The sequence below is a fragment of the Tyto alba genome, unplaced genomic scaffold (genome assembly GCF_018691265.1).
Source record: "Tyto alba isolate M040663 unplaced genomic scaffold, T.alba_DEE_v4.0 Super-Scaffold_1, whole genome shotgun sequence".
Taxonomy (NCBI): domain Eukaryota; kingdom Metazoa; phylum Chordata; class Aves; order Strigiformes; family Tytonidae; genus Tyto; species Tyto alba.
Window position 1 is genome coordinate 3,009,816 of NW_024881261.1, and position 473,029 is coordinate 3,482,844.

Here is a 473,029-nt window from a genome sequence, read left to right on the forward strand (position 1 = left end):
CTTGAGTGCATGAATAAATGTCGCACACAATTCATCGGCTAAGCTACCAGCGGAGATGAGGAGCAAAACCCAAATGGTTCATATCAAACAACAGAATGTTAAAGGCACTCAGGAGGACACTGGTATAATTAAGAAAAACCTCACTAAACACCCAAGGCGCACTGGCCATAACTCCCAGAGGAACTGAATGCCTCTGAGTATCATCCATGTACTTTTAGGGGGATAAAGGGGCTCTTGCATTGACCCCAAGAGCAACAGTCTACCTCGAGTAGCTCTTCAGAGAGAAAACTCATTTTAGGACAGTATAATGAAGCAGTGTCACCTGGGTCAATGCCCTTGTATGTTGAAGGCTTCAAAACAGCTGTGACTAAGTTTTGTAAAGAATAAAGAATTTACCAATGGGCATGTGATTCAGGTAAACGTTAAAGAAGTCTGAAACAAGGGGGTTTAAAGCACTGTGCTTCTTCCAGTGCCTACGGGAACCTCTGATGAACACAACAGTGTGAAACGAAGAATAAAGAAATAGCAAAGGTCATCGAGGTCTAGGGAAGGGGTGAAAGAGCACAGGAAATTATGAAAGGGAATAGAAGCATGGAGGAATGCCGTAAGGTCAAGACTTGAGGATCACTGCGGTAAGCACTGCCCAGCAGAGCATTGCTTGCAAATGGTAGATTAAGTATTTTAACTATGCACTGCCAGAGGCTGTCACAAGGATTTGAAGTGTTGTTAACCCACAGGCTATATTTTTCTTCATAAGTCTTTCTTGCTACACTACCCAAAACTCTCCAATCAGTCTTAAAACAAAGAAGCCTACAATGAAACCAGGGTCTGATGGGAAACCAGAGCTTCTCTCCAAGAAATGCAAAACTGTATTTTGTGCAAGCAGATGCAACCTTGTTGTTCCCTTAGTTATCAGGAGCCTGCATGCTGCACACACCTCCGCAGTCCACCCAGGGAAGGTCGGCTCCCACAAATGAGAAGATGCATTTGACATCTGCAGTCAGCATTTTCCAGTCGCAAAGGCCAACACAGTGCTTATATCTAGAAAACAACTCGCTTTTTCCACTGCCCCAGGATACAGCCTCCCTTTTCGTAATGCTCCACCATGCCTCAAGCTGCTTTGTATAAGGGTGAGACAAAAACACCCATTAGTGTGAAATAGATCAAATAATGTTATTGAAGACTCAGTCTCTCCCTAGGATCTTTCCATTTAAAGGGACTCCATAATTGCTCTCAGAGAGCACTCCTGGCTTGCAATGGGGTATTCTTTGAGTTGCAGTTCTCCAGTCAACTGCATCATTCAACTTCTAAAAGCATTCAGGCCTTGCAGCTTTGAGTTTGGTGTGGCCTTTCTTTAATTTCTCCACCGTAAAACAACTAAAATGCACACCATTTCAGTGACGTGCCCCAGGCTTTGGAATTGTCACTGGTGGAAAAAGGCAAATCAAACTTCAAGTCTTAAACCAGACCCATGTTAGAAAACCAAGTCCAGGCTGCAGAGCTGTGGTCTGCTAATGGCTTCTTTTTATAGTTCAAAAATCCTCTCAACCCACAATCAGGTAGAAACACCATGACTTGGACACGCATGTGTATATTTACTACTGTATAAGTACATAGTTTGAATTATCTATTATTCAGCCTTGGGCTTAGACCTTTGTTTTGTTTGTGCAGTTAACAAACTGATTTTTAATTATTGTACTGAATACCCTTGCTTGGAGTTGGAGCCAAATCTCCACAAACACAAACTTCATCAATGAAAACAGCTCAAAAAACCTACGCATTGCTAAAAAGGTCTGCTTAGTTCAGAGATACTTTCCCCAACAAGCAGATTCAAATGACTTAATTTAGGTACACGAATGAGTCATTTCAAATCCAGAGATTTATGCTGTGTAAACCATGCAATGTGCCTACAGTCCATAAATAAAACTCGATGCAGAAATTTTATGCCCTTATTTTGCTATTTTGTCCAGGCAGGAGGGGAACTCGAGTCAAGACTTTTACCTTTTGTTAATGTCCAGGACTGATGTGACTACTGATACCTTTAATTCCTACAGGCAGAGTGTGGTTGGAACATACAAGACTGTAGAGAAGTCTCTGGCAGATCTCTGCTGATGTTGTTCCCTAGGGCAGGCAGGAATTTTGCTCTGCCCTCGGAGAAGAGGGATGAGCACACCGACATGCACGGGCAGCATGGGGTAGCATCCATAGGCAGGGACCTCTGCGGGCTGCACAATATCATTATCTGAAGCAATTTTGTATTTTACATTGTTCTATCTTCATTTGGGCACACGCAGCATGGCCTCTTGAGGTGCTTTTGTCTTGACTGTTAGGTATCCAGTACCGCCGATTAAAATTTACCATTTGATCAATCAAGAATAGATGATTAGAGAACTTCCAAAAGCTGTAAGTGAATTTCAGTCACTTCAAGTTTAACATCAGGATCATTGTAACTAGGATGTTACTAAAGGGTTTGGGTTTTTAATAGAAAAAATGACCCTCCTGCGAACCCCTTTAGAAAGCAAGCAAACCACAGTTCTGTGTGCTAAATCTCTCCAACTGCATTGATTTAAAGTACAACTACAAGTATCTGGTAGATATGGGAAGTAGCAACAGCAAATGCACATTATATACAAAGTGGGGGTGAGGGGATTGCTTTATGGGTGGTGTGGTTTTTTTTTATTATTTTTTTTTTTTTTTTTTTTTTTTTTTTTTGTCCAGGAGAGCTTCAGAAAAGATTTGAAGTATTTATTTCAAGGACTTGGAAATATGTGGTGCTAGCTGTATGAAGATAATACAGCAAAAACCTTCTGAGATTGCACACAAGTGATTAAGTGAAGAACAACCTGGCCCACATTGCTCCAGCTTTGGGGATCTCAAGCCAAGTGAGGCAGCACAAGTTTGTACCATTCAGGAACTGCTGAACATCTTATTTCTCCATAAAAAACGAGATACAACAGGACTCACTGGCATTTGGTTAATAGTGTCTCAATGAAAAGAAAGACTGGGCACATTAGGAGAGGATGAGTCTCGTTTATGATCAGTTTAATAAGACCGAACTAATAAAACACAACTGTTGCAGGGAAAACTAATACTTTCTAGCCTGTCATTCCATCATTGCTGATAATATTAGAAAATGGAAGCAAATAAAAAAAAAATAGTTGTGAACAAGTAAGACATGGAGAGCACATAAGCTCAACTGAATGAAGGAATAGTGTTAAAAATAGTAGATTTCTAAACAGATAAGGTTGTTCCTCTGACCTCTAGTGACCCTAGGCAGGTACTAATTACTGGGATGCTAATACCCTTAAACCAAAAAGGTATTAGTTTAGCCTGGCAAAGGATTACTTAGTCAGGAAAAGGACTGGAGGGGGAAATATGCCACTACCCTCCAATTTACAATATTGATTCATTCGCAAACTGACTTTTTAAATATTAAGTTATAAAACCAAGTGTCATGTAACTTTTCTTTGTAAGATTCACAACAAACTGCAACCCAGAACTAAACCACACTGACTGAGTTACTGCCCTGGAAGAAAACAGTACTGTAAAGGCCATTTGATCCCAGGCTCTAATGTGAAGCTTCCTATCATACGACAGACAGTCCTTCCAGATAAGGATTTCCGAGCGCAACGGCAGGCCCAAACAAATTGCTTTTCGGTCAGATACAAGACAGCAAGCCAAGACATTTGTACCACAAAACTGAAAAGATCATAAAAGACTTTATAAAGCAACAGTACAGTATGTAGCTTCTCTCCTGCGTGTGCTGGAAGGCCAGAGAGAATGAAGTCTTAGATATTCATGCTGTTCACACTATTATTTTCTCCACTAGTAAGTTATTAAGTGAAATGCTTTGCAGGAGAATCATAGATCTGCAAAAATTGGAATGAAAGAGATGCAATTCTTTAGGCAACTATGAAGAAAAATCCAGTTTTTAGGTTTAGGGTCCAGCACGGAGGAAGATGCTAATACAAGGCTGGAGACAGCTGTTTCTTGGTCAGCATTTGGCCAGGCAGGTCGCAGCCAGGAGAAGCAAAGCCCAACAGAGACATGCCGAGATGCCTGTGAGGGCCCTAGGGAGAGGCAGAGCTGTTGCCGTGATGGGGGAAAGTAGAAAAGTCTTTGATTTTGCCCTGGGACCCCAACCTGCAAATGGGGAAGGAAGGGGTGGTGAGGCTTCAGCATGGCCAACGCCAACAAGCATGCCATTAACCAAGCCAGGTGGTTCCTACTGCCGGTCTGATGGCCTGTTTGCACCCAGAGAGACAAGAGCATACCAAAGCATGACACTTCAAGAACCTGCAAATAGTTGTTTTTGGAAATTTTGAGCGTAGATGTTTAAGCTGGGTGGGAAAATTTAGTCTTTTTTTTTGTGTGAAGCAGGAAAGAAGTCAGGCCCACAATAAAAATGTCCACGTGAAGTGTTACCACAGCTTATAGTTTTAGAAATTATCAGGCAAAGATATTCTTCCAGGCATTACTCCACCAACACGACCTCCAGATATTCACTGCAAGGACCGGGAAGATTTCAGGTCCCCAGCAAAAAGGAGGGGACAGCAGCACAAATACACTTTCCTTAGAGAAAACAATTTATCCATAGCATCTTCTTAGACTTATTCTTCTTGCTTTTGTGGGTGGGCATTGTGCCTCTCCTTGGATGATCTCCAAATGACAGTGGAAAAAAATAAAAATAAAATTAAAAAAAGAGTTTTGTTGTAGTAGCAGTTTGTCTGAAAACCTTTCCTCCATTTTTCTGAGATGGGCATGTCTGTTTCGATGTTACCGTAGCGACAAAGAAATAACGTTGGAAGCTGAAATAGATATAACAGTACTTCAAAAAAGCCAAGGTAAAGAGGCAAACAAATAAGTAAAGGTTCTTAAAATAGCACTCACTGGAGCATAAAGTCAGAAGAATTTCTAAGCTAAAACATCAGGATTTATAGAGCCCCTGATTCCAAGGTTAGCTTCCCTCCTCCTGCCCATTTCTGAAATGTGTTTTACCCTCTGGTGCCAGGTATGAAATTATACTGTCTGTAGACAAACTAGTATTTCAGCCCCTGTGGGAAACATTTGGACAAGTGTACTTTCTGAAAGCAAAGAAAACATTTTAAGACCCACAAGTATTTTGCCTCAGGAAATTTCCTCTTAATCTTCACACTGACACCTCTCTCAAGACACTTCGCAGCACTTTAAACCATACAGGAGGCCAGCAGCAACTATTCCCAAGGTATTTAGTTTCTCCCACAGATTTTTGCAATGATTATGTGGCTTCAGATCTGAAAGGCTGCTCTTCTCCTTAAATGACAGGTAATTGAACGGGTGTGCAGTAAAGGGCTGAACAAAGATGTTTTCTCCAGACCATCTCCTTTCCCCCCCAGCCCTGGCCAAAGACAACAACAAATGCTTCTTAACTGAAAACGGGGTACGATTCTCAGCTAATATTCTCATACAAGAATACATCTCGTAACAAAGTATAATTGCAGATTTGGATTATACTTAAGAAATACAGCAAAGGTCATTTTGGGCATCTCATGACAAAGTGTGGTAACAAAACTGAGCAGCATGTAGACAAATAGCAGCTTTTGGGGGTGACTCTGCCTGCAGCCCTGGCGTGGGGTGATACCCAGATGCAAAGGGGGTGTCTTTGTAGGAACATGGGGAGTGGTACATCTCGGGGACATGGTCTGCTGTTGCTGTTCAGTCCCTCCTGCCAGATAAACACTTTCAGGTGTGTTGCAGATGCTGGCATGGAAATGCTCGGGGACAAGGCAGTAATTTTACTCAGAGTGCTAAAAAGCAGCTTGTATTGTCCCTGGTCCTTATTTTAGCCGTACTTTAAGTGTGCAACACTTGTATTTTCTCATAGATACCTCTCCGTTTGTGTAGGTTTGAGTCTTGGGGAAGGAAGGTGGGTTTTGGCATCCCAGGGCTGTGAAATGCTCGCTGGGCTGCCTGCCCACGCTGCCGGGGTTTCTGGATGGGTAGGGGAGAGTACAGGAGCTGGAAATGCCAGGCTGAAAGCATACCCGTTAGCACTGGGCTTTTTATGAAGAGCGTTATTATAGCTGACAACACAAGACAAATTACAGCACTTCTGAGAAATCAGCATATAAAGTTAGTGCACTTATATAAGGTGGCAGATCTTTTATAACAGAATGGGAATATATTGTGAATTTCAATTAATGTGTTTGAAACGGAGCTATTTAAACTCTTTTCAAATTCTCATTCACTCTGGCTTTAGCTAATTCTGCCATGCAGCACTTTATGTCAAGATTATCTACTTTCACTATTGTATCGGGTGAGACATGGGAAAGACACTGCTGTCACAGCTCAGACATGTGCAGATTGCTACCCGCTCTCAGCTTTCCACCTATGAGATAAAACAAATTCTGGGGACATGAAAAAAATCTGAATTCAGTAAGGAAAGAATTACCCTAGAGTGGAAGCTTTCTAGAAGTAACCGTAGAAATATTTCCAAAATGGAAATTAAAAAAAAAAAAAAATCTTATTTTATCACCATCTGTAAGAGGGAACTGTTTTAAACATGACTTTCCAGCCCTCTAAAACAGATATCCTTCTTTACCAGTCTAGGAATTATCTTCACCTATTCAGAAACTCACTTTAGCAGTTGAATTAAAAGATCAGACAAATGATTTTTGAGCATTGTAATATTTTTTGCTAGAATGAAGCAAGGTCCTGAACTCAATATCGATGTGTTACATTCAGTGGGCAGACAGAGAAATACTATAATTTTTTTTCTAATCAGTACTGAAATTCCCCAAGTCTTCTAGTTTCTAAGGAAACTGGAAAACCAGAAGGTAGAAGTCGTCTCTGGGTAGGAGTAAATTAAGTAACTGGTTTATGACAGTCATTTATCACCACTTTCCAGCTCTTTCACCTTGGCTCTACCCATGTTATCAATAGTTTTAAGCATCAAGCGACTCCTGTCTCAGGGAAGAAATAAGGCAGGGAGCTGCAATGAGTGATCACACGTGAGCTCAGCTGTGGGAGCAAGAGAAGGCAAAGGCACTTGCCTGTTTGCTACGGTGGCCTGAGATTAGTACCCACTGCCCAGCATCAGCACCCCTGTCCTTGCAGCTAAGGATCATGGGTGTACAACCAGTTTGGCCTCTGATAACTGCAAGATGTGAACCTAGACGTGGGAGAAGAAGAAAACACTCAGAACACCTACTGTTGGAGAAAGGATGTAGTGGGGAGATGGGGCTGCAAGCGGGGCACGAAGCAGTGCACTAGTACTCTTGCTCTGGGGTAGCCAGGTCTCCGATTATTTTTCGTATCTCTCATTTTCCTTCTTCAGTGCCTTATTAGAGGCACTTCAAAGGCTTTTCAGAGCATCTTCCTATCCTATCTCAGGAGAGCAGCTATAGTCACAGGCAGTGAACAGCAACAGGCCAACCTCAATCCAAGACGACCACAGCTGATAGTTGTATTGAAGCATTCCAGGACCTACACAAGGATTTCATACAATTTCTACTATTTCCATGCCCCCCAAGTTACAAGGCTATGTTTTGCTTGAAAACAGAATGTTTTGACATTGCGCCAGGGGAAGGTGAGCCAGTTCAGAAAAGGAGTTAGGAAAAGGCTTTCCTCCATCTCCTGGTGAGCTCCATACCTAACTGCAGAGGATGGTCCCCGGGGCAGTCGGTACCCAAGACCTTCTCTTCCCACTCCTTGTCTCCAGGAGCAGTAGCTTGTGGGCACGCTGCTCCCTTCTCTAAACAACCCCACAGACAGGCAAAAATCTGCACAGCACTGGGCAGCAACTGGTCCTCAGCAGGAATCCCCTCCAGCATCTCATCCCTGCCTCAGGATCTGAGCCATTCCAGTCCTTTCTGGGGTTATTAACTCCCCACTGAGGAACACCGTGGCCTCCCACACACAAGCTGCCTGGGGACATCAGTGTTCACAGAGACAATCCAGCAGCTTATTTGCCAGATTTAATTTTTTTTTTTTTTTCTTTTTTTTGTCAAGAGCAATTCACATGACATCAGGTAGGCTGAAGAGAGCCAGAAGCTTCAACTCCAAATCAACGCTCAGCACTGTAAAAAGCAGGTTTTCATTTTAGGACTTTGCTACCTGTTAAAGCTTCATTAAGGTCAGTTCTGTTGGCCAAACATAGCTGTCTGATGCCATCTGATTTACCCTGGGTATCGGGCATCCTCCCAGGGATAGAGGTCATGATATAGGACAAAGTAAACCCGCAGGTTTGGTACATGCTGGAGGCCATCAGGGTGAAATGCCACTGGGCATCCGTGCTCAGTCAAGTAAGCTGAACCCTGGGAGCCCAAAAGCAGATTTACAACACACCTGGGCTAAAGCAAAGCAAGCCAAACTCTCCCTCTCAAGTGCTTACCCTCAGCCAATGAGGTGTTTTCCATCGGAAATCAAGACCCCAGAAGCAGAAAAAGGAAAGTAACTTTTCAGTGGAAGGCACAGCACAGTGAATTCCTTTACAATTTGTAATGTTTCTGCATTTTGATGCCTGTGCCAGAGGTGAAAGGCAGCACAGCATTATTACTTTGGATTATATTGACAGTAAACATTCTGAAGCCTTTTCAGCTATCACCTAGGGAGGGAAAACAGGCATCTTGATGGCTTTTACAACTGTGGAGAAAACCCAAACAAGAATTTTATGTCTAAATATTTACAGCAAGTGATACCTTCAGAGCATGTGAAACGGTAAAATGTATGTTTGCTCGGGGATGGCAGGAGTACAACATAGACAGGAGTTACAGCTCCTCACACCACCTTTCTGCTACCACCAGCCAGTCACAATAGGTGGTAACAGAACGTGTCCAAAATAGCAAAAAAATCTCCTCTGGAATAGGCAAGAGAAAAAGTGGTAAAACTTTAGTTTGGGAGTTACAATGAACACGATCAGTTCAAGTATAAGAATAGTATTGGAAAGAGACAGGAATGAATCCCCCTTCCACCTCCCAGAGCAAACCAACACTTGCTGGTGACTTTGAAGGAGACTTCAGATAGGTCTGCTCTACCCTCCTCCTCCTCGCCACCCGAGGTGGGATGATGTCTGGCTGTTGCGGTCCAGCATCTCTCCACAAAGGCACCACAAAGCTAATTTTAGTTAGCCAAGCTCCGAGCTGATTTACAGAGTCCAGAAGCTAAAGGACAAGAGATATAAATCAATACAAGCAAAATTGAGATGAGAGGGAGAACGTGAACCAACGCCAAAGATGCACCATGCCATTTGGCTAAAGACATGCTGTATGGACATGGCAGTCTCTGGTTGGATGCTGTAAAACAAAAATAATGGGGTTAAAATAACACCTCTCGTGCCAAATTTGCCCTTCAAGGGTCTTTCAGAAATTATACGGACTACCTGAAGGGTACTTTATAACCCTTTTTTTGTTTTAAGCTATGGGGTACAAGTGTCAGTATTTTGTTATGCTGGCACAAGTAGGTTTAAGCATGGCATCTTATTTTGACAAGAAGAAAAAACAAAGAACTGTTTACATTGCACTATCAATAAAAGCCACGAAATAGTGCTGCAGGACATTTTTAATCAAATACTGGTATACATCAGGCATGACAGATTTCAAGCTTTAAATCATTGCTGAGAACCATGCAGTAAGACAAGCTGTCATGATTTTGTCTGAAGTTTTCCAGCTATACGATATTTTTAAGGGAACCTGGACCTTGCTAGAGGCTCTGCAATGGGTGGCACACTGTCTCTTAATAAGTCTTTCTTTTATTCTGTGCAATTTGTGGCAATGTATACCTTGACATTGTTTTCATGGTGACAGTAAATTGGCATTTGTTCAGTTTACAGTTTAAATGACCGAGGCGTAGATTCAGTCTAAGATGACTCACAAATATCTTCTTTTAAAATCTGAAATATGTGATGCTATCAACTGTCTCACTGAATGGTTTTTAAAAGGTTGCTCAAGTTTAAAGAGGAATCCAAGAATGAGATGAACCACTGGGAAAGCAAGGTTTTATTTTTTGTGTGGTTTTTTTTTTTTGTTTGTTTAGTTGGTTGGTTGGTTTTGGGTTTGTTTTATTTTTTTGTAATTAACCTGGTCCTTACACATGACTAGAGGACTAAAGGCAAATCTCCAAAGTTGGGGTTTTTTGGATTGCAATCAAAGGAGCATCCTTTCTGTGCAGGGAAGGAAGAGCAAGAGCTTCTGCTCCAGCCCTCGTAAAAAGACTCCTCCACCCAATATAATTCAGTGGTTTGGGTAAAAAGTAGTATTGTCCAGTCGTGACTGACCAATGGAAAGAATTTAGGTGGAAAACACATACAGATCTTGAATTAGAAATTTTTCATCTCCCTTGCAACATCAGCTTTTAGCACTGCCTTTCAAACCAGAAGAGCAATCTTTTCACATCACTGCACCCCCGCAAGCTGTCGAGTGATAGATTGGCTTCCCTTGCAGTCGGTGGAAATTAAAGGAGTTCAACATTTTATAGCCAGTCTCTGACAGCCCAATGGGTGCTATATTATATATTATTTGGCTATTCCATACACACACTACTCAGATCCTTCCTCCTAAAAGTACTTTTTCTGAGAAAGACCACAATCCTGATTTATTCCTAGGACAGTGGAAAACCGCCCAACAGGATTACTCATGAGTAAGCTGCAGTATTACTAGAATTCCTTAAAATCCCCAACAAATTAAGTCACTCCTCTCCAGCGGTGCAAGCTCAGAGCCTGAAATCAAGTCCCGTGCTGATGGTCTGGGTGCATCGCTGGGAGATGTGCAGGGGGCTTCCTACAACCTCCCATCGCAGATCCCTAGCTGTGAGCTCCTGAGCCAACAAGTGGAAAAGAATATATTTCAGCTTCCTTCTGGACACAGTTACAGGTGGTCTGGAAAAGGGTTTTATGGTAATAAATAAAACAGTAAATTAATTTTTATGGCCCTGAGCTACCATAGCATACTAGCCATTTCATAAGCAAAATTAGAACGTACAGCAAAAAAGCAGAGGAAACATTAAATATTTAACATTTTATCACCATGTCCTGCCAAAAATGTGTTTAAGCATTACAAAGATGTCTTTGCACTCAGGCATGTCATCACCTCGCAAAAAAAAAAAAGACAGGTATGTGAGGTGGAGAAGCTGTACCACACGTGTACCTGCTTTTTCTTCAGACAAAATCCACACAGTCATTTTCTCATCTCAAAGAAGATGCTCAGGAGGATGCTGGGGTGAAGGCATAACCCTCTGTGACCTTTACGTCTTATATACAAACATTATATGTTACATGCAGGGCGCTATTCAGTTCCCCTCCAGTTCCCCATACGAAATAAGGCTTTCTGAGCGGCACGCAAAACTTTACTTAGACACTAAGGCTGTGGGCTCTGGGTTAGAGCTAAAATGTGTCAATAAATACCAGGTTGTGCAGCAGAAGATCAAAAAGGCAGAAGCCAACATGCCTTGGTGTGTTGGGGGGTCCACGTGCTGGTGAGCCCCGAACCCTTCCCCTGCAATGGGACAGAGCTGCAGAGGAATCAGAGATCTTCACACTTTAGCAGAACCCAGATCTGGATCCAGACCGTGTATCTTAAAACCTTTTACGAAGCAGAAACCAGGTTCAAATCTCAATTCTCTATAACATCCCTTACAGCTATTGAAGCCAAGTCAACAGAAACGTCAGGCTAAATATCCACATAAACCCCCAATACACACTATCTCATTCCATTTAGATTTCGAGAATATTCAAGTGCTGCATAAGAAAAACACATTTTCTTTATGCTCTTTGAAGTTGGCAATATTTTCTACTCCTGACTTCAAATTATTTAGAAAATAAAGCTGGAAAATTCTACAATTACTGTTAAAACAATCATCTTTTAAAGCCTTTTGAAATATTCACAGCAAGTAAACTTCTTATGTTCACAGGGACAATATAAATTAAGCCTCTGTAAAAAGAGTTGAGCACTGAAGAAGTCAAGTATCATTGGTGGGTTTTCACCTCAGGAGTACAGATCAAAGTAAAACTAGATGGAAAAAACAGAGGGAGAGGCGGGAATCAGAGGAATACATTTCTAAACCAGCCTCTACAGGGTTTCTAATCCAAAAGGCATCATAAATTCCAAGGTTATTTTATAGACAATGAGAGGTTTTAATAAGATGCTCATGGCATTTTTTTTTCCTATCCTTCATAGCAGCTTTGATTGATAACTCTAACATTTCTGCAAAATAAAAATGAGTTGGAGAGCAACTTGTCCAATCACATGATTCCCAAAGTCAAGGTTTGATAGAAATAAATAATTCACAATAAAACAGTGTGCTAGCAAAACCTACCCCTGACACCACTGAGTATTTTAGATTCTTGGTCCTGGCTGAAGGATTGAAATCAGCATAACTATTTGCTTATTCTGTACCAAGAGTTAAGCATCAAATTCTCAGAAAAGTGAACTGATTGTTTTGCTCATCAGTCACTGATAAAAAACTTTTCAAATAGGGGAAAAAGGACAATACATATACAACAAGACACATATCCTTATCTTTCCTTTGCCAAAGACTTCCAATTCTGGCTCCTGCAGTGAAGCTCTCCACCCCAGAATAAGCTGCTTTCATGACAAAACTCCTTCCCAGGGACCTTGAGAGCTGAAAACCAAACGTGAGCCACGGCTGGCACTGCTCTGAGTGAGGAGCTAATGGAAAAGCAGGAAGCACAAGCTTACTATTTAGCACCTCTTATTGCTGGATTGACAAAGTCAGATTTGGGGGGAGAAAATGGGAATTAGAGCTGTTCTCCTGGCAGGTGGTTACAGGCTCATATAACTATTGCCTCAATGAGCACAAGTTGTGAAGGAAACCATGTGAGAATGAATCCCAGCTGGCCCTATGGTTAGGGCATACCTTTATACTTAATTAGGTGAATCCTGTGGGCTCTACCAGTTAATTAAAAATAAAATAATTTCAAAACCAGCCACTGTTGGTCTTTCCAAATAAAGAAACACAAACCAAAAACTTTATGCCCCAGGCTACCAGTGGATGGATGGATTCACTGCTAGCAGATTTTTGAGAGGATTTTCTCAGCTGAAGTCTGACCTCAGGGACACTCTTTTTAGGGCTTTTGGGTTTTGAACACTCACTCCAGAATTCTGATAGTGCTGGAAACCTAAAAAATAAATGAAATGTTTCAGAAAGGCAAGTGAGATACACTAGTCCAGATCTGAGGAGATTTTAATATACATCTATATTGGACTACTCTGGATCTGTCAGGTCCTCTTTAAACTTGTGGTACGTTGTGTGTGTGGCAGAAAGATGTGGATGCAGTGTAAATATATTTGAATCTGGATTTCAATTGCTTTAAGGAGAAGTCTTTGCCTGGGTGGTTGTTGCATAACAATTTGTGCAGGCTCCTGCTCTAGAAGGACTGGGAATAACTTTTGTTTCTATAAATACTGCATAACACTTTGCTTCAATTTGCTTAGAATTTGGATTATTACTGATGCCTGCCAATTTACACTCATTTTTATTGGCCTGCTTTTTTCTTTTCTAATCAACTGCTCTTACTACCTTCTGGTTTTACAGTGCTGAAAGCAGCTTTGTAAATGGGGTTGGCTTTGCTGTATATAGCAAAGCATTTATTTAAGAGAAAACTTCCAGCTGTCATGAAGGCAAAGCTGAGAATAACTGTCTGGTGTGTGAGTCACTGCTGGCAGGTGCTGCTGGCGAGGACCGAGGTGGTGATGGAGGACAGCTGGAGCACAGCGACACAGGGCCTTGTCTCATTGCTTAGAAGGTTACAAGGCCAAGATTTTGTTAAGAGCGTGAAGTTATTAAAAGAAAAAAAAAGAAAAAAGCTTTACTATTTAAGTGCTTTAGATCGTTTAAGGCTAGGGGGCAAGGCTTTCACTGAGCAAAGATGAAGTAATGAGGTGTGATATTTGTAATAGAAAATTTTACTCCAAGGTATATATTTTCACCTGTGATCTGTAAAGTCCACGTCCTCCTATCCTTTTTTTTTTCTTTTTTTTTTTTTTTTTAATTTTTTGGAAGCCCAGTTTTTTTTATCCCACTGCTTATTTGCATGGAAATGGACACAACTGTATGCCTGGGCTGTGGCTCGGCTTTCTTTACCCAAGGGATGACAGGCCCTTCTTCCCCACCCTCCTCCATCTGAACACCCCTACGTGCTCCTTCGGTGAGATGAGCTCTGCAGGACGGAGCCGGGGATGCCCTGTGTGCACGAGGTGCTTCCCGCAGCTCAGGTTGTGTGCACGGGGCTTGCTCCTCCTGCCTCTGGGCTGGAGCATGCCAGATCCAACCCAAAATTGTCCAAATGAGCCCCTCGAAGAGAACTCCCTTCCTAGAGCCTAAATAAAGGCAAACGGACTGGGCCATTGGGGTGTAAGACTGGTGAGACACCTTCAAGAGTGTAAAATGTCACACAGGCAGCTATGCATGCTGAGACTGGACAAACAAACAAACCCTGGAATATACTATTCTGTGAGAAACTTGTGTAATTAATGCCTGTTTTCCAATACCCAGATAGTGAGCCGTACTGAGCTTTAATTTATCTAATATCTCAGTGTTTACTTAAGATATGTGCAACTTCAGATCTCTCCTAGCACACGTAAATGCAAACTAAATCATGTTGCTATACCCAGCATATCAAAACTGAACCTGAGCAGACGGGCAGTAATTTATACTTTGTAGACAGCATAGGCTATTAGGGAAAGCAGCATATGCGGAAGGGTGGTGTTGGGCTTAATTAACGATGTAAATGCAGGAAGCTAATTTCACTCAAATATGGTCATTAGAAGGCTTTGATGTATGTAATTTATCCACAGCAATTGCTGACATGTGCTTATGGAGACAACTCAATGAAGCATCATTGTATCAGTGGCAAAAGAATGCTTTCAAGGACAATATTTGTTTTAAAATGAGAAGCTGCCGCCTTGATAGGAAATAATGATCCTGAAAGGCGAGAGCCAACAAGCGATCTCTGAAAATGAGGTGAAAGCATGGTTGTCCTCTGGAAAGCCACGTGAATTTATCCTTTAGTAGTCTGTCATCCTCAGCCAGGTACCAGGAAAGTCGGAGATTTCAGCCTCTCTGACACTGCCCATCATGAAGATATATTAAACAGCAGGAACAAGACATTTAAAGGGCAGAGGAAATCCCAAGCATCTTGTCTCAGTCTCAACAATGAGCATAATTCAGGTGTTGAGATGAGCCCTACCCAAAACATGGACGGAGCAGGACTGTTTCTTAAAAATCCACGTCAAATATGTCATTTTTGGTGACTTACTTAAAAAAAAAAAAAAACAAACCAAACCCATTTCCAACAGAAAAGGAAATGTGAAACTGTGAATCCCCATAACCACAATGGCTCAGCCTTAAGCACTCATCTCACAAAGTTGTATTCCCAAAAGTTTGTTCCCCAAACAAGCCCTTAACATCAGTTAAAAAACCCCAGAGTATTAGATCTGAGGAAAAGAAAAAGATAACATTAAGAAGAATATAAGTCTTTTGTGTTACTAGGCTTTTGTCTGAATGACTGCAGAATAGCACAAACTCTTTAGGGGATGTTTCCCACCCCTGTGTCTGTACCATGAACAGTTCAGCTGCATTGTGCAGCTGGGACACCCAGTATGAAACGCTTGCAAAATAATCCTTTACTCCGCATTAAAACACTTCCTAAAGGTGCAATATATTTTCCCAGGTATTGCAAGGCATGCAGTTAAAAAAAAAAAAAAAAAAAAAAAAAAAAAAAAAAAGTAGGTAAAGCTAATTTCTTAGTTTTTATTCCCAGAAATTCCTCAACAACCTACTCATGCTCCCAAACCTGGAGACAAATCCTGGGTCTCTCCCTCACCTCAACACTCCCATACATGAAATTTTAACTCAGGAAGGAGAAATAAATCCAATTCTCTAGGTACATCTGAAAACAGCTGGATGCTAAGATCCTCTGGGGAAAGGGAAAGTTAATTAAGAGTGTATTATCTTGAGAGTGTCTTTCTGAAGCCCTGGAGGTGCCAGCCAAAGCCATTACTGACTCATTTAAATAACAGTCCTCTGGACTCTGATGTCACCCCCCTCCATTTTCAGGGCAGGAGGAGTCAGCTCCTCATTACATATTTGTATTTCTTCAGAGCTTTTTTCACTGTGTTGTTTTCCATTCTGTTTCATTAAAAGGACTTAGTGAAATGCTTATTGCATTAAGAATTCCATCTTTGTTGCTGGATAATTTTTCTTACATAAAAATATATCAAGATCAAAACAACATTACATCCCTAATGGGATCACTCTGGTACTGCAGCAACTAATCAGCCTTTGGCTGACTTGATTTTTTTTTTTTTTTTTTCCACAGCCAGAAGCACGAGGGATTTTTTTTTATTATTTTTTTCAGTTTCAAGACACTTATTTTACTCTTAGCTTCTAGGTTCCTGAATTTTGGTTTCACTAATATCTACCAGAAATATCTTCTGGGCAAGACATAGTCATTCAGGTCTCTCAAAAGAACTGCTTTGCATTAAGAGATGTAGAGATGTGACACAGAAGACCTAAATCTCAATGGTAGTGGCTTGGCACTGCTGTGGGCATAGCAGCAAGGGAAATTCATTTAAGCAACTTCAGTTGTGTCACTAAAATATAAATGCAATGAAATGTATCTTGGATTTGAAGAGTCATTTCCGTCTCCCACATCACATCACCTTGCTGAGCAGAAGGGAGGAGGGGTGAATATAATTTTCACCTGTATTCTTTATAAGAAGAATTAATGAGTTTCTGCTGTCATTTGCAGTGAGAAATATGGAGAGTGCGTATTATTTTCAGGATCTCAAGAGTGTGAGAAAATTTTAGAAGCAGGAAATATTTCACCCCTTTAGCAAACCCTTTTGTTCGGTTATTTTATAGCCAGCAGGAGAAAACTGTTGGAACTTACTCTGAAAATTGATGACTACTGGTAAAAGGTATCATAACGATTCGGGTCACTTTGAATTATAAAAGTCATCATTGTACTCTTGGCTATTAACTGTTTCCAGCATGAGTGTCAAACCTGAATGATATGTGATGCATTTAGCTAACCTCTGACTCAAAAAGTATCTGTCTGTAAGGTCATATCCCGGTGGCGAGCGGCGCAGATGCCCGGGGGGATTGTCCTGGGCAGATACGGCACCAGGAGGAGGGGTGGCGTGGGGCTCCTGATGCCCACCGATGGGGTTGAGGTCAAGGCTCTGCAACCTGCCCACACCTTTCTGAGACTACAAATTCAGTTTGACCTTTCCGAAATAGATAGGCGCGTCAAAAGCCAATGCGGAGTTGGAAAACCTCGTACTCATGAAAATCTCTTCCCCTGCATGAAGGAGACCTCCAGCCTCCCGAGCTGTGCTCTGTCTGGCCTCTGAGAGGTCAAGGGATTGCTGAGCCTGCTACTGCCCTCAACCCTTCATAGCTTCCTAGCTTGGCAATAACCCTCCCAGTCCAGGCAGGCTTGAAATGCCTGGTGTCTAGGGTCTTTCTTAACACAATTTTCCCCCTCTCAGATGGACCACCACAAAACCCTCAAGAGGTGCTTAGTTCGTTCTCTATTTCAAGCACCAGTCCACGATTACAACCTGCACTCCTTCAGTCATGCTGTTGCTACTAAGCCCTTACACCACCCTACCCTCCACCTTGTGTTTTTCTGGAGTTACACATCCTTCCGTCTCACTCATCAGTTTAATCTGGAGCACAGAGACTTCTGAAATGACTGCTCTGCTCAGAGATCATCGACGATGGGTGGGACTTACAACCACAGTGCCCATCCATCCTTCTCTGCTCTCCCAGGAGTTGGAAGAAGTCCACCCTGGCTGGCGTGGGAATCCACGCAGGTCGGCGCAGAGCACCCCAAATCTCAGTTTCTCCGTATTGTCGAGACGATGTGTCGCTGATGAAGACAATACTGCTTTTAACACAAATTACAGTGGGTACAGTTTACTCCTGCCAGCGTGGGAAATCCTGCTATCTCTAGAGAAGCAACCAATTTGAAGTGGAGCAATGTTAGAAATGATCTAATGCCTAATTAACTCGATTTGCTGCAGTTTCTGGCACTCGGGCTACGACACCAATTAGTTTCACCATGATGAGCCCAAATTGTTAGCTGCACATAAAATAAAACCCAGGTAAGCTGTAGGTGGCTGTGTCTGGACTCCAAATCCCAGTAGTATCCTGCCAACTGGAACGGCCTGATGCAACTGCCTGAAGGTGCACCAAGGACAGCCCTACCAAAGTACCAGTATAGGCCAGTATAGTTCCCGTGTCTCTGGCTATGCACTGGCACTATCTAACTTTGTCGACATAGTCAATATGTGCTCCATGTTTTATCTGCTTCATTTCTTAACTTAGCTGGGTAGCACAAGCATTATTTAAAAGGCAAAAGTTATTACATGAAAGACGATGAGTTGGAAGGCCAGTGAGGATGGGAATATAACCAGTGCTCCAGTAAATATATAAGGTTAAGTGGAAAATAGGATATAACACTAGACTAATTTATCTTTCTTTGATAAGTTATTTCCTTAAAGAAAAATGCAATAGATCTATCTACGCTTTATCAAAGTGTATCATCTGTTGTAACATGAAATATGACTCCAGAAAACGGGAATAGCGTACAAGAATTAGAAGATGTTTCAAGAACAGGACTGAAAGGGACAGAAAGCGTACATCGCGCTGAAGAAGAGGAGAAGGGACCCCAGAACCTCCCCCCCCCCCAGGATTGCACTGCGTAGGGGTGAGTTATTTGCATTTGCTATTCACACATCATCTAGAGGGAGAAGGGCCAAATATCAACCACAAAAAGGGTGAAATGTGACTTTCCAAAGTCAGTGTTTTCATATTCAGCACAGCGAAATTATTTTGGTAACCAAAGCTCAAGGGAGGTGAGCGTGAACTTGTACAAAAAATGCCAACTGCAGCATTTAGGAAAACAGCCAGCTTGTTTTAGTTGGAAAGACCGTGAAGTTCTGATGAAAGCTGAAATGCAGGAGAACTATGTAAGTGAAAGGAAAATTTTGTCCTATCAGAAATAAAAAATGTTCCAATACATTTTTTTGTTACGACCAAATTTACATCAGAAAATGGAGGCGTGCTTCTAATTATCAAGAGGACTGAAATAATGAAACAGGGCGCAGGAAAGGAAGGATCAGATTTTAAGGTGGATGTTAATGTGTTGATGTCCAGGATTAGCCATCTGCATGTCCCTGGGCAAAAGGTGCTGTACCAGAAGAGCACTACAATGCTAAAATAAAGGGATTTAATTGATTTCAATTTCTTGCAGTGTTTCACAGGGAAGAGGGAGTGAGGGAGGGGTGAAGTGGATTTGCTTTGACCAGGACTGGCTTTGCTGTGTGCCCAATGGCTTTGTACCTCTTCCTTCATCATGTACATCAGAATATTGTAACTTTGTTGTGACTTTATGACAGAGATAAATAATAAGCCTAAAGATCTTTGCGGGATTAGTCAAAGCAGGATCTGGCAGGAATCAAGACGGGATATAGGAATTATCTGCAGAAAACAGAAAAGTCTGCCAAGTCGCTTTGCATACTAGTACTGAAACTCAACCATCATGGAAAAAAGCAGGAAAGATCAACTGCAAACGCATCTAGAGTGACCTGGCCAGTCTGGCCCAAGGTGTCCAGGTCTACCCCCCAAAAGAGCCAGCAACCTCCTACAGGCAGAGTTGGTGAAATTATGTCAGGGATACCGTTTACGGTTGTCAAGAGCCATTTAGACTCAGGTATCAGGTAGTGCATTTCATCTTTTCTAGCAGGGTGAGGAACAGCCATCTCGTTTTCCTCCCCACCCTGGTGCCCAGCACGCTGCCGGGGGCTGTGCAAACAAAAAGGGGCTTCCACATAACCCTGCTCAGCATTTCGTTGGCTCCTCGAGGTTCCCAGACAAATTTTAAGTAAAAGTTGTCTAAATAATACTCCCATTTAAAGAGCTAAGGGTTGCTCCTCTGTAGACCCCTCTCAAGGACCGAACGGCAAAGGCAAAAGTATTTTTTCAGCTCTGTGATTGTTGTCACAGGCTCGCGGCTGGGAGATGGGAGGGAGAAGGAATTTACTATGTGGGAAGCTAATTGTAGTAATTAGTTGTTGAAGAAGGGAATAGTGTATTAAAGTATCAAAATTTGCCACTTATGTATCGTGATGAAAAAAAGCTTTATACCAGACAATTGGAAACTTGACTTGAAATTTTAATGAGTCATACCTTAGCACTAGATAAAAAACTACTAGTTTATTCTGTATCCTTAATATTGGGGTTTTTGAGTGCTAAAAAGAAATGTTAGCATCACTTTGTCACTAAATGACTGTTATACCTTTCTGTTTAAATTTACATCGATAAAAACCACAACTGATGTAGTATTTAAAGACGTGTCATTATTAAAAGTGAGCTACGTTATGAAAACAGATTTGTGCGCTTAAAGCAAAGATTAAGGTTGCATCCTACTGTTTAAATGAACCTATTGTTTAAAATTGCGCTTTGTGTCCCAGCAGTCTGACCACTTTTCTTCTGTATTCATGGCTCAGACTCAGTGTCGCAAGGAAACCCTTTGCCCAGCTAAGAACGAGGCGATATTTTCATGTAATAGGTGCAATCCCCACGAGGTGCCATTTTTCTGGCTATTTGGTCACTCTGTACGTAAAGGAGCGTGGGGATATAGCAAAAGTAAGCGTGTGCTTGTCCTGTGCTCAGAGACAGGGGCTGCAATCTGCTGACTCAGCAGGACTGGAACGGGCGCTCCACCACGCCGGGTTAAACTCAGAGCAAGCTGTCCCGGAGCAGGAAGCTGTTCTGTTTCAAACCTATTTATTAACGCAATATTAGTGCAACAAGGGAGATTATCAGATAGGCCTTTGATTATACTGTGGAGGGTAGATTTGCAAATTGCAGCTGACTCATCCCCCTGTATTAGCAAACCCAGGAACACTCTGCATGAGGACAGATGTAGATACAGACTCCAGGTAAAACTGTTCTCAGCAAAAATGAAAGCTGCTTTACAGTAGTATGAAGTTGGCTTTCTTTTCTTTTTCTTGTTTACGCTTCTTCATTTACAGCCATAAGAAATATGCCGGACTGTACCTACGTAGATTAAAAAAAAAAAATCTACTGTGAATTTATCCCCGCCGCAGCACAATTTGCAAAGACAGAAGAAGCCTGAGGCACAAGCCATCGATTTATCCTTGCCTCCAAGTACTGTCACTCAGTTAAACTCCATCCTTCAAAATACAACTGCAGAGTGGGAGATGGAAGTTGTAAGAGCACCCGCAGCTTACACTACACCCAGGGATATTTGAATTTTTTTCTGTTTCAGATGAGCCTGGCAGCTCTCTCAGCAAAGGGCTTTCCCATGCCCCTGCCTTTTCCTGAGCACGCAGAAACCCCCCAACCTCGGGGACAACCGGGATGGCCCCCAGCCCCGCTGCAGCCATGGGGGTAGCTCCCTGGGCTCTAAACTCAGCATTTTCCACTTGCTGCTGGGTAATTTTCCCATTTAAGAGCTTGACGATTTAATGTTGTCTTCTCATTTGAGAGATTGCTCACGTGCGGAAGAGAGGGGGGGATACATCACATCATCAAAGAAAATCACCCAGTGCCCATAAATGATGCAATATGAGCAACTGGGAGCTCAGAAATCTAAATTTGGGGTGATATTGGCACATTCCCAGGTGTCGCGAATTAAGGTATCTCACACAGTTACGATTTAACAGCAATTTAAGTTGCATTAATAGTGTGAGGTAAATCAAAGGTTAAATTTTATCAGAACTTAATGGTTGATTGATTTAAAGATTAACAAAGTGATTTGGTAAAATATGTTATGATTAAAATAGCAACTTGATTGCAGATTTGAGAATGGCAAGATTTACGCTAACTTACACAAGGTATTCTGAATCGAAGTGTATATATATATGTATATATGTAAAACACAAGACATACACACACACACACAAACGATGTGGAAATATTTGGATATCCAGTGAAATATATAAATATCCACACTTGCGAAAGTAAACGTGCATAGTTAAGCATGTAGATAGGTAAAGAGGGGGGTGGAAGAGGTTATCCCATAGTTAAAATTTCCCTTTTTTCAAGTTTGGAGCAAATACTCACAGTGCATCAGTATTTCTCAGCAGGAGCTAACTGAGAGTCGAGAGGAAGTCTGACTTCACCCTGGCCTTCTGTTGGCTTTGGGGGGCAGACCGTCTTCAAACTTCGAGGAGTCTGAGCCCAAGAGATGTCCCAGCTCAGGGGAAGTGCTGGTCACGGCTCGTGGCCGTCCAGGAGAGCTCAAAGGGTCTGGCTTAGGGTCGGTATTTATAGGATCTGGGATAGCTGACTTCCATCAGATAACTTTCAGCTCAACTCGGCTGAGGAAATACTCTGGTACTTTCCACCGGTTGCGTAGGCCCAGACTAACTTGCTCGATCTTGAAGCTGAGGCGTCACCCGCTCTGGGCCATGGCCCAGGTGCAGGTGTACGGGGCTGCCAGGAGGTGACCGACTGTCATCACCTTTCCCAAGAAATAGGGGAAGCCTTAATGCTCTGTTCCGCTGCCTTTCGCAATCCACCTTGGGTTGGCGTGTGGCCTGGGGATGGGGGGAAAATCGCACCGAGCAGCCCGAGGAGGGGGAGCTGCACCACCACATCAGGGCGGTTTAGGGGCGTAAGTCAGCGCAGTGCTCAGTTACCGTGGGGGGGATATACGTTCGTAACGCTTCAGGACGGGTCCAGGGCACAACCTCGTTACTACTCTCATAACAACACTGCCTCGCGAAGCAGCTGCCGAGTGGTGAGCGGCGAGGTGAGGGGCAGGAGGGAGGCCCTTCCTTCTGAGGAAGGGGTGGCCGGCACACGTGGAGGGCTCCTGAAGGGAAGGTGTGAGAGGGACCCGAGGTCCGGGGTCACCCGGATGGTGACTGCGGGCCAGGAGGAAAGGAGGCCTCCAAATCTGTTTGTACGTCCAGCGGACGTAGTACTGGCACCAGTTCTCATCTGGGATGTCCTTGACGGTTCAGACATGGAGAACTTTGACTGGACCATGCAGCTGGGAGTGAACAGAGGTCACCAGAGGAGTTTAGGCTATTAGCCCTCATGGAAAAGAATTTCTGCTGTCTTGCACGTGCCTTTCAGTTAATGAATTTTAACATACGGAGGTCAAGTTCTCTTCACTCTGGTATAATTTAAGGAGACCTGGGCAAGCGTTTTGATAGAGGCCCCACTCATACTGGCCTTTTACTGTCAGCAGACTTCTGCACATACAGATTTTTCTCTAAGAGGGGGGATTATCTGGTGACCTCTTCTCTTTTGCCATGGTCTTGCCAATGGTTAGTACTTGATAGCTGAAATAGAAAGGAAACACTCATTGAGGAACAGCCATTACCTGCAACGAAAGCGCTGAGTACTCTAGCAAGCCAGCAGAAACGGAGGTGGCTGGTACTTGGGTAGTGTCTTGCTATCCTGCTTGCATTGAAGCGGGTTTTGAGCTTTCTTCTGTGAGTATTTTCATGGGTTCCAGTTTTTGTGACAAGTCTGAGGCACCTACTCACAATATAAACTCAGTCAGGGAAACACTTAAAGCAACTCCTAGACTTTAAATATTGAAAGCTAACTGCTTCGGTGGGAATTAAATTAAGCACATGCTATTCTTAATAGGCGTGATTTTCTGAACAATTTCTTCCTCTGAACAAGGACAAAATCTCTCCCATAAGGTTGTATATAACACGTAGTAAGAAACTGTGATTACCTGGCTTCCCATCCTGAATCAACAGCTTTAAAACCCCTTTTTCATGTATTGTATCTTAACAAACCATGAGATGCTTAATTATCTCATTATAGAAACCAAAGTGGGAAAAGGAAACATAAGGGAAGGACATGAGTCCCATCAGGATAACAAGGGGATCCTGAAAGGCCGGGTCATGTAATTAAAAAAAAAAAAAAAAAAAAAAAAAAAAAGCCTACAGTTTACAATTGCTCATATGAATCTGAAACCTTTAATTAAAGTATTAAAACTCTTCCTTCTTAAGGCTGTTTCTCTCTTGATCACAAGGCCAACCCATCTGCCCCAAGGCTTATCAGAGCAAAAGGGTTTCCAGCCAGCAGACCGGGGTAAGTCCGGGGGGCCGGGGCGGCTCTGGGGAGGGTGGGGAGTTAATGGGCACCTTGGGCAGCCCTGGCCGCTCGAGCAGAGAGCAGGCAGAAGTCAAGCACGATGTGATAAACGGCCCTGTACAAAAACTGAGTTCAAGGCAAAACCTATAGGGTCCAAGAAAAAAAAATAAGCATGGGCTGAGCTGAAGGATCAATTTGTTGAGAAGTCGCCCTGAATGTAAGCCTCCTCATCAGTAACAGCCTGTGAATCCCAGAATGGATACAAACGTTTTTGTACAAACACAGCAATTATTTTTCCAGAAGAGACACACAGAGGAAAGAATATTTTTTTCTCCAAACAACTTCCTTGTGTGATTTTTTGTTTGCTTGTTTGATGGTGCTTTTCTTTCAGACACTATACAGAGGAAAAAGTGACTGAAGCTGAGCTGTCAGTTCTTGCTCCTGTTTTACAAGACAGCCTCTGAGCAAATCCCTTTTGTAGAATGCTCACCCACATGCTTGGGCACTGTAAAGAACTTTTAAATAGACATTGATTACATTCAGACCTTAGGAAAATTGTCTTAATGTAAATGAGAAGTTCCCCAGTAGATTTATAAGACATTTCATAAAATTCCTGATAAAATTTATTATCTTTCACAAAACATTTTAAGGAAAATAAAACAGCTAGAAATGGATAGCAAAGAAATAAGTTTATTTTAAAAACTCATCTATGCTAATCATCTGCTGTGAAGTGATCAGCTAGCCATGCTAGTGACTAACCGTCCAGCAGCCAAAACTTGTTTTGCGTTGGCTTTTCTTAGTCTGAATCAAAATTAATGAGTTTGCCTGAACAAAATGATGGAAAACTCACAAGCCTAAAGTGTCTTTGGACTCAAGATGAGCAGTGACACCTTGCAAGTTAAGCCCATAATGAAAATAAAATAAAATGTATCAGTTGTGTCAGAACTTGACAGTCACAAATGAATTTAGATGTTAACAGATAGCGGTATGAAATCTTTCAGCAAGCATAGCAGTAATTATCCTAAACTAAAAAAAAAAAAATCTTCCCTCCTTCTATATGGTTATACAGGTGATAAACAAGTGTCCTCCTTGAAAAAAAAAAAAATATATATAGCTATGTCATGTGTTGTCATTTTGAAAGAACAAAAAGTCAGTCTGATCTTGTGAAAAGAACAGATTAATTCTTTTTGGTAGATATAAGCTGGGCATTGTAAATGCTACTGATGCAGGCAGGATTAGAGTTTGTAGACCTGATTACGGCCATATGATCTTAAAGCCAACACCAGATAGAGTTCTTATTACAGTTAAGTTTTTCCACTACTTCATGCTGCCATTTCCCCTCTACCACCCCCACTTTTGCAGTACTCCGTTCAGCGCTTACTGGAACTGCCCCCCTCCACAGCCACCATCTCGCCCTTTGAGTCAGCTCACGATATTATTCAGAGCAGCCGAGCATCTCCAAAGTGTCCCCTGCATAACGGGGGGACGGCCAGCCGGTGCTGGCAAGTTTGGGTGCCCACATGAAATCCCAGACCCGAGGGATCGTGCGAATCCCCACGTGCAGGAGCAGCGTTTGGCCCCTGGGTGCTCCAGGGAGTTGGCACAAGCCCGAGGAAGCGGACACGGCGGGTGGAGATGGATTCCTGCAGGTCACAAGACGAGTCATTCACATCTAACCTGCTTCCATGGATTTTGCTCTGATGCTCCCAGAACTAGAAATGCCATCTCCTGCAGCATGAATTTCTATACAACCTACTGAAAAGGATGAGTTGTCTGTTATTTTTATGTAACAAATACATAAGCCTTGCTTGCTTTCAGCCCTTGCCCTATTGACTCCAAGGCAGTGACTAGAATGTGAAAACTTGGCTTAGGTATTGGCTTTACCCATACAGTGCAGCTATATAAAATCTGATAGTGCCTGCTCTGTTTTGCCAATAAAAAAATCCTGGGAAGCAACGTCATAATACAGTAAAGCATGAGGAAATCATAATGCTTAGCAGGGATGAATTGAATCAGACCTGATAGAAAACTGAATAAAAATAAAAATAAATTTATTGCATCCTGTTTGCATTTATTACGGACTCCTCCTAAGCGATAATCACTCTAAAATTAGAGAATTATTACTTTTGCTGTTCGAATAAAATATACCTAAGACTAGAGTCTAAGGAGCTAGACCCAGTAAAGTAATTCACAGATTAATTTCTTAAGAAATGAAAACTCCACCTCTCCTTCTCCACCACTGCCTTTCCCTGCTTAGCCAGCAAGAATTGCAGGGACAGACCCCATGTGTTTTTGGGAACTTGCCATCAGACTGCTCCATCCCTCCCAGTTAATTCAGCAGACACCCCATGGGCACTGTTTGCACCCGACTACAATCCCTTGCACCCTTATGAGCCAGAGGTCATTTGTCCAACCCGTTTCGTGAGATAAAACTGCCAGGGATGATAAGCAAGCGATGCACGGCTGTTCTTTGTGGAGACAGCTATTGCCTGTTAGGAGCAGAGGCGAGCCCTCCAAACCCGCTTGGCTTCAGCCTTGAAGCTGGGCTCAAACCACAGTCCAGGAATTAAATGTTCAGCACATTAGCTGCTAACCCACCAGCCACGGCTTAGCCTTACAAGCAGTACATCACTGCCTAGTCCCCAAAAAGATCATTTATGATTATATGACAGTCCCTTCTCTTTCTTTGATAGGGCAACGCATTGCTCTGAAGAAATCATGGCTTTTTTTATCATGTTGACCTCTATCTGGATAAAGAAACAGTCCACTTCTTTATTTCCAAAGGTTTATCCTTGAATAATGAACCTAGGCTGTTGTTATTTGTTGTCAGTACTATAGCATCCCCAGTAAAAAGCAGAGCGTAGAAAGCGGAGCTACCGTAACTATGTTATTTCCTGATCTTTTCCATAACATATTAATACAAGTCCAACTCTCCCGTGCATCCTGGCTGAAATGAACAATGAACACAATTTCTTGGGTACTCCCTCAACTAGCGAGACCTCTTCAACCCCACTTCCAGCTTATTGTGGGGGAAATGCTGAACAGATGCTGAGCTGTTTCCCTGATGCTACACCCATCTCTGAAGAGTTAACACCACAGTAGGCTCTAAACTTCAGCAAGGGGGTGGATTTCTAACGTTTCAGGCGATACCAGAAATGACATCTAACGGCAAGAGCATCCTGTATTTTTACTCATGTTCGACTTCTTGCCACCCGTGCACAAACTCTTATGCCATGCCGTGCTTTGAAGATGCTCATCACGTAGCTGAGGCTATTGGCCAAGGTGCACGTGGGGCTCCGAGGCTCCTTAACCTTTCTCTCTGCAGTGACGGGTCCCTGGGCACGCATGGGTCTCTGCTGGCATTTAGCTCACCCTCTCATCCCCCCGTCCCTCACTCTGCACTGACACGGGCTCTCATAGCCAGGTCCAGACTCACGGTGCCTGCACTTGTGTTCATCTTCTCGCACAGACCCCCGAGGAACTCCTGCAGTGGGTTTTCAGACCAAGTCTGGTCGTTTGGCTACTGCATAGTATCACTTTGATTCTGTTGTGTGCTTGGGAATATGGGGAGAATAAGAAAAAGGTGTCGGAAGCTTTAGCCCGCGCACACACATAAAACCAGTGTGCATCACAGGCTGCTGTGGCATGGCACACCCAAGAGCACTCCAGTTTTGTCATCTGTGTTAACTCTCCGAGTGAAAAAGCTCAGCTCCTCACCCCTTCTGCCCTCCCAATGTGAACAGGTTCCTTTGGAGCCTCATCTGAGCTCCCGAGTTGGCTCCTATCTTCTCAGGCACCCTCCGGAGGAGCCCACCTCACCCCACAGCTTAAGGAGGGAGCTTACTGGTCTCAGCTTAAGTGCCCCGAAACGCCTGCCACACTCAAACCTGAATCCTGCTGCAGTAACAGTGTGGCTGCAAGGAGTAATCCAGCGAGGGGCACACAGCTACCTGCCATAGTCAGAGGCGTTTCGTACAAAGCCAGCTGAGGAGCCACCAATCTACCGCCGTTCGGTTTCTGGAAAGCCGCTGAAGCTCGAGGAGCCCTGGGATACCCTTCAGGATGCCCTGCAGCCAGTCCCTCTTGGCGGAAGGCAGGACAGGGGGAGGGTTGCAAAGCAGTAGGCAGGCCGTTTGCTCAGAGGTCTCTTAATTCCCTACCTCAGGACTCACCTTACATCTCCAGCAAGAAGCCATCTCGCCCTCCCGCCGCCGTGCGCGGCGGGGGCCAGCGTGGAGCTCGGGGCTGGGGGTGTCACGGCTCAGCAAAGGTCTCGAGAATTTGTTCTCTGAGAACTAGATGAGACTATTTCCAGGCTTCCGCAGGAGCCCGGCCGGAGCAAGGACAGACCACAGCATCCCATTACCCTTTTTCACTAACTCCTGCAGCTGCCCCATTAGCCCAGAGACTCGTTACCTGATGCAGTTTTTTCCTTCAAGCAGTGATTTTGCTTAGAGGGATTGCAACTCCTCTGCTCCAATTAAGACTGATTTATTTAAATTTTTTCTCCTTTTCTTTCCAACACACAAAAATAGAATTAGAGTACAACAGAAGCACAACGAAATACAAATGATGGCCTCCATGCACACATTGAATCATCATCTTAGAGGATCCCTGAAGAAAAGTTCTGGCAAGGCAGCGTGGTCCTTTCACTGAGCTCTCCATGCACTTCCCCAACACAGGATCCAGCTGAGCTGCTAACGATGACCCGAAGCACCTGCAGCCTCCTGGGATTCTCCTTGGTGTGTTTTTTTCTGCATTTTCAGGGTCCTGCAATGGTGTACTGTCCCAGGGCAAACAGTCTCAAAGTGAAAATATGGAGTTTTGGATCCAGAACTTTGTATCCTGAAGCAGAAGAAAATGTGGGTTCAATTAAATCAATCCCAGCTCTGAGGTCAGTGCATTCGCTGTGTCTTGGGAAGGGTCCTCCTGCTCTGCCACGGCAGGAATTTCTCCGTCCTTCCTATTTAAAAGCGTGTGCCCACTCCTCAGCGAATTAATATCACAATCCAAAGGCAGCTGTTTAAAATCTGATTGCCAGCTGAAACACATAGCTATTTTTACCAAGAAATTAATCAACAAGCCCTCCCCTCCACACCCCCCGACTTTTTTTTAATTTTTTTTTTTTTGCTAACAGTACAAGGTTATTTCCCTTCTTCACTCTCTACATGACCTGCTCAACACAACCTCAGCCACTTGGAAAAAAAAAAAAGCAGCTTAAAGTGCAACTAACTTTCCCTGCACCTTTTAATGTGGTAGCTAAAGGTTACCCTCCTGGAAGAAGAGCTTGAAACCTTCAACAGGATTCTATTCACTTTGAAAAGGAAACTGGGGTTATAATTTAAATGTCTTTTTACTGGATAGCCCTGGAAAATAATAACAGGAACAAAAATATTATGCCTGAAATGTTTTAAAAGACATTTCAGAATAGTGATTTATCTTGTATGAAGCTTTTTTCAAATAGGAAATTAATAAAAAATACATCTGACTACATAAACTGACACAGGATATTAGCGGACAAATTCAGTTTGCTCTTCCCTTCTTCTCTCCAGGTCTAAAGTTGGGTATTTGTAAACCAGACACTTTGTTGCACTATTTATTACATTTTTGGCCAGGAAAATACACTTGTACAGCTGATCCTTCCCTTCCATCAGGGACTTGCATCTCCAACATGTTTTAGGTTATTAGACAGTTTGATTTGTTTATGTTTTTTTTTTTTTGGTCAAACTTATAGTTCCATTATAATGCCTCAAAAGTTTGTATTATAGCTGTTTCTGTTTGGGGTTGTTTTCTTGTAAAAAACAACAATTATGATTTTAGCTTTTTATTTAAGAAAACTGTATTTTCGTCCTAAGTGAGGAAGAGTGGGCTGGAGGAGAGGCAGCGCCAGAAAGGAAAGGCAACAGATTATATGGTTAACAATTTTTTTTCTTTGAACTCAAGGACCTTCAAAGAACAAACAAAAAGCCAAAGCAGGGAGAAGACACCGGGTATTAATAAGCAAGTAGGGGTGGCCCAAACCCTCACTTTGGAAATATTTCATAAAATGCTCAAACATAACCGCCGTGGCTGCAGTCCATCGGTGCCACTTTTCCAAAGCTTCATAAAAAAAAAAAAAAATAAAAATAAAAAAAAAATGCAGGAACCACCTGTAGGTGTGGATGCTGCGGGTAAATCAGAGATGTTTTTACCAAGGTAGCCCCATGCAGCAGGAGCCCCGGGAAGCCAGCGGGTGCACAGGGGACACCACGGCCCGCCAGCTCCCCACCAGCGATGGTGCAGCTGGTTAGCAGGAAAACCAGCAATTAAAGAGCACCTCAGCGGGGATCCGGCTCCAGTTTGGACGCGTGATTAAACCTGAAATTCTTCGTAGACGTGACCGTCAGCTCTGCAGGCTGACGCAAAGACGATCTTGCGCGTTTGGGGGGAAAAAAAAAAAACTGAAGGGGGTTCATTGAGAAACGTTGCGGATGGATGGTGGGGCTGGGGGCAGCGGGAGCTGGGGGTGAGGGTGCATCCCTCCATCCTTCCCTGAACCCCCCGGGCTCTCTCCCGGCATCTCTGGAACATCCAGGCTGCAAACCCGGCACCCACCTCCCCTACCCCACCCCGGCGGGCAGCACCCTTGCATCGAGCTGCACCCCCGGTGGGCTGTGCTTCGCTCTCGGCCACGCCGAGCTGGGAAAGCCACCCCCCCCGGACACCCCCATGGCGGGAGGTTAAAGCTTTTTGAAGCTTTTTTTTTTTTTTTTTTTTGGTGGGACGGGGAAGGAGGGAAAGCGGCACCCACGGCCAGCCCCGACGGCTTCGCTCCGCTCCCTGCGCACCCTCATCCGCGCTCCATTCCTCCTGCGCCTCTCTGTGTTTATAGATGGTTATATACATACGTATATATATATATATATCTATATATATATGTGTACACTTACGCTTTACAAAAATATGCCTCTCTCGGGCGTTCGCGCAGCCCGGCAGCTCCGCTCACGCCCGGCCGCCGGGACAGGCCGCCCGCGGGCCCCCGCCGCTCCCCGCGGCCCCCTCAGCCTCGGCCCGCCTCTTCCTCCTCCTCCGAAAATTCCCGTTATCGAACATTTTCTCGCAGTTGGGGTCGAGGGTCCAGTAGCTGCCTTTGCCTGCGGAGAGACGAGAAGTCCCCGCGCCTTGCCGGCCGCCCCCCACGCCGAGTCCCCGTCCCCCCCGTCCCCCCCCCCCCCCCCCCCTTTACCTGGGTCCCCCTCGTCCCGCGGGACCTTCTTGAAGCAGTCGTTGAGGGAGAGGTTGTGGCGGATGGAGTTCTGCCAGCCCGCCTTGCTCTTCTTGTAGAAGGGGAAGTTTTCGGCCACGAACTGGTAGATCTGGCTGAGGGTGCGCCGCCGGCCCGGCGCGCTGTGGATGGCCATGGCGATCAGCGCCGAGTAGGAGTAAGGCGGCCTGGCCGGGCGCAGGCACTCCTGCGGAGCCGGCCAGCCCCGCTCCGCGCCCGCGTAACCCGGCGGCGGCTTTTCCGCGGGGGCGCAGCCCGGCGGCGGGAGGAGGAAGGGGGCGGAGGGCCCGCCGAGCCACAGGGGAGGGTGGGCGGCGGGGCCGGGGGGGGAGATGGCGGGGCGCGACGCCACGTCCAGCAGCCCGAAGGCCTCCATCATCCTCCCCGCCACCGCGCCCCGACGCTTAAATACCGCCCCACGCGTGTCCGCGCCCGCGGGGAAACGCCTCCCCTCCGCCCTCCCCAAAGGCCCCCGCTCCCATCTTTCAGGAGCGGGGGTGTGTGTGTGTGTGAAGGCATCGCCGCCCACTCCTCTTCCCCCCCCCCCCCTTCATACTCCAGCAAAAGTTTTCAAGGGCAAAAAGTGAGAATTTTGGGGAAAACCTCACGGTGGGGAGAGCTGCCGGGTTTGTTTAGGATCTATAGTGTTACGGTGAAGCAGGCCGACAGGCCCAGCTGCCCCCTCCAGCGAGCTTGCTTCTCCAGCAAATAAAACCCATCCGCGAGAACCCGTCAACAGGCTCTCCCGCGTTTCCAGGTACAAAATAAAAATGATTAGCAGCTGGAAATCAAAATTGCCCATCTGCTAACCCCCCTGCCCCCTGCCCCGAGGCGTGCGTGGTCCTACGTGCACCTACGAACTCCTAATACCACACTCCTTAACTCCAATTCCTTCTCTCTACATTTACAGAAAACCGAGGGGCTCACCCGCACACCCCCGGTGCTCACAGCCTTGCTGCCCCCCCTGCAGAGCCCTAACACACCAGTTACACCAGTGAATGAGCTGGGCTTCCCCTTTAGCCCAGTGCCCACACACCAGGCTGCAAGGGAAGGAAAGGATTTTCTTCTTTTAGTACTGCTGACATTGACTTTAAGGTAAAATTCGCACTAGGCTCTGTTCCATGGCAAGCCATGCACCTGTAAGTTTTGCTGGAATATTGCAGCCACAAAAAAAAAAAAACAAAAAAAACCAAAAAAAACAACAACCAAAAACAAACAGGTGCATAGCTTGATTTTCACATTTTTGATATATGTGACATCCTACAAAAACTTTTCTTCCACATTTCTTAAGCTCCTGTAAAACCAGAGTTTTGGGTTATGTTTTCTCCCACTGATGTTGAAATCGAAGAAAATAATCTAACATTGTTCATCTTCGGTAGAAGAGATACCATAATTTGATGAGAAAATTATTTTAAATCGCATTTCTATATATTCTTTTCTATAGAGTATGTCTGTCTTTTTGAATTTCAGACCATTCCTCAGAAATACAGATAAAAGACATGGCTTTATTGGTAGCTACAGCTATATATAGCTAACTGTAAATGGGATACTGATCTGTGGTAGAGAATGAAAATACTTTAGGTGGCATCTCATACAAATAAAATCATCTCCAATTCTTAATCCATCAATCTGCATTTTGCGTCTGCGAATACAGGTGTGAAATACACCTGTATCACTAAATCTTTGCATTTGCAGTATAATTCTTAAGCCTGACCACTTGCTTTCCAAACCCCACGTTCCTAGGGTGTGTTGGCATTGGCAGCGCCATGGCATGTCTGCCTGTTATAACCCATTATGCACATATTTATAAATACATATATACACAAACATATAGGCTTATGCCAAGGTGAGGATTTTGTTGTTTTAACACCCTCTTGGAGCCATCCCAGAACCCACTCCTGGGCTGTAGCTGTCACCGGGGCAGCAAGGTATGTCAATTTGTCTGAGCTTTTGGGAAATGCTTAAGAAAAAGAAGCCAATTGTCAGTAATCCCAGCCATTCGCACCTTCAAAATGTGAAAGAAAAAAAAAAAAAAAAAAAGGTGGGAAAAAGTACAAAAATGTTGAAAACCATTGTCCTACGAATGTAAAGTTGGCACTTGGTGTTCCTGTATGCACGCTGCAAAATTAGAAATGGCTCGTTCGTACCACTGACAGGGTATTCTTTTGAACACCACTTACTTTAGGCATATTTTTAGAAGATCTGTCTTCAAATCTCCGAAGTACAAGGGGCGACAGTCTTTCCACTTCAGTGAAATTAGTTCAGGAAACAACTCGACCCCAAACATTAAACTGGAAGTTCTTTAACTTCCCTGCACTTAGTGACTACCCGGAGACACCCAGCCCCAAATCTGCCTCCGGGTATCACCAGCGCGGCTGCCCGTGGGTGCTCCTCTTCCTCAGGATGGCTGGTTTGTTTTCTGTGACATTGTTTGTCTCCTGTCTGTGTGACAACTACAGCCACAGCCACCACAGAAGGTGTAGTGTGTGCTTGTACCCGTCAGGTTACAGCAGACGGGCACAGCGATATTATTTGTGTTAGTTGAGTGTCCTGTGGCCAATTTCGCTGTGGGTCGGCTGAATTTTTGTGTAAATTTTAGACGTTGACCATGTAAACAAGAGAATTTGTTTCATACATTTCCTAAATGTACAAATTTAAATGTCTACAGAGAGCTCATTAAATTCTCCCTTTCTCAGCTGAGCTGACACCTGAGGATGTAAAAATACGCATGATGTATTTATTAATGCTGACTTTTTTTTTTTTTTTGCTTCTCAGAAACCCGTTTTACGAGGAAGCAGCAACCCCTGGTGAACACCCGAACGGGACTTAACTCCTTTAGGACATTCCAACAAACAGGAAAAATATTTCTTGTTACGGAAGGCGGAGCTTTTTACAGCTTTCTTTCCTTTCTCGGGCGCTTCACCGGAGTTGACAAGGTGAGGAAGGCGTGCTGATGGCAGGGGCAGGGGCAGCAATCCCTGCGCAGCTCCCCGATACGCGTTTAAAAGGCTGCGGGGCCCGTTTCCAGCAGCTTCTCTCCCCACCACGCGTGGCGGGACACGCGTGTTCCCCGACCCCCCCCCCCCCCACCCCCCACCCCGTGACAAATACCGCAGGTTCCCCGCAAGAGCTGGGGGACCTGGAGCTCCGCACCCCCAGCCCACTGACCCCCAACCCCGCTGCCCTATCGCGTCACTCCCACGTCAGACCCCGCGGGTTTGGTTAATCGTGGGCGGGCGATGCCATCTAGCGGCCACGGGCCCGGCTCCGTGGAGCCGCGCGTTTCCCGGCGCGGGTGGAAAGGGACCCCCCTCCCCGCATCCCCCCTCCCCGCATCACGCTCCCTCCGGGATGTCCCTTCAAGCCTGAGAAACGAGGCGCGTTAACGAGCAAGCGTGAAAGACTGGAGTATTTATTCCTTTCCCTCCCGAGGAGGGGAAGGGGAGCAGGAGGTGCTGGTCTCCCTGGGATTTGGGGGTAGGACGCGTGGGAATGGTTCAAAGCTGGGCCAGGGGGGCGGTTAGGCTGGACACTGGGAAACGTTTCTTTACCCGGAGGGTTCTCAAACACACTGGAACAGGCTTCCTCGAGAGGCGGTTGATGCCCCGGGCCTCTTGGGGTTTAAGAGGCACCTGGACAATGCCCTTAATAATGTGCTTTAACTTTTGGTCAGCCTTGAAATGGTCACGCAGTTGGACTAGGGGGATCGTTGTAGAGCGCTTCCAACTGAAAATATTCTATTCTATTCTATTCTAGTCTAGTCTAGTCTAGTCTAGTCTACTCTAGTCTAGTCCATTCTGTTCTAGTCTATTCTGTTCTAGTCTAGTCTAGTCTATTTCTATTCTATTCTAGTCTAGTCTATTTATATTTCTATTCTATTCTATTCTATTCTATTCTAGTCTAGTCTAGTCTGGTCTAGTCTAGTCTAGTCTACTCTAGTCTACTCTAGTCTAGTCCATTCTGTTCTAGTCTAGTCTATTTCTATTCTAGTCTAGTCTAGTCTATTTCTATTTCTATTCTATTCTATTCTATTCTATTCTATTCTATTCTATTCTATTCTATTCTAGTCTAGTCTAGTCTAGTCTAGTCTAGTCTAGTCTAGTCTAGTCTAGTCTAGTCTAGTCTAGTCTAGTCTAGTCTAGTCTAGTCTATTCTTTCTAGTCTAGTCTAGACTAGTCTAGTCTACTCTAGTCTAGTCTACTCTAGTCTAGTCTATTTCTATTTCTATTCTATTCTATTCTATTCTATTCTATTCTATTCTATTCTATTCTATTCTATTCTATTCTTTCTATTCTATTCTAGTCTAGTCTAGTCTACTCTAGTCTACTCTAGTCTAGTCTACTCTAGTCTAGTCTATTCTGTTCTAGTCTATTCTGTTCTAGTCTAGTCTAGTCTATTTCTATTCTAGTCTAGTCTATTTCTATTCTGTTTCTATTCTATTCTATTCTATTCTATTCTATTCTATTCTATTCTATTCTATTCTATTCTATTCTATTCTATTCTATTCTATTCTATTCTATTCTATTCTATTCTATTCTATTCTATTCTATTCTGTTCCATTCTGTTCCGTTCCATTCCATTCCATTCCATTCCATTCCATTCCATTCCATAGCCAGTAATGTTTGCAACTTGTATACTGAATGCCCATCAAGTTACAGAGCTTAACCAGCTTGCTAAAGGCAATGAGCACCAACAGCATGAGCATTGCCAGGCCTGCTCTGCTGGCAGGTGTGGAGGTGGAGGACGGTGAGGTGGGTGAAAAACTGTTCTAGTCCAGCCTGGCCATCCTGTCCCTTATAACCACACCGATTCGCTGCATCGCTTTCAAGCTGATGATCACCTGGGCTTTTCTTCTGTTCCTACTTCTTGCCATCTGTGCTTTGCTGTAACTTCTTAAAATGGCTAGTGCAAAGTGATTTGCAACTATTACTTTCCATTTCTTTAAAAAAATGTCACGGCATGCCTGTAGGTCTGTGTGGCAATATGTGGGACTTGTTCTTGGGGAAGTTCAAGCAGAAACCCGAGTTGGGTCATTGTGATACTACCTAAGGTGTATCTACTGTCCCTTGGCATCATTTGGTTCAGTGTTTTTTGTATTTAAATTGTGACAGTAGCCACAGCAGTAGGCTGTGGTTGTCTTCTAGCTGCAGTGGGTATGGTGCAGGTTTAACATTTATTTATGGTCAGTATTTTAGCGCCTCGTTTATGAATAAGGTGAATTAAAAGATCACAGTAGGCGCAATGGGTCAAAGGCAGAGCCAGAAATCAACACCTCAAGACCAGCCCGTTGGAGCATCCATTTCAAAGAAACAGGGCAAAAAGCAGAAGGGGAGCAGTGCTCTTCCTGAAATCAGGATCAGTGAAAAACAAACCGCTCGAAAACTCAGAACGGACTGTGCCAGTGCCACGAGTTTTCCAAGGTTCTTTCCCACACCTTAGAATTAGTATCTTAGAAACCACCCCACGCTCTAAAACAGCAGCAGAAAAGAAGGCAACTCCTGAAATACCTTAGGTCCTGGATTGTTTTTCACCACCAGTCAATCCAGAGCCCCTGGGCTTTCAGAAAATCTCACAGCAAAGGCCCGGCGTTTCCAGCTGCAGAGCTCGCTGCTGGGTGTCGGGAATTTGGGGCGACAAATCTGGCTGTTACCCCACGGCTTTGGGTGACAGCAGTGGGATTCGCTCCTCTGCATCAAGGGGGAATAAATTCCCATTTATTCCTCCACTCAAAATAGTTTAAACCCGAAGGAGGTCTGTGTGCAGAGGCTAGTTGGGAGATTTAAATACAGCAGTTCACTTGAACAAAGCATGCGATATTTTTCTGGCAAAGCTGATTGAAATGTGGGTGGTTTGCACCAAAAACATCAGTCTGTGATTTCTCCTGAATCACCAGATGTTACACTAAACGCCCCTCATTTAAAATAAAAAGAAGAGGTGGAAAGTGAAATATAAACACATGGTGAGAAATAACAAACAAGTAATGTAACATGATGTATCTGGATCTCATGCGTTTATATAAGATCTGGAGCTTATCAGAACAGAAAGAAAGACAGAAAATATCATGAATAATAATCCAAATATTATTTTGAATTCAACACAACTATGCTCACTTGGCATGACAATTATTAGATAACAAATGTGCATTTTTCAGATCAATCAAGCTTAAGCCAATTAGTCTGTGGCAACTAACTAAATTAACTTTAAAATTAGGATTCAAATAATCTCAGCGATTATGGTTTAATCCTGAAATGCGTCTCTTCGAAAGAAGCCAATAAGACACACAAATCCACGGGAGTTTGCCAGATTTAAATTACACTCCACATTTTAATTTATTTTAATATCTAACTTGCAACAGATCGAGCAATCCTTTTTTGTGACTGTGTGTTAAGAATGGCTTTGTACAAGAGAAACATCATATGCATTTTTCAATCTTTTGTGCCTCAAAATAATAGACTTTGCATACACCAAAGGTTTTGGCATTGAATCCAGCTCCTTAGGTTTCGTATCCTGGTTATTTGAATTTATATTTTTTACATGGCTGAAACATTTAATTGATAGGCACTTCTGATTGTTTATGAAGTTATGGTTCAGATTTCATCCGTAATTTTTTTCTACTTTTATCAGAGTTTGCTTTTCAATATTTAATTCAATCAGTTAATTTTCTTCCTGCCCATCTGTCAGCAAAAGTTGTAAGAGCAATTCTCATTTAATTAAAAAGTTTTAAAGTCTGGAATGTTCTTTTAGAGACTTCTGCACTTTAAAAAAAAATGTATTAAAACTAAGCTTTTCTCTTTCATTTTTTGAAATAACTACAAGTAATTTGAAATTCATATGTGCCTGCATATTTCAGATGGAGAAGAGACACTGTGGCGTGCAAAATGAGTTCTCTAAAAGGGGGCTCAGCATCTCCAGCACCCCGTGGATGCTGGCGGGGAGTTTTATTTGTATTTAACTCTTCAGACTTTATTAAAATAAGACCAAAACTGCCGAGCCCGCTGGCAGAGAGCTGAAGGGAGGATGTGGGGTGTCAGCCGGGGGTGTGTGAGCGGGTCCCACACGTGGGGCACAGGGATGATGGCACCAGTGGACAAAATACTTTCTAGTGACAGGGCCACTCCGTAGCGCTGCTCCGTGCTCTGCAATTAATGTGAATTAATGTGAGCAAGGCAATAGGCTTCTCCCTTGGCCTCTCACAGCCTTTCTCACCCGAGGCTTCTCAAATACAGAAGGTTTTTGTGTCAGCAGCCAGCAAATGCTAAACCTCAGCACACCAGCTCGGTTATTTAACGCATGTAAGCGATTCGAGCCTCATCGTGAGCCTGCCTGCCCGGTGCCTCTGGGGTTTGAGCGCTTTGCCCGGTTCAGGCACAGAGCTGGGCTGTGCTCCTGGTACCTCCTGGCAGGACACGGATTTGGGCCACCTCCGGAGATGCCAGGCACCACTTCCCTGCTGTTAATCACGGATGGAGAAGCAAAATCCAGAGGCGCCATGAAGCCAGAGGTGAGACGGACCAAGTCAGCCCACTGCTCATTACCTGTCTGCAGGGCATTTCTCATATTTAAGTTCATATTTAATACCTGTAAAACTTGTCAATTTTTTATCTTAAGCCAGCAGGTGTAGAAATTAGTTTTGGAAACAATGAAGTAGCTGCAACTACAGAAAATTAACTTTTGGTCGTGTGGTGAGTACAGTAGAGAGAAGACATGGCTTGCAGCAACAAACACTGCACCTAACATACATCTGTCTTCTTAAACGAATGGTTTTAATTCCTCAGTAATCAGCTCCTTCTTTTCTAAGATGAGAAAGGATTAATCTTTGCTTAAGAAAACCAGAGCATAATGAAAAAAGAAATGAGGAGGTACTAGTAATATTTTGGTTTAGCATTTCTGAAGTTTACCAGAGACATATATAAATTTTTCCTTATAAATTTATATATCGCATATATAAATTGTTGCTTTAGAGAGAGAGAGAGACTGCAGTTTTGCTCCTAAGCTTGACAAGCATAAACACAAAGTAGTATTAATATCCTCACAGCATGATAAGAGCATACATTTCTTCATTGTCTTCCTTCAGTCTCACTACTCAGACTTTTCATATTTTTTTTTCATTTTTTCTTTCCCTCTCATTAAAATGACCTGAGATTAAGACCTGAAATTCAGAAGAGGCTTTCTTGAAAAATGGATTCCCCGCAGCGTCATTAAGGGGCAAACGTGATCAAACTCACTCAGCAGTGATTTGAAGGTGAGAAAGGCTCCGGTAGCAGCTCGACAGCCGCTCCAGCCAAGCCCTCTTTGCCTTCCCCTATCACTGGTGCATGGAGTCCCTGCCAGGGATATCTATATAAAAAAAAAGGAAATGGAAAATACATTGATTTATTTGTCTTCTTTTTCCCATTAAATACTTTTTCTTACATTCTAATGAGTTGCTTTTTTTAGTAAAATCTTTTGTGGTTATATATTCTGTATGTTCAGTATGCTTTTCAGACCACCCATTCTAGACTGCTTTAACATGTTACCGGTACTATGTTTCACCTATTTCCACCTGTAACTCCAGCCACCTTGATACTGTGACCTCAAAAAAAAAAGAACCAAATTGTAACTAATGCGTTTCAGAAGTATCTAAATTGACCTAAAGTAACTTTTTCAGACACAACAGGATACTGTTTTTCAACGCTTGTATTTCTGGATCTACCAGACTGGGGAAAAGTGGTGTAAAAATAAAGGTTATATTAAAAATGACATAAAAATATTTTAAAGTTCTTTATATTGTATTTCTACTTCATATTTTATTTCCTATTTTACTTCAGTTCACCAGGGATCTGGCATGAGAAAGGCCCTTTCAATTTGCTGGCGTTCATACCTATTGGTACGAAGTATCTTTGGTTTGTTGAATTCTGGGGGAGTAACATCTGCTCTCTATTGAGGAAAAATGTAAAGAAATAATATTTTATGAATTTCATGGAAATAAATCCATTAATTATATGTAAAGAAGCTGCTTGCTTATGAATATGTGGCCCAAACAATAGTACACATCTTTCACACATTAGCACCTAAATGCAAAACTCCTTTCAGTGTTAGGTTTTATGTGGCAACAGGACACTTTTTGTGTTTGTGAGTGAAAAAACGGAGAAGCTGAAGGATTTCTTCTCCATATTTAGTAAAAAAGCCCACACTTGTCACAAAATTCCCAGCCACCTCTCCTGAAGAGCTGGTGTCACCATCCCCCAAGCTTGGTGGCTTTGCCACCAAATACTGCACACAACACAGGACAGCAGAGCATCGTGCTTATGATGCTTATATATGTGGATGCTTATATATAACTACGTATCCATGTCTATGCATATGCTTATATAGAAACTTAATTTAACACACTAAAGCGAAATGATTATGGGCATTTTGTCAAGAAGTGCTGTACAAAAATCACCCAGTTACCTACTCCTTCTCCCGAGGAGCATCTCCTTTTCCGCTACTCACCCAGACTAAACAGAGCAGTGTCACACGTTGGGTGTCCTGCAGCAGTTTCACCTCAGAAGTTTCACCCGAGGAGCACCGTGTGCTGCTGCAGTGGATCACAGAGGAAACCCTTATTGATAATTGAGGGCTGGGGGTTTGCATCTGTTATTAAGCAGGCTATTCATTACTGCAAAACCCACGATTAACGGAAAGACTGCAGAGAATGTCTCCTCGAGGACCTGCTTTGTTTTTGAAAGCCTTTATGAGTGTTTACATCATGCTGTGATTTATTTCCAGATTGGCTGAGGCTTGCTACGCTGGACCATGGACAAAACCCATTTGTTTCCCCGGGTGCATCTATCAAAGAGCGGAAGAAGGAGGCGGGATGAGCAGCGTGGAGAGCTGGACGTCTGCTCATCCAGGCACGCTGGCTTGTCCACCTTTCTGATTTCCACTCAGATGTCAGCAAAATAATGGGAAAATTCTTTTTGGTGGTGTTACATACACAATACCAACCTCATTCCCGCAGCTGGTGCTCAGGGAGTACCTGGAGGAAAAGGGTACGGTTACCAAAGCCTCGCTAAATAATGCTCGAGCATCCTTGGCTCTCCATCCTTTTCCTGCTGATCTGCTCACCATCCGGGGGCAGGATCTCTCCAGAAGTTTGCATAATCTGCTGAAGATTCTGCAAACAATCAGGAGAGCTCACCCCTTGCCACCACTCCTTGGGCTGCTAGCCAGCATTTGGGAACAACTCTCTGGTCGCTTGGAGGAAGAGGAGTTAACAGCTGAGCCTTGGGGGGTCTTGGATTCCTTTTCGGGCAGCTCGAGCTACAAGATGGGAGAGACAGTTTAATTTTCTGCTGGTGGTTTGTGGTTCTTTGAAGTCCGCTTTTGTAAGTACAGCACAATTGCGTTTGAATTGACTACCTCTGGCGGGTGTTTCAAGCCCAAACTAACCTATTTTCCCCAGACTGGGTCAAAATTCACGATGATTTTGCGGATCACCTGAGATCTTACAAAAACAACTGCCTCCCAGTGTTTGTACTTTCAACCGCTCACCTTTAACTCTTCAATTTTCAACAGGCATAAAAACAAATTAACAGCTGAAAGAAAATCCAACCTCATTTCATTGACACGGGGTATTGCTAATATTGATAAGTTCACGACCTTCTACTAGTGACTGCCTTGTATTTAATACAGTATAAGTGGGATTTGTTTTCTTGCAAAACTGGCTTTGCTACTCTGCAAAGGTATTTGACCCTGAACAAAGCCTAAATTAAAGGAAAATTTTGACATACCATGTTGCACTTGCTTTGCACATTGTAAACAGTATAACTGCCTAATCAATGAGCAGGGCGAGAATCTGGAAGTAGAAAAACTATAACAAGCAACTGATATAACTGATAATCCAGTAGTACTTGCAGTACAGAGATGTATCATATTTACAGGAGAGTGATCTAGCAAAGAGAAGGTTTGCAGCCAACATTGGAGCTTCCTGTACTGTCATCGTGTTTCTCATATATTAGCATTATAAATCATGCCCATATAGTAACATTATAAACCATAAATTAGGTTCACCACCTTAACTGTGATGACCAGACTGACAGTCTTTTAACTGTTCGTTACCTTATATTCTAACTCTGAATTTGTTAATAATGCCAAAACCCCCAGTCTTTTCTCTTTCCAGATTTCTTTTGGTTTTGACACCTCGTTACACACTGCAGTGCAAAAATACAAATAAAAAAAATACAGTAAATAACAAATAATCCCAGAAGGCAGAGCACGTTGGTTTGATGCATGTTGTAATATGCAACTCCTGCAAAGGATCCAGTGATAGAGAATCAAGTTGAAATCATATTCATGGTTCAACAAGTCTGTGATTTCATTTTGAAAAGGAAGATTGTATCTGTGCTTTATGGCATATCAGGTGTATTTATTTTAAATCCTGTTTTGCTGTATGTAGTGTAACTGGTAGGAAACTACAAGATGAATTGTTCACTGAAGCATTTTTCACAGAAAAGGAGTCAAGGACGTTACCTCTGAGAAAAACATTTGTGCATCAGGTGCAATATGTTCCTGCTGTCACACAAAGCCCAAGTTCTCGCTCCCAGGCTCCCCAAAGGCTATTTTTTTTTTCCGTCAGAGCACCACAGTGACAAATTTATGCTCTTCCCACCCATTTTGGTAGCAGGAATTTGTTGTGCTGCTCCAGAGCCCAGCAGAAGGGTGGGCTGGGGGAGGGCTGGGCCCACCCGAGTGGGGCATCGGGGCCGGTGGGGCGGGTGGCCCGTGGCTCGCTGGGCAGCTTTTGCCACCTAAATCCCGTTCAAAGTCACAGATCCCACATCCCATTTACTTTCATGGATTTGGTTCAGCCAATTAGGCCCTTTTGCCTTCGGATCTCATCTGTGTAAAGGATGGCGTTAATACTTCCAGCCTCGTGGGATTAATTGCCTGTAAAGTCACTTTGAGTCCTTGGATTGAAGCGCTAGTGATATTAATTGTTGTTATAGGTATCATAACGTTAAACATAAGTTCATACATTTATTTGGAAAAAAACTTTCAGAATCGAAGGAAGTAAAACCACCCCCAGGCCATGTAATTATTTCATTGCCCCTCAGTGGAAAGTGTTGCCTCAGCTCTATTTTTCTCCTCACGCTGCAGAATGTCAACCCCTATAAGCCCATGTCCATGCCAGAAATGTGGTTCACTGACTCACAGAAGTCAGGGACAAAAAGTAGTTCTGTTCAATTGATAATTTCTATTTCTAAATTTTCAACAACCTACATTTTTCCTTTGTTTGACTGCTTTAGTTTTGTTCTCATGAGATACAATTAATTTGCCACTGTAAAAAGTCAAGATGAGTAGGGATTTGGAAAGTTGGGATTTAGCAGGGCAAATTGTACTATGCAAAAGTATAGTGCTCGTTATTAATGTGAAATACTCGGCAAGCAGTTTTCTCCCTATAATGAGAAGACCTCTAACCAATGGAAAATTCAGAGAAGAAAATTACTCTCTGCCCATATTTACTAACTCAGATGACATTGCACCAGGAAGGTACCAAAGTGCCACAACACAGCATGAAAGTAAAACAAATGAAGGTTGCTTCTGAGGATGGGTTACAAGTAATATTCATCATTTTTGTAATGCGAATTAGAAAACTGAAGAACTACTTGTAGAAAAGAGCAGAAATAGAAACACGGCCCTAAAAAGAAATTGCTTTGAGGTACCATTGGCAATCCCTAGAGGAACAGATATCTAGATTTTTCCACCAAATGACCAAGGCAAATTAAAACCCCACCACTGCAACTAAGGAATAGTGAACATTTACCGCTATACTAACAGAAATTCTATTTCAGTACTGGTGTTTCCAACTCAAGCTAGAAAAGCGGCTCCCATTATAAGCTGGGTACATTGGCTGACTTTCTTGCCAGTAAAAGTCAGCCAGCAGCCTGTAATTATATTGAATATCTTCCTGGAACCTTGCTTCCATAAATGGTGCCATCTTTTGAGTAATATATCTTTGGTCTGCCTTGCTCAGATTATTACACTAATATATCATTAGAGCAACAGCTTGCTTCGGTGATGGATTGGTGTAATGCGGTGTGAGAGCTGCAGCTCACTCGGGTAATGTATGATGCTCTCGTGCTGATATATGGGGTGGTGGATCACAGAGAGGAGCCTCTCAGGTGATGCATTTCCCCGGAGACAGTGCAGCCCTGCCACGAACAACCCTGGGACGATGCTTATTTGCTTTGAAAGCTTATGGGCTGCTTCACGCTCCCAATGGGGGGAGGCATGCGGGGTGCCTGGCCAGCCCCCAGCACCGCTGAGCTTTGGCTGGTGCCGTGTCCCCCGAGACCTGCCTGGTCTGCCAGGGAGGGCAGACGTGGGGCTGGTACCCGCAGAAAATTGAATGAAAACTTCCCGGCTTTGGTTACCTTCGCTGTCACACTGTCTTAAGCACCCAGAAGCTGCTATGCACACGTATAACCTATGCAAATACATAAGATCACTAGTCAGAGCTAAAAAAATAATCAATCACTCATTTTATGGGAGATACGTAACTAAAGCAAAATCTTCAAATGCTTATTTTACCATCTCTTACTGTACGTATTTGGGATGCTCAAACCGTGGTGCAAATCCGCTCACTCCAAGGATTAGTCAAATGTTTTGCTGAATATTATCAATGCAAAACTTTTACATTACTTACCATTAGCTAGTTTACTTTTTTTGTTAAAAGGTCTGTGATAGTATTCACTAGTCTTCCATTTTCCTAGTTGTGTCAGAATACCTCAGTGTGAGAAATATGACAGCTGACTTTTGAACTGTGAAAAGTATGTCTTTGTAGCTAAAAAACTAAAAATGCCTTAATCGTTTTTTTCTTCCTAAATTGTGCAAAACAAAAAAAAAAAAAAATTCCTAAAAGAAACCCCACAAACCAAGCCATCCTGGATCCTCTTAAGCTTTCCTTCTCACACACACAAAACCAAACCATCAGCACCCATATCAAAAACTTACAAACCAGATTTCTGGCAGAGCCCAAACTCAGTCTAGCTCAAGCCCAAAAAGGAAAATATTTGCATGATATGACCTAGTGCAAATGATTCACCCGCAGTTCTTTTCCCAGTTTTAATTACTCTGCTTGTCACCAATAAAACACTGAAATTCTGCAAGGACACAGAGGGGTTATGATTGTCTTCTATGATGATACCAGGTCTGTTACTCCAAAAATTTGAAAACATTTAAAATCATTGACAATCACTTCAAAAGTTATTCCTTCTATAAACAAGACGATAAAAACTGTGATGAAGCAATCAGCATTGTCTGTAAATTGTTTTGGTTTTCAGACATTCACCTGACCTTTACCGGGTCTTTCTGCTAGCCTCCAGCAGGACGATGCTGCATTCCAGTCATTATATGCATGGGAATTAAATTAAGTAGCGGGTGGAAAAGTGAATTAGATTTAGTAAGTTAAACAATGCATGGAAATTGAACTATACATATTATGCACAACCTTTCCTACACTGATCTATTCAGTTGCTACTAAATGCATTTCAGGGCATCAGCATTAAGTGACATGACTAGCATCTGCCACATACTTTTCTTTTAATAAACTGAATAATATGATCATTTTATAATCTTTGCCAACCCTCCTTAGCTATCCTTAAATCCAGGCTGATTTGTCAGCCAACGCAAACCAGCCAGCGCCTTCACTCCCCAGCACCAAAGGCTACGGAATATTCCCGGTGTGCATGCAAACCCAAGCCTTTGCTAACAAGGGAATGATTTTTTCCTGCCAAGGCTTTGCACAGTTAACAGAAAATCATATTGTTTCTCCTTCCCCCTGCCTCCAGCGAAGGTGCCCAGTGGCTCTGGCCCCGAGCCCGATGGTCCCAGCCTCGCCTCGGTGCGCGGTTGTGTTGGCGCTGCGGCTCGCCGCCTGCCCTTTGGGGCTTTGGCTCCTGCTCCTCGTCCTTCTCCTCCTGCCAGTCCTGCAGCCTGGGCTGGGTTTGCTGCAGCACGGGCATCCCTGCTGCCAGCCTGCACCGCCCCTCGCCTCCTGCTTCCCCGGCGCCGGGGGCTGAGGCTGCCAGGGGAAAGCCAAATCAACCCCACGACCGGTGCCGAGCAGATTGCTCCAGCCCGGAGGCTGATGGCTGCTTCACTCCTCAGCCAGCGCTACCTGGGGGGAGAAGGAGCTCTGCCTGGGGCAAAACCAGCCCCAAACTCCTTGACTTAAGGGGGGGGAAGAGGGAAGGAGCTGGTGCCTTTCGGTGCCAGGGGCAGCAGAGCTGTTAGGGTGTCACGTCCCACTCAGACGAGGGAAACGAGTGACTTTGATTTGTAAAACCCCAACGGAGCGGACAGCAGTGAGACAAGGCCATGCACAAACGTTTATTCATTTCCTACAATGTACTGATTGGATACACGATAATTGGCTAAGTATATAATGAGTTATGGCAAGAGATCTAGTACGCCTTGCATTACTTAAGGGTCATAAGTGAAAAGGGGAAAAGAAAAGAAGAGAGGTAGAGAAAGAGAAAAGAGAAATAGAGATCACCAGTCCGGTGTCCTGCATTGGTCCTGTCCGAGCTTTTCAGGGATGCATCCATCTTGTTTGATTGGGTTTTTTTCTATCTATTCCTTTCTCACTTTCTTTCCAGCTCACCTGCTTGCTTCACTCCTCACCCCCCCCCCCTCAATTTATACACCTTTTCCTTGGGTCCCTCCCCCAGGCCGACCCACACACCGACGTAGCACACGTATGGGGAGGGCTAAGGTGCTTCGTGGGATGGTGTAGCGTATTCAGGGGTGTCAACTTTAATATGCATTTGGTGACTAATGAAGCAAAGGTCATTTCTCTGGATGGATGGCCCTTGAAACTTTACAGGCTGCACCAGAGCAGAGCCATCCTGTTTTCACAGGACTCCCTCCCCCAGCCGCATCTTGTGCTTATCAAGCCGCCTTAGCAGCTCCAAACTCCACATTATTCACCCCAGGACTGGAGTTCTGGTACTTGCGAGTGTTTGAGGCATTCCCCGGCTTGGAGGGGCTCCGCTCCCCCCATCCCTTACCTCTTTCTCAGGCTGTTTTTCTCAGCCCCTGTTTCAGGTTGGCTCCCATGGAGGGTTTTGGCTCCTGCCTCCGTGCCACAGCTCTCGCAGCCGCCAGGCACGGGGAGGTGTTTGCTGCACCCCACACCTCAGCTATAGCCTGAGGGAGAGAAAGAGGGGTGTTAAGAAATGTAGATGCTGTGTAAAATGAGAGAAAATTGCCAGATATTCCTCAATTAACTAATAACTTAACCCACTGTACCTTAAGGTGATAATTGGGAGTTAATAAGCTGTACAAAACATAAAGGAACAAAGAGAAAAAGCGCAGTTTGGTGAGGTATAACCCAGCTCTCCAGCTTTTGACTGTCTTCTGCCTGCCCAGTATTTTAGGTCTGTTTAAGTTAAACATGCAGTTCCCACGCACCTTGTACCATACGTGCTGAAGGCGCACAGACAGGTAAATGTTGGTCAGTGCCTCTTGCAGACACGTCCAAAAGCACCTACAGAATTTACAGTTGGTTGTTGTGGGTGTCTTTGTGTTGCAATTTGACACTTCATATTTCCTAAATCCCCCTGCTTTATCCTCCCCTATCTAGCATGTGAAATGGGAGTTTTCTAAGAGAATTATTATTAGTAGTAGCAGTAGTAGTATAATTTGTCTTGCAGCTGGATGAAGATGAGGGGTCTAACCATACACATGAGTGACTGCTAGCTTCTTCAAAATACGCAATCTAAGAACAATAGAAGTGAAAACAGAGGCACCAAGGAAAGAAAGAAATTATATTGGTCAGCATGGAAAAGCAGGAATTTTTTATTGGCATCCCAGAAGAATAAATAGTAAGGGGAAAGCTAGAGGACAGCAAGGTGACTGTGCAGCAGAGAACAAAGCTTCTTTAAGTATATTAAGCATCAGCAGCCACGGTCAGCACCGTTCACTGGGTGAGTGCAGATGCTGTGGCTCTGTACTGTGAAAGGGATGATAGGTAGATGGATGGGTTAGGCCAGAAAGGCCTTAAAATTAAGATGTATCATTCAAGTTTGCTATGTACACAAGGCAAAACCAGTTCACATATTCAGAGTGGTGAGACACAGGCTATCCAACAAAATAAGAAAAGGCAGCAGGAGTTTAAATGGTTGAAATGAAGACTAGATTGGACTGGAAAAGCCAAAGGCAACATGCAAAATTCTCCCTGACATGTGTTTGCATCCCATTGCTTTCCTCTTTAATATTAGCTCTGAAAAGAAGCACACTGACAATTGCCAGAGAAAGATTCTAAGATCAGCCGAGAGACCTAAGATGTAGGAGTGAAGAGAAACAGTAGGGTTGTAAGCAGCTCACTGCTCACGTAAATAATGTGATACTATTTGCTAATTGTTTTTTATAAAGTTAAGAATTCACATTTGTTAAGAACTGCAAAAACAGTCAGTAGCAGCACCAGGTTACAGATATTTCAAATATGAAAATGCAAAGATATTTCAAATACAAGTATTTCAACTACAAAGTTTCAGAATTAACTATAGAATGGCTGTTCTATGACTGTGGATACTATCTGCTATCCCAAAATACTGTCCAAGTGTACCAAATCAGCTGAAACAAGCTGAGACAAAATCCTAGTATTAGTCCAGCTGATTGAGGGTACAAATAAGACTGTTAGACACCTACCCCAAGAAAGTTATCCATACAATTTGGTTGTGATTCAAAAGCTGTCAATGTTTGATTTTTTTTATTTTGTTGCAGTTTAGTTTCATTTGCCTGAAGACAGAAAAGAAGAGCCTGGGACTACCTGAAAATTTTGCCTCATAAAATAAAAAGGATTGAAAACATAAAGAGTTATGGAGTTTAGCTGTAATTAGGTTCCATGTAATTATCCTAGAAATCCGAGTAAGGTAATGAAGTCCAACCTATGTTGGGATTCTCTAAGTAATCCTATGGAAGATTATGGAAAAGGTTTAGTTCTCTCTGAAATTCTGTGAGTACTTAAATCATGTTCTGAATTTACAGGCCGAGCTGGGAATATTATACATTGCCTTCTGAGTCCCATTTTAGAGTTGTATTTAGGAACTGCACTGTATCTCTTTTTTCTCTAAAATTCTTCTGGGCTTTCAAAACAAATTTGTGGTTAATATAACTTGCAGAGGATAATATTTGAACTATCGGTGCTTAGAGCCTTCTATTTCTTTGACATCTGTTCCAAGACAGAGTGACCTCTACTTGATAGCAATATCTTTGACACTGGAAGCCTGAAGGTGAAAACACATTGTCTGAAGGTTGTACTCTGTCTGATTTTGTCCCTTTCAGTTACTCATAAAAAAATTCCTAGAAGTGATTAGGTCTTTAGTTATGCAGGGTAATTATGTTGCAAAAAGCGTCTTCCTATTATGTAGCTAATAAAAACAGCAGCAACGTATATCTTGGCCCAAAGAGGTTGGGAGTTTATTAAAGTTGTAAATTATGGATTCTGCTAATGCAAGGTAATAAGATCAAACAGCACAGTATGAGCAGTGATCATTCTCCTATTTTTGTCTAATATTGTGTAGTTATTAGACATTCTGTCCCTTATTAATCTTCTTTGACCTTCTTCCACAAATTCTCCTTCCTATAAAAATGAATAACTGCTGAGAATCATAATGTGCCCATGAATGCCCATAAGAATAATAGGGCACAGTGTGTTACAAACTGCAACTGATAAAGCAAATGCCCTGGTGAGACCACACCGACCCCCTCTGCTCCCCTGACCTGGGATGTGACCTGTGGGGCTGACAGGTAAGGAGGTGGCTGGGAGTAATGCAGGCATCTAGAATTTACCTCAGCAGAATATCGAAATGCAGTTTCTTAATGTCAAGTAAAGGATTTGAATGTCAATGATTTGAATAATAACACCTGGCTATTTTCTGAACACTGTGGGAGAAGAATAGATAAGAACCTTTCAGTGGAAGGGACAACCCAGGCAGGACGTGACAAAGCAAATGGAAAATCTTTCCAAAGTCTTGTGAATTCAGTGCAAAAATTTCCCATACAGGAAGACAGCCAGGATGAATCCATACTGTTCCCTTTTCCTTTATGAAAGTCTCAAGGAACAAGCATATGGCCACCTGAAGCAAAGACATGACATGGAAGAGTGCTCAGCGCTTTGCTCACTCCTTGTCAGTGCAAACTACAGTCCCAGACCCTGTTTCACTGGAGATCCGTCTGGTAGCAGCATACAGTAATATAACTAAACTGTTCCTTTTGCTTATCACATGACTGTGTTATATACAGATTTAAATATTGGGGACTTTATAGCTTACTTGTGTCAATCACAACACTGCAATTAGAGTGAGATAGTGTGGAGAGGTGGGCTCAGGCAAACCTCACGAAGTTCAGCAAGGCCAAGTGCGAGGTCCTGCCCGGGGGTCAGGGCAATCCCCAGCACAAACCCAGGCTGGGCGAGGGGTGGCTGGAGAGCAGCCCCAAGGAGAGGGACTGGGGGGGCTGGTGGGGGGAAAACTGCCTGTGAGGCAGCCCCGTGCGCTGGCAGCCCAGAACCCACCCGTGCCCTGGGCTGCAGCCAGAGCAGGGGGGGCAGCAGGGCCAGGGGGGGGATTCTCCCCCTCTGCTCCGCTCTGGGGAGACCCCCCTGCAGTGCTGGGGCCAGCTCGGGGGCCCCCAACAGCAGAAGGACCCGGAGCTGCTCGAGCGGGGCCAGAGGAGGCCACGGAGATGCTGGGGGGGCTGGAGCAGCTCCCCTGGGGGGCCGGGCTGAGAGAGTTGGGGGGTTCAGCCTGGAGAAGAGAAGGCTCCGGGGAGCCCTTCGAGCGGCCTCCCAGGGCTTAAAGGGGGGACAGGAGAGGTGGGGGGGGACTCTGGGTCAGGGGGTGTGGGGATAGGATGAGGGGGGACGGTTTTAAACTGCCAGAGGGCAGATTTAGGTGAGCTCTAAGGCAGAAATTGTTCCCTGTGCGGGGGGTGAGGCGCTGGCCCAGGGTGCCCAGAGCAGCTGTGGGTGCCCCCTCCCTGGAAGGGTTCAAGGCCAGGTTGGACGGGGCTGGGAGCCCCCTGGGCTGGGGGAAGGGGGCCCTGCCCGGGGCAGGGGGGGGCACTGGATGATCTTTAAGGTCCCTTCCAACCCAAACCAGCCTGTGATTCTGTGATCCTATGAAGTCCCTGCTGAGAAGTTATTTTCCCAAAAAGTTTAATTCTTATCTCTCGTTTTTTTGTTTCCCTTATGTACAGGATAACGAAGGGAAAAACCTGTAATTTTGAAGTGGATCTTTCTATTCTGCTTGTCTGAAGAAACATTAAATAACATCTTACAAGGCATTGACAGAGTTTTAAATCAAGTGTATAGGGCATATGAATAAATAAATAAATGGCTAAGATATTAAAATTTAAAAATCAACAGCTCTGCATACAAAGTAAATTTGTTTGCAAATGTGTTTCCTTGCTCAGTCCTCCCTCTGTGAAGTCTGCGATAATAAACCAGCCCTTATGTGCCACAGCAGAGATCATTGTACTTACAGTCTCTCAGGAAACATTGATCTTCATGCCACCTGGGTGACCAGGATCTGAACTCAGAGCAGGTTGAAACCTGCCCACTCCAAAATCACGCTGCTGTGGTCGAATATCCTAATGGCTTTAAGTTTTAGCCCCTGTTAGGCGGGGGACTCAAGACCAGGTGACACAGCAAATGCAGATGTGTGGCCACAGATCCCCACATCTGGCTGGAACAGCTCCTAGTAACCACAGCAGTAGAAGTGTCATATACTCAGTGGAGGTACAGCAGGGATAAATAAAACCAGGGCCAATGCTCTCTTTGTACTCACCCAGGTGTGATGCAGGGTCAGGGGTGCAGCCCCAGCATCTCCCCCAGCCTTGTCCTGTGCCCAAAGCAGTTCCAGGTGGAAAACTCAGCGCTCAGAGCCTGCGGGAGCTGGAGGATTTCCAGCTGCAAGGAGGAGCGCGGCCGGCCGAGGGCAGGTACCGACGGAGGGTTAGCAGGAGCACCAGTGCAGCACTCCAGCTGCACAGCCACAACCTACCGAGCCACCAGGGTTGCTAATCTTAAAGAAAATGCTGTGTTTGAAACATGCTCTTTACAGCAGGTGGCTAAAGAGTGTTTTCCCGGCATGGGGAATAATAGCTTTTAAGGACTATTGCAATTATTTTATGTGTAAGCAAGAAGAAAACGAAAAAAAAAAATAAATCAAAACAAAACAAAACCCAAACAACAAACCCCAAACCACCAAAATCCTAAATCCCCTGTTTTCTTCATTTAATGGGCTATGTGTGAATGCTAAACAGAAGGAAGTCACAGAAAGTAAAGCATATAAAATGGATGCACTTTAAGCAGCAGTGAACCATTAGCTCTCCGTGGTGTATGGCACAATTCAGTGGGCAGCACGTGGACGATTACAGGCCATGAGTTTTCATGTTTTATATTTAATGTGGGTGTCTCTGTACATCTCAGGTGGTCACAGGAGGCTGTCAGCTTCAGGCAGGTGTCCACCCACAGCTACTTGAACCATCACTGCTCGTGCTGCTAGCCTGCAACACAGAACAGGAGCTTCCACTGCTTCATGCTCTGCTAAAGGGCTTCTATCTCATGTGTTTGTTTTTAATTTAACACCCTCCATGAGGTTTTATTGGGTTTGGACATGTCCTGCGATGCTTCTGTGTTTATATTCAGCGCATTTTAAAACGCACTGTTTTGTGCAGGAAGAGGCTGCAAAGGCAAGTGGCAACGAAGGTAGCCGTGCCACTGAGCACACCTTGCTCCACTCGCAACATCACTTTTGCGTAATTTTCTTTTTTCTGTTTGCTCATTTGAGGCCTCTTTGCCTTTTCCTTGCTTTCAGTGTATAATACTTTAATTCACTGAACAAAAAGTCCTACTCACAGATAAGGGACAATTTAGGAAACCCAACCAAGGCCATTTCCCTGGCTCTAAAACCACCCTAAAGGTTTGGTTACCAAACCGGAGGATTCTTGAAAGAGCAGCCATTCCCCAGACCACAGTGGAGCCGCCCAGGAATGGTGCCCATGGGATGCGCAGGTGACACCACCACAGTGGCATGAGGTGCTGGTGCAGAGGAGTGGAGACAGCCTTGTGATCTCCTCACCATCTCCTCACCCAGGAGGAACAGGCTGGAGCAGAGAAGCCTCTTTTGAACAACTACATTCTTCATTTTAATGCTTGAGAAAGAAGGGCTGGCTTTTCTCATGAGCAAACAGGAATATGCCAGTGCTGCAGACGTTGTTTTTAATTAATCAGAGTGATGGAAATCTTTCAAAATTTTGTTTTGGCACTCAGGATCTGATAGAGGCAGCTTGGCACCACCGGAAAAAGAGAAACAGCAAGGTGACTGATCTAAGGAAGGAGCTACCTTGGGTGCTGGTGTGGGCTTGCGCCTTGGCGTCCTGCTCCTCAGATGACCTCTGCAAGAGGGTGGAGGGGGACAAACCACTGCCAGCACGGGATGCCATCCCCCTCGGTCAGATGTCAGTCATGGGATATGGTGCAATGCAGAGTTAGAGTTCAGAGATGCTGAAAACAAGCAATAAACAGTTTTTACACAGTTTTAATGCACTGGGAAAAATTCACTGTGCTGCTCTGCTGACTTAACCCATGTGAAGGACACAGTCTGCTCCCTTCCCATCAATACATCTCTTCACCAAAACAGGGAGGCTCATGGCCAAGAAGTGAACGGTCAACACAACTGGCATCAGGTTTTCATCAGTTTGCTTTATGTGCCCTTGACAGACAGCAAAACCAAGAGGTTCATTAGCATCTCTCCCCTGCCCCATGCCATCGCGACATCTGGGGAAGCCTGGGCGGGCGTTTCAGCCAGGGCACAGGAGGAATGAAGAGCGATGGTTGAGGAGGACGTGTCCATGCTATATGGCAACCTCTGGGCAAGAGCTTTCAGCAGGAACGGGGAAGCCTGGGAGCCAGAAGGACGCAGTGGCATGGATCAAGAGCTACATTTAGACTCAGCATAAGCCAGCTCTCTCCTGTTTCCCTCTTGCATTCCAAAATGCACACAGAAACTATTAAAACCTTGTCTCGGATTACCCTGTGAAGCTTATTTACTCTCATATAGTCAAATACTTATTTACTTTACTTATTAGCAGTGTTTACTCATCAGCTCTACTTTCTGAGCAACCTCATTTTTTTTCTGTCTCTACAGAAGAAACATCTGTCACAAGTTGCTTCCTCGGTCTGACCTTTTTATAGTCCTCAGCTTGCATTTTCTCTCATGCAAATTAATTTTTATTTGTACGAAAGTAGAACAATGAAAATGAGCTTTCCTTTTCCTGTTTGTGCAAAACCTGCCCTCTACAGATGACCAAAACAAGAAAAGCAGAAAATATATATTGAAAAAAAAAGCCCAGCCGCTGCCTTCACTCCAAGAGTATCCATGGGGTGAACTGAAATACTAATGTCCATGCAACCAAGATAAAATTAGCCTTGGCATCTTCAACCACAATGCCAAGGTCTCTGCTGCTGTTTTTAAAGAGGTACCGGTGGCAGGTTGTGAAGCAAACACAAGAGGATATGATCCAGCAAGCCAACCTGTTTATCTCCGAGGCGCTGCTTTGGCCAACATCAGTGAAATCTGAAGAAAAAAAAAAAAAAAAAAAAAGAAGTTTTTTCACTAATCTTGCTGATGTCTTTGTGACCTTCCACCCAGACTACTGCAAAGTGTTTAGTGTGTGTAGAAAGTGTAAGAGAGGAGTAGTCTGATGCTGCGACGCGCTGCTGCTTGATGCACGTTGTGAAATGCCTGAGATTCCCAGGTTCTGCTCAGCAGCGTTGTTGTGGTTCAGACAGGGACAACATCCCTGTTCAAACACCCCTTCTGCTGACAGAGCAGGGTGTTGCAGTATGACGTGTTCCGAAAACATCCTGTCATCCCTGCTAATCAATTCCTCTGCTTTATCTATAAGGACCACTGTTTTGGTTTTAAGTCAAAATGTAAATTAAGTGCTTCAAAGTATGGAAGAAGTTAATTTTTATACATCTGTAATTATTCCATAGGAGAATGCCTAAGGACAACAGCTATGAATGCTAACATAAAGATTTGCTCTTAATATAAGACTAACTAAAAACCTTCAACTAATACAAACTAATTAGAAATAAACAAGTTTCCTTTAAGCTGGTCCAATACCCATAAAGTTTCTCACGGGCTTGAATAATGTTTTCTGCAGGACAACAGTATATTCATAATCATATCTAATTAAACGGCTTTAAAGGCATTCTTATCATAATTTTCCATATGTTGCATATGATTGCTATTGAGTATTGTTTTCACAGTGACAAAGCTCCAATACAGAGCAGGTCCCCCCATGCTGGATGCTCTCCAAATACATATCCCTGCTCCAAAGAGTTTATGATAATCTCAGGCCAGCAAAGCCTGTAACAAAAAAGGGGATAAGAAGACAATGATGGCAGGATAAGCGGTTTATGTTCATGAATGATGCTCAGAAAACATAACCCATGCTATGAAATTAATGAGATAAATATATGAACTGAATTTGCAGCACATCCTCGTCGACTGAATGTTTACCAGCCCATTTACATAATTGTAAAAGCTTGTTAGTCTATTAACAATCAGCACAAACAACTTTTTGGTGTTGACCTTTCCCAGCCTGACTTGCAAGTTTCATGCAGGCCAAGACCCACGGGTGTTAGGAGGCGTCTTAACGGGCACGGTCCTGTCCTGCGTGCCGCGAGCCGTTCCCAGCTGGCAGAGCGATGCGTGCTGTGATTTCTGCAGCGCTGCCTTGAACAGCTTTCAAATGTCCTCGTTCCGATGCCCAAATGAGGAAAAAGGACAGGAAAAGGTTTATGTTTGTCCCCGAGTCGTGCAACAGGCAAAAGTGGCGGTAATAAAAATTGGAGCTGCTCTGGACAAGGCGCGATGCTCTGTGCTGGCATGGCCCTGTCCTGTTGCATGCACGCAGGCACCCACGGACGTGCACCACTTTGGTTCAGACCAACCTTTCTACCTGAACGTTACTCATGATATCGTATATGCAGTAGAATCTTTTCACTCTAAACTTCCATATTTTATAAGCCTTTCTCATGTCATTAGTACTTGCTGTAGATTTTAGACAACCAGTGCAAAATTTAAGCTACTTTTGATTTTATCCCCTCCAGAAAAAAAAAAAAGGACAGAAAAAAATAGCGTTCCCACCCTTCCCTAAATATTTTTTTATTCAATTCCGAGTTTATCACCAGAGTCACCTGTCAGATTTCAGATCGCAGAGGGGAAATCTCAGCTTTCATTCTGTTTATGAAAACTCCCAGTGAACACTGACTTTTTAGTGATATTTATGTTAGAGCAAGGTTCTCTTGTTCAAAGTCAGCAGAAAATGAAGAGCCTTTTGAGGTAAGATCAAGCATAGAAAGATTCAACACTGAAGAAGATTGCTCTGGAAAGTTATCCAAGTATATCAGAGTAATTCTGTGACTTGAATGATACTGGTCATTACCAGTTGTGACAATAAGTAGACACACATTTTGGATAGGAACACAGAATAGAAATTGATGCAGGGTTTTGTTAAAATGTTAGTGCCTTTCAGTTTTATCTCTTGTTTACAGGTTTCTGGGCTTGTTTTTTTAAATTTATTTTTCTTTTATTTTTACATATTACTCAGATGGTAAATGGAAATGTACGTGCAGAGTTACCAGCAGCAAATGCACTAGCCAAAATATCTTTAAACAAAAGTTCTTTTATTTCAGTTTCAATAAATAGGATGATGTGACTTTATTAAAAAAGAAGATTGAAAACTTTGTGATGTGAGACACTTTTAAATGGAAACACGTTAAATTATTTACTGTGGTAAAATAAGTATTTAATGGAGAAGCATTTAAAATTTAATTGACTGCTGACATTATCAGTTGAATTATGTGAGGCACTCACATGATGTACAGATTTCTCTTGTAATTGAAAACACTAAGAAAAACATTTTAATAAATCTATTTTGAAACACACACACAAAAAAAAAAAAAGATAATGGAAGATCTGTTGTAAAATGTAGTGCCATGTTATTACTCAAGTCACTGGAGAAAACTAAAACTGCATCATTTGGGAGGAGTGGAGGATGAATCGGGCAGTGCTTATATTTAGAGGACTATGACTGAAAGTTCTGTCTAGAATTTTGGATGGATAATTAAATAACTTAATTAAGTTATTTAATCTGGTATGTAGTCTAAGTTTAACTGACTTACAGAAAACTCTTAATAAAACTACAGTCACTCTTCTGATCTTGCATGCACTATCTCTTCCCCCCCTCAATCACCAGCCACGGCATTTGGGAACGGCACTTAGTCCCCAGGGCCGCTGAGGCACGGCACACCGCGCTCCCCGGGGTGACGGCGGGTCCCCGCAGACACCCGAACCCCAAGTGGGAAATCAGCTCTGGTCTCACCTGCTTCGGGCTGCCCTGGAGCTTCCACGTGCGCTCTGCCTTTACTCTGTGCTTCCTCCTCGTGGGACCTGCTGGGAAGATTTTGACAGACGCAGGAGGTTCTGTAAGTTCAACGGTTGGGTTTGAAGGACGTGCCCCGAGTCCTACAACCAAACACAGTCAACCAAGGGCAACATCAGGTCTTCTACCTCCCGGACCACACTTTCACCCAATATCCTGCACGTTGGCTCCCCGAGAGAAGGATTGCTCCTGAGCTGTACAGCTCCCCATACATTATGTATTTTATAATATCGATCTCTAATGGGAGACGTCATTGACTCGGAGCATTTCCCACGCACCTGAATTCTGCATGAGTTACTTCACATTGTCGTTCCTCCTCATGGGAAATGACTCCCACCCCGTCGACATAGCAGTGCTATAGAAGTGCCAGTCCTCCACTTTACAGGGATTAATTCCTTTGCAAGGAATTTACAACAAGTTTTCAAGTTTTTTAAAAATTATTATGTTGTCATGTACTGGTGAAAAATTCTCTGGGAAGCACCAGCTGAGTCAGCCATTAAATGATCCTTCCAGCCTATTTCTAGATTATTTATAACACTCGACAAAATATTACTAATATTAGACATTGACAACCAATGTGTCAAATTGCCATTCTAATTACTTTACCATCAACACAAATCATTTTGCAGCCAATCACATTTGGATATGTTTGTAAAAACTCAATAACTTATTTGTGTTATTTTTAAATTGTTGTAATTTTATTTTAGATTTGCTGGTAGCTGTAAAGCTAACATAGGGCAATAACCATTCTTTTCATCACAGCACACGTTTAACTGAAATTTCCATCTATCTAGGCACTTTTAAAAATTTTAAATTTTTTTAAACCACAATGCTTAATACATTCACATTATAAGAAAAGTAATTTTGGCTCACAGTTTAACTTGTGATCTGTGTTTAGGATGCACAGCGTGAAAATAACATTTTATTCTAGAAGTTGCCTTTTCTTTCTTTTTTACCTTTGTGGGAGACAGCAAAAATAAACCTCATTCTGAGCAATTAAAGGATTTTTTTTTTTTTGAAATTGCTATCACTCTGCAAAATCCAGCAACATGTACCACAAACGAAATAGATTCCAAGGACCCGAAGAAGCATTCTGTTATTACCCTCTAAATGATAAAAATACAATGAGTGTATATTGGAGCCATCTGTCAGCATTAGTGGGAACTTAAGATTTGTGGCAATTTGTTAATTCTCGCTGCACAGCACGGCGGCAGTGAAGCTGGACTGTCTGAACTAACATCTGGGCTACAGCAGCCGCTGCAGGTTTTGCATCGTCTCCGTCGGGTACCAAAACTCTCCATCCCTCTGTCATGTCCGATGGTGATTCGTACACCAACCCGAGCGTGACTTACTTTGGGTGAGAACAGAGGGCTGCCCCTGCCCACGGCTCCTCGGGGACCTCCACCATCCCTGGTCCCCACCACCCAGAAACGGGCTACAGACACATCCCTTGCTCAATTTGCTGGAAACCAAACTCCCTTGCAACCCTCGCCTGAGCCGCGCCTGCCTATGCTCAGGCATATCCACAAAGCTAGACTACTATCTGCACCTCAGGCTTTAAAACCTTTCCTTTAAAAGTCTTCTCCTCTATGCAAAAAGGAAAGGTACTAGAAAACGTTGCCTCCCTTAATGTTAACCCCACACACACTCCAGTGGTATAATCAGACCACACTGATCTTTTCTTTTAAATTTAGTAATTAAGTTTAGTCTCAGCTGAGACTCAGTATGCCAGATTTCAGCCTGAAGTGGAAATAAATGGTTGAGTTATAAATCCCTAAAAATAGAAATTCAGAACGCAATCACTGACACAACCTTCATTTGGGCCCCTGTAGTATTATAAAAGACATTTAGTAAACAACAAGGTAGCTAATGATGCAGTAAGCATTTTCATACAGCACTTAGAGACAACTCACTACACATAATTAGAGCATTACTAGAGTCATCAACTGTCTAGTACATCTGATAAAGAAATGTCACCTGCATCAAAATATGGTAGCAATTCCAGCTGCCTTATGTGCAAAGCTTTAAAAATCAGACAGAGAAGAAAGACAAAAACAAAGCTAATGACATAGTTCACATCTTGCTGTTTTGAAGCAGCACAAAAATTTGGAAATGAAAATGTTCTCCTTGGTGTCATTTGCTGAACTTTGTAACTTTGAACTTTGAACTCTTGTGGGAATCAGTAAACCAACCAACCAAAAATGTTGTGTCCATCCGCAAGCAAACATGTTGGATTTTTTAATGTTGAGGCTAAGAGCCTGTCCTGCCAGGTCTGCATGGGATTGAAGAGTGAACAAGGAAGGTTGGGGTCATCTCACCCCAAGATGACTATCCACACACTGAGCATATTTGTCACCTTGAGCTTTTCTTACATGATACGTTGATAGATGTGACTCAGGAGGATGATTCATCCTCCTGAGGTGTTAATTTAGATGGGGCTGAACTGCCTTTGGGCACATCAGCCTCTCTCAGCCAGAGAGGGATCGAGATTATTTGTTTAATTGGACATCCAGCTCTTAAATGACTGGAGTTAAATGGGATGCATTCCACCCTAAATTCACAGCTCATGCATGTACTGTTTCATCCTTTTCTGAATGGAACGACAGAGCAATTCAAGTGATTGCTACCATGGCAAATGCCACTTGTGCATGAGTCAGAAAGCCTGGAGCTTCCACTACCAATCGATTATAATACAGCTGGGAAAATCTGCATTAGCCTCTTCTCTTGGGCGGCACTCAGGCTGCTAACTGAAAAGTGGCATTTATGGAATTCTCTACAAATACAGATGTGTCCGAGGGCTAAGATCACTAAGAGCACTATTTCCATGTATTTTCAAACATTTACGACGGTGACAGGAACTCAACAAGTAGATTAGCATCAGTGATGTGGAACCACAATGTACACATAAATAACACATTGGGTGAATAGTGAATAACTCCAGCCCTACAGGATCTTTGGCAGTAATGTCAGGATTTCAATTCTTTGGATGTTTGTTGGAAAAAAAAAAAAAACATGTTTTCTACCCTCAGAAAGTAATTCATCAGTTGCTTTTACACTTGGGAATAATTCAATGTGCATCCACAGGAATCTCCTCTTGGTCTAATTCTATTCAGTATTTTCATATATGGCTTGGATACAGCAATGAAGAGTAGTCTATAAAAGTTAAAATGCCACAAAAAACAAACAAAAAAACCCCAAACAAACAAACAAACAAACAAAAACAAAACAACCAGAACTCAAGATTCCTGTAGTAAAGTGAGGAAAAGGTGCACAGTCAGAAAGGTGAAATTCAGGTGGAGAGTAGCTTTCCATGCAGTGATACTTCAAGACATATCGGGAGGACGAGGATGATATATCAAATATGAGCCAGTATTGTGACTGCTGCAGAAGAGCTGCCATCATTTAAGAAAGGTCAGAGATGAACTGTAGAGGCTGGAGGACAGCAGGGAGACTTAACAGACTTACAAAAAAACATTACTTTTCTGAAAAAGTTGAAAGATTTGATTTTGTTTAATATAAGAAAGAGAAGACTAAGGGAGGCTGTTTCAGGGCGGGAAGCTAGCAGCCAGTGTTGTTCTTGTCCATTGAAAATGAAGCAAAATGAGACCAACTCAGTGGTAACAGACATTTTAAGAATTCCTAATTGAACTTCCAGGAGCAGTCTAGACAGACAAGGCCTCCTCGTTTCCAGTGGCTCAAGTGTTGCTTTTTGCTGTTGTCACAGCGGGTCAGTAGCCTAACTTGGCATTTAGAAGAATGCATTTTTGCTTGGAGGTGACACAAGATCTGGGGCTAAGCCTTCTCTTGAGTCTTCTTCAGCTTTTCATTTAGAGGATGATTTTTTTCTGACTCACATCAAAACCGCCATTTTTGTTCATTTATTACTGTTGTATGTCAGGCAAGAGCCACTTGGGAGAAGAAGAAACCTCTTTTGAAGCACAACATCTGTGATGATACGTGGAAGACTGCAGCCATCCCCTTGCCAACAGCGGCCTGGATTAGGAAGATGTAATGAAAATACACTCTCTGTTTAGTCATTAGGAAACAAGTGATTTCATAAGCCTGTATTTTCCATTATTCTTGTTATTTTCCCCCTTTGGGGTAGTCCTTTCCCTCTTTTCTAAAGCCTCATGTTACCATGGGAAACATGACAGAAACCAGCGGACATTGTTAGCCTGGGAGATCTTGAATAATTTCTTATGTGAAAACATTTTAATTCTTAAGGTATAATTTTAAGGTGCTGATCCAAAGCCCACTGTAGTCTACGAAAGGCTTTTCATCAGAGTTAAATGCATAAGAGTTAACTGATTACTGCAATGAGAACACAAAGGATGCACTGAAGAACACAGAAATAGCTCTTTTGAAGACTGAAAGAGCTGAGTTTATTAACAATGTAGAAAACCTTTGACTGAGTCAACACAAAACATTTTTCAAAGTGTTTGGCTCACACAATTCAGAAGTCGATTCCCTGTCAGAATATTTGTTCTGGACTTGTCAGGAATCTATTGTAGAAGCAACAGCTCTGTTTGCAGAAGTCTCTGCAACACTCACTACCACCATTTCTACTGACTGATCAGATCTGCTTCTAGCCTGCCATTTCTTCTAAATATGGAGATATTTTATTGTTCCACTTTTAAAATTGACAGGGTATCTGTAAGGTGGACTTGGGAAAAGTAGTCAATAACCTGATGCTTAGCTGGTAACCTGCTAAAATACAACACAATACTTCAGTGAACATTACTTTCATTTTTGCATGATTAACCTTCAGAAAGCTTCACCACTGTGCAATGTATGCAGACATTTTTTTTAAGAGAGCCTGTTTCATCTTTTATTCTATTAATTCATTTGTCAAAGGGGGATAGGAGCCTATGGGTTTATTTACACCTTATCAGCAAGCAAAACATTGCAATCTAAAATAATCCTGAGCATAAATCTGCCAAGAACATTGGGAAAACAGCTTTTCTTGCAGGTGTTAATGTGCTGAATCAGAAGTGAAGCCTCAGAAACAGACAGAGAGAAAATAAAGATATTTGTAATGCCTGACACATTACAATTTTAATTTTTTGAGGATGAGCTTTCTAAATCTTACCCTAACGTATCTGTTTGAATTTGACTGAAGGTCAACATATTCTCTTTGTAAAATGAAAAGTATCCAATTACCCTCTACATTGGGGAGTTAATGCAAGGACAGTTAATGAGAACTGTACAGAAACATGACTATTAAACAGTCAATATTGCATAACACGTGTTGCTGTCCTGGGATTTGATCCAGAGTCCACTGGGTGGGATCAGCTGAAGGATCAGCACACTAAACCTAAAGGGGTTTGGTTCAGCCCCATATATGTATGTACTTTCTGGTCAGACCCATGATTAAAGTGAAGGGTTGGAGATGGCTGCACCAGCCCCGAGCACCAGTCCCAGCCCACCTGAGCCTGCTCCAGCCAGCACAATCTCCTAGGACACGTCAGCTCTGCTGTAACACAAAATCTGGCCCTTCCCATCAGTTACCTGTGTTTGCTGAACAGTTGCAATCCATCCCTTAAATGCTTTATTTCTTCTGTCAGCCTTTATGGTAATTATAAGTGCAATTAGTATTACTGTATAGCTCATAATAAACTATCGTATAACAGAATTCTCAAATGTGATAGGTAATCTGTAGTTTAGAAGATATATATACACAGAGACACACACAAGCATGAACTGAAAAGTGTAATTACCCTGAGACACTTCACGAGCTACCAGGTAACTCAGACCAACCTGACCATCAGAGTTCAGCAAAATAAAGCACTCAGAATAGCAAAATGCACATAGTTGCTCCAAAATAGCAGCTACATACGTGCATATTTTCAGTTTAGTTTCGGCCATTTCATATTCTGAGTTAGATTTCAGCTGATTAACTGACTTCAAATGTTCAATTATATTTACTGATAAGAAACCCTCTAATTGAGAAGTAATGTCAGAATCTAAAATGACCTCTATGGATGCTGAAAAGAGGCAGGTGTCTAAATATCATAGAATCACAGAATCATAGAATGGTTGGGGTTGGAAGAGACCTTAAAGATCATCCAGTGCCCCCCCCTGCCCCGGGCAGGGCCCCCTTCCCCCAGCCCAGGGGACTCCCAGCCCTGTCCAACCTGGCCTTGAACCCTTCCAGGGAGGGGGCAGCCACAGCTGCTCTGGGCACCCTGGGCCAGCGCCTCACCCCCCGCACAGGGAACAATTTCTGCCTTAGAGCTCATCTAAATCTGCCCTCTGGCAGTTTAAACCCATCACCCCTCGTCCCGTCCCCACCCCCTGACCCAGAGTCCCTCCCCACCTCTCCTGTCCCCCCTTTAAGCACTGGGAGTACCTCAGCCTTCTCCATGTCCCGGGTGACCGACACTCACATTTCCTCCCAGAGAGGGCCCACGTTTTCACTAGTCTTCCTTTTATCACCAATACACCTACAGAAGCTCTCCTTGCTGCCCTTGATGTCCCTGGCCAGATTTAATTCTGCCAGGCCTTTGGCTTTCCCAACCCGAGCCCTGGCTGCTCAGACAGTTCCTCTGTACCCCTCCCAGGCTACCCGCCCTTGCTCCCACCTTCTGAGGGCTTCCTTTCCGTGTGTGCGTTTGCCCAGCAGCTCCTCCTTCACCCGCGCGGGCTCCCTGCTGGCTTTGCCCGACCCCCTCCCTGTCGGGATGCATCGCTCCCCGGCTTGGAGGAGCTGATCCTTGAACACCAACCAGCTTTCCTGGGCCCCTCTTCCCTCCAGGGCTTTCTCCCATCTCACCCTGCCAAGCAGACCCCAGAAGGGGCCAAAGGCTGCTCTCCTGCAGCCCAGGGCGGTGAGCTTGCTGAGCGCCCTCCTCGCTGCCCTCAGGATCTTGACCTCCACCATTTCACGGCCACTGCAGCCGAGGCTGCCCCTGAGCTTCACACTCCCCACCAGCCCCTCCTTGTTGCTGAAGAGCAGGGCCCAGCGCAGCACCTCTCCTCTTCGGCTCCTCTATTACTAGGAGAAGGAAGTTCTCATCGATGCACTCCAGGAACCCCCCGGATTGCTCCTGCCCTGCTGTGTTGTCCCTCCAACAGATATCGGGGTGGTTGAAGTCCCCCGTGAGGACCAGGGCTTGTGAACATGAGGCTGTTCCTATCTGTCTGTAGAGGGCCTCATCTGCTCGGTCTTCCTGGTCGGGTGGTCTCCAGCAGACCCCCACTATAACGTCTCCTGCCCCTGTGCCCTACGTTGATCCTGACCCACGAGCTCTCGGTCGGCTCCTCACCCATCCCCAGGCAGAGCTCCCTGCACTCCAGCTGGTCACAGACACAGAGGGTGACCCCCCTCCTCACCTCCCCTGCCTGTCCTTCCTAAAGAGCCTGTACACTTCCACTGCAACATTCCAGACGTAGAAGCCATCCCACCATGTATCCATGGTGCCAGTAAGATTGGAGCTCTGCAGGCGTGTGCACATCTCCAGCTCCTCTTGCTTATCCCCTGTGCTACGCGTGTTTTCATAGAGGCATTTAAATTGGGCTCCCAATGAAACTGACTTACTGGCTCCCTGTAAGGAATGTTACATTGAAAATACTCGACTTTTTTGCTTAATTATGGAATAACTTTTCATTTCATTTAGCCAGGAGAGATGCTACCTGTCCCGTGGCCATCCCAACTCCTCTGCCCTTAGAGATCAGAAAGTTTAAAGATAGTCCACCCACAACTGTATATCTGAAACTCCCAGGTCATATTTATGCAGGCGGGCTCGGCAAGATGGGGTAAACCACACAGCTGTGTGAAGTCAATGGGTATTTTTCAAATTATACTAAATCTCCGTGTGAAGTCTGTCATTCGGGAATAGAGTGACCTTGGTTCACTGTAGCTTAATCCTCCTCTAATCCTCCTCTCTGACAGGATTACAGTATAGTGAACTAAGAAATTTCTCCTCTTGGATGAGAGCTTCTATACAGGAGTTTAACTTGGTGTAACTCTCCTGCACTGACCCTGTGCCACCCAGCACTGCTGCCTGTGCCGACAGCATCCCCGGCAAGGCACAGGGCTGGCTCCCCTCCTCTGTCCACTGGCACCACCTTATTTTTCAAGAGGTCTACTGAAATTAGTGGGACTACTGGGACAACATGGCATAATCTGGACCAGAGTTGTGAAATGTTGTCTGTCCTGAATTTCATCCCAGAGGAAAATTTTTGCAGCCAATTATACCAACGGACTTGAATGGGTTTATTTTGTTGTTATTGCTGAACAGCAAAATTCTACTTCGGCATTTTAATAGAGATGAAAAATAGGATACATTTAGCATGTGGAAGGTGCATAGACAAAATAGTTCCAGTTTTCTGATGTTTTGAGGTACTGTGCTTGCTGTCAGATCACGACAAATCAGGTGCCAAGGAGGTCCTCCCTGGGCAAACCATTCTTTAGCAAAAACAGTATTTTAGTGTTGCCTAATGAGATATTGGATCATTAGAGAAGTGCTGGTTTCCAAGGAACAACAGGAGCAATTAATTTGGTCTCACATCATGGAAGGTTGCAGCACATGCTTGTTTGGGGAGAATAATACATTACAAGGAGCCCCAAGCAGGACTTCTGGGTGGCTGGTTTGAAACCGTAGTGCTTGTAGAAGACTTGGAGTCATTTAAAATTTTATCGTTACCTCTTGTTAAATCAAATGACATGAATTATTTTAAGTCTTGGTAGTATTAAGGTAAGAGGAAAAACTTGGCAGAAACTTGTAGTCTATGCAGAAAAAAATGCAGTATGTTGATTTTCCCCCAATAGTGGCTCATGTATACAATTCATTTAAAATATTTCGAGATATTAATTTGTTTATTTTCTTGGTTCTTACCTTTACTATGGAAAGTGTTACCTAGAAAAGAAAATACATACAAGTAGAAGATAAAGATCCCAGTCTATGAGTACTAGCAGTAAAAATTTTTAATGCAAAATTGCAATTACCTTCAAATTAATATCTGGAATGACTTCAGTGAAGGTATTTACATGGTGTGAAGACCTGAACCAATCCTTAGCTAATTCTACTTTCTGCTGACTACAAGTTGTATTAGATTAGGCCTAATGAGCTCTCAAGACAATCATGCACATCACTTATATTAAGAACAAACCTGAACTCTGGTATAAACCAACATGCTTATCGCTAGCTTGTTTTTAGGCATCGTAGTCAGAGACCTACTCCTCATTAAGGCTACTGTTGTGGGGTAACAATTAATCACATTTCAATGGCTGATAAACTGACTATGAGAGATTTTAAGATATTATCTTAAAGGCGCATAGCAATACCTGAACCCCAGGTGTTTTGGATCTTTGACTCTTTGCTGCAAATGTTAGACAGACTTCATCTATGGGTGAGCTTTCATCTGTGGATGGAAAGATTTACTTTATCTACAGGAGTATTTGCAGATTTGGATCACCTTTCTGTGTTGAATACAAACTGCTGAAAATTATATTTCTAAACAGGATGTTTGAGGTTTATATTTTAAATTTTTCTATGCTTGTATGCATGTTAAGAAAAAAAAAAAAAGTTGTTTCTGTTGCAGTGTTTCTACTGTAGTATTGACATTCAGAAGAAATCAATAAAAGACTCCTCCACCGTTGGCTGTACAAAAGAAATGGATGCTGCTATTTTCTGTAATTGAATTTTTGGTTTGTTTGTCAAGGTAACACAGCCGCTTCAAGAGCCTCCCCACAGCGTGCAAGGTACACGCCACCTCCTTGGTCTGCTGATATATATGGGAAAGGGGTGTCCACCCAGCAGAAGGGACCAGTACCATCACTGGGCACCCTGGCGACCCCAGTGCCAGCCCTGATGGTTATCCCACTCAGGGATGGAGGGGAGTGCTCCCACCCCAAGCACCAAGCCCCAAACGGGACCATGTCCAAACACCTACACTGAGCCAAGTAGTAATCTTTTCTCTGAAGATTTACAAAGAAAATTCAACTGCCCTTTAAATACTCCCTGTGCTAAAGTTGGGAGCAGAAGCCACTGTTGAAATATGAGGTGCGGGGACTTCAGGCAGGCTTTGGTGGGAATAATAAATAGTTCAGCCTTAATTGTGGATAAGGCTGTGGTGTGTGACAGTGCTGAAACACATAGGAGGAAATTAAAGGGTCAATTTAATTTAAGCTGGGAAGTAATTAGCTTAGGGAAACTGTTCTGTGCCATGGAAAAAACAGCTTTTACATAGGAGTGATGCAAGCACTTGTATGTCCGGTGGGTTTGCCGCTGTTTTCCCACTGTATTTTTGAAAGCCCTGAAAGTAGTGGGGAGAACCCTGCTGAGATGGAGGGTTTGCCCTCAGCGGCAGGAAGGTGCCTGCCTGGCACATCCTCTCGCAGGAGGACGTGCCAGCCGTGGTTCCCCCTTCCCAGCTAAAGCATCTGGTAGGAGGAGGAGGATTGACAGCAGTAATATTTTGTAACCTGCAGATCCCATGCAACCTATACAGCTTTCAGTGGCGCTCCTATTGCAAATCACAAATCACAGATGGAAATATTTTATAGCTCCATCAAAACGCTCTGATATATAGAAAGTGCCATTTTTCTTCTTAATTTTAAAATGAAAAATTGATTCCTCCTATTACAAATTAAAACAATCATTGGGATTTAGTGCTAATTAAGTGAAAATGCTTGAAATGTAAGAAAACTAACTGGACGCAGCTAGCCATTTGGAAATTTGGAGGCCTGGAGAAAGGACAAGCCAGAGATGGGATGGCTGCTGCTGTTGTTCTTGAGGAAGGACTCACACATTGCACAGTTGATGGCAGGAACTCCCTTGCAGCTTTAAGCTCTTCAGCTGCAGGTAATGATGACATCCAAATCACCCGCTTGTCAGCCCTCCTTTGAGGTTTAGATTTGCCCGGCACTGAGGGTTGTGGCAAAAGCTTGGGAGCATCCTTTGCTCGTGGTGCAGGAGAGAAGCTGTGCATAGCCATAACACAGGCACGGGTTTTGCAGGTATCCAATATTCTCTCCAGGTCAAAGATCAGTGGAGGGTTTGGGGCCCTGAAATTTCTCATGGCTTCAACTTGCTGAAAGAGCTTAAAAAAAAAAAAAACAAAACCAAAACAAACCCCCAGAAGTCACTGCCTGAGTCTGGGGCCAAAGGATATTGTAAGGAAAATGGTGTGCTGCAATATGAAACACATCTACTATTGGACCGGCAACTTCCACGACTGCAATATATCCCCTTTCTCTCAGACACAAGATCAACTGCGAATCCCTCCTGAGCACAGAATTATGCCTCCGAGCCTCAACCTCCATTTACAAGACTTCTTTTCTCTGTGATTGTTATGGCAAGTTTAAAAAGCTGAACTGCATTTTTCTTGGGTCTGCAGAGAACCTGAAATGATCACTTCAAGCACATGAATTGTCTCAAGCACAGGAGTAAAAACCAACATGGCAGTTGAAATGTCAACGCTGCCGAAGTGCCTTAGCCACTACTGATGTTTTAACAAAATCACAAGGAAAAAGCTGATGACATTTATGACACCTTCCAAAAGTCTCGGCACCAAGACCCATAACTGCACTGCATGTAGCTGTCATAACATCGAGCTGTCAGTTTTTATTCCAGCCCCTATGAGCTGTGACTCAACAAAACATGGGACATCATTAAAAAACTGTGAATCCAAAAAGGCAAATTAATTTCAATATATTTCAAATGCCTCGATTCAAATAATTTAACTATTAATTTAAAAATAATCAGTTACAAAACCAACAGGTATCTGAACCGTGGTGGAGTCTGAGATGGTCACGCCACTTCATGGAGGTGGAAGATAGTCAAAGGACCTCATGCCGTGGCTGCCTTCCTCTGCTGAGCTGAGTTTTGTCCTGAAGGTTTGTTTAACAACATGTTTAAGGTAAAAAGCATTAATTGCGTTATCATCATGTACCTATATTTGAAAAGGTAATGGAGGGTACAGATAATCAGTGCTCTCTATTCTGAAAACATATTAGCCTAGAATATCACTTCCAGCTTAGCTCTGGGTTTTTTAAAACAGTGTAATTCCTTCCGTGTAATACCCTAGTCAAAACCATTTATTAACCAGCTGGTGGCAGTGTTTTCATTAGGAAAAGATAAAAGGTATTACACTCATTTTCCATAAAATCCACTATTTCAGCTATTAAAGTGGAAGAATCTTACTTGTAACTTGGTTTTCCCCATTAAAATTCTAAGAAAAAGAAATAAAGAACCCTCAGTCACTGCCACAGCATACTCTGCTTTTAACAGGTTACATAGTGTCAGGAGAGCACAGATATGCTTTATTTCCCTTTTGAGCTTGGTTGTTGTTTCTGCAGCCAGAATGCTGTTTTGTTAGAGGGATCCTTGCTTTTCTCTGCAAGTTAGTTTAGATTTCAAACAGAGATGTTAAGAACAAAATAAAAACATGACAGATTTAATATTGGTTTCTACCCACTACTGGGCATCGTGTTTTGAAAGAGAGTGTTAGCAATTGTTTCTGGAAAACGAGAGCATTGCAATATTTCCTTGCTCTCCCCACACATTCAGCAATGGCGTGTTCCCATCACTCTCCTGAATCTTAATTTAAACCAGACCATAGCTGTGTGGAGGAGAGCTTCATCCCTCCTTATGGTATTTATTAAAAAGAAATAACAATTAATCAGCATTTATCAGAAATAACTTACAGACTGCCTTATCTGGAAATACCTCTCGCACGCCCGTCCCTCCCAAGCTTCCTGCGATGAGCCTTGACATGCGATATTTACAGATTTTTCCATCCTGAAATAAAAGGCACCAAGAATACTGTGATAAGTGAAAGCTTTTCTGACCTCTCTGATTGAGAATAACATCGCACTCCTACTCTGAGGAATCAAGCACTCCTCCCCATATGTGATAGCCATGCCATCTGCACTACCTCCATCTGCTAACAGGCATCTTAAGCCTACACATATGTACCCCAAACTGATGCCAATACGTGTCGGAACACCTCCTTTATGTCTGGGAATCACATCACGCCATAGCTAAGATGTAAAAAAAGAAATGCTCATTATAATGCATAAACACCTTCAGCAGCTTGGGTGCAGAGCCAGCAGGGCCATTAACTGCGGATCCCAACCGTTGTACCCCTGCGCTCGTGCTCTCCCTCTACATCCCCCCCCATTGCACCTAAATTAGTGCAGGTGCAGTAGCTGTAGGGTTGATACCTCCATGGAGGATATAATGAGGTTTAGGAAAGACTCATGACCCACCATAAATACCTGCACTGCAGTTTGGGAATGGCCAATTTAAGTGGCAGCTCTCCAAGTCTGGGCACTTCTCTCTCTTTTTAGCACCGTGAGTGCTCATCTTGCTTTGGATAATCTGAGAATCACTGAAAAACGAAGAATAAACACTTATTAACTTCAATAAATGTGCTAGTCTTTTAGAGCCAGGCACTTAGGTGCATTGTTAAACTGGGAGGTCTTTTCTATAGGTTGAGGTCATTAGCTTTAATCTTGGGCTTGCTTCTCCTTTCTTTTACAGTAGACCAGAAACTGCAGCGCAAGGAATCCTGAGATTTAAAAAATACGTTACTAACGGGGAAAAACCAAACCCACGTGCATATGTCACTTCAGAAGAGGAAATCCGTCATTCAGTTTAAGAGAAAGGTCAAAGTGACCCTTTGGGCAGCTCAGGAGGGCGAGAGCCATCCCTCTGACGCCCAAAGGAGAGCGGACCGGGGAGCTTGGCAGGCAAGCTGGCAGGAAATCTTCCTTGCTGTGACTTTGTCAGGATTGATTGATTTTTCTCAGATCGCTTCATTTTTCATGATCTGGCATTTTCCAATGGAAAACTGTTTGGAGGAGATTTCTGGCCAGCCCAATTTCAATCCCTTTGGGGTTTTATTTCATTCCTGGCCTTTTCCAATACTTGATGAGTGAACAATTTCTGCATAGATTGCAAATCTTTGGAAGAAAATTTGCCCATAAAACCCTCCAGGATGCACGTTTCATTGTTCCTTTCTCAAGTTAGAAAATACTGTAAATATTCTTCAGTGAATAAGTGATTGATGTTTCAATCATGTTTGAATTTGCATCCACCTTGGTGTTCTTTCCCTGTGCATATTGCTATGAGCTGGCTGAATGATCAGAAAATTAAGCACTGCAGCCAGGAGTGTTTGTGGAAACACATTTCATGTTTATTCCCCAAATACTTCTCCATGGTTAAGTAGCCATGATCCCAGGGCGAGAGAGAAGCCAGCGTGTGAACTGGTAGTCACACCATAAACAACCCAGCATGAAAGCCACAGAAATCTGCTGTCAGTCAACAATGGAAAACAAACTCCAAAAATACGGTCACATACAAACCACAAAAAGGCAGAAATGATGATGTGTATGTAGCTCACACAGGGATTCATGCTTTGTGTTCATTAATCTTTGTTATTTATTCATTAGTATATATTTATGCAAACAATAATTTTTCCTTTCTTTCCTTTTTTTTTTTTTTTTGTGTCTTTGTATCTTTAATATTTTTATAGTACACTTGTTGCAATAGGAAGTTGTAACAGATCCAATACATGTTTACTTTACTTAATCTGTGCGTTTTGACAATTGGCATCGCAACATAAAATATTTTATGTTTTGAGTCTACCTTTTCGTGGAGAACAGCTTTTCAGACAACCACAAATTAACATTTTCAGTTTTCTCTTGTTGCTAGTGGTACTGCTTTGTTTGGCCTCCTAAAGCATCTTCCGTAAGAAAACAAACTGCTAGAGGAGCTGACAGCAGTGGGGTGACAGAACTTCACGGGGCTGCTGCAAATGTCAGAAACCTTCTGGAAATTCCTTGCTGGAGCCCAGTTAGCTTGAGTGACAATTCCCATCCCGTAAATGTGAGGTTATGATGTTGCTGAGATACCTGCACCATCACATTCCTCAAGGACCTGCGTCATCTCATAGGTTTCCTCATGTGTTCAACACCAGAAAGCCCTCAGACCTCTTTTCTAAACCACCCACTACAGGGATGATGACACAGAGCTGTTCAGTTGTTGCTCCATGCCATTCACTGTCCATTGACTTTTGCTGCTAAAATAAACCCGAAGACCTACTTGCCCACAAGCCCTCCGCTTGTTCAGACTCCATCACTACTAAAGGTGCACACCAGTAAAAGGCAGTGAGGAAACAGCTGAATCCTTATCTGGGGGGAGGATTTTCAAAACAAGAAGAACGTGAGGCGCAGATTTGGCTTTTGCTGGGTCCTGGCATCTCAACTCCATTAGATGCTTCTGAAATCCCCAGATTTTCAAATGCTCCTCTGTCTGCTTTTCTACTCAAAATGCTGTTCATCCAGAGAAGTTACGGCCAATTTTTGTTACCTTCCACAGCCTTTCGCTGCCTTTTCAGTCCCCTTTGGTTGGCTTTGTTGACGTTAGAGGGCAGTCTTCCATTTTACTGCTTTTTTTCAAACGTATTTTAAATAGCGCTTATTGCAATGTGCAGAACCGCCAGCACTTTGGCAGGCTAGGGGTGAGGGGAGAAACATGTTCAAAACAAAATGATGCTATTTTCATTTTAAAAACTACTACAATTCTGTGAATATATTCTCTCAAATATCACATTTGCATGATCTTTGTATAGCTAGAAGGGTATACAATTTAGAAAATGTAACAGACATTAACTATTTCACATTGCAACAGCTATCTATGAAGGCTCGGTGATTTCCCAGCAGGAATTGGAGTGAATAAATGCAATGCAGCCGTTCCTTGACATTGCAGGGTATTAAACTAGAGGTGGCTAAGGTGACTACTTTGCACCTAAGTTTTGTGATGAATATCTCTAAAACCCTATGATCTCTTAAATTCACTTCAAGAAGCGTTTTGAAATCAGAAGAGCCAAAAAAAAAAAAAATGTCAAAGACCAAAAGTTGCTTTAAAATGTGTAGGAAATGTATTTCTGAATCAGAGACTAAGAAATGTCTCATAGTCATAAAACCATAAACCATCTATAATGCCATTCCAACATTCAAAGTGGTAATATTCATATATCAAAGCTGAGGTGCTGTTAGCTTCCAACTTTTTTAGGATGGCATTCATCTTTATGACAAAAATAATTATGGAATGCTAACCTGCAGCAACTTCAAGCTCGTGGAGAAAAAAGTATCACGTCTCTCATCTCCAGCCCCACCAAATTTAAAAAGCTAAGCTTGGGATCATGAAAACGAAGAAAGAGCAAAATGTACATACGTCATAGGCTTTTATCTCTCTGGCATTTTTTTTTTTTTTCTTGTGCAAGTACGCAGGACAAAAAAACCACCCCTAAAATATGGAAATTGCGCAGAGATCCAATTTTAGCCTGTCCTTTCTCCTCTTCAAATCTCCTCCTTTATGCCATCATGTGCTGGTTATCCATCGTTCCCACAATTAGTTATCGTTTGCACTACAGTAGTGCTGACATGCCAAATTAATTTGCACCGGCTAGACACTGTGCAAATTCCAAATAGAGAACGTGTACCAGCCCTGGCAGCAGAAAATCACATCAGTGTAACAGAGGAAGAAAAAAAGGACGAGTTCATTATTTTGGATGTAAGACCCAAGTGCAGAAATAGTAAGTAACCTACCCAAGGTGACATAGGGAGTGTGGAAAAGCTTTCTATAGGAAAAGGAGACATTACCCTATTTTTTAAGTGATTTTTTTTTTTGCAAGGCTCAGTGTCAGGTGTCCTGGGCTCAGCAGTCCTGGGTTTGTGCCTCTGCAACTCCAGAGCATTAAAAAAATTAACAGAATGAGAAGAATCTTTTCACTGTCTCCCACTGGCATGTGAAAGTCACTGTTTATTTATGGTAAAATTGAACCATATCCTGAAGGTCAAGAATTTTAAACGTAACTCTCAGAAATAAGAGTTTTCATACAACGTGAGACAGGATCCCCTGGAGAGTGGTTGTGTTTGCTTTTTCTTCCCAGTTTTGTTCAGTTAGTCATGAACAAGTACATACCTTGCTGCTGTTACTGGCCATTACTGTATTTAACAAGGCATTGAGAAAAATATACAACTCTATTGGGTTCAATAAAAAAAATAGAATGCAAAACTACTGAAATATCATTTGCTATGACCAACGGTAAATGCTAGCATTTTAATGGTAACTACTATGAGTTCTTATGGAGGAGACCTAATGAGGAAGACTATTTCCTTTCATGATTTCAGCAAAATAAAATGTCTGCATGTGTTGGAAACACATTTTTAAAAAGCTTGCCATCAATTAAAAAGCTACCAGCATCTGAAAAGGCAGATTTTGATACGGTGACAGACGTATCAGCATCAAGCTGGTTCACATGGAGAAGAACGTGCATTTGTGAAGTCAAATGCAGAGCACGATTCTGTCCCGCAGCGGCACAAGGGAGGTGTCGGAGGCCGGGACCTTGTCCCTACCCTCTTCATACTGCAGGGGAGGATCTGTAACGAGCCAATGCAAATGCTGTGATGGCAATGAATAACCATATCATATATTCCCTCACTAACTCTGCAAGCACTGAAACAAACACTTTCCAATTAACGTGTCAAATGAAGCTGCCTTCAGCCATGAGACCCTTAAAAAAGCTGGTTTTGTTTTTTTGTTTTGTTTTGTTTCAATGTGGTATGACTATATCCATCTAAAATGCAAGGTATTTTGCATAAATAAAAAGTGAAATAATCACATATGACTTAGCAAAATACCCACATTAGGCTAGTGACCAAAACATCTAGTTTTCATTTTAAGGCTGTAGCGTCTATGGCATTGTTAATTAAGCAGTGTTGTAGGCTCAAAGGTACAGACAGGGTGACAGGCGAACAGCACGAGCAAGGCAGCGAGAGCCTGCACCGTGCCAAGACACCTGACTTCAGTCTGAGAAGGTAGTGAAGATAAATGTAACTCATCTCCTTACCACAAGCACCTAAATGACACCTTATTTGTTGATAATAAGGAGTGATTTGTAAAGTTCAGATAGCCAAAAATGCAAACTGACACAATCCTTTACATGCAAAAGAGGGAACTACCTAAACTAACTGCCACGGAGCAGACCTAAACCTGCTGTGTATCTCATTCTCACTCACACGCTTTTCCTACGCCGGAATAAAGCACTGTGCATCACAAAGAACTTGGGCATCAAAAGCAACAGTTTGGTGGCAGAAATTTAGAAAAATAACAGCTTGATACAAAAAATAGTGAACCCGGTTGGTCTTTTCAAAGTGCTTAACGTCCTGGTGCTTGAGCTGCATCAATTAGAAATGGAGATTGTGCTCTGACACTGGCTTTCCCAGCTGCTGGCCGTTACAAGCGTCCATGAGAAAGCCGGTTACATTATTGTACACATTTGCAGATAGGCAAAGAAAAAAATAAATAGCAACCCACATTTGCAAGTGAGAAAAGAACAATTTTGGGGGGTTTATAAGTGTCTTTTCATAGACCAATTACATCAATTCCACCCACATGGGTCATTTGTCTTCTTTCATTTAAGGTTGTTTAAAGTAATCAACAGGATCTCCATGCATCAGTTAGCATACTTCATTATGTTCAGCAATCAGGGTTTGGCCTTAAATTGCTCCGTAAAGCTCCTCCAGTCAATTTTCCTACATTGCCTCAAGTGACGGTAAGGAACCTTCTTAATAAATGGGCATGATCACATAATCAAAAGTAACTAAAGATAAGATAGAATATAAAGAGTGTATTAAGCGAAGCTTGTTTTCTTGCAATTGTGCTATTTTATTAAAAGATATAGAAATATAGCACTGGTAATTCTCTTGCACATCTCGAGGGCAGACAGCCCAACAGCAGCCAGAGCCCAGCACTCGGGGCTAGCCCGCACTCAGCGTGACTTCTGATGCCAAATCACGACACTGAGTCAATAACGAGCAGTCAAATATCTTGTCCCGTTAACTTACACATTGCTGCTTCACATTATGGTGCACTCCACCCAGCACCAATTGCCGTCTAATTAAGTGAATGACTTTGCATTCTTCCTGACGTGCCACGGCGTCTTGCGGAACAATAATTTTGCCATATTTTGAATGTGAAAATGAATTTAAAACTGAGAAACATGAAATGAAGTGGCATTTCACGGGATGCACTTTGCCAGGCATCACTGAGCAGCAAAAAATGCTATGCTCGTGACTGGGCTGCTCCCATCATCCAGGAAGCTAACAAGATTCACGTTGCCAGCAGGAAGAAATAATTTGCAGACCTGGCTAAAACTGAGAAGCAGGAAGACCAGCAGAGTCAAACGCATCCCTTGTCATAACATGGGGAAAACAAAAGGCATGCCTGCCCAGGAAGACAGGTTCTTTCATCCAAAATATGTAGAAGTGTGGCAAAAGCCCTTATGACTTCAAACCGAGAACATGGGATACCTCTGACACATTTCCAGATAGCGGGGAATGTTACCACAACTGCCATTCAGTGGCTTGAGGAAAACCGTTAACAGAAATGGTAGGGCTCAGTTCAAAATTAAGGCAGCTAAATTGATAGCCCGAACGGAGACGTCTGTATGGGAATTGTATGTCTAACCTCCCACCGCAGCCAGCCGAGCTCTGTCTGGTACGTCGGACGTATCGATGGGTTTTCCAAACCCGTGCAGAGATGCGCCCTTCAGAGACGCCCCGTGGCTGCACGTCGCAGACCCTGCTGAGAAAGGCCCGTCAGACACCGCCGATGGGCACGAGCGTGAAGACCCTGGCATGGAAAAGGAGCTCCGTCAAGCAGGCTCCTGCCAAAATATTTCATGTTTCCGGGTCTGTTTACTGTAAAAATATTCTAAACCAGCACTGCAGAGGAATATCAATTAAATCATCAGTGAAGAAGGGCAAATATCACTAAAGCATAATGATTTTTTCCCCCAATGGTCATTTTTACTTATACATATCCTCCCTTTCCCCCTGTATTTTGAATCAAGTTGAGATCCATTAGTTCTTTTAATTTACTTTATGATTTTTACTTGTAAACTAAACAAACCTCCACAACACGTATAACCACCATCTACGTGCTAGTGTAGTCTTCATTAAAAAAAAATTTAAAAAGTGGTGCAGAGGCTGAAATCACTCTAGAATAATGCTTACTCCCGTATTTCCATCCTTGTGCTTAACAGTGAATCTACACATGCATCCTTGTAGACCTTCAGTTCATCCAAGTGTCATGCTACTAATTACGATGCAGTGGCTGCTAATGAAGACACAGAGCCGACCGCCGTGGCCTGGGCTCCTCCCGGAGCTCCCAGCTCCAGCATTTGGCTGCGGTTTTGCAATGCCAGCGATGCTACGCTCCCCAGATTGGGATACGGGGGGGGGGTGTGGGGGGCTAAAAGAGACAGGAGGCTCAAACCACAAAAATCCACGAGGAGGCTTTCTGGGAAGAAAGCTCTATTAGTGCACATTGCTGCTGTGAGGTGCTCAAGGGTTGCCATAGAGATTCACTGGATTCATTCGACCGACTGTAAGAAGCGAACACAAAATACTCTTACCGTTAATACGCTGAACGCCTGATCCAAAGCCTGCTGAAGATGCTCAGTGTCTTTCTATTGACTTCAGTGAGTTGTGGCTGATGTCTCGAGAGCAGCACTTGATAGCTCATTTCTTATCACGCTGAGCCCTTTTATGTCCTCTGAAAGGTTCACACTGAAGACTTTGAGAAGATAGGTCTCAGTTGATCAAGCTTCTAAGATATGCTTAATTTTAAGCGTAGTCAACCCAATGACTTCAAACCCAGTAGAGTATTAGACAAAAAAAGTCTTTCTATCACCACAAAGGCAGAAAAATTCCCCCAGGCTCTAACACCAGCTACCGGAGTGAAGTCTGATGTGCAGCTGTATGATTTTTTCAGTCAACAAGCTACATTCTTGGTTTGGTTATGCTCACTAACCATCACATGTTAGGGTAGGACAATGAGCTCAGCTTTTTTTCTTTAAAATGTGTAATGCCATACTGTTTCACTATTAAAAATAAATTTCAATATAGTCAAACATTGTGTCAGACTAATAAAAAGCATATCTTTGCCTTTTTTTTCTCTTTTTCCAAACTCTTTAAGCATTTAAGCAGACAGTTCATCAATGACATATTGCATAAACGCTTCACTGTTCGAAGTAATTTTTCATGATGAATCTTTAAAGTGCCAGAATATCTGATAAGTTAAATTTTGATTTTCTTTATATGACAAATGTTTAATAGTTGTCTTAGAGTCTTTCTGCACTATGATTTTTATCTGTATTTTATTATGGTAATAATAACATCTAATATACTCTTTCATATCTGTCTTGTTCCTTCTTAAGGTCAGAATTATATCCGGAGCTAAAAGCAGCAAGAGACTTATTTCTTTTTTTCCTCTCAGTATTTTAAGGCAATGAATTACCATCTACAGGCAAATAATAGCAAATTAGGAAATCTAAATGTGACATATATATATATACACACATATGCACCTTAATACATGTTTGGTAATCAGAAAACCAAGTATTGGTATGTCATTATAACCGCTAATTTTTAGTCTTGCAAGTAAATTAGATACTATTACATCAGGCTATTTAATTGCCTTTCTTGCCAATAATCTGTGAAGAATTAAAAATGTTAATTCCTCTTCTTGTCTTCAGGCAGATTTCACTTGGTCATATTTTATTGGATTTGTTCTTTTCATCTTCACCTAGTGGTAACCTTAGCTGCCTCCTTCAAAGGCACAGATCATTTTGGGGGAGCAGAGGAGTAGCAGGCAATGTGCAAGAACGTGCAGGACCCTTTGCAAGGTGCCCTTCCAGGGGTGGGGATGGGGATGGGGATGGGGATGCAGCACAGGCTCCTGCAGCTGCAGGGCAGCGGCAGCCCGGCCCCCAGGCTCAGAACAGGCTGGCTGCTAAAAACAGTGACTGCTATGCTCAGAGATGGCTCTCACAGCCCAAAGACAGGGATTCATCAGTGGAAACTTATGTCCAAAGCCTCCAAAGGTAGATGCAAGTTAGAGCAAAGTAGGGTAAAAAAATCCCTATGGATTCAGGGATTCTGCGCATCTTTTAAATGCATGTTAATGTGTTTTACCAAATGATGCATGATCAAAAAAATAAGAAAATACATCATATCACTAGCTCAAGATTGAATAAAAGATAGCAGCTACGCTTTGAAAGTGCAGGAATAGAGGATGCCTCCCACTCAGCCTCATTGGGGAATGAGCATCTCACCCATTTCTTTGGCAGCAGCTGAAAACAGGTCATAAAGCTGGGAACTGGCTCGGCTATGGAATCCACAGGGCTCCCCGGGGGGGTGGAACACGAACACAGGCGTTGGGATGCTCGGTCCCCTGCTGAAGTGACACTGACCGGGCAGCGAGCTCCCGCCTTTCTCCCAGACCCAGGACGCTGCACCAGCTGCAGGAACCACCCTTCTCTGCCCCAACACCTCCAAAACACTTCCCAGACCCCCCAGTCATGACACTGCTTAGGAGAGGTGGCTTGCCCTAAGAAGATAGCTTCTTATTTTTCAGATGGAGAAATTGAGTAGAAACGAAGTGACTTATCTAAGGTCACAGACTGAATTACTATCAAAGGCCAGGACTGGTCAAGGCATTCCCAGCTTCCCAACTTGTTCCTCAGTCCCCACACAAAGCATTACTCTTCCCATGCCCTAAACTTGTTTATCCTTTCTCTTTCTCTTAGGTTAAGCCAAGAAAAATAGTAAAGAAAATCAACAAAATATCTTTTCACAGAGTGATGAATGCCTGTTCTCCAGAAAGGAATATAATTCATTGCAGCACATTAATTATGCTGTAGGCTAGCATTCTTACAGTCATTCCTATTGTCCTCTTTGCACTGAAAAGACATCTTATGTCACGTTTCCCATTTCTGTCAGCATAAAAATTAATGTGCTCAACAATGGCACCCTTAGATCCTTATTTTCTGACAGAGATCACGAAGGTTACTCTCTGTTCTTTCCAAAATAAAGCCACCTTTAAAGTTCAGAAAAGAGTTTAGCATTTCATGTCGAAGGCAGCATAAGTGCCGTGAGTTTTCAGTGGGTGGTGATGGCGAGATCAGACCGCCGGTGACAGAACTGCTTCTGCAAGTCAGCTGAATAATCTACATTTTCCATGCTTGCTCAGTGTGATTTAGGTGAGTGCAAGACTTATGGCTCTTGGTGGCCTCCTTGTACCATCTTTTTTTGTATATGCAGATCCCTCAGGGTGGAGTGGCTTGTCAGGGAATGACTAAATCATAAATAATGGACTTTTTCCTGTAGCCAAGAAGCTATTTTTCTTGCAGCCCATACTTTCAAAAAAAGGGGATGAAGGTCTGTGCGAGCACGATACCGGCTCTCCATCCCTCCTGAACATACCTGGCTCAAAGGCAATCGCCAAAGCACTAAACGAGTGAGTCATATACCTGTACAATAAATGAAAAGGAAGAAGCTGATTTTCAAAGCTACACGTATAGCTCAGTTGGCTTACAACCTTGTTTAGCATAGGTTATCAAAGCAGAAATGTATTTGATTATGTAGAAAAGGTAACTAAAATGGATGTGAAAGCCCAAAACAAAGATAAATCTGGACTTGTTTCAGTTTTTTCTTTCCTGAGAAATAAGTTGGGTGGTGAAATGAGCTGCAAGGAGCAGGACAGAGCCACTTCAGGTAGCTGCACTGCCACAAAACACCTCCACCTCACTGAATACAGACGTGCACAGATGCAGGACACACACATTATGCCCGCACAAGGGCATCATCAAGCCCACGTTACTTTTTTTCCCTTAAGTTACTGAAAAGGAAGAAGTGCCACAGCCAGGACCCTGCGCTCAGGACCCGCGGTTTGGTTTGGTACCTCCCACCAGCACCTGCCTCTCGCTCCGCAGGCACCGGCCCAGAGTCACTCCCAGCCCTTTGGTTCGGCGTGGCCAGAGGCACTAAAACACCATTTCTTGGGCAGTTCTGGATGGAGCTGGATAGTGCTCAAGCTGGAAAATTGCACGTGTGGGACATCTGCCGTGGCTGAAATCGCAGCAGGCAAGAATGAAACAGGGCGAACGCCCCGCTGCAGCGAAACTCCTGCGTGCCACCGCGTCCACTGCCCTGGGCTTCCTCCCATCCAGACGTTACACAAGACAGAGTGCATGACAATAATAATTATCTAACGTTTTCCTTATACATTTTTAAAGGTCTCTAGGCATCACTTGACTAAGAGCTGCAAGAGCTAGGCAACCTGGACACCAATAGTACCCAAAAGGAGTTTAAGTGTTTAAGCAGCTTTAAAAAATACGATGCTTTAAACATTTCAGTGTGGACAAACGCAGACAGGGGTGTGTTTGATCTCCTTGAATCAGCCAGAAATTAGCCAGATGCAGTCCAGAAACATCGTATCACACTAGCACAGCTCCGTGCTTGAGTCACTTTTCTGCACGGGCTCAGGGGTACAAGGCACAGGAATGGACATCATGGAGGGGATGGTGATGACTGGCCTTATTCTAGGCTTAATGATGATCTCCTGGGTTATGATATTTAATAGGGAAATATTAGAAAGCATCCATATACTGATTTATTATTATCTTAGCTTTGAATTCAAAATGCATTGCATGGACACTTTGCAACATTTTCAAGCCAACATCACAGCTTGTTACACTGCATTTAGGGGAAACAGCCACAAGGTAAAATTCACACATATGTAACTCAGTAGATGACCTTTCCTACACACCACATTTACATATTTTCAGACCAAATGACTTTTCTTTTTTTTTTTTTTACAGGAAATTAAAAAAAAAAAAAAAAGTTGTTAATTACTGCGCCACAACTGTAGCAGATGAGCAGAAACTGCATTTGGCACATTTCATCAGATGTGTGTTGCCTATGTAAGTCAATTAATTGAGGCAAAGGGAACTGCACTGATACCCTGCCTTAGAGTGATTTCCCAGGACTCTTCTGGAAATGAGATGACACGTCTCAAGAGATTATTTCCTGCTGAAGTCATTTTAAATAACTATATTAAAAAGAAACTAGAAGTTACGAGTGGGGCCTGATTCTGTCTTTCACCAGTAGCTCTTCATATCTTTGGAAATCTGAAATGAAATATACTTTAAATCTGCATTAAAATTGCCAGAGCAGTTGTCTTCAAATAAATGTGATTTGGGAGAGAAAAGTACAGGCATGCCTTGCCTTGCCGGTGGGTTTGCCTCTATGGCAGAGAGGAGGGATGTCAGGAATAATACCGTCAGTCCTCCCGACACGCTGCATGCACACATCTATTCAAAGCCCAGGACTATTTTTGTATTAATCAAGAGCAAGATGATTAAATCTGTGGCTTTACAAAGAAGGGGAATTAACCAAATGAAAACATTCATTTCAATACAAAACTTTATGATACTGTAACTTTGGAAACAAAGCCCTTTCTGAGCAATCCCATCTGCTCCACTTGGCTTGTGCTCTTTGAAATAAACATCTGTTTACATGCTGAAGACACGGGTACATTTGTCTCTGTTGGTTTTATCATAGAAAAGCATTAAAATGATTTTAAGCGCAAAGTTAAACATCAGATGCTAAAATCGGGGCTGTGGTTTTGAACATTTGTTTATGACTTTGCTCTTCGAAAGGAAGTTTTTTTAATTCCTGATCCAACACCGTTGCGAAAGGACCTTTTATTGAAAGGCATCTCCAGGTAAGGCTTTAAAAAAGCCAGTTCTTCATTCCTGCCCACCTTGGCTAAGCAGTTATTCAGCAGGACGAGACAGTAATCAGATTTTCCATACAGTTGGCAATTCAAATAAAAAGGATTGCTGCTCTGAAAATTAAAAAAAAAAAAAAAAAAAAAAAAAAGAAAGAAAGAAAACCAAACAAACAAAAACCAAAACAAAAGAAAAAAAAAAGAGAGAGAGAAGAAAAGGTAAAATTATGTATTCGTCTATTTGCCAGGACTCGTTCAGTATAAAAAGCCATGTAGAAACACAAACCCAATTTATGCTTACAATGACAAGAATGAACTGTTATTTGCTAAGGATTCATCATACTTAAAATCAGACTTTTTAATAGTTTTCTAGAAAACGTAAACTGTGGTATTTCTGGTATAAAATACTGATACTGTTACAATTCTGTTTATGGTATGAAATGGATTGTTTTCCATGACGTTGACCAGCTGTGACATGTAACACAGTTTCCCTAGAGTAGCATGCATATTTATTGCTGCAAAATGAGATTTTTTTTCAGTTAACAATGAAACAGCATCTTGTTATCACTTGTGTGAAGTTGTATAGTTTAAACGACAGATAAGAGAAAATGAAAATGCCTGTAAAGCAGAAATTTGGGGGAGGAAGCTTTCTAGTAGTTATGAATAGTTATGGTAGTAGTTATGACTAAGTTTAATGGGAATTTTAAAAAGTCTAGATTCAAATCCATATACGTTTATGTACATGTTCCTTTCACTTGCGCTTTACAGTATAAAAATGTAAACTACATAAAAATTTTTCAAATGTAAATTACATCTAATTTAACATTGAATTTAAACCAAAGCATTTCCTGGCATGTCTATAGTTGTTCTGTGCATCTTTCATCACATCATGATTTACCAGCTTGTTGATTATCTATCTAAAAGAGATACTCTGCCATCGTTTCTGAAGCTGTCTGTACTGCATTCTTGCTTGGGAAATGGTTGCGTGCAAAGCCACGGGGTTAATACCTGCCTTCACTGGAATTGATGGCAAAATTGCCATTAGCTTCACTAAGATTAGGTTTAATTCAGCATGCTATTACTTTTACTAATACTGTTTAGTACTTAACATTTTTTTCTGTTCTGTGCATATAAAAGGTAGATTAATGATGCTTTCTGCAAGCAAGAGCATGCACTGAGTCTAAAGCAACCGAGCAGGCTCGCAGCTCACTAGCCACACAGCCTTCTGGTGCCACTAATGGGGGTTTTTCCCCAGACTGAAGTTTCCCCCTAACAAGATGAAATACTTTTTGCAAGAAACACAGGCATAGAGAAATTCCCCTTTGAATTTTTAGCTGCTATCTCACAACCTATACAGGGACACATGCGACCGAATAAATGACTGTTATTTTAACATGCAAGATATTAATTTATGTGAAATATTTAAACTTGCTTTACCTATTATATCATTGTCACAAAGAGATTCATTAAGAAATGTGGCTAGCCAGATCGAGCTCTGTCTAAACTATTCGTGACCAGAAATGAAAGATGATTCAGCATTTACAGAAGTAAAACACACAGAGGAACCAGGTGATGGATAGATGAAGGCTAATGGGAACTTCACATCAATAAAATAAACAGCTGCACGAGTAGCCACCATTTCTGCTAGTGACAGAGTACCTTAATGAAAAGATAATGATACAAAACACACCAGAGAAAACAAAGAAATCTCAACCGTGTCTCCTAGAGCTCGTTTTACAGCAATAAAGAAACAGGGAGTCTAAAGAAGACTTTATCCAAAGCAGGGAAATCAAACATCATTAGAAATAAAATATCTCATTCCACACTGGCAAAGTCTTTAAAGGCGTATGCATAGTTTGACCAGCAATATGTCATGGTAACCTGGTTGAGATCAGAAATTGAAAAGACATTAGTATTATTTAACTCGTTCACTTTGGGTTTATAGGCTGCTCTATTTTCTTTCATAGCTCAATCAAATTTGTATTACTGATTCCATGCACTAATTTTCCATAACTTTATATAAGAATTTCTCCTTTACCTACATACTAACAGTGACGAATAAAGCTACTGGTGTATCAACTAGCTAGCAATAAGTGAAATTCAGACATACGTCTTCTTGTACCTGTTTGATAGAGACAAGGAATTTAGATGAAATGGAGAGGAGAGTGATGTTTTTCTCTTCTCCATACAATATTTCAGCTCCCCACACTGCATTAAATATGCAATGGATTTCTCACATGATTATTTTAGAGGCTTGCATATTTTATTAGTAACTAAAGCAAAAATTGAGCCATACTCCAGGAAAATCAGGTAATAATATTTAACCAATATCTCTAATACAAGAAACTTCTTTCATTTAAAAAACAACAATAACCACAAAGAAACAAGCAAACAATAATAAATAAAATAACTATATAAAAGAAATGAAGCATCTCATCTTCAATTAGGTAGGGAACATGACTTACCATGGACGGGACAACTGGGTAACCCGAGCATACGAATATCATTGAGATCCAAAGAATGAAAACGAAGTTTAACCTGCATAGACTTCAAATTAAAACTGAGATCAGTTAAAATTCAAACCAAAATCAAGCAAAACTACATGCATACACATAAACACACAAACAGTATATTTTCTCCGTATATAAAGTAACCCGCAGTGTCTTTACCTGATCATTTTTTACCCAGGAGTGTATGTGCACGTACATGCAGTTATACTACCAAATTCCTCACATATCCTTTCAGTTCTTTCTTAGATGACCATTTTATACCAGAGTTCAGGAGTGAAAATGTCATCAAATCTGATTTTATTATGACTAATTGGTCCTTGTTTGGCCTTTTCTTCTTGTTAAATGGGAAAATGGCAAGAACACACATTCAGCTGCCATTATAAAACTACCGATTGATTTTATTTAAAGTGTTCCATTAAAATGTCTCTCAAGTGGGTTTACTGTTAAGTCTGTATCATCATAGCAAATATGGTCAAAGGTCTAAAGATTTAAAAAATACTTTTCAAGAATTTTTTACCACTTCCAGTATATCATATTAAAACCTTGTAAAGCCTGGCTGCAAGTGAAAAACAGTAAAAGTGTACTTTAAGTAGAAAGTTCCTCAAATAACCTTATCAGACTCTAGAGCAGCTACCCTACATAAAACAATACGTAAAAATATAAATAGCTTTTTCTTCCCCCCTTTTTTTAAACATTTTTAGTTTTTAATGCACCCAATTTTTAAGTGTTTTTCTTAGAACTAAAGTTCCTTGGATGTTTTTTCTCTGGTATGCAGACGCATGCAAGCCTATGTTAAGTTTATTCCATCAAATCTTCGGTAGGACTAATAAATTCTGTTAATCTCCATTAATGTAGCAAATGTTTAATGTCTAAGAGCTTCATTTGTTACTGCAACAAATTTAATTGCACAACATTTAATTTAATTGCGCAATATTTTAGGGGATCGGCAGTTTATTTATACAGAGTACTGTAAAAGCAGTAAGAGTCCCACAAAGTCTGCGAATGTTAGACTGCATAGGTGAGGGAATGCTGAAAAACATTAAATTCTTTTTTTCTTTTTCTTAGAACAAAAAGGATAAGGATCTTTTTTGACAATCACCCAGTGTTCGACATGCACAACAGTGACTCAGCAGCCTCAAACATTGTATTTCCTTCAGTGTTTACACTGAAAAATCAACGTACAAAAGCTCCAGAAGGGAACTCTGTGTGAGTCTTTGGGGAGACCTGAGCTGTTATAAATTATGACAACTTTAACTGGAACATTCAGTCTCCTGATGTAGATGCATTTAATTCCAGGAGATGGAAAGCAGTGAGGCCTTTAGGTAAGGCTGAAAGAGACACAGTGGCATGCAAAAGCCCTTAACACTTTTTATAGAAAAATTCATAATTTGATCTCAGATTGTGGTTGAATATTTTTTCATCATCGCTGTACATGGTGATGCTGATCGTGCCAGCGGTTGATATAATCCAATGACTCTTAAATTACTTTTAAAAAGTATCTGTTTGTAGTTGCTAGTAAAGTACTTCAGGATTCTTCAGGACCAACAGGGCTATAGAAATATAAAATGAAATTAGCCTCATTTAAACACCGCAGTAAGCAATCCATTTATAAAAAAACATCAAGAGAACATTTGACTATTTGCATATTCAGTATGTGTCCTCTTATTCAGAGAGAAAATCCCTTCGTTTGAATTGAACATCCCGTTCTGACTCGTACAGGACCTCCAACTCCAACCGATAAGCGGATTAGCCCGTGTTTCTGCAGCAATGAAAAGCACTTTGGGTTGGATTCTGCTTGAGCATAGTTTAGTGTCAGCTTCCATTGTATCTGTATTTAGTTTAACCCCGTTTTAATACAAAATTAACCTTCACACAACATTATTTGTGGAAGATGAGGGACAAGAATAGGCTCGTGATTAAGGTTCGGGATTTCTAGGTTCAGCGTTGGAGCTTGTGCCTTAGACTCTGGGTAACCTTCGGTGCATTGTTGACTTAGCTTTCTTTTAAATCATGAATTGTTTGAGTCCCTGGTGACCTCCCATTGTGCCTGGTCAGTACCTCCTATGCTTACCTTTGTCACATCCCTCTAAAAGAGTGGATTTAGCCACATTTCTAGCTCACAAGCTTTGGATGTGAGAGGTGCTCAGATACTCTCTGTAGGCACCTTCAGTGTGAGAAGATGGTGAGAGGACAACCAAGTGAGGCCACCAAGCTGCTCCCAGGGGACCCCAAGGAGATGGCCACGCAGGTCCGGACAGGATGATGTTTTGTGGAGCCTGGAGCAAAGCGGCAGGTTACAGAAACTTTGAACAACATGGGAAAACAGCTCTTCTTTGACTTTCTAAGGGAAGACGAAATGATGATCAAATGTGTTCATTAAGGATGGTTCACACAGCAGGTGGGAAACGGAAAGAGGCTCATATGGCAGCAGATCTCCCAATCACTTTGAAAAACCAGTCGCATCTGGTCTGAACACTGGGAAGAAGATAACGGTTAACCTGGGGGGTTGCATGTATTTCATTCAATCTCATATTATAAATGCTCGCAGTAAAATCCTAGCAAAATTCTTTAGCCTGCTTTCTGTTTCCAATTCTGCCTAAAAGTCACCTATGACAGACTCTGGTCCTCAGGACCTGATTCTAAGAGGGGAGAGGCAAGTAATGTCTGGGATTTTCCCCCACAAAATCTGAGAGCAGATTCCCCCTTTCTAAAGGCTTTGATCAGCTGAGAAACCACAAACTGCTTTCAGACAAGGCAGATGCAGATGAGTGTGAGTTATTGAGACACGGCCAACCCACAATAGGGCTCAAGGAGTTTGTCCACTTCTGAGACACACAGAAGTGGTATTATCTGAACAGAACGAAGATTCAAGATCTTACATTTGCTTCTCACTTCTTTGAGTTTATTTTTTCTAGCTGTTCAGGATGCAATTTAACACACCACAACTGTGATTTGCATGCATAAAGTGTATATGGAGATTCAGATACATTCAAGATATTCCCACTTCAGGTTTGGATGAATCAGGTTTAACAGAACAAGTGGCAATTGACATTTCTGTCTTCTACTCTGTCTGCAGAGCACCCAGTCTGAGGCTTTGCTCCCAGGTAAGGTTCATTGCCAGGTATCACAGGTCATATAATCATTAAGAACCATAATAAAAATTCCCAGCATCCATAAAATTTGCATTTTATGAGAATAAATTAGCAGCAATATGTTCCACTTCCCTGCAAAGCCAACAATATCACCTCTTCCCTCCTGCTTGCTTTGTTAAAGGAACAGCGTATTGCACCTTAGTGCTCCTCTCATTTGGTTTCCCCATGAAAAACATATGAAACACAAAACTCACTGACAAGCCTATTGAGCCTTGCAACTTAATAAAGTTAATAGGCCTATAAGCTTTAGAACATTATATTTCCCTCCCCCATCACAGCAGTAAATCTAAAGTGCTTAAACTGGCATTGTGTGCCTTTGCTAAGGGATCAAAACAATAAAAATGAAAGATTGCACCAAAAACCTGTCTGCGTGGTCCATAGGTATAACCCCAAACATTGTCAAACCATAGCAGGTTAGTGGTCTGGATAAAGGGAAGGTGCTAAATCTTGTTGTTCCTCTTTAGGACGCCACAGTGAAACCTCAGCATCTTTTTTTTCGGGGAGAAAGCTGCCTGGATATTTTGCTGTGAGCTCATTTTTTTTTTCTTGCTCTCCAAAACATCAAGAAACCAAAGAGCCAGGATGGTTTACTTTGAGATCATAGCAAGGTGCAAAATGGAAATTAATCATACTCACAGCCTATAAATCTGTTTCTGACTCAGTGATAATAGAAAATCCCAGCAAGACACAAAGACAGAAATAAAACAGAAGTCAGAAAGCAGGTTTATTCCGTCAGTTCTTATTGCTGTATTCTCACTACCAGCAAGGGGACACAACCAAACCCTTCGCTGGCACCAACCACTGAGATCTCACCTACAGAGGCAGGAAGGAGCTAAGAAGTCGCTGCAGATGCCCACTTGAATATTTCTGTGCCTTTCTCCGCCATGATTGTTTCTAATCCCCTTAAACTTGGCGATGATCCAGAAAGAACATGTCCCTGGCTGATGGGCAGGGGGTTATAAGGCCAAATGGTGCAGCTGGGGGGGGGAAGCGCAGCTCCTGCCTCCCCTCCTGACCTCGGATATTTGATGGGGCAGTCTCTGCCCGTCTCCGACTGCTCCGCGAGCACGGGGCGCTCCTGCCTGCAGGCTGGAGCCTGCCCTCCCTGTTATTTCCTTGGCTGCCGTGCCGCCAAGGTGTTTGCACAAAGTTCTCTCTGTGGAGGATGCAATGCTCTCATCAAAGGTCAGGCGGGTGTTTTCCGAGCCCGTCGAGGCCCGCGTCGCCTGCCGTGGATAAACAGCTCTGCGTTCCTGTTTCAACTTCAGGAGTGTTCCGGAAGGAGAGACACATTTATTGAATTCCATTTCGCTTGGTAGCGCTGCCGCCCGCAGAGCAAAGTCCTGCGGGTGATACACTGCTTGAGCTCCTGCCCTGCGCCGCGGCACGCCAGCCCTCGCTCTAGAAGACGCACGGCTCCTTTATAAAACACAACTTTCAATGAGATTCCACTCAGACATCGTTCCCCTCTAAGCCTGCCTCAGCAATGGTTAAGGCTCCAGCAATGCACAGGTTTGATCTCCGAGGAGAAAAAGAAAATCAAAAGGGCATTAAAGCAAGAAGCAGCATTGCCACTCCTGCCTCCCACTCTTTAACGGAGTTTTGGTCGCCTTGCTTTGCCCGGACAGATACTCAGCAGCAAGGAGGTGTGCAGAAAGGCAATGGTGTTGGACTGCGTGAGGAACAGGGTGCAAGATTTGTGGGTATGCAGATAATGTGAACCTCGGGGTCCAGGTTGCCCCCCGCTTTCGACGCGCTTCTGCATCATCGGAGCCGTGCACGTCACTGTCACAGCAAAGGGGACGAAGCTGCAGTCTGATCCTCCCATGCCAGAAGCAGAAATTAGCTTTAAAGTCACGTTTTCGATCCTACCTCAGACAGGAATTGTCAGTTGTGTCATAGTCACCATCCTCAGGATTTTAAAGCCTAAATCATCATCTATAATTATATATATTCTATTTCCTGGTTACAGTCAACATACGCAGAGATGGTGTGGGCAGAGACAGCGTGAATTTCCTTACCCCCCTCCCCGGCGTGGGGCAGAGGTGATGATTGCGTCGAATTGTGCAGCGATGATGTCAAATGACATCATCTCCTACAGACCGCAGCGCATGGCACCTTGCAGGCCCTCTGCCAAGTGCACCAACGTCCACACGACTTCTGCTGATGCCACCGCGTTCGTGGTGTATTCTATGGGAAAAGACAAGAATAATGCTTTTGGCAAAAACACATTAAACAGGGCAGAAAATATTTCTGATTTATAGATGCTCTTGCCTTTTTGTCAGATTCCTTAGCATGCCTTCAGAAAAACAATCTGCATGAAGTACAACAACATGAAAAACAAGCTCTCATTATTCTCTGTGCACCAGCACCAAATGTTGAAGTCATTTGATAATTTATCTGGAAAAAAAAAAAAAAAAAAAAAAAAAAAAAAAGCAGAGCAGACAAAACTTGCTCAACCCATTAAGGGGAGACTCAGCAACTGAAAAGTGGCAGTAATTAACATTTTTGCTATGCTTATTTGTGCATGCCAACATAATTTATGCATTCAGAAATTTCTCAAATAGATCCTACAGGAAGTTGCTGCCTAAGAAAAGATTGTCAGCGCTGAGCTAAAAAGACACCTGTCAAAGCTGAAACCCAATTTCTGTTTGGATGCAACAAAGATCTCGATGATCTGAGAAAGTCTGAATAGTAGTTGAAGTAGAAGTAAGAAAGAGAAAAGAGCCTAGATAGACAAGAAAAGGCAAAGTATTTTGAGGAGAGAGAGGAGAAAAGGATGTAGGAAAGTCTGATGTGACTTAAGAAGAAGAGATCCAACTTTAAAGGGATCAAACTTTAAAGCAGTCAAGGAAAGCTAACATAAATAGTATAAATAGTACGGAATAGGGAGAAAGAGTTGGGTGTCTTTGAAGCACATAATTTTTTATATACGTTATTGCACTCCATCTCAGGGTTCTCCAGTGGATAAGGCTAAGACAGACAAGGAAAATGTATCCAATATTTTTTATTTTGCTCGGATGCCAACAGAATATTCTGGCTTAAGAAAGTTTGCACCTTTTCATCTACAGAATCTCAGTACAAAACCATTTTTTCTGCTCTCTATGTCCTTGAGATGTCATACCACCAAGCACTATGTCGTTTGGGAATGGAAAAAAAGGGAGTGATGTAGGGGAAAAGTTACTTGTGGCAGCACAGATAACCCAATGAAACAATTACGGTTGGGAGGCAAAAAGTGGGACACAATCCTGCAGCCCTATAGTAACTGCAAGGTCAGTGTGGGACACAGAGGATGCCAAATGCTCATCAGGACACTCACCACCTACAGACTGGACAGAAAGGGGTGAATTGCTCACACCTGAGCAGGTTTTTATGCAATCTGGAGTGATCCTCAGGATGGAAAACAGGTCAGCTGCATGCAGAACATCTGTTAATGGTCTCATTTCCTCTACAAACAGTCCTGGTCTGATCAGATGGGAGAGAAGCAAAGTTACCTCTTGTTTGGCACAGGATTATGAGAAAATATCCAAATCACAACTCAGGGGTGGTCCCTTTCCTTCGGAACAGGCAACATTTGCAAGGGAGAAATCTCAGCTGTTCCACAGAGTAGCTCTTGGCATTTCTGGAGAAGAGTGGGATGCCAGTTTGAATTTGTGACACGAGACTGAAAGTACCTTTAGGAAGTAAGTGGCTACATCTGGAACAGCAGTCATCATTTCTAGGAGGTGAGAGGACACACCTTTTTTCTCCAAAATGCAGAGCATTTTCCATCTGTTCTTCATGCTCTTTTAACTCACTGTTATTTTTTTCCTACTTGTCTGCGCCACTTAAATAAACAAGGATATTGCAGCCTCTTTAAAGGAACCATCCTTTTCTGCCAAAGCCTTTTGATAGGAAGGGTCTTCTCCATAGCGACCCACTAAACAGAAAACAAATAAGCACTGAAACCTTGAGTAAGCCTCACATTGTGGATATACTCATGCTTTCAAGTTTGCTGGTAGGAAGATAAAATCAAACTAGGAGTTCGCCTTGCTCTACAGGCAGTCTAGACACAGAGGTGGTACCCAGTCAAGGAGCTCCACTCCCTTGCAAATGCCAGCTCTGGATCATTACTTGGCAACTATCATTGCTTATAAAGGTCCTCAAGTAGGAGAGAGGTAATGGTGCTGTCATATAATTCAGTGCCCAAGCTGACAAGCCTTTTGTCTGAACACAAGCTGCTGAGGAGCCTGATTTCCCCTTGTGTTCTCTCCCTCTCATAAAAGGCTTCATCCAAAAATATCACATGCCAAAAGACAGAAGAAGTTTCAGCTGTCTCACTGACAACCTGTTGCAGCTGACTGGATTTTTCTTGCTCTGTGCAAGCATTTCTTCATATCCACTTATGTTTTGGCACGAGATATAACTCCTCAGGAAGTTATATCTGCCTCCTTTATTCTTCTATTACCTGCATTAATAGCTAATCTGCAAAACTCATCTCTCACCCTGTCTCCCCTTTGTGAGTTCCCCTTTCAGCATTAGGGTCTTCAGGGTTTTTTCCAGTCTGTACCCCTCCTCACAGCTGCTAACTCTGGAGGTAATCAACTGCTACTTCTTAATCAAGAGTACAGATTAGTATGAATTAACACAAATTCCAATATTCGAAAAGCTAATATAACCTCACTCTCTGGGGAATAGGAAAGGCCACAAATGCTCTGTGGACAGGATGGTGGATATTCTCTAGCTACTTACTCCAGAATTTCATTGCTCCAGTCTCACAGAAAAACTGTTGAAGGCAAAGTACATGAAAAGGTCCAGCTTTCCATTCAGCTTGGCACTATATTGACTGCCAGAAGCAAACATGTAGTCCACAAAAACCCCGTGACTCTTTCTTTCCTTCCAAAAAGCCTGCCTGCTGATAGCTAGTTCTTTCATTTGAGCAGTAAAGGTTCGTGCTTCTAAACCCAATTCCCATCACACAAGTACACTGAAAAAAAATTACATGATGTACTCCAATATTGCACTTCTCAGTAGACTGAGCGCGTCCCAGCTGTGAAGAGTGACAAAAGACAGGGTACAGCTTTCAAAGGGGCTGAGGGCCTCTTTTTAAAAGCAAGAAGCACTGGGAGCTGAAGGACTGGACTGTGCGGCAGCAAGGAGCAGACCTTAATTAACACTCCGTGGAAGCAGCACATGCACCACTCGCCTGATCCTCAGTGCTGAATAACCACGTGAGTGTGGTGGGACCCAACCCACCTCAGCTGGGTTTATGGGTGCAGGGACCAAGCCCTGGGGGCAAGGTGATGCTTCTCCTGGTGCTGCAGGGAGCACTGTCTCCACTAGCCCAGGGATCTCTGCACAGGGCTCCAGCGCCCGGCGTGGGCCTGCCCTGCGTCATCACTCCAAGAGATCTGAGATGCTCCGGACTAGTACAACAAATTATGAATGAGCAACTAAGCAAGCAACACTCACGCAGTTCCCAGTCTCTTTGCCTCAGCAGCGACAGGAGCACATTACGTATAAGAGATCCCTTGAAACTCAAATAACCCTACAGTTGTCTTGCCAAATTTCATAATATCGGCGTCATCTAAGCCAACAGGACAGGAGCTAAAAATACTCTGACTCAACTCATTGCAGGCTTCTGAGATAAGGGCAGAATGTTAAGACTTGTGCTCTTTGAAAGTGCTGAACTTGTGGCCTGAGGGCATGTCTATACCGCGGGCATACCAAGCTAGCTCGGATACTGATGACTGCTCATCAAAGACGTGACCAAGAGGCACAACCCAAAGATTTCCCCTTTCCCTGAACGATTCGCAGCTCAGCCCTACTGCGGTTTCTTGGTGTGCAGCTCAGAGTCAACGTGTGAGTTTTCAGTGCCAAGTTACACCCCATGTTCTTAAGCCACATCAAACTGCTTCACAATCCCTGTAGCTCACAAGCTGTAAACAGGCTATTTCTGTTCCAAATGTCAGAGGCGGGCAACACAGAGCCTGATAACTTTGAATTTCCCAGGGCTATTTTCTAACCTACAACCTCTCCCAAATCCTTGCTGATACATTTGGGGTGGCGTCGCATAAACAGGGGCTGGAGTTGGAGGAAGAGCACACCATGTTCATGCAGACTTCATGTTCTCCGTTATCCTTCTGAGGCCAGTCCCATCCCATTTTCCACAAGAATGAATGCAGTACAAGAACAAAATGTATTCACTTTTTTTTTTTTTTTTTTTTCCCCTCCCCTTGTCTCTTGTATCACTAATATTTCTCTTTGGAAAGGGGTAACCCCTGGTTCACCTGCCCATCTCTGGACCTCAAGCAGTGTGTTTCACTGTGTTCACAGAAGCCATCACCCATCCAATCCTAGCTGGCAGGTTGTGGCCAGGCTACGTATCTTTCCAACCTGAGCAGTCAAATACTCTTTATTCTGGACAATAGCAGCCCCATGAATGACCTTAACTTCAAGAGGAAATATCCAAAACTCATCCATATTTGCTTCTTTAACCTCCACAAAGCATGGCAAGGCACATTTGCTGATTGCAGGCTCTCTAGCATGAAGAGAAGCTGGCCAGGCAAGCCCTGCACCCTGCTGTGGATGAAGATGTTACAGTTGCCTGGGAAACCGCTCCATGGGATCACTAAAATGTATTCTATATGTTTGCCTTCAGATACAAGATTATCACCTTGTCTATGAACAGTGTCAGGAGAAAATTCTGACACAGGATAAACTTAGACAGTAACCTGCAGAAATCAATTAACTCTTTTATGCTATCAACCGAAATCCCACAAAGCTAAACCCAATATAAAATACTTCGTTGTTCCATATCAACCAAATCTCCCCTGAAAAAGTAAAGGTGGGTTACAGTTAGAGCATCTCATTCCTCAGCAAAGGACACAAGGTTTACATCCACTGATATATTATTAGCAGATGAGAGAACTGGCTGAGGAGAAAGGATCTATAATCAAAGGAGACGGGCTTATTCAAGGACTGAGAGAATTTATTTAGATTCAATACTTGCAAATTTGGATTTTTTTATTTTTTATTTTTTTTTAAAGAAAGAATATATTCAATACTTACAGAAGGAGCACTGGTAGCCATCAGGTAGCCACAATCCAGCCACCGATGGACAGTGGGGTACAGTCCCTGTTTGCACTTTCTCATAGCAATGAGCAAATCAGGACTCGTGCTTAACCAAGAAGTTAGAGCTCTGCCACATTCCTTTCCCAAGGTTTACTCTGGTATCACAATCACGACACTGCACACAAATCCTCATAGACTTTATGGTGAAGGAATTCCAGTAAGAGCTGGTAAATGCTAGTCTGGGGGGAAACAGGTTTAATGGCAAGCAGGAAGGAGTAAGGAATTAAGGTTAATTAACATTTTATCACAAAATAGCAAGCCAACATGCCAAAACAGGACTGTGCTGTGTCTAAATATGGTGGGAGTAGGAGATAGGTAGGTTTTAGAGGAGAAAGAGCAATAAAGAGGAACAGGATATTACTCAAAAATTCCTATTTCTGGGAGCAGTTTAAACAAAGAATCCAGTATAATTTCACTGCTTGCTTACCTTCAATCAAAAAGCAACACTGTGCTTTAATTTCTCCTGTGGGTGTAGTCAGCTCTTAAGTTAAAATCCAGGCTTAATATCTTCTACTCATAATTTAGGTCACGGGCTGGGAAGCGACATAGGAAATAGAGAGAAATTTCAAGCTTTGCAATAGATGCTAAAATGTCATCCTGTGCTTGAGGCTCCCAGGCCACCAACTGCAGAGCCCTCTTTGCTGAGAGAGCCAAGTCTGGCAGCCAAAAAAGAGACGCGGAAATCCCTGCAGGATTTAAAACCCGACTTCCCTGGCCTTTGTGAGGGTCTGTCTTCGATCTCTGAGGCTGCTCGACTGGTTAAAGGGAGCAGAGACCCTGTTCTGCTCGTACCTCGGAATGCCTCGTGCCCAGCGGGCGGCTCAAAAACCGCCGCCGAGATCGGGGTGCGGAGCTGGGAGCTGGACGGCAGCGCTCTGGATCTGCTTCCCTCTGGCATGGGGGGCAAAATCTGGGGAACGGGGATGTTAATGGAGTCATTGGGATCGTGCAGTTCACGTGCATGCAAGAAAGGAATTAATAAAAGGTCTGTGAACAGCAGATTGCAATAGTACCGGTCTGGGAGCTTCTTGTTTTCCAGCCTTTGGCGAGGGCACCAGCCCTTCGCTTAAACAATACCCACAAAACAAAACACCCTCCCACTCTTGTCTCTGTTACACAAATCGTGGGGTTATGTTCAGTATTTCAGCTGTGGTACTGTATATCATTAGAATTACATACACTGTTGTCATTCATTGCTGTGTGACTTGCTACAGTTTATTATGCTTATACTCGTATAAACATAATTACATTGCACAAGGCTATAAACTCCACATACTGGAAGATGTTAGTATCTTGATTCTTACATTTATTAAATTGTGTTTATACACATTCTTACTAATTTATATTGCATCTTTCTTGTTAAATATAACAGCAAAATATAATTGAGTCTTCCATTCCTAATGCCGATTTTTTTAATTGCTAAAATATACATACATAAATTGCTGTGCATCAGAAAATCATCTGGAGTCTTGTGCGAATACAGCAGTGTTTGTGAGGCAGACCTGGGTTTTTTGCTAGGTCACCATCAGGCCTGTGCAGGGATTGCTCCAGCCAGCTGACAGAACATGTTGCTAAAAACATAGTCAGGACCTTCACAACTGCACAAACAGAATTAAACTTCCGAGAAATTTCATGCACTTAATTCCTAACATATATTTTAAGTGTTACTGCTTCTACTTTTTTTTTTTTTTTTTTTTTTTTTTAGTATTTCAGCTCTGGCTTGATTTGACTGAGGTTTCACGAAGCAATGTTTCAGGAGAAAATGTTACAAATAATTAAACATATTGGAGGTAAAGATGCCATGCTCTTTTAGTTTACATTTGATGACACCAGGAAGAACACGGGATTTTATGTGCCTCATTACCAACCAGCCTCTCTGTATGGTGAAAAAGGAAAATAAAATTCTATTTTGCACATTTTCTTCTGGTTTCAGCATTAATTTTTAGTAAGTTTAGTAAGTGCAGTGCCAGTCTGCCAGCGTGCTCCATGGTGAAATGAGGGGAGGAGTGCCAGGGGTTGGGATGGCAATCCTGACACCCGCGCTCCGAAAACCCCTTGGCCTCGCAGCCAGGGCTGCCAATAAGGCTGTCAAATTAGCGCACAGTGAGACGGTGTCTGGTGAACGTGGACTTTTTCTGTAGGTGAGAAAAACCCGTTTCAGGCTGGGCATCAAAGAGCCACTATTGACAAGGGCTGGAGAGATGTATTAGCCACCCGGAGGGAGGGAATCGATACCCAGCCGCCAGCGCCTGCACATCGCCCATCTGCCCTGACGCCTCTTGAAAACAAACACAGCTTCAACATTTTATCATGGTGCAGGAACGCCAGCGATGCCACCCGACCGACTCTCATACCGTGGGGGGGTTTATTTTTTTTTTTGTCATCCGCATAGGCGTTCCCAAACAAACCACCTAGCAGCACAGCAGCTGCAAGGAGAACCTGCACTGCTTCTGGTCGCCCTGCAAAGCCATTGCGCCAGGAGCACAGTCACAGCCCGGCCCAGCAATTCACTTTTACCTTTTTTTCTCCTGAAGGCAAAAGCTGAAATACCCTGAGAGAGCCCTGTGCCACCAGCAGAGAAGTTGTCACCAGAAAGCTCTGTGAGAGCAGTTTTCCAATGTAGAGGAGAACATGACTGTTTCCCCAGGGGTACCATATCCCATGTCAAAGAGTAAAAAACAAAACAAAACCAAAAAAAATCTGTGAAGTGGGACAGAAATGCTTTAGTTTCTCTATATTTTGTGATGAATCTCAGCAAGTAAACAAACTGAATGTCAAGTAACCAGATAAAGGACTTTCACATATTGTTGGACAAGCCATAGGCTTTTTTTTTTTTTTTTATAACCAGATTTTCTTCTCAGCCTTTCCGCACATCAACTTCCCTACACATTTGTTAGGGAGTGTGATGCAGTGAAATATCAAGAAATAATGAAGCAGCAATCTGTGCCGATTTGCAGGCGGCCAGGGTTAGCAGGTCAAAGACATCAGGAGTTTCTGGAGAGAATTCTGGATGCTGGTTAAAAAGCCCTAAAAAAGTCACAGGTTTCCTTTACATCACATCAGCTGCTCCCCTCTCCTGTGCTACTCCATACAGAGCAGAAAAAAGCCTGGACTGAAATGTCCTTGGAAACAAAATAGTGATGCTACTGCCCTGGGGAATGCTGATGGAAAACTGTGCATTCCTTTGTCTGCTTTAGACCATGGAAAAATCCATCAGCAATTAAGACTTTAGAACTTTATACAATTACTTTATTTTGTGTCAAGTGGAAAAAAGGAATTGATACTTATTGGGCACATCACTGTCCTGTGTTTAGCCCTAAAAAGGATTTAAGTTTGATAGCCAGAGAGACCTTAAGTCAACTAAAATATGGGTTACGTATGTTACAGACACATTATGAAGCAGATTATTTTGTGAACTAGCAGAGAACTTCAAAATTTTGGGGAAGGTCTGAAGACAGTATGCAACTGCAAATGAAGGGCCTACTTTATTTGACATTATAATTTCGAACAGGTTTTCTATATTAGGGAGTCCTTTGTACTTGCTTCTAAGACTGTGTGATTTATCTTGGACTCTATCATTTATTTTGCAATAATACATACCTCTTAGCAGAGCCTACACTTTCACAACTAGGATCACTGCAGTGTTTTGATTTTGTTTATAACCTCTGCATCTGCTTACTTGAAATTTCTTCAAGCCAGTACTACTGCATTTTATACAACCCTGTCCGGCAGTGGCAAAGAACTGGAAAAACACTCTCTCAATGACTTTAGCTCAGCTGTTTTAATAGTAAGATGTTCTCAGAGAACCAATTTAAACTTACTCCTAGAATAGGTCCCATGAAGGACTCCAATTGTCTGCAGCAAGCAGGTATTGACCATTCCCATCCATTCCTAATGCATTGCCTCTGACCACAGAAATGGGGATGGACATGTTTCCTGACTGAGATTTCATCCAGAGAAGTACATATTGAAGTGATTACCTTGAAAAATAGAGTTTTTCAGTCTTTTTCCAGCTTCCTTCTAGAACAGACAGTAGACAGCTTCTGGGACAGGAGTACAGGGTGGGAGCTCATGACTTCCGAGGTGAGGTTTAGTTGGCTTCAGGTTCAATGATGGTGGAAAATTCTAGGATTTCAGTAGTGGTGGCATCTGGACTTTCACTGCCTATCAAATAAATTAAGAGAAATCATTACAATGTGAAAGGCAATTAGGAAAAGCACTGACCTAGAAAAATGTCCTCAGATGAGAAGTAAAGGGTACTTTTTCCTAAACTTGGGTAATGCATGTGGCAGTGACATCCTTTTAAATATTTGTATCAGCTTGGTTTACATTTCTTTGTGCAGCTTACCACAATCAACAGCCTGAGCATGGGACTGTGCTGAATTACTAATTCCAACAAAAAAGAACACACAAAAATGCAAAAAAAAAAAAAAAAATAATGGTGCAAAAGAATATCCATAAAAACAGATTTAAAAATATGTCAGTAATAATAACATCAATTCTTTTAGGAAGTGCTCGAAAATGGAGGCATTTCACACAGCGACTGAATAAAATAGTCAAATACTGCAACACACTACCTGCAATGACAGTCGTAAAGTGTTCACAACTTTTAATTATTTTACCAAATGTCTGCTTTCACAACATGGTCGCAACAAAGCCGGCTGTACAAAAGCCTGCGGATATTCAAAAGTCTGAGGCCATTTGCAGACACGAAAATGAGACTTCAGACAGCTTTCCGTGAGCTGAGAACTATTGCCAGCTCTTTGCTGTAGTAACAGGAATTTGTCTAGAAGTGTCAAAAGGTCTTTATTGCTGTCTGTAGACATCTCCCAAGTCAATTCACATGGCAAACGAGGAAGAAGTGGAGAAACAACAAGGCAGAGACCGCAACGCAATATTTCAGCCCTTCCAGTATTAAATTGTGAGACGTGAAGAACGAGGACAGAAACGATGGATGAAATAAGTGGGTTTATGTCAGAGGTGCTACCAGGAAAAGCTAATACCTGTTAATGACCAAGAGAGTATTAGCCTGTGCGAGTGAGTTAAGGGGCAAATGCCCTAAACCCGCTTTGTGATGATGTGGTAGAGTGACGGCACCAGGGCTGGAGCGGGAGTGTTGGTCCATCACGGCATCCCGCAAAGGGCAGCGACCCCAGGGGGACTCTTGTTTTGTCTGGTCCCCGTACCCTTGTGATTCATTACCTCAAAGTAGTGTGCCTGGGAACCCCAATCAGGTATGGGGACTGAGCGGCACGTCGCATTCTAAGAAATAAGAAAAAAGTGTCCCTAGTTGTACCTGATATTTTTGGAGGATAGCTTAAAGCTGTTCTTGTCAGCGCACACTCCTGAGAAGGGAACCTGTCAAAAACAGGTGGCCCCAGAAATGAAGCACTGCACGAACATTGATCATAATGATAATTATTTTGCAGTTTGAAGAGGAACGTTTTTAACATCAGACAACTGCGGATAATGGTCCTTTTCCTGCCAGCTTTCACCAAAGGTCACAACAAACCCAACGTAGCTCATGTCTGAGTGACAGGATCTCCCTTCCTCAGAGACATTTCGTAGCAGCGATGAGTGAAATGCCATGGGACATTGTGAATGAAGACAGAAAAAGAACTAAACCTCACTGAAGAGATAAATCTTCTTCATGTCACACAACCAGAAAGAAGCCCAGCCAGTCAGAATTGCATGGCTGTTTTTATAAATGGGTTTGTGCACCCAGCAAATCTTCATCTCCTGACGCTTCCATGATGGACCCACCACCCCTCCTTCCCTCTCTTGAATATTGCTGCCCCGCTCCAGGCCAGCTCACCCTTCTGTGCCAAAGAATCTGTGCTTTACAACTCTCCAGTAATTTTTTTTTTTTTCCCCAATGGAAAATGTTTTCCCATAGCTCCCCATTTTTTTTTCTAGGGTAGCACTTAGGTCCAAAACCATTAGAAATGACTATTTTGCTGCCTTGTCTACAGCCTGCTAAGCCCGGGTGGTGCCTGCATGCTCAGACCCTGGGCCACTCCGGGACCACTGAAGCTGCTTTAATACATACCATTAGTTTCAAGGTGGTGGAAAAGAGCGAGGATTTTAGGTGACATCAGCAATTTTTGTGAAATGTAACAGCTAAAATGACATTTCCCTGCTCTACCAGAGCAGTTACAGCCACTGTTTTTCAAAAGTAATGTCCAAAAGTGGTATTTTTGCAGCACTGGGGCAGGTGGATCCGTGACGTGCAAAAGCAGTTAATGCATCCGAGTGTGTGTGTGCAAGAGCACTCTGAGCCAGGTTCTTCTCCCACTGCGGTTAACGTGAAAACCTCTTCTCATTTCAGTCATGTAGAGTTGAAGCACGCAGGTGGTATTTACCCAGTGTATAAATGAGAGATTGCACAAGCGTGTCTTCTAACTGAGTTCAAAATTGCAGTGGCAAACTATGTCAGGGCCATCAGCTTCCAGGGCTGTGACATTAAAAACAATGCGAACGATGCCAAAAGCAAAATGAAAATAGTTCGTATGTACTAACAGCCTGGGAGAGCAAAACTGGTATGAAAACCTTGGATTTCTATGGGTTTAAAATCTGGTAGCAACGATGTATATATAACCATTTATTTTGATTTCCAGAAAGACACACTTGTTCCTCCTAACCGGGTGTTGAGTAAGAAACACTCTTCGGGGACGCAGCCTGAAATGTGACAATTGGTCAGAGCTGCTTCATTACTTAATTCAGATGATATTTGTTTATATAAAGGTCAAAATGAAATTTTGTCTCTGCAAGCTGAGTCAAGTGCTACTCAACAGGTTCCTGATCTCTTGGGTAAGTGGAGCAAGCAGTCCACGGGATACAGACAAATGTGAAGTGCAGTGCAGGCAGAGTATAAAACTGATCAAATGGAGTGCAAAATGAAGAAAACAGAACTAAAATAAATCTCAAGGCTACTATCTGGGCTAAACGTCTCTAAAGTGGAAAGCTTCAAAAGTGCTGGGATGCAGTACATACCTCAGGATGGGACTATTCTGGGTATGATCACTGCATGATGTTGCCATTAATATCAAAGGAAGCACATGCAATAGCAACGTGCAGGCACGGGCATAAATATTTTTGGGGGAATTATTTTTAAATTTTGCTGCAGAGGATGAAGGTTTCTAAAACATTCACTGAGGAAACCAGTGTGGTTTCACTTTCAGCACCAGACTAATTCCTTACAGTAAATAACTCACTCCTCTCTGAATCCTTCCTAATAAATAAATAAGTACCCTTGGAAAAAAGGATTATTTTCATGTTGCTAGAGAAATGCATTTTGATTGCTTATGGCTTTTTTTGCAGTGCTTTAGTGCTTCCTTTAAATTTGGTCCTTATATCCCAGAAACAAAGATCATTGTGAGGTTTGATGCTGCCTTACAGGAGAAGGCCATAGAGAAAGCATTTTCAATTTTTTTGTATGCAATTGAAGAGCCAATTTGAAGATTCAGGATTACTTTGTTACTCCTAACTAATCAAGGCGTAGTACTTATAGTTTAAAATTACAATAGACCTATACCTCCTAGGAAAGCATGTATCGATGCATATCCTAAAAAAGAAGATACTGAAAAGAAAAAAAAGAAAGGAAAGGATATGAAAAATAACAACTACACCCCCTCTCCCAGAACCTGAAAATCAGAAATTCAGATAAATTATGAGATAACTAATTTCTGTAAGATGAGTTGATCCATTAAAACCATAGATAGGAAACAACAAATCCTAACGAAATGCAGAAGGTTGAGATTATCGACACTCTACTCTCACATCTCTTTCTATTAATTACTTTTCTGGTAATGTTACAGGAGGTCTACTTTTTTATATGAGCTGTTTCAGCGTACGAGGATCACCGACAGTCATTGGCAGCAATGGGACTTACAGAGGGGCTGCAGCAGCTCTGCCTGCATTGGTGATGCTCCCCAAATAGGAGTTCTAGTAAATGAAAGCAACAATGTGATTTCTGTGAAAATAACAAATAGTTATTGATGCAAATATAATATTTCACGATTCAGCCTCTGCTTATTAAAGGACATTTTTTATATTTCCCCCAAACTTACTGCAAATCACTAACAGATTATTATTTAAAAAAAAAAAAAATGCATTTAATCCAAGCACCGAGAAAAGATGAGAAAATGCTGTGCTGGTCACGGGCATGTGAAGGTCTTATTTTATTCAAGGCAATAGAAAATAGAAATGTTGAGACATAAAAGTCTCTCTTCGATGACAGAAGCGTGCGGTAATAGCCAGGTGAAACGATTCAGGGCACACCACTCATTCATAACCTCTGTCCAAGGCTGTCACGGCGCTGAGAGCCCGGGGCACGGCGGAGACACACAACAGTCTATTGGCAAATGTCAGATCTATCATCCAGAAAAGAGAGGAGGAAGAGTCAGAGAGGCTCCGTGGAGGGTCTGGCCAGGACAAGGAGAAAAAGGTCTTGCTGGGACATTATCTCACCGTGTCGCTTCGTACCGTCCCTGCTTCAGAGAGATGTCAGATACGATCTCGGCAGCAAATGCAGTGGGACTCTTTGTTTCCTCTGGAACGGTGTTCCTAATTGTCAGCAAAGTCCGCTTCGCTCTTCATCAGCTCCGCACACGGCAGCAGGGTTCAGAGGAACTCAACTGCAGTCAAAATTCCACCGAAATCAAGGTGAAGGGCGGTTTGATTTCAGAGGAAGCGAGCGCAGAAAGTGCTCCTGGACGATCCAAGTGCAGTTCTCGGGGAGACAAGAGTCAAAGAAAGAACATCTCCTTTTTACTCAGCCACCGAGTTGTTTTACTGAGCTGTTTAATACGATCAAAAAATATGCCATTGAAAGCACCTTGCAGGATAAAGACTACATTTTTAGTTGTCTGCCCTTCAGTGACCGCTGGTCAAAACACTGGTTTTCAGACCTTGAAAATACGACTTTAATGGAAAAACAGAGCAATATATGTCTATTTTATTTGCACACACATGCAAATAGGAATATGTAGATATAGTCTATACTGTATCTATACTGTCAGCCCCCATCAGCTCGATACTGCAGCACCCAAGATGCTCCGTGCAGGACCTGATTCAAGACCCTGCAGCCCCTCACACCTCTCCTGGTGCCACCAGTAACTTTTGCAAATGGTGACCCTGTGGGTCAGATATCCAGAGGTTTTCTTGGCAAATATTACAACAGAGTAAGCTACGATGGTGCTATCCAGGGCTAATGCTTATGAAAGACAGAAAACCAGTATCATCAGTGAAGAATTTTGGTGGAAAGGTTGTTAATTTTCAAAGCATATTTACATTCAAATTTAAAATAAAAGCAATTCTAGCCATTATACAATTTGAGATGGGTTTTTTTTCCTTTGCATCTAAAGAATTACAAAGTGCTCTTACATGCAGTAGAAATAAAAACACATTTAGTACAGATGCTAAAAGAAAGCATATCAGTGAACTGCAAAGTGATTATGTTGTACCCTTGGGCAATAAGGCTGTCATAAAATTTCAAAACAAGATGTGAGAATCTAGGACAGTTCTGTTGTTGGGTCACAATATTTCATTTGCAGTCACATTCTCTATTTTCTGGTTATAAAGTAAATTGCAACATTTCTACTAACAATTCACCCAGTGTCACTGAAAATATGCACAAAAGCCTGACTAGATTTGGGAAGGAGAGGGGAGGCTGTACTAGCAGAATGTGTTAGACACAGGTCAAATACAGTTGTGGAATAAGTGAAATGAGGGAACATGAAAACTTCTGGCTTTTGCTCAAACCCAGACCTCTTCAACTAATTCCTCGTTATAAACGAAATCTGAAGTTTTGTCTCAGTTATCTACCTAGACCTCAGAAGAAGCACAGGGATATTGCTTAAAGAAGCCATTTTAGGCACAAGAGATGCAATAGGAGTGTCCTCCAGAAGGATATTTTAAACATCTAATGCTGAACCGTTCCTGTAGAAGCCCATTGGACTCACCTCCTGCTCTCCCCTATTTTATCTTTTTTTAGGAAAAAAAAAAAAAAAAAAAAAAGCCAAACAACAAGCAAACCCAACCAAACAAAAATACTTGCAAGGGCCTTGGTCACATTCCAATAGGGAAGAGAAAATTCTGAAGTCACCTCTGTGACTGGAAAGTGTTTTTCTGCACAGCACACAACAAAACTGCCTAGAGTTATACAGTGGCAACAGTCTTTGGGACTGATTCAATTTCTGCATGTTTCATAGAAAAAACACAATGTCAAAAGTCCGTATTTACAGGCTGTACACATTGCAAAAGGAGGGAAATGGCACCAGTAAACCCCCACAAACCATTTTTTCTTAATAACTAGAATGGCTGCCTAGTGTGTGGTCATGAAGGACTAAGACGTGGTTGCCACCAAGTGCCACAGCCATTGCCCAGGCAGTCAGCCCAGTGCAATAAAATGGCTATATGCAGCGTTTGGAGGCACCCCCCTGCCCCCAGGTCTCTATTGTGCACAACAAACTACCAAGTCAGCAGAAATAGAGCTAATCCTACAGCGGAGAGGGTAATTTCAAAAGGTAATTGATGTCTTTTTAACCTAGAACTGTCAAACTGTATTGAGAATAATAGAGCCTGACAAGTCTAAAGTTAAAAGAGAAATTGTAAGATTGATCTCCTTCGGGTTCAGAATGTTAACGCTAAGTTGGCATTGCACTTTTATCAGGATAGTATCAAACAAATATTTCCCTGTAAACAAAGGAGTGAAGGAAAAATAATCCAATGCTTAAAACAAACCGCAAAATATTAAAAATCCAGAGTTTTCCCCTTAACTTTGTCAGAATGGTTGAATCCCATTGCTCTTAACAGCTACAGTGTGCCCGATAAGAGCAATGAGTTGGGAAGTGGAGGTCACCTAGAATGATAAAATCAAATCCATTTAAGTGAAAACACTTTTAAATCTGCCTTATACGTATGTTACCGCATTGTCAACTTCTCTGTGCTGCAGAGAGGCAGATGTAGAGCTCTGCACTGAGAATTTAAGGGCTGATGTGACTAAAGGCCTTGATTCAGTTGAAAAGAGACAGGAAAAGTCACATTTCTGCAGAAACTAGAGACCATATCAAGAGAAAAGAGCAGGATGTGAAGCTAAAGAGAATGAAAGTGTTGTCTTGACTTATGTCCCCAGTAATTCAGCTCTCGGGTCAGGGGGATGTTTGCCCTCCTTGGGTGGCTCAGCTTGAGAAGGAAAGAAGGGGGAGACGTCCAAAGCTGGGAAGTTTTGGGGGTATGTGGGATGAACTAGGGAGAGGACCTGGTTTTCAAAGGGCTGAATGTCTTACAGCTCCTCGTGTGCCAGTGTTCTGACTGCCAAATGCACAGACTTCCCTTTCTCTAAATCCTTCCCATTTGTGAACTAGGCACTAAAGATTTAAAAAACCTTATAAACATTAAAAAAAAAAAAAAAAAAAAAAAAAAAAAAAGGAACAACAAACCAAACCTGAGCTAAAATGCAGCTTTAGGAATAACAAAGTAATGAGAAACTCTCATCCACTTCAGGAGCCCAAGATCGTAACATGCACATCATGCAGGCAATACTTTGTTGCATCCAGCTCATTTTAGTGATGTTTGAGGACCAGAGTTGTGTAAGACATAGAACAGCATGATGTAAAATGTAGAAAGTTTAAGCGTGAAGACAAACAACATGTACCCCACAGAACTGAAATGGCACCATTTACATACACTTATGCTTTTTTTGCAATATAAGAAATATGTATACCTATGTCATTATCGAAATCTAAATACCACAGTTGGAGTTGTTTATTTTGTTGGGCTAGTTTAGACAACGTAAAAGAAATACACAAGCTTACATGCCCATTGTTGGCTATCAATTCACAGGCAAATAATGCAAGACTCAGTTGCCAATACCGATTTCAGAATAACTTTAAAAGTTTAGCTCCCATTTACTCAGGCACATTTTAGATTTGAGACTGAGCAGAAAGACGAAATAAAAGGAGTAGTTTTTAGGAGAATATTATCTAGAAAACTCAGGGGGTAGTTTCTATAATACAAGTAAAACCCAAACCTCGTTAGTTGTGTTTTCTAATGAAAATGTCCATAATCCTGAAGCCTCCCTTCCCCCCCCTCCCCCATTTGAATGTACTACTTGATATTCAAAACACAATTATTTATATTAGAGCTGCAATTTCAGTATTTCTAATGGTTAAGTAAAAAGAAACACCTTGACAGCACATTCCTACTGTAGCCCTCAGTTTATGTGTTGAGGTTTTAAACACTGACCACCCTATGATGGTGGGAACTTAAGGCGGGTAATACGACGAGGTCTGCACCAACCAGACCGGCAACAACTTGATCCTCTTTCCTCTTCAAAAGAGGCACTTCAAAGGAGGCAATGTGTCTCTCTCAAACAGATTCAGAGAAAAATAGCTGGATAATAATCTCTAGGAAGGAACGGAAGCCAGTGAACGCTGTTTTCTCTGACAGCGCATGTCATACCAGCTACGGTTTGTTCACCTTCTCTAGCCGTGTGCGGGAAGACTCTGCAAGCAGCTTACAATTTAAATGATACAGCAATTATTTATTGGCCGGCACACACAGAACACAGCTCACATTTGAAGAGTCCCTTAGCTAAGCACAGGTACAGCCATCATCCCTGACAGAACGACCAGATCCTCGACGTTGCTGAGTTGCCGTCATCCCTCAGCACCAACACCTGGATGGCATCGATGTCCCGAGTGACTGACACCTTGACCAAGGACTCAATGATCCACTGTCTCCCAACTCCCTTCCCCGTTATTTCTTATTTTTCTTTTCCCCTTTAATTCTAATCTTGAATTCTTGAAGGCAGTCTCCGAAACCCTACCCTACCCCAGAGCTTGGCTCCCCAGGCCACCAGCAACTGACCCCAAGGAGGGACAGGAGGCCGTGGCTGGGACACACACACAAATGGGGTTACCCAGCAGAAGAAAAAGTGGGCAAAAATGTAACAGAATGTATTTAAAATACTTAATAGCACATATAATCCACTGAATTGCCGAAGCTCCTCTTTATGTGCAGTGGATGATGCATTATTTTATAGATAATTTCTGACCCATCATCATAATGATACAGCAGAATGCTTGAAAGACCATGATGAGCAGTGGTGATTAAGTGCTTTGGATGGTGCACTCACACCTTTTCCAGTTCATTATAAACGAGAGAAACAGCACTCTGGCAGAAATCCTCCAAAACAAGTGAAATTTTAACCTAAAGTACCTTACAGTTTTGATTCTCCTATCTGAAAGTAAATCCAGAGGTTAGGAAACAGAGATGAATTTGCCAGCCACTTTTTGTTACCCACTCTCAATTAACGGCCTCTCCTTCCCACTCCCCCTTTGCCCATCCTTCCCCACGCCCCTACGCAATGCGCCAAACACTCACATCATTTCTCAGCAAACACAAGAGGAGCATGTGCTCCACTTTGTTTTTCCACTAGCTCTGCTCTTGCCTGAAGGTGCCTTCCTCTGCTCCATCATTTTGTTTTAAGAGAAAAGAGAAATGCAAGTGACATTCATTTTATAGCTTGACTACAGGTAAATTATCTGGTAAAATAGGTAAGCACTTGGCTTTCTTCCCTTTCATTTTTCTTATCATGAAAATAAAATGCAATGGGTATACTGATTTATTATTATCAGCACGGTGTAACACAAGTATCATTTGATACTCTATATGCCTGCATAAATCCTCCTCTGAACGACAAACCCCCCTTCCGTGCTGTTGGAGGTTCCCCCTGAACCACTTCCCCCCAACTACGTCAACATTTTTCCAGGAAAAACAATTTCCCACAGCCCCCCATCTCCACTGGGAGAGTCCCCGTGGCTTCTGGGCCGTGCCCAAGCTGGGGGGTGCCATTCCCAAATCTGACGAAGGCTCCAGCATGGGGCCACGCTGTGGGTTCAGCCCTTCCTTCGGGGCAAGAGGGGCCCGCGGAGATGATGTATGGCATGGCATGTCGTGGCATGGCATGGCATGTCGTGGCATGGCACGACACGGCATGACGTGCCATGGCACGGCAGCCACCAAGAGCAGACCCCCACACAGAGATCTCATCCCTTGGGAACCCAAAGGACCCCACACTCCTGCCCATGGGGGAACAGGGGAGGGTGAAACCGCGCCAAAACCGCACCCCCCTCTTTTTTACGAAACGCACCTTCCAGTTGCTCCCTTTTGAAAATTTTCCCACGGTAAACAACAGAAATCAAGGAAGGACAGGAAGGAGAAAGAGGAGGAAAAAACCAACATCTCGAATGCAAACGTCAGTATTTTAAAACAAATGGAAGCCAGGCTCTGGCTCCCACACGGGGCTTTGCGGTCACCGGTCACTTCCAATTAGCTCGTCCCTCTGGTTAATGCTTGCTGTCAGCCAGAAACAAGGAGCACCGGAGAAAAGTAAGTTCCACGCAGAGACTTTGGGTTTTTTAGTGGTATTACAATGGCCTGCAGGAAGAAGAAACATCCCTGCTGAACTTGGGTAACTCTGCGTTAAATAACGCTGCCGGAGCTCGGCACAGCGCTGGTCCCGGGAAAAATCAGCCGGCTCCTGGCTGGGGTGTGCCAAGGTGAGGTCCTCACCTTGGGATCAGCTTTCCCCCGCCAGCACGGAGCCGGCACTTGTCCCGCCGATGCTCCGGGAGAGCCTTGTAGGCACCAGGAACGCGGGGGGGAGAAAATCGGGAGCGAAACGCAGCTCTGTGTGCTGCAGGGATGGGGAGGGGGGGCTGGCGTGGAAGTCAGCGCTGCTGTTGCAAGCAAAGTACCAAGAAAAAAAAAAAAAAAACAACTGAAATCCAGGGGCAAACAACACACGAGGTGAAGAATGAAGGGAATCAAAGCACTGAAGATTTGAATGGAGTGACGATGTGTCATGAAATGCATCGGGAGGTGCGCCTGCTGAAAAGCACGGTCGTGGTCGGCGGGGTGGGCTTTGCCACGGACCTCAACCTCCCCACTGCAACCTCCGGTTCCCCAAAGTCCCTTCAGAGGGCTTCCATTTTTCCTCACAGCCTGACAGGCGTAATTTTATTGATTTTTATCCCGTTCGCATTTGGCTTTCCCCTGTCTGGGCTGGTGTCGGGCTCGCGCTTGCGAAGGACGTGACTGACCCTGCCGTCGCTCACCCTCCGCCTTCCCGCGGCGGCGTTTCCCGCCGTGCTCGTCCGGGCTTTGGCTGCGCTCCCCCGAGAAAAAGGACAGACTCACGGCGACGTCGGACGCACGGACAGAGCCGGCGTTTCTGCCCCGCTCCCCGCGGGCACCTCGCAGGGTGTAAATAAACCCCTTTGCCACAGCGATGCTCACCCTCCCCGCGGCCCCCCACTTCCACACCCACCCGTGGGGACACACGCGCACCCCTCACCCCCCGGCCCACAGAGGGCCAAAGCGCCCAGGCAGGTGCTTTCACTGCAAATTCCATTAACTAATTGGCTTTGTTAGACAAGAGCAAAACCAGAGCCAGGCACTGCTGTATTTCGGTGAGCTTTTCCCTTCTCCAAGGCCAGGGGTTTTCAGCTCCCCCCTGCTCGTGTCTTTCAGCTTTTCCACACACAATCACCATTTTGCTTCCAATTACCTCAATAACTCTCCGCAGCCAAGTTGAAATCAGCCTGGCTCTCCATCATGCCCCAGGTATTTTTTTTTTCTTTAGAGTAAAGCACTTTCTAATATAAAATGGTTTCCAATAATGGCAATTTGCAGTTAAATCAAAGCCTTATCAATAACAGGATAAAAAGCATCAAGAATTGAGACTGATCATCATCAAGAACTGACTCATCATCACTCAAAGCTGACTTTTAAAACTAAAGAAAAAGTTATTATTGTTTACACTTACTTGTAACTTTGGCATTGGATTACTTTCTTGGACAAGTAGTCCTTTATAGTAAATAAAATCAAAATTCAGTTCACTTTGTATAGCCCGCTGATACCAACAGTAATTCTGTCTGAATAACTCTTGAATGAAAATCAGTTATTGAGGCAAATTGGACACGTGATAAATAATGACTTATTTAAAAAAAAAAATACTATAATGTTAGCATGTACGGGAGGAATAAACTAAGTTTTTATGTCAAGACTTGTCCTTAACGTTACCAACACTTCAGAAATGCAACCTCCCCACCTTCAGCAGAAGTATTACATCTGTACCAGGAAAAACAATAAATGCAATACCGAAATGATGAGCCTAAGTGCTACAGACATAAACTCACTCCCTATCAGCCTTGCAGCTTTGTTATCCTGAGGATGCTTAATCGCTACCTTTGCGCTGATTAAGTATTAGGGAAAGGATTCTAGGTTTTGCCTGCAGTGACACCTGCAAAGGGGAGACTTCAGGGGGCTCGGCAGAGTTGTAACTTAGGAGAGGATTTAGCCCTTGGTGACTCCTCTTTGTTTTTAAAGAATAGAGGTGCAAATGCTGCGAGGGCAATCCCGTGCTGGCCACCCAACAAAACAGAACTGCGCATTTGCCAGGTCTTTAAGCGACCTGCCCTACCTCACGACATGATTTCTGCTACTGACCTTACACGGACACCATCTCCCCCGGAAAACCCCACACCAGAGAAAATAAATTCATTTTCCCAGCGCCACTTTTCTGCCACCATGGCGAGAGCCCCACGGAGCAGCGGCGGCAAGAGGGGGACGCCGATTTCTCTCCTGATGCTCCTGAGGCAGGTTTTGGAAAGGCGCTGCCTCTCCCCGGGGGGGACTGTGTGAGCACCCACTCATCCTCCCCCGCGCCTGCCCAGGCGCCGCGCGGCGCACGGGAGGATGGTCCAGCACAAAAGCCTGGTGTAACCTTCCACAGACCTCTACTCGCCTCCACACGCACCATCACGTCAGTAAGTAAAGACGGAAACTGACCTTTTTTATAGAAAATCCTTCTATTCCAATTGTTTTTTTCTCTTCCTTCCCTCTGAGGAGCAAGTTAACGATAATGCGCTGCACAGACGAACGACAACAAATATATTTGCCAACTGTACACGGTAATAAACTCAGGGAAGGAAGTTTATAACCGGCAGATTGAAATATTATTGACAGCCAGATCTCAACACGATTTTAAAAATATCTCAGGACAGGTCTCCTGTAACACTAGTAGGTAGTAGATAACTACCTCATCTTTTGAAAGAAGGCGTTTTTCTTCTGAAATTTTTGAACTTGTGGTTGATTTATTTGGACTTTTTCCTCCGAGAGCTTTTGAGCACATGCAATCAAAATGCAGGAAAATACATGTAATTTTCGGAGAAGCAATAATTACAGCTTAAGTGAACTTCCTGCACTCTGCAATGACTTCTTCTCGTTAGAACGCACCTCCCAAACCAACGTTCACAATGTTAAATTAAATGTTAATAAGCATTTTAAACTGAATAATTTATGCTAATCTAAGAAGTGTTTTGCCTAGACCGAAGGGTTGTTTTACCTCTCAAACTGTTACATTTCTACATCAGTCATCTGCAATTCAACAGAGCACGTGTGTCAGACTGCTCTAAAATGGTGCCTGGGTACCTATTTTTTTTTTTTTTTTTTTTTTTTTTTTTTCAGTAGAGATGGCTTTTGTAGTTAATTTTCTGGGTTCTCCACTGTCGGTGCAGTGATCCAGCATTGCTCGTAGGAATGATGGAGAAAGAAAACTCAATTTAAATCGGGATTACAGTGCTGAGGAAATGTAAGCACAGCCATAGGAAAATAAGGCCGGAGAATAAATATAAAACTTGGAAGAACAGCCAACAGCAGGAACGCACACCAAAAATGCCTTATCTATAAGAAAACAGTGTCACATTTGGTTTTGTCTACGCTTCCTCTTTGCGAAGGACTCCCTCAAATGTTGATGACACCATATATTCCCCTCTGATGCAGACTGGCAGAAGGCCACAGCTTTCAGGAACAGCAGAACCAGCAGCTTTTCAAGCATCTGGTAGGCAGCTAGACCTCCTGGTCTGGAAATGTGTGAGACCAACAAGGCTTATTCTTGGTTATCGTGAGGATGATTTGAGGCTCCAAGCTTTTTTACAAGGTGAGTCACCCAAAGAACACGGGGGCGAGCACCGGGGCATTGCTCATAGTGAGGACACCTCTGTCGTGACAGACAAAGCACAAGGCAGCACACACCACCTTTAGGGACCAAGCAGATATTGCCCCAAAAGCCTTTCCAGAGGCTTTTTTTTTAGGAATCATTCGGTTAACAAGAAGGTTCAAACACCGTTTGGGGTTTCTTGCACTTTAAGGGAGAAAAAGCTTCTGAAAAATGGAAATGGGAGTGTCTACCAAGGAGGCTAAATACCAGGAGAGTGTGCTCATATGGGTGGCTTACGGAAATCTGCCTTGAGCTCCAGCTCAGAGGAAGCTTCATAGTAATAACAATTTGCAAATGTTTGCAAATAAAGCAAATTAAACATAAGCTGTCAGTGAAGAACATGAATTTTCATCACTGAATCTGTAGCATTAATGTGCTATGGCCAACGTTCCTCTGTTTAGTTCTCCAGCTCTGCAAGAGTTTGGGCTGCAAACACAGAAGTTCAGCAGCATCAGAGCCAAACTGTGCAATGAAAAGCCGAGCGAATGGCCAAAACAATATGGATTCAACCCAAAACAGCAACATTTCACCACCCATAAAATCCCTGCAAGTTTGGGATGGCAGACAGGGAGTTTGGGTAGCAACGAATCTGAGATGGTCAACTTGGATTCTGAAAACCATACATCACCCTGTAGCTGCAACAAGACGGCGTTAGGGAATGGAAACCGCTCGACTAAACAGGAGATTGAATGGAGTCGCCACCCCAAAGCAGCCTCACAAGGGGCTCAGTACGTGTCCTTAACACACCCGTCCAGAGTCAGCCCGGTTAGATGTGAAATGAGTTATTTAATTCAGCAACTTCGCATTAAAGTGCTAGAATACAACACCGCACGCACTGGAAATTAAAAAAAAATTAAGTCTCTCATTTGATAGAGAAACCTAATTTACAGTAATTATTCATGTCTGCAGAATACATATGACAAAACCGAGGGAAATTAAAAATCCTATAAATAGCCTCACTAGAGAACAGCTGGTTAGATCCCATACAATAACCAAGTATTTATACTGATCCACACGTTTCTGCATCACCAAGAAGATGGCAATTGCAACCCTGAAATTCAGTTTAGATCCATGAAAAGTACAAAAGGAGAATGAGAAGAAATTGAAACGTCGGAGCAGCTGGACCTCATGCTTCCCATTACTGCGTCAGCGCCGAAAGCTGAGGATGAAGGAAAACCCTGAATTTCAGTGTTCACCATCACTCAAGTGTTTGGTCTTTTTTTCACGGGCATATTCTACATGTGCTACGATTTATTGCTTCATCACAAGGTGTAGATGCAAACTGAAAAACGCCTTTTTCTACTTCTATGTCGGGGCCCCCAGCCGGGTGGAAGCATGGTGCTGATTGGGCACGAAGCTCGGCCACCTTCACCACCATCCTGGTTTGGGCTGAAATAGAGTTAATCCTCCTGGGAGACCCCCAGCTGGCCCCGAGCCCCAGCCCGTGCGTGCACCCGGAGCCACCTGCGCTGAATTTAAATACCTTGAGCAAAGCGCAGGCACCTGTCAACGCAGCATCTCAAAGGATGCATTAGCTGTAAGCAAACAGCCAGGAAGGCATCCTGCATTTACTTAAAAATAAACTTTTTTTTTTTTTTTTTTTTTTTTATTGAAAGAGAACGCAAAGAACTTACGAGGCTCGTGATGGGGAGGCGGAGAGAAGCCAGGCAAGGCACCACGTGTGTTTCCAGCGATGGCCGAGAGGCAGCGTGTGCTTCTGGCAGTTACAGGCAGCGAACAGCAACTTCTCTGTGAAACACAGCACATGCACACGTAATGCAACAGGCCCAGCAAAAAACAATTTCTGCCTTACCTTCCTCTACCTTCAGCTTGGGGATAAAATACCTTGCTTTCAGAATCATAGAATCGTTTAGGTTGGAAAAAGACCTTTAAGATCATTAAATCCAACCGTTAACCCAGCCCTGCCAAGGCCACCACTAAACCATGTCCTTAAGCACCGCACCTACACGTCTTTTAAATACCCCCAGGGGTGGTGACTCCACCGCTTCCCTGGGCAGCCTGTTCCAATGCTTGCCATTTCGTTCAAAACAGCACACAAAAAATATTCCAGAGCCCAGCGCAGGATGGTAATTGATGGATCAGAAGAAGAGGACAACTCCTGTTACACCATGTACTGTCTAAGTCTTGTCGACATATATTTAAACATCAAACCAGCTGCAACCTTTGTAAGAATTTTTTCTGCTTGCTGCACCTGATTGTGTCAAATATGTACACAAGAAACGTCTAGTTTATCCAGAGAACCTTTACTAAAAATAGACAGTTGTGAAAAACCATCACGGGGCAACTGGCATCAACACTACATCAAGCTTCTGGCATAGAATAGTCCCCAAAAAGGTCACAAGAATCGAGAGGGAAGCTGCCTGAGGTGAAGCAAGAAGTTGGACATCTCAACTACTCAACGAAATGATGTATTTTACATTAAAAAACATGTGTTTAGATGTGTGTGCATGTATACACATATGTATGTACATTCACGTAAATCTCTTATTCACATATCATAAATGTATATATATATGCACTGCAAACTTCCTAACATTTTTCTCTGTAAAGTTACATATCACAGACATTCATGGTAAAGAAAAATACCAAAGTTAAGACAAAACTGAATTTAAAAACATTTTTACACTCAGAATTTGTGGTATCATCAGAGACATTTCAGTAATCATAAATGTCAATTATGGAAACCAGCTTAGGAACTGACCTTTGCATTGAGCTTCCCATTGAAAATAAATTTGATTAAAAAACAAACAACCGCTGCCCAGAAAACCTTTTGTGGTTTTGCATGGGACTGATGGGAACTGATGTGTACACCTCTAAAAATTACCCTCTCAGTCCCAAGCTAAGACTCAGAGAAATGGTATTAAGGCCTTCTCCTTTTTATAGTGGCACTGTAAGTTAGCTTCCAGTAAGTAAATTCAAGCTAACTTTCAAGAAGTAAAAATTAATGGCCACTGAAAATCTGGTTTTCTCATACTGTCTAGAAACTCGGCACCACCGGATTTCTTCTTTGAGGAAAATTTGTGTTGCAAAGCCTTGTGGTATCGCTCCCAAGGCCGAGTGAAGGGATGGCATCTGGGGGGAGGTTGATCCCCGGACAGTAGCACCTAAACGACCCCCACGGATCCCGCTAGTGCCCTGGACAAGGTCTACTACAGAAGATGTGGAGGGGGTCACCTTTCCTAGCAGCTTTCTCTTGGCACCCTCCAGTGACGGAAATATTGATTTGAATGAAGTCTGACCGGGGGCCTTTGGGCCTGGAGGCACCAGGAAAGCTGGCGGGAGGATAAAGCAGCAGCAGCTCAACCCGGTCATCCCAATCCCACCATGCCCACACGCCTCAAGGCGTCGAGGTGGGGAAAGCGAACGACTCAACCGCGGCCGTTAAGGGACGGTGGTGGGGAGATGAAGAGCGGAACGGCATCCTCACCAGGTGGGGAGACATCGAAAACGCTGAGTGCTGCCTAGCGAATTCCCGCGGAAATGGGACAGACTAAAGAGACGGGTGGCAGCCGCCGCCAGCTCCCACCAGCCAGCAGAGGTTCACCGGCCTCGGGGCAGCGCAGGAGGAGGGATGCGGACTTCACAGCGGGCACCTCTCGCCCTCCGCGTGGCCGCAAGGCAACCCCCGGCCCAACACTCCCTCGACCCTTGTGAAGGCACCAGCACCACACGGCAGGCGTAGGCGGCACCACTTTGGTTACGATCAAGTAACCTGGTTTTGCAGCACCGTCTCGCATCGAGCTCTTCCGCACTAGCTCAGCTCTGGTGCGAACGACGTCACAAGGAATTCCTCTTGCCTAGGGATGCTCCGATACCACACCACTGGGGTACAAAGGGAGAGCGCACCATAGGAAAAGTTAAGTCTTCCCAGGATTGTTCACTGCTTGGAGACTGTAACTGAATTAATTAGTTTCTGGATTTGCTGAAGTCTGTTTTTACAACACCTTGAGGAGGGTAATGGTTCGTGCTGGCTGGGTTTTATACAAGTCACAGCCTAGAAGCTGTTAGACTGTACAAATGGTGACAATTTGGGTCTGAAAGTGAATTTGAGAGGCTGATTTTCAACTCCCAGTCTCACTTTGCATATTTGTAAAACACAGACATGGAGGAGATTTAGAGTTTGTACTGCAAGGCCAATTTGTAAGTGCAGCTCTCGTTTGAGGAGTCTTGCAGGGCCAAATTGTAACACTTGCATGAGCACAGGAATCTGCTAAGGACGTGTGAAAACAAACACATTATCAGAAACACAATTTATAAGCATCCAGTTGCAGACCCATGTGAAAGCCTCTCCCCCCGCTTTAGAAAGTAAATGAAAGAGAGAAAGGGAAAACTCACCAGCGTCCCAGCGCAATCTCCTGCACAGTAACAAAAGCAGTCTCTAAAGCAATTTTCAATTAAATGAAAGACTTATAGAATTAAAGTTGTAATACATTATTGATCGTCTGCAGAAAGAATATCTGATCGACTGTACCTAAAAATCCTTCCCACCTCGTTCCTCTTGATTGGAGATTACTCCAATAACAAAACAAATAGGGAATTGTAGGACAATGTCTAACAGTAAATTCTGAGACACTCTGGTAGCTGATGTTATCTTGCATTGCAAGAAAAAAGTGTGTTCACTTGATCCAAAGCGACACAATGGCTTAAGGCAAAATTATGAGAATATATAATTGGCCATTTGAGCCACTCTTCATGAGGAGGGGAATCTTTCTGCCTTTGTAACAACATCACTGTTTTACCACTGTGTAAGTCATGCTTCTGCCTGCTACTCGCATCGTGTAGCAGCTACTTGAGGTAGAAAATATTACTTAAAACTCACCTGTTTTCTGAAGTGTTCAGCAACAGATAACTTATAACTTAAAGATAAGTAAGCTATCATTATGAATATTGACAGCATACAGAGATGGATGTTTCTAGTGCTGATGTGTGTTTTATCTCAGCACTACAAACATGCAGGAACAAGCATACCAGTACGACGAAAGACTTCAGCTTTATCATGCGCTCCCTCAAAATCGTTCAGAAAAAAAGAAAGTAAGGGTACAGGTAGCCCTCTCTAGAGTGAAACAGTTCCTGAAATTCTGCAATGAGGATCAAAAGTACCAAGGAAATGTATTCATTTTCTTAGACAAGTTTTTAAAATAATATTTTATTTTTTGAGTCAGTGGTATATTTAAAAACAATCTACTGTAAGAGTAAAAAGATTGTAGATAGTAAAAAACAAGAGTGATGACAATAAAAAAATGCTAAAGTTAGTTTCCTTCCTCCCTCCCAGCACCCTGCCCCGTCATTGTCCAATATTTCTCACAGTCTAATTTCTCCAAAACAAATTGCTGCTTTTTTTTTTTTTTTTTTTTACACTTTCAGCAATTAGGAAATTAAAAATATGTAAGGCATTCTTTGCAGGTACATTAATTCATTATTACATGAAAAGCAGGCAACACAAATTAAAACATTCTAAAAACCATCATATATACAAACGCTGTACAGAATGATGGCACAAGGACAAAGTGATTCCATTCAGTCCATCCTAATCCACATGAAATATTACACATTAAAGAAGAAAAGAAAAAGCTCTTCCCATTCCTGTACTCAGCTGCTAGGTTCAGAACGACCAGGAGTCTCCTATCTGCCTACTCTCTTGCTTTTCCTCTACGTTCGTGCCCGGCCGTGGCCCAAAGGCTTCCTCGCCTTACCCACCCATCAACGCCCAGAACGGCCAACGGAACGGCCATAGGCATGACCGATCACCAACGACTAATTTTACAAAGCCCATTAGCAATCAGTTTATTTGTAACACAGAACAATTAGAAGGCACATTTCACAAATAAGCTGTGTCTGATTTTCTTTCACCCCTGGGCGGAACCGTTATTTGGGGAATTCCTACGGCAGCTTCTCCTTACTGTGAAGCCTACTCCAACGTGCACTGAATTCAGTGTGAATATCGTCATCGATTTCTATATACACTGAGATTAGGTACAAAATACTCAGCTCATTTTCAACTCCGCAGCTACCTAAATGCTTTAGGTACAAAATACTCTCATTTCAATCTCCACAGCTACCTATGTGCCTGAAGTTATTCAGAAGAAGCAGGGAGAAGGTTTAGGAAGAGGGTACTGTCAGTTGATGAACACCTCCCAGTCTCAAGTAGAAATCCAGATTTCTTTCAAGTTATGGGAGGGAAAACCCCAGAAAGAGGGGTGATGTAGTGTTGTTTCCAACACGCGGCTAGAAATGGAGTTAGAGTCATTGCACTAAATGTTAGATACTGCACGCCTGAATGAGGTAAACATTATATACCATAAAATACTTAGGGAAATGAATTGTTACAGCTTTATCTTTGGAAAAAAATGCTTCCTTCTTCACTGGACAATCCCAGAGTCAACAGATGTTTGCTTCCGAGTTGTCTTTGGAGGCGGAGGCGGGGGAGTCTTGCTGGGGAGCGGAGGTGGCAGGTGCTGGAAGAAACCAATTTTGATAGACCGTGTTAGCAATGAATGGATTTTTAAAACATGTAGTGTTTCATATATGAGTGTGAGAGACAGCAGGTAAGTCTGTAGCCATCTGCCTCCTGAAAGCTTCTCCGCAGAATTTGCTACTATGAATACCGAATGCTCTTGGCCATTACCTTAAAATATAACTTTTACTTTTGAGAATGAAAAAAATCTCTCAAGGGTTCACGATTAATTAGCTCAGTATTTCAGGAAAAATCTTTTGAGAGCACTGGAGAAGTTTATAATTCCACACTTTATATCATGATAGGGTATTGATTTCTTGGTCTGTATCGATTGCCCTCAGCCTCTATGCACTACAGAGCTCAAAAGCCAAGTTGAAGCAACAGCTTCATTGCTTTTCTATTATTTTTGTATCTTGCACATTTAGAACACAAATCATTAAAAAAAAGGAAACCATTTAAAGAGATAAGTAACTTGCAATTTAGTTATCATTACAATATTCAAACCAGAAATCCAGACTGTTCAAATATACATGTTTTAAATCACTTCATATATCATACAACAGAACAAGAGCACCCTCAGATTCACTGGCTAATTGGACAAATTTAAAAAGTCATTATGGAAATTAAGACTTCTTTTCCTAATGTTCACTCATATATATGATAAAATCTGTTCCAGAAAGAGCTTGAGAACACTGCAATTTGCTCATACACTTTCCAGTCAGGTTTTCTATGGCGTTTTGGCTATGTGGCCATTGTTTCCCTATCACTGCACTGCGGCTGTACTTCAGTGTCACAGTTCATAAATGCTGCTTCGTTTTTGATTTTTCTTACAATTCCTCCCCCACTCGGCCTTTTGTTTTCCTCCAAGCATAATGACGCTTTTTCACTTCCACTTGTTTGTGGCTCAGTGTCCCCATCCCACCTCACCCAGCCCACACTGAGCCCCAGGCTCTAACACTTCAAACCCGATGATGCACACCGACTCTGCCAAATTTCCTGAATCACCGCTACAAGAACAGTTCAAACATCTGAAATGCCTCAGAGTCACGCTGCAGGTACTGCACTTGCAACCTTGACACTCGTATTCCAACCTTCATGAATGTCTTGGACGATATAACCATTGATTTCTCAACCACGCTAGGAAACTGCTATACAAGCAACTGGTAAACCATGATAAAGTGTGTACGAAACCAGCCCATTCCTTTCAAAGATATCCAGAGCTGCTATCCGAAAAGAAGAGCGGTTCAGGGCAGACAGTTCGGTCATTCCTCTGCCGCGAGGCAGGAGCAGCCCGAAGAGCCTCCCAGCGCTCCTGCAATCTAGTGACTGGGAGTTTTCAGAGATGTGGAAGAGCAGAAGGAAAAAAAAAAAAAAAAAAAAAAAAAAACAAACCATAAAACCCAAGTAACTGAATGATGTCCTCTTTAAAGCAGTTTGAAGTTATAAATCTAGAGCTTTTAGCGGATAGTTTTACAAATCGTAGACTAAACAGAAAGGTAAGACTGCATTCTGGCAGAGCTAGGAAGGCTGGCTTTTTGCTGGAATATTTTTCCTGTACCCCACCTGGAAAGAAATACTTTCCAGTCCGTTTTACAGCTTTCCTCACTCCTGTGGTCGGGTCGGCCGTGCCCTGAGCCCGTCTCTCCATCTTGCCACGGCAAAGTCCGCCCGCTCCCCGTTTCCCCACCAACGCGGCGACGTGCGTGCTCAAACCTTCCCCTTTGGCTACAAAACGCCGTCGGAGTTCGCGACTCAGAAATCAGTTGGGTTTAATCTGCTACTGAATGAGAAACACCCCGGAGCCGGGGTGCCTCCTGCTCACCGCGGACAGGACATCCTTGGCAATGAAGGCTTTCGTGTTCACGCTCCGGCTCAAGCTCATCCTAGCTCTTTTGAAGAAACAACCAGGTTATTAAAAGGTTGGAGCCTCGAAAGGGCACTGCTGCTTGAAATGCACACTCCAAGAAAACCCTGCTGAGTAAGCAGCATTCATTTTCCAGAGCAGGCTCAAAAGCATGCCCTATTTACTGCTGACTTACAGTGGGGCAGAGTGACCTCTGAGGCATAAAACCAAGTCAACAGATAGTACGAAAAGCAGATAAAATAAGATTTTTATTTCACTAAATGCCAAACTGAAGTTTTTTGTTTGTTTGTTTGTTTTTTAATGAAAATGCCACTGCTGATCTGTCTCTTAAGTATTACAGTCAGAACTATTAAATATTATTTCCTTTACCTGACCAAATACTTTTCTTAACCTGGTATATATTAAGTTCCCTCGTGAATGCCTACTGAGGCACCTGAGTAAGAGCTGGACTGTCAATGTTACTTAGCTTCACACATTCAACTGTGATCTGCAGATTTCAAAATCTCTGAGAAACTGCTTAGCTACAGCCACGTCCCCAGGCAGGGGCTCTGGGCAACCCGGGAAGTGCTGGTGGACTGCAGAACATTGGCGTACAACATGCAAGAACTCCTCACAGAAATGACATGAATTTCATAACTAAATAAACCACGTGCCCCTCTAAAATATATTACAAACCATAAAAATTTTCTCGGAGCTTTGCTCTCAGATGGTAACTTTAACTTCGTATTTATCACTAGAAAAAACTAACTCTGCTGATAGCATCATTTGTGAAAATCCATTTGGAATTTAAGTAACAGTATATTGGCAATAATTCTCAATTCAATTAGATCAAAGGCATTTCTCAGACAAATGAGCCCTTCATATTGATCAGAGAACAATCAAATTATCCCTGAAAACCTGATTCTGAAGAACATACACAATGCAAATACAATGAGAATAAGCTAAATATATATGCCATGAATAACAAGCACAAAACCTACCAGAGCTTAGATTCTGCAAGCAAATTAGGCAGAAAGGAATAACAGAGATAGGTAGATAATTATTATAATTGAATTTACAATTTCCATTAGAAAGTCGGATAAATTTAGTACATGTTCATTTATATAATAAGCTACCAATGAATATATTAAGTAGGATGTGTAATGCTTGCCGGGGCAACATTCTTGAGAAATTAGCACGACAAAACGTGCCAATATGGAACTGGTGCAGCTCCAAATCTACCCATGACTCCAGGGCTGATGCACACACCCTTTTATTCCAGTACAGGAAGAAATTCAAGCACATTTTCTCTCTCCCTTTAATATCATACTCAGAAAATCATTATTAGGCTTATGAAGTTCATTTTTGCTACGCTTCCCCTTCGAAACTTTGAAACACAAAATAGTTTCCCTTGATTTTACATTTAATTAAGACTTGCTTTGCAGAGATCATGTTTGCGTTGCAGCAGTTAATTGTGAACCCACCAAATCTTGAAGCATGCTTTTACTTTCGATAGAGACTGCTGGTTCACATTCAAACCTGTTCTGGGCAGAATCCTTGACTCACAGGTACCTCAGGGGAAGCAGAAACCTTATGTAAAAGACACATCTGCAACACAGAAGCAATCTGTTCCTTCTGCTTCAAACATGAAATTGCTTCCATTTCTTTCTGATACAGAAAAGAATCAGGTTTAAAAACATTTGTCTCCATTCTCTTACAGATATAAACTACACCACACTATATGTGTTCAGGATGCAGTAAAATTCAATTAAGGAAGATGAAAAAAAAATGCATTTATTTCCTACTCTGTGAAAAAGCAAAATAAGATATGAGAATGTGTTAGCTTTTTTCTTTTTTTTTTTTTTTTTTTTAAACCAGAAAATACTATTAAAGGAAACAACAACAAAAACAAAGCAAAATTTGATTCCCCCAAACGGTCCTTGTGACACTGTAAGAGATTTCTTCCTGTGTAACTATGTTTCTTTGAAATTAAATGGTCATCAATATGACAAGCTATGGAGGTCCAATCAAAAGCACTTCAGTTTGAAGGATTAACAGATCTAATTAGGTCAGAAGCAGGAGAAACGAGATGAAAACAGGCTATCAGCTACACGGGACTGTGTAAATGCTTTCAAATACTGAGCTCAGAATTGCTCCTTCTTGCTTACACCGCTGCTTTTAGCTGGAGCCGAGTCACCTCCCAAGCAGCGACTTGCTTATTTAATATCTGCAATGAAAAATAACGCATAACGTGAGGTCTTGGTGGAATAACACTCCCATTCTGAGAGAGTGATAATACGCCAGCGGAGGGAATCAACACAACTCCATTAATTTGAACCAAATTACAGACAGTTTAAGCTAATTGGCCGTTCGACGCAGGGAGCAAAGTTTGACCCAGGGAGCAAAGTTACGCGGAGAATACCGCAGGTAACCGATGTAAAATTACTGTTTAAACTCTGTTGCCATACTTCATTAGAGATTCATTTGACTGTGTATCACAGCTATTAGCTGCCCTTGCTGGAGTGTGCCTTGATAAGAGAAAGTAATTTTAAGAGTTCTTCTGCAGAGGTGCACTTTGTGTGCTCCCGCCCGCCGCGTGCTCAGCATCCCCTCCCTGGGCAACGTGAAGGATCCCTTACAACAGGCAACGTCAAATTGCTTCAAATCAGTATCCCAAATTTTTATGAAATTAATGAAGTTCAGCAAGGCCAAGTGCGAGGTCCTGCCCGGGGGTCGGGGCAATCCCCAGCACAAACCCAGGCTGGGCGAGGGGTGGCTGGAGAGCAGCCCCAAGGAGAGGGGCTGGGGGGGTTGGTGGGGGGAAAACTGCCCGTGAGGCAGCCCCGTGCGCTCGCAGCCCAGAACCCACCCGTGCCCTGGGCTGCAGCCAGAGCAGGGGGGGCAGCAGGGCCAGGGGGGGGATTCTCCCCCTCTGCTCCGCTCTGGGGAGACCCCCCTGCAGTGCTGGGGCCAGCTCGGGGGCCCCCAACAGCAGAAGGACCCGGAGCTGCTCGAGCGGGGCCAGAGGAGGCCACGGAGATGCTGGGGGGGCTGGAGCAGCTCCCCTGGGGGGCCGGGCTGAGAGAGTTGGGGGGGGTCAGCCTGGAGAAGAGAAGGCTCCAGGGAGCCCTTCGAGCGGCCTCCCAGGGCTTAAAGGGGGGACAGGAGAGGGGGGGAGGGACTCTGGGTCAGGGGGTGTAGGGATGGGACAAGGGGGGACGGTTTTAAGCTGCCAGAGGGCAGATTTAGATGAGCTCTAAGGCAGAAATTGTTCCCTGTTTGGGGGGTGAGGCGCTGGCCCAGGGTGCCCAGAGCAGCTGTGGCTGCCCCCTCCCTGGAAGGGTTCAAGGCCAGGTTGGACGGGGCTGGGAGCCCCCTGGGCTGGGGGAAGGGGGCCCTGCCCGGGGCAGGGGGGGGCACTGGATGATCTTTAAGGTCCCTTCCAACCCAAACCATTCTATGGTTCTCTGATTCTGTTTTCCACAAGGTGTTTTTTGGCCGGGGCCCTGCTGGGGCAGCAGTGGGGTGTTCCCTGGAGGGATGCTCCCGCAGGGGTGACGGCAGCAGACGAGGGGGAGAGCTGGCCCTAGCAGAGGTCCGCACCCCTCATGCAGGGAGGACTTTGCCCCTGGTGCATGTCAGCTGTGTCAAAGCACGGCTAATGCAATTTTCCTTCTGTTGAACCACATTTCTGCATGTGGAGGCTATTAGTATTTCAGACCGTGCTGGCTAACTCGATTTTCAAAAGCACTGTTTTTCTGCTCTGGTCTGTATATAAACAGACCACAAGAGTTATGAGCAATACCCTCAGAATTAGGTTTAGACTCCAGACTGAAACTCTATTTCTTACTGAAGGCCTGGGCCCTGCGAGAGCAATAAACAAATGCATTACCAATTGGCCAGAGCAAAACCCGCAGCCTGATCCTGCGTAGCGCTGAGGGCAGCGACACGGCCCTTTCCGAAACAAAATCCAGGGTGCTGCTCAGGGACACATCATGGGCTGTATATCTCCAGGCAGACAGCAGAAGAACACATTTTTCATTCAAAATCCTGTAATAAGCAGTGGCAGTCCATTGATTTTGAGACTTATTAAAAAGTGACTGTGAGCTTTTTAGAAACTCTTTGCTCGGCAAGAGCTTAACCCACCAAACCCCAGCCCAGCTGAGGAGACTGGAGGAAGCTTACAATGCTTCCCATCTCCAGCAGGCAAAAATAATGATCAGATGGTAAATAAAATTTTTATTTTTTTTTTTCTTCTGGGCATATTATATACTCCTATGGAAAGCCTTTGGTCAGAGAGCCTGTTTTTAAAAAAATCTGGAGTATGAGACAGAAGAGGAGACATTTATTTCCATTTGTGAGCAAATGCAGCCCATAAAGCCAACTTTCTAATGTAATGTAAGGGATTAATAATGCACTTCTCCCAATTTCACTTTTTCCACGGGATAACATTCCCAAAGGCTGCCCTCCCACTGCTGTGGTGAGCAAGCCGGTGGCGAGCCTCGGGCCACCAAACCAGTGCCGGGGGCCCGGGCGAGTGGCACCCCGAGGCTTCCCCCCCACCCCCTGCTCCGGGGACACGGAGCCAGGGGCTGCGAGAGGCACTTGGGGAAGGAAGGGGATTTCTCCTGAGAAATAACGTCAGGGGAGGAACAATTGCAAGCCCTGAAGTAGCGCTCCCTAATTACCCGTTGCCTCCGTAGTTTCAGCGGGGTTTCCAGCCCCAACTTTTTCTCCGTCCGCGTGAGGACAGTCCATTTGCTGAAGCGCGAAGGTCATTTTTTCCTTGCTGCAGCTAATGCAAGAGATAATGATACTGCAGTATATGCATCCCAAGGCGTGAAGAATCCCCCCGGATTTTTCCTTCTGCGTAAACACTTCCATTATATCCAAGTAACCAGCCTGACTGCTCCTCGTGCAACAGGATCCGAGTCACAATAAGCCCATCGCCATCAGCCACCGCTTCGGCCTTTGCTCTCCCTCCTTGCCAAGTTCTCTATCTATGCTGGATTGATCGAGCTGTTCTCATCCAAACCATTATCTGATGCTTAGTAAGTGTTATAGCCGATATTACAAATGTAAGTGCTCCTTTGTCTATTTTCTTGGAGTCTCCCTTCTCGCTGTGAATACTAAGCAGGCAGTTGATTTGTATGCAAGGGTACGGATGAACCCATAAAGAATGAGAAGTGCCTAAAGGAATCCCTTGATGTAATAATAATCCTTGCAGGAGTCGTAGACTTCTTTTTTTATGTTCCCATATATTATTAAGAACATTTTGAGCAGAACAAATCATACAGTGCAAGAAAATATATATAAGGGTCTCACAGTTAACAATGAATAAGAGGACAATCAGAAAATTATAATTAGATGATCACTTGGATAAAAGACTTAAGGTAGACTGATTATGATCTCAGACACCAAATGACACTATTGCCCGCAGTTTGATTTGAAGTATTTGATGCATTTAGCACTGCATGCTTTTCAGCTCACTACAGCACTTTTTTTGGTTTTCATAACTGACTGCAAGGCAACCAGAGTGAATGATGTAATAATTTCTCATATAAGGAGATATTTCCAGTTTAAAAGCCAGTAAGATAATCTTATCTAGAATATTTTTTACTGATTTTTCTTTACTGATACAAAGAAAGACTGTGTAATTTACATGATGATCAGTTTACTAGGCAGAGAATTATAAAGTTATGAAGTATGTAGCTATTTGACCCATGAAACACAAGGCATTAAAAACTGTGGAGTGGGATTTAATCACAGCAGCAATAAGAATTTACCCATTTGATCTTTCATGCCCAGCACTACTCATTTTCTTTATGTTCTGTAACAGCTTCCTTCCTACAAGCCTGATGCACAGAGTGATTGTTGTAAGACTAGAAGCCTTTCCTAAAATTAATTCTAAGACTAATACATGTGGCTCTGTGACAAATCTGCTTTAGATCCATTTTCCAGACTTTGAAACTACATTTTCTCATCTTGGAAAGTTTATAAAAATACAGACGCTGAAGAAAATTTTGGACAGTTAGTTAAGGAGATAGAGCCTATATTTGATTGCATTTCTAAGGTATGCTTAAACCCTGAGGCCCTTCAACACTGCATGTTAAACAATGGGGTCCATTTCTACAATTACGAAATGTATTTTAAAAAAATTAAAGGAGCCTGAGCAGTGAAGATATAAAGACCTGAACAAAACTTAGCAAAAACCCAAGAGAGCATAGTGCTACTAATTTTATGAACTCCCATTTAATGATGCAGACTCGTGACAGGTACAGGAGCTGCACAAGGTCACATCTTCAACAGCAACAAGACCGAGGCTGGAACCTGAGTCGTCTCCAGGTCTGGGCCCCGACCATCACAGCGTGATGGCATTTGCAAGGAGTACAGTAAATATCTAGCAGTTATCCACTGACAGAAAACCCCTTCCAACTGCCTTTCAAGGAAGGGAGAAGGAACCCAGCTATTGGAATTTTATTTCTCACCATGTGTTTTATCATCTCATTGTTTAACGCTTTTTAGCTAGAAGTTGAACTCACATTAGCAATCCTGAGCTACCACCGTGACCTAAAACTTATATCATACAAAATGAATTAACTACTCTGGAGCTCATACAGGAAGGAGTTCAAGAAACTTGAAACCTAATTTGAATTTCTCAGGTTTCTTTATGAAGATGAGACAAAACTCCTGGCAGCCCTCCTGTGCGTTCTGTAATTTTCCACTTAGAGGTCTGTATTTGGGTCAAGCGAGAGCTGGCCCCTGAGAGACAAGCTAGGGAAATGGCTAAGAGCTTAGTACACTTCAATGGAAATTAGAGGAAAAGGGTTTGCAAAAAAATTTAGTGAAAAGATTCACTAAAACCATCCAGCCATGGGGAAGAACTGTGGAAGAGAGGATGGGAATAGAGAATTTTTCAATATATACATATAATGAATAAAAGGTGGTGTTTTGAATAACACTACTCACATTCCTGAAGTTACTTCTATATCTGTCTTTTTTTTTCCCTGTTTAGCCTGAAAATATCAAATTCCTGCAACAACACAGTTACGGTTTCAACCATGGAAAAAGCCGGACTGTTCACTGTTTTGCACTGTGATAGTCCGTGTTAAACAAAACTATTCCAAGAGTTAAAACTAAATTCCTGCCTGACTCCTTCACTGCTGAGATTATAAATGTTCTTTTTATAACCACGAAATTTACTGAAAAGCGAATTACTCAACAGAATTTCATTTGAATGACGAACTTCAGAGAAATCCTGGAAGATACCTCTGTAAACAAAAAAGAATCATTACCGCTGAGAATTCTCCCACAAAATAACAGCTTGGCCAGAGGTATACACTTCAAAGTCGGAGAAAAGAAAACCTCTTGTCTTGGGTTTGCATGGCAAGGTTGTGGTAGTGGGGGAGGGCTGCAAGGGTGGCTTCTGTGAGAAGCTGCTGGAAGCCTCCCCCATGTCCGATGGGGCCAATGCCACCGGCCAAGGTGGCAGTGCCTCTGGGATAACGTATTTAAGAAGGGGGAAGAAAACCCTGTGCAACAGCAGCCGGAATGAGGAGTGAGAATATGGGAGAGGAACAACCCCGCAGCCGCCCAGGCCAGTGAGGAGGGAGGGGGAGCAGAGATTCCCCTGCAGCCCGTGATGAAGACCGTGGTGAGGCAGGCTGTGCCCTGCACCCAGGGAGGGCCGTGGGGGGAGCAGATGCCCCCCTGCAGCCCGGGGAGGACCCCACGCCGGAGCAGGGGCAGAGTGTGAGGAGTCCCTTCCCCCGAGGAGGAAGGAGCCGCAGAGACCAGGGGTGATGGACTGACCACAACCCCCCATCCCCTGCCCCCCTGCGCCCTTGGGGGGAGGAGGGAGAGAAATCGGGGGTGAAGTTGAGCCTGGGAGGAAGGGAAGGGTGGGGGGAAGGTGTTTTAAGATTTGTGTTTTATTTCTCATTACCCTACTCCGATTTGATTGGTAATAAATGGAATTTTTCCCCAAGTCAAGTCTGTTTTGCCCATGACAGTAATTGCTGAGTGATCTCTCACTTTCCTTCTCTTGATCCACAAGCCTTTTATTATATTTTCTCTCCCCTGTCCAGCTGAGGAAGGGAGTGACAGAGCAGCTTTGGTGGGCTCCCAGTGTCCAGCCAGGGTCAACCCACCACACCTCTTTAAAGATACTTTTTTCTTCAAAAAAGAAAATAAATGGCCCTTCTCAAAAGTGATGCTTTAAAGAAAAGGACCAAATTATTTTTAAAAGCTTCCAAGATACAGGAAACAAAGTTGAAAAAGTGCATTTTCTTCAGAAAGCTGAAAACCCTGTTGATGATGAAGAGTGTTTCTGAGCTCCTTGCCTCAAAGGGGGCATGTGTGTTTGCCTCTAGCAAAGAAGTGGCAATTGAATGTCGACAGAAGAGAGCTCCAGAAAGGAAAGATGTCAGGTACATGTTTTATTTCCTTTCCTGAGACAGGATTGAAAGGCTATTAAATCTAATTTGCGGCTGAGACTATATCCTGTCGGTTAAAGCTCCCTTATCAACACAGCTAACAACATTTTACTTAGTCTTCTCCACCAGAATGAATCCAACCTCCCTTCAGGTCAGTCCCCATGAGCGATGCTGTTCCCTCGCGCTCCAGACACTTGTTTGCAACTGCAGAAATTGTGGCACCACCACGAGCAGGATCGCGCCTCGCTGTGGATTGTTCAAGGTACAAAAGCAAAGAAAATTGCAGCAAATGATCATCCTCTGTGGGACTCACCCTTTGATGGGCAGGGGGGGAGGTCGTCGGGCTGATCAAGTCTTGACTTTCCATGAGGTTCCCATAATCGGCCATGCTTCCCTTGAGAGGCAGAGGAGGAGGAATGTCGGGGATGTCGGAGCTGGACATACCATTCAGCTCCAGATCTGCAAAAATCAACACCGAGTTAACTCTTTGGATAACGGGATCGAATCCAAAGATGCAGACTGCACCAATTCTTACGGCACCGATACTGCGATAATGCTGCATGTGCGGTATCTTAGCTGTTCACTGCCTCTATAATTAACTGCAGCTCATCTAATGAGGGATTTTAAAGGAAAGTAGAACAAATGAACCAACCCCCGCATTGACAGGAAGTGTGCACTGTGGAGTGACATTGGGTGAATTTTTAGGATACGCTCAAAATACTTGAATGATCCCCTCTTTTTAACAGAAGAGAATTTTTACTTCAAATTTCATGCCAAAATATTCATAGCTTAGCAAATATAATTTTCGCAGCTGTAAGCTCTGCATTTTCACCTTGTACCTGAATACAGAATAGAAGTTTTGGTAAATGCACTAACAAAATATAATTGAGCTAAGCTTTATTTACTTCTCTCCAGTAAAATAAGAGCTTCTTGTTAATAAAATGCACAAATGAAAGCCTATAATTAACTACATCTCTCTCAAAAACTTTCAAACTCCAGCTAACTATAATAAACGAGCAGTCATTAGTTGTTGAGTAAATAAAATCACGCAAGAGAAAGTCCAAAACATTTATTATTACTGTTTGTTGGGTAGAAGGTTCCCTTTTTTTGGCAGATAAATCCTAGCAGGTACGTGTTGTAAAGGTGAGTAGCCTGAGGGACAATAAAGTTTATTGAGGCCTGAGTGATCCATAGGCTTTTGTGTAGAAATCCACCCACGGTGTATTTCAGGGTAATTCAGTCGTTTTAACACAGGCAAAACCCACTGTGAGCTCTACGAGATAAGAAACTTAATTTATTTTTGATAAATTAGGGAAGTGTTTTCATTTAGGAAATTAAAAAAGGTTACTTTTATTTTACTGGGGTGATTTGTGAAACAAGTGTAGGACTTGTTTATGCAGATATTTTTATTGCAAGGTTCCTATTTTACAAAAAGTGTCCTTTTATTGTTCTCTAAAATGGCCTCTCACTAACACAATTTAACTGTAAGGTGGCTGTATTGATTTGTCACTGAAAACTGCAATTTTACTCCCCATCCTTTCAGTTGAATTTTCAACTACAGCAGGAAGAAGAATATTTCCTATCCTGGGACTTCAAACTTTCAGTGGCTTCGTCTGTATCAGACTGGAAAGTGTTGTTGTCCTCCAAGACCCAAATTTATCATCACTTTTTCACTTGCTCCTGTTTTTCATCCTTCCTTTTCTACACGACTTCTTAATTCTCCAAACATTCGTCACACTTCCCTTTAACTATCTCTATCAGAATCTACTTCCGCTAAGCTCATGTCATTAAACATGTAACTGGAAAACAACACTACACATTTGTAACTAAATATTAATGCTGCGAATGAAGTTTCCCTGTTCATTTTGTATGAATTTCCCACCCATACTGTACATCTAAAGATCACAGGCACTTGACACCCCAAATCTCACAAGCAGCTCCTTGACATATATCCTGCATGTCTTCATCCACAACTACGTATCTACCTACATCTCTCTATATATATGCATTTGTTTGGTTTTTCCATGCAGTTTAGAATGGAGATTTTTGAAAAATGGCATCTTCTTTAGAGTTGTAGCTTTTGCTAGAACTTTAGCAGAACCTTGAATCTTGCTTCAGAAAGAGAAACCTTCTTTAGGTATTTACTGTAAACAAGCCATGGTTCTAGGTCTCACTATACACATTCATTGGGTGGAAACTGAAAATTATTATAACAACACACAACTACCCAAAGATAAAGCAAATTTAACTGCTCTGAACACTCCATCTTTGCATCTCACATGATATTACAGTATCTACTAACTTCATCTAAGCCATTACATGTAGGCTAATAGGTGCTACCAAGAAGATGGTAAGAAATTCTATTAGGAGTTACACAAACCCTTTGTTTCTTTAAAGTCCACAATTGGAAGATCCATGGAAAGGCAGGTGTTTTCAATATTAATGTTTTCATTAGAGCTGCAGAGGAAACCAGGTGTGGAGGCAACTCTACTTTAACATCTGCAATACTGTGAACAACCTGGATGGCCACCAACTGCCCATGCAACTCTGTCCTTCTCTGCTTCTATCCCTCTCCCCACATCCCCCAGCTCCTGATACAGCTCTAATTTCCTGGAGCACCCACTGTGTTCCTACAGCCTGTCCGTGGCACCTTCACAACCTCATCCTCTCACAAGACAGCAACAAACCCCCGTAAATGTGGAGAGAGTGCTTCCATCCATGTGAATAGTTCATAACATACATTGACAACATATTTGCATTCAGTCTGGCAAATTGTTTAGCAGAACAACATTTTAGAAAGAAAAAAATTATTTGCCTTGACTAGCTAATCTCTCAGAGTTTAATGAAATCCAGGAGTCATCTACCCTACTGCAGAAACAGGTATTGAACACAAACTTCAGTAATTTTCAGTCATGCTTCAAGAAGATCTATTTTCTACAGAGCTATTAATTTTCTCCTGCTCAATTCAGCTGAACTATACCTCACTAAGTCAGTCACTATACAAATAATTACTCATCATTTCTGGTTTGCTGTCACTATTCAAGGTGTTTCATCAGACTAGTATGGTCTAAATATTTATTCCTTACTGGACATGTGCCACTCAGAGTATCTCTGAGCTGGCAAGAGATCAGTTAGATGACTTTTTTTTTCATCTTAACCTAATGACCAAATTTTACACTCCATTTTCCTAAACTGCCAGCTAACAAGCAAGCAGTATTGCTTAGCAACCCGTTAACTGCTTTCAGTCAATTTGTGCACTGAAGTAACTTCTTTACCCTTGGAATTCCTAAAATTTTTTATCACTACAATTCCTCAAATGATTACGGGCAAGTCTCGTGGATTTTGCAACAAGCTGAACCTATTTTACATTACACCCATAAATTGCCAGCACATAGTTGCCAGCAAATATTCTCAGAAATATATGATAGCTTCAGATACTTTTTAAAAAAAGAGATCAAGTTAGCTTTAATAAAATGTACACAGGAAGAAATAAGCCAGTTCAAAGAGTACTTTTTGCAGGAGTATATATACCCTGCTTCTGTGTATTTCCAGCTTTTAGCATACTGGTAGTTTTTGATTATCAAAACTGTAAAGAGAGAGTTCACAGTTATCAAAATACTCGATTCGGGTGTCTGACTAAGCAAAGGAAACGCCACACTGATTTGCACTTGCTTATCCCTCTTCCACATGTTTGCAACCAAAAATTTCAAATCATTACAACAAAGCCACATGCTTTTTAGGAGACAAATCTGTTGCTGTAGGTTTGTAGAATAAACACATTCCTGCTCACAGGATGTATATCTGCAACTGGCAACAAGAACTTTCTAAAACGCTGTTTCAGGGAAAAGTTTTTGAGTATCAAAAAAAGTAAATGAAATAAAGTGACCTTGATCAAACAAGATTTTTTTCTTAAAATTGATCTTCTCCTCTTTACTAACATTTAACTCTTGACTATTGTACTAGTATTTTGCTACATGTATCAAAAAGATCTTTTTTTTTTATTTTTTGTTGGTCACATGCTAGGAACTGAAAACTCTGAATGACAGTTTTTGGAAAACAGCACTGTGAAATAAATAGGTGTCATATTACACCCAGTTTTGCAATAAGGTTTCCTGAAGGATGAAGCAAACGTAATTTACAGAAAAACTGAGTGATAGATGTCAATGTCAAACAAAAAATACATCAAAAAGACTGACTTTTTTTCCCCCTCTGGCTTGTACTCACTATGTAGCAAACAAAAGTGCTTTTAAGGTACAATTACATTAAAAGATTATTATTTTTCAGAATTTATGCTCCAAAACACCCTAAATGCAATACAGAACCAAGTACAACACTGATTTTTTACAGTTACTCCATACCTAAGTAATTGCTCATGATTACCTGAAAAGGAGAAGAAATTTTTTCAATGCAACAACTTTGTTTGCTTTTGTAAAATTCTGACATAATTTTTGTTGGCAAATGCAAGGAGCATACTATTAAGAGGTAAATTCTTGTTCCTGCAAGCAATTCTATGGTGATGGCAAAATGACTAACTCAAAGGACTCAAACCAAGGTGTAACGCAGTGCTCGGGAAACACATTTCCCCACTGTAGGTTATTTTGCATAAAATTTGCTAGGAAAAGAAAATGTAGTTAAAATTAAAGACTTACTGGACTGTATGCTGAAAGAGAGTTTTGTCCGTGGAGTTATTGGGGGTGGCGTCACCTGGGAGCTGGGAGGTGATGGAGAGACGGAGAAACGTCTTTCACTTGAAATGACATTTATGACTTGGCTTTTCGGTCTCTGTGGTCTTAGTGGGCTGATCTGCACGGGGACAAAACCAGTGAGACAGTAAAGGAATATATCTTGTTACTGAGCAGCAGGCCTTGGGGTTGCTGCATTTTCCTCACTACGTCCTAAACAGTAATAGGGCAATAATAACAAACAACACTTCTAATTTAATGCAGTATTTCACAGCTCCAAATGTTGTTTCCTTCTCCTCAGGAACCACAACGAGACTTAATGCACAAACCTTCCCGTAACCTGGTGTATTTTTCTGTAAAGCAATGAGCCAATTTTGTTGTTTAATAACAGCTAAGGAAATCTATACCCTTACAAGAGATGATACAGCATTCAAAATCTTTTCTTCTCATGCAGCTCTACTTCCCTTTTACAATTTATATCTTTAATTGTTTGCGTGGTCAAACTCGCTTCTGAAGAAGACATCATCTGTCCAGAAACACTTTCCTGTTGGTGCGTGTTTGTGCTTGTATTTAAATCACTGAAATATCCTTATTGTTTATTTCTGGCTGCTTCATAGCCCATTTAAATTTTCCATCAGAAACCCTGAAATGATACTTGTAATCGGAAAGGCAACTGATGCTTTCGTTAAGGTGATTCCTTTTACTGAGTTTAATTCTGAGCTCTACTGTTTGTTACCCATCCACCGGCCCCCATATTTCTAGTAATTGCAGTGAAGAAAGTAATTTTTTATTTCCTAGAGATCACAGAAAATGGAGCAGCAGCCTGAAGTTAAGAGGGGAATTGCATCCAAAGTTCTGCATTAGGACAAAACAAAAAACAACAAAAACAATTAATGCTTTTTCGAAGAATTCTGTCATTTCACAGTTTTTTTTTTGGTTTTTTTTTTTTTTTTTTTTTAAAGTATTTTATGAAGGAGAAATCTAAAATGAGGTATGAGTGCTTCCTTTTATTTTCAGAGAACAAACCCTAAAAAGGTTTGCATAAAAGGCAGCATCTCTGAGACCCTTCTATGAGAAACGAATGACCACAAAGTATGTAACTTTCTTTTGAAAGTTCATCAAGACCTCAGGGTAACCTTTCAGAAATTTGCCTGATACTAAAATTCAAGTCTTAAAGGCTCCAAAGGTTTCTTCTTTCAAGATCTTTTAAAGCATACTTTTAGTAGAGTGGGTAAGCAAAGTAATCACTTTCTCAGAGACATGTAATTATAAAAAAAAAACTACTAAGGAAAACACACTAATCGATTCAGAAAGCTGCAATACCAGAATCAAGAGAAAATCCAACAAGTAGAATCAAGTTCCCCAGTTAACCTGGTCTGTAGCTATTTATCCCAGATACATTTTAACTTCTCCTGTGACTGACAAGCTCGATCCTCTTAAGGCTTCCCAAAAATCACAGTTTTGCTACGGAATACGAACTCTTTGGAGACCACTAATCCATAATGAACCCAATGCTAAATTTTTTTGGTCTAATCAAAGCAAGATCAATAGTGACTGATGTTAGACGCCACTAAGTCAATAAAATGTACAGCCTGTTATTCTGATTTCTAACACAAGCTTTCGAGTGGTCTGTTAAATACCTAGCTTCAGTGTTAGGTTTGCTATCAGCTCATGGAATCAAAGAACTAACAATGAGAATTTACATTAAAGAAGTTTGTGTGATACTTAAAAGAAGGTATCTCTAGAAAACTATAAAGACATTACTGATCATCTTAACACACCAAAGTGCTTAATTTATCTTCTGATAAGATCACAGCAGTACAAGATCTCTTCAATTAGGGCTTGGGTTTTGATCAGTCAATAAATTCATTACGAGTACAGTGAAACAAAACAGGCTCTGAATCCTCCTTTTTAAAGAAAACGTAAAAGCTCTGTGAAATAATTCTGCAGTTTTATAATCTTTACACATTTTCCCATGACAACTATGGCGATTCATTTGATTGGAAAAAAAAGAAGTTCCTGCATAAGAAAGTCCATTGCAGTGACAGAAACGCTAATTTCATTAGACAACATCATCTTTGAAAAAAGTAGCAGCAGCTCTGCAGAGATGGGAATGATCGCTATCTGACATGCCCGCTGTGCCTCCCACTTGACAGTCTCTGTAAATTTGGTACCATGCTTGCAATCACGTCGCACAAACCAATTAGTAGTGAATAACACAGGACCCAGAACGGATTTGTACATAAGGTTATTGATGCATCCTTCCCTCCTGAAAGCAAACCCCTGACAACCACCTCTTTGTGGTGGGTGAAGAGTAATTTTGATGAATTATGAGTGTTGTCAAGCAACAGGTAACTGCGTGGGGGGTGAATATCTGAAACTGGACTTCTGACCTGTGAGCAGAAGCCTACCTGCCAGCTACAACTGGCACGGGCTGGTCACAAACTGCGATGACACCTGGATGACAAATCCAAGCTGGCTGTTACTCTTTCATTCCTTTTCTTGAAGGTACTTACAAATCGTCATCGTACTAAAGAAAAGCATGTCTTCTGTTGTAAAACACCCAGATATTTTAAAAGATTGCCAAGTAACTGAAATCTTGGAATTGAATTAGCGATGCTACAAGTGATTTCTAAAATTGTCAACAGAAGGAATCCAGTAACTGTAATACAAAATCTAGTCACTAATAGCAGTTTATTACTAAAATCTCACTTTAAAAGCTCTTTAAATCTTTATTTTAATTTCCATTTCTATTCAAATCTGGATTCCAGCTCTTTTGGAAAAAAAACAATCCTTAATTTTCCCCCCCTCCATTTCATCATCATCTTTTTGTTAAGCCTGTAAACTTTCTGCTTGAAAGCTCTTAGCACGATAAATCAAAACGCCTATTTCTTCATAAAACACAGCAGTAACTGTGCTTTGGCAGCAATTCCAACTTAAAAAGGGAACTTGCACACAGTACAGCCCACAAAAGTAGAAGAATGGAAAAGCTGAATTCTTACCCACAGAAGTTAACAATTTCCCTTTTATATCATTAATAGGGGACATATGTCTCCAGAGTGCAAAATTTCTAAGACATGAAAAATTTTATCTTTAAACTACTTGACATTATCTGTACAAAATTCCTGAAGACAGGAGTGGGAATCGTACAAACGCTCTTGTCAATTAATCTCAAAAGAGTGTTTCCTCTACTTCACCTACAAGAGAAAATGAACCACATGAACACCAAGCATTAAAAATTGACTTGGTCAACAGGTCATTTTGGAGCTTATCAAGTAGTTTGCAGGTACTGAAAAGGGAGTGTTTTTCTCTCACCAGTAAACTCCTTTTCATATTATTGATCTGTGGATTTCAAGAAGCTCAAAGTAACTGTAAGTAACTAATTCTGACATTTAATTTCCCTCCCTCCATAACCAGGGGAATATTAGTCATACCAGTCATGCACTGAAAGCTCTTGACTGGTAAGAGTGGAATACTTGAGTCAAACTATGTTGGGTCTTGCTCATTTTTGTTCCTCAAGTGACAAACAGGAATATGCCTTGAAGGGTTAGCACATCCTCCTTTTCAGCCAGCATTTGCATTTTTCCAGTCATAAGCAATCTTCTCCAATATCCAAGACTTCTCAAAGATGACAGTGACCTTGCAGTGACAGCAACCAGCTCTCCAGCATCCTTGGGCACCTCCCATCTGATCTCAGGGATTTGTACCAGTACTGTACTGGCTGAGCTGCCCTGAAACACTTCTGTTGCTCTTCTGCCACAAGCTCTGCTAGTCCGTCTGGGGACCTGGGAGATGTGAGTGCAAGTCTTGCCATTGCAACGTTCAGGCTTAGTCCAAATACGGCTGCTGCAATGTGCAGAGTGGAATGCATTGCCTCAAAAAGGTAAGACATATGGAAATCAATGCAAAACGTATTTTCTGTCTGAAAACACTCTAACAGTGCTGACCTGTCTGGCTTTGGCAGGAGGAATTCCTACTTAAACAGACCAGGACTGATCCAAAATTCGCTGAAGGCAATGGAAAAATTCACTGGTTTCAAAGGAGTTTGGGTGAAAACCCTGACATGCACAAAAGGGATTTTATCTGAGTTTTTTGCTGAGCTAGTACTGGGCCTGAGGCCCCATCAGAGAAAACAACTCTGATCTTCCAAGATGTCAGAAGACACATCTGCAAGATCAGCTCATCTCTGGATGGAAAAGGAGGAGCAAATCCAGAAAACAGGAACTATGGCTGAACATCTAAGTAATATTCCACTACAAATACCAAACAGAAAGACTCAAAGGATCTAGTCATCACAGGCCAGAGAGAAATGGTTTTAAGAGTCTAATGTAAATGACACAGCCACCAACAAAACACTTTGCTGAGTTAAAAGTTGGCTCTACAAGTACTTGTGCAAATCTTTAAAAGAACATTACATTTATTTCTGGAGGGTGAGTTTTAAACTACTGGCCTCAAAACAGGTGTCCAGGCAGAGATCTGGAGGTTACAGTTAGTTCGCGCATTCCGTGATCCAGCTTAAAATGGCCTTGCTTTCGATTTCAGAGCCAAAACTTCTCAAGTTACCTAAGCCTTTAGGACAGTTTCCGTGAATTAAATATACACCAAGAAGCAAGGGCTTAAGAGAGATATGCCCTGTAGTTAATATTCTTACACAGACCCACCAGTGGAACTGCTTACAATTTTCTGCTCAAAACAGCCTTTCAAGAATACATAATTGCCATGCAAGAAATGACCTTGTAACATTTCCACCAAAAAGTGTACTGCAGTAGTCAGCTGAAATATGAGAAAACCCACCACGATCTATTGGGAGCCATAAATTCAAAAGGCGGCTAAAATAGTAGCATTTATTTTACTTAAGATATACCATCTGTTTCTTTTATCAAATAGTCATATATAGCTTTTGGTAAGATTTTCATACGAGATACAATGATGATTTTTTTTACACCATAAATGAAATTGGTATTTTTGATTCATTATCATGCATTAACATCATAGCGTGCTCCCTTAGAGCTATTTTTGGTCTAAAAATAACCCAAATCGTACAAATCAACATTTTTATTTCAAAAGAGAAAGAACACTGCTCAAAATTAGATAAGGCATTACTTGCTAATAAAGTTACCGTTTCTGAAAGGATCACTGCTTCAGACTGCTGCAGAGAAATATCAGTAGATTTAAATTCTTTATCAAATATCTCTTGATGCTTGCTGTTCCTTTTCTCTTTCTTCTTTTCCTTCTTATCTTTATCTAGGTCATCCTTGTCCAATTTATCTTGAGACCTAGAATGCATCTTTTTTGGCAGGAGGGGCTCCAGCACAAACCTAAAAAAAAAAATGTTGCTGCTTAGATCAATAACATAATATTTCCAAAACACCTAATTTTCATTTACATATTTCCCAAACTCTCACTCGAGTTAACGATGCTTTGCTAATCCAGGAAAACTCATTAGAGAGAAAAGGAAGGGGCAGAAGGTTGTTACAATCATAGTTGTCTTACAATAAAATTTACTGCAGAACTGCTGAAGAACCAGTACTGCACATTTCCCTCCTCTGTAGTAAATTTACTGGTTTGCAGCTACGCAAACTCCTGAGTTTCACTGTATGTGGTTTACATAAACCCGAGTTTCTCCCACTCTATATGAGAGCAGGTCACTGTACAACACATTAAAGAAAAGTCACCCCTACTTCCCCTGCACCTTGGAGGCAGTCTGTATGTCTACCAATGGCTTTAAGGATTTCTTTAAAAAATAGCCAAATTCCCAAATTCTTCTTGTTTTTTTTTTTTTTTTTTTGTTTGTTTGTTTGTTTGTTTGTTTGTTTTTTGTTTGTTTGTTTTTTTTGTTTGTTTGTTTTTTGTTTTTTTTGGTGGAGAAAGAGGATGGATTTATTCCCCAGAGAAGGAATAACAGTTGAGAAATTGTTTTGCAGAGGTGTACTGATTTTCTGTTGAACGTGCACAACATAAACCGCTTTCTAATCCTCGTAGCTCATCAAAATCACAGGACCTGCTCACAGAAAAGCAAACAACATCACCCCTTAACGCAAAGGAAACACCTATGCATTGCACAAAAGCATGAGGTGTAGAGGTTTAACCACAGACACAAGCCCCACTCCTGACTGTAATTGCACTGAGTGTACGTTTGGTTCTGCATGCATGCATGAGGGTACATATCCATGCGAGCGTGCACACGGATGCTCACAGATCCACACCTCTGCTCACCTACAGCCTGCCCTGGCGAGGGGGAGCCAGGAGGGCTGAGCTTAGCTGTCCTGGCATTACAGATAAACTCAAGAATGAAAAATTGCTCAGATAATAACAAAGGGCAAGGTTAGTTTCCAAAAAAACAGATGTATTTTCCCACCTGGAATACTTCAAGTGTGTGAATATAGGCAAGGCTGATATACTACTACCATCAGCTCTGCAATTTTTACAGTCCATGACTATTTTTCTTCTGACTACAAAGGAAAAAATCTGTAGGGGTTCAATGAACTTTTAAAGGAAAACTTCATTTTTTAAAGAGTTCTTATTTTGTAGGGAAAGCACTATTCTAAGTAATAGTGGAATTCTTTTTAGTGAATTTTTGCTCAGTAATTTAAAGGAATCTTTCTTGTTTCACATTTTCTTTAAACATTAGTTTAAATAAAAGGTAAAGAAATATTTTGCTCTTAACAAGCTAAAATATTCTTAGCTGGGCAAAGTATTTTAGATTCTATCTTATGTTGTAAAGTAAACAAACTACTAAATCATACCCTAGTCAAAATTACACTGACAGATTTTAAGAAGATGTCTCAATCAGATTACAGAGCTGAAACCAAACCAAAAATCCCCAAAGAAACCAGCTCACTTTATAACATTGGAAAAGTGTTTACACTGGGGTGTGTGCACGTACAGGCCACAGTCTTTGCTGCGAAACACTGGAGGATTCACATTTCAGACAATTTGCAGTGAAGTTATCCTAATCATCTCCATTAGCAGCAATATCCAGCAGCAATATCCATAATTATGATTTTTTTTGTTGTTGTTGTTGCTCGAAGCAATAAAGGCCCTTCAGTTTTCAGCCTAAGTTAGCTCGTTTGATGGAAAGATGCTCAAACCAGTGCTCGGGGCAACGGCCCCTGAGCCATTCCCCTTGTAACCGAAGCCAAAATCACACGGGCTGGGAGACAAACCTGCAAGCTTTTTTTCATCCCGTTTTACAGGCAGGGAAAAGAGAGGGCAGTGACTTGCCTGGGGCTACAAAACGCATCGGTGACAAAGCCCAGATCAGAAGACAGCTCTCCCAACACCGCGTTTCAGCCACCTGAATTGCACATTTTAGCCGCTTCCGCTGGGCTGGAGGGCAGCGACAGCCGCCTCGCAGGCTGACTGCAAGGTTACAAGAGGAACTGCCGTTCTTCAGACAATGATTAATTGCTTCCCTGCCCGGCATTACTATTATTAGTACTATTAATTATTTGTACGCAATGTATCGGGGATAAAAATGAGCTTGCATGCCATGCTCCTACTTGAAGTACATGAGGACTTTCAACAGACACGCAGGCGCACTGGGACTTCCCCGCTTCAACCACTGCTTGGAAATGCTCAGATTTGTACTTCTAAGTCCCATTTTAAGCAGTGAATAAACCCAAGGTCCTTTTTTAAAGTCAGAGTTTTATTCATACGTAGAATCGGGAGCTGTAAACCACATACTATGTCAATGTCTGCTTTGAGTTTTTATTGTTTAAAAGCTCCAAAGCAGGAGAAACTGGAGATGGCATAAAATATAAATTGGGTAATCTGGGCGAGACAGTGTGTCGGCTCCATTTGTCATTGTTTTTCTTTGCTTCACCTCTAATCTCAGAATTAGCATATGAAGAGTGGGGGAAATGGAAAGCAGGAGAGGACAACTGACCACAAACCCAATCAACTACGGTAGGTACATGGGAGAACTTCCTCCAAGTTAGTAGTGACAAACCACCCACGTGATTTTTGCAATCATTTGAATCTTTGAGGTCTTTCATTACGTTATTTACATCTGATAATTTTTCTTCTCCTGCTCCACTGACCAAGCAAATGAGCATTTTTTTTCAGGTCTTCTCAGTGATGACAGTTGCTAATTATATTTTCTTCACATGTATTCCAGCTGTATTGCCCTAGGCTCGGAGCTGGAGCTGAGCTGCACTGTGATCTTTGTGATTTTTTTTTTTAATATACATACTGAGCAGACTCATGAAATCCTCCAAAACTGCTAAGTGACACCTGCCACAAGGAAACCTGGGATGGAGATGCAGAAATTAAGAAAACAGCATCCAATGGAGAAAAAGAAAAATACATGTAACAATTTTGAAGGGAAGAAGAGAAAGAGGTAGAGACAGGCAGGGAAATAATCAGTATTTTCCTTCTGACATAAAATAAAGTTGCCCACTAACCTGGGATGGTAGTTATCCCCAAGTTCCAGCAAGACACCTTTCATGGATGAATTAGTCAAAATGCATTATCGTCTCTGCTGTCCTACATTTTTATCAACATGACTCACTGTGTATACGTTACAGAGGGCAATGTAATGAGAGCTGAATTGCGCTCTGTTTGCTGTTCTTCCTAATGGGTAAATAAACTGTTTGTAATCAAGGTAAGCATCATGTTGGTCCTTAGGTGCTGTATTTAATTTTACTTGATGCTTTTACTCTCTAATTGGGTAATAACTACCTCTGAAGGTGTACAAGGGACACTAACTTTTCTAGCACATCTCTGTTAAGTTGGCAGCCCTTCAGGAGGCTTTTAAAAAACTGCTGCCTCAGTTAAATATTGAGTTTCTGGATTACAAGAATGCCTGGGGAGAAGAAGAGGGAGAAGGGACTTCTGAGGCTGCATGGAAATCCCAGAAAAAAATCAGATTATTTTGTTCTTTTGTGGGACATGACTATGAGACAAGGCTTATCAACAGAATTCCCAGTTCTCATGTGAAATATCTTGGTAAGTCTTGAAGTACAATCTTGCCATAAGCAGCTTTTCCTCTGGCAGCAGAAGTGAGAAGAAATGATTGAGCAGATCGATAATCCCTTCCTTCTCCCAAGGTCCACCTCTTTACAAGACCAGCTGAACGCACATCTCATCACCAATTTTGCAAAAAATCACTTCTGAACTATTACACTTGCAATATTTTACAAGGGGAAAATTTATCTCCTGTTTGTTGGAGGGGGTTTTGTTTACCTTTGTTTTAAAAGAGGACCAAGAAGATATTTGTATTTATCTTGGCTAAAAAAATAGGACAAGGAATAGATCTTGAGATAAATGTCTATATAGGTTGTTTTAATTTGGCCAATATTAGGCTGTCGCACCATCTCCACCCCACACTAGTTATTCACACTGCTGTGTCACATCAACGTTCATGGAGTATCGTGACGAACCAAATCTGGAATAAAACACACTGGGAAAAGACCCAACCAAAAAAAGGCCACAGTTCCTCATGGGAGCAAACAAACGCTCACGCTGCCACCCAGGAGGAGTCAGTAGGATCAGGAGTAACACCGTGATAGCACCGAGATCTGCAGAAGGTGGTGACAATCCTCCTCAAAACCTACAGATGTGCACACCAAATCACGCCTGAGAGAGATAAAACCCAAGTGAAGTACTTCTTACACACCCATCCGAGCCGGGTCGAGAAGGCGTGCTGTCGGAGGAGATGGAAGACACCGACGCAACGGAGAGGGGTCTTGAAGATGACGGCATCGTGAAGGATCTCACCATGGACCGTGGCCGACTGCCTCGTCTGTCATCCAGACTTGAAAGCTGCTATAAAGAAATGTAAGATCTTCTTAAACCACAGTAGAGCTTACATCTGGCTACTGAAGGTAATGTGGAACGGTTCAGTGGTTCTTCTCCCATGTAGAGTTTTATATTAAGTAATTATACATTGTGTTTAACAACAAAGAAACAAATTCTAAAGAAAACCCATTTAAAGTACTAGGAAGAAATATTCAGGTCCTCGTAGGCACACGTACAATTTTAAACATGTTCCAATAATTTGTTTTAATGGTATTTACATGCTTTTTTATATCTGGGATTTAAAGAAGGAGCTTTCTACAAAAAACTTTTGGTTTTTTAAGCCATCTCTGCAATTGAAGTGACGGCCCTGTCAGTATATTTAAATTAAATGAAGTTTTGTTTGGTTTTTTTTTTTTTTTTTTTTTTTGTTTTTTGTTTTTTGTTTTTTTTTTTTAAAGAAAAAACAGAAGAAAAAACCCATTAAGATGAAGTTTATGTCAAGAGAGTCAATTTACAGAGTGACATCTAGGTTAAGAAGAAAATATATGAAAGATTTTTGTTTTGTTTCAGACAATTTCAGAGTTCTGAATATTTATACAAGCTTTGTTAGTCATTAATAACTGATGTATGCATAAAATAATTGAACTCTTTCAGTCAACAAATAAGAATCTCATGCTGTTTAATTACAGGTATATTTTCCACCCTGACAACTACTGGTAAATTGGCCTTGTACAAGGAAGACAGAAGCGATAAAACTCCATCAACTCTGACAATTCTTACTGGTGGGTAGAGTGAAATTAGAAAGATAACACCACCTGCGTATGACTTTCCAGTCATCTCCCTGATGATGTAAATGTATATTATTGAAGTGACTGACATGCAAGTATCATTAATGTCAATTATTCCTGTTCTCCTTGGGAATAAATTGCTATTTGAACTTTTCCTAAATATATTAGCAAGATGGGATTTGAAGGACTACAAACGGAACACCACTTAGAAGGATACCATAAAGGCTGGCATATTCCCCGTAAGATCTCAGTGTTCCCATTAAAAAAAAAAAAATGTCACTGCTACAGACAAAAGTGAAAATTAATTTCTGAAGGAAGGCTTGTCATAAAATACAACAGGATACCTCACTGGCATGTACTATTCTCCCAACGTTTTGGGCACTCAGAGAATGTCACTTGGCACATTTTTGCTGCCCCATCTGCTGCAGCATCGTTCTTGCCACCTCCGTGGCCCAGGATGCTCTGCACCTCACTGAGCAGAAAGCCAAAGCCCTCTCCCTCACCACAGCCCGCATCATCCACTCTTCAGAATAAATCTCTGTGGGATTTTCCAGAGATAATTTGGAACCAAATTCGCACCCTGTTTATATGGATGTGATTGGGATAACATCGATACACTCGGTGGCACCCATTAGTGACCATAATCAGAACTGGATGAAGAGGGTGCTGATTTAAGGCTGTTCAGGAATATTTTGGCTGAGTCATTCTTTTTCAAATCAGTTTAGTGATTGCTGCTCATTTAGAGGCAGAAGTAAAATTAGAGAACTTGTAACTGTTATCAATTTAATTTCTTCTATTTCTCAATCTTTTATTTCTTAATTTATTAAGGACTAGATTGTGATGGAACTCCCATCTGATATTCTTGCCTTGGAGGATTTAAGAATGGGAAGGCAGGAGGGGCATGAAGAAAGCACTATTTTCTTGGTGATCCCTCTGTGCCATTGTGCTTTGGACACTGAGTTTTCAGGCACAAGGTGAAAACCACAACTGCAGATGTTTTTAGCCTCATGGTTGCAGAGAGAACCTTCAAAATCTGAGCCCATGAAGTAGTATCTGCTTCAATACATATGTGAATTGATGCAGCACCTCCGCAGATGATGACCCAACCCCAAGTGGGGCAACGATGCAATTTGGTGTTTTCTTAAGGAAGCCACCACTTCGCTTGCAGGGAAGCACCTGATGCCACGTCCTTCACCTGCTGGGACCTGCTACTTGGCTTTCTTATTAAAAGGCAGTTAATGAGATTACATTAACTCCTTATCTGCTTCCAGGGTGCCAGGGAAAGCCAGGGATGGAGATGAGACGGCAGTCCAAAGACTAGGCTGGCAAGCTGGCTTTCCTGCACCACGGCCCAGTAATTAATGGTCTGCTGGTGATTCCCTTTGTTTTCAGATGGCTTTTGTTGATGGTGGATCTATGCAATCTTAAAAATAAATCAATGCTTTTCTAGATGGTTTGGTTTTAGTACCAGTCCTTTCCGTGGGAAATGGTTTCTGGCATAGCATATTCTGGAGTTCAATTTGGGGAAAATGCGTATGATCCTAAATGATACCACACTATTTGCTCATTTGCAGATAAATCGTATGTTGTTACAGGCCACATGTAAATTTTTCTATAAACCTTGGATAAGTGCTACAGCTTGAAATCTAATTACATACGTTGAACCAAAACAAACAAGTCAACCCAACAGCGAGTAGATCTCACAATTCCAAGCTCAGTTAAAGCCTTTGCAGCAGAAGGGGGGACCCCAGAATTTCCTGGCACTTCCAACATGCCAAGGACAGGCCACTTCCACCACAGCACCCTGTGATGCCATCCTCCTCCCCAGGGGAACCCGGTGTGTGGGGTGCATATGGGTCTTTTCTGGTAAATACATGTGTGTTATTTTCTGGAGTAGTGAGATGTACTGCATATACAAGTTTCACGTACTACTGTCATTTCCCAAATAAACCTAAAAATTATAGCATGTTTACAGTACCACTGTCAGGAGTACCAGTAGACAGAGATAAAGCTCACCCCGGCAGCCTTCAATATATTATTAGGACATCAGCTCCACATAGTCAGTCTTAGAGCAACCCTAATCACTTGCATCTCGGGTTTTTAAATCTTTTTTAGAACCGATTCATATAATAGCACCAATCCACGTAGCTTTTGATTGAATTATCCATTATATTCTCGATTACGAAGCTGTACGCTGGCTTTTGGCCTTCCTCCCCAATGGGCAACACTCAAATTAAAAGCAGGACAAAACCCCACTGTAAATATCACCAAATTCTTGGCTGTGCCTTAAAGATGAAGCTTGTTGGAATGACAAAAGCAAGAACTCCAGCACTAGTAAAATCTCATTAAGTAGCAGCTACCCATTTACTGCCTGCCTACACTTAGGTTGGTGCCAGAGTACGTAAAACTGCATACTACTACTATAGAGCAGCACAGCCCTCCCATCTCAAAAGGAATTACATCTATTGAAAGGTGACATTCAGCTCTAGAAGAATCATCCTATAGTGGCAAGTTTTTTTTTCCTTTTTCTTAAACCCAATTCCTTAAAAATGGGATATTGAAGAATTATCTTGACTTTCAAGGAACAGACTCAGGCAATTCAGAAATTGTTCCCATGCTAGAAAATGAAAGCACCAAGGCTTTCTGAACATCTCATACAGCATCTGCTCAGTATTCAGTGGTTCGATGACCACTGAGAACAACCAGGCGATGCTGCATCAACACTGCTTTTTCAATCAGTGGTAATTATAATACAGAAATACACAGTTGCCCGTAATTTAAAGAAATTCCACTTATTCAGGAAACATGAAGTTAGCAGGTAACTTACGGCAGCGCGCACCCCGTACTGTTTTTCCACTTTGTCTTTAAGCTGCCTGAAGCAAGCCTCCATCCGCTCGTGGAACGGCCGCAGCGCCTCCGTCACCTTCTCCCCGTGAATCCGGATGCCTTCCGCCAGGAACGGGATCTGGAAAGCAGGGGTATGCTGCTTCGACCTGCCCAGCCCTCCCTAAGCAAAGGCTCAGGGCAAGACTCCCACCGGTGTTGCAAGAGGAGTGAAAGATCTCATGGACTACTACTACCACCACCACCAGCCATGATAATAACAACAACAATAATCATCATCATCATCATCATCATCACTCATTGTATATGAAGCACAACAGAGTAAAAAAGGATCTAAAAATCTATTTACCCATGGATTTCCTTTTTGATCTGTTAACCAAGGTCCTTCAAAATTAATACACCCATAGTTCTGCCCAGTAATCAGACACTGGAGGCACAGCTGAATTTATCAGATAGCACAAATATTCCTGTGATGTTCTATTCACAGGCCCCCATACAGGCTGTACTTTAAAATGGCAAACTGATGAATGACAACTCTCACGCCGGGTTATTAACATCAGTCCTTTCTCAGTTTCATGAGAATAGAACCTTGAAGGAGAAAGTACTTGTATGTTTTCTTTAATAATTGCTATTTCTAAAACTGCAAACGATCTACATCCCTGGACACGTATATATTGCATAACAGTATTTACTAGTAAAGCATATAGTTTTATATATTATACATTTTTCCTTAGAAAAATTATTTTCTTTGGGAAGAAAAGAGAAGAGGAAAAAAAAAATTAATTATCTTTTGTAACTGAAAATAATCATTTATCTTCAAGGCTTCTGTCACAAAATATCCATGCCAACACAGGATTATATAATTAGTTCATAGTGTGGAGGTGTAGCTGACCTTTTAAAATGTTTTCAGAGAGACATTTTCATTCCCACAGCTATCCAGACATACCATTAAAGTTTTCTATCTCCAGCTTAGGAAAAATATTTCCTCTTCCAGGTCCGTTCCAGCCCACACAGTGCTCTGATTCTAACTTAGATATTCTCTGCAGCAATCAACTTAAGAGGCTTCTTCTTAATAATTCATAATTAAATCATAATACTGATTAAAAACAGATCTTTCTAATAAGACTGAGCAGCAATCAGAAGGAGTAACTTTATTAGTAAGGAGAATAACAAATACACAGATGAATTACAGATGAACAAACTCAAGAAATCTTATCAAGATGATTCTCTGTGATTTGGCACTATTTAAATGGACACAGTTTCCTCTCCTAAAAGGCTACAAAGTGAAGTAACAATAATGACAAAAGGTTTTGCTGTAGCCACTTCTATTTAGAGCGTATGGATTTGCACTCCACAAAAATTAAGCAACGGATTCAGAGAATTTCCCTGCTCCGAACAAGCAAATTAATTTCCAAATTGTCGTAATTATCAGGACACACAGTGAGCCTCCGATTTTGCAGGGATAAGTGGTCACTTGGCCCATTTATTTAAAAGAAGCTGCTGACTTTTTAAATGGACTCTTTTTAAAAAATCAAATTACCAAGACGAAGTACACGTGGGGTCTGAAGCTTCAGCTCTGAGATAATTTTTACAAGCAGAAAATGCACTAATGAGCCTGTCCTAGGGATCAGCCATCTCCAGTTTGGAAAACCAAGCAATATGAACTGAATGACATCTTTTGTAGGGAAATGTCCCAGTCAGGAAAAAAAAAAAAAAAAAAAGTAGGTGCTTCCTTCTGTACACCAAATGGAAGGTGCTAAGGAGGGTTTCACTGTTGGTATACACCAGGGGTACACAACCATCCACGGAGACCTTCTGGCACTTGGAGAAGCAAAATAGTAGGAGGGTTGATGGCCACGTCTGCTGGAGTGGGTGTGGGTTGGGCTGGGAGAACGTGAGCACCTAAAGGCTGGTGGCCTCCTGGTACAGCAACTGTTGGGTCAAGAGACTGAGGGCCAGGCAAGAGGAGGCACCGGCTGTAAGGGAATGGAAGACGACCAGAAACCACAGAAGAAGAAAAGGCTTGTTATTCCTTATCAGAAGCAGAATTTAATAAACTTTCCATGGCTTTGCTACAGAACTTCTGTGAGATTTCTGAGTCATGATATTTGGTGTCCCTGCCCAAGAGCACCTAATTCTTCAAACATTTATCAAGTACAGAAAGAAAGTACCTTCGGACTGTTTGACCATTTCTGCTTCACCACCTTCTACTAACTTCAAATTTCTTCCCACGTCTCCTTTCTAGACAGTGACACAGGGAAATCCGGTGGTGAGTTACACTGAATTTTAAATCTATATGAATCGTTGTCGGATGTGGAGAGAGAGGCAGAATTTTGCCACATTCACAATAGTGCCAATTCATTTGGCTGTGGAGCAACGGGTGGGTTTGTTTACGGCTCCATTTCAGAAGGCCCGACAGGGCATCCTCACCTTTGGAGAGGAGACTGAAAAAGTAGAGGTAATGTAAGTAGCTGAACTAGAAATAAAGGAGCTGAATGAGAAAGGAAACCAGCCCAAGATCGCACTTATGCCATAACTCTAACCTTTGCTGGTTTTAAAACCATATAAAGTTCCATTGCAACTTAAAATTATTCCCTGATTATCCTTCTCTTTTTTTAAAGATCTTGATCTTCTTAGCTGGGAAGAATGAAAAAGCTACAGACATTGAGTTATTAAAATTAATATAAAATCTTAAATCTTAAATGAAAATCTTTCATAATAATGGTATCATAAAATATGATTGTAGAAATTTAGTTCTGTATGCTACAATTCTTTCAGCTATGTAGAAGTAGCACAAGATTTTTATGTGACATACCAGTTTTGGTATGCTGTAAATACATTAGCTAAACACAGACTGACTAATGTCATCAATCATTCATTTCATTACCATCATTTCAATCAATCATTTAATTATCTTCATGTTAAAATAAAAGTTCAGCTATGTAGTTTCATGGAAACATTTTTTTCTAAGTCAGAAAAGCACTAAGATGGACATTGCTTTACTAATGGTTTTTATCTGAAAATAACAGACAGAAAAAAAGGTACACTTAAAGTTCACAGGAATTACAAAAGGACAATATACTGAAGAGAATGAATTCCATAGCACAATGGAGAAAAAGTTAAGGTAAGGGGATAGATATAAAATTAAATTTAACTAGTCAGCTGATAATATGACTGTCAGGATACTATTTCACATATCCAGATTGATTTATACAGCATAAAGAAAATCTCCATGTGATTACAAAACTCCAAGCCCCACATTATTGAAAAATGAAAACTCATTTTTCCTTTCAATCACTGTCAAGCCCATGATGAATTCAGACCACTGCCTCACTTCGGAAAGTTTCCATAACAACTCCCTCGCCTGACACCAGCCGATATTTGGCAGCCGGCTCCCCACCCCACTATCTACTTATGCTGCCTGCGTTCTGAAAACAGAAATAATTTGAGAGGAAGATTAAGTCTTAGGATACACTAAATGTATACAGAGCGTCTAAGGTAATTTAAAAGCACTGATTTCCACCGTGAAATGTCTAGACCTTTTAGTGAAAAGAATTTTCAGTTCTAAAAATAGTTTTTGATCCCTTTTCTCTATTTTTCTGGCTCCTGTTGTTTTGAAGATACAAGACTGATGGGAAATTATGTCTTTAAAGCCACTGAATAATTAAAATACAGTGTGATTAGCTGCCATATGTATTTTCAAATAGCATTATTTCAATACACAAGTGTCACCAAAGTGAATCTTTGCTAAGGAAAAGTGTGTTTGTAATTCATTTGAAGTACCGCTATCAGAGGCAAAGACAGAGAGCTGACATGAAGTTGGTCTTCTGGGACCAAATTATTTTCCTCTATAAAATCTAAAGCTCCTAAAATCTAATCTTCTGTAAAAGCTCACAAGAAAATGATAAATAGATAGATAGGTAGATAGATAGACAGATAGACAGACAGATAGACAGACAGATAGATAGATAGATAGATAGATAGATAGATAGATAGATAGATAGGTAGGTAGGTAGGTAGGTAGGTAGGTAGGTAGGTAGGTAGGTAGATAGGCAGATATTTTTTTGAAGACCAAAGTAGTTTTTATTCAGTGATAATTTTATGGTCTTCAGAGGATTTTTTTGTTTTTGTTTTTGAAATTCTGTATCTTTGGTTCTACTGCTTCTAAGATTGAAGCCTATAGAAACGGAGATTATACCCTTTATTAAAAAGAAAAAATTTAATATAAAAAGACAATCATGCACTTTATTCTTCTGTGGCAAAAACACTTCCAACCATATTGGTATTCCTCTAGTTATCATAAAATTACCTTGAGACCACTGGAAAATGTCCACTATGTGACTGTGGAACAGAATTGGAATTGTTTCTTGTTTGTCCTGAAAAATATCCTTTGGTACATGCAAAAGCAGTTCTTCACGCAAGAGGGTGCCTGCTTTGTCTCAGGCACGGGGCTGGAAACCTGGGTTCCATTCTCTGTTCGGGAAATATTGCCCGTGTGATCCTACCTTTAAATGATTTCTTCTCTAACGTGTCATCATAAAAATACCAAGTAATTTCACATGCTTTACGAATCATTAATGTTTTTGTACCATGGTAAGTTATATAGCAAATGAAGCAAGGGTTTCACAACGTCTAGACGAAGGTACTAAATATTTTGCATGCAAGTTAATTTTTGCAACTCTCACATTTAATATTATGTGCTAAAAGGTACTGTAAGTATATATAGAAAGTTTAATAAATAGAAAATATGTTGTTTGAAGAAAGAAGTGAATATGTGAAGAAACACTGTCCCAGTGTGTGCAAGCAGATTCAAGGTTAGGCATTTCATCTTACTGTCCGAGAAGAATTTCTGAAATCAGCCTTAAAAAATTAAAATGCAAAACTAGATTGACATGAGTACCAACCAACATTATTACAAAATATTTTCTCATTTGATATAGATGGGATATTTTCACCAAATTATGGTTAAAAAAAAAAACAACCAAACAAAAAAAACAAAAAAGAAAGAAATAAAAGAGGTTGATCATATTTGTTCGTTGTGGGTTTCTCAAATGACAAATGATGTCAGATTTGAAAAGATGAACTTGAGCTAAAGTTCCAAAACAGTTTTAAATTGCAAAGTAGTGTACACTGGGTGAACAGTTTAATGTCTGAATTTTCTCAAAAGTGACACTAAACTGTACAGCAGTTGGCCCCGACTAACTTGACTTAAATTTTTTTACCTGCCAAGCGATCAGATCCTTCAGTTTTTCAATCTTGTCATGATCTTCTGGATGCTCGTGCATATATTTTTCAGTAAAAAAAGCCTAGTCAAGAGAGAGGAATGAGCAGTTATTTCAGAAAACGAATCAACACCTACTATCATGGAAGAATTATCTACAGCAAAGATAAATTAATCCAATCATGAGTTCTGCAAAATACCAGTAATAGCTACAAATACAAAGTGAAAATCTAGGAAAGAGAAACAGAATTTAACAATGTTTTAAGATTAAGACATTAATCTTTTGCAACCAGTAAAGTAGGCAGATGAGCATGCGGTGATCAAGACCAAATCTCATGGGCAGCCCTGCAGTGCACTTGGCCCATGTCTGAAATATCTTTCTAGCAGTTCCCAGGGTATAAAGAAATTTTACTAGGTGAAGTGGGTGAGAATTACAGCAGGACATAAATGGATGGACACAGCAACATGTCCATCAGCATGTGCCTTCTCCATTTATGTTACGAAATACATGTTGTTTGTGTATGCTAGCTTAACATGATTAATATTCACTACTTATATAATAGATACAGTGTTTATAGCTTCTCAGTGTTAATATCTCATCCCACATAACTTTAAAAGCTAATGTTGTAGACATGCAGTTAAGATTACTTAGACATATTTGCAACTGACTGGTATCTCAGAAGTCTCTACCATTTGATTAATCCTTTAAAAACTCACGCATTTGCGAGCAAAGGAGAGAATTGCAATCGGTTACTTTGGTCACTGAATTTCACCCAAAAATTCCTGCTTCAGCTCTGATGTCCAGGCACACACCGGGAACATCAGACTCAGTGTCTAACTCGAGTACAGAATTGCCCACCCTGTCCCTACGTAAGCACTCTTGCTGCAAAACATACCAACTCTTTCTTCAAATATCGAAAGGCAAAAACATACCCAGAAATATCAGAAAGACATTAAAAATGTTTAGTTCTAGGCAACGTTCTACAAAGCACCCAGAAGGGGAGACTCACATATTGTTTATATACAAAACCACACACACGTGCCCGGCAGCATTCCAGTTGAGCCCAAGCTCAAAGATAATTCTGACGTTACCTTCTCGTAGTTTGTGAACCCTCCCATGACTGCAGGATCCACAATGCCGTTAAGTAGCATCGAGAGGGGGTTAATGGGTAGATTTGGATCATTTAAATGCTGTTGAACCATATTATTGATCTTATCATTTGTTAGCTGCATGGTTTCTATTGCATTTTCCAGGGGACTAATTTCAACCTAAAACAAAAACAAAAGGAGGCTTTAATCAAGGGGCAGAGTTTTTAACCCGCCACAGAACTGGCTGTCCACCAAAACATCACAATTAGAAACATTCCAAGAATTTCAGAACAAAAGGTATTTTAACCAATAGTTAACAGAAAGGGTGGTTTCAGCCATTTAGTTATTTGGTACCTATACACTGCAGTAACTGATAGGATAATCAATATCAGTGGAGAACACTGAATGCATTTAGCTGAGGTAGGATGGATTACATCACAGCATAACATTTAGAAAGGCTCTGACAGGAATCACGTGAGGTTTTTGGAGGATTATGGAGAACACCAGAGATTACAAATCAGTGAGCTTAAGCACTACAAAGAAGATCCAGCTAAATGTAGTAGTACGAAAGAAATGATAACTTAACGTGGATTTTCTGATGGAAAATGTAATCCTAAGAAGCTCAAAAATCAATAAGATATTTTTGCAGTGATTATTTTGGTGTATTTCCAAGGAAATCAAGTATCTGCTGTGCTTTTTCCCATGAGGTCACATTTTCTGCATCTGAACGTTGATGTCTGAAGGAAGACATTTTCTTTCTCACATAGCATGGACTCCGAAGAACAGAGCTCCTCAGATGTCTTCATGGGCTGAATTAGCTCTTATACTGTGTAAAACTTGCTTTATTTTAATTGACTGGTCTCCAGCTATTGTTTATGACCAGACGCTTTGTGTTTCAGAATGACAGTTGCTCATGTTGAAAAGTATTTAAAATCTTGCTAAAATATGTACATTTAGGGAATGGGCTAAAAATTACTAACTTGCAGCAACCCAGAGTGTAGACAGTACTCACATTAGACATAGCCTACTTACATTAAATAAATGATGTGGTAGGAATAGAAAAGGAAGGTTAATTGAGGCCTGTGAGGAAAATGCAAGTGTATATTTGATTACACCCTAATTTACATAAATGCTACATAAACAAAGCAGCACTTCTACCTGGCTATCAGTTGCTTACCATGTTTCTGAGAACCACTTATAATCAAATCTCTTTAGCTGTTACTCTTACACCTGCCATCTGATTACATCAAGGATGTTTTAATTAGCATTTTAAAAAGTACGCCTGGTGAATGATTCCGGAAGGCAGGTAGCGAGCCCGGTGTTCCTGCCGTGGCTGCGGAGCAGAGCGGGCTCGGGCGGGCAGACGACGACTGCCCCGCAGAGCCGAACGTGCTGCGGGTGAAATCTGGGAAAGTGAGGCCACGTTCCACATCTGATTCGGCGAGAACGGTTGCAAACATCATATGCTAAATTTAGGATTCTGTCATTTGTATTAATGGGCTTGCAATAATTTGTTGATGAACCATTGCTTTTAAAGCTCTTGAATGTCTACAGAAATTAGCACTCATTGAGCTGACAGACATCTTTTTTGACTTTTCTGTATCGGCAATCATGGCTTTCTTTCTCATTCTTTCTCTTACTACTTTTATAATCCTCCCTCTAATTTTTTAAAAGCAGATGGAGAATTGCAGTTCCCATCCTACTACTATAAACCGTGCTTTGGAACGTACTGAAAGCTGTTTATTAAAAATATCTATACTTGTAAATTATGAGCCTTGTTTCAAAGTAGCTTGCTAACTCTGGACACTACACAATCTATTCAGGGCAAACAGAAATTATATAGTCGTGATACATTTGCAACACTAAAAAATTAAATATCAAAACAAAATAGATATTAGTATTTGTACTGTTTAAAACCAAGCGCAATTCAAAATCCAGTTTCTAATTAGTGGCTGGCCTCAGCAAATTCTTCCCCTACAACTACTTGTGTCCAGCTAAAACAAATCTGATACAGAATAATGAATGTGCACAACAAATTCCTTGCAGATAATGAACAGATTGAAAAGGTTTAGGTAAAAGTACTCAGAATTTTAAAAGCAAATAGATTTAAGGAAATTATTCATGTTCCTATGGGTTATGTAACACAGCACACTGCATTTATTAGATTACTCGGTTCTCTCTCAGCACTGATTCGATATGATCCCACCTATTCCTTTAAAGATATTCCAGTTCCATCAATAAAATATGAAACGTGCAAAGCCACTTTAATTCATCATGTTTAGTAAAACATCAGTAATATCTGTATCCATAATCAAAATTTAGCGTCACAGGGATGTGAACCTTGTGATCGTGCTTCCAGCACTTCAGCTGACAGGAATCCTGAAGAAAGTCAATACCAATTTTGTAGTAACTACGCCAGAGCTAGGTCAAAAGTTATCCGATGCCGTCTTCACACATATTATTAAGTTCCATTCTGGTATCATTTTTCAGCTATGTGACTAATATAATCCTTACTTACAAAAAGCTTACAGAAAGCTCTCTCCCAGGATTTATGCACATTTCGACGACAAGCATAGCACTAAAGGTGCGTGTATACAAATTGCCTGCACAAAGCAGCCTGTCAGGCTGTGCTCTAAACTTGCAAGGAAAAGAGACTTTCATCTGATTTGCCAGCCTTTATAAACAACACTTTTTGCAATCATGAAGATAAATACAATCTTCTCTATCAGCATTATATTGAAAATACAAAATTCATTAAAAATTCCAATGTGTTTTATTCAGCTGCCTATTACTGTCAAACATCACATTCATATTCTGTTACTATAGATACCATAGTAATTTTCTGCATTTCTTCTGTTCATCTAAATACAACTGTCCAACATAACCTCAATGGAGCAATGAAAAAGGTTTTAATTAATCATATGCAAATTGTTCTTTTCCTTTAAAAATAAGCCTCACAAGAGAGATTAAAAAACTGCAGTAACAATGTTTTTATTGCTACTTAAAAATTACAGCTGTCTAAATGGTAGAACAGAGAAATGCGTAATTTGGAGTTACTCTGTGAGGTTGCTAGGGTATATTTTAGCTAACTATGGAGAAGAAACAAAAACAACCTTTAATCACAAATGACAAGTAGAGAAGAAACGCAGACACATACAATAGATTCTACTTATGGTATATTTTGAATAAATTCCAATCAAAATGCCCAAATCCTCTTTTCCAAAATTCAGACTAGTTTCATTTGGATGTAGTCGGGTTCCCCTACACCACCTCAGGTCCCTCTTCATTTTAGGCACGCGGCTTACGCCACAGGTTGTAATGGCTCACGGGCTGAAAGCCAGAAATAAAAGTACTTCAAGCACTTATTCGGACCTTGCCCTCAAGGCCTGGAAGATTCAGCCCGTGTTTCCTTCTCTCAGGAGTGGAGAAGCATGACTTGAGCACCCTCAGTCAATAATCAGCATCCTCAGCAAGTTCCCCTCGTCTTAGGATGCCAGATATAGCCACATTGATTGCTTGTTCACAGAAATGAAGCAACTGTCGTGGTTTAGGCCTGGTTGGCAGCCAACCACCATGCAGCAGCTCTCTCTCCCTTCCCCTCCGGCAATAAGAAGGGACAGAGAGCCAGGCTTGGGGTTCAAGGTAGGACTGGGAGAGGGAAAAATCCCCCTTTTATGATCACGAGCAAAAGGCAGACTCGTTAGGGGAAGAAAAAAAAGAACATACATTTATTACAGACACTAACAACACCTAAGAGTAGGACAGTGAGAAGCATTGCCACATCTTGACAACACCTTCCCCCCACCCCTCCCTTCTTCCCGGGCTCAGCTCTGCTCCCGATATCTCTACCTCCTCCCCCAGTGGCGCAGGGGCAGGGAATGGGGGGTGCAGTCAGCGCTGCCACTTCCCTTATCTTCGGTGAGGGGAGTGTCCAAAACTTGTTACCCCCTGCTCCATCGTGGTCCCCCTCTCACAGGAGACAGTCCTCCACAAACTTTCTCTGACTTGAATTCCTCCCATGGGCCGCAGCGTTCCCCACACTGCTCCGTCTTGGGTCATTAACTTCCTCCGACTGATTCCCTCCCACGGCTGCAGCCCTTCCCGAGCTGCTCCGGCGTGGGACTCCCCCGCATGCTGCAATCCTCCCAGCACTGAATTACAGCAGTGGGGCTGCCTTTTCCCATGAGACCCCGTCCTTCTTCGGGCACAGCACCTTGATCATCCGAGCAGGAGCAACAGGCCACAAATCAATGTCTGCTCCACCGTAGATCTTCATGGATGGCAGGGGGGGGCCGCCCTGCCGTCTCACCACAGGATACAGGGGGGTCTCTGCTCCGGCACACCTCCCCCCTCCTTTCTTCCTCCGTTCCTCCACTGACCTTGGTGTTCATGCAGCTGCAGCAACTCCTCCTCCCAAGTCCGACTGCCCGTCACCACGTCCCTTCTTAAATACGTTATTGCAGAGGCGCAGCTGATGGGCTCAATTTCCCAAACAGAAGTGGAGCTGACGTGGAGCTGGGGGAGCTTCGAGAAGGTTCTCACAGGGGGCCGCCCCGATAGCCCCTTCCCCTGCCACCAAAAAACTCCACCACTCACTCAACCCAGGACACAGTCATACAGAAATATAAATGCTCCTGGGCTGTATAAGAACCCCATTCTTTTATGCGATCTCAAGAAAACCAAATTGATCTTACCATGAAAACTGATTTGACTTCAAACCACCTCAGAATCCCTGGTAATTTATACGCTGTCACATAGATGGTTCTCTCAATCCACATATTCTGCAAGTAGAACATCAACATCATGTTATCAGATAGATAGCTGTTATCTTAAGCAAAGCCTTAAAACATTATCGTCAGGAAAAGGAACCGCAGGATGACAGACATTACGAAGCCAGAGGGAAATTTCAAACGGTATCTGCTTGGGGAGATGATGGAGTGGCACTGATTTAAATCTGATGATACGTGATTTAGCAGAGGACAACTGCTCTCCCACCAAAGGAGAACACTACGTAAAAGAGCCACCGGTTTTACTGGCCTGTCATTTTTCCCGCGAGAGCTTTTCAGAACCGTCCTCCACAAAACCACAACATCTTGATGTAGGGGAAGTTTCTTCCCCGGGAGGGCGGAGGAGCGGAGGGACGGGCTCCCTGGAGGGGCTGTGCTGTCCCTGACCCTGCAGGTTTGAAGACGGCTGGGGAAAAGCCCTGACCCCGGAGCCGGCCCTGCCTGGGGCACGGGTAGACCTGAGCTCCCCCGAGGCCCCAACCTGGATTTGTGACTCTGTGATTTCATCTGAGTTGTAAACTGCAACGGCTCCGTTGTAGCACCTCCTCACTGGTTTGAATTTAAGGATATGGGATTTAACATCTCTTCCTTCACATTTGTGTATTTGGTTCATAGCCAATGTCAAAGGCATCTCTTGATCCGATTTTGTTAGAACTGGTATATGTAGGTAGTTCATCTTATTTATTGGGAGGTTTTTTAAAAAGAGAATTGGCTATTCCGTCCTCCATTAACAGAAGAACAGCTTTCAAAGTGATTCAGATATACCTATTTTTTTTATTTATACTCAAAACATATTGTAAACTGTAGCACGCTCTAGCATTACAGCTTTAGAAAAAGAGGGCTTCCTGCCTCCTCAGCTAAACACGCACAGATTAGCAAATTAGCAATTTTTGCTATAACACCACAAAAAACACTGGAGGATTCTCTGAATGAATACCCAGTTTTAGCTGTAGGAAACCAAATACTCAGCATTTATTGGCATATTGATTAGATCGGAGCCTGCTACTACACAGAAAGCCAAGATCTTCACTCAAGAAATGATGCATTGATTTATTACTTTAATTACTACTACTACTTTACTACTAACTGCGCCCACTAGAACCCCTGTGAATAAAATGGTGTCTATAAAAAAAAAAAAGCAATCAACCTGATGTAACCTGTTGTAAACATTTTGATGAATACAAGCTGTGCTCAAAGGGAGTTTTATTGACCATTAAATGAAACAAATGGTTTAGTGAAAAAAAAAAAAAAACAAAAAAACAAGAACCAAAACCAGAAAAGGATAAAAAAAGGCATTGCTGCAAAAAGATTTTCAGAAGATGTTTGATTGGAATCTTCATGGCAAGACAAGTATTGACAAGAGACATCTCTTCTTTCAGGTATAACCATCTTAAACTTCTTTCTCAAGATAGATGTTTTTTAACAAAATAAACACATCTTTGTCCATTTTTCCTACTGGTATAAACCACAACACGATAAATTAATTTAATTGAATTTCTATGAAAATTAATCACATTTAAACTTAGAATTTATTTTTCAACAACCAAACATAATGAATGGTTCAGATTCTCAAAATGAAGGGCAATAAACAAGCAAACCCCCAAAGTATTTTTTTTTTTTTTTTTTTTTACCGCAAACTCATTGTCTGGGTTTTTCTCTCCTTTTCGAACAGGGCGTGAATACTCAAACCGCTGGACTTCATTCACCCTATAGAAACTGAAAAAAGGGAACAGCACAATGAAAATTAAATGCTATCTGTTTAGGAATTGCTGCTATTATTAGGAAAAAAGTTTCTGCTTAAATAGAAGATGTTCATGGGATCACTCTTTTCCAGTGGGTTGGATGGAATCTCTGCTTACATTAAAACTCATGGAGTGTCCTGGTAATTACTACCCTCCTTGGCCGTGCATGGATTTGTTATACAGCAAGAAGAACTAGTTTAAGTGTTAAAAAGGAGACTGATAAAATTGCAAAACCAACCCGAACTCACCTCACGATTTGTTCTGACACAGGCCTGTGGAATTTAGAGGGCAAATCCAGCTTTGGCTTTACAGTAAAGCACTGAATATCTGAATTCAGGGGTTAAGAACCGCAAAGCAAATTTCAATCACGCAGAACAGGCAGCTCAATGGGAACGCAAAGAAAGGACAGAACAACAAAATGAATGAGTTACACCCATAAAGGCAGAAGTCCAAGTCTCCTGCTTGTGTTGGCCATAAATCCTCGATGTGTGCGGCCGCGGGAGCCGCTGTACAAGCTAAGGATACACTGGCCGGAGGAGTTTTTAATGTCATCGCCCGGTGGAGACGTCGTTTTCATTTTTTCTGCATTTGGAAACTGAGTCAAGAGCCTTGCTTCAAAATCTTCGCGGCGTTCGTACTCCTTTCCCCGGTAAATGAAGACTTTGTTCTGGGAACAAATCGAGAGGTGAAATCCCAATCCTCAGTAATGAACTGGGATCTCAGGAGCGTTGACTCCAATGCTGCTAAGTGAGAAGTTTTACGCTCCTCACACTATGATATAATCAATAGTTTACAAATACTTTATGCCAATTCAATAAAGCACAAATGGATTTCCTTACCTGCAATTCACTACTGAGATCATCCAGCACTTGCTTACTTTTAGGCATACGTATAAACCACACTAAATTCAATGGGGTACAAATACATGGTTTCAAGGATCTATAAAATAGGTGCCCACTGAAAATGTATTAAGACAAATTATGTCCTCTCCCAAATCCAGATCTCCCTCTGTAATTCCTCTCACCCACCTTCCACAGCAAATGGAACGGATGTAAATAAGCAGAATTAGGCTTTTCATTCACAAATATTTATTAAAAGGCATTGAGGTGAGCAAACAAGAGTAGCAGAGAAAATTATAAACAGAAAACGATGCCAATTTTAAGAGGAAGGTCCAAAGATACTGACTCTTTTAGAAAGACTGATACACCCTAGACTTCACATTAGTCTATTAGATTTTTGCCATTGTACAGCTGTCTGCACACAGCGTAACTTTTAAATTACATATATTGTATTTGTAAGTATTGGTTCCTTCTTTTAACAATAAAGAAAATTAAGATATATTTTATACAGTCCATTTATATACTGAATAAGCACGTTAAATTCTAAAGAAAAATGGAAGTAATAGCTTGCATGTTTTTAACAGATCAAACATATTAAAGTAAGTTTTGATATGAATGTAACACTTGAAGCTGAATATGCTTAACCTCATTACTCATCCCCAAATGAACGCTTGGTGAAAAAATTATACAGCACTTCTTAGAAAAAGACTGTTATGACTACGAGTAGAAAACTGGAATAGTTTACATTTGCTCAGTTGGGTTTAGTTCTGCAATGGTGCCTTTTGAAATGCACAGCAGATGAAAGAATACTCTCTCTTTGGGGGAAAAAAAAAAAAAAGAGAAAAAAGGACAGATGCTTAAGAAGTGTATACATACCTGTAATTCATCTGTAATGCATAGGAAAATATTGTAGTGGAAGAAAAAGCTTGTACTGAGGATTTTCTCAATCAGCCAGGCACTTAACAGCCTATTTTTCAGAGTTTTTATTGCTCATTTACTACAAACTGACTGATCCACGAGGCTCCCGTAAAGCACGGTGTTTTGCCGCACTTACAAAAAAAAAAACCCCGTTCAGTTGTGAAGAGAAAAAGCAGCCCAGCATGCGCGTATCAGATTAACACCGTCCCGCGTGTCGTCCCTCCGACCACGCCGCTTGAGGCGGAAGCTGCCTTGTGCTCTCTGTGATTTGGCCTTTGGCACGGCCGAGGAAGAGGCTGAGCGGGGCTGACCCCCGGCCAGGACAGCTCGCCGTGCCCGCGGGCATCCCGGCGCCACCCCGCGCCACCCAGCACCTCCGCACCACCTCGCACTCGCAGTGTTTCGAGAGGAAAACGTTGCGCTCTCTTGAGGGCGACTGTAAAATCTGACGGCGACACGTAGCCACCGTCCCCTCTGCAAAATTACCAGTGATCTTATGGTACATTCATCGACTTTATTGGACATTCACTGTCTTGAAGATTCCTGATAATGCAAGTCTTCCCTACAGGAACATCATAAAATACTAATTCAATCCTTTTCTAGAGAAATGGGTTGGTCAAGCTTAACAGTGAATCCTTCTTACTGGATATTCAATATTTTTTGCACGGTCAACCTAAGAATTAATAATAAACAATCTATAAAAGATTTTTTTCCTTAATGTACCACAATAATTTATTGCTGTTTGACGCCTGATAAAAGCTATTGCATGTATATTACCCTACATGTATTTCAAACAGCACAATTCTTAGTTTTTATGTACTGGACCTCTTTAGAGTTGGTCTTTTGACACACACGGCAGCTTGCACATCATCGTGCCATTGCTTCTGTTACTAACATATGGCTTTAGCATTTTGCAGAACTGCATTTCATCAGCTCGAGGGCAGCTCTGGGTACCGATGATCCTGTCACCTTCCTGCACACTCAGAGTCTCTTGACATGAGCTGCTCAGCTATAACGTGGGGACCAAGATACAAGAGCTCATCTCCCAGTATTTGTGTGAGGGTCTGCACACAATGGATACTGCAAAATACACTCTTGGCCTGGCAGGAACTGCCTGGGGTCAGCTTTATTCCTTTCAGCCGTAAAGAATTTCTTCTCAGGAGGCATAAATGGTACAAGTATGCCTGTAGTACAGCACCTCAGGGTATGTGAAAAGCCACACGCATTTGCTGCTTTTTGAGACAATTCAAGAATTTCAGTTTCTTTACGCGGGCTTTAGCTAGTTTGCAGAAAAGAAGGCTTCTTCCAAATGAAAACCTCATTACTGGTGGATGGAAAACTGCCCGTGAGGCAGCCCCGTGCGCTGGCAGCCCAGAACCCACCCGTGCCCTGGGCTGCAGCCAGAGCAGGGGGGGCAGCAGGGCCAGGGAGGGGATTCTCCCCCTCTGCTCCTCTCTGGGGAGACCCCCCTGCAGTGCTGGGGCCAGCTCGGGGGCCCCCAACAGCAGAAGGACCCGGAGCTGCTCGAGCGGGGCCAGAGGAGGCCACGGAGATGCTGGGGGGGCTGGAGCAGCTCCCCTGGGGGGCCGGGCTGAGAGAGTTGGGGGGGTTCAGCCTGGAGAAGAGAAGGCTCCGGGGAGCCCTTCGAGCAGCCTCCCAGGGCTTAAAGGGGGGACAGGAGAGGTGGGGAGGGACTCTGGGTCAGGGGATGTAGGGATAGGATGAGGGGGGACGGTTTTAAACTGCCAGAGGGCAGATTTAGGTGAGCTCTAAGGCAGAAATTGTTCCCTGTTTTGGGGGTGAGGCGCTGGCCCAGGGTGCCCAGAGCAGCTGTGGCTGCCCCCTCCCTGGAAGGGTTCAAGGCCAGGTTGGACGGGGCTGGGAGCCCCCTGGGCTGGGGGAAGGGGGCCCTGCCTGGGGCAGGGGGGGGCACTGGGGGGGCTTTGAGGTCCCTTCCAACCCCAACCATACTGTGATTTTGTGACTAAACAAAGTTTTATTTCTTGGGATTTTTTAAAGCCTCTCCCTACTTCACTTTAATACACCATAAAGGACCAGTTGACCACAAGTAATGTGACAAAACCAGCTTTATCAGCAGTCACTGGATTTATCCAGTTAGCCAGGCTTCAGGGTATGCTTCAGCTTGCTCCTGGTATTTATTATGGCATAATCTGAGAGAGTTAAAATGGAATTACTCAGTTACAAACAGAAACTCATCTCCTAAATGAGTATTTCCAGGAGGAAACCTACCACCAGCACCTGGCCTGAGACTAAATCTCTCCAAGTCTCCTAGACTCAGAGAATAATAGTAATAATCTTTTTCTTCTCTCTATTGAACTGCCTTAATCTACTGTAACTCCTTCACAGGGAGAGAGTCTCTTTCCAAATTGAAAATCCTCAGCTCTTAAGACAGATACGACCAGCAAAGCAGCTAAATAGCAACTGTGTTATTTCCGTGTCACTGACTGCCAAGTGCAGAGTCCTGATACAGATGGAATTCAGATGTGTTAAATCCCGACCTTTCTTTAGCCAGTAACTCAACTCCATAACGATCCCAGTAACAGTGGCAAAAATCTAAAATGTTACTAGAGTTATGTTACTGGCATCAACCATGTGACATGTTTTAAACTGACACATGACTCAGGAAAATCAATGATAAAGATTGCTTTTAAAGGTATCACACACATCTTTGATAGTCAACTTCATTTTAGTGACTGCACTGGAATGGATACTCAAATGAAAATAGTCACATACAAAAAGCTTCTCTATTATCCTCAGTCACATATATATATCTATAGACACCTGCCAGGCAAAAATGTCACCATTTCAGATGGTGCTGGCTATTGCCCTGATTTATGGATAGGGCTGTATATCTTAATTTCTTGTGATACCCTGAAGAAGTATAAAGTATTGGGTATGTTTGAAGAAAAAGCTTCTTTACTAAAATTCAACTATTCCATATTAGAAACAGGAAAGAAAAAAACATTTGCTTTATACACCTAAAAAAACAACCATAGATGTTATGTAGATTGTAAATAACACACTGACACACAATAATGTACTTTCTCCACAACTGAGGGAAATTCCCAAAGCAAGAAACCTGGCTATCATCTGTGGAAAAAGGTGGACACTTACCCTTATGAATGTCGGAAATCCTTGGCCGTAGTATCCAACAGCAAAATAGTCTGGTTTTGGTCTTATTACTTTTACAATGTTTTCATAGAACTGGGCTTGCTTTCTCTGCAAAATAAATAGGAGGAATTTTAATGACCTAAATTTTAAAGAGATTCCTTATTCTTAAGATCTAGATCTCTTTTATGTGTATCTCTAACTTAAAGATATACATGTTTCATTTGCCCCGTTTTCTTCACCTCTCTATGAAATATATGCTAATATTTTGAAATACTAGACTCTGTAGCCACTATTTTTATGCTCATCTTGGTGAACCTCACTGGTCCATATCCAATATCTTAATTTTGATGAAGGCCAAGAATTTTCAAGGCAGCCTGAGCTCCCGATGCCGAAACTCTGGAATGATGAAGCACATACTGCTAAAAGCCAGCTCATCTCGACAGTGCTGACTTCTCAGTTTTCAGCTGTTAGATTTCATTATATTTTTCTACTACTTCTTTTCATATTTACAACTATTTATTTGCATATGGAAAGCAGGCAGTTGAGAATGCAGAAAAATTTAACTTCTGGAATAAATACACGCATGTCAGTCACCATCTGTTTTCAAAGCGGAATCCTTCTTTATCTCAAATGATGAAATAACAACAAATGTGCAGCTTCAGATGATTTGTTCATTAACTTATTTTTAGTCTATTACTTTCCGTAAGAGAATGAATTCTGATTTGGGGGGAGGTTTACTACTGCTCCCCTGCAAGAGGTAACAGAAAATGGCAAGAAGACTACAAAGACCTAAATCTGCCACATATTTCTCAGTTCACCTGTAGCAAAATTAGTTTGTCATTTGTGAATTGTATTAGCGTCTAATATTGAATACTGCTTGAATAAAAGAGGCAACAGGGAGAACAGAAAGAAATAAAAATCTTTAAAATTTTGTTGTGCGGCAGAAAAAAGAGAGCCAGCGTGCCAGTGCTATTCAGCAGCAGCAGTGGGGTATGTGAGACCTGACTTATACAGGAACGTGAATTTTGATCTTTGCCTTATTAGGGATGAATGCCCAAAGTGCACTGCTACTGCTTTTTGTGACATCTCTCTCAATTTCTCCTGTCTGATAAATAAAGAGCAGAAAAGCTTAGTTGTTTGATGTGAGAACTGGAAGTTCTGGGTCTCCTCTATTAGAAGAGGGAGGAACTCCATTTCCATACACAGATGAACTATACCTGGTTAACACCACTGCCTGGAATTATGTAACCTAATGGAAATAATGACATATTTACTATGAAGAAGAAATGGTGAACAATACATAATTTGGTATTATTTGCCATCAGCTACAATATATAAAGTGTGAATTCAGACTTCTCCGCCAAAATGGATTCAGTATGATAAGTAAAGGGTGGTTGCCTCTGCGACAAAGCTGTTCGTGTTCCCGTGTGCAAGCATAAAGGAGATGGAAAATTAAAAATGAGGGACTTGGAGAGTAGCTACCCACTGGTGAATCATTATATCTGACACATGAGAATCATTTCTAGATGAGGAACAATCTCTACCAGATTCCTTTTATATTGAAATGAAGAATATTCTCTGTTGAACGCGGCCCTACCGACAGCGGTGCAGGCAGCAAGCCAAGGAAGACCCTTCTGGCACACCACAGCACCCAAGAAATGCTCTACATAAACATCCCTTACCTCCTGCAGTGCAGAGCAATGTGAAACCAGGCTCCAGATTTGTTAGGCAAATCAATACAATCAGTCTGTCAGTAAAACCAGTTAAAACGCCACAAAAGGAGGGCCATCAAAAAGGGATATAAATTCAGCTGTAGGGAGCTGGAGGACAGAACCATGCAGAAAACAAAGAAGGCGTAAAGGAGAAAATAAACCCTGAAACTGAGAGGAGTGGTATTTACATTTATTCTTTCCTCCTCAAGAAAGGAGATTCTGGGGAGAAGGGGATGGAGATGCTTCTGGGGAGATGGCTCCTAGCCATCCTCAAAGTGAGCATTGGTGTCAGTGGAGAAGGAGGGTGCCGTGACACCGTATTAATGCCCAGCTCGGACAGGCTGGGATAAAGCAGATAAACAATTTAAAGAAATTAAGGACTCTGGTGAGTGCAAAGGTAAAACGTATCAAACACCTGAAAGTCGAGAATTTTCAGAACCAAACTGGCATCATGTCCCAACTCCTGTGAAAATGGTTGAGAAGTTAGGAGGGCCAGTGACAGATGCCATTTATCATTTTGGAGAACAGCAGGAGAGAAAAATATGGTGCTGGCATAATGAATGGGTAACATCAGGGCAAAAATAACTGACTCTAGACATGAATGCCTGGGGATTATTCATACCTAAAAAAAGAAACGTGAATATGGAAAGACACTTGAGAGAGAATGGGGATTTTTTCATGTTCCCATTTATATTTAAATTCCAAATTTCCTTTTATACCCCAAATAAATCAGCTTTACATTACCGAAATATTTTTCTTTCAGCTAAAAAAAAAAAAATAAAATTCAATCTTTTTCAGGCACTCCAGTGGTAGCCAGTTAATCAACATTCATCCAACAAAGCCAAAGCAGGCATCTATTTCTGCATTTTACTGTCATAAGAGAGATTTCCAGTAGAATTTTAAAAGCTGCGAAATTAAATACTGAAAAAATTTTTGCAGTGTCTATGTCATTAAAAAAACCTACCAGCAGTTCACTGAGTTGTTCATAATCAAACATTTCATTTTCATACTGTTCTGCAAGTTCTTTACCCAAGGCAATGGCCTCTTCCCACATCTGTGGAAAAAAAAATCACAAAGCAACAAAAAACCTGAATTACATACCTTGGTTAAACAATAACATTGGAATAAAATAACTCTTCATAAAACACAACAAAACGCATTGTGTCACATGCCTGAAAACACTGTGCATCTGATGTGCCAAATAGCTGTGGCAGCATTACCCACATGTCTCTATTTGATGCAAATCAAGTAAAATGATCAAATTGCTTCAGAAATAAAATTATTCCTGCTAGCCCAACTAGATATCCAATAATGTGTAAACACGACCTGCCCACAAAGAAACCCAGAACCTAGGACTTTGGATAAATGCTGTTGATTGATTATAGTTCATAATCACCTCTCTCTCCATCTAATATCTATAATCTATATTAGACAGGACAGGCAATTTGCAGATATTGCTTTGAACAAATATTCATTATATTTCCATTGGTTCTTTTTCCTCTCTTGCTTTTCAACCATGAAATTCAGCAGCCGTCTCAACTGACCCAAAGAAATTTAACAATATCCTTCAGCTCTTCAGAAGCCAACAATCTTAATGAGGAGCAGCAAAAATGTTTTTAAATGTGTATTTCTCATATTTTTCTATTCTAAATATTAAGAACCACTCAACCCCCCCCAAAATGCTTAAATTAGCACACCAGGCTATGTGAGATCTAACCTGATGCCTCTGCTACTGAAATTTGGCTGGCACTGCTGACCTCGCTGTATTAAAAAAAAATCAGATTTGGAATGAGTTATAAATCTATTTGGTCTGTATTACCCTTCATCTTATATTTAAATCCCTTGTCCACACCTCCTAATTCTCCTCTCAGCATCAGGCCACATGTTCCTTGGCCCGGTGAAATACTGGGATGGCTGCAGCTGCAAAGAGTGGTCGGATGAAGGAGGGTTGAACACGTGTTTCCCCATCGCTCCCCAAAGACATCCACCTTTGGGAGCGAAGAGTTTGAGGTGAAGCACCACAACTTCCGAAGGTGGTGGGAGCTGGACGATGCTGGGAAGCGAGAAGGGGAACGGCGCTCCTGGGGAAACCTTCACGCACACAACCGACTCCTGCCTCCACCTCACCCAGACCCCCCAACCCCATCTGCTTTAAAGCACTGTGTACCCCTCGAGACACCCTGAAAACCAAAATCCCCCCCAAAACACACAGATGAAATTCCATCACTCAAAGACCAAAATCAACGTTGGGTGAATTTTATTTGTCTTTTGGTCTGAAAGTTGAAATCATATTCCTTAGTGTATCAGGAAAACTTGGAAAAAAAATAAGACTTTTAGGAAAATTCTTAGTTCTAGATGCTGATTTAAAAATACAAGTAAAACATTAAGGTTTCATACAACTGCCAGTATGACCGAGACCGCTGCCAGCACTGGCTGAGGAGTCAGGCAGGGCACAGCTACCTGTGATTTAGTGGCACAAACACCAGACTGGGACGTAGAATATCTTATTTTTTTCCCTCAGAATTGGCAATCTGGAGCCCAGCCAGGCTAAATATTCAGTAAACCTTCCCCCATATGTAACATGCCAATGTCACAAAAACAAGATGTGGCTCGGTTCCCACTGGTTTGTTCTCTAACCCTTCTCCTCCCTGGAAACGAGGAGCCAATTTTCAAGTGGAGGGCACCCGTCCTGCAAACCGAAAGATGGACTGAAAAATTGTGCTGGCAGACTGAGGGGGAAGGGGTGGAAAGCAGCAGCCTGAAGAGGCAGGGAGCTGCTGCTGGTGGAGGAGATGAGGAGTTGCAAAAGGAAAAATAGTTACAGGAGATTGCAGAGAGAAAGGATGGAGATTTATGCTCTTGAAGTAAGGGAGTGAAGTAAAAAGAAAATATGGGCCAGACACTACACTGGTATGGCTGAGTGAAGGAAAATGAGATTTTGAGTCCCAAAGGAAAAAAAAGGGCAGATGCTTGGGCAAACAGAGACTGAGCTGTGACCTAATTTAAAACAGAAAGTTGATGGACGCTCATGAGGGGTAGATCCTGGTACTTACGTTAACCTTTGCTTATGGCTACTCGTGATGCTCGACCCCTTCTCTTGGTTTTTCTCATTTCTACAACAAGGTTGATAATATTATTTATCTAGGGAAGAGGACTGGAATGAGCATGAGTTACCTCATGTTTGTAAAATGCCTTGAATTTGAAAAAAGAATCAGAACGACTAATTACAATCATCGTAATGAGGGATCACGTCTGCAGGAAATCACAAGGCAGATTGTACGCTCTGCAACGCAATTTTTGCAAATGGAAGGGCCTGAATGTTTTTATCCATATTATGTATCTAATCTAGAATGATGATACAGAGCATATTTTTATTTCTAAACAAAAATTAAAATAAGTTTAACAGTAAAAGCATATTTGCAGAAAATGGAGTACATTTTCACATACTAGGCTGAGTTAATTTTGACTCAGAAGAGCAAAATTCCATCGATTTATAGAAACTAAAGTAATAGCTGTTTGGTAAGTCAGCAAGTGAAACCTTTCAAAATCACTTAACCTTTCTTCATTTTGACTGCCATTTTCTTTTTAACTTCAGTCATCCATAACTACTTCTGCACATTGTCATTTCAAAGAATATGGCATTACCATAATTTTCCTTGTCCAAGTTCTCTGCTTGTGTATTCCAGATTTAACCAGTCCCTTTCCAAAACCGAAGCACTTCTACTCTCTCTTCTGTTGCGAAAATATTTATAGATGATCTCAGGCAAACAGCTTTAGAGCTGAATGAGATTGCAAATAAATGGAAGTCTAAATAATTTTAGATTTGCATCGACACCGTAAACAAACTCATTCAGTTCTTCCACTGAATCCCAGATAAGCACAGACACTGCGATGTGTTTCCAAAGAACGTCTGGCAACTCACAGCACCGGCTCGGTGCTAAGGCTGTATGCCATTAAACGCTAACTAATTGTACCTGATCATCAAGGGATTCTGGATTAGTGGGGAAGAGAGGAGGGGAGGAGAGCTGCTGAGGGGGCTGAAACACCGTGTTGGTGTTGCTCAGCGTGAGTGAGCCGTCGTGCCACTGTGGCTTTGCAGCCCGTGGGACACACCACAGCAAGCCCGTCCCGGAACATCACCTACACTGCTGCAATGCTCTGGAGCCCATCAAAACTTCAAAAAGGACCCGGAGCTGCTCGAGCGGGGCCAGAGGAGGCCACGGAGATGCTGGGGGGGCTGGAGCAGCTCCCCTGGGGGGCCGGGCTGAGAGAGTTGGGGGGGTTCAGCCTGGAGAAGAGAAGGCTCCGGGGAGCCCTTCGAGCGGCCTCCCAGGGCTTAAAGGGGGGACAGGAGAGGAGGGGGGGACTCTGGGTCAGGGGGTGTAGGGATAGGACAAGGGGGGATGGTTTTAAACTGCCAGAGGGCAGATTTAGGTGAGCTCTAAGGCAGAAATTGTTCCCTGTGCGGGGGGTGAGGCGCTGGCCCAGGGTGCCCAGAGCAGCTGTGGCTGCCCCCTCCCTGGAAGGGTTCAAGGCCGGGTTGGACGGGGCTGGGAGCCCCCTGGGCTGGGGGAAGGGGGCCCTGCCCGGGGCAGGGGGGTTGGGACTGGGGGGGCTTTGAGGTCCCTTCCGACCCAAACCAGCCTGTGATTCTATGATTCTAAAACCAGACCTGTGCTGTCGAAAGCACTGCATACACATCAATGCCTATAGTTAGGACAGCACTGCCACCGATTAAATGACGACTTTAGAAGAATTAAATCTTGGTTTTGATTTGTTTTCATCTTCCACCTTTGTCAGTTGAGGCTGTAAAAATGCTGGAGCATAGTCTGCATTTCCATTGCTCTTCTCCCAGCCTGAACAAACCCGTTAGATGTAACTGAATATTAATATTAATAATGAAATTTATAAATGTTTCAGAGCCTAAAAAATGAATCCTCAAATTAAACACGCTATAGATTTAGTTTACCTACAATATACACGCAATAATCACACAATTCTAGCATTCTTCCTAGTAACCATTCCGCTACCTATCAGTGGAGAAGAACAGGAGAAAAACAGATATGAACCACATTTGTTTCTGGCTTAAGTTACTGGATTTTCTTTAAAAATTCTTTAAATGTTAGTTTACAAGTTATAGTGCTCATATTTTGTCACATTCTTTTTAATGGAACACTTTCTGGTATAGATAAGAGATAAAACTACTCTTTTTCTATCATTACTGCAAATACACGATAGAAGTGCCTCAGCATGAGAAAAGATTCTTTCCATTTTTGTCAGCCAGTAAGCTGGCCCCTCTCCAACCAAGGGGCCTGTCTTAGAGAAAAGCACCTACTTTTTGTTGCTACTACCTCTTAAAAATCCCACTCTGCTCTAACGTCTCTATTTTGAAATCCAACTGTCCAGTTCAATCCTCTGAAGGGACAACAAGAAGTTGTATTATAAAACTCAATTTACAAAATGTCAAGTGCCCTGAATTCCAGAGGTCCACGAGTCCATTAACCACCTGGTTTTCACTTGGTCGCTTGTGCAGCTGGACCACAACACCTGCAACATCACCGAAAAGAAACCCAAAGCCAGTAGTTTTTCCAACATCGTAACAGAAGCAGCAACTGTGTGTTTAAAATCCCCTGCACAACCCTCCTAAAAATTTCTCTGTTTACTACAGAGCAAATTTATTCAGGTGAGGACAGCACGGCTGTGGCAAAGGATCCTGATAAATGAAATCTATATTCTTGAAGGTCAATAACTCCCAATCTGCTGCCTCACAGATTTCCTGCCTTGGAAGGTTTCCCAGGTTTGCCCAAGACATGGCAGGTCTTCTGGAGGAATGAGCCGTACGGGGAGCTACTACACAGGATTTGTACGATGAACAACTCATTAATGCAAGAAGCAATTTATCTGGAGTGTACCAGAGAGGGAGGTTGGTGATAGTGGAAGGAAAATGCTTCTTTTATACTGAAGGCGTAAGGAAAATATGTACAGCCTAAATTTAGTTGTGTAGACACGAGCTGGAAAATTGTTAGGGGAAAGACTTTGAGGATGCAGAAGGAGATCTTTTTAGGGAAAACCTAGCAATTTAATTTAGTTTGGAAGCTGGATTGCTTGTTGCCCAGAAAGAACCGCAGCATCCAATTTAGTTTTTGAGGTTCTTTAATAGCAGCAAAGGAGGATCTTAGGATATTTCTTAGTTCCTGCTGAGTTAACGGTCAGTAAAAATGAAATAGTCTAGGGTAAGAATATTATTGTGCAGTATTCTGATGTATGAAGGACATTCCAAGCTGTTTAAATTTCAGATAGTGTTAATTAACCACCATGTAAGCTTAATATTTTAAATAAAATGTCAAAACACAGTATTTCTCTATTGCTAGTACTGCATTCAAGATGCGTAAGATATAGCCATCGCTGGAAACCCTTTAAAAGAACTTGCTGTATTCATTTGGAACACGGTCAAACACCGTATCTTTCTTCTCTGAAGACTGTCTCTGTCCTTCACAGCTCTCAGGATGGGCTCACGATCTGACATGGGGTACGAGCTGGACGCGAGCCTTGCACTGATTTTTGGCAGACAGGTGCATTTCACCACTGTCTCCTTAGAGGGAAGAAAAAGCCATTTGATGCCATCCCACGAGCCGAAAAAAAGAAGACATTTTAAGCCAACGCATGGTATTTACTGCGTGGTTTCAAATATTTTGTGTTTTGTAGCTCCAGTAAAACAGTAAAAGGTATTTTTTTTTTTTGGACAGGGGGGTGCGGGGAGGGGGAAGGAATGAGGAGCAGAAATAAATGAACAGTGTGCATTTCTTTACTTTTTTCTCCCTAGGACCAACACTTTCAATTTATGGAGGAGCAGTGGAAAACATGTACTGATTTATAGACTGCGGCATCCACTGGCAAACTTGAAACACGTTGCTGTTTGTACATTTTACCGTGCAGGAGTAAGAATGCTGCTGCTTCCTTTACGGCTCCAGAGACCACATAAGCCTATTTAAAAATAGTATCTTAACTTTGCCAATGACACAGAGTATTTCTTGGCTTCAATAGTTCATTAGCATTGACTAACATCGACTGCTCCGCACAGGCAAAGTTCTACCTCCTTCTCTACCACCATTATTTTTCCTTCTTGTTCTGAGATACTCTAACCTACCAGTTTTCAGTAAAGTCTGTGGATTAAGGGCTTTGTTGAAAATTACAAAGCTTCAGCAAAACAGAGGAAGAGCAAACACTTCAGAGCAGTTCAAAGGATAGGTTAGACTGCCGTGATAAGCGTGAAGATAAGGCTTTTAAGGGCAAAAGCCAAGAGACATTGAGATGAGGCTGGAAAGTGCAATGCAGTGAAGAATAATAATAATCTAGGAGAGAAAACTGTATATACTAGGGAAATTTGGGCATAACATTTAATTTTGGAAACAAGGAGCTTAGAGGAGTAATGAAAAGTATTAATAATAAGGCATCAAATGCATGAAGCAGAATAGCAAAATGCAGAAGCTGTATCTGCATATGCTATTTTACTAAAGGTGAAAGGTGCACTTCAGCTTTAAAGAAGATCTGTTTAAGGACCAAAAGTCAAATAAAAGTAAAAAAGCAAGCTTCCCAAGAACAATGTATTAAAAAATAGAAAACAAAATGAGGAATCCTAAACATATCTCAAACTACAAATAACAGGGATATTCATGGTGAAGGTCAGTATTTTGTTCTCGGCCAAAATGAGATGCCCACACTCCTGCTTTCACTGCAAGCCCACACTCCGTATTCTTAAATTACAAATTTCTTGGGGACTTCTGGTCTAGAAGTGAGAGGTCCACTCCATTCCAGTCTGTGTATGGAGGATTATACCTTCCTCTAAATTCATCTCACCATGAATGCTGATATTTAGGGAATAAGCCTCAAGGTTGGTCTTCACTTGAAAAGTGCACCGTGCATTTCCCCCCGGGGAAATTACTCTGCTAAAAGAAAGCGATCATGATTTTTGAGAGGCTGAACTACACCACCCTTTTTTAAAAAAAAAGAAAAGCCAATGTTTTAGAGTCACCTTTTAGGAAATCCATCTCCTCCATTTCTTCTACATAACCTTTCTAACCACATCTACCTTGCCTCTCAGGTCCACCATTTCCCACCGGGTTGAAGAGGCAGTCTCACAACAACTTTAAAACAAAACCCTGAGCTTCCGTAAAAGCCTGGAAGTAGCTCTGCAGATGGCCAGGGTAAAAGGACCTTCTTTTGACGTCTCTGGTTAACTTTATGGGAAGAGAAAGCAAAGCAATGGGATCAACCCAGAGTGAATTTCTGTGCAGTGAAGCAGCCGGGTGATTACGGTACAAAAAGAAGAGGAACTGGTTAGTGTATCGGTACAGCCTTCTACAAATGCACAGCAAATACTATTTCAGATGTGTTACTGATTATGGAATGGCACAGTTAAAGTAGCGGCTGGACTACGTTTGCCAACTGCATAGGTAAATGTAAGAAGTTGATTTAACCTAAGGACAGAACATCCCAAATGAGAGGATTACCTTAATTCTACTGTGGAAACATCAAGTTTGAGGTTCCTGACATTTGCAAATTCATCTAAGATGCTCATATTCTCAGTGTACGGTGCTTTTATTTTTTTTCCTTCTCACTGAACAATACAGAAAGTTATCACCAACTTGAGTGACCAGAGAAAGAGAGAAGAAATATCTGTAACTATGAAAAAGTACTTTGAAAATGAATCATCTCCTCACACACACACACAAAAATCATGCAGGAGTCCTATGTCTTGAGTTATGCTAAGGAACAGGAGGAAGCAATCACAGTGGTCCCTTCGATATTGTTCACCACAAATCTTTAGAATAACGAAGATTCAGTTGTTTAGTCAAACTACGAGGGAAAGGAAAACCACAGCATTTTCAGTGCTATTTGTTTTGAAAGCAGGCAGAGCTTTCTCTCATTTTTCACTGTAAAATCTGAAAAAATTAAGAATGGTTATTCAGTCAAACAACAGTCTCTCAAGCGTGGATGCCGTGCTGTGTAATGTGGTGCAGGCTGAAAAGTAAGCAGCAGGTATTTTGCCTGCTGTTTATATAAACAGCTCATTAGCGCTATCAGCAGAAACGGGTGGGTACAACTTTAAGACAGGCTGTTTTCAATATAGATATAAAGGACACTGCAGCTTTTAATTTACAGCTAAAATGCATTGGCCTGGTGCTCAGAAGAACAATTCCCACCGCCTGTATACTAGCATCATAAAAGACTAACTGTGAAGCCATAAAGATGTAAAACAACAAAATAAAAACATGCGACTTCTGGCTTTTCATTTTGAGAGAGGAATGTAATATTAAAATACACTTTTAAATCAGCTATGACTCTAATTCTAACGAGGTTCTCCTTACCCGCTGTTAAAGGGTTAGTAAAAGCTTTCTGGGCAGCAGAAGCACGCTGTGCAAACCAGTGGTATCCACGGTGTAAGCACCAGCGCACCTACACAAGCCCCAGCCCCACGCAGCCTGTTTGTGCAGCCTGGATCTATCCCAGTCTAGAATTAGAATTATTTTTTTTAGCATAATTTATCAACATCTAAATATTGCATTAAGATAAGGTATAAAATTTGACCTTTTAAGCAAAGTTTAGATCAAAATACTGATGTGATTCTGCTAAAAACTTACATGGAAAACATGAGGTGGTTGGATAATATTCTAGTTCTACCAGAAAATGACATTTCTGTTTGCACTACAAATATCGCTTTAAAAAACCCAACTGTATGTTCCTGAAATATTCTGACAAAGAGATCTTTACTTCTAGATTTAAATATTTTGTGCATGAAATATCCAAACACTGATACATCCCTACATCTCCCTGCCTACCAAGTTAAGCCCCTTCATCTCTGTGGACAGGCAACACCAGCACTCTCCCCTTCCCACCATGCAATGCCAAATGCAAATTCGTCTTGCAATAAAAGATGCAATTGCCGTGAAATATCCTCATCTCAGAATCTTCCTGCCTTCTTACGATATGAACCACAGACACCCATTCTCTGACGGAAATATTTTGTGTGCACGAGAAAAAAAACAAGGGTAGCTGAAGGATTGCAAATAGCTATTGTAATTGCCAGAAAAAGTAAGTCCCCCAAATTACATGCATCACTTTTTTATTTTCTCCATGGCATCATATGCACATATATTTACCCTTAACACAGCAGTTATAAAAATACCATTGATTTATTTTTACTTTTTTGGGGGTATCATTATCTTTAAGTGCTAGCTGGTAGACCATTTACATAAAGCACTCCAAATAACTTATAACAAGTTGAAAGCTCCCTGAAGGTCACTGGATGCAAGCTATGTTTACTATTCAACTTATAAGTTAGAGAGAAAAGCAATGAAACATATTTGGACTTTTTTCTTCCCTTTTTACCTTGCCCTTGTCAAAGTAATGGATAATTTCTTGATACAGCTGATCTTTCAACTGTCCTTGAGTAGCAGCCTGGTATCCATCCCGCTGGGTGAGATGAGCTGCACATGCTTCTTCTGACCACTAAATCATACAAGAAAGAGAGGAAAAGTGAAAGCAAATCAAAAGTTATGAAATGTGTCAGTAAAATTAGGCTACATAAAATGCGCATTCTTTATTTAAAGAAGTGGTAGCACAGCTAATTCTTTTGAACAAAGATTTTTTTTTTTTTTTTTTGCAGTTGTGTTCTTTGATTCCTTGGGCACAAGGACCATTTATTTGAATGCTGTAATTGGAGGCTAATTACATGTATCAGCTGGAAGGAAGCTTCTGGAGGAGGCTTCATCTCCTCGGTGAGTTTGATGAGACTGACCTTGGCCTGCTGCTGGGTACAACCTGCCGAAAGCATAGCGAACACTTGCAGGCTTACGTTGAGAGAAGCCCCGAAGCCAAGATACACCAATACGAACGGAAAGGATTGCAGGCACAGAAATGAAACAGCTCAAGTTCATCGAGAACATTTGGAGGCACGGAAAAGCGCCACTAACTTTACACAGCCTGTCTGCAATTAGTAGCTCTTGCTCTTCCAGCAAATGCCTAACGGCTGAGGAAGAAGGCACGGGCATTAAATGGATTTCCTCCTAAGCCTGAGAGAACCAAGCAGTTCCCTGCCTCCTCCTCCCTTGCACCTGCACATTCTGGTGTCCAGTGGGGGACAGATGCACCTGAAACCTCTGGACTCCCCCATTCCTATCACCTCTTCCTCACCTCCCTTCATCCTCCTGCTAATATTCCCTACGACCTACCCGGGGGTGAGGCAATACTGCAGCCTCTTCCCTAGCCAGGATACTAATGGGATGGCCTACCTTTCCATAGCTGTTTATTTTCATGAGGCTAGCTGGAAATTAATACTTCAGAGACTCACAAACCTCTACCAAACCAAATCACAAACCTCCATGAAATCAAACGCAACTTCTCATAGATTGAAGAAGAGGCAGGGACAGGTGCTCCAATGTCCTATTGTTGCCTTAAGAAACCGAATTCAAAAAAATTTAATTAAAGAACTGTTCACTTTCTTCTCTGAAAATCAAAGTTACTAAAGTAGGAGAACTGCCCACTGAAAGAAATTCTGTAACTTTAGGAAAAGAAGAAGAGATCACGCAGAGATCAGCAACTTACAGATTTAGTTACAGAATTACTGTTACATCATCCAGTTCTACCTCCTGTATCTTATTAAATTTCACCCAACTGCTTCTTAATATGGCTAAAATGTTGGTGTTTTGCTAAAACAGACAACTTTGATTACTTCGTGGTACAGAGTTGTGTTTCTGAGCAACACCAACTTCATGAAGTCTGCAATGTAATGGTATTTTTTATCATACTAAGAGCCCCTATCTTCTGTTAGTTTTGACTAAATGGGTTAAAAATACAACTAAAGCTTCTTTTCTTAAGTGCACTTCATCAGCTTGAAATAATCTGGAGAAAACAATGGTGGCTCTCTCTCGCAGAGACAGCCCTCTTGCAAATTTACAGGTGAAATTCTTGAAAGCTCTCAGACTTGACCTAAAGGTGATCCCATTAAAATAAGCGTGATGAAATATATGCCAGTGACGACCGCCATTGAAAATCCTGTCCTTAAGGTTTGACAGAAAAACTCAATTGCTTAAAGTTACACACACCACAGTATGGCTGCTTCCCAAGCAATATGGAACTCCTCCATCCACTGCTAACTACTGGTAGTAACAGGGTGTTGTATTAGATGAATAAACACAATTTTATAATAAAATAATTCCAAAATACAGTGTAATTATATTTATAAACATTCACTTAGTGATGTAAACCTGCAACAAATACTACACTTATATTTGCCATCTTCTATCGATTTGCATTGTAAGAAAAGAAAACTGGGTACTTCTTTCCAGTAAATTAAAGGAGTATATTAAGATACTCATCTGGTCTCCGAAGACATTCTGTAAGAAAAAACAAAGTTGGCTAAACGCCAATTTAAGGTGACCTAAAGCACAGTGACTAACAATTTCAAGCCACAACAGGTAAAAGTTTGACTGACATTTTACGGCACGGTTCATTCCCTCATTTTTCCAGAAAATGCAGCACCTGTGGACGGGAATAAATGATTTATCTTGTCTAGAAGGTTCATGCGTGTGAAGTGTGCCGAGCAAGGATCACACAACTCGGCAGTCCTGTGTGACGTCCCCCGTGGGAACGAGAGAGATCTCTGTAGCCCCAGGCTCGGCGAGTTACGCGCTCCAACTTCCACCCGCGGGCCCCAGCCTGTGTGACGGGAGGTGGCAGAGCCATCTCCTCACACCTTCACCTCTCTGACACAGGTCTCAGCCCAGAAAATGGCATTACCAAAGAAGTGACTGCATCCAGCAGGTGTGTCCAACAACTGCCCCTGCTTTTAGCCATGTAGAAAGCTATTGCTGCAGTACTTTGGCACTCCAGATGAATCTCACTGATGTTTTCTCGTGCAGTAACCCTCTATTTATTTTAAAATACAGTAAATGCATTTCAAAGTATCTTAATTTAAATTGCACATGTACGCTCTGCATTATGTTTAGTCTTATTATAGCTTTGAGTCAGTTTACTCGGTTTGGAGGTACGAGTAATTCTCAGCGCATCCATTAGAAGCATTTAATTTAACACCTTCCACTTTTCAACTTTTCAAAATAGATATTTTACACATGCATTTCGCTTGGGATTGCTTAGATTAAATCAAAGATTGCTAAGAACAAATCACCGCTTAGAATGAGATAAATTTTCTTCACGAAATGAGGTGCCATTAGCATAGATTCTGTAATAACATCAAATGCTTGCAATAATACAAAAGGTTGCAATATGCTGGCCGTTGCCATGAGAAATAGATGAAGGGGAAAATGCAGTTCTCCATTATTCTGTCCCTGAGTCTGCCCCACACGGCCACGGGTGCTACCATGCTCGAGGGGAACAGAGAGAGACCCGGGTCTCTCCGGACAAAGATTTCACTGTGGGCGCTGAGACGTGAGGAAGAAGAATTGGACTAAAGCAAATGCTTCAGAAAACACTAATTCTTATCAAATTTAGATTTTTACTTTTTCTGCTGACCGCTTTTAAAAATCAAAACATCAAACACCTTGCCAGTAATTTAGTGATGGCTAGGCTAGGTTAAACATGTGAATTCCTGACACCAGTGTCTGCTGTTGAGCGCGGCATCCGTCTATACGATAACGCCGGGAACACAGGTGGCACATGCTGCCACGTTTGTGACACAATCCTGTAAACAAGCTGCAGGGTAGAGACAACACCATCTATCCAGAAAGTTTTCAGTGAGATTAATGCTTAATGAAGTACGGCTTCAATACATTGCTGACTGACCCTATATAGTGTTAAAAACTCAAATGCTTTATTTACATGCACTTTGTATACATAACATTTTATTTATATATATTGCAGGTTACGCCAAAACATTTCTTGAAGAACAGGAATATTGTTATGGCTCTTTAAATGTGCTATAAGCTGTGTAACACTGCATTAAAATCATAGGCACCTTTTAAAGGCATGAACTTGGAAAGATGACCATTTGAATCTCTCTCTAATTTTTCCAAATCAAAACTGAATCTACAGGTGCCCAAGAGCACTTGATAACAGTCTCTAGAAGTCTCTTGTATTGCCTCGGCAGAAACAATGTTGTGGAGAGCTGATTTACTAAAATATGTGTTCAGATGCTTCCACACATTACATAATTTTGATATTTAAAAGAAATTTAAATTACAGCTTTGCAATTTATAACTTGAGGTCTTGACTTGACCGCACTTCCATTCATTTCAGATCAAGATGAATAAAGCATGCTCTGACATACACTAATGGCAGAGGGCTGTTTTCCTGCACTTATTAATTACATGTGCAAAAGATAAAACTGACATCAGCAGCAGTTGTTAATCAGTTTGAAGTGCTGGCCTTCTAAGAGTGATAAAGAATACTAAGATTGGTTAGTGCTAACATGATTTTCAAAACTTGCAATGCATTTTGGTGTTTACCTTAAGAAGCTTTGCATGCAGAAGTAACGTGTAGGCAGCCTCCGTGTAGTTATCACATTCTTTGTGCAGGTCACACAGCTTGTACAAATACCTGCAAGTAATAAGAACAATGGCTCTTAAAAAAGGCTGGTTCTTAAATGTTACAAAATAATTTATTTTGAAGACCACAGTGGTTCAATTCTGTCTTCAAACAACTACATATATGTAGGATTATTTGAAGCTCAGGCTTCTGTGTGCAGACAAGCTTTAGGACCATTTGCATTTCAACTGTGTTCTTTTTCCAATGCATATAAATGACTTGTGATGGGTAATGAATCCAGTACAGACTTTGTGCAAGAGATATTGCTCTAATTGTTCAGCTATGGAGACAGTTCTAAGTCATCTTCCTTAACTTCAATATCATCACACCTCTGGAAGGGAATTATCTTCATTTGTTTGTTTATTTGTTTTTTGTTTTTTGTTTTTTTTTTTTTTTTTTAATATGACAAACTATTAATACTGTATTTTGACAAAGCCAGTGAAAATACAGAACTCTGATGCTCATTCTGACACATTATAAGTTTATTAACAGAAATATAAGAGAATTGGGGTGGGGATTTGACAGTGAGAGACAACTTATCTTTACAGAGATGCTGAATTGGGCAGACCTATGACTCATAACTTTACATGCTTGTCCACAGTTATCAATCCTGACTTTTGCTAGATTTTATTTTATTTTTGCAAAATAATAAAGCACTAATTAAAACCATTTAAACAACAGGAAGTGAGTTCACAAGTGAAAATTCTTCCAAAAAAGTAACAAGCACCTGAGAATGAATTAATGAATAATATTTGGATACCTAAAATAGCATTAAAAAAACAAGCCTCATCATTTTAGCACAACGGTCTAGCCAATTTTAAGCCAAAGTACAAACAGAGGACTAGGAACCCTGAAGTTTACAAAAAGCACAACATATTACCATTTTTACTTTGTGTGAAAATAGATTTTGAAAGGTTCCTAAAAGCTTTACATTTAAAATAAATATCAGCCATGGTGTTATTTAATAGTCCTTTTTACCCCAAGTCACAGATTCTGTGCCTCACCAGGAGGCAAAATCATTTCTTTGCTCAGCTTTCTTTTGACTTATTTATTTTCTTCATGTGTATTTCAGTGTTCATCGTAATATAACTGGTGGAGTTGGAGGGGGTGGACAAAAAAAAAAATCTCATTACTCTGATTTCTAAATCTCATTGTCCTCAGTGAAGATAAGCTTTCGAATGTACTTAAGGTTCAGTCAAAGTATGTGTTTTCATTACTTCTTTTCCTCCAGCCCCCAAGTGACTGCTTAATATGAGCTTAATTTTCTCCAATTACACTACAGTAAGTCATGCAGAGTTTGTCAATGGTCATGTTTACAAACCTTATGTACATTTCTTCTCTCTCAATCTCCTTGTAGAAATTCTGAAAAACATAATTTTGTTACAAAGTCTTTGATTTCACAGTGTGGAATGTATACAGAACATGTTCTAAATTAAAAATTAATAATTGCATAGCATCAACCTCAAACCTGCAAAATGAAATTTGCCTCTAGTGATAAAACACAAGTTATTTAACCTATAAAGTCTGATGCTGTGATGTTTCATGATGTAGTGTATTAAGGCTTACGTCTCATTGCAAAGGTTAAGAATTTGCAACAACAGTACTGCTAGAAATTTGCTTCTGGCATTTGCAAGTCACACATCATTAACCATTTTCAGTTGAAATTTTGTAATATATAAAACAATAATTTTTAAGCAACAGTTGTTCTATGGATTTAGAACTCTAAACCTTAGTTGAGCAATACATCATCTGCTCTTGAATTCTGATAGTTCCTTTGGAAATAGAAAGTTAGATTAGTGTTATTTATCTGGTTTCATATGCCACACGTTATCATCACTCTTTTCAGAAATGTCTGAATGCCTGTGGTCTTGAGATAAACTAGTTAACACTATAAATATTGTAAATGCAAGATATGATAAATTGGGTGAGATATTAAAGGCATTTCTGAATCTAATTTAAAGTTTGCCCTCAAAAGTTAAAATATACCTAAGAAAACAAAATACCAAATAATTTCTCCTTCACTGAATTAAAATGTATTTCAATGCTCAATTATACCAGTCTGAGTAGCCACTAATAGATGCACAAACCCAGTATTAATAGATGCATAAGCCCAATACAAAACTGTTCCTTTCAAAGAGAACCGAAATACAGGGTAGACTCTACGTACCGCCGTTGGAAATGACGGATTATCTGGTGGATATACCATTTTAGTTGACAAAACTGCTCACTGGCTTTAAGTTCAACTCAAAAAGACAAACTGAACCACACAAAAAATGTCTGCTGTTTTTCCTTACTTGTGTTTTGTTTGCCTTTTTAAAGCAGAAGAGATTTCCGAGTTGGGTGGATCAATAGCGTAAAAACCGTTTAATCCTAATATTGCTGCCAGCTGCTCTGCCCTTCTGATGCAGCTCGAAAAGCTACAGCAAATCCGCCAAACCGGGCCGAGGCTTGGGCGGCAGGCTGACCAGACGCACCTCACATTCACTGGAGTTCCCTCTCCCCCCAAAAAAGCCACCCCTGCTCCTGCCCCCTCTTCGGGTGGGGGTTCCCCCCCCCGAGGCTGGGCTGGCCCACACGCGTGCGGCTCCACGGCCGAGGAACCCGTGGGGATGGGAAACAACCCGAGGGGAAGAGCGTGAGCTTTCGGCAAGATCCCTCCTCGGATCTGCTCTGCTACCTTGGCGGCACGCGTGCTTGCACCAGGATTGGCAGGGGTAGGAACAAGCAGCTGAGGGAGCAGACAGGGCTTCTATGATTTTCTTTTTTAACATCGGCACTGGCTTAAATGCATATCAAAACCTCTGACTTAAACTACAGTCAATACAGACAAACTTAATCCTGTGAAAGCCTCTGCATTATTAAAGTCCCAATTAAGAAGTCTTTGAGACCTCGGGTGGGAATTGTGCCGAGTATCAGCCCTGGGCTGGATTTTAGCAAAGGCAGGTGCCTGGAGAATGATGAAAAGACTGAGCGAGCCCTGGAGGGCAAATGGGACTTTAAAATCAAGCTGAAGTTCGAAATCACCAAAACCGAAGGAAAGTTCCGCCCTGCGATGCTGTCCTGCATTTCCTGCAGACTTCAGTGGCAGGGTGGTGTGTGGATATCTCATGGTGATTTAACCTGACAGCAGCAAATTGCTCACACAATTTATCAACTGCAAATACCCGAAGAATTCAGATAACAAAAATCATCATCAGAAGATGCTGTTAGAGACACTTAGAGAAAACAAAACTAACACGCCATCGGTCCCCCCTGCGGTCAGTGTGGCAAGAATTACTAGGAGAGACTCGGAGTATTATGATGAAGGGAAGGAGAAATAAATTCACCTTCCTAAGGAATTTTTCCCAGTTTCATAAATTGTTGTCATGTTTTAGAGCGCATGGTGTATGTGATATTTTATTTCCTATCTTGCCTGGTGCGAACTGGCAGGCTTTCCTCACTCCAATTCTTCTCAGGAGGATGCTGTGACTTTTCTGTGGGTGAACTAATGGCACTCGCTAGATTAACAGCCAGTGAGCACTCTCCGAGTTCTTCCTCTTTTCCCATTTCCTAAACATTCCGATGCTTCTTGGTGTGTGCAGAGAGGAAAAACAAACTAAAAATAAAATCCCGATTTCTGATCTGGTATCTCTGTCTCCTCTCCCGTTCTAATGGGCACTGTTTCATTTGTAGCTGATGGGACAGTGCGGCATAAAGGCTGCACTGCACAAGGGGAGGACGTTTGCATTGCTTGGAAGTGCTAAAGGCACAAACTATTTACTCAGACCTTTTCAAACCAGCCTGCACGACATCTATCAGCCGTATCACATAAATGGTAAACACTGTTTGTGTCCCACATCCTTAAACGAAATGAAAGCTTTGACCATGATATAGGGATGAAAGCTATGAATCCTTAGTGACTAACAGTTTAATACTGAATCCTACTGGAAAAATCAAATTTAGCTAGTATTATGTTTGGGGGTCTCCAAAATTTATTTTGATGTAATTTTTCAATATGAGCTGATTTTGAGCTAGTAAATTCTCACACTCTAATGCCTTGGCCAAAAAGCACTCTGTGCGTGCTATGGGGACAACTGCTCCTTCTCCCAACTCTAGCCTAAATGGACAAAGGTTTGTAATATATAGTAGATATTCCAGAACTTGTAAATCTAAGAGGAGGAATTTTCACATTCGGCTTTGAATGAAATAGTAACACTCATATTTCTTCAAAAATTTTGAATATGGCAGCTTAGCAGCAAGCAGAACACAAATGGGATTGCAAATGCATGAAAATTTCAGTAGTAAACTGCATATTACTCCAATGTTCTGTATGTCAAAGTGTTTTCCTTCATAAAGTTGCTCAATATATCAATTGTAAATGTCAATGAACAGCCCTCAGAGATCAGGCCCTAAGACACTTCTTAAATCCTTCCTTAGAATCAATTAAAGAAGTAATAACCCATGTTTTTATAGATTCATCTTCATTAAAAAAAGGAAAAAAACCCCACAAGTATTTTGAACTTTCGTGAGAATCCCAACACGCATTCTGTTTGATACAAATCTTTTGTAAAGGGTGTAAAATTAAGCATGCAGTAGTCATTTCAGGCTGGTGACTTCTCTTTGCTTACCAGCACGTTGACAGTACAGCTCATGCGGTTCTCCTTGTTCTCGTCATGCATTATGGTCCTGTAGTCCAACAACCTCTCCATTAAGCGGACAACAAGTTTCACAAAAGTTTCTCCACTCTTAGCAAGGTATTTGTGTTTTCTGCAGTGCTCCAAGAGACTGAAAAACCAATTACATTTGCCTTGTTAATGACATGCTGAAAAAACCTTGACTCAGGTGCAATTTTAAATATTATGCATCATTAACAGATTTTAATTATTTCTGGGCTACAAAGTTCATTGTAGTCTAATTGCTCTCTCTCCTGACTTTACTGTGACATAAATCTCGCCGCTGATCAACACTTACATTTTGTCAAATAACACTTTGTACTGTTCATCTCCTCTGCCTCCTTCCACTTCATGATCCAGTTTCGTGATGATCTCATTTTCAAACTATAATTAAACAAAGCAAGCGTAAATAATCAGATGGCAAATATTTCACTTTATTACTGTAGCCTCAATGGTTCACAGATTGGTTGGGTATCTCAGTGAGATGTTTAGCCACTATTTTAAAGCTTGATCAACTTCAAGAGTTTGCAGTCTCTGATATTAGACTACCCACAATGATCTCGTGCCCTACAAGGACTTCTTTGTTGAAGAAATCATTGGTCATGTTGTTAAATGAAGTGTAAATATTTGCATTATGAAAAACTAAATAAGGAGATTAATGACAAGAATGAGGGCAGGGAAAAAGAAGACACAAAGCCAGGCACAGAATGTCCTCTGCAATAACGATAATAGCAACAAAAGTCAAATACAAAAATGTTGAAAGCTCTATGAGAGAGGATATATAACATCTAAGGCTGGATAACTCAGCCAGATGTACACTCTAGCATCACTAACATCCCTGTTTAGCATACAGATACTGACTCACAGTGGGGCACAATTCAATTAACAAATCTATTAATAAGTCACTGCAGAGGGGAAGGAAGTTGTTTCAAGCAACTTAAGAGTAACATTTTTATTTGAGCAATAATAAAAGAATGCAAACTTAAGTGGCCATTAGAATATATTTTAAATGCAAACGGGATAATTCACTGGATTTTCAATGGGTTTTTTCAGTGGGTTTTCCCTGTTGCTGCTACATTCCCTAGGGCCCAAGTTAGGAATGAATTCAACCTGTTAGCTCAGGAGGGATCACTCTAGGCCTGCTGCTATGTAACGAGTCCATCTAGCCATCGGATTCCTAATTCTTTGTTAAATAAGCACAGACATCCACACCATTAGTGACACAAGCGATTGTAAAAAGGGACCTCAGCAGAAGAGCCCGGGTGAGAAGGAAGCCTGTGGCAGGGCAATGGGAGCTCATTAGTCAGAGAGGGAGTTTATTGACAGAACAATTGTCTTCCAAGTTTTTTCAGTGTCACTGGCTTAAGCAGTCCCTAACTATTTGGAAGAGAAGCAAAGAGCCACCTACACAAGAACAAAGTGTACTAACATTTTGTAAATGTCAAGAGATGTACTTTGCATCTGCAGTTAATATTAACGGCATATAATGTACACTTGATAAAAGAATGGACTGTCTGTAGCTTGATATACTTCCAGACCAAGGAGGCACTTCCACAACGGCCGGGCTCAGCAGCAGACCATGCGAGTGGTGCCCAGGACCCACTCTTGCACCTCCGTTCAAGCCATGAGCTTTCCTTCCCAGTGCTACACTTCCCCACCTCTTAAGTCGTACCAGTAACATACCAGCATTTCTTGTCCTTTATAAATTATTTCCAATGATCAAATTATCTACTTTAGTGACCACAGAGGGGCTCGATGTAACTGGAAAAGGCAGGCTTTTGCTGAAAGCCTGTAAGCAAAATCAGACTTTTCTTTCAGTGGGAACAACCACAAGGAGGCAAGAAGGACAATCTCAAAGAGCGTTGCAGTAGAGGTCACCTGTAGCTGATATCTATGCTGAAAGGTAAAAATCAAAATCTGTGCACTAGGAAGAAAAAAGTCTCCACAGAGCGCCCTGCCAGCCCCGCAGCCTCAGTCAAGGGTTGGTAACGGGCACCCAGGCAAGTGGGGCCACCGTCCCCGAGCACCCCAGGTGCCTGCTCAGAGGGGGTGAGCTCAGCTGCGCTCCCACCTGCGGTGTGGCAAGCAGGCTGAACCCCAAGCAGGGACCACCTGTGGCCACCCCACTGGTGCTGCTGCCCCGGCCGTGGCACCACCGCCCAGCACAGCAACCTCGAGGCAGGGGGGGCAAGAGGGGACGGGGCTTTTCTATATGGTCAGCCCCACGGGGGAGCTGGGGAAGACAGGTTGTTATCTCCAGCCAGCAGCCAGGCTCAGATCGGTTTACCCAGGAAGAGAAACTGGATTTTTTTTAGTCCACGCTGTGAAATTCTGCTGGCATAATTATTTCAGCGAGGAGTGTCAGATCACCCTCGCCAACGGACTTACGTCATGATGGAACTCTGATGATCAGAGAGTGCTTTTCACTACCTTAACTTATATCACTTTGAGGAGGTGTAGTAGCTGTGTCCACCGATCTCTTCCTGCCAACGTACGCTGCATTTTAAGCTCGGCCCACGCAGTCCCACCTTGGCCAACAGAGGTTATCATAACGCCTCTACCAAGTCCTAAACAGACACGCCCTTAGCTCTGCCACAACCCCTTTCTCCTGAAATAACTGCTGCATGCGTGGGCCAAGGTAAACCCGGGCAGAACAAGAGACAAGCCCGCAGCAGGAAGGGTGAGGAGAAGCATCTCGGCCACCCCCACAGCTGGAGGAGCCTTCCTGCTCCCCTGGAAGGTCCTTTTCTGCTGAAGACCACGGCAGTTGTGAACACACACATGATGGCCAAGTTGCACCTGCGTACAAAATGTGGCCGTGGACTGCAGAGAAGTTCCTGCTTCGCTAAGAAAAATCCTTTTGAGGGAGAAACACACACTGGTATGAAAGATTTGCTTGACAAATTGTGACATTGCCAAAATATTCCCCTTTGTTAGGACAACTTGATCTCTCAACAACTTGAGACTCAAGAGCAGTAATGTAAAAATCCAGTCAGACCCAGGACACTGTTTTTGTCTCCCTTTCCAAGACTCCATGCTCTTCTCAGCATTAACTGCAGTGGTGTCTGCATCACTTCCTACCTTCATGTGTAACTCCAGATTTTTTTTTCCTCTACATTTGAGTTCGGAAATTTATTTTCACATGCTACCTGGCAGCCCACCAGAACTGTGTTACAAACAGAGAAAAAAAAAATCCCAGCTCTGAGAACAGTGACTACAAGCTATCATGACGAATAATGGCAGAAGAAGTCCTGCTCACTTACTGCTCGGAGCAAATTCAGGATACAGGCTAACAACACACACTAGTCAAATGAACTGTGAGCTGTCAGGAAACCTGAACTACAGATTGTATCATGCATGCAGCAATAAAGTCAACCAGGGACCCAATCAACAGATATTCCATCTTAAACCAATTTTTATTATTATGTGGGACCATTTTAAAGATGAAACCTGAAGCGTCAGATTAAAATATTTCAAAGGTGCTCTTCTGTTCCCCAAATGATCCACAGAATCATAGAAGCACTGACTGGAAGAGACCTTGAAGGTCATTTTGTCCAACCTTCCAGGTGATGCAGGATTATTGCCAACACTACATCAGGCCAACTGTGACTTGCTTAGCCAAGGACTGAACGTCTCCATGGATGGATGATTATACAGCCTCTCTGGGTAACCTGTTCCACTCCCTCACTTCTTTCCTTGTGAAGGAATGAATGAAAAGTGAAGCAAAATAAGGTTTTTAATACAGTGAATCCATTATGCAAAAAATGACAGGAAAATGAGAAAAGGGAGAATAATGCAATCCACCCCCTCTAAGAAGCAAACATCAGCTGAAACACGTTTCCATAGTACAAGGACGTGTCAAGTAAAACACTGAAGCAACACAATGATGAAACAGAGAAGTCACAAAATTCATGTTCTCTAATGAGATCAGAAAGAAATTGACTTTCTATACCAATGTGAAAAATGACACTTGCTGCCAGTGTGAGCCCTTTAGGTGATATATTTTTTAGCAAGAGATTACTCAGACAAAGAAGAGCAATTACATTTGTCATACAGGATCTTGAGTATCTTCCTGACATCAATTTTACTTACATTTCTGTAAACCTAGTCTTTGTTGGGTCGTCGCCCTAATGGCTCTCTTGGGTTGAACAGACCCAGACTTGCAGCATTTCTGGGGTTTTAAGGACTATTAATGATATCTTTGCTCTTCAATCATTCTTGATACTTCTCAAGGAATCGATGTGATACAGCTCATGCAAGCCAGATGACTAAACGTTATTTAACATAGTTAAAATTCCTTCTGCGGTCTTTCCACAGAAGAACGTTTCATCAACACAAGATGAGGTTTATAGAGCTCTTGTCTTCCACAATGGGAGTAAGAACGTGGCCCTGGAGTCACACAAACTAATGGCTCTGGGACACTGCATCTGGTGCCTGTTGATAAAGTCTCAATTTTTCCTTTTTTTTTTTTTTTTTTAATTTAAATGCGTAACATAGCACCAAGTAGGCCTGCAATTATTGTGATGGAATTTACTCTCAAGTGAAGAAGTGCCAAATTTTTAATGTTTATGTTACAGCCAGTGACACTTGCTGAGGGTCTTTCTGGAGGCTTAGGGGGTATACCTGGGACCATCAATGAGTTAGATTCACATCCTTCTGCTAACAGTGAAAGCTTGAGGGGCGATGGTAGGAAGATTACAGGAAATTATCATCAACTTTTCCTTGCAGTTGATCAAGATCTCAGCTTCTCTTCAGGACGTGTGTTTGAACTTGAGCAAAGAGTATATCCACTGCTTCTGTTACAATCTCCCGTCTGGAGAAAATAAATCAATGTAAGCTATCTAGTGTCTTCAAGTGTCAGCTCAACTAATCACTTTTGGTTTTAGGTTTACCTAAAGTGTGATCAGGCTATATTTGTAGCACTGACTGACAATTTAATCTAGCTGTAGATGAGGAGGACTTTCAACCCTCCAAGCTGCTATAAATTTGTGTTGATATGAGATAATAACGAATTTGCCATATAAAATTCAAGTGACAGATAACACCACTAGAAATCAGTCCTAATGAAGAAACAGCATGCAAGTACTGTAAAATTTTGTTCCAAGGCTGCTATGAAAGTTTGTGGTAATTCCCAACAGTTTCATCTGTTTCCTTTCCTATTTTCCCCCAGCATTCTGCTCCACAAACAGACCTGGCAGCCATTTCATAGGTGATTTTGGAGGTCTCTAGACTTACTGCATTACCTTTCTCCCTTGCTCTTCAGGTAGAGATGAGGGAGGAATACAGATATTCTCCGCAAGACCAGAAAACAAGAAAAACTTACACATTTAAGTTTCAACTGTAGAAAACTAAAACTGTTACTTATTGAAATTAATTCTTTGTGGGGGATGCCTTCTTTGAATTCGCACATTCAGTGGGATTGCAGAGGAGAACCTGCAGCATCACAGAAACTTGGACAAGTCATTAACTTCTGTTTTCTCTGCACATCTACGGCACAGGGAAAGGGAGGTTAAACACAGGCCTCAGAAGTGGTAAAAGACTTCATAAGGAATCACAGGTTCTAAAAGTCAAGAGAGATTCAGATAAACTAGGTACTTCTCATTAAGGAGAACTATATAAATTTTAAATTCATTGATAAGCGACAAGAAACTACACTGCAAATAAAAATGCTAGTATGGCTGTCTTGATGATACTGAGATTTATTGTTAAATGTTAGAAATGAATTAAAAATTTTTTTTCTTTGTTTCTTCTGCTCTTTACTCATTTAATTCTCTTCACAACAGAATGCTAGGTAGAGATATGTTAGCTGCACCCATGGTTTTATTTAAGTAATTATATAGATAATGCGTTCATTTATTATTCATTTCTATATGATTTTGCACCACGCTTTCATATATTATGCATTTCTATATGATACTGCATTATGCATTCATTACTTATGCATTTCTGTATCATCTTACTACCTTTTCGGCTATGGTGCCATTATGCTAATTGTCATTCCTACTTGCAGAAAACAAGACAGATGCATTGTTGCTTTTTTGGGGCTCTTTCCTCAGATCATTACTTTTACACAACTCCTTACTCTAGCAGGGTAAGAACACATGCTGGAGCTTGTATGCTTACATCGCTGATGCCAACACCACCAGACCCTGATGATACTCCTCAGTAATGCGGTTCAGTCTGAAAACTAGACATATGGGAGTTCTAATTTCTTCTTGCTCGGTACTGCAGTGTCAAGGGGTACACCTCTCAGATTTTACTTTGAAGGATGAGAGTCTTCCCTTCCTTCCTACTTGATGAGAAATGTTATTATGTTGGGGAAAACAGGCTGGGGTAGCACTTCTGACTCAATCCCTTACCTTATTTTGTTAATAGTTTTTTTTTGGCTCCTAAAGTAAGCTACTTCTACTAATTAAATTGTACCAGATCAGTTAAAAGAAACTGTACTATGACGCAGTGCCCTGAGATAGGGAGAAGGTGCCCAACACCTCCCTCTGCCTCCTCCCACTTCTTCCACGCACTGTTTTGTACCAGTTCCTGCACTGGCACCTCTCCGTGAGTGGGTTCAACTCACAACAAGAACATTACATCAGCGATGACACAAGTCCAGAAAAGGTAAGTTAAAAGTTTTGGGTAGGCAAACAGGAGTGCTCACAGGAAATGGAGCTAGAGCAAGTGACAACTGGGAGGAACATGCAGCAAAATCAGGACGTCGGGGCTTTTTATGCTCTGAATTCCACATTTCAGCTGAATGATTGTTTCATGATGAACTTTCTCTCCTGCTGTCACCACAGGATCCATCATGTTCACCTGACCGGGCCTTGAACAATCAAACCAATTCTCTTTCATCGCTCCTGTGGCTCTGACATATTCCCTTTGATCTAGAGGGTTCGCTAGTAAAACAGGCAAAGCAAAAAAAGCAAAGCGGAGAAGGAGGCATTTTCTTCTGTAGAGAAGTTTGAGTCCCACACTGACTTCAGAATCGAATTCATGCTTTGAGGTACAGGCTACTTTGAAGCCTTATACAGGCTTCAAAGCACTTTAAGAGGGAGAGGACAAAAATGAGCAACTCCAGCTTTTAATTCAGTCGGCCTTTAATTTAGTTCTGTAAAAACAAAAGGAATTTATCTTCTGTTTTTTCTCAGGGCTATATATACTGGAAGAACAAAAAAATCCATTCTGTCTGTTACTGGTTTACCAGGCAAACCAATTCATACTGAAATTAAAACTGCCATGGGGAAAACTGTCTGTTTATAACACAAGCCATCACAGCATTAAGTTCTGAAAAAAATGTAAATTCCTCCCCCACAAATCATGAGGTTTATACATCTGCTGAAGAAGCGGAGCCAATCTAAACCCTTGTTGATGTGACTAATAAGGTTAGATAATGGGATTTCCGGCAGATTAGTTTAACAGCAGCCAACCATTCAATTTTTAAGTTCTCATTGAAAGCACTGCTGGACAATGACAATTGGTAGTTGCATATAGATGACACAATGCAGTACATTACACCGACACATTAAGTATGAAAGCTTGCCCAGGTACTGGTTATACTTAAATTAATCTATTTCTATCACTTAAGCCAGGCAGGTCCACTTCAGTTCCTGAAGAAGCCATGGAGCAAGCATTCACGGGAGCTATTTCCAGGTACAAGAAGGGTGAGAAGGTGACTGGGAAAAGCCAATATGGATTTACCGAGGGTAAATCATGTCTGACCAACCAGACTGCCTTCTGTGATGAAACTATCTGCTCAGAGGATGAAGAGCTGTGGTTGTCTCCATCTTAGCAATGTGTTTTATACAGTCTCCCAAAGCATATGTGTTGACATCTTGGTAAGGTATGGACTGGATAGACAGACTAAGAGATGGGTGGAAAAAGTGGCTAAATTGCTGATCTCAAAGGGTGGTGGTTTAATGACTTTGACAGTCTGAAAGACGGCCAACAAGAAATTGCACAATATTTAAGAAAGAGAAACTTAAAAAGTCCTTAATCTGGGATGGCATAGTTGTAAGCAGCAGTACAAGGTGCTCTGCTGGAAAGGACCTGGTGGACAGCCAGCTGAACATGAAGAAGCAGTGTGCCCCTCCAACGGAGGCAAGATGTGTCCTTGATTGCACCAAGAATACAGCTACAGGATCAACAGGATTATTCCACTTGTTGGGCTATGGCTGGAATATTGCGTCCAGCTTTGGTTCCCCCAGCTCAAGAAAGACTGACAAATTGGAGATAGTCTAATGGAGGGCCACCAAGATGAGCAGAGAGTTGGAGAACCTGGCCTGTAGAATGGTTGAGGGAATTAGTTTTGTTCAGCCTAGAGAAAAGCAGACTCAAGCCTTCTAGCACCTAACAGAAGAGATGGAATTACTCTATCTACAAGGCGCACAGTGACAACGCAAGCAGCAACAGGCACAAGCCGAATCAGGGAAACTCCATCTGGATATATGAAGAAAAGTCTTAAACATTGGAATAGGTCACCCAGAGACACGGTGAAACCTCTCTCACCAGAAATACTCAATCCTGAGCTTGAGATGGCCATGGGTAACCCAATCTAAGGGTCCAGTTTGGACCAGATTACTTCCATAGGTCCTATCCAACCTAGACTTTTCTATAATTCTCTGCTTTTTACAAGATGTGATCTTCATTCCCCAAAGACCAATCTGAGATACTCAGCAAACTATATAACTACATTATCTGCAAAACTATAAATGGACAGATTGATTATGCCCCGTTAGACATAACTGTTCACTCCAAAGGCACTGAAAAAAGGTTTACTACCTCTGCACCTGTCATATTAATGCTATGTCCATAAAGAAAGAAGTTATACCGACATAAGAAATATATGTTGAGTACCTACAACCCAAGACATCTCTGACTTAAGCATGAGGCATTTTTCTTCTCAAAAGGCAAAAAAGAATTTCTGTGAAATATTTAAGACATTCATTTATTAAAATCACCCAACTATTCCACACAAAGCTGGTTTCCTTCTGTCAAGAAAATATAGGGCCATAAATTTAGCTATAAAGTTACCCTTGGATTTTTCATGATCCATATAATTGTACAAATAAAAAATGACAAGCAACAAAAGAGAGCATCTGACAGGAAACTGTTTAAATGGCATCCCAGTGAGCATTTCAATCTTTACAGTATCATCAGATTCAAACATAAGAAAGAATGATTATGCAGTAATTGGATGGATCCAAAACACAGTTCACAACCTTTCCACACACCATTCAGCACAAAACAAATCAAAATAATAAAGCTGATGCCATTTCCTTTGCTTAAGTCTCTCCACGCAGATATTCATTTACTCTGGCTACAGATTTATTAAGAGCTGGTTATGAATAATAGTTCACAAAGAAGTACGGAAAAGGATAAGATTTTTTTATCCAAGAAAGAAAACTGCCAATATAAAGGGAAAAAAGTAAACAACACACATCAAACTTTATTGTAAAATTCACAAGGTCATATTCTGAACTGACAGAAATTTCACAGTGTAAAGGAGCTACACTGCTTTATACCATAACAACACCTGGCCTAACTAGTCTTAAACTCAATCCGTAAGGCAAAGTTTCAAGGGAAAGAAGGTCAAACGAATGATGTTAGGAAACTTTCTTTCACTCCACTTGCCTCTCAAAAGTTGATGCAATCAGGCTAAGATTGTGTGTGCTTATTCAAAGGACTTCCCTCAGCACGGGAGAAGTTAAAATAAAATAGAATAAAAATGCTACATTAGTATTTAGATTTTGCAGTGCCTGTATAGCATGAAGAAACATTGACACTGGCTGGATATCTTTTTTTTCCCTCTTCAAAATCCATAAAATGGTAAAAAGTCTCAAAATTATAAGATACTAGAGATGATAAATTTGTACAGGTTACAGTTTCTTTTGCCACATTATCAGGCTTCCTTTATGTCCATTTTAACTCAGAAGCAGACTCCTCTCCTGAGTCACAGTCAAAATTTAAGACATCTGTCTTTGCTCTTCTTTTGGATCATAACGGAAGGTTTCATTTGCTTCATGCAAATTTTTCCTTCAATAACAATTTAAAACCGACAGATGAAAACTCTATATCCACGCAAGAGTTACAGAAAGTAAGCAAATCCATAATCATATTTTTCTTTAAAAAATAAGAAATAACAACAAATTTTTACGTTTTGTCAAAGAGCAATTAAATCTTTCTTACAGCCTTTAGTATCTGTAGCTTACTGCTTACCATCTGGAAGCTTCTAGTAGAATGAAATTCACACTGCATCATATCAAAGAAGATTGGGATCGTAGCCTTCCGAAGTTCGGTTTCAGGGATAAGCGTCATTTCTAAAATAGGTCCCACCATTTCGGGGATGAACTTGATTTTATGCTGACCTTTAAGAGAAAAGATGCATTTCAGAGTTAACGAGCAGCTAGCAATTTTGGTAGAAGATAACTGCTATAAAAGCTGTATCAAGCTATATCTCATATAGCGTAAGAAAGAATTTTCCAAGATCTGACTCTACTGAAACACGTATTATTACTTACGCCACAGGAGGGGAAGTATGTGGTATGTATAAACCCAAATTACCAAAAGTTGTTGAATCAACAGTCAAACTGGAGCTTGCCACATTTTCCACGAAGAACCCGTATTTTGCAAAGTCATATTAAGTTTCAAGGGTTTTTTTAAAATGCAATTTCTGGTTGGCAGAGAAGAAGGCTAAAAGGCCAATAGTTTGTATTAACTTATTTAGACTTCTGTATCTTCCGCAGCGTACAAAATGTTCTCTGTGTCAGTCTATCAAAGTGTCACCACGAGTGCATACTTACACAGCCCCGAGACACAAAACTACATCTTACCAAGCCGACAATATGTCTTCTTTCTTCGAGAGCTGGTCTGACTGGCAAACTTTATTTCGCATTTATCTTCCCAAGAGAAAACTGCACCTCCCCCAACCCTCCCTGCTACGCGCTCCGCAGACGGAACAGAAGTTAAACCTTAACAGGAGCGTGGCACCTAATAAATACTGAACTAGTTAAAAACATCTAGTTACTGTTCATATTAATAGCTAAAGTGTAGAGAATGCAGATTATATGTTCTGCAGATTATCTGTTCACCAACTCCACGGAAAGAGGCTGGTGCAGAGCAGTGTAGCAACGCACTAGAGAGCTCCAGGTTGAGGACTTGATGGCAGAAGTTTTGAAAATACAAATGTATTCCCCTCCCAGCAACAGGCTGGGATTCATCTGAACCTCACTACGCAATTGGTGACATTTCTCACAAAGGCAGTGGTACTGGATGTATACAGTCGGGCTCGTACGCTGTTTATGCATCCACTGCTGTGGTTCAGACCAGACTTCTTCAATGTTGAGCTAATTCAAGGAGCCCTCAGCTTCCTCCGTTTTGAGACATTGCAGTTACCAGTGGCATATGACAGAAACAGATTTTAACTCATTTATATTCTACTGCACTACACCGGTACGGCAGTAACTGTGGAAGTCTTTAATTAGTAGTTTCACTTTTGACCAGAACTAACATAAATCTCAACAAACGTAATCAAGAAGAAATCCTTTACTAACAAAACATGCTACTTTTTTTTTAGCAGACATAATTTAAGTTACTTGATTTGGCAAACTTCAGAATCCTATTAGCATTAGCAATCCTATTAGGGCAAATTAATACTCAACTACAACTACTTTGTATGATGCTGCAGTGCCGGTGGTTGGTGAGGAATATCAAGTGAGAAGCGTAAAGCTTTCCTCTCTTATAAGTATTATTACATTTGGCCCCTCAGGTGACAGTTTTCTTGGATTATTCCTGAAAAGTGTCAGAGTCAGTATTTCAGAAAACAATTAATAGTGACAAAAGTTATTTGTCAGGCACGAATTCAATATCATGAAGGTCTCCTTGTGCCACGGTGGGCTCTTCCACTGCTTCAAGCACGAGGATTCCCTCAGAAAAGTAACTTAACATCTTTGGAACTTCAGACATAAAAAAACGGTGAATTCACAATAGAAGATTTTTCAGAAATCGTTGATCCCCCTTCCTCTTCTCCGGGGGCACACAAACGCCGTGCTCAAAAAGGGAGTCACTGAAGAGCTGGTCTGATGGCAAAGGGACAGAGACCTCCCCTCCCACGGCGCCCACCAGCACCTCCACCGAGGTGAAGGGGAGCCGAGGGTGGACACAGGATTTGTCCCCGACCTGGCCGGGTCTGGCTGGCAGCTGCCAGCCCCAGCACCCAGGGAGCTGTGCCGCACACACTCGGCCTTCTTGATGCTCACCGACTGTATTTATCCGCGGTGCTGCCTCGCAGGTAATCAGCAACGGAGTTTTTACATCACGGAGGACAGAGGGCTTCTCTAAATATGCAATTCAGAAGGACTTGGTGGGGGTAGAAGCGTGCGAGTTATTAGCAGGAGGTATCAAAATCACTTGTACTGCGAAAAAATCCCTCGTCTGCTGTTGGGAACCCACTTGGCTCTTCACGCCGTCTGGAGGGTCCGTGGGTGGCTCCCACTGGAGTTTAGGCAGCTCGGCTGAAGCGCAAACCAGGGGGAAGGACGTGTTGGGGCAGCGTGGCCAGCACTGGCCCCGTGCACGGCCACCCAGAGCCGCGGCAGGCAGGGAACCGCTAATTAAGACGTTGAGCCATCTGGATTGGTTTCCTTCATCCAGCGCGCGCGAGGAGGGACACGGGGGAAGGGTTTGCCCACCGACGGGGCGATGCTGCGGCACGCGCCGGTGATGCCAGGACGCCCGCGCCGACGCGGTGGTCCAGTGCTGTGTTGTGACACAAAGGCAAGCAAGAGAGCAGAACACGAAAGGAAACGATCTTCCTCTGGCACTCCAGAGCATCCAGCCCAGCTGCCTGTCACAGGCAGCGCTTGCTGATAAACAACCCAACAATGAATTCGCCTCTTTTTTTTTTTTTTCTTTTTTTTTTTTTTTTTTCTTTTTTTCCCCGGGAGTATGGGAACTCCCACGCAGAGACTCAAAATGTGACAAGTCTGGAAGAAAACTGAGGATTCTCTTCTGAAAACCAAATTGTGCAGCTGCTTTAAAAACCACATGCAAAAAACCCTATCCTTTTGAACGTGCAAAAACTTCCCCTTGCAGTGGCTTCTGCCTTGCCATGAGATGTGCTGGTACAGCCTGCTCTCACAACAGGAACAGACCTCATTACACTTCCAAACCCAAGGTGCTTTCTTTACTGGATAGCATGTGATTTATAATTCCCAGGTTCTTCTAATTTAGATTTGGGCCACAAAAAACACTGAATAATTTGCCAGCAGCCTCACCTCTCACTCAGGTCAGCTCTGAACACGCGTGATTAATTCAGAGAGTGTTATCTGTAATGACTTCTATTTATATAACGCTCAAAAGTTCAGGTCTATTTTTAACCCTGGCTTTTCCTCCGACGACTTTAACGTCTCTGTCAAGACACCTTTTCAGATGTCAAGCACCTGGAGGGAAGGGCCAGGCCAGTGGGTACCGCACTGGAGGACAGCAGCAGCAACCATCTCACTTCATCTTCACGAATTTTACTTTTCCATCTCCCTCCAGTTGGTTCAGGTGTCAACAATAAAATCAATGTTTTCTGAGCTGGCTCTCCTTGACCAAATTTACCACAAGGATATTATTTTAAATGTCATTACAGTTTCTTTAACATATAACTGTTGAAACCATTAACTACTGAAAAACAGTACACATGCCCTAGTGTCAAACTGTGTTTTTTATATGCCAAATTGCATCACATAACGCTTTTCAGCGTGGGTTTTTGGAGTCCCTACATTTTCAAGACAAAGGCCACAGCTTCTTTTATGCTTCTCTGATACTTACTGTGTCACCAAGGTCTAAGGAGCCCCAGATCCAACAAAACAGTGTCTTAAAATAACACGTTATTTTAAAGTTCAGGTTGTGATATGGAAGGAAAAAAAGCCTACAAAGACTGATATACGCTGGGTTTAGTGCAGGCAAGCAAATAAAAGCCTTGCAGTGCTCTCAAGAAGGCAACGCAGCGGGGGCTCGGGACCAGCTCCCCGAAGCCATCCTCGTTGCTCCTGCATCAGAGCACTCGGATCTAAAGCCTTCATGATCAAATCTAGCAGGGTATCAAACAGGACAGCTACGACTAGGATTTAAATAGAAAACCTGTCAGGCTGGATCTCTCATACGTGGTTCCCTGGTTAAAGCAAAAATCTTATTCCTAAATTACAGGCATTTAAAGTGTGTGCTCACAGGTAGTGTTGCTCTCCACTATACATGCTCTTCTTTTCTTTTCTTTTTTACTTATAGAGGTAAGAAGGTAGCAATATTGCAGTCACCACTGCATCAGAAACACACAGGGAAAAACTTCTAGAATGTGTATTTTACTATTTAATTTCAGAAAATAAATTATACTCTTAAATGTGTATTATAGCTAGAGGACTGTCTTGTTCCCGACTGGGGAGTTTTGACTCAGCAGGCATTATATGTTAATCATGGTATTTATGAATAAAAAGTGCTGAGACAAAATATTAATTTTTGAGCCCTATCCATACCGTTTAATACATGAATCAAAAGTCAGGGTTGTTTGGCTTCATCATACCTTACGCACAATGGCATAGTCATAAAAATTATATGCTCAAGCATATGCAAGAATTGTAGCTTTTCACTTCTGATTTCTTTCTGAAGATATACATTAATAATTTGACTGATGTAGTGCAACTTCAAAGGTAAAAGTGTCAAGCGCCCCCCCAATCAATTCCCCCGCAGCGGTAAGTCAGAATTTGTTCTTAATTGATGCTGTGACATACATGGGATTGGTGAAGAGCCAGAAGTTAAACATGATCCGCATGGACTATCTGTATTACAAAGAAGATGAGACAAAGCAAGCTGCTCATTATGAGAAGTACAAAGGCCGCCTTGGATTGGGGTCCTGCCTCTGATTTACCTTTCCCTTGCAGCTTTTGTTGGGAAGAGCAGCAATTTACTGCCTCCCTCAAAATGTGAGATTTGGGCATTAATGATCCCAGGCACTTACGGAATCGCAGACATTAGAGCCAGAGGAGGTCATGCAGTCATCTACCTGGATCATCTCGGTTTATAAAAACCATATTAAAAATAAAAGGCTTTCAAGACAGTGCAGAAAGAAATGTGGGAAGAAAACACCACCCCCCTCCTGCCAATCGATTCGCAAAACTCCAGGGGAAATTATTATAATCTCCCTGTTAATTTTTCAGTGAAAAACTGAACCCTAGAGCAACTAAATAACTTGTCCAAGAGCAGCCAGTGTCAGCAGCAGTAGTAAAAAGCACAGTGCACTCCACAGGCCCCAGCCTGAATAAAATAACCTTGTGTAAGAACAGCCAGATGTATAACTACATATGCAAACTTTCCTACTTTCAGTCGAGTAAATTCTGGGAAAAGTTTAAGAATCCAAAGACGCTAGAGAAATCGTTAAGGATAACAGATGAATACAGGACTGTAAGCCTGGAACAGGGAAGGACTTGGCTAATTACTACTGAAGAGGCTGCCAGCATCCTGAGCTGGATGACCCAGCATCAGGCACGACACTGATTTTATTAGCTGTCTGTCAAGCCACATATCAGGTGTGTACTATGCTTTAATCTGCTCTCCAGACTTAATTCACAAAAGATGCTTCTAATAAAAAGTGAACTCAGCTGCTCTTGGAAACCTTTTCTCATCACTCCAGCAAGGAGATGCAAACTCTGTGATATCAAATACTTATGAACCCTTGCACTCCCTTCTCTTATATATGCTGATTTTTTTTTTCAAGTTTCAGTAACAACAGTTCAGCTAGAGATAGAAGTGAAGTGGCAAATGCATTTATTTCTGATAATTTAAGGAACTTTTGATAAAACTTGGAACAGCCTGAAGTGTTTCTGCTGTTAAGCTCAGGAAAATAAAATCTGGCAGATGAGTACACTCAGGTCACAGTAAATACTTAGTTTCTCATGAAATTCAATCCCTATATAGCTAAATTATACACACAGAATAGCAAAGACTTGAGATAGTCAGATATGCCTAATTTACCTATGAACTCCAGGGATGTCTGAGTTCCTATTCTTTGCAGATTTTCCTGAGTGTCACTCTGATACAGACAAACAAGACTGAAAATCAGACTTTAAGCAGTATTTCCACAATAAGTTACTGATAATCCTTGGACACATTTATTCTGCTACAGTCTCAGTTACTGCATCCACATGTATGTGTGTGTCTATATCTAGGTGTGTACATATACGTGTGTGTGTGTGTGTATGTAGTTTTAAGGAGAAAAAAAAAAAATTCAACAGGTATCACCATAACTGTTTCTTTTTAGTGTGAGGTTGAATAGCATGAAGAAACAGAAAATATGTAAACACTGACTACAGTTATGTATCTTCCCAGACTGCGAAATAAGAATGCAGGGGAGGCTTTATTTCTTAAATCACCTGCTTTTTCTATGCCTTCTGGAAGCCTACCATTGTGTTACAAAAGAAAGCAAGTTCATTTCACCTCCAACTTGATTTATACAATACAAACACTGAGTGAAAGCATTAAGCAACAGATGCTCAGGCTACTTACCCAGATTGTACCACATATCCCTGATTTCAAAACCAATCTGCCTTCTCATATCACCGTACCTTAAAATGAAAAACAAAACCAGCATTAAAAAAAAAAAAAAAATAGGAATTAATACCAATAAGCAGAAAGATCTCATTTCAAAATCCGATCAGCATTCAAAACCACTTGAAATCAGAGGTGCTCCAAAGGGGACCCCTACAAGGACGTTGCGTGGCCTCCCTCACCAGCTCTGCGACGTGCCCGTCAGCGCCGCCCGTTGCCGAACGTCCCTTTTACAAGGCAGGGAGTCACACGGGCTGCCCGACACCCCCAGGCTACCCCCAAACCCGCAGCCACCTCGCGTTACTCCCTCTCCCTCAAAAGACCCCAATTTTCAATTTCTGCAGCAGTACTTACCAGCGGGAGAACACGCACCAAACGTTCAGCGGTGCAAAACCTCCCTCTGCCGCCTTTTCAGACTACCTAACCATCCCTCAGGACACACGGGTGGTTAGAGATTCATTGTGAGCATTTTCTATTTTTCAAATGATAATGGCTGGAGGAATAACAGAGAGTTTCACAGCATAAAGCTGTATTTTATTTTTATAAAAGTGGTGGCACCAAGGCCTCGCACCTCCCATCGCTGTTACTGGTATATTCCACTCCCTCTCCACATTAATACCAGGAAAGCTTAATGAATGAAAAACATCCCACTGTCTTCATTAATGATGGGATCAGAAGAATAGTGAGCTCTGAGGATGTATTTGCTACACGGAATGTTAAAGATCATTACTTAAATAACAATATGAGCAAAATGGTAATATCTGGCAACTTGCGGGATTTCTGTGGGATAACAGTGAGATACCCTGTCATTAATACAGATTAAAGAGATTCTTCTGCATCACTAAGAATCTGTTATTATCTAATGCTTAAATGCAATATTTAGCAAAAACAAATTACAATAATTAAATTTTAATTATTAAATATTTGTCATATTAATTGAAATATATACTTAAAAAGATGGGTGAGTGTGATATTGAATTAACTGATTAATTACATCCCTTTGGCACAGAACTGGTAGTGGTTTCACACAGCAGTAAAAGTTAGTGCTTCCAGATCATACATTTATTGCATCTTGAAGAATTTATGGTCTTGACTTCTGCCTCCAAAACATGATTAAACCGAAAATAACAACTTATAAAATCATTACAGAGATTTACAATTTAACAAACTTCATTAGGTAACCACTTCAAATGACTTAACCTATTTACTTACATGAGCAGTGAGAAATGTCTGTTGATTTCTTCAATTTCTTCAGCAAGATATACTGCTCAGTTTAATAGAAAAACCACTTGAAATTTTCTGTCTAAGGTTCCTGTCCTCACAAAGAGGGAATATCAGTCCACAAATGTATTTGACAGTAATTTTCAGTCCAGTTACAGCTCAGCTGTTGTATTTTTGTCCAGGCCAGGAGTCTGATCTGAACTCAAATGCTCACGTAGGTGCACACCAACACCGGACAGAGAGAGCACTTTACCTTTCGCCAAAGTATCCTTTACACTCTTAATTACAAAAAGAGAATTTGCATCAGTGGTCCCGTCTTGTACAAAACCGTTTTGTTCCATAAATTCTAAATCTAGTGAAAGAAAATTTACCTGGCTTTACAAAACCATCTTGATTTCCTTCTGCAAACGTATAATGTTATTTAGGATATTTATAGCACAAGTGCAAAAGCCTGAGCTCTGCTTGACATCACTTTTCCACTGAACTTCTAAATATTCCTGTTTCATCAAGGAAGCCCCAAGAGTCACATGTACGTAGATTAGATCATACGGTGCTTAAAAATTCTGTTTCAACACTCAGGTAAAGCACAGCTTCCAAAGGAAGCTCCTCAAAACTCACGATGGAGTGGATGAGTTTGAAGGGCAAAAGTTTGGTGCCCCATAAAAAAAAAAAAAAAGGATGGGACATTGAGCCCTGTCTTTTCTGGTCAACACCTGCATCTCACCCAGTAAAAGCATTTTAAAATCACATCTTGCTGCAGCAGTGATAAACTCTTCCCATTCTCACTCTGATCTCTCTCAGCATTACACAAAAAGGCTTCAATTTAGAAGGTGAAGTGGTACAAAACCCATCTTCTTTCTCTCTACAGATATATAATATGTATTATACATACAAGGAGCCTGAGCTATACTTGTTCAGGGAATCATAGCTTTGGAACTCCCCATTTCTGTGCATTAACTGCGGTAACCCGACTGACCACGGGAACAAAATGCTTTTGCAGGCGCTCTTTACAAATACCACGACAAAAAGAGAATGTGCACACTGCGTTTGGAAACACGTAACTGGCTTTTTTCAGTGCTCAGTTTAGCTAATTAATGATGAGGTCCACTACACTGGAACCCTAATGAAATTTAGGAGGAAGACACACATTAAAGAAAATATTCATGCTCCAGTCTTATTTCTAGTCTTTTTTTTCTTTTGACAGGTTTCATTTGCCGTGGGACTCTGAATAGCAATCGGGTAGTTCAAGCTCCCTGTTCAGAGGTAGGCAATGTAATCCCTTTTAACCAGGAAAGCATACAAGGCTGCGGTTATACAAACCCATTCTTCAGGGATATCGCAGTGAAACTGGCTGTAGTTACAAAAATTCACTCTAAAAGGCCGTTAGGGATTAAGCAATAAAGAGCGCATGTAAAATGAGATTAGAATAAGCACAAAGCTAAAGTGATTTAAAAATTCAGTTTTATAATATGTTAATACTTCTGAAAAGTCTTGACTTTATGAACATCCTGCAGTATAAAATACTGTCTTCATCAGTAATGAATCATGTAATTTAGATCTTGATTCAAGGGTAGAAACACATGCAATACTTGATTCATGTTTTTAAAACCAACCTTTCATTATACCATGATTGCATCTCAATTTGAATGGATTTAGCTAAGAAATTAAACTAAAATTATGTTAATCGACCTCAAGTTCTTGTCCATGATTTAGATGACGAATAAGACTTACTTGTTAAGTATTTTTGCTCTTTTAGCACTTGAAAAATTCTCCAGTTGTAAAGACTCTTGTGTGAGAAAAGCAACAGCCAGGTGGAAGTAGTTGTTCCAAAGCTGAAAGCCCCCAAAATGACAAGAATAGATATCATTAATTCTCTGAAATGTTTTTTCTGCACACCTACAAAACAACTTAGAAGTATCTAAATTATGCACATAAATATTTAAAGGAGAAAATAACAGACACCACGGAGATGGTGTTTCTTGATATATTCTTAGTACATCTCCTCATTGTGTTTATGTTTCCGTGAAACATTTCCCATCTACAAACCCTAATCGATTGTGTTTTGATGACTCAAGTGAAATTAAATGTGAACACATAAATATGAAAAAAGCCCACGAGGATCCTGAACGAGTGACCTAAACTGGGGCGTTTCTCATCAGCAGGCCACTCAGACGCTGCTCCACATTTGAAGCAATAATTCTGCTAAAGCCTCTGCTGCAAAAAGGGGGGAGGACACCCCTGTTTGCTGTTCCTGAAGGAAAGGAGGAGTTTGCTATGCTGCTCTGGGTAAGACTTGGTGCTCTCCTACGACGAGACCCACAGGACACCAGTGGATCGTACATACCTGCTGAGCCTGAAATGACTTAAATGGGCTAACTGGTCACCCGGGGTTCACGACGACATGTGCATAGCCCAGAATTAATGTGTTTAAGGCAGAAACTTATTACAACATTAACATTAGTCCCCAAGACACTGGTGGTTTCTTCATACCTGCAACTCGAAGTTGGCTTGATCAAGAAATTTTTTGTTTAGCATATCTGCATACTGATTAATTGCTCGCAGGAAGACTCTGAAAGATCAAGAGAAAATTACATAATTACACACTCTTCTGTGGTACCTTTGTACATTTGGCATCCCAATTAGACAAAAATCTGATTCTGTCTGGAAAGTGAAATTTGTAGCTGTTACTTGAAAAGCAGTGTGATCTCACCACTGTTAAGTATACAGAATTATATGCAGATGTTCTCAAAATCAATCAAGGAAATTAGCATATGCAGAAACACAAGGAATGTTTGGGATAAAATCACTTCTCTTTAAAATACCTCATGATAATCGAGAGATCTTTAAAAAATTCAGTTTATTAGGAGAAAGTATATATATTTTTAAAGTTACAGCATCGCAGTGCTGTATCTAACCTAGACCTGCAATTGGCTGTATTTTAACTTGCAGATGAAGCAAAACATGTTTTTAAACACTCGGCAAACACTATTTTACTGATGGTACGATAACACATAAAAATGCTGTTGAAGGACAATCTACAAAACATTGTTCACTGCTCTACTTCTAAAACGCTAATTTAGTACCCAGTGTAGTTTATTGCTTTTCTAAAAAGGATGCTTCTTAAATTGCAACAGGAGTTGGCTTGACAAGCTTTAAAAATAAAACCAAACGGTATAGTATAAGTAGGTCACTACATATTCATGGTGCTGAAAAGTAAACATATTATTCTTTGGTACCCTAATCTCCATTTTCAAAATAAACATTATATTCCTCCTGAAAACTTTATATTTATGCTATGAAACTGTCAGGTAATGCTCAGACAAATGAGCTTGTCTTTAGACTGTGGTAGAGATTTATGTCTGCTGCAAGTACCAGCAACAATAAAGACCACTCATGACACGTAACTACTCTTCCCCCTCCTCCCAATAGCAATCTTTAAAAAGAGAGTTCACTATTGAATGCAAATAACAAAGTTAATCTGTCTACGGGCTGACAAGCAAGTATCAGAATTATTTAAAACAGACCAGTAGAGGCAGTTAGAAAGATCGTTTGCTGAACTTAAGGTACCTCCTGATGTCACCTGAAAAAAATTATTACCTAGCTAAACGTTTGGGAATTCAAGAGAAAAGAAGCCTCCAGATAATACACGGGCATCAGGATGCTAAGAGAGATTATTTACATACACTAAATTAATAAAGTAAGGCAAAAATTTTGATGCCACTGGGATGTATCTATACTCTAAAGCCAGATCATCCCCCCAGTAGTGTAACGAAGAAGGAAAGTATCCAACCATGAAAATAAAAGTTAAATTTATAAAAGAAAACACAAAAGAAAATTTAAAAGATGAAAGTGTATATAAAATACAAATAAATATATAAAAATAAATGCATACATCTACGTATGCATACACACATCCATACATTTTACAATATTAATCTTTATGGCTAAGATGTCATAGGCATCGATGCACTCGCATCCAGCATACGCAGAGGTGCATTTCAGGAACAGCATTTCTGTGCATTATTCACCAGTATCTTTGGCAGTGTATATATTTGGAAACAACTTCATTAAGAGATTTTATAAATGAGGTGAATTCAGCATACACAGTAATACACTGCAGATATGTATTTTAGATCTATGATTCAATTACTGAGCTGCAGCATATACTAAGATTGAAACTGAAGTTATCCTTGTAATCAGACTAACAACAGTTTGATATGCAGACTTATACCTTGTTTTGTTTTGTGGTTTTAAAGTCTGGTAATAATATGAGATTCGTAAGCCTTCCTAGAAGAATTAGTGATTTAACATAGTAGGAAGGGCTCCTTGCCTTATGAAGATAAAATCGGTTCCAATACAGGGAGGATTATGCTTACAATTTAATTACGTTGCCTTAAGACATTACCGTAATGTATTCAATCTGCTCCATCTAATTAAGCTTTGGAACAATCTCATTACTTTATATACCATTATTTTTCTTTAAATTGTAACTCTCATTTTTCCCCTGTATCAATTCTAGTGAATAGCAATAAAGAGCAAATAATGCAGAATCTACTGTACATTGCAACTGCGAAACGACCGACCACAGCACAGCACGTGTGTTAAACTGTAATTGTAATTAAACACCACCATCCTCCCGTAGCCCGTGTGCTACCTCTGTAGTCAGGCTGCTTTAGGAAGGTAGGTATTCCTCCCAGTTTCCTACAGAAGAACATCAGAAGAAAGGCAGAGATTTAACTGTTGGTTTTTGAATTATTCAAACCCCATTTTAATTTTGATTTCATTCAGTGATGCACTCAATCCTTCCATTACTGGATAAAACACTTCCTAATGCACTTCAGTGAAAAAAGCCTAGTTCTTGTCCCAGTGAAAGTCAACAGAACAATATTTTTATTACAGCAGTATATCTTTAGTTGCAAATCAAATGAAAGTCAATGAGGATTTTGTGCCTGTTCTGACCAGTACTGAAAGGATTGCGGGAAATATTGACAGTCCCTTTACTACAACATCACAGTACTGCTTCACCTTGGTGTAAAGCTTTATTTTTACAGGCCCAACAAGGAAAGGCTGGATTTAGATAAACGTAGCTTTCTATCGGGCAGAGACCACTGACTACCACTCCTGACCACCGTGTAATCTCTTACATACCCACGCAAGAGTGAGGAGAGGTGTCAGCTGAGAAAAAAGATAAGTATTTCTACCTGGAGTATTTAACCACCATCCTATGAACGAGCTGCAATTTGGTGAAAAAGAATCAGAAGAAGTAATAATGGACACAGGGCTACAGGGTAAAAGTAAGATGGTTAGGCTGGCATCGCTTCATCATTGTGGTACGACACTCAGTCGAATGGTACGTCAGACAGGAAGATTAGTGCCCTGAAGAGATTGTTCGGATAGAAAAAAATTTTGCTTGATGAGTTCTTGTCTATAATCTACAAAACGGTATGTTATCCCCTGTGAAGTTTGCTGCAACTCATGAATGTATAAATGGTTCAGGTTTATGCCCAAATAAAATTCGAAAGAGGAAGCAGAAAAATTTTATTAATCATTCCAAGTGTTAGTTTAATCCTCCTTCCTCTCCAAAGCAGGTACTGACAATTTTCAGTAACTTCACTGTCAAAGTTAGAGAAACGGAGGAAAAATTGAGGGAAATGTGGCTCTTCAGAATAGGCAGAATTAAAACAGATGCATCGGCTCTGTACCAAAGAATAAGCTGGCTGCTGCTAACACATGTAAGGATGGAAGGTGTACTTGGACATCACTGGGCCACCAGACAAGCAATCAAAAACTATCTCCCGTGCTCAGATGGAGAACATCAATCCGCAGTGGCACACCTTATCTTGCTATAATTAATAACGAAGATTAGCTTCCAGTTGCATGTGCATAAAAAGAAGTGCTTTTCTTCAAGTTCAGCTTCTATTAACAAAAGAATACATTATCTGTGTCAGGAAGAGCCACAAAAGTTAAACCTTGAAAAAGAGAGAAGTTCAGAGACTGGAACCGATCACAATGTTCCCTGCTGCAATACTGAGAATGTCTCACACAGCAACAAAATCTAGTCCTAACATATTGGAAAAGATTTGTTAGACAAAAGACTTTATCAACCCAATTAAAAAAAGGAAATTAACATTTCCTATGATGTGACTGGAATAGAAGGACTATGATTACAGATGGAAGTCACTTCAGGATATGTGGAAGGAAGAATGACCGTTGCTAAAGGGCATGGATATCTACCAAAAAACAAAATTAACATGCCAGACAGATGAGGTTTATGTGTGCTGAGCCCCTGGGGGTGGGATGAGTGGGGCTGGGGCTGGCTCCCAAAGGCATCAGCAGCTTTCTGTTGTCTCTTCTGTTGTAGTTAGGTCCTCTGAGGCAGGGGACTGTCCTCTTAATCTGTGCTTAGATAGCTTCCCTCACAGTGAGGTCTCACACCATCCCCAGGATTTCCTGGCATTTCATTCCTGTTTATGTATTTCCTGCTAAGACACCTTTATCAGTTCTCCGTAAGCCAGAAGGAATAACGGATTACACAAACACACAGTGGAAAGCTGCAGAAGTGTGTTAGGCAGATGGTGGGCAGTAAAGCAGCCGAGCCCCAAAGTGCCCTCAGGCTCCAAAATGTCCATCCGGGTTGTACTGGGGTAAGGGTCCACTGTGAGACATGAAATATTTTTTCTTATCTACTTGGCAAGGCCTCAACTTCAGCTGAAGTCACCCTGCTCCGAGTGACACAAAAATATGGCTGAGAGCTCAGCTGAGGGAAGCAAGAGGACAGGAGATACAGAAAACCACGGCACAGGTTAGACGCTAGGAAATACTCCGTGATGTTAAGCAAAGGCTATCAAGAGCAGAAATTCTCAAAAAAAGCACCCCAAAAAAAAAAAAAAAAAGAAACAGGTTAAGCAAACACCTGTGATCTGGTCAGGTGTCATTCACCTTGTCCTGCGCCTTGAGCAAAAGGACAGATCAGTACTAATTTCTTCAGTAATTTCTCCCCACTTCTGTCTCAGTCCAGAGTCAATAAATCAATTAATAGGCTGCTGATTCAAGCCAGGATCTAACTTCAGTTGCAGCTACCGAGTTCTGGGTATTTTTACTGTTATTGATTACTAATCGCTCCCAGTAGGTGCACAGGTGGCTAACTGGTTTGTGGATGCACGCTCAGAGACTGCTCCACCGAGTACTGCAAAAAAATAATGGTTCAATCCTGTAATTTTACCCTTGTAGAGAGGCTCTTTTTTCCTACAAACCACCTCACTGAAGTCAGGAGGCTGTTCATATATATCAAATCCAGTCTTCAACTGGCACTAATAAATGAAGAAGGGACAAAGGGATTCAATTTATAAGTGTAACAGTAGTCACTGTGCCAAACAACTCTTTTTTTTTTTTTCCTCTTTCTCAGGTACAGTCAGTTTTTCTTCCTCCATTCTCTCTTATAATTAGTCAAGTGTCCTGATTTGCTTGTTCACTCATGTTTAAAAATATTCTATGCCCTATTTTCTCTCATTCAGCTTCTCACGTCGTTGGAAAGTATTTGCAAAAGCTAAAGGAGCCGAGCGAGCTGGAAGCCGCACGACGCTGAACACACCTCTCATCAGGTAATGCACACACACAAATCAAACTGCCTCTGCAAAAAGATTTTTCTGGAGAAATAATCTAGAGAGAGAGATTCCAAAAGTAGAAACATTCTCAGAATATATACCATCTTGTACATTATTTTGTTAGCTCAAGACCCCAAGGATTTGGATTTACACTATGAGCACTTATGCAAAATACTTATAACAGGAAAATATGAAAGAATACAAGCTACAAAGGTACTCCCCAGTATTTTTTCTTAAGTGAACTTCAAAACAGAAGAACGAAAGAATAACTTCCCTAATGACAGAATAATTATCTAAACAAGAATATACAGATACAGCTTAAAATAATTTAGGTTTAGCTGATAATTCAATAAAAGAGAGGGAATTTGGAGTGAGGTTATAAAAGGCACTATTATGATGTCATTTCAGTTAATTTAGATGGAAGGATAATGAATGCTTTATTACAGCTGATCAGCCTTCCTGCACATCATCATGCTTTCCATGCTTGAGCTTTTGCTTCTCTGGGAGACAAATTTACTGTGCATATATGAGACAGACTACTCTTATCCTGTCAGACTGCGTATGAAACAACAGACCTAGACCTTGAAATCCCAATGCAAAACCCAGACCTGAACAAATGCTCACTAAAGCATGAATAGCAAAGCCTTCTTTTAAACAGCAATCACTTCCAATAGCTTCAAATGTTTTTTTCTTTTTTTTCAGTGTCTCAAGTGTTGCAAAACATGGTTAAGTTTTAAACACCTTTTTACGTGTGAATTAAAACTTGGATTTTAATACACTCCTGTAGCCACTTCTCTATTGGCACTGCATGCAGTATGGTGATTGTCCAATTATTTTAAGCCTGGAACACAGAGAACACATAGTGACCTCATACACGTGTTTTGTACAAGTCAAATGAAAGTCAAAATCATTAAAATGACTGAGCATGGAGGTATCTGCCCTTCTTCCATCTCCCCTCAATTTTCTCCCTTCCCAAATCTCCTCTCTCTTTTCTTTTCTGGTGATGTTATTACTGTTCACACATCTTCACACTGCCAGACCTGACAAGTGCCCAGCTCAAATGAACGTTTCCAAAATAATTTTAATTTTACACTTCAGTAGATGATACTTCTCTGCCAGTTTATCTCTCTTTTTTTTTTCCTTTTACCAAAAAAAAGTTTAAAAGATTGCTTGTAATATCCTCTAGTTCATCAGGCTAAATAGCAGTCAAAACATAAAAAAAAAAAAAAAACCAAAACAAAACAACAAAACCCCTGATCATTTGCTTTCTTTTGAATTACAATTCCTAGGCCGACTATGATAATAGCATATAGTAATCCCAATGAAGGCTTGCTACTAAATACTTACATTAGTATAATCTTCTCATAATGGCTACTGCACACCAGCACAGGTGCACCACGGCGCTTTATTAACCTACTTTCTAATAAATATTTCAGAAACGGTTTTAGCATATTGTCTATAATCACTGACACCTCTTTCCTGGTTTATATTCTGTGCTGTGTGTCCTCTAAAACAACGGGGGAAGATGCGTGAAAAATAACCACAACTGATGAAATTCTGAAGGACAAACTTATGGCCTGACTAGGTCCGGTATAACAGGCACTGCGTATTATTTTACAAACCGCCCTTGCAGTACAGCTATCTCGTACCTTAAGATCAAACTGACAGAACAACCCTGTTGGAATAGGCAAGCAGGAGTGTTGCACCACCGGCCATTCAAATGCTAAATGTTTACAGAAATAAACAGTCTAAAGAAAGATGTGGATTTACATCCCACTCAGACGCCCTTGCAGAACTACTCTGCCCACCCGGCAGCCGGATGGGACCCACGCTGGTACACAGCCCACCTCAGAACCCTGCTCACATCAGCGGGCCTGCCCAGCAAGAGAGGCATCCTTGGCACGAGCAGAGCACCAGCGCGACCCCCAACCCGAAGCCCGCTTGTCTGTTTAACGGAGGCGGTGGCGAGTCAGAGGAGCACGGAGATGTTGAGGTTGGAAGGTGCCTCTGGATCTCCCTCTTGCTCAGGGCTGTGGCCGGTTGGGTTTTTGAGTGTCTCCAAGGATGGAGACTCCCTTGGGCAGCCTCCTTGGACAACCCGGGCCAGGATCTGAGGGCTCTCACCCTCCTCCTTTCTCGAGCACCTGTCTGAAGTCTAGGCTGTGGCTTCTCGATGACTTTCAGGGTGCAGGAAAGAAGGAGCTTTAGACTTCTATTCTCTTTTTCAAAAGCACTAGTAAACCCTGTCTCCTGAAATTTTACCTAAGATGTAACTCCAGTCATGGATATAACCTTATGTACTAAATTTCACCACCTAGAGATTTTATGACAGAGTAATAAAAGCTTGGAAATGGTGTTTTCTAATGGAAATGCTAGAAGACAATTTAATTTAGGAGTTTTTAGCTATGGCTACAATACTGGGAAAGCAGCATCTATTGCAAGTGGACAGCATTATTGCTCCTCTAATCCAAAAGTTAATATTCTAAAGGAAGAAGACTTACTGAATTCAAAGAGACTGTTTCCATTACGGTAGTTGGCAAAAACTTGCAATAGATCTTGTAATTTAAACCAAATGTAATTTGTCGTAGTGCTGCTGGAAGAAATCTCTGCAATCAGGTTAGCTATTAAACAAGCAGTTTTCATTATAAAGCGCTGCTCAATAAAATGCAAAAAGTCTTTGCTACGGTACAGATATCATCACCTTATCCTTGGTGAGTTTACTGGCTAAAAACCATCCCTCCCAAGCAAGCGTGCAGCCACAGAGGACAGGTCCCCGGGCTCTCAGATGCTTGCCCAGCCCGCTGGCCAGGGCTAGTGGATCTCTACCCCCAGCTGCTGCTTTCACAGGCCAACAGCCACGGCGGGTGCAAACAGGCGCTGAACTGAGCTCTGCCTTCCCAAATGGAGAAGGAAGAAGTCTCTCCCCGTACCCCCTCCACGCAAGGTGCCTGCAGGCCATTAACAATGCAAGAGTGGAAGCTCCTGGAAGATGTCATCTTAGTCCTTATTTTGACTTGATGTTACATGGGGATTCAGCTACTTTTTGCAACGGTAAAATTCAATAAAGCAGAAGGTGGGTTTTTTTTTTTCCTATTGTATTGCTTTTTAAAGAAGCATTCGGTCTGGAAAAAAAACAATTTAAAAAAGAGAAGCAACTCATGGGGTGTGTGGGAAAGGACAGCGCAGGTAAATTTTTCTGCAAAGCGTGAACGTTCTGACTGAATTTGACCCAAAGTTTTCAAATACTTATCAGTGGCTCAGTTTGCAAGCACAGGAACCTCCCTCATTTTCTGCTGACAGCACTGTCCTCTGTAACTTACCCATTTCCATGGATACCTAGATGTGAATACAGATTAAGGCTACTTTAGGTAATTATGGATAAATCAATACAATCGATTCGCTCCATTTCAAATTCTTTGGCATTTTCATCAATCTTACAATCAATTGTTGAGACAATTGCAGCTGGCTAAAGAAATGTCATAATGTTGCTTGAAAAATAATCTCAATTTTTCCTGTGGGTATTCAATTACTTTGATAAAGTCCATCACAGAATACTAATGAGGAAAAAGAAAGTAATCTGCAGACAAAGAAGGTGCCCAAAGGTCAGTTTAACACCTCTTCAGTGCTTCTGGGGTGACAAATCAGGTGTGCTTAGCAACCTGGTTTGCTGGAGAGGTCTCTTCTCTTTGTCCACCACCCAAAATGTAAAGTTCACCCTGATGCCTGATGGCAGAAAGTTTCCACGGGAGATGAAAAGAATTTGGCTTTTAGTCCTATGCCTTACTATTACTTTTATTGTCTAACTACCAAGAATCACGAACACGGAGACGCTGTCCAGAAGAGCTGAACTTTCACAAAAATTGGGATCCACCTCCCCAACAAACACACACAAGAAGTGACTCCCTGGGAAGAGGTTAAAATGCCATTTCTTGTAATAGATGGGAACGATAAACTGCAGCAGCTGCTCTGCTTTGCTGTTCCACGGACGCTTATGTGGCTGACAGCTTTGTGAAAGGATCTCTAATGCTGGTAAAGCAAAAAAAAAAAAAAAACCTTACTGGAGCTTTAGGTAAGCCTGCATTTGATCCAAAGTGTGGCTCTCAGATATTAAAGTGACACAAAATGTTTTAAGAAGGCAGTGGGGTATGTGAGGGAGGGAGCCAAGCGAGACGAGAACGGCGCTTGTCTCCTGTACAGGCTACTGCTCGCCTAACCCAGCTATTAACCTTTGGACAAGATCAGTGGTTTGCTATTCTTTTAATTTCTCTTTCAGGCTCCTGTCTGATACTGTTTGTAGCAATGAGACAGGACTGGAATAAATGCTTCAATACGACGCTTCAGTAGCGGCCAGGAACAGAAATCCTCCAGCACAATGCCCATCAGGAGCCTGCCCCTTTTGCAGTTATTAGCAAGTTTTTTGGCTCTTGTGGAAAGAGTTAATGTACCCTGCATACAAGGGATCGCACATGGAAATGGTCGCAGATGATACAGCACAAAAATCAGGCTTGCAGGGCAGATAATAACAGTATAACATTTATAATTTTTTTGTTTTGGTTTGTTTTTTTTCCCCTTTTCTAGTATATCCCTTATTTTAGGGAAGCCCAGAAACACCAATTACCTCCAACTGCCTTTAGCATTCATTTCTTCCTTACCACACGTCTGTTTTCTCCGATACAGAAGAGCTAAATAACGCTGCAGATAAAAAACAAACTGTCTCATAAGAAATCGCAATGGAACTTAAGCAATCAAACCCATTTTGGTTCACTCTTTTAACAAGCCCAGCACACGCCAGCAGAACTGCAGGGCAGCAGAGGGACGTTTCTACCAGCACAAACAGATCAATTTGCAGCCCTGAAGCAGGTATCTCCTGCGCTGAGGCAACGTGCTCCTGTGGCAAGGTGGCTGCAGTGCAGATTCTGGACGGGTTCAAGGCCAGGGAGGATCCGGTGCTTGCTCTGACATGCCAATTCTCCCTGGAATTTTACAGCTGGTAATTAAGTTTCTGCCTGGTAACATCAAAGCCTCAGAGGCAAACGCAATCAGGGTCGCCAAAAAAATGGCCAAGTATGTCAATGGGACAAAGTTCTTGCAAAAAAATATTTTTGTGTTAAGTTGTGAAATAAAACTGCAGATGTATCTATCTGCCACTGATACGAGCACACCATTGTTTATGAGGACAGTCAAACACGTCTTTAATTTTAAGAAACTTAACCAATTTTTCCAGACGTTTAGACCAGAAGATGTTAAGCTCTGTGTCCTGACAGCCAAATGCAGGAACACGCAGGAGGCAGGATCCCCTCCACCCCCGGGGGACGCAGGCAATACAATCCACAGCCTGGCCCAGCCTCCCGTGGAAGCATCACGAAAACATCACTAAAGCACACCCGTTCTCTAGGGAGGGTCATACGACAAGCACCGGCTTCAGGAGCCTTGCAATTGGGTCCTCCAGAATGAAATCGGGTTCTCTGCAATTTATTTTATGCAATACTTTAATTTCGCTCTCTCTAATACCAAGGTACTAAAATACGCTACACGGATATATAAAACTACAGGAATCTACCTGGCTTTTGAAATACAAATAGCAGCTTGGAAATCCTTTTCTTGGGATACCATAAGACTAAAATTTTATTTCTGACAGCTGAGTCCGTATAACAGCGAAATAACCTAAAGGCCCTGCCATGCATTGAATCCTCACCTCTGCTAAGGCAAAGCCGTATGAAAGTTCGCCTTAATGTGGACACAACAATATGTGCGTCCCCAGTACTAAGGCAGGTCTATCTACTTTGTCCAAAAAGCAGCACTTTGAATTTGGAAATTACCCTAATTTGGAAAAGGTCCTGACTCCAGCAGCATTGCTGGACACCAGCGAACTGGAGCGTCGTAAATCCCCCAGCGCCGACGGAGCGCGGCGCGGCGCTGCCGGCGCAGTTAATCCAGACACCGGGGCTGCGCTGCGAACGCGTTTCTGAGCCTCGCAAGGACAAGACAGAGAGCCAGCCACTTCACAAAAACCGATGCCACTGGACCGATTTTCCTGGACTGGGTCAAAGTATAGCTGGGCAAAAGGCCTGCACAACATTTATGCACCATTTACGCTCCTTTTACGTTCTCCTCTGGCCTGAATTACTCATTTTGGCTATCTCTAGACAGATAATTTATGATGCCAACGGCACTGAAAGCCAGCAGCTTCTCTATGAGTAGGCTGTAATTATTTTATGGGCTCATACAGGCCATAGAAACTAAGTGGGGAAAAATAATCCAGACTAGCCCCAACGCTAGCAGGTTTTCCCACCTGGAAACAACCAACCAAATTGTGTTGATTTTTTTTTTTTTTTTTAAACTAACAGTTGCGTGTATAGAAACATCAAAAGCTGTTCTAATCTTATACAACATAATATTTCGTACGAAAAAATTGATAACTTTGCCATTGAAATGTTACTGGATTGAAAAGAGCTGAATTTCGAGCCAAGTGACCCATCTTGGCCCCAGCTCGTCACGCGTGCTCATGCGACAGGGTCTTTTTTATTCACGGGAAACCCTAAAAGCTTTTAAGGACTTTATGGCTTTTAAGTTTCCTTGTTCCTGTGGGAATACAAGTTTCTCATTCAGAAAGTTTTCAACTACTCTGAGCTTCAAGCTTTTCATTTTTTTTTTTTTTTTTTTTCCATTATTTTACTTCAATCGCATTTTCCAAAATTTTCATATAAAATTCTGTCTTTAACCAAACAACGAATTTGGGAGGCTCTGATAACGGAAGCGTTAATGGAAACCATTAACGCAATCGCTGGAAGGAAAAAGTTGAGCAGAAGCTGAACACAGTTGGAAGGTACGGCGACATCATATTCAAGTCTTAATATCTACAAACGAGCGGTTTATTTGCCTGATGTCGAGGCCCGAATACCAAGGAGCAAAAAGACTTTCTTTACCGCGCTGAAAAACGCCAACTCCCGCGACACCTCTCTCCAGTGACCTGTCGTCTGGAAAAGCTCCTGGAGGAACACAATTCTTTTAAGCCTCAGCGCGGCGGGACGCCTGTGCCACAGGTTCAGGCTGAGCCGCTGCACAATTTGCTTCACCCTTCGACCTCACTGAGGTTTAAGCCACAGCGTCTGCGTGAGGTTGCGCAGCCCTGATGTGGGGCCCGTGACACGGTCACCGAGCATTCAAGACTCGCAGCGACTCTGGTTACCAAGCGTAGGATGGGCTGAGGCCATCAAGACGCGGGCAGGTCCCGCGGGGACGAAGGCTTGTTTGAAGGAATGGGATTTTCCTGGCTCCCAGTAATGAAGCTGCTGCTACACCATCACGTAAGCGCCAGCACCAGTACGCCGGGAGTGATGCGAGCGGGATGCAGGGACTAACAATAGGAGCCTTTCGATGGACGGAGGGATGCTGGCATTGCAGGGATGCACGAAGGGCAGGGAAAACGCTGCTTTTCGAATGGGTATCGGTGCTTACACAGATTAAGACTTGCCAACATTTTCAAGTCCATCTGCAGCAGAAATTATGGGAAGTCTGGCAACAGCAAGAAGCTATATAGGCCAGCAGTGAACAACCAGAGGACTCGTCAAAGGTTTACATAAGGGAAAAAGCACCATTTTCTGGATTTTTTTTTCCGTATACTAGCAGACAAATTAAAAGCAGAATGGCACGCACAGGTTGTTCGGATTTTACGTAATTTCAGCTTTCACGTCAGCAATACTCAAACCACGATTGCTGAAAACTGATAGCCAAAAGATACTAAAAGTGGCTGCAAGCGGCAAACAAGACTATGATATAATTTATAGCAGTTTCAATCCAAAGCTTTAGCGTTACAGCGTCAGCATGGAAGCTTGCAAAAAGGGTTTAGTTTTGATCACACAGATAGGCCAAAGAGATTTGAGAATGACTGTTGAAGAATTAGGGGATGTTAAAATCGAACGTGTGTGCTATTTTAGCTTTCCTCAGTTCTTCCGGACTTTCAGAAGAAAACAGTATTTTTAAAGAAAACACATGACAAGGTTTTATAAATTATAGGAAAAATAAATTAAGTATTTTTTTCTAAAAACGCCAGCTGAGATAAACATTTTTTCCACATAATTTAAGAGTCTTTTCCTTTTCCTCTAGCTTTATTGGAAACAATAGCCTCCCCCCCTTGCTATTTAGATTGGGTAATTTAAGTTTTACTGGGGGAAACAGTGAAAGGGGTTTTTATTATCCTTTTCTTCTAGCTCGCTCTATCTTAATATTTAATCTGCTATATTGCAATTGTGGAATTCTCATTTTACGCGTACTTAAAAGTTAGACACTTCCCATGCCCCACACATAGCGGCCAAGGTGCAAATGAGCGTTGCAAACTGTGATTTAGTTCAATACATAAGAGAGCATTAGATGATGACAGCGCTCAAATGCTGTTCCTACAATGGGGAATATATTAATTTACGTTACATTCACTCAAATTTGTAATTCATGACAAATTTGTAATATTTTTATTCCCAAGGCATCATGAAATGTTTAAGAGCCAAATGCACTAAAAAGGGAGAAATACAGACTTCTGCCGGGACCTCCCATGATTCTAACTCTTCAAGCGTTGACATATTAATCAGAAATTACCTGATTTGCTTTACCAAAAAGTTGCTCATTCACAACTGGGGCCAGAAACGCTGTTCAGAGCCCCTCACTTCTCATGGAGCGAGCAAACATAACTAATCTCCTGTTAGGCAACAAGCCATGCTACAAGCCCTCGTTACGCAGTCTCATTAAAAAAATACCACGTTACAGACCAGATACAAATAAATCTTATTTTCTCTGTGCCACAGTAGGATAATTTAATTGTACAGAATCACAAAGACATAAGAAAAAAAAAAAAAAAAAACAACTTTGTGGTCCAAATTAACCCTACATGTATTATTTCTGCAAGAGACTATCTTAATTGCAAACATGCATTGAGAGACCAACGCAACACTTTGGTCTTAAATTGTATGTAGTATAATGAATGGATTTTAAATTAGTCACAAAAGTAAATATTAGTCTGTGACAAATCATAATTATTGGATGATCACAGCCGTCTAAATTAAGTTCTGCTAAGAAGTTTTCAGTTATGGTAAAGAGATTTGTTTTGTTTTGTTTTAAATTTCTTCGTCCATCACAGTAAGTTGAGGTGTCACTTTGTTTCTTTCAAAGTTACTTAAAAACACATTTACAGGAACAGGTCCAGACAGAACAGGCTCTGAAAATTATAAGAACATTTTAGCATGCTGCTTTGCCTAAATTAATGTGAACTGCAGTGGGAACAGCACTGGGCCAACTATATATAATTTCTGACTTACACCATCCCACATCACTGTGTGTGGTGTGGTAAGGATGGAGGGCAGTGCAAATCAATAGGGACGGGTGACTCCAGAATAGGGAATAAAATACCACTGGTAATTTCACTGGACATCCTGAAGCTGCAGGGAAGGGTAACTCACCACGCAAGGGCAGATTAATGAGCACAGACAGCCAATACATCAAGACGTTGAGCAAAACCAGAAAAAAAGTTTGCATGTGAAGAAATGACGGTTATTTGAAGAGAACCCACTTCTTTTTTTTTTTTTTTTTTTTTAATATGAATTAGCAAAGACTGAGCAGAACGGAGACTTTTGCTTCCCAAGACAGCTGTAGAAGCCAACAATTCCCGCGACAGCCAAACTCACGGCGAGTCCCACAGCGTGCGCTCCACCACGGGGCTTCAGCCCGGCGAGGGGAACACGTAGCAAAAATCAGAATAGCAGGGAGGCCCAGGCGAGAGAGGGAAAACAGTTGGCTGATCTGGAGCTAAGAGGGTGTTGAATTTCTTTGAAATAGCAAACCTTTTGTACCGATCCCATTAGGTACATCAGAAGCAAACGGCTTTCCGTCTTAAAAGACCTGACCTGCACGCCGTGCAAGCCCAATTTTTGACTTTCCTACTCAATAAATGTAATCTGCCCTCAGGTGAAACCTGTGAATCACAAAACCAAGCACAGACGGTGTTAATCTTGGAATAGGAAAATGCTGGTATGGTGATGTACAAATGAAAGAGAAGGTATTAGTATTTTATCTTTTGTTTGGTGTTAGAGAATAAATAAAACATTAATTCATCTGGAACCGAAAAGGTAATCTTCACCGCTGTCTCTGACAATAACAGAAACCCCATCTTCTCATTCTTTAAGAAGTCTCACCACCCAAAAGAGTATGATTGATCGGGGTGAGAAGCAATCCTGTGCTTTCCTACCTCCTCACCAGCTGAATTCAGTATTTTCCCCCTTTTATATGAAGAGCAGTCAATAGGCACGTCACTGCCCGTGTACTGAGACGTGATTATCTGGCGTGGCAGTAGGAGGGCAGGGACATACACGCGTGGAACTCCTCATTGAGGGGAAATACGGCCGAGAACCTGGTGCACCTGGGCTGAGAAGTTGGTGGGTGCTGGCAGGCGAGGGCAAGGACTCTGCTGATGGCCTCGTTATTTCCGCGGGACGCCCAGGGAAGGCCCCACAGCAGTTGGTTTGGCAAATTTTCAAAGCCAGGCGACTATTCGTCCGTCTATACCCAGCTCCTCGAGCGGGACAACAAAGAATAACGTCTTCCCAACGGCATTTGGGGTGCCCTTTAGGAAGGCAAACACGAGGTGAAAGCCCTGCACCACCACCGGTGGTTTGCAATTATATTTTTTGACTTGAGGGACAGCTCTTGCGTGGCATTTAAAGGAGTCTTTATCTACACTAAAAATAACAGCAATAAAAGGCAAAGCTGAAAGAAAAGTGGGGTGAGAAGAAGAAAAGATCATCTCTCCCCCACATTGCTGCTCTCAGCCTCTGCAGTTAAAGCTGCTCACTCCAGACAATCTGCTCTGCTGCTATCAATGTGTGTTGTTATCAAACCATGTTTCTAAGCACAGTTCTAAAAACAGTAAGGAAACGGAGATCAAGACCACTGCTCTTATTAGCTGAAGCGAACTCAGCAGGATATAATTTGTAAAAACTACCAAGTGCCTTGTCTGGTTCTGTGCCCCACGTTTAGCTAGCGTGTAGCAGGCATCCGCCCATACAAGCAACTCCGGTTTTAAATCACAGGTTTAAAGTCATAAAATTCTGAAACTGTAGGAAAATGTCTACAGTGGCTCCCCGTGACATCTCCTGGGGAAGAAGTGCTATCGGAAGAAATAAACCCCTGTACTTAAGCCCCCTCCCTGGACGATGTGATACCCCAACCAACGCTGCAGCTTGAGAGCTGCCGTTCTACCAGCCCGCTCCTCCCCTGTGCCGCTGCGTGCACCGAAGGAGATGTGTGAGGGGGGCATGTTATAGCACAGGAAATGTTTAGTTTTTTTTTTTTTTTTTTAAATCTAATTTATAAACGTGTAAAGTAATCACATCAGAGCTCCACCTGGCTCGGACAGTTCTACCTCATCCTTGTATTCCCATGTGCATGCACAGTATGCCTCTCTGCAAGAAACCATATCAAACCTGGAAAACCAGCTTTCCAGCCACAGAGATTGACTTGGATAGAAGAACTGAAGAAGCCTGACTATATAACATTTATTTCAAATTAATTTTCTGCCATTCAGCTACAGCAGTTCATTTTTCCCTCTGAATGGGATCTAATAAGACCTAATAGGTGATAAATCAGTTTCCTGGTTTAGAAACTGCAGTGAAATGTTCTCCTAGACCAGTAAGGTCTACAGCACTCTATTCCACAACAAGCGGGGCATTAAATACTCTTAAATCATCAGGTTGTCCCTTTCTCAGCTATATGACCACTCCTGCGGCTTTAAAATTTCAGAATGAGAAATCATTCTTTATGGCAAACTCTGTAGCTGCAAGCAAAGCAATTTAAAAAACACTTTAGGAGAGCAGTTCCTACATACTGCTTCTGTTACAAATTACTTTGCTTCAGCATTTACAAAATACGCAGTTTAAATAATACAAATGGGTTATCAAATTATCATGATGTAAACAGATAGAAAAGGTGTTTCCTATCAACAAATCCATTATAAACTACCAACGAAACAGAATTATTTACTCAGCATCTATTCATTCCTGCTAATTTGGCACAGGATTATTAGAACTGAAGCTTTACACGCAACACACTCCAATTCTCGGGATAATTCAATAATGCAATACATGTTGCCTGATCCATCTTTTTATACGAGAAAGGTGAAATAAACATATGTGCTAACATTGCAATCATTATTCAGCTCTCATATGTCAAAGTCTATCTATCTCAATTATGAGTAATAACAGTTTTACAGACAGTTTTGATGAGTCTGACGTTTATTATCCTTAGCTCCATAAGCCGTATGCCAAAACCTTTACTTTCTAAGTTTAGAGCTGAACAAGGCTGTAAAGAAGGTGCCTTTTTCCAGATTCACGTATGCAAAAAGTGGCCCCTGCCCTTGACCTTCTCACCACCCCTGCTGCTGGAGCTCACTGCCCTTGCAGCTCCTACAGCAAAGTGGTTCACCAAAGCACTTGCTCAGCCACGTGTCAAAATCACCCTGGCACACTCAGTTTATTTAAGCCATACGAACCCATCCTAGCTCTTTTTGCCTGATTCCAGCAGGGAAATGGTTACACAAGGTTTTGTTTTGCAGCAATATTCTGGAAGTGATAACCTCCAGCAGAAAGATGGGAATCTGGAAGGATCACTAGGTCCAACTTTACAAAAGTACATACTTCTATGGGCTGTTCAGGGAGAATGTTTGTCTGCAGATGTGTTGACCTTAAAAATTAAGTACCACATTGACCTTCCTTATTTTTGTATAAAATTCTGAATATTTTTTTCCACTTTCGCACCCGAGATGTGATCTGTGCTACCTCAACAAGAGTTATGGGTTAATATTCATATGAAAAATGTGTTAGTTATCAAAGTGGAGCAGAACATTCCATATGAAAATAATACATGATCTAAGTTCTGTTCTTCACTGCTGGTTGTTCACTGCATGAGCACAGGCAAATTACTTAATTTCTCTATGAATCAACTTGAACATCTGTAAGGTCAACATAACGCAGATGATCATTCCCAGATGCTCTGAGATTCTTACAAAAATAATTCAAATTAATATTATTGTTGCTACATAAAACCATCACCATAAATCCTACTTTATGGCTAACAGAGCCTCTTTGACAACGGCACCCCTTCAGCGAAGAGCAGCTAAACAAGTTGTTAAAGTTTAATTTCCCCACAATGCCCAAAATACCATTTCTCAAATTAAAACATAACAACGACAGTATGTGTATATACTTACACACGAGATTAAATTGGCCCTGTTTGCCAATGATATTTGTGCTGTAATTATCTCAAAACATATTTTAAGTTAATGGTATTCAAGCCAAAAGAACCTTTAAATTGTATTCAAGCCAAAAGTAGCTTTAAATCAAATACTCAGTTAAGTAAATGGATTGTGAATGGAAGATCGAAGGTCTATGTACCTTATAGTATCAAACAAAAAATAATAAATGCCTTACTATGATAAACTAGATACGATAATAAAATGCTATCGTAAAAAGATCATTAGTACATTTTAGACTAATATTTATAAAAAATGGAAAGCAACACACTGTATTCTTGACAAATCATTGATTTTCTTGAACCTTAGACTGGCACAAGATTCAGGTAAACAACGGGTTTGATTTGACACCACAGCTAACTCCCAGCCCTCTGCCATGGCTCGGGAAGCAGTTCAATGCCTAAAAGAAAGTAAAATTTTAAGGTAAATTGACATAACCAAAACTGTATCCTTACTAATATCAGGAAATCTTGTACTGGTGTTTATTTTTCCATCATTGACTAAGACTACACAGTGCAGCAAAGGCCTAAAGCAGCCTGAAAGAGATGCTTTGGTACGTTACAACGTTCCCCGCTGCTCTCCTGCGTGCTCGAGGAAGGGAAGCGATTATAAACCTGGTGAGAAAACACCCCAGATGCTCCGGGGCGAGACCTCAAAGCGGGCTGCAGACCAGCACCCCTCCTCCAACGCGTGGTGCATCCCCTTGCAGCAGCACCTGCGCCCAAAGGCCGGCATCTCTCTGTGCAACTGATGCGTGTCCTTCTGAAGCCCGTGCCTCTCAGAGCCTGCCGCGCGTTCAGAAATTCTGCACTGTATTTCAAAGGTGGGCTGCTTTCTTGACGCAGCCACGACTTTACTGCTGGCATCCCTCTTTACCCCTGGATTATAAATTCTCTGCGTCGCTGCCTTGAAATACCCGAATTTCGACATTAAACCTGTCGTTTCCTTGCATTTGCTGTAATTCAGACTCCGAAGTGGACTGAGGGACTCCAAAATAGGGGCTAAAATTCAAAACCTTCACAACTCTTATGTCGCTCTTAACCCACTGAATTTCCACAGCCAAACACATTTCCTTTAGCACTTTCTCTGCATTCCTACCAGCCTCCTTGCCCATCCTCGAGCAAGACCCCTGAAAATGGGCTTAGTTACATACATGCATAAATCTTTGCAGAGCTAAGCAGGTTTTGCTACTTGGTTGCTTCTTGGCTTTTTTTTTTCCTTTTTTTAAACTTCTTCACTGGAACTTAGTACTGTTTCTTAAACCTCTTACTTTCACAACAGTATAACCCACCAAAATGTTGGCAAAAAAATCTGTACACTAAGTTAATGACATAAAAGAGAAAAAAATAGAAATTATTCATTTGCACCATCTTATTATGCATTTGCTAAATTAGTTTAAAATAAGGTAATATGGAAATACGTTTACAGCTTTTTTAAAAAACAAAGCTAGAATTAATATAGGTCAACCAATTTGATTAGGCACCGTATTTTACCTCACTGAACTTGACAGAGATTTACTTTCTGTTCAATCACGTTCAGGGACACGCGAGGGTCGGTGCCAAAGAATCAGCATCCGAGAACTACTGCGGCAAGGCAGCCCACAGAGCTCTCCCATCCCCTTGGACATGTTTTGCTGGGACATCTACCAGAGAGCAAGAGAAAAATATGTTGTTTTTTTTTTTTTTTTTCCCCGTCTCTAATGATACATGGAATCATACGTTGTGTACAAATTGCCCGTGCTTTTTTGAAAACCTGGACTTTAATTTCCTCTTTCTTTTTAATATATGAACTGTCTTGAATAAGATATAAATAACCAAAATACCCGTGCCAGGTATTTCTCCCTCAGATCGATGAGAATGAGTTGCACTTTTTGTGACTCCCTACACAGTTTAACCATGCTCTGCTTGGAGGCAAAGCAGCAGCCTCGGCATTTCCCCCTACCCGATAGCACTCCTGGAGACAGGGAATTTATGACTCAGGGAAAGAAGGAAATGTTTAAGGGAACTGTTTTGTAAGTAGGCAGTGGTCAAAGCAATTGTTTACTGCAGTCAAGGAGAGCTGAAGGATACTACATTGCACCTGCAACCCAAGAACCCATTTCTGTTAATTAAATTGCACAATATACTAACCAGAAAAAAAGTAATTTTCATACACACAAATTTAAAATTATCCTATTATTTGCAGATCAGGAGACTTACATGATGGGATAGAACACCTTATAAATTTATGTTTGAAATTTAAGTATGTGTAACTATCAACAAATACAGATTAGTCTAATAAAAGTTTAGCATGAAAGGATAAAAAAGGCTGACAAAGAAACTGTGTTGTGAAAGTTAAAGTGATGAGAAAAGTTTAGGATCACGCTATCATGAGCAGCTTGTTCATGCAGTCAACAGTTAAAACGTAGCGCTCTAGGAGTAAACAAATAAATAAATCAATTAAACCACAAACAGCTTTTTTTTTTTGTTCCTAACAAAGAAGTACTATTACACCCAAACAGTACTCCACTCAGATCAGTCACCCATTTATAGGTTCAGTTAGACATGGGGATAGAGCAGCTGCACCTCTGGCTCGCGTACCGAGCATGTGCTGCACAGATCACGTCCTGCACGCTTCAGGCAAATTTTTTTTTTTTTTTCCTTTTCTTTTTCCGGTGCAATTTGAAGGTGAATTGTGAATTTGTGTAGGGAAATTTAGATCTGTATAAGAATCGAATCAATAATCTATTTAAATGGGTATTACATTGTTTCAATGGACAAACTTCATGAAGAAAAGAGTTTGCAAAAGGAAGATGAAATCCTTGTGTTCAGCTCTTACAAGACCAACATGATGGTGTCCAGCACTAGAAAACCCCTTCTGCTGTCGGCGCATCTTCAGCCCAAAGATCCTTCACACCGAACTTTCTAATTAAAGTATCAAATTTAGCGATACAACACTAGAGAGTAACACAAAGCCTTCAGGTGCTGATTTTCTCCCCAAGCCTAAGAAATCCAAAAGATGTAAATCTCCCCTTTTTTTTTTTTTTTTTTTTAATTTTTTGGGATTGCTCCTTCTCAGCCTAAAGCTTCTAGTGGATTCTGCAGCATTCCCAAATCCAGCACTGGCTCTGTAAGATGTCTTACGGCACTCACCATCCCAAACAGGGTCATTCACTGCGTGGAGAGAATTCAATTATTAGTAAATAGCACTGGAGAACAGGAAAAAAAAAAAAAAACAAACAAACCAAAAAAAACAAACAAACAACAACAACAACAAAAAAAACCAAACAAACAAACAAACAAACAAACAAAAAAAAAAAAGAAAAAAATAAACCTGTACCAAGGTGGTTCAATATCTCTGCAATTTCATTTAATAACACCACTGGGAAAGATTTGGTGGCAACTCTTTCAGTACAGGGCCCTCCTCACCCTTTCTGACCGTGCCACCCGATGAGCGACTGCTGCCTGCTCAGCCACACGAGCCTCTCCCGCGGTTCGGACGGAGCGAAGAGCACTGCCCGCTCTCCCCTGACCCACTGAATCCCTCCTACTGCACCACAACCCGCCGCTGCCACCCGCCAAGTTTTAACAGCGTCGATTTGCTACCTCATATATCCATCCATAAACCACACTTCGGCCCGTCCGGATTTCCAGCTGAATTATCTGAAAAACTTGGAAAGCGGCGCGTACCAGTAAATCTTGTCTCACCGCAAGGCGGCTGTCTCGGGTTAATTGCGGGGCGTCACCAACGCGTGCCACGCGCTTTCGGGGAGACATCCCTCACCCCTCTGTTCGACGGACTGGAAAGACAGTTTTTATAGATCTACAGATCGATTCTCGCGATCGCCCAGTCCTGCAGCCGTACGGTTCGCCCCGCGCCTACACCTCTGCCCAGAACCCGCTCCCGTGCGTCTTAATACAAAACCTATTTAGCAGCTATAACAAAACGATCACAGTCCCCACGTTAAATCGAGGCAACTGCTGTATTTCATCTATCACGCCTGTGCAGGTAGCGTTTCCATGTCAGAACAAGAGAACAGGTTTAACTGAAAACATGTACGTAAAAGGGATTGGATATTTTACGGGACAGAGAACAGCATGCTCTGATACAAAACCCTGCACGGGGAAAGTTTACAAATTTAAAGAAAACCCAGGTTAAGCACAAAATGGAGGAGTCTGTGCTGTCAGGGGAAGCATGGAAAAAAACGTTGAATGCAACAGCGTTTTTGCTCACTGGCTTCAGTGGGGTAAGTTTTTTTCCCCTTAACTTTCAGAACAAACAAATCAGCAATTCGTATTGCAGATGTCACAAGTTATAAAGGAAATTAATGCAACAGTCTAACTGAAATGAGGCTGAGTGAAATGCTATTATTGTCCCTGTGGACTCTTATGTCCACACACCCAAGTTCTGCTTTATGAAGATAATAAACTGCTCAGCAAAGATTAAAAAAAAAAAAAATCTAAAATAAATATGCTTTTTTTCTGAGATGCACTTGAGTGTTGAGGTTTTGTTGATTTTGTTTGTTTGTTTGTTTTTTAATTATGTAATATGGAAGGATTTGGTGTAAGTTTGTCATTGGCAGTATTCTAGTTTTCTCCTAAGAGCTTTTATTCCGCATGTTTTTTCTAAGACAAATAATTAGTTTGGAATCCTGACTAACTGTGAAGCAAACTCTTGTAAGTTAGAAGTGCTGAATGTCTAAAACCTACATTGACTTCATTGTGAGTCAAATACAAAGCACGGTAAGGGATGGAAGTCTAGTGTGCAGTCTGCATATTCACACAAAATTATCAACAGTTTTGGTCTATTTTCAAATTTCATATTAGCAGATCTGATGTTGGAATTTAAAATACATTTTGTATGCTGGATGAATAAATCACATAGGCCAGCATAAAGTTTTCATAATTTCTTCATAAACTCCTCATCTCTTGTTGCCAGTTGTCTTGGCAGAAACCAAAATATATGAAGCTGTAAAAATGTCAGTCTAATTTAATTAAGACAACTGCCTGCTTTCAGTAGTCTTTGACAAGCACTGGGTGATGCTACATATCACCCCGTATGCACATCAAAGAACACAGTGGCCTTTTAGAAATAGAGAATGTCAGAAACCCTTCCTCACCCTTGACTAGTTGGTGACCATCTTGCAAGTCCCTCAGGTTTTACATTCAGTACTTGTTTGTAGATTCATATTCATGATATACTGTGCTTTCTTTCACTTCAGCATCAAATGAGAGTGAGATTTTCACCTTTTTCAATCAAGAAGCAGGAGTTTACTAGAGTGGTGGATTTTTTGCTTTTGGAGACCATTAGGCTAAATTAGAAAAGAGTAAATTAAGAGAGGAGCAATGAAGAAATGGATGCAGAAAGCAAGTCCCCAGCCTTCAAGAGACATTACAGTCGAGCCAAGAACACGCTCTTCAAGGAGAACCAAGCCCCTTTCTCGCCGGTCTGCCTGTATCAAAACACAGTTAGGGGGAAAAATGAGCTTTGAAGGTTTGGTCTGCATATGTAGAAGTGTCATTTGAAGGAAAGCCGAGCTCAGCACGCGTTTGTATAATTTCATTGCTACACTGAAATACTCCAGCACTGAATTTGGCAAGGAGTGAAAATGCAACGATCCGTCCACACCCCTTGATCAGTATTCACCTGAAAAAGCACATTTGCTTCCTGGCACTCCCGCAGTAGAAACATTTGGGCAAACTAGAAAAGATGAGGGATAATTCTTAAAAAAAAAAAAAGTAATAAAATGCTTCAATGTTGTCAAAAGCACTGAAAATCACAGGTTTATGTAGACCAGGAAAACTCTATGGCAAAGAGGCAATATTTTCTGGGCTACAATAGAGTGTCAGGCGCTGAATGCGAATGTGGTAAGCCTAAAAAGTGCTTGATGCTGTACCAAGAAAAGAAGATACATCTCAATATGAATGTATTAGTCAGGTAATAACTATGGGATGTATCTCAAATAGCAAAGTATTTTCCTTAGGAAAACTTTTCCTGTAGAAAACATGACTGAAGTGGTTGTGGAAGCATCGTGTTGTAAAAAACAGTTTGACAAAAGAAAAAATATGCAGTGTTCAAGAAGAACTTTTACGTATATCATGTTTGGATTTGAAAGTTGGAAATTCTATTTTGATTTTTAAAAATTAAACACGGTTGCTGGATGAAAAGACGCAAAACAGTCCAGCAAGAACATGATACAACAATGTGGGAGGGACAGTGAATATTCACAAATACATCGTAGCATTTCACCTCCCTTTTAAATCTCACTGACAAAAACGTGCAACTAAATTTCACTCCAGAATTGTTTCCGTTTGGATATCTTTATAAGTGAACTGTCAGAAAACCATCAACTATCTTCTTCTACACCTTGCTTACTTTTTGTGAGTACTCGTTACACCTTGCTTACTGCAGAAATGACAGGGCCAGCAAAAGGTAAACCACAGAAAGTAATACATTTTACCAGAGCCAAACACAGAAAGGAATAAAACCAGTGATTACTGAATACCTGAATTCTCAGAAGGAAAAACTCAGCATTAATAAATAAGTAATGTCATAAAGGTAGCTTTTTACATTTTCTGTTAATATAGGGTCATCTGTTCCTCCCACAAAGCTATGGCAGTTTGACCTGCAACCAAAATTTATTTTCACATGTAACATGAGAAAAAAAAAAAAATAAAAGAGAAATTAAGACCAGGGAGGGTGAATACAACTGTTACAGCCTTCCCCGTTTCCTGTGCACTTCACCCACCTAACCCACAGGCAACGCATCCTTGCGAAGGAGGAGTGTGATGAGCTGCCTCCCAGAGAACAGAGCAGCTGCCGGTCAAAAAATTCCTCTGCGACCTCTGGGAGGATCTGGCAAGAGCCCAGGAAAACCAGCAGCGAGGGCGGGCAAGCATCGGGGCTGATGCTCTAACAGCACAGGGGAACTCCGTGGTAGTGCCCCGTGTTTGACGCCACGGCGTGTAACCTGCACATATTGCAAGTTACTCCAAAGGGAAAGTTTGTGTTTTACTCTGCCTCTTCCTATTAACGCTTACGGTTTTTACACTGCCTGGCCACAGCACCCGCGAGCACCTAGGCTGCAGGGTAATTACTCTCAACAATTTTAATAGCCTGCCAGCTGTAGCTCTTTAAAGCAATACTGATCATCCCCTCCATCCAGAAGGCCACATAATGTGTGCTATTAACAGGGTAGAGTTGGTACCACGGCCCCCTGCCCCTCCACAACCAATGGCATCTATGAGTATATATGACTGTACAATGGCCAACAGGCTTCCCCACGGACGGTGGGAGAGGCATCACCCTTTGCAAACTGCTCGCTACCCAGAGGTTACGTGTGGTTTAGAGAAACCAGATCAAGGTTGAGACACGGGGAGCAAGGCTCCTCCCTGGCAGCATCCCACCTGAGACCATCACCTGCGCAGCACAAGCCATGGGTACCCTCTCGGTCCCCCAAGCTGGCACACGAGATGCAGCCCTTGCACCAGTCCAGTGCTTTTAACGCCGGCGCCACGCCAGCTGCAGGGGGACAGATGACACCTGAGCCAACAGAAAGGCTGCCAAAACAAATTAAGCCGTCAAAAAAAAAAAAGAACAAATTTAATCGGGGGGGGGAGGGCGATGGCGTACCAAACGAGTGCTTTGTGTTACGGAGAGGTGGTGTTCTGCACCAGTAGTGGTAGCTCCAAAATGAACTTTCGCAAGGTGTCACAACGCAGCTGGAGGTAGCGGGTTCAGCGACCAGATGCTCCAGATTCAGCTGTCTCTCTGAAGCTACTTGCAGGTATCCTTTTCATTCTACTGATAATCACACCGACCTTAAAAATTACAGTTTTCACACCTTCTGGAGCAACCATATATTTATTTAAATTTTTGTATTTTACTGAAGTTGCTGGCGATCAGCAAACAACTCCCACAAAGGCAAAGCTGTAACACTCTTCCTGAGTCTGAAGGTGAGGGCTTAGCTTAACAGTCAAGTCGGGGTGGGAAAGGTCAGAGGAGGAACAGCAAAGGCATTTCCAGAGCTCAGTCCTTCCAGCAGATACATGCTGGAGGGCTCTGGATGCAGGCTGGCTTCCGAGGGAGACAGGAAGGTATTAGGTGCTGGCTTTTCCATATGTGGCAGGACAAAAATCTGAAAAGCTGGAAGATCAAAGCTACAGTCTCTGGCAGAGGAAATGCAAGCCTACCCTTGAATACACTGAACAGTAAATACCCTTAGCAGCTCAAGAGGCATTTGATGAATATACATATACAATGACTTTAAAGAAGGAAAACATTTGCTTTTAATATCTTTCATATTATTAAGACCCCAAATGAAAAACATCTTGGAGGTTTGAAGTTCGCCCATTCAAAGGACAGCAATTGCATAGAAGTATGTGACAGTATGTGGCCCAGTATTAATATTTTCTCACAGAAATGATTACATGTATCCACTTCCCGTATATGAAGGATGATCTCATTCTGGTAAATGTTAGAAAAATAATCAATTTACCTTATCATTTCAATCTGTTCATCCCAAGATCTATCAATATGTCTGTTTTACTAGCTGCAACGGTGTCTGCTTAACTGTAACACAAATCCTTCTGATGAAAAAAGAGAAATGCCTGTCAAGAATGGCCTAGCTAAATCTATGCCTCCTATGCCATTAAGAAACAGAGAAGATGACTTTTCAGTCCTCATATTCAGTGAGACAAACCTTCAGTCTGGTGATAGCCAATGATCTGGTATCTCTCTTCTCTCTAAATATACTTCACACTCTTATTGTCCCATATCACACATGATCGTACAGTCTGTTATCTCGGAGCATGAATAACTTTCTTCTTTTTTAAAAAATTCTAGTTATTACTACGCTGGCTGTACTTTCTCATTCTTGAACTGTAAAAGCACGTTTTCTAGAATCTGTTCATGAAATACTTCTGATCCTAAGATTTAATAACCCCAGAAAAGGTCTCACCGGCTTTTTGTGCATCGAGGCTACTGCTCTCAGAAGCCAAAGTGCTACATAATTGTTAGTCATTTAAAAAGACGAAAACCCAGAAAAGGAATGTGTTGGCAAGTTAAAATCAAACAGGGCTTTAGGCATATTTTACCAATGTTATATTATAGTCATAACTGTGCCGGTCAGTATTCTTGTGAATTATTAAAAAACATCATATGAAACCAGCAAAGTACTATTTTATAATACATACGATACCTCTGTTTAATCAAGCTACTCCTCCTACCACGTTCATTTGATATGCCACATATGCATCACAGAAGAATCTTGCAGTAGAAGAAACAGCACTTGAAATGATGCAGTAAAATTATCATCAGTGTTCGGATAATATTGTTGTTCTTGTACAACTCCTTTCTCATTAAAATGGACTAATACTGGCAGGAGAAGGAAATACAACCGAGATGGTGATAAATGTGTTGGAGGCTGGAGCCATCTCAGTGCCAGCACAGCGTGGACTCAGGCTGGATACCAAGAGGTACTTCTGGGCACCTTTCACCTACAAAGCAACTCTTTTGGCTCTACAAGACGAATAAATAGGAAATTAAGATTTTGGCATGAAACTTGGAGTCACAAGGGCTGGTCTGTTCTGACAAGCTGTCTTCTGAAACACAACAGCCTGCAAGCAATAAGAGATATGGCATGGTTTGGCTAAACACAGTGAAGACTTTCTCAGTGCACAGCAATCCAAGAAGGAGCCCAAAATCACAGTTTCGCCCTTCCTTGTCCATGGGCTTGTCTGGGCCAAAGGAAAGTGGCTCAAAACACTGTTCCTTCCACTTCAGGGAAAGCTTCTTCAGCTCGCCACACTTAAATGGGAACTGGTATTTCCAAAAGAAAAAACAACTTGGCCCAGAAGGCTGTGGAAGATTTCTTTACGTGTTATCCAGTTGCCATTTTTCACCAAATTCTGGCAAAATAAATCAGATGAGATTTTTGAAAGGACAGAGAGTAAAAGGATACAGCTCTGTAAGCTGCGTCAGTCCTAGAAGTTACATCCCAGGCAAGGAAAAAATCATGAACAACCTTTAATAATTCTTGAAGTCTGATGACCTGACATATTCTTTACATCTAGACCTACAGAGTCAGCCTCTTTGCCTCAGCACATGAGGTATAAACTTCTCCACAAGCCCGCTGAATTTTTGTTTCTCCTCCCTCAGGTTTGAAGCCTCCTGACTTCTCGTCACCACCAGCAAAATTTCTTCTTGCATTTCTTGAGCGATTGCTATTGAGATTGGTAATGCACAGGGGACAATGCTGGAGCTTTTACTATTTCCCAGTATTTTTTATTCCCGTATCACAACAAGGTGCGTGATGGAAGGCAGTCAGATGGAATAACCTAGGAGTGTTACGGATCTGGATTTCTCTGTGGAAAGTAAATCAACAAGAATCAACACACTACAGTATTCCCTGCCATGCGTGTCGATACCTAAGGAGAGGACCACGCACTCAACCCTGTTTTCCCTTGCAATATTATAACCTTCTCCCAGAAGAAATTCCTACCTCAGCAGGAAGAAAGGGCAAAGGGTTTCCTCTGACACTGCTGCTGGTGGCTTTGCTCCCTGCAGTGGCCACTGCACCCTGCGGGTCAGCCACCCCTGGCCCCCACGGGAATCCCTCGGGAAAGCGAAACCTCCTCCCCCCTCCCTGAAAGCCAACAGGCTTGGGTTTTCCCTTGTTTGTCTGGAAGAAGAAAAGGGGCATGAATTTCTGTTATTCTGATACTTTCCGTCATTATTATTGAAAGGAAATAGGAGAATTATAGAGCAAAGCAATTGTTTTTACTGGAAAAGTAAATAAAACACTTTCTAAAATACAGCTGATCAGTCAAAAGGCCATTTTCTCTCCCACCTCTAAGTGCTGAAAATGGCAAAGTCACTAATTAATGGTCAAAACCACAGAATTTACAAGCCAGTTTCACCGCTAACTACAAAAATCTTCATTACAGAGTAATAGCGAGGAGAAGCTTTTAAGCCCGAACTTCCATTTATAATATACAAATAAATATTTTTTTGTTACTTCTAAAGACTGATTTTTTTTTTTTTTTTTAATACTGGAAAAGATTAATAAAACTCAAGTGTGAAAAAAAAGCACACACTTCACTGACTACATATTTTTAAATGTGCAATAGTGTTAATTTAAATGAAGCTGACATGGAAAAATAATGATTTTAAGTGAAAATTGTTACACCTTCCATGGTAAAAATAGACATCACATGACATTAGCTTTTACTGTTAGTAAAAATGGAGTCCTGCTATCTAACATGCTTTTTGATTTAACGCCTTCAGCTTCATTTTATTACCTACTTCATGCTGCTGCTTTTGTAAGAAAGAAGTATTAACACATTTTTGTTCATGCCATACATTTTGTGCCAAAAAAAAAAAAAAAAAAGCAATTCCATATTTGGGTACGTGATGCAGACGGCACTTCATGCTCTTCTTTAAATATGCTGAATGAATCAATCCAGGCAGCTGTCCTGAGCACAGGCTGCCTGTCAGGGCCCCAGAATTACAATTAATAACTTTCAATCGAATAGTCAGTTTTTTTGAATTCAAGTCAATCAAAAAAATTTCAATCAATAAAAACGGAAGAGCACATTGAGGTGGCTTTAGGTGTCCTCATGTATACGCTGCACACATCCCAAGGCCACCTGCAGTATGAGAAGGTAGAATCTTTTTCCCTACTCCCATAAGTGACAATTTGCAGCTGCGTTTAAAGACGGGACTGTGAGGAGTCTCGCCCAGAGGCGCAGCACAGGGAGTGCTTCAGCCCCATGGCAGGAGGGAGAGCCGGGATGCTCTCAGATGTCCTTTACCTCCCACCACCAAAGGACACCATCATAATCATTTTCCCAGTCTTGGTTTTTGTCACATTTACGACTGATACTTAATTTTTCCTGTGGGAACCTACAGAGTAATCCAGGCAGTCCCACAAAATTTGGTGCTGCAGGGAGAGGGACTGATCTGGCACCAAAAGTAAATGTGAGGAGCCAGGCAAAGTGGCATGAAGCTGTAAGGATCATGGTCCCAAAGGCTTCATGAAATAAAAAAGCAAATAGGAATATGCAGCTTCATCCCAAACACCCACACTGGTACAATAATGTGAATTCAAATGTCCGTGATCTGACCTCCCTTGAGCTTATATACAGTTAAACTTTGAGCATCTACACACCAGGGTCTTTTGAGTAAGTTCAGACAGCAAAAAAGAACGTTAGAATTATAAAATGCAATTTAAAATTACAGTTAGGGTATTTTCAGTTATAATTAGAAAATTTAGAATCAGAAATTTTTAAATTATAGGGACTCTTCCACTAAAAGATGTATCCGACTAAATTTAATCTGCTAAGGGTTTCTGCTGCTCCTGAAATAATTAAAGCACAAACCAGACAAACAAAAATACATAACAACATATCATTATCTACTATCCAGTGCAGAGTATACTGAATTCTTCTTGAAATGCACCATTTGATAATCAAAAAATGTCACAAAAATCAAACTGATAAATATATATATATTGCTTGGTATAATATACTTATGTGTACAATCGTCACAAAATATTTTCATGCCAATCCAGGTTTAGATTCTAGAAAGAGAAATAATATCCAATTCATTCTTTTCCATTTGAAATTAATCCTTTTTCAGATGCCAATTAGGCTCTTAGAGAATATTATCATGAAACATCATCTAATTACCTCCTATAGCTGTCTTTCAAAACAATGTATTAAATAAACCTAGGAGTTCTTAACACTGTATATATTCAAGTTGGGGGAAAAAAGTGCAAATATCCAAAATAATAAGTTGGCTTTATTAGTATCTTGTTAAAAACAAAAGGAACCAGATATCCACAGTATACTGTGGATGATAATTCCAGAAACTGCGGATGAAAAAGCTATTTGCACTGGCATCTTGCTTCTGCTTTTTGTAACCACTGAGCCTAGCTGCTGCTTTGGCTCGGTTGCAGAGCGCTCGTACGCCCTATTTTTCTTTTCAAGTACAACATTTCTGAGCTGCTTCTGAAAATGACACTGTGAGGTGCCTCTCAATTGCTCATTACCTGTTTGAAGAACAAATGTTTAAGAGCTGGTAAAAGATTTCAAGGAAGATGAGCAGCAGGTCAAACTCTTGCTTTAGTAGCTACCCCCACCAGTGAAGCCCCGTGAAATACCCTGTGTGTAAAAACCACAGCAGTAACAGGGGAAGTCTGCTGGATGAAGTATTATTCTAAATTCACGCATGTCTTTACAGTTCTCAGGCTTCATAAAATACATGCAGCATTTAAAATGTCTTGAACGGATTAAATCTGCCACCACTCCAAGGAGGATAATGAGTTAATGAACGGGAATATTGCCAGGTCTGAACCTTAAGGCTGCCTTGCTACTTAAAACTTTGCAAGGAGACAAAAATAGCAAGCCCTTTTAACAGAAGAAGATAAAAAACAGCTAAAAAACCTTAATTTGCTTCTTTTACCCTTCACATATAAAACTTGAACGCAAGAATGCCAGCAGTTGGGATCGGTTTATCCCTATGTGTTCCTTTCTAGTTTCTAGTCTATTCTCCATGAGCCCCAGCAGTGTTTCCAGGAGGACCCGCTCCATGATCTTATTAGATCTTCTTTCTCCTACAGCGGGTGGTTCCTGGTTCTCCCAGGTCCCGCCTTCGCCTTCTGTGTCCTGGGTGGTGTGGCTGGAGCCCCTGCTGATGAAAACTGAGGCAAAAAAGTCACTGAGTACCTCAGCCTTCTCCATGTCCCGGGTGACCAACACTCACGTTTCCTCCCAGAGAGGGCCCACGTTTTCACTAGTCTTCCTTTTATCACCAATACACCTACAGAAGCTCTCCTTGCTGCCCTTGATGTCCCTGGCCAGATTTAATTCTGCCAGGCCTTTGGCTTTCCCAACCCGAGCCCTGGCTGCTCAGACAGTTCCTCTGTACCCCTCCCAGGCTACCCGCCCTTGCTCCCACCTTCTGAGGGCTTCCTTTCCGTGTGTGCGTTTGCCCAGCAGCTCCTCCTTCGCCCGCGCGGGCTCCCTGCTGGCTTTGCCCGACCCCCTCCCTGTCGGGATGCATCGCTCCCCGGCTTGGAGGAGCTGATCCTTGAACACCAACCAGCTTTCCTGGGCCCCTCTTCCCTCCAGGGCTTTCTCCCATCTCACCCTGCCAAGCAGACCCCAGAAGGGGCCAAAGGCTGCTCTCCTGCAGCCCAGGGCAGTGAGCTTGCTGAGCGCCCTCCTCGCTGCCCTCAGGATCTTGACCTCCACCATTTCACGGCCACTGCAGCCAAGGCTGCCCCTGAGCTTCACACTCCCCACCAGCCCCTCCTTGTTGCTGAGAGCAGGGCCCAGCACAGCACCTCTCCTCTTCGGCTCTTCTATTACTAGGAGAAGGAAGTTCTCATCGATGCACTCCAGGAACCCCCCGGATTGCTCCTGCCCTGCTGTGTTGTCCCTCCAACAGATATCGGGGTGGTTGAAGTCCCCCGTGAGGACCAGGGCTTGTGAACATGAGGCTGCTCCTATCTGTCTGTAGAGGGCCTCATCTGCTCAGTCTTCCTGGTCGGGTGGTCTCCAGCAGACCCCCACTATAACGTCTCCTGCGCCTGCTCCCTCTTTAATCCTGATCTATAAGCTTTCAGTCAGCTCCTCATCCATTTATCCAGTTCAGGAAGATACGTTTCCCAACACACAATTCTTTTCTTTAACGTCACCGTAATGTTCTTGTGGCAAATAAAAGGTTGAAGTGTCACAGAATATATCAGAAATATTTTCAGAAGATGTTAAGTAGTGCTGAACAATGAAGATGTGCATATTAGTCTAATGCTTCACAGTGGTATTTTCGAAGTGAGTACTGAATAAGGATCTTTTTTTTTTTTTTTTTCCCCCAGCAAAATTAAACACGTCATCTCCCTTGTGCTTTAGGATGAAATACACCTGCAACAGCCTTCACCTAATTTTATAGAGATGCCATAGCACAGAGAGCTCCATTCCCAGGAGGAAAGCAAATCCCATCGATGTTTTAGGGAGAGAAAAATAGGTTTGTCAAGGGAAGCATAACAATAAAAGACAGAACAAGCAGAGTCACAGCAGATGCTTGACACAGTCACCCTGCCCATGCCCACCTTCCTCACTGCAGGGCTTCTTCACCAAAAACAAAATACATGTCTCCAAACACAGGAATCCCATAATTTAGACTATATAATAATGATCAAAAAGGTAACTATTTTAGTACTGGTAGTCATTATTCCACCTCTAGACCCCAGAAGATATTATGATATAAATAGATGGGGGAGTACTCAGAGAAGCAGCAGATGATTTGGGGGGGGGGCTGACATCTCACCCATCCATCCCCAACGTTGGCAGCTTCACCAGCGCAAAAGCTGCTACTCAACTTCTGTAGCGTAAGCGATCACAGATTACCGAAATAAAGGAGGAAAACAGATCCATTAAATCAAGTGGACTGCCAAAACCCCAACCGTTCATCAACTCTCACGACAGTACAGTTATCAATATACCACCTATGTCAAGCACAACATTTTTAACTCCTAATGGCTGGGATAAAAGAACGGCTACAGGGGTGCTGCCTTGCCTCCCTCTATGGACACCATCAAGGGAGAATAGCACCCACTGAAGCATAGTCCTTCAAGGAATCCCAGCTTTTTGAGTAAGAAAAAAGCCATGTGTTATTTTAAATAGAGTCAAGTACACTCATTGTACTCCCAGGTCCAGTTAATTTGACAGATACAGTACTAAACCAAAAATCCTGCAAGGTCTTTACTGAAAAGGTCAGTACATTATGCAACCAGGTTTTATGGACAGCAAAGAAATACCCTCCATTTACAAAAACTGTATCTTTATATAATTTATCATCATGCATCCATCCCTTTTATTTACAGAGGAAGAACACACTTTTGGGCACATGAGTTAATATTGAAAACTGGCTTCTAAGAAAGTTGCATGCCTTGAAAATTTTTATCCTCAATCTGTACATGGTAAATCGTGGGAGGTTTTTATATACAGAGAAATATCTGGCACTAAAGAAAAAGAAAATTGCTCCCATTTGAAGTCTGATTTCATTCCCTCCCTGAATAAAATTATTTTGTTGCTCAAGTTGCATGCCTGGACTCTTCAACTTTCTAAATAAGTAAGCACTGAGTCCTATAGGAAATGTATTACTAGTCAGGAAAAGTAGCACCAATTCCTTCTAATCAAAGCTCTTCCTACTGTTCAGCCTCTTCTTGAAACAACGCATCCCTTCTGCTCCTAAATTATAATTGCATTTCAAACACTTGCTTCATCACAATATCCTATTTGGAAATGTAAAACAGTTACCATATTCCATAACAGCACATATTGAGTAAATATTTAAATGATCAGTGCCCCAGTTCTAAGTGCCAGCTTTCAAGTCACGTCTACTAATAATCTCTTTGAACATAGTATTAATGCAGGCTTGAACACCGTACCTATGCAGGGGTTTTGGAAAATGAAGCAACGATTTCACAGTTTTTTTACGCTTCCTCCTCCCACCTCGTATGTCTGATATTACTTGGTAGTCTGTAAAACTGTGTTGTCTCCCTGCATTTTCCTGTAGTTTTCTATCCAGAATCCTTGCGATCCTTCCAGACCATTTTCCTCTGTTGTGAAAACCACACCTCCATCCATCCGTAGCTCGGGATGGATTTTAAATAAGAGCTTTTGCACTTGTACCTAATTTGACAGATGTGACATGACTGGTCAATTATGTGAGTGCAAAGAGCCTATTTTCATACATTTATTAAAAACATTAATGTTTTTGTTTCTGTATGCCTGTATAAAGCCTAGCAGAATACTGCAATTAAGCAAAATTTCAATAATTTAAAAACCAGTTTTACTTTGGTTTTGGGTTACTTGTCAGTAGGAATAACTCTCAGGCAACTGAAGCCTGTACTACATTTTAAGGTTCACAGTTACACAAAACTTGCTTCAGTTCATAACCACTTCAGTGTTTGCATACTATTGACGGATAGCCACATACAGAGCTGAAGTTAATTCTGAAAGCGCAGTATAGATCTGACAGGTACTGCTATGACAACCATGGAGCAGAAGAACCTACATTTCCCTGGAAGTTCCAAAAATAAACACCTACAAGCCACTCCGGCAACACTAAAAAGGTACATGTTTACCAGACGTAATGCCCTGATTTTTCTTCTCCTTCGCAAGATTTTTTTTTGGTTTTCACACAGGAAAACCATTACGGTTCTGGACTGGGTATTCAGGAGGAAACGCATCTCCACCCATCTGCAAAGCCAATGCAGCACTCGTGGGGAGCAGGTAACACCTTCCAGATTCCCTCTGCAAGGCAAGATATATTTCCTCTGGAAAAAAATACGTAAGCACAAGAAACCTCATTCTCACAGAGAAGCAGCTCGTCCCTTTTCCTCCAACTTCAAAAGGCAACACAAGTAGGTATTTTATGTAAATGTGGACATTAGACACAAAAAATAGAACAGAAAACATCAAATTCATTTTTCATAGGCAGCTCAACTTCCACTGGAACAGCTGCAGATGAAAGTAGTAGCTACAAATTAATATATCATAAGGTCTACCAAAGGAACTGATTGTTTCAAATGCCAAAACTAAGACCAAAGACTAAATTATTTTCATTTAAAAAAACATAGAGAGGAACTGTTTTCATGTCCTGAGTTATGTGTTTAAGAGGAACGTAAGTTTAGCTTGCCAGCTTACGACAAAAGTTAAAAACAATTTCTAAAACATTTCTGAATCATTTCTAAACATGATTTAGGAGGGAAAAATGTAAACAATACAAAATCCCTGCCTTTTTTTAAACTGCTTTTACAGTTAAAACTCCTCGAGTGTATTTTCCTGCAGGAGACGCCTGGAATGAAGAACCTGCTTCCAAAGCGCTCATCCTGAAACACAGGGAAATCTCCTGACTCCTTGCAACTATTAAATACAGCCACTGGAGTTTATCAGAGACACCCGCGTGACAGAAATACCACAGTGGCTGAAGATCAGGCCTAAATTTCATTATCAAGCATCTGGTGGATTGCTACAAAGGGGCTGTCACAGTAGCTGTCAACACAGTTGATAAAAACACTTCCTTTTAATCCAGTAATCTCATGCCTTTACCTTAATAGGAATAACTCTTCCTGAAAATGTGAACGCATAGAAACCTTACAACGGATGTAACTTAAAGGTGCCCAAGTATCTTAAACAGAATTACTAGCAACTTCCAACAGCAATATTTAAAACGACAAGTAGCATTTTCTTTTCAAGTTGTCTTAGCTCATCCTTATTTTTAGGCGCCGTGATCACGAATACATTTAGTAACCACTTGCCAGGAGTTTACCAGGCTTAAAAATTCCTGTGGAAAAAAGAAAGCCCGACAGATGAACAGCTCCATAAATTGAAACTCGACATAATCCCAACGTAGCCCAGCACGGAGGAACGGCACTGACTGGCACTGGCACCCGCCGAAGCGCCGGGCAGGCCGGGGTGAAGCCGCTGAAGGTCGGAGTTACCGAGCCGGTGCCGCAGACACGCCGCTACCTCCTGCCACCGCGAAGCTCACCTCCCAGTCCCAGCCCAGCAACCACCACCCAGTGCAGAGAGACGGGGCCCAAAACCACTCTGGAGATCTTCAGCCTAGTCCCCCTTTCCCTAGATTATAACCGCCAGCTCAGCAGATGCTCATCAAACCGTTTTTAAATACCTCTGCTGCTGGCGACTTCACAACACCCCGAGCAGTCCACCACAGTGCTCACTGCTGGAGTATTTCCCCCAGCCTGGAACTTGAATGTTTCTTGCTACAGTTTGTGACTAATATTTCTTATGCAATTCAATGTGGCTATGCAAAGGATACTCCCATCTGCTCTGCTGCAAAATTTTATGTATCCGAAGACCGTATCTTCCATTTCTGCCTGTCTCCTTTGGATTTACCCAAAAGCAATGGCCGTTTCAAGACAATACATGGACGGACTTAATTATTAAATACTATTTCGACATTCTTTTAAATCAACCATCCGTAAAAGTACTGTGCAGGCAGGTATTGGCCTTTCAGATATTCTGCTTTTTGGTTCAAGCACAGTCTCTTACTGTTCTCCTATAAGTAGCTGTTTCAAACATATGTGCTACGGCCTATTATTCATCTCTGTCACGCTGTCATCAATGGTTTCTTTCCATCTCTGTCGCTTGGATTTTGTTGTTTACTGTAAAACAGCAGCTGATTTGGACCAAAATTTGACAGTGAAAGGAAAAGTCATGGCATCAGTTTGAATTTTCGTTTTTTTTTACCCCCTCCGACAACTTAAGCTGCACAGCATCTGATGAACCTACGCTGCGACTACCGGGTCTTGCCACGCCTGATGAGCAGTCAGCAAAGCAATGCTGCCTTGAACAGGCTGGTGGCAAACCCAAGGATTGCATGCAATCAGTGACATTCAAAACCCTGGACTCTCAATTGACCCAAGTGCTTTGCTAAAACAACAGACTCTGGTTTTAATTAAATTAGAGAAGTCAGTAAACAGAGTATGAAGTGGCACATCTAAGAACAAAAAAGTAGCAATCATCTCATTAGATATGAAGATTTTTGTGTTCGTTTCAGCACGACAGGTGGTAACACAGCGTGGCTATCTGTGTTACTGAAACAAAGGCGTGCTGAGCATGGGAAGCAATCCTGTGCATGGCACAGCGCACTGCGGGGATAGGAAAGAGATAGTACGCTGAAGTTTTGATGCACTGTACCAAAAACTTGAGTGCAAAGTATACAGAACAAGCTTAATTCCTGTGTCTATTAACGAATGTGCATGTATTTATGCATACAGGAATCCTACTAGTAAAATAAAGTTCAAAGAAGTGCAGTAGTAAATTTTAACTAAACACTTATTTGCAAATATTCCTTGTAATATGCTCGTACACACACCTTTCTCTGTTTCCCCTCTTCCCCCGTAGCTACAACTCTATCTCAGCCAGAATATTTTAATCCACTGTTAACTACCTACCTGGAAGCAAATCATCACATGGAGAGGAGCTGCCTGGGCTGTCTCTGCCATGAAGGTGAAGAGGTACCTTCGAAGGGACTGGCCCCTCTGCTGCACGCAGAGGGGGCTTAGAGGTCTAACTGCCAGCTCGGTGGGTTTCTTTCCCCTTTGTTTCACACTACCAGATGTATTTCATGTAGAGAAACGAACTCACAAACATTCCAGATACAGTTAAAAATTAGCTCACTTAATTTGGCTTATGGCACAGAAATACTCAATCTGTAGAAAGATGTGCTTTGCCAGAGTGACACAAAATGGAATGCTCCCAGTTATTTCTACTGAGAGGATGCGGTAGCTTTAAAAGACAGAAATTGTTATTAAATTTTTCCTGGTTTTCTTCAATAAAAGTTTATAGCGGTGAAAATAAATGGACCAGATGGACAAAAAGGTATTTTACAATGCAGCTCCCTGTTTTTGGAAACCACATTAACTTCAACGGGAAAAATGAAAAGCACTCAAATCAATTCAGAAGCATTCACAAATGAGCTGGAGTAATGAAAATGAACTTGTAAATTAGAGATGAACAATCCCCTTTAGCACTTCTGCAGATATTTATCAACACCAGAAAGACATGAAAACTGGTTTTGTTTTTAACTTTAAATACTATTCAGATATTCTATCGGTACTGACGTTATTCAGTAAGAATCAAAGATCTTATCAACACATCCTGTTTCTGTTTCTTCAGGACGTAAATGTTCAGTGTGGGAAAAAGGCAAGACTATTTTTAAGGATCAGAAAATCAAAGCCTCTACCTGCGGATCTCTGCATTACACTTTGTATTACTCTACATTTTCAGAGTGAAGGAGGATCCTTTGGTGCTTTAAAGAAAAAATGGTGGTGAGGGAAAGACTCTTTCTATACTTCTGCCCTTTCATTTTTAGGGCCATAATTCCTCAGTTTAAAAAAAAAGAACGAGGCCAAATCCCCACACAAATGCACACTGAGAGGTCATTTGGGAGTATTGTGAAGGTAACATAAGGAATACTCATCATCTTTACATCAGGGAGAAGAGTCATCGCAATATTGTTCACACCACAGTAATTGCTGTGTGACTGTTTAACTGACATTAATATTGTCCACACACAGCCCTTCCCAATCACGTCTCAAACTCTTGAATGATTCTGCAAAGCACAGAGGTGCTCCCCTGTTTGAAAGGATGCCAGGTAATGTACGCTGTGGGGTTTTCCAAAGCACCTGCAACATGACTCTCGAGACAGTTGGAGTTCTTGAACCAAAACCACTTTCAAAAGTAAAAAAAAAAATTAAAAAAAAAAAAAAAAAAAAAAAAAAAAAAGGAACCTGAGGGGCTAGGGGCTTCTGATGTTCCTCATCAGCTAATCTCAAATGGCTCTTCATTTAAAACAGCAGGTGCTTTGCAAGCTGCAGCCACACAGAAGTGTGCATCCACAGCCAAGGGGTATAACTCAAAAGATGGCCGAATCTCCTAACTCGTATTTATTAAGAAAGGATTTTATTTGGCAGTTAAGGAGACTTCAGAAGCCAAGATTAAAGTTACGGTGTATTTTTATAACGAGAGTAAGAACTATGGTTCAGGATTTTATATAAGTAAACACTGACAACTTTATAGCAAGGCAGCTACCAGTAAACACAGAAGAGATTTCTCCAGGCAAATAGTAAATAAACTGTTTTTTCCTTATACTTTCATCACCGTACAGATAAAAGCATTTAACACACTTAATAAATGTCACAAACATAAAATATTGCACAAAAGAATGCTAAATAATGACAAAGCTGTAATTATGAGCAAAAACCATGAGGATTAGAAACATTTGCAGCCCGTCTCTTCATTACCAGGCTGATGGAATCTCAGATTAAAATTCCCTTTTATTTCTTCCTTGGTAATACCACTGAAAATATTCCAGAACATACAACTCCATGTCAACATATGATAACCACTAGTTTTTGAGGTCATATGCAAAACATAATTTATCCACACAGGAATAAATTTTATGTATAGACCCCTACTCCAAAAATTCAGTTCTCAGAGTGACGCCACCCTTAATCTGTGGTGGACTCCAAGAGCCCCAAAACAGGCCACTAAAACACTGCCCTGCAATCTCCAAAGACAATTTTTAAATAATTACTTGCATCACAGAAGGAAAAAAAAAAAAAAAAAAAAAAAAGAAAAAAACACCCTAGCTGCCGCATTGTGTTTTACTGTTTCCAAGCAACACTGTTGTTTCAGATCAAACATGAAACAGCCATCTCAGAAAGCTACAGTGCTTTTCCCTCTATACTCACTTATTCTGCATCATGTTCATTATAACCCAGTCGAAGGGATAGACGTTCTTCCCAATGAGATTCTTGAACATGATGAATGTTTCCATCAGAAAATCCTAAAAGATGAGAAAATATTTGGAAAAGATCACCCTTCTAGACCAAAAAAATACAAGTGATAGTGTCAGTTATTAATGATTAGATTCAAAAGGTGCATTACTGTTCTGCTTCATAAAAAAGCCATTACTCATATATAGCATACATAAATTCTACTAAGGCATGTTTATATATTATGTACATAAATCCTACAATAATTCTATTTAAACTTTTCAGAAACGATAGCAATAGTAATCCTACATCGCAAACAACCCACGGTGTGATTACTCAGGTGCAAGCACTGGTTTGCCAGTTATCCAAAGGCAGTTTCTGCTGAAAAAAATTAATTTCTTTTCTATATCACAAAGTCGTACAGTCCCCCTCTTGTGCAGCTGGTATTGCAGCATACACATTGCGACACATGCCTGGTGTGCACTGAAAAGTTGTTAAAGCATACTGGTACACAGAAAGAGAAAAAACCTAAGACATTAATTTTAATCTTAAAATTATGCTAAAAATACTCCCTGGATTCAGTTGATGAGTTTTCTCTCCCCTTGCGAATACCCTCCTGAAATTTTCTCTTGCCTGAAATCAAGATTATCTGTTTATTAAAAAAAAAAATAAATATATGCTCTAGCTCCAAACTGCATTCAGGTAAGCGTGGTGGTGCACATTATCCCGACCTGGGGTAGACGACAGCAACTCTTTGGCCATCCTGAAAATAGGAGAGACTCTCTCCCCCAGAGGGAGTAGCAGTAATTGCTTCTGCAAGTGAAAACCTGACCCAGAACAAAGTTAATTTAGTAGCATAAACCAATTTATTTCTACACAGATATAAACACACATCTCTTTGGAACAGAAACCTCGTGCACTTTACAATGTAAATCATCTTCTACAATTTGGGAATCTATAATCGCTATCTAACAATTTGAGTAATATCAAATGCTTGGAGAAAGATAAAGGGGGGGAAAAAGAACTTAATGCAAAAAGTCCTTGATCCACTTCATGCAGAGATAAAAATGAACTTTTATTCCAAGGTTAGAATATTTTCCCTTTGCTACAGCTTCTCAGTAATGGTATTTATCTCGTCTATCTTTAAAATGTCAAATGCCTACAAAAAAACCCCCAGAATGTTACATTCACTGGACTTCTAACTAAGACTGGTTTTTATGTAACCTTTTCAGTGAGAAACAAATATGAAGTTACTGCTCTCATAAGTATTTCTTCATGTATGGGAGCCAGCCTCTTTATTGCATTTTATCTTTGGATTCGTTGTTCTGTTAAGATGTTTTTCCTGCCTCAGAAATTCACAGTCAGTGGGGAAGCAGGGAGCCGCAGAGATCCTGAGGACACAACATCGAGATCAGGAAGCAACGTGAATTTCCAGGCTCCTCAGCTCCGCCGTGTGCACGGCACAAGGGATGCTCTGGGACACTCTGCATCCCAGCAACTGGTACCCAAGGAGATGCCCAGGCCAAAGAGGGCCAACGAGCATCAGCAGCCGCAAAAGATTCATTTAAACCAAATAAATGCATAATACTAGTAAAAGAACTCCTGTTATTTCACCAAAATCACTCCCAGCAACACAACATCAGTAAAGATGTTTTGACATTAACAGGATTGAGATAAAATTTGGAACTGCTCGTGGTTAATGAGATGTTGCTGTTGCGTAAGGCAAAATTCATCCCAGACACACACTCCACTAGCTCAGTAAAATGTGTCTTCATTTAAGAAATCAAGCTGCATACTTTACTGCTCATTTTTCATGTATTTTGGTGAAAGAGTTACATAATTCCTAATAATCATGCTGCTTATTTTCCTGCCCAAGCACTGCGCAGTGCTTCATTTGAGCGCGTGGTTTTTTTCAGCTGCAGGTATCGGGTGATTTTCTTACTGACGCTGCTCCACAGCTAACTGAAACGTTTAGTGGAATTAGTGTTTCGATAACTGAAATGGTAGTGGAAGCAGCACCATGGGAAGGGTCATCACCCACCCAAGAGGGTAGATTTGAGCTCACTGTGCTTTTTGTCCCCTTAATATTTTATGAATACAGATGCATACTTTCCTGATTTCTTGTAGCAAACTCTACCTTACAGTTTATTTGTCACCGGTCTCAGCTGTTGAGCCTCTGCACTCTGCTGATCAAGCTGCACATGATGGTGGATGAATGTTCATACACTTTGTGGATGATTCGCGTTCGTTACTGACCCTGGAGGCTGTGCCGTGTATGATTTGACCTGCCTTGCCAATTCAGCTCTGCATTTTAATCTACTGATATTTACATTTTAATAAACCTCCTTTCACACAGGTACTTTAAATAATGCTCTATAAGAACTAAGCTAATTATTGATCAAATAAAAAGCTTATGATGCTTACCTGTATTTCATGTATTCATAATTTTGCTCTCTCTTGTCCATTTTATCTTTCTTACAGAAAAGCAAATGGGTTATATGAATTAACCTCATATTATGAGCAAAACCCAGAGTTTTTTTGGGGGTTTGGGGGTGGAGAGGGAAGCTATCAGTTCACAATGTGCTGCTGTAGATACAAGACTGGTCTTATTTCAGCATATCTAGAAGCAGAACAAATTGTTCTGAACATTAAGGAATGATAAAAAACTGTACTAAAGGAGCAAGGGCTACAACTCCTGATCCCTCTCCAACTACAAATACAAATCCTATTTAATATCCCAATGAAACAAAATTCACAATAGATAGGACCCCTTCAAAATTCCCATCCAATTACAGAAAGAAAGTAGAGTAAGCTCAGCCCCATAACTGGCTAGACAGTGGCTGAGGAGGGTCAGACAATTCCATCTGCCCCAGGCTGCCGAGTATCACATCCCGATACACCTGCATCACTATTCCTATTTTTCATGACCTGGATTTCAAAGAGGTTTTCCAATAAATTCTCAAGCTTAATAAAAATAACTAGCTAAAAGGTGTAGGAACTTGATATGAAAAAACTTTAGGCCAAGTTGATGAAAACTTCGGCTTTGCTGAGTCCTGTCTTATAGACACTTCAAATACACTCAGCTACAGCTTTTCAGGACAACAGTTTAACCTCCACTGAGCTCCACCGATGAAGCTGTCTGTGGAAAGTCCACTCTCCACCACTGTGGATGGCCCTGGGTGGGCTGCCTCGGTGGGGTTCCACCACCACGGGGCATCCCCTGTGACTCTCCACGCCACATCCCGCACAGAAGAGTCTGCTAAGCCATACGATCACCCGCTCACATCAATGGTTGGGCAAAGTGTGTTGTAAAAGGATGCACAACACTCACCAACGCACATACTCACATAAAAACCAAAGTCTAGGAGTGCAAAATATCAAAGAGGAAGAAGAAAATGGGGGTGCAGAAACTCTCACCTAAAACAGCCTCTGGAGTTTGTCTTTCTACATACCTCATTGACTCCGGGATGTTGTCTTGAATGTCGTTAGGGAGGAATGCTTCTGAGATACTCCACATGGCAAAACATTAACTTACATCTTTATGTCAAATAATACCACATATGTCTCTGCTGAATATAGATTGTACCAAGTAAAAAGGAGAGAGAGAGATCAGTTAGTCCCAGAAATAACTTCACTGATCTCAGATGATGTTTCATCTCAGGATGATAGTAGGATGACAGTAAGAAATTCCTCTTTGAACAGAAATAACTTAATGAACCTAAACAATATATTCTGCAGAGAGACTGGTTTTATTGCATTCCACCTCATTTTTTCTAAGATTTTTGAGGCCAAAGAAGACCATTATAATAACCTAAAACTGACACCTACATAACACAGGTCATAAAGTTTCCTCTAGCAGTTCCAACACAGGGCTTATAACTTCTGATTGAGCAAGAGCACATGCTGAAGAAAGATTTAAGGGTCTCCAATGGTGAAGAAGCAACCACAGCTTCACTTAAGTTCTCCCTTTTTCTTCTAAGTTTTTTTCAAGAAAAACCTATTCACGTCTGTTTGAATTAGCCTAGTTTCAGTTCTAAATCACTGCTTCTTTATGCCTTTGCGATTAAACTGAAAACGCTGTAATAGGAGATGCAGTTATCACCTCCATATGTAGAGAAACCAGGTTTAAATGAAAACACTTCTGGATTTAAGCTCTAATGGGTGAGCCTGCGGCACTGGCACTGGCTCAAGAAATCATCTGACTAAAAAGAAATGGAAGAAACATAAAAAGTTAAACAAAGAAGGAGAGAATTATTTTTTTTTTTTCCATCCAAACCATACAGTACCAAGGACTATACCCATACAGTACACATCAGTAGCATCCCACCACTGAAGACATAAGAAAACAAAGGCTCTGAGAGAGGAAGATGGGCAAACTTCAACCATAGCACCCATAAAGGTAAAGGAGGCAATGCTCCTGGGAGAGCTTCATGGGGCTTCAATTCTGATGGTGAAACACAAAATCGTGAACAAGATGTGGGTTTTAAATTAACAATGACATCTCATCTATGAACAAGTACTTATGAGAACAGTAACTCCTCGCTTTGGTTCTCACTGAAAAGGTTACGTAAGCTTTGCTCTTAAACGGAGAAACTGGGTTGTATCTTCATCCTTTTATCCTAAATGATGGCTCAATCAGTTTTGTTTATGTTAAAAAAAAAAAAAAAAAATTAGTCTACTAACTGTAGTTGCCTTTTATCACGGGATTAACTATATTCTGCCATTGTACCTCCACACCTTCATTTATATTATTTATACTTTAAAGTCAGTTTCAAGTTGCATCTTCTACCATTAACATATGACCCCTTCAATGTTTTGTTGCCATCAACATACATTATCATTTAATCAACAACAATATCAAAACATTTCAAAGGTACATTTTAATTAAAGATATAAAAGGTATTACAGCAACTGACCAGGTTTGGATTAGCAAATCTGCTAACACCAACAACTGTCAAGTGGCATAACAGTGGACAACAAGTGGTCAAATAGTACATGTGCTGATGGAAAATACGATTTTAACAGTACTGAACAATTTCTGCTACACAACCCAAAAACACGCAGAAAGGGACAAACATACAGCGTCAAGACAAAAGAAATAAGTGATTCTTCATATATCCCAGTGCCCTGCATGCACATAAATCAAACCCTTAAAACAAGCGATTATAAATAGACTGCTTGCCAAATTTCAAATATATAATTACTCCCTTGTTTTCACCAAGGAAGATCTGACCTGTGGAAGCACCTTTCAGAAAATTTAAACCAAAAAAAGCGAGACTTTAAAATAAACACTTTTATTACCATTAGAGTAATCACAGATTTCCTAACCTGCATTTTCCTCAACATTTTTTCATTGCATATTTTAAGAGCAAATCGCTTTTACCTTTTTCCATGCAAAACCCTGTAACCAGTTTGCCTGTTTTCAGAGCCAAATGGTTTGAACCACTTCAAAAATTACAGAAATATTTGGCTTGATTCACCATAACATTCATGTCTTTTCTGTATGATAAAACCAATCTTTTCACTCCACTAGCTGCATTTAGCTTGAGAATGTTTTGTCATTAGTGGAAAACCAAGTGCCTATCCATGTAAGTGCTCAGAGATCCTGAAGCAGACCAACTGGGAAGCAACCCCTCCTTTCAATATAGTGATGCCCATGTGCAGCTCTTTGCAGTTGGACTTTGTCTTCACCCCCTTGAGTCATCACTTTTGTAATGCCAGATCAGGTACAAATTGAGCACCACAGGATCTAGCACCTTATCTGAAAACTGGCAAGGGTCAAAGAGTTCAAATCTTGCAGAACGCAAGCAGTAATAAGAAGAACAAAAATTAAAGCCATAAAGGCAAACTGAAAAATCCAACCAAAATGAAATTACACAGAGGAAAGACTCTGGATGTTGTTACGTTGGGTTTGGAAGGAAGAAGGGAACCGAAACGAAGGTCACCCTGAAGATCAAAACACAGGCAAAAGCTGCCTAAAGCACCCAACAGAATCCCCAGCACCAGAGTGGGGAACGTGAGAGAGCTGATCAGGCTTCAGGTCATCCACTAATTGATGGATCTCAGCCAACAAGTTTGGTAGCTACTTTGCAGCATGCACTTGCCATATGGCAATGATAGTTTCAGGTCATTAAAGAGTTATCGCCTTAGCTATAAACTCTCTTCTATTATGCTCTAATTAAGTTGTGTTGTTGGCTTATTTAGGCTACCAAACGACTCTGAGAAGACAAATTTCAATTATTATTGCTTATTTAACAACTAAGGGCATCTTTAAGGTTAAAATGTTTTGTATAAAATTTAAAGTGAGCAGATCTGTAAGTAAAAGCTATTTAAACAAAGAAATCAGGACATCTGGAAGATTTAACGCTGAAAGTTCCCCTCCTCGAGAAAGTGTTTCTTTTATTCCTTCCCTCTTTAACGAAACAGATTTTTAGTAATGGCTCAGCACTACTATTTCCTAATGCCTTCTTTTAATTGCCTTAAAGCCACTGTCTCAGTGCTTGCTTTTTAAAATATTCAACAGCTCCAGAGACGAGCTGTTCCCATGTGTGGCAGGAAGGTTATTTTTTTTTCCTTTGCAAGTTCAGAAAGCTTAAGTCATAGCTCTTTATTCCTTATTTTTATATTAAATCTGTAACGTCAAACACATTTTGTTTACATTTCACAAGTGTGTTTAACAAATAGGAACAGAAAAAAAAACCAAAACGAATACAAGCTCAACTGTCTTATGAACAGATAAAACATGTCAAACTTACCACAACATCTGACCGCATCTTTCCAAAAGTCTTGATTAAATGAGCATAGTGATAGTCCTCCATTTGCCTCAAAATGGCAGTCATGCATGCAACAAAACTCCCCTATCAAAACCAAAAGTACAAATAAATCAATTATTTAAGATAGGTCAATGTAATACTTGCTGTCAAAGCATAATATTGCTAAGGAGCACCGTGTAATACAGTGGATATAATGCTATCTTTTAAATTCATTAACAGGCGTGCAAAATTCTGTCAAGAAAACAAAAAACACCTTGAAAAGTTTCTATTTACAATTTCATGGTTCTATCACCATCTTCACTGAAGATTCTGCAACATATTCTTCATATAAAAATCACTCAGGTATTAAAGGCTTTGGAAGGTAATAAACACCACTCCTAAAAATATCACACAATATCAGGATTTGCATTTGGGAGGTCGATCCTCTGCTCAAGGAAGAAATCTCTTAAAAATCATTATATTGAGCACCACAGTTAAACCTCAAGTTTTAATTTCATTGACTGGTATTTTCAGGTCTTGTGATGCTTAAAAGAAACAAAACAAAACAAAATCCAGTAGCATCCATATCTCTCTCAAACCATGGAAAAAGTAAAAAGTGCCAAGAAAAAGTTTAATCTTTCCTTCTGGCATGGGAAATTATCATAGTAACAACTGAAACCCACTTCCATGGCTACTAGATGTTCTGATCCCATCAAGGACTTCTCTGCTTGTCCATCCTCTTTCTCTGATTATCTGCTAAAAACCCTTCGACCTATTACCGTAATTGTGTCCACACCTTTTCTGCTCTTAAATGAAGAAAAAAATGCTGGAAGAAACCAGCAGAACTACTCATAAAATAAATGACTCTATATGCGGTTTGATAAAATTGTAAATTCCCCTTTCTGAGCCGTTTTCAAGGTTATTCTATACCAGGCACAGCCTGACAGAGCACTCGGGAATTTTCTCTTCTTCCTAAGCATAGTGCAGTGCTGTTATTGTTACCTTTAAGATCTGCATTACTTTCAATTTAAAATATTTATTTCTACATCAGTCCAAGTAATTGAGATCAAACACAAAATGACACCAGGTTCTCTGTTTGTGCTATGTGCCCTCTTATTTACAGTCTAATCTCCCAATCTCCACCAGATAAGCACTCCTTGAATTTGCTTTTCTCCTATGTAATAGAGTTTAGATCTAAACTCCCACACAACTGATTTTGTCCATGAGAGAGCATTATTTTTTCTACATGATGCAAAGGTACCTGATGGGAGTTCTCAGGCATATGCAAATGGCATAAATATGAACAGGAAAGGCCATCGAGCTGCTGCTCCATGACATCAAAAGAACTTTATAACAAACTGTGACAAGAATAGAAGCTGTGGCTGTACAAAGATAATGTTTACTACTGTGAAATGTAAATAAGATGGGATCATCTCAAAAATCTCAAAATGTTAATTGTCAAAACACAGTATAACAAGCACTCTACATAACAGACACTGTAAAAGGGCTTATGCCTGCAAGAAAATATTCAGTAGCTCATATTCAGTCCTAGTTCTCCTAATGATGTCATCAATCAAAGTGATGTTTCACTGCTAGTCAGAATTATAAATTTTTTAAATTGGCTGCTTAAGACTAGGCTGCAGATGTAATTCAGTCCATCACTTCATGTAAGGTTCTGTAGATGGTACATAAATGCTCAGGAGAGCTGCAGACAAACTTTGTTTTGCTTATGGTACCTTTTTATAGACGCTTACACACTTAAATAATCTTTGCAAACACATAAACATATCTTTACCTTCCTTGACACAAACACATCAACCCCACATTTGCAAACCCAGCCTTCTCCAGGTAATCCAGCAGCCAACATACAGCCTCTGATTCCTTCTAACAAAGTAGTTTTTATAACTGACTAATAGCTTTGGTCGTATTTCTGTGTTTATCTACCCGTTTGGTGAGTAATTTAAGTTAATATACACGGCGGCAACAGTCAAAAGATTAATTTCACACCTGAGGAAATTATCACGGCAGCGCCGTATGTGAAAAAATGAATGTGGAGCAACTGGTATACTTCCAAATGCATCCTTATATTCATTTTTAGATCTAGGAGCAGCTAGAGGTGGGGATGAACTTGATTGCCATCTCCTGTGAGTCTACTGGTGACCCTTCTCCTCTCCTCTGGCTGCTGGCCGGGGTGGCTGCTTGTCCCCGAGCCCGCTCTTCCCCCTCCAACACCCCCCAGCTCCTGCCAAGGCAGCCCAGCCCTCCCCTGGAGCAGCACCCTAATTCTGGGGGGAGCCGCCGTGACTGTCCCCCTAAACCACGGAAAATGATGAGTCCCTGAGGAGAGAGATAATTAGAGAAGAGTATCTTCTTAATTAGCATGGTGAGAATCGGAAGGGCCCCATGAAAGTTTAACGAGTGGTGGTTAAACGCTCTGCTTCCACCCGGAAGGGTAAAAAGGAAAATAGGGAGGTTTGTTCAAAACCTGGAACGGTTGCTGGAGAAAAAAAGTAAATACAGAAAAATAAACCAGCTTAGCAAATACAAATGGAACGTGAACATGAGGGGATTCTGTAGCGCATTCAAGTTTTAGTTAAAGAAAATCACAGAAACTTGCTAAATGTTCTCACGTCAGCTTATGGTGAGCCGCACAAGTGGTGCTGAGCAGAATGGGGCAGGGCCCTTGACTAGTTAATCAACATTTTTTCCTGTTTCCCTGCATAAAAAAAAAAAAAAAAAATGATTCATCTCATCTTAGTATAACCTTGGTAACAAAAAACCTTTCCTTCTTTGATATCATATTGCTCCTTTAAGCCTCTGTTGCATTACACACACAGACATCCCTGCTACAACATTCGTCTTCAGATCCCCACCTGCTAAACAGTGTTCAAAACCCTGCTGGTTAGGAAAATCTAGTTAATATTAGAAAAAAGTACACTACCAGCCATCTGCATACTTTTCATAATTTTCTTTGCACTTAGTGAGGTAACATTTGTAGCCAGCATACTCTTAATTACAATGTTAATAAAATTTTGTAATTATTTATGGGTAATATTTGTACTGTAGGTGTTTTTAATATAGTCTATTAACTGTTTAGCAATCGCTAACAACATGATTAAATTTTAATCTTAAGTTGATTTTTAATCTTTACTTGGATTCTGAGACCATTGTCATCTTTTGCAACATACCACTCCAAGCAATACATTGAAAAAAGGTATCTAATTCTCTCAAAAATCAATTTCAATTTTAACTGTAGGAGTAATTGCAAACCTACGTTTATATAGCAAGTACTGCAAGGGCAACACAGGGGGTTTGCCATTGCCCAGGGCAATTATTAGCTATTTATTCACTGAAATAGTGTCAAGGTCTATACCAAACGCATTTCACATCCTTCCTTACTTGCAAAGCTCAGAAATGAAGTAGTCACAGAGTGACTGAGATAATTACTCCACATCATACTAAAGAAGCGCATTTAATGCACATTGTAAGCAGTGTAATACAATTAATTTCTCTCCTGCCCAAAAGCAGAGGTGATGGATTCATTCTTTCTTTTCAAACCAGGTACCTTGAGGCACGTGGGAATTTAGCATTCCCAAAGTGAAATGATGGGACCTGAAAGCCTGTTGTAAGGGAAGCCAGATCCAGCTCCCATCCTGGAGGACTAATAATTCAGCTCCATTAAAAGAAAAGAAAAAAAACAAACAAACCAACCAACCAACCAAACCACCAAAGCAGCTGATTCTGCTTTGGAAACAATGCATCATTATTCAGAAAATAGGTTTTGTATTAAAAGCAAGTGACCACGCAACTCCAAACTTTAAAGTTCCTTCTAATTCCTGTAGAATACAGTTCTGAAGGAAAAGTTGAAGAGGCACATGAATGCTTGGAATGTACTTATTTTCTTAAATTATCTTTACAATAAAATAATAAATGTTCAAATGGCCCTTTAACAGATCCGGGAAGGGAAATTTTAATATCAAATAGTCCCCACAAGTAATACTAACACTGAAAAATTTCAGAATAAGAAGAGAATTCCCTGCAGGAGAGACAACGCAAGCCATTTCTTTTCTCCCTCAAGGGTAAAACATCATATTTTAAACAGTCCTGTCCATTTTCTTCCAGGGAAATCTCTGCACTGGAAATATTAAGCTCCTTATGTCTACCGAGAAAAACTAAGAGAAATCAAAACTACACTAAGTTAAGGGATATTTCAGTATAATGTCCCTATTACCACGATCAGGAACAGATGATAAAGCATAAGTTGCATTTATTTTTCATTAACATTTTCCTTACGTGGCCTTGAAAGACTACACAGCTAAACAAATAAATGGATAAATAATGAAAAAAAAAAAAAAAAAAACAAAAAACAAAACAACCCAGCAACAAAACCACTCAAAAGCATTAGAATGAACTTCTCACTACATTTTGGCTTTCACAACATTTTCATAGGATTTACTTTGTCAAAAAGGGTTTAAGTCCCTCACAATCACCAGACAATTTGCAAGGATATAAAACCGAAGTTTTCTGTTTGCTTACAACATGTATTCTCTATGTATTAGCAACAAATAAAGAAATAAAAATCAGTTCTTACAATTTCTAGAAGCCACGAATGAAATTATCACCACTTTTGGTCTCACAAGATAAAAATCCACCTTTAAAACGCCCCAAATTTCTAATTTTTGGTAACTGCTGTCAAGAGTACTGGCTGCCACTGAGGTCGCAGCAGGAGGAGCTACCTCGTTACTAAATGTGAAACACGACATGTCTGCGAAGAAGTTTGCTCGCTTCAGCAAAATATTATGAAGGATATTATGACGACGCAACATGGACACGGCAGAGGATCCCCCGGCATTTCTTGTTCTGAGGAATATTTCTGTTGTATGACACACAATGACCCCGCAGCGCGGAGCTCGCCGCTGGGCACCGGTCAGCGCGCACCAGCGCAGGTTCCCGGTCGCGTCACCGCGCAGGTCGGAGCTCAAGACCCAACGTCAAATACGCCAGAACCCGGCGCGGGGCTCGCTTCTGCCTGGAGGGACTTGGCTCCCCGGGGGGGCAGAACACCCCGTTTCTGCTGAGGGGCTTTTCCGGGTGCTGCGGAGAGCCCCGTGCCCGACCAGCCCTGCACCCCAGCAGCCCACGCCGCGCTTAAAACCGGGCAGACACAGATGCCTTAAGCTTCCAGCAGCAGCGTCTACCCCTGCTGTCATACGAGTGAGGAGAGGAAGGAAAAAACAAAGCAAAACACCCCTAAAGATACGCACCCATATATATATATGTATATAAATTTTTACATCTATTTCTCACAGTATTAAACCAAACGTTTCTTGTCCTGTAATAGAAAATCTGACAGTAAATTCACCAGCGCCTTTAGAGAGAAAGTTATTTCACAGGTACAGCAGCAGAATGTAAACAAGTGCAAAATGTTAACATTTATCACTTTTTTTCTTACTGAATATATGCTACTTTTGATTTCCTTAGGCCAAATCCTGCCTTCTTGAACACGAGTAAAATGGAAGGAATAAAACACAGGAGTCTTTTTCCTTTGCCAAACAGAGGTTAACATTTGCAATAATGTGAGTGATAAATGTTTGGGTTTTTCTCCTGCTGCCACAAACATTATTACTAAGTCATCTTTTTGCAAATCAAGACCCATTAAGGCATTTTCAGCAAACAAACTTTGCTGTCAGAGCTCTTGGACAAGACCTGCCATCTCCTTTACCCAACCTGATTTAAGCAGCTCTGCCTAGGCAGCAAAAACCTCATTTAGTTCCACCCGATCCAGTGCAGGTCCATTCAGAATGCAGAAGACTGATACAGAAGTTAGTAGTTTTTCTTCAAAGCATATTTTACAAGTTCAGATTTGATCTCCGACAGTTCAATCTCTATCAATCAATAGAAAACTTGTTTTAAAAGGAAATCTTTTACAGGACTTCAATGCTGATTACTACATCTTGACCGGCTGAACGCACTGGCCCCAAAATAGAAAATAATGTAAAAAGAGCTAATTTTCCTGAAAAGATCGTAAGGTGTAAGCAAATTTTCCACTTTCATAGGTGAGGTGTGGAAGAAGAGCATCTAGGTGTGAATAGCATTTAGGTGTAGGCTGTCTCAGGAACCGCTGGAGGCTTCTCCCCCAGCCTGCTGAAAGCTCCAGGGCTGGAACCAGTCTGGCTCAGGGCTTCACCCCACTGGGTCTTGAAACCTCCAAGAATGGAGGTCAACTGCAATGAAGAATCCAGCTCTGGTGTCTCGACAGCCTGGGGGGCTGCTGTTAGGTTCCCCCAGAGCCCCCCCGAAGGCAGAGCAGAACCATCAGAAGTCACAGGCTTCCAACTTTCTCCGTCTTGGTGACCTTCTCCTGCATCTTCGGGACACCAGGATCTGCCAACCCCTCTGTCACCACCTCACATGCTCACCCCTTCCCACGGCAGAGCAGTCCCCAACCTGTCTGCAGTTTCCCTTCGGTGCAAACTGCTGAATCCATAAGCTCTTACAAGCAACACAAACTAGGCATTTTAAATAAAAGAGAACATTTGAGAGAGGTCAGTTCCATGCTGAGCCCCGGCAGGAACTGCTTACCACGACTCCTGCATGGCAAACCAAAAAGCAAAAATTTCCTGAGATATATTTTAAGCTGACAAAAGGACTTGCAATTAAAAGAATCACTTTGTGGATGCAAAATAAATGCAACGAAGGTATGGTTTTCAGAATCCTTCTCCATGTTTTACTGAAAAGACTAGTTTGAGGACTACAAAGAAAAAAAAGCCATACTGAAGTGCCGCGATTACACATTTATTCGGGGAGGTGTTTTATTTAGAAGGGCTGGCTCTTAGCAGGAAGCCCCTGCCCGGAGATTTCCAGGCTTCTTTCTACTGTCAACTGCTACAAGACCATCAAACCTACAGTCACCTCCCTGTTTCGGAGGCAGCTCTCCATCGCTCTGCCCGGATGGACGCGCAGGCTCCCACTCCTTCCCAATCTTGGTGAGCCCCAGCAAGGTAAAAATATCCAACCAGGTCCCCTTTGACACCTTTCCATGCTGTGACGCTGCCACAGGCTCTGATCTGCTGCTTCAGAACGAACTCTGAATAAGAAAAATGCTGATTATTGTTTCATGTGAAGGAAAATCCTATATTCCCAGAGAGCAGAGAAAAAAAATCTGTGAATACAGGGAAACCTCTCTGGCTAGAACTGTAAAAAGGATCTTCACACAGATCAAAACCGGAACACAAGATCACCATAGCTCAGCTGAAATTAATTTTGTAAAATGCTTATTTATTAGAAACTTGATGATACGCACAATGAGAATATACATAAAGCGTACCCCGGTCTGAATGTGCTTTGCACTAACTTTCGTAAAAGGCAAGCAAAAAATTAATGAGACATTTTAACAACACCATTTATCATTTTTCTAAGGCTCTTCTTCAAAGAAGTCCATTTTCACCAAAAATGCTTCACTTTAAAAAGCTCTACGCAGTCTCAGTATTAAACAGTATGCCCTTCAATTGAAATCACAGTGCTTAAGATTTCTGAAGGTCAGTCCATTTATTTTTGGTTTTCTAAATGCAATTGCTTTTCCCCCCACACCTTTTTTCTCCCTCTGCTATACTAAAAATTATTTCACTGAAAATCTAAGAGAAATGTCCCCAATAAATCTGTTTTGCGTACCTTGGTTTATACTTCTATTAATGCTAATAATAAAATTATAAACATGAATAATAAAATACAGAAAAGAACGGTATTTGTGAGTATGGCCAGTATTCAAACAGTAAAAAAAGGATAAAAAAAATAAGTAAAAGCCACATAAAACATGTTTTTAAAGAATTTTGCACATGTGCAGCACTGAATACTTGAGTAGAACCATTGTGGGACTTAGAATTACTTACTTCTATTGCAATTATCACTGGCTGGCAGTGAAAGCCTTTCATACCACCCGCGTGGTATCGGGACACATCAGGAAGGACAAGGAAGGAGATGCAGAACAAACAAGAGCCGGGGTACCCCTGCATCAGTCCCTGCTTGAGGAATGGTTTCCACAGAGCCCCACGCAGAGGAGCAACCTCTGAGCAAGGCTTCAAAGCTGCAAACCCACAGCAGAGCAGAGAGATGCGCGCTGACATTTTTACACCATCTAAAAAGACACAGGAATTTGGACCGGTACCCCTGGCTTTAAGATTGGCCCTCTGTCCCCAGGTGTGTTTAACGATGCGTTCTCAGCTTTGCTGTTGCCTCTCAGGCTGCTCACCCAGGGTCGCTGAAACGCCGGTGACAGTCCCACCCGAGCCATGAACAACCTTCCTGCCCAGTGCACGGCCACGGAGTTTTTCATCCCACTACAGCACGCACCTCTCGGCGTCCTTACTGCACGTACCAGCGCTTTGGGGGGGGGCTCAGAGACCCCCGGTGAGCACCTCTGGGTGCCCCTTCCCACAGGAGTTTCCAAGCCCTCTCCTTCCCGTGGGCTTCTCCACTCGTCTTCTGTTTCAGTGAGCAACATTGCTCCGACCCTCTTCCTTGACAGTTCAACCCACCCTGCCATTTAATGAGCTCTCTCTGCCGAAACGTCTTGTTTGCCCCTTTCAATCTCTCTTGTAAACTGGAATTTTCTTCCACATGATGAAACCTGACCGGAGACCACCTGTCTCCAAAGTTCACGTGCATATGGGAAATCTCTGCTCTCCGATTTATGTACCAATGCCACTACCTGCTACTGATTCGGGGCTTGGAGTCAAGCTAAGCGAGCAGATGTATTCATAAACATGCACGTTCATTTGCTCTTCACTTTTATATAATCCTCATCCACCGTTTTCAGCATTTGGGGTATTGCTCCTACTAAGGCACCTCGCTAAGGCCTCCACCTCTCCCCGTCCCCAGCATCGAAGAGGCGCGACAGATCCACGAACCAACAGCCCACACGGATGGGTGCTCACCCACGCACACGCGGGCAGACAGTGTGATCATCTCGGTACAGGCTTACCGTGGCAATAACAAAGTTCCTGACACTAACACAAACCTCAAACTAACTGCCTTCCTCACCCTAGGGAAAGCCTTTCATCCTGTTTGTTACAGATTTCCCAACACAAAATTATGTCGTACTTTCTTCACATTATTGTTAGGAAGCTAATTTAACTATAATTATTATTATCATCCTCTGAAGCACTCTCAAAATGAAAGACATATCTGTTCTAGCACTCAGTGTTAGATAAATGACAAGGAAAAACAAAAGCTGAACTTTCTCTGGAGCAAACACGAGTCACCAACGAGCTAACATAAAATTGAAGTTAGAGGATAACGAGGCTGAGACGGAGACTCTGGCGCAGAAGCAGCGCTGGAGCTGGTTGTGTCCTCTCCTTGCAGCACCCTCACCAACCAGGGGACTGGGAGGTTTGGCTCTACCCGCATGGCCCACGGTGCTGCCCTGGCACCAGCTCCAGGGGCAGCGCAGGGGCTCGGCCCCGACCCGCGGCCGGGCTTCCACCAGCGAGATGCTCGCAAAAGCAACTGCCGCCTTTGCACGGTGTCTTGGTTTGGGCTGAAATAGAGTTCATATTCCTTTTTCAGGGACTAGAGGAGTGCTGTGTTTTGGATTTAGCTTTAGGTTTGGTATGGGAAGGATGCTGATAGCACACATGTTCTCAGCTGCTACCGAGACTTCAAGGACTCTCCATGTCCTGCCCGTGCGCAAGGGCACAGGGAGCAGGGAGGGAGCACGGCCAAAGCACCTGACCCAAACTGGCCAGTGAAATATTCCATATCATGGCATGTCATGCTCACTATATAAAGGAGGGGTGGTTGGGAAGGAGCTCTCTCGCTTCCAGGATTGTGATTGTGGGATCTTGGTATCTCGGGGTTGCTGGCCAAGAACGGGCTGGGTATTGGTCAGCGGGTGGGGAGCAATTACGCTGTACATTGCCTGGTTATATATTGCTTTTTGTTTTCCCCCCATCATCGTTATTGTTTTTGTTTTATTGCCATTATTAAACGGTTCTTATCTCAGCCTGGAAGTCTGCCTTCACCCCTCTAATTCCCTCCCCCATTCCCAGGTGGGGAGGGGGAAGGGAGGGTGATTAGCTGAGGGGGTTGGTTGCTGACCAGGTCCAAACCACGACACACGGGTACCGCGAGGAGCCCTGAGCAAAATACAGTTCGCAGATCCTACACCACAAAACTTTCCTCACAGCCGAACACCTCTATAAATGACAATGTTGGCTAATGCCATCAAAAACACTGTTTTATTTACCAAACACAACGCTGAAAACCATGGAAATAAACTATGAACATGTGGATGCAGACCAGCTAAAGAATTTAAGTTTTGCAAATATAAGGAAAAGATAATTTAAGACAACTGGCACCCTATGTTAAGAATGACTGCACTGAAGTAATTTCAGTAATTGTGATAGCCTACAGGTATGATGGATATTGGCTCTGCAGCAGGCAAATCATGCTGCAGTAAGGAATCACTATGACAAATCATGGGAATACTAAAGGAAGATATATTATCTTTTAAATGAACCTCCTTTTCATACAAGACAGGTGACCCTGCCAGATGAATACACATCTAAAAGCAACAGCCATTTTTAAGACAAATACTTTTGGTGCTTCTCATTCGACTGTTGTGACATAAAATATTTAGCATCTGGTTTACTGAGGGCCTCGGCAAGCTTGAAAGGAAGATGAGAAACATGTGCAATCAAAATTTAATTAATAGAAACACCCCATTTAGATATCCTTGGATTAAAAAAGCTACTTACAAGAAGAGGTCTCTCTGGGGAAGCTTTTACATTTTTCAACTAATTTCTACCTTTGGTTCATAATCACATCAACCACCACATCACTGCGGCTCTTCTGTTACGAAGTTTTTGGGACAGAACAGGCAGTGACTATGGGAAGGAGGTTTATGGAGAAGGCAGTCTCTGATGCTGTGCTGTGCTTCTCAGCTTTCAGTGCTGTAGAAGGTTACATAGTCCTTGCAGACAGGAATTTCTACAAGGCTCTCATCGGTGTTAAAAATAAAGACGGGGCTCTTTTCACATTTGCATGTTATCAAAATGAAAACTCCATTGTAGGCAATGTTTTCATTCCCTCCTCCCTAAAGAGCAGGAAAACTGATTAAATAGAGAAAGACAGCACTGCTGATAACAGTCTGGTCCTTTACTATGACTCTTCTAAACTTAAGTTCAATTTTTTGTGATATTTCATAGTATGGTAGTAAAATTAATAGCATTTACAGAAATCCACGTACCAATATGGTAAATAAGAGGAATGTAACTCCCAGACAGGTTACATTTTAAGTTAGACTTTCCGTACCTATATTGATAGATAAAAGGAGATGAAAAAATGAATACCTAGTAGTAGCAAACAGGGGATATCAGGAAGTGAAATTGCACTTCTCTGCCTACAGGAATATCTTCACCTTACCTGCCTCTTCCCTTGGAATTGGGCTCCCAAATCACACCCGCACTCCTCCAGGAAAAAACGTAAGGATGGAGTCTGGAGGAGCACAGCTCCGGCTAATGCACATGTTGCGATTTCCATTCAAAGTTATCACACGACTGACTAGAGGCACGAGAGAACCCATTATTTCCATTACAGAGCGAAAAAACCAGCAGCACAGTGAGCAGATGGAATTTGCAGGGGGTCCCATGCGAGACCGTCGCAGAGCTGTGAGCAGACATCCACCTCTGCCGCGGGGACAGACGGAAACATCGCCACCATTATCCTACGGGAATTGCCTACTGGAAAGTTTTCTTGTTGTCCTATGTATATGTAGGTTCCCTCTAGCACGGGCAATCTTACTTTGTCCGTAACGTCTTCAGGTTTTTAGATTTTGTAAAATGTGTGCAAGGTTCGCCAGGAGCAGATGGAAAACTCTGTAGTGTTTCCTTCGTACAACAAATAAGCAAGAAGTTCAGATTTAAATATTTTCCAACAGGCAGTATGGGAGGCTATCTACAGATATTTTGAGAAGTAGCCACATCTATATTGCATAAGGAGACACTATCAAGGAACATAGATCTATTTAGCACTTTGCATTTAATTACAGGAAACAGGGAAGGACCCATCTGCAGAACCTGAAAACACTAATATGTGGGTTGTGTCTCCAAGAACGACGCAATTCTTCTCCGTACCATCATTAAATTTGAATTTTATTTCTTATTAAACTAGCAGTAACTCAGAATACTTTGGGGGATTCTTTCAGGCAACCTATTGCTAAACAATGTACAGCATCGAGTAGAGCTTCAAAGCTCGAAGATACTTCATGAAAAGAATATGAAATCAATCTATAATATGCAATCTAAGCAAAAAGAGCCGAACATTTCTATTGTGGAAAACTAAATTAATTAAAACTCTTTTTTATGACTATTTGGAACAATAACTAAAAAGTTCAGCATAATATGCTCCAACAGGACGCTACTGATAAATGGCTCTTCTATCATTTTCCTGCTGCAGAAATCAGCACACCTAAACTCAGCAGAAATCCAACACCAGCAGGACAAAAGGAGACTATCAGCTAGGTTAAGGATGAACTCAGCAATTTTTTTTTTTTTTTTTTTTTTTTTTTTTTTCTCTGATTTGGGGCCAACCACAACATTCAACAGCACAAAAGGAAAGGTGAAACTCCTGGTAGGAGCACCACAGAGCTGGCGCTACGCAATCCTCTTTCAGACTTGCTTGGTTTTCGGGTACGTTCAGGGACACCTCTGCCTCGCCGTCAGGCCAAAGGAGCCACAATTCCTCTCAGGAGCAAGGAAAAATAAGGCAGCAGACGTCATGAAGACAACAGCACTTACTGAGCGATGGGCACAGAGGGCAACTGGAGGCGATTTCTGCTTTCAACCCTTCCTGACAGTTCTCAGGGTAAGAATAAACAGTAGATGGGAGCAGCGCTAGCTCGTGTGAAGAAAAAAGGATGAATTCAAAAAGCATTAAATTGAAATCCACTTCTTTAAAAAGTATTTAGAATACATGAAAAGTGTGATGACTTAAAGAACTAATCGGTTGGAATAATTAAAATTTGAAAAGCCTATTTTAAAGAATCCAAACCACAGAACTGAAGCAAGCAACCGGCCAGCACCTGTGCATACAGCTTTTTGGAGTAATTAAACCAGGTTGTGAACACAGGAGTTTCTTCTGCACGCACACATTTTTTTTTTTATTTTTATTTTTATTTTAAAATTCAGTTTATTCTGTTTCTTTCAGATCAAGACCATATACTTGGAAGTTAAGAAACAAACTAAACGTTTTAAACCCAGGACATCTCATTGCCCTTTTCCATGCCATGGAAAAAAACAAGATGTGGGACTTGGTTTCCCAGCTCATCTGCATCCAGTGACCATCTGGTGACAGCCAGGTATCCCGAGACCTGCACCGTGCTCCCCCCAGGCTAGTTAGCCTGGCACAGCAGCAATAAGCACAAGGCCAAGAGGGAATATTTGCTTACAGAGCTCCACTGGTTCCAGATGAAGCTAATTCAGGTTTCTCTGTGCTTGCAGGCCTACCAAAAACCACCGAAAGCATTTTAAGGGAATACCTTCTGTATTGAATAACTCACTATGACTAAAGTGCAAAACATGTTTTGATAATTTTCCTTATGATATCCAACACACTCAATATATTCAAGAAATAACAAAGCATTTTTAAGTGCTGGTTTTCCACCAGTGAAATGAATTTTGATTTATAATTGAATTTCATTTTCCTTCCAACATCGTCTTGGCAGAAATCATAAGAGAAAAAAAGTAAATCCCCTCACAAATAAGAAGTCGTTTATCATTTTCTAACACAATAACACTTAAACATGAAAAACAGGATTAGATGTATATTCAACTATGTAATTGCTTTCACATACGTACGGCCTATGCATGCAGTTAACAAAAGCAACTTAAGTCGAGAGATCGTTTTTAATTACATATCCACACCTAAAGGAGAATTAATCTCCCTTTGAAAAAAGCAATTAAAATTAAACCCAAAACAAGATTAAAATCAGTGACTTAAAGCGTTCCGAGAGCAGGCGCCGGGGCCTGGGGAAGGGGCTGGTTTGCTGCACCCAGCTCAGCCCTCCCCGCACCCCTCCAGGCACACCAAAACCCCGGGGTGCACACTCCTCCTTTTTGCCTCCCAGACTGGCAGCTGAGCAGGCACAACGGGACTAAGCAGAACCTCTTTTCCGTTTGCTGAGGTTCAACACCTTGCCCGGAATCACCCGGGATTTCCCAGTGCAGTCTTGGAGGCCTCGGACTTCTCTGGCAAGGTGCAGTACGTTCAAACCAGGCAAAGCAGCAGCTTTGATAGAGATTCAAAATACATAAAGAATATTCAGAAAGAATACGTAAAACTAGTTCACAGGCTACAGCAAAAGCTATATGGAATGAATTTAATTTAGCAACACTGCCTCCCCTGCCATCTTTAGTTATTATTCAGTCATTTAATTAAAATTTTCACGATAATCCACATATTTATGCACATAACACTTCTTCATATGGCTATAATGGAGCAACAAAGCTGAGGGCAGGAAAAAAAAAATGTGTATTTTTTTTTAATACAGCAGACTGCAAATTGTCACAGCTCAATAAAGCCAGGAGCGTTGCAACCTGTGCCATCTGAGCACCCCACTCACTTCTGCTTGGGACAAAGGAGATGGTAACTAGCTTAAAGATGGGCTGCAGCTTCCTATTTTTAGACTTGTGTTTGAGTCCAGTTCCATTTTTCTTCTCATATAGACTCATGAGATGTTACTGAAAACTGTGGGCCTGCTACTCTTCCCTTCTTTGCTGCTTTGCACCCTCCCCACTCCCAGCACATCCAGCTCTGTGGACTTCATATAAATACTGCCGATGTGTTTGCCGTTATGCCCGTGAAAGAAAACCTGGAAGTTGGAATTGATGCACCTGGATCAAGGTTAAGACAGTTCTGACGTTCAAACAGTTGGGGAAAAAAAAAAAACAAACAAACAAACAACAACAACAAAAAAAAAAAAACCAAACAAACAAAAACCAAACAAACAAACAAACAAACAAAAAATTTCTGTGGATAAAAGCACTGGGCTTGTAAATGTTGAAGAGGAAAGTTTGAGGACTACCTCCTTATGAAAGCTAGCAAAATGGAGACCAGGCAAAGCACCATTGAAAGTAAACAAGATTCTCAGTGGAAGGGTTTCACTACCGAGATGGAAAACATATTAAAAGCCTGAAGACGCATTCAACTCATGCACACGTATACAGCTGTCCAGTCCCCAAGTCCATTCAAAGACAAAAATTAGCTTTCATTTGGAACATTTTTCTCTACACTGAATGCTAAAAAGTCACTTTATGTTGCCACAGAAATCTCAAGGGATGCAGAGAAAGACTTAGACACAAATCATACTTTTCCTGCCTTTGCATGCTCAGATCTGTGCAAAATACTGCATAAAGTGCATGCTTATTTTTTCTTCAGATCTTTTAAAAATAATTCTCAAAAAGTAAATTGCAAACAGGACCAGAAAATTATCCCACTCAAGTGTGTATACATAAAAAAAGGCTTATCTATTGAAAACCCTCCATTCTCAAATCACAAACATGCCCAATTCAGTCCTACTAAACCCTGGATTATTTTGGAAAGATTGAATCATGTTACTGTTTGGATGTTAATAATATTTTTGAAGCAGATCAGCTTCTTTCTTTGCAAGAAACGATCCTGAAAGCAGAGATGGACACTAAAGCTGCGGGAGTGGACGGAGGGCTGCACAGGGGCAGTGCTGCAAGATTTTCACTCCCGCGTTTGACTCCCACAGTTTACCCAAATTAACCAGGAATCGTTATAGGAACCTAGGCTAATTTTGTTATTTTCCTGAGAAAAGTTACTGGGTTTTATGTTCTGCTAAAAACACTGCTCAATCTGGTGTATCAACATAACAAATTTCTTCATGATACTGATATGAGCATGTTTACCACCCACTGTCTTTTCCAATACTTAAAAATAATAGAACTATCACATCATTAAAATATCATAGAACACAAATATGGCACTATATTTCTATATGATACAATACCATTTACGTATACTAAAAATATGAAAAACAGGAGAAGAGAAAATACCTGAGAGATCTCAAATATCCCAGTTAATCCCAGGGCCTGTCTTTAGGTCTCAAAACATGAGCGCAATGTTTTATTCCTACCTGAATGCAACAGACACATCATTTTGAAAGTATTTTTCCTGACATAATGTCCATGGATTTAATACCATCAAAACTACTTCCTTTTGGGGCATAACATTTTAAACCACAGCAGAAAAATAAACCAACCCTGAGTTATGGCAGAGCCTACAACACTCAGCCCACTCTTGACATTTGGCAAAAATAAGTCTTGAAAACAATAAGTACCTTCTGTTGGTATGGCTGAAAATACTCATTATCTGTTGAAGAGGTAAATTTAAGGTTTTAAGGAAAAAAAAAAAAAAAAAAAGAATGCTTTAAAAATACCTTAGAAAAACTGCTCAGAGTAAGACAAAATGTCTTTCAGGGCTAAGGAAGCAGAGCTAAGGAAGCAGAGCTGATTAAGTCTATTTCTGTAAGTAACTGTGAAGTATACGGACAATTTCTGCATGAAGAGAATATAAACATTACCCAAAGTCATTAACTGGTAGGCAGGAATTAACATGTTTACAATTCAAGCCAAGTGATAAATATGCATAAAAGGAAAATACTCATTGCATTTCTGTGAATTATTAAAACTTTTGGATTTGCTTTTGTTCCTTATTAAATGGAAAAATTAACATGTACGAGTATTCTGCTTTGTCCAGTTATGGGGTTTTTTCTATCCAGAAATCATCACCTTGTAATTTTGCTGGCAACACCGAAAATTAACAGGTTTTCATAAAACAAGAACAAAAAAAAACAAAACAAAAAAAAAAAAAAAACCAAACCAAACCACCCACCCAAACAAAAAAAAACCACAAAACCAAATACAAACAAATAAACAAGATATTTTCAAGTTCAACTCTGTTTAACTGAAATATTATGAAAACCACATTACAAGTTCTCTACTAAATGAGCTCCCATGCAATATAGTGACAAGACCAAGGGGCACGATCCTTCACTAATTGTTTTGTTAGAGGACATGACAAACACCTGCCAAAACCACAGAGATCTGTGAAAACAAAAGCTGCCCCAAGAGAAACCTGAACTCTCCACGGATGGGGGGATGCTGCAGCTCTCGCACGGCGGCTCCGCAGCCTGCACCCCCGTTCCTCCAAGGAACTCTCCAAGCATGTGGGACTAACTCGCCCTTTTTTTCCCCTCCAGTTAAGAACCGGTGTCCCTCGTGCCCGTCAACAAAAATGTCAGTGACATGATGTGTCAGCCTACAGGAGGGCACTATCTGTCCATTTAGCATCACCTTCAGTCTCCAGCAGCTTTCCCACAGGATATCAAGGCCCTTATTTAGATAATCAATTGCTGCAGAGCCTATCTGTCATCTGGTAATTGATGTGAAATAACAAAATTATACATCAAACCAAACCTCATTAGCTCATCATCCCAGCTCATCATCCTGAGGAAAAACTTAGCTCACAAATAAAGTTCCAGTGATATTTACTGCTATCCTTCAATTAAGTCTTTGATTTATATCATCTCACAGAGAAGTAAAACTGAATTCAATAAATAAATACGGCCTCCATAGCTCGAGGTGGGCGTAACAGATTGGAGAAGATACGGGGAAGGGCAACCAAAATGACAGCCTGGAGAAGAGAAGGCTCCGGGGAGCCCTTCGAGCGGCCTCCCAGGGCTTAAAGGGGGGACAGGAGAGGTGGGGGGGACTCTGGATCAGGGGGTGGGGACGGGACGAGGGGGGACGTGTTTAAACTGCCAGAGGGCAGATTTAGGTGAGCTCTAAGGCAGAAATTGTTCCCTGTGCGGGGGGTGAGGCGCTGGCCCAGGGTGCCCAGAGCAGCTGTGGGTGCCCCCTCCCTGGAAGGGTTCAAGGCCAGGTTGGACGGGGCTGGGAGCCCCCTGGGCTGGGGGAAGGGGGCCCTGCCCGGGGCAGGGGGGGGCACTGGGGGGGCTTTGAGGTCCCTTCCAACCCAAACCATTCTCTCATTCTATGACAAAGGGATGGAGAAGCTGCCTCCTGAGAAGGGCCTATAAAAGTCCCAGATCCTTCCAAGAAGGCAGAGGAGGGATTTACACGACTGAGGTTTCCAAATTCACAGAGGTGGCAGATGAAATGAGGGCACAGCTGTTATTCACAAATTTCACAGTATTAGAACCAGGAGGCAGCTGCTGAAGCTAATAGGAGATGAATTTCAAGTAAATATGAGACAGTACTTTTAATTTAGGCATCTATTTTTTAAACACAGTGAGTGATGGAAGTCGTGGAGGCAGGCAGCATAACCAGGTCCAGCAAAGGACTGCACAAATTCTGTGACGGGATGGTCTGATGAATGAGTAACGTTTGGAGACAAGAAGCAATCACTGGAGCTCCCTGTCCAACAAAGTTCCCCATCAAGGTTTGGGCAGATGCGGCCACAGAGAAGGGAAGGATGTGGAGACACTCAAATATTAGGGTATTGCTTTGCTGCTTCCTCGATTTGCTTCTAGAAAGTCACAGTATTAGAAAAATATACAGATTTATTCCTGGGTTTTCTGAGTTATAAGCACACAGGACTTCCAGGAAAAGTTAGTCAATAATCACATCACCATCTCTTCCCCAAGCCCACCTTCCGTGACCAGGAAACCTGCACGTCCACTGCCGGTCTCCATCCCCCAGCGCAGGCAAAGGTACTAAACCCAACACAAAACTCTGCTGAGCCCATTAGCCACCTCGGACTACAAACCCTGCCCGAGGGCCAGGGCTGCACCCATCTCCCCATCGCCATGGGTGCTGGGCTTCTGCCTTCACCCCCCCCCCAGCAACCTTAGGTATCGGGCTTTACCACAATATTGACTGACGCCCCTCCGATTCAAAGCCTGTGCTAATTATGCTCCTCGACTGCTGCTAAGTATTAATATTTAAAGTGCTGAACTCGTTTAAAAATTCAAGGAAATCAAAATGTGGTGCTACTTTTAATACAGTATCCCACAGATCATGTTTTATAAAGGACAGAGCCATTTTTATCATACTGTATTTTGGAGGGCCACAGACCTAGGATTAAGAAGGCCTTCACTTAGCCTCTGCTATCAATCATAAACCCATTTAATGTCATTATCAGGCTTCCCATATTTATCATCAGACTGCTGCATAACACAACAGATTTAAATATTTTGTGTTTCTAAGATTTTTGGACTTTAAACATAACTTCTTATCTTCCTTTCTTAAGGTAAAACTTAGTCACATACATTTTATTACATAAAAGAATTACGTCTTTGCACAGTCAATCATAAATTTAGCATACCCTTATTTGCAATTTCTTGAGTTCCTAGGCTATTTTATTAAAAAAAAAATACATAGATATATTAGCTGGAGCACTGGCATTACTCAAAGCTTCACATATTATTTTTCTATATAAATATTTGACATTAGCACTAGCAACAATATAGATATGAGTATTTTGCTCTGCCTAAGTTCTTACAAGTCTTCTCATGTGATGTGCTACTATCAGATACCGTATTAACAAAGTGAGGTTTCTAGTGGCTACCAACCCTTTTTGGGTTTTTAAAAAAGTTACTGTTTTGGTTTAATTTTTTTAAAAAACGTTGCACTATGGAAGTGTGTTACTATGCTGGTTTGCAAGCCACATTACGACGTGAACATTTATTGTTATTAAGAAATACACGGTGGATACAAAAATATGTTTAAAGAAACACCAAAGGAGACCCTGTTGTTTAATTACTCATTCTGCAGTAAGAAATTGTGTGAGAAAGGCCATACTGACCAAGACCATACAGAATTTTTGCCCTCCCAGACCAGCAAACAGTCTGTGAAATTCTTTTTAAATTTGTACAACACACTTTAAAATTTGTGGTGGCCATCACATTCATACCACTAGACCTTTTCAACGTGCCCCTCAATAAACAAGGGAGTAGAAGCTCTTAATTGCGAGCTTAGGGCTAAAGCTTTGGGGTACTCATGATGTTGCAACCTGCCTCTTTATTTTCATTCACTGCCATCAATTCTCTGCCATGTATCAGAACTACTAAGGGCAATTTTATTTTGGTGCCTGGATGCAGATTTTGGAAACTACATTAAAGAGTTAATTTCTGAACATTATGGCCAAAATACTTAATTTTGGTTTAGACTCAGAAAATTGATACAAGTGGTGCATTGAATTTAATTCTGATTATTTACACTGCTCACTTTTCTCTTCATCACCTAATCTGCCATGATTTTTATTGGTCACTTTTCATATATTTTATTTTCGCTAAGAAAATGAATTATCACTGAACTGCTGTCCGGGCTTCTAACTTTAAGGCAACATGTAAAAGCACACAAAATCCTGTATTTTTATGCTAAATTCAAACTTTAAATAGTTCAAAATTTCAACTGAGAAAAGCTTACTGAGGGCTTGGGAGTTTACATCACCTTCTAACATTTAACGGTTCTTCAGTTTGACAGGAAAGTTGCATTGAACCCTCCTTCTAATGAAATCAATGTTGTATAAATAATATATTATTCCACCACAGTGCAGAGATGAAGCAGATGAAAGTATCCCCATTATTTGTTACATTTGACTTTCTTTTGTCCATAACTTAAATTTTAAGATGGAATTTATGCTCATTCCAGATTTCATTAGGTGCTTAAATCCAAAACTGTTTGTTTGAAGACAATCAAAAGTATGATCAGATTTCTTATTTTTTAAACAGGGCAGTATTTCTCCCTTAGCCATAAAGCAGTTGAAGATATATCCCTGGGATTTGAAAAGGTAATAAAATAAACAAGACAAACCAAAATATTAACAAAGTTGGCATAATATTCCTTTAAAAAATTTCACCCACACTTACAGTTTCTTGAGACATCTTATTAAGAATGTAATTTCACATTTGCTCGTACTGAACAAATCAAACATGGTGATTTATTATTCAGATGGGCACAAAGGATTTCTGAAATGCAAAAAGAAGGGCTATAAAAGCACAAATCATCAGTAATGACGACAAGCTAAACTGCCTTTCAAATATGAACAAAATGCAGCCATTTAGGGTATCATACATCATGGTCTCCCAGACCCTCATTTATTTCCTAACTGTACAGGCTGCATGATAATTTAACCAGAGCAGAATTCTGCATCTATGGAGAACATCTTTATTAGGCAAGTGATTCCACCACTCGTACACACCACAAGGGACTAGTTTTCATAATCCCCATCCACAGAATAAGAAACAAGCCAATCATCAGTTTAGTTCCAATCATCAGTTTAGTTCCCTTCCCAAAAACATCTGTATGCAGAAAGTTAACTTTTCTGAACCATAAACACAGTGAAAATATGAAAAAAAACCCTCCTGTTCCAACAAAATTAGGACTTCTTTCCGGGTATGAATGATAAAGTCACATCCACAGCAATTTGGATTCCTAATGACACAGCATTCAACTGGAACTCAAAATCTCAGCTTTAGCTGGTAAGACCTGCTGTCATATTTCTCCTCCAATAATCCGTACAAAGGGAAATTAAGAGAGAGAGGTCTAAATCCTGCTCATACTTGTACCAATGAAATACAGAAACAACTATCATAGCTAATGAGGTTACTCAGCATTTTCCTTCTTAGTGCAGAAAACCCATAAATAGCAGTTCACTTAATCAGCTATTTAATATTTTAGCTGCACGCAGGTATTATGGGTATTATACACATAATCTTAAATCCACTTTATCTTTAAAATGTTCCTCCAAGTTAACAGATGTGCAATTACTTGCACTTTACAGATAAAGAACAGACATAAGCATAGTCTCAAATGAATTGTCCAAGCCCGTGGAAAAACTTCTCATGGAGCAAGACACGAAATTAAATCTCTCAAATTTCTGCCTCGCATGGCTCCGAGAAACCTTATTTCTTTGTCATCACAGCCATGCTGATTCTATCCTTCCTCAAAGCAAGGAGCACCTCTAAGGATCTGATTGCATGAGGACCTGTTTGAAATTCAAGCCAAGTTTGCATCCACCTCATCTGCAAGACAGGAGCATATTTAACATTCCTCCATTTTTCTTCCAATGCCAGGTTCAAGTAAATAAATAAATAACAGATTTAGCGTAGAAAGCCAGGCAGCTATCATATAAAGGCATGAAAATAAAGACCTACCTAATGTGAATGAGGATTCAGCAGTGTGAAAATATTTGCTTTTAGCAAAGATATAACGACAGCACCGGTCCCAAATGACTACAGAGAGAAAAGGCACAACATCATCCACGCCTCCGTGTTTCAAATCAAGCAAACTTCACTCTTCTTTCACCTCAAAAGGAGACGGTAAAGTTCTGCGAGAAATTAGGCTAGCCCTAAATAATTACATATATCCCTAGTAACCCAGCTCCTGCATTTAGCGTCAGCACTTAAATTACCCCTCCTAATAAAAGTTATTTAATCTATACCCGATAGCAGGCCCTGCAGAAAAGGCAGCTCCTGAGATGGAGCCCGTGTCGGCGGCTCGGCGCAGGGACCCAAACCCTCCGGCCGGGCTCGGCTCCCGGCAGGCGCCATCGCCAGCCCAGCACCCACTCGCAGCCCGTGGCACCAGCACGTTCCTTGGCTCTCCCCTCCCGAGAGCCCCCTGAGCTCATTCCTGAACCTGCGCCTCAGCGTACGGCACGGGCTTCAGACTGGGGTAAGTGTAACTACCGGCTTTCACGCTGATTTTGCAAATGGCTTTGGTGCTGGTTATCATCTTTCCCACGCTGGCGGTAGGTGAAATACCTGGCAGGTAACTCGAGCTCTGGCTGCCACACGCTTTTCCCTGAGCTGGATTTGAGCTTGTTTCCTCAAAGACTGACAAGAACTTTGTCGCCTGTTCCAGAAAATTACATTTTAAGGTGACACTGTAGGACCCGCACGTTCTAGAGGAGCGTAATCATACGAAACACCTGCTCAACACACACCTTTCCCCCGCGCACGGCGTTCACCGTGAGCAGTCCTCCAGCCAAAACCCCTGCAGCTGCACGGACGTGCCCCGGGCTGCCAGCCAGGAGGGCACGGGCTGACGGTCCCACGCCAGCACAGGAACCACATCTCAGTCCCTCAGCCGTGCCCTGGCTGCTCACGTTCTCCCAGAAGCTGAATGTAAAACGGAAGGGGGGTGGGGAGGAAGAAAAAAAAATAAAATAAAAAAAAAAAGGCAAAACCTTAAGTCTGCAATACCAGGCTGTGCAAGAAGATTAACATTTATAAATATGCATAGATACTTCCCCAAATTTAGTATGAAATTAGCCGTGTGGAAGAAGGACCCCGTACTGTATTTCTCCACAGAGAATACCACTAAAAAATAGATCTCATTTACCACTCACTCCAGAAGTCCAAGATGGGACTTCCATCCAGTGTTAGGGGAACGAACCCCCGCAGCCCTGAGCAGTGCTCACTCCTCCTTGACAAACACCTGAAGAAAAAGGCAATCCGGGAAGGTAGGACGCTCCCCAGAGAGAAATGAATTTCTAATCTGAAAAAATAATAATGAATTGTCTCTTTCCATCTTTCCATGTTGAAGGCAGGCCCCTCTCTCACTTCTCAAGCACCGTTTTGACACTACGTTTCATTATGCAACAGTCGGGCTCAGCATTTTTTAAAGGCTGAAAAATTGGCAAATGGGATGATGAAGCGTTTCCATTTTCTGAGTGTACTTCCTTTTATATGTTTTTACAGTAACATGAAGCATGACAATCAGGAAACACATTATTTTTCAGAAAACATGACTGAAAACATCCCTACATACACCAATAGTGTCAGCAGTTATACATGGACAGGACAAGCAGGAATCTGGTCCACAACTGGAAAGTCCCTTCTGATTCTTCAAAAATCGACAGAAAAATGGGGTACAGTTGCCTCGCTTTATAAACGGGGCACACGTGTAATGCTGTGCAAGAACCACCAGCCCTGGGACAACAGCCTCTAAATGTAATTATGGAGAAGATAATAAGGTTGTTTTAACTGCTTCTTCTGTCAGAGGGCTTTTCCTTTCAAGTCTCTAAGGTTATTTAGCAATAGTATTTTCCTCTAGCAAACATGGTCTGCACGTCCTGGGACGTAGACTGCACAGCTCACATCTTCAGCTTGTGAAAAAGTAACAGCATCTGCTACCACTGATCTATTTGCTTCTGTTGAAGTACCAAGCGGATTTAAAATGTGGTCACCATACCAGGCAATTTTTCCCATGCCTGTATACAGGCTGTGGGCAAGAACAAATTTATTTTGGTACAGAGAAAACCACAGAGGTCCTGGAATACAGCAAGTCAGCGCTGCTGAAAAGAAAAGGAGCGAAAGGAAAGCAGCGTGGTGCTTGTTGTATCAACAAGCAAGATGATACTTAAGTTCTGCCCGCCTATTTCTCTGGGGAAAAAAAAAAAAAAAAAAGCCTCTTGTAAAAAACCCAGAGAGATCATAAACTGCGATTTAAACCGTGCTATCAGCTCACTCCTTGCAGTGCTGCGGGGAGCGTGCAGCCCCTGTCCCAGCGCGGAGCGCGTACCGGGACGGCAGAGCAGCGGGCAAAGGCGAAAGCGAGCCCCTGGGCACCCTCTTCTAGGGATCAGTGGTGAATCTGCAAAGATAAGGTACAAGGTACTGAGGGAGGAGGGCAAGCAGAGTACCTGGACAGGTAGCAGACAGGGAGAGCGACTTAGCTGCCCTCTGCTGACTGTCTGATTTGTTGAACACTCCTCTGATCCAGTCCTGCACAGCTAAACTGCGATTTAACAGGAGAGGATTTCTGTGAATTCATCTCCACGCTTCCACACTGATGTTTACGTGACAGCCGGGTCCATAAGGATTTTTTTACCCACTGCCGGGCTCTATCAGCAGAGCCCTGTGCAGAGACAGCAAAGCTGGCACAAACAAGGTGCTCCAGCCGCCGCAGCAGCATCCATTCATTGGTGCAATGGTCTGCTCCAGCTAATTAACTCTAAAAAGATGTCCAGGACTTGAGCCAGTATTTCTGCTGCATCGTGCTATGTAGATGTACCAACTTGTTTAGCGCTTCGCTCGGGTCCGCGCTGCGGCGCGGTGCACGTTCAGCCCAGGCAGCAGCGGGGCATTTCACGCACGGGCTCGCCCAGCCGGTCTGATCTGCCGCTTCAAATCAGGGGTCCCCTTCGGTAAATCCAAAGATCAATAATCCCCATCGATGCTACTGATGGTGAAGATAGTGCCACTACAGACAAACTACACGGTCTGCAACCGGGCTGAGCGAGTTTCATGCTGTGGTGAGAAGCATTTATTAAACAGCAACGCTGCTGAAATCCTCAAAAGGAAAGGGGACTGACCCACCGCTTCTCAACTCGGACAAATTCTTATTCCTCTTATGACAGCTTCTGTCTGTCAGATGGGTCTGATTAAATACACATGACCTATTTAAGTTTGGTGGGTTTTTTTTTTTTTTTTTAAATGAAAAACATCTCTGAAAAGCCCTCTGTGAAATGATAAAGTGGTTTGAGAGGAGAAAAGATGGGATTTAAGTTTCAAGAACATTATCACGTTTGTCAATCTTTGCTGCTCCATCAAAGCACTTTTAACTTGCACCCGTTTTATTCAGCATTTAAAAGCAAACGGGAGCATCTATTCATTTCGGTATGTTAAAACACTTTTCCTCCAAATAAAATGCAGCTATGTAGCTTTAAACAAGCACTTCGGCGAAACCCCCAACGTATCAGCATCACCCACTCTGCATCTGCTCCCAGCGTTTCTGCTTTAAGTAGCGCAACTGGAAAACCGGGGCGCTCAGCAACGACCAGCACTGCGTGTACCGCTTCCAAATAAACCTATTATTGCTGAATTCACGCGTAGAGGGGAACTGGGATTAACCGCAGATCCTCAGTGAGGCAGTACGGCTGCAAATGCCCTGTTTTCCCTCACACACACACACACACACACACACACACCCACCCCCCAGCCTTCCCTCTGCGCGCACCGAGCAGCCGCCGCGCTGCGCCCCTCAGCCGCCCCCCCGGCCCGGCCCGGCCCCCCGGCTCCTCCCCGCCGCCTCAGCCCGCTCCCGCCCGGCTCGGGGACGCCCGCCGGTCCCGCTCAACAAGTTCTCCCCTCCTCCTTCCTTCCCCACACACACACCCCGGCTCCCCCGCCCTCCCCAGCCGGGCGCCGCAGCCGAGGAGGGCAGCGGCGGGAAGCGTGAGGCGGCGGCTGCCTCTAGCGAGCGCCGGGGCGGCCGCAGCTGAGCGCCCGGCGGGCGGGAGGGCGAAGGCGGCGGGCGGCGCGGCGGCTCCGGCGGGCGGCAGATGAGCGACCGGCGCGGATTTCCTGACGGCCAGCTCGCCCCGGCGGAGGGAAGGAGATGCAGCGCAAGGGGAGCGCCCAGACCGCCACTTCTGCCTGAGGAAGCGTAAGGTAAGCCCCGCCGCCGCCCTCACAGCCCTCGGGCTGCCCTCGGCTCCCTCCCGCCCCCCGCCCGGCCGCCCCCTTCCCTTGAGCGAGGAGACCTAAAAACGCCCGGTTCCCTGTTTTTTTTTCCTGAGGAAAACTTCGTGGGGATGAGCATAAAGCACCGCGCTGGGCGCCAGCGGGAGCGTTATGCAATGGTGTATCTCTGCCTGCCTGGGAACAGCTATTGCATTCAATAACTTTCATGACAGATAAGGAGACAATATCACTATACGTGTCCAAACCGCTACTTTCTTCTAGAAAGATACCACCGTTTCTTCTAATGCTACCTGGTAGGGGAGAGTTGTAGGCTGGAGGATTTGTGGGAGATGCACAAAGTCCTTCAGTTTTCCTCATGATTGATTGTGAGGAAGTACCACTGCTTATTAACTTGAGCGCTGGGAAGTCCAAACGCAGTCCTAATGAGGTGTCCATACAACACGGCCATGGAAGAACATCGGGCACGTTCATCGGGTAACTTGCAGCAGAGCACTTCATTAAAACCCCGAAATCCTCATCAGGGGCTGAAGCTGCTGCTGTTCTGTGAACTGTCATTATTGAGGAGCCGTGGTTCTCCTGATTTAATACACCACTCCACACACACACACATCCCCCCCAGTCCCCTGTCACCATCATCAAACACGTTTAAATTGGAGAGGCTGTGAAAATGCAGTAGGCAAATGGGACAGAAGGTAGCAAAGGATCCAGCACCAAAGTCATAGTCCTGGACCTTGCATCTTGCAAGGCATCCAAAGCTTCCCGCTTTGCATTTCCATCTTGCCTTCCTATAGCTAGTAAAATCCCTCTCCTGTGACCTCAACGTCCCTACTTAATGCCATGTTTACCCAGTTACGGCAGCGAGGGGGGTGCAGGACTGCAGTTAGCTTGGATCTGTTTGGGGGAGGCGGGGGGGGGCGGCCAGCCCTAGCAGAAGAGGGACATCTTGTAATGTTGAAAGCAAAGGATATGGGCTCAGCTTATGTCACCATCTCCCGAGGGGTCTGTCCCACAGAGGCTGTGCCCCCCTCGCTGCCACGACTCAGAATAGGTAACGGAGCAGTTTCGTTTGACCTTGTGTGTCTAAGCAGCTAAAATCCCGCACAAACACCACTGTGGAAAATTTAACTCATTGGGCTCTATGGTCGGGAAGTTTGGAAAGACCTGTTTTTCCAACCTCCGAGAACCATTATTTTTCTGCTGAATGCTAGAAAGTGGTAACAAAAAAAAACAAAACAGTCACAGGTCATGTCTAAGAAACTGGGAATTTATTCCCTCGGCTTAAGTGTTTCATCGTGATTACTGTTCATATTTACAGTGCTGTCAGGAATGCTGCATGTATCAAGGTTAAAATCTAGCTGCTAGATGAAAAACTACTAGCTAAAAAAAATAATCACATGACATGTAACTGTCCTAGCCCTGTACTCAGAATAATTTAATGTAAAATTTCAAGCAAACATATCTATAGTAAAAATACGACAAGCATGGAGAGTAACATATTTCCTTACTTTTGCTGTGAAGCCTCTTGGTGTTCTACCAGTCTGCTCCTGCCTGCCTTCCTTTACTACAATAATACGGTTCTCTTCAAGTACAAATAACAGTTCTAAGTTAAAAGCTGTTTTCTTTTCTAGCATTATAAATGCATATGAGCAGTTCAGATGAAAATATCTCAGTGCTCAGATATTACTAATTTATCATCTGGGGGTTTATATTCTTCTATACAGTGATAGCATACAGTCATTGATTTCAACAGAAATACATAATGTATATTGCTAATCCACATACTCATATTGAGCAGTTGTAAAATAAAATTACTGCCCCAGAGTTAAAGGTGCTGTTGCATTTGAAGCATACTGCCTTCACAGAATGAGCTCACTGGGGAAGGCTGATACTAAATAAGCTTGCTTTTTTTTTTTTTTTTTTTTGTAAGGACATCATGATGCCCTTGATGAAAAATATGTGTTCTTTAGGACTCCATAATTATTAACGATGTATATTTTTAACAAGATGCTCAAAATAATTCTAATCTTGAATGAAATCAGTGCCTTTCCCCCAGACTGACACATAAAAAACCAGCTGGGCAACAGCACCACAAAAGAAAGTATTAGTTACTTATCAAGAGGGACAGCACTTAACATTCAATGCACCCTTCTGCTAATTAAGCTCACAAACAAGTAGCTTCTAAGAGCATCGCTGCATTTTTTTTTCCCCAGTTAACTGTTTCACTGACAGAAGCATTTTTGCATGGGAGATGCACAGCATATATAATTAATTCGGAGGGGGGGAGGGGGGAGAAAGAGTAGCTAAGTTCAGTGGAGATTACCATATAGAAGGAAAATACAACTAAGAAGCCCCCGAGCCTGCCCAAGTGCCGAATGACAGAGCGTGCGTCGTCTTCCTGACATGCACTACCAGGGACCGAACACTATTGGTCACCACAACCCACCGTTCCGCTACTTGGAAATCCAAACTCAACAACAGATTGTACAAATGACAACGAGATATTAACAGTGAGGGTTTGTTTATCCTGTTCTGGAGAATTTAAAAGCAAACTTAGCAATGCCAGTCCTTTGCAGTGACCGATGTGGTAGTGGAAGCCAGGGAAACGTATTAGCTTGCCAAAAATCTGTGCTAAAAACATAAGGATACCTCCACAAAGCTACTGAGCTGTGATATCTCAAGACGGCCCCTTATCCAACCATACTTATCTCGGACAGAGAGAATTGAGGATGTGTAGTCACATAATTCATGCATACTTGAGGAAATTACAGTAAATTTAGAATATTTGAGAACATAAAAAATTCACATGCTTGTTTAAACAAGCTATTAAAAAGGTCATATATTCTGCTTTATGACAGCCACTATTTAAAGAACTGCTGAAGATTTGTGTAAGATATTAAACATGTAAGCAACAAATCTATTTTATAGCAAAATACTCCCTTATATTTTTATTAATTAGTTTGAAAATTAAATAGGTTTAAGGAAGTAAGATCACAAGCATATTTTAAGGATTAAAAAATAAAAACCTCAGAGTGGTGAATTCAGTGGGAGTTCCATATTTAGCCTTATGAAGATCAGTGCTTGATTTTATTCTGCTCAGAAAATACTGTATAACCCATGGACAGACACAGGTACGACTCACTAGGTATCGACGTTCAATTCTAAATTATTATTGACCACACAGAATGTGATCAGAGCATTCTCTTATTATAGTGGCACATCCCTACTTTGGCATCTACTTAATACAATTTTACTATATTCAGGCAGAAAACATGATCCCGCAATACTTTTAAAACCAGTTCGACTTGTTTATACCTTTGCACAACACAGTGTCATGGTGATCAGTGCCTTAAAATTCACCTGCTTTCCAGTTACACATATAAGCACAAGTCTCATAGGCAAAGATAATTGGTAGCAAAAATAGCAATTCACTGATCAAACAGCAACTCTTGGTGTCCTCCTCTTTGCCTGTTTTTTTTTTTTTCCCTTCAGTGGTAGAAAGTCACCGGGCCTGATTTTACTCCAGCAGTAAGTGTTTCCAGCAAAATCCTCTGATTTCATTACAGAGGAGTGTAGAAGAATAAGGGCCTTTTTCACAGTCTGAATTCAACAGAGATGGATGTAAAAGCCCTGGGACTGAAGGTCTCCAAATCCTTTGATATTTGGGTGCAGATCTGAACAACTTAATCTATCATTACAAGAGGAGATTTTTGTCCTTGCGGGGAAGTGCTAGAGCTCTACCACCTGTCAGATTCCCCAGTCTTTGCACATCGCCGATCACTCAGCTCATATGAAAAAAGTGTGTTAAACATCTCACAAAAGCTATGTAGTTATGGCCAAATATATCTGAGGCTGCAGCAACTAAAAAAGAAAGACTGGAGTAGTCATTTGTAACCAGTAAAACGCCTGCCCACAGTGTGCTCATGTAGACGTTACAAATTCAACTCTATGGCAAAATTGCAGACAAATTACATGGAAATTTCTAATACTTGAAATGAGACCTTAGTATTAATTTTCAATGCAAGAAACTACAACTAGTAAAATAGTAATATTTGAATACTCAGCAGCAAAGCAAACCAAAGTGTTCACTCATAGTCCAGTACTTGATGTTCTGGAGAGCAGAACGGATTAATTGGCCAGTGACACACAAAAAGGACCATTTCGCTAGAAGACTACAACAGTCTTAGACAAACCCTTCACTGCACTGGCTTTTCCTGCAGGAACACTACCAGTTTGGTTTCTAAAATCCTCATCTGACACCGGAGTTTCATTAAACAAGCTAAAAGTGCAGTTATAGGGTGGACTAAAGAACATGTAAGCATGTGGCTTTTGCACCTGGTTTAACAAGATCTGCAGATACCGCACACGGCCTGGCACGCTGACTGCTTAACAGCAAATGAGCGTTGTGGAAGCCCCCTGTAAACTTTTTTTCTAGATGTGCTGTCTGCCTCAACCATATGGTCCTTTTTCAGCATCAGTTTTGTGTGCTGAAGAATGCTTTCTCCCATATTGATTTCTACTTGGACATCCTGCTCCTTCAGATGCAAAGCTGAAGTCTTCTGCCCATCTCCAGAGAGACCATTAACTTTTTTTTTTTTAGCAGTCTACACCATCCAAGACTTTTTCTTCTATCTGTATTTCCTTTTATTTCCATTTTACCTGCTAAAGGAATTCCTTATTATTTGGACTGAAATAATACTGGCAAAATCCCAACCTTAACTTCTGTTTATGACATCCATAGGGAAGAGAAGCAAATGGTTTGTGTTATTTTTGCCTGTCCATAATTGCTATAGCATGCCTGTAAATAAAGCCCACATAGTTACAAAATTAAACCATTTTAAAAACAAAAGCAAAGGAAGATCATTCCATATGGTCTAAGTGAGGAGGAAGTGTCAAAAGCTAACAAAGAAGGATTTACTTGTTTTGTGCTTTTCCCCACCTTCCCTGCTTGTTTTATGCCTGCCCTTCCTCACCTCTTCATTTTCTTTTAACCTCCAGGAAAAATGCAGACACCTAGTCAGTAATTCAGTCATACAAGAGACAGTCCCATGAAACAAGTCATAGCCACAGCACTTAAAAACTTCTCTACGCCGCTAAAAACATCCAGCACAATTTCCAATTAGTTAAAAACTGTCATTTTGTATTTAGACCCAGCTTCGACAAGGATTACAAGACCGATACAACTTAAATAGTTCCATCCCACTTCCACAGTGACATAAGCCACAGGACTAAGAAGTCTTGTTAAATTTCAGTGAGACACACAAGGCAAAATGCAGGTATGACAGTCCATTGCTGTGACCACAGCGCAGATGGATATACCCAAAACTATCTTTACATGGGGTAGTTTGGGTATCGGTAATACCCCAGCTTCACCACAGCAAGCTTGCTTTGTGCTTCCCAGGAAATCACAGCAGCCAACAGCACGCAGGCCAGAGTTGTGATGCTGTTGCTTGGATCACTTCGGTGAGGTCAAAGCTGATGCAAGTTATAGAGCCCATAAATGACCCTTAAAAACTGAAACAGAGGCTCTGTGATGCTCAACACAACACCACTGAAGCAGGTGTGTGAATGTGGGACTGTATTTTAAAGTTAGTAACATGAAAAGTAGTTTTGGTCTGGTTAGTTATTTCCTGTACTCCTTGGGAGAAGGAGGAAGAAGAGACAATTCAGTGAAATCAGTAATGTTTGTGTATTTATAAATGACTGAGAAAAAAAAAAAATCTACAGCAAGCCCAATCTCTTTCAAATCACTAGTAATTGGTCGTTCATGCCGATTTGGTTACTATATTCATTATTCTCTTCTGCAAATACAATCAGAAATGAATGAGGAGGTATCCACAAGTAAAGAAATTTAACTTGTGGATCTGTTTAATGCATTTTTATGTATCAAGGCCATCAGCAAATAAAACACAGCAATATCTCTAGGGAGACTGACAAAGAGATAGATAAAACACCCCATTGCTGAAGAGAGCAATTTAGCAGAAATTATGCCTGAACTGCCTGATAACACCAACAACACTGATCCATTCTGTAGACTGAGCCTAAGTTGCTGAATTCAAGAGGAATCTGTGACTTTTAGGTAGTCCTAAACTAAGCAAGTTGGTGAGAATAATCTGTTACATTCTTGCATTCACACTTCCCGAGAGTATAAAAACGGGGAAAGCCACAATAAACATGACACAAATTATCTGTCTAGCAGACAGTTCTGGTGCCTAGAGCATTATCAGGCAATTCTGATTAGTAATAGGGGAGCTCTCAGCCACCATCATGCAGCTTCAGACAAGCAGAGTATGTCACTCCAACGGACAAAAGGAACATATGAATATTTTAAGAGGGTATCTATTACTTTAATACACTTCCCAATCACCCACATCACTAATAACCCATCCTAAAACACCATCACCAGAATAATTATTTCGAGATCTTACTCTACACTGTCCCAGGTCCACGAAACCTGGAAGCAATTTATTCAACATCTCCACACCATCCTGGCACACTCTCATTGCTTCCCTCTTCATTCTCCGCACAGTTCTTCCGACATTGAACCAGAAACTTTTTCCCTGGTGACCTGGAACAAGCCATTTGCACCAGTGTTACCCAGCAACTCCAACCCTTCTCCCGGAGTCCTCATGTTTGATGAGAACTTGAGGCTTCGGGAGTTGAGATTTGGAGCACTGGCACCAACGTTCTAATTTAAGACAACCTCCCCTCACATCAGAGTTTGGCTCTTCCTTCACGTTCCTTATTTCGAGAGCATCTTAGAACCAGCTTTTATAAACTAAGTTTTACAACATTAGGGACTATTACTCCCTTGCAGAACAGCAATTAAAGCACAGTTTTTTGCTCTACAAATAACACTCTTTTTGGGTAACCAGTGCTCACTTCTGTACGAGCCTTTGCTACAGCAGAAGTCGGACTGATCTGTGCACTTCTCTTGTCTTTCACCAGCATCAGCACACCCACGTCTAACTGTACACTGACAATTTACAATTACAACTAGCCAGGACCAGAGCCTGCTTGAAACCAGAAACTGTTCACAAATGTGCCCCTCAAGCAGGTGAAAATTACACAGCCTTCATTTCCCGGTGACTGCTGACAGCACTGGAGTGCAAATACAGATCTCCTAGACTGCTGTTATTCACCAATTAATATCCTGCTAATGATGTCAGGTTTTAGACCTAAATTACCACTTCACACCCTCCCAAGGATTGTCTGCATGTAACCCTAATCCAAGTCAAAAGAGCTGACGATTTTCTGAGGCCTTACAACCGCTGACCTCAGGAAAGTCATTCCTGTCTGTCATCTCCCATTCGTAGTGGGCTCCAGCACAGGCTACAAAACACCATTTTCCATACAGTGAGATTATCTGCATTCCCAGGGGAAGGGACTGATCTGCATACGTTGCACTGCACCCCAGCACACCTCTGTGCCTCCCCGCTACCTGCCCAGCAAAACCCAAGATGCAAGACTGAATCATAGAGTTGGAACCCACTTCTCTCATTTTTCCTCTTTACCCTACCCAGCATTTGAAAAGCTACTCTGAAAATGTTAATCTGGACATGTTCTCAATCCCTAGCACCCAGATCACTCTCTCTCTGGGGGTCTGACACTTTTGCAAACCTGTTGGCCAAAGCTAAAGAACAGAACTGCTGTTTTTCTTGTCATTTGGTGTGGGTTTTTGTTTGTTTGTTTGTTTGTTTTTTCTTCTTGAACACCCACAAAAACTATCGATGTTTACTAAGAACAATTAAAAGTTAGTATTCAGCAACAGCCCAGATAAGGAACTGTCTTTAAGCTCTTGTTTTTAACAGCTTGCTATTTAAATTATTTAACAGAAAGTCCCATAAAAATGAAAAAGCCTTCCAGTGAAAGTACGCTGGCTTTTGGGCTCCTGGAAGACAGTACAGTATAAGCAGAACTATTTGTGATTCTCCTAGCAACACGTCCTCAGCAGTACCCTTATACTGCGAGTACCAGCTGTAACACTGAAAGAGTTGCACAGATTTACATGGCAAAATAATGCTAATAAACCTTTACTTGGATTTTTCGTAGTAGCAATAGCTGCACAGCTCAGTAAGAAAAATAAGCGTAATTCTTTTAATAGCAATGTTAATTTTTCCAGTACACTAAATCCTAGCAAATGTTTGACATGGTAACAACACTATGAATTGACAGGGAATATCTTTTGACGTTGCATTTGTTCCAATATGAAGTTAACAGTCATTAACTCAGACCACAACGGTCTATATTGTTTTTAATGCAAGTGCAAATCTCCTGTTAGTGTTACTATTAGTTGCACAAACATATTATGGGAAAAGCAACCCTTGCTGAACAGAATTTTATCACGTTGAATGGATTCTTTTTAATTTTATGCCTGTGACAATATAGGAAGCAACAAAACCTAAGTATTACTAAAATTTGTGTTCAGAACACGTAGTAGACATGTCAAAATTATCAAAAATAGCATATACCAGCTTGTGCATTCAGGGAAATTGTTTTGTTAGGGAAATTCTAAATAGTTTATCCTACAATAGATTCCTGTTTTATCTAAAATTCTACAGGCTTATTAAATCATACATATTATTTGTTGCCACTTGGTTCTAAAGCTTAAAGCTCACAAGAGCATTTATAGACATTTATTGTCTATCTCAGCCATTAGCTGGGTCATGATTTTCATACATCATTCTTAAAGAGCCTACCACCGAATGGGAGAGAAAAAAAAAAAAAAGAGATAAATGTCATATGGTCATCTTTATTCCAAAGGAAGACTTTCAAGACAATTACAAACTTGTCATATGTCATCACTGAAACTAGATGATCGATAGATCAATTCTTTGAAATTGTACTAAGAACCACCACAATTCTACCAAATGTTTGTAGTTTACAGTGCAACACATTATTTCTAAACAACGCATCCCAAAGCTGGTTTTTGCAGGAGAATGTTACTTAAAAATAAAGGATCAGTCTCAATTAGTAGAGTGCTTCAATCTGTGGAGCCTCTTAATTTTTTTTCAGTGAAAATGTAACCCCCCCTTCACAAACTGTAATTTTGCTAGGGAGCATACAAGAGCTTTCTTTTCTGGTATAAAAAGCAGTAACATAGGTGAGAAATCTCCAAGTGCCTCCAGTCCACAGGCTGAAAAGCACCGATTCAGGCAAACGGTAGTAGTGCTCTGCAATCCATTAAAGTGGTGCAAACTTCTCAAAACAGGAAGATTGTAAGGCCAGGGCAATTCACCCTCTACTCAATAAAATACAGAATACATAAATGCAGCAATAAGAATGAATGCAATATTGAGCAATAACGGAAGAAGTTCAAGAGAGAAAACTTGAGTTCAGTGCCTAAGGGTTTCAAAACAGGTTTAGAAAAAAAAAAAAAACCACACTAGTTTGACATTTACCAGCACTGCTAACTCTATTATTCTACGTGAACAATTCTGATAAAAGGAAGACAGACTGGTCTACTACATCAGTTCTCTATGTCAACAGATCCATCAGAGGGTTCTCCTAATAAAAGTCATCAGTACATTTTACACCATAAAAATTGGGCGTACCTGCACCCCTGAATTCATCAGGCGTATTTTAGCCTCAAACCTGTGTATTAAAATCCTATTAAATTCTGTAACACGCAAGAAAAGTTTCTGCAAACAACCAATAATCAATAACTGATTAAGATCATTCATATTTTCCAACATTTTTATTAGTACAATTTTAATTACTGGACATTGATTACTAACATTTAGGATACTACTCTGTGATTTTTAAGTTCGTATCATAACAACATGGTCAGTCAATCTAATGATTGAATTTCTTTTAAAAGACTGAAAATACTCCTAAATGACTGATGTCAAAATGTATGAAAGTCAAAGAAATAATGCTGTATTAGAAGCAGTCTATTTAACTCAAAATTAAGAATAATATTTAGATTACATGTCCTCAGGTTGCTGTCACGATGGTAGATTTAGAATTAATATAGGCTTCTATATTGTACTTGTTTATATGAAGTAAATCTGAGTTTCTTTCAAATGTCTATTTTTAACAATTGAAGTGTATTATATTCTACATACACACTTACAAGATGTCTTACAGATATCAAATAGTTTTTGAAAAACAAATATCCATTATTAAATTTTATGATACTATTTAGACATACACAAATGGCATATGAGACAGCAGGGATTTCTCATGAGAAAGTATAGCCTCAATATATTCAGAAGCCTAAAGATGTTGCGGTTCACTGATGGCAAAGCAATCACAACCCCTTGCATTATTTTTCCTTTAAGTTATTAATACACGCACAAGAAACCTGTGTGCTCTTTTTGCACACAGAAGTTTACAGCTGCGTCTCTAAAACCTTCATGTGGTCTGAAAACACAGAGACTGAAATCTATGCTTTCATCTGCATTTGGAACTTGGAAAGTTTAACTCCACTCTATTTATTAACACAGTCTTTGGGTATACTTCTGTATCATAAAACTGACAGAAAATTAATTATAAGGGAAGCTACAAACCTCCTTTTCCTTCATTAACAAATCTATCTGGAAATTCAACACTGTAATTCACCTTATAGTGCAGTGACTTTGCAGAGTTTTGGTTTAAGAGGGGAGGTCCTGTGAAGATTTACTTACGTGCCTAAGTTTTACGTGCTGAATGGGACTGTCGGGAACCCACTGCTCCTCATAACTGAGGTGTAAACAACATAGAAAAAAAAAAAAAAAATCTATGTCTCCTTCTAGAAATGCCCACTGCATTGCTGAACTGAGGGGAAGAAATCTGGACAGCATCAATAAATGGAGAACTGAAAGGGAAGGATTTGTTTAATTGAATAAAACATGCTACAGAGAACCTAAAATAATAAAGCGGTTTCCATAAGTTACCCTGAAGAATTTCTACTAACTTAAGGCTTCTCTTTGCATCATTTCTCTGTTATTATTATTTAATAGTTTATTTCCCTATTCAAATGTAAAAGAACGCTGCTTAAGGGTATTCAGCCAGAAGTTAATAACCAAATTAAGGCTAAAAACTGAAAAAGAAGCTCTGTGATTACTTAAATATTTAGTTTAGCAAATCATCTCATGCAATCAAGGTTTGTTTGGAGTAACTGCAGACAAAAAGTTTAAATCTATTATCTGTAGTTAATTGGCATCTGCAGCTAAAATTCAAATTCAAAGCCTTTATTAGCCCCCTGACAGAGTAAGCCATAAACTCTGCAGTACTCATGCAAACTGAGAAACTCCATCCCCGTAGCTTCCTGAAGCATCCAAAAATCCTGCAGCTTCCATCGGAGGTCACAGCCGCACGTTTTACGTACGCCAGCCTTGCCTTGTGGTCCAGAAAACACCACCGAGCCGAGGAACGGGCGGGAGAATTACAGACAAGTAGCTCAGGGAAAGGCAACACTTTGCAGTGAGGTTTCCTTTCCCCGTCTCCCGCCTCTGGGTCGGGGCTGTGCTGGCGGCACGCTCGCGTTCCCCGAGAAATCAGTGTGAGCCTTGGCCGTAAATTCAGCGGGAAGAGGGCAGACCTCTAGCACGCTCTGATCTCAAGCACAGGCTGAAGGACTAAGCAGGGCCTCCCAGGAGACAACGTTGTAAACGCTAGTGCCTAAGTAAGCCAAAGTTGGAGTCAACACCCTGTCCAAAACAAAAATTAAACAAAACAAAAAAGTACGATATAATCTCTTCCATGTTAAATATTTAACTCGCAATCAACTGTTCACTCAACCGTTCTTTTATCAAATGTGCACATACGGTTCTCCTTGGAGACGCTGAGTTCTGAGTAAGGCTTAAAAAAAATCTGGTTCTCTTGGTTGTTGTCATTCTTAATCACAGATATCTGTAAAATTATTAGTCCAAGCTACTAGTGGGAACAAAAAGCTCTAGATTAGCTAAATCAATCAGGCCTGTGCAATTGGGAAAGGGAGACAAGCAACTTCTGAAGAATCAATTTATTGGCTATTAAAGACATGCTTAAAATTAACTGCATCACAGAATATAGTAGCCCATTTATCTAATTCTATTCTGTAAAATATCACTAGATTCCTGGTTTCATCTGGGTTATGGACTCCATTAATTCCATCTGTTAAATCATTCCAAACAGACCCAGTGATCCCGCAGCCCCTGAAATTATGGGATTAAAGTAGTATCTGAAATAATCTGGAAATTGAGACAGCTCAGAGGTACACTACTAAAATATCAAGCCAATACTTGAAAATAAATTGTATGTTAGTGGATTCTACTGTCCAGTAACCAAGTGCCAGAAAACTCACTCTGACAACTCTGAGGTATCCTAAGAGATGTTTGTAATGAGTGACTTTCAGGTCTAACAACCAATTTTTGTAAGCCTCTTCTACGGGTGAAAACATGTATCCTCTTTTCAGACATAATTACTGAATATTTCACATCTTTGTCAATGCAACAGTTCGTATTTGCTACAATTTTTCAGTAGTTCATGAACTCTCATTAGCAGACTTGAAAACTAATGGATATAATGGCTGTTGTGTTTAGGTTTTTGGTAAACTCAATTTACCAGACTGTTACAGAAACGTTGCCTCCAGTAGTTCTACAATAATGAAAATGCAGAGTTTTTCATTTTGACAGTAGTTTTTACAACATAATTTAGCTGTGTCTAAAGCTGATGTCTGTCCAATTGCAGGGTAATGGAACAGGTTTGTATCTTGTACTGTGCTATTCACTAAAGCATTCCAAAACTCCACCCCTAGATAGACAGACGGACGGATGTCTGTATGTCCTACCATCACCATCTTTGGAAGCTGTGAACCAGTGGGGCTCTGTATACAGAATGCCTCTCAAATAAAGGCATAACTTCACTCAGCAAACATTACTATAATTAAAAGACAGCCCAAAACAGCCAGTAAAGGATACTGATATTCCCCACAAAGCACGACTGACTCCTTATTTAGGGTTTCAGCTGGAACAAAGAATTCCTGACATTCATATGCAGCTAATTTATTTTTGTCCCCCCACAAAAATTTCTCTATATTTGTACATCATGTAGTAAAGGCACAGGGATAGCGGACCTTACTGCCCTCCCCCAGCAGGGCACAAAGCACCAAAGATCACTTTACCACCCTGCTCCACTTTGATTTTCTCTTAAGGCTTCCCTCTAGCATTTCCATTTTATAATCTCTTTTCCCCCAAAAGAGGCGCTTGGTCACCCTGGTATCAGATCTCAGGCCTGTATATACATACCTAGCTTGAAAACTATTACCTAGCGATCTCAGATTCCATTATTTGAATGTTTTGGTCCTGAATCTTCCCTCTCTTTACTTTCTTCTGCAGACTTTCTACTACATCACACAGATTCAGATAGAAACTTCCCCTTCCAAAATGACCACTGCTCACTCACCGCTACCAGAACCTGACCAGTTAGGTAGAAAAAGACAAACTAGATGGATTCTAGAATATTGCAGTTACTTGTTGGCAGATTACTGGGCCCAGGGAAGTAAAACATGAAAGAGGGGGGGGGGGGGGGGGGAAAAGTAATGACACATTGTCATGAGGGTTTTTTTGAAAGTAATTTGATAACCTAGAAGTCCAACCTTCCAGCATACAGATTGCACATTTGTGTGTGTTAATAACTTTTGGGGAAATGTTACTGTTACTTTTAAAAACCCATAAACATTCAATTTTCCATTGAAAAATCATTTCTCCACTGTGTTTTCTTAAATTAAAACTAAATACAGACTAGCCATAAGGATTCACTCATTTGTGTCACCGAGTTGACTTTCTAAAACACACTATTGTGGCACAACTCTTCAAGAGTTTCACATTTTTTTTATGTAATAGACAACAGAATTTTAATTTAAAACGTATTTCAAATACCACACTGAAAGTCCCTTTCCTCATTTTACACTGTACTCAGAGTCCCTCTGAGGGTACATCAGTGTTTAAATAGGAGCTACATGCAGAATACTTGGATTAAGTGGGAATTTGGTAGTTCAGTAAATCTCAGCATTAGGGAGAAATTTGTGCAGTAGGAGAGTAAAAACGGTAACGTCTAATCAGGTGTAAAAATGAGATCTTAACTATCCGGTTACTACCATATGATCTGTACGACAATAGAGCTGTTGGGTTTTTTTTTTTGCTGTGTGCTGTGTTAAGCAGTTGGCATCTTTTCATCCTTGAGGAGGTGCATATATTTCAACAGCAGATTAAGTAATTTCTGGGAATCATCACAGGTTTTTTGTGTTTTGTTTTTTATTTTTTTTTCTTTTTTAGTGCTTTAGGATCCTTTGGGATAAGAAGCTCTATTACGAAGGCATATTACTGCTTCTAGTAAAGGATGGGTTGTTTTACATTTGAAGGAAAACGTTAATTGATGCACTGCTGACTTCTTCCACAAACTTCAATAGTTCATAAATTTTATGCATACTAGCAGTAGCAACCAGTTGCTAATAATTAATCTATATCCAGGTTTGTAGGTTTAGCTATGAGGTTAATTTTTTAAAAAAATCCAAATAATGACACCTCTAACAACCAATGAATTTCTTGCAAAGATGCAGAGTATATTACACAGAAGAAACGTGTTTCGAAAGCAAGCATACTGGAAAAAATAATGCCAGTTTGACACTCCTTGCTGCCAAACATTTTCACGAAAGAAGTGTTAAGGGTGGTCAGCGGTTTAGACTTTTTTTTTTAGTTGTACAAAAGACACTTGTTTTTCATTTTCCCTTTACTTTTCATTAACTATCTCATGTAAGTTCAGATGACTTGGCTTTGGGAGCCCATATTCCCTTGCAGCGATGGCCGAGCGGTGAGCCAGCACCCCCCGGCATGACAACCAGGGGGCCCGTCCTCTGAAAAGGGGGTTGGAAAAATCTTCTGGTGCCATGAAAACCGGGCTGAGCCCCGCTCCTCCCTGAGGAGCGGGCGCTAACAAATGGAGATAAAAAGCACCATTTTCTAGCAAAACACCGAAGTTTAATACCAAGGATTAAGACTGAAGAGAATCGAGCAAAAAGGTCGCGAGTGGCAGCCATTTCAGTCAAAGTAGAGGAAGTTAGTTCAAATATTGCAAACTCGGGGGGAAAAAGTAGCATTTCTGTTGTAACGTGAGGCTTTTTGAACTGTTTTTGAATGCAGGCATCATGGTGAGTAAGGAGTCCAGCAAATGCTTACTCACCACCTCGGAAAGCGAAGTTGAGCCGGCGGCTTCACTCGCGTTGGAGATGAAATATGCACTGGATCCCAACCGGCAAATTAAGAAACGAAACAAAGCCCTCCAGGTGAGATTTAAAGATATCTGCGAGGCCCAGAACGAGCAGAGGGACAAACAGCTGTCCACCACACAGGATCCCGACAAGAGGGAAGCCAAGGCCATTTCCTACAAAACGGCTTATCGCAAGTACATGACAGTGCCTGCCCGGAGGTCAATACCCAACGTCACCAAGAGCACAGGAGTTCAGACTTCGCCCGATCTTAAAAAGTGTTACCAGACCTTTCCTCTGGACCGGAAAAAAGGGAATATTCTAAAAAGCGCCTCGACTGTCGACACCTTTAAGAGCCAAAACAACGGGTTTCTAATAGACGTTAAGGACAAAGACGACAGAAGCTCAGGGGAGGCCGTTCAGTGGAGCAAGAAGGCCGGCAGCCTGCAGACGGCGGAGTTCATATCCCACATCAACGAGCGCGCCAACACGGGGTCTCGCGCCAACGGGGCTGAGGCCTGGGTAAGCAGCGATTTGCACAGCTCTCCCAAAGAGCTGCCTCCTCCTGCTCCTCTCCCAAACTCGGCCGACCCCGCTTTGGAGGAACCCGCTGCCCCCCGGCCGCCCAGCCGAGGGAAACCTGCAACGGGGCGGCTGGGGAGCGAGGAGGCCGCCCAACCCCTCCACGCGAGGGTTTTCAAGACTGAAGTGGCCACCGTTTATTTACCGGCGGCTGGTTCCCACGCCTCGCAGCCCGACCTGTCAAACCTCGCGGCCGAGGCCGACTGGTCACCGTGCTCCACAGCCGAGGAGGACAAAAAGAGGACCGTGCACCTCAACGGTGTTCAGCCCCAGGAGGGAGATGCTCGAGCCTGCTCGTCGCGGTGCCAAGCCACCGAGTGTAACGAACAGACCCTGCAGATAAACGTTTCGCCGATGGAGGAGAACCAGCCTTGCCAGACGGCTGTGGCGGTGAGCGAGGAATGCCAACAAATCGTGCCTCACACGGAAGTTGTGGACTTGAAAGCGCAGCTTCAGATGATGGAAAATTTGATCAGCTCTAGTCAGGAAACCATAAAAGTGTTGTTGGGTGTTATACAGGAGCTAGAGAAAGGAGAAGCTCACAGGGAAGGGTGAGTAGAAGCTTTTTACATAAGCTGTTTTAAATGCCTTTTCTAACAAGTCCTGCCCCTGAAGTTGCTAGCATGAATTCACCCCCGCCGCCGCGCGTCTCTCCGCAGCGCACCAAGATGTTACACGTGGTGCTTCTCACGTGGACTAGGTTTTGCTGCTTTAGAGACGAGTCCCAGGGAAACCTGCCAGCAGTACTCACAGACTTGGTATCTGCTCGTCCTAGGATGTAATTCTGTAGTTATTTAACAAAGGACCTGTATCATCTCTCCTTGTACCTTTTCTAACGAGCACAGAATGAGCTGCTCTCCAAGCAGGGTTAGCGAGGATGGTTTCACATCAGCAACTGGTATTAACTGTAATACCTCACCTGGCACGAAAAGCAGCAGGAAAACCTTAATTCTGCAAGAGACTCACCTTTTTAAGATTAAGGGATATTATTACAACTGTTCATGTAATTCCATTAATGGCAGATATATCTTGTCTATTTTACTTTCACCTTCTGAATTTTTAATGCTATTTCTTTCAGAAGGAAATTAACTCAGAAGTTTGAATATCAGAGTCTTCTTTACAGCATTCACACTACACATGACAAAGTCAAGCATACAGAAACAAACTTTTGTTTATCCCTAACTTAAGTTACTTAAATCAACCTATAAGCCATTACAAATAACAGTTACTGTAACACAGTACAACCTTTAGTCTTTACCTAGACAGTTCAACCCATCTCTTACATTAACCTTCACAAGCATTTTGCACACTGACTTGCCTTAGTTCGCTAACCTTTTTTTCAATTAATGTACCTCAAAATGTGCCTGCACTGCTTGTGTGTTTTTAAGTACTTCTGTAAGTAAATCATAATTTGTCAGAAGAAATCTGGACATTAAAATTAGAAACCAGTAGCTCACGATACTGGAAGCGGCACCCTGTTTTCATTCGGGTCAAAAAGGTACATCGTAAGATTTGTAACTCAACTCTTTCTTTAGGAATGTAGAAGTCATCTTGTTAATCCTAAAAATTCAAACTGTTTTTCATTAAAAAAAATCACCTTAGCTGTTGGACAATGCTGTCAATGCAGCCTTAGCATTTTTAGCTTATTTTACAGCTGCTTATAGTATTATTAGAATACCTTGTCAAATGCTGGATTTCCAGACTGGGAAGCTTCTTGATGTAGCTGAAAGCAACACAGGCTTACTGATTTATTTTTTTATTTATTATTCAGAGAAAGTATTCCTCTGAGTTTCTTAACTTACAGAAATGGCAAGAGAATTGGAAAGAAGTGGCATGCTACTTGTCAAATTACAAAATATGGAAAAATATTTTTTCATCATAATTCATCATCTGATCACTGAGAACCCTGTGTGTATGAATACACACATCTACCCACAGTCATCTTCTATAAATACCAGTGCTTTCTCCATACACTTATAAATCATTTTTTTTATCTTTTCCAAAAGAATGTAGAGCAACAGGTGCAGCAAATACTTATTCTTTTTGGTGCCCTTGCATAAGCAGACCCATTTAACGTAGCCACCATTAGGAGTGTATCCCTGCCCTCAGCACAGAAAAGGTCATGTCATGCCCACAGTGTCGATGAGTGCTCATATCTTCAAGTAATCCTTCTGTAGTTGGCAACCTGACAAAGCTGTAGCCCGTATTAGCCCTAAAAGAGTGGAACTATCCATAATCCCCAGTTCTTCAGAATCTCTCTACTGCCTTATCCACACAGACTTGTGTACTAGAGGCTGCAAGACTGCATTACATTTGACCAAAAAGAGCCTGTTTATTAGCATGCCTTTACTCACCCCCCCTCCCCCAGATTCCCCAGCAATGGTGAAATCACCACCTAAAGATACATCACACACTTTTAAATGCTTTCAGACGTGTGGTGGTGTGTGGAAGAGACAATTAAAATGTCTCAATGATTCTCTGACGATAACTGTACCCAGTAGCAGGTAACACCAGTGGTCGAGGTTAATTCTAAAATTTTTAATTCTAAAAATTAGAAGCAAAGCATCTACAACTCAAAGTGAGATTTGAGACAGGAGGGTTGTTTTAAATGCAACGACATACAAAGGTGCTGCCTTAAAACTTTCCGAGAGCAGAAAAGGGCTTTGCCTGGAGGTGCCTCCAGCAACTCTCCCATATGCTCTAGGCATGTCCCCAGCATGCCCCCTCCCTCCTAGCTACCCAGGAAGGGTGGAGAGATGGGGAAGGAGGAAAGAAGGGAGATGCATACTTGCATATTTTCTCCTGCTTTAGGAATTCCTCTATTCCAGATCCCTCCAATTTTCTAGCACCTGGATGATTTTAAAGGAGATTGCATAAAGGAGACCAGCATTATGCTTGGGACATTTCTGTTCTCCACTGATCACACTCCAGAGCTGAAAGAACACTCTGTTCTTGTGCAAAGCACCAACACATTATTAACATGAAGCCTGTCTTTATCCCTATTTCCCTCAAATTAGACAACTATTTCAATAATAGGTTGCCCCGTCCTTTTATTAGAATAATTCTTTCCAATTATTGTATTCATTTCTACAACATTTTTGACACAGAGACCCACCACTGTGTACACTGTTATATATCCTCTCAATTTTAGCATGTTGATCTTTCTTCCTTTTATAACCAGGTGTTAGGTCAGTTTGTAACAAGAAATTCAAAGCAGTATGACTGCTGTGTCTCTGCTTACCGTAGCATATACGAGTCTTCCATCTGCTAGAACTGAAAACAACGTTCTGTGTTTCTGGCACTCTCCTGGTTTTCTTATATATATTAAATTCCTTACAATACCATACATCAAGAAATAAAGACAGATAACATGCTGCTGGTTAAAAAAAAAAAAAAAAAAAAAAAAAAACACCAAAAAAAAACCCAAACCAAAAAACAACAACAAAAACCCCCACAAACTTGCAGCTAAATCTCTTAATCAGGTTTTTCCCCCTTCAAGAAAATCAGTGTTCTTGTCGTGCTGTGGGACTAGTGCTCAGTGGGTTCATTTTCACTAATATGCTGCAGGTCTTGAACTGCTATTACTGCAATTCATCACTAAATGAGTCTATGCCAGCAAAATTTTATCAGCATCTCTGAAGACCACAGTATCTTCCTCTGGGTGAATATCATCTCTGTATACTTTTCAAAATGTCAGTACTACATTATGTGCAATTAACAACAACATACAGCACTCAACTCCGCTGGAAAGAAAGGGAAAAAACCACCAGAGGAGGAAGAGAAGCACAGAGCAGCTCTAACAGCCGACGGAGCCGAGGGCTCACGTCGCTCTGCCAAATCTGAGACTTCGAGGGTGCAGCGGGACCGCTCTCCTTCCTCTGAGCTGGGACCAGGCCCCATTTATTGGTGGTCACAGAATGCAAAATTCAGGGAATCAGGAAATGCAGCTCTTACCATCAGGCACTGCCTTATTTTAATGCATTAAATTTATCTAAATAGCACATAGATTTGGAGGCAGGGGTACACATCACTATCGCTAGCCTGTGACCCCCCCCCAATACCAAAGGAAATTATTAAAACTGCGTATTTCTGATGTGCATCATTATTTACTAACCCTTTGGCAAAATGGTAATTATACCTTACTATGTGAAGCTTCTACAAAAAAGAAATTACATCACAGCAAAGCCATGCAACAATATTTGTGTTGTCATGCATGAAGTAACAGAGCTACAGCTTCAATTAAATCTCCCAGCTTAAAGTTGAAAATACGTGGAATATTACATGATACAAGGTGCAGCTTTACAACACAAAATGATGTTTGCTTTATCTTCTAGTAAACTATTAGCAATCTATATCAACTATAGACATATTTGTCTGTACTCAGATATGGTGCATTCAATTAAGCACGTCAAATTCTGCTCTTTATGGAGCCCACTAAGCCTGGCAGGATTGAAAGAAAAATGCAAGACACTAATTCCAAAACCTGGCTACCACCTATGAAATATATAACAGAAGATGGACAGATAATCAAAAATGTTTTGCTGCTGGAGAACACCAGTGACCTGCCCTTTAAATCCTTACCGTGAAAACTAACAGTAATCTAGGCCCTTCTCATTGTACAACAAATCAGCAATTTTAATAAACAAAAGTCCTCAATTTGCCATACAAAAAGAAGTCACAGTATTCTGACTCTGACAGGCCAAATGCTACATATTAGACAAGAGTTAAATGAACCTGTTTCAGAGATGATTTATACTCATTTAGTAGTTTACAGCGGTTCAGGAATTTAAAGAGCTCTCAACAAACATTCGTGAATTGAGCAGTCCCAGGCTCCTTCGAAGAGGCTTTGAAAGAACATGTTCTCATGGATAGAATTTAAATGTCATTTCACATTTGCCAATGAATAAGAGACATTTGTGTCTCTTACTGTTGTTTCTAAGCAGAAAATAAACTAAAGTTTGTACCAAAGAGAAGAGAGCTTCACCCGGTGCAGACAACATCCTTACCCAAGTACTTCTGTCTTAAAAATACCGCAAACAATCATCCTCAAGGTCAAAGGAGTTGAACATAAACTTATCATCCTGACTCAGGAACACTGGCAAATGAAAGTCCGATAGCCAAAGCAATTATTGCCCAGATTGTTTGCTTTTCTCCTTTTCAGAAGCTACTTCAAGTCCAGTCCAGATACTCAGCTCAGATGAAGGAGACAGAGCAAATAAAGGTAGTAACAACCTCTGCTGTCTAACTCAATCCATCTACACCCACGAGCCAATACACTTAAAGAAGCTCCTCTTTTCACGTAAGGAGAAAAGAAAGCTTGAAGATTTTACAAGAATGCAGCCTCCAAAAACAGAGCCTTTGGAAGTAATGTGCTAGCGGCAGAAATCATATGACATGGTTTCATTTGGGATTTCCCCTCCTCTTGGGTTTTGTTTTTTCAATTACAGACACGGCAAAGAAAACGTTTAAAAAAATCGCTTCTAGGAGAAAACCTGGAAATGCAGGGAAGCAACACCTAGATAAGCTTAACAGCAGAAGACAGCTGCACTACAAATAAATAAATGAAAGCCAGAAAGAATACAACTAATCCCATCTGCGATGCACAAATTGTATCATATACTGAGTTTTATGCAGGTTTTAAGAGACTGTAACAGCAGCCCTTTGGAACAGGACTGCGATGACTACCTTTATTTTCAACTCTGTGACCTTTACATAAATGCATTTCGCCTGTCCTCTGGAGTGGTCACATTCATTCTGACCTGAGACCACCTCCTAAATTCTTATCTCTTTACCCTCACTACAGTTGTTGTATTTCAGAGTACGCAACATTTACAGATCATTCCTGAACACAGATATACCAAAACACCTTGAGGACTGTAACAATTCACCTTGCTAAGGCAGAGACTGGAAATCTCTTTGGATGCGTCTTCCTTAGTCAAGGAAAATAAATATTTTTTGCACAAATCAGTCCTTTGCAGATCTTGAGGTCCTTGGGCCAATGGATGGTTGGGTGTGTTTTTTTAAACCCTAATCCTTACATACCATTTTCTCTGTTTTCAGAAAAACTTAAGGGTCTTAGAGTGAAGCATTCGACTACTGTACTACCAGTTTGTATTTTCTAGTTCCAACAGCCACAGAACACCTTTCCTTTCCTTTTATTACAGCCATTCGTATAACTACTCCCTCGCTTTTTGGAAGTATACAGTTAATTCTAATTACTAATAGCTGAACTGTCAGGCTTCATCACTGCCCAAAAGGTACATGTGTCACACTAAACTTCCAGCCATATTCAAGCAAAATGCATTCCATGTTCGTTTATGCTTTTCCATTAGGTCACTAAAACGGTTTTAAGACTAATTCTTTGCATGTGGACCTGTGACAGGTATTAAACCCCTTGCCCTGTGCTCATTTCCCAATTACAGCTCATCCCGCAGATGCTCACTTACCCTTCCCTGAAAGCAGGATGAGTATTAAGATGCCATAAAAGTCCATTTACCTGCCCTCACCCTAAGTAAGCTGGTTTTCCAAGCTACAAGGCAGTAGTCCAGCCTTCTCCCTTCTGCATACCCCCCAAACACAAATCAGGCAGACGAGGCAACGCAGTGGACTGCACACTGACACCTCTCCCAGCTCAACTTACCTCCTTGCTGGAACAATTTCATTATATGCCAAAACTGCGTATTTCCTCACAGACTATTTCAATACATACTGTCAGTCTGCATGATCACCCTTGAGCCCTCTGACTTAAAATTCTCAGTAACCCCAAATGAAAACTGATTATATAAGACCAGTCATTAAAAGATCCAGTACCATTCAAGGTAAAAGATCCAACATCACCCAAAGTTTAACCTTGTACTACAATCTTTCTGAATTAGAATACCAAAAAAACAACCTGGAGTTAGATCTACAAGGGCAGGTAACGCAAGGATTTCATAGCACAGTATTTCATATTTGATGAGATTTGTATTTTGGATAGGATTTTTCATTAGGGTTGGACAAATTTATTCTGTTGCTCATAATGAAAGCTTCAGATCAAATTGTCAGAGTGGATAAAAAGGGCAAACTTTCACAGTTCACAGACATTCCTGGAACATGTGTCATAGTATTCCAAGTACCTACACACTGTAACATTTAAGATAAAGAGCGCTGTGTTGAATAACCCTACTGTCACAGTGAGCTTATAGCTATTAAACATCCTTTGTTAGGAATGTAGCGGTAGGAGATTTTCAACAAGCAAATGATGATGAATGACAATGAAAAGTGAACTGTTAGCAACAACCAGTATGTGCAATAAACATAAAACAAGAAAACAAAAAGAAACATAATCTTTTCAGCAAAGTTACTTGATCATCATGCTCACACCGTTTTCTCAAAAGCGTGACACTAGGAACATTCTGAGTCTCAGAAAATATAACTTATTTTGCTAATATATTCCAGCCATTTATCTGCATGTACTATATGGGCACAATTTGAAGAAAAAGTATTTGTAGTACTCAGAAAAAGTAATTTGATTTCTATCTAGTTAGTGTCCAGTAGATTTTAAAAGTAAGATGAAATACCATTCTTCACCAACACCTCCCCATTTCAGCAGGGTTCAGCAGCACATCAGGCTCTGAAGTGAAATTAAGGTTCAAGACTTTTCCATCAGATTGGCTGCAGTGACACAAAGGCCAATAAAAGCAAGTTTCCACAATTCAAATCTGGAAACACTGGCGAAGTCTTATAGTGAATGATTTTTAAAAAAAAAAAAAAAAAGTGTAAGCACACTACATTCTTGCTAAATATATCCATATGAATTACTGCAGATCATAAGGGAAGCTTTTCCAACTGTCACCAAGCTGTCCAAATTACATACCTGCAAGGAGAGTTTTTCTGCTAAATCAGTCTCTTAAAGAGGATGTTATTTAGGTACCGAATTACCAGTTTTCACTTTACACAATTAGAATAATCCTTTAATAACTGCATTTTGACTGTTGGTATTATTAGAATCTAAAGACACAGAGCAATGAGCCAGGTACCTATCCAATCATGTAAAAATGAGACAAAATGAGCTTTATAGTGTCAAATTTCTCACTGCTGTTTGTTCGCCAAGAGATTAATTCCCAGATTTCTAATTGACACCTACTTCTGAGCCCCTGTGCTTACACAAAGATATATTTATCTCTTATCCTGACTAGGGAAAAATTGATTTTTGACTAGACAGTTTTAGTAAAAAGACTTGTCTGAAGAGGGGCATTTTGTTTTTAAACTGTTGAGACTCCCAGCTACCCCAGGTCCCAGAATTAAGACATAAACATGCAGTTAAGTCTTGAGAAAACTCCAGTGCAACACATTCAGGGAACTGAAGGTAAACAAGCATCAGAGAAGATGCAGAGTTGAGCTGGATTCAAGTATCTGTGGATTGTTTCAGTAACCAGAGGAAAACATCTTTTAAGTGCGGAGCTCCTAGGCACGTGTCTCGTCCATCCTCCCTGCATACCACCTCTGTGTCACTGCTGGCTTATTTCTTTAATTACAGATCCAGGAACTGTTCTCAGCTCAGACCTTGGAAAACCCACTGTTTCGTAGCTCCTAATGGCTTCACTTTGAGCTTTGCAAACACGGAGGAATTCTGCAGATAGATGGGTAAATAGATAACCAAGTTTAGATACGCAGAGCGGTCCAACACAGGGGCCCAGGCACGTCTTCGCTGCCTGCAGTCAGCACTAGGTTGCTTTTCCCCATCACCGAACCGTTTTTTGACGCGTTATAAGCAAACACTTAGAAAAGCAGCAGATTAATAGAATACTTCAGTGAAATTGGGACAATTCTCAGCTTTTTACAAGTTTTTTGTGATGGTCTGTTTTGGCATCTCATGGAGCAGCAGCGGAGGGACTTCACAAGGCAACCAAGAGGGAAAACTGCCATTCAAAGGGAGGTTGATAATCTCTCCAAACATGCCCAGCTGTGCTTAGCCCTCTCGTACTAATAAGATGATGATGGAGGATGTTTTTCACCACATGACTTGCTGCAGGAACAGGACAGACAGCACTCTATTGGGGGTACTACAGTTTTTTTTTTTTTTCTCTTGGTTCCAATACCCCAAGATGGCGCGATCGCAGCTGAGTGTGGTCTAGTCATTCATTCATCAGCACAAGAGACGGGATTGTGGAGATGAGCAGAGGCATTCTGACATTAACAAGGCAATTTACACTCTGGAGTAGTTCAACGTGGCATGACTTAGGTCACTTCTGGGTTATCCAGGGAGATTTGTTTACTTTATTGTCATCCATAGAAACTCAGAAAAAATTCCCAGGAATGGGACGTGTACAAAGCTCAAGCAAATCCTGAACCGCTGCTCTACAGATTCTCCTGTACTGCAGTAAAATCACAAACTACCATTATTTAAGGAAATGAGAAAATAGGAAGTACTGACACCTGCAAAGAGTTATTCAGGTTGCAGCAGAAATAAAAGTTCAGCACTTCCAGGGACCTTCCTGCTGATTTTTTTTTTTCCATACAGTTCCCCATCCTTCTTGCAAGTACCGCATAATCAGCAAGATCAGCAGCCAGCAGTTGTACTCCATATTCTGTTTTATGCTACTGGGTAATATTTAGAATTTTAAACAAGCTCTTTGGTTTGCCTGTAGTATGGCTGATGTAGTTGTTATTGTAAGATGCTATAGGCTTACATATATAATGCAAACAGTATTTGAGCTTGCACTGAAATCTCAATCACTTGGAAACTACGAAAAAATACCAGATTGATTACTTCTCCTATCTTCCCTCCTTTATAGAAACAATGCCTGTTAGCAGCCTCCTTAATTTAAAAGTCCGAGTCAAGCAAAATCCCAGGTATTGTGTTTTGATACAGTTACTCACCCACAAACGCACCATCAGTTCATACCTCTGAAATACCCTTGGGTCTGATCGGTTGAGAGGATTTCATTGGCATTAAACCTGCGCGGTTATGACTCTCCGTGCTGCGGCTGACGAAGGGCTGTTAGCCACCGTGCAGGGAGGTGAATAATCACTTTGTAGTTGGGAAACTGTTCAGCTCCGGGTAGGAGCAACAGGGAGGTGTGAGGGCATGAGCTGCAGGCTGGGATTTTTGCCTGCTGACCACCCCACTGAACACATCGCTCCAGCTAGTCCAAAAAATTACATGCAGAAGCAATTAGTTTTAAAGTTGGGTGGATTTGGGGGTGGAAGAGGAACTCGGAAGGAACGGGAGCTCGGAAGAGGAACGTAACACACTCTGAAGCTGCAGCAAACGGACAAGTGCAGCAGTCGTGATGCTGAGCTGCGGGTTCGGAAGTCTCGGGGCATCTGAGTACCGACGCTCTGAGGTCAGGAGCAAGTCACAGTAGAGAGTTTTAGAGCGCAAGGGATAAAGAGACAGACCTCATCTGAGCGGAACTACGGGAGCGCGCTCCCCCATAACCCGCTGGAAGTGCTGGGCCGAAGAATTACACGCCAGCTATACAGTTGCTACTCAGCTAGAGCAAACAAATTCCCTGAATTATTATTAATACAAAGAGTTGACATTTTAATTAGCCTCCTGATTTCTCTCAGGAGACAACAGAAGCACAAATATTCAAGAGAGACACCAGACCTTGTATGCACCCAATTCCTATAAGATTTCGTGATTTCACTTGAAATACATTTTAATTCTCTCCATTCTCAAGGTGTTTTTTTAAATCACTAGACAGCCCTATTAAAATATGTGGTTTTTTTTTTTTTTAAAACCCTTCGCTCCCTGACTAACCTGAGTATAACATAAAATGTATTTACGGGGTGAAAGCACTTGAATTGCTGTCTTGGGAGTCATGCCATACGCCCACAGTGCAAATACCTCAAAAAGAAAATTAGTCATCTGCTTCCAACTGTCAGGATTCAGTAAGAGACAACAAACTACTGTCTTGGAAACAGTCTGAAAAATCTCACCATTGAGCTTCTGTACTTTTCGAAGTATTTTCAGAAACCAGATGAATAATACCAGCCCTGTAATAACAAGACAGATAGAATCTTTTTTCCACTTTTTTTTTTTCCTGATATTATTTTAGAGCATCAGAGGATTTCTGCTTCCATCCTCTGCCATCACTTAAAATAACCTTTCAAAAATGAGTTAGTGAATTTGCGCAGAGCTGCTTTTGCCTTATTTTTTTGGTGCTCGTTAAAACATACTGGTTCCCGGCATGATAACTAATGTCCTCCCCACTCTTTTGGTGGCCACAGTGGCTGATCAGCACTGACTGATCCTTGGGGTCCCTCCAGCCGTGCTGCTGCGCGTCTGCCCAGCCTGCGGGCACCCCCCCGTGCTCCCCGCTGCCCTCTCCATTTCCTCTGAAGAAGGAAAACTCTCTGAGTTTTTCCTTCTGAAAAGGAAAACTCCTCTGAGGGGAAAACTACTCATTAAGGTTTAGTTAATCCTCACAGAGTAACTAAAGAAAACCACCCCACTGATGCTGACCGTGAAGGACCTGAGCTAAGAAGGGAAGGATAAATGTTGTGTGGAAGTCCCTAGTGCCTCTGGCCTTGTGGCATTCAGGTTGGGGACACGTGGCTGGCACTGCTCGGGCCTGTGCGGCTCCCAGCGAGCACTCCCCAGCTCCCAGCGTACTCCAGACCCAAACTGGGCTTGAGCTCCGTACCACAGGATTTCTGTGTGTCTGCTCCACCGCACAGGCACCGAGCTTTGCTCCAGCTGCAAAGTACGTGGAGGGTCACCCACACAGCTTTTCTGGGAACTTCAGACCAGCAAAGGAGAGAACCGCCACCACGATGATGGCACACCCTGACGCCAAACCCACGGGACTTTGCTGAGAAAGTCGGGCAACGGCCTCCAGCCGGGTGAAGCTGCCAGTGCTGGAGGTACGAGATGGTTCGACAGCTCCACAGCCCTTCTCGGGTCTCTGCAAAGAGCTGGCTTCTGCTCCTAACACACCCCATCAACTGCAAATATAACGAAGCTTAACCCGATGCGGGGCACACTGAAGCACCTCTTCCTCCTGCTGCACTGAGTAGCCCAAAGACTTCCACACTGCTGGTGGAGCTAAGCCGTGCTTTGTCACACGAAGGGCAACAGGTCCTCTCAAACACAAGCAAGGGGCCCATGTTTACCGAGAGACACACCAAGGATGCTCCCAGGGCTTGTACTGGGGAACCAAATAGGCAGTGCCAACAAACAACAGGGGGAAAAAAAAAAAAAAAAAAAAAAAGAAAAATCTTTAGGTGAAAGCCAACGATTAATAAATAAATAAACAAACAAACAAACAACAAACCCCCAAACCCAGCATACCTCTGAAAAGCAGGAAACAATTCAATGTTTGCATCCAGCTGTAGACATCAAATCCAAACCCTCCAGATAACTGCTCAAAGCGCAACGCTATTCTTGATTGTTACCAGGCTGTACCACTATCGTCTATAAAGGGAAACTGCCACCTCAGCTGGTCTGACAGCAGAACCTAAGTTCTGAAGGGAACCAGAGGCAGATTCTCATCCAACAGAAACATGATTTTGCCGATACAAATGCATTAATGTGAGGCTTTCCATTGAGCTAGAGTGGTCACTCTTTCCTAGGTTAGACTGAACCTACATGGCTGAGCAGGATTTATTTTAACCTGCAAAACATACACAAGTGATTTTCCTGCTGTTTACAGAGCTAAAACATGACTTAGTCAAGTCATATGAACAACTAAAACACACACAATGTAGTGAAGTCATCTTACTGTGCCAAAAGGCAAATGATGTTAATAGTAAGCATGGATAATTTTCTCCTGAAACAGTTATTAGCAATATTAGCTCTGTAGTACTTTATAGTAGGAAACAAAGATTTCAAGAAGTTCTCCACTAGACTGCTTATTTTTAAACCATTATTCTGTAAAGATAGATAACATTAGTGTGTTTGACTAGCTATGCTATAAATAGTCCCAGCAGGACTAGGCCATGCATGGAAATATAATACCCCTTTATACAAAGGCTTGAGGAGAACCATGGCCTACGCTTCCTCAGCTATTCAGCACAGCCAGAACTGTCGCTTCAAAGGCCCACTGCCTTATTAAGATAATTTGTTTCACTATATTTTAATAAAAACGTCAACAATAAAAAAATTCTGCAAGTCCGTTTAGCCTCCTTGTTGGTGGTAATACATCAAAAGTGTGAGGAACATCAATGTCATCAAAAGAGCATACCCATCAGAGCATAAACACACGTTGAAGCTCAGCCACTTCTGTAAAATCATGCACTTTAAGTAACTCAATTAATATGAAGCAATCCCTACATCCCAACAGATAAGGGCAGACATCCAGATGTAACAGATCTATCCTTCCAAATCGCTTCTCAAGATTTTTTTTCTTTGTTTGCTTCTAATAGATGTCTAGGGTACTTGAATTAGTGCCCCTTCACTAGCTACCTACTGAACAACTGAAAAAAAAAAAAAAAAAAATCAGCATATACAGATCTAAGCTTCCCTCTCAGCTCAATTGGGTCTCTAATTTATACAAGCAAAAAAAAAAAATACTCAAATGCAAAGATTTTGATGTTACAGTTGAAATTTACAAAAAATGCCTCAAGCAGGTGTACGAATTCTGCATTTCACAGGGATTTAGGAGGTGTAATTCCCTTCGGCTGCTCTGAAAATTGCAGCCTATTATTAGTTACTGCCAGTCCACGTCAGCAAAATGGTTGCTTTTCATTATAAGATCTTAATACCTGGAAGTGTTAATTGAGGTTACGCTCAGGTTGTGCCAAGAATGTTAGAAGGAATGCAGTAAAATGGAAGCCTCCTGAAAATAACACGCAATACAGGTATCAAGCATACGTGAAAAACTGAGTAGGGAGATGAGAGATCCTTCCCAAGGTGACAGAGCTCACCTAGCTCCATCCTTCTTCCAGAGCCTGCCCATCCAGCCCCACCAAACCCACGAGACTAACCGTGCCCATCTGCCTACATCCATCCGAAAACAGAAAACACAAGATGTAAGGTATCAAAGAATGAACCTACTGGAGTAATGACTTCTTGTTAGCGTGTAGCAAAACACATGTTGGGTGCTAAAGGAGTATGAAACACAGTAATAATATGAATACCAGAGAAGCCGGTTAAACGTTCCACTAGGTGCATTCAATTCCCTTCTTGCGGATCAGAATGCATCCCATCAAACCAGTAATGAGTAGTGCCATGTTTACTTTGCTCTAATGATAAGATTAAAAAAAAAAATAAATCAATCACACTTACTCAAGTCTATTTTCTTTGTCATTTTTGAAGAAATACCATAAAGTAGTACAGATTCTAGGCAATTACCCAGAAAGCAACCTAATTAAACCAAAAGACTTCCTTCAGCATCCACGAGGTAAATATTTTTCCAAATATAAACCAGAACATCTTTCTTACTATGCCCACTGAGGAAAAAAATGGGGAGCTGCTGATTGGTAAGGGAAGGGTGGGGTCGTCTTCATGAAAGTCAGAAGCAGATGTCAAGCCTGAACTTGTGTCAGAAGACAAAGATGCCAAGTGCTGCCCTCTGACTGCACCTCGCATCTTAATACCAACAGATTCCAAATGCTGCGTGGTTTAGGAGACCCGAAGTGAGCAGTCCACGTGGCAGCACAGACGTGCGGAACTCAGCGTTGAGGAGCCCACCCGAGGGACCACACCACGTGAGGAGAGGCAAGGCAAGGCCAGGAGGCAGCGATGGCCACTGGAAGGGCAAAACCAACCACCCCTCATTCAACATTCACGATTTTTGATGACACCTCCGTATAAAAATGTAACTAGATCTCCGTTTTACTTTAAGGCTGATGGATTGTCTTCTTCCCGAGAGCGACTAGGCATGACGGGCACATCCGCGCACCGAAGCGGAGCAGAGGAGCCCCAGCTTACACACCAGGCGGGCCAGCACAGCCTCACGGCGGTCGGGTTTAATCTTCTTGAAGAATGGATGATAAAAGGGAGAGACTGAAGCAAGTTATAAAACGTAGCGCTTCTTAAACCAATGAGGCATTCCCAAAAATCAAGATGTTAAGATCGGTAAAATGAGCTGCAAGGCTTAATGCTGAGATTATTTTTACATGAAGTACATTGCCCACGGGAGTCGTAGCTTGGGGGGAACTCCTGGCTCCCAGGCATCTCACTCAATACAAAGTGAAATACTCCACTTTGTATCTAAACCAGACCAAACCCAACTTTCTTTTCTCTAAAAAGAAAACAAATTTTCTGTAGGAGTCTTCCTTTAGCGAAAAAGCTCATATTTTACAGGATTTACTCTTGCAGAAAAACACTGACTGAGCTCTTCTACACTAGAATAGACTTAAAAATATTTTTAAGAGGAGGGGAAAAAAAATAGCTTATCCAAAATATTCCATCTCGCAAGGAAAGCACAGTCACCCAGAACTCTGCTCTCCTGAACTCAGTATCCAGGCTCTGCTCGCAAACTGTTTCTGGCAGCTCACAGGGATAGGAAGCTCAATTTTCCAGTAAGTCCGCCCTGAAAACCAACCTCAGTGTTTAAGAGGTAGATGGAAACACTGTGCCAATAGTAGAATCTTTGCTGGCACGAAGCAGATGAATTCCATGCAAGTGTTTATGTAGATAATTATGTGAAAACAAGAAGGTAAAAGTCCAAAGCCCTGAGGTATCAACAACAGAATTATTCCATGAAGAGTTTAATTTATATAGAAATAATTGAATTTACACTGTACTAGCACTCACACAGTCCTGGCTAAAGAGCTATCAAACTGCCTTATGGAAACCAAATACTGCAACACTGTGTAGTGTTCTCGGGGCTTACGAAGAAGTCTGGTAGGATGGTTCAGAGAAGGCAACATTACTGAACCCATAGTTTGAAAGGAAAATCATCTCTGAGAAGCTGAACATATTCAATATGGAAAAAGGTGCTTTAAGAAGAGTTCATCATAAATTACATCCGCCTAGGAAAAAAAAAAAAAAAAATGTATCCCTGTAAGCGGTACAGTTTGTGAATGACAGTGATGCTAAAACCAAGCAGTGCTGAACTTGTAAGCTGAGGAATCAGTATTTCAAACTGATCATCCAAACATCATACAATTTTTAAATAGTTACATCAAAGGACCATTTTCAACACCTTAATGAGTCAGCCTTCTGCCTTCAACTAGGAAATATGTTTTTAAAGTATTTGAAAGTCTGGAATTATTGGGCATTTAAAGATCATTGTACACTTTAGAAATTAATTTAAATAAGATACTGAAAGCTCAATTTTGAGAAAGACAGTTTATTAACCTGAAGTGTATATGATACCTTATTTTTCACAAGATACCAAAGCCTGCCAGTTATGGAAGCAGGATTATAGCTCGTGACTGGACTGGCGCATCCCCATTAAGACCAAATACAGTTTGGCTTTTGATAAATAAGTAACCAGCCTACCGGCATTCAGTGAGTTTATCACAACTAAAATATTACTTACTGTTTCGACAAGATGGGCACGGCGCTGGGGGAAACTGCTGGCAAACCACAGTGACTTCATAACTGAGCTAGTGACCATACACCTACTTCTGTTTTACAGGTGTAAGCATACAGGGAAGGTAAGGATGCAGAGACATCTCTGTATGATTTTTTAATACTGCAATGTGTTTATTTGGGTGGTTAATCCCATATGAATTCTTGCTCAAGTGTTTCTAAGTTCCGTGCCAGGCTGAGCAGGCTATCACTGGGAAACGCCACCACTGCAGATTTGTCCTGAGGGCTCTGATTTAGCCCTCCCCCCCTTCTCCATTCATGGTTTTCAGCACACACAGGAATACTCCTCATCCTCCCTTCTCTTTCAAACAAAAAATTCTCACCTTTTCCCAGTCCCACAGCGAAAGCCATGGCTTTCAAACACCCCAGTGAGGGGGAAAAGTAAAAATAAAGACTTGTCAAGATTCACTGTGAACAGATGACCTGGCCGCCTTGCTTTTACAACCGCCACCAGAAACCTCACTCTTTTAGAAAACATCCCTCAAAGCACCAGCCGTGTCCCTAAAATACAACCAACCGTTTTCCTAAGGAACTCTACAAAGAAGATGTCACTGTCACTCTTCGTCACAAGGCTCAGCTCGCAGCAATTCGGGGTAACAGGGACAGGTATTAGCAGGATAAATAACTCGGATAGTAGTTTGCTTTCATAAACACAGGACTTTGAAAAACTTATTAAACCCCCTTGCTATTAAATTATTTCTTAATCAGCGAAGCAGAGAGGCAGGCCAACCAAACAGCACAAACCCTGCAGCCCTGTGCAGAAACAGGAGAGGCGGGCAGAGAGAAGGTCGTTATTCTACGAGGCAGATAATTAACTGTGTATTTGAATGGTAGTTCGCAGGCGTGCAAAGATAAATGAAAATGTCCCAGCTGGGAACTAATGAAAAAATAAAACAACAGAAAAAAAAAAACAACAACACACCCAACGCCCTGTGTTTATGCCTTTACCTATAAAGAGGCACTCGGAAAACGGTGCTCTATTCCTCCGTAGGCGATTATTAAGCACCCTTTATGTCCTCAGTAAATAAGGGCTTTCATCAACTGATCTGTAAACTTTAAATGCTGTATTCTTAGTAAGAGTTTTTAGTATTTGGATCAATAGCCTGGAAAAAACATTTTACAAGTGCAAGCTTAATAGTGTGGTGGCAATTTGAATGTCAACTTCCAAAAGATTTTAAAGGGGGAATTGAAAAACAGATACTGCTTCACCCCTCTTAAAGAACATAAAAACTAAATGTAATTAAATATAAACCAATACTGTTTGGTTTTGTTGTTGTTTTGGGGGGATTTTTGTTTGTTTGTTGTTTGGTTTTGTTTTGTTGGGGTTTTTTTTTCCATAAGGAATAGTACACAATATAGAAATTCTGCTTTGGAGAAGTTCTTTTGCACATCTGACTTTGCTAAATTTTAACAAAACAACAGTCTAGTTAATTTGAGTATGTTCCTCTGAATAAAAAGTATTTTTGAGGCCAATGAATTATTACTTGCTATCAAATTTTAAACCCAGAGTGTTCCAACCCTCTTCAAATAACGATAACCAACTAGACCAGCAAGAACTCTACCTTGCATTTTGCTTCAGGAGGGAAAAATAGTCTTTCTTACAAAAGCAGATTGACCCTATTCTGACCTGCCCCCCGTGCTGCCGCTGGGCCAAGGAGCTGCACTCAGGGGCCACCAGCGCTTCACCCTGACACCACCCCAACGACTGCAACCCCGAGTGATCAGGGTAGAAGGAGAAATCTCCCCTCTGAACACAAGGTTGGTCTAACAAACCTCAGGCTCACCCCTCTGCCTTCAAGGTCAGACTGAGAAATTTCTTCTCTTCTAAAAGTTTACCTAAAATATATATTTATAAGCAATGCGATAAGCTTTTAAACCAATATTCAATCCTTTACAACAGTAAAGAGACACAGAACAAGATGGTCATTTTCAAAGAAAACTGTATGTGCACCAAGACAAATAAATGCTGCAGGCTATTTAGGAAATGCTGATTTTCCATCTTACCGACGGGCACATCGAACGCTTTGTGTATCATTTCCCACTAATACTTTATATTAGGTTTCGGTTTATATAGGTTTGCTCTTCTGTCACATAAAAATTAGGTCAGCTTTTCTGCAAATTTGGATTTTTCGTTATTGTTACTTTCTCAGGGAAGCAGAGAAAAAGGAGCTCTGTCGCCACAGCAAGGGCAGCGAAGGCGCAGAGATGCCCCTGTTAAGCAAAGCTTAATTAACACTGAATTATTTGAGGTCAATTAGTTGAACTGTTTAGGAAAGCAAGGTCCCAGGCTTCAGGGGAGCCCCTGACTTCAGATGCATTCCCTGAAGTAATCCTGACTGGATCTATTTTTCACAACTTCAAAATTCCACAGATGAGATATTTCCCCATTTCTTCTAAAGACAACTGCAAAAAAACTTGCAGATACTACGTATTCTCCACAAACTGAAAATAACTTTACAAGCTTTTAAGTTTTTGATTTTACAAAAAGAGGAAGTATAACTATATAAATATTACTTAGGAATTTTAATTTTAAACTTAGATTCATGTTGATAGGTAGACAATTGTGGTGTTAGTTTAATATATTTACTTTACAAAAAAAAGTACTTGCATACCTTAAAAAAACCTTTTTAATTCAAATTGACCCTCAGCAACAATATATAGGTAAATTAAGAGACACTGCTGTAGCAGACTTCAAACCAAAGTGTGACAAAGGATAGCTGTAGGCTAGGTGAGTACAGGAGGTGTTATTTAAATTACATTTTTTTTTTTTCCTTTTAAGACTTGAACATGACTACAACAGATCTTCAGACCTCACTGCTGAGGGACAAAATTTCTAAATAGATGCCATTTTCAGGTATTATGTTCTATACATCCAGCAATAACTAGGAAAAGCCTCATGTATTTGAGAAAGCAGAAGAAAAACCATCAAACCAGCACTGTCACGTCTGTGGGAACTGTAAGCCTCTCCATTTACAGTGATGGTTCATCACTTTGGTACACAGCAGCTTTATGTAAAAAGAGGTGCAGGTCACTTGGTTTCCTTGTTGTTCTCCCTTTTAATTTACAAACATATAACGGTAATAAATATTTTATTTTCTCCTTGCAGTCATTAAAGACTCATTTTCCAAAATAACTTCATCTTCCCATCATTCAGTGAAGCTGAATATGCTGGGTTTGATCCTGTTTTCCCAATGGCTACATTTTTGTATTCAATACCAAAGTTTAAAAAAAAAAAAAAATCCTGAATTTCTGAGTTCTTTGAAAAAAATCACAGAAGGCAAAAACATGTTAAAACAAATTACTTTTTAATGACCTCGTGTTCTTGTCTTTGTAGGCTTTCATATCGGACTGGTCAAGACACGGCTAATTGCGACACATGCAGGAACAGTGCATGTATTATCTATAGGTAGGTTAAAAAATACTAATGTTCCCACTTTTTCCCTGAGTGAAAGTAATGATTTATTCACTAATGCAATGTCAATTGTTGGCCTTGATTCTTCAATAACTCAAAACCAGTTTAAAAGCAGAAAATAAGCTTAACTTCACTAAACTGATAAAATTCAACAGACGCCTGTTGTGACATGAGTCTAAAATTTCCAGATCAGGAATAGACGATTCTGGTCACTACTACTCCTGCTGTAGCTCTTGGATGTGAAGTGGTACAAGGCGTGAGCTTCATTTGCACATTGCTAGAGACACTGACTATTTTCTGTCCAACAAGTCAACACAGTGCTATAAAAATAAATTTGAAGTAACAACTGGACTTGGGAAGTTATTTTGAGGGCAAGACCGTATAGCGAAGAGAACCAGATGCAGATTATATCTAGACAGTTTTATCAGTAAAATGACATCACTACCCAGGTTTTTATGTACTTTTACATTAATGAAGAAGTTTTGAAACATGCATGGGAAAGACGTCCTGCCCAACACAAACACCTTCTTTAAACTGGACATTTACGGTCTTCATGCAACACACAAGGGAAGACTTTGCTGGGCACAAACTGCTCCTTTAGCAGAGCTGCTGTGCTGGACAGTTCTGTAGGGGGAATACAGGTTTGCTCATTACTGTTGAACAGATAAAAAAAAAACTTAACTGCTTAAAGGTTTTGTTAAAGATTGCTCGTACCTGCTACGATCTCTCCTCCATAAGGAAACACCTGGGGTTTGCTCCCTAGAAACAGATCAGGTGCAAAAGGTAAAAGGATAACGCTTCTTATTTCTCCAAAGCAGAGGTGCCCCTCCTAAAATTTAGCAGCCAAGAGACCCTTTTTGGCACGTACTGTATTGTAGTGAAGGAGTCACAGTCTCATGATGGCGCGAAGCCATCATGAGCCTGATGATGTGTTTCATACTGACAACTTAATTGTCCTCCTCCATTAGCGCCTGAAAAAAACAACTGAATGTTTTCATGCGTTGCAGGTAAGATGAAAACACATGCATCTCAGAGGATTTCAGAAAATCAGGTGTAGAAAGATGACCGGTAATTACAGTGGAGATACAAACTAAAATGAAGGTATAAACGGTGGCTAGGCCTAAAAAGCACAGGACTTCCCCCTACACCCTTCTCTTCTCTACTCAGTCTCTGATTTAGGCAGAAGACCTGGAGGTATTTATACGTTATCACCTACCTGCCCAGAAGTGAAGGAAAAAACAATGGAAAACTTCAACTCCATCTTTTCTACCTACCAGCTAACTAGAAAAGGGAAGAATGCTGTTCTGTGCAAGGGAAGGAACCAATGAAGTTATTTATTCATCCTTTTGAGCAATGTTCAGTAGCATACAAACAACCAAAGCCTACTGTGCCTCCCTTTTCCCAAGCTCACCCCCGTGCAATCCCTTGCCCAGGGCAGCCCGGGAAGGTACAACACAGCACACTTCTATCAGGGAAACTATTTTTGTTTCGTTAGCTAAAACGATTCAAACTGGAAATTTTTTTAAAATCTTGATTTCTAGTCAGCAGATTTAAAGTTAAGGAACTTCCCAGTTTCTACCTCTTACACTCGCTGCAAATTAGATGACTCCAGGAACACAGATTTCATGTTTCCCTACTGATAGGGAAACAGCAGGTAGGTCTCTCCGATATTTCCCACCAGAACAGCCGCTCGGCCTGAAGCTGGGCACTCGCCTAAAGCCATGTTTCCAGGGGAAGTTTTAGCAAAAATCAGCTCAGCTTTCTGACCGATTAGGAGAATAGATGCTGCAGGCAGGAACTCTAAAACCAGAAGACAGTGCAGAACAGGGGAACTATGAGAAGACCGAATCACTACGACAAGATAAGTAGCCAGAAGGGATAAAAGAGAAATTCACTGATAAAACTACCACTGAGACAGGCTGCCTTGTAGGAGCTCCTGCTGCCCCATGAGTCAAACACCAGGGCACGGAAACCTCTGAAAGGAGCACAGGATTTCGTTAGTAAGGATGCGAAAGCTACTCTTGAATCCAGAGGCCGTGACAGACGCCGCACCTTTGCAAAGGGTTTGCATGGCGGGTGCTGCACAGCTACGCGATTCCTCTTGAAGCAAAAGCATCTTTTAGGAACAGAAATGAAATCTTGGATGAAACTGCTCAAGGGACACTGAGAACCCCTGGGTGTGGGAGGGCACCGCACCCTGCGAGCCGTCGGTAAAAGTGTCAGACCAGGAAGATCACCCTGTCTGTCCTGCTGCACGGTCCGCTGACGGCTTTTACAACAGGCTCTTGTTCTGGACCCTCCTCAGCCTGGAGCTCTTTCACCCACGTAGTAAAAAGGGGCGACTTCAGGCAAATAAAACCAATGTCCTTTATGGAACAAATCAATAATTTCAAGAGAAAACCTTAAACTCTTCCATAACCGACTTTTTTTTTTTTTTTTTTTTTTAAATAGGATTCAATTTTGAACACAGTGACATTAAAAATATTCAGAGCTCTTTCAAACCTTTATTTTTAAACTGCAGTGAAACAGCATCTTAGAGGAACGATTAAGTTGCCCTGCTGACTACCCAGCTACATCCTCTAACGTCAACTATAGCACAGATGAGAAGCTAGAATGCAGAAAAAATCAGTGCAATTAAATTCTTCCCCCTCCAGATGACTTTTTAGAGTATTAATACAATGTAGAACAAAAGCTGGAGACACTGCAGAAGGTCACAAAAACCCACTGCTGTACTCTAAGGGGGGTTTTAGCTGCTTTTTAGTATCAAAAATGCTGATACTGTTAATAAACATTCTAAGAATAAGTTTTCAAGAATACAGTTGTTTTGCATATGAAATTTACATTTTTTTTGCTAAGACTCCAAATCGATTTTTATATTATGTTGTCCTTATATTAAAAAGAATACATACTTCTTGGTATTAAAGAAAAAAAAGGAAAACCAGGTTGCTTTCTCTTTTTAATAGCTAGGAAACCAATCAAATACTAAACGCTATTAAAAAGAAAAGGTACCAAAAACTTAAACTCCTTTAGAAATCAATAGGAAAAGAAACACATCTAGATTTGATTTCCCCTTTCTCTCAAAACTCTACGTGAGGAGAAATACGTTCAAGAACTTGTCAGGAGCTCCAGACCCAGCTTCAGAGGGGCAAAGGCTCGAGTCAGCGCCCTGAGGGTTTCACCAGCCCACGGTCACGAGGATTCAGGTGAGGACAGGATCAGCTGCTGCTTCTCACAGAGCTCTAGGCTCAAATGCAGCAGAAAAAAAAAGCTTTCCTGGGGCAACACCACTTCTGTAGGATTTAAAGCCCGAGCAGAAGAGCCCCAACTAAATAGCAGTAGTCAAAACCAGCCAATAAACAGCGTTCAACATCCTGTCTTCATGGTAATTCCCAGACAGTGTTTAGAACAGTAGTCAAAAAGATGTGATTAAGGTGTAAAAATAAACAAGGATTTTAGAAAACGCTCATCTATCTCAAAGGTTAATCTATTCCAGTAGCATCAACATCTCATCAACCAAGGTCACAACACAGTTTCAAAAGCATCTTCTACCAACTAAGACACAAATCTACCAACAGAAGACAAACTAACTTTTCCATCTGCCTTTTACAAACTAATGGAGATTCATCACTGAAAATTTTATGGACAGCAAGTAAGTTTTATTAGGGTGCAGGGTCTGGAGAAAGTCAACTTAAATACTGAAGTCTAGAAAAATCTTGCTATTAAGAAGAAATTGCATTGATATGCGGAAACTGTACCGATTCTGTAACACCCAAACCCCACATGGACTAAATCCGATCAACCTGGTTTACTCTGGAATTATCTTTTAGTGAAACTGCCCTTTCCGCTCCTGTTTAAATGACCACCCCATGTGAATTTTAATCCTAGAAGAGAAATCTAGATGAGAAAATGAGTCTTACGTTTAATATTTTGTGCGTTATTCTAAGGCCTTTATCATGAATTATTTCCATAAATAAGCACCTTGAAGAACTCATGCTAGACTTTCCTTTAGTCACACAGGTCAGAAGTACTCAACAGCTTTTGCAAGGCTCCTTTAGCTTCTGGAAGTAAGCTTTTCAGGAGATCAACTCACTAGCCCATTACTGCACAGGGGGAACAAACAAAAAGTAAAGCAATACTACTCTATTGCAGTTGCTGGAGGGAAAAATTACCCAAAGCTGTGCTGACTATTAATTTGGCTCCTTTTTAAGTTTTTAATTAATATATCCTGGTTTGCAGTATTTGTCTTTGATACTGCAGTTCTTCTAAGGTGCACTCCAACTATTCAGCAGAAAATATATTACTACAATCTATGAAATGTAACTCTTAATACAAGAGCGGCAAATAAAACAGGTTAAAGATGCAAGTTAACTAGGTAGCAGGGAGCCCACGTGGAAATACTTCCCTTGTAAAGGTCAGCCCTAGTGATAATTGTTAAAATTAATAAATATGGCAACGCAAAGCGAAAATAAGACAAGTAGACATAAATTCCTAAGATATCATTAGTAGAGCAAAATCAGGTAACTAATGATGAGAACAGTAATTTTCATCATCTTTTTATTTCCTACCCACGTTAATTAATTTACATTCTTTCTCACCTTATCTCTAGACTGTAAGACGTTTAGTAGCAAAAAATGGATCTTAACGACTTGCTAACGCTGACAGCGCTTTGGATCCTGGGCATTTGTGACTTTCAGGCTGAAACGGGAGATTTAGCAGAGATTGCTTAAAAGTGCATTACGTTAATTTCCAAGGGATTAACGCTTATCTGGATCCTGTTCTTCTAAGATGTGGCATGCACTATTGCCATGTCATCCAATTAACGTGACTCAGAAGGAGACATGATATTCTGTAATTCCCGCTTCGCCTAGCCTACTTAAATACAAAGAGTTAAGCTGTCTACAAACGCTTGCAGGATTTGGGCCTTAACTCACAAACTAGGTAATAAAAAGGTAAACAGAAGTGCTGTTGACTGAAATATGAAAGGCTCAGGTTAAGTGGAAGGAAAAGTGTTTTCCTCTGAGGCAGAAAGCAGAGGGACGCTCTGGGCACACTCCATCCCTGGAGATTTCAAGAGACAAGTGGATAAAGCCCTCAGCAACCTGGTCCTAAACCTGAATTATTCTGATTTGGTGATCTCTCAAGTTACCAACATATCTAATCATTAGCATCTATTAGCCTTAAAATGATTCATGTTACTAACGTGTGACTGTGTTAGAAGAGAAGAAAGCCCATCCGTATTTCTAAGCTTGTTGCTAGATACCCTCCCACAGGCCATATGCTTAAAACCAAATGGTTATGACTCCTCAAACTGTTTCCAATCCCTTGTACAGCAACAAAATTAGAAGAAGTTCACCCTACTGCCAGCTTGCAGAAAATAAACTCGTTAACATATCTTCTCAAAACCATTAAAAAAAAATTAAAAAATAAAATAAAAAAAAAAACAAACAAAAAAAAAAAAAAACAAAAAAAAAAAAAAAAAAAAAAAACAAACCCTGAAGGCAAAACCAGAAAATCCACCCCACCACTCCCTAATCCACAGCGTGAGGATGCAGAAGATGGGATTGGCCAGAAAGCTGCAGCCCGAGCAGGTCGGCCTCCTCGCGCGCGCCTGGGGCCCGCACTCCCCGCCTCGGACTGTCGCCCCCCTTGTCGCGCCGCCGGCCCCGCGTACATGGTCACACCGCCTCTCGGGAGCCCTGGCTCCCACCCCGACACCTTCCAGAGCTCGTGGGCGCAGAGGCCGCGTCCCAAAGCGCCTTTGGGGTGGCCCCAGGGCACGGCCAAAGGCGCCCTGGGCCCCCTCCACCAGTGCGCGATTAGCAAGTCAGATCTTCACTCTTCTCCCCCGGGCTTCACCCTCCTACACCCAGGAGCAGCCACGCCGTACTTTCTGTTTCTTTCTTTCCCGAATGTAATTCCAATTCTGCACAGAAAATACGTTTTGCTCCCAATTTTATCCTGGGGTACTCGTTATTACAGCATGCGAGTCCTCGGCGCTCACCGAACACGATGATGCCGTTTCACAAACGCAAAAAGCAAAGGCTGAGGGACACAAAGCCCAAAGCAGAACGAACTGACAAATCCCACAGAGATCCCCGCTGGCTTCAGTTCCAAAATTAAGTTGTGTACGAAAAAAGTTTTTCAAGGCAGCGTTCAGCTGCCCTGCTGTTACCCTCTACCTTTTTGCAACACCTTGCCTCACTCGCTATAAACCCAACTTGCGTCACGCGTTAGCTCTTCTTCCCAGGGACAAAATTAGACCCCGATTCCCATTTCAGCGAGGCTCCTCGGTCAGTTTAGTGCACATTCGTGCTGTGCAATATATAACACCAGGATCTGGGAAATGGGAAAGGAAGGAAATAAATAATAATTAAAAAAAAAAAAAAAAAAAAAAAAAAAAAAAAAAAAAAAACAAACCCAAACAAACAGAAAAAAAAAAAAACACAACTCATTTGAGGTTCCCTTTGCACTGGTATCAGTCCCTTGCAGAAAACAAGATGACAGAAAAAGCAGGCTCAGGATCAGCTGCTCCAGGGCTCAGCCAAGCACAGCCCAATGTAGTTTAAAGCTGCAACTGCAAAGAGATTTTTGACCAGTCCTGGACTAGACCCATCTCACGGTGAAGGAATTTTGGAGGTTTGAATTACAAAGTTCTCGCCCGTGTTTAATGAGCACATCAAAATAAAATTCTCAGAGGTCTGTTATTTGATTTTATTTGGCCAAACTCTCACAGGAGTTACATTTATGCAGACACTGATACAGAGGCAACTACCCTAAAATGTAAAGTTTCTGTTGTAAATCCTGTAAGCATATAGATGCTTTGGGGAGAACACACAGAAAACCAGAATATTCATCACAGACAAAATTTTACTGCTTATATTTGTTCACAAAACCAGCGTATCTATTTGCACTGGAGTTTCATCATGCAGAGGAAAAATCTGAGAGAGGCATTGAACGTGGAGAAACTCCAACCCAATGCTCCAAATCTGGCCATACTGTAAATGAATCTTCAGTATGTCCTCATCAGATGTGTCAGGCAAATATTTGTTGATATTAGCATTGTGTCATATTTACAATTGCCTCCTGGTTTTCTAGGGTTTATTCACAATTGTCAGTCTATTGAAAAAACACTATTATCTCATCTGAGGAAAAATTCTTCTGAAGCCAGTAATTATAATTTCCATCACGTGTAATGCAAGAGAACATGTAGTCCTCACTAATTAAGTTTATGGAGTTACGGGGAGGCTTAACGAAGAGACAAAACCAGACGGAGTTTGAAAGTGAGAAGAGCCACATGGCATAGAGAATATTTCAAGAAAAGGTCATTTTGAGAGGAAACCTATAGATACTTAGCATACAAAAATAGCACTAAGCAAAACAAAACTGTCAGAGCTGTGACAGGTGACAAAATCAAGTTCCTGAATGCAAGAATTGGAAAGATCAACAGCTCGCTAACAAAAATATAAAGAAGTCATACAAATGTGTAGCACTTGCTGAATTTAATAGTATTTCCTATGTTTGATATAATATTAAAGACATAAAAATCGCGTCGGCTATAGCTAATTTTAAAAGATATCTGACAAATTACAGAATTAGAAGATTTTTGTCTCATTACTGCAGCACAAGCAGGTATACACTAAAACCCAAGTTTGCAAGCAAACAATTCTTTTGCCTGAAACGAGCGGTTCCATTAAAAAAACCTGCAGAGCTAGATAAATTGATCTTGATAGACAACAATCAATTATTCTGCAAAATTTACAGTTATAAATGCTGAAACAATGGGAGTGTTTTCATACATCCTCCTTACGCTCTTCAGAGGGCAAATATTTCATTTTGATGTCAACAGCTGAGAGACAGCCTGAACGCTGCTGCTAATGGTTTTAGGGAGTAGAAAAGGATAATTTGGTTTTTGTCATATGGACTAGAACCAAGATGGTTTTTTTCTTGAGGTCCATCTTTAATAGGAATTGATCAGGAAGAAAGTTAGTCTGTTCTGCAAGTTGTTTTTTAAAAACAATTTCTCTTTTACATCAATTTCAAGTAGCTTTTAAGAGAGCTCCCCTGCCAGAACAACATTTTGAAAGAAATAAAAACGAACTCTGCCAATGCCAGAGCCGAAATCCCTTTTTCTTCTTCCCCCCCCCCCCCCGCCAAATTTATAGCGAGAAACAAACCAACTATAAAATATACCAAAGTCTGTGCCCAGATTTGCATGCCGCTTTAAAGGAGATTTCGAAAGCTCTTAGAGAAGAATCTATTTCATGCCGAGATCCTCCCTGTATTACTGAAAGCATTAATGTGGTGGGGCATTCACAATCAACCGATCAGCCGGTCTCACCACAAAATTAATGCTGCCCTTATCTAACCAACTGCTTTTTGCTAGCTAAACTGCAAACAGGAACATGTTATCAAGTCGAAGACAGCATTGTTTTTTCATTAAGAAGGACAGTTATTAATCAGTAGGCTTGTAGTGTGCTTCTGCAGTAACAGGACAGCCAACACAGCTGCTTCTGCAAATTCAGTATTCAGAGGTATAGTTCTAGCATATAGCTGAAATTTTTAAAATTATCTTCTTTGATTTGGAATGCCTTTTTACTGCTCTGCAATACAGAGGTGGGGAAAATGTTTTGAATGTTTGAAGTCTTACCTGGTGTACTTCTCTCCTCCGTTATCAGAAACCTTATTCAGCTCACTCCCAATCACTGAAATGCTGACACTTTTGCTCAGAATGTGTTTAACAGTTAGACTAGGCACCAAAGGAGGCACCAAAAAACCCCCTTACACCTGCCCAGGGCTTCACGGGGGGTCCTTATAGGCCCTTCAGCTCTTCAGTCCTTACAGACCCCTCAGCTCTTCGAAACACCAAAGCACAAAAACATCCCAAACGTCTCTTAGCATCTTTGATTCCCTCTCCTCCACCCCAAGAGGAAAATAAAATCCACCTAAATCAGCAGACGGTGTTAAATGGTATTACGTGCTCAGTTTGCAAAGGCTGTGGCTCTGAAGTCCACCGCCGTTTCCATGACTTCTGTTATTCCAGCTTACTTGGAGAATTCCCTCCGAAACGCCTGCAGGTATTTTGTACCGGACGCTTGCAGGCAGACCAGGAGGAGTGCCACCCTCCTTCAGCCAGACAGAGCTAGCAGTAACCAAAGATTAAAAACGCTTTTTTAGTTGAGCTACACTGGGAGTGCGAGGCCTGAAAAAGTAGACCTAACCTCTCTAGCGGTTCACGCCAAACAAGCAATAGCAGAAATAACTCGGAAAACCTTTCTGCTACTTACTAAAAGTGAACTGATGTCCAAGAACAGTCATCTTGTATTTGTGCAACACTGACGTGGCCAAGGAAGCCGGTGCAAAGCCCAAGAATCCTCAGCAGCAGAGGTGACAGGGCAGCCCCTCGAGGGCCCCGACAGATGCATTCACACACCGCCTTCACCTCAGTCCTTAACCGCCAGGTTTAAACCACCAAAGGTAGGGAAGAAATAAATTAAGCCGGACGTCTAAATTCCCTTAATTTGACCCTGTCTCCTGAATCCCCCCTCCTGACACCCCGGTGCCACGCTGCAACGTGATGCACAAGACAGGACGGACGGATTCGGTGCAGAACTCGGCCACGAGCTGCTGCACAAGTGCAACTGAAACCACGAGGCTTCCGGGTATTTGTTCACTTCGAGCATCAGGGAGAATTAACCTTCTGCTGAAGTTTATCACGGTGGTTCCGTTGTTTTCGAAGGTAAATTTGAAAGGATCTGTAAGCCCACACTGTTGAAATAAAAGTTGTAAATTCACCTTTATTACGTTTCTTAATTGCTGACAGGATTTTGTAGCTGACACGACGTTTAGAATTCAGGAGGCGTATGACAGACTTGCAGTATATTTTTTGAATGCAGGCTTGAGTTTAAATGAGTATTTCCCTTATTTCTATTAAATTTTAGGAGCAACGGAACAAGCAAGAGCACACTAGCTGCTACTGAAACAGGTTCTTTCCATTCTGCCTGCAGGTCTGGTCAGCTAAATAAATAGATCTACATCATTAGATGGTTTTGTCTCAGCAGTCGTTTACAGCAGGAGCCAAGTAGATTTTATGTTGCTATCCTCATTAAAGGGCTAAGTTTAGATGCTGTCAGCATATGCTAAAAGGGTTGCACTGGAAACGAGAACTGTTTTAATCTATTTCTTTTTTCCGCGTATGTGTACGAGTATGCGCAGATGACAGCAGTTGGGTGAAATTAATCTAACTCCTGGTAAAACTTCCCAAAAACAGCAAAGGTAAAGAACTTGCCGTGAGAGCCTCGTTGCTTCTGGCCAACTCATCAGCTCCTCTCCGAAGCGTAAGGAGGCTCGTGCCCAGCCCACGCAGGCGCGGGGAGTCCTGGGCCCGGGAGCCCTCGGGAAGAGCATTTCCCCACAGAGATGAGGGGAAAAGTAGTATTTCTGCTTTTCAGTCACTTCACAGCACTCCTACCGTAATCCTCAAGGCACCTCTAAACAGGAGGGAGAAGTTTGCACAATCCCCTTCCGATTTGTTTCGTAGTAGGTCCTTTTTTGACCTTCCTGTCCACCACCTCCCTTTCGCTTTTGGCGCAAGAAATACCGAAATCCGATTTAAACGGTTATTTTGTACCTGAATTTCATCAGTTAACCACTTTCATATTGGAGCTGCATCTTGGCTTAATTGAAATCTTTCTATCGTGGTAATTAGTAACCAATTGCTTTCTTCTTCCAATTTTTAGTGTGGAATTGGATTTTAAACAGCAAGAAGACAAACTACAGCCAGTTTTGAGAAAACTTCATCCCATTGAGGAAACTCAGGTTGCACCTTTGCCTTATTCTCAGGAGAGCTACTCCTCCACTCCCAAGCAAAAATCCAAAACTGAATCAAAAAAGCACGGAAGATGGAAACTCTGGTTCCTTTAACCCAAGTTCTTTGCGTGTGGAGTTCAAGGCCTTCTTTGAAAAAATATCTGGAGTTCTATCAGTCATCTACGATGGGATCTCGGTAGAGCGAGCAGCGTTACTGGCCAACGTAGTTCTGAGCGTTCTGGCAGCGTTCGGTTCTCACCGTATGTACCAAAAAGGCCTCTGTACCTAGGAACTCGTGTCCAGAAGCAAGGCGTTAGGTAATACCTTGCCAACTTCTATTTGCAGTTCACCAATGTGGGATGTAAAACCTGAATAGAAATTTGTACAAAGCTGGAAAGGAAAACTATTTCCATGCCCCACCCCCCCCCCCAGATCTGAAAGCGTCACATTCTAACCTTTTAAATTGTAGGCTGTCATCCTGTACACAGCTAAATATCACTATTGTTTTAAAGCCTTTGGGGGGTTTGGTTTAGTGTCTTTAAACACCGAGGGGGGAAAACAAACAAACAAACAAAAGCAAGCAAGCCTTATGTTTGCAATGGTCTTCAGTTTTACAAATCCATGTTGATTGGGGAGTGCAGTTTTCAGCACATATATCCTGGACAAAGCACAATTTTTCACGTGGTCCGAGACCGTGAGCAATCTCTAAGACGTGACTATGTGTATATTTGCCTTCACGCGATGTAGACTTCAACCAAGCTATCCCATTTCGACCGCGCACCGTCATCTCCAACCGAGCAATGTCCTCACCACCAGGCCAACCAGGTTGCTGCTGGTCTCCACTGGGCGAGCGGCTAAAAACCTCCCCCGGGGGGCCAGGGGAAGCCTCTAACACCTCAAGCTGACAGGGGCAAGGCCACGGGACAATCACCTGTCCTAGATCACATTTTAATCTTTTGGTACCCAAAAGGTCTAAATGATACATTCTGGCACAGACAAAAAAAAAAAAAAAACAAAAACAAAAACAAAAACAAAACCAAAAAACACACGCACACAAAAAACCCCCACAAACAAACAGCCCCACAAACACAACAATCAAAAGCTCTACGGATCCTTGGGGCATTTGCCGTAATTCAGGATCTTTTTGTTACGCAGTCTTTGGAAAACCTCTACACTATTGCAGAAGGCAGCAGAAAATTTACAGTATGCATCACGCTCTGAAACCTGTTTGGAAGGAGCAGTAAATTTCAAACGCCATTTATTTACTAAGCCTCTCAGATGGGTTTCCCAACTTACAATAATTTATATCTCAATCTATTAATTGTACTTGCGAACCAACACATATAGGGAAGAGATGGGAATCCATTTTTTCCCCAGTTTTTTGTTGTTTAGTTTTTTGGTTTTTTTTAAATGACACAAAATTTCGCTCTGAATTATAAACTGCAACTTTTTTCCTTGAAGTATTTGCTACTGTCATTAAACCTGCATCTAGACTGACCGTTTGTGGAAAAATTTATCGTGCTAGAAGTGGCCAGGGAATCTTCTTGTCGTCTTTTTTTTTGTTTTGTTTTTCCCCAAGACAATTTGACTCAGTGTCACGTGATCATTCGGTTTTCTAAGAATTGGTTTTCCAATTGCATACCCTGCAGCATCAGTAAGATACAAATTCTTGAATCTTTAGGTGGAAGAAATGTAATCATTATAGAAGGGTTTACACATACTAAAAAAAATTTAAGCGTTTTCATTTACGCTGGTTTTCCCCGTAGCTCAGCATCAAATCTCTCACTGCAAGAAAACTTGAGGAAAATTATTTTTTTTCCCTCCCCAAAGCAAAGAGCAAGAAAAGGAAGTTGTGATGGGAACAGAAAAGCAGAAGATGTCTACGTCCAACTCCAAATTAATTTCAGCATGCTTTAATGGAAGAGGGTCACCTATACAGGAAGCCTTCAAGAGGGCTACGAGCTCCTGTACGTAAGCAAACAATATCCTGAAATACTTTTGTGAAAGCAGAAGGATTAGAAAGGTGACTCTGTGTACCAGGAAGGAAGTGCAATTGTTTCATGTGGAAAAAAAAAAAAAAATCATGTCTTTTATATTGTTTTTCATTAAAAATATAAACTGTTCACAAGCCAGCCCACCCGACATGTCTTAGAAACCCAGATATTTCCAGCCAAGAAAATTTCATTTTTTTTTCCTAAACAGAAAGAAGTATCAGATATGGACATAACAAGAAAAATACAACAGTATTCAGTAATATTTTAAATAATGTTAATAATGGATTCATCCATACTAACAGGCCTAGTCTTTGGGGGTTTGTTTTGTTTTGTTCTGTTTTGGTTTTTTTGTTTTGGTTTGGTTTTGCTTTGTTTTGTTTTTTTTACTTCATTTTTTTATTTGTTGTTTGGGGTTTTTTTGGTTTTTTTTTTTTTTTTGTTTGTTTGTTTGGTTTTTTTTTAATTTGGTTGGTTGGTTTCCCGTTTTTTTTTTTTGTTGTTGTTGTTTTGCTTTGTTTTTTTTTTTTTTTCTTTTGTTTGGTTTTTTTGTTTGGTTTTTTTTTTTCTTTGTTTTTTAATTTGGTTGGTTGGTTTCCTTTTTTTTGTTGTTGTTGTTTTGCTTTGTTTTGGTTTTGTTTTGTTTTTTTTTTTTTGTTGGTTTGGGGGTTTTTGGGGTTTTGGGTTTTTTTTTGTGTGTTTTTTCTTTTTTTAAGAAATTAAATCAAGCATCTCTCAATGGCAATCAATTACAAATCATTAGTGTCACCAAATCAGTAGCTTTGCCCATAAAACCTCTTCTAAACGTTCTCGTGTGCAGGGACGGACACAAAACCAAACTGTTTTTACGTGCGGTTACTGACTCCTACAGAGACCAGTATTCTGTCATCATTTCAAATGATAGAGGAAAATTCACTGGTGAAACATATAAGAGCTAAAAGTGAAAGTTCTCACGGCGTGTTCTGTACATGTCCAGGCTATTTTCTTAAGAAGTTGCAAAATTTTTAATTTTTTACATTTTTTTAAAACTGGAAAAGCTAACATACATATAGTCTTGCTTAAAATTACATATCGTGTTATATCGTACCATACAATGTAATTTGTAATAAAATGTTTTTGCAAGTGTGTAAAATGTATCACATTGTATCACGTTTAGAATCACTCAGGCTCAGGTTAGAGACACAGAGAGAAAAAAAACGAATTCTTTCGAGCTTTTTGTTAAATGTGACTGACAAAGCTATTTTCACCCTAATGTAGAAGATCTTATAAAATGCAGGTATGAGGTTGTAACAAAGAAAATGCATCTTTACTTTCAGTGTGGCACATAACGTCGCTTTGCTGAATTCTCTGACAATACCGTGCACTTTCATACACTGATTTGCAATATGCACTTCCCATATCATGCTTAAAAATACTTTTTAGTCAATAAATACTGCAGTGATTTTCTATTACTTGCTATTTTCTGAGTCCGTATAATTTCCATTAAGCAGCAGCTCCATTCTTTGGTTTAGAACTATTAGGAAACACTACTCGTGTGAGTATCACCTGTTCTCTTAAAAGGAAAAAAGTCACTGTAAAAATAGTTTAAAAACCAGGATAAATTAAAAAAAAAAAAAAAAAATCATTATTAAAACTGAAAAATTCTACCGTTGGTACAAAGCGTTTGCTTTTTCTTGCTTAAGATGCAAACCCACCGTCTGTGGCTTTAATTTCACTCTCTGCTTTAAAGGTTAATCACTTTTTCAAAACCAAAGAGGTTCATTTTTCATGAACGCTTTCCAATCAAGGACGCTGTTAGATGATACAATTTCTTGAGCACCTGTATAACAGCACGCATTACAGATCACTACTGGAATCTGTTAACTGGATTGCCACGAAAAATGTAACTGCTATACCGACACAATTCTGTTCTAGTGGAATGGAACGGACTGCATGGAACCATTTTTAGGATTATTTCAGCATCCATAAAATACAACTGTGGCTTGGTAAAATAACTGGATTGCTAGGAAGTTGCTGGCAGTTTGTGTAGGTGACTGCAGTTTGTTCCGATGAACGCTGGCCGGGCACGCTCCGTACCCATCGCTGCATCGGTGATTATTTACAACAAAAAATTAAAAAAAAAAAAGCTCAGTTTTAGTGATGGAACAGAAGCATGACGGCCATTCAAGTACCACGTCGGTTTGTGTGAAATTAGCTTGCAGGAGGTAATTTCAAGGGGTTTTGAAAGGCAAGGAAACACGCAATTCAAGAGAACAAAGTGTAATTTTTCCCACTGTAGAAATCCGCTGAAGAAAACGAGGCTCTCCCCAACATTCTGGAACCCATTAACCCTAAACCTGACAGATTTATAAGGCACAGAAAGACAACTGACATCTAGGTTCAACCTCCTCTGTGGGTTTAACCCCAGAACTCTCTCCCACGACCCTCAATAACTCATTATTTTACTTCGACTTGGGTTTCACCGCCTCCCGGCAAGGCTCCCCGCCCGGCAGATCCCACCAGATGGCAAATCCACCACGGCGTTTCACCGATCCCTTCTCCCAGCACTTGCTCCCCCTGCTCCACCTCACCCCCCGCCCTCCCCAGCGACTCCTCCTTCCTCTGACTGGTGCCAGCTGCACCCTGCGGAGCCCCTGCACCATCACCGAGGGGCGTCTACACCTTCCATAACCTCAGCCGCCTCTCCTGATGATTCCCGCAGCGTTTCTGATTCGGTTTTACCACTTTCTTGTTTTAAAGTGTAGAGGGGGGAGGAAAAAAAAAAAAAAAAGAGCCACGTGGGAAACATTCCACTCATCAATAAAGTCCTGAAGTCCTCTCTTGTCCACTGCCTCCCAGGAGAATCTGAAATCGCATCTCTTCCCCGATCACAGCAGGTGTTCACACTGACTTGGGTCACCGTGTACCGCCGCGTGTTTTTCAGAGCCACCCCTCCTAAGGACAGAACCTCCTGGGAGGAAAGCCACTTCCTACACTCTTTGCTCTTACATCTATGAGCTCCATTTTTTTTTTTTTTTCCTGGATCAAAATGGAATTTGATTTGTTCCACCAGATAAAGGAATCAAGATTGTGTGTTTCGTAGACAATGATCATACAGTTGCACAAATCTGCCAACTGAAGTATCTTCCAAAAATTGTACACACACAGGGATCCAAAAACCCCATCTGGATGTCCTTTCTGAAATTAAAGAGCTCAGCAGCTAGCTTGTTTTTCTTGGCTTTCTACATGAAAAACATACCAAGCTGCTGACCACAAGGAAGTAGGGAGTAGTCCTGATTTATTTTGGACCTACCATCGTGGCCGGTCAATTCTGATTTCCTGAAGGAGGCCAACATGCTGACTCGCATGGAACACGACATTCTTCAGAAGTTACCAAGCGAGGAAAGAGATGGTTTAAGATTATCCTTCAAAAAAGACCCAAGGCAGCATGATCAATTTACTGGGTTTTTTGTTTGGTTGTTTTTTTTGTTGTTGTTGTTGTTGTTTGTGGGTTTTTTTGTTTTTGTTTTTTTTTTGGTTTTTGTTTTTTTTTTTTTTTTTTTTCAGCAGAAAAGGGTCTGTGATCCTGTTAGAGGCGACCTCTTGCTGCCCCGTAAGCAGGACTAGCTCTAGGCACCTGCATAAATAGCCCAAAGCAGCCAAATTCTGTGAGCAGCAACGAATCCTGACCTTGAATGGGGCAACTCAGCACCCACAGGCTGCAGCCAGTTTTTACCATCCCTGCTGTAACACACACAGAACCTTCTGCTCATCAGCGACCGGCTCAAGTAAAAACCACCGTGAGACTTCCAGGGGATAAAGTACCTAAAAATAATGAGTATTAAAATGGGGACAAGGTTTGATTCTTACATATTAAAGACTCATTTGATATGGCAGGCTGGAAACTAATGCTAATTTCTAAGTATATAAATTCACTGCTTTCACTGAAACAACCCATGTAAGTGGCCAGACTGTGCGTAATCGTAGTTAATACAGACCCCTGTGAAACCAAGGGTTTGTTTTCTACCATTTTTATAAGTTCTGAAGGCTAGAAAAGAGCATGCACTATCACAAATGTTAATGTAGATCCTTCTTGCTACCAACCTCTACCAAAATTCTGGTTAAATCGGATTTTAATCTATCATTTATACTCTTGGTTTTTTTTTATTGTCTAATTTTTCTTCTTACAACCAGTCTACCTTACTTCAAGATAATTCTCTTTTGAGGGTATATGATAAAGACAGCTTATGGTTTTTATCTAGAAACTCACACATTTAAGGAAGCAAAACTTAAAAAAAAAAGCTACGCAAAGTCAAAAGAGACTATTGGAGAATCTTTCCAGCCTGGTCAACCCTGTAGAAAAGGCACCTCCTATAACGAAACATGGCTCACTGGCAGTTTAAAGATTAACAGACAGAAACTGTGCCAGAGGTGCGAGGTACAGCCTGGAAGAATAGCGAACTCCAAAACCCGATACAAGGCGGTACCCGGCAGCTCCCATCCTCAGTCTGAGATGCAGGAGGCGTCAGCTTAAGAGGTACCAAAAACTCTTTTCCCATCTCCTGGGTTAAGGTGGAACGTTTCCACCACAGTGAAGGAAAAGCAGTTGGCCAGACAACCGCGCTGGTCGCGCCATCGCTGCCGGCCGGGCCGCTGCCTTCCCCCCCCGCTCCGGGTTTTGGTCGGCTGGGGACCGCGCCTCATCCATCCCGCGTTCAACGTTTCTCCAAAGGCAACTGCTAACAGCCATTCGCGTACAGATCCCTGGCCACAGGTTACAATGGAGAGAAAGTCATTTGAATTATTTATGGCATCTTTAACAGCCTTTAATTGCACGTCCTTCGGCAACAGTAAATTCGGTGCCTTACGTTCCCGTTACGTTAGCACATCCGGCAACCTCAGACTTTTGTTCGCCGATGTGAAGTGACAGAATTTAAGCATTCTGCCTCCACCACCTCTGTTCCAAGAGAACTGCATTTTTCACCTGACGGCGTACGTTCTCTCCAACCCCCCGCGGATCGCCCGGAGCTCCGGCCTCCCGGCAAGGCCGGCTCTCGCTGCCTTACCACACAGCCCAGAGCAACACGCCAGTAAGTCACGCACGCCTCCAACTCAGAAGGGTACACCCAGAATATTATGAAAATATAAACCGAAACAATTTCTACAGAACAACTGCCTTTGATGTTCACCCCTACAGATCCCGCAGGCCGTGCATCCCACCTGCCACAGCAGCTGCCCGGCGAGGACAGCCGAGGTTTGGCAAGAACGGGCGGTGTGAGGAAGGGGAGGAGGAGCCCGTGTTCCCGTCCCGGTGCCCAACAGCCCTCCCGTCCCGACGCCCAGCTTTTTTTTTTTTTTTTTTTTTTTTTTCCTCGTATTTAAAGTGTATTAGGCAACCTTTGGGTTTGGATGAAGATGACGCAGCTCAGTATTTCTTCAAGGTGAAAACATGCCGGCTCTCCCTAGCTCTCTTTATATGAGAAACAATTCGCTATGTTCTCTAATTTACTTACTTTGAAAAAGTAATTGTTCCTTGAACTATGCCTTTATAAGATACTTTATTTCCAAACTTCCTTCCTTCTACTCATCCTTTATGATTAACTCTCTGATATAAGTTCCAGGTAAAATTATACTAGTATTGACAAAAGAAAAGTTAATACGTAATATCAACCCAATTCAGTTCCAAGAAGAGTCAAGTTATGTTCACTAATTATCTCTTGCATTTTACTCTTCCTACTTTACTGATGCCACAAAAATTAATTATTACGGCTTGATTACAGGAGGATCGTTTCCGCAACAGACTGAATTTTAGGATAGGAGTAAGTACTCCTTGAAAATACCTGATCCTATTAATACTCATTATATAATTATAGAGTGTGTGGATGGAGTGCTTTCAAGCCGCATTCATGATCACTATGGATATTTTTAATACAACTGTACTTAGTTAAAATATCTACAGGAGAAGTTTTCAAATATAATTTGATAAATGCAAAAGGAATAATTAACATTTTAAAATATCACCTAAATCATCTTCATCAAAACAGTAATTAATTCAAACCTTAATCCTAACTGAAGACATTTCCTGTACGTGTTACGAGACTACGCCTTCTCCGAAACCGGGGGAAGAAGTAAAGTTTTGCACCCTTGTACAGAAAGGTATCGATTCTGCATGTTCTTGATGATTTCTGTGGTAACACCCAGTGTAACAGCATACACACCTTTTGTCTTCCTTTCACTGTTACTGCATCCCACCACTATAATATCCGATAGGAATGATCTCTTCTTACGACCATTTCTTGCTCCAGCAGTGGATCTAGTGATCCATTACCAGTTTCTTACGACAAAAACCGTTATTGCAAATCAAAGGGATGAAAGTGGAAAACAGAAAAAGTTATGTGGGTGACGCACTAAACACAAAGCTAACATTGTAGTTGCCAACACAAACACCACCATATGCCAAGTAAACGGGACAGCAGTAGGTAAGAAAGACGTGCTGAGGCCAGACAGCCTTCTCACAAAAAGCCAAATACCCCTGCGTGCAATTACACACAGAAATAAAACCAGAAAAGGGGAGATCAAAAAAAAAAAAAGTGCTAATGGACTCAAATATATCTAACAAATAAAACCTTGAAGAAATCAATCAGTGCATGAAATCCAGCTGAAGCAAATTAAGGTAGAAGAGGACAGCTACTCAGACGAATGAGGAACCTGGTCTGCTCTGACCAGTTTCCTATATATTTGTTGCAGACACCTGAGGAAGAATATAAGGTAAAGACAAACACACAGTGAGACTCCTAAAAACACACCAAGATCTACCCCCATTTTAGATGTCAACAGGCCTCGCTATTTTTTTCACCTTTTAAACCCATATTAATGATACAGTTGAAAAATTCAAAAGTCAGGCTTTAAAAATCGCAGTGTTAGGCCGCCAAAGTGGAACAGGAAAACTTGCAGCTACTGCGTCAGTCCTTCCTCCAGAATTTCAACAAGGAATAATTTGAGGCTCTGTTCTACTGTTCAATCATTTGGATACTGCCGTTATCTTGGGTATCGCAGTTGTAGTCAAAAGAGACAGGGAAATGCTTGTTGAGTCAAATGATTTCTAATGTAGTAACAAACACGCAGGTCTTTCGTTTCCACACTTTTCAGCTGGCTAATCACAAATATTACATCATTTTGCATAACACAGACATCTAAAAGCTGGCTAATCACCTGGCCACAGCTATTTAAATATTTTTTTCTCCCCCTGTGTAAACCACAGAAAAATTACAAGCCAGTGTTTTGCAGCTAACTGAACACAAAGACAGTTACAGAAGGTTTTGATTGCTTTGGGTCACCTGGGATTTAAATCCTATTACAGGCAGGTTCAAAAAGATGTGACAGAGGTAGTTAAGTTTACATCAAGAGACACTTACAATGAGCTCCGAATCACGTCCCATGGAAATGACTGTTCTGTTTACTGTCCTCAGTAGCTTTTCCATGATTATCTGGACATGTCGTTGTGTTGGCCCCTAAGGAAAAAGAATAAATTAGTGGTAACTAGATACAACGGGCACCAAAACAATTGAACTATTTATGCTTGCCTTTAAATCAGTCCGTCTCGTGAAACTTAAATAAAACATCACTCACTGCTGGTGATCAAAAGCAGAGAATGTCCCTCATTTTAACGAACACCATGCAATGTCTATTTTATTAACACATGTTACTGATAAATTAACATGTACTGCTACAGTTATTTAAACGAAAAGCAAGTCCCTGGAAATATAGCAAAGCCGATCACATTTAGTTACCTAAAAATTTTATTTACCCAAGTCATTTTTCCAGCATCAAAAGCCCACAGGCATTAGCAAATCTGGGGGACTATCCTGCAACAGCTCCATTAACAGAAAAGCGGAGCAAAACTTTGGTTAAGGAACTGCATTTTCAGTCAGTTGTTTCAAATTAATACTTCTGTATTAGAAGTAACCTGCCACTTCATTTGAAAGAGTTGGAAATGAAATACTTAGTTCAACCAGCTTTTAAGAACAAGTTCAGAAACCTCACGCGGAATGATGGCTACAGGAAGTGAAGTCAAACACACGGGGAAGGAGAAAGAAAATCAACCAGCTTTGCCCCGATCTTTTACTTTATAAACAGGCTTCCTCAGAGTTTTCAGTGGTCTGAAGGGCAAGACTTCAAAAGGGGTCCATGAGACAGAAAGGGGAAATAATTCTGTAGCCAACACTTCCCAGACGACTCTCTAAATAAAGCAGCATCTTGGTGTTGCTTCCTGACCAAACCAACATTCCGATGAACCATTCTCCTTCTTGCCCTTGGATCAGTATCACCACCCAGGTCGTATCATCAGATTTTGCTTAATTACCCAAGGCAGACCTGCTGGTATGAAAAATGCATTTGCGCGTTTGAAGAACAAGTCACTATCAGCACATCTGTACCCGGGTACCGCTCCACTTGCTGCTGACAGATCTGTCCTTGGGAGAAACCTTACAATTCTGGTACCAAGAGCACGTGGAGGGAAGGCGGCATCCCTCTCCAAGCCCGCTTCTCTCCGCCCTTCAGCTCTCCCTGCTAAGCCTTCCCTCCTCCCTGCATTCCCGGCACTTGTGCTGCTCCGGCCCATTTTCAATTCTGTTTGACATCCCCCCTCACAGGCAGTGCTGCTTTCCTTTTCCCGTTCCCCTCCCCATCCCCTCGCTCCGCCAGCAGCCGGCGGCTACCGGAGGGCGGCACAGGGCAACTTGGCTCCAGCTGAGCTCAGCCCCGGAGCTGGTGGAGCTGGGGCGAGAGGTGCGGCTGACAAAGAGTGACAGGAAACAGCCAAGGTGTCAAAAAGAAATCCCTTTTTTTTTTTTTTTTAAAAAAAAAATAACCCACTCCCCGAAGCAGTCACACTGAAGTACTTTAAAAAAAAGAAACAAAAGTCGAACCGAGTTCAAAAAACGCGGTCAAATAAGATGCTGGATACGATGTGAGTAGCTGACCCGAGGTCCTTTCCAACTAAATTCATGTATGATTCTACCTAGGAGTGAAGATTTGGGCAGCAGCCTCATCAGCCCAAACTTCTCTAAGAGAGCACCACATCATTACGGCTCTCTGGCAAAGCACTAATATTTGCATATTTGTGTGAAGTCAAGAAAAGACAAAAAAGAAAAAAAGGGTCTATTATGCAAGATCTACATCTGCCTACCAGCCCAGGGCACTGCCCAGGTTCTCACGAGCAACTGGCCCACGTGTTTACATTCTGAATGAGCAAGACAACTACGTGGGTTACAACATTCATGCAGAAGCTGCCACTCTCCAATTCAGGTTATCTCTTGCCAAGGTGGAAAATTCTACTAGCTAACTTTAAATGGCACTTCAAAAAGCTAAAGAAGTTTACAGTGTTGACAAAAGTATATGTTCAAATATGTGTGAGTGTATGTATATATACACACACCCTCCCCTTCAAGCTGGCCTAGCAGGGCAGTATCAGTACAACTCAAACATGCATTTCCCAAATGCTCATGGAAAAAAAAAAAAAAAAAAAACAAACAAAAACAAAACACAAAACATTTTCTACCTGGTAGAGGCTAGACTCCATGTAGGAGAAAGGCTGAACTCCTAAGAATATCTATTTACCCACTGTCTAACCAACGCCTGGAAAAGGGTCACTGGGCAACAGTGCTGTATTGGATGTGCCTCAGAAACAGTAACATCCTGAGATGTCACACAACACATCCTCAACTCTGGCTACCTAAAAAGAAGACTTAAGAGATTTTTTTAGGGAAGGGGGGAAAAAAAAAAAAAACCAAAAACAACAAAAACAAACAAGATCTGAGCCATCAGGAGTTACCTGCTTAATTCACTCCCCTAAGATACATTTCTTTTAAGTGTTAATCATCACAGAACTATAAGATACTAACCACATCTTTCTTGTAAAGCACTTCCAGGATGTTACTCAGCAACTGGCAACAAGCCTCCAAATCTTCTTGTCTTTCCAAGTGATATTTCAGCTGATCTGTCATTGTTGGCAGCAAGATTTCCCTGCAGTCTGCACACAAAACATAAGGTTACATACACAGCTTTAAATAACTTCATAGCACTGCCTCAACAGCCAATCTGCTTCAGTGCTTACATAAGATAAAAAAAAAAAAAAAAAACAACACACAGGAAGATGATGATAATTTTCAGCTTTCCAGTCACCTGCTTTTCAATCAAAACCATAAAAACCTGAAAAAGTTTAAGCAAGTCAAAACGAGGTCATTAGGTTAAGAACGCTTGGGCAAGCACCACCCTCCCACCCGTGCTGCCAGCAGTCCCAGTTCAGCCAAGTACCCCCCACCCCGAGTGGTCTCACTGATGTTTAACTGCCTCTGCTTACAAACCTCCAGTGAGCAGGACCCATCCTGCACCATCCCACCCAGCTTTATGCAGAAGCTGAGCCTCACGCCTGCCGGGCCGGCTGAGCGTTGGCAAGGTGTGTTGAACTGCCTTCCCCCCACCTGCAGTGCCGCCCGACCGTACAAACACCCTTCACTGGGGTGGGGGATGCCACTCGGAGTAACCTGCAGCTACGGGACGTGGTCTTTTACAGCTCCAGAAACCTTGCGGGAATAGTTTATGCCGGTATTCAGGTGTAGTTGCCTGCACGAGGCGGGAACAGGGCTTGCGGAGAGAGAGACGGAAAGGGAGGAAAACGGACACGGGGCTAAATAATGGAGCAAAATGTTTTGGCTCGAGTCAGGAATGTCAGGGAAATAAGGCAGAGATTGATACCCCGAAACCTACCAGCAGATAAAACTGGGGAACTGATCTAATGAATCTAATTAACTTATAACCTGAAAATTGTCTTGCACAGAGGGGTCCCTGCGCTCCCCCGGACCGCGGGCTCGCTCCCAGCCCCAGCCCGTGCTCTTTTCCCTTTAGGAGAGCTGGCACAGCCAGAGACCTGCCCCCCCTGGGGTGGCACCACCTGCAGCCAACCCCAGCACGGCACTAGAATCAGGCACACTGGATCCACAAAAGCAGCAAGGAGTGAAGTTAAAACCCTTTAGCCTCCCCCATTCCCAGCCCCCCCGAATAAATCTGTGCCCGAAGGCAAGGTACTGGTTATTCTTGTTCATCACAGCCTGACTTATTCAAAAAGAAATAACGATGGCTAAGTTCCCCAGTGCATATACCATCAGCACAGTACTAAAACATATTTTGGGGGTGAGGGAAAAGAGAGGAGGAAGGGACATGAAGGAATTAAAAAGCATTCTGGTATTTTTCCACCTTCTCTAAATAATATTGTAGAGAAGGAACAGAAGAAAACAGTGAGACTTTTCCAGCTCTTTCACCCCACTAGCCACCAGATCCCAAGTGCCTTTCCCTACTCATCCATGTACGTACGGGAGAAGGGCTGAGCTCTGCTTTGCCCAGAGGAAGGAGTCCTACATCTCTACGCTAGCAGGGCTGCATTACCAAGCTGGCAGGCGGCTTTTTCTCAGAGAAGTCACATGCACAGGACAGGCAGAAAGCAGCACAGCTACGCACATATCTACAGGTGAACCAAGTATCTTGAAAAACAAGTTAGGGCTAAGAACTTCTCATTTTCCTGACAGATGGACATACACTATCACAACACAGGTCTCTCCAAAAAGTTGTCCTTGTACTATTAAAAAAAAAAAAAAAAAATCTACCTGACAGATGATCTCTGAAAACACGACTGATGAATTCACTTTGTCAAATGCTACACTGGCTGTTGGCCCATGAGATCTCTAATTATACAGTACCTGGGAAATATGGATGAAGGTCTTGACAGCCACACAAAAGATCTAATGCACTGACATTTTTTAGTGATATTACCCGAATTGCTTGGACTTGATGGCATATGGATGACTCACAAGAGGAGGCTTCATGGCAGTCCTTAATGACTGTATCATTGCTTAGAGATTATTTTCATACAAAAGCTGAAGACCCCGGAACATTCAGAAGTGCTCATGAGCACTCAATTAAGTCTTTATTTAAGAGGATTTTAGATAGTTCTGGACCAGTAAGCATCACCATCCCGACATCAAGAGCGCAAGTAACATATAGGCCACAGCAGGAAGTGCAAGATTAAAAAGTGAAAAATGGAGAATCATCTCAATTAAGAGGTGATGACCCCGTACAGCAGTGTGAAAGCACTTCTTCAGGGTTACACCTAACACCTTCCTGAGAGGCCAAGAGATCAACAGCTCAAAGTAAAGCTTTCAACACTTGGAACCTGCTCTTGGTAGCAGCAGAGTGCTACCCAACAGCAGAAGCTCCTTCTCCAACCAAACACTCCCTGTATTGATACACATTTGGTCTCTGTCCCTTTGCAGTGGACACAACCGGCACCCAGCAGCTGTCAGGACAGACAGAAGTTACAGAATGAGCAAATCGGCGCCGAGAAGCTGCAGCCAATACCAGTAGCAAAAAGATTTGCATCACCAAAAGACGGTGACCCTGGGTTTGATTCAGCAGAATTAAGCACCTTCACTAGCTTCAGCTTTTGCTGAAGAGAAGCCCAGAGACAGAACGTGCACTTCTACCCGTGGCCATTCCTGGCAGTACTCAGGAGATGCCGCCCCCCGGGTGCTGCAGAAGGTACCCGGCTGCACCGCATGGGCCCCACGCGGGTGCCAAATTCAAAATCCCCCCACAGTGAAAAGCGAGGCTGAGCTCACAGTCTGTTGGCTACGAGCACGGGATGGACAAGGCAGTGTCACCAGTGCTCAAACCCACACTGCAGGCACCAGAAAAAAAAAAAAAAAATATATAAAATAAATACAGCTTGGAAGCAAAGGGGTGCCAAGGATGAAGAAATCAATACATGCTCATGGTGGTGTGGTTTGGTTTGCACTGCAAAAATTGATACGGGCATTAAAAGCCTAGTGCCAAGGTAGATATCACTCTCACTTGATGAGTCTCAGTGATAAGGTACTGACTCAAAATGGCTTTTTTTTCTAATAAAAAAAAAAAAAAAGAGAAGGAAACAGGATGGATGAGACGAAGATGGACTTCCCAGGGAAACGGTCTGCCCGAAGGCTTCAGCCGGTGCCGTAAGGTGCAGGTGCAATGACCTGAAATATTCTCTGAAGCTTGCTCCAGGACTCCCAGGTCGCCGGTGGCCACAGCCTTTGGTCTCCTACAGAGCTTGAAACAGCTACGGGAGCAGCACCTCTGCAAACTCCTCCCTACAGCAAGATACACGGCACAAAGGCTGGAACCCTGCTCTCGCAAAGCGCGCAACGGGGAAAAATAAAAGTCACCGACGTAAAAAATAATCAAGAAAAATCACGCTGTAATGCAGAATAGAGAGCACTCCGTCTCAACGAGATGCTAGAGAGGAGCTGAAACAGCAGCGTCCTCGTTCTGCCTTGTTAGCTCACACACGGACGATGAGAAATAACAGTGTATAAGCACACACGACTTCTAGCAGTTCAAGAGAAATATTCTTCAGACTCAAGTGACTCACGTAAGTACACGTTCACCAAAAACGCACAAGTGGGCACTCATTCAAAGAAAGCACTTTGAAGAGTTAGTTTCTTCAATGCAGAGTTTTCCTATTTTATTGCTACTTGGTCATTTAACCTCCAGCTTTATAGCTTGAAAAGAAAACAAATTCACGGTGCGTTAGTTGAAATTTTTGCTTCCGGAAACAGACATTAGACCCTACAATGTATTTCCATGGGGAAATGTATCTGGCCATGACTTCATCACATCCCCTCATATTAGTTTCCATGAGGTAGCAGAGACGTGGATTGCGAAAGTTCCCATTATTTGTTTACAACTATGTTATCCTAAATCCATACAGATATTAAAAAAAACGAGAGGAGGTGGTGATCTCTGCAAAAAAAAATGGCTAAACAGAGTTGACCTCAGTGAAAGAGTTTATTTTCCAGAATGCTCATTAAACAATCCAGAGCTATCTATGCATAAATCAAGTCTCCAATCTGTCCTAACGTGGTAGACATGAGCATTTAAAGTAACAGTTTGCTGTCACGTATTTCAAATGCATAAAAAGTTAGCTAAAAAAACCAAACCAAAACAAAACCGAAACACAGCACCCCCTTGAACAGAAAAAGGAAATTATGAGTGAAGACCCAGCCATTACATAAAGGCGGCTTTCCGGGTACCGACTCGGCATGAATTTGATCCAATCACCGTTTTACACTCACCTTGAACCGCTGCCTCTGAACTGCTCCAGCCCTTGACCACTCAGCTCCAATCCCAAAGCACATTCCCTTCCTCGCTCAAGTTCCCAGAGTGTTCTCACATGACAGGAATCACCACATGGATGCAGGTCAAAATGAACCACTAACTTTCCACATAAAATTCAACCCAGTGAACGGCCTAGTTCAGCTCCCTCTGGTTGCCCCAGAGATGCTTTGGGATTGCAGCCAAGTCCCTCCACATTTGTGAAACCTCAGTGTACCTCGTTCCCTTAGGTTTTGACTAACGTGGAAAGAAACGAGCAGATTAAGAAAAAAAAAAAAAACCCAAAGGACACTGCTGTAGCACACTCCTTTCACCGAATGCAGGGAAGAGACTGAACCCTGATGCCCAGTTGCTAAGCGCTCCAGCAAAGACATATGAACATGCCTTTGTAAAGCCTGTGAGGTGAATCAATCTTTAATAACTTACAAAAGCCCCTAATTAGAGGTTTGAAAATGTTTCATGTCTCTGTTAAGCCCCACTAGTAGAGAGCGGTCAAAGATCAATTTAATATCTGCAAGAACGCAGAAGGCAAAAATTGCAGCTATGTCACCTTTGAGTTAGATTGTCTAGAGTACGCTCTAATCAATAGGGAAGGTATTCAAGTTGAATTTCTGAGACAGGAAAAGCTAATTGATTTGTCATACTACTTCATTTGGAATTACACAACCTATACAAAAGACTACGTTCCCTTGAGCAGACTTGACAACGCTCCTCAGTTACCACCTTCCAGGCTCCCTGCCTCCCTCAACAACAACTTGAGAACATCTGCCGTTTGGCTTGTAGCTGCTGCAAGTTTTGGAAGATGGGAGGATAAAATAAAGCATCGAGGTGTGCTGGGTACTTAATAAAAAGATCCAAATCCTTCCCCGATTTTTAAAAACAAATGAAGCAGCCCATAAACCACCAAGAGAAAAAAAAAAAAAAGAAAAAAAAAAAAAACAGAAACACCCACACTGGAGAACGATGCAAGCACCAACACTGTGAAATGTTTCTAAAGATGACTTGGCTCTCAAATTACCAGCAGAACCTTTCTGCTATGGAAGAAATACCAGCTAGAGAGCTTGCTCTGAAGTAGGTAAAAAGGAGTAAGTATTGCCAATGGGAAAGACGAAAGCTATGCCTGAAGTCAAAGGAGTCCTTCATGACACTCAGCACCTGGCAGGTAATAAAATCGTATTTACCTGCTGGGTGATTTTCACGCAGTTTCTCCCGCCGGTTTAACGGCCCCTCCGCTGCCCGGCCCCTTCCAGCCAACCCCCGCCGGCAGCCCAGGAGCTCGGTCTCACTGGACTCTAACCACACAGGGAGATCCCAGCTTCACTTTGGACTGAAGCAGGAACAGCTACTGAAACAATTCCACCTTTTTCAGGTTTTCCAGGTATCTCTATCACAATCCAAGAGCTGGAAGGCAACAAAATCCAAAGATGGAACCCACCACCACACACACACACACACCCCTCTATATATTTTTAAACAAATTTATTACTACGGTAATACGCTCGACGAGTAGATAAGATTTTAAGTGTATCCTTTGCTATAAACTATTTTGAAAAACACGAGGTTGATCAACTGTATCTTGATTACTTAGAAGTATAGAAGAGGAAAGGTTAACCTCCATCAGCCTGCCTGTCACAGGCACCTCCCAGCCCTGATTAATGGGCAACCTTGATCAATCTATAGCCTACAACATTAGTCTCCTGCTCAAAAGCCAGCTCTGAAGATAGCTCATGAGTATGATGCACAATGATTACAGACAACAATAATGTGACATCTGTTCTCTACTGCACAAGTCCAGCCCACAATGATTAATGCCAAAAGAATGTGCAGTGAGAATAAAATATTAATCTTTATAAAAGGATGCTCAGGAGGCATTATCAACTTATGAGCATCCAAGCAAAGACTTCAGATGAAACACTGACACAGGAACTATGCTGAAGCTAAATACACACAATACATTTTTGTCAATTTAAAAACATTTCATTTGGAGGGACACTGACAAATGTTTTTCTTTTCTTTTTTTTGGCCACATTAAATGAACCATAAACTAAACCTACGCTTAGTAACCTCACTTCCACCACACAGCATGGAAACCAAGGTTGTCATTTTAGTCATAATACAACAATAACAATTCTTATAAATGCTATATGCTACCTACTAATATTTAATAGACTCACAGTTTCCTAACGGAGAAATTACTAGGTTTCCTAACTATTTAAGAATACAGAAGCTACACGGCTCACTTGCTAATTACCTGGAAGTCATTTGTAAAACAAAGCAACGGAGAATAGAAACAATTCTACTGGACAAAAATCAGATCAAAACTTTGGGTTTATGTAACTAGTGATTTAAGTTTGCAAGGATAAGATGGTTGATTTAACTATCAACCGTAAGTACTGAAACACTTAGAATGGAAAACACGAACAAAGATGTTCTAAAACTGTTTCACACTGATTTTTTAATTCACTCCTATATTTGGACATACTCTTACAGAAGACTTTTACAACAGAGAATTTCTTCAGGTGCTAATCTGAAGAAATGCCGCCTCTGTTTCGGGGTTTGAGGTAGGCTTTTTGTCAGGGAGAGGGATTTCAAAGGAAGAAGAGTCAAAAGTTTTCTGCTTTAGACAGACAAAAAAGATTTTGTATGCATCAGAACCGACTGTAAATTATTGTGGTAGGGGTAGTAAGTGTCACTTATTTATACATGCATTCACTTATATATAGTCATATATAGTTATTTTTACATGATAATTATTTGATATATGTATCTTGAAACATAAGATAAATATGAATATATATTCTGTATGGTAAAAGTAAGAACATATTGATGTACCTACGTCCTCTCTGAGGAAGTTGTATACATATTTGTCTCCACTAGTACATATAAGGATCTATTCAAGTCTCAAAATAAGTAACTTATTGAATCAGGATGTTGATCACTGACAATTTAAAATGCTTCACTGCACGCACAAGGCTGCACCCCAGTTAGCACAGACGAACGCTGGGGTGTTCAGAGGCCCTACAGAGGCACCCAGCCCCTATGCAGAGAGGACTCCTGCTCAATAGCTTTCTTCCCTACAAGAATCTGGGAGTGGGACCGTCAAATGAGCTCCTCCAAAGCACGGGCTGCCAATCTGCCTGTCCACCACTGCCCTTCACCCTGCCGGTATCACCCCCCTGGGCAACACGCACACACAGAAATGAGACAAATCATCCCCCGCGAGAACGGGGAAGCATGGCAGTTTGGCTCTTGAAAAAAAAACTCCTAAAGGGCACACGCTTAGATAGTCGCTGTGATTTAGCCCCTGGAACTGGCTGTGCTAAGCACTGCCGAGAAGTTTTGCAGCAGCCGAGACCGAACGATCTCTTCAGGGGCCTGCCAGGAAGCGTCTCCTCGCAGAAGAGAGGCAGCAAAGGCTAAACCAAAGGGTGACACGGGTCTAACGGTGTGAACAGAATAAAAAAAAGCAACTGAGCATCAGCACGTTAGGCATTATTTCCCATGCTTGAGAAAAACAAGATGCAACCACGGGCTTTTCCAGAAGAAAACTCACATTTATTTTACCAAAGCCATAACAGATTATTGATACAAACGTGAAAGGGATAAAAGGCAGATCATCTAAGATGTGCAAAACAGGCCTGAACTCGATGAATATAACCCCTGAAAAGGGGCATCAGCAGCTATCTTTATGCTAGCAGGGAATCAACAGGAAACAAATCTTTTCTTCTTAGTGACATTTGAGTATTTGTTGTTTCAAGGACAGAAACTAGAGGCACAAAGATCTGACACAGATTTAGTCTATACAGAGAGATGATTCCTACTTGTTGGCCTCTGTAAATAACCACAAGCTTGGAAAAATATGCTCCTTGAAGTCACCTAGCTATTCTTCTCCTATCAAATACATACATACATATACAAATACACACAAACACACACACTGCTTAGCATTACTTTGACTAGCTACGTACTGATTTTTCTTTTTCCCTTTGGTACCAGGGCTCAGTTATGAGACACTCTTAGGATAAAAGCACCAAAACCTGAGGAATGTACAGGGTTCTCCTTCCAGGGCTGAAAAAAGCTTACTAAAAATAAGTGCAAGTTCCTCAAACTAAAAAAAGTTACCTTGAATTTTAAAAGGAAACATATAAAGGGGCACACGACATAACCCGAAAAGTGAACAAGTTTTAAAACTATATCTTGCATCCTTTTTTCAAGAGATACAAGCCACAACGCCATAGTACATTCTCATCCAAAGCTCCAAACTCTTCAGATTCCGTAAACACCACTGGACCATCCACCACTCAACATCGTTCTTCAAGCACAGTGATTCAGCAAACTATCGCACACCCCCATCCCTCTCACTCCAAAATCCTTCAAGCTTCACAGATTCATCTATTTTGAATTTTAATTCCTCTGGAGACACAAATAAATCTTCTTTGACCTCTCAAAGCACAGAATTAGAGCATTTTTCTCCAGCAGAAATACACTGATGAAATGCTGTTTGATTTTCTGTACATTTTACAGCTTTCCATCAGTTCCACAATCCTGTACTGCATATTGCTTTTAGAAAAGAAAAATCTCATTTTTGCAACATGATACAGGATTAGTTGGATACTTATATGAAAGTATTGCCTATCAGTTAAAAATTATTGAATCAATGAGGAGGAGGAGAGGCAGTCGAACTCCATTTTAGTAATAAGAACCCAAACCCGCAGAGCGAGGGGAAAAAAAATAAATCTCAATTTAACAAAGGCTCTGGCTAGCGGTTTAATTTATTTTCAGGTGTATTTTAGTGTTTAGCAGACACAAGCTTTACGGAGAATTACCGGTGGCAAGAGAAGCTTTTAAGAGAACGCTCTGTTTATCGACACAGAAAAAAAAAATACCCATCTGAGGTCACGTAGAACCACCCAGGAGAAGCAGGAAGCGGGGCAGCCCCATACCCCGTGAGTCCTCAGCGCCCGGCTCCGTCCCCTCGTGCGCAGCACGGCATCTCCACGGCAGCACCTGACATTTAAGACGTTCTCACCAGCCAGAGACAGGAAAAGCCCTGGTTAGGAGCCTCCTGGTAAGATCCAGAAGCCGTTAAGTAACAGCGTTCTGTCAACACAACTGGACTGAGTTCAGATTAATGACCCTGCTATTAAAACAGATTCGTTTCAATCTCTCAGGAGCTCAGTGATGTTGGACTACACCACTCGCTGCAACCCAAACGGCTGAGTGTGAGAGCTCGGTTTAAAAAACAAACCAGCCACACACAGTTTCTCCTCCCACCTCTGAAAATTAAACTGGTTGAATAAGGGAAGACAAAGATTAATACAGTAAATACGTGATGTGCCACTATAGCCTCCCTTGGAGTGCTTTTTATAGTCATAATTTCTTGGTTTGTCCAAGTTATCTCAATTTCCTCCTATCCAAGACAGTCAAGTGTAATACCTCACATTACTGACTTCTGCCCCAAACACGTTGCGATCTAAAAACAGCCAGAAGAAGGAAAAAATACTGCACAGACAGCGAGCTGAGAACAAAGGAAAGGAGTAACACTGATGTACATATCTGAAAAAGCAAACGTTCAAATGGTCTCCGAGAGACAATTACCATTTTACCCAAGCCCCGACACCAGCAGCCCCATCTGCGTTCCTCCTTTCTATTCTTGCAAACCCTGTGATTCAGAATAACATCATTCGATGGGGCTCACGAGGGCTGCAGAATTTCAAAAGGAGATCTCAAAAGCGAAGACCGAGCTGAACCGCACTTGGACTTGGTGGTGCAGCGCGTGGTGTCAGGGCTGGTAGACTCCGTTTCTCAGAGATTCATTCTTACTTCATCACCATCCATAACTGCAGGAAGTAAATTTACAACCTGTGTTACGCCTTGCTGCTCAAGCGGGACTGTAACTGCACTGAAGGCTCCCTTATGGACAAGCTCTATTTCGTTCTTGAAAGATTCAGCCTCTGGGATCTCTATCTTCCAATCTGAATTCTGATTAGACTTTTTTTTTTTTTTTTACCCAAAGTTTAAGGTTTAAACTTGCATGTAACATATATCATGTAGGCCAAATAATTTGGCAGATACTTCTTATAAATCATAAACCTGGAAAGTAACCTTACTGCAAATTCAGTCTAAATAAAAAGTGCCATCAGAACGCAAAGCATGTCCTTTGATCATCATTCTTCAGGGCTACTTGTGCAAAATTAGAAAAAAAAAAAAAAAACAAACTTTGAGTGGAAAGAGCAACAGTACTTAATTCCACAGTTGTCAGTACCAGATCCATGCAACACCCCACCATGTAGCAGTGCCACTGACCCGCACCAGGCACAAACGCACAGAGTTCTCTGAAATTAAGGAGCATAATAGATTGAAGCATAGATGGCGTTGGCTTTATACTTGTTTGCTAACTGGAAGAAAATAAAAGTTACTAGATCCAGTAAAACCTACACAGCTGTGGTTAGACATCATCCAATCTGGTATAAGACCTGCCAGTATAAAACAAATCCACCAAGAATGGTTTTTAAATTGGAACCAGAAAAGTTTGGTTTATCAGCACTTTGCATCATATGGCCCCAGCATTTTTGATCTGACAGAAGAATTCTTTCAAATTTCCTTTATCACTGAACCATTGCCTATTTGCTCCCTCATTAACTTCTTCTGACAGCGCATAAACACTTAGTTTTGGTTAGTTTAACCTGCAGTCATCTAGAAAAGGAATAAAGTGCTACACTACAAATGAAGAAATCCGTGAGACAAGTGCTCGAACTTACCTGTCACTGGGCCATTAATACAAAAAGAGAAAATAAGAAAGCATGAACAGCACACTCAAAAAGGTTTAGATGTTGTTTTACTTCAGCTGGGGGACAGCTTAGTGGGAGAGAATGACACTTTGCAAAGAAAGGACGTCAAAAACTTCCATTTGTTCTGTAGAATTCCACCGAGCATAAAAGCTGAATTAACAGTTTTTGATAAAATGCATCACTGTTAAAGTTATAACACCTGCCAGTAACACTGGCTGCTTATTGCCCTTTTAAATTAAAAATGACAAGTTTTTGCTTTCGCTTCTTTATGATCTATAACCTGCAGGAACTGTCAATTAGCATTTCCCCATTTGTTTTAAATCTTCTTGTCCTTCTAAAGGAACAACCTTAATTGGTTACAAACTCCACCGCGGTCGGCAGCGAGGGCAAACCTTGCTCGCGCAGGGACCTGGAGACAGTAAACGACGCGACAATTTCACGGCTGCAAAGGCCCTGCTTACCGTGCTGCGTGAAGAGGTCACTGTGAACTATCTCTATCAGGCAGTAGAGCTTCTGGATCGTGAGCCGGCTCACGGGAACGTTTAGGATGAATTCAGTGAAGAGTTTGCTATGTAAAAAGGGACAAGTAAATATATATATATTAATCTCTCTCCAAAATCTGTAGAAAACATCCAACGGCACAGAACAAGATAAACACTTTTGGACGAGAAAACCCATTTTTTTTTTTCTCCCGACATAAAGGCGTTAGGGAGGAATTTCAGAGAAACGCGAACTGTCTTTAATACATCCGTTTAGGTTTTTCGTGACTTTTCTTTTGCCCTCTCCCTTTTATCTCAGTTTTACACTCTCTTCCCATGTTGCATTTAAAGTTTTAGATTTCAAATTTCAGTTGTCTGTGCTATTACCTCATTACTTCAGTCATCATAGACCGTTAATGGAGTAATACATGACCATATAATCCAGAAATTAAAAAGGGATAATTCATGTTACAAGCTTTCACAAAACAAAACAAAACAAACAACAAAAAAAAAAAAAAAAAAAAAAAAAAAAAAAACAGAAACACATGCATTTTAGAATGATAAGGTACCATCAGCTGAGCTCTCACATAATACAGATTTTTAAAAGATTTTTCAATAATTTTGCGTCGCTTCCTAAAATCTTGGGTTTGTTTTTCCTAGTAAACCTTAACCTCAAAGTATTATTCAATCTCTATTTGAGTATTCTAAGTGGCAGAACAACAGTAGCGTTTGGGGTAAAACAGGCCAAATCCAAGTATTTTTCAGTTGGTGTATTTTCCCAGTCATTTTGCTACCACATACCAAAACCATGATTTAGTTCAGAAACTCTGCCAAGATGTACTCCCTATGCCCACAGGAAGCACAAATGTAAATGCAAAAAAGTTTACAGTACAACCAAGGAGAAGCTAAATTCCTGGTTCCTCAGGCCACTGCAATGTTAGACAAACATACTTATTTATTTTATTTCTCCTTTATCTTTTTCTCATTTTGACACACCAGAACATAGAAACGAAACCAGAAAACATATAAAAGGGTTTGTGCAATCCACTTAGATATAAGGTGAGGTTTTTTCCAACTTAAACACCTTGTAATAACACTGTGTAAGAGAAACATAATTTTTTCTGTTTATGTTAAAATTTTTCCTGAAATAGTAGTTTTGATTTGCTTTCTCTATGGTGTTTTTGTTCTAAACTATCTTCCTATTACCCCTTCTATTTACTAATCACGTTTCTGTGTTTAGGAGCTACTGAAAATGTCAATTCAGTAATAGGGTTCATTGAACAACACCAGTTATTATTTACATTACATTTATACCTGAAAGAGTGAAGCACCAAGTATACAGCTTAAAATTTTTGATGCCAGTCGCCTGATTGATACTTCCTGCTATCTCATTACATGATTGTACCCAACAAGGCTGCAAAGTTTGTCAAGACATTTGTCAAACCTTGATGTTACTTTAAAAACAGGCTATATGTGTAGCCCTAAAAATATTTGCAAAAAAAAAAAAGTAATAAAACCAAAGTGATAAAACATCTCAGGTGATCATATTTCGTGGCCTTTGTACATGTTTTTTATATGTGTGTGTGCATATATATACGTAAAATAAAGCTCTAGATAAAGTTCACACTACACATTTCATTAACTCTACTCACCTAAGTTCTTTCGGATCGAATACTAATTTCACGTCGTTGACAATAGCTGGCAAGTATTTAAGTGCTGCCCCCTAAAAAAATAAAAACAAGCAAACAAGCCTGAAATTCGTATGTCTTTAAAGACGATGCAAAGACCGCAAGAAGAGATTCACCCAAGATTAGGTGGCTTTGGCTTAACCATCCTCCGTGGCTTGAGCTGAACATATGAATTTTAGCATATTCTTTTGGGGGAAAATTACCCAAACTGAAACTCAATGAAAATGAAACTTTTAGATCTAACAGATTTAAAAGATGGAAGAGGAATGAAAGATTAGTAAGCTGGGAAAACTGACAGTTTACACCAAAACTAGAGACTTATAACGCTCCTTCCAGCATGTTATAGAAACCTTTTCATGTATCGGTACGCAACACGTAACTCCATTATGTTCCTCTCATTGCTTTTGCCCCATCTTCTGTAGAGCTGGAGAAGCACCTTCTCCTCATCCTCCCCATCAGCCACGCTGTAGTAGTTTGGGTGTAACTTTCCCTCCACTACTTCAGAATGAAACAAAAAAGCACAACTGTCGTTTTTCCCTGAAGTAAATTCTTGGTAACCACTAATGAAACTGCAGTTTTAATCCCCCTTTAAATTTGCAGTTGTCACTCCATTTCACAGAACATGATGAAAGGAGTCAGAAACACAAACAGATGTTAAATATTTCAACTATTCCTAGTAATTTCAACTAATTTGGTCTTTTAATTTCTTAGTAAAAATTAGTAGCTGGTTTACTTCTTTCTAGAGCAAACATTCTCTTAGAGGCATCAAGAGCAAAAATCCAGCAATTCAAGATCACTGCCCAGCAATTTAATGCTATCATGCCAGAATACACTTTAGGTTAGACAATAGTAACCTCTAGTAACAACACAGATAAAAATCATTTACCCTACACAAATAGAAATTTCAATCAGATAAAGTCAGGTTTTTTTTTTTTCCTCATTTGCAAATAGATTTAAATGTCCTATTTCAAATCACAGATGAGGAAATGTTGTAGCTAAGAAACCCTAAGGCGAAAGTATTTGGTTTTAATCTCAACCTTATTAGCTCATATACATGCACTATTTTTACTGACGTTCTTCAAGTTCTTGCATCCATTGAGCACCAAACCAGAAAAAAAAAAAACAACACTGTAATTCAAACACAAACCAGAACCACCAGACCGATTTTGCTTACCTTTACATTTTATTGATAATATCAAACACTTTGATTACAGATGCATTTTTGCCTCAAAAGGGGTAGTGACTCATTCCCCATACAAGGCATTTCTGTTTGTGGGGTTAATGCTTCACATTTGCAGTTTCCATCAACGAATCCTTTTGAATTAGAAGGAAGACCAGCCCTTGTCCTTTTCTTTTTAATCAGTTCTGAAGTCCATGATGTCACAAGGTATTATACTACACAACTCCACGATCAGAAGTACTCAAGAGACAGAAGAATTCTCTTTAGCAGTGGCTGACAATAGGAAGAGCCACAGGGAAACAGAGGGGAGTATTGCCTCCTAGGAGCATACAAAACCACTCGTCTGTTTTCAAACAACTACACTTTTCTGCCACAACCCTAGGAATTCTAAATCAAATTCCACCATTCTTGCATGCACGAGGTCAATTGTTTGATTACAGTCACGAGGATAACTTCAAGCAGCCGGCGTTGGGAAGTTTGCCAGCGCTTGCTGACCACTTTTAAAAGAGCAAAAGCCAAACCCGTCAATAGGTTAGACGCAAATTTCAGGGTCTTCCACTTTTCATTCATAGTCCATTTAAACTGTCAAGCTTGATCATCAAACATTTCCACGTATGCTTAAAGGACTACTTACATGCTCAGAAATCAAGCTCATAACTGTAATTATGCAAATAGTCCCATTATGTACACGCTTATGTGTTTTGATGGATGAGGACTCTAATGACCAGTTATAAACCACAGCCATTGCTGTGTTTTTATTTGCTTATCATTCAAATGCATGTAGCAATAAATGTTTAGTAACACACACTAAAAAAAGAGCTTGCATTTTATATCTCGGATTAAAATCTCACACTGTGCTGGCACAATCATTAAAATTAACACTATAATAGCTTAAATGAAGTACTAGCAGGTAAAGCTATTTACAACATCGATTTAAAGCCTGTAGTTACAACAACTATTAGCAACTTAGCTTCTACTTTATGGACAAGCTAATTAAGGTTTAGTATCTTAAAATGTAAAGAAAATTGTGGAAGTATATTTCCCAATTTCCAATCTCAACTGACTCAATTATATGACAGACAAGAACGTTCTGCAGCCCCACAATTAAATCTGTATCTGTGTAACCCAAATGCCTGCTAAAAGAACATCTTGTTGATATTAACCCTTGTAAAAGAGCACATTACACTGTAGATTTTACTCTGTTAGTAACTGCAGCTGAAAGTAAATCTTTTGTTAGCCCAATTGCAATGCTAGTTATTCCCAGGATACTGGAATACATACATGAGGAAAAAGCCTGGTCTCGTTTTCTCAGAACGTCAGGGGAAAAAAAAACAAGCAAGCAATCCACTTATGGGTTTTTGTTGTTTTGTTTTTTTTTTTTTTTTAATTGAAAGAAATAAATTTCCACTCTCTGCCAGCACTGCACAAAGGTTCAAATTCCTCGTTTCTGCAAGAATTGCATGGCAAACTAAATCAAAATCTTAATTTCATAGTTACACAGTGATGTCTAAGACACTTGAAAACTCAAAACAATGTTAGAGAAAAGACAATAATCAAAAACCTTAACTCTTTGATTTTTAATCAAACAATTTTTTTTGTAACAATTGCCTTGTGATCACAGGAGGTACACATACAAAGAGGGAAGTATCAGTCTCATACTTAGTCAGTAATTATACATAGTTTCAAGCTGGGCTGGAAAAAAAATTTTGCTGCCCAAAGGGGCTTCTCACTTTGTGGAAAACAAGTGACAAATTATTACCACCCTTATCAAGTTACAAAATCATTCATTTGAAGTACTACAAAGCACGCAAATAAATCAGCAAAGGGGAAGAATAAAAAGAAGAGAAAGCAGAAACAAGACAGTGCATCGTATGAATAATGGATATATTTCTCCCCGTTACGGAGTTAAACTTCCTTGTACAGTCACTGTTATATTGACTGTCGGGGTATTATTGGAATTATTTTTTTTTCCTGGGATGTGATTCACATGTGAGTCAAGGATCAGCGTGACGTCAAGAAGTGCATGTCAGCCTGCGAGCTAACTCAAAATACCTTTCAATATTATGTCTCATCCCTTCCTCCTCCCTGTCCCCACCACACACAACCATACACACAGCCGTGCACTTAAATACGTGTTTGTTTTCCCTTTATGAGTATGATGTCCATGTATAAAAGGTGGTATACCACAGCCGAAGTACGTGCATGTGGAAAGAGCCACCAGCTGACACTTACTACACGAACCGGCTGCCAATGCAATCTACTGAACTGCTAAATCAATGAGTGTGATGCTTCAAGGATACCCTTCTAAACTACAAAAAAGGCAATTAATTATGCCAAGAAATAAAACCCACTAAGTGAAAATAGTAAGGTCCAGCAAAGTCAAAGCTTTGCCTTTAATAGAATAAAAAGAAGCAATAATTGATGGTCACAGTTCTCTGCACAGCTAATATGGAGGACGAAATTCGTTTTGTCGTTCCACAGATTAATTGCAACTTATTCTTTAAGTCATCACAACCACCTCTCTATCTAGAGAAGTCACCCTTCACAACCTTTAAGATAAATTCATTGATCTGCGTATAACGACTTGACAGCTAATAGTATTTTCCTAAACTTCAGAGCTAGCAGCTAAGTAACACGAGGGTTTTCTTCATGTTGAACAAATTCAGTGATGGCTTGTATGAAGAGATTAGTGGAGGAAAAAACCCTTCAGACACAGTAAAAAAGCCAGAATAAATAAGACCAAGTGCAGCAGCGGCGTTACTTCTGACAGCGGTCCCTCTGAGCAGCAGTGAAGGGCCCACTGCCGTGCCCACGCTGCCACGGCTCTTTTTTGCCCGATGGTTCTTTGCCAGTCAGGTTTCACATGACAGGAATGGGTAAGGAATGGGATCTACCCAGAGAAAAACTAGCACATTCCTCAGATCTAAAGGTTCAAAGAGTTTCTAAGACTAAAAATTTATCCTAAGCCAGCAATTTAGAAAACACTGTCAGCAAGACGGTCATTTTATTTTGAAAGGAACTTTTCCTGCAATTTTTTTTTTTTTTTGGGGGGGGGGGGGGGGGGGGAAACCCTCACACTCCAATAAACCTGTTAGAGCACTTCAACATTTGCATACATGAACTGTGTAAAATAAGAGTAAGCTCCATTTATTTTCTGGAACAACAAAAAGAATCCCCAAACCCCAACAGCTAAAATTACCTGAAGGTAATTTTACAGAAAATTTTACAGCTGCCTTACAGAAAAGTTCCTGAGTTTTTCATTTTTTTGTAAAGACGGGCACATATCAGCAGTCCTCCCAGAAAGATGAGAGGACAGATGCACACCTTTTCTTCACGTCATTGGGCAAATGTAAGCACCTCAGCTTTAAGTTTTGGCACTCCCACCAGGGCCCAAGCAATCTGAACCCCTCTTCACTCTTTTTTATTTTTTTTTTTTTCTTTTTAATTCACAGTTTCTTCTAGGCCACCATGTAAAGCCTGTCCTCTAACCCCAGCTCCCTTCAACCCCTCCCTCGTTTTAATTTGGGGTAAGACAGAAGACAGACTAGTACTTCTCCACGGCCTCTGCTTCTGCAAACCTCTGAGTTTGCTGGCGATGGCTTCACTCATGAAAAGCAGCGTTGCCTCAAGCAGTCATCAGTGCCCAAAGTCACTTTTGAAAAGTCACATAGATTATTGTTTCAAACACTGACAATCCAACATAACAGCGAGCCATGAAGAGCACAGCTACACAAAAGCATACACGCTCAGAAACATTTTTAAGAATCATTACAGTACGAGTACAATTAGGCCTATTTTTTACGTCATTTGGAGACTTATCTTAAATATGTTCTGTCTCAAAGCCAGCCAGCCGTGCTGCAGCCTGGGCCTTTGGCAAGCACTGTTTGTAAGCATCGCCATTACTTTGTCACATCTGGTAGCCATTAATACCTCTGAAGGCTTGTGGAGAAAGAAAAACTACACGCTCTTAACACAAAAATTTTATTTTACCACAATTGAACTAACACCCTGATCTATTAACACAAAGCTGCACTGAAAGGGGACCAAAAAGATGGCCCTGTGCTGCATCACAGCATCCTTCTACCACTCGGCAGAAGACAAATTGTCCACACAAACACTTTTGTCATATGAAAGCACACTAAAATAAGGCAGGGTAGCTTTGCTAAGTAACTTAAAGTCACTTCTGATATAATTTTGGATAACAGATAGAAACAATGGGAGTTTTACTAATTTACTTTTCTTTCTTACACAGTCGAGAACATTGAGCAATCCCTTCATTAATACAAAACAGAATTTACTACTGTGACAACAACAATGGTCACTGGTAAATTAAAACAAAGCAGTACCAAGTACAGCAAAGCAGTCTTGCAACAACAGTAAATTCCAACTTTTATCCCGTTCTTGGGTTTATACTGACAAGGAATGTTAAAAAAAAAAAAAAAAAAACAAACAGTAACAAAAGCTTCTTTGCAGCAGCTGTTTAAGAAAACTGCAATACTAACTTAAGGGTGTCATTAGATTGAACAAATGTTTGAAAGGTATGACACAAAATGTATTCTGAATAGTATACTACTTTGTCTAGGATTTAAGTTCATCTCTTTGTACAACACGAAAGCAAAAATACTTCATTTAAAAATGAAGTATTTCTTCTACAGTCATTCATTTCAAACAGCATGTCTAGCCTCAACATCAAGCATATAAAACCTCTTTGCCAAATACAGTGTATACTTAGGAACTCTTTTGTTTGAAGCAGCAGTAAATTCAGTTTACCTGACTCCATTTGTACATGATTTTAATGTTATTTTTCATCTTTTGTGTCATTCAACACAAAACACCTACCTTCTACACAAGCATTATCCCAGATGCCATTCCATTAAACTCATCAACCCAGCCAAATTAAGCCCCGTCAGCAGCTGGATGAAACAATTTCCAGGAATGCCTAAACACTACTCGTGAATTGCCCCAGTCTACTGCAGTCATCCATTCCAGATCACAACTGAACCAGCGCTCCTGGCACGAAATTCAGTGTAAAACAGCACAAAGCACGGTCACAAGGAAAGCGGCGCTGCGCTCTTGTAGAGATTATCGGGTTTGTTGCCAGTGTAAGAACAGATTTTCCTATACAGGTTCTAAGAGACACCAAAGCCTCAGTCCATGGCTGCATTTTGCTACTCGACTAATTTTAAATGACAGTTACGGAGTATTCAACTGGATGGAAAAGCCCTGCAAACTAATGCAGCCTCTTCTGTTTTCTTATGTACCTCAGCAGCTTGTAATGTATTTCCCTGTCTTCATTTACATACTCTCCTGTGGATTTAGCAATAAATGCTTAATATTAGAGTAGGAAAAAGTATGATATGGATACTGAGAAACACACATCATGTGTTAAAAGTGACAAGGATTATTTAAAAACCACACACACAAGAGAATCTGCGTTAGTGAAACGTTATCATCTTTCACCCCGGCTCTCTGTGGTCAAATTACAGGATAATTTTATATACACACCTACTTTATCAAGATCATTTAAAGCACAGAGAACTAACTCAGCTACCAGACTATCTTTTTTTCAGTCATCCTGAACAGCAGAACAAAGTCACGCGTAACAGCAAACATTAGAGCACACGGCAAGAACCCTGCTGAGAATAGTTCAGCTCCCTCACACAAACACAGCCAAAATCAGACAGTCCTCATAAATTCGATGCAGCTGGCTCAACTGCCCTTGTTTCAAAGAGATGCAAGAATAAATTACTAGGCAACATTTGCATTTTTATCTAAGCTTGAAACGTCATGCTAGGCTTCAGCTGAGCTCATGCTTAAACAGTAAAAGGTTAAGGAAATAATTATCATGCACCAATTAGCAGAAAATAGGAATAAAATCAGGAAAGCTTACTCCATTTGTAACCATTAAAAATATGCGCACGTACCAAATGCTGCACACCTTATTTAATGAAGCAATTCTTTAAATCAAACTGATACTTGAAAAACAAAGTTTAAACTCTCCACTTCTCAAACTATTACTGCAGCCCACTAGCATTCATCATGCAAGAAAAATTTTTGTTAGTCAGAGAACGACAAAAATACCCATCAGCTCAAATCACTGTTTGAATTTCCCTCTCCAGTTTGGACAATCGCACATCTTAAAAAAAAAAAAAAAAAAAACAAAAAAAAACCAAGTGGCCTCTGCCTCCACTGTAGTCAGCACTGACACACAAAAAAACCCCACCTAACAACTGTATTTAGTTAACTAACTATAAAAAACAAACTTGGGAGTTGTTTTGAACACTGTGATTTATACTATACCAGCTTCTCAAATTCAAATCTGTAGGATTGACTGTTGATGCCTCTATATAGCCTAGGATGGAAGCGGTTTTTATTCATTCTTAGACCTTAATGTTTTGATTGCAACATATTTGAGTCCACTTACTACGAGGTATAAATGCTGGTAAAGCTCTGCCCAAATCGTGTCCCAAGAATATATGGATTTTTACCTATTTATTGTAAAAACACATAGCTGAAACCCAACTAAAATTTACAATAACCTCTTCACGTTTTTAAAATTGCCATCACTTTGGAATACCACCAGCTCACAAACAAAACGCCCCTTTCCACTCTGAAAAAGAGGTTTTTTTTTTTCTGTGCACACGCTACACCACCACCCTAAGGGCGAGGTGACCAGGCCTCAGCCACGCAGGGACCACGAACCACCCAGGGCAGCGGCCGGGGCCAGTGCTGGGGTTGCCCCCCGAGCCCCCTCCGCTGCCCTACACCGCGTCGAAACGGAGAAGGATGGAGAGCTGGCCCAGACGTGCCTCTCCCCAACGCCAGGCCAACTCCAGGCTTCTTGGAGGACCTTGGGGAAAAAAAAAAAAAATTATCAGGTCCTTGCCCTTCCCAGCCACGAGACCGGGAGTCAAAGCATCCTCAGGAAAGCAAAGCATGATTTTGATGCAGTAGAGGATTTTGCAGACAGACAGGGCTTTTGCTTTTTTGTTTATTTGTTGGGTTTTTCTCTTTTAAGTCTTGAGAAAAATTTAGTCAATGCCATGTACAGTTACAGCTACCTGCAGTCAGCAGAACTGTTAAGTACCACTTTTAACATGCCCTCCACAGAAAATATTCTTGATGTCGTTTCCTTAAAGGCTAAAACTGAAGTCAGGTTTGCAAAGTAGCCACATACATAAATTCTTCCCCACTCTAAGTGATTCTGAACAGCCATAATCCTAAAAGAGGTAGGAGTCTCTCCTTGTGCTCTACAACTTTAAATCCTTGTACAATTCATACAGTTTTCTTTTGAGGAAACTTTTTCTTTTTTTTTAAATGTACCCAAGCCTTGAAAAATTCAAATAAAAAAAGGAGCAATTTAAATGCAAAATATTAAGTAACTGAAGATCTGAGCTACAGTCAGAAACAGCTCATCAGCTTCCACAAGGACATAAATATTTGAATAGATAAAGAGTAATTCTTGCTAAGAATGTAAGACTGCAGTCATTCATTCTCCCCCGCACAGTGTCAGTTTGAAGGCCACTCTCTTAACAGACAGGCTGGGGAAAAAAAAAAAAAAAGAAAAAGAAAAAAAAAAAAATCGGTATAACAAACCCAAAGAGAAAAGTTGTGAACATCTCAGAAAAACTTTCCAGTGGCAGCTCTGCTTCATGTTGATAAACTATCAGGACAGATTACAATTTTTGCAAGGAAAAAGAGAAATATTTAAATTTGTGAATTAAGCATCTGTCTCTTAATGTGAAGCACCTTAATTTTCTATGTAGGTCTTTTCAACTTCTTATCTCTCCAAACAGACTCATTTTGTATACAGTTATTTAGCTTCCCCAATATATATTAAAAACAGTCCAAAAAAGCCTGAAACCACTACAGCTAGATCTGCTGATCTTAACTGTGCAACACAGCAACCTAGTAACTTATCTACTTATCTTCATTAGTTTTCTAAAAAACTTCAAGAGCATCCAAAAGCACCAGAAACTCTCGCCGTGTCACGCTAATGGTTCATGCAGCCCAGCACTTGGTCTCCAGCGGTGGCCACAGGAGATGCCATTTACAGCTCAGGTGGTCCATTCCCCTCCTGCCTCCCCCAGCACCCTTCAGAGGCTGCATTTCCATCCATTTCTCAGAACATCTCGGGACCTGTGGTCTGTAAATCTGCCTCACCTCCTTCTGGGCCTGCTGACACCGTCTGCCTCCGTAACTCCCTCTGACAGCAAGCTTCAGAAATGACAATTTTTTTGTTTTACTTGCTTTAAACTAACATCCTACTGATGTCAGCGAGTGCACCCTATTTCTTGTCCTGTGGCATTTGGTGTAGAAGAGTTTCACGGACTTCTCACCTGCCAGGAAGGTGCACCATTCCCAATCCTGCCCCTCTGTACCCCTTTAATTATTTCCTGGGGTACAGAGACCAGAACAGCACTGGGCATGCAAGATGAGGATACACCAAGGCTAACAACAAAATGACAGCCCTGCCATTTTCTCATTATCCCTCTGGCTGACACCCAACATCCTGCTGCTTCTGTGCCCCAAGCACAAACCCAGGCTGGGCAAGGGGTGGCTGGAGAGCAGCCCCAAGGAGAGGGACTGGGGGGGTTGGTGGGGGGAAAACTGCCCGTGAGGCAGCCCCGTGCGCTGGCAGCCCAGAACCCACCCGTGCCCTGGGCTGCAGCCAGAGCAGGGGGGGCAGCAGGGCCAGGGGGGGGATTCTCCCCCTCTGCTCCGCTCTGGGGAGACCCCCCTGCAGTGCTGGGGCCAGCTCAGGGGCCCCCAACAGCAGAAGGACCCGGAGCTGCTCGAGCGGGGCCAGAGGAGGCCACGGAGATGCTGGGGGGGCTGGAGCAGCTCCCCTGGGGGGCCGGGCTGAGAGAGTTGGGGGGGGTCAGCCTGGAGAAGAGAAGGCTCCGGGGAGCCCTTCGAGCAGCCTCCCAGGGCTTAAAGGGGGGACAGGGAAGGTGGGGAGGGACTCTGGATCAGGGGGTGTTTACAGGATGAGGGGTGACAGGATTAAACTGCCAGAGGGCAGATTTAGGTGAGCTCTAAGGCAGAAATTGTTCCCTGTTTGGGGGGTGAGGCGCTGGCCCAGGGTGCCCAGAGCAGCTGTGGCTGCCCCCTCCCTGGAAGGGTTCCAGGCCAGGTTGGACGGGGCTGGGAGCCCCCTGGGCTGGGGTAAGGGGGCCCTGCCTGGGGCAGGGGATGGCACTGGGGGGGCTTTGAGGTCCCTTCCAACCCAAACCAGCCTGTGATTCTTCACCTGTCACTGTGCATGGAACTGCTAACCCCAGAGAACTGTCAGTTATGACCCCAGGGTGTCTTCCCCAAACTGCAACTGCCAGCTTCAAGCACAGCATCATACCAGGATTCATTTTCTCTTCCTCCAGAGATGCACTGCTTTACATTTGTTTATCTTGCAGTTCACATTTTAGCCTCCCCAGTTTCGCGATGTCCTTCTGACGCTCCTCACCACTAGCACGGTACTTAACTACAGACTCCAGATCTGATAAAGATGCTGAACGAAGCCTCGAATGTCATGTCCACTTTACATGGTTACTGACACCCTCCCAGGGCTCCAACAGCTTTGTCAGACAAGATTGACAGAAGCTATATTCAATCTCTCTCTCAAAAAAAAACCAACAACACACCACATTTATCCACCTATTCAATAATTCTATTATTTGTAATAGAAATACATTTCTAGCTACTGAAAAACTGTAGTGCTTCAGTGGATATTTGAACATAATAAAAGCAATCTCACAAGCTGCAAAAGGCCAATACTAACAATTATGTGTTCTAAGAGCTAAGTAATTAGAGTCCAAAGGAGATGAAAGCAATGAATAATGAATGAAAGGTTGTCAAGGCTTTTGAAAGGCATCCACAAGCACACTTCTCTGACAACCTCACACTGGCTCATCTGTCAGTGCTTCAGCTACCAGCGTACTTCACGTAGCCAAATGCAGACAGTAGATGTGCTCTATGTGCGTTTGCAGAGATCTAAGTGTGAAACAATACACAGACTAGGACAGACACTGCTGTAGTGGGATCTCTCTAGCCTTTACTAGGAAATATGTCTTCTTTTCCTGCATCTCAAGTGAAGACAACCAAATATATTTTTTGGGGTTTTGTTTTGTTGGGTTTTTTTTTTTTTTTTCAAGGTATGAACTGTTGAAAAAGAAAAAAAGCTCATGTTCATCTGCCTTCCTGAAGCAGGCCTCACAAACAAGTCTCTGGAAAATAAATTCAATCCTCATAATCTGAAAAACATCCTATTTGTAAAACACCAGATAGAACACTCTGAGTCACTGACTAAAACTTACCAACTTCCATTCGGGGTAGATGCATTGTCAATGGAATGAAAATACAGCTTTCTTGAAAAATGTCATATCCCTATTTTGCTATCAGATGATACAGTCTCAGTCTCTCTGCCTAAAATATTCGAACTCAGAAGCTTTATCCCCACCATCTACTTCTGCTGTGCGCTCAGCACGGCATTACCAGCCTCAGACCTGCAAGCACTCGGCTACAAAGCACCAGTGCCTTTGACCTAGGTGTTTTCCTGCCGTACTCCTCCCGGCTCCCTTAGAGAGGAACCTCCTGCACTGGCACAGTGCCTTGTCACAGTCTTTGCCTCCCAGGTGCTATAAAAAAATTCTTCTAATGCATAACCGCTGCACGTCTGAGCAGGAGGAGTCACACTGTCAAACTGTCACCAAATTCAAGCCCAGTTCTTATCCCCTTTCTGATCATCGTATTTCAGCTGATTCAGCATGGCTAGGTCAAGAGTTACGTCCTTTTATAAATTCTACTTGAAACAGCAAGGAGAACTTCAAGACGTAGCTTATCAAACGTGTGTTTAGGACAGTCTCTGTATTTTTCCATGGTGAAAGAGATTCCCTAACAGAACACGAGACTGGTATTGGCACAATGACCTCCGACTCCTCTGGATACAAAAATCTACTAGTCCTATACAATTCAATGCTTCTGCCCTGTGAGATCGATACCCCTGTTCATCTGAGGTCAGAGACCACATTACCGACTCCGTGAGCCAGCCAATGCCACCAGAAGTAGCAACCATTTTAAAGGGACAAAAGAAGAGCGGGGGGAGGTAGAGTTTGCAGTCTGACTCACTACTGATTTTCCATTCCAAACACGTACCGGGGCTTAAGATACTACATTGAAGTTCATGAACAGCCTCGGATATAACTAAGTGCATAGGAATACAAAGATCTGTGTTGTCATCAGCAGCTTAGCGATAATGTCTTAAAAATACCTTAAAGTTAAGGTTATGCAAGTTAAATAAGCTAAACATCATTTAACCCCCAAGTTGTCTTTTAGAAATGAAAGTGAGGTATTTGTAGCAATTTAAACTTACTTGTTCAAAGCACATTCTTTATATCGTCACAAACCCGTCTGTCGAAGCACTAAGTATTAACCACGCTTGAGGTAAAATACGTTTTTACAAAACACAAGCACAGACTTCATCGACTGTCTAACTATGGTTTAGGATGCAAAAGTAAAGCCAAGACGGAGACCTGAAAAGCACATACCTTCACTATGACAGTTTGATCGGAGATGCTGCTCATCATCTCATTGATGGACTTAAAGAGCTGCAGCAGAGACTCCCTGAAGTCTGCTTCTCCTTTGTTTTCATAAAGTCTGAAAAATAATTAGGTTTTATAAGCACGATCCAACTAAAATGGAAATACATTTTTAAAAAAATCTGTTCAAATGACAGATGATAATTTGTTGCGTTACCTTTTTTTAAGTTCAAGAATTTCTACAAGTTTCTTCACTGAACCAAGAGTTTTCTTTCACAGAAAACTAAAGACAAGACAGACTGACCATGCTGGGCCAGCCAGACTTTAAAGCTTCCTATGTAAAACGCCACGTTCAGTATTACTGTTTATGCCTTGAAGTCATGGTGAATCCCTCAGCAGTGACCCAATTCCACATGCCCACACAGCAGCGGGACACAGTCTCTTCACCCTGCACAAAGCAGATGTCTGGGAGGACCAATGCCAAGCAGCTCTCTGATGAAGCAGCCACAAAGCATCCAGTCAACTTGCCAGCAATCATTAAAATCTACCAGTGGCCTACGGTGACTGACCTTAAACTCTGTGAAAGAAAGAAAAAGCCTATCAACCCACTCTTTACTAAAAAAAAAAAAAAAAAAAAAAAAAACAAACAAACCACACAACCACCAACCCCCACCTTTTTTTTCCCATGGGGAGAGAGCACTAAAGTTAAAACACTTTCCTTTCCACCTCTAATTTCTGGCTTACTGATACTAAACTAGTTAGGGCTCAGGTCCCCATACAGTGAGTACAGCTGCAGAACAATGACTAATTCACAGCTAAAGATTGCAAGGCTTCTTGCAATCCCACCAGTGCCTTCAGGTGGGATTTTTCAAAGCTGATCTGCCCACAGGGACCACTCTCTCTCTCTTTGCCAGACACCTTCAGGGGGATAAAACCTGCCCTGAGATGCCTGACCAACACCAAAGGCAAAAAATATACAGCCAAACTGAAGAACTTGCTCCACTGGTTCAACAGAGCACAGGAATGAATGTTCCTGAACGCTCTTGAATATTTTAAATGCAGAATGATGCCTGCTTCGGGTATACGATGAGATAATTCTCACTACAAAATGGAAAGGAAGGGGAAGAAGACCATTAGATCCACATAAATCCTTTGAAACTTTTCTTTCCCCTTGGCAATACATATGACTCGCCTAAATAAGGGCTGTTGCAAACACAGTTCTTGAACCTCAAGCTATACAGACTTAACATGACCCCAGTAAGTACGTAATTTTAAAATGTCAGCTCCTGAAAGCAGCCCAGGAGAATCTGGCATCCAGGTCCAATCTAAACAGGGGTGTTGATAAACATCAAATGGGACTTCTTCCCCAGTTAAGCCTCCACGCTTACCCCATCAGCTTTGCCTCCAAGAGCTTCATCCAACAGCATCTGGGCTTCCAAAACCCTCCTTGGCTCCACTGCCACTGTCCCTGAGCTCACCTAAACATTTTGCACCAAGACCCATTAGAGCAGCTCCCAGCAAGAGTTCAATTCCCCTCTATCATCCTCCACTGTCTTCTGGAGTTCAGTCCAGTAAGGTGGTCGTGACTGTGGTCTGCAGCTCAAAGAGCACCACACCTAGGGGTTTTATATGTACAGCCATAGTATGATTTCTTCATGTTTCAAGGTATCATGATGGGCCACCTATTACAGAAGGGGCTTATTTTAAGATAAAGATGGAGTTCAGAATGTTCTTGCTGCTTTACACTAAAACTAATGCGTATCATTTTTAATGCGCTGTTCATAAACCTTTGGGAGCCACAAATATTAAAAAAGCTATTTAACCAGCACACAGGGGAAATGAATGCTACTGAAAAAAATATTAAATTGTGTTCTTTTGCTGTGCAAACTCCTGTTCCCCATTTAGGCTAAAACTGGGGGTTGTGCAGGACAAATTACTTGTTAACTCCCAATTTCAATAATGGATTTCAGTGTCCCCATGAACAGATTAGAGAGGTGAAACTAATACCAATATAAAGAGTAACTAAACTTGACAGTCCAATAAATCAAACTGCTTCAGACAAAAAGCTTTGTGTTTCAAAAAGGAAATTCTAATAAAAATAAACAAGTTACAAATGTGTTTCTACTGTCAGTTATTAAATTTATTTAATACACCTGATAGTGCACAAAGACACTGCACCTATGAGATAAACCAGGATTACACTGAGTCGACCCTTCTAGCGCTGCCTTCAAAATTTTAAGACTGTTGTAAATGCAGCATAACCACTGGAATCATTACTAAGTAAACCAAATAAAGATATTTCTAAAGTTCACTTATAATATTTTGCCTTTATCAACCCTGATATACTGAACAAATAGATTTGCCACCAGGCTTTAACTAGATGAGCTAGGCTTCTACGTATTTATCCAGAACTGAAGCCTGCCTGCAAACACACTACTAAAATGCTCCATATATTCAGTCCACTAGCATATTACTGAAGTTAAAAATATGTAATATTTTTTAATAAAAGATTCTGCTTGCTCATTGCAATTTCTCAATAAAACACTAACAATATTTCAGAACATTGCTACGCTTCTGCATTATAATCACTTCAAACCACACACCTCAGGCAGGATTTAGGTCTTACAGCAGAACAAACCATGGTGTCATTCAGCATTCAGCAGCTTCGCTGATTAATCCCTTGTCATTGAGAGCTGTGTCTTCCCAAAGCTAAAGAACTGTGAATTAATGCTTAGCACGAGGAAATCCAATGGCCAATACTAGAGGGTCATATTGTCTGTAAATCTAATCTGCAGCAAGAGATAATTATTTTTTTCTCTGTTTTAAAGTGATTTGTAGGACCTGTAACAGTGCAAGTGACATTCAGTGTTTTATGAATCTCACAGTAAGACTCGTACAGAAATAAATTACAATCTCTAAATTAGAGAAAGGCTGGTGGAGTTGGTAACTTCAGAGCTATACATAAAGCCCTTGTAATAAGGTTGTTACCACCGCTAACAAGTAGTAAAAGGATTGAATCTAAGTGAAGACAAATACATCATGAACCTGTTTTCTAACTTTTTTAATATCTCACGTATAAAACACAGTACTGGTTTCCAAATTAACTCAGAAGAATTATTTATGGTTGACTTTATGGGTGGATGCCCACTGCAGACAGCAGTTCACCATGCAGGTTGAGTGAGGAGCCGGTAACAGCCCCTCAGCAGGCCTCTGCCACACCGGCCGGCATAGAAAGGGCTTTTGGAGAAACGCAAGTGACCCTCCTATCAAAAATACTATCACTCTCGAGGAGAAGATTTCTGCAGCCCTTTTTTCTTTCCACTTCCCCGTCTCGCTCACCAAAACCCACAGACTGCAGGGCCCTACAAACAGCAGCTGATCACCAACAGTTTCTTTCTGCTCTGACAGGGGGCCTGGGGAGCCCCGAGCTGTCAGGGGTTTAACTCCAACAATACTTGTGGTTTTCTTTTATGAGGCACTGTGTCAAAAAAGGTGCAGCTCTCACTTCTTTTCCCCCTCACTGTCCGCCTACTCTGACTCTTTTCCCTCTCCATGTCTGGCCTACGACTAAAGCCCTCTGCAAAGCACACAAGGACAAACGTCACATCTCCCATCCAGAAAAACTCTGCTGCAAAATTTTTAATACTTCAGTCTTCCCAGAATTGCAGCCATCTGAGGAAAGGTGTTGGCAAAGCCCGGGCCTGGAGGAGGGACAGGGCAGTACGGGTGCTCAGTACCTTCAACATTTCAGTCACAGAACCGGACAGTTGTTAACAGAAGTTTCCCTAATCGCAGTTTTATTTGTTCTATATAGAGAGCTGCAACATCTCATAATTTTAGCAGTGCACTTGCTACTTACAACATACATCTCTGTTAAGGAAATCTGGTTTCATTTTAGGGAACAGCTGTCTCCTAAAATAAGTGCTAGCAACTTAAGTTATTTCTAAAACAGTGCAATATGGAGCAACTTTAACTTGTGGTGTTATAAGTGACACTTTTTGAACATACTGTCAATGGGTATTACAGGAGGTTTCAGCAGTCACCATACTTACTGATTGAACAATATCCTGGACCGGACGATGAACTTGAAGATGTACTCCAAAGCTTTCATAGCTTTAAAGAGTTGATCAGTGATACCACATTTTTCAGCGTTATCCACGTACGTTTTTAAAACTTTGGTCAGTTTTCTGTTTAAATGCAAAAACACATACAAGTTCCAAGTATGCTCAGAGAGAACTGCAATTTTGAAAGGTTTAAAGAAAAATTATGTGCCTAAGTAGTGCCCGCCAAGTTAAAAAAATTAATTATGCAGCTAAACTCATTATGTTCTTATTTTTGCTGGCAAGCAGCTGCAATCTATTCTTGAGAAAAAAGGAAACACAGACCGTAACACCATACAACATACAAGCAATATAGCAAATCTTGGTAAGACTTATATTCCGCTGGGTATTTACGAACATTCAAATTCAGACTATTATAAAGATGCAGCTACTAATAATAACCAAAATAATTAAATGAAATACAAATGCACTGTTATAATTAAAACACAAAAATTAGAGTTTCTTCATTAGGCAAGGGTACCCCTTTACATAGCCCTCCCATGGATTTGCAGCTAGAATTTGTGTAATTTATTTCTCAAAAAATGTATGTAACACCAGTTGAAAATTCTCTTATTCCACATTTTCAAGTCTATCAAACCTGAAAGTGAAACAATTTTAAAAATAATACCATTTCAACTACCTCCCCTCCAATGAATACAAACCACAATTTTAATGCAACTACAAGCAATTCCACTTTAAATCATCCTAGCTACACTACATTTCAGCATTCACTCTAAAAGTAAGTAAATACAACATTATATACCACTAACAGAAAATAACATCGAGAAGACAGATATCGTGATACATGTGCATTTATTTGAATAGGAGTAAACTGCCTAAGAATTTCAAGTAACCACTTTGAAACAATGCAATCTCCCTTTACTTACAGAGCCTTGTGAGGTAAAAGGCAAGGTGAGGGCACAAGTCAAGCCAGAATTCAACACCTTCAGCATCCTCAAGCTTAACCCTGCCTCCACCCCCCTGCATTTAAGGGAGGGAAGGATGCTCTCCATGCCTACCAGCGAAAGGGCCACCTTCAGCTCTTGCTATTAAAACCAGATGCTGGGGGATGCTTCATCCTTTACCCACCTAACGTGATGGCTGCAACTGTGGCTTCACTCAGTGAACTGATTGTAATATCAAAGTTGTGACTAAAGGCCTAACTCTTCTTCACTATTTTAAATCAACACTTCTCAAGCATTTTCTGGTCACATAATAGAGACTGTGTCAGCGAAGTACACAGCAAGTTTCCCAGTTTGGATTTGTCTTCCTCTCAACACTGCAAAGATACCCATTATGTATTTTTCCTCCAACACTAATAGTCTCAAAGCAGCAGCAAAGATCCTAACTGTCAAGAAACACTTCAGACAGCAAAAACAATGGACCTTTGTTTTTATTCTTCACTGCTTCCTCCCCAAAATGACAGTAATGCAAATAACTCAGGGTAGAACCTCAATTTAATGAGCCAAACAATTTCTCAAGTATGACCGAGAATTGCTTACGACATTTTTCCCTACAAAGCAATTCCTGAAATCAAATCAGCCCCTCCTTCAGTACACCAAGATCAAGACTTCCTCCTTCCAAATGACCTGAAGTTTTATTACTGTTATTTCAAGAGAGACATGCTATCTGCCATCTTCTTTAAGAACCTCCCACCCTCCCAAGTTCTATGGGCAAATTTCTAACTAAATGACATAAGCAAGTAACTGAATAACGTTATCTGGAAAAACTGTGCAAGCTACATTAGAAAAAGTAATCTTTAAAATTTACGTGTAGGCTAACGTAGCACTGAAATGCTTCTTAATGTAGGTTTCCAAGACAGGATTAAAATGTTGAAATTTTCTGTCAGCAATCAGTCCAATGATAAACACCTGAAAAAACAGCATAGTTATTGCACTATCCTCAAAAAAAAAAAAAAATCTTTAACAGTGTACATTTGCCCACATTTCTTTTCAGGTAAGACATTAACACACACATGCTTTTGCTCCTCTCCATTCCTGTGAAACTTCCTGTTCATAAAGTTTTCTGTTCCAAGTGAAAACTTTCTGCTTCTGTCCTAAATTCTGCTGTTAATCCACTAAAATGACTGGACTTCATTGCTTCCATCTTTTCTGGGAGTATGACACGATATAATATGATATAATATAGCCTCCTTTTGCTCAAGTCCCACTGAAACTTCAAATATCATGAACACTTTCCCTGAATTTTAAATTAAAGAAATTAATGATCATTAAATTTAACAGCTAATAAAATCTGTTTCACTAGTAATCTTCATTCTAGCATTTACACTTTTGTTTTATTTATTCATCACTGTAGTACCTACATTTTATTCCATCCACAATGCAAACTTACCAAAGCATCAAACACTAACGTGTCAAATGTCTCACTCTCCGAGTTCTCCATCATTATGTTAAAAAGTGCATCCAATGTATCTTGAAGAAACTACAAATAAATATACAATTCATCACATTTTACAGGAAAAATAAAATTCAGATGTCACACAGGTTTCTACATACTTGCTTTCATTTATGTATTTTACAAAGTAATAACATTTTAAAAGTTAGCTGAAAAAAAAAGGAAAATGTAACGGTTTGACTTTTAGCAAATTATTTTTTAGGTAAGTTGATTATCTATAGATCCGTATCACTCAAATAGAAAAAAGGGTCAGAAATCACACTTGGTACACCTGAAGAGTAGGTTTAATCTATTACATTTTTGTTCATTCACTGTTTTTTTTTAAAACTCAGTTTCAACAGTCAACAGGATCATGCAGTTTCTGAAAACTGATGTTTCAGAGCACAAACCAGACAAGCAACTCAGTCTCATGCCAACTACATCAAGTCATCCTCAGTAGTTTTGAGCTGAGCAACAGTAAGTGCACGGCATTATCGCTTTTCACGACTGCATCAACTCAGATCCACAATTTCAAATGAGATCACACATGCAGGCGTGGGAAACAGAGCACAACCTTCTGCCCCAGCCCAAAACCTACACGCCTCTCTCACTGTAACAGAGGAAGAGTCTTCGCTAGCCAGTTGGCTGGACACCCTGATCTGTGCAACACGAAAGTAAAAGCAGATTAGTGTCAGGGGACCCACGTTAAGCAGAGGGATAAAAGCTGATTTATGCATGTATAATTACAGTATTTCTTCCCCGTGACAAGTAGTACGTGCATACACCAGAGATACTCATCAATCCACTCAGTTTTAGCATCATGGGATTCTATTTCTGAGCATTTTCTTCCACCAGATGACAAAAACAACATGGGCTCCTCCAAGGCAGAAGGAGGATGGACTGTGGCCTCAGTCTGTATTTGTTTTGGTTGCGAGAGAAGGGGTTCAACATGGCTTGTTCCAGCACATCTGTCTCGAAGTAAAAATGGTTTTTGTCTTGTAGGTGAGACAAGGTATAAGTGGCGAAGAGCACCTGAACAAGCAGAAGGCAATTGATTCCTGAGGTTGCAACTACTAAGAGATATTATATACTGTGGGAGCAAAGGAAGACTCAGCCTGACTCCAACCTTCCTCCCTTAAAGATTTTTATCTGTGCAATGAGTCTCCAACATCAAACATGATTCACCTGGACTATCTACTAAAACGAGAGTTAAATCTCAGAAATTAACTTCCATTTAGCAGCTCACTAAACACTGCCGAATGCCAAGCTTCCTCAAAACAAGTGAACATGGAGCCACAATTCATGCTACTAATATCTGAAGATGAAAAAAAAAAAAAAAACAAAAAAACAAAAAAGAAAAGCCAAAATGCTTGCAGCTGATTTTAGACTTCAGTTCTGGGGGAGATCCAGCTCATAATTTCACTACAGGATTTGGGAAAAAAAAAAATAAAAAATAAAAAATGATAGCCTTCTCACAGTCTCATTTGTTCTATTAAAGAACACGTGCAAATGAAGTACATTTAACCAGCAGCTGGCAGGAAGGAAAGAGTAAAGCAAAGTTTTGAGCTTTGACAGGAGAAGTTTCTGTCTTGATTTGAAGTAATACTCTCAGATCCCAAACCCTGGCTAAGTCCCTTTAGAAATAAAAGATGGTTAGAAGGCCATGACATGACCAATCAAGACTTCATTTCACATTTAGGCATCATATATTGACTTTCATTAGTAGAGTTCACGTTTTAAATCTGTTCACAGGGACTTCATGTAACAGCAAGAAGAATATAGGATAGATGCTTTTGTTGTATAAAGTGGCAAGAAAACATTTCTCAAGTAGGGAGCTAGTATGAATAATCTCTAGACTATTAGAATACATTTCTCATATCCTATAGACTCTATGCACAAATGGAATCAGAGCCTCTGTTCAAGGGAGATAACATTTACAGTTTCCATACGCTATGAAACAGTCAATCACAGAATGAGTATCTTGGCTGATCTCTACTTAGCAAGAAATGAACACCAGTAGGCAGAGACATTTTACTGCGGTTTTTAGAAAACAGAAGTAGTTTAACAGAAAAGTTATAGATGTGATAAAACACATTACATTTTGAAAATATACATAAACTGTACCATGCATCATATTTAAAAAACATGAAGGACAAAAAAAGCTGAAAGAAAGGAGCAGTTACAAACTAGATATTACAAACGTGCAACAGAGCAGTCTACACAAAGATTTTTCTGAACATGGCAGTAACAGATGGATAACTTAAACAGTGGTCATCTAAAAAAAACAGAATAAAAATGGTAAAGATAGCTAATTTAAACATTCACTCTTCTGCTCTATGCCTAAATCAAGTTCCAATCAGATCCGTATGCAATAGGGAGAAGGGAGTATCATTTCATGTGTGTCCTGCAACAGTGCATGGAGAAGAGGGAAAATTACAAGCGACAGAACAATGACAATGCTTGGCAGAAGTATCAATGTCAACCTTTAGCTATCAAATGATCCACTACAAAATAGCAGCAGGTAGAACTTTCCTGAAAAACAAATCATATGAGATACTAATTTCATCCTACTCAAACAGTAATATCAGCATTCTCCAATGTTTTAAGTTACTCCAAGATGAGGCATTCATTATGTTTCTATGAACCAAATTAAAATCCACCGAATAAAGAAACAACACGACAGGCCCTTGAAGGTCATCTGTCCCCCATACACTACATCTTTTGACGCTCTTTTGGATTTGATTTATTACAACACACTCAATAAAGTCCCAGCCTACTCTTTTCCACAGCTAAATCTTTATGTAAGTCTTTATATAGGTCTCTACAACCACTCAGTGGCCTTGGCAAATGTAAAAGACTTGGCTCACCTAAGTATTTTCAAAAGTTATTTTTTTTAAAAAGTATCAGCAGCACAGAGTAGGACTGCATTCCACATCCACGTATTAAAAATACATTTAGTATCACCATGTACGAATTCGAAGATGTTCTAATCTTGCAAAGAAAAAACACCCTTTGCCTCCATGTATCTGTATATAAAAATTCACTGAACTGCTAAAAAAAAACCCTACTTTTTCAGAAATGTGCATTTTACATGTGTTCTAGCAGTACTCAACAGCCAAAATGTTCTTTGAGGGCAGGGAGAAGGGCATTAGCATCCTGAAGGCTAAGAGATACCTGGTTACAATTTAATGTGCAAGTGTGTGCAGTGAGGTGGGAGGGGGGCAGGGAACAAAACAACGTATGAATACCTGAAAACACGGGATTCAGCCAAATTATTATACCAAATTCACTTTTAAAGAAGTTAGCTTGTTACCTTAACCACTTCACCACCATCGACTTTCATCAGCTGCTTCAAATTCTGCTGCAACAGGTTTGTGTTAGATCGCCATTTCAGAAGTCCCAAGAGATCAACTAGGAATAAGAACAACCATTATATCATACAGAACATATACTTTCACTCACATTCAGTAACTGTTTAGGACAAATAGGTTTACTTCCTGAATTCAGCCGTTTCCACTGCACAACAACATATTTCTAGAAAGTCTCTGACACTGCAGAAACTTAGTACAATACTTCTATCATGGAAGAACTCTGAAAGGCTTTCAAAAAAGCAGCCTGCTTTTGCAATGTCAGCATTAAAATCTAGGCCAAGAAAGTCTGATCTCTCAGTTTTAATTTGTTGTACACAACAGTTGTGTGTTTAGGAAAATATGCCAAAATGAAATTACTCAGCCACCAACACAGTCATATCTACGGGGCCGTGACTCTTCCTGCATTATGTTTCTAGCTTCTTTGCTCTCACTGAATAAACTGAAAAGAAAATAAGGCACAATGCAAGGCAAACAGTTGAAAACTAAGCTAATTCAGTGGAAAGCTATCTGCTTAATAACTCATAATGCCCAAATTGCTTGGTTATTTCCAAGTGATGGAGAGCTAGGGTACAGATCAGATCACGAAACAAATCAAAGTCTAATGGTTTTGTCCCCAAATTCTACATCCCGCTATTTAGACTGTGTCATTGCAGGATTCGCTGATAAATAAGGGAATACAGAAGGCAAGCTCATTTTCATTAGCCATAAAGATCCACAACACTATTTTTCAGTTTCCTTTAAGGAAAAGTTCCCCCAAGGAACTCGCAATTGGGGTTCCCCTGCAAATAAGCACACTAGTAAATCTTAACCACCCCCACTGGAGCACCAGTAAGTGAAACCCACCCAAGCATCTGTTAAAATGCAACCTGACCTGCCCACAAACCCAAAACCCTGGGCTTGTCCTGCCTTAGCCAAACTAGCACCAGAGGAAAATTCTTCCCTGCCCCATTAAAAGTCAGTTTTCAGCACAAAAACTACCTGTGAGTCATCCTCAGTAGAAGCCCCCCAAAGAGACACAAATAGAAGATTTTAAAGACTATCTACCTTCAGTTTAGCCACTGGATTACTCCTGTACATTACCCACCCCACTACGGTTAATATTATGTGAATTCTGTCCAACGTAACTCTCTTAAAGGACAGGCAGCTTCTCCCTTTGGAAAGGCAGCAATACCCCCTCGCTTCTTTTATTCAAACTTTCAAAGCAACCAACAAAATGTTTATCAAGGCATGCATCTGCAGAGTATATTCTGGAAATTCTATGCAAACACCCAGAGCAGCTGCTATACTTTCCCCAAGATCTTTCATTCTAAGCAAGAAATAAGATTACTTCTGGTGGAATAGACTGCAGTTCTCCTTGGGTGAGATTCCCCTCTGAAAAAACACTCAAACCAAGTCTCCTTAGCATCTCTTTGGGAGTAGAAGAGCATTTTACTACATTCTAGCTTTGAACATTCCAAGCCCCAATTTTTTAAAATTTTATCTTTTTATTATATCCTACAAGTCTATAGGCTGAAACCAAAATCTTAGGGACTCAACATTAACAGAAAAATTACTTCTGGGAGAAAAATAAAGATGCCTCCATGAGCTATCCAAAGTGTTGCAAGAATATGTTTATATCAGCTTTCCACCACTGACTTTGGTGTCAGTCTGACTTCTGAAAAGGCACCAGCTTGACAAAAGAAACGATCTGAACAAAAGCCAGCCCACAGACTATCTTTGAATGGCATCATGCATCGCCTCAAAAAAAAAAAAAAAAAAAACACAAATCCACACTTATTATGATGACACAGCAAGTGCTAAATGAATATACATAGGTGAACAGAAATGTCAATGCAGTTCAACTACCAGAAAGAGGAGAATAAGTTACAATGTACAGTAAAAATGTGCATTCTCTCTCTTACTGCAAGCATTAATCCCAGCAAGTACCAGCTGGTCAGTTAATCCTACTCTTCTAGTAAATCTAGGTATAAAATAATACAATAAGAACAGGATAAAACAGTATTTTAGCCTAATTGTAATAGTATCAGTAGTAGCAGCAATAGTAAATAGCAATATTGTAGTCAGTCTAGGTCAAGTGAAATTTATGTGATCAGAAAACATCAGAGGAAGAAGACAGAATGAGGATTTTCAATTGCAAAAGGTTAGGACAAACATCTAACTTGCCAAGTAGCCAGCAGCGACTTTATTTGGGTTATTTATTATTATAATGACTACATATAAAGATTTTTCTTTTACATCGTATTTAGCAATTGGGAGCAAATGGTCCAACGTCCTGGTTATATGCCTTCTTTGACCTGGATCTATGCAAAGGTTTCCCTATAGAGACACCCAAACATTTCTCAAAGCCCAGTCACTGAATCGAAGTTAGATAATATTTTAACTCAAATTTTCATGTGTTATTTGAAATAATCTTCCCTCTAGACTTTTAGCATTTGATTCTCTGCTCTTTATGACTTGTTTCATTTTAATTCTTTATTTATGTCTTAATTTTTATGCCACTGTAGCACCTCAATTTGTCGTATCACGTGTATTGCCTTTTTTTTTTCCTCTAAATTATCGATTGTGTTGAATAACTAACTAAAATTCCTCTCAACTGTTTTCTGAAATCCCAGTCTCCTTGTTTCCTCAATGTCCTGACTCCAATCTGTAACAGTCACTATTATCTAGAGGTTTGGGTCCTTCAGGCAGGAAAGAAAACATGGAAATACTTTGAATAAGTCTTACAGGTACCCTGGATGCTTCACAACAGCAAACACACAGATCACTAGACAGCTCTTGGCTATTGGTGATCAGAAGAATTTTCCAGCAAGCCCATTAACACAACTTCAGTTCTGTTCCCATCACCCTGATAATTAAAGGACATCTATCTCGATAGTCCTGTGAGAGACACTGGTAAGATTTACTATCCACCAGCAGTCTTCGCATAGAGGGGGGTGTCACTTTTAATGCCATTTTGCCCCTTCTTCTGTACTTCCTCGTATCTCCAGCTTCCAGCTGACAGAAAAGGAAGATGCAAATACCAAAACTGCCTTGTTGATGCAGGAGAAAAGACAACCTCAGTTTGTCACAGCTCAATAGGCTACCCAGAAAAAGGCAAATGAAAATCAACACACAATCCTGACTTGGGCGTGATGTCAGGAACAGATTCAAAACAGACCTTGATATCTATTTACCTTTAGAACAGAAGGCCCAACATTTCCCACCCCAGAGAGAGCTACTGAGATGTTATCAACTGCAAGCAGATATCCCATACCATATGGGATCAAGTTTCCTACTCCTGACTTTAAAAGAACCCAAACATAACCAAAGAAAACCAATTGAAACAAAAAAAAAAAAAAAAAAAAAAACAAACAAAACAAAACAAAACAAACAAAAAAAAACCAAACCAACACAAACTTGGGTGTCTGCTGATGCATTCAGTGCCCCAGAAGACAAATGATAGCAAGGTGAGGTATCGAAGAGTCAACCAGTCCCTAGAGAAGGTGGAGGACCCAGTGCCACTGATTCCCGAGGAGGTTGGGGGTGTTTTCCTTGTTTTCAGACAGTCCTCCTCTTTGGTTTACATCGCTATTCTTCCCCAAAATTAAACGCAAAACCTAAAAAGAGGCCGGGAAACCAGGAAACGTGTTGCTACAGTATATTCTGCCACAAATCACTAATAACTGCTAAAACACTAAGGGGATACTTCATACTATTACTTTCTCTCAAAGAAAACAGCTGAAGTCTTACCAGTGGCCGAGATTGCTATTTTGGAGACTTTTCAGATGTTACGGACATCAATTACTAACAGAAAAGCAACTTTAATAGTTTACAGTTCACAAAGAACTGAAGTCAAATGAGCGTTCAAAGAGCTTATATACAAAATGATAGTCTGAAACATCAAATACAATGCAGAAAGTGCCGTATGATTTATTGGCATACTTTCAGAATTACTAAAAATAAGTCTCAGAATTGGCTTTAAGATACTTATGGAGGATGAAGAAAGAACTATTATAGGGGAAAGTTACGTTGTAGCTCAACGTTTTGGTAAATGAGGACAATCATGGATTTTTACTTAATTTTTAATAAAGGTAGAGTATTAACTAACACTTTTACAGAAGTTAAAATCAGCTTCATAAACTATAATCTGAATGGCATTGCTAATTTTTAGGTGAAAAATGATACCTGAGGGAGGAATTCAGTGATGAAATTTTTTTGTTTCTTTTTTAAATTGCTTAAGGATACATGGTGATCTTGTTTAATAACAAAATTTGCAGAAAGAGAAAAGGCTTTGGCAACTTTAAGAAAAAGTCTCACAGGCAACATAATAAACAGTAATGTTAAATAAAGATCAGAAGTTCAAAGCAAATTATATTTAAGTTAAGCATGAAACAATGCTGACTTAATTTTAATAATAGTTCTGTGAAAGCAACGTCAATATACTGATCACCATGAAAGATTTCTAACTACTAATGCACTAGGTAAGACTGAGGAAAAAAAAAAAAAAATTAATATCACAAACAAAAAGCAGCTCAATTCCATGTGCTGGTTTCTGTGTTCTACAAAACCCCAAAACCACTGTCTTACTGTTGAGCTATGATCCCATCTTTGCTATGAAATTCCAGAATCATTTCCCAATATTTTGCTAAACACCCTCTTAGGCTATAAGACTGCCAGACTGCAGTGAATCTGATGTGCTCAGAATATGAAACACCTAGGACGTGCTGTAACAGAGATGCCACTGAAAAACACTGCAATAAAATGATGAGTTGACTACGAAGTCGTCCCAGAGTAGTAACTTTCCCCCTGGACAGAGGAGAACTCATTAATGTGACAATCCAATCATTATTCCCACCCACCCCCTGTCCCAAACCCTCCTCAGCCACAACCTCAACTCCCGACAGATCTATTCGAACCGAGCCCTCCCTTCTCCTGAGTCAGGACGGAACGATCCCTTTCCCTGGCATGACTCACTCACATCTCAGTGACCCACCCACACTCCCGAGTCTACTTCTGGTGCAGCGAAGAGAACAAGGGACCGCTCCATGGCAACGAAGCGCAAAAATTACAGAGAGTGCACAGTCTGGAAATGTGAAATATTTGCTTTGGTGGCTGCCATCAGCTCTACTTTCCACAGCCTTTAGATGCAGTCAGCCAGCTGATAAATACACATGAAAAATGTATATAAGGCATGTTTTTAAAGGAACAAAATATACCAACTCCGTGCCTGGTGTTCTGTGTTCATGGGTAGATGCGTGAACATGGGAGTGACCTCCATTCCCATGCTCACATCCCTTCTGCTCAGCACAAGAAAACATCAGAGCATTCTTCAGACATAAGATATGGATATTGCACCGTGGAAATAACATAAAACAGCTTATTTGGGAGCAGAGCCATGACATCACCTACTCTTGAAAGCAAACTCATCCTCTTCCTTAGTGCTATTATTCACACCCACAGAGAAGTAAAACGCCCCAGCGCCTGTTTTCAGTGTACTTCAGTATAAAAGTCTCAACTAAACTGCAAACAATATTCCTGCTTCCACTTAACTCTGGATTCTTCTGGTTTCTTAAGAGACATGTACTGCTCTAAAGCAAAACAAAGCCTGCGGGCAGAGAGAAGGGTGGATAGGACACACACTTGGTAGATGCTTTTCCTGCATCCAGACACTTTAATCCAAGACTCCGTGGCAAACAACCCACTATCCTTCCACAGCAGAAGGGGGTCAGAGAAGTCAGGAAAGTCAGTACATACAACCCCACTCCAATCACGAGGAGCTGAAGCACCAGCAGTTCTTTGAGCTTACCGTTCTGGGTAAGTTTTGTTGAACAAACTAGAGTAGAAATCTGGAAAGAGTCTTTGCTGATGGTGCAGCTTCCGAGGTTCTGCATGCTCTTCCCAGTTGCAGAGTGCCCCTTCTCCTCCAATTCTATTTTAGTGGATGGAAGACTTAAATATGTCGAGGCATCCTCCAGTTTCTTTGCTTCTGCCTACAGTGGTGTTTTAAATACAACATGAAACAATTCAAAAATATCTAGTAAAAAACCTTAGTGATAATAAAATTTTATTATTTACACTGGATTTGCTCAGGTTTGCTCCAGCATTGGAGCTATCCAATGAGTCTTTAACAACAGTAATTTAGCACTAAGCTGTCTACAGATTAGAGCCAAGATGTGATAAAGGGCTGCAGAAGCAACTTTTCCCAGCCATGAAAATCCACATCTTATAATGAAACTCAGTAACAAGTGCATTTGAAATTAAAACATCCCTGGCAAAACATATTTAAGGTTTAAGAATCTGCCAAATACACAAATTGCACAGTACTTGCTATTTAGTTGCTTGATCTAACAGAATAGTCTACAAAACATTTTTCTGTGCAGTTCTGTAACAGTAATTCACTCAGTGTCAGTCAGCTGAGCTAGCCACTATGGAAAGACTGAAGTATATCAAAATTCTACCTTGTAAACTATAAGGTCATGTTCTCCATCTCTCAAAGTTGTTCCATCATATCTCATGAGCTTCACAAATGCTAGGGCAAATATTTTCTCAGATTTATCTTTGGCTGTTGTGAAAAAAAAAAAAAAATATACAAACACGCAAAAAAAGAAAACACCGCATAATTAAGTATTTGATACTTAGACAGACGGTTCACCTAAATCTCAGAAACATGGATAACCTGTAAATGAATGAACATAGTAAAAATTCTTAGTTGGAGAAAGTGTACAAGAGATTAAGAGAGTCTTCTAAACGCAAGACAGAACCAAAACAATGCAAAATAAATGTGTAAGAATCTGACCACACCAACAGTAACTAGATGTTTAATGCTTCTATATTCTGTCTGTTGTTTTAGAAAGCTGGACTAAGGCAAAATTTTACAATTTTAAATTTTAAAACCAAAACAGAAATTTGATGCATTTATAACATCCAGGTTTTTAGGAGTTAGAAGAACGGTAGTGCTTGGTACCTAGAATAATGATTTAAAGACCAGCACTGAGGATCTCATCAGGGCTCTATCATTTGGAGAGGGACAATTAGAACTAGAACAGAAACTGGATCCATAACCACAGATGAAGTGCCTAAATATCTGAAAGCTGACCCACTCTACAACGAACATGTACTAGAAAATGCATGCAGTTTGCTCTCATTGTTCAAAATCTATTATCAGAAGCTAAGTAAAAACAAAGCAACAGGGCAAGTAGAAATCACAAAGTAAGTTAAGAAGTAAAACTAGCATGAAAGTGCAAATCAACTTGAGATAGCTCAAGGAGCCCATGAAAAAGCCTTGCAGGCCTAAGGCACGGCCTCTATTTAATATTTAAGCCATGGCCAACCTAAATCTTTGAGTCATCTTAAAAGTATTTCTCACTCTAGTAATCTATAGCGCACAATTGTAATTTTGACACTGATGACCCTGCTTTTCAGTATATTTTTTTCATTAGCAAGTATCATTCTCTAAACTAAGTAAATCTTTTATTAATAACCAATTTGCAAAATATACAGCTTCAATTAAATAACCACTATGGGGTAATGTAGTGTATATTACACACATAATATACATTAATATTACACATCTTAAAATGCATACAGTGGACACTTCCCCATGAATACTTTTGTCTACACATTTGTTCTACAACAAAAAATTTTGCTGCAGATTTAGGAAGGCTTTCCTATCAAAAGAACCAGCCCTTGTAATCACTATATAGAAAGCACATTATCACAACGAAGAAATCCCCAAACTTTACTGCAAAACAACTGTTGACAAATGGAAGATGTCTAGCTGTCTTGATCTGATCCTCAACAGTTCAAATCATCTCAGCTGCCAGCAACATTACAGGAAAGCCAAGGAAAACCACAAGCTCTCAAATATCTTTGAGACAAAAATTACTTCAAAACAACCACAAGTCAGTCTGAGAACCAGAAGCAGAAACAAAGGCTCTTAACAGCTAAGTCTTCAACTACTGATGCTAAGCCTACTGTAAACTCTTTCACACTCCCATTTCACACATAGGGTTGTTAAGTATCTTTACTACTCCCTACACACCTACTCTAAGGTATATACTACCACAGACCCTTCCAGTCACTGACTGAAAGCTTTATTCACTAGCCCTTTTATTTGACTTGGAGAAATAACTGGGCAAGAAAGGGAAAACTTGATATCAATAGCTAAGAGTGAAAAAGATGTAAAGGGCAAAAGAAGCTGAGATGCTAACATAAAACAATCAGGTAAAAAAAGTTATCTGCACACTGAAAGCAATTATAATGGTGAATTACAGATTAGGAGCATTATGCCTGTTTCAGCAGATTTTGGCACCAGACACCGACAAGAACCGTAATGAAAAGGCTGAATTACTTACAGTCCTGTGATGATCTATGACGGAATGTGAACCTTAAATGACTGCGGTTCACATCTTCGATAGGGATTGCGACCTTCACGTATTGGGGAAGAGGACAAAGAAAGAAAACAGTCAGTACAGGATCTTCAAACATCAGCAACCACTACCAAATCTCATGTGGACATCTCTCAACAATATGCTTGGCACTTGCAAAAGTACCAGCTTCATTTTGCCACAGAAGACCTTGAAAGGTCACAGATTCCCCAGGAAAATCACCAATTCTTGCACCGAGAAAGAGAGAAGGAGCAAAGCAAGCCTGTTAAGTTACCCCACAAGATCTGCAATTTCATATGATGGGCTGTAAGCTCAAAGCCTCCCTGACCATTCTCCCCAGCTCAGGAATGAGCCCCTCTTGAGTTTGACTGGTAGAGATGAATCTGATTATCAACAACAGCAAAGTAAAAATTCTTAACATATCTATTATCTACGCAACACTTGTACCACATTTACTGTCAGTGTTATCTCCGATCCCCACGTAGCCAATGTGCAGAGATGTAACCACTGCTCTTCTCCCCCAATATTTTTGCTACAGACGTAGTATTTTCTTAAATTACACCCACGTTCAGGCTCTGTGCAGTACATTGTTCCCCAACACCATGTCTAGGTTTCTGCCATTCCCTAGCAGCCACTGTCTACAGGTGCAACAGCAGCACCTTTGGACTTAAAATGACAGTGCAGGGAGTAGCTCTAAGTCCCTTCTCAGTACAAATATACTGTTCCCACTGACTACAGCTAAACAGTATATATTTTATAAAGCTAACATCAGCCAGCCTCCTCTGTAATATTAAAACTTGGCATTTAAGCTAAAATGTTATTACCCAAGCAAATTCAGCAAGCTTAAAGGACAATCAGCCAGATCCCAAAACACAGATGAGTTCAACACTGTGGCAATTTTGTTTTAACCTTAATATATCCTGCTCCTCTAGGTCAGCTCCATGGAAATCAGAGAAAGCTATTTCTAAACAAGTGTTGGAGTGCCCTTGTAACAGTTCTCTTGACCAAAAGGATGAAATAAAATTCATTATGCAATAAAAGTCAAATCTATTTTCCAGCAGTCTCTAAAAGACTTCCTTAGTCGAGCTATTCTTTTTGTCCTGCTAAACACGATCACAAGCATTGACTTTCCCTAGTTTTGTTTCTCAAGGCTTTCCGCTGAAATCTATATTAATTGCATATTATCCCACACAGAAGTTATTGTAACAGTTTATATACCTTTACAGTCTCAAACCAGCGAGGCTGCTTTACTTGGTAATATATTACTGACTTGTACTCCGAGATGGCTTCATCACCAGCGCCAGGAAAAATAACACTCTTGCAAACACAAACAAAAGAGAAAATGTTTATGTCTATCTTAAACTCCACTTTTTCATTCAAATAAACATCAACAAAAAATCATTAGTGAAGCAGGTCAAAATAAGACAGGACAGCCCATGCTCAGAGTTCCTCATGAAATTAGTATCAAAGTGCAGGAACTGATATGACGAGATGTATTTAGTTATGACAGAGGTGAAAGTTTTGTTGTACATAAAAACAGGGACTTCAGTTGACAAATATAGAGGAAGCTATTGAAAAGACTTACAGATATGTATCAAAACTAAAAAAAAAAAAAAAAATACATTGAATGCTTTAATACCTCTAATCTTTTGCCATCTTCATCATAAACAGATACTGTAACTTCTACATTCTTTGCTGTTGTTTTGCTGCCTTTGTCAAAATCTCCCTGAACCAATGTTACATAGATGTCATTACGAACATCACCTAAAAGAAATAGTACAAAGTTCTTAGTAACTTTTACAGTATACCTATTGATTTGTGAAACCAATGATATATAAACAACCAGCAGATTTTAGTAACAGCAATCATACATGCACACGGCAAAACATTTAAAAGCCACAGTATCTGCAATATTCAAAACGAATAGTACTGAAAACAGCTGTTTAGCTAAAATTGTGGTAAGACTTCTGAAGTCTAAACTATCAACTCATAGTGCAGCAAGTTGAATCTAACAAAAAAAAACCACCCAGACATTATTTCCAGACTGAAAGAATACCACATCATAAAGTGTATGCACCGTATCACTCAAACACCTCAGTTCCACCTTTTTTTTTTTTTTGTTTTTGTTTTTTAAACACAACTTCTTTCACTTCAATTTGAAACTACGAGTTTTAACACAGTCATTACTTTATCCCATACACAGATATTTTGCAATTTAAAAATATTTAAACAGCCTGTAGAGGTCTGTTTAACTTGTTACATAAGGAAGTGGTTTGATATTCTTGCTGGCTTCGGGGTTGCGGGGGAGAGTTGTATTTAGCTTTATATCTTAAAATCCTCTTCAACTACACCCCAATTCAACTGAAATTTTGAAAATGAACTGGGGAAACAGGGGACTTCCAGTAACTACATGAGGCAGATGGTTTACATGCCAGCATACAATCATGACAAGCAGAGGCGCTGAGGCACTTACACCATACTGCATATATAGCAAAATATCTGACAAGCACAGACTCAGCAACCACAGGGAGAGCTGGAACTGGGATGGGGTTTGAAAATATCTAATGGATCCTCCAGAGCCCATCAATCTGAAAAGGACAGTGCGGGGTTTTTTCTGTAGTTTGTTGCTTATGGCAGTTTTCATTTTGAGAAGCACCAATGCTTTGAGGTTTTTTTCTGTAAACATCAGAATTGAAGATCCATGGAATATATGTATTAAAAACAGACAATATGGCTTTCTTTCAAATACGTTATCCAAATCTAGTACAAAACATAAGAGACTTTTCAGATCTCTAAATTAACACTGTTCTTCTGAAAAATCTCTCTAGTTTGGATTCATCAGGAGACGCAAGTTGCTGCCCCTGCTAAGGAGATAATAGGAAATGTGTACTTCGTATACATTTTACTTCACTGGAAAAAGAGAAGAATTTCCACTGTCACTGTGACATCATATATTTTGGGGTGGAAGGCTTCTTAAGTTTTATTTATTGATGCAGCACATGTGGCAGGTATTAGTAAAATATTTTAGGTTGGTTTTTTTTTTTAAATGAGACAAAATCCTTTGTTAATGTATACCATAAATTCATCTGGGTTTTTTGTCCCCAAAGCTTCCGTACATACAGATATTTAAAGATGGTTAAAATATAACAAAGCAGCATTAATTCACACAATGGCTTACCAGGCATAATAATCTCAGGAAACCCCATCTTCCGAGCCACGGCTGTTGACCTATCCACTAAGTGTGGAAACTCTTTCCTAATCTGATGAATATCTCCTGGAAGAAGTTTCAAAGTCACCCACAAACCTGTTGCATAAAAACCACAATTATAAAACCGGTGGGTTTTTCTCTAGTTACTGAAGATTTATTTTTACACATTCTAAAATGTAAGAACATGCATTACTGTAACTGCTCTTCATTTACAAAAAATACACTTTACAAAGTATTTTAGAACACTCAAAAAAAACCTCCACAGCTTCAAGCAGAAACATGAGTGCAGCACACATAAGCACGTCTGATTATATCAGACTTTCTGGAAAACTGTATAAAATCCTCACCTGGAAGCTGACTGGCTAATAAAAAAACCTGGGAAATTGGAGATCTAGGCAAAATAAGGGCTCAGGCCTTTGTACTGTGCACTTTGCAGCAGCATCTAGAAGGCGTCTTGGCAGGGAGGAGTTAGGCAGGTGTTCAAAAACAGATGCATGTAGCTTCCCTCACATGGGCTTGTGAAAGCCAAAAATTTTATTCACAGTCTAAAAACTTCAATACAACGGGTCTCCATGTAGAAGAGAGCAAGACAGGGAGATGGAAACGCTTGGTTATCAGCCAGAGCTACTGAAGCCTGGACTGTGACAAGGCAGGCAAGCCTGCTGTGCCCATGGCACGAAGCTGGAGTGACCCGAGAAGGATCCCTCCTCCTCGCAGAACCAGGCTTCTCTTAGCACTGAAATCTTCCAGAAAGGGTCTCGTGGAAATACAGTTATTAAGCCATTAGCAGAACTGCCTCGAGCTTGTATCTCTCCTTTGAACTCTCGCAAGCTCTTTCTAATGAAATGTTTATCTTCCACAGGAAGAAAGAGAAGAAGCAATGCTGATTTGAATGGAAAAACTTCAGTATTACTATTACAACCAACCAATATCAAGATGCCAACAAAGGCAGCGCCAACAGCAGAGACATGCCCTGAATTGATTCATCACCACCACCCCTCTAAGTTGCTTTTACTGCACTGAGCACAAAGGAATCTACAGCATCAGCTTTACACCATTGACATTTTTCTCTTCAGTAGGAGAAGCAGCCACTAAAAAGCTGCTGCTTGCCAACTAACATCAGGCACACTTGTTACAGCAAAAGAAAGATAACAAAGTTAAAAAAAAAAAAAAAAGTAGTCTTACTTTTGGGAAAGTGACTGGTAATCAAGTTTAAGCATGAAATAATTACAGCAACAATTTGCAGAAGAAAATCCTAAAAGTAAAATCTATGAAAATATCCAAAACACAGTCATCTAGAAACCAAATTGTGGGTTATCCTGTTACACACACAAATAAATATACATTCATTTTGTATATATTTTGCAGCTAGCTTTCTTTTTGATTGAGATCTCTTAAAAAAAAAGGCTATATGCTGACTTGTTGCCAGACACGGTTCTAACAGCTGCTATTTCATTAAACAGTAACCGTACCTACACTGACTGGCTAAACAACAACTCTCAATCCTCTTCTGTTTGCTTGGGTGCTTTCTTAGGGAAAAAAACTGAAATGGATCAAAACAGCTGAAATGTTTCCCTCCTCCTCCATATACATTGGCTGCAGGTGAAAACAGGGTGGGAAAGAAGATCTAAGTTTCCCTCTTTAGCTAGTGGATAATTTTTAAAAAGCTTGTTTAGATTTTGATTTGTTATTAATTAGTAAAAATCAAATATAAATGTATATATAAAAATAATCATATATATATACACAGACACATAATTTTTCTTGGGTCTACTGTGCAGATCCCCCCTGTAAGTGATACAGATATTTCACATACAGTGTTTGGTGGAAACTCTGCATCAGCCTGCATAACACTTAATCCAGACTCAAAAAAAAACACTGAGGCCAGTACAGTAATAAGAAGTGAGTTGTGTGAAGGCTCAGTTCACTGGCAGATACATTCTGATCATGAAGTGTTGTATACAGACACACACAAAAAAAAACCCAAAACCACCCAGATTTTGGAATTTCCACGTCAGCGGAGCATACGCTGTGTTAGGAGCAGTGACACGAGCACCCCAAGAAAGGGCAGCAGCGGGGTTGCCGTGCTCCAGCTCTGTCCTTGTCACCTCTGAGCTCAGGCGGGTGCGGTGCTGGCAGGAGCAATGCCCTGGTCTTCTTGAGAGGGAGCCAAACGCTGCAAGCACAGCTGAGAAGTGGGAAAAGAAAACGAAGGAAGGGAAGGAAGAAAATAACCTTTCCTTCAACGTGAGGAGGCCAAAGCCCACAGCTCAGGGACACGAGAGTCGATTCCCTGAGACGTCACTTCCAGTACAGAAAAGAAAGATGTCCAAGTGATGGGCAATACAGAGAAAGGACAGACAACCTGTAGAGTTAACGCTGGGGGGAGGGAAGTTTTAGGCAGGGGGGGAACAGCAGAATGAGTCCTGAAGGATGGGGAAGAGGGAGAACAAACTGTGCAAACACCTTTTCTGTTACCACACAGCAGTGAGCAAAGTGAAGGTAATATTATGCACCCTTGATTCCAAAATTAAAATAGCAAATCGAGCGATGAGCAGTTTTAGGTACACCGGTGTATATAAAGAACAGTACATACCCTGACCCTTGTGGTTAACTTCTTTAGCAGCAATCACTTTGTTTATAACAGTCTGAAGGAAATCATTCTCCCCTGCCACCCTGGGTGAAAAACGGGATGATATGTTCAGCTGCTTGTGTCGAATGGCGTCATCCAACGCTAGCCTGGAGGATGCACATGACGACCAACACCAGGAAACAAAGGGTCACAGAAAACCAGAAGTCACAGTAACAAAGGGAACACACAAGATCATATCATAGTTGTGACAAAGAGTATATATTAGTCAACGCAAGACAAAGGACAGGAAAGGTAACAAGAAAGACAGAGGAAGATCATTAATCAGAAGAATGCTGATCTACCACAGAGAAGTACAGCACACCTGCATTGTTACCTCTCCCTTCAGGGACATGCATGCACAGGCCCCAGTAACACTTGGTGAGGCCAGGAAGGATGTTTCCCGCCTGAAAATCCTCTGTTAAGCAATGCAAACCTATACAGGCAGTTTTCTCTTTTATATATATATATATATATGTGTATATAGCAGACTGGCCCTGCAACACCTCCAGGGTCACTTCTGTCATTCTATAGGTTAAGCAGCAGTGCATACCGTCTGAAGGAAAAGCTACTGTAAATCTCACAGAAATGGCATAGGAGAAGAAAAGCAGATAATCCAAACACTCTGTTAAACTTGATGAATAAATGAAAAGATGGAAACTATAAATAAACAGCAGCATTAAGTGTCATTTAAGTAATCTCGCCAAGTGTTTTTGACAGCCATTGTGTTGGTGGCTAGTGAGTGAATACAAACAAAGATATGAAAACAGAATTGCATGTGGTACAACAGAAGCAAAGCATGGGATGAGGAGAAAAATGTGGCTCATATATACAGCCTAAGTCTACGTCGGAAACAATGACACCAGTATTCATCGCGTGTTTTCACATTATTCATATTCTTTGGAATATACTATTTCAGAAGAATGTTTTAATTTAGTACGGGGGGAAAGAAGAAATCACATTGTACATCTCTTCAAAAAGCTGATTTATACATACAGAAAAAAATAAATCAGTGTTAATGGAGCAGAAAACTAGATGTTCCATTAGCATCCACTTTGATACAAAGATTCATTTTCATTGCATACTTCCACACTCACTAAAAAATAAGCTTGCTATTGTTTACCACACAATAATCATAACATGAACACACTCTTCCCTAAAAACCCCTGTTTTCCTTGAAAAATGGAATTGTACTTCTGATTTCTGCATTAACACCCTCTACACCACTCCAGCGACACTGCCGCATACAAATGAAACCATTTCAGACACGAGGCATACCCGCGCCTGCAGACCTCGCGACCCTCTCGATAGCCCTGCATCTTCAAACCACAGGAGATTCCTGAATTAAGCCTATTTTCCAAAATGAAGTTAAATGGAGATTATATTATTTCAATCTTTTTTTTTTTTTGTATTAAAAACCTCCTGGATATCCATTAGTATATTAATCAAGGAATTCAGTTAACGTAACTATGTTTCGCCTTTTTGAACAGATGGCAGTCTAACATTTCACACAATGGGAAAACTAAGCATTGCTATTTTATGTACATTTGACTTATCTGTTCTACCTTTCCCCATTTCATGGAATTAAAAAAAAACAACATATGAACTATGGAGGGAAGAGAATTTGCCACACATTCCCTTTTTTAATAATATTTTACGTCTAAAAGCACCTTCTCTGCACATACCTACATAATTCACAAAAATTCAGGCGGTTAAACCCATACTTCTTAAAATGATTTTGTGGCTTGAAGTCAAAACTGATCTTTGATTTTATGTTAAATTCACACATGGCCGTACCTTAAAGAGCACCAACTTCATATTTGCTACTAGTTAATTTCATTATTGAAAGTAGTATCTGTCAAACCCCGTATCAGCAACCTTAGAGTCACTGTGGAAAGGTCTGCAGTCTTCGATGACTAGAAGTAAAGACCAGCTCCATGCAGCAGACTGGTCTCCTTGATTCTGTGGACCAGCTGTAACAGGTACATGCAGCAGACACCCTCTCTCTTACCATCCAACCCAAATTAAAAGTCTCACACAATAAAGTTGAATTATGAGAAGATATTGCAGGAGGTGTATCAAGCCATCCTTCAAACTCTCAACTTTTGTTTGTACTCCAATTACCGTGGCCCCTACTATGAAATTATATCTGCTACCAAGAAAAAGATAAATGTTATCATTTACGAATTTCACAGAAGTCACATGCAGTGGATGTTGGTAACGATGCTGGTCTTCAATCTCAGGCAGAGCTAAACCAGCAATGTACCTATTTTAAGCATTTCACTTCTTACACATTATCACCCTGACATGTTTAAACAAAAAAGAAAACAAGACTGAAAAACTGGAGATGCATGCTTTAAGCTCAAGACTGAAAAAAAATAGGGATGAGGCTATCGCTATTACATCTAGTGGGAAGTTATCAAGTATTAGTAAGTACTACTCAAGATAAAATATCACACTGAAATAAATTAAATTCAGAATATCTATACTTCTTCCAGTCAAGTTTTTTTTTTTCTTTTAAATGAAAGTTAAAATCTTAATTCTTTCACTTCTGCTTGTTCTTTAAACTATCCCCAACTTACGGTTGAAATGGTATGAAGTGCTGTTTGTCCTCATCGTCAACTTTTCCGTTAATTATGTCAGTAACATCCATTACTGAAAAATAAAAAAAAAAGTGTACTAAATTAATTGATCAACATGGGAAGAGGGGTGCTGAGGGAATACCCTGGGGGACTGGATGCAATGGTGACTCAGAAGACAGATGGAGTTATCAACGGTGCAAGTTCAGAATTTTCCTATAGCATAACATCATGCTGCAAATAACCTTTGGCATCTCTCGCTAACGTAAGTCCTGGAAGCTCCAGTAAATGCAGCAATCAGTCTGATTAAACATGGAACAATTTTGTGTTTATACAACCCCACAGGAGTTTCACACGTGCAACTTCCTATGCAAGAACATAAGGTGATATAGACAGGTATGGTGCACAGTTACCTGCTACTCCAAAAGGTCGCCGCAGCCCAGAGGTTAGTTTTCTCGTGTTGTTGTCTCTCAGCTCCATTCTGCCCACTCGCACAATCTGACAGACAAAACTGATTTTCTCTCTTTTCAGGTCTTTGCTGCCCAGGTCCTAGAAATCGTAGTTTCTTCAGATTACTATATAATAATTGAATTTCAAGTTCTATTTTATTAGGCAGAACATTTGCTGCTCAGCATTTGCTTTTCCCTTACTAGACTCTAGCACCAGAGCAAACTCTTCTCAGAGTAAAGGAGTTTTTGTAATAGTACTTAAAAATCTTATCTTGACTTCTGTGTAAATTAATTGCTTAGGAGGCCAAATCATTTCTAGTAAGTTAAAACTTAAGAGCAACTTTGGTTTTAGCCAGGTAGCGAGAATATTTAGCAGTCAGTTATGAAAAACGTTTCATGCAGGCCTTCCCCAGATTCATCACCTGCAGAGGTAACTCTACACTGCTTACATACAGTTGTTTACATTCTTCGGTTAGTCACAAGATATGAAACAATTGCTTTAAAATTTGCCAGCTGAACCAAGCGCGCACACTTACGGTAAACACTGCTCGAAGGTTATGCAACCTGTCTATATCTTTGGGGAGTCCACAGCTTGACCATCGCACCAAATAGTTTTCACTGAAAGAACAATATTTTGAGGACTTTCTGTTTAAATGGCTTCCTTAAACATAAGCATATAAAATCAACTTCAGTATTTACAGAAGACTATTTGAAATCCAATCTACTCGTCCTAAACAAATTTATATTTACTTAGTGGAGAGCTGGCATTTCTCTTTCTGTGTATCATTTATAAAAAGAAAGCAACTCCTCAGCAACAAAAGGTAAGAATTTCTTTAAGGAAGCAGGGCACGTAGAAATTGAACTCTCAGATGAGTGCCAAGGCTGCTGCTACACATGGGGGGAAAGCTTTGCAGGTGTGTTCACATCTCATTTAAGCTCTGCACTCTGGGTACCACAGGCACAGTGCGATGAGCAACAGCACGACCCCAAAACCTACCCAAGGTGAAGACACTTGCCCGATGCTGTGCTGAACAGGACAACAAAGTGCTGCTGCACTGTTCCTTCCCAGACGACCCTGTCCTATGCCTTTCACAGAAATATGACCTTCATAAGCCCTCTCACCCTGCTACTATAACTGAGTAAGAACGGATTAGGCAGTACACTCAGGCGTACACTAACCTGATAAATTTTGATTCCAGTGGATCATACAGAGACATCAGGACTTCGGCATCTTCTCCTATTTTACAGACCACATTTTTTAAATTTACAAATAAAGCAAATGAAGGAGTGGCAGCAAATTTGGCTTGTCTGTTGATATCAATATTCTGTTTCTGAGACTGTAATTCAAGAATAGAAGAAACTTCAGTTTAAGTTGGCCTTGCATTTTCTGGATCTGTCTTGAAGGAAAAAAAAAGACAGACAGACCCCAAAAGAAGACAGACCCCAAAAGAAGACAGACCCCAAAAGAAGACAGACCCCAAAAGAAGACAGACCCCAAAAGAAGACAGACCCCAAAAGAAGACAGACCCCAAAAGAAGACAGACCCCAAAAGAAGACAGACCCCAAAAGAAGACAGACCCCAAAAGAAGACAGACCCCAAAAGAAGACAGACCCCAAAAGAAGACAGACCCCAAAAGAAGACAGACCCCAAAAGAAGACAGACCCCAAAAGAAGACAGACCCCAAAAGAAGACAGACCCCAAAAGAAGACAGACCCCAAAAGAAGACAGACCCCAAAGGAGAAAAGGAAATGTGTTCACATATTAAAGAGAGAGCTAAACAAATAGAGGAAGAGATAGAGCCCCAAATATATCTGAAAATATATAGCCAAAAAAAGGAAGCTTGTTCTTTGCTTTGTCTGATGTTCTTCTAACAATTACAGAGTGACAAGAAAGACAGGAGAGAAAACAGTGCCATTTCTACAGGTTACCCACCCCTCAGACTTTAGCTTCCCAAAATTTCCCACTAACTACTTTATCTAGGCAGAAGGGAGGAATGCACATGGGACAAAAAGGGAACTGGCTGAGGCAGGGACAAAGAAACAACTTGGGCTGCAAAAACTTAATAGTTTAAATCCCATTTAAACTGGTGTATTTTTACACCAAATTTGCTAAGGGCTGCAAGGGTGTGTATGGCCCATTACAACGCAACAGGACGTAGTAATTCATTAAGTTGTACTAATGCACTCGTGAGCAACTCCTCGGGAACACCATGCTCCACTAACTTCTGCTGACATGGGCAGGACTCCTTACAACAGAAATATTCTTCCTTTTAAGATTAAGGATTTGAATTGCAAAGATGATGCCTAATCAAGTCTGAGAATGCCTTTAAATTTGTCCCTTTTATTTCAACCAATCTTCAGGATTGGCTTAGAGAAATCATACACACACAGCGAGTGTATTATTCTACTTGATTCTCAACAATAAGCTCTCATGACAACCTGACATACAAACCTGGTACATATGCGTCTCTGATACTGACATACAAATGTAGTAAACTTATTGATATAGGTCTTAACCACAAATTCTACTAAGCCCTTTAAAGGATGAAAGGCAATTAAACAGCCTAAAACATACAAGTTCTTCCAAAATGTTTAAGCCCGATAACTCTTCATAAACGTATCAAATTCTTCATGCCAATGCTAAAAATAAGTTACCTAGTTAGTTTACAGTCTTACGTTTCAAAGGGAAAAGCTACAGTGCATAGTATAACTTACTTTTTCCTCCTGTAGCCTCTCTTCAACTTGCTTGGAAGCTATTTCATGTGCTCTGAAAAGGCTAATCGTGCTTGTCTGCTCTGGGTCCAAAATATTGCCATCTTCATCTCTAACAACCAGATCTAAATCAAGAATTCTAAACAAACCAAAAAAATATGCTTGTGAATTAACAATGCTCCAATAAATGCTTAAAAAACACCTGCCAAGTGTTTAACATTAATGTCATGCACACCTGACATACGGTAGGAAAAAAATTATTTGATACTTGACAAAACAATTTAACATGTCACCAACCCCGGAGATAACCATCCCTGGCTGGAAGTTGCTTCTTCCCACAGCACAGAAAAAAACGATGTAAGTGAAATAGCAGAACAGCTGGAGTAGTAATTTCTTAAACAACTAAATTTGCAAGAGACTTTGTCTTTTGACAGTTTGAACACACAACTACTACTGCCACACCACATGCAAACTGGTCAGTCCATTTTGTCCCACTCCACATTCTCCTCCAAAGCAGGCATATTATGTTTTAGCAAAAACCTGCAGGATACAAGAAGGCATAAGTTGTTTCCCTTTAAATAAAGCAGAAGCCAGATTTCTGTCTGCGGGGTGTTAACGTCCATGATTACCTTCTGCAGAGAAGGAGGTTTCTGCCATAATCAACTCCAGTCTTAGGAAAGAACTTTCCCATTTTTCAGTGTTAGTACAGTGCTGTCAGCAGAACTAATGATTAAAAAAAGGTCAGGTCTAGGCTGATCTACATTTCTCTACCTATCTTCCCTAAGACTGACCTCCTCGCCTCCATTCCAATACATACCATCTCTATTTCCCTCTAACTCTGTAGTCACCTCTCATGACGGAGCTGCTATAACTTTGGTTTTGAAATACATTTGATCAATGAGCTTAAATCAAACTTGCAGTGTCTGATGAGCCACACAGGTTCATGGTTTACCAGAAAGTAAGTCTGCTTTGGCCATGACCCGCAATCACTTGAAAAGAACAGGAGCTATGGCAGAAGACGTGTTTCATGTACTTAGAGCATCACTCCTAACCCCTCCTTGACAAGAGGGAAACCTGGAGGTGTTGAAAAAAGCCTCGATATACAAACCCCTCCAATTAATTACACTGCATTGATTCAAAGGTGGGTGAACATCACTCTGAAGGTAGCAGCTTATTGAGAAACACCTCCTAAACTCTAACCAGACTCAGTCATCACAGAACTCTCTCCAGCATCCCTGAAGCACCAAGCTCCTGGATTAATTTTTCTAGTGAAAAAATGGTTTCATCACTGAAACCAAACGGAGAAGCAGCCAAAAGCATCATGCTCCTCCCTACTACTGTTTCCTGGACAGCAGCCACAGCAGGAGATACACCCACCGACCGCCTGTATCGTAACCGTCACCCCCAGACGAACAAAAGCCAAGTCCTTCCGTAGGAGACACCTGCCTGGACCAGAACAAAAAGTAACTCTGAAATTCAGAGAAAGATTCATCACCCAGCTTACTACCCACCAACAGAACAAGAACTTTTGCAGAGACTGTCAAATAAATAGAAGCAAACACTCCTTTGATTTAATTTCTTTGATTTATCCTTTAACTTGCAAATGGCGCTTGGAAAAAAACCTGTATTTTTTTTCCTAAGTGTCCCAGTTAGATTCTTGCAACTGAACAGAAAAAATGTGTTTTCACAATAAGATTACCTGACCCAATTTCAGGAAAACATTAAAAATACAAATTCATGAGACCATTTTTACTTCCTCGGTTATTTTGACAACACACAGAAAAAAATGTTGTCTTTATTTATAGAGGAAAAAAAAATCTTATTTACAAATCAGTATTTCACAAAACAGAAAAGTTAAGATATGATTAGATCAGAAAAGATTTATAAAACGCATCATGAATTCATTCTGTCTGGATATTGAAATCATCATTCGTGCTTATTTTAGACAAAAGTGAATGTATGACTACATGAGAAACATATGGTATCTTTCAGTTGTGAGTACTTACTCAGAAGTTCAAATTCACTTCCCTCCTGTACTCCACAGAGAATGGTCTGATCACTTAATTAGTCCATCAGAACATTATGAATATAAAACACAGCACAAGATGTTCCATTGTATCTGAACACTGAGCATCTGGAGGTTATTCAGAGTAACTTTAACCAACTCCTTAGCCAGATGGTAAAATACGGTAGCCAAACAAATAATATCAACAACATCTGGCCAATTGTCTACTGAGGTACAACAGTCCATATCTTGGATTATAAATGCTAATTACTGACTGAATGCAGTTACTGATGATTTTTTTTTTTTTTTAAATCACAGCTTTTGCTGATAAAGTGCATGAACAGAAATACTGCAAATTTGGCAGTTCTTAAGGAATATAACACAAATAGCTGAAATCTGATGAGTTATTTACATCACAAGGGATTTAAAGACTGGTTTGATGAAAACTTTTGCAGTCCCCAGGTGCACAGTACTACAACACTGTCTCTCAGTATTCAAAACACTGCTTCAAATAATTTCCTGATTGAAGAGGAAGATATGATTTCTCATTTTCAATCAAAAGGCAAGTCATAACCATATAGACAACTTTTAACCTAAAACTGTATTTTAAAAGATTTTGCTTAAATCCAGACCACTGTTTGGAGAGTTAATACATCTGAACTACTAACATAACTAACGTATGCGACCTACACTGCTGGGTTGGGTTTTTTTGGTAAACATTTCCTTCACGGTTTCTATTTTCTTCTGTTAAATAGGTACTTCCTTTCATTAATCTGTCTGTTAATATTCCGGTACAAGCTGGATACTATATAAGTAGCGGAACAATGAGCTAAATGATGCTTCTGAGCCAAATCCTTCAACATCACATTACAGCTAAGTGACTTCAGGGCACACACAGCTGGTGGTGTTGAGAAGGCGACAACTGTTCATGCTGCAGAAGCAAGTAGAGTTGAAATTGTATTCTGAATGGAGGCAATACTTGCACTTTTCAATTGACCTTAAAAACTACAACTTCATAGCAGTATCAAATTGATACTATCATCAAGCAAGAGAAAGTCTTACATATGGATTCCACTTTACATATTATAACTTGTACTATACTTTAAAGATGCTATATCAAACTTCATTTTTTGTCTTGCTATAACAGGACTGTTACCATACTACTTTTACATCTCCATAAACATAGGAATAAAAGTATCCGGAAAGAAGCTGCTGACAGCTAACATGTATCACACAAGCCGATTTGGTTTTAAGCAAGAACACTTGGAAAATGTTATTCACAAACCTGTTGCCATAATCAATTTTGGCAGTCACTTTCTTTTTCAGTTCTTTCAGCTCATCTTGGGGTAAGGTCCCAGAGAGTATTTGAGATCTCCACTCAATAAGATCATATATCATGTGCCGTACACTGCGAAACATTTCTCTGTTATCTTGCTGTTTGAAGAAAAATGATGGGTAGAAGTCAGTTTTGAAGACTACTGAGCATCTTTGAAATACATATAATAAATTGCAATTATAAAATATGAATTCAAAAGGATAAGAGTCTATAAATAGCTCTAAAATAGGAGCCTAACTTTCTATAGCACAGAACACTGAATATAAAGACTCTTACACTCTGCTTAAGTATCTAAATAAGTGTAAATGATTGTGTTTATGTTACCTTAAAACCCGGATCAAACTGTATTCGGAACAGGCATTCAAGGAAGAGAGATCCTTTTCTTGGTTCACAGAGTATTCAATGACCCTCTATACTGAGTAGGGCAGGACTCAAAATGGTGCATTTTATCAGCAAGAGGCTCAAGTTCTGCAATACACCATCTGCAACACATTACTGAATCCTTTCCCCTCCCTGGTTAAACCTTCAGAATAACACTTTAAAATTCCTCAGTGCGCAAAGTCAAGAGGATCACTAACTTAGGAGTCCACAGGTAACATCTGAAGGACAGTGAAAAGCCAGGAAAGTGCTAAACCATGTATGGGAAATTAAATGCCTTAACTGTTTACAAAGGCTGGGACTATGGATATGAAATAGTGCCAGCAACATACACAAACTTTCCTTGGCAACACTCAGCTCAGCTAGGACATGGGAAGATAAAGTTCTAGACTTACAATGGAAGAAACCTCTTTTCCAGAGTGTTTTCTACATGCATGTCCACGCACACATGCATTCAGAGACAAAAGATCGAATCTTTAACCACAAAACAGAATTTGACATATTGGTTTAAACTGTGGACAGTGCAGATACACAATCTTAGCACAAACAAACAGAACTATGCAAAACTGAAGTTGCAGAACAACAGCCTTTCTATTTTTGCCATGAAAGATAAAGTCGAGACAAAGGCAACGCAGAGGCCCTGAATGCTTTGATCTTACCCAGAAGCGGTCTCCCTGCCTTCGTAACCCTCAAAATCTAAGGCATTAGTTCAATACACTCTTAAAGAGAATACATCTTTCTAAATACCCTACATCAATGAATTATTCAGGCTACACGTAGCTATCTTTCATTCAGACTACATCTAGGCCTCATTTGACTGAGAACAACTGGAATAATTGTGTAATTAAAATAAAATTCTCTAGTCTATATAAAAGACAATGAAAAACTGCAGAAGGTGCAGGAAAGGAATATAATGACTCAAAGACTTGGGGAAAAAAATATCTAACTGTGAAACTTGAAGACTTCAGTCTGTTCAGTTTATCAAAAAGCTGACTTGATTATAGCGTGAAAACCTTCACAAAGAGAAAACACCCATTAATAAAAGCTCTTTAATGTAGCAGAGAAAAACACAACAGGCACATGTGTCTGGAAGCTAACTACAGACAAATCCAAATGGGAAAGAAGTTCCTGATTTTCAATCCTGCAGGCAATCATAAGCTAGTGACATGGAGAACACGCCGCGTCCTCTGCTATCTGCAGATCAAAACTGAATACCTATGCAATATTCAAACAAAAATTACAAACTGAGTAAAGGCATAAATGTGGTCAGATACTGACTTTTTATATGCAAAATGGGGACAATGTAGAATATCTCTCTAGTCTGCAGACTAACCAGTTTGAAACCCGCTACCCCCAGTAAACCAAATCTCTCTTGAAAAGGCAATCCCAGGGCACCAACGCTCTGTCAGTTGACCACAGGCAATTGATCTAAGAGCTGTCCTTGAGGTACAAACTACAATCCAACTTGTTACGTGATCTACCTACTCAGAGTAGAGCTGTAACAGGGGCTGGAACCCTTTGAGCTACTGAATTGAGGCCGGTGGTAGCAACACACCTTGCCCGCTCTTGAATTCAAACATTGGCAAAGCACCGCAGTATAGTTTAGCTGTTCATATATCTTCATGGAAGTAAATGATGACAAAGGAGCTGTTAAACATTAATAGTTAGAACAAGTGATTCCCAGACCCAGAGAATTTTCTAATTTTCTAAAAGTTACTGCTACAAAATCACACACAGTTTCTCTTGCTGTTCTTCCTATGTGCACCACAACCAAGTCTTGTGTGGTTCCGCAAGTGGTATTTCTCTGACATTAAGCAGTATCAGATTGCATACTAAGGATAATCCCCCCCAAAAAGACATCAGGGTCAAAATGTAATCTCCACTGTCCTCAGCAGCACACAGCAGTGGAACCAAGGGCAAAGCTGTTCTCAGTGCCCTCGCTGGATTCTGCTCCTCCTAGTTTGCTTCTGCCGTCTCCTTCTTCCTTGCTCCTCAACACAGGACCTCTACTATATCACATCACATTAAAGCTCTCTTTAATATATAATCTGTTCCTCTTCATAGAGGATATTATCCTTCATCTCGTCTACTGCAACACTACATCACTTCCAGCATACCATATTTTTAATCTTTATTTTCACGAGTGTGATTAAAAAACACATTAGTCAACACAAACATCTTAATTCCCAGTTAGTGTCTTCATTACACAGCTTCCACTTTTATGATAGAAGATTTCAAATATATTTATAAGGAACAGACACTGCATTAAATCCTACTTTAAATATAAGACTTTCATGTTCCCATTATCTCATTATAGTGACCTTACAAACTGAGAGCATGAGAAGTCTGAGCTAGGGTACCTTACATCCTACAGCCCACTGTTGCATTGAACTGCACTTTCATCTATATAGTTTCATGGCTATTGTGTTGTCCCATCTGAGAAACTACCAGTGCAAATGCTTATTACTATAAATTTCTAAGGATGTACTCTTACATGCTTAGAACTTAGGCATATGAAAATAATTAGGTGTGAAACTTAAGGTCAGGATAAATTAGGAGCAATCAACTTCTAGCACAAGAACACCAGTGCAGGCCTTTTACCCCTCAGTGATTTTTTCAAAGTTTTAAGTTTACACCCATAAATTTGACATCGAGTATTCATTTTTTTTCAAAACAGAAGACTGGCAGCCTTAAGAACTGCCCTGAACACTTTTTTCTGCATTTCTTTAATACAATTATATATACAGATTTGGAAAAATTTAATATATCTTGAAAGTCCAATGTATTCTGTGTAATAGTACCCCATGAAAAATGGGTCATAATTGCTCAACAAATTATTGCTAGATCAAAGTAACACTAAAAACTCATTCTGCACAAGAAATACACAGTATTTGTGAAAACACTCAAAAGAAACACGACCGAGATCTGTGCCTTGATATAGAAGATTCTAAATAGCTTCTCAGCACTAAAAGTAGCCTTTAGAAACAGTAACAGACATGGAATTTCATTAATAGTTCGCTCATACTTCTCACTTTCACAGCATCACTCTTTTCATGAACCATATACTATTGTAAATCTTTTTCTAAGTTGATACTTACAACATATAACTGCCGCCATATTATAGACCATTCCCGCAGCGTTGTGGTAACCTCCTGAATCAAGGGGAGCTCATTGGGTATAACCGTTTCATGTTGTCTTAGGAAGAAGAGGAAAAAAAAGTTTGAATTATGTAGTAATTTTGGGTGGGATGGAAGAATCATTCCTAAGAAGGAAGTGTTCATTCCTAAGACAATTCAATAATGGCAGGGTCAAAAATAACATCACTTACTATAACACATTCTTTTTTAACTTAAAGATTTATCAGATACAGGAGAAGAGGTGTACACCAGTACAGCCACTTGGCATAAAGGGCACTTAGGTGGGGGGAAGACAACACTACTGAGCTCATGCTTCCCTCCCCACCGCCCTTACCTCTACACTCACGAGATAAGGATGCCAATACGTACCTCACCATATCATTTGTTCTCAAGACACTGAATTTACAAGAAGCAACCAAGATGAAAGCCACATATGCACAACCTACAATGCCGTGATACTGATGCACAATTGTTTTTCAACATATTGGTCTTGCAAAGAAAAATTAAGCATGCAAGTCATTACCATTAAGTTTCTGTAGGACTCGTTTTAAAATTACGTGCCATGAAAGTAAGAAACAGCAGCTAGATCTTTTAATATTTCAGAAGTAGGGTACTCAAAGGCAGTTTTGTAATCAGCAAGAAAGATGTCATTATGCAGCAATCTCATGATTAGTAGTTTTATCATTTACATATTTAACAGTGTATAAAAATAAATCGGGCACAAAGGAATAAAATATTTTAATCCTGTTTCACTCCATTTCATACCTGGCTAATTATTTATTAGTTTCACTCCACTTTTTTTTCTGGGATTTGGTTGGGTGTTTTTTTTTAATAAACTCTTTTGTCAACATTAGGAACTTTTACGTGTCCAGCAAAGCTGATTTGATTGATATCTAAAGATCTGAACTTGAACAGCTGTTAAATAACAAAAAACAGCCCCACCCCAACTATTTAGGGTCACACACTTCAGGGAAGGGAACAGAATCACAAAATGAACAATCAGAACTTCTGGGTAAGGCAGAAAACAACACATGGATAATGGCTTTCAGCAAGGAGTTCAATCTACAAGATTTACTGGAGACAGAATTAAGAAATTACTTAAATTTCATCCACATAAAAGAAAGGTATCTCATATCAAAGGCCTCTTTCAATATACCAGGCAGAAGTCACAAGACTCAAGGGCTGGAAGATAAAAAGTTGGAGAAAATGAAATTAAAACTAAAGCAGGGGGCAGAGAGTGAAGGAAGTTAATCTAGGTAATTATTAGTTGAGCGAGTAATAGAAGTTATAAAGAAAAATGGCAAATTATGAATTCTTCTGAAACATTTACATTAACAGAGAGAAGGTTATACTTTAGCTCAACTATATGACAATGCAGCTAAGGACAGTACTAGCTAGAAGCACTGCTGATGACAGCACCTTTGAACCTGAAGTGAGTTACCAATTTAAAATATTTTTTAAAAGAACCACCAACATTTTTATCATCAGACTATTAACTAAGTGGAAACGACTGTAAATTATCTGATAATACACTGAAACTATAGTGATACAAATAGGAAAATGGATTTTCATTATTTTCAAATCAAACTTACCCTTTGCCTTCAACTATTGCTTCCTTAAGATGTATATAGGAGGCAGGAAATATGCCCTTGGAGAGGGAGGGAAAAAAAAAAAAAAAACAACGTTTTGAATAAGCAGTTTCACATAACATATTGTATCTATTGCCTAAAAATATGCCAAGACACATTTCCAGGTCTGCAGTCATTCACATCCTCTTAAGCATCAGAATCGTCATGTTACGGTGTTTTGATTTTTTTTTTTTTAATGTACATTTAAATCTCATATTGCACATCCTTTCACGAAGGTGTTATTGTAACCTCGGCAAATGCAAAATAAGTGGTTTTAAACATGTCTTCACGCTACTGAAGAAAACAGCAGACACCCTGTCGTAAGTGGCCCCACAACGGGGTGTTTCCTCCCCTAGTTCATGGTACAGTTTGCCACGATTCTCCAGGTCACTGCACGACTACATACAGTTGCAAATTAAGACAGATTTCCTTTTGAAAGTGTGAAAGTCAGATGATTGTGCATAGATCTACTCCAAAATGACATTTTGCCTGTAATCCAGGTCCGCTGCTTGCTTTTCCTCACGTCTAACCAAGCTTTCTTACCCTGATATGTTGCTTCTGTTCCCAAAGAGTTTTCTCCAGCGTTTTCAGTCTTCCAGTTAAAATAAACATGGTGTGAGAACAGGCAGTATGCCAGGCTGCCTTGCTGTGAAATAAATGGGCATGTGCCCACCCAGAACACAGGCATCCTACATTGCAACCCATAGCACACAGACTATAGATAATGTAGTGTCTTCTACTGGCAACCTATCCTTCCTGCTACAAGCCAAAAACTTCTTCAACAGCCACTACTGCAAAAGACCACTGCTGCTTTTCTGAAAAAAATGTTCTAAATTAATCCCGAGATTCCAGAAATACAATAATATCTTCAAAATAGTGTAAACTCCTATTAAAAAATAATTCAAGTTGAACTAAGAAGTTGAGTTCCTCCACCTCACCCTTTGAGGTAGTAGTTCAGTTTTCTTATGATCTGGGAACACAAAAAAAGAAATTCTCTAGAAAGCTACAGAAACTGGGGGGGATAGGGGGAGGGGAGTGTGTCTTTTCATTCCAGTAAAAAAAAAAAAAATTATAAAAATCATTACATTTAGCAGCAGACAAATGCAACAACACGTGTAACTAATTTAAGCCAAGAAAAATGCGTAATTACTTCGTAGGTTGTACAAAGTATGTTTGTAAAATACAGTTTGTATAAAATGTAATGTATTTCCAAAAAAAGCAAATATCAAAATAGAATAGAAAAAACATAGAACGAGCCTGGTTAGAAAGTGGGTGGGACAAACCACACAACTCAGCTCTGTACTTTTAGACGTGCAGATGCAACTCAAAATGCACCTCTGTAGGCAAACATTACATTTTAAGTGTTTTACTTTAAGTGAAAAAAGAAGCAAAACCAGAAGTCATTTAATTCTGGTTAATTACTACTATAAAGTTAAACGCTCAAAAAATAAAACACAATGTTACAACCAGTATTTGTGCTGTTTCCTTTTTATTTCAGAAAGGCTGCTATAAACAGCAGCCCTTTATGCACACTGAAAGCCTAACAACTAGGCAAAATTACACTGCAGAAGATTAATCCCCCTCTTGCAGGGAACGACTGAAAATCACAATGTAGATCTCCGTATCACTTTCCAAGATGCAATCGCATTTTACGAGTAATACATTATTTAACAGACAGTGAAGCAAAGTGTCAGCCTCTAAACAGATCAACTAGAACATAAAGTTCTGAACTTTTTACTGAGGCAAAGATTCCTGTACGCCAGTTACTAGAGAAAACAAGCTGATGCATATAAAGCCATCTATAGTGACTGTACGTACTTAGATCCTTAAATTGCAAAACAGAGATATGCAACTTAGCTTTTAGGCCTTGCTAACATAAGTTTCAGTTTACTTGAAAAAAAAAATCACATTTAGCAGAGGATGAGACTACACACCAGCAGTTATTGGAGCTCAGAGGACACATGCCGTATCGCTCCCACGCAGTACTGGAACACGTGCCGGAGATCTCCGCTACAACAACACACCCAATGCCATAATACATCTCTGTCCGAGAGAAAAATGAGCACTCTGGCTCTGGCAACACTTACCTTCTTGGATTTTTTTCGTAGTGTATAACCTCTGTACCAACCTAGAAAGGAAAAAGGGAAAAAAGCATTAAAAAGTTCATTAATGTCACCTACCTGCAGTTCCGTCTCAGCTCAGCAGCACCTTAACGTGGTTTCCGATCACGCTTCGTCCCCGTCAACAAGCACACACGCACCCCACCTGAATTTAAATTCTCTGCAGGATTAATACCCTGGCTGAAAGAAGGCTCGTTGGAAGCTATAAAAATCAGAGTGGTGATTATCAAACCAATGGAGAAGGCTACATGACAGCAATGGCATTTTACATGATGTGTTTAACTGTCATTCATTTAATTTTAATTACTAATCTACAAGCATGAACAAAACCAACTTATGAGCACTAACTTTACAAAACTGCACTTTTTAACTAGTTTGATTTTAAAACCTATTTAATTTCCGCAAATGCAAGTTTCCAAATGTAGATCAGCTGTTTGTCATCTCAGCAGAAAACAAGAATACTTCGGGATTTATGATTCACACATCGAAACACATAAAAGCAAGGAGCCCTGAAGCCCTGATTCAGCACGAGGCAGCAAACACCCACCCCGCAGCCGTCCCGATGCCGCATGATTATTCAGCCTGTGCCATGCTCCTTTTCCAGGCGGCTATGCCTGGAAAACTGTCTCATTTATTGCGCCCCCAGTTCGCAACACATCTGCAAGCAATCACCATTACAGCTTTTACTGTTTCTCCAGCCATCCCACTTCAGTGCGACTGGATAACCAAAGCAAAAACAAAACCCTGTACCAACTACAGTCGTTCTGCCTCATGGAAGATTCTGTGCCAGAGAAAACAGATGAGATCTTCTGCGCACATTGCCCCCCAGTTCAGCGCTAGATGCTTGTAAGCTTGTGCTGGGGCCGGTTTGGATTTCAGTTTGTCTGTGCCAGGGCTCGCTCGCCCCTTCCTGCTCAGCACCCCAGCGAACCCCCGCCCTCCCCAGTGACCCCAGCTGCCCTCTGCAGCTTTTGGAAGCCAGAGCCTGGGTGCAATACCACCCCCCTCTAGCTCTGCAAACAGAGGGTTTGTACAGCAAAGCATCCCTCTCCAGAGATCAACACAGGTGAGGATGGGGGCATCACAGGCATGGGCAAAAAAAAAAAAAAAGAACAAACCTACAGCCCTGCTCCTGATAATAACTAGGGCAGGAAGAAAGTTCAAGGAAGACAACACATGCTAATAAATTCATTATCTACGCTCTGGGACTAGAAATACAAATTAAAGTCTCAAGCGCACAGGATTTTTCATCTGCTCTCCAGCAGCAAAAGGTAAAATGATTCATCATCTCAGCACTGCATCAGCAGCCTATCCTCCATCATCACCTGGGGATGGTCAGTGCTATCTTCCTTAATCTGCTGTCTACAACCGACACAGTTCACTTCCCTACAGAGGCTGCCATGGCCTCACATCTTGCATTTCCACTTCTTTCAGAGCAATATCAACAAAACCCATTGCTGAAACGACCATGCACAGTTTCTGGCTCGGGTGCAAAGAAGGCAAAGCATTTCTGCCAGCTCTTACTCCACTGGCTGAAATCTATGCATAGATTTCAACCCTATTAAAAGAACTAAATTTCCTCAGTTTTATATGAATAAACCAACATTGTGAAGTTCTGGAGTCTAAACTGCTAAGCACCAGAACTCTGATAAATGCACTGTACAAACTAAAGAACGTATTCTCTCTTCCACCTTGCTTCTCCCATCCCATCTTCTATGCTGACTCAGGACATCATGCTGCACCTACAGATTAAAAAAGCCACGTAGCAGAGAAAGCTCCTCACCGCTGAACCTCCACCTCCCGAAGCTTTGCAGCAAGAGCGATGAGAGATCGCAGATAAAAAAGCAGCCAAAACCAACTGGTTGCACTCCTGCTCGTTGCAGCGTTGCTAATGGGGCCAGGCAAGTCCAACCAGGCTCCTCATCGGCAGCCACCCCCGAAATGAAGTTCTTGCTGGGGATCTAGCCTGCAGCTATGCAGTGGGGAACCCCATTTTCAGGGAGAGCTAATTCTCACGGATCCAACCGGTGGCACCAACTCTTGTCACGAACACACACGTGTAAGGGCAGTGCCATTTAAATACACGAAGTCATCTCTAATGAACTACCCGTAAGGACTAGTCGGTATCTTAGTTCCCCATCTGTAAGATGAGGGCAGCTCTCCTCCACATACAGACAAGCACTACAAAAACAACCAACTCCCTCACAAGCATGAATTAAAGAAACGAAGGTCACAAAATTGTGATTTTTCTTCAACGCACAATAAATACGGTTTGTTGTCAGACACTGGACCAGAGAAAAATAGGTATAGTACAGCCACTGCTTTAGGTGAGCAATATCTAGTTCCCCACACTAAAAAAACAAGGGGTAGAGGGATACATGAGTGCTTGTTGAAGACATTAAGGAGGTATCCTAACACACCTATGTTGTGGCCCTGCCCAATTTTATTTTTTGATTTTGTAACCTCTGCAGTTGTAGAGATCATAAAAAAAAAAAAAATAAACACTGAAAGCCTGATGACAGAGAGGGCGAATACCTGATGTCAATCACTTCCCTGGAGCACAGAGCTCCAGAGCCTCCTCACTCTACTCATGGCCATTTGGGTTTCAGACCAAACACCAGCGAGAGGAAAACAGGCTGATGCCAGAAATATTCTGCTAAAGCGACCAGGGCTTTTAAGTGGCTTACGGATGTGTTACAGGGTTTCCAGCCTTGCCCTCAACAAATACTATACGATATAACGGCTGGAAATAGCATCCACATAAATGCCCAACTAACAAAAGGGACCAATGAAACATCTGTGTGTCTGTTAAGCTGCAAAAGACACTCAAAAACTTGCTGTTGTTTCTCTTGAATGATGCATCTCTTCAACTTATCTGGGTAACTGTGCGGTAATTTGCTGCATTTAAAAAAAAAAAAAAGCAGGAAACAAAACAAAAACAACCTGCAATCAACAACTAATGTTCCCACTGTATCAGGAGTAACTTATTTGAAAATACATATTTGGGAACCCACAGCAGCACTGTTCAAACATGCAAGCTTGGGTTTGGAGCTTATTTACCATTATATTTAATAGCTATTCACCTTAATAAGCCACAGTTATTGATCATATGTTCCATTTGCCCATTCCATTAAATAAAAACAAACAGAATTAAGACAATAAAGACCTGGCAAGTACTGATTCAGAACGCAGCAAATGCTTGTTCTGGGATACTGGCTATGAAACACAATCCTCCTTGCCTGCAAGACAAAGGATATTTATGGAGTCATAAGGCTTTGCTGTTTGGCTTTTCCTGTAAGGTTCACATTAGAAGGAGTGAGAGGAAGTTTTCTATCTGAAAAATAAAACTATCTGCAATTCTACATGAAAGAAAAATACCAATTTGATTTTCAGCATCAATTCCTCTAAAAGTAGCTTCATCATTGCATTGGTTCTTGGAAGAATAGAAACTTTAAGATTTAACAGTGAAATGTGCACATTCTCTTCCAATCTAATAACTCCTATAAAAATATAGGCTGTTTCCAATGAGCTTTCAACTTTACAGGATTTGCATATTGAATTATTTGTAGAAACTTTCCCCTGCATTTCAGGGCAAAAAAAAGTCATCTTTGATTAAAATTTAAAATACTAAAACATTTGAGTAATAAAAACAAACTCCAAAATAAGTTCTACATATATGTAAAAAAAATAATATTTTAAACACATAAGAAAAGTCCATCTTAGGAATCCATTCCAGTACAGGATAGAAACATGAAACCTATTAAAACAGGTCATCTCGGCTACACACAAAACCAAGCCCCCCCAACTTCTCAGCCTCCTTCGTCTGCAGAGAGAAGACAAACTGACCAAGCATTTACCATAAGCCTTTTTTACAACAAATCAGAGGTTAAAAAAAAAAAAAAAAATCAAACAAAAATAAACCAAAACAAACTACAATCTACCACTTCAAAGCCTATGGATACATGTAAGTCTTCAAAACTACTCCTATCTTTAGACTTATTGGAGAAAACTATTTCAAAATAGTAACAATTCTGCAGTAGGATGCCAAGAGCAGAACGCATAATACAACAGATATCAAAGTCGCCCATTTTTTTCCCCATGACCTTAAAGACAGGGAAAAAGGGTAGACCTTTAAGAAGCAGAGTCACAGATCCTCAGCAAAAAGCCAGTACTGACTCTTCAAACCACTTTTCCAACCCATGCTCATATTATTAGGGGCCTTTTCTTCAGACTGGCCCGTCCCACCGCAGGCAAGCCCAAGCCTGACAGGGACAGGCCGATGGCAGGGAGGTTCCCAGGCACACACCTGGACGTTAGTGCATGTGGTACGAAACCTCCTGGGGCACAATCTACACATATTTTATACAGAGGAAACTTGGAGATCAAAAAGCTCAAATAATTACCTAATAATGGCAGCTCTGTGAACAAGAGAGATAAGAGTTATGGCATCTAATTTCCCATCACAGCAGGTATGTAATGAGTAATCATTGTATAAAATGTTTGGAAGAACATTAACTTATTTGCATTTCTTTTAACATGAGCTTATCCCATGTGCTTGAAGCCTAACAGCCATGAGTGTGAAGGTCTAGGGGAAACATGAGTCATCTCCACCGGCCCACTTAGTTGGCAGCAGTCACCTATTGATATGGTTTACATATCCTATTCAGGATTCAGAGTTTCTCCCCCATTCATTAAATAAATCTATTTACATATAAAAGTACAAAGCTGCACAGTATTTAAATCATTCCAATTGCATTTAAAATGTTTGCATTATTCGATTTTTTTTAAAGCATATAATGTCAGATAACGGAAAGATTATTTTGCTTGGAGTCAAACGAAGCATTGCAGTGGCAAGCTGAACTCCGTACAAGAATGCCAGCCTAGGAACAACGAGAAAATGTATTTGCACAGAGATGAGTAGAGTTTGTTACTTTCGTTGAAATAGCATTGTTTGTTTCAGTAAATGTAACAATAAAGTAATCCTCTTAAGCCGTTATTTAAAACAAATTTATCACACAGAGGTACCAAAAGATCAACGTCTAGCAAAACAAATCAATCAAATCAATATATAAGTAAAGCACATTTCCACAAGACAAAAAGTGTTACAATATTTTAAACACGGTTTAGTTATATGTTACCTATACCTTTCCAAACTGCAGCATGCCACAAAATTTCAAGTCAAGGATATAACGGAAGATCTGGATTTTGCTTAGCTCAGTACTGGATCAAGCAAGAGCTCAAAAGTGTTACGACAACTTTCACATTCTGTTGATTATCAGACTCAACATTCAAATTCCCCTGTACATGGATCAAGGAGGAAATATTTTGGTACATGTAATGTTTCTACAGTTTCACATCAAAACAAGCAAAGCAGCTGAAAAGCCTGAAATTAATCCATGACACCAACACTGACACCCATCTTATAAGAGAGACATAAATAATTTAGGACCCCGGCGACTTTCAAATTCAGATTAAACTTCTTTTAGCAGGAGGCACTTTTGCATTACCCAAGTGTATTCAAAAAGCATCTATCATTTCTCTAACGTAGGGTAGATGCTGCAATTGATCCATACAAATAAAGCTGTGTGAACATCCATCTTCCCTAGCGAAGGCAATGGTTATTCACCACGTATCAACCACATGTGTCTTCATTCACACCCAGCATTGGTTAATCTTGTGTTCATTAGAAATAACATGTTTTGTCCTTTAGCTAGAAAGTAACTCACTCATCACCTGGTAACACGAGAAGGTCACAAACAGAAAAGCAATGCAATTGCAAACCCAAGGTTTTTAAATGCAACTTTTGTCAGCTTACCTTCATATGTTTCTAATATGTGCACGGTGTCACCTATTTGTAAGGAAAGTTCGTCTGGCCCCCTCGCGTCATAGTTGTAGAGAGCTGGACAGAAGAAACACTGCTATTAGCACACGCAAGACAACATAACTTCCAGGATTTTTGTTTTCTCCACATAACCATTTTTATTACGCATTGTTGCCGTTCTCAACCTTTTTGTAAAGGATTTTGTAAAAAAAATTTGTAAAAATCTGGCCAAGTCCTTTAATCCATTAATATTTCCCCTTGTAACAAGTTTCAAAAAGCCACAAGTCCACTTTCTTAAGTTAGTCCCTCACTCCGTTTATAATGCTTTGCTTCTTCATAATAATGCGTTCTATGATACTTTTTTTGTTGTTGTACTTGCCTCTCTTCCAGCACTTCGTAAATTTTCCATGTATTAAGCTGAGAGAAGACAGTGCAGTTCATTACAGAACTGCACATAACTGACGCAAAGTATCTTCAGAAAACTCAAATTACCACCACTAATATTAAAGAATGATTTATCAGTCCCTTTGTTCATTTACTGCAGGCATACTATATGTAAAAACAACATGATTTCAGAGTTCCTGAGTGCCAGAGAGAACTGCATCAACCCACTGTATTCATGGGCAAGACCAGTCCTATTCCCCATTTATAGCATTATAATCAAGTTATCACACTTTACTCATTAGCAAGCCCTGACAGCATCCACAACCTGCACCACCACAACCTGCAAATTCACCAAATACATTTGTTTTCACCAATATTTGTGAGTGGCTCCAGTCACAAGCAGGGTGAGGAGTGACAACTGTGTGAAAGCCATTTCCCTTTCCAGTGCTAAATTCAGAAAAAGCCTGGAGTCCTACCATCCAGTATTAGCAGCACACGTGTGAGAGAGCTAAAGGACCCTCATGTCACACACAACTGGTGTCAATCCTGGAGAGCTAAAGCAGGGCAGAAAAGATTCTGGACCGAGAGAAAACGCTTGGAATTAATTAGATGCACCTAAACAGCAAACCTCACAGCTGTATATATTCCAAAAGTGACTTAATTGTAGGTCATAAGTTCCAGCTCAACCCCTGGAGGAAAATCTGCTCATCACTGCTCCCCAGACCAGCGGTCAGCCTCCACCCATGCCCCCCACATTTCTCTTCCCTGAAGGAGCACTGGGCGAACAACTTCAGACGCCGATGAACTCAACTGCAAAAAAAAAAAAAATGCTGGAAGTGGCTCCTGCCTCACGGCCACTGCCAGCAGACTTCCCTCCTGGCCAGGGAGTAACTTTGGAAAGAACTAAAATTAGTTTGCTTTGAAAAAACTGTAGCCAAGTATATACTACCTGAGATAATTCAAATGGAAAAGATGCATGACCCCACTCACCAATCAAATGACAACCAATAAATAGAAACCACTGGGGACTGGGAGGTTGGGATTGGGTTGGTTTTTAAAGAACTGTCTGATAAGAAAGAAGAATTGTTGAGAAATGTCATCTTCAGAAGATAATAAACAAGCAGAAAGAAAGAATCCAAAGACCATTCCTCCTGACCCTTCCCAAAAGAAAATCTGGAAACTCTGAGCAGTGAGATTAGCAATGACCAGAAATGTATCTGACAAAAAAAAAAAATAATAATAATCTGAAAAACAAAACAGTTATGTCATCTAAAGCTAGATTTTTGTGTTTCATATGGAGCAAGTTCTCTGTAAGAAACAAAATCCTCCAATACCACGTAGGGTCCTCATGACTCAAGGCAGTGACTCCAGTATTTCTCAAGACTGAAGTTAATGAACTGTAGTCAAGGCGGACCCACAGAAGTTTCTGCACCTGAAGTTACTCCCTCCAAAGGGATTATCAAGTTTAAAGGCATTTTATACTCTATTCTTAACAACTAATGACATGGTAAAAGTAGTCTTCTTCCTTCACCGCGAGGTGCTACGTACTTCTCGTCTTCCCTTTTCCAGCACAAAAAAAGCTGTGCTGCTTTGAGCGCAGCCCTCCTGCACAGTGACAGCTTCCAGAACACAGTGGCAAAAGACAGCTTTGTAAAAATATCTGAGAATCTGAATTTCTTACCTCTTGTCATAACTCTTCAGGGAGTGAAAGCATTTTTGGAATATGGTAGTTACCTCAAAACTTTCTACCACCCCGAGATAACCGCTTGCTTTTCTTTCTACATTAGTTTCCAGGGACAGGGTTGGTGTGCAGCATTGCTCAGAAGTGCTCCAGTGGGACACTCTGATACTATCACTGGAACAGAAAGACCTGGACAAATTACATGGAACGCCCCCCTTCTCGCAGGAAATCTTCACAAATGCTCAGACCGAAGTTGTTCACAGGACACTACCAACACGTGCTGCGCTCATTCCAGGTCACACAGCACTTCTAAAGAAACTCTCAAACTTAAAACCTACAGCAAAAGGGCAAAAGCTGCAGTTAGAAAGGCAACGAGACATCGGACCCAGGAGGCACCCTCACTAACCTGCTCAATTTTCTCCTATTCCCAAGTGGTCCTGAGAAGCAAGCTAGAGCCCGTATTACACAGATCAACAGCATAAACGACATCTGTAAGAACTGGTAACTGGAGAAAAATATTTTCTTGACCTCAGATCTGATAATCACTTTATCCCCAAGTGTGCAAGCAGGAACCATCCAAGAGGGCATGTGAGGAGTCTAATCCCACCACAAGGATGAGGCATGCTGCCCAGCGCTGCCTCCAACCGTGGCCATGACTTCATTTTCAACCTCCAGAAGTTATTATTTATTCTCCCCAGAATTTAGCAAATTCCAGCTTACAACGCTAACCAACAATGAATACACAACAGCTTGCCTTGGTTCTTTTCTATGTGGCATTCCTCTTGCTTGACAGCCTACAGACTTTAAAGTTTAGAAGTAAATAAATATATCTGAGTGCAAAAACAAAAAAAAAAATGAAAAAAGTAATTTGGAAAAATAAAAAAACCACAGTATACACTATAAGATGATAAATAGAGGAGAGGACACTTCAGGCTAAAAAGAATAAAGGTCAAGTGCATCACAGAGACTAATATCAACAGTATTTAAATGAAGGCTTTAGAAAGTAATATAGTTTATTGACATCAAAACAAGCCAAACTAGTTATTCCTGTTTTAATGTTTTTGTTAGCTTTTTCATTATTAAAGAGGAATAAACCTTCCCTCCTAGGTATCTGCTGCAGAATATTTCAAAGCCATCATTGCAGGAGAAGAGGGTTCTATGAAAAACACATTAACAAAGATTAACATTTTAAACTGTTCTGAGCAGAGGGATGTTAACAGTGGTCAATACACAACACGCGGGACAGTCTGCTCGAGAACACTCGTAGGAAATGTTTTCAGTTCAGTTTCTGTGCATACCAGGGAAGACAAAGTCACACCATCAATACTAACTCCTCCAAACTTGTATGGTTGGAGTTCAACACCGAACTCCATCCTTCAGGTATTTACTTGGATCTCTTCAACACTCGCTGCTGTCACTACGGTTGAGAGGACCCATGGGTGCTCAACACGTTCAAAAATGAATCCAACTCAAGTCTTCCACCTTTGGGACCACAACGAGCCCTCTCACTGCCTCGTACCAGACATCTCAGTCAGGAAACATTCGCATTACGACAGATTAAAAACAGTCCTGTACTCAATTCACACTTCAGCTAAGCATTTCTCAAACATTTAAATGGAATAACACTAAGGATCAAAGGCAACTATGAATAAAAGACATTCAGATTTACAACCAAGAGTGCTAACTGGTCTCTGTCATAACAAGCAGGGTCACATAACAGTAGCATCACTGTAATGACCGATTCTTTTGACAGAAGATGACTAACAGCCACCAAGTGGTAATTACTGCCCACGACAGCTCCCGCTGACCTGAGTGAGGGGCAATGGCCACGGAGGGAGGATTTATCTTCAAAAATGTGTAAAAAATATGTCTACAAAAAAGCAAACAGGAAAAAAAAAAAACACACACACACAAAAAACAAAACACATTTTTGGCTTGTAGCAGCACTGACAGATCATGAAGCAAGCAATCAAAATAACTGTAAAGTGCATTCCACCTCTGTGATTAGAAAACCAGGCATGAACTACACTGCATACTCCTATGTAAGCTAGCAGATAACTCCCTCTCAGGGTACTTTTTATATGTAAAAAGTGACATCAAAAGACATTATGACAGATAAAAATGTTTGATTGGAGCAAACAACAAAGCTTAATTAAAAGGAAAAGACAAAATTAGGAGGAGGGAAGAATGAAACCGGTATGCTTATACTTTGTCTGATCAACTGTATTCTGAGTCACCATTTGAAATATTTAAAAGCCTGAAGTATAACTTCAATTTTTTTTTTTTTTTTTTAACTGAAATAAATTTTGCTTAATTTGAACAACCCAGTTCTCAGCATGACAGATTTCCAGCTTGGAGAGGTCTAAGCTAAATGTAACACTAGGAATATTTGCACCAGCTAATGTCAGGCCTCCCCACTGTGCCTGAACTGAGAGTCAAGGCTCACTGTTTTGGCAAAGGAGTTACGCAGTCTCGTAAGTTCAAAAAACCTTTGCTACAATGCACAGACAAGATAAGGAGCAAGGTTACTCAAGCATCAAAAGACTTATGACTAAGACCTAGCCAGTGCAAGTTAACCTCATGATTAACACTAATACAGCATCCCGATGGTCTTCATGCATGCACAGGTTTTTCTTTTTTTTTTTTTTTTTTTTCTCTCTAATAAACTTCAACTCAAGAGGCACAGCTAAGCTTCTCTATTGCAATTGAATACTCTCATCCCCTTATCATTTAAAAGAATGCTATTTCCAATGCATTTTCTCCTTAAGGGATACATCTGTGACAGTGGTAACTTAAGAGACCATGCAGAAGAGATACCAAAGTCACTAGAGCTCAGGAAAAATGCTGCTTTCTGAGCTCCAAACATGCTGCTTTTCCACGGAAGGAATACGGGAGTTAGCTCAGGCTCTGGCAACCCAGTGCCACTTCCCTCAGCCTGGCTCCAGTCCGCACTATCGATGAAGCATCAGGTTCATACAGCCCAGTATATGGCAATCAGCTTCAAAGGAAGGTGGCTTCCTTCCAGGAGGAGAGGACCCCTCTCCCTGCAGCAGAGCCTTGAGAAGATAAAGGGGGCAGCTGCTCTCTGATGTCTCTGGCACAAGCAATGCACCTCCCGGACACCTGCATCAGACCAACATTTTCTAATTATAAGGTTAACATGCAGAAGAGAATGACCGCAACATTTTCTCAAAGTTGTAGACAAATAAAGCTTTCTTTTCCAGTTCTAAGCATCATTAACTATGACATTTAATGTAGAGCTGTGGGGGCCTGTTATATTTGCAAAATCACACCTATAGACCATATTTCCTCAACCACCATGTTATGGGTACAGTTGCACTGGCTTCCAAAAAGACCGTTTCAGGTACACTTTTATAGCTAAGCTGCTTGCAAAAACTGAGGTAAGCTAAAACTCTTCACGATAGGGAAAGCATCTAGGAATTTTAGGGGACTTGCTGCTGATACATAAAGAACAGTTGTGGCTCTTGAGATCTGCACTGAACAAAGCCAGCAGCACAGGGATTTAGTATGTCAGTTAGTGGAGGTGGAGTCAGCTGAGACAAAGGCTGAAGGGCACCCAGCAAATATATCCATCAGCTGTGAGTTTCAGCCCTGAGATGTAACTAGCAGAACTAAGATGGCAAGAGAAAACACAAACAACAAAGTCACGGTGACAAAAGCATCCAGAAGCCACCTCTCATTCCCACGCCAGGTTTCAGCACCACCAAAGATATTTTTCCTCATCAGCTGTGCTTTCAGCCGAGCGATTCTCTGGGTAAAGGCTCTCCCTGCTCCCCTCCTCCTCCTCCCATCTCAACCAGAGCACATCTACACAAAAGTACTGAAGTGCCAAAAGCAAAGAATTAGTGTGGGCATAGAAAGAGCAATTTTTTCAACTCCAGGAGTTGATAAAAAAAAGGAACAAGGAATAGGGCATTACAGTAATTGCACTAAAAACCCATTTACTGCTAAAGAATACAAAACAAACACCTCTACTGAACTGCACTCATTAATCTGTGCGCATCAGAAAAATGAGGAGTGCAACGCTAGAAGAATTAGAGAGGTGACAGGGAGGAAAAAGGAAAAAGCAAACAAAGGTAACATCAATATATACTGAAAAAGATTTTCTGACTGTATGAAAGCTGAGATATCTTAAGATGCCATAAAAATGTTAGAGTAATATTCCCTGCAATTACTTTGCATTGAAGTCTGTATTAGTCCTTCCACACTCCTAAAAGAAAACAAACTGCATTTAACACGTTATCAGCTTTATTGTACCCTATCTTTAAAAAAAAAAAAAATAAATCCCCAAATCGTAATTGTTCTTTTTCCATTAAAGCAGACTGAAACAGCAGAGGCAAAAGCAAAATCTTCTGTAAATTCTCCAATATTAAAAGAAACCTCAAGGTTTTCCTCCTATGTTCTCTAAATGGGAAGTGGTTGCTTTCAGTATTAGGGAGACTCCTTAGTCCTGTGTTACTTATGCAGACAAGTTTCTAATTTTTTCAGTGGAGTCTAATGGAGAAGGAAGAATAAAAAAAGAACGAGTCAGGAGTTGCAGCTAAGATTTGTTAAAGACTATTATTTCATGTGTACATTAGCCAAGAGTAGGTCTTCCTGCCTTACTGCCAAGTCACCTTGTGTTTTGCCATTCCTGGTCTCACCAAGATTGGTTCACAGTTCTTTCTCAATATTCTAGTTATTCTGTTGTCCAAACATTCACAAAAGGTGCCTTTCCTACAAACAGAAGAAGCCTGAAGAAACTCTTAGATTTGAACAGTTACCATCAAGCTAACGAAGAAAATACAGCTCGTGGCTCCTCCTCCCCAGTAACATAGTCCATCTCACTGATTAAATCCACAAATGCGACTTACTGCAGGTATCTCTCCAGCAGGACTAGATTAAGTCCAGCAAGTTTAAGTAGATAGTAAGGATTTATTCTCATTTTCCCTTAAACAGGGGAGACATTCCTTTTCCCCATCCTCCACCTGAGCAGCAAATACCTGAAACACATACTGGTTCATGTGGAAATCGTATTCCCACGCGAGTCCAGGTTGAGCACAGCCCAGAAAGGGCAAAGGGACACTCAAGCCTCTATAAACACAACCTGACCCGTCAGGTTTTATAACGGATGACAACACACAGGAGCAATATGTTTTCCAACATATCTGGTGTCTTATCATTACCCAACACGAATTTATAAACTGAGGAAACTTCATAAATCCAGAGCACTCCTCGAACTTAAGTCACATTGCCTTCCAGAAGCATAACCACCCTGTTGCTGATTCCTACAGGCAAATCTCAAGTAGGACAGAACAAGATGCACACTTGTCCTTTTTGCTCTAATTAAAAAAAAAAAAAAAAGCTCTGGACCTATCCAAGATTTCCATGTTCCAAGAACCAGTTTCAGGTTCTTGCTTTTCCTTCTCTCCCCTTTTAAGCCAGATACTTTATTTTTAGGGAGCTAATGAAGTAAGATGCCAACTCACTCTTAACAGCTTTCTCTCCTCCTTCTTGCTACTTAATCTGTATTCAGAGTACTTCACTGCTAAGTACTGAGGGTATAAAACTGAAACTAGCATTAAAAAAAGGTATCATTATTGACTAGAACAGCATTAATAGTGTGCCATAATGCATAGCTAACAAGAAGCACAATCAAGAACATTCAAATCAATTTTTAATATTAAAAAGTCCATTAGCTGAAACACATTGTATGCAAGAAGTAATCACACCACCCCAAGCTCTTAACACTGGCTCTTGTAGAAAAAGCAAGATGCTGATTTAGACAAACAGAAAACATTATCTAGAGGCAGATGTCTCAGCATCTGTCTTCTGGTAACACAGAATCACAAAGTAAGTGAATTTTGATGTTCCCTTGAATTTCCTACATTTCACTGGGGGACATTAAGAAGTGATAACTCGGCTCTTGCTATGGTGGGCCTAAAGGCAACAGCCTCAAAGAAGGCAAAGACAGCATCTGAGCATGCACTACGCTAACCATCACATATCTGGACTTCTGTGCTTTTAATTAACTAGAATTAAAAGCAGCCTCTACCTGAAGTCTTGGCAAAATTTGCAGTATTGCTGTGCAGAAAACGCATCAAGGTATCTGCCAGGCATGAGAAGGAAGGAAGGAAAGGAGTTAAACACCAAAGGGGAGGAGGCACGAGTTCAGCTTACGGTCAATGCTGGCGGAGGATCAAACGTGTATGAACTGGTCATGAGTCAACATCGGGCCATATCATTAGATGGAGGTGCCCCAAGAGATGACAAGTGCCCGAAGGTGGCAGCACCACAGCTCCACACCCATTCCTGGCTGATGTGCCTCCAACTGCATGACCCTGCCCCTTCCCTTGCGCCCGTGCTGCCGCCCACCTCGTCCCTCAGCCAACACTTGCAAGGAGCTCAGCTTGCTCAGAACCTCCGTGCTTCTTCCTCGATAGCTCTGTAAATAACTCGGAGCAATTGGAGGAAAACCAGCAACGGCAGAGCAGCGAAGGCAGCAGCACGTGGCCAAGCACGGGAAGGGGACAGCATCAACTTCAGCCGACACGGACCACAGCCTTGGGAGAAGGTCCCACGCAGAGCAGTGCAGTTCCAAACTGTCCTGCCAAACCCAGAAGCAGGTACAAACATCCCCAAACGCAACAAGCTCAATCTTAAAACCAACTTATGAAAGGGACTATATTAGAGTCACGTGCACAATGCAGGTCAACCCTCAAGTCCTTCCCAGTTCAGTGCTCTGGGCTAAACCAGCACAAATTATGGTCAAAGTCTGCACAGGCACAAACGTTTAATCACAAGTTGTCAATTTGGTGCTCAAAGAGGGCATCTATCTTCCCAGACAGTTGGGAGCACCTCTTATACCGGTTGGGTAGAAGACCAATCGTGGATGACGGACACAGCCAGTTCTCCAGGACCTTCATCCTTCATTGGATAAAGCAGAACCTTTCTGAAAATACTTTTTTCAGCTTTTGGCTGCTGTTAGGCAAAAGCCAGCAAGAATATAGCCCAGTTATACCTGCATAAGGATTTTAACAAAAACAATCCACTCAGCTCCATCTGAAGATTCTCAACGCATCACTCCCCTGCTTCTTCAAGCTTTTCCCTGGCCAGTGCAGCAGGTATCTATTGCACCGCACAGAATTTTCAAAGAAGGTGTCTTTTACTAAGCATTTCTATAGCAGTGAGCTTAATGTCACAGCTATATTTTAATAGGCATTTCAATGACTATAAAAATCAAGTTCAACGCAATAAAACTGCTATCACACGACCACGGAAATAGTTAGCAAAAAAATGGCCCCTGCAAGACACTATTCACTGCAATATAGAGCTGATGATGCAGATCCAAAAGCCTAAAGCAAGGGGAAAATGGGGTGATGGGAATAAAGTTTTCATTTCCTACTTTTCTTCCTCCTCAGTATTTCCACAAGGGAAAACAAAATCAAAACTCCTCTGTTGCTTTCTCACAAAAGCTTATGGGGCAGGGAACAGAGAAAAGAGTTTCAGGCTTTTTTACACATCAAACCTTACTCAATTTATTTTTACTTGCCATCACCTTATTTGTCTTTTAGTCCTTCAAGCTGTCTCCAACAGCAAGAACTACAGAGAAAGAACACAGATCCAGAGACACATAATCCCTGAGGAACTTGTTCTGCTTTCTCAGAAATAACAGCCAGAGAGAAGAATTACCTGCTAAGAGCCGCAGTTTGATCCACCAACACTTTCTCTTTTCCACAACAGCTAGGCTGTTGCAGAAATTGGAAATACGTGATACTTTTCCTGAAGTTGTATCTTATACCGGAATTAATGGAAAAACGTAACCATGGAAGCGAGTCAAACAGCACTGAATGCATTAAAAGATAAGAGCGGCATTTTGCAAAAACAGGGGGAAAATTGTTTTTCTCCTAACCAGTAAGCAATCACATGCCTCGTGCTGCTTTCAGAAGAGCGACAGAGTTGGCTCGGCAGCTAGCCCTAACAAAGAGTCACTGTCCGGCTCGCTCCAGGCCACGGTCGTGCTCTCACCATCAGCCCCTTCCACGAGCAACGGGCTTTCCTTCCAGCGCTGTCAGAGGGAGCTCCTATCCCTACAAACTCCCTGTTTCCCACCTCAAGGGAATCCTTTGAGCCCATACTAATTTTTATGTACATTCTGATAGAAATAAGAAGGCAATGTAACTGATGTGGTATTACTACTCTTTAAAGACGCAACATCACGTTCAACTCTCTCCATAAATCAAGTACACAAACCTCTGGGAAGTAGGGAAAACCAGAGTACAGACTTACAGATGCTGAACTCCACATTTTTTTCACGCAATAGGAACCTAAATGTATAGTTGCAACACTTAACTTCATCAGGAGTTAATTTGACCATTTTAAAGCATTTTTTTAGTCTAATTAAAGCTGATGTAGCCCAGTAATCTATCACAAATGAACATGGGAGATTCCCGGATGAGAACTTTCCACCAGCAGCCATTGAGCCCTGTCCCACTGACCAGTTTGCTTCCCCATTGCCAGGGCACCCCTCAGCCTACTGAAATGTGTCAAAGGCAGCCCTTGTAACTGCTACCCTTACTGCCCCAGGCCTCAAAAATCATCCGCCATCAGTTCAGAATAGCTCAAGGCCGTAACACCTTACTTCCTACACATAACTACCTGAAGAGAGTGTATTTTAAAACCACCACCTACAGTCACGTGTATTAATGCCAGGAGGGTGGCTAAGGTGCCACTAACCCAGCAGTAACTTGCTAACAAGATGCTATAAGAAAAAAATACTTTAACTATTCTTTCTTTTTCACATGTTATCTGCCCAGAATCGTTCCAACTATTCACTGAGAAGAGGTGAAGCACTAGCACGCAGCACAGGCTCGCTGGCAGCCCAGGGTAGCACCGGCCAGAGGAAGCAAGAGCCAGCTCCTGGCTAGATCAGCCCTGCCCCACTGGAAACAACAGCTTAAGGAGAACCATTTCCCTGTAATGATTTCCAAAGCAACACAGAAGGTACTAAATCTGCTCAAGCGTTCGTATCTGGCAAGCTCCAACAGGCAGCACAAGTTTGTGCGAAACTAGACAGCGTATCTGTCCTCCACAACCACTTCCACTTAAAACATTTGTCTTCCCCACTGTAAAAATACGCCATTAGTCTAATAACCAGTGGTTATTTCTCAACTATTCAATTCATTCAACACTCTCAGGATCCCTACCTCAAAACAAAACTTTTCAAAAAAAAAAAATAATGGTAGCTAGCACATTGTATGCTCAATCCAAGTCCCCACATCCAGAAAACAGCTCATTTTTTATACAAACTCATCCCATTCCAAAGCCTGCATGCTGAGGATGGAGGCGAGTTTTTGTGCTGTTTTCCCGTAGACATCCAACTTACTCCTCTCAATTAGGAGCCTTTGGTGTACTGAAGAAAAACAATTTAGACTTTAAAAAATGTTTCTTGGTCCATTAGCGTCCCAAGAGCAAGACTGTGTTGCTGCATGCAAAGGTAACAACAGAAATGCCTGTGACGTGCAGATGCAGTAGGAAGGGAAACACAATAGTATGAGCCCAGGGCTTTACTAATGTTCACCAATATTTTATTTTTTACCAAGTTTACTCAGTCATTACTCAACGCTATCACTATCCCACCCACCTTATCAACACTTGAGCTGGTATTCAATTACCCCATTTCCCCTCTGCAAGATTTCATATTTTCTACACTCCTTATGTAAATGTTACAGAAACACCAAGACACTATTATATAAACATAATACATGAACTCCTAAGCTTAGAGTTTCTATCTTGATGTAAGAATAGCTCCCAGATCAACATGCTGCATTGTAGATGGTATCACGCCTGGACTGTAAAAGCATACACAGTTATCCCAGTATTTTAGATATTCAAGCCCTAATGGTATGAAAGCTTCTTCCAGTGTTCAGCCAAGAACACGTTCACCTTCATGCATTGTAGCTGCAGAAACAGGCAACTGGTGCATTAAGCCCAAACTGCACTTGCTGTATTTTAAAGCAGAAATGTGAACGAGTTAAATCACCTGCTATCACAGTTCAGTAAATAAACAGAGGCCTCTTCTGCAGCAGAAGTTATTGATAAAAATCTGTTAATAAATCATTTCAAGAACACATTCAACTAGAAATGTCTAATGCTTTTTTCAATCCTTTTAGATTCTCACTTACAGTGAAACACTCAAGAACAAAAACAACAAATAAAACCAAAAAAAGGATAATATAATAAATACCAAAAGAATATTTGGCTCTCCATCAAAAGTTTGGGGTTGCTGTTTTGTCCCATTTGACTCACACACTGTGGAAACTACTGCCTAAGAAATACCTCTGAGCCACAAAAATATCTGTTCTCATCTCCAGACACTTAACTTGTGAGCAAGAACAACTGTTTTCTCATCAGAAGAGCTCAATAACTGAAAACTCTGGGAAAGGGATCTTTACCCACTGCTTCAATCCCTTCCAGTGCTTTGTCATATGTCACTAAATTCATTTTTAAGAGGAGCCAATGGCAGCTGCTGTGTTTGTGAGCAAGTCCCAGTCTTACAGAAATTTTGAGTTGCTCTTCTAGCACGCTGCTGCCCATTGCCTGGGAATTCCATGAAAGAAAGGTTGTCTTCTTTATGCCCAACCATTAGTGAGCAGCATCAGAAAAGACACCAAAAAAAGTGCAGAACAGACTTAAGCAAGGGGACAGAGAGGTCAATGACAGATTGTCAACAGCTAGAGGCATTGCTCTGACAGGTTGTTGAGGAAGGAAGCAGAGTTAGATACTGTTGTATCAGAAGACATACCTTCTACCGAGCAACTACAATTTGAAATGAGAGGCCAAATGCCTCCAAAACTAAACTTTAAAAAAAGGCCACAAACCACTTTCTTTTTTAAAACCAACTTACTAAAAATATTATCAGTAAAACCACTGTTATACCACCTACCCTTTGCACTGGAAACTTCAGAGATCAATCTACAGAATAATAAAAAAAAAAAATACACCAGAAAAAAAAAAAAAAAAAAAAACACACAAAACAAACAAAACACCACCACGACAACACACAACCTCAGATGGGGAGGGGAAGGGAAAGTCTAAGTCTGCCCCACCTAATATTCTTGGTCCAAGAAGCATCAAGAAGGCAATGGATTGATGGAGACACAACCAACACCTACTAGTCATGATAAGAAAAAAATAACAGGCAACAGTCAGACAGTACAACAGCAGGAGGTGGATGAGGATCCATATCTACCACACACATCACCCACTAGTGAAGTGATTTGATTCAGCCTCCACATACTGCAAATGAGCAAAGAGGTTTTACAGTTCTTTACTGGAGGGAGAAAGAATAGCAGTGCTCCTATATTTTCCATTTGCCCCAGTTATAAGTCTCCAAAGATAAACACTATTTCCCAACAATGTGAAAGGTGAAGCAGGGGTAGCCAGGTGAGCAGGAAGGAAGAAATTCCAGCAGGGACAACAAGATGATGGGTGATGCCTGCAGAAAACCGGTGGGCATTTGTGTATAAGGACAAAATACAAGACAAGAAAAACGCTTGGAAAACATTAAAAATTAAGAAGCATCTGACAGATTACAAAACATACAGAGGAAAAGAAACAACCAGCAAGAAAGCTTTCATGTATAACTGTAGACAGCTTTGTATCATAATCACATTTTCCTCAAAAGATACAAAGCAATATAGATTGCTATATGCAGAGCCCAAAGCCACCAGGCCATCCAGCAGCCACCAGACCATCCAGCAGCCAACCCTGAGGCCAGACACTGGGCATCACCATTACCTCACTTTAGACAGAGCACACTATAAGCTTGAGTATGAGAATTATTTTCTGCATATTCAAGCTACAAACAAGCCATAGATTGTCCAAAGCAAAACAGCAAAAAAGTTAACATGCTCCCGTGCGGCTCCATAACAGTCAGAAAAAATAACAAAAGCATGAAGACAAGCTTTTCAAACACCCAGGCTGCCTGGCAAGGCAGAAGCCAGGACAGAGTCACAGCTAACCATTCTACAACAGTCTCCATAGCAGTGAAGGAGGGAATAAACCCAGACTTGGGTCACACCTGCAGCTGGTCCCTTCTCCAGATTCACTGAGCAACAGGAGGTCCACGCAAGGCAAACAAGAGCTGATAAACAAACCCTCTTTTAGCTCATATTTCATTGTGTAAAAACAGTAATAATTAAAGTAAAAACTCCACTTCTAGCCACTTTGATGTTAGTTTTTACACAAATGCTCATATTTTGGGGGAATAACTTTATATTTTCAGTCAAGAGAAAGTTTAAAGGTTCCCACGGACCTTTATCTGTAACTTTCCTGGCAAAGTGACATCCTTAACCATATCTCTACTTAGTCATTAAAACTGCAGTGCAACCCCTCCTCTAGAGGACAGTATTTATAGGGCATTCCAAGTCACTGCCTTGATAATCCACTGCCATTTCAGGGTCATGATTTGTTCACTGAAGTCACATGCACAGCAGATTTTTTTGAAAGCAAGCGTCCTCTTAAATTGTTCACCATCTGCGTCAAGACTTGGAAACTCAAATTATCATCAGCTACTTCCATCTGGCTCAGCATTGAGATATTTCCTGTTTCAGGGTCCACTACAGGAATACTTTTAACATTACCAGTTGCCTGCATTTCATTTCTGATTCTCAGCCTTCGCTACAGATAATATTATACACACACCACACTGAAGCAGAAGCAACTCCTCAGTACCAGCACCCAACCGCATTCACTGAACCATTCCCTACAGCCAACACTTTTTCATGCAGACCAGCCGGCACAATTAGGAGGATGTTAAAGGCTAAAGCATCAGCTGGAAGCAGGCAGGCATGCCTCCCCCTCCCAACAACTCCCTTTAGCCTTATGCAGGGACCACAGGTACCACCAGTGCCAGGGTTTGCCATCTTATTTCTTCTAAATTCCTTTTTTTTTTTTATTCCATGTATGGAAATTAGGAAAGCGCTCCTCCACTAACACAGCACAGTGGAAGGTCCTTGCACATAAGGTTTGGGTACAGTCCGGTGTCATCAACTTCTTGTTTGGCATCAGTGACCTCCTCCTGGGACCCACAGGCTATTCAGCTACGTTCCCTAAACATATGTTATTTTATTACACTCAGCTTCAAACTGAGCGATGTCAGTACTTCCGTGCTTTGTTTGGAGAATAAGGAGAAAGCAGAGCAAACACAACCTAGGGTTGGGCTTCCAAAAGGTATGTGGATGTTTCAAGAGGCTCTCGGGCACTTCACACTTGGTGTGCTCTCCCTACCCACACTGCCAGCTGTGCATTTTCAAAGCTGCTCAGCAGCTGTGCCTCCAGGGAGCTCTGCCAGCAACCAGCTAGGAAATCACCACATCAAGCCATGAGGTTCCTCCACCAGGAAGACAACTCTCAACGATGCCCTCCACACACGGGTCTCCTGCTTTACTGCAGTACGCTCCAAAACCCCTGCACCCAGCTCAGCTTGGGAGCTGCTCAAGCAGGTTTTTAACCTAAATATTGATTAATTTGTGTAGTAGAAGCATTGAAGTGACACGGCTCCTACAACAGTAGAGAGGCAGAGAACAGAGTGCCTTAAGAAACAAAGTGTCTACAAACGTACAGACCAACTGCATACACTTTTACTTCCATTTGTGTCCATAATTACACAGCAAATCCTGTATCACTTGCTGGTATTTTCTGCTGAGTACCAGAAAGGCATTTTGTTACTCCAACACCCTTTGGTAAAATCAGCCACCCCAAACCTCTGAAACCATGTTATAAAAAGGTCTGTGCTAAAATAATATAAACAGTACTCTAAATAAAGCAGCAGTGCTAAGAAATATTATTAAAAAAAAAAAACAAACAAAAAAAAAAAATTGAGTATCACAGCCAATAGTTACTTCAGTTATTCATCCATCTGTTTGTTTTGTTATGTATATGGATACATGATTACACATAATAGTTCTCAATGTAATTATTTCAGTTTAGTTACAAAGCTATATGGAGCGGAAAAGTATTTCCAGAGATATTTCATATTTTGCTGATGAAACTGAAATTCAGCAACTGCTGCTTCTTGCGTTACAAGTCTTTACATCAGAAATCAGATTTAATGCACAAATTACATAAACATGGGAAGATAAATAATACTATAAATATATGAATGTTCTCACAACCACAGCCTGAAAACGTAGATAAAGTTTAAGAATTACAAGAATTATCTCTTTTTGAACATTCTTTTGGTTTGCAGAGGGCATGATTTCAATTTCCCCCCCAAGCTAAAGGAGGAAAGTATTCCAGTAACTCATTAAGGAATTCATTAAAGAATTATTCAGGAAACAACTGTTGTCAGAATAGCTTTGGGATCCACCACAGGCCAGAAAACAGAATTAAAAACATTTCTAAGTTTACAAAAAAAAAAAAAAAAAAAGCTAACTTTTCAGTGGTCCATCTCCCTGTCAAAGACAACCCATAGAGAACAGCCAGTGTATTTCAGATAGACAGTGACTGGCCACCACTGAATGTTCTGTGAAAGTTTCAGACTTGCAGCAAGTAGAAGAGGAGAGTTAAGACTGACATGTATAATAGAGCAAATACTTCAAAACTAGATTAGCCCTAGTTCCTCATTTGAGCTTCGATTCATTAATATGTCAGCTTTCAGCTATTTATCTAAAATTGGACACATCTACAGGTATTTAACAAGATGTATTGGATTTCAGTCCTGAAGGACTACTACAGGATTAGACAAAGTGTATCCTGCATGTGCTCCACAGCCAATACCGGACAAACTCCAGAAACACAACTATTTCAAAGAAAAATTATTGCAATGCTTATGCCTGTAGTTGCAAGCTGATAGACAGGCTTCCTGGAGATGCAGTTTGACTAAGTTGCATCCAGTTACTTTCCCCTTTCCTGAAAGTTTTACCTATGCAGAAAGAAAAACACATTTATAATACAAAGAAAGCTGTGCCAAGTATGGCAAACAATCTAAAATTGTATCAGTGCACCTAAATCAAGCATTTATGGCTATGAAAGACAAAGAGGAAAACTACAGAACGTACCAAGGTACTACTTGAAATTCAGGTGGAAATTCAGAAATGGTTTTCCCCCTGAATTGATGCCAAACAGAAAACATTCAATCAGGACTTTCCTACTGTCACTTCCATACTTGTAAAGTGTAAATCCTCATCTTGTGGAATTTCCCCCTCCCCTTTTATTTTCTAGGAACAAGAGTGTTAATTAACAGCTGAAAAATCCCTAAACTGGCTGACACCTTACTCTGCAGAGTTAAATAAAAGCTCTGTATTATGACCGTAGGCAGTCAGCTGCCTGTAGGAAGTCAGTATGTGCTCTATGAGGGGAAAACAAAAGAAAACACACACACACAAAAAAGTATTTCTGGTAAATCCCTACAGGAATAATTTCTCAGAACAATCCTGGTTTGTAATGTCACTGACCTGGACAAAAGCAAACAGGAGTACACGCTTGCTTCCACTTATCCGGTGTCTTTATCCCTCTCCAATCTGTTGCTTGCAACAATTGTTTATTGACAGAGAGCAGTAGTGGCTGCTGAGTAAACTGAGCATAATCAAGCACATGCCTACACTCAAATTAAGGTAATTCATTTAGTTCATCCACCAGTCCCTTACCTCTGCCTCATGTGATGCCAGGGACAGGGAAGCACAGAAATGCATCCCCCCAGCAAGCAGGGAATTAAAAGGTATTGTAAAATATCAGAAAATAAAACTCTAATCTGGGCATACAGCAGGGTATGCTGTCTCTAGGAGACTGAATCTGCACGTGTTTTCTCAACCTGGTAATGCACTGATAAATACATCAGCAAATGTTGCACGGGTGTTTTTACTCCATCGGTTTGGGACGTGTCTGAACGCAGTCCTGCTGTCAGCAACAGTACAAAGGTAACCGTCCTGCCCTGCCAGACGGCCCCAAACCTCACAACACAGCACCACTAAAATTCCTAAAACGCATCTTTTCCTATCTCCTAAAAACTTTTTCTTTCCTGTTTTAAGGCACAAATATGCAAGCACAAGATCAACTCTCTTACTAAGCAAGACAGTCGCCATGGGCCACACCACTCACTGCAGTTGGGGAGTCTAAATGCAGGATTCCACAAAAGCCTTAAATCTGTCCTAAACCACTGCAGGCCTCCCTCAAGCAGCAGAAGCAAAGCAGCAGTGCTTGGCCGTAGGAATCCCTGTGCTTTCAACAGCACCGCTCTTAGCAAATCCCCATCCTCCCCCTTTCAAAGGGCCATTACAAGGGCAGAACTCATTTGAAAAACTTATATATCATGACCTTCGAATCACCACTTAGTCCACCAACTTGTTATAGCCCTCCCCTAATAATAAGAAAAAAAAATATATATATTTCTGTATACCTGGTTTGAAGATGCTTTTATATATACCTTTTGAAAAGCTATCCCAATTTCAGAGAGGCACTATAAAATACTCTAACCTCGAAATGCAGCCAAAGTCCATCCTGTTTCAAAGCATCTAAAATCCAGCAAGTTATGATTTGCCCCGTCATGACATGCAACAAAATCTCACCAGTAACAAGCAAAAGTACAGGAACTCCCAACTGGTGTGGCTCCCAGTAAAATTGGTTTAGTTTGTAGGCTGAGTTTTTTTGTTTGCTTGTTATTGTTTCTTTGGTTGGGTTTTTAATTAATGCACATGTAGACATGCACCCTAGGCAGCATAGAGTGTACCTGAGCAGATTTCATGATACTGGCTGAGGATTAAGAACAACAGATACCGTCTCAAGTACTTGCAGCACCCCATCCACTTCGGGAAAAGACTAACAGCACCCAGACATGCAATGGAAGTCCAACAACTGTATATATTCAGTCACAAAAGTACAGACTATTTTTATAAAGCTAGTATCCTTGACACGTACGTTATCTTTGACCTAATACACGGCATTAGGAAGCACCTACCCAGACATAACCTGCTGTCCTGAAGTAGCAACAGTCAATGCACCTTCCCATACAGATATCCAGCCCTTTCTTCATCAAGGCTTTGCATTTATGAAGCTGTCCAAATCCAGGAGCACCTTGCCTGCCAGTCAGAGCCCCCACTGGCTTATTGCTCACGGCAAGGGCATGACTATCCATGTTTTCCAAGGACTCCTTAGGAGTAGCAGAGGAAAGCAGTATCAGCATCCAAAAATTAAGAGGATCTCTCACAGAGCACAAGCCCTGTAGCCAAGAAGTTCTCTTTCTACACCTGACCATGCATGGACACACTATTTTTCTATTTCAACATTAAGAAAAAAAAAAAAAAGGAATTAAACTATCACACTAGTGGTTTAATTACTCCATATCTGCACATACTGTTGAACACAATGGCATTTTAAATACAGTATCTGTAGTAACCGCAGTAGTGCCAGTTCTACCTCTCACTGCAGTTTTAAGTGCAAAGGAGAAGGGTCAAATGACAGAAGAATCGAGAGGATTTGGAAGTTACTAGAGACACTTCATGCTATCTCAGAAGCCCTATTCAGGCTCACAGACTTCCTAAAGCAGCTCATTACCTCTCCTCTCCGCTGGCATAAGGAAGTACACCAAAATTACCATTTTTGTATCACACTAAAAGCAGGAAACGTGAGACTGAACAGCCACACTCCGCAGCCGCTTGGGACGCTGAGGGTACGCAGCGGACATAAGCAGCCTCCGAGGCTCCCTAAAAGCCTCTAATGTCCCTGCTGAGGAAGCCACACACCCAGATGCCCATCTCGCCACCACCTCATGCCTTCCCACCCGCTCTGGGGGCGAGAGCCGAAACCCAGAGCCAGACGCTGAGACGAAGGGGGATACGCAGCATCAGGAGCTGAGAAAAGCTACCGCAATTAAGCCAGTCGTTTTCCCGTTTCGGATGGTTCCCCATATGTTAATCTAACAACTGTATTATCGCCTTATATCCACTCCCATTCCCCATCCAACCTCCCCGCGCGCTGAGCCCTGAATTCCCTCAGGAAGTGGAGCTGAGTCACGCTCACAACTGCCTGCTGAGATAACGCCTATGCATTATGCGGCAGCACTCCTCATTTTAAGGCAGTAAGTTTAGTTTACACGTACGCTGGACATCCAGCATCATCTGCAAACCCCACCGTGCAAGGTGGAGTGGGTTGAGCAGGAGGAGCGTTTCTTAATGCACCTGTATGCTGCCAGAAAATCTTCAGGACTCAAGATGTTAAGCAAGCTTAGTCGCACACACTAGTCAAGAGGAAGAAAAAAGTATATATAGGTATTATGTATACACATGTGCCTATTTTATATACACACATCTTATATGTATATATACACACGTGCGTATACATACACACATTTCTGAGCTCCCACAGCTGTGACATAAATAATGTAAAATACAATAGATACTTTGTTATTTCTGCTTTAGTGAAATATACACCCTAAGTATATTACATACACATGTCACCAAGATGACAGTTCAATTAACAATCCTATTTGGGAACACGCAAATGTTTCTGTTTCACTGTCAGACAATACTGATCCAAAGTCAGTCTCCAGGACCGGTCATGGGAAATAGTTAGGAAGAAAAATATTCATATGTTAGCATGCTCAGTTTAACAGTGCCTCCTCCATTCATGTCTGAGACTATGTTACTTCCGCATCAATTTCGCCACAACCTGAAAGTTTCACAAGCAGCAAAAAATAAAACATCAGAAATCTCGCAGTGTACAAAAGCACCCTTTTTCAACAACACAAAGGCGTTTAAAACAAGTATAACCAAGCTGAACATTCACCTTCCTCAGGAGGAAACCCCAGTGACACCAAAAAGAAGCTATCCCTCCCAAAACAGCATCTAACAGCATAGCACAGGCCAGTGAATCACAACGTCCAATTAGCTCCAAATCCGATTTTACCTCCTTGCAACACCACATCTACTTTCAACTCTCACACCCCTGCAGTTCAGCAGATAAATACCCTAATTTTGCCAATGATCATCCCTCTCAGCTAACTTGCAAGAAAAAAAAAAAAAAAACTATCATAGAAAAACAAACTATTAATAAACCATGACAAACTTCTCTCCAGAGCAGTGGACACCAACAAAAAATACCAGTTGAGCACCAATCGAGCACACAGTCTTGTGCTTTTTAGAACTGCGAAATATTTTTTTTTTCTAACATTACATTTAAGTCTAGTTCTCTTACTACACATACAGTTTCCCACAGTGGATATCCAAATAAAGTATATTTTTAAACATTCAGTTTATTGCACACTTGTTCTCTCACCCTTTCAAAATCACTTGTAAGACATCAATTCCTGGAAAGCCAGGTCCAGGCAATTGCCTCCACCACGGCGGCGATAAGAGTTCCTGAAAAAGAGGAACTTGCTTTCGAGTGTCACTGGTGTGTAACACTAGCATATATTACGTGACCATTTAGGCATTCCAGTCTTTGAGAAATACCTCTACCCATCCCACACTACGAAGCAGGTTATTTGGAAATCTCAATAAGTGACTGCCATCTGTAGCTCTTCTGCTTCCATATATTTGTCCTGCATCCTCAGCACTGAAATTACTCACAGGTCTCACACGGTGTAACTGGCTGGCTAGAATTCTCTAGTAATTTAAAAGTCATGCTCTCGTTTTCTAGGGATGTACACACAGAATTTAAATTAATTCCTAAAATTCTCTTGGGCTCAACTTAGACCCAGAAACTCCATTCTTCCTGCTCACGTTGCTTATACAAGGCTTAGCTGTGGACATACAAGAAAGATGTTTTTCACAACCAATAGAGTCCAAGAACCGTGGCAAAATTGCATTTTAAATTTCCAAATTGAAGAGTCAGATTTATCATTTCCTTCCCCAAGACAAATATTCTCACTCACGCCAACAAAGTTTTCTTCTCCATAACCCCTAGGAAAAAGCTTTTGATCAAAACGAAACATCCTCAAAAGCAAGACGGGCCCTCTCGGCACAACACTGCCCAAAACCGCCCCGAGTTCGGATCCGTTTAATTACAGTGGAGATGTTTTAACTACCGGCAGAGAACAATCCCCCTCTGTTTGAGAGGGACGGAAGAAGCAGAGTACGAAATGGATCCCCGGACAGCAGCGCGCAGGGGAAACCCCTCATCTGTATAAAAATCACTCTCCCTGCAAAATGATGAGCTTTTTCTTTCGGTAGCCTTGAAAACCTTTCTCTCCTCAGGAGGGATACAGAGGAGGGAGCACTGGGCATCGCTTCCCAGCGACCCTGCACAGCTCCCACCGAGGATCCAGCACTGGAAGCGTATCCTGTTTAGCTGCCATCGCGGGGTGGGGGGAGGAAAGAAACTAACGTAAAAACTACTCAAAGCCCTCTTCTATTCAAACAAAGTAGTACTCAGGAAGGAAAAAATAATACATAGAAGAAAAAGCAACTTTTTTTTAACGAAGCCGACTCAAGCGCTGGTTGCCCGGCGTCTCCGGACAGCTTCTAAACTTTCCCTCAGGAAATCGCCGGCGGGCGGGCGGGGGGCGGCAGCCGGCGGGGGGGACCCGGGGGGCACCGGCCCACCCCGCACCCCGCCGCTGGACGAGGAGGTTTTCCGAGGAAAACCCGGTGCCCGGGGAAGCGCGGCCCCGGCCCGCCGAAAGCAGCGGCCGCCGGAGACCGGCTCCGGGGCAGCCGAGGGATTGGGGGGGGGGGGGGGGGGGAAGGAGGGGGGGAGGGATCGGGAGGGGGGAAGGCCCGCGGCAGAGAAACGGGAGCGGGGCCGGGAGGGTCCTCACCTACGCCGTATTTTTCCTCCCTTTTGGTGGGAACCCAGCGGGTCATGGCGCTGGGGGAAGGGGGGGGAAAAGCGGTCGGACCGGGCCGGGGATGCGGGAGCCCCGTTCCTACGCCGCCATTTTCCGACAGCGGGACGGGAAAAAGTTTCTTCCCGACGGCGGAGTCATGTGGTGCGGGCGGAGCCAGCGGCATGGCGCCCCGGCCCGGCGGCGGGAGCGGGGGCCGCCCCCCTCCCTCAGCCGCCCCCCTCAGCCACCCACCCGCTCCCGGGGTACTGAGGGGGGGGGGCGGTGCGCTCCCCACTGAGGGAAGGAGCCGGAGTCCCTGACGGGAACCCCCACCCCGCAGCCGCGTCCCATCTCGTTCCCTCACAAAGGAAAGCGGGGTGGGGTGGTGCCTCCCCGGCAGCCTCGCTAATTGCGTGATTACATTCCGGGTACACCTGGCCTTAATCTGCCGGAAAGTTTCTTCACCTGCGCGAAACCGGCTGCCTGCAAAGCCAACGTGACTTTCCTCGGTGCCACATTGCCAGGCAGCTCCAGCAGAAGGGGCCGAATCTTTTTCAGGACACTCGCTCCCAATAAATCACCAGTTTCTCAGATTTCTTTTTTTTTTTTTTTGGCTCCTGTTCTGATCCCTCCAGCCACCTGGCCCTCGAGGATTTCTGTCTGCTTCCCTCCCAGAGAGGCGGCACTAAAATAGGGTTTCTGCTAATGTTTAAGAGTAGCAGGTTCTCTGCGTTTGGGTATTGCTATGTTGATAGGCACACCATTCCGAGTAAATCCTTCCTTGGCCATAAAGGTTAGAAAACTCCTGATTTCTAAGCCTAAATCCAAAACCTAGTCCAAACTTAACATCGCCTGGATAATTAGAATATGTGATTACGAAAGAACGAGTGGGGGAATTGAGCTTCCTAATCCCAACCCTCACGCTCTTGGAGAGACCCAGAAGCGTGATTTAGAAAGAAAATGTTAAAAATGGTCTTTAGCAAAAAGAGAGTAAACTTTGTAAAAGTCAAGACAAATCTGAAAGATAACACTTAAGAGAATGAGAGGTGAAATGTCTGACTGGCTGTCGTTCGTTAGGACTAGTCCTCTACCAAAGGAGAAGCCCCATACCACAAATATAAGAATGAAAATAGGTCCTCTTTGGAGATCAGGGCTGAATCTCTCTCCTCTCCTCTTACTTTCTTGTATCGTTCTTGCTTCATCATCCAAGGGGCTGGTTTCTGCAACAGTGTTCATTATTTTCAGGTTTTGAGAACAAGTACTCATCTCAAAACATCTGAAGAAGTCTACCCCTCTTTCCATGCACCTTCCCTTTTCCCATCCTTGTGATTTGTTACCTGCACATTCAAACGAATTTAAATTTCATTGCTCCTTTCCTGAAGAATTCAACAGCCATTGTGATTGAGCAAGCTACTGCACTTTATGCATTATGCCCAGGAATGAGAAGATGAAAAGGTTTCCAAAGTCAGTTTTGTGGCTCATCATCTTTATCCTGCATTAATGGGTAAATGATTAGAGTCTTACCAAAGACAACCTACAGGTGAACTCTGATTTAACAGGTTTATTTTTATAAGATAAATCAAAGTGACTAAACAGAAATAATGGACGTACTTGCCCTGTTCCTATAGTCATCTTTGGTTTTCCACGCACGGAAAAGAAGTGAAAAGGAAAAGCAGTGCATCAATAATATTTCTTTCTAATTATGAGTATTTTGCAGTTTTATAGAACTGATGCATTATTTTTGTGCTGCTACTAAGTATGTGCAGCACAATTGCCAAAGCTGCTCAAGCATTAGACAGTTTAGAGATTTTTAAGAGTATTAGTGTAATAGTCTGTAAATCGGGGAACCTGATTTGTCTTTTCATTTAGATTACTGATAGCCAGGAATAGCTTCCACCAACATTGTGGTAGCTTTGCAGATTCAAGGTGTAAACAGGGGATACCAAGTAGCACTCTGATGGCAAGTTAAACCTGCGGATAGTTGTGATTAGCTAATAAAGAGATCTGTTGCTATATTCTATCCTTTCTGGGCCTGGAGGTTCCAATCCGAAACCCAAACTGTGGTAATTGTTTCTATTTTGCGGGAGGATAAAGGAGAATGTTTACCTTCGTGAGAAATGTACTGCAGACAACCTTTCTTCAGGTATTAACTAAGGGTTAAATTAAATTCTTGTATAGATTGGCATGCCTTAATCTCGGTTTACACATATATCTGCACTAGATGGGAATTATAGATGTCTAAATACACTCCTAAAGCAGGAAGTACCAGATTCAACAAAATGAAAGCTAAAGAATTACTTAGAGCTTCTACATATTAAATCCATATTCTGTATCACAATAGCAAAATTTATATTCATGTCAGTGGAAAAAGAGGTTTGTCCTGTTGTCTGATCATGGTCTGTAACAGACAATGTGAGTAATCCCGTGACTGACATAAAGCCTCACTGGTACTGATGAGGGTCTATATTCATTTTATTACTTTCCACATTTTCATGTAGTGAAAACATGTTACAACTAGAGCTAATGCCATTAAAATTTTGATAGCCAGTAAAAAATAGTCCTCCTAATTCACAATGCATAAATATCCCAATGCTGTTTTTTTCCAGCTAGGAAAAAAAAGGTGATGGGATAGGACTGTAATATTGAGAAAATAAAAGATTTTTATTTTTTTCCGGCAAACATAATATAAAGTATTCTTCTGAAAAATATTTTTCATTAAACTATAAAATGTTCAAGCTGGCATATTTTACATACTTAGGGATATTATGTTTCTTCACGCTGTGCATATATGTTTTTCATTTACGAAAAGGAAACTGAGGAATGCTTCTTCCCATAAAATCTGAAAGTTTTATCACATCATCATGTCAACTCTTTGGATTCTCACCTTATTTTTTTAATGCATCACATTGAATTGGAGGCACTTCTCTTGGAACAAAGAAGCATTCCTTTTCATAACCTTAACTCCAAGAAATCCAAATGCAGTATTTGGCCATGAATGAACTTGAAATTCTTGTCACAGACATTAGGGTTATCTTTTGAAGAGGAAGAGTGGAAGCAGAACTGTTACCCTGTGTGAAAAATATTTGCCATAAACAAGAGATATTTTATAAATGTATAGATGCAATCAAGTTAAATTTCATACTTACTGCATATGACTACATGAGAGGAATGTTTGTTCGGTCTCAGTTAAACATCACAGTTTTTGTAATAATTTTTTTTCATTGTCAGACCGGGTAGGTAAATTCAACATTTTCAGTAAAAAAATGGAGGTTGTTATTCTACATGTAAGTTGTTATTCTACACACATAATGCAGATTCCTCTCGGAAATACTTCTCCCATGAGGTGATATAAAGGACTTATAAAACCATATAGTAAATAACTGGTTTGCTTTTCTATTTCTATTAAAGATACTTCTGTTAGAAATGTTATTGCTTCCATTCCAGATACTCATCATCTATTTTTGCTCTACAATTTTCATTTGGGGTGAATGACCCCTATGCTCTAGATCACTTCTATGATGAGTGGTTACCTGTGTTTTGTGTTTGGTTATACACAAAGGAAGATATTTTTATAGCTGATGGAAAGATACTTTTTAAAAAGACTGTGTTTTTACAATGTATTGCTCTGAATCAGAATTGAAATAAAATTAAGTTTATGAATTTGTGTTACAAAAATTACTTCAGCCTTGGTCTTACATATACCTGATGTATGTAAAATTATCTTGGGTATCTCTTGCAGATGCATGTGGATAATTTTCAGGGTGAATTAAGAAGCCAGAACTGAATTTCCTTCGACGTTCCTATTGGCTTCAGTCAGGCAAGGTGTGGCATTTATAAACTTGGACTAAACTTTGACAATAGCTGGAGGCAAGTCTTATGCTCTTCCAGGCTTTGCCCAGATGTTTTTGAAGTATGCTTAGCAACCTTGAATCTTCCTTTTATATAGAAGAAAAAGCTATAGAAGCATTTTGATTATATATGGGTGTGTCAAGCTTTTCTTCTAGTAGGATGACGTTTGTAGTAACCAGCATGCCAGATGCAGGACTTTAGTTGCCAGCAGAAGTATTCAAATGCAGCATTTGAGTTTATATAGCTACTGTGACATTTACTGCATTCATTGTACTGGTGTAGTATCTTTCAGATGGGCTAAAAAGAATGCCTCTCCTTCCATTCTGCTGACTCTTAATCAACATTTTCTTCCTTCTTGCACCTGAATTTTTATATTTACAGATTATGGGACTATTAGAAATATAAAGGCTTGTTAATTATTTTTAAGCTCAGAAAGGGGATGAAGATATTCAGTTCAGAAAGGAGATAAAGATATTAATTTTTTAATTAATATTTTTTTATTCAACTGTTTTAAGTTTTAGACTAAAAAATGGGGCTTGGTTGCATGTAATGAAAATGATTGTTTCATAAATTTTGTTCCTTTGGAAATACTTCAGGCTGTTCTTACTGTATTATACTGAAAGTGATATAACGAACAAGACATCTTCAGTGAGTTTTATGTTTAAATGCAAATTTGTGAACATCTCCTAGTTACTCTTTATGAATACACAAGGGTTTCCAAAGTGATGTGTTTTAGGAAGGATATCATTATCATAGATACAGCTTAGTTTATAACCAGGTATTTCATCCTGTGCTCTGGAATAAAAAAAAAAATTTACATGGGTTTTACGGTGCTACAATAAATGTAAGTGGCTTCATTTCTACAAAAGGGGAAAATCTGTTTTCTGATCATGCCAGAGTGTAAGATTTTACATTCTTCAGAGAAAAAGTGCAATGAGATTTTATGATGAGTCAGTCTCTATCCCTGCGTGCTCTGCACAAATGTAATTTACATGAGTAGTACATCTTGTTCTGTCAAAAGCATCGTAGGCATCACCTTAAATAGCGTGTTTATTTGATTGGCAGTGTGTATCTTGCATGTTGATGAATAATGAGTTAACTTGGGATGGAAAGGTTGCCTTGCCAATGAGAACTTTCTCTGTAGGGTCATGAAGCGGTGAAGTGGTGTATTTACCCTACTGTCACTCTTCTGAGGGAGGATGTTTATTCCTGCAGGACTGAGGCAGCTGAAGTACCTAGGAAATAACGTTAGCAATTTCAGCTTTGTCCAACCTCAATGCAGCCCAAAATTGTACCCAATCTAGGCATAATTTTTTATTTCCAACCGAAATACTTAGCAACGTGAGCAAGATACACTCACTCCTGTGAGTGATATGTTGTAAACTCCAAAGCACAAAAAACTCATTTTTTCCTCAGTTCCTTGTGAGATCTGGACTTTAACCCTTACTTAATAGCAACAGACTCACACCCGTGAGTAACTGCTCAGGAGTATCATTACAAATTTTACAGTCAAGCCCAAAGCAGTTAAGGGAAAGGGCAGTACAAATAACTCCAAAATATAAGCTAACATATAGTTTACTGTTGTTTAGTGGCAACCTAATCCTCTGCAATAGCTTTAAATAACCAACAGTATAAGTTTTTATGTGTTTGGGTTTTTTTTTTTTTTATCTCTTTAGTGCTTACTGGTACATTTTTCATATATTTGATATTTATACTCGAGAATTATGAATTGCATTTACATACTCTTTGGCAAACTCAATGATAACTGGCAAAACAAAATGCTGAATGTAGCAAGTTAGGGAAGAATCATTCCCAGAGACCAGTTGTTTTACTTTATAAACTCCAACAGATCTATGATTTTAAATCCTGATACATTATGTTCAAGTCTCATAATATAAATTAGGACCATTTTCCAGGAAGAGTGAGAAAGGTACTTCCTGGGGCTATATTCTGGTGAAATCGTTATTTATTGCAAGTTAGAGATATAAGCGATGATGATCAGGTAGAAGAGTACAAGCTTGAGATGAAAACATACATTATTCCTGTTAATAACGCTTAGCACTTATGTAGCACTTAACATTTTGAAAGCACTGAACAAATATTAACTCTCTCCTGTGAGACAGAAAGGTGTCCTTATCTCCATTTACAACTGGGAGGCAGCTGAGCTAAGGCCAGCTTTTTAAAATGTGACAGGCATTCAAAAACTGAAAAACTCAGAATATCAGACCACTTCTGTCACCTCTTGATTATGTGATTTTCCTAAGGCCAAAAGTGACACATGAGCCGGGGTAGGGTTAGATTTTATGATTTCCTCAGTCTGCAGGCAATGTTACCTCTCATCTTTTGATGAACGATATGAGACGACAATGAGAAATGACAATGAAAGAACATGGTGTGCTAGCACCTGCTATAAGGTTTGAGAAACTAGTTACTGAAACATGAAGTATGTGAAGCAACAATGAAAATGATGTTGCGGAAACAAAGAACCGGGCCGGATTCGCAGACACGGCCTGCACTTATGAAAAAAATGTTAATTTGGAAAGACAAAAATCAAATCAACCGATCGACTTTTTATCTAAATCGTATAGCGGTTTCAGCCCTTACAAGAAAAAGCTAGAATGGGACGGGAGGATGCCCAGGAGGCTGCATGGAGTGGAAAAAGCAGACATTGCTTTCGACAAGGGCTTGCTTGATCGAGAGCAGTCGGCAAACCCTGCAACAGCAGCTACTGCCAGGCGCGCGGGGAGTTGTGCGGCGCCGCCAGTCGCGGTCCGGGGCCAAGCCGTACCCGTTATCTCTCCCCCAGTCTCTCTGCGGGCATGCCTCCAGGTTTCTAAATGCGTTTCTCCCCAAATGGACTGGCAGGCTTTCCTACCCTGCTGCGAAGGTGGCAGGGTTGGTTTTCTAAAGAGCCTTTTAAAAGCCTTTCTCGGATGTACCGTAGAAGAACAGCTTTTGGTGCTTCCCCTGGCTTTGGCTAGAGTCCGGCCGTTCGCCCGCTGCCGGCGTAGACGACGGGATGGTAACTGCACACTTCCCAGCCGTGTCGGCGTGACACGTCCAGTTCCATCTGGGAAAAAAACAAATGTTTCCACTGAACCTTGTACCTCACCGTTGATGAAAGAAGCTCAAAACAGCTTCTCTGAAATGAGGTATTTTTTATTCACCTGGGAACATATAGGAAGCCAAGAACTCAACCGCTTGTTTTTGATCTTCTATAAACGTTAGCATTTCTTTCCAAGTTTTTTTTTTCTATTTTGGCACAGTCAGAAGGTTAAAAATGAAGCTTTTTTAAAGCTTCTCTACCCAAATAAACCCCACACAGTTACCAGCTCACACTGTTTTAACTTTGATTTTTTCTTGTCTATTTTACCACACAAATCTTTAGTAATTCTGATACAGTATCCATTTGGCTATTAATAGTAAACATTAGCTGATAAACATAAAACAGTTTGCCACCAGGTTCACCGGGACAATTTTGAAATTTACTTGGGCATAAATGCTCCTTTCTGTAACTAGCTGCATTTTTCTTCCAACCGCATAAGATCAGGATCCTGGAGAAGTGAAGACAGATATTGCCTATGTTTTCCATGGGTCTCAAGTGGGAGGCAGGTTCAGTTTTCTGCAATGAGCACGGAGCTATTTTGCAATTATACTGCAGCTGGCTACCAAACATTAAATGGTGCATTGCTACGCCTAGAAAAAAGAGAAGAGCTGATCTAATTCTCAGGGCCTTCCTTTTGTCTGACTTAGAAAAGCATCTCAAAGTTCTCTCCTGTCATGCTGTAAAAATGTCACTTTTTTGTTTTCATGAGGGTACTGCACTGAGATGAGTCAAATACAGTAAAACTGGTTTCTGTATTCCTGAGCTTGCTCTGGCTATGCTGAAACTTCAACTTACAAACTATTTGTGTGGAGTTGTTTGGAAATTGAAAGTTGTGAGTGCTGTTCCTCACTCTGCAATAGTAAGTTATTAGTGACACCCATAGAGACTACTCACACACATACCCTGACAGTGGTTGAAATGGAAATACAGAAGTCCTTGTCTGAAAATGAGGAAATCTTCCTCCTCATCAGAAGCCTCCATGTGAAAAACAATGATTTACTTATTTGAAAGAGAAAGAAATACTGATAAAATGAACCATTTTCCAGACCATTTTGAATGTTCGTCATCTATCTGTGTATGGATATGTACATGTATCTATAAAATATATATATATATTTCCATAAACTGCAATAAAAGTATTAATATTCTGGACAGGAATCCAATTTTATCTTTAAGCTGCATTTGCAGGGGATTGTTAAATCATATAATGGAAGCTTTGTCTAGACAGTTTTCTCACTGGCCAACTTAATTTTTTTACTTTGTTTTTAATGTATTTCCTGGAACAGAAAGTCCCAATAATTTGTTTACAGCCTTTTCTGGAAACTATGTCAGTTTTATAATATTCAGAACTGATAATAATTTTTCTAAACCAGGCCATATATTCCTGGAGCCTGAATGTTCTCAGAAAGAACTGTTAGCTGTAAGTTCTCTCAGATTGTTATAAAAAAAGTTATTAGTTTTTTTTTTTTCAAGTGAAACATTATCAAGTGTATTACTTGGAAAGGAACAAAGCTTTCTTTCAGTGACTGTGAGATGTTTCCATCTGATGATTTTTATGACGAGTTACAATATATGAAATGACTCAGTGTATTTCACAGTGGAAAATCCAGATTATGACCATTATCAAACCCACCACTGCTACGACAGTCTTGTCATCCCGGCAGGGACCATGACATGGCTTAAGGTCTCAGCAGTGGTCGTCAGAACAAAGGGTAAGAAATTTTTGTGCAGCGTTTTTAAAGCTGCTGCCTTTGTTCTCTCGACCCTGGCCTTGGTCCAAGCTCTCTTAAATCAATGGAAAGACTCACATTGATTTTGGTGGGCTTTAGCTCTAGACTGGCTCTTGAGTGAACAGGTTTCAGACTTTAGATCTCTCAATCACAAATATTAAACCAACCCTGACAAAAAGTTACTGGTTTGAACAATGCTGCAGGGGTTGTTCCTAAGTCCTGTAATGTTGTTTTCAGATGTTTTTGAATGCACTCTGATAATGAAGTATTTTTTCCTTCCACTTACAGGGTGTACACCTTTGAATCACTTCAAAGGCATAAAAAAGAATGCTAAGGCACTTTTTAAAAGCTGAAACGTATGAAGCTGAGTTATTACCAAAGGCCACGGGTTTGTTTGCAACACTTTGTTTTTTTTTGGTTTGGACTGTGGGTTTTTTAAAAGGAAATTTTCCTTACACTCTTCCCCTTGACAATTTTTTTTTTTTTTTTTAATGTAGTTCTCCTTAGTTTCAACCTCCCCGCTCTCTAAGAACCTCTGCATCAGGCAGGGAGGAGGAAGCGAAACCTGAAAATGAGAAGAATAAAGAAAATGAGAAGAATAAAGAAAATGAGAATAATAAAGAAAATGAGAATAATAAAGCAGAATTAGTCCTTCTAGGAAGGGGAACCTCGGCAGAGCCGCGGCGGGTCGGCCCCCGCCGGCCGCGATTTGCCCACGGGTGTTGGTGCTGGGGAGGCCTGCGTGGGGTGGCGGGCTGGGCTGGGACACGCGGCGATCCTTGAAGGTTTCCAAACCCGGTAATGAGTTTAGAGGGAAAAGATGGGTGTGCAAGACCCCAATCTTCCCAGGAAGAGCCTGCCGACGACTCTGCCTGCAAGGCAGCCGCCTGCTCTGGAAGAGTTCTTGGATCGCGCTTGCTCATGCGCCGCGTACGACTGCTGTGACGTTTTTGAGGGCAGATTACATCACCAGATACCTTTGCTTACGTAAGGGAGTATGGATTCCATAGCCACACCGCCATCCCCTCCGTCTCACTGCCCGCGAGGACCACCGCTACCTTAAAATGCAAAGGACTAACTTCCCGGTTTAGAAAGCTCTGTGCTTGCGCGCGTATCAAAACTGTCACATTTTGATTGTTCTTTTAATGCTTTCAAAGCCAAACTTTTAATCCAACTTCAGAGTAAGAAATATTTTTTCTTGAACTCTTTTTATTTATATAGCTATCTGTCTTTAGATTAGACAAGCAGATACAAGGATTGTCTTGTAAAATTGTAGCTTCCCTTTAATAAGCCACTCTGGCAGACAATTATTCATGCAGTCTGCTCTGTGCTAAATGTTTTTTCATGCTGTGCATCCCTGTCTCTTAATTGCAGGAATGCGCTCCTGTGAATTATAATCATAAGTAAATATGAACTGGTATGTATGAAATGATTTACTAGAACTTCCATTGCTATATGATATTGAGTCTGTTGTTCTGCATTATAAAGACACAGGAGTTCTAACCAATAATATGTATTTTTTTCATTCTTTGGATTTTCAAGATTGCTGTTAGTATTTACTGTAAGTTATTTTGACAGAAGATGACGATACTATGCATAAAGAATTCCTTCAGCAACAAATTGATTGCTAATGTTTAAATTTCAGGACAACATTTTAAAAAGACAATAAAGTTTGGTCCTGGAAAACATGAATATGTTACACATATAACAAGGTAAATCCAATTCACCTTTATAATTATTCAACTTTCAGCAGATACTTTCAGACAGACAAAAGGTATTGTGGTATTGAATGTTGCCTTCAGGTTTGGCAGCTTTCAAAGAGTAATTCAGATTATTGGTATCATAGTTTTTATTTTTATTAGAGAAGAATTTTGTACAGAACTTCTCTACTTGTAGAGAGTTGGAGCCTGGTTGAAGTTACTCATCTGAGATACCTCCTGGGCAGTGGAGAAAGATGACAGCTGCAGAAAACACTCATCCCATTTATCTCAGGTGTACCAGGATGGGATAAATCATCTCCTAATGGTGCCCATCCTTCTCCTTAACTAGACAGCCTACATAGACTATAGACACCTCTTCAGGTGCTAATACTTAAACTGTACTTACCAGTAATTGAAAATTCTATGGAATGAATATATATGTATAAAGATTTTCTGCTGGGGGGAGATTTATGCAACCAGCATGTCATATTTAACTTAATAAAACATACATTCACTCATAATAAAAAAGAAGTCTGACCTCACTCTATATAGATCCATGTATATTTGGGCCATACCGAGTGAAAAATCTAAAACTAAGTAAAAACTATGTAATAATGATGTGCCATTTTGCTCTTTGGCTTCAAAAATGAGCTGTGTGATAGAAAGGAAAGCACAAAAATAGAAATAACATTGTGAGTCTTTTAGGATAGAAAGTATTTTTACTCTCGAGACAAATACTGTTGACTGAAATGTCATGCTTCCTCAGAGAAAACATTTGAAGTTATGTAAGGTTCACAGTTGGATTTAATTTTAAAAATAGTATAAATAGTATCTCTTACATGGGTACGTAAAAAAAAAAAAAATCATGCCAAGCAGAAATCATTATTTTTTAAATTAAATTCTAAATTAGTGGAAGAAAGGAAGGAAGTACATTAAAGCATCTAGAATTTAATAAAGCATTTAACACGGCATGTCTCAAAATTGTGTTTGACAAATGAATCAAAATGGATTACGCAGAAATGCAATTATGAGTACAAGTAATTAGCTGAAGAATGTACTAAGGAGTAATGGTAAACATGAGAGTGAAATCCTGGTCCCACGCAGAACTTTATTAGGGTTTCACACACCGTGCAGAAGGAGGTTTCTGGTGATATGTTCCAGAAACAATTTAACTTACTGGGTTATGTACCTGGCAGAAATGAGGTTTTAAGAAGTTACACAAATATTCTTTACTTAATCCTTGCAGTCATTGCTACCTTCTTTAGCTGAAGGCATTGGTGGGCAGCAGAGATCTAGAACTTGGCTCCGACCGCAGATATATCTATTTTACATCCACTTAGCCTCACCGATTCAGCAGAATTATTTCTCTGACTTAGTGTTGCAGAGAGACCTCAGTGCCCAGCATCGCCTCCTATGCCAGGTTCTCACCATTTGAAGCTGTTTCCCCACAGCTCATCCATGAAAATACTAATTAAACCATCATATTTGCTCATGACAGGGCAGCAGTAACTTACAGGCCACAGAGTTTTCTGACCAAATATATCCCTGCTCTCTGGATGCTAGGAATCACGATGGAGAAGAAAATTTCCTTGCGGGAAGAGCCGTAAGGCTAGACGAGAAATAAATAAAAGTCGCTATGTGTCAGCTTAGTGATTGCCTTCACAGTGAAGAGCAACCCTGAAAAAAATACAAGCTTGGATTACGTATCAAGGAAGCAACGGGATGGGGTGAAAATAATAATAGGCCTATTTTGCAATTTGACCCTCTGTGTTTAGTTATAGCCCTGCAAAGAGGGTGAGGAGTATTGCAATTTGGGGTTGTGGTCCCAGTTTTCCCTCTTTACTCAAGTGTAAATGATTACACAGGTGCAAAGGTGGTGAATTTGGCTCTGCAAATACAGTGCAGTTTTGAGGAGCAAGAAGGGATATAAGAAAAAAAAAAAAGAACAAAACAGGTCACCTCTCTGGAATAAATAAATAGATGAATATATAGCAAGAGCTGTATCTTAGTGCTCAGGCTACAGCATCACAGTACAGAAAGCTGTGAATATTTATCTAAGTGCTCCATGAGTTATAATGGATTTGAAAAAATATTGTATCTGATATGGGATGGGGGGTGGATTCTAGACGCTAAATTCTGCTACAAGGGCTAAATGTGCTCCTAAAGGGGAATTTACCAGCATTTATGGCAGCAACTCTCATTTGAGAGGAAGGGCTAGGACCGTTCTGATTATTTCTGTCAGAACACTTTGACAAGGATGTATCTCATCTACCTAAAACAGTTCAAATGGTAAATATTTACTCTTATGTTTTCATCTAGTGTTCCTCAGAAATCAGTAAAGGGAAGATAATTCATCTCTTTTTAAAATATGTGCTGAATAAGTCACATAGGTAGTATAAGTCAACCCATCTTTTTCTATTATCTGGAGTTAGTCTGAGCAGCTGCACCCAACAGGCAGCTACTCCACCAGCCGATGGAGGTGCGTGTAATTCTTAAAACTGGACAGTTTTGTTACCCACCTCAGCTCTTGTTTACTTACTAATAAGGTTATAAACAGCAGTACATGCCATTTTGTTTTTTCCCCCCCTACATTTTCTGTCCTAGCTGCAAACTCCAGTTCTGTCATTCACTCCCTCTGTAGTTGCAGGGATCTACATTTGAGGTTCTTAAAATAGACTGTGCAAATTAGACCCATCAACACATACAACCAAACTGGTCAAGCTTTAGAAACCCGTGGCAACTTTTTAATGAAACAAAATATATTTTTCTCCTGTAGGAAAAAATCTTTCCTGTATTTTCACTAAGAAAGGTTTGGCCAGATGATCCTTGAGGTCCCTTCCAACCTGCTATTCTATGGTAATTTCCACCAGCATTAATCTGGTAGAAAGAAACTTTTCAGATGAGAATGTTTTATATATGAAAGGAGAGCATTTGGCCTGAATATTTCAATCAATTCAATTAATATATTTCACTCTAGTAATCACAGGTTGGTGGAAAAGCATTAGGTTTAGGCAGCTGTTTTAAGTTTTTTCTGATTCCCATGAGTGAAACCAGCTCCCCCTGCCCACAATTGAGGCCACCTGGGCTGGTAAACTGCAGAGGTGAGGCCAGGGCTGACTAACAGAGATTAATATTGCCATTCATAGTACTTTTATAAAATTAACTGCCTCAGTATTTGATAATCAAATAGCATAAGGACCTCTAATGATCTAGTATTCTTCATTTTTATTTCTAGACCAAGTAGGCACCAGTGCTGAGCAATGTATTGTCACAGTTGTGAGTAATGACCCTGAAAAGTGGACACTTTCCTAATTTGCTAAAAATAAGATTTTACATCTCTCTGAAAGCAGTCCCTCTTTCCTTTGGATGATTAAATACTGCACTGAAATGTTATGTTATATTAACGTACAGCCTGGAGAAGTCTCTATTTAAACAGAGCAGATTCTTTAAAGTTCTGTCTTTAATCCTATTTCATGTATGGTGGTCTCATAGGGAGAATATAAACCGTGAATAGTAGAGTCATAGTCATAAAATAAAGAAAGTAAAAGGGCTCAACATTAGGGCTATGAAAGCACTTTTAAAGCAGTCCTTATTGGAATCAGTTTTTAATCTGGTAAAAATAGAACATGCATTTACAAGATTCTATTTAAATGGACTGAAAATACTGTGAAATAAAAAGCTCCATAGTTTATCCAGTGTGATACTGTTTGCTTTTATGAGAATTTTGTCATTGACAGAACAAATACGGTAAGCGTTTCCTGATTTTTTTTTCTTTCTACTTGGGAAAATAACAAAATAAATAATTCGTTATCTTTCCTCTGCCTGTTCATTCTGATATCTCTCTTCAAGTTATTTCTTTTCAGTCTTAGTGATAAATGGGACTTTGCAGGGAGCAGTCATAAAGCTCACATAGTTTGTTTGTTGCACATTGCTTCTATGCGTTTTAAAAGAACATTGTATCGTAATAAACATTCATGAAAAATTATATATACTCATCAGTTGTACTAACAAGTATTTGTAAAATAAATCTTAAAATTCATGTATGTTTAGTACTTTCAGTGAATTCTGTTCACCAGACAGGGCAGGCGTTTTATTTCATTTTGCTTTCATATTTTTTTTTTAATTCATCCTTGGTAATTTTTGGTCTTGCATTCCCATAGAGTTTGAAAGTATAGCATATCATCCATCCATCACTCCATCACTCCCTCCCTTCTTCCCTACTTCCAATGGCACTAAAAACTTGATTTCTACACATGTATCTCCACTGAATTTCAGGGGGTTCTTTTCAGCAGTGCAACATGGATGCAAGCTCAGATTCTGACCTGTGAAGTTATTTGGAGAAGTCAGACAAGATATGTTATATCGTTATGTTCTCTCTAATGAAGTTAATCTCATTTTCCAATTAGGCTTTTCTTTTTTATCAGTTCACACAGTTAATAATATCTACAATTACTAATATAAATTTTAGTTAATAGTGTCTATTAACAACTGACTTTATAAGAATTTATCTCACATTTAAATGTCTGTGGTCATAATAACTGAAATAATTTAGGACTAAATGAGTTTTCAGCCTTGAGCATTTGATAGATTGCATTCTTTCCTTTTTGTTATTTATACAGCATCATAGGTACGGATGGTACTTTATCAGGAGCTCACGGTTTAAATTACATCTAACACAAATATTTTATGAGGATCATAAACAACATACAGGAGAGTGCTGGAGTTTTTCATTCTTGTGCAGTATTCTTGACAATTCCTTTTTAATTTAATTAGCAGAGACAGTCTCTGAAATGATGGCCAGGAAGAAAGATCAGTGATAGAACGTTGACCAAAAGCCATCAATTTTGAACAGAATTTGTGTACTCCAGCATAGGCAGGGCACAGGTTTGATACCAAGATGTGTGTCTTAATCATGGTTCTCTATTCTGAATGAACATCCCCAAAAACATTTTTCTTCTTACAGTTTTGTTCTTTTGTTTTGTTTTGTTTTGTTTTGTTTTTTTGTTGTTTTTGTTTTTTTTTTTTTTGTGTGTGTTTTTTTTTTTGGTTTTCTTTGTTTGTTTGTTTGGGGTTTTTTTCTACTTCAAGGAGAATTTCACATATAAGAATTAATAAGGCAAAAGGAAGATTGTCTTTAATTTGACCCATAAACCATCCTACATCTAGTTAGAAGTATGGAGAACTTAAGAAATATATACCTGATGAGAAATAGCACTTAATGGGCATGCAAATGTCTTTTTCATGTGTCATTCACCTGGCAAGGTATTTAACAGAGCAGAGCTCCTTGGGATCCAGTTCAGCAGAGACCTGAATCGACAAGGAGCATCATGCACAGTGGAGTGGGCTTCCTTGGAAAGAAACGAGTAACGCTAATCAAGATTAAATTGGCCTAATTTTGCAAGGGTGACAGAAGTGGGGAAGGGTCAATATCTGCTTATTTAAAGGCACAGAATAACAGTACTTTTGTTATAAATCACACTTTCTTTTAAGACAGAGCAGGTAGCAGGGTTGGTCCCTCCATTACATAGGACCGATACTCGGTTTTGTATCCCATTTCAAATGCATCTAATAATGTTCAGACGTCGCTGTGGTGATGATTAACCAAGGATATGTCTGACAGCAGCATTGGGTGGCATCAAGAGAAGGTGCCCTCCACTGCTCCAGCCATGGGAGACGGGACGGAGGAGCCCGGTGTTGGACCACTTGGCCACACATGATGCTTCTTGCAGCTCTGTGGGCACGAGGGTAGAGGAACAACCCACCCCAAAGCTGTCAGAAACGGTTACTACATTCCCTTCTTGAAGGGCTCACGTTGAGTTTGGTTTCTTGAGCTTCTCCTGCCAGCAGACCCTGCTCTCCATCACCCTGGCCAGACGCTGCTCGCCGATGCGGTTCCCCAAGCAGACACGTATGTGTCGCTGAGGATAACAGCAGTGTGGTTGGTGCTAACATCATGGCAACACAGGCACTTCCACTACTGAAATTTCTATAACCATAATTTATAATCAGCAAAATGAAACATATAGTGCAGTCATACGGATTTCATAGCAGATCAGAGGGCGGCAGTGTGTTACAGTTAATCTGGTTTGCTATATTTCTCATCGTTAGGGCCAGATCTTCTGCTGGTACCAAACAGCATCTCTTCTTAGCTTCAGAGACTTCATGGGACTGTTCTGGTTCACACTCACTGAAGGTCTTCGTTCGCTTTCTCTCTAAAAGAATTACAATATAAAAGTAAAAAATTTCAAGGCCAAAAGCTGATGAAGGATCTGACCTCCAGCATAGGTTGGCGTGCTGTGAAGCTCTTACGTTACTCTTACAAGAGCAAAGCACTTCCTGAATGTTCTGGGTTTTTTCCCTCCCCATTTTTTCTTTATCTCTGCACTCTGCTTTTTCTCAGTCATTATATTTCTTTTTTCGTATTAGTACTTAATATAACCAATATTCTTTTACATTTTCCATGGGTATTCTTTCCTTTTCAATTTCTCTCTGTTTATTTTTCCTCTTCACTTTTTTGGTAATTTCCATTTTTTACTCTTTGTATGAAGATTATATTAAGTGACAAGAATAATGTCAAATAAATGAGATTATATTAATGAACAGATCTTGTCGCATTTCCATGATTCACAGGAAAAAATATTCACGCTGGCTGATTTTTCAATTAAATCATTTGCTGCATTATCTCTTCAGCATATCTTTATGAATATGCATAACTGTAATGCATTTAAATTGTTTCGGTCTTTGTTAACCTCAAAAAGCCACAAGGTGCCTACTAGCAAAATATGGGATTTTTTTTGCTTTTTGTGTAAAAATCAGAATACTTTGTTTTAGCTTTTATATCTTCTTCAAGGAAGTACAGGGGATTAGACATTTGAGAAAACATCTTGATTCTTTCCAAAGATAACAGACATATTCTTTTGTTGTTCAGCTTATTTCATCCTAAAAGTATTATTCTTTTTTTTTTCTTTTTTTTTTTTTTTAATATTTCCTATAATATCTCTTTATCCCATGAGGACTCTTACCACTAGCAAGTACATCCAAAACTGCCTAGTAAAGAATCTGTAGAAAATTAGCTGTAACTTCAAACATATCAGAAGTATTAATTTTGAAGTGAAAGATTGCTACTACCCACATACAAAAAGGAACCTTTTGGGAATGAAAGTCGAGTTTCTTGAACATTTCTTTCCTATGGCTGTGAAAGAATTACAAGGTCTGGCATGCGGTTACTGGCAAGCGCCAGCATCTCTTATTTCAAAGCCTGTAACAAAAATGTTGTATAGCTGTTGCAGTTTTAAAATGAAAAACTTTTATCATCAGCTGAAAAACTGTACTGTCACGGCCACATTCCCAGAGGTTTTCTTTACTGAAATGACTTAAATTGCTTCACCGGTGAGATTTCACTGAAAATAAGATAGTAATGCCTTCTGCCACAGGTGCCATGAGGAGCAAGGAGGATCTCTCTTTCCCCTTGAGGCTCCAGATGCAGGACAATTTAAAGGAATTAGAAGGAAAAAATTATGTGAGCTGCTAGCTGTTTACTGAAGGAAATCACACAGTTTAGACAGACCTCCTCTCCGGGTTCACCACTATATTCCATTCTTCAAGGGCTTTTCCAGCTGAAAGCTTGCCTGTATTTTCATGACTCTACTAAGGAGCTCATTTTAAAAAAAAAAAAAAAAAAAAAAAAAAGGAGAGAGGATTAAAATATTTCAGCAGTACATGTTTTATTCAGCATGTAATGTAATTTTGCTGCAGTCATGTGCAATATATACTTCTACTTTATATGGGACAGAGAGTACTTTAATATTTTTTTTTGCTTTAATGAAAGGTAAACATCCTTTCAAACTTACAGATTTTATGTGTAAAATAAGACCATCTGCAAATGTGGAAAATATTTTTACATTATAAAACATGGTATTACGTGTATTTGAAAAGTCTAACTAGAACAGCAAAAATATTGACTAACAACCTCCAGAGTATTTTATTTGAGTTTTTCATGGAACTCATCAGAAAAATTTGTATGATATCTAAATTAATAAATAACTCCTTGTCAGGTATCCTCTGTATAGCTCCTCAAGTACATAAATGAGGAGGATATTGATAAATATTGGCTTGATATGTTATAGGAAGATCCAGGATTAAAATTGTTGTATGCAATCAGTATTATCCAGTCAGTCACAGGGCTGATAAATAATATTTTGTCCCTCCAGTGGGAGAACAGCAATCGCCACTGTGGCCTGCTGAATGAGACACTGCAGCATTTTGAGGAAAACACTTCTCACTACTAACAGCGAAACTAATGAGAGTTATGGTTGTAAAGACAGTTAAAGAACACACTGCAAGGAATATTCTGTCCTGTAGTCAGCAATATTGGACTTTAAGATTAAAACGAAGATGACTGAACATCATGCGGGTGAAAGGATGGAGCCCGAGGACAGACGAGGCTCACGGGAATCAAACCACGGCATTCCTCCTCCTTTTCCATTCGCCCTGGTGGAAGCTGCCTTTTTTCCTCAGCACACGTGTTCAGGCCAGATCACCCTGCCCGCACTCTCCCTCTGATTGGGATCAGTCCTTCCCGCTTCCATCTGTCAGTCTGCTCCTACTCTTCCCTCCCCTCCGGGGGAGAAGGGGCTCCAGTTTCAGTGACCTCTTTAACTCTCTCGGATATAGGCCATTCTCCCCAAAATCTTGACAGCAAAACTGCCCTGCAGATTCCGGACTCGTTTTGTAGGTTTATTTTCTTAAACCAAGTGCTAGAAGACAGGAAGCACGATGTGCACCCCATTTATGTAGAACAGAGCATTTAGCAAGATCAGCCATGACCGCAAAGGGGAAGGAGGGCAAGATACGGATACAAAGAGTCTCTGTGAGCCTGGTCTGGCCATCCTTGCCGTAACAAAAGTCAGTGAAAATGAGCTTTCCTCTCCACTGGAGTCCTTCTGCGTGTCTGTAGGTGGCCGTGGGTATTGCTACTCCTCTTTGTCCCAGGCTTAGTTAGTTCAGATGACTGCTTTGACTTTGTTTCAGTGCACTGCTTAGGCTATAATTAGTTTCAACATCTCTGCATTTTGCTGACTCTTCTCATTTTATCAGAAATAAATGTCACTAATCAATATCCATTATTCTGTTAAATTCATTATTTCTTAATTGCTGACAGGGTGCTTGCCCTGTGCTGTGTTCGTTATGAAGCTGGAATCCAAATAATGCTCTTGTGGCACTGCCAGAGACAGAGTTTTTCACCTTTACTCTATTCACCCCCAGGATGGATGTTTTGGTGGGAACCATAACACAATAACTATAGTTTTGAAAATCGCATCGCTGTATATTAAAAATACAAGAAGAATTGACTTTTTGCCAGAAGTTTTTAATTTTCTGGGAGCACTCTTCCTTAAAATATGCTCGAATTTACACCCTGAAGGGTTTAAACAAAGAAGATAATTAAACAGATCCTTCAAAGCAGAGGACCTACTGGAGTGATGGAAAACGGTGGTTAAGCACATTCTTTTATTTGAGAACTGTAACTTTGCACGTAGGTCTTTTATCTTTTCTCACCCATCTTTTAAGCTTGTGAAATTATTGTATGCTCATAACAATTTTGAAGGCAAAATGAGAAATACATTCTTCAGGTTCCATCTCAGGACTCAGATTATGAACTATGCTAGCACGGTCCACATTTTTCTTCTGATCCTGAAAAAATCTCTCATGATGGATCTGACACGAGAGCATCACAGCTTGTTAAAGCTCCAGCTCTTCTGATGCCACCAAGCAGTAGGGCTACTGGGACTACGCTGGTTGTCCATAGAGGTCACCAGTGATGTACATACAAGCTACACAACTTGCACCCTTTCCTTGACATTTAAAAATTGCAGGTTTTAAAAATTACATCATTTCTTCTTAGGATCCCAGTACATTCACTGGTTTCTAGCAGGCCGGAGAAAAAGAGAAAATGGTGGTAGAGGGGGGAATCGTGGACATGTACAGACTAATGTCAAAATAAAGTCAGCTTTAGTAATCAGCTGTAGGAAATTAACTCTCTCAAGTCTTGACTGCCTTCTTTCAAGGATTAATTATTTATATTTTGAAATAGTATCTTTAAATTACTTGCAAATATTTACTGAGAACAAGTGTATAATACTATAATGCTATTTTATGACACTTTGAGTTATGGAAAAAATAAATCCATTCATTATCAGGGCACTTAGTGAGCTTCGCATTCTCAAAACAGCAAATATCCCTTGTTTTCCCTCCCACACAGTGCAGGTATGACACGGAATGACATCATACCTTGCAATCTTTGTTACTGTGTAGTCAAAATATTGTACAAACAAAACCAGATAAAATTACAGGGATATTTGCAACTCTTAATATTTGAGCACTGTTGTTAACAGATGGGCAAATAAATAAGGATTTAAAATCTTTGATTGCTGTTCCTCTAAGTATATAATTAATTTCAAACCTAATCTCATAGCTTCTTTTAGAGGCTAGAAGGATATACACAGTTTATTGCGTCTGTTTAAATAGACCTCAGTAGAGGTGAGAAACAAAAGTGACATCTTGGTTTCAATGGTGTCAGTGGGAATCCCCCTGTGAGCCAAAGCTCCAGCACACAGTTCAACAAGCCTCTGAGAAACGCATTCCTACAACACAGATCCACAAAGCAGCCCTTCAAAGCAGCTGTCAGTATAGTTACAACCATAACTTCATCTGGATTCAGTGGGAATCTTCCTGACGATTTCATTGGCATCAAATCGTGCCCACTCGGCAATAGAAACCAGTGCCATAAAATGTTGTTCCTCACCTTTTGTCAGCTTCTCTGTGTAGAGGACTGGGCTGGGAAACAAAAGCAGAAATAAAATCTGCAGGAGCCTTAGTCTGGTTGAATTCCATCATACCCACATTCATGATCTAAATAGTGCTGGGACTGTGGATTGAAAAAACAAGCAGTATTTGGAAAGGTGCCTACCTGTAGCTGGCTTGCAACATAGGTTGCTCTATGTGACATATTAGCTTTGTACCTATTTTTTTGCTTAGCTTTTGCCCACATGAGCCGTGGGAGAACCTAATATAGGGCTAGGAAACCACTGTTGGATGCCAAGTTTCCACTACATCTAATGAAAAAAATAATTAAACTGGAAATTAAAACATTAACAAAGAATTTCAAAAAAGGAGTGAGAGAAGGTGGGCGAGAAAACAAGAGATGCAAGTTTTCTAGGGTTTAAAGTAGCTATCTTTGAAGATTTTTATGTTCCACTCATCTTTCCTAGTGCAACCCATTGGGAATCTGTGCATGGTGGTTCAGAGCTCCATCTTCACAAAAGATGAAAGGCAAAGGCATTCAGTGGAGAGAGCCAGTTTCTGAGAAGTGTATCCAACCCCACATAACTGCAATTAAATTATAGTACACAATGTTAGTGGTTAAGGGGCAACACAGTCCCCAGTGCTGTACAAGGTAGAATGAATAATAAGTTCTGAAAATAGTCATAGATCACATAACTTTGCAACATTGGTGGTGTTAGGTGAAAAATGAGTTACTGGGGATTAATTGGGTGAGTGTGTGCTTACAAATTAAAGAGGCACATGCTAAAGATCATCAATAAAGTTTAAAAAGAGGGTCTTTGAATTAGCTTTCTAATTGATCAGGAAAAGTTCTGAGAAAAGACATGAAAGGATTTGAGCAGCTGAAGTCTGTGAGCACATTCTGGACCTTGAAATGTCTGGGACTTCATAAATGCAGAGGTATTCAGAGTCTCTCTTAAAAACTGACTCACCTTGCTGTATTTCAGCTTATGAAGAAGCAGAAGTCAGTGAGTCAGGAAAAAGAAACGTTAACTCATTCAACAAGTGCTGAATATTAAGATGTTTTCATTTTTTTTTTTGATAAATATTAAGAAATACAAATAATGCAAATGTTGTAGTGTTACTTTTGCATGCTGACATACCCATACATTAAGAGGAACAAAGCATAATGGGTATTTATTTTGCAGAAATAGCTATTTGAATGTTTAAGACCTGGAAACACTTCCCCTGTTTTTATGTGAGCTTCTAACAAACAGTATCGCAAAATCAATGAGGTGTTTTTTTTTTTTTTTTCTTTCTGTTTGTTTTTGACGTTATCTTCTTTCTTATTTAGCCGCAACTTCATTCCCAAATATGGGCAATTTTCCATTACTTTCAGCTGTGCAAGATATTCTGGTTTGCCTCTGGCCACATCCTGGTCTGTGTGTGCGTGGTGCCCACCACGCGCCGATGATTCATGGGGTGGGCATCCTCTCATCTGCAGCCAGGGACTAGCTGGGGAGCCAGCCGGTATTCTGCCGGCAGCAAGGACTGGTGGAGCTCCCCCCCAAAGGCCCATGCAATTTCTGCTGAGGCTGGTTACGTGCCATTTGAATGCCAGAAAGGCTAAAATAAAACTCATCGGCTGTTAAACATAAACAGATGAAGATAAATAGAAGTAGCAAGCATCAGTGGCCGCATGAGTTCTTTTTTCTGTCTTCTGAGATGCTGTCATTGTGCTGAAGTTGTAAGGCAATTCTAAAAGGAATCGTATTTAGGATTTATAGTGACCAAGGCTGTAAAGCTTCACACTTCTTTGCCTGCCTTGAGGTGGCATTACAAAATGTAATAAGCAGGATGTGTTTTCTTCATTCCCTGGTTGAGATTTCTTCACCTTTTCTGCCGCTCACAGCACTTTCAAACATCGTTAATCATGTCGTGATAAAAGTTCACTCTGCATATGTCTTATTATGCTCACAGTTACCTCTGTTCGCTTGTTACAGTTAGCTTCTCATAGGTCAAATGATAAAAGGAGATGAAAGAGCAGGCATTAAGGATGTCTCTTCTAAAAGGGTTCTCCTATCTCCCCATGTCCTGCCATCACATAGTTCTACCTGGCAGAGCAGAAGATAATTATAATCTCAGAATGGAAAAACAACCATCTACCTCCTAACTGCCACCCTGGGGAGCATCTGAGCACTACTTAACCACAGGTTAAGCGTCGCTGGCTTTATGATAAAGTTTAAGTATGACTTGCTTTGAATAAGTACCAGGTCTGCTCTCATGGAAGTGCTCTGAGGGCAATCATCTCTTCAGAGGCATCAGCTGGTAAGATCGACTGGCACCTGAACTGCCTACAAAAATTTGTTCAGCAGTTGAGTTGCTGAAGAGCTCAATAATTTAAAAATGGAAAAGACGTACCAAATCATCTAGGTAATTTTCTGAATATGGGTTTAACTTAATTTTCTATGTCTGAAGCAAAGCAGTGCCCAACATTTCCCTTGAGACCCATCCTAATGAATCTCATTGCCAGAGAATTTTCCCTTATATTCAACCTAATTTTTCCCTGTCTTAATTTAATCCCATTACTTCTGCTTATGCTCCCTCTTGCTAGACTAAATAATTCAGTGTCAGTAATTAGGTACAATTATAGATGCATCAATTAACGTTCATTGGCATGGCTACAAGGCTACGGGAAAGTCCATAAGACCTGGCTGAATTTGTGGAGTTCCAGGAACTGATGAACACGGACGAGGAGATTCACTTGTCTGGTCCCTTCCAGACTTTCATCCTGTTCCCACTCCTGCTCTATATATAGCTGAGGTTGCTGGGCAGAATAGCAGAGATATTCTTATTAGCTTTTCATTATTCTGATGACATTGAACTCTGTCTCACCATCCCACAATCCAGTAAGTCCCGTTTAGGCTAATAATTAGCAAGATAGATCACCGAAGTCCGTGTGGATGTAAAAGCATAGACATATAAAATCATCACTACTTGTAAGATGCACTTTAGTTTGTATTAACCTGTTTAATGTGTTGAAAGAGAGCAGTAATGCAAGGTCAGCTAATGTCATTATACCATATACTGCTTTGGTGAATTTTTACTGTCTTCAGATTGAACAGTATGTGACACCATTTTTTTCTGTTTAAGTCTTGACATTTCCTTTCACTAGACAACACAATGTTTCTCTTGTTCCTCTACAGTCACTGTAATATGATATGTATTTTAACTGCTGAGCACTCAGCTGGAAAAGATTGACTGTAGCAGTTTTTATAAATATATTTGATGCTGTGGTGGATTGACCCTGGCTGGACACTGGGAGCCCACCAAAGCTGCTCTGTCACTCCCCTCCTCAGCTGGACAGGGGAGAGAAAATATAATAAAAGGCTTGTAGATCAAGAGAAGGAAAGTGAGAGATCACTCAGCAATTACTGTCATGGGCAAAACAGACTTGACTTGGGGAAAAATTCCATTTATTACCAATCAAATCAGAGTAGGGTAATGAGAAATAAAACGCAAATCTTGAGACACCTTCCCCCCACCCTTCCCTTCCTCCCAGGCTCAACTTCACCCCCGATTTCTCTCCCTCCTCCCCCCAAGGACGCAGGGGGGCAGGGGATGGGGGGTTGTGGTCAGCCCATCACCCCTGGTCTCTGCGGCTCCTTCCTCCTCGGGGGGAGGGACTCCTCACACTCTGCCCCTGCTCCGGCGTGGGGTCCTCCCCGGGCTGCAGGGGGGCATCTGCTCCCCCCATGGCCCTCCCTGGGTGCAGGGCACAGCCTGCCTCACCACGGTCTTCATCACGGGCTGCAGGGGAATCTCTGCTCCCCCTCCCTCCTCACTGGCCTGGGTGGCTGCGGGGTTGTTCCTCTCCCATATTCTCACTCCTCATTCCGGCTGCTGTTGCTGTTGTGCAGGTGTTTTGTGTTGTTTTTTTTTTTTTTTTTTCCCATTCTTAAATACATTATCCCAGAGGCACTGCCACCATCACTGATGGGCTCGGACTTGGCCACTGGTGGGTTTGTCTTGGAGCCGGCTGGCGTTGGCCCCGTCAGACAGCTTCCAGCAGCTTCTCACAGAAGCCACCCCTGTAGCCCCCCCACTACCAAAACCTTGCCACTCAAGCCCAATACAGAGGCACAGAATCTATTCTGCATGCTCGACCAACTCGGTTTCCTTTCATTTTCTTTAAAAGGGGATTCCACTTTTTATATCCATTTGCAACTCTTCTACTTTCTTGCCCATAAGGAAAATAACAAAAAATCTTGACCTCCAGGTTTTTGCAGTTTGGCTTAATGGATCCCACGGTAAGCAATGGGCAACGTGCAGCTGACGGAGCCGGAGAGAATTCATCCATGTCATCGGTCAGGAATTCAAGAGCCTTTTTAGATAGGAAGCGTCCTGTCGAATGTGAGAATAGATGTGAAAGAAGTGGCAGTACCTGACCAGCCAAACGACAGCACCCATTTCTTCTCCCCTGGTTCCACAGCCCCAAACCCACCCCCCTGGCCCCCTCCAGCGAGGCACTGCCTTCACGTTGGACATCCCTTGAGACTCCCTCCTGGTATCAAAGCTCTCCCATGCCCCCACATTTTGGACGGCATGAAATTGTTCGATGAAACTTTCGTCAGCCTACCAATTCACTTCAGTGGGAGCGCTACGGGAGAAGCACTGAACAGGATTGTCCTCAAAACTGCAAAATCTGCAGTTATTTTCTAGCATCGTCCCTGTGTTACATGGTTTGAGGGGTACCAGACACAGATGTTAAAGCCTGTCCTTATTCCAGCTGATGACCCTGGATCTTTCCAGAGAATTAGAGAGCAGTTTTATCTGTTCCCTTGAGCTATATTATGCTTCCAGTTCAGTAATATTACCAATTCTGTAATACTATTATGCCATATAAATTGGCTTATTATCCTTTTGAAAAGCCTAAAGATCTGTGTTTGCTCTTGTTGGTATTTCAGCAGAAATCCACATGAACTTATTTCAATGCATTTTAAAGCTTAACAAAAAAAATTCCCCAAATAGCATGAGTGAATGAATGGGAAATGACTGTTAATTTTTTCATTTTTGGAAAAGAAAGCTACTCCAGCTGGAAAGAAAGGAACCTGAGGGCAATTTTACCAGAGAAATTCTTAGGTATCGTGTTCTGTATACTATCACCGACATAACAGGCAGCCTTCCTGACCTGAGAGGGGAAATTACAAGGTGCTTAAACTTAATGCATTTTAAAATAATTAATCATCTATTATATATGGCTAAGTTTAGGAAACAGTAAATTGTTTTTTATCTTTTATCATGAAAGCGTAATTTCAGTTTTGAGAATGGATAAATCTAGGTCAGTGGATGTTTTTTCTGTGGTTTGTCTGACATTTGAATAAATTAAAAATACATTTTGAGCACTGAACAAATCAATCGCAAAGTATCCAAACATTAATGCACCCAGAAAAGAAATTTTGGGATTGGTCCTTCAGTAGTTTGGTTCTCAAAGCATGGGCTCAGTCACAATTTCACAATAAACATATTTTTAATAGTATTATGCTCTCTGACATGTCCAAGCTACTACCTTAAATGTGACTTTTGGGCATTTAAGGAGAGCATTTTTCAGGTATAACTTACTATGGCTTTTCCTTTCTTAAAGTAAAACTGTGACTGTCGGTTGTACTTTTCCTGTATCGTGGTACTGCCTCACTTTGACCTTTGATATGAGCATCCATGTCCTGGTCAGTTATAATTACGTCATAAATCCATCAAATTTCAGCAAGGTTAAATTGTGTTATTTCCTGAAAATTCTCTTGCTACATCTGACACTTGTAATTCTCTGTCTTTTCTTCCTCCTGTTTCCCACCCAGCACTTTAGTCCCTTTTTACAAATGGTGCTGTCTTGGGCTATATGCAGCAACATAATTGGTCCTTTGTCATCTTTAAGTATTTGATGACAATATCAGGCAAAAGTCTGTCAGGCAAAAGGATTCCTGCTGACCAGGACACATCACTGCAGCTGTCATTCCTAAGGCTGGATTTGCTGGTACATCAGAGTTAGTAGAAACTCCATCAAACTGAATTGGGGAAGACAGGGATAACTGCCCTGGGGGACCAGACAAGGAGCAGGAATGGGTGGAAAAAGAGTCTCAACGCTACTTTTACCTTTCTAGGATATCCAAGGCTGTCCCACCATGTGCTGAGCAGAGCAAGGAAATCTCACATGGCATACTTTTGGCAACAGCGGTAGAGCTTCTACTTAAGGGTTATGTGTAACCTCTTCATTAGTCCCGTATCTTCTTAAAGATATAAATTATTATTAACAGGTTGATTGGAAAGCAGAAAAATTTTAGGACATTTTTTTCCCAGGTGTTTTTTTTTTTTTTTTTTCCCATCAGCACTGTTTTTGTATGTTTTTATCCATTCTAAGCGTTTCAGATTATATCCTTTGTTACCATGCAAACTGTTAGAACTGTATTCTTTGGTCATTTATCACAGACAGAAATGCAAGGTAGATAGAGATCTTTCTTCTGTGAAATGTGCACGAGCTCTTACCCCAAAAAATTGGAAAGTGGGTCTGGAAGGAGCCCAGATCAGACGGTGCTCTTGTCACACCCACAGATCTGCACACCCATCCCAGGGAGTACGGGCAGTCTCTGGGGCTTATCTGAGCAGTGAAAGCAGACATAAAAAAAAAAAAAAAAGTCTGTGATTCTTTAATCACAGTCTAATCCTTTGTATTGTTTACTTGAATAAGAAAATAAAACTTACCTGACGCTTTATTCAACCTTCAGATAAGGAAAGCAGGAGGAAGAGTGACTGCAAGCTGTGAAGGAGCAGGGAAAAGAGTGCTTCAGAGCATGTACTTAGTTGTGTCATGGTTGGACTCGCCAGAGGTAAGTGAGGTATATTTATTTTGCTGATAAATAACTAGTGGTTTTGTCATCACTAGACGGCAGGTTCTCTTCAGGCACCCATTGCATCTTCAAAGAATCCATTAGTTGAACATCTTGTTTCAATTATTTTGGAGGCTGTTGTGAGAGCTATTCTAAAAATGAAAAAAACATGCCTTCCCCAGTTCGCTGGCTGTCTGAACCAAGCAAAAAGACCTCAGACAGCATTTCTCCTATTTTATTATGACTTTTTCCTTGTACAGTCCAACCCCATTTTCCCTGAACTCACACCCAAACCCCCCCAATATATGGGCCTCCCTCTTACAGGATTACACTTTAAAGAGGCTGGAGGATTTAATTCTTCACCCATCGCCCCATTTCAAGGGTACCAGCATTTGTCAGCTATTGATAACACGTGGAAGAAAAATGTGCCCCAAATAGGAAAGAGCAGAGCTTCAATTGAGCTTTAAAATTAATCTGAATAGTTTCAAAGCACCTTTCTTGTCCTTAGCTAAATTGGAGCAAAACAAGAAGGAAGCTGAAGTTTCTTCCTGATTTGGAACTCACAAACTACATAATTTCAGATGACAGTAGGTTTGGTAATTTTAAGACAGATTTCCTGGGAGTCCCTAAGGGCAAAGTTTATCCAAGCAAAAGCAGAATGATGGATGTGATATATAGGACACACAGCTCCACATCTGTGGATATTTTAGTAAAATAAGATTAAATGAGGAGAAACTATATTCTTTTTAATTTCCCTTGGGTTTGGTTAAACCTCCAGGTACAAAAAGCTTCCCTAGAGGTACCAAATGATTGGGGGAAAAAAAAAAAAAAAAAATCAACCTTCCAACTGGGAAAGTGAGACGGCACATCCGCATCTAAAAACTTCCTTTGCAGAAACTGCAGGTTGCTGAGGGATGGACCCGACAGAAGAATCCAAACCCAAGAGAACTGCGCTGCCATGGGGCTTTTCACAACAGCTTTGCTGTCTCTGAGTGCCGAGGAGCCTGAGCAGCAACAGGAAGGGTGAAGAGTACGGTGGAGCCCACTGGAAAAAAAAAAAGCTGTAGTCATTAATAAGGGTTCCAGAGTAATTTTATATTTCATGAACTGCTTCTCTCTCTCTCCTCAAGCCCCCAGGAGATGGCAGATGTTTTCGGGTATCACATGGAAAGCAATGTTCTTTTTTTTTTTTTTTTCTTATTGTGAAGATTTCTCATCACTTGAAAGGATTAAGAGAGGAAAATCCTTTTTTTTTTTTTTTTTGTTTTTTTTTTTTGTTTAATCAAATGCCTAACTCAGATATTCTTCACCAAATGCAATCAGCCTTTCTGAAAAGTTTGCAGTCATTCTGCCTCCTAGAGCATTTGCCCTTTGAAAGGTATGAAGTTGTTCATTAAAGCTGGCTACCCAGAAAGCTTGGATCCCTTATCTCCTTCAGGGGCACAGCCCTTATGCAATAAAATATCAGGATCAGTGAAACTGCAAAATGTTTCTGCTACTCTCAGATGGTACATTTATTCCAGCTACATCATTATCTCCTTCTAAACACAAATTCAGAGCAAAACACCTTGTTAAATCAAATCTGTACATAATATTTGAAAAATTAGGTTTAATCTTGCAGTCTGTAACTAAAGAAAAGTGTTACAAATAAAACCATTATGAAAGCCACATTAGACTTCTTTTGCTGAAATCCAACATTAGCAATAAACCACTGGAACAATGGGCAAGATCTCAGAAGAAAAGTGAGGGGACATAAAATCTCTATTTTCCTCACAATAGCATTACTCTCTTTCAGCATTGCATATGCATCTATTGAAGTTATCTATAATTGTTCCTTCAGCTCCTTTCTGTTGATTTCTTGCTTTCCTTTAACAATAAAATAATTTTCTCTGTCTTCTGCATACAGATACGAGTGGTTAAGACAGAATATGTTTTCTTTTTTCTGAAAAAGTTTTAAAATTATCATGTATTAATACAGAAATATCTACCATGAGAGGCCACACCAGCAGTGTGCAACGTTAACAGCCGATGAGCTCTTAGCGCCAAGGTCTTTGCACCATGGATTTCTCCCTAACTCCTTCCTTCTGTATCTGGAACATGGCTTGGACAGAAGATCCTGCACACTTCCAGCATGAAGGCAAGAACTCTGCATAATAATTTTCGAGTGTTGGATGTATCCAACCAAAAAAAGCAAGTTCAAAAGACTGGTCGTGCGTCCCTGATGCATAAGCGTGCTGGAAATTGCACCTTTTCTCTGGTCTACTCCAGGAAAGTTTTAGGAAAGCTCCGTGAAGTGGGGATGGGGATTAATATTGCAAATCTTGACCGGGTGGGTGCTGTTAGTGCTCGGTCACTGCATTGCTGCCAGCGGACAAGGCTGGAAACATCCATGGATTCTCTTAGAGTGTGGGCATTCAGTGAGGGTGAGTCAGCGCTTGAACGCAGTAGATATAAATACAATAAAGGAGCACCAGAAGAAATGTCAAAGTCCTACCAACTCTACTCTCTCACCCAACTTTTATTTTAGCTTAAAATGTAAGAAATAATTTAATTCTTAACAAATATGGAGGCCAATTCACAAAGTATTTATTTCCCTTTACTTTGGTGTTTAAGGTGGCTCTATTTCTTTTTCTTCTATTTCCAAGGATGGGACAGACAACCAACACTCTACTGAATGAAAGATATATGAACCATAAAATTGCCAGAGAATCTCTAATGTACATGTTCAAGTCATTAGGCTTCAGTTCTTTTGAAGTGTGAGTAAGGACTCTGACTATTCTTGGGTTTGGCTGACATTAAAGGGTTTAAAAAATTATTTTAAAGGACAAAAGCTAAAATAACTTTTATACATTTCACTCAAAGTAACCAGAAATATTTTACAGTGTGATGAAAATTATATTTCCTAAACCTAATGGGAAGGGTCCTACAAACCAGATCTCGTAATGTTGGCTGCACAGAGGAAAAAATATTAATTTTAATGTCCCTCCACAATTTCACTCTACATTATCGCCTTTACCTGATGCTCACAAAAATAAAATGATTATGGATGTGGCAAAAAAAATGCTTTTAGTAGTTCTCATAAAATGAGATACATTAGGCTCTATCAGACTCTCCTAACGGTTGTAATAGAGAGAGGCAGCCTGAAGCCATAGACTAATTTTGCAAATAGGTATGTTATACAATGAGAACATGAAACAAAGAAAGAGTTGGAAGGAGGGTAAGATGATGATGGAGTCCTTCCTTGGTATGTGGTGTTCCTTTGCCCATTCCCAAGAAACAAGAAAGAAAAGTCTTGTAAAAATTGTCAGCAATATGAAAGCACATTATCTGGGACACTAAAGAAAAAAAGATCATAACTTTTGCTCTGTATCCTGTCTATTCCCCTGGTGTCGAATGAAATAACCTTAAAATACTCTTTTAGTTTTATTGGAAAAGTGGAACAAAGTTACAAATCTGAAGTTTTAATTAACCATATTTTAAAAGAAATTTCTTCTGATGATATTTTTTGCTTATAAATGACCTGATGTGCAATCCTGTGGTCCCTTTCTGGATGCATGGGGTCGAGGTTTGCTCCTGGGGTGCTCTGGGAGATGCCCAGCTTGCAGCAGGCAGAAAGGGCTGCTCCTGCTGCTGTGGGCTTGACCTGTGGGGAAGGGATGGAATTGGGGTTCCCTTCTGTCCTCACCCCCAGCACGGGGCCTTCGCACACTGGTGTACCCGGAGGGTGACACAAGAAGATGTGGAGAAATCATTTAAGCAAACAGTACGTGAAAAGTATATAAACGACAGACCTGAAAATATCTCCGTGCAAATAATATTTGCAGAACTGAGAGGTGACTGCTGGAAGTGGGGGAGTGCTAGGGAAATCCATCTAGGGCAGCTTTAGGGTAAAACGTTAACGCATGTATGAGTTGGCAAATATGAAACTGTCTATAAGAACCAAATAAAATATCAATAGACCTGAATATTCTTCAACCTCCAAACAGTTCATTTAAATAACATCACTTTTTTCTTTTTTTCCCCCAAAGGGTGAACATTCCAGAGCTTTAGACAAAACCCACTATGTGGAAGAACACTCCAAACCCATTAAATTAGCTGCCGTTGCCCATGCAACAGTTCTTCCTCACGTTATACATATTAGGAATATCTGAAAATAATAAACTATGTGCTGTAGCACAAAATCTGACTGGGGCAGCTGGGACGGGTTTCATAGCCGGCGCGAGAATCAGGGCACAGCACTCCAGAGAAAAGGTGGGGAACCAGGGCAGTGTGACGGATCATCTGGCAAAGGTTTTGTTCGCTGCTTGGCTGAGGCTCTCGGGTTGGTGTGTGCGAGCGTGCAATGCATGACTGCTGTGGGCCTCCCACACGAGACTTAGGCTGAACTCTTTTGCAGATGCAAGGCAGCAGTACGTGAGCCTGAGGTTCAGTGAGCATGCAATTATGTGTGAGATTCAATTATTGGCTTTTGAAGGCATCCCTTCTTCATTTTGACCAGTATTTATGTAACTTCTGCATGATATATATGGTTGTTCTTGCTTACTAAACTAGAAGAAAAAAACCCATCGGAATAAAAAGTTCTTCTGGAATTTGGTTCCTGATGCATGTTTCTTATGTAAACAGCTTCTGGGAAGGGAATAATCTCCGGAAGGGGGTTACTTTTCTTTTCACGTTGATTTAAAAGAAAGGATGAGTATTCAAAATACAGTTCATCGTTTCCTTAACCACGTCTATGACACGTTCTCCTGAGAAAACACACACTCATTCTATCATTTCACGTCAAGCCTGACAGTTTCAAATCACATTTCACTGTCACACATTTTGCCATAGCATACACTCCACAATTTATTTTGACAGAACTGTGTTTCCAACCTCTTTTCAAGAGGCAGTCATTACCAGTGGGTGCAGTCTGTAGGAACCACAGGTCACGGTCACCCGGTGATGCTGGGACTGTCGTGTTGAGGAGCAGAGGAACGGCACAGGGTTCTGTTGCATTTTGGCTACGAGCCCTTCTCAAAGGAGGGTTTATAAAAGAGGTGTAAAAAAAAGAAACTTTAAACCATGAAGTTTACACACAATGTCTTTGTGTGTGTTAAACTTACAAATTTTCTCTCCTTTTGAAAAGACCACAAGAACATGCTTACAGATGTAAATTGTTTGACCTACAAAACTTACCATCATATATATACATGGAGAGTCAACCAGAGAGGAGCAGAAATAACCAACTACGTTAATAAAGTCCATTGATGACAGAAGCTAAGGTAAGGACCTAAGCTGATATGACAGAAATAATTTAAACCCGCCTCCTATATCACTCCATGTGAAGTGGGGAGGTATTTCCAGGACCTGCAGATGGATTGCTGGAGTGGTCATAGTAACAGCGTTTTGCATATTACCTTCTATTTCCATGCACTTAATGAAATTAAACGCTTCTACAGATAGGAAATTGGGAAACAGAGCAGGGATGTGATTCCTTCAAGACGAAGGGCATTTGATCAGGAAACAGTGACTTGGGGAAAAGGCCAGGAAAGAGACTTCATTTGGGGACTCAGCCCTACGCCACTGCACGGTGCTTTTTTCTGCCCCCACTGAGTGCTGCACTCCAAGTCCCTTTCTCGCCGCGGAGGGCAGCCTTTTAACGTCTCACGTAAATGTCCTTTTACAATGGAAAATCTTTTCCTCAGCTACTTTTGATTAGCACTTTCTCTCTTCAACAATAGTGCTTATTACGGTGAATGGAAACCTTTCTTCGAGAAATATATACATGGACCACAGATCAAGGCCACACTGATCATATATATAGTTTATGATCTAAAATAAGTTTTTAAAATGTAATTCCTCAGTTAGCTTAACATATTGCCTGAGTTCTTCTTTTGTTGAAGATATTTAGTGCTTCTGGGTTTTTTTAACAAATAGGAAAATTCATATTTAAAGACTAAAGTAAAATAATACACTTGTATTTCAAATCTCTTTTTCCACTAGCTACTAACATTTTAATAAATACTTCTAGAAAACTATAAATTAGAGAAATCTACTTAAGCAGGGGATTAATATTGGTTGTCTTGAGATGAGAAAACTTGGGAGAAATTATAATAAAAGGGGTGTGATCATTTGAAGCAAATCCACAACCATGGTCAGTAAGAGATGCTTCACCAGAGAACTTCAGATAGGTCCCACCAGAGGAAGCCATCTCAAGGACACGGGGAAAACAGAAATGGACACAAAGCGTTCAGTGCTCTTAGTTGTTAAGTTTTCTCCAATACTCATGTGTTAGAATTTTTCTGATTGTGCCTCTTTTTTTTTAATTTTTGATTAAAACACCGGAAAATATTTTTTCCTAAAATCCTGTTATTTAAATGTGCGAACAGTTAAGAAAGGTTAAACACTAATGTCCTGGGCAACAGGACAGATATTTAGAGAGAAATGAGGTTTCTAAGACCAGACCTCTGAGGTTAAAATATATCTGTTTTACAGGGCCAGCGGCAGGAAGGTGATAGGTGAAGAAATCAAGCTTTTGGGGAAAAATTATTGCAATATGGTGACTTTCAGATGGCGGCAGTGTGAAGCGAGGGCATTACAGCTCAGCTTTTTTGTTCCCCAGGTCCATACAGGAGCTGTGGTTGCCCCGTGGCAGAGCTCCACTCGCCCCACAGGTCCCTGGTGTACGTTGGTTTTTCGGGTATAATTGTGGATATTGGTGTAAGACATGATCCAAATACTGCTTGTTTCACTCCAAGTACAGTATAATTGTCTAGGCAGGATTTGTTCTTCACCTGCACCAGCTCCCTGAGTTACAGTAAATAACTGCATACTCTCATTTTTGTCAAATGGTGGATGGGATAAAGCATGATCACACCTTAACTAGTAAGTACTATGGGCTTAAGTTTATAAGCTTAGCTCATTCTTCATTATTCTTCATTATATCCCCTTTCTTTTGTTGGTCCTATCAATGCAGTGTGAACCTGTGATGTGTCCAGACCAAAATTTTTGTAGCCACATTGTCTTCTGCACAGACAGAAATTACCGTACACGGTGCGTGGCAATGTAGAACCAGGCATTCGGGCCTTAATTCTGCCTTTGAAAAAATTTTGTCATGAAGGGTTTCATGCACATAAACATTTTTCTTTGCACAGGGAAGAACAAAAAATACAGAATGTGTTCTAGTATTACATTCCTCTGCTAAAACACTGCTAAACAAACATACTAAACTGTGTCTATAATAAGCACAAGCTCTTGATCTAAAGAACAACATCAACCAGCTTTTTAGAATCCTGTTAATTATTAAACGACCCATGAAGATTTTTAATGCATGACTGGCTTTTATAAACATATCTGATAGACTGAATTTCTCTAGTTTATATAGATAACTTCAATTTCTTCTCTTTTCTTGAAAATATATCTTTACATATAGATGAGAACATGCATTCATTTTGAATAAGGTATATTTTATGAGGCATGACAGAGAAATGAGAGCTCCAGAAATGTTAAAAGTAGAATAAGAGGATTGCAGCTAAGTCCATTTTTGGCACTAAATAAAGGTCAAATTCAGTTATAATTAGAGGTTATTAAGAAAGTGCTGTAGTCAAAGTAACCACATTGGCTGACCTACTAAGGAAAACCAGGTGTATAATCAGATGGTCCTTACAACAGAACCACATTTTCACTAACAGGTTTGAAGAAAGCACATTGTACTTGTGTGTAAACATTTTCCAACTTTCTAAGCCCAGTTTCAAGAAATCAGTCCGGGTCTGTTATTTCAGCTTCTTACCTCTGGTCGGTTCCCATATTTTTTCCATCGCACTTATAGAAAAGTGACAATACAGCCAAGATATTTACCACACAGCCCTGATTGTCATTTCTGGGCAAGGACACCAAAAAGCTGCTGATGCTACTTTGTGTGTTGTACACTGTCCCTGATGGTGTATAGCTTAATTCGAAAAAGCATGTAATTAAGTGTGTGTTAATTTTTCATTTCCATAATAAGCTTTTATAATTCTGTACAGAGTATGAAAAAAACGTTTCCAAAATAGAAGTGATTTACATCGCAGGCCTTCCTGTGGATTGATTGCTGCTCTCACCGAGCTGCTGGCAGATGAGCAGCGTCCCTTCACCGCAGAATTACTTAGTGCCACTATCTCAGAGCTCAGTCCTGCTCCATTACATGAGCTCTGTCAGAGGGACCTCCTTATCTACTGCTGCTCGGGGATGGGCATGGCTGAGAAATGAAATCTCTAACGATAGAAGAAACGGAATAACTGGATTGTAAATAAATCCATTTTGGACACTTAAGAGAGGCTAAACTCCGTGATTATTTATCCAGAAAATGAATTATTTCTTCTTTGGTAACTGGAGCCTGTGAAGTAGGTAATAAAGTAAACCCAAGTCCTAGGTGAGATGACAACTGGCATATAGTCGGAGTTACAGACTATAATGATTAGCACATAATTACTGTTCCTATTATTTTGGGAGGTTCACAATCAAATCCACTCCTGCCCACACAAAGCCCTGTTGAAATCAGTGAACTAGTTGCCAATAAAAAATGAGTGTACTCCAAAGTCACTATTGGGAGCCTTAGTGTTATTTAAGTATTTTAAGTACTTGTTTTGATACAAAGAATATTTTTAAATAAAGTTATGGGAATTGAATATGCTTGTAGAGAAAGATGGGTTACGTATTACCATAGCTACTTCAAGAAATCATTGTGCTTAAAGAAACATTATGCTTAAAGAAACTGCTATAAGACAGGATAGAGATGCATGTGCATGCTTTCCTTTTTTTCCTTTTTTCGGTACAATACTCTTACGTTGCTCATCTCCAGCAGATTGATAGGTAAGCTTGGTCCTCTGTCTTTTTACTGCTTCATTTATTATTATCCTCTGAATCAGGTCTTAAATATTGAGTAGATTCAAATCATGATCTAGTTTCAAAGTGATAGAGATGTGTGAGGTAATATTTTAAGTTAATTACAGGAGTTCTTAATAGGAAAAAGTGGAAGTTTTATGTGATTTACTGAATAATAGGTTGCATGAGTTAAATGGCCTTGGAGTGAGCAAGTCAGACCTGCTACTCCACCAGTTTAAATCAGCTGAGCCACGTCAGGCGATGCTGAGTACATACATGAAAAATCTGTAGGCAGCAGCCCAGTAAGGACGCAAAGTGCTGCTGAACACCGGAACATGAATCTGTAGAAAAAAGACATGGCCATATCAGGGCTGCACGATTATTCTCCTTGCAGTATCTCACCTTGTTTACTAGATGATAGCAAGCACATATTTAATTACCATAAGCCTGTACTCTTGGCCCTATACTATACTGGCTGTGAAATGCTTTCAAAGCAATGTAAAAATTCTCCTTTGGACATTATCCTAGAATAAAACTAGTAATTTGTTACGGATGAAAAAGAACTTCTAGGTTTTGATCCTATAGTTTACTGGTCCAAATAAGTGATTTTATATTCATGCTTCAAAGTATCCTGATTCTCTACAAGCAAATGTTGAAGCTGTAGCTATAATGGGAGCAAAGCTCCACCAGTTTCCTGAGCCTTTATCTCTTTTTTTCCCTGCCATTGTTAATATAATACAGATATTTTAATGCTCTTTAAACAATGATCTTCCTTTTGATTGACCATTGATCCTAATGTCTAAATCCATACCTGATTCAGTGAGGTATATCTTACTGTATATTGATAAAACTATATTTTTACCATCTGTTA

General features: G+C 41.2%; 4 protein-coding genes across 16 annotated transcripts; 1 reads left to right on the forward strand and 3 right to left on the reverse strand.

Moving 5' to 3' along the window:
• Window positions 1–28,565: 28,565 nt before the first annotated feature.
• FOXI2 (forkhead box I2) lies at window positions 28,566–31,743 on the reverse strand. The gene is made up of 3 exons (XM_042789577.1): window positions 31,316–31,743; window positions 31,020–31,223; window positions 28,566–28,935 (listed from the first exon to the last, which is right to left on the reverse strand). The coding sequence occupies exons 1-2, from the start codon at window positions 31,731–31,733 to the stop codon at window positions 31,072–31,074; spliced, it is 570 nt and encodes a 189-aa protein (XP_042645511.1). The 5' UTR covers window positions 31,734–31,743; the 3' UTR covers window positions 28,566–28,935; window positions 31,020–31,071.
• A 50,810-nt stretch (window positions 31,744–82,553) lies between these two features.
• NPS (neuropeptide S) lies at window positions 82,554–100,222 on the reverse strand. 5 transcript variants are annotated; one of them, XM_032992044.1, is made up of 5 exons: window positions 100,186–100,222; window positions 96,633–96,738; window positions 88,012–88,216; window positions 85,896–85,977; window positions 82,554–83,547 (listed from the first exon to the last, which is right to left on the reverse strand). In XM_032992044.1, exons 4-5 carry the CDS (start codon window positions 85,935–85,937, stop codon window positions 83,338–83,340), a joined length of 252 nt encoding a protein of 83 aa, XP_032847935.1. In that variant the 5' UTR covers window positions 85,938–85,977; window positions 88,012–88,216; window positions 96,633–96,738; window positions 100,186–100,222; the 3' UTR covers window positions 82,554–83,337. The 5 variants fall into 5 exon arrangements, with proteins under 5 accessions (XP_032847935.1, XP_032847920.1, XP_032847928.1 ...); XM_032992029.2 differs by lacking the exon at window positions 100,186–100,222 and having other exon boundaries at window positions 96,633–97,005; XM_032992037.2 differs by lacking the exons at window positions 88,012–88,216; window positions 100,186–100,222 and having other exon boundaries at window positions 96,633–97,005.
• Window positions 100,223–119,419: 19,197 nt separating this feature from the next.
• Window positions 119,420–435,500, reverse strand: DOCK1 (dedicator of cytokinesis 1). Of its 5 annotated transcripts, none has more exons than XM_042792609.1 (52): window positions 435,264–435,500; window positions 412,438–412,521; window positions 406,590–406,630; window positions 404,467–404,522; window positions 402,836–402,932; window positions 399,309–399,457; window positions 396,022–396,157; window positions 394,486–394,643; window positions 393,843–393,924; window positions 393,271–393,406; window positions 392,861–392,933; window positions 390,246–390,325; window positions 387,620–387,745; window positions 386,081–386,205; window positions 385,660–385,758; window positions 384,409–384,481; window positions 382,513–382,616; window positions 381,861–382,044; window positions 376,018–376,115; window positions 372,663–372,752; window positions 372,081–372,181; window positions 370,263–370,397; window positions 366,220–366,328; window positions 353,461–353,531; window positions 351,791–351,897; window positions 340,236–340,363; window positions 337,749–337,844; window positions 255,457–255,558; window positions 248,678–248,772; window positions 208,003–208,081; window positions 207,244–207,344; window positions 204,250–204,308; window positions 197,926–198,074; window positions 188,012–188,097; window positions 187,669–187,825; window positions 184,383–184,423; window positions 182,983–183,073; window positions 178,910–179,029; window positions 169,485–169,574; window positions 166,812–166,916; window positions 162,445–162,586; window positions 162,168–162,246; window positions 161,809–161,893; window positions 160,085–160,171; window positions 155,394–155,570; window positions 154,303–154,386; window positions 149,064–149,201; window positions 145,327–145,472; window positions 140,827–141,025; window positions 135,675–135,828; window positions 131,339–131,484; window positions 119,420–120,748 (listed from the first exon to the last, which is right to left on the reverse strand). In XM_042792609.1, exons 1-52 carry the CDS (start codon window positions 435,454–435,456, stop codon window positions 120,653–120,655), a joined length of 5,739 nt encoding a protein of 1,912 aa, XP_042648543.1. In that variant the 5' UTR covers window positions 435,457–435,500; the 3' UTR covers window positions 119,420–120,652. The 5 variants fall into 5 exon arrangements, with proteins under 5 accessions (XP_042648543.1, XP_042648533.1, XP_042648531.1 ...); XM_042792599.1 differs by having other exon boundaries at window positions 145,327–145,475; window positions 382,513–382,583; window positions 390,246–390,388; XM_042792597.1 differs by having other exon boundaries at window positions 390,246–390,388.
• Window positions 281,572–330,077, forward strand: INSYN2A (inhibitory synaptic factor 2A). 5 transcript variants are annotated; one of them, XM_032992065.2, is made up of 4 exons: window positions 281,572–281,893; window positions 297,028–298,225; window positions 317,480–317,551; window positions 328,294–330,077. In XM_032992065.2, exons 2-4 carry the CDS (start codon window positions 297,033–297,035, stop codon window positions 328,475–328,477), a joined length of 1,449 nt encoding a protein of 482 aa, XP_032847956.1. In that variant the 5' UTR covers window positions 281,572–281,893; window positions 297,028–297,032; the 3' UTR covers window positions 328,478–330,077. The 5 variants fall into 5 exon arrangements, with proteins under 5 accessions (XP_032847956.1, XP_032847972.1, XP_032847964.1 ...); XM_032992081.2 differs by lacking the exon at window positions 328,294–330,077 and adding an exon at window positions 318,725–318,975; XM_032992073.2 differs by lacking the exon at window positions 317,480–317,551.
• Window positions 435,501–473,029: the final 37,529 nt, after the last annotated feature.

Bases quoted from the DNA above. Each gene is read 5' to 3' on its own strand.
- NPS (XM_032992025.1), bottom strand. The intron at 83,548-85,895 runs GTAAGTCATGTT...TTTAATTTTCAG, and splicing joins ACCCAGTTGTCCCGTCCATG to AGCAGCAATCCTTTTTATTT.
- DOCK1 (XM_042792594.1), bottom strand. From the start codon at position 435,456: ATGCCGCTGGCTCCGCCCGCACCACATGACTCCGCCGTCGGGAAGAAA. The intron at 402,933-404,466 runs GTAAGTTTGATT...CTTCTTCCTAAG, and splicing joins GCAATAGTTGAAGGCAAAGG to ACAACATGAAACGGTTATAC. The intron at 169,575-178,909 runs GTAAAAAGGGAA...TTTTTTCCACAG, and splicing joins ATTACTTTGACAAGGGCAAG to ATGTGGGAAGAGGCCATTGC.
- FOXI2 (XM_042789577.1), bottom strand. From the start codon at position 31,733: ATGATGGAGGCCTTCGGGCTGCTGGACGTGGCGTCGCGCCCCGCCATC. The intron at 31,224-31,315 runs GTAAAGGGGGGG...GTCTCTCCGCAG, and splicing joins GCGGGACGAGGGGGACCCAG to GCAAAGGCAGCTACTGGACC.
- INSYN2A (XM_032992065.2), top strand. From the start codon at position 297,033: ATGGTGAGTAAGGAGTCCAGCAAATGCTTACTCACCACCTCGGAAAGC. The intron at 298,226-317,479 runs GTGAGTAGAAGC...TTGTCTTTGTAG, and splicing joins GGAGAAGCTCACAGGGAAGG to GCTTTCATATCGGACTGGTC. The intron at 317,552-328,293 runs GTAGGTTAAAAA...TCCAATTTTTAG, and splicing joins AGTGCATGTATTATCTATAG to TGTGGAATTGGATTTTAAAC.